At 32.6% G+C, this 452,773-nt stretch overlaps 21 protein-coding genes and 3 long non-coding RNA genes across 41 annotated transcripts; 17 read left to right on the plus strand and 7 right to left on the minus strand.

The window, feature by feature from the left end:
• Window positions 1–1,566: 1,566 nt before the first annotated feature.
• Window positions 1,567–17,230, minus strand: LOC140046629 (uncharacterized). The gene is made up of 15 exons (XM_072091323.1): window positions 17,124–17,230; window positions 15,643–15,829; window positions 14,988–15,037; window positions 14,278–14,752; window positions 13,922–13,983; window positions 13,530–13,785; window positions 9,902–13,233; window positions 9,207–9,390; window positions 8,759–8,832; window positions 6,928–7,128; window positions 6,269–6,464; window positions 5,963–6,039; window positions 4,420–5,724; window positions 3,843–4,054; window positions 1,567–3,455 (listed from the first exon to the last, which is right to left on the minus strand). Exons 1-15 carry the CDS (start codon window positions 17,139–17,141, stop codon window positions 3,386–3,388), a joined length of 6,699 nt encoding a protein of 2,232 aa, XP_071947424.1. The 5' UTR covers window positions 17,142–17,230; the 3' UTR covers window positions 1,567–3,385.
• A 2,849-nt stretch (window positions 17,231–20,079) lies between these two features.
• Window positions 20,080–32,704, plus strand: LOC140046077 (nuclear pore complex protein Nup107-like). The gene is made up of 25 exons (XM_072090586.1): window positions 20,080–20,148; window positions 20,671–20,713; window positions 20,906–21,021; window positions 21,948–22,028; window positions 22,844–22,953; window positions 24,358–24,523; window positions 24,773–24,929; window positions 25,431–25,557; window positions 25,972–26,132; window positions 26,285–26,411; window positions 26,568–26,721; window positions 26,858–27,000; window positions 27,182–27,327; window positions 27,530–27,578; window positions 27,676–27,745; window positions 28,018–28,175; window positions 28,555–28,651; window positions 28,943–28,996; window positions 29,370–29,485; window positions 29,637–29,739; window positions 30,068–30,228; window positions 30,608–30,736; window positions 30,968–31,081; window positions 31,501–31,668; window positions 32,234–32,704. Exons 2-25 carry the CDS (start codon window positions 20,682–20,684, stop codon window positions 32,333–32,335), a joined length of 2,841 nt encoding a protein of 946 aa, XP_071946687.1. The 5' UTR covers window positions 20,080–20,148; window positions 20,671–20,681; the 3' UTR covers window positions 32,336–32,704.
• A 5,193-nt stretch (window positions 32,705–37,897) lies between these two features.
• Window positions 37,898–38,509, minus strand: LOC140046630 (uncharacterized). The gene has a single exon (XM_072091324.1). It carries the CDS (start codon window positions 38,507–38,509, stop codon window positions 37,898–37,900), a length of 612 nt encoding a protein of 203 aa, XP_071947425.1.
• Window positions 38,510–40,280: 1,771 nt separating this feature from the next.
• LOC140048068 (uncharacterized) lies at window positions 40,281–43,433 on the plus strand. The gene is made up of 3 exons (XM_072093070.1): window positions 40,281–40,368; window positions 41,764–42,040; window positions 42,436–43,433. Exons 2-3 carry the CDS (start codon window positions 41,764–41,766, stop codon window positions 42,474–42,476), a joined length of 318 nt encoding a protein of 105 aa, XP_071949171.1. The 5' UTR covers window positions 40,281–40,368; the 3' UTR covers window positions 42,477–43,433.
• Window positions 43,434–45,648: 2,215 nt separating this feature from the next.
• Window positions 45,649–51,383, plus strand: LOC140047496 (uncharacterized). The gene is made up of 3 exons (XR_011844962.1): window positions 45,649–45,728; window positions 46,249–46,509; window positions 48,394–51,383. It is a non-coding gene; the product is annotated as an uncharacterized lncRNA (long non-coding RNA).
• Window positions 51,384–51,717: 334 nt separating this feature from the next.
• Window positions 51,718–74,173, plus strand: LOC140046080 (DNA-directed RNA polymerase II subunit RPB2). The gene is made up of 22 exons (XM_072090588.1): window positions 51,718–51,864; window positions 52,383–52,609; window positions 52,799–52,911; window positions 57,426–57,804; window positions 58,203–58,367; window positions 58,516–58,712; window positions 59,003–59,186; window positions 59,579–59,701; window positions 59,953–60,096; window positions 60,458–60,597; window positions 60,963–61,074; window positions 61,347–61,501; window positions 62,014–62,212; window positions 62,995–63,260; window positions 63,651–63,745; window positions 65,031–65,152; window positions 65,645–65,773; window positions 65,977–66,066; window positions 71,848–72,069; window positions 72,360–72,520; window positions 73,144–73,339; window positions 73,680–74,173. The coding sequence occupies exons 1-22, from the start codon at window positions 51,846–51,848 to the stop codon at window positions 73,770–73,772; spliced, it is 3,531 nt and encodes a 1,176-aa protein (XP_071946689.1). The 5' UTR covers window positions 51,718–51,845; the 3' UTR covers window positions 73,773–74,173.
• Window positions 74,174–75,196: 1,023 nt separating this feature from the next.
• On the minus strand, window positions 75,197–133,771 carry LOC140046087 (cilia- and flagella-associated protein 46-like). The gene is made up of 38 exons (XM_072090605.1): window positions 133,666–133,771; window positions 93,011–93,157; window positions 92,835–92,905; window positions 92,610–92,688; window positions 92,223–92,330; window positions 91,690–91,849; window positions 90,716–90,826; window positions 90,219–90,478; window positions 89,862–90,071; window positions 89,540–89,605; window positions 89,120–89,268; window positions 88,011–88,109; window positions 87,608–87,755; window positions 87,011–87,109; window positions 86,460–86,621; window positions 85,921–86,123; window positions 85,500–85,590; window positions 85,175–85,263; window positions 84,689–84,824; window positions 84,220–84,366; window positions 83,910–83,980; window positions 83,710–83,788; window positions 83,461–83,547; window positions 83,084–83,221; window positions 82,409–82,498; window positions 82,100–82,189; window positions 81,660–81,842; window positions 81,242–81,339; window positions 80,743–81,013; window positions 80,288–80,406; window positions 79,862–80,049; window positions 79,570–79,652; window positions 79,038–79,098; window positions 78,386–78,530; window positions 78,155–78,267; window positions 77,624–77,705; window positions 76,723–76,859; window positions 75,197–76,372 (listed from the first exon to the last, which is right to left on the minus strand). Exons 1-38 carry the CDS (start codon window positions 133,738–133,740, stop codon window positions 76,047–76,049), a joined length of 4,971 nt encoding a protein of 1,656 aa, XP_071946706.1. The 5' UTR covers window positions 133,741–133,771; the 3' UTR covers window positions 75,197–76,046.
• LOC140046573 (uncharacterized) lies at window positions 99,622–113,373 on the plus strand. Its single transcript, XM_072091272.1, has 5 exons — window positions 99,622–100,013; window positions 109,622–110,011; window positions 110,254–110,760; window positions 111,849–112,016; window positions 113,201–113,373. The coding sequence occupies exons 2-5, from the start codon at window positions 109,666–109,668 to the stop codon at window positions 113,371–113,373; spliced, it is 1,194 nt and encodes a 397-aa protein (XP_071947373.1). The 5' UTR covers window positions 99,622–100,013; window positions 109,622–109,665.
• LOC140046095 (fibroblast growth factor 8-like) lies at window positions 103,009–354,893 on the minus strand. 3 transcript variants are annotated; one of them, XR_011844731.1, is made up of 6 exons: window positions 353,299–353,692; window positions 352,998–353,031; window positions 350,845–351,013; window positions 342,192–342,295; window positions 340,196–341,868; window positions 103,009–103,018 (listed from the first exon to the last, which is right to left on the minus strand). XR_011844731.1 is itself a non-coding variant. In XM_072090616.1 (5 exons), exons 1-5 carry the CDS (start codon window positions 354,756–354,758, stop codon window positions 341,665–341,667), a joined length of 534 nt encoding a protein of 177 aa, XP_071946717.1. In that variant the 5' UTR covers window positions 354,759–354,893; the 3' UTR covers window positions 339,273–341,664. The 3 variants fall into 3 exon arrangements, 2 of the variants coding, with proteins under 2 accessions (XP_071946717.1, XP_071946716.1); XM_072090616.1 differs by lacking the exons at window positions 103,009–103,018; window positions 353,299–353,692 and adding an exon at window positions 354,736–354,893 and having other exon boundaries at window positions 339,273–341,868; XM_072090615.1 differs by lacking the exon at window positions 103,009–103,018 and having other exon boundaries at window positions 339,273–341,868.
• LOC140046089 (uncharacterized) lies at window positions 116,152–119,241 on the plus strand. Its single transcript, XM_072090607.1, has 2 exons — window positions 116,152–116,399; window positions 117,053–119,241. Exon 2 carries the CDS (start codon window positions 117,062–117,064, stop codon window positions 118,007–118,009), a length of 948 nt encoding a protein of 315 aa, XP_071946708.1. The 5' UTR covers window positions 116,152–116,399; window positions 117,053–117,061; the 3' UTR covers window positions 118,010–119,241.
• On the plus strand, window positions 119,817–122,642 carry LOC140046094 (uncharacterized). Of its 2 annotated transcripts, XM_072090614.1 has the most exons (3): window positions 119,817–119,985; window positions 120,295–120,387; window positions 121,663–122,642. In XM_072090614.1, exons 2-3 carry the CDS (start codon window positions 120,312–120,314, stop codon window positions 122,286–122,288), a joined length of 702 nt encoding a protein of 233 aa, XP_071946715.1. In that variant the 5' UTR covers window positions 119,817–119,985; window positions 120,295–120,311; the 3' UTR covers window positions 122,289–122,642. The 2 variants fall into 2 exon arrangements, with proteins under 2 accessions (XP_071946715.1, XP_071946713.1); XM_072090612.1 differs by having other exon boundaries at window positions 119,817–120,387.
• LOC140046090 (uncharacterized) lies at window positions 127,490–132,293 on the plus strand. The gene is made up of 3 exons (XM_072090608.1): window positions 127,490–127,519; window positions 128,025–128,380; window positions 128,978–132,293. Exons 2-3 carry the CDS (start codon window positions 128,065–128,067, stop codon window positions 129,553–129,555), a joined length of 894 nt encoding a protein of 297 aa, XP_071946709.1. The 5' UTR covers window positions 127,490–127,519; window positions 128,025–128,064; the 3' UTR covers window positions 129,556–132,293.
• On the plus strand, window positions 133,884–137,921 carry LOC140046093 (uncharacterized). Of its 2 annotated transcripts, none has more exons than XM_072090611.1 (3): window positions 133,884–133,949; window positions 135,193–135,483; window positions 137,349–137,921. In XM_072090611.1, the coding sequence occupies exons 2-3, from the start codon at window positions 135,195–135,197 to the stop codon at window positions 137,807–137,809; spliced, it is 750 nt and encodes a 249-aa protein (XP_071946712.1). In that variant the 5' UTR covers window positions 133,884–133,949; window positions 135,193–135,194; the 3' UTR covers window positions 137,810–137,921. The 2 variants fall into 2 exon arrangements, with proteins under 2 accessions (XP_071946712.1, XP_071946711.1); XM_072090610.1 differs by having other exon boundaries at window positions 133,934–133,949; window positions 135,175–135,483.
• LOC140046091 (uncharacterized) lies at window positions 138,562–142,097 on the plus strand. The gene is made up of 4 exons (XM_072090609.1): window positions 138,562–138,583; window positions 139,362–139,645; window positions 140,022–140,093; window positions 140,256–142,097. Exons 2-4 carry the CDS (start codon window positions 139,372–139,374, stop codon window positions 140,756–140,758), a joined length of 849 nt encoding a protein of 282 aa, XP_071946710.1. The 5' UTR covers window positions 138,562–138,583; window positions 139,362–139,371; the 3' UTR covers window positions 140,759–142,097.
• Window positions 143,926–146,080, plus strand: LOC140046631 (uncharacterized). The gene is made up of 4 exons (XM_072091325.1): window positions 143,926–144,231; window positions 144,532–144,807; window positions 144,931–144,987; window positions 145,557–146,080. The coding sequence occupies exons 1-4, from the start codon at window positions 144,207–144,209 to the stop codon at window positions 146,078–146,080; spliced, it is 882 nt and encodes a 293-aa protein (XP_071947426.1). The 5' UTR covers window positions 143,926–144,206.
• LOC140046088 (cilia- and flagella-associated protein 46-like) lies at window positions 151,398–172,033 on the minus strand. Its single transcript, XM_072090606.1, has 20 exons — window positions 171,953–172,033; window positions 171,108–171,241; window positions 170,826–170,957; window positions 169,000–169,064; window positions 168,360–168,648; window positions 167,198–167,292; window positions 166,589–166,768; window positions 159,977–160,076; window positions 159,630–159,728; window positions 159,103–159,293; window positions 158,161–158,257; window positions 155,749–155,880; window positions 155,351–155,471; window positions 154,881–155,013; window positions 154,365–154,520; window positions 154,064–154,202; window positions 153,243–153,376; window positions 152,423–152,635; window positions 151,963–152,203; window positions 151,398–151,653 (listed from the first exon to the last, which is right to left on the minus strand). The coding sequence occupies exons 1-20, from the start codon at window positions 171,999–172,001 to the stop codon at window positions 151,483–151,485; spliced, it is 2,871 nt and encodes a 956-aa protein (XP_071946707.1). The 5' UTR covers window positions 172,002–172,033; the 3' UTR covers window positions 151,398–151,482.
• On the plus strand, window positions 172,346–184,748 carry LOC140047498 (PACRG-like protein). Its single transcript, XM_072092540.1, has 7 exons — window positions 172,346–172,684; window positions 176,256–176,323; window positions 176,665–176,755; window positions 177,187–177,321; window positions 180,787–180,894; window positions 182,519–182,599; window positions 183,281–184,748. Exons 1-7 carry the CDS (start codon window positions 172,481–172,483, stop codon window positions 183,323–183,325), a joined length of 732 nt encoding a protein of 243 aa, XP_071948641.1. The 5' UTR covers window positions 172,346–172,480; the 3' UTR covers window positions 183,326–184,748.
• On the plus strand, window positions 173,266–174,454 carry LOC140047497 (uncharacterized). The gene is made up of 3 exons (XR_011844963.1): window positions 173,266–173,633; window positions 173,999–174,128; window positions 174,319–174,454. It is a non-coding gene; the product is annotated as an uncharacterized lncRNA (long non-coding RNA).
• Window positions 199,295–218,180, plus strand: LOC140046083 (alpha-2C adrenergic receptor-like). Of its 2 annotated transcripts, none has more exons than XM_072090595.1 (2): window positions 199,295–199,631; window positions 213,627–218,180. In XM_072090595.1, exon 2 carries the CDS (start codon window positions 213,956–213,958, stop codon window positions 215,249–215,251), a length of 1,296 nt encoding a protein of 431 aa, XP_071946696.1. In that variant the 5' UTR covers window positions 199,295–199,631; window positions 213,627–213,955; the 3' UTR covers window positions 215,252–218,180. The 2 variants fall into 2 exon arrangements, with proteins under 2 accessions (XP_071946696.1, XP_071946697.1); XM_072090596.1 differs by lacking the exon at window positions 199,295–199,631 and adding an exon at window positions 213,185–213,219.
• LOC140046084 (nucleotide exchange factor SIL1-like) lies at window positions 236,574–283,441 on the minus strand. 3 transcript variants are annotated; one of them, XM_072090599.1, is made up of 8 exons: window positions 283,303–283,441; window positions 282,703–282,962; window positions 282,083–282,396; window positions 281,268–281,453; window positions 280,828–280,949; window positions 277,632–277,899; window positions 277,182–277,255; window positions 236,574–236,640 (listed from the first exon to the last, which is right to left on the minus strand). In XM_072090599.1, exons 2-8 carry the CDS (start codon window positions 282,956–282,958, stop codon window positions 236,604–236,606), a joined length of 1,257 nt encoding a protein of 418 aa, XP_071946700.1. In that variant the 5' UTR covers window positions 282,959–282,962; window positions 283,303–283,441; the 3' UTR covers window positions 236,574–236,603. The 3 variants fall into 3 exon arrangements, with proteins under 3 accessions (XP_071946700.1, XP_071946699.1, XP_071946698.1); XM_072090598.1 differs by lacking the exon at window positions 236,574–236,640 and adding an exon at window positions 272,847–273,342 and having other exon boundaries at window positions 282,703–282,959; window positions 283,303–283,435; XM_072090597.1 differs by lacking the exon at window positions 236,574–236,640 and adding an exon at window positions 272,848–273,342.
• Window positions 248,079–259,513, minus strand: LOC140047877 (uncharacterized). The gene is made up of 3 exons (XR_011844986.1): window positions 259,482–259,513; window positions 258,969–259,101; window positions 248,079–248,110 (listed from the first exon to the last, which is right to left on the minus strand). It is a non-coding gene; the product is annotated as an uncharacterized lncRNA (long non-coding RNA).
• LOC140046085 (nucleoplasmin-like protein ANO39) lies at window positions 283,660–317,409 on the plus strand. 2 transcript variants are annotated; one of them, XM_072090602.1, is made up of 13 exons: window positions 283,660–283,822; window positions 284,624–284,739; window positions 285,215–285,337; window positions 287,103–287,193; window positions 287,388–287,542; window positions 288,620–288,709; window positions 289,086–289,151; window positions 289,435–289,466; window positions 290,917–291,025; window positions 299,353–299,418; window positions 304,140–304,211; window positions 310,750–310,824; window positions 315,059–317,409. In XM_072090602.1, exons 1-13 carry the CDS (start codon window positions 283,795–283,797, stop codon window positions 315,101–315,103), a joined length of 1,068 nt encoding a protein of 355 aa, XP_071946703.1. In that variant the 5' UTR covers window positions 283,660–283,794; the 3' UTR covers window positions 315,104–317,409. The 2 variants fall into 2 exon arrangements, with proteins under 2 accessions (XP_071946703.1, XP_071946704.1); XM_072090603.1 differs by lacking the exon at window positions 289,086–289,151 and having other exon boundaries at window positions 283,662–283,822.
• Window positions 354,894–364,623: 9,730 nt separating the features above from the next.
• LOC140046633 (F-box/WD repeat-containing protein 4-like) lies at window positions 364,624–369,098 on the plus strand. Its single transcript, XM_072091327.1, has 8 exons — window positions 364,624–364,814; window positions 365,142–365,237; window positions 365,572–365,754; window positions 366,065–366,295; window positions 367,456–367,521; window positions 367,953–368,090; window positions 368,595–368,736; window positions 368,979–369,098. Exons 1-8 carry the CDS (start codon window positions 364,624–364,626, stop codon window positions 369,096–369,098), a joined length of 1,167 nt encoding a protein of 388 aa, XP_071947428.1.
• A 1,051-nt stretch (window positions 369,099–370,149) lies between these two features.
• Window positions 370,150–451,809, plus strand: LOC140046098 (fibroblast growth factor receptor-like). 10 transcript variants are annotated; one of them, XR_011844733.1, is made up of 27 exons: window positions 370,150–370,193; window positions 381,397–381,475; window positions 393,386–393,617; window positions 401,157–401,340; window positions 401,723–401,818; window positions 419,948–420,136; window positions 433,074–433,130; window positions 433,406–433,572; window positions 434,210–434,330; window positions 434,523–434,801; window positions 435,162–435,349; window positions 435,741–435,864; window positions 436,135–436,152; window positions 436,825–437,018; window positions 439,978–440,094; window positions 441,702–441,834; window positions 443,115–443,168; window positions 444,002–444,213; window positions 445,946–446,073; window positions 446,197–446,321; window positions 446,632–446,742; window positions 447,647–447,840; window positions 448,200–448,322; window positions 448,879–449,087; window positions 449,425–449,530; window positions 449,783–451,312; window positions 451,377–451,809. XR_011844733.1 is itself a non-coding variant. In XM_072090618.1 (26 exons), exons 6-26 carry the CDS (start codon window positions 420,034–420,036, stop codon window positions 449,897–449,899), a joined length of 2,880 nt encoding a protein of 959 aa, XP_071946719.1. In that variant the 5' UTR covers window positions 370,150–370,193; window positions 381,397–381,475; window positions 393,386–393,617; window positions 401,157–401,340; window positions 401,723–401,818; window positions 419,948–420,033; the 3' UTR covers window positions 449,900–451,809. The 10 variants fall into 10 exon arrangements, 9 of the variants coding, with proteins under 9 accessions (XP_071946719.1, XP_071946721.1, XP_071946726.1 ...); XM_072090618.1 differs by having other exon boundaries at window positions 449,783–451,809; XM_072090620.1 differs by having other exon boundaries at window positions 401,157–401,258; window positions 401,684–401,818; window positions 449,783–451,809.
• Window positions 451,810–452,773: the final 964 nt, after the last annotated feature.

Consider the following 452,773-nt stretch of genomic DNA (forward strand, 5'->3'; position numbering starts at 1 on the left):
TTCAAACGCGACCGATATCATCAAAAGGATTATAGCTCTAGCGGCGCGCCATACAAAATACCGGAAGTTGATTTTATCGCGACCGATTTCAGACGCGACCGATTTCATCGTAAACAGTACTTGGAAATCTGGAAATTCCCAAATACCAAGCTATGATTGGCTACTGAACATTGCTAATGAATAATCATCAATTCTGAACCAATCACAATGTATAATTGGTTATAGGACTATGACATCATGGTTTATACTGTATGAAACGCCACTAGTGTTTTCAACATAGATAAACATACATAAAACATCCAACCAAAAGTGTTTGTAGATCTGTTGAACCCTGGACGTAAACATTTATAGGTTCATTTTAAAATTACTGTATAATGGTTTATGTTTTTAAAGAATTCTCAGGTTATCAATTTTTACTTTATAACTACGTTAATGTTATAGTATTAACTAAATAAATTAAATGGGATTTATGAGTAGCTAAAGTACTTAGCTACTTTAGAGCATGGTATAGCCCAACTAATCGTATATAAATAATTAATTTTTATGAGTTGAATGGTGAGAATATTTCATGAGTTGAAAAATTGACTGCTCTACTTTAACAAGGTGGAGCCGAGTTAAATAGAGCGTCAATTATTCAACGAATGAAAAATTCTCTCCATTCAACGAAAACAAAACGTTAATTATTTGTTTTATTTTATAACATATCTACTTTTATTTCAAGTTATCCATCGTAAATCATTGACGAATGCTAGACTGGGAAGCTAGGCCATTAAAAAAGGAAGTGTTCCAACTTGAGATGTGGAGTAGAACAGTTATAGATAGCACGCACATATGCAAGTTGAATTCCGAATGCGATCAGTCAACAACGTCGCATGAAAAAATGTTTACAGAAAGCTGAACGTGCATTAGTACCGTTCATTATCACCATGATACACTTTTAATGAGATATATAGGGCGAATTCCAAATGACACGTGATTCCCAAATTGACCAATCGAATTGCAAGAATACAATCAGGTGTGTCAAACTACAAATATGTGAGGGGCATAGTTTGAGACCTGTCTGTGTCATATTGCTTGTATCCTTTAGGCACGATAATATATAATTAATATTCCCATTGCATGATCATCCATCGGAATTTGAGAACTTGAATTTGTTGTTGAAAAACCAACATGTAATGTGCGATGTACGTACTCCGCATCAAAAATAAGGATTGACTGTTTTATTTAACGATGTGGAATCGAGTTAACTAGAAGATTCAAACTCATGAAATATTCTGCCCTTTCAACTTATAAACATTCATTGTTTTCATAATAAGGTGTATTTATGATGTAATCTTAGTTACATTCTGATGAGCAATGTACAGTATATGTTATAATTCATTTTGAGCTACAAATTTTACTTCTTGTAATTTGCCATTTATGTTAATTATATAAAAAGTACCTTCAACAAATATTTATTTAGTTCATGATTTAATCAATTTTAGACATTTCAAGGAATTTTTCATTTATATTCACTAACATGTGATCTTGGAAAAGATAAACTAAACTAAAAACCAAAGCACATACATACAGTTAAAAACACTTACATATTGAATACATTGTGATATATGTTTTCTGGGTACTACAAGTAAATTCTTTTAATAATGTGTTGGATTGAGTGAGCCGTATTGTCTCCAACAAAACGATGAAAAATGAAGGTTAATTAAATTAGACTTTGAATAGGTTATTTTGTAGTTTTAAAAAAGGAAAAAAAACAGTGTTTTCACTTATAAAATGACAAAATAAATGGTTAAATTCAACCAAAAACCCATTGGCTGGCAGCCAATTTAATTTTTTTGGCTTTAAATTACAGTTTTTTTCAGGTAAATTTTTTTAATCCAATTTTTGGTCAATTGAATAATGATTCATTCATTGGAATTTGGTGTTATACAAGAACTTGTATATTATCATAAAATACAGGCAACCAGTACCAGCACTCAAGTCACCTTATTTTTATTGATTTTAACCACAAATTCTGCGCAATTCTTTCCACAACAGATATTTCATTTGTATGTCATTTGCCACTGCACACAAAACTATTCTAAACAAAATGCATGTATACATTTTTTAACTTGTTTTTTTCTAATTGAAAAGATAAAATTAAACATCTCTCAGCCGTATATAGTAAATAGCTTTTTTATATAACTTTTCTAAAAGGTGATTTCATGCAAATTCTTATCAGATACAAATCAATGTACAGTTTTTAGCCATTACTATGGTATTTTTAACCATAACTCGCTTCTGTACGGCCTACCAACTTCTTATCTGTCTCCTCTTCAACGAATCCAAAATTCCGCCGCAAGACTTATCACTGGCACTAAACGACATGAACATATTTCTCCCGTTTTACGTGACTTACACTGGTTGCCTGTAGATCAGCGCATTCGTTTTAAAATCCTGTTGATGACATATAAGGCCATCAACGGATGTGCTCCAGCCTACATATGTGACATCATTACTCCGTCAACCAACTCTTCGCTTTGTTCATCCAGCAGACTTCTTCTTAAACCTGGACCCCGTTCCAGAACTCGGTTTTACGGTGATCGTGCTTTCGCTGTCGCAGCCCCAAAACTCTGGAACACTCTACCCCTCGAAATACGCTCATCAAAATCTGTTATCACATTTAAAACTAAACTCAAAACTCATCTCTTCAGAGAAGCATAATCGCACGCTACTACTTGCACAGATCTTGGAAACACAGCGCTTTGAAACCTTTGTCTCTTGCGCTTTATAAATGTTATTTATTATTATTATTATTACTATGAAAAAAAAATATTTGTATATTTTATTAACATTTCAAATTTACTTACTTTACTTTAAATTAGTCTCTTGAATAAAATTATTGCTCAATAAATTGAAAATAATTGTTATTCAGGCTATGCATAACTTCCACTATAGCTAGATTTTTGTGTGATGTGAAGGTTTTTGAATTTAAGACTGTGCCTATATATAATACTACATAGTAAAACTTACTTATCTATCTAAATACTGTGTAACTAACATAAATTGCTAATCTGAATTTCATAAATCTAATTGACTTTATAAAGATTATTTTAAAAAGCATAATAGCATAAGTATAAACCAAAAGGTGCTTACTGTATAACTTTGCAATACAAATTTAATGACAAACAAGAGGATTGAAGTTTGATATAATCATGAAACAATTTCCAAGAAAAATGTTGATCCTTGTTTTTTTTGCGATTAAACTTAAATAGTATTAATAAAATTCATTTTCTGTGTAACTTTGATAGAAAAAAAAGTAATTTCCTGATCTTGTTCAAGGTATAATTCATGTCAAATCAAAACCCCACACTTGTTAAACATGTTGGTCTTGTTAGTCGGTAGGTTACTTAATTCCTTTGGCTGCTAACTCCGCTGTTACTCGACTCAAATAAGTTGGATCTGGATAACCATACCTATATTTAATTAAAAAAACAATGAGAAACAAAAGGTATGTAATGGAAAAGCACGAACTTGTAGAAAATAATACATATTATTACATATAATTCATACAGTTAAATTCATAGAATTACAAAGAAATGATGATGATATAGAATGATGGTACTCTAAGTATAGGAAGGTTACCTGTATGCAGTGACAATGTTTTGGTTTTTTTTTTTTTGTAATTTGACCTGAGGTTTGAGGTTGACCAATTGATGGCAGAGCATTTGACATTTGTAGTGTCATGAATAAAGACAAAAGCTTTTGTAACTACAATAATAATAATAATATGTTTAATAAAATATTAAATGTAATACAGACAAGATGATCTTCAATTGAGAATGATCAAGTACTGTACTTACGGTTCACCAGACATGGAGGTTTTATGATGAATGTCATTCCAGATAACAGCATTTTGAGTACCTGACGTTATAGATGTGCCAATTGTAAATATAAGTCTAGCATCAAATGCCTTTTGTAAAAGACCTGCAACATGCCTTCCTTCCTGGTTGTCTGGGAGGTAAGCAGTGCGGCCTGTTCCTTGATAATATCGCCCTGGATTTGGATGCTCTCTCTAGAAAAATTTTCAGAAAATTATAAGTTTTTTATTTTATGGTTTACCACCACATTTATTCATTCAGTGTTTCATTACATAATTTCTAAACATTTTCTACCTTTTTTCATTTTTTTCTGTTGTTCCGTCATTGATATCATAATTTTAACCTTCAACATTGGCATTCATTTTCTGAATTACTAAACATTAATACAAAGTATTTACTTTTTAACATTATTTTTTTTTTTGTTAAATCCTCTATTTACAATATTATTATTGTATTAAAAAAAAAAAAAAATTATAAGTTTGATTAGTAAGTAAGTATAATTCTATCAATCTAGCATTAAAGAAATGCATATTGGATTGTAATAGTTTAAAATAAATACCGTTTGTATTCCATTAGGAATGTTGTAAACAATTACAATGCTTCCACATCTTGGATAACCAGGTAGTTTCATTGGTGAATAATTTACTGTCATTCGTCCTGGTGGCTGGTTTCCTTTCAGTACTCCCAAAATGATTCCACAGATTGGACATGCATTCCTATGTTGTAATGCTATGTCTATGCAATTTCTACAGAACTTGTGTCCACACTGGAGCTGCTTCTTGACTGTTTCAGTCAATACATCAAAGCAAATTGGACATTCTTCCACTTCATCCTTTTTTGCTGGAGTTTTGTTTCCTTTCAATACTTTCACATTACCTCTACACATTGGACACACTTTTCTATGTTTTAATTCGTCATCTATGCAATTACTACAGAACCTGTGTCCACATTGGAGCTTCTTGACTGGTTCAGTCAGTACATCCAAGCAAATCGGACATTCCTCCACTTCAGTTTTCTTGCCAGATTGCTGCCACTTTTTGAACACATCTTGGATTTCAGAAGTTGCTTCAACATCAATATTTACAAGATGAATTTTGTTGATGGTGCTTGCACGATGTTTACCATTCTTCACAAAGAGTAAAATGGAATTGAGTAATGACTGTGCACACTTAGCCTTGTTTCCACCAAAAATTCCTGAACTTATCAAAGGAATTGCTATGGACGTAATCTCAAGGTCAAATGCATATTTTAGGCAATTCAGAAATGTCTTTTCAAGACAATCAACAAATTCATCTTCATTTTTATATTCATTTCTACGTGGTCCCACAGCATGTATAACATATCTTGCTTTCAAATTGTATCCAGCAGTGTGTAATACCTCTGAAACATATAAATAACGTTTTCTTCTTTTTAATTTTTTTTGGCCTTCTTCATGAAGTTGTCTGCCAGCTTTATCAGCGATAGCTCTTGCAACACCACTTCCATGCTGAAGTTGACCATTAGCTGCATTAACTATCACATCAACATTTTCTTCTGTAATATCACCTTGTCTTACAGTCACTGCGATTCCACCTGGTAATGCAAACTTCACATCAGAGAGAATTACTCCGTCATCACCTCTAGACCTACTGGAAGATGCACTTGTAGCTGTACCAAGGTAACTTGCTAATGACTGTTCAAGCTGATCAGTTACATACTCCATTACTTTGTCTACATCTGCTTTGTTGTATAACACAAGTTTTCCATCACGTAGATACTCTCCATTAACTTTAAGAGTCTTGAAGATGTTGGTCTTCAGGGTTGGGTCTAGCAAATGTGCAACTTCACCAAGCTCAAAAATGGATGCCTTCTCTGAGTGTCCTACCTAAAATGTACAGATTATATGTATATTTGAGCAAAATTTAAATTGTAAATAATAAACAAATATTTAGCACAAGGAAAATGTAGGTCAAATGAAAACCGCTATGAAATAACTACAGTAATACAAGGAACCATCACTACAGCAGTGATATTTATTTATTTATTTTTTATTTATTTTTTATTTGGTGGATTCCCTGAGAAACCACAAAATAGCAAACACGAATGGATAAATCAATACTCACCTTGAAAGGAGATATCTTTAAAATGTGTCCTGTCTTTTTATTTGATATCTTTGTGGCCTCTATCAGAGAGCTGGCAACTAAGATAGCAATAATATGAAATATATTATATTACAATTAATAAAAATTAAAACGACAATACTCAACATATAAAACAACAGTACTATTATGATTGTACAAAAAAAATAAATCAGAAATCAGTTAAACCCTGTTTCCGCAGGAACTTTATCGGTTAATTATCGGTTAATTTTTAGTTTCGGTGAAAATGAAATTGATGAAACTTAATACTTTGAGAAGATAATAACTTACCTGCTGGTTGATAAAAAACAGCCAATGCTCTTTCTTCACATTTCCCAAATGGGTATATAATCTTTAGAACATCTCCGCCTCCCCGGTTTTTTACCTGCAGGGTTAACTCTATTTTGTCACCAGTAGTCTCATGAGATTTAAACTTTTCAAAATTTGTTACAATTACACATTGAGACAGACTAGACTCCTCTTCATCCTGCAGATACAAACATAACATTTTTGCTAAAACAAAGTCAATAAATTTAATACATAATTCAATCAATAATAATATTTATTTTATATAAAGATGTATTGTTCCCCAAAAACATTAAAAACTAATAAAAATAATAAATAAAGATTTTGAATAGGCCATTTTTTAGTTTGAATAAAGTTAATCACTGTCTAAACAAATTTAAAAGAATAATGTTTTCACAAAAGACAAAATGAATGGTTAAATTCAACCAAAAACCCATTAACTTCCAGTAAATTTGACTTTTTTTTTGCGTTGAATTACAATTTTTTCGATCCAATTTTTGGTCAAAGTGAATAACAAGCAGATCTGATAACAAGTGACATTAAAATGGCAAATTAAAAGAAAAACATTTTAGAAATTATTTTTTTCGAGGAGACAAGATCGTTAATAATGTTATAAAGGAGAGAAATTATTTAATCTGTCTCACCTTGAGTTGATTATTCAGCCATTTCTCTAGTTCAGCATTAACATAAGTTTCCACTTTTTTGGTAGTGTTTTGATTGTCCAAATATAGTAACTTCATATCACCCAATTCATAATATTGTATCGGTAATTTGTCCAGTACTTTGGGAATAATAGGAAGTACTTGACTACCATCCAACATAACCGCTTCTTTTTGATGACCCACCTGAATTATAAATTGAAAACGAGGTACAGTATTTTAAAATCAAAGTTAAATTATATTATACAAATCTTGCTTGTATTTTGTATTCTAAACTATGTATTTTAAATGATGTGTTTTATTTGTATTTTACAAAATGTTAACCTTTTTAATTCATATTTATATTTTTATGTGAACAAACAAAAATAATTTCAAATCATGTACATATTTTACTGTGTTAGACAGTAAAATTAGACCATGAATAAATAAATGAATGAATAGTACTTAAAAATAGAATTGGCTCGCATTTTTAGTCGCGTGGACGCGACTCTATAGTTCACTATGTCGGTTGGTCGGTCTGTCGGTCCGGTATCGCTATGCATTGTAGCACGCGACTTACTGGCTGTTGGCCTTGTTAATAAACTAGTTTTATATTTTGATCACTTCATATTTTAACTCAACATGATATTTTGATTATTTTATCTAGATTATAAAGATCCTAATATAATTAAACACATTACAATCAAACACAATGGTAGAATACAAGTCCCAATAACTAAGACAAACAGAACAAGATATGCCTTTGTTGCAAATGCCATCCATATTATTAACTCACATCACCATCGATAAAATACTGTATTTTAATTAAGAATATGTAAATGAAACTTTTTAAACTACAAGCGTTTATGCATTTTATCGTATTTTAACTCTTAACTTCCAAATTGTAACCACTTTTAAAACTTTTTTGTGCAATAATGTGTGTGGATGTCAGAAGCTGAATTTATTTGATTATTGAGATCTACTTTACTGAGGGAGGGATGTTTTTATTTTATCGTTTATGCCCAGTATGTTTCACTTCCACTGACGTTTATTTTGACTAGCGTCATTGTAATTAACAAGCGAGTGAGTTGAGACCCTGCCTTGAGAAAGAGACAAGACGTGTCTGGCAGAGACAGATGAATTTAATTCTTTACTATTTTATGAGCATGTTACTGGATGTAATTCAAGAATTGATAAGAACAAAGACAACTGTGTACCAGAGTGAAATTGGCTCTTGATTGTTTGGTTACTTGTACGAGGGCATTGCAGGTTTGGTTTTGATTTTTTAGTTGCTTAATTAAGTTATGTTATCATTCTTATCTTAGTTAGAGAGTATCTGGGCAGTACTTTGAATTTTATATGAGCTCCAACAGTTATGTGTTGTGAATAATATGAGATAAGTAACATGGAAACACATGCAGTTAAGCCCATGGATTATATGTGTATTGAGGTATTGATAATTTGTGATAAGTTCTATTCTACTGATTATTAATGAGTACGGGGTGAAGAGATCTATGAGAGATCAGGTTAACCTTTCAATTGGGGATTAAAGATTAATAAAATCAGACTTTAAATGGCCCATTTTGAAGTTTTAATAAAGTTATTCACTTCTGTAAAATAATATAAAAAGACAAACGTAACTAACCAAACACCATTGTCCGACAGACAATTTAAGTATTTTTTGCTTTAAATTACATTTTTTCAGATAAATTATTTTTTTTTTCGGTTTACAACTGGTCTATTCAATTGACTCGCACAATATTAGTATTACTATTTTAAAGAAATTTAAAATTGCAATTTTCATTTTAATTTCTAGTCTTTGTGAAGAGACACTTACTTCAATTGACCTTATTTGCAGATTGACCTTACTTCCAGGCCAGCTTGTTCCATTACCAATCAAAGATCTTGCAACTGGATGTAGGGAAAAAAAGAATGATATATATATATAGTATTATATTTGCCTTATTATTAGGTCTCAACTTTTCATGTACGTGTATAATGTACATGTGAGGCCGATGATGTCTAATACTAAAAATTGTAATTTCTATTGTGCCAAAATTAAATAAATCAAATCAAATGAATAAATCAATAATGAGCCACAGACACAAGCAATAATATGGCAGGTAGATACAATAATCTAGATCTTACAAACAGTACTGTATAGAAATTGTATAGGGATGTGTCCCTGTCTCACAAACCATTTTATACATGTCTTAGATAAATAATAATAGATCTGTGCAGGAAAAATATTTGTTCATGATGTTCTTTAAAAATTAAAAAATTACCTTTTTGCTCACTAAATATCACAATTGCTTTATTTTGCATTGTTTTAACATGCTCTATTTCACCACCTCCATTATTAGGTTTGTGAAGTATCATTGCTAACTGGTATTTCGTCTCTCCAGGTGATTCATATTCTCTAAACCCCTCCACCACTACAGCGTTTTTTAAGCTTATTCTAGCATTCTGCTTTAAAAAAAAATATAAACATACCATATAAGATACAAAAAAAACCATTCTATTATTCAATAATAGCTCAATATTTCGGTATTTATTATAATAATAGCCTGGTAACGTTTGTGGAGGACCTGGATGTATTTTTGTTTTTTTGGGTATTTATTTATTTATTATCTTGTTTTCCTTTTGATGTTGTTTGTACAATTTTGCAAGAGTACAGTGCTATGTAAATTAGTGCTTTATAAAGAAATAAAATTAAAGAATAAATGAAAAATCTACTTAAATAACATAAACATTAAATAATTTCATGTTTTTGAGAGCATTGTTTTACCAGATGCACAAAATGATTTATGGTTAATAGAATTGTTTGTAATTTACCCACACCCAATAACTTTCAATTTGCAAGTCTTACAACTATTAGTTCTCTCATGTCTGGGGTTATAAACACATTTTTATTCAATTCCAACAATTTAATATTTTCAAGAACAGTTTGATGACAAAATAATGCACCCATTACACTTACATGTGTCTTGATTTTTTTTTCAGTACTGTTTCGAGCAACTTCACTACTTGTTGGAGGTTTTGACCAAATTACTGCATTTATTTGACCCATTATTTCCTGGGTAGCTTCAGAATCAATATTAACAAGCCTTATTTCCTTTAAACATCTTGCCTTGTCCACTTTTACAAACTCCTTAATAGAAACTGCCAATGCCTTAGCACATTGTTGCTTTTTTCCTCCAAAATTTCCAGAGCTAATAAGGGGTATAGAAATGGATGAGGCTTCAAGATTTGAATCTGCATACTCAAGGCAATTAAAAAATGTCATCTCTAGGAGAGCCTGAAATGCTTGTTTCATTTTATATGTTGGTCCAACAGCATGTATGACATATTTTGCTTTGAGATTGTATCCACGAGTATGCAACATTTCTCCTACTTCTAACTGGTGATCTTTAAGACTTCTTAACTTTTCCTGCCCTTCCTTGTTAATTTCGTTACCAGCTTTCACTGCAATTGCTTTTGCAACACCACCGTTATGTTTAAGTTCGCCATTTGCTGCATTAACAAGGACTTCAGCATCTTCTAAGGTAATGTCATCTTGTTTTATAATAATTTTGATCCCTCTTCCAACTGTAATTTCTGAAAGCAGTGGATCAGATGAACTTTCTGATAATCCTGCTTGATCACTGACAATTTTAAGATGTCTCTCTTCAGCAGGAATTCCTAATGCTTGTTTAAATATTTTCTTTGCTTGTTTTACATCATTTTCCTCTCCAACAAACACTACATTACTATCATCATCGTCGTGTAGAAGTAAAATGTTTCTCTTTTCTTTTCTTGTATTTCTCAAGGCATTTTTTATGTCTTGTTGGGCTTTATTTTCCACAGAAACTTTCTGACATTGTACACTATTATGTACTTTTTGGTAAAGATCAATGAATTTAGCTTCACCTAAAGATCTATTTTCTTCATCTCCACCTCTTTTAGATACAACACCAAGATTCTGTTCAAATTTATCCTCAAGCCATAAGATGTTGATCTTATATTTTTTTTCAATTTCTTTAAGTTCTTTTTCTTTGAATTTAATTAGGAATTGATATATTTCATTGTGCACTGTAAGATAACCTGATCTATCTACCGTTTTCTTTGAAGCAACTTTAGCTGTTTTTTGTTGGCTTTCATCAATGTTCTTTTGCCGTTTCTCATCAGGTTTTCTTTGATCACCTTTCTGATTCTTGGTATCTGCGTTGGCCTTACTTTTTTCTTTAGAATAATTAGCATTTGATTCATCAATATTTGGGTTTTGGATTTTATGACTTGGTAAATTACCCTGTTTCTTTCCATTAACTTTTCCTTGATTTGGTTGACCTGCATTATCTGTAGGCCTATGTCCATCGTTGTCCCCCTCATTGTGAGTACCTGATCTATCTACATCTTGTTTTTTAACTTTTTTTTGTTGGTTTTGTGAACTTGCATCACCATTTTTATGCAGCTTCCCTCCAGGTTTTGATTCACATGCATTATCTATTTGTCCGTTCCTTTCCTCCCCCTCCATCCCCTTCCCTTTTAAAATGATTTGCTTGAACTCAGTAGAACTTACTGCATTTTCCTTACCATCTTCAGCATCTTGCAAATTTTCCTCCTTCCCTTGATGTGTGTGGCCTGCATTATCAATTTGATCTATTGAGGTTCTTTCTTTACTCTCTTGACATGTAGCCTGCATATTTCCAACCTCTTCATTGTCAACACCACTTATACTACCAGGAATACTCTGATGTGTATTTCCTTTTTCTGATGTTGCTTTAGCGCCTTTGCTCTGAGTGACATGTTCATCAGCTGTTACCTTTCCTCTTTTTTGTGCCTCATTTTTACCATTTTGAGTACCATGGGATTTTTCATCTATTACAGGATCTACGCTCTTGTGGTTTTGTCCATTTGTGCCATCTGTATGGCTACTATTGTCACCTACTTTGTATAGATCCTCATCATCCTTCTTATCTACAGTCTTGTGGTTTTGTCCATTTGTGCCATCTGTATGGCTACTATTGTCACCTACTTCGTATAGATCCTCATCATCCTTCTTATCTACAGTCTTGTGGTTTTGTCCATTTGTGCCATCTCTATGGCTACTATTGTCACCTACTTTGTATAGATCCTCATCATCCTTCTTATCTACAGTCTTGTGGTTTTGTCCATTTGTGCCATCTGTATGGCTACTATTGTCACCTACTTCGTACAGATCCTCATCATCCTTCTTATCTACAGTCTTGTGGTTTTGTCCATTTGTGCCATCTGTATGGCTACTATTGTCACCTACTTCGTATAGATCCTCATCATCCTTCTTATCTACAGTCTTGTGGTTTTGTCCATTTGTGCCATCTCTATGGCTACTATTGTCACCTACTTCGTATAGATCCTCATCATCCTTCTTATCTACAGTCTTGTGGTTTTGTCCATTTGTGCCATCTGTATGGCTACTATTGTCACCTACTTCGTATAGATCCTCATCATCCTTCTTATCTACAGTCTTGTGGTTTTGTCCATTTGTGCCATCTCTATGGCTACTATTGTCACCTACTTTGTATAGATCCTCATCATCCTCCTTCTCATCTACAGTCTTGTGGTTTTGTCCATTTGTGCCATCTGTATCGCTACTATTGTCATCTTTCCCATATAGATCTTCATCCTCATCATCATCAGTCTTGATCTTCTTAACCCTTTGATCATCTTTGACATCCATTTTGTTAGTCCCACACTCGCTCTCTTTGTCATTTTTACTTCCACTGATTTTCCTTTTATTGGCTTGATCACTTGTTACATTGTTTGACTCTGGTTCAGTGGGTGTGTCTTTCTTATCATTTCCCTCCTTCCCTTGATGTGTGTGACCTCTATTATCAATTTGATCTTTTGAGATTCTTTCTTTCTTCTCTGGTCCAGTGGGTGTGTCTTTCTTATCATTTCCCTCCTTCCCTTGATGTGTGTGACCTCCATTATCAATTTGATCTTTTGAGATTCTTTCTTTCTTCTCTGGTTCAGTGGGTGTGTCCTTCTTACCATTTTTCTCCATCTCTTGATGTGTGTGACCTCCATTATCAATTTGATCTTTTGAGATTCTTCCTTTCTTCTCTGGTTCAGTGGATGTGTCTTTCTTACCATTTTCCTCCTTTTTATATGTGTGACCTCCATTATCAATTTGATCTTTTGAGATTCTTTCATTTTTCTCTGGTTCAGTGGGTGTGTCTTTCTTATCTTTTTCCTCATTCACTTTTGGTGATGACTTTTTGTTTGCATTTTCTTGCTGGTCTCCTAAAGTAGCAGAGGTTTCTTTACCATGCTCTACCTTCACAAGAGGGTCTGTAATATGAACAATCAGTTACAGTACTATTTTTCTGTACACATATCATTAAACTTTACATTTTGATGAACACATCTATGGCAAAAGAAATATGAATAAATGTAATTTTTATCTTAGTCCAAACTGTTGCAAGATTGGTATCAATTGCATATCTGTAGGAACACAAGTTAACATTATATAGCCTACAATATCATACTATACAGTAAAGTGTTTTAGCATAATGGTTATGATATTAAGGTTGTTTTTGTTTACACTATTGTATGTAATTATATAGGCTTTTTGTGAACTAACTCACCTGAATCTTCTTGTGAGGTTGTGGGCTTACTTTCTATTACCTGTTGTGAAGGTTTAATAGATTTGTACTTTCCTTTCAACTGCCTTTTAAATTCTTCAGAGACATCATCAAGAATTTCTTCAAATTTACAACAAATAATGAATTTGTTTTCTGCCAGGGTCACAATATGTTTGTTCCACTTTTGTTGAAAGTGTTTTGTGATGTCAGGAAAAAGTTCTTTAAATTTGACATACTCCCCTCTATCAACCAGTGGAATCTAAAAATAAATATAAAATTATGTCCTTATGACCAGATAGGAATCATATAAAACAAATAGGTTTGAGCTAAGAAAAGATACCATACCATTACTACATTGGTTATAAATATATAATGTAAAAAATGTGCATATTTACCTGTAATTTACTGCATTCAATGAGTTGATCACTTTTTTTCCTTTTTATAAACTTTTTGACATCTGTAAATAAAGCAAGTGCATTTTTTAATAAGGCAGAAAACAAATATGATACATTATCAGCACCTACAATAATAACAGCAGGATGGTTGTTGTTGGCTACCATTTTGATGCTGTATTATTGTATTACCATGGAGCATAATTATAGCTCCATGGTATTACAGTGTATGTTAAAGTGGTGAAATATGGCTGATAAGCAAGCTGATATGCACATAGAAAACAAGTTTAGTTTCTTAGGATTTTCTGAAACAGTACATTATGATTTATAAGTTGATTCAATTAAAATCATTTATTCACCTGATTCATCATCAAATACAACAATACCTCCTTCTTTCGTGACACTGGTAGTTGAACTTCCAAACAATTTCAAACACTTTGACATTTCATCGTTTATGTTGCATTCTTTGTTTTCTTTTACAGTGACAACAACACTGCAAGCGATAACATCTCTCTCTGTCTGATTTAAGGTGCTACTGGATTCTTCTTCTTTTTCAAGAACTACAAAGCTGCTTTCACTACCACCGTCGCTGTCACTAGCTGCTGAACTCGGTGGGCGCACTTTGCTGCTTTTCAGATCTGTAAGCCATCTTTGTAGGTCTGTAGTGATATTCTTTTTAACCTTCTCAATACTTTCTTTTGATTTAAATACAAAGCAATTCTCATCTTCAAAGTATTTAACATTATCTTCACATTGAATGCTTGGCAAATGAGACAACACATTAGCCACAACTGGATCAATTTTAGTGAAGTACACAGAGCATGTCTTTATTATCTGAAAATAAAAACCCAAGTTATTTCGAGTAAGCTTAATCTCACCTTTATTATGATAGGCATTTCATGTTTTGGACTCCCGGTTATTAGTAATAGCCAAGTCAATTTAGGATTGGTTCATTTAATTTTATTTTTTCAATTTTAACAGTAGCTTTTAAGAATACTATTTGAATTTGATTTTAAAAATTAATATACCAGGTAACCAAATAATACTATGAAAAAATAACAAAATGTACCTCAAGTTTTTCAAACTTTAGTCTTGTTTCCCTGCTCATCTCTTTCATATCTATGGAACAAATAAGGAATAATAAAAAGTAAATAAAGCAGACAATTAAATCACAAATTTCAAAGTATTATTTATGATAAGATAATTAGGCTCAAATTCCATGATTTCAGATACTCAGTGTGTTTATATAGACAGTAATAATTGTCCCTAGTGGGTTGAATTAAATAACAATATATCTATACATGGGGCATAGTTGGTGAACATACATTATGAACATAAGCAGAAAGAACAATGAATAACTAACTTTTGGAGTACATTAACCCATTTGTAGATTCAATTTGTTTAGATTTCTAATATAGCATTTTTAGATGAGTAAATTGCTACTACAGTATTACAATTGATTTAGCTGAACTAAGGAGTTACTGTAGACAGGAACATCTAATAATATACTACAGTCAACTCTCCCAATACCAGACACCTTTGGGCTGCCAATATGTCTGGTTTTCCAGAACTCATTTTCCACTGATGAATGAATGAGTGAAAGTCTGGTATTCGGAATTTGTTTTTTAAAGGTAAAAAGGAATTCGGGACCTTTTGGAAAGTCTGGTATTGGGAGAGTTTCTGGTTTTCAGATAGTCCGGTAAAGGGAGAGTTGACTGTATTACCTTTTGCATTGGTAAACTGCACTATAGCTATATCTCGCTTGGTTCCAACTGGATACATGAGCCATTGTAAATGATATTTTGATGGAAAGATTTGCAGAAGGTTTTCGATGGTTGCCTTATCATCATCCTTTACATCAAAGCCTGTAACAATCAATCCAGCTTCAACAGGTACACGTCGCACCTGATTCTAAATTTTGTAATAAAACTTAACAGAATTAGTGACATTTATACATCTTGTGGCAGAACCACTATTTGACCGTTATTAAAAACTGCTTGGACAATTTTAGAGATTTTGTTTCATTTTTAAAGATGCAAATATTGTTCAGTAACTGAACAATCAAAGAAAACAACAATAAAGAATAAAGAAAATATATAAATACAGTAGTACTAAACATATATATTTCTTTTTGTATTTTGTTCACACCAAATATATTTATCAAGCCAATGGCCAGTTATTTAGCTGCTGTTCACACAGTACACTGTCACCATAACTTGATTCTATTTTTAGAATCCGTATTTTTTTAAAATCATTACCAAGAATTATGTACTGCATTATTAAACAAATAAAGAACAAATATAAACCTGAAAATTATAATACAGTATGAAATAATATGGAATTCTTCTTGCCTGGGACTGAAACTACTACTCTGTCTACTACTCCTCCTAATAATGTGACTTTAGAATGCTAATATCTTCATATTCAGATATTTAAAGGCTAACAACAGTACTACTATTATTTTATTATTCTTTATTTGGTCAAATATAAAAAAATACATCAGAATTTCTTATATACACTGCAGAGATAATAAAAAATATACATATAAAATACAAATCTATATAAAATCACATAAAATATCAAAAAGTCTACGATCCAGGTGTTCTCTCCATGAGTTAGCGTTGGACAAATTTGTTATAGATGACAATAGATTGTGGGACAAATGACTTATTATAGTATTTAGTACGGTTTTGAGGTAGACAGATACGAATATTAGATGGAAGAAAAGTGTATTCCTTATGGAGGGGGTGGTCTGTTTTGGAGAGTATACGTTTTACTAAGGAGAGAACACCTGCATCATAGTTGAAATTAAGGACGAATACATCATCTCCAATAACCCTTCTGGTAATTTTATTTAATAATTCCTTATCTTTTTCATATAAACAAAGGCTCTCAGATAATTCTACAAAAAGAGCACTAAGTATGGTCGACTGGTAGAACATTATAAAAGAATGAATATATTATTATAACATTAAATTTCCTAAGTTGTCTTAACAGATATAGCCGTTGTTGTCCTTTTTATAGATAGATATTTTTTAATGTAGTAGTACTAGTAGTTAGCCTTTATAGTACCATGATGAGCTCCTGGCCCAGGCAGCCTGCTACTAGTGCTAGAGCTCACTGTAGCACTCTCTAGCACTATTATATAAATAACTGTACCATTTTTATTAGGCCCAATTATAAACAAAGAAGATATTTTACTTACTTTTTCTGGAGTAGCCATTGCTACAACCAAACAACCACCTTCGATATGAGTTGAGTAGGACACAAATTAGCTCTTTTATGATAATATTCTATCAAAATGATAACAAGATTATATGCAGGCCTTGTCAATAAAATTTCGTCGCTACTTGATAATCTGGAAATTCCCAAATAAAAAAAAACTAAGCGTCCAAGCTCTATGATTGGCTACTGGATCCAAATGAATAATCATGAATTCTGAACCAATCATAAAGGTTATAAGTGATTATATTAGGAAATGACGTCATGATTTATAAACGATGAAACGCCGCTAGTGTCTTTAATTTATTTTAGATATAAAAGCATCCAATTACATGATGCAGTTAAAAAATCCAAATTAAAGTACAATATTAAAAAATACTGTATATAGATAATATAATTGTTATAGTAAGTAACCGATATAACACTACTACAAGGCATTATGAAAAGAAACCCAGGAAAAAAAACACATCACGGGGCCTTCTATGTAGACCCGCGTTTTTGGAAGAGTCAATGTTTATTCGAACATTTTTATTCAGTTTTACAAAGCTCAGATATTTTCAATTTTATCTAGTACTTACGATGATTATGCAGACTTATATGCTCATCAATAATATCTGTAAATTCTCTTTATTTTGTCTCTCATGAATTGACGTTAATTTCAGGTATCCTCACCTCGTATTGAATTAAATGACGTAATTTTATTGACGTATCTTTATATATATATTTATTAGGTCTTATCGGTTCATTTACAATAATTGTCTTTATTGTTTTATTTCAACCATCTTATTTAATATTATTCCGTTTGAATCTGACAACTTAATTTTGGGATTATTTTATACTGTAGCTGTAGAACTGTCTGGTTCTCCTGTCGTTTTGGACTCAAACACATCGTCAGTGGCGTCATTCTCTTTACTAACTTCTTCTACGATTCTTAAGTATCTACACTTCTTAAGATCTTCCCAGTCTTCATCACTCAGAGTATTGCCGGCGATGGATTGACCATTACTTCCTCCAGCAGTGGACTTTGCCATTGACCACACCCTTGCTTTTGGTTTGTAGATATAACTATTATGAATTGGAGGTAGAATCATTGGTGGAAGTTGCATCCCTAGTTTTTTCTTGTCTGTTGATGTTGGTTCCTGGTGAATTCCTAGAACACTGCTTCTTGTTGAACACGCTTTTGACCGATACGGCGTGTTTAACGAGTACACGCGGCTTACTTTCCGTTTCTTTTCGTCAGAATTCCAAAAGTTCGGTGTTTCTGTATCAGAACATACCGACTCCGCACACGTTCTGTCCAAAAAATCTTTAATTTTTCGCTGCGTTTCTTTCATGTTTTCCTCTTCTTCGACCACGATTTGCGGTTTTTCAAGTTCATTATTATAGAAAAACAATTCCGAGTCGTTTAATTCCATCTGTAGTCCTAATAAATTATCATGTCTGGTATTGGAAGAAGACCGTCCGTGTTTTCCTATTAGTGGATGTTCCTGTTCAATATGGGCTCTTAATAAAGCTCTGGAATCTAACCGAGTCTTGTGGACGTTGAGTTCTCCTCTGTTCATTGTTATCGAAGGAGGGTTTATAACAACTGGTTCACAAAATGATTTGTGATCAGATTTGTTTTTTAGTAAACCTTTGCGAAATTGCTTCCTGTGATGAGGAGATAACTGTATGTTTTGCTTCGAAATAATGTTTTTGGGAAGTTCTGGAACAGTTTTGCTATCGAGTTTTGAACTCAAATTACGAGAACATCCCTTGGGATCCAGTGATGTCCTTGGTCCGGTTTTCATTCCACCCGCAGGGAGCAACGTGGCGCTAGCAGACGGTAGTAGTGCCGATGTAAAAATCTTCGATTTTCGATTGGTTGTTTTTCGAAATTTAGCGTTTTCCAGTCGGTTTATGTATACAAATTGTTTTGTTTCTTCGTCTTCAAAGTTGATACAAGGCGAACGTTTGTTGATAAAAGTTCGTTGCATAACTTTCATCGACGTGGCATAAGCACGAATTTCACGTTGTATAGCTAAAGCTCTCTTTCTAAATCGTTCTCTCTCCACCGAATTACTTGTAACTACTTCACGGGATGATGATTTGGTCCCCGTTTCAAGTTCTACATCAGCCATCTTAAAAAAATGTTCACTTTAAATGTGTTTCTAAATGAAATGCTCAAAACACGATGAAAGCGGTAATGAATGGAACACAACCGAGAGTTCGCCAAGGGTGAAATTGTACACCTCCTTTCCTTGTCCAAAAAAAAATTGGAATCGTCAATTGTATAAAAGGGAAATTATTTCAAATAATTTTACTACAGTATATTCACCACTTTACCAAGACACATTAAATAATCATGATTTATGAAGTTTTACATGTAAAACAATGAGAAGAAGTCGGATCATTTTGTAACATAAGTTATGATGTGACGACTTAAATTGTTTCTGTTTGTGGTTTCTCTACTGAAAATAGAATATTCGTTGTAATGTTTTATAAATTAAGTCAAGGTCCTCGATGCGGTTAGGAAACAAAATTCAGAACATATTTGTATGTGGTTACGCAAATAATGATGTAATATACATTAAATATATTTCATTTTTTACCAGCCATATGGATGCATGTAGTTGAATTGAATAAAAAAAGCCTGTTTCTGACTGAGTTGTGTAAATAAACCTACTTAGTAAAAGATGCTCGGAGGTATGCCTCTATATGGAGTTATTATACTTCCATATATAAGTGAAAGATGAGAAATTCAATGTGTAAAGTATTTATGGGCTTTTGGGGTGTTTTGTGTAATATACGGTAAAGTAGGCCTACACTGTAGTACCAGGGAGTTGACAACTCTCCCTGGTAATACTAGTTTATATCTAGCACAACTATAAATTGAAATGAAATAACTTTACAAATATTCTGGCAACCTTTCACAAGACAAGACAATTAAAAATGGCAGATATGTCGTGGCGCGAGAGATGATTTCAATAAGAAAACCACTAATCGTTTTAAATTCAGTTTCTTAACAGGTTTGAAATCTTATTTTATTGTAATATACGGCCACCTAATATTAATCGTCAATAATTCTAGGTAAAGTACTTATGCTAGGCCCGAGCTGGCCTGCGGCAGCGTGCGTGGTAGGTTGAATATCGTCGAGGGCGTTCCAACTACCGGGGCCGGTCTGGGCTAGGCCTATCTAGAGGGTAGATGTTCGAAAAGTAGACTAGGCCTACAAACAGTGTATATAGGCTAGTAACTAGGTAGACTTTCATTAAGTTTTTGCCCTAGCCTACTTCCCGATTCCATTATTTAATAATAGGTCTACTACACTCACTCAAACAAAACAAAAGACTAAATAGAGTTAGAAAAGTCGAAAAAATTAACAAAACAATTATTGGTTGCTTACAGTAGCATTCCCCTTACATTACAATAGTCTATCTAAGCTAGTTTTTAGTTAGAATTACTAGGCTAGGCCTAACTAAATGGGTTTGGCCAAAGGCCTATTCTTAAAAGGTCTAAGTTAATTTTTCTCTCTCTTCTTTGTATTACAGTCATAAACAATATGGATTCTTTCAGACAGGATGATTACAACAGGTAAATATGCAAAACAAGATTAAATGTAATGTTTTGAAACAAAATGATAATTTGTGTCTAATATAAACAGTCTAAATAAAAATTGTTTGTCTAATTAAAACTTGTTTAAAAGTTTATAAATTAAACTGTGATCTTGGAAACTTTAAATATAATTATCTGTTATTTTTTGTTTCTTCTTCGTTTTTATTTAAGGTCACTTTCGTTTGGAGTAGATGAGAACTCGCCCATTCCTAGAGGAGTTTCAAGGAGTGTGAAAGGAAACAGTTTTCTTCAAGGGCCTAAGAATCATAGTGAACGTATTAGACGATGTATCCTTCAAAATCAAATGAATTAAGGACCTACTAATTCCTTGTTGTGAATATAGGATCGGTTCATTTTAAATTTAATTCCGAAAATTTGTACAGTACAATCGTTTAGATTGGAGATAAGATTGCACAATCAACATAAAAATGGTGGAAATGTCTAGTTTCTGAAATCTGCCAAAAACATGGCATAATAATTCAATTCATAATCAACTTGACAACTTCTTTTATTTCCTTTGTCTGATAAAATATGGCAAATAATATATATAACTATTATTAACAAAGTAATATGGCAAATAATATATATAACTATTATTAACAAAGTAATATGGCAAATAATATATATAACTTGAAACATATTAAAAAAAGAACCACATTTTGTTAGTGTCATTGCTTGTGACAGTGGCCTGGTATACTACACCAATTGTTAAGCATTTCCCTAAAGGGCAAATCAAATACAAATATATAAACTGAAAGATACACAAATTATGATAAATAAGTTAACAAACGTTTCATAACTAAACAACTTTTTTTCATTAAACATGCAATATATTTTGTAATAGATAACATAACAAAAAATATGCAGAAAATAATGTAAATATATATGAGATTCTGTAATTGTTGTTTATGTAACAAACATTGAATGAATAAAGGTGGTAGTAATATGTAAGTAAGTAATATGGCAAATAATATATATAACTATTATTAACAAAGTAATATGGCAAATATATATATAACTATTATTAACAAAGTAAAGGGAAAATTCTTGAAACATATTAAAAAAAGAACCACATTTTGATTAGAATTTTTTTTAAATAAAAAAAATCATTTCTTAAATTATATTAGGCTACTATTACAAGTTTGATTGTGAATAGCAACACTGATTTCTAGGCCCAATCATATTCCATTGTTGTTTTGTCTTAATTTGTTAGCTATGGGATTGCTTGACCAAGTAGCTACTCCAGGCCTTGGGGTGTCAGCCACACCAAGCTCTTCACTTAAGTACAGTACATGTAAGTTCACATTTATTTAGCCAAAAGCATGGATCTTACAGAAGAAATAAAATGTGTTTCTTTAATTGTAAGAAAAAGAAAAGATAAATAGTGCACAAACATAATGACAAGTAAACAGAAAAATATATAAAAAATACATATAAAAAAAAACTTTAAAATATACAATTCTCCAAGTTTATTAATCAAATTCAAAAGTAAATTGGACAAATCTTTTTTCTCTTCTATTTGGTAACCAAATGGCCTATGCATCCACCTAGGAAAACACACACAGATTTAGTCCCTAAATGGCCTATGCATCCACCTAGGAAAACACACACAGATTTAGTCCCTAAATGGCCTATGTATCCACCTAGGAAAACACACACAGATTTAGTCCCTAAATGGCCTATGCATCCACCTAGGAAAACACACACAGATTTAGTCCCTAAATGGCCTATGTATCCACCTAGGAAAACACACACAGATTTAGTCCCTAAATGGCCTATGTATCCACCTAGGAAAACACACACAGATTTAGTCCCTAAATGGCCTATGCATCCACCTAGGAAAACACACACAGATTTAGTCCCTAAATGGCCTATGTATCCACCTAGGAAAACACACACAGATTTAGTCCCTAAATGGCCTATGTATCCACCTAGGAAAACACACACAGATTTAGTCCCTAAATGGCCTATGTATCCACCTAGGAAAATACACACAGATTTAGTCCCTAAAGTATAAATATTTTATTTGTTTATATCAAAAAAGTAGATTGTGAAATTTATGCCAATTTTGAGTGTTTTTAATTTGATTTGACGTTTAATTTGTTTTAGATACACCAAGTAAATTGCCAATACCATCGCAATATGATGTAACAGGCATAGTAAGTCCAACACCACGAAGACTGAAGACTCAGAATATGCCAGCAGATCCTATGTCATTGGTAAATATTGACACACAGGGTTATCATTAAATGATAACTTTGTCAGTAAATTTATCAAAGTCGTTACTGATTATTTGGTTGTGAATCAAACGTTTAGAAATGATTGCATTTCATACATGTTTATTCCTTTGTTTTATTTCTTTGTAAAGTAATAAATTCTATGAAATCAGTATAAAGATTGAAATCAGTATAAAGATTGAAATCAGTATAAAGATTGAAATCAGTATAAAGATTGAAATCAGTATAAAGATTGAAATCAGTATAAAGATTGAAATCAGTATAAAGATTGAAATCATTATAAAGATTGAAATCAGTATAAAGATTGAAATCAGTATAAAGATTGAAATCAGTATAAAGATTGAAATCAGTATAAAGATTGAAATCAGTATTAAGATTGAAATCAGTATTAAGATTGAAATCAGTATTAAGATTGAAATCAGTATTAAGATTGAAATCAGTATTAAGATTGAAATCAGTATTAAGATTGAAATCAGTATTAAGATTGAAATCAGTATTAAGATTGAAATCAGTATTAAGATTGAAATCAGTATTAAGATTGAAATCAGTATTAAGATTGAAATCAGTATAAAGATTGAAATCAGTATAAAGATTGAAATCAGTATAAAGATTGAAATCAGTATAAAGATTGAAATCAGTATAAAGATTGAAATCATTATAAAGATTGAAATCATTATAAAGATTGAAATCATTATAAAGATTGAAATCATTATAAAGATTGAAATCATTATAAAGATTGAAATCATTATAAAGATTGAAATCATTATAAAGATTGAAATCATTATAAAGATTGAAATCATTATAAAGATTGAAATCATTATAAAGATTGAAATCATTATAAAGATTGAAATCATTATAAAGATTGAAATCATTATAAAGATTGAAATCATTATAAAGATTGAAATCATTATAAAGATTGAAATCATTATAAAGATTGAAATCATTATAAAGATTGAAATCATTACATTCCTTTTAACGAACTATGACAGTTAGCATAATTGCACAATTGAATAAAATCAAAATTATTACCTTTTTTCTCTAAAATTAAAGAAAAGATTTTGAGTTTTTAATGTTTAATGATCATAACTTTGTCAGTATTTTTGTCTAAGTTCTTGATTATTGCTTGTGTAGCAAACATTTAAAATGTGAAATGGGCATTTAGAAATGTTCATAAATGTTTATTTCTGCGTTTTATTATCATTTCTTAATACTATGTATAATTGGAATTCTATAAGAATTATAATTTAAAAAATTTAATTCATTGTAAGCATTTTATTATATTTCAACAAACTGTTGCAACCATGACAGTTGAATAATTGCATAATTAAAATCAAATTTATTATTTTTCCCTTCAAGATTTTGAGTTTTTAATGTTTTTTTTAACAGGGTAGTATGTCAATTCCTGAGCAGACACGTCTTGCTGCTTCTTTATTGATGACACCAATACGACAACCAATAGCGTCATTGGAATCTATGACACCTAGTGAAGTGACCGAAGACTTTACTCTCACCAATGTCAATCTGTTATTAGAAGATGACCCAGGAATGAGTGGTAAGGATGCTGATGACTTATTTTACAATTTTAACACAGTCAGCTCTCTCAATACCCTACACCCCTGGTTTGGCCTAATATACATATCTTTTCTAATTTTGTGTTTTCAAAAGTCTTGCATTGGGAATGAATATAAATGAATATTATTTTTCTGTGAAAAAAAAACTACTTTAAAATATTTTGTGTCTTTATTGAATACATGTTATGACTCACTGTCTGATGAATTTTGATGAACGTTATCTTTCTTAGCAACTGCTGGTCTTTTTGAGGACTTTATGAAAAGTTTTAGAGTGTTTTCCTCACCAACCGATGTCTTCAGGCTGGTTGCAGAATATGAAAAGCTTTGTTCAGAACAAGTAACAATGTTGAACAAGCTGGTAAAGAAAGCTAATCCTGGCCAGAATAAGTAAATACTGTTAACGTGTCAGTGTTTTAGTAGAATTCTTTTGTATTAATGATTGATATTTTATTATGGTACTATTAGACTATTGGGTCCAAAAACTTGGATCATGAAATTCCCATGTACTTCATTAGAGGCTTTTGTTTTTCTCAGTTCGTTCTGGAACCTAATTTTCTAGAATTATGTGCATAAAACATCAATTGCCTTTATGAAATGTTCATGTCCTTATGGTTTATATTATGTGCATAAAACATCAATTGCCTTTATGAAATGTACATGTCCTTATGGTTTATATTATGTGCATAAAACATCAATTGCCTTTATGAAATGTTCATGTCCTTATGGTTTATATTATGTGCATAAAACATCAATTGCCTTTATGAAATGTTCATGTCCTTATGGTTTATATTATGTGCATAAAACATCAATTGCCTTTATGAAATGTTCATGTCCTTATGGTTTATATTTTGTCAAATTATATATTCTTGTATTTTGTTTTATATTTAGATTTTCTAAAACAGTTGAAGTGCTTAATCTATTGGAGCAAGAGAAATGTACTTGGCGATTGCTGGGTTCATTGTATCAAGACAGACAGTCCGCAGAGGATGAGGAAACAATGGACACAGGGATGGATGTAAGTTGACATAATAAACCTATTGTTATAAACATGGACACCGGGATGGATGTAAGTTGACATAATAAACCTATTGTTATAAACATGGACACAGGGATGGATGTAAGTTGACATGATAAACCTATAGTTATAAACATGGACACAGGGATGGATGTAAGTTGACATAATAAACCTATTGTTATAAACATGGACACCGGGATGGATGTAAGTTGACATAATAAACCTATTGTTATAAACATGGACACAGGGATGGATGTAAGTTGACATGATAAACCTATAGTTATAAACATGGACACCGGGATGGATGTAAGTTGACATTAAATAAACCTATAGTTTAACAATCATCAACTTTGCAATTTTCTTCCTGAATAGCAGCATTATTTCAAATTGTTTCTATTCCTTAACTTTTAATAGATGGAAAGAAAATCAGAGCAGGAGATATCAAATTCCTTATTTGCTAGGAATTCATCTCTGCGTCAGAGTCAAATTGTTGTTGATTGGTTGGAGAGAAATGCTGTTGACCAAATTCAAGATTATTATGAAAATGTTGAGTTCTACTCTCAATCTGTTTGTTGGTAAGTATTATTATGGATAACAAGACAGCAAACATTCTATAAATGGATTGTATTTATTAGTTAGCTTGAGTATATCATGACTTTATCTGTTGCTTTTTAAGGTTGAATAGTTAATCTCAATATCTGAAATTTAAAATGAAATTCAATTTCAGGGAAAATACTTTGCATTCACTTCAACAAAAAACTGCAAGAGTATCAAGAAGTGATCGACAACTGGTATCCCACATGGATCCTGACGCACCTGTGAGAGAGAATAAACCACTTGCAGAACTGGATAGGGTAAATATAACATGACAGAGAATAAGCCAATTGAAAATTTCAGATGTAAACAGGTGTAACTTAATGTATAATTAACAGGTGTCTGTAAGGCAATATTTTGTGAGGCATTCTTAAAATTATGTGATTTCAATTGTGTGATCACTGACATCATTTCAGGAAGATGAGGCTAGGCTGCTGAAAAACCTCTTTGCTAAGATTCGAGCTGGGCAGCTTGAGGATGCTCAAAGACTGTGCAAGAAATGTGGTCAGGCTTGGAGAGCAGCAACATTAGAGGGCTGGAAACTCTACCATGATTCCAATATGAAAGCTTGTAAGTGTAGCACCGTAGCATTGAATTTATCATTCCTTTTAATCTGAGGAGCATTACAGAATTCTATATATATATATATATATATCTATATTCTAAGATTTATATTTGTCTTTCTAACATGTTGTACTTGGTTTAGTATCAACAGGTAATATAGCAGCAATTGAAGGCAATCCAAACCGTGATATCTGGAAGGCGACAGCCTGGCGTATGTCTCAAGATGAGCGGTTTCACCCATATGAGCGGGCAATTGCAGCTGTGTTTAGTGGAAACCTTAAAGAGGTATAGTTTTCAAAACTTATTATTATTAATGGACACCATATTTGGACTCGGCATGCCCAAATTAGAACATAAATTAACAACATGTGAACGCTAACATACATTTGCCGATATTCAACAGACACATATTACAATTTTGTATTAATCCATCTTTTAAGTAAATATTATAATTGTGCCGTCACAGGTTCTTCCAGTGTGTCGTTCATGGGATGATTGCCTGTGGGCTTACTTTAGGGTGCTGGTTGACCAACAAGTGGAACAGGAAATCCGGGAAAATGTTCAACCTGGACGGGAAAGCCAACCACTTCCGGATAATTATTTTGATAAATTGTAAATATACATTTCGTTTTCTTTTTATATACTAGTCTTATCTTGTAAATATTTTGTATCAGAAATATAGAAATATTATAGTTTCATTCTTTTATCAATTGTATATATTGATGTATCAATTCTAGTTTTGGCATGAGTAAAATTAAGGCAAACAAATACGGTTATGGCACCATGTTATATTTTGTTTGGTTTTTTTTTTCAGATTAACAACTAATAAAATCTTTCAAGATTTACAAGCTTTTCCAAGTGAGGTATGTTTTTTTTATTCCAATTGTTTTGATTTTCTCATAAAACAATGTAATATATCAATGAGATGTACTAACTGTTTCATTTATTTTTAAATATTAGGACATTGAAATGCAGTCAAAACAAAAATACCACTTGATTCAGAAATACTTAATTCTAGGAGAAATTGATGGTAAGATACAGAAATGCTATATATTCTATATAAATTCCATTCCTACTAATATTTATGCTCTTATGTAATTGCTAACAAAAAATTTACTTGATCTAAGTTTCACACTCTCATCTTTGATATATAGACAACTGTGGCTGGATTTATCAAACTTTCTTTTTTTTAAACTTTGCCATAAATCCTTGATAAGCAAAAATATAAGCAAATATTGATAAATGCCTTCACAGAATAAATTTCTAGTTGATGAAAATCTATCTGTTGTTTTTTCTTCAAAGCTCTTGTTGAAGAAATGGGAGAGTGGCTCCTAGATGATGTGCACCGTCCATCTCAGCATCTTGTACGGTTCATGGCTCATGTTGTGCTCTTTTTCCGTGGTCTTGGGTTAGACAGTAAAGAAGAGATTTGTACTGCCATCATAGAGGCTTATGTAAAGGTAAATGCTGATCATCCTGTACTTACTGTTAAGCATTGTAACAAGTATCAGTTAGTAGCTGTCATACCATCCCCCATTTAGGGGTTTGGTCAATCCCCTTAGTAACTTTGGTCAATCCCCTTAGTAACTTTGGTCAATTTCATTGTTAATGCAGTCAGGGTATAATTAAATCCCACCCACCAGAAATTGTGTACCTAGGACTGTTCTCGGTCATGTACACTAATACAAGATACAAACAGCCAATTCTAAGTCTATACAGTATTTTCATCACACTAAATCATTTTATCTACATTTTTTAATAAAATGAAAGAAAGAAGAAACAATAATTAAGTAAAGGCATGGCACATAATAATATTATTATTGCATTTATGTGTTTCAGAATTTAATTGATGTTAAACATCTAGAGTTGGTGTCTGTTTATGCTGCTCAACTCCCTGAAAGTCTTCAGGTTGAATGCTATGCACATTTCTTAGAAGGTAAATTACATTAAACATAGCGAATTAATGAGATAGAATCCATCCCACAATGCAATTGTGTTGTATGAATTGAAGTATCAGTCAACTCTCATAAAGACTTCAAAAACCAGAAACACTTTGACTTACAATTGTACAGTGTTTTTAAAAAGTCGAAAGCACTTCTGTTTTTAGGAGTGTGTGCCTTACAGTGTACACTCTTTAACATAAATGTGCATAAGCACTTTAAGTGACCAATCATGTCCTGATTATTATGGTCAATTGTCTCATACAAATTGATTTTGTTTATTACAGGAATTCAAGAAAAGGACACAAGAAAATATTGCCTACAATTAGCAGAAGAAGCAGGTACAGTACTGCATTTGAACATAGTATTCTCCCAAAGCAATGTGGATGCTACTGCTACCTCTCTGTAATCTAACTGTGTGGTTTGTAAAGATGGCCAGCAATTGCCATGCTTGTGTTGCATTGCTCTGATGTAACAAAAAAGTAAAATAATATTTTTTTGGAAATTGACAATCTAACACTCCAGGGAAATTAGAAGGTGCCCCAGAGTAAATAGCATGAGCATCGGAACAGTAGTTTAGGGGGAGATAGAGGAACAAAAATACAAAGGGTTGTGTATAATGCTAATGCAATATCTATTTCTCCAGGACTATAATATTGATTATTCATATTTGGTTTTAATTTGATTATTTTTACATACATATTAAAATTGTAGGCTTAGACGTACCCAAGATTACAAAGACTGTAGTTGAAAACATACGCAATAGAGATCTCACTGAATTCACAGCAGATACAGGATCTACACCAGCTATAGATGCTGCTACCTCTCAGGTAAGCTATCACAGCCAACTTACCCAATGTTTTGAGTTATATAAAGTTTTGCAATTAGTTTTGTTCTGTATTATATTTATCTGATATAAGAGTTCTCAGAGTGTTTCTACTGAGAGGCTGCTCTGTATTTAATAAAGTTCATTTGTTACAGGTTGATCGTAAAAAGATAGAGGCTATTGATTGGTTAGTTTTTGATCCGTCACAGAGGGCCGAAGCATTGAAGCAAAGCAATGCTGTCATGCGTACTTTCTTAGGTTAGTATATAAATCCAATAATCACACCCACTAATTGTTGCCAAATTTTTTACGCAGAACTTTCAAGGACTACACTTACTTACAGTAATGGTACGTATCATGTAACCTTTGTAAACTAAACCTCTTTATGTATCACATAATCTGCAGAACATACTGTTAATGTTCTTGTAGCCAGACACATGGCTGTCATTGACGAATACTTAGTATCTGTTGACTTCACTTATGGTGTACTCAAGATCTACGTTTATACCATGCTATACACTTATATTTTTTTAACAATTTTGTTTATATTACTAAATTTAATTTTTATTTTCTGCATCTCGTTCAGGAATCAAAAAGCATGACGCTGCCAAAGAAGTGTTCCACAAGATTCCTGGAGACACTATCGATGTGATAATGAAGAACTGGTTGGGACATGCTGGCAGAGTGAGCCTTCCTGTTGAAGATGACAATGCTATCAAAGAGTATCTTTGTATCAAAGCTTATCTAGTAAGTCACCTCAGTAATAAGCCCACATTAATGTATAAGCCTGTCCCAATTACATGTTCACTTTTGTACATTGTGGAAGTCTGAGTTGGAGGGTCACACCATTCTCAGAGATTTGGTTTGTGGTTTTTCTGCTATTGATCTTTCTCAGCACTCCTTTCTGAGTCTGAGGGTCACAGTACCATTAACGGTGATTGGTTTTTCTGCTTTTGACTCTCCTCATCATTCTGCTTCTTCCCTTCACTGTTTGCTTGTTTGTTTTTTGCTGAAAGGAATAAAATACGTTGTTTTCATTGTGTAGTGAGCATGAATTTATTTCAAGAGCTGTTCATGAACATGGATTTATTGATTTACAATGTTGTAATCTTGTTTATCTCTCTAGAATGCATTAGATACATTTAACGATTGGTTTGAACATTTTCACAATAAGAAGCCAGTTGAACCCACAGTGATTGAGGGGGCAACATTCCACCAGAAGGTACAGCATGAACATGAAGAAAAAGAATTCAAGGTGATTTCATCAAACTTATTATTTTGTGTACATCCAATCCTCTCAAAATTGGACACAATATGGGAAAGGCGTCATTTTGGTTGTGAGAAAAATGTTACTACTTAATCGAAATAGACCAGGAAGGCAAAATGTCTAGAGCATCATCATCAACTTCTTAAAGTTATTTGCTAAAGTAATTTTGACCATGGATAATAACGCAATTTCTTTTTTATTCTTATTTCAACTTTTTAGATGGAATTAGAAAGGTGGCAACATGGTTTAAACAGCAACACCAAAGCAGTGGTTGACAATATCTACAATGTTCTCTTGTTTCCTAATGGTGGTTGGATGGTGGATCAATATACAGTAAGTATTAGATTAACATCGTTTCTCCTTCTTTATGTTTTGCTGTGGAATACTGCTTACTATGTAGTTTAACATCCAAAATGTGGTGCATATGTTGGCAATTAAAAAGCAAAACACAAGTAATTTTAATTCCAATACATTTATAAACAAAACATTGTTGTGAATCTTCAGTAAAACCACTGCTTTTTGCAATAAGGAACATTCTGAACCAGTGGCCGTATTCACCATTCACACTTAGCCTACGGGAAACACCCTTAAAATAAAATCTACCTATATACAATTTAAGGGAAATACTTAAACATATCACACTTAAGTGTGATTGGTGAATACGGCCACTGGACCCTATATTTGTATTTAAGTTTACCACCAAATTACACTACAATTTACATTCTTATTGTACAAGACTTTATTATTTCTAGGATGATTTAATGGATAATTCACGAGCAACTCAGCTACAAAGATTGCGTGAACTATGTATTCCACTGCTGGTGTTCTTACTACAGTCAGTGTTGCACACTACAGGGCAGTACAAACAGGCTCTGATGTTGGCTGATGTTATTGCTTCAGAGGAACAACAACTTTATACTGCAAGTGGTTTATTTTGTGTTTGCATTTTTACTCATTTTATTTGTTTCTTTATCCATTGCTTTTTCAAATTCAATTAAATTTATTTTGACAAAAATCAGCAGACATCAAAATAGTATATTTACATTTACAAAACAAATAAAAAACACCAATAATTAATTGTTTAAGGTTAATTAAATTAATACATTGTAATATTGTGAGTGTTGTCTGGGTTTTCAATAATGAATATATGCAATAAGATGTTGGAGAGTTATGAATTTGTTGAATACAGAAATGAGACTCCCAACTTTATACATAATTATGCTATTTACATACTTACTCATTCTCACTTAACTACTCCACTCAACTCCACTACTTCAAAACTTGATTTTCTTGACATAATTTAATCTAAGCTGTGTACTCAGGCCGTTTCCACAGGCAGTTTATCAGTTAATTTTTATCAGTTAATTTTTGGTTGCGGAAACACGGCCTTAATTTATACTATGTACTTAATTTAAAATACATACTTAATTTTATTAAGTTTGGCACCAAGCTTGCTCTTGATGTATTGTGATTTATTTCTTCCAGGTTTTTGATAAAGATGAATTAAGAAAACTGCTGTGCAAGATAAGGGAATCATCCATTGAATTACTTGATGACAATTTAGATGCTCTGGGATACGAAATGTGAATTTATAAACGAATGCATTCTGTATATTCATTCAATATTAGGAATAGGCCCTAATATTTGTCTACATGCTCTAACTAGAGCTCCATTCATGATTGACCCTTCCACAAAGTGGAATCTACTGATTATGTTTCCTAAAAATCTGAACACAGATCACACACAAATTAAAATTACCCTTGCACTCTATATTTAGATCAGGGTTTCATTCTTCCCTGCTTTGATGATTAAAAAAAATATTGATGTATTTAAACATATTTAAAGTGAAACTCTCCAACATTTTCTATAAAAAATTTAAAATGGCTAATGATGTTTGTATTACCTGGACAGTGGCATGTATGAAACATGTAATATAATAAACGTTTTTGTACTTTGGTCCTGATTGGTTTTTGTATTGTTTGTATATTCAGTAAAATCATGCCTTGTGGCAATTGAATTGACAACATAACCACAATTATGAAACGAAATGTGATGATGTGGAAAGACCATTTAAAAAATGTGTCTAATTATGTTATCCAGCCTCAATATATTATTTATCTATTACAGTACAGAGAGTAAGTAGGCCTATTAATTATTGTGCGGTCATAGTGTATTATGATTGGCTGCAGTTAGGAACGATAAACTCTGCAGTAGAATGACAAACTCTGATTGGTCAAGTTAAAAGTAGATCAACCCACAAAACAAAATAAATAAATTTGTCACGTGTGCGTCCTCTTCTTCTTTTCGCTGTTTGTTTTGTAATGTGTTACCGTCAACAATTACTGGACTCCGTCAACAACTAGTTTTAAAGATCCAAGGAGTAGGCCTAGGCTAGTCCACAAATGTTTATACCTCCTTGGTCCACACCATGAGGTAAAATTATTATTTTTTTACCTCCATGCCTAGCCTAGGCCATTACTTAATTTTAATCTTCCTTCCTGAGCATATGGAACATAAAACATAGTGATGAACAAGACAAAAAGTAGAAAAAGCACTCATTTGACTATGGAATTTAAAACGTCACAAAATGCGAGTTGACGTTTTGTTGACGTGATGTGACAGTTCGTGCGTCGGGTTCGCGCTGTTTTTGTTTTTGTGGTGATGAATGAATCAGGAGGACCGGTATCAACTGGATTGTTTTTTAACTAACTATAGTTTGTTATTTTTTTGTCAGGACCAATTGCTTATAATTGAGTTTTGTCATATATTGATGGTCGTGCATTTAAGTACCAGAAAATATCGTTTTTTAAGGGCTTATAATCGGGGTAAATCGGTTAAAAAGAACGGTTTACTAACCCATTCTTTATTCGAAATAGAAAACGGTTCCCTCTGCTAGGCATTTATAGGCCTAGGCCTAGACTAGTAGTAGGCCAAGCTCTCAGCAGATAGGCCTAACCTAGCCTATTTCGATTTTACTCTGCCCGTCGATGACGATGTACGTGCCTCCAAGCTAGGGCCTACTGTTGTAGAATAGACCTACGGCTAAGGCAAAATTTGAAGAGTTTTTACATTTTAATATATTATTGGCCTAGGCCTAGCCTATATATATATAGAGGTAATTATTTTGTTTGTGTATTTTTTATAATGATTAATATGATAATAAGATAAGCCTACCATCCAAGCCTAGACCTAGCTAGGCCTCGCCTAGTTAGAGGCCAATTTATTCTCTTATATTTCAATTTTATTTCTTATTCCATGATTTTTACAATATTAATAAAGCACATTATAATTCGGTTACAGCCTTCTTATCAAAAAACATGCAGGTGTTTCCTGGTTGGTTGCTATTGTTGCTCATTATAAACATGCATAATCATATTTTTTGTTGGCATTAAAACAAATTGTAGTAAAGATATATAAAAGTAGACAACCATGTGTCTGCTAATGGCAATGCATGAGAAGGCGTACTAACCTAATCCTGAAAAATGAATGCAGATTGCAATTTGGCACACATTCCTAGGTTTCTGAATAAAATGTCAACATAACACTACTGATACTGTATACACTCGAGTGGATACAGGATTTGTTTACTAGACGAGAAGCAAATTTTGGTTTTTTTAAATGGCTGACACAGGGCCCCCTCTGGTCTACTCCTGGATCTGCTGTGTACCACATGATTTTGGTGTACATCAGATGGTGTATTCATTAACTTTTTTGATAAATATTTGGAAATATTTTTCTGAAATTAAAATAGTATCTTGTTTATCAATTGTCCTTGTTTTAGGGATTCTGTACCAGTATACAGTACTGTATAATAGAGATTTTTATATAAATAAGTATAAATTATTTATTATTATTTAAGTTTATTAATTGTTGTTATTGATTCATAATAAATGAAATGTTATATTTTATCTTTAGAAAGATGTCCACTACAGAAACTGAATATATTGGAATTCTGGATCCAGACAGTGACATTACAGCTGAAAATGATCCCCTTCATCTTGCAAAGACAATACAAGCTATTCCATCATATTCCCCTCCTAAAAGTTTAACAAATTTGAGTAAAACAGTTTGTAAAAAACCAGTATCCATCAAGAAACGACGTCACAGTCATTCAGATAATGATCAAAATAGCAAAAAACTAGTTAGAACAGTATAAGACTTGATTTATAGAGTTTGTGATCAGTTGATGAGAAAAAAACAAGCTGGTTATCCACATCAGTTTAATTTTAAGCTTGGATACATCAAAATTCTGAATTGATTGTGGAACTGAGCTTCGGACCACGCAAGACAATGCTAAATGAATCTTGCCAATTGAACCATAGCCAGGACTAAGCATCAGCCTATGCGCAAGATCCAACATTGTAAGTAATTGTGGATCAAAACTGATTACTTAGTTTGTTTGATTGGAAGAGAAGTTGCACATTGATCACCAAATATATCTGCAAGTGCCTTATTTGCGGCGGTTTAGTAGAGGCATGTAATCGTCTTTCATCCATTCGTTGTGGAGGTCTTGCAATTTAGAGTTTTATCATGATATTGTATATTTTCTAAAAGATGTACTTAGTGCATGGAGGCATTTTATGCTTAGTGCATGTTGAGTTGAGATCATGTATTTAAAATGTAGTAAAAATATGTATTAATTCCAGTGGTTACCTATTGTTGTTCAATGTGGGCACCACTTGCATCATATGACGAGGTGTCTGAGTTAAATCCGTCAAGTCGTCTTGAGATATCGTCGGCGTAGTTTTTAGGTCGTCGGGAGAACTTTAAAAATGTTTAATTTTCTCTTGACGGGCCTTGTCGTATGACACTGTCTGAGTTAACCTTTAGAAAGGAAGGTTCCTGGGACAAATCTTATTTGTGCTGGAAATATTGTCTATTGAAGACTTGTTTAAATTACTTAAACTGTCGTTATGATTTAAGGTGTTGTCCTTTTCAATGAGTATACTGTATTAAAACTAGTATAGTGAAAGATGTCCGGGTATTCTTTTACATTGGAACTCAAAAGGCAATACTTTTCATAATTCTGTATTTCTTTCCTTCTCTAGACTATGGGAGTAAAGAATTTAACAATAATTTCAATATTTAAGGTTGCTCTAACAAAACACTTAATTTCATGTTATGTATAGTTTGTTTAATTTTCTATACATGTATATAAGGTTTTATTTTAAATGTTTGTATTGTAATATGGAGTGAGTGCAAATTTTTTTAGCTTATTCTCACTCCTGGTTAATATTCATTGGTGACTGATTATTATTATTATTGTAGATTCTGTGTACAATCAAGATTAATTAGTTGATCATAGCTCTTGTTTGTTTGTTTGTTTGTTTTATTGGTTTCACCACACATTTTAAAATAAAAGATAACAATTACAAGTTGCAAAAAGAAAATTACAATAAACAAGAAAAACACAAAAATGTGCGGATGGAGGTCAAAATAAGTTGCGGACAACTTTAAGTCGTGACCACCAGTTAAAAAAAAAAAAAAATGAAGGTCTTAATATCTACAGTACTAATTGATAAATGTTTCCTCTTTATACTAAAGATTTTACCTTTTGTGTAGCTGCGAGGGCCATAATCTCTCCTTTGCCAGCCTAAACCATACAAGATGTATCACCTTTACAAAAGGCCATTCACCAAACAGGATTACAATGGATTTACCCTATTTAATTAATAAGTAGTATTTGTACTGTGAAGAGCTTGATCATTATGTATATTTGTTTGTATATATTTTAATTTTATTTAAGATATAGATTTTAAGAAATAGGTTTTAAGATGTATTTATAATGTTTGTTAATATTAATTGTATAATGTACATAGCCTTGCATTTGCGTGGTTTACTTGTAGAAACCATGTTAAATTACTGTTAAAGGTTAACTTTGAGTTTAAAATTTCTATACCTTAATATAAAATATAAACATTTGCAACCACGTTGATATTAACCCATTGAAGAGTGAGCATTATGAAATACAGTTGCCTCTTTTTAAAAAGTGGTGCAAGGACTTATTCCTTGAATTTTATTGATTTTTTCAGACTGGTACTGGTAGCATCACTTTTGAAAATGTGGGTCAATTCTATGATTCCTCTTCTGCTGCAAAGTTGAAAACATCATAGGCCTACAGTTTTCATCAACATGGTTGTAAATGCTTATAGTGTATATTAAACATTAGATATTTTAAGCCTGGAGTTACCCTTTAAAAGTATGGTTTCTCTAAACACCGAAAAGCAAATGCAGATACCAACATTGATTGTTCTGAAACATTCATCGTTTATTATTCTACTACATAACTGTATGTGGCAGTACTGTAGTTGGAAGGATGGGTAAATGGATTCTATTATTCTACTACATAACTGTATGTGGCAGTACTGTAGTTGGAAGGATGGATGAATGAATGGATTTCATAACATTAATGAAGAAACATTTTAGATAATCGTATATATAATATTTATGATTATATTTAGTATTTGATTACATTTTTTTCAAGACAGACAGAATAAATTAAATAATAATGTATAAAATTGTTAATTGTGAGATTTTGATTTTAGCTCATTTAGGCCAATAAGTTTTTAATTCTTTTTTTTTTATATATTGATATTCTTGGTATATACATGGACCTTAATTTATAGGCTAGATCTATGGTATATGACGGATAATACATTTTTACACAGATGTAAAACTTGCTCAAGTATAAAAAAGATACATTTTTTAATCTCTGTGTGAGAGTTTTTATCCAAGGTCGCTAATTTAATTTTTTATTGTTTATGTATAATAAAATTGATAATAAATTGAAATTGAATAAACAAAGTGACTCTGTAAAAGCTAAGCTTTTCATTTGACAGGATGTTAGACAATAGGTCTTTTGTTATTTAAACTTTGACCCTTGGCTTGTGCTACTTAATTAGTTGTTGTTTTATATTTTATTCATTGGACTTGATAATGACCCCATGATGGAGTCATTTAGGTATATTTATTCATAAAAAGACATCAAAATACAACGGCAGCCAAAAGGCTGAAAAGTAGTATTTTACAAAATTTGATAAAAATATATAAATACATTATGTATAAAAGGTAAAACTAGTTTAAAAAAAAAAATAATAATTTACCACATTAAAATTGGTCTACCTGTAAGTTAAAATAGTGCCAGCCTATTCAATATTCATCATTAATGAGTCGGACTAAAAAGGGGACTGGTGAAGATCTAAATCTTTCTGTACGACCAAACGGGATTTTGAGTAGAGGCTTACTCGCAGACCTCAGGGTTCTGCTAATGTCACGAACAGGGGGAAGAATGCTTCTAAATGTATCGGACTTTATTATTCCTTTACCAAATTTCAGTAAGAGTTGGACTCTTCTGTTAACTAGCGATGGAAGATCTGACAATTTAAGAGCAGACTCGTAGGATACATAGTTCATGCCATAAATGATTCGTAGAGCTCTTTTTTGAATTCTTTCTATTGACTTAGTTTGGTCTTTCGTAATTGAACTGTGCCACACAGGGCATGCATATTCAACTAAAGGACGTATATAGCAAGTATATACTTGTAGTAAATCTTTAGAAGGCGCCTTGGCTTTCTTAAGTATAATCAAAGTGTACAAACGTCGACATGCTTTAGCAACGATATCATGAATATGCATCTCCCATTTAAGGTTATCCTGCAAGGTGACACCAAGCAGTTTAATGTGATTTACACATTTAAGATCATGGCCATTTAGATTGAAACTGGGAGGAGGACAGTCGGACTTTAGGAAGGAAATACGCATCACATTGCACTTGGATGGCTTGGGGAGGACTCTATTTATCAAACACCAATCATCAAGTTGATTTAAAGTGTCCTGCGAAACGTCGTTCTCTTTTAAGTGTTATTTTTATATTATGTATTTACAATAAACGTACCCTCATTCGTAATAAATGATTACACAAGGAAAGTTCATTTTATTCTTTATTATAGTGCGAGGCTGTGTATGTACTATGTGCTGGTTCAATATTCAATATCAAAAGAACAAATAAAATCTGAAAATAAAGTATAATATTTGGATGTAGTGCCCTCACAAAACAAAATTCACAAATAAATTGTGTTCTTTATTATACATTTAGTTTAGATCATTGGACTGCTGACTCTTGTACTTGTTATAGTAATCTTATTTACTTTAGCAGTCCCTGACCATTTCATCTCATATATTTTATATGGTTTGTTGGTCAATAAATGAAATTAATTAATTCACATGAACCTTTAAGTTTATTAGTAGGTGTTATAACGTTCGTAAAACCAGTTACTTATTCGCTGTAGAGGGCGTAGATGCAAAAAAGTTAGCGGAACTAGGGTGGAAAATGAGTAAAGTAGGTCAAGGGTCATCGATCCATACAAAAATGTTGTGAAAAAATTTAGTAGGTCAAGTGTTATAACGTTCGTAAAGCCAGTTGAGGGCGTAAATGCAAAAAGTTTGCGGAACTTGGGTGGCAAATGGTAAAGTAGGTCAAGGGTCATCGATCCATACCAAAAATATTGTGAAAAAATTAAGTAGGTCAAGTGTCATAACGTTCGTAAAAGCCAGTTACTTATTCGTCGTAGAGTAGATGCAAAAAAAGTTCGCGGAACTACTGTGGAAAATGACAAAGTAGGTCAAGGGTCATCGATCTAAACCAAAATATTTTGAAAATATTAAGTAGGTCAAGTGTTATAACGTTCGTAAAAGATAGTTACTTATTGCGTAAATGCATAAAATGTTATTGAACTTTGACCGGAAGAAGTAGAGGAGGTCAAGCCTAACATGTTGATGCAATAACAACTCAATTAGACAGTTATTACGTATTAAAATCTGTTTTTTTTTTGTGACTGTCCCTTCAATTAAACTTGAATAAGACATCAAATATTTGTTTTTTTGGATGAATTTGACATGAATTTGTTGAGCCCCTATGTAAAACAAACCGATACTATAATAGCCCTAAGCTTCTTACACGCCTCCTTAATGAGAGATAGATTTTAACTCAGTAAAACTAAAGACATTTTTGAAGACGTATAAATAAATTAAACATAATATGTGAATATGTACAAATAAATATAATACTACTGTAAATAACTTAATAACTCCATAATTTTCACATTTTCTAATTTTATCAAATTTCATAATCTTGTAAATAAATAATCAATTTCCATATTTCCCTTATTTAATTAAATTTTTAAATTTGTAGATAAATTTTAGCTAAATTTGTATTTTTATGTATTTTTCTTGTGCAATATATTTGATTCCACTTTTATTTGTTCTTTGATTTCTATGTGAACTTTATATACTGTTTTATGCCTGTTTTAAATGTTTTTATATTTGTAAGTATCATGTAATTCAGCCATTGGCTGCGATTTTGATATGCAATAAAATGAAATGAAAAAAGCAGAGCGAGTCGATCGACCTTGACAAAAACAGCCGACCAATCAGCTGAGTTGATGATGTAGCTTCATTCATGACAAAACATAAATATCTGTCTACGTCTGGCGTGACTCCACTAGTAGTAGTAACTGTACACAAAATACAAGAATTTCATTTCCGGTGTGTTTATTGTTGTAAAATTCGGTTTTACTAGTCACACACACCACCAAATTTATACTTTGTAATCGACAGGACAGGTATGTTACTTATAATTATTGTAGTTAGATCAGATCTACATAAATATGGTCTTGGTGGAAATTGTTTGTGTACTGACGATATGGAGGCGGTTGTTACGCATGCTGCACGAGCTGGTTTATATCTGAGGCGGGTGTATATCCTAGAACTTAAAGCCCCATTCCCTACGTTTTTTAGATCTATTTTAAGATCACAAACTATATTTAATGTAAAAATAATACTATATGGTCCTATTGCGATAACTTTTTTCGTCTTTAAACGGTTAAAAATGTGAAAAATAAATCGATTCTAATAATTATAGAGGCCCGCTATAAATCCCAAAATGCATTGCGCGCGGATTGATATTTTTGTTTTTCACCTGTAATTCGCCCACTTTTCGATCGATCGTGAAGCCAAAACAAATGGAAGACTCCTAACTTTTCAGCGAAAATACCGGGTTTTCCCCAATTTGTATCAACGGAGTCTGGCAAAAATAGAAAGACAATTAATGCAGCAACTATACAACGTCAGGCTAGGTATATAGCTAGCGTACGATGTTCGTACGTTATCGATGTTTACCAGCTAGGCCTACAAAACTAAGCCTAGCTAGGCTAGGCCAAAGACCGTCCACGAGAGGTCGATCGCCGCGAGCTACTTAGGTAGTGCATTGTTTCTCACTTTTTATCATAATTTACCATAAAACGTACATTTAAGACAAGGAATGACATGGTTTAATGTTTTTAAAGTGATATATATGTATTATTTTCCAAAAAACGTCCAAAATTGCAGGGAAGGGGTCTTTAAATCTAGAAAACAGATAATAATTTCACTTCGTTTTTAGTTTCTTCTAGGCCTAGTCTTAGTTTACTTTTTTAGGCTAGGCCAGCCACCTAAATTAATGAAATGTCGAAATTATTATTTACAAACAATGAACATTTGGGTTATAATATTCGCCCGGTAGGACCCAGTATTATGATATAAAAAGTTATCCACTACACATGCTGTATGAGGATGATATTTTTTTTTATTTCATTATTTTTATTAAATAAATTATTTGTTATTTATTTATTTATTTATTTTGTTCATAATTGGTCAGATGTTTTGCCCTACTCTCCCTCTGATGTAATTTGTACTTTTTACTAAGTACATTTGAGAATACTTACGAAAAAAGGCGCTGATGGCTAGGGGTTAGATTCCAGCCCAGTCAGAGTAGGGCAAAACATCAGACCAATGAGCGATGCGAGACATGGTAACTATGTGCACACAGGGTGAAAACATAACCTCCTCTGTGAATGGATGTGAGGTGAGAGAGGGTTTTTGCTAGTTCGCACAGGGGAACCTGGGGAGGGGTAATTGTCCTGTTGATTTGTGAGTAGATAAAAAAGAATTTTTACAAATTTATTATTATTGTTTTGCAGATGCCGGATCTTAAAGAAATCGGTGATCTTAGTGAGCATGCTCCTCTAGGCCCAGATCCCCTTCTTCAAGGGGTCACATTGAGAAAACTTAGCCCAGAACACCTACATGGACCAGGCAGTTTACATGGGTCAAGATCAGATGATTCAGGATTAGGAGCCTCAGTTTCAGGAATGTGGAAGGTCAATTCTGTACAAGGCAAGCGCTCCCACGCAAATGAGGAACCTTTTCCAGAATATGGCAACAGACCCCGACTGGAAGACAAGTTGGACACAGAAGGTATGGTAAATTACTTTCCATATTGACCTAAATTGATTAATAGGTCAGTTAATTTTGGAGGTTGCCACCTTCTTTTGCTTCTTTTTATTATACAGAAATATTTCGAAATAGAAATGTTGACATTCTTTTAATGATTCTGTGATGAAAGTAATGATTTGTACATTACATTTTCTTTTTCTAAACCTTTTTATTATTGATTGATTATGTTCTATCTTTTCTGCAATTGAAGAAAATAAATGTTTATTTTGATTTGTTTATTTATTGAAAATTCAAATTGAAAGTAGAAGTTATTTTCACACACAGGACCTGTCCTGTATAACATTATACCCCTAAATAAAAATATAATGGTTTCTTTAATCCCATTTTTTTACTATTTCATTTAACTTCTTTTCTAGTTAATGTAACTTCAAGCATGTCTGGTTCATTAAAAGAGTAATGAAGAGGAAATGCTTGAAGAGGAAATGCTACAACTGCAAATGCAGCGAGAGTGGCAGCAGTAACTGTACTGTACATTAATTTTATTTATTTATTGACGAGGCCCTTTTAAAAACAATACAAAAATATACAGACTCTTAAAAACAATCTAAAAAAAATCAAAATTCTCAAACAGATTAAAAATGTTAAAATTAAAAAATGTACACAAATTAGAAAAATGTTAAAATTCCTTAGAATTAATTTATGTGTTTGTAGTGTACTGACTATGGGATAAAGTAATTTTTTAATGTAGCCGCATTCCAAAATTTATCATTTATGCATTAAGATACATGCATTTAGGATGACCCAGTATATATTTGGTTTTAGGTATGCAAGGAAGATGGCACATAACAATTTAAAGTACAAAAAGAGTAAGGGATCCTCTCACAATTTGTGGTCATAACTCTTTACACACTGTACACAAAGAAAGTACAAAAAGAGTAAGGGATCCTCTCACATTAAAAATGTAGTACTGAGCTCTATAAATCATTGTGTACTCTGGGTTTACTTAATGTTTTGATTTTTGTAATGATTACTATAATATGTATTGAGTGTAGGTTTTATTTGCTTTTAAAGCTTTGTTCTGTACTAAATATAATTGTATTTGTTGCCGCACGTCCTTAGGCGACAGTGATTTTTCTGCTTTTGCGTCTCCGGAGTCAGCATGCCAAATAGAAAAATAGGGTGACTACTATGTATAGAGACTTGTATTATTCATTCATGTATTTTATTTTTATATTCTAGATAATTTATTTTACAATAGCAATATTTTAGAAAAATGCTATTATAGCCAAAGAATTATGTTAACTCAAAGTTTAAAGAGATATTTCTATAAATTATTAATAAACATTTGTATGCTTAGAGAATTTTGTATACTTTAAAACAAGAAACTTAGCACACATTAAAGGAAAGTTTCATGCCGCGAATAATTTTTAGAATGTACAATTGTAGATCTATGTAGCTTATGTATTAGCGTCTTTGTATTACAAAGGTCGCATATACACAATATTGTTGTTACAGTATTTACTGGTACTTTATTTTTCAAATTCACGAAAGTTTTATGTTGTGAAAATCGCTGGTGTAACCAATTTGCAAAAGTTTCTGGTTTTACAGTATATAATCAATTGAAAAATTGCAATATAATGTGTGTTCAAGATTTGTATTTATTCAAGTATTACTGATATAATTGCAGAGAGTAAATCACTGCAGTATTTTAAGTTTATGAAATTTTAATCTAGTAGTAGTAGTAATCCTGTATTGGTGTGCTTTGAATGCGTGCATATTTAAGATATATATTATTACAAACGGGTTCAAATTACCTCTATTTATGTACAGTATTGGAATTATTCAGGATTTAAACACACCACCTATAGAAAGGGTATACAGTAGTTACAATCTTTCTGTCTTATAGTATAGTGTCTATTTAGGCTTCATTAGTAGTACTTACAAATACAATGCATGACCAAACCTAGTACAGGAATTTTATATATTGTATGTCTACATTCTATCTAATTGTATATACATATCTTTATATGGACTAAATATTTTTCATGACTTGTAAATTCATCTTTACAGTTAACAATTATTTATTTTAGCATTAATATAACTGTTTATTTCAGAATACCAGTGGTTGAATGGTATTGTTTTCTTTAGATATTCATAATGAATAAAAATAAATGAGAATGTAGTATCTACTACTATACATTATTGTCCATTTTCATGTTTGACCACTCACTTCTTGTACTGTACATGTAACATTATGAATGAATAAATTCATTCTATTTTTTTGCTATAATTGTTTGATTGAATAGAAATGTCTATGATTAATTATTTGCCATTAATCCATGTTCAGCAATCCAGCAAATAAATATTTGATTCAATAATTTGACTAATAATAAAATGTTTTCATTGGAAATAGACCAAATAAAACATATTCCGTCTGTATTATAGGAGAAAGCAGTCCACTGCCCTAGTAAATTGGTGTCCTTTTAAATACTATTATTATTATATTATTATACTACAGTATAATATTAGGACATCGTGATAGACAATTTTTGTGATGCGTTGTCATGTCACATTTCAAAACTGCCCCTCAACCCTTTTTTTTCATGGACGTCACTGATTTCAAATCTTACGTATTACTACATTTGTGGGGTTCGATTAAAAAACACATTACACACAGTGGTTGTTTGAGCAGGGAGGTATAGGAGAGGAACATTAGTGATACCGGAATGTTCGATTATTTTGTATGCTAAGTGCATCATCCAGGGACCTCTCCTTACCAAGGCTATCTAACAATAATCCAGGGACTTGACAAATGTCCAAGTGAAAACTTAAAGAATCGAACATTCCGGTATCACTGCCTTTTTAATGAATGGAATTTCAACAAATAAACGTTACGGTAACAGTTGGTCTGATGGAAATACAGTTATGTAATATTAAATGTTACACAACATTAAATATAAACAGTACTAAATTATTAGAAGTCTAATTCAATGGTCGTTGTTTATACCCTAAAGTTCTCCCACCGTACCCCCTATGCACAGAATGGTTATTCACCACTCTCCACGACCAATCGCAATCTTCAGAATTTAGAGCAACCAATGAACAAGCTCCGCGTTTAATTGCTGGGTGATGCTGCTGCAATCAAGCGTAACATTGTGTATTGAGACTGGACGTTGGGTCGAGAGTAGTGTGGACGCCTCTCCTCGTCATCAGAACAACCAGATTATTTGTAATAGTAATACACATCCAGACTTTAGTAGTGTTTAACTTTGACAAAATGAGGACGAAATGTTCTGCAAAATATGTCCGTACGGAAGGATGCACACATATTATTTACACTGCCACAGAGAGAGGGCCGAGGTTGAGGCGACTTTTTTTTTATTATTTTCCCATCTTGACATCAAATAATTGTTTTTGTATTTTTGCGCGGTCGCTCTCGGAGCAGTTTTTCTGAATCACTATGAAATGCTAATAATATCACGTATATTCCATACAACATTAACTGTAGTTGTGGATTTGAAAGTAGACCTGGATCATAGCCGCCTAATTGGTTGGCCTACTTACTAGGCCTAGGCCTATCTATACTAGTAGGCCTAGGCTAAGCTAGTAGGCTATCTATCTCCTGACGGGCTATTTTATATGAATATGATGAGACTATGCAGTATTTTTACCAGTGCACTAAATTCGTTGACTTGTGTATATAGCCTAGGTAGGTACCGTATTTGGCCATTTTATTTTATTTTACATAGTTTCTTTTGAGGTTCAGATTGAAAACATTTACTATTGAGAATTTAGCAACGTCAAGATGCACTGTACTTAGGACCAACACACTAAAAGCGCTCCCTGCTAAAAGTAAATGAATCTGCACGATACGATACGATGTGTTTGCGAAGCTGGCTAATCTACGTTTAATAGCGCCCTCTGAGAAGTGAGGTTATTATGCGACAAAACGGAGGGGCGATGCGCTCTCTCTCATAAGTTGCAACGGCGGATGTCACGGTCAGAGCTTGGTGGGTGTTGTGAGAGAGTGAGAGAGGAGGAGAGAACAACCAAGAAATTATTTACGTACGTTTTTTTATAGCGGCGGTATTTTGCAGCCAAATTTGTTTTTCTGATTTTTTCCCGATCAGGATCTACGTCGAATTTTCATCATATCTTTAGGCCTATCATTAGTGTTGTTGTTGACATTAATTTACATTTTAAAATATTATATTGGATTTTATTTTTAGGCCTACATTTTATTTTAATCAAGAGAGCAACAAAAAGGAGAATCACCAGATAGTATCATCTTCACACACGTACCAGCCCTTCTTCTTGCACTTGTTGGGAATCCCACTTGTTGACTATTACTAGGCCTAGGCCTAGGCCTACACTGGATCGGATGACACTGACCAGATCATAATGTAATGCTGATGGAATAATAATTCATTGTGGTTGATACAGTACCATTTATTATCCAAGCTTCTGGACGGCTGCATACTAAACTTAAGGTACAGTAGGCTGTATGACATTTTTTATCATAAATGCATAAATAGCAACAAAAAAGAAACTAGCCTACAAAATGGTCTGCTTCTAATTGTTGCTATCATGGGGGTTGAAAGCCAGCAAGAATGTTGTTTTATTTTTGTATGAATTATTTAGATAGAGGGTTGGTTTAGATTTAACTGTATTATAAAAAATACTTGTTTAGCGTCACCACACCTGAATTTTGGACCTGCCACTAATTGATTTTTTAGTTTCATTTTATGATAAAAATGGGTTTAGAAAAATATTATTATCACTAAAAAATATCGTTTTTGTTTAAATCATTAAATAGTGTGGTCTAAACAATTTTTTTAGATACCAAGTTAGGTTGTCAGTATTTTTTATACCTCATTAATTGAAAACAACCACAAACAACCACAAACAACCGAAAACAACCATAAAAAACCGAAAACAACCATAAACAACCGAAAACAAACCAAAAATAAAATAAAAAAATCTAAATACCGAAAACAAATTTATTTTTAATGTCGCCCTCTATTGATGGGTGTTTCTAAAGCAAAGACCATACAGAGAGAGGGTAAGACCAGGTAGTAGTGTAAAATACAACTCCCTGGTAAGATCATACAGAGAGAGAAAACTGCGCGCAAAAGCCAAGGAAGACCCTACGAAATGGTAGTGTGCACAAAATACAACTCAAAATCGTACAAATTCAATGAAATACACCGTAGACTACATTTACTTACAAAATCTATAAACACATTTCGTGTTTAGTCTTTTCAAAAACAAAGCATGATTTTACCTAACTTTGCGTTTTTGTCTCCGGTTTTCGTCACTTAAGTGAATACTGAATTGATTAAGGATAAAAACGTTATTTACTCGACTACGGTAATTTTACTAAATAGATTTTATTGTGAATCCTTTATTGTGAGCTTGTTTTAAGTATACTTTATAGTCCCTAATATTATCAATATTTTTGAAAATATCATTTCTGTATTATTATCTTTGAAAATCTATAATTAAATTGATAATGATTAACCATAGTCAATTTTACTTTCTATACTATGGATTAACGTATTCACAATTATTGTGAGGAGTAATGCGTTGGCTGTATCAAAAATCGAAAGACTAAAATTAAAATATTTTTATAGATTGTGTAAGTAAATGCGATGTTATCATGATTATACGATTTTTAGTTGTATTTTTTGCACACTGACATCGTAGGGTCTTCCTTGGCTTTTGCGCGGTTTTCTCTCTGTTATGGTCTTAGCTTTAGAAACACCCATCAATAAAAAATATTATACAAATTTGTTTTCGGTATTTAGATTATTTTATTTTGTTTTCGGTTCGGTTTCGGTTGTTTATGGTTGTTTTCGGTTGTTTTCAGTTGTTTTCGGTAATTAGACTGACCGGCTAAACAAGTATATTTTATATGCGGCCCTAAACTGTTATTTAGGAGGTTAGGTTTAGTTAGATTATTTAGCTGGAGAGTTGGGTAGATTACGGTACCATTGATTGATTGAAATATATATTTATACTGGGTAACCTCTTCAGTCAAAGACTGGTCTCCCAGAGGGCCTAGTTGGTGATCAGTGGCTGTGATGTACTAATACATCGGGGTAACCCCCTACTCGTCTCGAAAGATGTACTAGGTTCTTTAAAGTGCACACGAGCTAGATGTGTACACTGGACCTACGGTTTATAGTCCTTATCTTAGAAGACTCGTTCTACCATATTCCTAGCCACAGCAATAATATTTTTGAATAAATATTCCTGTGCATTTTAATTATTAATTAAAATGAATGAATTAAAATTAAAAATGCATAATTACATAAAAGTAGAATTTCCTAGGTCTAGCCTATATAATGTTGTGTTTTGTTTTCTTTTTTCAGCAAAATGTCATTGTCTAATAGTGTGGTTCTACCAAAAGACCCGTTAAATCTAAACAAGCTAGTGGAACGTTTAAGAAAAACGGAGAGTTCTAATCATCATCAGTCTGAGCAGCAAGTTGTTGTTCCTGAAATCTTGCCTCTAGACGTTACTTCTTCTTTAGAAGGAGACATCCTCCACAATGAAACACTTTTGAATAAGCTAAAAAAGGAGCCAATCTCATATGCATTTAGGGAAATTAGACACATTTCTTTTGGAGAGAACTAAAAATATTTTTTGAATTATATGGTGGCTAAGATTATTGGAGGAAGGACGGACCTCCCAACTCTCCTGATATTTTGTGTTATCTCTCGCTCTCCTGCTAAAATGCAATTTCTCCCGATTTTTTGGAAAGAAAAATATCTGATAATGTGATAGATGGATAGTCACCACCACTGCGTATCAGTTGTACTTTACCTGTTACAGAGATTATGAACCATGGTACCTCCAAATTCAGTGCAACTATATCATTTTTTTGTTTAAATCATGGATCAAATTTAAAGATTACTGAAATGTTATATCGGAAAAGAATCAGTTTGAGATACTGCTTTTTGTGCTGTTAGTGGACTAAGTCATAAGTTTCTAATCACCAGAAATTGGAAATTCCTATATAATAATGAATGTTTTAAACGTTTACACCTAAAATTTGTAAAATTCTAGAAGGAATGTTTTTTATGTACTGTATATTTAACACACATTTTAGTACACCATCCTATTAAAGATTCTGTGGTTACTGTGTAATACCAAAGAGTACCAGTAGGTACCTTTTTACAAAAACGAAAAAGTGTATGTGGATTCCTGTAATTTATCCTTAGCCAGACCAAACCATACACATCATTAGAGGATTAAGCATATTAATAAGTTAATTGTTATAGATTTTTAGTGAAGAGCATTCATGATCTTATATTTGAATTGCTGTATATAGTTTTACAATAAGATGTACTTAAGAGAGATTAATATAGCCTTGCATTTGCCTCCGGTTTACTTGTGGAAACCATGTTAAATTACTGTAAAAGGATAACTCGGAGTTTAAAATGTTGCTCTACACAACAATTATAAAACAATTACAACCACATTGATATTGATCTATTGTAGTGAAGAGCCAGCATTAATTTATTTTTTTAATGAATTTTAATTGTTTAATACAAAGATTAGTCTGGGACCTGAGTAAAGATGTGTATGTATTTAATTTAGAAGATAATATAGGATAATTTGACCCCAATGAACAACATGGGATGTGTGCCAAAATCACTATTTGTGTCAAATTGTTCAGAATATACATAATTTGGTCTAACACAGCTTTTAGTGAAAAAAATGACTGGAATTGCGGATTACCCAACATTTGACCCAAAAAAAGGGGGGGGGGGGAAATACATTTGTGGGTTAGATTATTCTTGGTATGAAAATGAAAGCCCATGCTATCCGCTTCTACCAAACTTGTATTTGTATTGAAAATGTTTAAAAATGAGTCTGATGTAGTTTCAAATCTATTTTGGTTTATTTATAATAGTTAAATAATTTTTTATTTGGTATCAAATGACTTTATGCAAATTCTTAAAAGTTGCTAAAAGTGAAAGTCGAAAATATGCAGTTGAAGAACATTAGGAAAAAAAAGATGTCAGTTTCAAAGTTGTGAAACATGTAGGATTATCATAATGACAATATTACATTTTTTTTTTATTGATGTGGTTGTAAATGCCTATATTTTAAACATTAGGTTTAAGCCTGGAGTTACCATTTATAGTTGTAGTTTCTCAAATGCCAAAATTAAATGCAAAATAAAAAAGAAAAAAAATGCAGATACAGTACCAACATTGATTGTTCTGAAACATTTATCGTTTATTATTCTTACTACATAACTGTATGTGACAGTACTGTAGTTGGAAGGATGGGTAAATGGATTCTATTATTCTACTACATAACTGTATGTGACAGTACTGTAGTTGGAAGGATGGGTAAATGGATTCCATTAAATTAATGAAGGAAAATGTTAGATGATAAAGACTATATTTAATTATTGCTTACCTATAAAAAAAAATTTATATATTGGACAGTGTAGATATTGCATTATAAGTATAGATAGACGTATGAATGGATTTCATTTCATTAATGAAGGAAAAGGTTGGATGATAAATACTAGATTAAGCATTCAAAAGAAAAAATATATTGCACAGTAGATATTGCATTATAAGTATATAACATCTTTATTTTGTTGCTGCATGTTCAATACTGCTTCCCAATCTGGTATCATTATCAATAATGTAAAATGGATAAGATAGAAAAGGTTAGCAGATTTTATACACACCAACATAATATGAAGCTATTTGTTTGCTAAAGATGTTTTGCTCCTCCAAAAACAAGACAATGAAGATTTATAAAATCAGACTTTAAATCAATTAACAGGTATTAAATGTTTTTAATCGATTCAATTTTTTTAGATATTAAAATGGCATATTATAAAAAACATTAAAACAAAAAATTGTTTTAGGGGGACAATATATCTTTAACAAATTTGTATATACAGTATTATCATTATTATTTTTTAGAATATTAGGCCTATATAATAGTTAAATACAAAGTTATTTATATTTAAATCCAAAGGCAAAATACTGAAAAAATGACAGTGCTGTGGGTATCAGTGGCTGGATCTCAATGGAGATACAAAAAAAATCGAAAAACTAAATCAAAACGATAAAGTAAAACAGCCAAAAAAGTTAGCAGAGCTTTCGGGCAACACTATATTAACTATTATAACAAGTTATATATATATAAATTTTGTTTAATGTTGATGTAATTACTGTTTAATTAATTTTGCATACAAATGGTTGAATATACTTAATAAATGTTTTTTTAGGATAAATTTAGACCAACGATTAGCTCATTTAGACCAATTATAATTTTATTATTTTATACATTTCTTTGGTATAAATAATTGATAATAAAATATTACACAGATGCAAAAGGAAAGAATTTTATTTATTTTTAGTTGTCATGGTTCATTCAATTATTATATTGCTGAGTTATTGTTCAGTTTTCAATATATCGAAAGAAAATCCAATATTTTCAAGATTGGGATGTATTAGTGCCGGGCCGGCGAAATGTTCATGGCATAATTAATCTCATCAGGGAGTTGTTATTAGACTCTCATTCATTATTCATGATTTCTGCCTGATTTTGATATAATTATTAATAGCCTTCTATTCGTTTCGAAAAAAAAAATTGTGTTGATGTGTAGCGCCCTCTCTAAAAACACAATAAATAAAGTCAAAAATCAAAATCAACGCGATATTGGGTCGGATGCCTAGAACGAATAGTGAATGAATAATCCAAATACATCATCTTTATTACTGTACTTGATTATGGTATTTTTATCGTAATTGTTAAAATAATAACCAAGAAATACATTTAGATAACTATGTATGATCCCGAAGAAGGTAAATATATGCTTTATTGATCAATATAACAACCGAGTACTGTACACAAAATGTTAGCCATCGCATCGGCTTATCATCAGCTATCGGCCTACTCAGTTATAAGAATCGGAGGCCTACCCCCAGCGTAGGCCCTCTCTGGCCTAGGCCTAGTGACAAGTGTAGTAGTAGGCTTAGAACCTGGTCTAGGCCTATCGGGTAACCGGCCTATCTAGCCTCCTTCCTAGTAGGCACATAATAAAAAAATTAAAAAGCTGTTTAGAGGTATGTCTAGGCCTAGCCTATAGCTAGAAGCTGATAGTACTCTTGCTTGAATCCAAGAAACGTTTCAAGGCGAAGAGGGAGGCTACTAAAGGGTCTGATATGACCCATCAGCATCTACAGTGAGTTATGATGAGGCCTAGGCCTACCACTACAGACATGTATGCTATAAATTAATTGCTTAGAAAGAGGCAACTTATTCTCTTAACACCGTGTTAAGCTTAGTTAAACAAATTAATGTTTTGTATTTTTCAAATCAGAATATGAAGATCAAGATGATGAATCGGATGAAATTACACCAGACTTGTGGCAGGAAGCATGCTGGATCGTCATCAGTTCATACTTTGATGAGAAAGGTCTTGTACGGCAACAGTTGGATTCATTTGATGAATTTATCCAGATGTCTGTGCAGAGAATAGTTGAGGATGCACCAGCCATAGAACTACAAGCTGAATCACAGCATACTTCAATAGAAAATGAAGTGCCTGTAAGTTCCTTTATTAACAGTTAAAAAGTTCTACCTAGTTTAACATAACAAGGAGAGAAACTGTTTATGGGAACTACTTACTTACCATGTCTTAAAAGTTATCTGCGTTTCCATTTTTATTTACTATAAATTCCAATGCAGGTTAAAGCAAAATTCATGTACTAAAATCATTTGTGTTCTTGTTTGTAGAATCGGTATCTATTGAAGTTCGAGCAGATTTACCTATCAAAACCAACGTTTTGGGAAAAAGATGGCGCTCCAAGTCCAATGATGCCTAACCAGGCTCGTCTAAGAAACTTAACGTAAGACGCTGTAAAGTATAAACCCACCTATTTACATAACTTGTTTGGATTAACCCTGAGGATAAACTTAGATAAACCCACCTATTTACATAACTTGTTTGGATTAACCCTGAGGATAAACTTAGATAAAACCACCCTATTTACATAACTTGTTTGGATTAACCCTGAGGATAAACTTAGATAAACCCACCTATTTACATAACTTGTTTGGATTAACCCTGAGGATAAACTTAGATAAACCCACCTATTTACATAACTTGTTTGGATTAACCCTGAGGATAAACTTAGATAAAACCACCCTATTTACATAACTTGTTTGGATTAACCCTGAGGATAAACTTAGATAAACCCACCTATTTACATAACTTGTTTGGATTAACCCTGAGGATAAACTTAGATAAAACCACCCTATTTACATAACTTGTTTGGATTAACCCTGAGGATAAACTTAGATAAAACCACCCTATTTACATAACTTGTTTGGATTAACCCTGAGGATAAACTTAGATAAACCCACCTATTTACATAACTTGTTTGGATTAACCCTGAGGATAAACTTAGATAAAACCACCTATTTACATAACTTGTTTGGATTAACCCTGAGGATAAACTTAGATAAACCCACCTATTTACATAACTTGTTTGGATTAACCCTGAGGATAAACTTAGATAAAACCACCTATTTACATAACTTGTTTGGATTAACCCTGAGGATAAACTTAGATAAACCCACCTATTTACATAACTTGTTTGGATTAACCCTGAGGATAAACTTAGATAAAACCACCTATTTACATAACTTGTTTGGATTAACCCTGAGGATAAACTTAGATAAACCCACCTATTTACATAACTTGTTTGGATTAACCCTGAGGATAAACTTAGATAAAACCACCTATTTACATAACTTGTTTGGATTAACCCTGAGGATAAACTTAGATAAACCCACCTATTTACATAACTTGTTTGGATTAACCCTGAGGATAAACTTAGATAAACCCACCTATTTACATAACTTGTTTGGATTAACCCTGAGGATAAACTTAGATAAACCCACCTATTTACATAACTTGTTTGGATTAACCCTGAGGATAAACTTAGATAAACCCACCTATTTACATAACTTGTTTGGATTAACCCTGAGGATAAACTTAGATAAACCCACCTATTTACATAACTTGTTTGGATTAACCCTGAGGATAAACTTAGATAAACCCACCTATTTACATAACTTGTTTGGATTAACCCTGAGGATAAACTTAGATAAACCCACCTATTTACATAACTTGTTTGGATTAACCCTGAGGATAAACTTAGATAAACCCACCTATTTACATAACTTGTTTGGATTAACCCTGAGGATAAACTTAGATAAACCCACCTATTTACATAACTTGTTTGGATTAACCCTGAGGATAAACTTAGATAAACCCACCTATTTACATAACTTGTTTGGATTAACCCTGAGGATAAACTTAGATAAAACCACCTATTTACATAACTTGTTTGGATTAACCCTGAGGATAAACTTAGATAAACCCACCTATTTACATAACTTGTTTGGATTAACCCTGAGGATAAACTTAGATAAACCCACCTATTTACATAACTTGTTTGGATTAACCCTGAGGATAAACTTAGATAAAACCACCTATTTACATAACTTGTTTGGATTAACCCTGAGGATAAACTTAGATAAACCCACCTATTTACATAACTTGTTTGGATTAACCCTGAGGATAAACTTAGATAAACCCACCTATTTACATAACTTGTTTGGATTAACCCTGAGGATAAACTTAGATAAAACCACCTATTTACATAACTTGTTTGGATTAACCCTGAGGATAAACTTAGATAAACCCACCTATTTACATAACTTGTTTGGATTAACCCTGAGGATAAACTTAGATAAACCCACCTATTTACATAACTTGTTTGGATTAACCCTGAGGATAAACTTAGATAAACCCACCTATTTACATAACTTGTTTGGATTAACCCTGAGGATAAACTTAGATAAAACCACCTATTTACATAACTTGTTTGGATTAACCCTGAGGATAAACTTAGATAAACCCACCTATTTACATAACTTGTTTGGATTAACCCTGAGGATAAACTTAGATAAAACCACCTATTTACATAACTTGTTTGGATTAACCCTGAGGATAAACTTAGATAAACCCACCTATTTACATAACTTGTTTGGATTAACCCTGAGGATAAACTTAGATAAACCCACCTATTTACATAACTTGTTTGGATTAACCCTGAGGATAAACTTAGATAAACCCACCTATTTACATAACTTGTTTGGATTAACCCTGAGGATAAACTTAGATAAACCCACCTATTTACATAACTTGTTTGGATTAACCCTGAGGATAAACTTAGATAAACCCACCTATTTACATAACTTGTTTGGATTAACCCTGAGGATAAACTTAGATAAACCCACCTATTTACATAACTTGTTTGGATTAACCCTGAGGATAAACTTAGATAAACCCACCTATTTACATAACTTGTTTGGATTAACCCTGAGGATAAACTTAGATAAAACCACCTATTTACATAACTTGTTTGGATTAACCCTGAGGATAAACTTAGATAAACCCACCTATTTACATAACTTGTTTGGATTAACCCTGAGGATAAACTTAGATAAACCCACCTATTTACATAACTTGTTTGGATTAACCCTGAGGATAAACTTAGATAAAACCACCTATTTACATAACTTGTTTGGATTAACCCTGAGGATAAACTTAGATAAACCCACCTATTTACATAACTTGTTTGGATTAACCCTGAGGATAAACTTAGATAAACCCACCTATTTACATAACTTGTTTGGATTAACCCTGAGGATAAACTTAGATAAAACCACCTATTTACATAACTTGTTTGGATTAACCCTGAGGATAAACTTAGATAAACCCACCTATTTACATAACTTGTTTGGATTAACCCTGAGGATAAACTTAGATAAACCCACCTATTTACATAACTTGTTTGGATTAACCCTGAGGATAAACTTAGATAAAACCACCTATTTACATAACTTGTTTGGATTAACCCTGAGGATAAACTTAGATAAACCCACCTATTTACATAACTTGTTTGGATTAACCCTGAGGATAAACTTAGATAAACCCACCTATTTACATAACTTGTTTGGATTAACCCTGAGGATAAACTTAGATAAACCCACCTATTTACATAACTTGTTTGGATTAACCCTGAGGATAAACTTAGATAAAACCACCTATTTACATAACTTGTTTGGATTAACCCTGAGGATAAACTTAGATAAACCCACCTATTTACATAACTTGTTTGGATTAACCCTGAGGATAAACTTAGATAAACCCACCTATTTACATAACTTGTTTGGATTAACCCTGAGGATAAACTTAGATAAAACCACCTATTTACATAACTTGTTTGGATTAACCCTGAGGATAAACTTAGATAAACCCACCTATTTACATAACTTGTTTGGATTAACCCTGAGGATAAACTTAGATAAACCCACCTATTTACATAACTTGTTTGGATTAACCCTGAGGATAAACTTAGATAAAACCACCTATTTACATAACTTGTTTGGATTAACCCTGAGGATAAACTTAGATAAACCCACCTATTTACATAACTTGTTTGGATTAACCCTGAGGATAAACTTAGATAAACCCACCTATTTACATAACTTGTTTGGATTAACCCTGAGGATAAACTTAGATAAAACCACCCTATTTACATAACTTGTTTGGATTAACCCTGAGGATAAACTTAGATAAAACCACCCTATTTACATAACTTGTTTGGATTAACCCTGAGGATAAACTTAGATAAAACCACCTATTTACATAACTTGTTTGGATTAACCCTGAGGATAAACTTAGATAAAACCACCTATTTACATAACTTGTTTGGATTAACCCTGAGGATAAACTTAGATAAAACCACCTATTTACATAACTTGTTTGGATTAACCCTGAGGATAAACTTAGATAAAACCACCTATTTACATAACTTGTTTGGATTAACCCTGAGGATAAACTTAGATAAAACCACCTATTTACATAACTTGTTTGGATTAACCCTGAGGATAAACTTAGATAAAACCACCCTATTTACATAACTTGTTTGGATTAACCCTGAGGATAAACTTAGATAAAACCACCCTATTTTTTCTTTCACACTATTTTTAGTCACGTGCAAATGTGACTCTACAGCTCTACAATCGGTCTATCTAACTCAAATTTGCGCATGTGACTGCAGTCATGTATATGGCCTTGTTTTTTAGGCTTTTTTCCACAATGCGCTATATAAACCTGAATTGTGATTAAGATCCCCTATTAAGTGCATTGTTTTGTTCCAAAAGGTGTGTTTTTGATAGTTGTTATACTTTAATGTACACTGAAAAGGAATAATAAGAACCTAATAATAACATAACATGACAAAATGAACTTTTACAATGCTAATCACGTTTTTCTAATATTTAGATATTCTGCGCCACTTTACGTTGACATTACCAAAACGGTCATCAAAGATGGCGAGGAGCCGCAAGAAACACAGCATCAAAAGACGTACATTGGTATGATACCTATAATGCTGCGGTCTACATACTGCCTCTTAAGTGGACTAACCGATCGTGATTTAACAGAATTGAATGAATGCCCGCTTGACCCTGGAGGTTACTTCATCATCAATGGGTCTGAAAAAGTTCTAATTGCTCAAGAAAAGATGGCAACAAATTCTGTTTACGTATTTAAGAAGAAGGATAGCAAATACGCTTACACATCTGAGATTCGATCGTGTTTAGAGAACTCATCACGTCCAACAAGTACGCTGTGGGTTCACATGATGGCTAAAGGTGGCCAGGTAAGACATTAAAACATTAACTTTTAAAATACAAGTAATATTTATGTGTAAAACATGTAAAACAGGTGCTACATCTATACCTGATATGTTTTTATCCTGTATAAATATGTTTTAAATAAATAAATAAAAAATAAAATAACAAAAGTGTACAGCTTTGCTTTATGTGGAATGTTAACAGACAAATCAATTATGTTGAGGGCCTGAGGCAGTTTGAATTCTAATATAAGTACACTGTAGTCTGTTTACAACATTCAAGATTATATTTTGCTAATTGTTGGGCTAAAATGTATTATGTTAAATAAGTAAAGCCTTAATTAATTAAAAGTCAATAATATTTGTAGAAAAATGTTCTTATATTTAGAATTTTTCCAACACAAATTTGTTTTTTTGTTTTATAGGGGTCACGAAAGAGTGCAATCGGGCAAAGAATTGTGTCAGTATTACCTTACATTCGTCAGGAAATCCCGATAATGATCGTATTCCGTGCTCTTGGTTTTGTATCTGATAGAGATATTTTAGAACATATTATTTATGACTTTGATGATCCTGAAATGATGGAAATGGTAAGTGTACTACTGCAGAAACTAATAGAAAATAAAAAGAATAATTTTGACATTTTCTTTCTTTCACAATTGTAATGCAGAGCAACCAAAGACTTTACAAAATAATGATTTTAATGTTTAATCAATTTATTGTTTCTGTTTTTTATAGGTGAAGCCCTCTTTGGATGAAGCTTTTGTTATCCAAGAACAAAATGTCGCCCTCAATTTTATTGGTGCCAGAGGAGCACGTCCTGGAGTAACTAAAGACAAACGTGTGAAATATGCCAAAGAAATTCTACAGAAAGAAATGCTGCCTCACGTGGGTATAGCTGAGTTTTGTGAAACCAAAAAGGCTTACTTTCTTGGGTAAGAATGTTAATTACAAATAGAGAAAGAATTTCTGCCTCACATCATATATGTTCTCTTGACATTTTATAGTCCACATTTGTCCAGCAGCATTGAAAGAAGTGACCCCTACCAAATGTAATGGCTCATTTCAATAGATAAATAGATCTTTTTGTTTGAAAAATATTGTATACTATTATTTAAGTTCACACAGTTGTTCCAACTAGTAGACAATTATTATTAATTTCATATTATCACTTATTTTTTAAGGTGTAACTGTAGATAGCTGATCATTTTATTTTTTATTTTAGTTACTGTGTACACAGGCTTCTACTGGCGTCAGTAGGTAGGAGGGAATGTGATGACAGAGATCACTATGGTAACAAGAGGTTGGATTTAGCCGGTCCTCTTCTAGCATTTCTTTTTAGAGCACTTTTCAAAAATCTGATGAAAGAAGTTAGAATGTATGCGCAGAAGTTCATCGACAAAGGAAAGGTTTGTTATATTTTGTATTCATTCAAATCAAGCTACAAATTAATTTTTTATTTCCTATTCATTCATTCATTTTACTTTTATTTCGGATTCACATCCATAATTACAAAATCAATCGCAGCACATTAAAAAAAAAAAACACCAAAACACCGGTATCAGATCATCTCAGGATCTCCACAATTTTGTATTGGAGCCTGGATGATTCAAATGATTATACCATAACATTCTATCATTGCAGTTTTGCTAGTAGACATTCTCTGTAACAATGAACTTAAGTACAAGTTCTTTACTATAAGTTTGGTTGCTTTTAACCTTATTTGTGAGAATGATTAACTGGATGTTTTATAGACATTTTAACATTCCTTTTAAATAAAAATAATTTATTTATATTGAAGGATTTCAACATGGAGCTGGCAATTAAAACGCGTATTGTAACAGATGGGCTCAAGTACTCACTTGCTACAGGGAATTGGGGAGATCAGAAGAAAGCACATCAAGCAAGGGCTGGTGTCTCACAGGTGTGTGCTCATAATAATGTATCAAAGAAAAGCTGTATCTCAGTTGGAATACATGTGTTTTTCTCATTATACCTAAAACATTTGAATTATCTCTTAAACCACCTTTTGTAAACTATGTTTCAAATTTTGTCATCTAAAGGTTTTAAATATTTTTGATTGACCAGCCAATAATTTTTAAAATAATATTTACTTTTTTTAAAAAAGTTTTTATCATACTTACATACAGGTTGATAATTTACATTTCATTACAGGTGTTGAACCGTCTCACCTTTGTATCAACTTTATCTCATTTACGACGTCTCAACTCACCTATTGGTAGAGATGGTAAACTAGCTCGACCTAGACAGCTACACAACACCCATTGGGGTATGATATGTCCAGCTGAAACACCTGAGGTATTAATAAAATATTCAAATAACACTACCAATTAATGCATGTTAAAAAACTTATACACTATTAGAAAAAATAGGAAATCGTCTTCCAGTGTGCTCATCTAGATATGCATTGCATGTCGGCTGCTTGTATGTCTGTAGATGGCCAAATCCGAATTTCCTTGCTTTCCAATAAAGAGATTTTAATTACTGTGAACTGAGAATGCTTGATTATGTGTTAATCGAGAAGGATTACAACCAATTAACATGGTTGCAACATTACCATGATCATATATTAAAACATCATTGGTCGCATTGTTTTATCATATTGCAAATATAGTATGGGTTAAACCAAATAACCTGTATTGGTTCATGTTTTGTTCAGGGGCATGCAGTAGGACTAGTGAAGAACCTAGCGCTAATGGCCTACATCTCTGTAGGGTCACAACCAAGCCCTATCCTAGAGTTTTTGGAAGAATGGAGTATGGAAAACTTGGAAGAAATAGCACCTGCTGCCATCAATGAGTGAGTTGGTCATATGATCATTACATCATGTTTATAAATAGAAATCAGTAGATACTATAATTCTAATTAGGATGTTTTTACCTGTGTGGTACATTCGTAGCAAATACTAATTATTTAGTTAGTTTTGTAATATTTATTCAACAAAAATAAATAACTTTCATAAATAGCAGCATAATAACAAAATTCAAACTAAAATGATGACATATTTTACACTAATGATTGAGATATGATCTAGAGGCATATCCACACTCAATCAAACCCATTAACAAAACAAAATATTTAAAGTAGTTGAATAAAGAAATATATAATGCCAATTTTGCTTATTTTATTAATCTAGTAAATATATGCTTATTAATGTATTTCAGAGCAACAAAGATCTTTGTGAACGGTTGTTGGGTTGGTATACATAGAGACCCAGATCAGTTAATGAACACACTCAGAAAGCTAAGAAGGCAAATGGATATCATTGTATCAGAGGTACATACAACATGAATATTTGATAAAAAAGAGATTTTAGGAAACAAATTTATTGATTTCCTTTAGTAATGATAACCCATAAAAATAAAATGATATAAAACAAAAAAACAGAAGTTATTGTGCATACATAGTTTAGTCTTAATCAACACAAATCATTGCTAATACATATTGGTAATATTAAACTATATAAATACTGTACTATAAGATTCTTATGAACAAATAATTTTCATACTATATTTCAGTAAAATTGTAATGTCCAATTTCACCTGTAGGTATCAATGGTACGAGATATTCGCGAGAGAGAAATTAGGATATATACTGATGCTGGAAGAATCTGTCGCCCTCTTCTGATTGTTGAAAACCAAAAATTACTGTTAAATAAGCGTCATATTGAACAGCTAAAAGAAAGAGAATACAATAACTACAGGTAACTCTCGATAGATGATATAATACTTTTTTATTTTTAAATATTTGACACCAATTGTAGCAGGGTACATAAATGCCAGTTCTTGTTTCATTTAGTTTCTTGCTCTGTGTTTGGATTATTCCACCAGCTACTTATGTGTGCACCCCTACAATTTAACTATATTGTTATATTGTTTGAAGGTTTGCATCACGAAATCAAATGTTGATATAAAGTTTGCGGTACACCACGTATATATAGTTCTGAAAAGAACTGTTGAGTTTCTTGACGTTTCGATCAATATGCTTTGATCGTCCTCAGGAGTGAGAATGCAGAAAGTCCAGGAAACTCGCATTTTCTCCTCAATATTAAATAAAAAATGTATATATCCATAGTACATAAGCATCATGGGTTTTGCTTGCTCCACCTCTGTATTACCTATCTTAAATTTATTTAAGGACTCAGATGCTTAAATAGTACAGTGCTGTTGAATATGTAATGAAACAAAATACATTGATAATTTTGTCTAAATATAGTTGGCAGGATTTGGTGGCAAGTGGAGTTGTAGAATACATTGATACAAATGAAGAAGAGACAATCATGTTGGCAATGAGTCCAGATGACTTGCGGGAGAAGGGTCTTGGATACTGTTCTACATACACACATTGTGAGATCCATCCATCTATGATGCTTGGTGTGTGTGCGTCTATCATCCCATTCCCTGATCACAATCAGGTGAGATCCTAAAGCCATTCTTAAATACATCAACATACATCTAACATTTGATACTGTTCTACATACACATTGTGAGATCCATCCATCTATGATGCTTGGTGTGTGTGCGTCTATCATCCCATTCCCTGATCACAATCAGGTGAGATCCTAAAGCCATTCTTACATACATCAACATACATCTAACATTGGATACTGTTCTACATACACATTGTGAGATCCATCCATCTATGATGCTTGGTGTGTGTGCATCTATCATCCCATTCCCTGATCACAATCAGGTGAGAGGCTAAAGCCATTCTTACATACATCAACATACATCTAACATTTGATACTGTTCTACATACACACATTGTGAGATCCATCCATCTATAATGCTTGGTGTGTGTGCATCTATCATCCCATTCCCTGATCACAATCAGGTGAGATGCTAAAGCCATTAATCTAACATACATCAACATGATTGTACCAAAACTTACATTTTAGGATTCTAGGAATTAGTCACATCCTGCATTGCCTATCACATTGACATTGAGATATGCTTCTTTCCCAATTCCCTCACATAATTTTACTTTATAATATATATTGATTTTAAAGTTTTTATATCTGTAAAGTTGTACTAATTTCAGCCTTTGGCTGTCTGTATGTTTGTGTAAATATTCCTTGACTAATAGTTACATCATATTGCACATTATGTATAAGTCCTATAATTCTATAATCAAAACCTCCTATTTATATTGATAAAACCTATATTGATATTAACATCTTTTACACTGATTCTACAGTCGCCACGTAACACCTACCAGTCAGCTATGGGTAAGCAAGCTATGGGAGTGTATATCACAAACTTCCACGTTCGAATGGACACGTTAGCCCACGTGCTCTACTACCCTCAGAAACCACTCGTCACCACACGTTCTATGGAATATCTACGTTTCCGTGAGTTGCCGGCTGGTATCAATTCCATCGTTGCTATCGCATCGTACACGGGTTACAACCAGGAAGATTCCGTCATCTTAAATGCTGGCGCTATTGATAGAGGATTTTTTAGGTTTGTTCAAACTCATTTTTGTTCGACATTTTACAGATAAATCAAAATTTTGTTTAAGGATATGGAAAATAGATTTAAACCCCATGAGTAAAGTAAATATGTTTAAAATATAATTTTTGTTGAAATTGAATATAGTATAAAATAAACAGATTTTTAAATTGGTACTGCTTTGATAAATCTAGAAGATTAGAAATCTACATGCTTTGTACCATCAATTCTATACCAACCTTTTGTTTTAAAAATAAAATGTCTTTTTTGAATAAGCTAATTTATGAAAGTGAGTTTCTCAGAACGTTCTGATCTCTGTGTGATAGGCAGCATTTATTTCATATTAATTTCTCACCTTAATATTTTTTAAATATTTATTTATGTAATATTGTATACGTACAGATCCGTGTTCTACCGTTCATATCGTGACTCAGAATCTAAGAAAGGTTTAGATCAGGAAGAGCTGTTTGAAAAACCGTCAAGAGAAACGTGTCAAGGTTTGTTGGTTTAGTTTACAAGTTCATTGACCTGTTCCACTGGAAACTCCCTGTTATGAAAATAATGTTTGTATCAACTGTAAAATATGAATGAATTGGTTTGAAAATGTTTTAATTTTAAGGACAATAAACCAATATTGCACATCAACAATACCACATGTTGACTAATCAGCATGGGAAGTTAAATGATGGTACAATACTTGTTTGTCTGTGTGGTTAAGGGATATACCTCTACGTCATACAATATTGCACATCAATACATGATTAGACACCACAAGTTGAGTTAAAAATAGTAAAAACAAGATATTTTCCTTTCTTTGACGTAAATCTGAGATGACATGACATCAGCAAATTATTAATGACACATTAACACCATGGAGGTATGATATCACAATCACAATTGACTAATCAGGAAATAATAGACTGGGTGACTTGTGTTTTTTGTGGTATTACCGATACGGTATATTAAAGTTAATTCTATATTAAAGGCCAGGTGCGGGCAAAAAATTTCTATTGATCATACATTCCAATAATTATCGATCTATAGTTTCCCCTATGTTTCATAATTTTTGGGATTTTATTTGTGTTACACGAGCTTGTTGAAAATAAGCACTTTCTTATCAGTGGGGGGATAGTTCAAATTACACAGTAAAATCTCTATTCTTTTGTACACAAATTTTGTAAATAGAGAGGCGTTTTAAAAAGCTATGAAAAATAAACGGTGTGGGAAAAAATGTTATCAATATCAGATGACTAAATATAGGTAATATAACTTAAATATTACATTTCTGATATTTTTATTCAACTTCAGATTTATATTTTCATGCTCCTATAGCAAAAATTATCCACTGTATATCCACCATCTTTTTTCACCGTCTAGGGAGTCACCAGACATGTTATTACATTAGGTTAACTACCTAACTACTGAAAACAAATTATCCTGGTTTTTATGGAAGAATTTTGCCAAATTCTGTATTTGACCATATTACGGGAAATTTATGTTTTTTCGTCTTGATTTCTGTTACAAATATTTGTACAATTAACCAAATATTATATTTAAATTTCATGCCTGTACCTGAGCTTTAAGTGTTGGTCCTTATGTAGGGCATGATATACCTTACCAGCATATGTGTATTTTCCGTTTTCACCAAACTACTATGCTTAAAAATGTTATAGTTTAGAGTCCAGGCACAATAGCCTGGAATAGTCAATAAAACTTACTGGACAAGCAGTACATTATGGGACTTGTAAATTGTCAATATCAGTTGATTATCTTTGTTAACAGGTATGCGTCCAGCTGTTTATGACAAGTTAGATGATGATGGTATCATTGCTCCCGGTTCCAGAGTATCTGGTGATGATGTACTCATCGGCAAAACTGTCACACTTCCAGAAATCGATGATGAAGTAAGAAATTTTGTTTTTTTAAATAATATTATTTTATTTAAATAATATGCATTCAACTGTATACATTTGTAAAAACATGTACAGTAATCATTGTAGGCGAATCAATTAAAATTGTTTTCCATCTTTTAAATACGATAAGATGAAGTACCATACAGTAAATATAATAAGTACCATACAGTAAATATAATAAGTACCATACAGTAAATATAATAAGTACCATACAGTAAATATAATAAGTACCATACAGTAAATATAATAAATATAAATGATAAACAAACCATAACAATACAATAATATTGTTTAAAGATTTGCATGGCGAATAAAGTTTCTCCATCAAAACTTTCTCATCCATACTTTATTCCATACTTTATTTGGGGGAGTGGGGGGGGGGATAGGGTCACAATTCATAAAAGCACAGCTTTAGACAATGTGCCCATAGAGTAAAAAAAAAACAACAGAATAATCAAAATGGAAATGTTTTGTGTCTTTCAGCTTGAAAGTTCTGTAAGACGTCACCAGAAGCGTGATGTGAGTACGTTCATGAGACGTAGTGAGACTGGTATCATCGATAAAGTCATGATAAGCATCAACAACGACGGTTACAAGTTTTGTAAAATTAAGGTTGGTAAATTCTAATACCTACAGTACAAATAAAATGGGCAGAACAGTGGGTCAAAGAAGAAGGGCGGTGGTAGGATGGGTAATAAATGGTTTTTATCAATGAGTACTATCTTTTTCCAATAATACGACTGTTCTGGTAAATATTTGCCACATATATTCATACACTAATTCCATACCATATTACGTTCTTTTTTTTAATGTAGGTACGATCTGTACGTGTACCACAAATTGGTGATAAGTTTGCCAGTCGTCATGGACAAAAGGGAACATGTGGTATTAAATACAGAATGGAGGTATACTATACAAATTACTTTATTTAAAACCTAATTTTATAGAGAAATAATTGATTAACTTTCTATAGCAAAGTTAACGCCATGGCTCACCTAATTAAATATGTATATGTCGCCATTACTATACTGGTTAAACCTTTTACTACTGGATCAAGGAATGAACTAAGATCCAACATGTATTGGTTTAGCCAACACACATGTGAATTATTTTGAATGAAAGTGACTTTACTTGATGCTTAGCTTGCTCAACTTAAATGCATAGATGGATGCTTAGCTTATACCTAAACTTAAATGCATAGATGGATGCTTAGCGTCCTCAACTTAAATGCATAGATGGATGCTTAGCTTATACCTAAACTTAAATGCATAGATGGATGCTTAGCGTCCTCAACTTAAATGCATAGATGGATGCTTAGCTTATACCTAAACTTAAATGCATAGATGGATGCTTAGCGTCCTCAACTTAAATGCATAGATGGATGCTTAGCTTATACCTAAACTTAAATGCATAGATGGATGCTTAGCTTATACCTAAACTTAAATGCATAGATGGATGCTTAGCTTGCTCAACTTAAATGCATAGATGGATGCTTAGCTTCCTCAACTTAAATGCATAGATGGATGCTTAGCTTATACCTAAACTTAAATGCATAGATGGATGCTTAGCTTCCTCAACTTAAATGCATAGATGGATGCTTAGCTTATACCTAAACTTAAATGCATAGATGGATGCTTAGCTTATACCTAAACTTAAATGCATAGATGGATGCTTAGCTTATACCTAAACTTAAATGCATAGATGGATGCTTAGCTTATACCTAAACTTAAATGCATAGATGGATGCTTAGCTTGCTCAACTTAAATGCATAGATGGATGCTTAGCTTGCTCAACTTAAATGCATAGATGGATGCTTAACGTCCTCAACTTAAATGCATAGATGGATGCTTAGCTTCCTCCACTTAAATGGATAGATGGATGCTTAGCTTGCTCAACTTAAATGCATAGATGGATGCTTAGCTTCCTCCACTTAAATGGATAGATGGATGCTTAGCTTGCTCAACTTAAATGCATAGATGGATGCTTAGCTTCCTCCACTTAAATGGATAGATGGATGCTTAGCTTGCTCAACTTAAATGGATAGATGGATGCTTAGCTTGCTCAACTTAAATGCATAGATGGATGCTTAGCTTGCTCAACTTAAATGCATAGATGGATGCTTAGCTTCCTCCACTTAAATGGATAGATGGATGCTTAGCTTGCTCAACTTAAATGGATAGATGGATGCTTAGCTTGCTCAACTTAAATGCATAGATGGATGCTTAGCTTGCTCAACTTAAATGCATAGATGGATGCTTAGCTTGCTCAACTTAAATGCATAGATGGATGCTTAGCTTCCTCCACTTAAATGCATAGATGGATGCTTAGCTTCCTCCACTTAAATGCATAGATGGATGCTTAGCTTGCTCAACTTAAATGCATAGATGGATGCTTAGCTTGCTCAACTTAAATGCATAGATGGATGCTTAGCTTGCTCAACTTAAATGCATAGATGGATGCTTAGCTTGCTCAACTTAAATGCATAGATGGATGCTTAGCTTCCTCAACTTAAATGCATAGATGGATGCTTAGCTTCCTCCACTTAAATGCATAGATGGATGCTTAGCTTCCTCCACTTAAATGCATAGATGGATGCTTAGCTTCCTCCACTTAAATGCATAGATGGATGCTTAGCTTCCTCCACTTAAATGCATAGATGGATGCTTAGCTTGCTCAACTTAAATGGATAGATGGATGCTTAGCTTGCTCAACTTAAATGCATAGATGGATGCTTAGCTTGCTCAACTTAAATGCATAGATGGATGCTTAGCTTCCTCCACTTAAATGCATAGATGGATGCTTAGCTTCCTCCACTTAAATGCATAGATGGATGCTTAGCTTCCTCCACTTAAATGCATAGATGGATGCTTAGCTTGCTCAACTTAAATGCATAGATGGATGCTTAGCTTGCTCAACTTAAATGCATAGATGGATGCTTAGCTTGCTCAACTTAAATGCATAGATGGATGCTTAGCTTCCTCCACTTAAATGCATAGATGGATGCTTAGCTTCCTCAACTTAAATGCATAGATGGATGCTTAGCTTGCTCAACTTAAATGGATAGATGGATGCTTAGCTTATACCTAAACTTAAATGGATAGATGGATGCTTAGCTTATACCTAAACTTAAATGGATAGATGGATGCTTAGCTTATACCTAAACTTAAATGCATAGATGGATGCTTAGCTTATACCTAAACTTAAATGCATAGATGGATGCTTAGCTTATACCTAAACTTAAATGCATAGATGGATGCTTAGTTTCCTCCACTTAAATGCATAGATGGATGCTTAGCTTCCTCCACTTAAATGCATAGATGGATGCTTAGCTTCCTCCACTTAAATGCATAGATGGATGCTTAGCTTGCTCAACTTAAATGCATAGATGGATGCTTAGCTTGCTCAACTTAAATGCATAGATGGATGCTTAGCTTGCTCAACTTAAATGCATAGATGGATGCTTAGCTTCCTCCACTTAAATGCATAGATGGATGCTTAGCTTCCTCAACTTAAATGCATAGATGGATGCTTAGCTTGCTCAACTTAAATGGATAGATGGATGCTTAGCTTATACCTAAACTTAAATGGATAGATGGATGCTTAGCTTATACCTAAACTTAAATGGATAGATGGATGCTTAGCTTATACCTAAACTTAAATGCATAGATGGATGCTTAGCTTATACCTAAACTTAAATGCATAGATGGATGCTTAGCTTATACCTAAACTTAAATGCATAGATGGATGCTTAGCTTATACCTAAACTTAAATGCATAGATGGATGCTTAGCGTCCTCAACTTAAATGCATAGATGGATGCTTAGCGTCCTCAACTTAAATGCATAGATGGATGCTTAGCGTCCTCAACTTAAATGCATAGATGGATGCTTAGCGTCCTCAACTTAAATGCATAGATGGATGCTTAGCTTATACCTAAACTTAAATGCATAGATGGATGCTTAGCTTATACCTAAACTTAAATGCATAGATGGATGCTTAGCTTATACCTAAACTTAAATGCATAGATGGATGCTTAGCTTATACCTAAACTTAAATGCATAGATGGATGCTTAGCTTATACCTAAACTTAAATGGATAGATGGATGCTTAGCTTATACCTAAACTTAAATGCATAGATGGATGCTTAGCTTATACCTAAACTTAAATGCATAGATGGATGCTTAGCTTATACCTAAACTTAAATGGATAGATGGATGCTTAGCTTATACCTAAACTTAAATGCATAGATGGATGCTTAGCTTATACCTAAACTTAAATGCATAGATGGATGCTTAGCGTCCTCAACTTAAATGCATAGATGGATGCTTAGCTTATACCTAAACTTAAATGCATAGATGGATGCTTAGCTTATACCTAAACTTAAATGCATAGATGGATGCTTAGCTTATACCTAAACTTAAATGGATAGATGGATGCTTAGCTTATACCTAAACTTAAATGCATAGATGGATGCTTAGCTTATACCTAAACTTAAATGCATAGATGGATGCTTAGCGTCCTCAACTTAAATGCATAGATGGATGCTTAGCTTATACCTAAACTTAAATGCATAGATGGATGCTTAGCTTATACCTAAACTTAAATGCATAGATGGATGCTTAACGTCCTCAACTTAAATGCATAGATGGATGCTTAGCTTATACCTAAACTTAAATGCATAGATGGATGCTTAGCGTCCTCAACTTAAATGCATAGATGGATGCTTAGCTTATACCTAAACTTAAATGCATAGATGGATGCTTAGCTTATACCTAAACTTAAATGCATAGATGGATGCTTAGCTTATACCTAAACTTAAATGGATAGATGGATGCTTAGCTTATACCTAAACTTAAATGCATAGATGGATGCTTAGCTTATACCTAAACTTAAATGCATAGATGGATGCTTAGCTTATACCTAAACTTAAATGCATAGATGGATGCTTAGCTTATACCTAAACTTAAATGCATAGATGGATGCTTAGCGTCCTCAACTTAAATGCATAGATGGATGCTTAGCGTCCTCAACTTAAATGCATAGATGGATGCTTAGCGTCCTCAACTTAAATGCATAGATGGATGCTTAGCGTCCTCAACTTAAATGCATAGATGGATGCTTAGCTTATACCTAAACTTAAATGCATAGATGGATGCTTAGCTTATACCTAAACTTAAATGCATAGATGGATGCTTAGCTTATACCTAAACTTAAATGCATAGATGGATGCTTAGCTTATACCTAAACTTAAATGCATAGATGGATGCTTAGCTTATACCTAAACTTAAATGGATAGATGGATGCTTAGCTTATACCTAAACTTAAATGCATAGATGGATGCTTAGCTTATACCTAAACTTAAATGCATAGATGGATGCTTAGCTTATACCTAAACTTAAATGGATAGATGGATGCTTAGCTTATACCTAAACTTAAATGCATAGATGGATGCTTAGCTTATACCTAAACTTAAATGCATAGATGGATGCTTAGCGTCCTCAACTTAAATGCATAGATGGATGCTTAGCTTATACCTAAACTTAAATGCATAGATGGATGCTTAGCTTATACCTAAACTTAAATGCATAGATGGATGCTTAGCTTATACCTAAACTTAAATGGATAGATGGATGCTTAGCTTATACCTAAACTTAAATGCATAGATGGATGCTTAGCTTATACCTAAACTTAAATGCATAGATGGATGCTTAGCGTCCTCAACTTAAATGCATAGATGGATGCTTAGCTTATACCTAAACTTAAATGCATAGATGGATGCTTAGCTTATACCTAAACTTAAATGCATAGATGGATGCTTAACGTCCTCAACTTAAATGCATAGATGGATGCTTAGCTTATACCTAAACTTAAATGCATAGATGGATGCTTAGCGTCCTCAACTTAAATGCATAGATGGATGCTTAGCTTATACCTAAACTTAAATGCATAGATGGATGCTTAGCTTATACCTAAACTTAAATGCATAGATGGATGCTTAGCTTATACCTAAACTTAAATGGATAGATGGATGCTTAGCGTCCTCAACTTAAATGCATAGATGGATGCTTAGCGTCCTCAACTTAAATGCATAGATGGATGCTTAGCTTATACCTAAACTTAAATGCATAGATGGATGCTTAGCTTATACCTAAACTTAAATGCATAGATGGATGCTTAACGTCCTCAACTTAAATGCATAGATGGATGCTTAGCTTATACCTAAACTTAAATGCATAGATGGATGCTTAGCGTCCTCAACTTAAATGCATAGATGGATGCTTAGCTTATACCTAAACTTAAATGCATAGATGGATGCTTAGCTTATACCTAAACTTAAATGCATAGATGGATGCTTAGCGTCCTCAACTTAAATGCATAGATGGATGCTTAGCTTATACCTAAACTTAAATGCATAGATGGATGCTTAGCTTATACCTAAACTTAAATGCATAGATGGATGCTTAGCTTATACCTAAACTTAAATGCATAGATGGATGCTTAGCTTATACCTAAACTTAAATGCATAGATGGATGCTTAGCTTATACCTAAACTTAAATGCATAGATGGATGCTTAACGTCCTCAACTTAAATGCATAGATGTTTTGTTATTATATATATAATATACCACAGTATACAATGTTCTTAATAGTACAATACTAAAGTAAGTTATTGTAATTTTTTAACAGGACATGCCGTTTACATGTGAAGGTATCACACCTGATATAATCATCAACCCTCACGCTATTCCTAGTCGAATGACCATCGGTCATTTAATCGAGTGTCTTCAAGGAAAGGTGTCGGCCAATAAAGGCGAGATTGGTGATGCCACGCCCTTCAACGACTCAGTTAACGTACAGAAGATTTCTACACTGTTGAATGACTATGGGTATCATCTCAGAGGCTATGAGGTAACTAGTTTGTAAAACCTAGACTTAAGCTCTGTTTATACTATCAAAGTTTATGTGTCAACAATATGTGATGTGCCCATATATGGACATGATGATGTCATCACTACCATATTTGACCATATCACTACCATATATGGACACATCACATTTTTTTGTCATAAAGTTTGATAGTGTAGACAGAGCTTTACTTTATGTGGCAACAAAATGTGATGTACCCATGCATTTATGCTGTAAAGATAAAGAAACCCATGTATTTTTAGATCAATCATTAACTGTCTTTTGTTTGCTAGGTGATGCACTGTGGTTTTACTGGACGTAAGCTTGGCACACAGATCTATCTAGGCCCAACTTATTATCAGCGTTTGAAGCATATGGTGGATGACAAGATCCATGCCAGGGCTAGAGGACCTGTTCAAATCCTTAACAGACAGCCTATGGAAGGAAGATCCCGGTAATTTTCTTTTCATTTATTTTCATGACGTAAATTACTATTCAATTATGGTAATATGATGCACTAGTATTCCTAGCAAATATTATTAAAATGATATGCTGATATTCTTAGAAAATATTGAAATGATATACTAGACTATAATGGTATACTAGACTGGTATTCTAAGCAAATACTAAAATGTTAATACTAGCCTGGTATTCTAAGCAAATACTAAAATGTTAATACTAGACTGGTATTCTAAGCAAATACTAAAATGTTAATACTAGACTGGTATTCTAAGCAAATACTAAAATGTTAATACTAGCCTGGTATTCTAAGCAAATACTAAAATGTTAATACTAGACTGGTATTCTAAGCAAATACTAAAATGTTAATACTAGACTGGTATTCTAAGCAAATACTAAAATGTTAATACTAGACTGGTATTTGTAGCTAAACACATCAAACTAAATTATTACAAAAGTGCCAAAATCAAACCAATTCAATTCAATTTATTCCGGATTTCACATGAATAATACAAACAATCATAACACAATGCTATACCTGAGGTCTCCAACAGCGAACTCAATCACTTTCAATGAAATCAATGCTTTAAATGTTATGTTATGTATTGTTTTTTTCAGCGATGGAGGTTTGCGGTTTGGAGAAATGGAGCGTGATTGCCAAATCGCTCACGGTGCTGCTAATTTCCTACGTGAACGTCTGTTTTTCGCATCTGATCCTTACCGTGTGCATGTTTGTAATCTTTGTGGGTTGATCGCTATTGCTAACCTTAAGAACAACACATTTGAATGCAAGGGATGCAAGAACAAAACTCAAGTAAGAATACAGTTAAGATTTGTTTCCATAAAGATCTTCAGATTAACTCCAACCAATAATAGTGAACAATAATATTACATTTCTAGCCTCTTTAAAACTATAGGCCAATATATGCACACATATAACATTTAACAATGGTTGAAAAATCCCTGCGATATAGCTAACAAAATTTTGTATGAAAAATGGGTAAATTTGCACCCTCTTATAAGACATGATTCTATGACAATGGATGGATGATGTAATATATGCACACATATAACAATGTTTAAAGCACATACTAATTCAATTCTGATAAGACTTTTGAAAATATTTCACCATTGTTTTTTCTTACTTTTTTCAGATATCTCAAATTTTAATTCCATACGCCTGTAAGCTGCTTTTCCAGGAGCTGATGTCAATGTCCATTGCGCCACGATTAATGGTCTGTTCTTGAAGGCAACAAAAGACACCAACGTTTGTCATCGATAACATGGTGATAATTTCAATTGACAATTATGTAAGTAACTTACTGTGCGATAACTGGACATGCCAAAGGTAACTTTGATGTAAAGTGCTAACATACCTAACTTATCAACCGAACATGATACAATATTTAATAGAGTATAAAATACTAAAAAACATTGTTTTTTAAGCTTAGTTTATTAAGTACACAATGTAGTGATGTCACAAGATCGTAAATACATTGATTTCTAAATAATTATGTTACCATTTCATGTTGGCCACATGATATGATTAAAAACAATTGGAAGTTATTTAAGTTGCTCATTTATGTAGGCCTTAATAAGTAAGTAATTTGTAAATATTTTGGTAAATAAATTTTTTGTGTAAACTTTTGAGTTTTAAGTTAATTAAGAAGTTTAATACTGAAAACACATACTTAAATTCAGAAAGATTCATATTCTATATCATAATATAATGTGACATGGTCAGAATTACATAATGTGTTCTCCGCATGTTACCTCAATACATATTTAAGTCAATATTTTGCATTTTTTTCTAAAAAAATCCTTAAACTATAGTACAGGGATTTTTTCAAAAAATGCCCAAATGTTGATCCTTTTATTTGTTGAAATAAATGGTTACTATACGTCTATAAGATAATGATAGCGCAATATATACGCATATATAGCAATATCATTGCATAATAACAGTATTTTAAAAAGTGCGTATTTTGGCCATTTTTCGAAAAAATCCCTGTACTATAGTACATGGATTTTTTAAAAAAATGGCCATATTTCGACCTTTTTATTTTTTGACATAAATGCTTACTATAAGTCTATAAGATGCTTATAACGCAATATATGCACATATATATCAATATTATTGCATAATAACAGTATTTTAAAAAGTGCGTATTTTGCCCTTTTTTTGAAAAAATCCCTGTACTATAGTACATGGATTTTTAAAAAAAATTGCCATATTTCGACCTTTTTATTTTTTGACATAAATGCTTACTATACGTCTATAAGATTCTTATAACGCAATATATGCACATATATAGCAATATTATTGCATAATAACAGTATTTTAAAAAGTGCGTATTTTGGCCTTTTTTCGAAAAAATCCCTGTACTATAGTACAGGGATTTTTTTTTAAAATGGCCATATTTCGACCTTTTTATTGTTTGAAATAAATGGTTACTATACGTCTATAAGATGCTTATAACGCAATATATGCACATATATAGCAATATTATTGCATAATAACAGTATTTTAATAAGTGCGTATTTTGGCCTTTTTTTGAAAAAATCCCTGTACTATAGTACAGGGATTTTTTTTTAAAATGTCCATATTTCGACCTTTTTATTGTTTGAAATAAATGGTTACTATACGTCTATAAGATGCTTATAACGCAATATATGCACATTGCATGATAACAGTATTTTAGAATCTTTCTTGGTATCTGCTCTTGGCTTATAAATAATTGCAATCATACATACAAAAAAATAATAATTAACACACACTATTTTATTCATATTAAATATAATTCATTTTGAAAACATTTGTATTTTATGAAACACAGGACAATGAAATCTAATAACCTGAATGTAAAATTTAAAGCAAAACATCATATATATACATCACCAACAATATGTAAGCAGAAATAGAAACTGTGTCCTTCTTCAGGAATGGAAACTGTACTGAAGAAAAACAAGCAAACAGAGGGATAACGTAAGGGGCAAAGGTCACTGGTTTAGACCTCCAAAGGGGCCTTCCAATAGTGGGTAGTTGCATTGGTGATGCTCTGGGCCACTTAAGCTCTGGTGCCTCTGGATTTAGCCAGTGAGCACTCATAGCTGTTACTGTATGCAACCTATTGTGCCGTGTGTGAATGTGATGATTATATTGATCAATTTACCTTGGCTTTTCCAACACTACACAAGTCCAGTTGATAAGGATTTATCATACCTCAAACATGGTAGTGATATTCCCAAATATGGTAGTGACGTTCCCAATGTAGTGATATTCCTAAATATGGTAGTGATATGTCATCATCTTGTCCATATATGGGCACAACACATTTTGTTGTCAAATACAGTTTGATAGTGTAGACAAGGTTTTACACATAACATGTGTATACATTTTGATTAAATTAAATTTAGATTTCAAAATTATGCATTTGTATTTGGTAAATTGACTGGCTCTGTTTCTGTCGTCCCAGATTACCAACAATCTCGACACCACCAAAAGCATTGCTGTTGACCTTTTACTGCTGGATGACCATCACGTTTGGTAGACCGTAACAGACGGCATTAAACCAGTGTCTACTTGTCACATCTTTCTCTGTGTATGCTTCATTCACATTCTCTTCATAAATTTGCTTACTCTCCAAAGTTTTTATTTCATTTTTTGATCTGTTCTTTGCAGAACCTGGTTTCTTATTGGTTTTACCATTCTTTGTTGATCCACGACCTACGGCGCTACTGTCATCTACTCCCTCTTCTTCATCTTCAATTTCTCCTTCAGGTCGCCAATTTGGGATAAACAGACGTCGGACAGTCTGGCCTGTTGTTCGTCCAATCTCCAATAGACCTATGAATTACAAAAACAATACAATGACTCTTGTATCCCAAAGTACTGGTGTGGATGAGAAGGATACATGCACGTTCCTCCTCGCATTGTTTGGAGTGGTGATTTGGTTCATCCAAGGTAGATAAAACACTTTTCACAGAGTTTGGCATGTGCAGAAAACACAAACGGTTTCCTTGGAACTTGTTAACACAAATGTTTTTATAAAAAAACAATATCTTTTATGGCAATCACTCTTTCTTAACTTTGCTACCATCATTTGCTTTTACATAATTTAATTTAATGGTTTTTGCATTCTTGTGAAGAGTGAGTTAAGCAGTATGATTTTGATTACAACAAAAATGTTTATTCACCTTTGGATAAAGTGTTGAAAGTGGAAGCATTGTCCTTGAGTGTACAGTGCCACTGGTTAGCAATCAAGCAGCCAATACCAGTCATACTCAACAGCATTGATGTCTCCACAGGTTTCTCATGCTTCAGATCATTATGGCTGAAAAAAATAAACAGAAAACAAAAACATAAAATAGGTACATGTTTGGTAAGAAAACATTGAAATGACATCATTCCACTAAGGTTTCTATGACCTTCATACTTTAATACAATTCTGTATAATAATAAAAATATCCTGGATTTATAAAGCGCTTAATGTTGAGAAACTAACTAAGTACATGTACATATTATTGTAAGGGCGTGTGGCGCAGTGTGTTGGACGTTGGACTACCGATCGTCAGACCTAGGTTCGAATCCAACTCTTGCCGCATTGCTTGTATCCGTAGGCAAGATACTTTACTTACGTTGCCTCTCTCCACCCAGGTGTATAAATGGGTACCCAGTTAGATCTAGACACAACTTTGCGCTGGTTACCGGCTGCATTATGGGAGTATGTTTCCATACGTGTTTGATCCCAAAAAATACTGGGGTAATAATGCTCGTAAAGCGCCTTTGAGCATGATTACTCATGAAAAGGGCGCTATATAAATGTGGTATTATTATTATTATTATTATTATCCGGCCATTTTTGGATCAAACACGTAGTAATCAGCATAAAGTTCTGAACCCACGATCTCATGATCACACGCCTTCAATAATGATAGATGAGTGAATATATCATTTTATTTTACAATTGAACAAGGAAGCAATGAAAAAAGAATTGATTTTATACTGTAAATTATCAGAAAGTTCCACATATTTATTTTTAAAATTATTTTTGAAATTAATTCTGAATGTTATCTAATGAATGATCAAAACACTTACGTTTTAATGACATCGATCTTGGATTGACGCAAGAAACTTTTATTGGTCTGGACAAGGTCCAATATTATGGCTAGTTTGCATTCTGAAAGAATAAAAACGCTAAAGGTTATTTTGAAATACTGCTGATAATTTAAAGGTGGGCTTTAGTGTGGTATCTCTTTTACCATAATTTCTTGGATTTATAAGGTATATTTGAGGAATGAGCTTTTCTGTGGTAACTCCAATGATTTATTTTAATTTTCAGGCAAATTACCAAGGACTATCAACAGATATACAGCACACAAAAAAACATACACACAGATGCTCTACAAACATAACATCTTTTGTCACGAGAGCCACACCAGTAATAGAATCAACGAATCTATAGGGGTCAGTAGTTGAGTGCTTAACTACCTAGCTACAGTATAACTCACTTTGACTGACGCAAGAAACTTTTACTGGTTTGGTCAATATTCTGACTAATCATGGGATAGGAGGGCTTATACCTATCAGTAAATATCTTTATAATTGTTATGAAATATTGCATCTTACCAGCCATATTGCTTGCTATCACTTTTGATGGATGTATGTAAGAAAACAATCTCTCCATTCCATAGAAGATAAAAGCAGAATTGTCTAACATATAGTTTTCCCACTCGCCAACACTAGAAGAGAAAAGTAAATACTTGTTTAAAACCAAAATAAAATGTACATTGAGTAGTGTATAGTGATCAACAACACAGATTAACAGAAAAAAGTGTTCTGTCACTTTATGTAACTCACCTTGGGATATGATCACTACCCATAATGCCTTGCCAACGTGCAGTAAACTGTGTTTGGTAATTGGTTAATATCTCGCTCATGACATTCATTGGTTTCTCAATCTCATTGTCGGTTTGTGAACAGTCACTATAAGGGTCAACAATGTCTAAAACTCTTTAAGGAAATACAACATAAAGAAGTGAGAAGTGACAAATCGATCTCAGGTTTTATATTCTTAATGGTGGAGATAGATTTTCAATATGCCCAATATCTTTACATTTTTAATTGTATAATAACGTTTTAAAATCTTGTATTGTTCCCACAAAAACATGACAAATAAAGATTAATAAAATCAGACTTTAAATAGATTATTTTGTGATTTTAATCAAGTTAATCACTTCCATAGGAAAAAAAAAACGGAAAAAATTAATGTTTTCACTTATAAATAAAATAAATGGTTAAATTCAACCAAAAACCCATTTGCTGGCAGCTAATTTCATTAGTTTTTGCTTTAAATTACAGTTTTTTAGGTAAATACATTTTCTTTTCGATCCAATTTTTGGTCAAAGTGGATAACTATTAAATGACATTAAATTGGCATATTAAAAAAAAAATGTTAAGAATTATTTTTTCAGGGGGACAATACATCTTTAAGTATTATTTTAAAGGATACATCTAAAAGCATGCGTGTCAACACCAGAGCAGTGTGGAGGTACTTGACGGTCGAGTGGAAGCTGTTAAAAAAGAATAATTATTATGAATCAATCATTGTGAAATAAAAGATGTTGATATACAGTTTTCAATAAAAATATGGAATGTAAAAGAATAACATATCTGTTGTTAAACTCTTATGGATAATGAATAGGTCCATGTACAGTTGTTCATTACAGTTATACTGTATGCATTGTTTATAGGTCCAGCATACACAATTAGCTCAGCAAGTCACTAGACAGGTGTATTACAGTATATCATACAATGATCAGATTAAATAACACATCACAGGGGAGGAGCATATTAATACATCTTATCAAATCAAGATGCTTACAATTTTAACAGCCCTGTTCTTAAATAGCACATCACAGAGGAGGAGCATATTAATACATCTTATTAAATCAAGATGCTTACAATTTTAACAGCCCTGTTCTTAAATAGCACATCACAGGGGAGGAGCATATTAATACATCTTATTAAATCAAGATGCTTACAATTTTAACAGCCCTGTTCTTATCTTTTGCTTGTTTTGCTTTTAGAGCCTCCTTTTTCTTCTTCTCATCTAATTGTTCCTCAACTTAAAAAAAAACAAAAGATAATTGATAATTCATTTTAGAAAACAGGCAAGTAAAAACCATTACACAGAGCGAAACAAATCGAACACCTAAGTTATAGGGTAGACTCCAGCTCTACAACGTAGAAGAAGAAGAATAAATGTTAATAAACAAACTGTCAGACAAATTAATTATAAATCATAATTTTTAAAATAAAACAAAAACTATTTACCCTCTGGTTCCTGGTGCCATCTGTTATAGAGCATCTGGAATGAGAAATCCCGAGAAAGAGAGAAGATGGAAGGCGATGCCAGAAGTGGTAGAGCCTCTAGAGGGAGTTCCATTAGCCATTTGTCCGCCAGGATAATAACATACTCTTCCTGATTAACTTGTCCAGCTGATGCTGCATTATCCAGAGCCCTGAATAGAGGAATAAGAGAGAATCAATTTTGCTGCAATATCTCATAATATGTTATTGTATTTGTACTGACTGTAATTTTGAAAGCATAGAGGAAATCTTGATGAAAAAAAACCAAGCTATTTGTATTTTTCGCCATAAAAAAAAAATGGAACATTTAATAATCTTTTCTTTGATGTCTTTAAAATATTGTCTGTTATCCTCTTCTGAATGGGAAAGAAGTGGGATATAATACTCTACCTAAAGGCAGGTTCCATGGCTGTTGTGATAGGAAGCAGGTATTCATGCATCTTTTGTACAAGTTCAGAAAATTCAGCCTCAAGCTGTTCCTCTTCTAAGTCATTTTCTCTTGAAAAATCCTAAAACATAAACAATAGGAACATTTCTTGCAATTAAACATTATAATTACAACATGGCAGTGTCCTTACAATTTGATATTTGGTAAAATATTTATAAAGAAATAATTTGCTATTATTTAATAAATATTCCAGACTATGTGAAAGCAGACTTTTATTGAGGTCCAAAACGTTCCAAATTCTTTTACCATTAAAAACACATTCGAAATAGTATAATTTTCAGAAAAACCAGACATAGGAGGTCGGTCGGCCGGTATTGGGGAGTATTAAGAACATCTAACATTCATAACTGAATAAATTGTCTGTTGATTAAAATATTTATTGTATTATGGTACAAACCTTAAAATCATTTTGTATATCTTCTGAGAGGTTCTCCATCATTTTGTTCCTCTGCACTTGTTGTGCTCTGCGATACTCAGCTTTCAACAAAGCCTGCATGACATTCACTTTGTGTTGTTTGAAGCGTTGTAAGAGGCTATCCAGAGCATCATTGTCAACCATTGTGCGTGTAACACATGCCTTAGACGTGCTGGCAGCTACTCCTTTTTGTTTGGTTTCTTTACCACCAGTTGGTTTTGGTTTATCAAGAAGAGTTCCATATAAAATTGACCTTAAACAACAAAATGTACATATTCAATCACATTGTTACTGTCTGGCTCAACCCATTTTAATATTGAGATATAATTGAATACAAATATTGATTGATTGATCGCTTTATTTCAGAATAAAAATTCCATATACAAACAATACAAAACGGACAATCACACTTAAAACAGGATTTTCTCCCATATAGTGAAGTAATTTGAATAGTTTTTAATTCATTGATATTCTCACTTACCTGTCTTCCGAGTGCTGGAGGACAAGAATGTTAAAATTTACTGGTAAATCTTTTAATAAATCCAAATGGTTAGGATTAATCTTCAACTGTTTCCAAGCCTAGATGGTTAAAAACAACAAAGTAATTAAAACTGCAGATATACTAAACTCTCTCAAAAACCAAAGGACCAACATTCTTTCTAGTATTAAAAAAACAGGGAGAGAAAAATGGAGAGAGAGGGAGTATATAGTAATATTAAACCGGTCAAGTAAAAATACTTTTCAAAATGTCAATGTTTGTAAAGGCTTCATATACCCAGTTGAATTTTTTCATTAATTTAAATTATTGCCACTTCTTGTCTATTTTAATTCATGTACAGTGCACTGAGAGCTTGCTTATAATTGCGCTATATAAGAATGAACTATTATTATATATTTACCTGTGAATTTTCCATTAAACTTTGATCAAGTGCTTTCATAAGGTTACCTCTGGATTGATTGCTGATGATGTTGTTTGACATCAAGTGCTTTCTTTGGTGAAGCAAAGCAGCTTGTTGACATCTACTTGGGTCTGGTTGACATCGCTCCAAAGCATCCATCATGACAGTTGAACATCGGCAACTCTAAAACAACAATGGTTTTTTATATTCTCTTTATTTTGAAAAATACTGACCAATTTACATCTCGTGGCCAAATAGCTAAATTGTCAAAAAATACATAAAAAGTGTAAGAATTAACAGCATTAAAAAGGGAAAAAACAATCAGGCAAAAAAATAAAAAACACATCAAAAGTAAAAAGAAAAAACAAGTAGATATAAGACATTCTTACGCCTAGTCTACTTTGCTACTGTTTGGCGAATTGATTGCATTAGGTAATTACCTGATAAAGAGCCAGATACAGTGATGATGTCAGAGGGTCATACTGGCCACAACATTCAACCATCTCTAATGAGGCATTTGCTGCAAGATCCTACAAAGAAAAAAAAACAGTTTTTACTTTCCTAAATATTCTATGAAAGAGAAAAATGCCATTGATTGTATTTACTGAAAAGATGTGAAATATGTGCAGTGCGATTTAGTTTCCAAATTTGGACAATTTCATGGTATCCCTATTTTAATGTTTCTTTTACTCATTTAATTTCCATACATTTTCTTATTTATTTAATGTATTCTTTTCAAGGGTACTTACAATAAGCTGTTCTTTCAAAGCTAGCTGGACACACTGACCGAATGCCTCCGAAGCCTGGGTAAGATATATCAAAGAAGTGTCCTGATCAGCCTGGAAAAACAAATATTAAAATGTTGAATATTCTCTGGTATCCCATAATTATATAAAGGAACAAGGGTTCTTTATATCTATTTCATATCACCAAGCAAATCTCTGGAGTTTACACACACTGGAGCATCAGCACGTGTGTTGTGTAGGTAAACTCTGGAGTTTACACACACTGGAGCATCAGCACGTGTGTTGTGTAGGTAAACTCTGGAGTTTACACACACTGGAGCATCAGCACGTGTGTTGTGTAGGTAAACTCTGGAGTTTACACACACTGGAGCATCAGCATGTGTGTTGTGTAGGTAAACTCTGAAGTTTACACACACTGGAGCATCAGCACGTGTGTTGTGTAGGTAAACTCTGAAGTTTACACACACTGGAGCATCAGCACGTGTGTTGTGTAGGTAAACTCTGAAGTTTACACACACTGGAGCATCAGCACGTGTGTTGTGTAGGTAAACTCTGAAGTTTACACACACTGGAGCATCAGCACGTGTGTTGTGTAGGTAAACTCTGAAGTTTACACACACTGGAGCATCAGCACGTGTGTTGTGTAGGTAAACTCTGAAGTTTTGCTAGACAATGTACCTGTGCATGCTTTGCTAATTTTGCCAGTTTTACAGCCTCTTTTACAGATGTTGTGCCCTCTATCTGACCTTCTGTTGATTCTGTGTCAACTTCTTCTTCTGCTTTTGCCACCGATGCTGTTTCACTGGCACCAAATCCCTGTTGATATATCAATTGGTAAATACCTCATTAATTAAAATTCTTAAATTTCACTACACTTTCACAGTATATTAAGTGAAAAAAAAAATTAATAATTTACGGTAGTAGTACCCTATTAAAAGATAGCTTCATAATAAAACATAGTTTTTTATGAATAGGGATGTCCACTTTATAGGGGTGTTGCAAAGAAGGGGTTCTTCTGTAAAGGAAATAACAATTTGAAGCAAATGAGTTTTTACCATAAGTTGTAAATCCCACAAGTTGGCCGAATCTGGTGAATTGTGAACGGCCATGATGCGTAAACATCGACCAATGTTGTACAGAGTCTAAAATAAAACAAATAGTATAATATTATATCTTGTAATTATTATCTCTTATTATTTTATAAAAGTAGATTGTTAACACAAATAAATTATTGTGGTAAACGGAATATAAACCATCGACAAAAATGAATATATATAACAGTATATAATAGTAAACAAACTGACCTTTGCCCTCAATTCCTGAATTGGCCCAGCAAGACTATGGGCTGCTGTCAATTCTATCAAGATCTTTGAGGAAAGCTCACTAAAAAAAAAAAAAATTGAATAATCTCTATGGTATTACAAAAATCTAAACACCTGTATTTTTTAAAATAATATAAAATATTGTTACAGATGGTTTAAATATATTTTCATATTATATTTACCTTGTCAGGGTCTGCCATTTCATCTCTGTGTCAGTCAATGTTGGGGACTCTGCAATGTAAGTCTCCACAAGCTGAAAATTAAGAATACATACATCAGACTTTTTAAAACTAAAACATTGTTATTACTTAAATATACATTCAGAAAACCTATCTGATAATCCAAAGGTGCCTTTGTGTTATATATATATACATGTACATCCAAGTATACAATCTTTTCTTTTCCAAGATGTAAAAAACCCAACTCCTTCAGGTTCCTCCAGGTTTATAATTAGAATATTAACAATAAAACAGAGTAAAAAAATATACTTACTTTTATAACAGACGGCTTACGTGCTTCAGTTATTTTATGCTTTCGTTCTTCATTAGAATGGATTACAAAAATATCGATAAGCAACTCTGCCAGAGTGTTCTTGATAGCGCACGCTTGTCTCTGAATCGGCAACACAACACCACCAATCTAGAAATAAAGCCAAGATTACATTTAAAAAAAGATGCAGACATCATGTAAAATTTTATTGTGCTGTCATGTTCCACTCATTGGGTCTACTTTGATCTGCTGATTCAAACTTTATATAATCTCAATTCATCCTCACCGGGAAAAATCATTTTCTAAAGCTCTGTCTACACTATTACACTTAATGTGACAAACTTGATGTGCCCACATGTATATGATCACTGCCATATTTGGGCATATTACACTTTTTTGTTTAAACTACTGTATTTTGATACTGTAACATTCGTTTCATTGCTTTTAAAACAATAATGTACGCATGGCATACCTGTTGTATTGCAGTCATACCAAGCACATCTTCCAATCTCTCATTGGTCAATCGCACAGCCTTTTCTAAAAGTTCATATGCTTGTAATAGATAACTGTGCTGTAGATCAGTATTGTCGCTATCACACACAAACAACCTATATAAAAGAATCATACAATTATGATGAGGTACATCAGGGCTGTAGCCATAAGTACCGTATGGTTGGTAAGGTTTCAACTTGACCACCGATCCACTGTAGCCAGCACAGGGGATTGTCCCCCTTTTTTTGCAACCACCACCCGTCCTTTTGATTTATGCATTGATGAGATGAATAAAGAGATTGATTGATTGTGATTGACTTTCACTGCTTTCTGCTTTCCGTGGCTATGGCACTACAATGCTACAGTGGTTGTTAGCAAGTGATTCAAGTACATGCAAAGTAACAGATCAAATGATTCTATATACTGCATGCACAGAAAACTATACACAGTAAAATCTGTTGATTACCTTAGTACATTAGCATGTTGCTGCAAGACTTTTATTGCCTCATTCATCTGTCCAGTTTCAAACAGTAAGGTGAAACTCTGTTCAAATTTCTATTCGAACAAAAAAAAAAGTTAAAATTACACAGTTTTGAAATGATTAAGCTTGGTTCTCACTAGGGATGCAATATATGGACACAAGCGCTAACAAAAATGATTTGACCAATCACACACGATGGATTGTTCAAAATTGTTGTGCTGCATGCAAATGGGAAACAAGCTTTAATAAAGAATATTCCACTCTTGGTTAATCATGTTTTATATTCTGATAATTAACATGCTTTATATACCTGGCAGGCTGTTTGGAGCTCTCTATGTGCTTTGGGGTCCATGGTGTTCTTGCTCTCAGACAAAACATGGTCGACTTGTACAGAAGCAAACCTTGTAATAAAAAATACAGACCATTAGGAAAAAAGTTTTTTTTCAGTTTCAGTCTTTAATGACATCATCCCTCACCATTGTGAATTTCATCCCTCGTCCATTTTGGTTCCATCCCATACTTCTTAGAAAACATACACATTTTTGCTGTACTCATAGCCCATAGCAAATGAAAATTGGTAGATTTAGGTACTGTAGATATATCTCTATTCTTAGTAGACCATTTCAGATCACCTAAAGTACTAAGGATTTTAACTCAACTAAATCGGTTATTGAGTTGAGTTGACCAATTCGACACAATTATCACCACAAGGAAACCAATGATAGACTTACTTTGCTAGTAGTTTTCCTTTAATACAGACAAGCTTGCTGGCTTTGTTTGGCCTCTGTAGGATAAGATCTTCATACACAGCAAGGGCTTTTAGTAACAGTGCTCTGGATTTATTGAATCTTTTAAGATCTTCATCGTCTCCTAATATGGAATCCACCATCAGCAAACAATTCTCCAACCAAAACATTTCATCTCCGTTCAGTTTCTGCAAAGAGTATAAAACAGAAATTTATGTCAAATTTGACCATCTTTCAAATCTATATATACCTTATGAAAATGTGTGGAAATCTAATAGATTATTAACATGTGAGACACCAACAGTGTAATTAATTACTTTTACATCAGTGTTGGTTTTTAGCTGGTAACCACAATTGATTCTAGATAATTTGAGGGTTTAAACAATAGATTACATTGTAACATCAGTGGAGAAGAATATTCATAGATTTTGGATCTATGCATTTTATGGTTCTATTTCATACATGCATTACAAGCATTTCTTCAATACCTGAATGCATGACATGTAAATAATAGAGGAGCAAACCTGAGCTTCTTGAAGAAGACCAATAACCTGAGCATAGTTTGCTTGATGGTAAGCCAGCTGAGCTAATATCTGCAAGATGTCTGCTGTGGTGTCATCGTCATTAAAAGCAGAAGATGCAAGGTAAGCCTCTTTTAAAAGGTGACCAGCTGCCTCATAATAACTCTATTGATATAAGAAATAAAACATATTGAGATTAGCAAAGAATTCCACCATCATTCTATTAAAAATATTAAACATTTATCAAAAATAATATAACCCTAAATAGTGTATTTAGCTGGACAGGCGGATTGCTGCATATTGATACAATGACTGCAACAGACACAGTCCACCTGTAAATAAACAGTAAGTTATTATAAATTTGTAAGGAAATATAATAGCAGAAGGGTATGTATAAACTGCTTTTCCTAAAATTGAAGATCTCAAATAGAAAAGCTGATTGTTACATATTATTACAATGACTGCCAGAGACACAGTCCACCTCACAGAGTATTTTGCAAATAAATAAAAGGCGTTTCAAAGGAAATATTGCCAATATATTGACTGGTTGTTACCTGCTTAAGTAATATTGCAGCTTGTTCTGTCCACATTCCTCGCAACGTTGCTGCACTCAGGTGTTTGCCAAGGCCTTCAATTGGTGCTTTAATGTCTGTCTGTTTTAACAAACCAGTAATCATAGTTTTTAAAAAAGTTTTTCTCACTACCTCCTATGGTATCTTACATTATTACTTGTGGATACATGTTACATTCCAAGACAAAGTATTGGTATTAGCAGACTAACATGCTTAAAGCTCTGTCTACACTATCAAACTAGTTTGACAAAAAGAGTGTGATTGTGCCCAAATACGGTAGCGATATGCTTAAATATGGTAGTGATATGACATCATGTCCATATATGGCCACATCACATTTTGTTGTCATGTAAATGTTGATAGTGTAGACAGAGCTTTAATCTTGGAAAACAAAAAAGTACAGTACAGTTACAATCTATTACTATCAAAAAGAAATGACAGTGTAGCCATAGTCCTTCTAGACCACCATCTATTGTGACAGAAATTGAACATTCTTTCTCTTCACTGTCACAAGTATCTTCTGTATTGTGCTATAAATATAAGTAAGTGATCACAAGATGTACATTTATTTGCAAATACCTTTTGATCAAGAATGAATTGTTTAGAGGTTGTCTTCTTGGGTGAGTTATCCCCAGCAGTCAGTACTCGTTTGGACTCCTTCACTCTGGTTTGTTCCTTCTTCACCTGACGCTGCTTGTCTTGCCAGGAAGATATTGCTTCTCTTGAGCTAAACAGAAATTAAATTAATGTTTATTGATTAAAAAAGAAATTCTTCATTAAAAATAATTAGCAAAGATAGGGATATTTTTTTTTACATTTTTCATAAATGACAAAAAGCTTTTTTGAAAATTTAAAGTGTATATGTTGGTATCTTTACTTATTCAAAACATATAAAATGCAATTATTTAATACAGCAGAGATGAAACTACTAATAGTAGACTAAATTTAAAATTTCTTTGTGTCACAAAAAGCATTGACATACTTAGCCTGGTCCATGATATTAATTCCAATGGGAGAAACCGATTCCTCATGGAATGTAGCTGCTGCTGTCAGGTTTAACTCAAGGCAGATATCTAAGGCTCTGAAATAACAATTAAATGGTTGGTTATCATTTATTAATTCATAAAGTACAGTTTCAGTGACCAGTCGTTGCTTACAATACTATTTCAAGTTCATTCAACATTTATTTAGAAACACTAAATAAAAGCAGCATACATTTACAATAACTTAAATGGTAACATTAAAGAACAATACAACAAGAACAATAAGAACAATAGAGAGGTTTCGCAATCTTACGAATACGATAACGAAAACGGATACGTCACGCACACATATTCGTTTTCGTAAGCCATAAAAAAATCTGTTTCACATGGCAACGAAATATTGAGGGGCGTCCAAAATATGACTGCGGTAAATTTGAGCGAAGCGCAGGTACGTGTTGCTTGGTGCTTGGCTGCCTAGGCCTAGCGTAACATCAAAGCGAGTGAGGACTTTAAAAACTGCTATTTATCAAAACTGACTTGGCATTTTAGTAAATTACTTTCAATAAATCTATAATTATATTATAATCATGAATCATTCCCGATTCAAATGCAAAATGTGCAAAATAGATCAAAAACTATACTCGTTTTGTAGTTACGAATATGACTGGTGATATTCGTCAACACGAATACGCTTTACGAATATGAAATGGGGATCAGCTCAAAAGTTTCACAAATGTATGACGTATCCGTTTTCGTTATCGTATTCGTAAGGTTGCGAAACCTCCCTAATAAAAACAATAAATAAGAACTGTTTCTGGTATTGGCTGTAGGTTGTATAATACTTTGCTTTTCAAATTAAATTTCTTTTTTTTATGCTGAATATAATAATGCTTGTGAAGTGATAATAATTATATCATATATATTTGACAATAAATGCTAATTTGGTTGAATTCCTTTTATGAAATGAAACAAAAACTCAACCCAAGAGCTTGAATTTATCAAAATTCACAACATTTTCACTTTGAAAATGGATATAATGAGAGAGGCGGTCAGAGATCTTTAACCTTGTTTTTCTTGAAAAAAAATAATTTAAGTATTGATAACTTACCGAAGACGATAATTGGTTCCTTTAATCTGTGACAGGGCTATATCCCGAGCAATCACCTCACCAAATATAAGAGCTTGAAAGGTCAAGTGTCCATAACTAAGGTCACAAAGCTCAGTAACTAATTGGTCGATATAATACAATGTTAGCATCTAAATACAAACAAGATTGGCATTAGACTCTTTAAATAAACATACACCATTACATTATTAATAAATTGTCTGTTTTTTATGTGAATGTTTAACTTTGAACAAACGAAAATAATTTTGAAACATATATTTTGCTGTGTTTGACCATGATTAAATGAATTACAATTAATGAACTACACTAAGAACAATTTTTTTGTTACATGAAATCAACAACCGGTTAGGGAAGCACAAGCTTAAAAGAATTTTTATTACAAAATAAATTTAAAGAACTCACTGGTTTTAGGATTGTATCACTGTTGATTCCCTCTCCAGTTTTGTCATATTTGAATGCTTCTCGGATCTAATAAAAAAAAAAATTTACAGTACAAGTAGAAAGTGTATAATGTTAATTAAAAAAATAAGAATTGGCCATTGTAAGACCACTAGAAAAATAATTTGGCCTACTGGTACTTTGTTTTCATCCTACATTCTTGTGAATGTTTATTATCGCAAGCCATGCTACTGTTCACAAACTGTATCATCATCAGGTTTGAACATTAACCTAATATAAACAACAAACATTTTGTTACATAATTAGCCTTATGAATATTCATTACCTCTTCTGGTAAATCATACATGGCCCATTCTTGTACATTAGTAGGTATGTAATCAATTGGTCCCTTTTTCTTTGGCTTCTCCTTCAGTGTTTCTTGATCTTTCACTTTTCCTTTTTTACCCTTGGGTGATAGGCTCTTATGGCCAACTTGCTCTGTTGAGGTAACTTTTACAGTCTCTTTGGGCACTTGACCCGCTGAAGTGACCGCCACCTAAAGAATAGAAAATATTTACACATTACATCATGTTTTTTACTGTCAAATTTTTTAATGCAGATATAACATGATTTAAAAATGAAATTAGTAATGGTTTGTTATTTTTTAAAGAAACAAAATACAAAAAAAAACTTTGTAATTTACCTGCAATATACGATTTAAAAAGCCAACAGCAAGTAGACAATGTTGTTTATGATGCTGACTTGCCCGACCGACCATCAGGGCAAGCATAACATGGACACGGAATAGATACTCTAACTGTTTGATGCTTGTCAGCTCAACTACAGTAAGCAGCAGATTTGCTGTGGAAAGTCCAATTACTGACTCAGTCTTGACAGGAATAAAGTCTGCTATGTTAATATCTTCCTCACTATCACTGCCAGCATTCATTTTAGTCTCTATTTCTAAAAAAACAAAACATATTAAACTATTTAACCACGTTATCACTTTTTCTCACAGCATCTTTCATTAATGTTGGAATTGGCATGTTATACATTTCTGCATAAATTAATTAGGAAATTGAATATAATATATCTGATGTATTTGGTTAAAATTAATTTTGTCTGAAAAAGTAAAAAATATTTTAAGAAAGAAGAAACAATCAAAAGTGAAACAAGTAATAATATAAATCATAAACTAACTTTCATTGTCCAGCACCTTGATTCCATCTTCAGATTTCTTGGACTCAGTAGGGGCAGCTGAAGAAATTGTTGTTCCTGATTTTTTACCTTTTCTTTTCTTTTTTCCCTTCACTATAAACACATTAAATTGTTATGTAAAATATATATTTAAATACCACTTTCTACTTTTATTAATCTTATTTGATGGTAGGTATAAATAACAAATTACTCTTACACTCCTAGTGTAAAAATACTATGCTATGTAGAGTAAGGATGACCATCAGGTTCATGTAGAGTAAGGATGACCATCAGGTTCTTGTAGAGTAAGGATGACCATCAGGTTCTTGTACATACAATGCTATGTAGAGTAAGGATGACCATCAGGTTCTTGTAGAGTAAGGATGACCATCAGGTTCTTGTAGAGTAAGGATGACCATCAGGTTCTTGTACGTACAATGCTATGTAGAGTAAGGATGACCATCAGGTTCTTGTACGTACAATGCTATGTAGAGTAAGGATGACCATCAGGTTCTTGTACGTACAATGCTATGTAGAGTAAGGATGACCATCAGGTTCTTGTACGTACAATGCTATGTAGAGTAAGGATGACCATCAGGTTCTTGTAGAGTAAGGATGACCATCAGGTTCTTGTACGTACAATGCTATGTAGAGTAAGGATGACCATCAGGTTCTTGTAGAGTAAGGATGACCATCAGGTTCTTGTACGTACAATGCTATGTAGAGTAAGGATGACCATCAGGTTCTTGTACGTAATATGCTATGTAGAGTAAGGATGACCATCAGGTTCTTGTACGTACAATGCTATGTAGAGTAAGGATGACCATCAGGTTCTTATACATGCTATGTAGAGTAAGGATGACCATCAGGTTCTTGTAGAGTAAGGATGACCATCAGGTTCTTGTAGAGTAAGGATGACCATCAGGTTCTTATACTGAATGAGAAAAAGAGGTTCTTTAAAAAAATGTAAAACATACCTTGGTCAGTCTTGGACCGAGTTTCTATCTTCATATTAAGCAGAATATCTGCCGCCCACTGCACTTGATCAATACAATCTTGAATTCCAAATTCATTTATATAAAGCCATTCACCAAACCCAACTAAGTATTCAACTTTCTGCCAGTCATTAGAAGATGTCTGGAAAATAAATGATTAGATAAACAAATTTATGAGAGATAGAGTTATCACAATCAATCAAGTCACATAAATATCATCCTTGTCCTCATACAATCTATGGCTCTGTCTACACTATCAAACTTTATGTGACAAAAAAAAATGCAATGTGCCCATATATGAACATGATGATGTCATATCTCTACCATAATGGGTATATCACTACCATATTTGGGCACATCACACTTGTTTGATAGTGTAGACAGAGCTTTTAACTGCTTTTCTTGGATTCCTTATAAATGCAGACTGTTCTTTTATTGAATCATGTTTTTTAATGTTGTCATATTGCTTTTTTTTTTAAATTTAACCACATTATCAACATTTTATCTCTACATACCTTTAAAGTTTCAATAGCATTCTGGTATGCAGTGAGTTGATCAAGTTGATCTTTTGAACAAATTGCCACTTTGTGCCACATCAAGGATACATAATCCTCACTCTCATCCTGAAAATGCAAAAAACCTAAAATATAAACTACTACAGTAAAAACACATTTAATAACAGTTTGACCTGGAGATACTTCATAACTCCATCATTAGACATTGTTATGGAGAGAAATCTTTTATTTGGATGTTTTATTTCAGTATAAATTCGTGTTTTTTAGTTGTAAAAATATAATATATACATCATGGGTTAAACAAGATATTTTGTTGTAATACTTATCATACACTGTAATTAAGTTTCCTTGATGAAAACTGTATAAAGTAGCTACATTATATCTTACCTTAAACTTAGCTAGGTCCATTTCAATATTCTTACAATTTAATTTGGCTTTTGTGATTACACGATGTTTAAAAATCAACCTGTAAACATTTGAATAAAAAATAAGGAAAAATTATAAACGTTATAAAATTGTTAGATTTTTTGTTAAAATTTTTAGATAATTAGTATTCAATAACAGCAGAGAAATATTAATATGATTTTTTAAATAAATTGTGACTGAACTTACAGTCTATGTCTTGTACGTGGCATATCATTAATGGCTTTATCCATGGCAGCAAGACCTTCTTCCCAGTTTTCCTGTTGAAGAAAAAAAAAGATTTGAATCAAAAACTGACATGTACATAATTCGGAAATGGTACGACAGTTCTCTATAGTAACACAACTTTTAGCACAATGTCTCACCTTGTCAGCATAAGCCTGGAACAGCACACCATATATGGCAGCTCTTAAGGTCAGGTCATCATCAGGGTCTTGTGTTATTGAAGCTGAAGAGTGCTCTCCTTTAGAAAAGGATGCCATGATATTTTCTTTGGATTTTTCATTTTTCTCCTAAAAAAGACAAAAAAACTTATGGATTATATACTCTGCTGGTCTATCACTTGCTCTTTAAGTTTCTGAATTCAGCTTACATTTTTACTCACCTCAATTTTATCTTTTCTTTCAACAAGAGAAGAGGAAGAACATGATAGCTGTTTTTAGCAGAACATTTTTTTTTAAAATAATTAAAAAACAATACCGTAATATTATGTTATACTGCATTAAACTGCATATTCAAGGTTTGTATGAGCTAATAACATGCTCTTGATCTTCATGGAAAACACCCTGTACCAACGGGATACAATGCCAATAACAAAATACAATTCAAAGTACCCCCTCTACATTCTATTTCATCCTATAATTGTCAAGCGGACTGGAATATTTACGACAGAAGCAGCCGGGTGCTCCAAGACAGAAACTGTGGATATTATCCTTTAAACGAGATTACTTAACTATCATAAACTGGGTATCTATTATTATATACTTATGGTGATATTTTTATACTACTGAACATAGAGGAAAATTCCACAAGTATTTTTGGGATACACCTATCAATACACATCCAAATCTAGTCTAATAGTATGTACAGTAGGCCTACGGTAGTGAGCAGTCATAAAGTAATTACTTAAATTTAATCATTTAACAGATAAGTTGACATTATGGAGTGTGAAGAAAGCTTTGGAACTGAAGAACAATCTGCTACCTCAGTTGATGCAAACATGGCAAATGGTAGGAATAAAAAATGTGAAAACAATATGTATATTGAAAGAAAGAAGTACATATGTATTTTATAAAGAATTAAAAATAATTGATTAAACATACACTTTTGTAACAGTGGTACACAAAAGATGTGTGTTCTACAAACATTTTTAATAAAAACCACATTACGATGCTAACTATAAATAAAAAAATAATAATAACAACCAAACAGTACGATACTCTGATATGGGCAATTTCACTGCAGTAACCTAGGCCGTCAGTAATAACTGAGAAATAAGCAAGCTCTTCATCAGGTTGTATTTGTCTGATTTAGTTTGTAATTTTTGATAAAGCACCTGATGGGCAAACTACAACAAAAATTTTATTGAGCTACGATGAAAACTTTTGTTACCAGCGGCTAAAAATGTCATGTTTTTGGACAAAATTGAGTGTCTCATTGCAAAAAATCATTTTTATGAAATGCATTGTTGTTGTTTGTATGTATATATTTATATGAATTATGTACATTTAAATTGGTTGATCTACCCCAAACGTATAAGGTATAAACAATGAGTGTGAAATGTACACATGATTAAATTTTTTGTTGTTTTCATTATTGTAATTCTGTCCGTCCAAAATGTCCACTCCGACACGTTGGCGTGTACACAGAGCAAATAAATAAGCAAGTCTACTGTTTTTCATCTATATACAACACTGATAAGATTGACCATACATTAAAATTTAAATAATATATTTAACGGACAATTTGGCTGAATGCCGGGGAATTGAAATCTGTCCGTCCAAAAAAATGTCCACTCCGACACCACATAAACTACTATTAATTTTTATATTAATAGTATAAAAAGTTGAATATTCATAGCAAAAATTATAAGCTGACATACTACAATTAATATAATGTACATATAATGTTTCTAAACTCAAGTAATTCACTGTAATGCACTCTAATAGTAATAATATGGTGTTTACATAATGTCCACTCCGACACACATATTTGATCAAAGTAAAATGGCTGATTTTTTAACAACTATGAGACAATGTTATTGTTATTTTATTTATATATGTTTGTGTCATTGATATTTAAGTGAAAATAATCTTGTTTAACTGTGTTTTTAGTATTATTAACGAGCCACCGGCACCTGCTTCGAGGCGGCATTTTAGCCTCTCAGACAATAATTTTAAACTAGTTGAAGCCACCATGGCAAAAGTTATGAATTACTAATTAATACTGGTTGTTATATGTGATCAATTTAAGTATTTAATGCAAAAAAAAAAACACAAAAAAAATTTAATATTTTTCATATTGAAGTTTTTCATGTCCTGTTTAATATCTCCAAAAATTGTCCACTCCGACACGTATTAACAATCCAAACGACATATTTTTATTTAAAGTAGGTACCAAATATGACCACAGTAAATTTTATAAGTGCCAACTGATGGTTTTATGGTGTTTGGCTATGATAAGACCATTTTTTTTTATATTTGGATAAAACTTTTGTTTAAATTCTCTGACAAATTCAATTTTGTTTTACTCATGACCTTGTCCAAAACATCATCTGCAGATGATGTTTTGGACATGGTCATGAGTGTTATGGTTGTACATATTTTTGTGACATGTACTAATGCATAAAATAGCAAATTGAATTCATTGAACATTCTTAATAATAACAAGTTTTTAATTATTTATACTGTTTATTCATGTCCAAAAATGTCCACTCCGACACAAATTAACAATCCTTGTTAAAAGACAGTTTTTATCATAGTAAAGCTTAAAAAGTACAAAATGTTAACACACTTTAGAAGTGCCAACTGGTTGGCTTTAATGTGTTTATGGAATAGTAAGATCATTATTTTTTTTCATTTGGATAAAACGTTTGTTAAATTCTCGGAGAAATTTAATTTTGTCTTACTCAGATGATGTTTTAGGCGTGGTTATGGTTGCACATTTTTGTTTTGTGTCAATTGGTGTCATGTACTTATGCATAAAATTGAATTCATTTAACATGCTTAATATAATAACAAGTTTTTAATTTATTTATACTGTTATTCATGTCCAAAAATGTCCACTCCGACACAAATTTTTATCATGGTAAAGCTTAAAAAGTACAAAATGTGGCAATTAGTTGGTTTTATGGTGTTTGTAGCTATATAATACCACAATTTTTTTATTTGAGTCTAATGTTTGCTAATTATTCAACATTTATTGTTAAAATTCTCAGACAAATTCAATTTTTCCACTCATATGATGTTTATATAAAGCGCGAGTATATTTTTTAAATTGATACTCTGTACTAGTAATTAAATATTAGCCAAATAAGCAGTGGCTTTTGTGTTATAATAAAAAAATATTGAGATGTTGATTTCCAAATTTTTCAATAAAATTCTTCCAGTTACTGTGAAATTGAAAAATATGTAAAAAAAAGGACTTTGAATTTTTGACCCTGTGAGACACTTGCGGCCTAGGTTACTGTGAAATTGCCCATATTGTGTGTACAAATTCTTATTGATATTGTATTTGTACAGATTTGAGTATAGAGAACAACCCAGCTGAAGAACAATTGCCTACCACAAGCAACAAAGATGCAGCAACAATGGCAAATGGTAAGCATAAAATATCGAAATTTAATTATGAAATTAAGGTGAAATCCAATAATTGTACCCCTAAACAAATAGAAATTATTTTTTAAATGTGAATATTGTACATAAGTATTATTTGTCTTATATTTCAGTTTAATTCTCTAATTTAAATATTAAAAAAGGAGATAATTAATCATGTACCATATTTAAAAGAAGACTGATATGCATTTATTTGTGTTTACTAATTCTGATACTTTAATGCTAATGATTTAAAAAATTGACAAAAAGCATTTATATAGATGATGAAAACATGGCAACTTGTAAGGATTATAAAATGAAAATCAAGATAGATTCTAATGAAAATGTTTATTGTAACGTAATATTATTTTATATGGGTAACTGAACTAATGTACTAATCATATCACATTTAAATTAAGGAGTATTTGTACCATATTTAAAAACTGGCTAAATTTTATTTATATATATATTGTTTTTCCATACGCATCCAACAATGAGTACGGTAACTCAACAATTACAGGATGGATTTATAAATTATCATGCTTAAAAACTAAGTCTCATTTGAGGCTTTAGAGTGGAGTTACACTAGGCCCTAGGTCAGGATTGAACCTCGGACCTTGGCATTGGAAGGCAGCCTATTAATCTAGAAGATTTGTATGTAAAAATTCTTAACGATATTTTAATTTTCAGATGTTGAAGAACAATTGCCTACAAAAATCAATAAAGTTAAAACCATGGAAACTGGTAAGAATTATAAAATGGAAAATAGATGTACATAATATCTGAAATAGAGCTGAAATTACAATTTTGATATTTTTTAATGTTTAGATTTGTGTAGAAAAAAAAACTCTGAAGTTGAAGAACATCTTTCTACCACCAGCGACACAGATAATGCAAACATAAAAACTGGTAAGCACAATAACTTAAATATATGTTATAATATGGAAAAATCTTATTTTTATTACTTTACTTAGAGTGTTACAATTTGATTTTTAAAATTATTACCAAATGAATGATTAATTTATTAAGAGAACAACTTAGAAAATGATGAGGAACCTACCACCAGTGTCACCGTTGATATGAATACACAGACTGGTAAGTTCTGACTAAAATGTTTTTATGCTTATTGCAGATGCCATTATATGTAAAATATATATATTATATGATCATTCATGGTTGGGTAGGGTCACATGAGTTATTCAATAATACAAAGAAAATCTAAGATTGAACTATAGTATTTTTAAATGTTTTACAGAAGCTTCAGCAGAAACTGAAAAAATGTCCAGAGAGATGCTACGATATGAGAAAATTATTCAAAACATTCACGCTCAGGATGGGAAAAGGACAAACGAATATGAGGCTATAGTTAAAAAACAAGAAAACCAGACAAAGGTTATTCAAAATCTACTAGCTAAAAATCAAGAAGTGCTAAGTGAAAACAGGATTTTAACTAACAGTAAAAATGACTATCAGAAAGTAAGGGAAGAAGTAAGAGAAGAACTAAATGACAAAGAAGGTGAAATCAGAGGAATGAAAAGTGAAATTGAAGACTTAAAGTCGGATTTGAAAAAAGAGTCACAGAGGGTAGAAAACAAATGCAATGAGAATGAAAGATTAACAAAGCAGATGAATGATATGTCTGAAAAACAGAGTCAACTAGAAAAACAAGTTAGACAGTTGGAAAAAGATAAAGATAAAACAGGGAATGAAGTAGAAATTCTAAGAGAAGAGAAGAAACAACAAATTAAAGTTATTGAAAAGCAGAGTAAGGAACTACAAGCTCTGAATACACAAATTGGACAATTACGAATAAAAGTAAAGAATACTCATGAATCTTTAAAGAAGGCTACTGGGGAGAAAGATGAACATTTGAAGACAAGCTTAAAATTGAACAAATTAGTAAAACAATATGAGGAAAAATTAAACCATCTGACGAAAGAAAACGAGGAACACCAAAGAAAATTAAAAGAGGCTAAAATTGAATTTTATTTGAAAAGGTTATCAGACAGTTATTATTATTTTAAAGTTGTTATAGGTGTAATCATTTTATCAATTATTTTCAATCCCTATTTTATCTTGTGCATAAAACAATTGTATTATCTCATCGTTTATATATTTAAAAAAGTATAATGTAACATTTCCTGTATTTGAAAGGGTTTATAGGTTATATGCAATAAAACCTGATTGATTTTGTCAGAGTTGATGGATTAGTTTTTGGCCAAGTTGACTTGAGGCCGAGTTGACTTGAGGCCGAGTTGACTTGAGGCCGAGTTGACTTGGGGCCGACTTGACGTGGGGCCGACTTGACTTGGGGCCAACTTGACGTGGGGCCGACCTGACTTTGGCCGAGACGGTTTAGGGCCGAGTTGACCTGCACATGTGTATATTTACAGCTATTATACACTTAAAGCAACAGTATAGTACTAGCCAACAAATGTAAAATAAGGCTTACCGTAACTTAATTTTTGATAATTTTTTTAGGATTTCATTTTGAATATTTGATGATACAATAGTTATCTCTAATAGATTAACAATCCTAAAATAAAAACTCTGGAAATTTAAAAACCAAAACTTCCGTACCTAACCTACCTCAATGCCATTATATATATTAAAATATTTATTTCAGTATATAAAAGTTGTACCAGTACCTAATTCAGAGATGATAGTAACATATTAATAAATATGATAAAATACAATATATTTTTATCTATTTATTCCTGGTACATTTGTGTAATAAACAAAAGAGAATACAGTTGAATTAGCTGAATTCTCCCACTAGGGTGCACATGCGCAACCATATTCATTGCTGTTTATCGTAGCATTAATTGTATTTTGAACACAAAATACTCAAGTTTGTGATATGACATTAAAAATAGAATAAAAAAAAAAAAAATTGAAAATTCAGTACATTACTCACTTATAGCCTCAGAAAATAATTAAAAATATTCTTCATAAACAATAAGACTAACAGTATGAATATAATCTTCCAGAATTATCAAGAAATAGTTGGACTTATAAAATAGTAATATGTTTTCGAAAGAAGATTTTACTTTGAAATTTAAAATTATACATTAAAGAAAAATCCTTGGCTAAAATCTTATCCTCAACAAGTGAGTTAGCTTTTACAAGTAGAAGATCTCTTTGTAAACTATTAATTAGGGCTGTCGAAAGTCCATTACAAAAACATTTTTATATCATACATTTCTGCTACAATACATTTTGGTTCATGGGTTTCGTTTCTGTATTCATATTTAAATTAATATTGATTTTTCTACAAAAAGAAAGGATAATTTGCATTCAAGTGCGATTTCAAACAATAATGTGCCGACTGAACTTTGATATTGTCAATGTTAAAGGGCGTTTCAATGACAAGAAATTGGTTTTCCCAGGGCAGTTTACCTCACAGGCAACTAACCACAAACCAACCAGGAAGCTCACCATACATAATATATTTAACAAGGTACAGTCGTATAGATTTGTCCTGGGACTATCCCACCCAGCAGATTCTTTTTACTGATTTTTGGCTATATAATTAATATAACAGATATCACCTCAGGTAATAATTGTATGTCATTATTTTAGGGTATAATAATAATATGTTTATACAGTGTAAAACTATATAAATTATATCATAGGAAATGTTTTTTAAGTAGGTAACCTTAGCAAATGTCTTGATAGGTCCCCAAATGGCGATAAGGTTCACCATTAGCCGTTTACATATTCACAGAATGCAAATAAACTATTCCAATCACAATTGTTCTATGTTTCATTTATCAATTGTTTTATTGAATAAAATATGTGTACATGTACAGTATTTGCCAAGACCATAAGGAATATTATGCCTATACATACTCAACGATCAATACATAGAGGTGCACATTTGAGTACATAAACAGTATTAGGTGAACAAATAGGTACACCAATAAACATTTAAATTAGTATATGCTTCAAGTATTTTGTACAAAAGATCTGGGATTGGTTATTATGTATATAAAACCATAGAGAAATGAATTCTTCTCCTTGAAAAGGTTTTCCGTCATTACGACATTACACTTTCCATGATTTGTTTCCATGTTTATCTGTTTTGGGCAGGAGTGTTATTGTGCTAAAGTCTACATTTTTTTCTTTTAAATCTTTTTTGGTTTATCCAGTTTTCTTTTGGTCTACCTGGTGGTCTATTTACTTTTTTTTCAGTTTCCTTCATTCCTTGTTTAATTGGCGAATTGCCTATGTCAAAACCAAGCTATAAGGTACTACAATTCAACAACTGAAGTGAATTTGGGTGATATAAAGAATTGTTGGCACATCTCATAATTAGTAACCTACAGAAATTGTATTAATCAGTAATAAGTTGACATTTTTTATAGCAAAATTTATATATAGAAAAATCTAGTCATGTCGCGGGTAGTATAATTCTGGACAATTATTTCACCCCCAGTAGATAATACGATGTCTAGGAACACAGTGTACATTTTAGTAATGGCAAGTAGACTTGAAAAGGAATACATGTTATAACAACATATTAACGCCAGGCTAGTGATCTGGAGGTCGTGGGTTCGAGAACTACTTGCGTATTTTTTCGCAAGTATTCTCAAATGTACTTAGTATAAAGTACAAATTACGTCAGAGTAGGGCAAAACATCCAATTACTCAACTCCCTGACGCAAAGCTACAATGACAATCCTGTTGGTGCAGTACCCGCTGCTTACTTGAGCTCGAATCTAACCACTAGCCATTTTTTTCTTTTAAATCTCAAGCTCAGTGGTCTAGAGGTATGAACGCCAGGCTAGTGATCTGGAGGTGTGGGTTGGAATCCCACCCGAGAACTACTTATTCTAAGTATTCTCAAATGTACTTAGTATAAAGTACAAATTACGTCAGAGTAGGGCAAAACATCTAATTACTCAACTCCCTGACGCAAAGCTACAATTACAAACATATTAAAAACAAATCAAATCAAATCAATTAACATTTATTTCCAAAATGGTGGCGTCACCAAAAAAGCAAAGCTTGTGTCAAGGACGCCCAAACAAAACAAATAAATAAGACACAGAAATGAAAATAACAATAAACGCATATCGGTACTTCCAGTTTTAAAATTAGAACAATTATTAATTTCAATGCCAATAGCTCCCACTCCCTAATAAAAAGGGGGACAATTAGTGCATACATCATAACATTCGCAACTATTTTTCAGATAAATATGGATATGGATGGAAGTGAAGCAGACAAAAAGTTTATAGCCTTAAAAACCAAATTCAGTGAACACTACAATGACCACAAATACCATTGGCTCAAATTTTGCCTTTTTGGTATAGTGCATGTATCAGATCTTACTGATGAAACTTGTAAAGCACATAGTTTGCTAAATAAACTGGATGACTTTGGTAAAATCAAAGCTACTAACGTTGACTTCCTGCTAGAGATTGCAAATTTATCAGGTTTGCAGAAGGCAAAAGATCTTGTAAATCAATATATGAGTGATAACAAGGTTCAAAACACTTACAAGGAAATATTGTCACCTTATCGTAAAGGACTTTACAAAACCATGGAAAATGTTGGACCAGACGACATGCATAAAGTTATTGAGGACTATCAGCTGCAAAAGTCAACTACTATGTGGGATGTGGTATTCCAACTAGAAATCCGTACAGAATTAGCAGATCATGAAGACAAAATAAGGATGTTTGCTAGTCTACTTAATCCATTAGCAAGGAACAAACTACTTGATATTTGTATGTTTTAAAAAATTCTTTTTGTACCATGTGGATTATTGAATAATGTCTAAATTGTGACTTACAAATTCTTATTTCGTCTTATTGTTCAGTTAACATGGAAATTCCCCAAGGCTCTTTTCTTACTTTTTACAATCTTTATTAATAACTTTATTGCAAATAGTGTGCGTGATGCATGATGGGAAGGAAATGTCAAAATGCGTAATAGGATTTATAGGATTTCATAAATTCATTCATTACAGTAAAACATGGGAGTTTAATAGACTATACTAACAAACTGAAATAGTATTTTTTAGCTGTCCAGTAGAACCACCGTGGCTTTGGCATATAAATAATACTATTTAAAGTGGCACTCAGAACTAACATTTTTGGAGAGTGATATATACTAATTTAGACCAAAAAAATCACTTAAATTTTTATGATTTTGATTAATTAATTATACAAGACGTGGAATCATTTGAAAAAAAAAAATTGGACTAGATCAGTTTCAGTTGCCTGGCAATTTTTGGTATCTCTAATCTGCTTTTCTAGGCTAGGCCTAGAAATATGTTGTTGACATAATTCACAGTAAATAAATAATGAATGTTTTATATTTGTGCAATGGTTCGTCTTATTTCAATTCAATTTAATATAGTGTAACCTTTCATCTTTAAAGATGTATTGTCCCCCTGAAAAAAATTTTTTTTTCAATATTTTTGTTGAATAGGCCATTTTAATTGCACATAAAAGTTATTCACTTTGACCTCAATTTGGATTGAAAAAAATAATTTTTTACACGGAAAAATCGCAATTTAATGCAAAAATTAACCAACCGGAAGCTATTTGTCTGGAAGACAAATGTGTTCCGGTTTAATTTAACCCTTGACCTGAGTTAGCTCATAAATATTCATATTGTATGGATACATCATGTGGATGATGATGCTTTCCAAATCAACAGCCAACAACGATACAGTCGAGACGCAGAGTGCTCAAATGACCGTTAAATCGCTAATTTTCCCCTGCGCATGCGCCATTTTTATACCAGGAAGTAGAAATTGTTTACACTTAGCGACGAACCGCGATGAATTTTTGCATGGAAGAGCCTTCAGAAATCCAGTAAAATTTCACCAATCAGGAACCTAATTCACTTGCCAAATATGGTAAAGGCTTACCAAATATAGAAAGAATCTTCCCGCCGACTTTTTTTCGTATAAAAGGACGGACATTTAAATCGGCGTCCATTTTTCGAAATCGTAGCTGTCGAGGGCTCAAGTGAGGTAAGTTTTGATTCTGGTTTGTTTTGGTTTGAAACAAACCAGCCGATTTTTTCTTCACAAGCCAAAATTAATAACATTCTAGTATGTGTTCAATACACATATAATACATATTCTGAGAAAGATTTGGCTCTGTTCATTCATGAGAACTATTAAAATTTAGTGCAAGTTGAGCAGTCACTTTTTTCGGGCCGCCGCCATCTTTGTATGTATTCCTTAGCTATATCGTAGATAGCGCCTGTGCTTTAGCAGATCAATCTTTACCAATCACGGGGCTTTGGTTTGACATATTAGGTTTTGATCGACTATTTATTGATTATCACGCAATTATAATGTTATTTGAAGTTATATTTTGGGGAAATTTGTAATTATAAACTGAATAAAATACATTGAGATTTCGGTCTGTATATAGAAATAGGGCCGGCCTACTGTAACTAGTAGTAGGGCGGATCAACTGTCCACTAGGGCTAGCTAGGCCGATCTGTTTAGAAGTTTCCTATATAGTTATTTCGTACGGATTGAACTATTAGTAATTACCCTATGCTATTGGAACTAAATTTGTAATTTTTTTTATTATATGCACCTAGGCCTAGTCCCAGCTGTAGAGCATACTATCTAGGCCTAGCAGCTAGTCAGAGAAGAGCCAGTCAGCCGGCTCCTGCCCAGGCTATTATGCTGATGCTAGGCCAGCTGGAGTGTTCAACACTCGGCCAGAAATCGATGGTACCAAGCTCACCAGATGTACTAAAATAAACCTATAAAGGAAGTATACAATGATACTGTAATATTTTCTTTTTATTTTATTTTGCAGGTGTTTGGATGCCAGCGTTTGATCACCTCAATTAGTCAGCATACCGTATCAAGCCAGAATGTCTGCTTACTGTTGTGAACCAACTTTCATGTGCATTTACTACGCCAATTTATATCAAGTTTAATATGTGTGCTATGTAAATAAGTTATAGAACTATATGATATATTTGATTTTATTTAATAATATTATAATAATTAGATTTGTTTGTCTTAGAATAGTATAAAAATAGTATTTTTACATGCAGTATAATTTTGAAAGTATTTATGCCAATACTTTGCCATAATAAAATAAAAACATCTCGTTACATTCTGCATTGTCTAGGATTAATTTCAATAATAATAATATAGGTGCTATTTAAAAACAAAAATTTAAGAAATTTCAGCAGGTGGCTGGTTTCTGTTTTGTTTTTATATTCAATTTCCATTTTATTGGAAATTACTTAATCCAAACTAATTTAAATAAGTTTATAAACCAGTATTTGTTCCAGTTATATTGCCGTATAGCTTTCATCATGGTAGTGTAAATATTGTATAGTGCATAATAATTACAGTATATATATTTATTTATTTTATCAGCATTTAACTTCTATCTAGTCTTTTTAAATGTTATCGTATTTATGTTTAAATTCGTGCTGCATAATTGTATTAGGTTACATGTTTCCCAGTTCTCCAAAATATACCAAAGAGATTCATTCAGTTAAAATTACACTTTTAATGTTTTATAACTCTACCAGAATCATTTTTGTATATTTTAGGATAGTTTGTTAATGATAATTTTTATCATACAACAGTTATGAGTTGAAATAAAATAAAGTACAGTATAAATTTAAAAAATTCTTCTTTGTGTTTTATTTTTATTATGTAGTTTTTTGAAGAATTTGTGGTGTGATGATTGCAGTGATGCATTGTAAATTAATATTTATTAATTAATAACAATAATAAATGGAATTTAAAATTAAATCACATAAATACTGTAATGCAGTCGGACCTTGACAGTTTTTATTAAAAGCAGTCTGGTTCCCCTACGACTAATGCCATGACGTCATTTTAAGCCGTCTGGTGCTGTAAGGCTATTGCCATTACGTCATTTCTCTCGTCGGAAAATGGCTGCTATTTCAGAATTCATTCGCTTCACTCAAACGAATCCAGCCGTTTTTTTCTTCAAGAGAGTTTAACGATTTCCTTTGGTAGAAATGTTTGGAATATATATTTACGTCATATACCTAAAATCCGTGACTGTTCATACGATTTTCAGTGAGTTATTAAATTTTTTTCGACTAAAGTTACTCATCACTACGCCAGTCGCCGCTAGCCTACGCTAAGGTCGCCACAAACTTTCACTTGGCTAGGCTAAATATGATCGAATTTTTGAATTCTATACAGGTAAAATCCCTTAAATATTATTTATAAATACAAAATACCCTGTAAATCGTTAATAAAATCTCATAATTTTACACGGAAATTCAGAACTTTTTTCTCTCGATCGCCGGTAGCAATGGCGGCGATTCAAATTTCGAGATTGTGATAATTTCGAGGTCACGCAACTCTGCGTCTCGACTGGATAGCAATGCATGCGTGCGAGAGAGTCGAGTAGTGATGCGAGACGAATCTTGAAGAAAACACGAAAACTATAGCTAGCAGAATGCTAAGTTAGAATTACAGTTGGTAACTTTGATGTTGAATCTTATTCATTTAGGTGAGTTTTTGTTTCGCTAACAGGAGAGGCCTAGCTAGGCCTAGGCCCGAATTTGCTGCTACTGTACTACTAGTCTACTACTACTACTAGCACTGACAGTCTCGAGTAGCCTAACTGCTGCCTACTTCTGTCTCTAGAAGTAGAGTGTAGTAGGCCTAGGCAGGGTGTCTAGGCAGTACACTGCTAGCTAGGGCTACAGTAGACCACCACCAGAAGGGATGTATTTTTGTTTTAATCATGATGAATTGGTTTAATTTTTAAAGATTTCAACTATCTATTCGGCAGTGAAAATTAAAAAAAAAAGAAAATCTTAATATTGTTTTGGATGTTTTACTGATGCAATATTTAAAAAATATTTTCTGTATCAAATGCAATAGGTTCAAATTAACATTCCGCAAATAAACATTTTAATTTTTATGCAGATATTTTGACACAAATTTCTTTTTTTTTTTAGGTTGATTGAACAATAAGAGCAGGTAGTGAGAAACATAAAATGTATCGTACAGTGGCAACATTCACAATTTATTGAAACGTTTCTTACTATTAAAATGACACTTTGTAATGGATGTGAGCGATCTTAGAAGACTATAGCTGTCGTAATTACTGCCATTAATCAACACATTGATAATTTAGACAAATTGACACAAAAAACAATACAGGAATTCAATAAGATATACTCTATATATATATTTTATTAACTCCTTTTGAACTGTAATATTTACAGTAAAATTGTGAAGTGTAAGTAAATTTGAAGAATTTATCCTGTGTACTGAACTGTTGTAATAGGTTTTTTTTTATTTATTGAATGTTATGTTTACAAAATAATGTACTGTACATATAATACAAAAAAAATTATACAATATTTTACAAGCTGGACAAGAACATATTGGCCGAATGCAGCAGGAGAGTCAGAAATATTTTTCCTGCAATGCAATCATATTCCAATACCGAGTCTATCATTGTTGTCTTTGGGTGACCTCTGTTCCAGTCTTCATCAGCTCAACGTCTTTAAAAAAAGTAAAAGCAAAGTATGAAAATCTGGAAAAAATAGATCATGCATATTTGGTGCAAAATTGGGCTAGTGAAATTGCTTACTTTGACATAGTCAAATAAGTATACTACCTTTCTATGGTAATTAAAACACATTACTTATAATGTTATAACTTATATAAAGAGAAAATAAATATTTGACTTACTACAGTACAGAGAACATTTGTTGTTTGTGTTGTAAAATGGCTAAGCTGGCTTTTCCCCTCTGTCTACTTGTACAGTGCTGCTGGAAGGTTCTCAATTTCAGGCTTGTATTGCAACCATTTTCCCTGAAAAATGTTTGTTTTATTTTTATCATAAAAATTTGTTAAATTAAACAAGCTTCAACTGTAAATATATATGGTACAGCAAGCTGGCTGTATTTTCGGAATGTAGCTAAGATTGATGGCATATAGCCTAGGCCAGTCTATGAAGAGTACAATGTATAGGGCCTAGCTGGGCATCTTCTGCAGGTACCCGATTGTCACAGTCTGCTTGCTACTAGCCTAGTAATATGCAGCAGCATGTATTAATCTAGGCCTAGCCCTGAACTGAAAAAATCCCAGGCTAAGTTAATTAATTTACCTTCCTGATATTATTGCGTTATATATATTATTATATTTAAAATAACCGTCTAGGCCTACTTACCGACAAATTAACAGCTCAGCTTTACATATTTATACGATCAGGCCAGGGAAACCCGCATAACAGTCGAATCGCGTCGATCTCTGGTGGTGTTGTACATACAACGTGCATCGTCCATTGTTAGATCAGATCTCTGCTGTGTGGATGCTCATTAACATATCATGCATATGTATGAGTTAGCTCTACCGGCCTAATTTCTGAGCCGATGAGTTCGAAAAAATGGTAAACTTATTTTGATTTTTTTATAAGCGAAATCAATATTTTTTTCGGATTTTTTTTCGGTGGAAGTGAATAACTTTATGTTAACTACAAAACGGTCTATTCAAAATTTGATTTTTTTCATCTTTATTTTTCATTTTTTGGGGGACAATACATCTTTAACCTCATAAAATTATTTGCCTTATCATATACTTTTGTATACTACTATTATGCTTCCGCATATTGACTGTTGTTCACTTTGGGATTCAAAAGGTATTAGGACATATGCATCCAACCTTTGCAGAATCATATGCTTTGCGAATAAAATTTAACTGGATACCCTTTCATCTATTTTCCTTTCCACTTTCAATTTTATAAATGTTTCTAGCAAAATTATTTTCAACTTGGCTGTCTTGCTTTCAAAGCAGCAACTGGTTCTGCATCGGATAACCACATTACTTGTGGTATGCATACTCGATCTGTAACTGTTTGTCTCAAAACTGCAGTTCTTCAAAATATCTTTTATATACAGAGTCACTACTTCCTTTCTGAATTCTTTTCATATGCAATATATCTTATTTTAATGTTATTTTTAATATATATATGAGGCCTGGCATCACAAAAGCGGCGCAGAGTCGCAACCCGAACTTTTGAGATATTTAGCCTTGAAGTTCAGAATGTGAAAATCGGCCTAACCTATCCATTTTAAAATTTCAATAAAAAACGATACTATAAACACTTATCTTTAACATATCGAACTCTTGTTCATAAAAAAATATCACAAGTATGTGTATTTTGCAATTATTTAAGTCGTTTCCATTGAAAATCATTAGGAAATTGTATTTTTGTTCACTCAAAAATCAACTTTCTTTACGGCGCTTTTGTAAACAAACCGCTTACCCGAATGACGTCATGTTTGGTACCTATTTGTTCGAAAATATATCAGCTACCATAATTTACCACAACCTAAGGGATTTTTTTTAATCTAGGCAATGGAAATTTGTTTTATTAAGGTGTTAGGTTGCTGAAATTTCTAACAAGAATTTGTGAATCCTTGACTGTGATTGGCTATAGAGATTAATTACGCTCTCTGATTGGCTGACGCTTTTGTTTACGATGAAACAGGATGTCTTCCATCGTAGTTTCTCGAATGAACGTTTCAACATTTAATGAATATTTAGGAAGTTAATCGTTATTTTTATCCATATATTTTTTTTAAATAACAAAAAATATAATATTATGTACCACACAATGATATATTTTCGACTAGTTTGCAGTTATTGAAAGGAAAATAGCGAGTTTTGACAGAGAGTCTGGTTGCGTTGATCGACGGGCTAGGCCAAGCTAATCGGTGTCGCTACTTCATTGTTGATTTTCTCAAAATGAAGATTTCCTGAGTTAGAAAGTATCTCGTATGTTTTCATTAATAACTCTTCATATAATAAACCAATTTTAATAAACAACACCTCATTTTAAAGCTTATTAAATGTAGATTACGAATATATAAAAATCTAAAAAATGATTATTTCCGACACTACGCCTATTTTGTGATGCCATGCCTCATATATATTTTTAATGGTTTGTTTGAGCCAATTTGTATTATTGTTATTTATCCAAAGTCAACATATTAAAACATAGCAGCAAAAATGCTGAATTGAGTTCTAATTTACATGAGGCAAAAAACCAAATTCAAATTTTACTTTTGTTCAAGTTTGGCATCATATTGTTAAACCCTAAATTAATTTAGGATATTACTTAACTAATGCGTTTTAAAAAGATATCTTTTGCTTTATTGAAGGGACTCGCATACCAATAAACCTAAAGAGACGACATCCTGACTCGATGCAAATAACTTCTCAACATTCAAGTGAACATTTGCAAATTATTCGCAATGGAAAACAGGTAGTATCACTAGTTCATGATAAACACAACGACATTGAAATTTTGCTTAAAAAGAATGGTTGTACATCTGTTAATTTGATTGAAGGTTCTATAATATTTGATGTGGGTTTATACGATCCTAATGCACTAGAGAAACTATATGAACAACATCTTAATGGAAAGCTTCTTCAAGATCTAGCAGAAATATTATTTGTTGAGAAATACAGGAAGGCGTTTGAAAAAGCATGGGAACTACACATTAATACAGAAAAGTTCATCACTGCACTCAAGGTGCTAACAGGAAAATGTAAACAATATATGTTTTTTACTTGTTTAATTGTTCAAAATAATTAAGTATAAAGTATGACTCTCCCAATACCAAACTTTCTGAAAAAATTAAAACTTTGTTGTTTCTTCTTTCCTGCATAAGACGTTTTACTTCATTCTCTTTTTGGCTTTTCTCTATTTTCCTATGACTAGCTTGCGTCTGCAAGGCATCTATAGTGTTAGTAAAAATCTTGTTCTCATCTAACATTTTCTGACTTTTAGCTTGTAGATCCCGAATGTACCTTGTACAAGATGCAATAGTCACAGGTGAAACAGGAACCACTGAATATGAGCCAGTAGAAGAAACTGTACTTAGTGATACTGACAATGATACTAAAGATGAAGAGAGTTCTGAAGAAAACCAAGTTTTGAAATTGCAAATTTACGACTTGCAAAAAGAAAACGAATATTTGTCTGGAGAAGTTAAAGTTTTACAATTGCAAATTTCTGATTTGCAGAAAGCCCTTCAAGAAGAAATCTCAACAGAGTTGACTAAAAAGAAAAATAAATATAAAAATATCATACAAGAAAATGAAAGTGAAATTAGAGATAAGAAACGTGAAATTGATTCATTAAAAACTGAATTAAACAAACAAGCAATTTGGAGTCAATTTAAAGATAATGAAGTTAAAACTCTAAGAGAAGAGATGGAAGAGCAACAGCAACAATTAAATGAAAAAATATCCAGGTTGACAAAAGAAAATGAAGATTTAAGTTTACTATGTTTTGGTATTTGCATTATAGGCATTTTGTTAGTTATATATTATATTATTTGTTTTATATTTGACTGTTTTGGTATTCTTTTCTCATACTGACTACACAGATCTTTACAAATTTATAAAACATTGTATTCAATTTGTTCATTGTAGAATGATCATTTTAAGTTTACATATTGTGGAAATATCATTTATTGTGCTTAAACAAAATGTTTTTCCCTTCTCTATAATTAGTTACTATAATTATTACATCTGTTAAATCCCACAATCAATCAATATTAAACAATGTAGTATAAATACACTCATTTACAAAAGCAAAACGCAGTTACAAAGAAGACTAAGAGAGAAAGAAATAAATATTTGGCATTTATATCATTTTACTATATATAGTGTAAACAGGTTTAGGCTACAATTAGTAAGTATACAGTTAGACCTACTATTATAAAATAATAATAATATTAGCATCTTTTATTTTACCATCAAACTTTAATTTAACAATCCAAGTTCAGGTGTGAATTGGAATTTCCAAAGGACATCCGTGAAATAGCCTATGAAGGATACAATGTTTTGATGTACATTTCTTGATTTTTTGAAATTATTTAAAACCAAATAAAATAATTTATGTGTAATTGTAAACATATTAAATTTATTAAGATCTTGTGACAAAATCCATTTATTTTTTAGGTTTTATCTGTTAAATTGTATTTTTTATGCATTTTGATTTAAAACATAACACAATAAAAATCATACAAATAATCTAGGTACACAATTTTAAATGGCTATTTACATTTTTTTTTTTCCAAACAGTGGATACATTTTTTCTTTTATAGATGAAAAATTTAATTTGAAGAAAAAGTTCATTTTAAAACAAGAAATTTAGAAGAAGAAAACCAAATCAGATAACAACAATGTCAAGTGAAAATTGTTGTACAAGATGTAAAGAAAATCAAGAGAAAATTGAAAAGATGTTGGTAGAAAAAGAAAATTTTAAATTGGAAATCGATAATTTGATAAAAAGAAATAATAAGGAAACCACAAAAATTGAAGAAGTTTCAAAAGAGTTAACCAAAACAAAAAATAAATTTAACAATATTCTTTCAGAAAAGGAAAGTGAAATTAGAGATAAGAATCGTGAAATTTTTGATCTAAAATCTGAATCTAGAAAAGATGAAAATTGGATAAAATACTATGAAATGGAAGTTGCAAGACTAAAAAAGGATGTGAAAGCTAAAGATAAGGAATGCAGTGATCAACACAAAGATACAAAGAGTATGGGAAATAAAAAAAATGAAGATTCAACACTAAAGGAAAATATAATTTCTGCTATTATTTTTATTGTTATTTTTTGTTTATTATGTAAACAAAATGATATTTTGTTATTTTCAATGGATATTAAAAAGCAAAATATTTCTGGAGAAATTTGCAGCTTGCAGAAAGGTAAAATCTTTGAACTATTTCAAAGTTACTTCCAAAATGTACAGAAAAGAGAAATCAAAGAAACAATTCATCATCCCCAAGATATATACCGAAATAATGACTAAACAATGCGTAAATAACACTATAGATATAAAGTCATGAACAGGCAGTTAATTTGGGTGTAGACAAATTATGTACAAGAGTCCAGAAGCAGCAATAATACAATCAAATATCAAATACTCTAAATAATATAATAGTAAAGGTCTGTGAAAATCATACGCTGTCAATCTCACACGTGCATCAGACATGCAAAAAATGTCGGAAAAGTAGACCTATCATTTTGCCGATTGCTGCGCGCCACATGGGAGTGTCACTTCGCTGATTACTAGCTGCATTGTGGGAGTACATTGCATAAGTGTTTGATCCAAAAATTACTGGAGTAATAATATGTACAGTGCTTAGAGGGTTCACAACATTAGGCGATTTATAAATCTAGGATATTATTATTAATTGCAGCTAATTAGAGGTGCCATTTATCATGAATTTTATGTGCGAGAGTACCATTTCTGATCAACTAGGGGTGTAATTTAACTACAGGCCCTTTGTTGGTTTATTCCACAATTTTTATTTTAATAAAATATTTTATTTTTCTGACTAAACCACTGATCTCTAGGTGTACATGTTCTTAGATTAGAAGTAAAATAGTATCAGGACAGTATCCCAGAAAAGAGATAATTTATTTTAAATGGGGATTGTGGGTTTAAAATTACTATTAAAGAAAATAATATAATAGTTTGTTCTTGAACATATGTACAGTATACTGATGTACTATATACATACATTGTCTTTAAATGTACAATGGAAAAAGGTCTCCTTAGTATTAAGATAAATACGGAATTTTTTGCGCTGCCTTTACCGGTTACCACAAATTTGTCCTGTTTCTGCTCCCAAGAAGGAAGGATAAAATTGTCATCTTTTAAAAACGAGAGACCAAAAACCGATAATAACAATGTCAAGCGAAAATCTGGTTGTACAAGATGCAATAGTCACAGGTGAAAAAGGAACCACAGTAGAGCCAGTAGAAGAAACCATACTTAGTGATACTGACAATGATACTGAAGATGAAGAGAGTTCTGAAGAAAACCAAGTTTTGAAATTGCTAATATACGACTTGCAAAAAGAAAACCAATATTTGTCTGGAGATTTCTAACTTGCAGCAAATCTAGAAGAAATCAAGGAAAGGGAAAACTTATCAACAGAGTTGACTAAAAATAAAAATAAATATAACAATATCATACATGAAAATGAATATGAAATTAGAGATAAGAAACGTGAAATTGATTCATTAAAAACTGAATTAATCTCAGAAGGAATGAGGACTCGGCAAAAAGAAGATGAAGTTACAAAACTAAGAGAGGAGCTGGAAGACCTGCGGAAACAAGTACAGGCAAACAGAAAAGAAAATAAAGTATCATGTTCATGTGTATGCTTTTGTTTACTGGGACTTATTATTGTTATTATAATGTTTGTGTATAATTTCTGGAATTTTGCAAAATGGTTAGTGTTATAAATAAAGGTAAATATATTGGCAACCCATTGATTCATAGATGACATGAATTAACTGCAGATCTGGCATCATTGCACCTTATAAAGTGTTGTAAGCCTTGTAAGTCTATGTGTTCCAAAATATACAGCTAAAACAGTGGAGCTGTGCTGTAGAGCTTGATGTTTAACATGCCTGCCTTCTAATCACTAAGGGTTCAACCTAGTGTCAAATGAGACTTTAGTTTTAAGCATGATACATTATAAACTACATTAGTTGCTCACTGTTGGATGTGAATTAAATTAAAAAAATAAACAAACAAATTAGACACAATTAGCCTGGGAAATAGACATTTAAACAAGTGGGTTAAAACAGAGTCAAATTGTTTCTGTGTGTATGAGCATTAAAGAAACGCAATGTACCTTCAGTTTTGCTTTGTTTAATGAGACTGGGTTTTGAAGAAAGCTATAATTCTTTACTTTATAATTGAGGGATACAGCACAACATGTTGTAGTATTTTAAAACCACAGCATCGAAAACCAGCAAACTACTACTTGATTTGAAAAACAAAATTTGAGTTAATCTCCTTGAACAAATACTATGTGTGTGTTGCCATAACAATAAACAATAGTTATGAATGCCCTATTACCTATGTTCACAATGATAAACATAAACTATGAGCCATACTTATGGATACAGTTCTGATAGTGCATCAACAGGCAATTGGCAGCAATCATTTTGTTTGCATTTATCTATTGTCTGCAATTGGCAAAAATGATCAGTTTAAAAATGTGGGTGGGTTAAGTTAATGGACAAAAAAGACATTTTTTACATTTATTTCTCACTTGTTTAATATTTGATACTACTTCTTCCATACAAAAATCAACTTTAAAACTTCCAAGATCAATGGATTTAAGTTGAATTGAAGACACTAGTATACAAACTAGTAACTGTTGGGTAAAATACTCCAAATAATGAAACACATGGCATACATGACATAATATTTAAAAGTATACATATATACAATGAAATATTAGTACATGCCATCGTGTTGAGAATTCAATAATTTGCCACATTGCTATAGTATAATAAAAGAAAAAAAACATTGCTATAGTTGAAAGACTTGTGTTAAACGTTTATATTTTAGTGTGAAGAATGGCAACAAATTACATTGACCAATTAACAAAAATTTGTTTGGCTGTTTGGGCCAACCTGTGTTAACATAATAAATAACAACAAATATGGCTGCCACAGTAAAGAGATAACATAAATTTAAAGGAATTCGATCAAAGTCGGCCCTAAAATGCCTCGGCCAAAGTCAAGTTGGTCCCACGTCAACTTGGCCTCACGTCAACTCACTAATCAGTAAACTCGGCCTCTAATAAAGTATGGAACACAAAAAGTACAAACAAAGCAAATTGATAAAATACTATAAAATATTTTTATAGACTTTCAATGATTAATATTTAGAAAATTCAAATTGCGCATAACACTAAAGTTACTAATATTTATTAAAAATAGAATATACAGTACACTGTATCACAAATTCAACTAATCAACATATAATTTCTTTAACAAAAAGAGCTAACATGTAAATTCTTACTTTCAAATAGTTGTTTAAACTTTAAAACATTTGGGTGTTTATAATACTAATAGTATTTTTAACATATTTTATTTGAAAGCAGGAAAATATGGTATAAATAAAAATAAAGAGTTATTGTATTTATAAGCCTTTTATCGTATATGTACATATGATAATATTTTTGACTTTGTATTGTTATTTTACTGTTTTAGTTTAGTTTTAATTTTTATGCATGTTGTTAACCTTTTATTTTCTATAAACAGGACCATATTTAAAACAGGTGCTACATCTATACCTGATATGGTTTTATCCTGTATAAATTTGTTTTAATCTATTTATATTTTTATCTTTATTGTTCCAAAGGAGTCTTTTGTTAATAGTAAAATAAATTAGTTGCAAAGTCTGAAGTTCTTATTAATTACCAACTAATTTACTGAACACTGATATGATAAATTGATTATGTAATGTTCCCTTTTTGCATACAAAGAAAAATAATGGTGCAAGTACTGAAATTTTAGTTTTCTGGCATTAGTTCTACTCCCTGTACGCTTATCTGTAAACCTCAGATTTTAGATTTATTAACGTGTTTCTTCAACCTGTACTAGAAGCATTGCTACAACAATTTTCACATGGTAAAGTACATGAATGGTGATGTGTTAACAATTCATAATCATAACAATACAATCCAAAGCAAACCCTTATTTGATAATAACCAAATTCCACCATATTGTCCTGGGTCAGTGTGTATTGTTATTTAAAATACCCTACTACTTAATACATACATTAACTTTGCAGGGAAACAAAATATACATTCATGAAGAGTTTAGAAGAATTTAGAGTAATTTTCGTAGACTTTTCAAAATAGAAAATAATACATTTTCCAATAAAATTTATGATGTTGATTTTTTCTAATAAATTAAAATTGTTTTGCATAATTTTATATATGTTTGGCTGTTCAATGAACTTAAAAATTAACAAGAAACTGGTTTTTCCAAAATTTTAAGTCAGAAGTGAGTACACGTCATCCTTGTCGAAACATTTACCAGAACAGAAAAACGAAGACAATTTTGTGAAGCTTCATATATCTTTGCTGAAACCATTATTTAAAAAGGTATGTTGAACAAAAAAGAAACGTTTAGGTACAATACGACTACAAGGCAATTAGGCATAATTATTGTAAAGCTTTTTTGTCTGAAAAACCTAAAAATCTGCCGTACTAGTGATACAACTTTGACAAGCCAATACAGGGCGTAACATGTTGGCAAACATTACAAACTAATGATAATGATATTAAATTGTGTATGAAAGAAATACTGTATAAACCAAATTTATTTTGCAATATAAACTTTAATTAATATAATTTCATACATGCTGAGAGACAGCACACTGACACAAGATTTTAACATTAAGGGAGCTTAATAGGCATGTTTTCTATGCTCTCTGAGAATCACAAGTCACAAAGTGTTGAAATGAGAGGTCAAAATAAACGATAAAATGATTATTCTAATTCAAAGTATGTTTTCAGACAAAGAATCAATTCAATGAGACATCATAATAAAGAGGGTCGGAAGAGAGAGAGAGAGAGGGGTGGGAAGAGAGAGAGAGAGAGGGGTGGGAAGAGAGAGAGAGAGGGGGATGGGAGGGGAGAGAGAGGGGTGGGAAGAGAGAGAGAGGGTGGGAAGAGAGAGGGGTGGGGGAGAGAGCAATAACAGAGGTGAGTTTGTAATTTACGCAATTTTGCATTCATCTATTTCTGTTTCTTAGATTTTCCAAATGGAAAAAAACAGGAGAGAAAAGGAAATAAAAGATATTGAGAAGAAACAAGAATTGGAAGAAAAAGAAAGAGAATTGAAGAAAAAAGAAGAAAAATTAGATAAAAGAGAAAGTGAAATGGATAAACGAGAAAATGAAATGACTAAACGAGAAAGTAAAATGACTAAACGAGAAAGTGAAATGGATAAGCGAGAAAGAGAAATGGAGGAAACACAAGACGAATTGGAAGACGCAAAGAAAGAATTGGAGGAAAAAGCAGAGGAATTGAAGGAAAAAGAAGAAAAATTAGATAAAAGAGAAAGTGAAATGGATAAACGAGAAAATGAAATGACTAAACGACAAAGTAAAATGACTAAACGAGAAAGTGAAATGGATAAGCGAGAAAGAGAAATGGAGGAAACACAAGACGAATTGGAAGACGCAAAGAAAGAATTGGAGGAAAAAGCAGAGGAATTGAAGGAAAAAGAAGAAAAATTAGATAAAAGAGAAAGTGAAATGGATAAACGAGAAAATGAAATGACTAAACGACAAAGTAAAATGACTAAACGAGAAAGTGAAATGGATAAGCGAGAAAGAGAAATGGAGGAAACACAAGACGAATTGGAAGACGCAAAGAAAGAATTAGAGGAAAAAGCAGAGGAATTGAAGGAAAAAGAAATCGAGTTGGGGGATAACGAAGGATTTGTGGACCATGATTATGATGATGATGACTATCAAAGAGAAATAACAGAAAGAGAACTGGAGGAAAAAGAAGAAGAACTGGAGGAAAAAGAAGAAGAACTGGAGGAAAAAGAAGAAGAACTGGAGGAAAAAGAAGAACTGGCAATAAAAGAAGATGAATTGGAGGAAAAAGAAGAACTGGTGAAAAAAGAAGAAAAAGTTGGAGGAAAAAGAAGACGAATTGGAGAACAGAGAAAGAAGAATTGGAGAACAGAGGAAGAGAAATAGAAGAAAAAGAAATGGCAAAACAGGAAATTGAATAAGATGGAAATAAAATTACCATTTTGCATAACTAGAAATTTGATTTCCAGTAGTTTGTCACACATTAGGAATATTATTCACTTAACCACAAACATCTTAGTATTTATAGTTTTGTTTTATAGTTGCTGTATAAGCCTAGTTTTAAGTTGCTGTAGTTTAATTCACTACATTTCATTCCTTTTCTTTATATGATTGACAATGAACAGAGAAATATTTTCATTGATGTGTCATTGATGTGTCCTTGATTGATAGCATTGATTCATCATGGAAGGCTAGAAGAAGCTAGGCCATTAAAAGAGGCAAGGCTTCAGTTTTTGATGTGGAGTAGAATAATATTGATGGCATGTACTACAGGTTGCCTCGTGTAGCAGAAAAGTATTAACATTTTACAAAATGCTCAGAATGTGCGTTAGTGTTAGAATTAGAATTTTTCATTGGTACATGTGGTAACCGAGTGGTTAGGACACTTGATTGTCATACAGAGAGACCTGGGTTCAATTCCCGACAACTCCCAGTCTACTCAGCTGTAAATGAGTACTGTAGCTGGTTGAAAAGACTATAGGGAGGATAAGGCAGCATGGAAAGGAACTGCCACATTACAACATAAAGCTGAGGCTTAGTACAATGAACTCCCCTACATTAAGAATGAACACGGGACTCACCTTTACCTTTACATGTAGAACTAATACCATATGGCACATGATGCGTAATTAACCAATCAAATGGGAGGAATTGGATGTGTTATAATAAAAAATTAATGTCAAGGATTGATATAAACTAATGTTAAATTATATATATATTAATAATATAAAATTACAAAATAGACAGCTAATGTAATAGTAATGCCAGTAATTATGTACTAACAATACAACAAATTAAATATATATAGCACAAAATAAAACCGATTTTTGTTTATCGTGTGGTATTTTCACGCTGCTGCTCTAGCCCGCTACGTCACAAGAGATGACTCATTGATTAACTGAAAGCAAGCAGCAGTTATAGTACTAGACACTGACGTTTTTGCTAAAAAAGATTCTCGACTATAATTTATAGGTACCAGCTGCTGGACCCAAAAAAATGTTTGGGTCAAAGGTTGAACGACAAATCCCAAAGCATTTCTAAACACTAATCCATGAATGTTTTTGTTTGTAATAGGATTTTTCACACTTGAAGTATCTAGGCGTGACGAAGTGACCCCCAGACTTGACCTTAGCAATAAAATAAACTAAAGTGACTGATATGAAACACAGACTCAATTTATTTATTTATTCACTTCTGTAACAAAAAAATAATATTTGTTCACATATAAAAAGAGAAAAGAAACGTTAATTATAACTCAAAAACCATTGTCTGACAGACAATTTAAGTATTTTTTGCTTTAAATTAGATTTTTTTCAGGTAAAATAACTATTATGTGACAATAAAATGACACATTCAAAAACAAATTTGAAATAAAAAATATTTTTAAGAGGGACAATATATCTTTAAAACTGTTACGTCAATAAGCGAGCAGCGTTATTTGTAAGAAATATTTCTTGTTTATTGTTAAATTTGGATACATTGAAGTCAGTATTCTTTTATTTTGTCGACTAGTTTACTAAATTTCAGATGGATTAATATGCTTTGAATTGATATTTATAACACATATGCTCTCAGCTGACTTGGATAGGTAAGGACCTGATGCAATACTAAAGTATAACATACTCCAAGAACTGAACCATACATGAGCTGTTATGTACGATAGAAAGTACTTTCAAAAAATATAAAACACACAATTAAAGTAATATACAGCATTCAGATTAATAAATTCAATAATTGAAAGAACCCCCTCTATATATTTACAGTACACATTCCATTCACATAATGTACAATTTTGCTAACATAAACAATAAATAGTGAATTCCAGGAATTTTCTAACTTTTGAATCTGATGATTTGACAAAGGTAAGTATTCTTACTTTTCTAAGGTGAAAAAATTATTGTAATATTCACAATGCCATTGTCATTATACGTGTTTTTGATATTCATATGGTGAAAAGGGGGAATTCCAGGAGGTAGGATATGGGGTTCAGCAGGAACAGGCTTCTTAACCTATAATATAAGGTATTATGATTAAACACTAAATCTACATCCATTTGTGGTGGATTCATTAAATGTTTTTTGTTAGGCCTAAATTGAATTTACTAAATATCTATTTTAAGGCAAAGATATAGATACAAAATGAAAATATGTTTTATTAAATTGAACATTTAGTACACAAGGGTGATATCATGTCTGAAAGCTCTGAAATTGAGGAACACTCTTCAACCACTACCAGCAACACAGTGGATATAAATACGCAGACTGGTAAGAATTATATAAATAATTGTACAATTTTGTTTTTAAAAACCTCTACATAAGTTTATACCCACCTTTCAATTTGTTTATGACTTATTATTGTCATCAGCTGTTTTAAAAGAAGTCTTAATTCTTATATTAATTCATTTAAATTTAAGTAAAATTTTACCGTAATTTGTTATAAATGTAATTTTATGTTTTAAAATCTAATTTAATATAGATTTGTATATTTTATTATTAAAAAGGGACCCTGGATATCAGCTGGCCTGTGGGGTCAGCTGGAAGGGTTAACCTCTATAAATAAATCAAGGGTACCATATATTAACTCATACCCCTTTCACACCAAAGCTCTGCAACACCAGGTTTTTCACGCTGCTGCTCTAGCCCGCTACGTCCCATTAGGTCTACTCAATCAGAAGCTAAAGCAAGCAGCAGTTATAGTTCTAAGGACAGACAGTTTTGTGAAAATGGAAATTCCACTATGATTTATTGATTCCAGCTGCTACAGTAGACCCAAAAAACGGCTGGGAAAGAGTCTATTAGGACATGCTAAAATTACAATTCATTGAATTATTATCGAAACAGTCCATTAAAGTTTGTGTTTGTAATAGGATACTTCACAATTGAAATATCTAGGGTGATGAAGTGACCCCCAGATTTGACCTTAGCAATAAAATTAACTAAAGTGACAGAAATTGAGTATTCACTTCTGTAACAAAAAAGTAATATTTATTCACATATAAAAAATGAAAAGAAACCCAAAAACCATTGTCTGACAGACAATTTAAGTATTTGTTGCTTTAAATTACAAGCGAGCAGCGTTTTTTTAAAGAAATATTTCTTGTTTAAATCTATTTTGTTTGTGATAATATTTATTTTATATTAATTTAATAATGATTTTAAAAAGTTTCAAAAGACATATAATGTTTTATTTATACTTTTTATTATTTTTTAGACATATATTTTGTACAAATACAAAAAGTATTTTGAAATAAAACTAAAGCAATTATTGATCATGTGAGGATGACCTTTTGACCTAAAACTCTGGTTGGTACCTTTCACACCAAAACACTGGTGTGTCCCCACAATTCGTTCTCCGGAGAACGTTCAGCTGCTCAACCTCAGTCTTTTGAACTCCAGAGTTGTTTTGATTTTACCTTTCACACCAAAATACCGGGGCATCAATTCCGGATTGTCTCCTAAGTTTTGTGTTTGGTGTGAAAGGGGTATAAAGACTTATCAATTTTGTTATTTTCACAAATGTTTTGGTATTTATTTTTTTAGATAACCATGAACATGCAACAGAGAAAAAATATTTGTCTTGTGAAAATAATGTCAGCAACACCATAAAAGAATTAATAGCCAAGGTTGAAAAAAGCACAAGTGAATATGATGCAGTTGAAGAAAACCTTAAGAAAGTGTGTCAAGATCTCCGATTAGAAAGACAGAAACTATCAGATGAAAATGATGTTTTGAAATCAAAAATTGATGACATGCAGGTAGCACAGGATAAAGAAATTAACAGAATGGAACAAATATCAACGGAGTTAACTGCGACGAATAACAGTGTTAGCCAAGAAAAAGACACCAAGATTACAGAAAAGAACCGTGAAATTCGAGATAAGGACCGTGAAATTCATGCATTAAAATCGGATTTAAAGCTAGAAGCAAAGAGGATGCAAAATCTAGAAGAATCAAGAAAAGAGCTGAATGACAGATGTGGAAATCTAGAAGTAGATTTACATAAATCAAAAGACCAGATAAAAACTCAGGACAAAAAAATTGGAGATCTACAAAACAAAGGGAAGAAGACAGATGCCTCTTTAAAGAAGATGACAGAGGAAAGAGATAGACTAAATCTAAGTAATTTAAAAATAAGGAAATCTGAAAAACAACTCAGGGAACAATAAAAAAAACTAAAAGAAGAAAATGAGGAGAAGAATAGAGAAGAAACAATTTTGAAAGAAAAACTGAAAAGAGAAATTGAGGAAAGGAACAGAACAGAAACAACGTTGAAAGACAAAGATTCTCAAAGTGGTCTCCTTTTCAAATGTATAATATGTTTGATCATTCTTTTATTCTTCATTTTGTTTATTACTGTATTAACTTTTGTATTATTGTTCACCAATAAATAGATGCATAAACATGTACAATCTTAAAACTTGATACTAAATTGTGCATCACATCAAACAAATAAATTTTACGAAAGCCCAAAGACAAAATTTAACTTCAATATTTATATTTATTGTAACCTCCCTTTCACTGCGTGTACCCAGTATTACCGGATATAAACAATGTTGTTGAACTGAGCATACCTGGTATTACTGGATATAGCAAAAACAATTATTTAATCGTATTTGCCTATAATATACAGCATCCTCTATATATTTCGACAAACTGGAATACATTGCAATTCATTAAAAATCAAAGTTTCCAGCACAACATGTGCCCTCTATAGTTTTGAATACCGTCTTACAATTTTGATTTTAATTTGCGACCCTTTTATAGTTATCTATCAGTGATTTTTCTTTCAAAATAGCTGTAATGACATCACATGACGTCATTATTATGCAAAATACCTTTTTTTTTAACTCATCCCAACCATAGACCAAACTTTTATATCAAAAAAACATGTTACACACAGAGGTGGGACTAACACTGTGCAAAGGGTTAATTGACGATCATCCTATGATACATTTTAGCTACACATTTCTTTGTTTATAAGAATTTTAGGTTTTTATATTTGTTTTTAAATTTTTATATCTTGATAAATTATATGTTTTAAATTGTACAATTAATAGATTTTTACAATTGATTGTATTCAAAATGTTCGGTACATAAACGGGAAAAATTGAGCTCAGGACAAATCTGTGGACTTCCTTAAAATTTTTAAGTATGTGTACAATATTTTGGTGCTAATGCTATATATAAAGATGCAAAGATAAATAAATTAATATGCTAGCTAAATGGCAGAATATGTAGGCGAGAATGAAGGGGAAGATTGCATAGATTTAAATTTTATAAAAATTGGATTATAATATTCCATATATTTTCTTACATGTAATATGTTCAGAACATATAGCATTCCTAGTATAGTTCTATTCTCTATACTCTTGTGTATTCACAAAACATTCATTTTGACCAAATTGTAGAGCAAATTACTATTAATAGTAATTTTATTTTAAAAATTACTAGTAAAAAGTAAACTTTAACTTTTTGAGTTTCTAATTGCACATTACATACGTATATATAACAATAATGTTAGGTACATTATTGTATATAGTATTAAATTACCTTAATTATGATCATGTTAAGATTAAAAAATATTTTTTTTAGTTGATACTAGTCACAATTAATATAAATGGAATGTTAAGTACCAGTATGATACAATTATATATACCTCATTTTGCATCAAATTTATCTAACCTTTTCAGGGTATAAAAATATTTTTATTATTATTATAAGGTTTATTTGTTGTTAATAAATATACAAAAAAAAAAGAAGAAAAGAGAGAAAACATTAATAATCTTATGAAATTTAAAATAAAAGAATAATGATTTGTTTTTTTTATATATATTTATATTTATCAAATGAATTATTTGAAATTCTATACTTACCCTTATTTAAGTACCTTATTAATTTATATTATTGTAATAGCTTATAAAAGAAAAAAATGTTTACGTTGAATTGAATATATTTTGTATTTAAGCTTTAAAATTTCCTCAGCTTCTTATAGGATGCATGAGACATTGTAATAGGTGCAAACAAATAAACGATTATAATTATAATAATTTAAAAACATTACACCAAGAGTAATATTCTAAATATGAATCTATAATATATAATAACAAATAGGATCAATATTCTATTAGTCTATAATAGAACTTATTTTGTTATTATAAAACACTGTTGGAGTTAATAAAATATAACGTTTTGTATACAGTCTAGACTAAAGGCTGCGTTTATAAACGGTGTAAATAAATGAATTCTATAAAGAGTTTACTCAGTTTGAATGAATTAAAATTTTAATCCATGCCAACAAAAAAAACCTAATTATAGCTATAGCTCGTAGTGAAGCTGTAGCTTGGTGGTTAACATGCTTGCCTTCCAATCCCAAGGTCCAGGGTTTAAGCCTGACCTAATGCTTGGGTTGTAACTCACAACTCCACTCCCTAAGCCTCAAATGACAGTGAGACTTAGTTTAAAAGCATGATAATTTATAATTGGCGAGTCTGTGCTCACTGTTGGAGATGCGTATGAAATTTTAAAAACAATATGAAGGAGACAAAGTTTTGCACCAGAGTATGATCTAATACTTTGGTGAAATATAGTAGTCCTGTATTTTTGGGAGATAAATATAAGAGGATGACCTAGTGTTAGTTTTAACATTAAATTTAAACATATCGTAAAATCTATGAGGATAATAAATTTAACTGTAAAAGAAGATTTTGAAATTATACGCATGATTCTTTTTTGGAGCAATGTTAATTTAGTAAGATTTGATTGAAAAGTATAAGGAAGAACAAGGTACGATTTGGACAGATTCAAAGCCTTTGAAGAAATCACAATCCTGGAATTTGCAATACTCTGACGTAAATTGTACATCTGTTCGGAAATAAATCAATATTAAATCAATATTACACCAATCAATAAACTAATTAATATACTCATTTACTGTATGTACAAATCAGCACGAAGTATAACTGGTGGAAGAATTTTGTACCATTAAACTATTGTGAGCAGGTTTACACAGTAAAGTAAGTATACAGTACTATACTATATACACAGTATAATTAAATAAAAACAAAGATGTGATATTCATTATTTAATTTAACTGTTATTTTATCATTAATAAACTAGGTTCATGCATTCATGCTTGGGAAATTTCCACAACAATAGGGTTGTTCCAGGAATAGCCTTACAGTTTCTATTCTGAGAGACTGCATTAAAAGTTAATCAATGAGATACTAAACCTAAATGACTAGGTGCATTTTTTGTTTCAGCCTTCTGTCATTATTGTAGAAAGTTATAAGACTCAACAGAGCCACAGGTGATTGATTCACACACAAACTTGCAAGAAAAATAAAGGGAAATTGACAGAGCATTTGTTCATATTATTTCTTACCAGTTGAAATTTTCCTTGTGATTTTTAAAGTAGAAATATACAATAAAAACAAATTATCTTTTAATGGTTAGTGCTTAACGTAAGAAATAAATTTGCATACATAAAAACCAAATAATTGATGGAGTGGTTGATCTTCTAAAAAATCAGATATTACTTAAGAGGCAACCAAAAACAGAAACAAAAACAATGTCAAGTGAAAATGTGGATGTCAAGAATGAACTTAGAACTCAAAATGAGCAAGATTTGAAATTGCACAATTATGACCTACATAAAGCGCTGCAAAAAGAAATCAAAGAAAGTAACAAATTATCATTGCAGTGTCTTGAAAACAAAAATGAATTTAACATTGTCCTACATGAGAAGGACAAGGTAAGTAGAGATAAGGACCGTGAAATTGATGATTTGAAATCTGAAAAAAAGAGAAATCAAATTTGGCTTCTAAACAAAGAAAAGGAAGTTACAAGACTAAACGAGGAGGGACAAGCTAAGGATGAGAAAATCAGGGATCAAAAGAAAATTATCTTTAAGTTAATTGTTACTATTAGTATTATTATTGGTTTGCTTTGTACGCTTCTTATAATTATATTCTTATTCGGTATAAACCAATTAATTGAGCTCCTTCCAACCGGGATAACGGATATTGAAGAATCAACAGATAACCATGTACAATTTACTACTGATGAACTAAAAAACTTAACAATTAAATTGTTGTCATTTTTATTTTCTTGTCCAATCATATAGTTCTCAGGGTTTCTACTGATCAGTTGGATGGACTCTTTAAATAAGTAAAAATTAAAACATTAAAATTAAATTATTATAAGTTTCAATAATTTTTAAATACAATTTAATTACTAACTAAAAATAATTTGAAAATATGAATAGTTGAATTAATGAATTGTAATTTAATATGATTAGTTATTCCCATCCCATTGGGACATCTCTATGTGGTTTCAATAACAAAATGATTGAACTGGTAGGGTCTATTAGCCCAATCCAGTCCTTTCTTAACGGCTCAGCAGCTTGACTAACAAAAAACTAATTTGAAAATGTAGTAGCTGCTTTTAAATAATAGAAAATCTGTAAAAATTGTATATTTAAGGGAAAAAACATTCACACATTCCAGAGTGAATACTGTTAATTAATTAGTAGATTGTTACATTCTAGAAAGAAAATCTAATATTTCAATCATTTTTAGTTGTATTTAAATGATAACATTTATAATACCATTTTATTTATAAATAAGCCTCTATAAAAATGTTTAATTATTTTAATTATTTTTGCTTCTAATTGTTCTTAATTATAAGGAGGTATAATATTAAAACAAGTAACTTCAAACAGAGCCATATTTTGTCTTTGTCATCATACAATTAAACATGAATGTGGAATGTAATTTGAATTGTATCTTTTGTTTTTACAGTATTTGATGAGGGAAACTTTTTATAATCTATCACATCCATATATTACATACTGAATTGAGGGATATGACAGAAAAATTAAATATATTTGTGTACTTATCAATTAATAATTTGTATTTCAATACAACATTTTATTGATTGCCTCGGTATTTTGAGCTAATCCCTTTGAACAAACATTGTTCCTATGACAACAAACAACATGAAATAGATCATTCACTATAATATCTGTTTATTACTGGCCTAATATGTTTGGTCACAGATTTCTAGTATTGCTTCTAAATGTGTTTTTAATGATAAAAAAATCAATCATATTTACAAAATAGGAATAGCATACAACATTTTTAGGGCTTGATGAAATCAAGAAGTTTAAATTAAAGTATATGCAAATAACAAACATTGTTATCATGGGCCCTACAGTAGTGTCTCACTAGAACCTAATAGTGTTTTGTATTAAACAAACAAATGGATGATGGGAAATATGATGTCACCTGAAAATGATGTATAGATTATTAATAGTTCTATTCATTCATTGATCCATACCAATACAAACAATTATCATGTGACATGCTGTGGCGTATTTGTAAACACTGTAGTAAAAAAGGTAAATATTAGATTTGCACCTTCCATTGACTATTTTATACAGTATAAATTGCAATTAATGTTTGATAGATTAATAAGGCATAGTAACGTTAAAAGCTGCAGTAGAAAGAGTTGTTCAATTCGCAGTTTAGCAGACTTGTACAAGGTAAGGTATCTAAAATCAATTGTACCTGTAGATTTCATAAAGATATGTAAGAACATACATTTTTTGGGCTTTGAGTTGGCCCGATGCAAATGACTGTTGTTATATCATTAGATGATATACATTCATTATGTCGGCCTAAATATAAAAAAAATATAGTATTGTTTAATGAAATATTAAGATTGATAAGATAAGTGGTTAAGGTTAACTTCCCTGTCTGTTCTTCTTTCTGAGTGCATTGACGCAAACTACACAATAATACAGGAAAAAAATGAGGAGAATAAACATTAAAATATGATAGTAACTACTAACTCTATCAAAAATATTAAAATACTAATTAATTCCAACTAATTTATTTACATAGTTTCCTATCGAGTGTCTTGTCTCACTGTCTGACATGAAATATGGAGGAGGAAGGAAGTACTGTGGTGATGAACCTGGATAAAATACAAGATGAAAATACCGCTCTCAAAAAGAAAATTGTTGACCTAGAATTGTATAAAAAGGAAACTCAAATAGAAATAGACTACATGAATCAACACGGTATGGTAGACAAAGAAGAAATTGAGGAGAGCAAAAGAATCATAGATGAACTACACAATGAAATAAACAGCTTGACAAAGCAAAATCAGGAAATTAAACAAGAATTACGAAAGATAAACCTACTACTACAACATGATCAGATCGACATACAACGTCTTATTAAAAGAAATTGCCAATGTAAGTAAAATATATTTATTGTTTATACGACTGTTTGTTGTCCGCTTTCCTCGTTTTTTATCATGCTAATTACTGCCTCATTTAAATACAACCTCCTGTGTTATTGGCATTGATTTCAGTTCTGATGATAATAGTTTTCCCAAAACATGCCAAGACATTTTAAGGCAGTTTGCCTATTAGTATCAAATGCCTAGCAATCATGATTTTAACTCAAATGTTTGGTGGTGTCATACATGATATATCTATTGTGTTGTCTATTAGCGAGGACTTTTGCTGCAAAATTCTTTAAATAAGAAAAATAAAACTAGACATAATGAAAGCCTTTTAAATGACTTGTTTAAACAATTAATTTTATAAAGTACCAATTACACATTGTTCTGATATTAATCTATCTAAAGCCTTGTCTGCACTATATTTATGTGTTAAACAATGATGATGTCATATCACTACCATCATATATAGGCACATCAAACTTTTTTGACAAATAAAGTTTAATAGTGTAGACAAGGCTTTAGTTGACAGTTTATAATAAATTAATTACAGTAATTAATATATATTTGAATTAAAATAAAATAAAAATACATTATTTATTAACAGTTATAATTCAAGAATTGGAAACTCATGAAGCAAAATCTGTTGAAGAAAAAGTGTTACCCAAAGATGATAATCACACAACAAAGGCATACACTCAAGACAAACATGAAATGAAGGCATACACTCAAGACAAACATGAAATGAAGGCATACACTCAAGACAAACATGAAATGAAGGCATACACTCAAGACAAACATGAAATGAAGGCATACACTCAAGACAAACATGAAATGAAGGCATACAGTCAAGACAAACATGAAATGAAGGCATACACTCAAGACAAACATGAAATGAAGGCATACACTCAAGACAAACATGAAATGAAGGCATACAGTCAAGACGAACATGAAGTGAAGGCATACACTCAAGACAAACATGAAATGAAGGCGTGCAGTCAAGACGAACATGAAGTGAAGGCATACAGTCAAGAAAATGAGATAAATGATTCAAAAATCCTAATGATATTAAAATGGCTGTTGGGAGACAAATATGTTAATGCCAGTGAAAACATCATTAAAAAAGTTAAACAAATAATTGGTTATTTTGAGAAATGGAGAGAAACAGGACAGAAAACAACTTAGGGTATGTTCAGATCTATGGAGTTAAGCTTTCGTATCGCAAGCAATGTCATTATTATAATTAGCGTCGTAACAGACAAGTGTTCAGATTTGCCTAACTAACACTTTCGTTTCAAACTGAAGTGTTACCGATTTGGGCGAACATGTGGTATGCAAGAGTAATTTTGATTGGTTAGAGGTCAAAATCGTTGATGCATGACTTTCGTATTGTAAGCGGCGTCCACCAATCTTGTACCTTGAGCTGTCGTAACGAACGAAAGATCAGTGTCGTACGAGGTGGCTTCCACTAATCTTTCCCTGGTTCAGACCTATGGAGTTGTACGCCGCGTACAATACGAAAGCATAACTCTGTAGGTCTGAACAGGCCCTTAAAAGACTATCTAAAATTGTTTTGATGTATTTGTGCACAGTCAGGCACTTGATCAGGGTAGGCTTTGTATCATCACCCACTAATAATAAAACAATCAACCACTAATTTAACAAAAATCAACCACTAATGTAACAATTCATTAACCACTAACAATATATCAACAGTTTAACCACTATGGGCCTGTTTCTGCTGCAACTGCTCAAAATATGGTATAAAAATACGGTATAAAATACGGTATTTTTTATACCGTATTTTTTAGTACCCCGTTTCTGCTAACAATACTTCTTGGGTGGTCGTGTTAAATTTCATCTTTTTTACCCAAATTGCCATTCATTTATTTGATCGATAATTAAAAGTCGCAATAAAGGAAGTTTTACGTCTCACTTTCAACAGCCTAGCCCTAGTGATAGAGATGTTGTGAGAGCACAGAAAACATCGTAATGGGGACAATTAATTCGTTCCCTCCCCGAGTTATTGTATTTTGCAATGTTGTACTGCTTTCGCAGGTTCTTCAGCTTTGAGTTTACTTGCTTTGGAGACAAGTCTATTCCATACTCCTGCTTTATTTTTTTAGAAATGTCTTTATAAATGTGGTTGTCCCTTTTATTCCCTTTTAGTTGGCCAGACATTTTAGCTTCCCCACACAAATTTATTTAGTAAAACTGTGACGTCTTCGCTCCACATTTTCGCCGAATATATATATACACGTGTGTAAAACAGCTGACAGCGACAGAAAATAAAAATACGAATGTTGACCTTTTGTCATGTAAAAAAAAAATACGGTATTTTTTATTGGCAGCAGAAACGGGTACAAAAAATACGGTATAAATTTGTAAATACCGTATTTTATCCACAAATTTTGTGGGGAAAATACGGTATACAAAATACGGTATATTTTTTATGAGCGCAGTTTCTGCTGCCAAAAATATACCGTATATATACGGTATTCAAAAAATACCGTATAATATACGGTATTTAGTTGGCAGCAGAAACAGGGCCTATGTTACAAATTTCATAAACCACTAACAAAATTTAACCACTAAAACGTAACAATAGAAAATAGAAATTGTAGACATTGTTTGTCATATTTTTTTGTTTTAAAAGGCTTATCAGGGTACATCCATGTACACAGGTTCATGGTACATCAAAGCAAAACACAAAATAAGACTACATTAAATTCAAGTTTATTAATTCAAGATTGATTTGTAGAAATTTTAGGGAAAAAAGTTTTCAAAAGTATAGCTTCCATATTTTATGGTCCATCAGCTGCAAATACAGTTGTGAAAATAGAACACTATTCGATAGTCTAGCACATTTCAATTTACTGTACACAGCCAATGTAAACTTTTAATACTTATAATTTAAGTCATCGTCTTAAACGCTAAACGTTGTTAGGCATTGCGCGTCTCACTTGTGTTCGCCACTCTGTACGTTTTTTAGTAAGCATGTGTATAGGTTCGCATGTGAAAATGTCCGTTTCTTTTTTTATGTTTGCCATCAATGTTGTTTTCGGTCTTTTGAGCCTCTATGAGTGCGATCTTAGTGGGTAAATCTTAATTTAAGTATAAATACCTAAGTGTAAATATCATTGTTTTATTCCTGAAAGGCATTATATTTGGATTTATAACAAAGAATATGTAAAAAATAGTTTTATTTAATTTTTTAGCACATTTCAATGCAAAACATGTGATAGCTAGATTCATGCAATGGATAGGGATGTGATTGGTTTACAAAACCATTGCATTATATAGATTCACAGCTTATGAGTACATAACTCTACAGTTTACGATGCGGGTCAGAACTTAGGTCAGAACGTCAGGTCAGGGTTCGTTTTGTTGAGCTGAAAATATCAACTTGTAAGAAAGTGACTGTAAAGTGTTTATATTTTATTTTATCTCATTTTTTTTACTTTTGTATTTTTTTAAGTAGATACAATAAATCATATTAAGTAGGTACTGTACAATAAATCATATTAAGTAGGTACTGTACAATAAATCATATTAAGTAGGTACTGTACAATAAATCATATTAAGTAGGTACTGTACAATAAATCATATTAAGTAGGTACTGTACAATAAATCATATTAAGTAGGTACTGTACAATAAATCATATTAAGTAGGTACTGTACAATAAATCATATTAAGTAGGTACTGTACAATAAATCATATTAAGTAGGTACTGTATAATAAATCATATTAAGTAGGTACTGTACAATAAATCATATTAAGTAGGTACTGTACAATAAATCATATTAAGTAGGTACTGTACAATAAATCATATTAAGTAGGTACTGTACAATAAATCATATTAAGTAGGTACTGTACAATAAATCATATTAAGTAGGTACTGTACAATAAATCATATTAAGTAGGTACTGTATAATAAATCATATTTAGAATAAAATTTACATTGAGTCTTTTGTTTTATTGATACAATATTTCTTGCAATATAATATTGATTTTGTTAAAATTACTTGATGTTTTAATGTTCATGGTTTTTAAATGAATGATTAAATTATGATTATACAGACCATGTGGATTTGCTATACAGACCACAGATGTAAAAAATCATAGTTTTCTGTTCAATCTCACTATAGCTTGGTTCCCACTAGAACGTAATGCAAGGACGTAAATGCAACGCAAGCGTTTTAACCAATGACAAGCGAAGTTATAGACAGTTAGCAATCACAAGCGAATAAGCCATCGCTTGTGATTGGTCAATTCACTTGCGTTGCGTTGCGTCGCTAGTGGCAACCACGCTTAACCGTTTTGATATTCTATACATGTAATGGAAACAGATTGTAATCTTGCAACAATGCAACATTTCTTTTAAAATTGAGATAACAGAATGACGATTTACTAAGGTGGAACGGGAGAATTAAGTTCAGGCCCTTAATACCCCTTCCACCACCACACTTCCCACTACCTCACAATCCTGTAATCACCATTGTACCTGTCTTATAAAATAGATATAGGTAGGTTCTCATTTATGCTTATAGGTCTTATTCTATAAAAATTGTTACACATTTACCTATTTTGTTGTTGTCCTACAAGATGAGATGAAGAGGATCCAATTTGTATGCATGAGTTTAATTAGAATATCCAATATGATAGTATAAACATCCCCTCCATGCCAACAGAGTAAGACATATTTTCATATCAAATTTGCCGCCAACTTATCAACCACAAACTGCTTTTGTATTCAAATTCACTGTGCACATAATATTTGTTCAACTGTTCAACTGTTCAACCATTCAACAAATGGAATTTGGAATTTTTAGGGGAATTCCCTTCCTTATTACTGTATAAGCCTACATATGTAAGTAACAAGGTATTTATTCTAGACCTCCTCTCCTGCTTTTGGATGAAGATTCAAGTCTGTTTAGTTGATATGATGATACTTTTTAAAATATTAAGTATATAAATTATTTACCTGAAAAAAATGTAATTTAAAATTAAAGAAAAAAATACTTAAATTGTCAGTCAGACAATGGTTTTTAGTTAAAATTAACCGTTTCTTTTGACTTTTTATATTAAGTGAAATAATTTTTTTTACAGAAGTGAATAACTTTATAAAAACTGCAAAATTGCCTATTTAAATTTATTAATCTTCATTTTTTGGGGGGACAATACATCTGTAAGACTGGAGGAGGATGTAAAAATTCAACAGAATCATAAACTAATACAAACAACAGACCACCTAGTTAATTTTAATTAATACTATTCTATGAATGTTACTGTACCTTGCTGGCAACAGTCCTGATGATCAAACCAGCCAAACAAAAATAATTATATTCATTGTTTAGCAACGCAACCATTTTATTTTAATAGTGGAAGAGAAAGTATGAAATGACAATGACATCCTGTTTTATTGGTCAATTGAGATTTGAACATGACTACAGGAAATATCAATACATTAACCCTTTAAGTGTTATGCTAATTAAATTGATTCTTATAAGATCTAATCTATAGGGAACATAGTTCATTATTATTAGCTACTGTGTACTTGGATGTATACAAGGAAAAGGTAGGTTTTAATATTATTTGTGCGTAACATCTTAAATCTAAATCTCCTTCCTTCATGTTAAACATCTAAAATAATTGAAATAAATATAAAACTACTTTTTAATGTAAAGTAAAACAAGAAAATCAGTAAAAAGGTTCATCTGGATCACTGTATAGTATTTTTAAGTAAATTTTCTTTTGGATGATCCAAAGTCGAATAAAATTCGTAAACTTACGTTTTTTACTCTAGCTTTCGCTGGTCAACGACGCAACTTAATCATGAGTGAGTCTCTGTGACTTGGACTTGTTACCATCAGATCTCGTATATGGCACAGCGCCACCCACAGATCGCCCAGGCTTTCCCAAACGGGACCGCCGGGCCCCCCCCCCCCCTCAGCAAGCCGTTGCACAACCCCGGGAGCTCCAAACCGCCGCCGCCTCCGTTCACAGTGTCACCACGCTTTCTTATCCTTACCGATTCCCTCATCTTCCCGTCCCTCCACGATGACTCTGCGCCAAGCATCTCCACGTCCCAACCTGGCAAATGAGTGCGAGTGGCCACGCGATCGGCGATGGCCGAGTCGCGAACAACCTCTGAAGCCGAATCCCTGGCCGAACGCGCCAGGACCCCTGCACAACGCGAAGCGACACCCGCCCCGCGCTCCTCAAGGCTCCCGCCGCCTCTCCCACATATGCTTTATCGCAGTTGTTGCAATTCACTTGGTACATCACACCAGACCCGTCATCACCTCTTATTTCGCCCCTTGGGTGAACCAAAAGACTTCCCAACTTGTCTCGTGTTTTACTCCACGAGGTTTGGAGCCCCCGGGGTTGTGCAACGGCTTGCTGAGGGGGGGGGGGGCCGGCGGTCCCGTTTGGGAAAGCCTGGGCGATCTGTGGGTGGCGCTGTGCTATATACGAGATCTGATGGTAACAAGTCCAAGTCACAGAGACTCACTCATGAATTAAGCTGCGTCGTTGACCAGCGAAAGCTAGAGTAAAAAACTTAAGTTTACGAATTTTATTCGACTTTGGATCATCCAAAAGAAAATTTACTTAAAAACAAGAATATCATTTTGGAATAATGATGTATTGATGTATTGGTAAAGCCTAGCGATATTGTTTTGAGTGAATGTTATTGTTATATAGATATAATGAACAATTTAATTCCAATAAATTAATCTGGGCAAAATGAAAGAAAAATGTATATAACAATAGATAGATAGAAATTTAAAGTTTCCTATAAGTTGTTTGTTACGATACAGGTATGGATTGCAGAAATAAAGACATTCTTCGGAGCTGTAGAGTTCAGCTTTCTCAAGATCTGACAATTGAGGAACTGTGGAATCCTTTAGTAGAAGTTGGTCTGTTTACACCACCCGAACTTCAACGGATAAATCGGCCAAGCAGTGGGATTGAAGATGCAATGACTCGCCTACTAGATGCTCTTGAACAAAAAGGACCACTGGCCTTGAAGGACTTTAAAACTGCCCTGACGAAAGGTGTTAATAAACCGCATTTGCTTGATTTACTCAACCAAAATGTTGAACAGAAAGGTAGGACACAGTGGCAGTAGTAATGAGTGAGTAAATGTGAGTGGCGGTGGGGTCTGAAGGACAGACAGATTTATTTGCAGTGCAGATTTTGGGTTGAGCTTCTAGAATTAAATCTAGCACCTCATAATAATTATTATTCTCATTATTATGATTCTGATCCCATACCATCATTATGATGATGACAATGTTGACAATGGTGATAATGATGACAATGGGCCCGTTCGGACGGGACTGAAACTACCGTGTACTTCCAACTGTGAGGTCGCGTGTGGCAATTAACTTACGCCTCCGGCTATAAAAAATTAGAAAACCATCTGGACGAAAAATCCACCAACTTTACTGGTTATCTCAATCCCATTCCAATTACACGCTGCCTCGGGGTATAAATAATCAAGCGTTAACGGGGTCATGTCAAATCGCGACCTCAAATAAGCTTTCTGATTGTTTAACAATTATTGTTTAAAATGTTCTTTTTCGTTAATGCGAATGTATATCTATTGTTTTGTAAAATTATATATAAATAATCAACTTGTTGGTTTTTTTCCGGTGACCTGAACTTGCGAATCGGTGGCTTATAATGTACATGTAACGGCAGGGAGTTCTGTATTGTGGTAGCCTGGTGTCTGTGAATTACCACATCAACCGTTCGGCTCGCACGATAAGAGGGGTACAGTGCGTGTTCAATGGAATTTTTACAACAATAGTTCGGCTCGCACGATGAATACACGTGTTAATTTTTACAAGAGGGGTACAGTGCGTGTACATTAAATGGAATTTTCACAATAGTTCGGCTCGCACGATAAATACACGTGGTGATTTTTACAAGAGGGGTACAGTGCGTGTACATTAAATGGAATTTCCACAACAATAGTTCGGCTCGCACGATAAATACATGTGGTGATTTTTACAAGAGGGGTACAGTGCGTGTACATTAAATGGAATTTCCACAACAATAGTTCGGCTCGCACGATAAATACACGTGGTCAACAAACAACATACGTTAGCAGGATTTACGATCATTATTTATTTAAAAAGTAAATTGTATTCGATGTATTATAAATATATAGGTCTGGTTGTCGATTGAAAAATAATAATTGAACGATTCGCGCGCGAAACGACATGCAATATCCAGTTGAATTTGTCAACACGCCATGTCAATTGATATGGGTCGACGCACAGAGGGCGCTTTTTGACCTAAGAATTCCGATCTTAATTGGTTTCGTGTCAGCTTACCGGTACTTTGTTTATTCGTACGAACGTCGTATGGGTTTTACCCCAAGGGTAAAAACCAAATAAACGTGTATTTCAATCGCTGTACGAAGAATGTTGACAATGGTGATAATGATGACATTGATACATGACAACACTCCCGTTTTGGCCAGGAGACTGTCATATTTTAGACTTGTTTCCCGGCCTAATATTGTGCTCCCGGTTTTCCACATTTTTGTCCGAATGAATTTTGATGTATATGTGTTTTTTTCTGCATTCAAATATAACAAAAAGGCTTATAGTTTACACACAAGCAAATTTATGATATTTATAATATAATTTTTTGCTGATTTTGTCCTCAACGGAAAGGGGGTTCCCCTTACATAGCCACCATGGGATATCACTGCACTCCTTACCTCTCGATAATAGACAGAGGGGGTTGTTGACATATGAAAGGGGATAGCCACCATGGGATATCATGCACTCCTTACCTCTCGATAATAGACAGAGGGGGCTGTTGACATAAAAAACACCACCTTCAGATGTTGGCATGTATGCAATGATGATGATTATGATGTTGATGATAAGAAGTATTCCGATAATAATTAGGCTGATTGACATAATCAAAATGATGATAATTCATTCTTATCTTTCAGAAAGAAAGGTTGAAATATATGAAAGTGAGTTATCCTTACTAGTTAAACTAGACCAGAGGACAAAGGATAAGAAAATGGAACTTAAAGACTTTTTAAACGCTACATGCCTAGAACAAGATGATGGAAGTTTTAAGATCACAAAAGAAGATAGAAACACATTTTTGGAAGAACTTGACAATCTAGACAAAATAAATGATGATGGTACCACCATATTTTGTGGAGTATGTGTATGTACTGGTGACAACCCACCATTGTGCTCTACAAGTAATCGGTTACAAGTAGAGCTGGATAAAGTAAAAGCAAAAAGTACGACCATGCTATCAGACATTCAAAAAGTAGTTTCAAATATGTTAATCTCTTCAGGAGGTGATGATACTGAAGAAACAATAAGTGGTGAAATTAAAATGGATTTGAACAAGCTTGTTTTTGATATAGAAAATGATAAAGAAAGTTTTGCTTGAACAGCAGTGTGCCTAGATACAATTGTAAGTCACAACCATTTGTAGGTTCAAAAAATCTTTTTCTTAGAAAGTTGGTAGATAAATGCACTAGGAACAGAATTAGCTGATAAATTAAGAAAGTTAAAAACATACACATATTTTAATGGCTTTAATTATATATTCTGTAACTGAAGCTACATATTTGAACAAAACCAAATTTAATAGTGTCAATATACCAACTAATACTATTATTTAATTGTACTATCATTTGACCAAATTTGACAAAATAGAAAAAATGAGTAAGGTAAAAATACTGTTGTACAGATTACATTTTGTAAAAGTTTTAGATATTTGTATCATTACTTCATAAAATAAACTCTGAAATAAACATGATTTGTGGTTTCTTTTTTCTATAAATATAAAAAAATACTAGTGAACCTATTTTTGAAATACCAGCTTTTTAAAGCTAATGTATGTTAATATAAAGATATGAGTATGGTGCCCTCTACAGAATTAATTGTGAAATGGTTTAGTTTCTCCCAGGTAAATATTGGTATTTTTCTGATTATTCAAGTTTTTAAGAAAACATTTTTAAAAGTTGATTTTCAAAAACATGTTTTGATTTCTTCCATCCACAAAAAATCTAATCATAGTATTATATATATTAATTATAATAATACAAAATCATTAGAAAATAAAATACCAACTACGTATTTACTGGTAATCCCCCAGGTAATAAAAATAGAATTGGCAGCCATTTTAGACAACAATAAGAGTACAATTACACACCGCCAGGTACGTAGTCTTGATTACTTTCATATTAAAAAGCTTTAAATAAAACATGTTGATTTGATACATCATCAGCATTAGTTCATCATTTATCAGTGGTCTAATGAACAATATATATTCAATATTATAATCATTTTTAACGTCTAAGTTAAATTTTATGATGTTCAAATGTTATGACGTTAAACAGTAGCTGTTTAACTAAACACTAAGTACAGGGTACTCTGTCTTCAGGAAGTGGTTAGTGCCTGGCTTTGGTATTACAATTACATATTGACAGAAAAAGTTGCCTAAGGTTATAAACGTACTATATGTGTTTACATATAAAAAACAACTAATATTGATTAACAAGGTATAATGTATAAATGCATAAATTATCACTTTATATCATGTTAATGTTGAACGACAGTGATTCTGTTTTTTAAATTTTAAAATACTATTGAAATGTTTTTAACTTATATATTTTTACCTAGAACGCAACAAATTATTCTTTAAAAAAAGTGTAGGCCTACACCTTTCATGACACACAAAATACACATTTCTGGGAGATTTTTGGCGTTATTCTATAAATGTTATACTATTAAACAAAAGTGGCGTGTCATTAAATTTTTTTTTATCTAAAAATGTTATGGAATAGATCCTAAGCTTGATGATAGTTTTAGTTCAAATACAAACAAAATAAAATATCTTTTGAATATAATGATATAATTCTTAGAGACTTATAATTTTAAAAAGGTCTACAAAAAGCGACACCAATTAGTCATTAAGTTTAAATCTATTTTTCCAGACCTGTTGAAATGAATTCTGAAGACAAAAGAAGACTGCGGCAATGTAGAGTTCCGCTCTGTCGTGATTTGAGGGTTGGTGAAATACGGGACGCCTTAATTCAAGTCAGTTTGTTCACACCAATGGAACTTGAAAATCTTGAACAACATGAATCACCGATGTCCCATTTATTAGATGACATAGAAAGAAAAGGACCAGATGCAATACAGCTTTTTATAAAAGCTTTGGAATTTGTTGATAAGCCTCATTTAATTGAGATAATCAATGAAAATACTACAATGAAAGGTAAGTTTAAGTTATGTTGCAAATATGACTATTTCTTCTGAAATTCCAAAATAAAATGTTGAACAATTATTCAATAATCAACCTGCTATGAAAAGTCTTATTATACTGTAAACAATTATGGAAGATCAACACGAAATGATTATAACCATAATAACACAGTGGCAGATCAAAAATTGTGGAAAAAAAACAAAATACAGGGCCTAAAATAGTAAATTGTATTGTTGTATTAACTTTTGCATTGTAAATTAAAAAATTTAGGGAAGGGGAGATTAGACCGCTGAACAAACAATCCTCCTCCCCTCCCCTGAATCCGCCTATGCAACAGAACTGTAGAGTAAACAAATAATTTGATATTACATTAACAATTTTTTCACAGGTGGACAGAAGAAAATATTGCAACTTGACCTGCCAATGGATTACAAAGATTGTACATTGAAAGAGAAGGAAGGTATTATATAATATAATATAATATAATATGTTTCGCATACATATATATTCACTTAAAGACTACTGTATAACCAAATATACTGTAACTTGAATACTTCATAAAGAAACCATATGAACAGAATGCAATAGAACTAAACAATATTAACATGTTTTTTTTATCCAGAGGATCCCAACATAGAAGGTGCAAGTTTACTGGAAAAACACCTTAATGATGTTCATGACAACATAACAGAACTCCAAACTAAATTAGAAAAGTGTGAATCAGAATACGAAGAGTCAAAAACGAATGAAGAAAAATTAAGATTGAAAGTTGGTATTTTACAGAGAACTCAAAAGGATTTGAATGCACAAATTTTGTACTTAAATGGGTATGTACATTTTCTGGCAGAAATGCACAAAAATTCACAAGCACATGTCTACACAATTATCAGCAGTTTGGTAGAGAAAATAAAACTGTTAACAATACAGCAGGAACATTTTAAGATGGGGCAGACATACCTATTTGATCAAAACACAATTCTGTTGAATGAAAAACAAATTCTGATGACGGAAAATGCAGATCTGAAGATTGAAAACACACTGCTAAGAAAGGAATTGGAGAAACGAAAACAGGTTGCTGAAAATAATGAGGGTGAATCCTCTAAAAGAAAAAAATTGAACTTGTAACTTGTTTTGCTGGTAAGACTTTGCATTCACTCCACATAAATGGTCAATTGTGGGTTAAATGTGTGCAAGATTTTCTTAATCTACAACACAGGGGTGCTATTCACGAAATGTGCAAAATAAATGCAATACAACATTCAGCCTATTTTTAAAAAAACAGACAACAGTAATTTTTTTTTAATCCTACATAGATCACAATGAATCAACAGAAGCTACAGTAATTAATTCCTAAGCCAATAAAAATAAATAAATCTTTAGAAGTTTGCAGCAGGCTGCAACATAATTTATATATTTATGACATAAATATATTGTAAATAAAACTTATATATTTAATATTAAATGTAAACTTAATTTTATTTTAAATGGTTATTAGTTATTACTCTCCATTCAGACATTTAAAAAAAAATTGAATTATTGACCACCAGAGGGGGACAAATACGTACCATTTTAATATTGTATTTACTATGTAACAATTCAAACAATACCTTACAGGTAATAATTATTCACAAATTTTGTATTTAATGATTTTCTAGAATAGGCTGATTAAAATCATTTGCATACATGTGTATATGAGTTTTTAAGGTATACCTTTGTGTACTACAATGATGCACATGTTTGGTATTGAATGAGGTTTTCTACACTTATGTTTAGTGGTTAGCTCAAAGAAGTATTCATTTGCATACATGTGTATATGAGTTCTGTGCCTTTGTAGAACGATGCACATGTTTTGTATTTAATGGGGTTTAAACACTAAACGCAGGTTAATTACTGAATTATTCATTTGCATACATGTGTATATGAGTTCTGTGCCTTTGTAGAACGATGCACATGTTTTGTATTTAATGGGGTTTAAACACTAAACGCAGGTTAATTACTGAATTATTCATTTGCATACATGTGTATATGAGTTCAAACAGCACCTTTGTGTACTACTGTAGAACGATGTTTTGTATTTAATGGGTTTTTAATAATAAACGCAGAAAATTATTCATTTGCATATATGTGCCTTCTAGAATGATGGAAAGCTTTTGTATACACTATATAAGTGGGTAATTACAGAAATTTACATACATGTGTACATGAGTTTAAACAGTCTCTTATTGTACTGGAATGATGCACATTTTGTTGTATTTCATGATGTTTTTATACCACTGTATGTCAATGGCTACCAGATGTCTCTATGTAGATGTAATATAGGTGTAATTTATTATTCATTTCAACGTCACCATGAATATAAAAAAAAGGATATAAACAGTTACAGATTTTTAGATTACACAATTTGTCCAGTATGTATTATGCCAATTGGTGTAAATTTGCTTTTTATTTTCTCTATGAAAAAAAATGGATGCAAGTTTGATGTGATATAAAGATATTTTTCTAATAAACTTTATATTTAATTTAATAAAATGGAATCGGATCTTTCTGTGAGTTTTTAGCACCATGTTTTTTTCAGTTATTATATTATTTTTGCATTTTTTTTTCTTCCCACAAAATGACAAATAATCTTAAAGGAAAAAAGCGTACAGGAAGTAAATGATAACCATGAGGCCATAATTTTTTAATTTTTTTTTCAGAATGAAATTTTATATATAACATAAATAGTAGTTTTTTTATATCCTTAAATGGGAGCTTCACCAAGAAAATGTCTATTTTCCATACATTTCAGTTATTAAAAGAAATTCTCTATCTTATTTCATATTGGCATGAAAATTACACCTATTCACTACCTTGAGGATATCACCTTGCATACATTTCTTTAAAAACGAAAGTTACTATAATATCACTTATTATGGTATTAAAAAAAATTGCTTGCTAAAAAATCCCAATTTATTTTTCCAGATCTTTCTACCATATTTTTATTTACAGTAGCTTACAAATTGTTGTACATGTACAATGTATTTTTGCAGTCAGGGTAGGCTCATCATTGTATCACAGCAAATAACCAATATTGGTTTATTTCTCCTTTTTCTGTATTTTGTATCAGGCTCGCGTGTCGAAATACAAAGATTTCTCTTCTTGATTAGAATTTAAGTTCATTAATTAAATCTTGATTTTTTGTTTTTGGAGAAAAAAGACCATTTGATCATAAAGGGTCAATAGTGATGTACATTTTGTAATTAACTTCATTGAAAGGGATTAACTTAACTTTGTATTATAAAGAAAATGTAAAAAAATAGTTGCATTTAATTGCTTAAAAGCTTCCCACTTGGATGTCACGCAAGAGCAAGTCAAGATATTTTACCAATCCGATGTTTCAACGCAGTATATGGCCGTATAATCACCTGTATTGTAAAATGAATATATGTTCTCATTTTTGCTTCATGTTCTTGTGGTATACCTGTACTAGTGTGAGAAGATAATGAAATATTTTAAAAAAATACCTATTTTTAGTTAATTTAGATAGAAAAATCATTAAAATGTTGAGTATATTTTTGTAGCACCATGATAATGAAGATGCTGATGAATGCTGAAGAAGAGAATGCTAAAATTAACATCAATAAAGATAGGACTATAAAACAAGAACATACTAGGATATGCAGAAACTAACATGTGATATGTCGTAAAGTTTATGTGCACTGAATATTCATGATGTCCAATTTTAAAGTTTTGTTTAAATGCAAGCATGTTACAATTGCTACAGCTTATACTTTATATTTATAACAAAATAAATAATAATATACTAATAACATATTATAGTTGATTTTCAAAAGTAAAACACCCCTATTGAAAATATACTATAATCTAATCCTATGCCCGACTAGCAATTTTATGCTTGCAGTTTGTTTATAAGTCTTCCACCTAGTTTGCACTACAGTAATATTTTAATTCCACAATTTAAGAGCTGTTGAAATCAACTTTTAGTACAGTAAAATAATAAAAAAAAAAAAAAGAAAATGCCGGAATTGACAAAAATGACCATTGTATGGCACACGTACACCATGCTTTATTTATTCAAGCAATAGAGATATCTTAGTTTTAAATAGAGATACCTCTATTAATAAAGATATCTCAGTTTAAAACTAGATATCTTTATTTCCGAACTAATGACAGCTTGGCGCACCATACCATTGCTATGGCAACTGGGTCAGACGACATACTTACAGTAGCATGATACTATTAATAGGTTTTCTGGAAAACACCTTGATAATAGATAGCCATTTTAAGTTCAACACTATTGGTTTATTTTTGCTTATTATTAGCTGTCATTTTAGTACAATTTTCAGTTTAATAGTTAATGTAATTAGCATTCTTGTACTTCTCAATCAGTGCTGTATAACATACTACCAGTTATGATAGTATTCTGGGTGGTAATTTAACTACTTGTTGGATGATTCCTAGGCTACTACTAACTAGGCCACACGGGTTACAGTACTGACTGGGCTCTCCAGGGGCTGAGTGTGGTATTCTGAAAAGATAGGCTCATCAGGATTTGTTTTCATTAACATTATATATGAGGAATGGTGGTATATATGTAGGTATATATTTGATCCAATACTAAAAAGTTTGTTTCTTTAATTATTTAAATCAATATCATTAGTAGCGGATGGTTGAAAAATATGCCTCCTCTAGTGTAATATGGTTTAAAACCATTTAGAATGACAATTTTTATTGAATAATTCTGAAAAATAATGCTGATGAAGACCATCTTTTAAGAAAGGGCTTGTTGTAGATTGTTAGGAAAGGAGGCGAGAGGGGGGAGGTGTATGAAACAGCTACAGTATATCCCTCCTTATCCCATCTAGAAGCTAACACACTGATGACACCTTTTTCCCCAGATTCAGTTATGAACGACAAAGACAAAGAAACACTTAGGAGATGTAGAGTTCCGCTTTCCAGAGACCTGAAAATCTGTGAAATATGGGATGCCTTAGTTCAAGTTGGATTGTTTGAACCAACCGAACTTGAAATCCTAGAACGCAATGATGCACCGATGACCCGTTTGATGGATGCCATTGAAAAAAAGGGTCCGCATGCTTTACAACAATTTAAAGATGCCTTGAAGCTTCTACCCTGCAAGCCTCATTTACTTGAGCTTCTTGATTCAGTTAAGGGTAAGTCACACTGTAATCATCTGTAGTAAGGGTTTTGCACAGAAAAACCTTAATTTTAATGGGTAGGTTGGTGAAATAGGATTATGATTATATTTTTATGAATTTATGTTTATTTTTTTGCAGAAAATAAATTTGAGAAAAACCTACCTGTGGATAGCTCTGAATTCAAAGTAAAGAAAGGTATGAAATATAGAAATATTTTTACAAGCACAAATTTCTGTTATTTTAATTCCAAGTACAGAAATATAATAAATAATCCGAGTTTACATCTTTCTCCCAGCTCTGTAAACTTTGTAGGCTATGGTAGTCAACTACATTTTTTACACAAGTTTTGAAATTGTATTCATAACCTAACTCGGCCTTAAGTAACTTTTTCTTTGCAATAAATGAAAAATTGTGACTGAGCCCTTGTATTATTTGTTAAATAATGAGAAGCATTTAGACATTTGGTGGCTTGGCAGTACAATATATCTGTTTGGTCTTTTTTGTATCGTATAACACCACTATTTATGTCTCTATTAACGAACACCTTAGTAGGCTTTTTTGGGCTCGAACGTAGAAGAGGAGGATCCACAAAAAAGCATGGTTTATTTGAATCACAAAAATAATTTGGGGAACATTTGTATGTCCAAACTTACATTACAATCATTCCTGAAGATGAACACATAAAGTTTGAATTATAGATAATAATCTGTTATCAAAATTTACGTACCCAATTTGTTTATAAAAAAAATGTTACACTTCACCAGAGCCAATGGATGAGCCTGATGCAGAAAGTCTACCAATATCAGACATGGCGATAATATCAAACCTTATGGAGACTATAACAGAACTGCTGAACAAATTAGAGAAGCGTGATATAGAATTGGAGGAAGAAAGGGCTTTTAAAGAAAACTTTCAGAAAGTAGTAGAAGATCTAAAAATTGAAGTTGATGTTTTAATGCAAAATCGGTCACATTTAACTAACCAAAATTTTCGTCTCACACAATGTGTAAATGTCCTAACCGATATGCAATTTTTTACCCAAAGAAACGATTCCGCAATATACAGAAATTTCATTGAAAAAATTCAATACCAGACAGCACAATTAAATAATTTTCGAAATTTGCACACACAGCTATTCAAAGACAATGTAATTCTAATGAGTGAAAACAAAAATTTGATGAAAGAAAATTCAACACTTAAAAATAAAGCAAAGAACAGAAAAAGAGTTTCAGAAAATAGTAATGAAAGTTGCTGTTCGCAATGCAAGAGAAATTATATTTTGGATTAAACTAATCTTTCTGTGGTTGTTTCACTCATTGAATCTGCATATAAGATGTGTGTTAAAAGAATAAACTATTTGATCATGTTCTTCAATCCAAATTATAGGCTTAAAGTTAGTTTAACTTATTTATTAATTTAAGTCTTCACTACATATTGTAGTATTTTCAAGTCCTTTAATGCAAAATCGGAAAGATTTGACTTACCAAAATTGTCGTCTAAGACAGTATGTGAATGTTCTATACAAAATGCAAAAAAACTTAGCACAGAAGAAAGATAACACTATATTCATTGATTTAATTGAAAAAATTAAACAGCAGACAACACAATTAACGTAACCTTTTCTGTTGTGTACCGCAATGGCCGGATCTACAAATTCCATGCCAGGACGGCAAATTAAAACAGTTTTAGTCTCGACTGATCGCAGCGTTGGAGTTTCAATTAATTACACATATACCTGGAACATAATGTATTTCGTAAATCACAGTTGGCGCAGTGAGTAATCAATTGATATCAATGCTCAGTCCACTCGAGTTCGAATCCGCGAAATGTGTAAATAATAAGTTGTTTTTTTTATTCGATTTATGTCCACTTTTTTTTTTATCTATAGGTAAATGTGACCCATTGCATACACATCACTATTTCTCAGCATAATTTAAGACAAGCTCCCACAAAAAACAAAATGTAAAATAATACACCACAACAAACACCCAAATATATAGTTTGGTTTCGTTATTACAATTTGTTTTTTAATCATTTGTCAGAGTACTTTTATCAGGGAAGATTGCACTTGTATTATACTTACTCCTCCCAATTAGTATATAACCACATATTAAGGCAGAAAATACTGTGCGGAGCACAGGTAACTGCTAGTGATTAATAATTTATGTTGGTGTTTTAATTGTAAAGTAAGTGCTATACTTATGAATTCTTTCTTTCTTGATTCATATTTTAATTACTTCTGTAGCTTTAAGGTATCCACTACAACAATATATAAATAATAAATCAGCTTTAGGGGTCTTTATAGACCTGAAACCTTTGATACAATCAACCATGTACTACCCTATTAGGAAGATCAAACCTAGGACCGAGGAATTACAAAAAATTCATATGACTGAATTTGGAAACAAAGATAAAGTTTTGATGGTATAGATTTATCTACCTATGTGCAAAGAATCCTGTATTATCAGAAGAATGAGCAATCCACGGTTTCCAGTAATGTTTCCATGCAGTAGGGTGCGTCATATGTATAAGATGTACATATAACTTAACTAAGCCTGGACAAATTTAATTATTCGTTTTATGCAATTAATTTAGTAAAACACTGCTAAATAGACAGTTCGTATCAATTACCAGGTGCGTTGTTGTTGATGATATTAAAAATGATAGTTTAACAATATTTAACTTGTTTCTGGTAAAAAAAATAAATTCTTAATGCGTCCTCCTCACACAATTGTATTTATTAATTTATGTTCTGTATTATATTGTATATTATATCCACTGAAACAGTAATGTTTCCATGCAGTAGGGCGCATCATATGTATATAAGAATTATAACTTAACTAAGCCTGGACAACCAGTAGGTTTTACATGATAAAAAAACTACTACTAAAAAATCAACTACAGGCTAACATCATGCTATTTGGATATTTAATTGTTCGTTTTATGCAATTAATTTAGTAAAAAAAACTGCTAAATAGACAGTTCGTATCAATTACCAGGTGCGTTGTTGTTGATGATATTAAAAATGATAGTTTAACAATATTTCAATATTTAACTTGTTTCTGGTAGAAAAAATAAATAGTATTAATAAATTTAAGCTATTAATTTAAATTAAATATATATTAATTTATCTGGAGGACCAAACTAAAAGCTTAATGCGTCCTCCTCAAACAATTATATTTATTAATTTATGTTCTGTATTATATTGTATATTATAAATCATTACTTGATTGTAGGTTAGTAGGCGGCAATGGCAAAGAATAGGTCATGCCAGGTAATGCTTGGTTGATTTTTGTTGTTGCTCTTAAGCCTTTCTTTGTGCACTAATTTAGCATGGTAGTAACAAACTTTTTTTAAACTATGAGTTTAAAGGAAAAGGGAGAAAAATCAGAAAAACAAAGAAAAGAATAAGGAGAGTACAACTAACTGTAAATTTGAATAAATCCACTAATATAAAGTTTAGATATTATGGATTTAACTATGAGTTGTTCTAGAATATTCAGTTTGGTACCTTTCGAAATAATTAATTTTTTGTAGAAATTATAAATAATAAAATGAACACATGGTATTACTGAATATATGCATTTGGATTAAAAACTGAAGAAGAAGTGTTTAAAAAAAAACCAGAAAGATTAAGAAAAGATTATGTAAACAAAATTAATTATAAAAGTGTAAAAAACAATTGTTAGAAATTAAGGAAAAATCAGAAATAAAAGAACATTTTATTTAAGGTAATCTCTCAATTCTAATTCTGAAATTTATTTATATAAGGGTTTTTGAGGGAAAAAAAAATTATGAATTTATTATGAAATTTAAAAGAATTTTGATTTAATTATATGTTTTTTGTTGTAGTTGAAATGAAACAAATAAAGCAAAAAAGAAGCAATATTTGTTATTGTTTATTGTGAATAAGTAACTATTACTTTATTGTGGTATTAATATGGAATTGTGTATAAAAATGCCGGTGTTAAGGTTAGGGTTAGGTGGTTTATATAAGATAAACATTTTAATGACTGTACCACATCAATCTCTTTTTCAGTTTATTTTACTTTTCTTCCACACCTTATGGACATAAAGAAATAAAACAAGAGTATTTGAGCTCCTGTCATTACTGCATGGACCAATACGATTGCTAAAAGAAACATGTTAAACTTACCATACTCCTTGTCTGATATGTAGCAGTTATACAATCTAACAGAATGTAGAGTGGTTCCATAAGCAGTTCTCTTTCAATGACTTCACACACCAAAGGCAAACATGTATTCCAGTAGTGTCTAGCTGCACTGATTACCAAGGCGTAATTGTCAGCCCGTCGCCCATACCTAATAATATGCATATACAAATCTTGTCAAATTTTCTTCAGTCAAATTAATTTAGAGGTATTGATAAAAATTGCAGTTCTCTATCAAATGAAAGAAAGTTTTGGCATGGATTTTAATAGTAAAGATTAGCTTGTATTAATCTTTATGATCGAAATAAGACCAATGAATTAATTAATACAGTCATAAGGTGTATCGCAAATAGCTTGATTTTGCGAGGAACGTCATTGCACAATGCATGATGGGAAGGGTTTGAGAGCAATACCGTATAATAAAAACTTGATATACTGGTGGTGGCGCCATTGATCCCAATTTCTTCACATCATGCACTTACCACTCTATTTACGATAACCTTATTAGCAGACCTACAGCTAAAGCCATTTCAAAAATAACTTTATTGGTCATTTCTTTTCTTTAACAACTAGTTGAAAGTGATTGAAAACTAATTAATCATTTGTACAAGTTGTGAAAACCTCGCATTGCTTTCCTAAGAATCCATATATATTTTGACCAAGCAAAAACCTGAATCTCAATGCTACCTACCTTGCTGAATCCAAGAAGGCTTCTAAAGCAGATCGACGGACGCTATTCTTGCCATACATATTGTTGACGAGACTCTTACCATGAACACAGCTAGCAAAACTTAACATCTCTTGCCAAACCATGTACCTATGTCTGTCGAGATCAAAGTTCATATGATGTATTGTTATAGAATAGATAATTAAAGAGAAGTTTATGACCCCCACCCCACCATTTGATGTTTACAATACTACCATCTCAGTATTTGCATTACGTCTATATTCTATTTCTTTCAAAATCACAAACACATATCTTCATTAAGTTGCAATTATTCTAGTCAAGAGCAACAAAAATACTAAAAAGCTCTGTATACAATTATCATGCATGTCAATGAGATTAAATGCCATTACAGGTATTTTATCAAATACATCTATTTTGAAAATAATTGAACCGAAAACTCTCCCAAAACCAGGATGATTGATGTCCAAAAGGTCCCAAATTTATTTTAAAAATTAAAAACACATTTTGAATACCATATTGTCCAGAAAATCATATTAGGCCAGCCCAAAGGTGTCCAGTATTGGGAGAGTTGACATACATTTTACAATAAATGACGTACTTATCCAACTTTTTGACTTTGCTGGCAAACGTCTTGGCATCAAATTGTAAAGCTTTGCTTGTAGATTTTACCACCAGTGGATGATTGTTAGATTTGTATGCTAGCTCCGAGATTCGAACCCACACTTGTAATTCAACCAAATGCTCAGACCAGGTACACTGCTCCACCATTGTTGCAAGCTTAAAGTCAAGAATATGATACTTTTGAATTGCAGCTGATGGTACCTGAATTGTTTGAATGCACAAGCCAACTGAAAGCCAATTTACTGAGATGAGCGGTAACGGTAAGCAGAAAAAACGCGCAGCTTGTCCCACGTAGAGTATCTATCTACCCTGAGCAGAAACCGCCCGTACGTTCCACTTGTGTAAAATCATCATAAGGAATAACATAGATTCCATATTTTTATTACCGTTACCGCTAGTCTCTGTAAATTGGCCTTAACAATGAATATATTCAAAGTTACCTCAATTTTACAACAGCCTTTACTGTTAGGCTACAAAACTCTACAGTAATAACTTACCTCATTCAGGGGTGGTTGTTCTTTGAATTCTAATATACCATTACCACTTAAGGTATGCATTTCCAAAGCAACCAAACATCTGGTCATTGGTCGCTGTCCATTGTTGTTCCCCTACAATATAAAGGAGAACAGAAAGTTGAGTACAACACTGTCCAACTAAAGGTATACATTTTTTCTTTTTAGAATTGGGTCACTACAATTGGCCACAGGTCATTTTCAGTATATTAAATATTTCAAGTATGTGCTATTCTGACAGTGGTTCATAATATCAATATTTATTATTTATTGTCTTTTGTGCGACACACTAGCCTATATTTCCATGCATGGAGTAATTATTACTCCATGTTCCACTTCTCTGTTTTTGTTTTATTTTGTGTATTGTATCTGTTCTGATGGTCCTAAGATCAGCAATTGCTGGATGGATCACCCTTATTAAATATGGTTCAAATAAAAATAAAATAAAAGTAAGAATTAGTATCCATGTAACCTTTTGCAAACAAAATTTGTGCTGAAATTCCATGTGTATAATTTGTACTTTATATTAAATTCTTATGCAATTTAATTGTTTGTAATTGGCAGCCATTTTTAATTTATGCAAGATATTTTGTTAAAGACATTTCACCAGCAAAACAAACTTTAGGATGTGTTTGCTTCAAAGCTATCCTTCATCAATGTCCATAAAACTTCAATTTGTAAAGAAAAGGAAGAAGTGTTTAGAAAGTTTGTACACACACCTCATCGTCCGTTCCTAGCCCTTTGTTCATCTGTTGCAGTAGAAGTTGTTTGGTCAGCACCCATGTTGCTAAGAGATGATGGCGAACACTTATGGGTACAACATCCAAGTGTTTATTACCACTGGTTACTTCAAGGCCATAATTACATACCTGCAATGTGAAGAGAAATGTTTTGAGAATATTCAACAAAAAGACTTCGAAAAAAAATCACATTTAAAATCACAGTGCATAGACTTTGAAAAATGTTTTCATCTGGTTTTATATAATATCTGTATACATTTCTTTATGTTAAACCATAACAAGATGCATATAGACTGTTGGACAAGAAACAATTTGTAAAAAAAAAACTGGGACTAAAATAAAAAACAAACTTTTCTGAGTTGAATATTATAATCTTTCCTTTTCAATAATCAGATGTTGAAATGCAAAAATAAAAATAGAGATATTGTTTTCATCTACCTCAAGAGCACGCTTCAGGTCATCCTGTGCTTCTGCATCCACAAACAACACCTTGCCTTTGGCACTGGAGTGGCTAGCCACGCTCTTTGCCTTTCTAGGCGTCTTCTCGTTCCTGCTGCCTCCATCTTTAACAGCTTTGTTAGGCGTTTCAGGAGGCTGGTCTTTAGGCTGTACTGGAATCCAATGTTTTGTAAGACCGATTGCAAGAGCATTACAAAGGTTGACAAGAAGACAAGTTTCTCTGTAAAAAAAAATAAAATTTCCTAAAATCTCCAGTGGTCTAACACTAAGATGTATGCAAATCAAGCAGAAGATTTTGTAGTTTGAACAGTTTTCACCCTTACAGATGTCATCATCTTTATCATTTCTAAAATATTATCTATTTCAGTGCGCAGTTAAAACTATAAAAATATATTATAAGTTCTTTCTGTTGAAAATATATTTAATATATAAAACTTACCTAGCATGTCCCACTTGTTTCAAAGCCTCAAGCAACTTACTGAAAGTTTCAATAAGTTCCCTATGCCGACCTTCAACCAAAAGATGATTGTTATAGTTCCATAAATAGGTTGTAGCATTGCATACAATCCAAGGCTCACCCAGAGCACAACCGAGCTCAGCCGCACGGAGGAAGTGTGTAGTTGCAAACTGGGACAGGGAACTAATCCAGTCACTAACATAAAATATAAACAAATGATTAATGTACAATAAAATGCATGTACCATATTTATATATTTGTTTGACCAACACCGACATACTTTGATGTGTAAAGCTATGTCTACACTATCAAACTTTATGCAACAAAAAAATGATGTCACATCACTACCATATTTGGGAACGTTTTTTTTGTCGAACTAGTTTGATAGTGAAGACAGGGCTTTAGAGATGAACACCGGCATTCCCTAAGAAGACCTTTTGCAGTCAAAATTGTTTTTAAATTGGACGTGTCTATAACATTAAATGAGCATCACATTCCTTTACTTTCAGAATGTTACTGTCTTTTTTAAAATGTTTAATCAGGGAAGAGTGAAATTACTATTACAGTTGAACCTCCCGTAAATATCGTGCATAGCCATATATAATATTGGCCCCCTATAGACAGAACCTCCCATAAGCGATCATAAGCGTGGCCGCTTACGGGAGGTTCAACTGTAATAGTAATTTCACTCTGCAAAGAACAAACAGGCTTTTTAAAGCAGTGGCCGCTTACAGAGGTTTAACTGAGTACTACTATTAATTTCTTAAAATGTTCATTGATTAATAAAAAATGTCCATTATACCAATAAGCAATCCAGTCCTCGTCGTCCTCTGGCTTCTTTGCCACATAACCTTTTGGATGTTTTCGTTTATCTTCTGGCGGAATTGGCTTAGTGTTCAGTTTCAAGCCTTCAGATTGAAGAAGGTGAATCAACGCCTGAAAGTAATACAGATCATTACTAATGGGGAGCCTAAGTCAGGCCAAATAGGGAGTTTTTGATTGGTGATGACCAACGATTTACCTAGGTCAGGTCAAATAGGTAGCTTCTGATTGGTGATGAATGAAGACCTACATAGGTCAGGTCAAATAGGGAGCTTTTGATTGGTGATGACTGATGACCTACCTAGGTCAGGTCAACTGATGTGTCATTGGTTGTCACTTGGACCATCCAGTGCCTAATGTCAACAGCAAATCCATGACTACTGAACTACTGAATGTTTAAAAAGTTTTATTTCAAAAGAACATGGATTTATATATGCGTTTTCTAGTGATATACAGGTAAAAAGGCACAAGACACAACAATGCATTGCTTGATTGAATTTCATCAGTTCATGTAACAAGATTGATGCATTTGATTTGAAACTATCTATTCATCTATCTATTAACTGCACATGCAAGAGGACAGCAGAATGATTATGGTTGTGGTCAACAATATATTCTAGGCTTTCAAATTTTACTAAAGCAAATACAATTATATAATACAACTACAGTAAAGTTGGTTCCCAATAGGATGCAAGCACAAGCAATGAATTCTAACTCTCACTTGTAATTGGCCAAATTACTTGTCTTGCATCTATGTCCTAGTGGGAACCAGGCTCTAGTTTGTATTATTGCTGTACCAACCTCAGCATTTAAAAAGTAGACTTCAGCAAGCATTCGTATCAGGTCTTTGTCACTGTGTGGCGTGGAAGGCTCTGTAGTGATCGTCTGTTCAGCTAGGCCAGTCTTTCTACGTTGCACTGTCTGTGCTTCTTCTCCAATACTATATTTTGATAAATAAAACTTTACATAATTCAACTTTGATTTAATTTTTTTTTTATTTTAATCTTTTTTGTTATTATTTATATATAAAGTGATTTTATAATTAAATCAAATTTTAAATTATTATTATTAGACTATTGTAGAAAGTGCAAGATCTCCTAACCCTTCATTGCGTGGTTCTGGTTTAGCAGCTGTCTGAGGGCGCTTCATTTGCCAACGTTCGTCATCGTACAATAAGCAGTACCTAGATGCTACACGACATACATCCCATACCCCTTGTTTACGTGCTGTTTTGGCAATATCTGCCCACAGTCTTGCTCTAAAAAAAATTACACCTCACTTTTATTTAAATTTGTTATGTGAAGAAATGCTTTCACATTATATAGTAAACTTTATGAGCTCTGTATTCAATTTTAAAATTTGTTTCAAACAGACAGAAGATTTGTTTAATTCAAGGAAATTGTGTTTTGATGAGTGAAAGCTATAACTAATTTACAACAGTTGGTGTAAATTTTGATTGCCAATACGTACTAATTTTAGTGAAATGTGAATGGTAAACAAAACACAATGGCAAGCTACTTTAACTGTCAAGCTTGCATAGCATTACGGAAAAACCACTGACAGTAGATAGTAAACATGATAGAAGTTGTTACTTTACTACTTTAGTACAACACTTTACCTTTCTCTGTCATTTTCATTGCCCAGCCTCTCCAGATGACCATCAAGTTTCTTAACACAATTGATAAAATTGTTAGCCTTGGCTCCGAAGGTACTTAAGATACCTTGATAACCTCGTCCAGTTCCTGCTTCGACTAAGACAAATAAGAAAACAAAAATTACTAATTTAAATTGGGAAGAATGTCCACAATATGTCACCAATCAAGAGAAAAGGCTAAATGACAAGAAGACTACACGACAACACGATCTACGTTCCTAGTTTAATCTCTGTTTTGTATTATGTTATGTTTTGTTATGTTATGTTTAGGATAGAATTGTTTTGCTATTTGTTTTTCTGTTATGTTTTATCTTTGAATGAGACAAGCACCATTATTTCCACTTGTTTTGTGGATGAAATAAAGTTATCTTATCTTATGCTGGTTACTGTAACTTACAAGGTGTTTAAAGATAGCGACTGTTAACAATACATACCTTTCGTTTCACTCTCACTATCCAACACGTGTAAGAATGCATCTGGTGAAAGTGCCTGGCCTGCTCTGACAAGTAGAGAACGCTTCATTTGTATGCTGCCCGACTCTGCACTTGTACGAGCCTATAAAACCAAAAGCTTCTTTAATAGAAATATGTGAAAGGTAAGTAAAGTATCTCACCAACTGCAGAATTAAGAACTAGCCGAAAGCTGCACCTTCCAGCTTTGACCCAACAGACAGATGGCCTAGCCCCAAAACGGTGATTTAAATTTGTGAAATGAATAAGTTTTTGGATTGGCAATGTTTAGAATAGTTGAAGTGTCACTTGTCCTAAGCACTTGCCCAAAGTGCTTGCCCAAATAGTTTATATTACCATTGAATTGGTACATTATCATCTACCTGTTCTATAATCATTGCAGCCTGATCTTCCATTCTTTCAGGTTGTTGGTATAATTCAGCTCTGAGGTTGAGTTGTTGAAGGGAGTGTTGCAATCTCTCGTTGTACTGGCCCCCATCATCCAACTCAATTGCCTACAAATAAAATGTTTCAATTTTAATAAATTTTTTTATTTACCGACCCTGATCTTTATACAATGACAATAAACAATGAGTGGATTGATTGGTTGATCAATGAATGAAGTAGTCGGTAACCTTAAGTACAGTATTATAGCACATACATGTATTGCATGAAGTAGTCGGTAACCTTAAGTACAGTATATAGCACATACATGTATTGCATGAAGTAGTCAGTAACCTTAAGTACAGTATTATAGGACATACATGTATTGAATGAAGTAGTCGGTAACCTTAAGTACAGTATTATAGCACATGTATTGCATGAAGTAGTCGGTAACCTTAAGTACAGTATTATAGGACATACATGTATTGCATGAAGTAGTCGGTAACCTTTAGTACAGTATTATAGCACATACATGTATTGAATGAAGTAGTCGGTAACCTTAAGTACAGTATTATAGCACATACATGTATTGCATTATGTAGTCGGTAACCTTAAGTACAGTATTATAGCACATACATGTATTGCATGAAGTAGTCGGTAACCTTAAGTACAGTATTATAGCACATACATGTATTGAATGAAGTAGTCGGTAACCTTAAGTACAGTATTATAGCACATACATGTATTGAATTTTTAAATGAAACCATGATTCATGATTATTACTAACACAATACAAAACATTGTAAAAGCTCTGCGTACATTATCAAACCAGTTTAACAAAAAATATGGTAGTGATATGCCTAAAAATGGTAGTTGTATGCCTAAATATGGTAGTGATATGCCTAAAAATGGTAGTTGTATGCCCAAAAATGGTTGTTATATGCTTAAATATGGTAGTTATATGCCTAAATATGGTAGATATATGCTTAATACTGTAGTGATATAGTAAGCAAGTAATATTTATTGCTTTCCAAGAACAGTACAATTTATAAAACAGCATAAAATATGAATGAAAATAAATACATAAAATAATACAAACAAAACATGGAAAGCATGGGATAACCCTTTAAGCCCAAAGGCTGGTTTCCAAAGGGTTCCCCATCAACATGTCCATATATAGGCACTAAAGTTTGATAGTGTAGACAGAGCTTTTAGTTTTCATACTTTTTTGTTTACTTGTTTAGATGAAAGTGTTTTTATAAGAATGTTTGACTTTTTGACCTGTACATATTAATGTAGGCCTAACATACATCTAAAGAACAGTAATTTGTTACAGTCAATGTTAGTAATTAAAATTGAAAATCCATGCTAATTTGTAATGGAAACATTTTTTTTTAAACCTTGAGCAATTCATATTACTAATATTGGAAATTGTCAATAATTAGAATTTTGAATTGATGGAGATTACAGTATATGTGTCATGTTAAAGTCACAAATAGCAAAGGTTTGTGTTGTAATGTACAGTAGCTTACAAAGCAGCTACAAAGTTTTCAAGTTTTTAGGTATTTTTTATAAACGTTTTTATGCCTATGCCTTTGGGTATCCCAGCTGTTTAAATAATGATACCATTCTAACCCTTGGTATCAAACTTGGAAAATTTAGAAAGTGTATTAACAATGGAATTGTCAGTCTTAGGAGGTGAGAAATACATAACTTACCAGGAGCAAACAGAATCTTAACAGAATCTTAACAGAATCTTAACTGTTCTTACTTCATCAAATTAATACAAAACTAAATATACAAAATAACATAGAAAGTAGTACAAAACCATTTTTCACCACACAATAATTGTTGTTTCTTTTCTCTTTCTTTTTTACTGTTAACAAGTCAGTAGAATTTGTGCTGCTTGATATTATGTAATTGTGAACCATTATTAACTTTTTGTACCATTATAATATATCGTAATAACTGTATGAATTTATTTTGTAAACATTTTGTATGGGTCAAACCTCTTGTTACGAGAGTGTTCCTCCGTTTTAAAGGAGAGTAACCAATAAATATTATTATTATTATTATTACACATTCTACGAACAACCCATAAACTAAAACCTACATACAACACAATATGTTGAATAATTTGAGATAAAAATATTTTATGAGCTGTAAAGCCTAAAGAAAAGTAATTGATCCTACATTCTAGGAAATAACATATTATGAACCTAAAAACATATTTGGCTAATTGGCCTTCTAATGTAAACAAGAATTTTATATTGTACCTACAGTATACAATGACCAATGGCAATATATCAGATTGATACAAAAGAGAATTATGGTCATGTTTTATATTAGAGATGGTTGAGTAATCAAGTGGTTTGTCACTGCCCAGTGCGAGAGTTAAGGAATTGGCCTACCTTTTTCAGATGTGACATCGCAACCTGAACTTGTTCATTATCCTCCTCACACCGTGCCAGTTCTGTGTGAATCTCACATCGCAATAATATCAACAAACTAAAAAATAAAATAAAATACCTCTTTTTGCAAATTCTGTAACCCATCTAATATGACACTTCAAATACTCATGCAGAAAATGCGTAAAAGTTTAATAAAAAAATTAAATAACTTCTTCCTTTAAACTAACATTCTGCACTTGGATATAGACAAAAATATATGAAACAAAATTCTCAATTCTCCTAAAACAAGCTGAAATAAATGTGGTATTTGTGATAGCAGATTAAAATTATATCTGATTACAATTACAATATAAATATACAATTATGGCTTTTTTTTCCTTTCTATAGAATGTACAGTACATATCATCAATCAACATCATCTTCCTTTACTGTGTAGAACATTACTTGATGCATCTTCAAATTTCTTTCTAAAATTTTGTGTTCCAATTTTATTATGTTTTAAACATATTTCATTTTTTTTCTCTATAAAATCAATATCAAGAAAAAGATAATGAATGTGTTTATGGCCTCTAAACATAAAACTCGAAGAAAATCTAAATTTATTGATGAACTAAATCAGAGCCAATCGATCAACCTAAATATCAATAATTATCATCATAACAAAAAAAATACGAATGAACGTCGTTATGACCTACAAACATAACCTTAAACAAATCGACATCGAACTTAGAATAAAAAAAAAATCAAATCAAGTGATCACATGTTCCAATTCTACTAATTGTAAATGACAGGTACAAATTACAGTCCTATAATCACGTAATTAGTGATTATATAAGTATTGGCATACGTTTTATTTTGATGTATTTAATATGTTAAGTCACATCAAATCATTTATCTTACAAGTCCACATGTTCACCAATCGGCCAATTTTTTAAATCATACCTGTCAATTGCCTCCAATGCCTGTGCAATTAGCGTCAGTGGTTTTCTGACGTGATGTCTCAGGTTTGGTTGTAACAGCGGTAAACAGACATTCCACATTGTCGTACAGCCAACTTGTACAACATTTGGGTCACCGTGTCTAATTGCGTTTTGAATGGCCTCATTTAGGCGATGAATACATTGCAATCGAACCTGCAACATGTAATGCATACATTTACAGTAGATAATTCTTATATTTCAATCTCATGTTAAATGAAAAAAAAATTGCGGAGAAATAAAAAAAATAAATATAATCTTGCAATAGTTGTTCCTCACAGTTAAATTCATCCCGATGATGATCCAGCAAACTCATTACCTGTAATGTTTATTCCATTTACTAAGGGCACTTCTCTAGATACAAATTAATAATAATAATAATATTTTATTAGTATATTTTAAGTACAATCTTGCCAGGGGTAAGCAATAGGCATAGGCCGAACAGATAAATTATATTAACAATTTCCAACTTGGGTAAGGTTGTATACTAACCTCTACTGACGTTTTGGTGTACATTTCTTGCTTGTCACCTAGGTTACGAACCACTACTTCTGCTTCAAGAAATTCCAATTCAAGCAATACTCTAGTTTCCTGCAAAAAGAAATTCAATAGTATAATTAATAAAATATTATCTAAACCACTGCATACAATTTTGAGTATATTAATTTCAGTTTAAAATTAGGAAAGCAAATTTAGATAAAAAATGACACACTTTTGAAATCGATCAAATTTTGATCAAAATAAAGTTGGTTGGCCTAAATAACGACGGTTGGCCTAAATACCCAGATGGATAATTGTTTATAGATAGTAGGCTTAATTTTGAAGATTACTAGACTTACCTTTATCGGGCATGTCTTGATAGCCGTAATAGTCCGACTAGCTACATCAGCTTCATCTTGTTCCAAACAAAGCCTGCATAACTCAATCAACAATAATGGCCTAAACATTATGATGAAAAGAAATAATGATTACAGTAGAAAAAATCAATCAAAAAAATAATTGTAATTTTTCATCTATGATTAGAAAATGTTATTGTTACAAGTATTATTTTTGGATTTTGTTGGATTTAATGAATATATGAATGTAGGTAATAACTTAAAGTAAAACGTATGAGGTATCATGATCTGTGTATATGCCAATATAATGTAGTGCTAAATTGCCTAGCAGAAGTATATATATCAAATTCAAGGCACGAGAATGACATACAAAATATTAAAAATATTGATTATTACAGAACCTATTATTGAGTGAAATAAATTAGATTCAATTCAAATTCTAGAAAAATGGTATTTAAAAAAAAGAAATATATAACTGTGTACAAAATCTATAAAATTGATAGCAACAGGATGCAACAAGACGAACATTCAATATAAAACAAGAACAAGTAACAATCAGAAAATCTGTCGTTTGTGATTGGTAGCTAACTTGCATCCTAAAGGGAACTAATTAACCTTTACTAATACTATAACTACATCTACACTACATTTCTTTTTCTGTTTAAACTTTTTTTAAGTCAGTTTTAGTACCCATTGGCTTCTGCAATCTGTTATATTCTGCAATGAAATTAAGTTATGATTATTAATGTTTTTTTTTTTTATTTTATTTTATTTTTTATTTTATTCTATCGAAACCAACAGCGATAATTACCGCCACTAACAGGTTTGATACAAACAAAGCCAGGAATGTTTAAAGCACCTTGATTGGTCCTGATATTGATCAAGGGCTTCTCTCGTCCAGTGCCCACCTTGACCAGAGGTCTGTGGCAGATACTAGATGCAGGGGCTGCCATAAGAGTCAGCAGTGCTGATTTCAAATGCCTAATGGGACCCCAGCTCCGTATACAGCACCCGCTATTCCCAGATGGTCTCCCATCCAAGCTCTAACCAGGCCCAACGTTGCTTAACTTCGGTGATCTGACGAGAACCGGTGTTTCCACGTGGTATATAGATACCTTAATATATTGATATCATTATATAATAAACTTATATCTATGTTCACATATTATATATATGAACACAAATATATGTTGAAGGACAAGTGTTTCCAGAAGGCTGTTTTACTTTATCGTTTGATTTAGCTTTTTGCTTATTTTATTTTGTATTTCCATTGAGATCCAGCCTATGATACCCACGGCATTGTCATTATTTTCAGTAATTTGCCTTTGGATTTATATACTGTATACAGTAAATATATATAACAAACTAAGAAAAATCTTCAACCGAAACACCATCAAGATTAGCTACAGTTGTATGAACAATATGAAACAGATAATAGACAGTCACAACAAGAGAATACTCAACCAGCCCGAAACAACATCCATGGAAAACACGCAAGAAATCAAAACATGCAACTGCCGACAGAAAAACACATGCCCGCTAAACGGAAATTGCCTACAATCATCTGTAATATACCAAGCCACAGTTACACGCAAAGACAAATCCACCTCGGAAACTTATATCAGACTCACTGAAAATGATTTTAAAACACGATACAGAAATCACACCTCATCATTCCGTCATACACGTTCTAGAAACTCAACCGAACTCAGTAAACATATTTGGACACTTAAGGACAACAACACAGACTATTCAATCTCATGGCGCATCTTGGCATCTGCTAAAGCATATAGTAGCGCAAACAAAAAATGCAACCTCTGCCTCAAAGAGAAATTATTTATCATCCGCCACCCTGAATTATCGACATTAAACAAACGCAACAAACTCGTGTCCGCCTGCCGGCACAGAAAGAAAGCATTGTTACATAACAGCTGACATTCCAAAACATATCACCTGTAAATGCTAATTCTACAAGTAGTGCTTATAAGAAACGTTGTAATTGATTGTTCTCATTATAGTCTCCTGATGAGTGAGTTGCACAACTCACGAAACAAGCCTGTAGAGACCAAACTGTAGTTTTTACTTCTTTTCCAGACTTAACGTATATATATATATATATATATATATATATATATATATATATATATATATATATATTGCATTAGGATTTTAAATATAATAATCAAAATATAATATAATAGTAATACTACTACTACTTACTAAAAAACAACACAACAAAATAGACATGCATTGCATAAGACTAAGTTATTTTTTATGTATGTATAAACATAGATTTTTTTTTGTGTGGACAGGTGTATATTTGCAATTCAATATCATAGTAATTTCTTGATTATAATACCTTAATAATGTACAAAATAGACATGCATTGCATAAGATGGTGTAACTAAGCTAAGTTTTGTAAGGCATGTGAGTACAGATTTTTTGTGGACAGGAGTACTTTTGCAATTAAATATTATACTGACTGACAGATAGTCAACAATTCTATTATGTATTATACTTTTTTTCCAATTCAGCTTAAAGTGAAAACACTTTTTTATAGTTTATTTTACAAGTGCAAGCTTTTTTTTTCTCTTTTTGATATTGTAGTTATACGCATCCAACAGTGGTTAACTCGACCAAATTACAGGATTTATAATTTATCATAATTATAATTTATAATTTATTCATGCTTATAAACTATTAGTCTCATTTGAGGCTTAGGGAGTGGAGTTGAAAGAGTTGTGAGTTACAACCCTGGCACTAGGGCAGGTTTGAACCCTGGACCTTGGGATTGGAAGGCAAACATGTTAACCACCAAGCTACAGCTCCACTACAAATTTATTGCTGCAACGCTTCTGCTTTTGAATAAATTGATCAAATTTATTTAGATGAAGACTCACTTCTCTTTCTTTGTAGGAGGAACTACCGATGTTGTTTTCCATTTAGTTACAGCAGATTTCCTATTAGCAAAGCAGCATGGGATAAAGCAAAGCAAAGGTTAACACAAAAAGCATGAAAGCGGTTAGTAAAGTACAGATACAATGATTTCATTATGATTACAAAAATAATATTGGTAAGAATAAATAAATTGATTTTGATTAAATAAAGTATTTTATATTTTCAGTATATACTGTGTATGTGCTGTTTATGCCAAGAAGAAAACAATATTTATCTTGTACCTTTTTTCATACTCTCAACAAATATGACCATGGTAGTTCCACTATAAACTCCAGTATAAAGGTCTTTCTACACAAACTTTACTTTCCTTTGTTTTTAGAGAAGCATCAGAGTATAGTATGAAAGAGGTACAAAATAGTGCATGCTATGCAGTATTAGAAATGAAGCTACATTTCCAAAATGAAATTATTTTTGTTCACCACAATTGAAATAAGAAAATTTAAATATTCACTGCACTTGAATTTATATTAATATTATTAGTAATTGACCAATGAAAAGATCCAATAGTGTGGAAATAAAATGAGAATAAACAGTGAAGAGATTATTACTTTTCTTAATATCACAGTGTGCTATCAGTAGTAATATAATAGATAAATCATTTCTCAATTTGACAATCTTGGTGAACAGCAAAATTGTATCTTGGTTGAATCTTATATTTAATCAATATTAAAATAAAATATTATAATGGGGTAAAAAGAGGGAAAAGAATGGAAATATTCTGTTTTCAATTAAAAGACCTCGAAATATAAACAATAATTTTAGTTCTTGCAAGGTATATGCACATATCATCAACTGGTAAAGACAGCACTTTGGTACCACAATAAAAATAGATGAAATTTGTATTGTCCATGGTGAGAGTTTTAATTGTTATAAACAGCCTGGGGAAGGTTTTAAGCCCTGTCTATACTATCAAACTTTAGGTGACAAAAAAATGTGATGTGCCCATATATGGACATGATGATCTCATATCACTACCATATTTGGGCACATCACACTTTTTTTTGTTAAATTATTTTGATAGTGTAGAGAGAGCTTTAAGGAATGGATGGGAAGGTTGTGGGACACTCACAACTCAGATATTGTTGGAGAAAGATCATCATCATCATCTGAATTCTCTTCACTGAATGTGTGTGAACCGGTGTCAATGCTATAGTTAGAAACAACATTCAACATGTTAAACATTAGATTAATTCACAAAAACCCAAATAAGGTTAAGAAGATTGCAATGTTAGATAAACAAAGATAAATGAAATTGTTATTTCACATTTAGACATATAATTAATTAAAAGAAAATTAATACTTTTATAGATCAAACAATTATTAATAAGTGATAATTTTTTAACAAAAGCATTGAGAATATTTACTACTAAAGCTCTGTCTACACTATCAAACTTTATGTCACAACAAAATGTGATGTGCCCATATGGACATGATTATGTCATATCACTACTATAGCATATTACTACCATATTGGGCACATCACATTTTTTTGGTCAAACTAGTTTGATAGCATCATAGTACAGATTTCTTTTCAAACTCAAACTGGACGAGTTAGGTGACCGCAATGTGCACATAAATTTGATGTACATATGACCTGAAAAGTATGGTGTGTACATAATATAGGATAGTATAGATGCATGGTGATATTATGTGAACAACCTATATTTCAATGTTTACACTTGATGATGTCATCAAATAAAAAATGAAGATAACACTTCTTTCTTTAAAATTAATGTTTAAATCATGGTTCTAGTTACAAATGTGGATTGATAATGTGTAGACGAAGCATCACAACTCAATTGCTGTTCCTTACTATTACAAAACCATATGCATTTCATGAAACATGCTAAAACCTTTATGACTTTCAATAAACAAAAAACAGTAAAGATGTAAGAAAGCTCTTTCATTCGTTCATTATCCTACAAGAATCAATTTTAGTATTCAACAACTTTCATTATAATCAATTTTCTCAAATTCGTTTTTTCGCAATTTTGTCATAATGTCAGTTTTGATTATGCTGTAGTATTTCACATGTATCATTAAAATGGTATTGGTCGTGGGACAGAGGGTTAATGATAACATTATAATCAAAATGACACCATTGATTGGTAACTTGAAGGTCAATGGTTCAAATCCCCCAGGCCTCAATGTTTCTTACTTATTAATTGTGACAACTTACTATACCTACAGGGGTAGGTATCATTAGGCCTAGGGTTTCTTACTGTATCTAAATTATATTATATATATTTTTGTCGCAGTGCTTTGTTGCTGACGCAAATCATGAACTGTTTGAAGTTTACTAAATGAATCAAATGAATGTAAACATCAATAAAAAGTAAAATCCACTTTTCGAAAGGTCATAAAAAAACAAGCCTCAAGTATTACTTTACACAGAGTGTATTGAAGTGTATAGCAGCAGGCATAATGCTCATCATTTATTATTAACATTTTAATCTACACTTTAAAAAATCATAATGAATAAAGATGTGATAAAGTAATGTGGACAACAATGTTCAAGTCTATACACTTTTTATACTAATTCTATAAAAGAAATCAGAGATTTTTTTTCTCTCTCTTTTTCAGGATTTTATCACGACAACTCATCATAGATACATGGTATGTGTTTAAACCAAGTGAAACCAGATCAGTGTGTGTGCAAATAGTAGAGTTTATTTTTATTATGTTTAGTGCAATTGTTTAGTAAATCATAGAGTGAAAGACACAGTACATTAGGGCTTTTGGCTTCAGTAATGTTACACAATACATTGTTTAGTAAACTCCAGTGCAATCTCCAGTGAAAGATAAAGTAGGGACTTTGGCTGCAGTAATACAACTTACACTTCATTGGCCGTTTTGGCCACTTTCACAAGACTCATCAACAGTGAAGTGTCAGCCGATTTAGATTTACTGATGTAAAAAAAAATTATGAAAAACACAAAGATGAGATTAATACAACTAGGATAACTAAACGTAAATGATTGAGGTCGTTGCTTGCTTCAAACTGAGCTCGGATTATGGAGTGTCTTTTCTAAAAATCTTAATTTCGACGAACATGTATTTGTTTTTGTTATCAGAAAGGCATTTTTTATTGTTTGAGATGCAGGCAGTGTGGCACAGGACAGCATTACGACTTATCTACTGCTTGGTCATTCAACTCGTTTAGCTCAGTTCAAACACAGGAACTATCCTGTCATAATTTGTAAACTGAATGAAATATAACGCTTACCGAGCTAAAATAGTAAAGAAACTAATTTACCAACTGTTCTTTTCTCCAGGCTAGAACGTTAGAATTATCAACAATAAAAACCTACAGTAGATTAATTTCCTGCTTTTAACACAAGCAATAATGTAACTATTTTTAGTCGTTTTTTTGTGATTTTAAGGTGCTTTTACTACAAAGTATAAAGATAATATAATCATATAACGAGATAGAAACACATAAATAACAACTAATGCAGCTATCATTTTGTGCTACTGTTAATGTGAAACAGTTAATGAAGAGTTTTCACTTATCAGATATTTTACTGAGTAGTTTCTAGTATTAGGAGATTTTTAATTTACATGATCATACAATATAAAATTAGTATTTGCTGCTTCTGTTCTTAATGCCCTGATGCTACAAAATACACATAAACTATTACTTAAATTATTACTTACCTTTCTTCGATTGACGTTGGAGTTGGCGGCGCAGGTCCGGTAGGTGTTTTGCGCCCCACTGCGACACTTGATGCTCTTGAGGTCGCACCAGTACGTATCTCGTCAGGGTCCTGGGTAAACTGGTTAAGTAATCGCTCTAAACTACCTCTTACATCTGGGACATCATTCTGTTCAAGAGATCTGTAAACGATTGTAAGCAAAACACTGATTTTAACCTGGCGGTCCATTACAACCATTTTTTAAATTTTATTTATTTATTTATTCGGTATATAAAAATATATTACAAAACGACAGTCAAGGACTGAAATGAAATGTATTACAAATGACTAAAAATTAGTTAAAATTGCTATAAAAATAGAAACATCTTAATAAAATTAGATATCGTTTTGGTAGAGATTAACAAGCTGGCTGTACAGTTAACATTTTAAAATTATTAAGCTCTGTCGTGTCTAAAGCTCTGTTATATCTGATATAAAGTTTGTGGTTCGTTGAGATTCTCGAGGTTCGATCCATATTCTTTGATTGTCCTCAGGAATGAGAGTAGCAGAAGTAACCAATTGTACAAGCAGATTACATTTTTTAATAAATGATTATTAATTGAGAACTTACAACTTCATCCGGGCAAGTTTATAATATCCAGTAAGATCACCATTAGATTTAATCTCTTTAGCAACTTTACTGCTTTCCACCAGGTGGTGTTGTATCTATGAAAGCAACAAAATGTGGTTAAAGTTGCAGACTTTTAGTTTACCAGAAAGGTAGTGTTTTAATTGGAGTAATCTATGTTTTTGGTAGAATCTGTCCACAAACATGTATGTGTAAAACTGACCAAACAGGGGAGGGTCCAAGGTGGCACTCAGTTGGCCGGACACCCCCCCCCCCCCTCCTCCTAAATCTCGGAAATTGTAATGCAAAAGATAGGACATAAAATTAAGCTCAGCTCTTCATTTCACCATTTTTATCCTTTAATCCTGGAACCACCACCGCCAAACATGGTTAATTCATGATTGAGCCAGTGGCTCTAATTAAGCCATCGGAACTGAATAAATAGAAATCTACTATAAAAACTTAAAAATAAAGAATACAAATCACCAACAGCAAACAGATTGGACTTGCTAAATCATTACTGTCTATTCAACCACTTGTAGCTATTCACTAGAGACATCTTATAATTCTCTAAAGGGTATAGTTAATTGCAACTCTAGCTATAAATCGTTTTAATAGTTTTCAGTTCTACTATTTCGTGTCTTAAAAAGTGAGAAAAGAATATTTATTATTATCATCAGAGACACTAAAGGATCTGACAGAGATAAATTTAATGTCAAAATTTTAAGATTTATGACCAGGTTCTATAATTATACTATAATAATGTAGTCAATTCAAATTTATTGGAAATACTATATCTCCCAAAATAATGTGATATACTACTACCACATGTGTAGTAAGGTAGGAGAATTAGCACACAGTTTTAATGATGATATCAGTGACACTATTTTACACTAAATTTGTTTTTATTCTATTTTTTAAAACTTGAATATAATATTCCTCAAATATAAAAAATATTTATATAATCACATCCACAAAACTGATTGAATTTGTATTATTTTGGCTATGGTTGGAGAAGGGAGGTATACAATTTTATACCTCCCTGGTTTGAGCCGCTGCCTTAACTGGTAAAATGGTGGGCTTAGATTTATGTCTGTAAATAAAAAAAAAGACAATTATTCAACAACACAATTCCTCTATTAATGTACACCAGGCAGATACCTACCTGTAGTTGAAGCACTTGCTTATACAAGCCAGGTACATTAGCCTTGATAAACTCCCCTGCAGCTTTGCTCACTTCTCCTGCCTCTTTATTTCTACCAGCGTCCACATGACACTCGATGAGCGCCAACATCAACTGAGCTCTCCATTCATAGTCTTTGTCATCGATATCATCTAGTGCTTTAACAACGCTGTGAAGGCTGATAGAGAGGTGTTGACGATAGTTAGGCTTGAGAAACGGCCGACAGAACTGCCAGTAAAGAACGGATGCATTGAACACTAGAAAATGATACCTAGAAATGGAAACAAGATTTGTATTAAGCTTGCTTTAGTATTGAGTAATGCAACTAGTAATACTATTACACTGAAACAGAAACATTAATAATTAGGAAATAAAAACATATAATTATACATTGCAAAAAATAGTCATACAAAAAAAAAAACAAATCCAGTTCAAAAATACATTTTCTCACAAATACACCTCGAATCACTTGTAAAACATATCGTTTGGACTATGTGTCCTATAGTAGTACATAGAAGCAATTTATTAACAGCAGTCCGTTTTTAAATATACAACATTATCTAGACACAATTATACCTCAAATTGATTTTTACAATAAAAGTGAATGATTGTATAATACTACCTTGAATTTGACTTAGCAAACTGTATGGCTTTCAAGATATACACATTAGCTTTGTCTAACTGACTCTGAAAAAAAAAGGTCAAATCATAAAACAATGAGATAAGTGACACTATTTCACAATATATGTATTGTGAGTGTCATGTGAATTATTGGTAGAAATCTGTTTCACTTTTGGGCAACTATGCAATGCAACTTCATAATAAGTTTGTTTACTAGAAATATAGGCGTTGGAAATGAGTAAACCTGTGTAGACTTAACCACAACTCAGAAATTATTAAAGAATTCTAAAAAAGTCATAGAACCTTTATTTCTTTATTTTAATTTTACTGTAGGTTGAAAAGTGAGAGACATACACAATAGAATATGGATTTATTGTCTAAATGCCATTTTATTTACTTTTGTCCAAATTTGTCATTGTTATTGGTTATCCGCAACGAAGTTGCTGGATAACCCCTTGTGATTGTAGGAAATCATATTCTTCTTTTTTTTCTTATTCTTCTTTCTTTCTGTAATATTTTGTGTCACGCGTATCTCTAAAACTTGCAAACATAACGTTTCGTAACTTTCTCAACATATCGCCATTCACGTGAAGTTGTGCAGCGAAGGTTTTCACGACGTTTGCAATTGCGCAACGCGACTTTCGCGCGTTTTTATGAATTTCGCGTATTTAACATATGTCAAAATCCAAATAAGATGTTTAATTGAAACTTAGCAAAAGTTTAATTTATATCATGCGCTAACTTTCTATGGATTAAAAATTGCATGTAACATTAGAAAGTGTGCGCATAAACGGCGTTTTTGAAATTTTAAAATGCTTCAAATCAATTTCTGATTAAATTAGAGCACGTTTCAGGTCATTTTAAGGGTTCTAAAAATTGCCACCAGGTGCGCACATTTTTATGCGCGCACGGCGCAGGGAACACGTATGAGCATTTCTTTTGGACGATTTGTGTTTTTCAAACTTCGGTTAACAATTTAACGTTATTTTATTCACTAGTCAACTCGAAATGACGTTCTACGAGCACGTTAAACATGACTGGTTGCGCACGGAAAACGTTAAAAAATTGTGAAAATGTTGCAAAATATGTCTACTTTTAAAAACGATACAGTTCATCAGAATGCAAAGTTACCCCCATCTTTTATTTTATTTTCTTGCAGTGTATGAATCATAGGTGTGATTTACTATAGTGTTTAATGTTAAAACTTGTTTTATGGATACATTATTTGCATGATTATTAAATATAATTTTTGAAATGTTTACAATCAAACCAACAATAACATTTTCAAAGAGCAAAACAATAAACATAAAATTTATCTTTTTTCTTCACATGTTAATATATAAAACTTGAAAGTATGCACTTCTTTCATAATATGTAACTGTTTAACATTTGTGAAGATTTTATCATAGTAAAAATTATGATTTAGTTCGGTATATAATAATCAACTTGCATCGAGGGGTTCACGACATACCGAATGAACGAGGAAGCTTTCTTCGGATTTTCTTCGGCAGGTGCTCATATGACTCGATGTTTAGTGCAACCGACTTTGGTATCAGAGGTACCGGGTTCAAATCCCGTCACGGGAAACCAATTACATAAAATGATGTATTTGGTTATTACACCGAAAGGGCAGTTTTAAATTTGAGTAGGATACTTTTTGGAAAAGTCATAACTGAAAAGTTTTAACTTTGAATGAGTACTTGAATACGCAAGATACGTTTTGTTGCGGGCGGATAACCAAACTCGTCCTCAAGTGACGAGTTCCATGTCTAGTTGTTATTTTTTTATTTCATATACAGTCTAATTATAAACATTTTTTATACTTACAATCTCTTCTGCAGACTTTGGGGCAAGAAGCTGTGCATGGCAGAGGTAAGCCCGGCAAAGAAATTGATTGGATGGTGGAGTACGATGCAGATACATATCAAGACATATCTTTGTCATTTCAATTAATCCATACTGCAAAATTATTATACCAAAAATTAAAAAATCTCTTGAAAAATTTTATTTTGATGGGAACAAATTGACAATTATAAAATAATTAATTTATCATTTTTGGCAATTTCTGTAATTGTCAAAGTAGAGCATTAAAAAAAGCAGATGACTCACTTGTAAAGCTATTTCAGCACACTGGACATAAAGATCTTGACCACAAGGCTCTGGTCCATCACTGGAAGGTCGGCGATCGGAGGCTGCTTTGAGCTGTTCAAAAGCCTGATGTAAGAAGGAGCCTTCGCCATTAACTGTTAATAAAAAAAATGTTTAAATATGCTTAGCGTCCTGCCTTTTTCAAAAAAGGAAGGAGAAGGCCTTTTTAAAAATTTCTCCCCTAAGATGTCTGTAAAAAAGCAGGTTTGTCTGCTTTCGTCGTTCCTTCTCTGGCTTGATTGAACTATTGTACATCTCAAATGTTTAATAAATACCCCTTTCACACGAAAAGCAAAACTCCGGAGACACTCCGGAGTTGACGCCCCAGTGTTTTTGTGTGAAAGGTAAAATCAAGCAACTCAAGTTCAAAACAGCTGAACGTTCTCCGGAGGGCGAACTGCGGAGACACACCAGTGTTTTGGTGACTGAAAAAGGTACCAACATCAAACTCCAGAGTTTTTAGAAATCAATCCGACTGCAACTTCGCTAAGCCTAGGCCTACACCTTCTTTTGTTTTTATTTGGCCTAGGCCTAGCGCCCCCTACAGCCTAGCTACACTCTCTCCGGTAAATCCTACTCTTCAGGCCTACTCTAGCTAGGGCCTGGCCCTAGGCCTACTACATAACACCAGACTTTGGTAGGGAATGTAACATGATGAACACGATGTACACCCTTATTGCTAGGTAAGGCCTAGCCTAGGGCCTACCTAGCTAGGCCTAGCTAGGCCTGCCTAACCTATAATACTGGCCTATAATTACTCCTAGAATACAGCCTCCTTATTTATTTTTAAAGAAATTGAATCATACCCCCATATAATTGTGCTGCACCCAATAATTGTCGGATGTTGTTATCCATTTTACATTAAATCATAATAAATTGAGGCCTAGGCCTAGCTATAAGGGCAAGCTTCGTAAAGTAGTATATTTGCAACCAAGGTAACTGGTGATAGGGTGGGCCATTAGTGTCTAAAATGTATTTTCGGATAAACAAATTACTCTTTGCAGAATTTTGTAAATATTAACATATAAAAATTGAACAAGATTATTGTGTGATGTTTAGTAGGACCAAAATAAATTTAAATAATATTATTATGACATTATTATTACAATTTGGATAGTACATACAACGGCCAGCTAAATGCATTAATGACGTTTCATACTCACAAACAGTAAACAGAGCAACGTCAAACAAACCGCGACAGACTAGACTCGCCGTACTCGTTTCCTCACTTCGAGTAAATAGTTGTAGAATATTCATTTGCAAACCTCATAATCGTGGGGCTTATATCAATAAAAGCTGTTTATACTATGTATTAGTACACTGAATAAACAATAATGTCCTCATTTGGACCACCAAGGTCAACTTCTGGTAGTAAAGCTAGGCCAACAAATGCAAAATCTGGCAGCCAAGATAAAACTGGAGCAGCCGGGGATATTCGTGGTGGTCGGGCTGCTAGTGGTAATAGTAGTAGTGGGCCTAGGCATAGACCGTCTCCTGTAAAACCGTCTCAGAAGTTGAACCCCAAAACAGTAAATCCTGTAAGCTATCCTTAAACGTTTCTTGATATGATAGGACGAGATATTTGTTTAATACACAGCGAAGTGCGTTTGCTAGTTGTATATGTTATGCGCGATTTGAACGATTTGCGCAATTTGAAATTGCGCAAAAAAAATCCTTGCGCAATTTGAATTGAAACATATGTTTCAAATTGCGCAAGCAACGTATTAAATTGCGCAATAATCTGCAAATTGCGCAAGGTTTTTCGACAGATTGTGAAATCATGCACATCCATATTTTTATAGTAATTTCTAAGAATGATTCAAAATTAAAGATAAATATCGCATTTCCTTATTTTAGTAGTGCAAATATTGTTATAAGTTAGCATACCGTCGAAGAACCGACGAAGGAAAACGAAGCGGTGGTGTTCCACCAGGCGGGCGCGGCGCGGGCGGCCGGCTATACTACTCTAGCCTAGCTAGGGTCTGGACTACTGATACTGACTAGGTTACATGGCCTAGCTTAAACTAATATTAAAAACTTAAAAAGTGAGTATTAAACATTATCTTCATTGAAATGGTCTTATTTATATAATAAAAAACTAAATTTTAAAGATGTATTGTCCCCCAAAAAATGAAAAATAAAGATGAAAAAAATCAAATTTTGAATAGACCGTTTTGTAGTTAACATAAAGTTATTCACTTCCACCGAAAAAAAATCCGAAAAAAATATTGATTTCGCTTATAAAAAAAATCAAAATAAGTTTACCATTTTTTCGAACTCATCGGCTCTGAAATTAGGCCGGTAGAGCTAACTCATACATATGCATGATATGTTAATGAGCATCCACACAGCAGAGATCTGATCTAACAATGGACGATGCACGTTGTATGTACAACAACACCACCAGAGATCGACGCGATTCGACTGTTATGTGGGTTTCCCTGGCCTGATCGTATAAATATGTAAAGCTGAGCTGTTAATTTGTCGGTAAGTAGGCCTAGACGGTTATTTTAAATATAATAATATATATAAGTTATAACGCAATAATATCAGGAAGGTAAATTAATTAACTTAGCCTGGGATTTTTTCAGTTCAGGGCTAGGCCTAGATTAATACATGCTGCTGCATATTACTAGGCTAGTAGCAAGCAGACTGTGACAATCGGGTACCTGCAGAAGATGCCCAGCTAGGCCCTATACATTGTACTCTTCATAGACTGGCCTAGGCTATATGCCATCAATCTTAGCTACATTCCGAAAATACAGCCAGCTTGCTGTACCATATATATTTACAGTTGAAGCTTGTTTAATTTAACTAATTTTTATGATAAAAATAAAACAAACATTTTTCAGGGAAAATGGTTGCAATACAACTTACAAGCCTGAAATTGAGAACCTTCCAGCAGCACTGTACAAGTAGACAGAGGGGAAAAGCCAGCTTAGCCATTTTACAACACAAACAACAAATGTTCTCTGTACTGTAGTAAGTCAAATATTTATTTTCTCTTTTTATAAGTTATAACATTATAAGTAATGTGTTTTAATTACCATAGAAAGGTAGTATACTTATTTGACTATGGCAAAGTAAGCAATTTCACTAGCCCAATTTTGCACCAAATATGCATGATCTATTTTTTCCAGATTTTCATACTTTGCTTTTACTTTTTTTAAAGACGTTGAGCTGATGAAGACTGGAACAGAGGTCACCCAAAGACAACAATAATAGACTCGGTATTGGAATATGATTGGATATTGCAGGAAAAATATTTCTGACTCTCCTGCTGCATTCGGCCAATATGTTCTTGTCCAGCTTGTAAAATATTGTATAATTTTTTTTGTATTATATGTACAGTATATTATTTTGTAAACATAACATTCAATAAATAAAAAAAAACCTACTACAACAGTTCAGTACACAGGATAAATTCTTCAAATTTACTTACACTTCATAATTTTACTGTTACATTACAGTTCAAAAGGAGTTAATAAAATATATATATACAGTATATCTTATTGAATTCCTGTATTGTTTTTTGTGTCAATTTGTCTACTAATTATCAATGTGTTGATTAATGGCAGTAATTACGACAGCTATAGTCTTCTAAGATCGCTCACATCCATTACAAAGTGTCATTTTAATAGTAAGAAACGTTTCAATAAATTGTGAATGTTGCCACTGTACGATACATTTTATGTTTCTCACTACTTGCTCTTATTGTTCAATCAACCTAAAAAAAAAAGAAATTTGTGTCAAAATATCTGCATAAAATGTTTATTTGCGGAATGTTAATTTGAACCTATTGCATTTGATACAGAAAATATTTTTTAAATATTGCATCAGTAAAACATCCAAAACAATATTAAGATTTTCTTTTTTTTTTAATTTTCACTGCCGAATAGATAGTTGAAATCTTTAAAAATTAAACCAATTCATCATGATTAAAACAAAAATACATCCCTTCTGGTGGTGGTCTACTGTAGCCCTAGCTAGCAGTGTACTGCCTAGGCCTACTACACTCTACTTCTAGAGACAGAAGTAGGCAGCAGTTAGGCTACTCGAGACTGTCAGTGCTAGTAGTAGTAGTAGACTAGTAGTACAGTAGCAGCAAATTCGGGCCTAGGCCTAGCTAGGCCTCTCCTGTTAGCGAAACAAAAACTCACCTAAATTAATAAGATTCAACATCAAAGTTACCAACTGTAATTCTAACTTAGCATTCTGCTAGCTATAGTTTTCGTGTTTTCTTCAAGATTCGTCTCGCATCACTACTCGACTCTCTCGCACGCATGCATTGCTATCGTTGTTGTTGGCTGTTGATTTGGAAAGCATCATCATCCACATGATGTATCCATACAATATGAATATTTATGAGCTAACTCAGGTCAAGGGTTAAATTAAACCGGAACACATTTGTCTTCCAGACAAATAGCTTCCGGTTGGTTAATTTTTGCATTAAATTGCGATTTTTCCGTGTAAAAAATTATTTTTTTCAATCCAAATTGAGGTCAAAGTGAATAACTTTTATGTGCAATTAAAATGGCCTATTCAACAAAAATATTGAAAAAAAATTTTTTTTCAGGGGGACAATACATCTTTAAACTCCTCTGCCTAGGCCTAGCCTAGCCATGTATGGGAAAATTTACAGTTCGTTTTCAAATTGCGCAAAGGTGTCATATTGCGCAAGAACTATCTTGCGCAATTTACAAATTGTGCAGCGCAATTTAAAATTGCGCAAAGATTTTCTTGCGCAATTTGAAATTGCGCAAGTTGATTGCGCAATTTGAAATTGCGCAAAAAAATCCTTGCGCAATTTAAAATTGCGCAAGAATTCTTTGCGCAATTTCAAATTGCGCAAGGATTTGTTTGCGCAATTTCAAATTGCGCAAATCGTTCAAATCGCGCATAACATATACATTTTTTTAGAAGTATATATAGGAACCAACCCTCTCCCCTCTACTTATTTCTTTTATCACAAAACAGAGCTGTGTGATTGATGCGTTTATGAAGATGTAATTGACTTAAGCCTAACTAGCCTAATCAAGTTGTGGTTGGTATGATGTAAACTCTCCATCATCATGCTATAAAATATTAATAAACAAAATTAAAATTTAGTTTGCAGATGCAAAAACTCCAAAATCAGCATTTGCAAGTGTGTACACCAATGGTGGAATTCCTTGCAGGTAAGTGTTACACAGTGGTGGTAGAATTTATGAACCACTTTTTGATTATCTATTTTTGACAGACTAAATATTATAATGTTAGTGCACCCTGGATTAAAACATTCTGGGGAAAATTCTTAATGTATCACAATAATATTTTTTCATAAGTGGCAAAAAGACTTCAAGAATGGCGCCACCGGCTTGATTGTTGTTATTGGTTCAGTGGCATTCAACATTAGAACATCAAAGATTAGTATTGATAAACGGTACAACTACAATCCCTTTTCCACAAACTTTATTTAATTGAACTAATAATAACAGGAAAAGTAACTATTAATATTTGTTGTGATATTATATTGTAGGTTGAGTCATGGTTCTGTTAAACATAAGTTACAATGGAGTACAGATCCAAATATGTTATCATTTGATCCTCTCCTTATTACACTAGCTGAGGTAAAGTAGACTTTATATATATAAACAATGAATTTCAAATATAGACAACTCTCCCAATACCGGACACTTTTAGGCTGGCCGAATTTCTTGGGTTTTCTGAAAGTCTGGTGCTTTGAAATGGTAAATAAGAATTTCGGACCTTTTGGACCTCAAGAAAGTCTGAAGAAGAGTTCCGGTTTTCAGAGTCCGGTATTGGAGAGTTGACAGCAATTGTATTTCATATACCATCAAAGAAACTAACCCCTTTCACATTCCCTGGCAAAATAAGTTTACACACCAGGGCATCATCAGCAAGGCAGTGTTGCTATTTGAATGGTGGGATTTGTGTGGTAGACCCAAACCGGCAATAATTAATACCATTATGGTATCTATTTTTATTGATTATTAAATATGTTACCATGACAAAGTCTATGTTATACCATGAATCTTAGGGTCTTCAAGAGTTTAAGCATCCATACATGTTTGTGGCTCAGACTGGCTTTAAAGAACTGCTGCAAGTACCTGATGCTCAAGTTAAAGCCATGCCTGTACTGCCTAGGCTTATTCCTCCAATAAGAAGCGCTCTGGTAAGTTCTTTCCAGATTTTTATTATCACAGAGTGAAATAGTAGAATCGACCAATGACAAGTGACAGCTCCGACGAGCCATCGTAAGTCACTTGCATCTACGTTCCCAAAGCTTTCAGACTCAAGTTCACAAACAACAAAAATAGAATCGAGGACAACAAATTATAAAGGCCACTTGTTAATTTGCTTTTTTATTAAAATCAAAGAGAGTTCAAGATATGACCTTGTTAAACAAATTGCACAGATTATAATGTAAGTGCAAAATAGTATTTCTAGGATATAACACAAAGTTAGCTGACAAGTTGAAAGTAAAGATATATCAATCTAGCTACTGAAGTGTTGTTCAACAGTTTTGTGTACATGGCTGCTTCTAAATATAGTAACAACTAAAATATTAATAATACAAAAAATGGACTGAATTGTGAAACTTTAGCCTAAATTGGCAGTAAAAATAATTGTAAAATTTCATTTTTATTGATATTTTTCTCAATCTAATTTTTCGAACCATAAACTGTCTGAAAAACAAGAGATTTGTTTCACATCCGTCTAAATGTCTACAAAAGTTGGCAGAAGTTAATTAGTACGCTGTAGTAACTTAGTATCGTGCTAACCTACCAGATGTAGGTTCCTATACATGGTTCAATACAGTGAGTTCATTTTCTAGCCTATATAATATTTTAATGTATTTATTATATCAATTTCTAAATTATCGCTTCTATTATTATGGTAAAGTTCATGAATTATGTGAGATATAATAATACAATAATAAGTGTAATTTAACTTTTATATGAAATTTGATATGAAAACAAGCAGGTACAAAAATGTCACTTGTCTCTTGTCACTATCAAGTAATAAATATTGTATGTTTTAATACGTTATAATGTATGATTTGACAAGTTACTCAATTCCAAATGAATGTTCTTACAATTATCTTAATTGTCAAATGTCTAATGTCAACATGATTTCAACTGAATGACATTTTACTTGCCAGTTACAAATTAACTGACAAGTAAAGTAATATTCGTAAAAGTATATTATGCAATATACTGGGCAATTTAGATATGAACATTCAACTGTTAATTTAAGAATAACAGGAGAGCTAATGCATGCTTAATAAAATAGAGAGATTATTTATAGGTTTAGGTGCTATGGTATGGGCCTTTTACAGTTAGCAGACACGATACTGCAGGATGTTTATTGTCATTAGAGAAGATACTCTGGAAGAATTTAACAAGCAAGCTAAATTAAATGCAATTGACAATAATGCTAAATTAGAACACCACCTGCCGTATATCTCATGTTTATATACATTTAATATCATTTTGACAAAGGTTATTATTCTTTCTATTAAGGAAAGTGGTATTGACATTTTGATATAAATTATTATGGAAGAAGTTAAATCATTTCAATCAAGTGACAATATTTTTTTTTCATAATTCTGGCAGCATTTAAAAGATTTATACCGGGTAACTTTCTTCAGTCAAAGACTGGTCTCCCAGAAAGCTTAGTTATGATAAGTGACTGATGAATGGCAATGGCTGTGTGTGTCCTAGTACTACAACCCCTCCACTCGTCTCGAAAGATGTACTAGGTTCTAAAGTGCACACGAGCAATTTGCATACACTGGACCTACGGTTTATAGTCCTTATCCAAGTGAGCCTTGAACCCTTGCAGTAATTACGGTTCCACTGTCTTAACCGCTCGGCAACTCACTCGCTAAGTATCATTCAATTGTTTGTTTGTTGAAGGCTGTTTTCTTGCACGAGCAAAAACTTTCAATGAATTAAATGAATCTCAATTATTTATGTAAAGGTCAATGGAATGTATAATGTACAAAACTTTTTAATTCATTTAATGTATTATTTTAGAATACAAATCAAATCAGCAACCATTGCTCAAGGATGTTCGACAAGAAAACACATTATACATGTATTGTATTTTGCCTTCTTAACCTGCATTACGTTTTGTTTATAATTCAGAAATTGTAATGACACTGAATAATCTGAATTTGTACAATAATATGATTGATATATGAATTTAACTTGTCACTTTTCTTACACAAAAAGATTTGTTGATTGGATTTTGTTGTTGCTGACAATTTTTTTAAATAAAAAAATCAGGATGCTTGATACACAAAAGTGAATGATAACATTTAAATACATATATGAATGAATTTTGGTAAATTTGGTACAAGACAACATCCTGTATACACACTAAATTAGATTAGTTTGTGCGGAGGTTTTTAAAAATTCTTTTTTCTTCAAACAAAAAAAACAATACACAAAATAAAATATGTGTATATAGTAGATGTATGATTCTTTTAAATTAAAGTAATTCAAGGCCGATAATTGTAATTTAAAATTTAGATATGATGATTTGTGTAATGTTTAACCAAGTTACTTTAACATGCAAATAGTAATTTGTTTGGCCTTGGTCTTATGTTCACTTAAGTAGGATCTCAACTGTACTTGCTCACATTTAATTAAATGTACTCACTTATAGTGACATTTCAATAGTTTGTTATTTTTAATTTAAAAGTGACCCTTTTAATTGATTAAGACGGAATGAATGAATTTTAGATATATTGATTTTCTTAAATGTTAATTCCATCTTACTGTAATGGTATCAGTATGAAAAAACTATGAAATAATGACAGATGCTGCTGCTGATAAAATCATAATAAATAAACATTATGTGATGTCATATTTATATATAGCACTTTTTAACAAGCAGCAGATTGTCCAAAAAAACAGTAGAATGCTATTAAACTAAAGGTTTGTTTTTAAAAATGGTTTTAAAAACTGTTGAAAGCTGTCTTTCTGATAGAAGTGATATAAATCAATAAATAAAATAAAAAAGTGTATAGCATTGTATAAACATATATCTTGAGTACACCAGCAGTGAAGTCAACTGATACTAGTATACGTCAATGACAGCCATATGTCTTCAGAAGAAGACGGCTACGAGAACAGATATGTTTTTTTAGAGAACATTTCCTTACAATACAAACAAATCTGTATTAATCCACTATCTCACCTCTTGTTTGTTTTAAATAGTTTAATTGTATACTGACTTTAATTTTAGTGGTAGATGCTCCGATTGCAATCACTAGGTTTTAATCATGTATAAGGTTTGTATTGGTCACTACACACTTTTTAAAGCAATATTTTTTAATAATAAAGATAAAATGTATAAGGCATTAATGTATTCATTCAAGCATGATTATTAATTTTGTTATCTCCATTAAACTGATTAATAAGGTTATATGGGTTAGTTACAAATTAATCATGGAGCTACTGTACTATTTTGTCGTTGCCACTTTGTTTTCATTTTGCCAATATATATAATAAAATAAATTATTATATAATAAATCAATGTTTAAATTGAATTTGGAAACTTATGTTACAACATGACTACAATTAATTAAAAAATATATATATATTTTTATCTTTGTTATGTTAAATAGGCTTCTACACATGATTGTGTGTTTGAGGGCGCTCTCAATGCTCTGGTTCAACTTAGTAATGTTGTCGGAGATGCCATGATTCCACATCTTAAGTCTTTATTAACACATGTAAGTATGAAACGCACAATTTTACAAACTTTCCATTTAATAAAATGCTGAACATGTCCGTCATGATTAATATATAATTCTTACCCATCAATTATAATTATACCAAAACTTTTAAACAAATTTATCATTGATTATAGATGTAGACTTAAGCTTCGTCTACACTATCAAACTTTATGTGACACAAAAATGTTATGTGCCCATATATGGACACGATGATGGCATATCAGTACCATATTTGGGCATATTACTACCATAGTTTGGTAGTGTAGACAGAGCTACGTGATCTTCCTTTACCCTGCGGCTTATTTTATATTAAAGCCTCGCTTATTCATTAGAAAATTTATATCAAATTTCGAAACATAAACATTTCTATTTTCAAGATTATAATGTAGAGCTTTTATCATTATTACCTAGAAACATAAAAACTTGTATTTCTCGTTAAATGGTTGAACTACTTCTTGTAAACTGGGTTTCTGTAATGAATACAGAACAGTGTTTCGGAATTAGTTCTTGCTTATTTCATTTGTAATGTAAATTAAGCATCACCTTAAGGCTTCAGATCATCATTTGTTTTTTTCAAACTATTTTGTATCATTATTTTGTCATGTGTTTTCCTGTGATGTCATAGTGCCACCAGACAAACAATATTGCTGCATTCAAGAATTTATCAAGGCTAATAATGTCAAATACAACCCACAATTTTGAATGTGCATACAATGTTGTACCCTTTGATTATTAATGTTCTTAATATGTGTTAACAACATTAATAATGTGCCAGTCAATGTTCTATTGGGTTTAACAAAATGAACTAAGAACATTCTTATTTTACAGTGCAATAATATGTTCTTATTTTACAGTGCAATAATATATTCTTATTTTACAGTGCAATAATATATTCTTATTTTACAGTGCAATAATATATTCTTATTTTACAGTGCAATAATATATTCTTATTTTACAGTGCAATAATATGTTCTTATTTTACAGTGCAATAATATATTCTTATTTTACAGTGCAATAATATGTTCTTATTTTACAGTGCAATAATATGTTCTTATTTTACAGTGCAATAATATGTTCTTATTTTACAGTGCAATAATATATTCTTATTTTACAGTGCAATAATATGTTCTTATTTTACAGTGCAATAATATGTTCTTATTTTACAGTGCAATAATATGTTCTTATTTTACAGTGCAATAATATATTCTTATTTTACAGTGCAATAATATATTCTTATTTTACAGTGCAATAATATGTTCTTATTTTACAGTGCAATAATATGTTCTTATTTTACAGTGCAATAATATGTTCTTATTTTACAGTGCAATAATATGTTCTTATTTTACAGTGCAATAATATGTTCTTATTTTACAGTGTTTTGTATTTGTTGTCTTGTTTTGCCCTGCATATGCTTGGTCCTCCAAGCTGTTACCTGGGATGTTTTTTAAATTCTTATGTTTTTTATTTGAAATAAAGGATGATTTTACATACAATCACACAATGTTATCCTCTTCATACATAAACACACACACAAAATGGACTATTACTATTAATTACTATTTATAGAATACTTTTGTTCTGCTAACTCGGTACCTGAATTTTCTGAATCCTTAATTTTCAGCTCTCCAAGAAAGTCATGAATAAATTATGGAAAGAGAAAGTTGTTAGAGCATTAAACGACATCGAGATGGCGTGTGGAGCTGTAAGTTCTTTAATATTAATTATTCTTAGAACTAAATTAAAATTAAGCAGAATCTTAATTAATGGCTATAATCATTTGAATAACATAAGTGTACATACTTAGTTTGTTAGTAAACTTAGAGCCTAAGGCATATATAAATATATTATTTAAAGGCTAGTAGGAATAAAATTTAAATTACATTCTAATTATTCATTTATTGATTACTATTTTTTTGTTATCATGTAACTTTTGATAAATTAATTGATGGAATTATTAAGTTCCATTTTATAATTTTAATACGAAATAGAGATTATGTTGTTTTTCTTCAGTGAGTATTCATCAAAGCCATACTTGTAATGTATAATCTGGTGCGGTTTTCAATGTATAAATACATGGATATTCCTCTATGGAACTGTGAAATGACGAGAGATCTATGTGATTCCTCCCTCTCCCCCTAAATATAAGCTGCACTCTTTTAAATTTTACTATACCAGTATCAACTTAAAATTAGAACTTTAGGTACTAGAAGCAACTACCACTTTTCATTAATTATCCTAATTAGTATTACCTTATAATTTCACATTACTGTTTTTCAATTATTGATATTTTTTTTTTCATTTTTAATGATATGTTTACGGTTGATTTAATCAATAACTCCAACTTACAATGTCACGCACAGTTTTTTTCTTTGTTTTTTTACAGGAAAGTGTGTTGGTTATAAAGTCAAAAATTCCAACATATTCTTAGCTTTTAAATGAGCCAGGTTTTGACGTGTGAAGATGGCATGGAGCATCATCATGTTAGTGGAGGGGGGGATATCTAGTACAGAAACGAATAACTAAAGTCCGTCTGCACTATCAAACTAGTTTGACAAAAAAAAAAAGTGTGATGTCCAAAATATGGTAGTGATATACCCAAATATGGTAGTGATATGACATCATCATGTCCATTATGTGCTCATCACATTTTTTTGTCACATAAAGTTTGTGGAGAAATAAGTCTTGTATTGCATAGTGTACATACTGTTAATTAATTAGTTAAATGTGAAATATTGATAATGACATTAACCATTCAAATTGATTGAAATATAATTTATATTACCGGTCTTTTTTACCATATGTGCTCTACCAGATAGTGACTCACCTATGATGTGTAAGGATACAACTTAGTAAAATGTCTAACAATTGATTCAAATATGTATAGTTTTTGTGAATTCAATTCAATTCAATTCAATTCAATTTCTTTATTGCTGCAAATGCCATCAAGGGCTAATATCCGCTTAAACATACTACATCATACAAACATAATTACATTTAAAATTTAAACACATAATAATTATAGTCATTACTACTGTTGTAGTTATTATTATTTTAATTATTGTAATTATTGTTATAGTTATTATAATAATTAATCAAAGTGTAATAAATTATAGGTTACATCTTAAGGGACTAAAGAAACAGATTTTGTGGCACAATATTTGGAGAATAACACAACGGTCATGTTTTAATTTTATGGATTTAGTTTAAAATGTAAGGAATATATTACTGCGCATTTATATTTTGATAAATGTACAGCTTTTAAGGCCCAGTGGCCATTTTTCACCAATCACACTTAAGCGAGATATTTCCTTTAAAAACTATTTACTTAAGTATTTGCCTTAAGCGGTATTTACTTAGATAAGAGAATTTGTACATTTTAAGGGTATTTTCATTGTGCGAATGGTAAATACCGCCACAGGCCTGTTATAAATATTACGTGTGTTTATGTTAAAATGTTGTCAACAAAATGAACATAATGGGAAGAGCAAAAGAATAAATATGTAGATGGATGAGAAAGTAGTGTATTATTGTAAACATTTAATGAACACTGTAATTCAACTTGATGTACTTGATGTAACCAACAAACGATTTAATGAATGGATGGATTTAAACAAGGTAATACAGTGTAATAATTGATAGATAGATAAATACTTAAGATACTAAACTCAGTGAAGACAAATCTGTAAACGTTCAAATACTCACGTGACTTTGAAATTCAATCTATCATATCTTTGGTTATTTCATGGAGTAAAGACTCCATGGTTATTTTAGCACTACAACTAATTGCCGGATTTAGAATCGTTACAAAAATAAGCTGCAGAGACATTTAGAGAAGAAATTTGTTATAACTAAAGACAATTCAGAAATGAAGCACTTTTAATATTCCGTTTTTGTCCATATTTAATCGTTGAATTAATACATATACACACACTGCATACATACTACATCGACGACGTTTAGTATACACGCACTGCATACATACTACATCGACGACGTTTAGTATACACACACTGCATACATACTACATCGACGACGTTTAGTATACACACACTGCATACATACTACATCGACGACGTTTAGTATACACGCACTGCATACATACTACATCGACGACGTTTAGTATACACGCACTGCATACATACTACATCGACGACGTTTAGTATACACACACTGCATACATACTACATCGACGACGTTTAGTATACACACACTGCATACATACTACATCGACGACGTTTAGTATACACGCACTGCATACATACTACATCGACGACGTTTAGTATACACGCACTGCATACATACTACATTGACGACGTTTAGTATACACGCACTGCATACATACTACATTGACGACGTTTAGTATACACACACTACATACTACATCGACGACGTTTAGTATACACGCACTGGCAAGCTACTGGTTTGGATGGTACACTAATGTCTCTTAATCATTTATAAAACAAATTACAAAAGCTAAAAAACGGATTAATAGCTTAATTTTTCCAAAACCGACGTGATGAATTCTAATGTGGTTAGAATATGTAATTTGTTTCCGGTGGAGACGATTACAAATTACATACAGCGGAAGGTTACCATTATTATCACACGTACTCAATTATGCTCTCTTATAATTGTTCAAAAAGGTAGACAAAAATACATTGAACAAAGAATGAAATATTACAAGATAACGTATTAGCACTATACATACTTCATGGCGAAGAGTTCAAAAAATTACTAACATCAACTAAAGTGACAATTTGTACGACATTTCGGCAGAAATCCGTGTGAACACCAGAGGCCCAAGATAACGCATAAGTCAGGTGGCTTAGCAACAATTTTCAGGATTAACGTTACCGGCCGGACAAAAGTACCAAATTTGGCATGGAGTTTCCTTTCGACCTATCTATTGATTTTATCCGTGGAACCCACTTGATCGGGTCCGATTTTCCAAGATGGCGGCCAAAATCCAAGATGGCCGCCAGAAAAAAGGAAATGCCATATATAAGACTGTAAAAATCAGAAATTAACAAATGAGGTGTCAATTCAGGGGTTTCTGAGGTCACTGTAATAGATGCTGGTCAAGCCATTTTGCTTAGGTCACCCAATTCCAAGATGGCGGCCAAATTTCAAAATGGCTGCCAAAAAAAGGAAATATTATATAAGGCTGTAAAAATCATAAATGAACAAATAAGGTGTCAATTCAGAGGTATCTGAGGTTACTGAAACAGATACTGGTCAAGCCATTTTGCTCAGGTCACTCATTTCCAAGATGACGGTCAAATTATAAAATGGAAATGGCCAGATCTCTATAGTGAGAAAGTCTACGTAGTTATGATGGGCGGATTGCACATTGAGAAGGAGCTATGGAACACTGTTGGCGATTTATTAGATGAGTCAGTTTGGCCAACGGCTCTCACTGAATCTGACGTTGCTTCATCTGGAACAGCCGATTCATTCCTGAAAGTATCACACATTACCAGAACTCGACATGCCCATCAAGTCACTGTTCTTGTTCTTCAGCGGCTACTGAATGAAGCATTTAACCAGAGATCTAATGTTGATGAGAGTTTGAACAATTGTCTAAGAAATCCCCCACGTTCAAGTTCTGGAACATGATCGCACACCATGAGATTCTGATTCTCATATTTGTTAGAGCCCATCGGGAGAGAGACTTCCTATTGCATGTTTCTGTATTAGAGGCACTCGTGCCATTGTTCTTTGCGTTAGATCATGTGAACTATTCTCGATGGCTGCCTGTACACATTAGAGACATGAAGGCATTGCCACAAGAGATCAAATATGAGTTTGAAACTCGGAATCACTGGACAATCGCAAAGTCGTTACACAGATACTCTGCGATTCCAATAGACCAAGTGCATGAGCAAGAGAATAAAGTGGTGAAAGCATCCGGTGGTGTAGTAGGACTTACAGAGAATCCAGTTGCCTTCAGACGCTGGATGACTGCTGGACCCGAGCTTGCCAGACTTCTGAGACAGTATGAGAATAAATATATTCATGACGATGATCCGGAAAACCCAGCTAACTTTGAACACCATGAACAGGGACTTGCAGCACAGAAAACCTTCCAGCGACAGGTTGATAGTCTATCTAACAGTAACACAATACGCAAGATGGGAAATCCCTTCCTAGATGACTTCCCTGAGTTAGTAACTTTTGATAGTCGTAACTGCGCGAATGAGGCAGTAGTGGATACAATCCGTACACTAGAAGATACAAGCACAAAGAAGTATCAAGAGTATGTGAAGACCGTGCTCGTGAATCGTAGTCGTTACCATACATGATACAATCTCAAAGAATTTACCACCCTTGCTCTCAACAAAGCTCAAAGTCAAATCAAAGGATTGCAAGAAAGTAAAAGTGCTTGAGAACAATGTGGCACTCTTCGGCCAGTTATACATTTCCTTACAAAATAGAGATGGTGACATCAGTGAATTCTTTGCACACGAAGTACAGTCGTATCCTCCATCCCTGTCTGAGTTTGGAAAGCTTAATCTGTCTGGTACCAAATGTCATCTGTTACAATGTATCGAATCAAACCACACTGATGCACCTGTATTATGACTGCAAAGTTCTGGATGGTGCGGTGACAGTACATGCATTACCTGTAATAAATGTCTCAACATTCCAAGAATATGCTGACAACGTGTTTATACCCCATCTGAAACGTCAGCTACGTGATACAAAGCGAGTGGATGTTGTGTGGGACGAATACCGACCAGATAGCCTTAAGGAGGGAACCAGAGAGAAACGAGGCAAAGGTGTGCGTAGAAAAGTATCAGGTGATACCAAGCTGCCGGGCAACTGGAATGACTTCCTCCGTGATCCAATCAACAAGAAAGAACTTTTTGAATTCCTTTCATCAAAAGTTGCGGATTGCAGCATCCCTCCTGAGTGTTCGGTATATATCACAGCTGGAGACCATGTTACATATGTTGGAACGCAGTTCAAAATGTCCAGCTGTAGTCAAGAGGAAGCAGACACTAGGATTGTGGTTCACGTGAAACACGCGTTGGAAAATGGAGCAAAATCCATCCAGGTGCAAACTGTGGATACAGATGTTGTCGTTGTTCTTATCGGTGTGTTTCATGACCTCTCTCAGATAAATGCTGATCTTGATCTCTGGATAGCATTTGGAACTGGAAAGAACTACACTCATTACAGTATTAACGCCATTTGTGCACATCTCGGTGGTGAACGTAAATCACGTTCCCTGCCAATGTTCCACTCCCTGTAAGGATGTGATACTACCTCAGCGTTTAGAGGTAATGGGAAGAAATCGTTTTGGCAGGCATGGAATGCTTATGACGAAGTTACGGATGCCTCCTTTCTTCATCTTGCCACACATCCGTTTGAGCATCTTCACTTACATTCTGAGAGACTAGTTGTGACAAAACAAGTAACGCCATGAATGTTAACAGTGCTCGGATGGAACTGGTTCAGCCAGAAACGGCAAGCTGTTAACAAGATACCACCTACTCAGAATGCACTACTCCAGCACACTAGGAGGGCCGTATACCAAGCTGGCATCTGGACAACATGCATGTTATCTCAACAAACAAATCCGTGTCCAACCGACTATGCATGAGTGAAAGTTGGGAACTCATGGGAACCTGTCTGATCTACCATTCCAGTGGCATCTAAAGCTTGCAGAGACTTTGTGAAATGTGGCTGCAAAAGGGCCTGTACAGTCTGCAAATGCAGCAAGGAAAATCTGCCTTGCACATCTCTTTGCCGGTGCACATGTTCATCCAAATAGGGTAAATCAACTGTAATTAACTGTAAACTGTAATGTAGCTATTATATAAGTCCAATAACTATTAACAAGTCGAGCCAAGTTAACCTTTTTCAAACATTGTTTTTGTTAATTTCTGATTTTTAACCCACATATGCCTACACAAAATTTTGGAGGTTTTTTTTGGAAGCCATTTGGAAATTTGGCCGCCATTTTGGAAATGGGTGACCTGAGCAAAATGGCTTGACCAGCATCTGTTTCGGTGACCCCAGAAACCCCGGAATTAATACCTCATTTGTTCATTTCCGATTTTTACAGTGACATACACAACATTTCCCTTTTTTAGCGGCCATTTTGAAATTTGGCCGCCATCTTGGAAATAGGTGGTCTGAGCAATATGGCATAAACAGCATCTGTTTCATTGACCCCAGAAACCCTTAAATTGACACCCCATTTGTTGATTTACGAGTTTTACAGCCAGATATATGGCATTTCCTTTTTTCTGGCGGCCATCTTGGATTTTGGCAGCCATCTTGGAAAATCGGACCCAATCAAGTGGGTTCCACGGATAAAATCAATAGATAGGTCGAAAGGAAACTCCATACCAATTTTGGTACTTTTGTCCGGCCGGTAACGTTAAAATTGCTAAGCCACCTGACTTAGCATTGGTATTAGGCCTATACATACTTCATGACGACGAGTTCAAAATATTACTAAGTTAACTTGTGACAATTTTTACGACATTTCGACAGAAATCCATGTGAACGTGACATTTTGAATTTTAACAGCAATATAATTATCTAGCTAGCTAATAAATTTGATATTAATCACGCAGGCAGACAATGATTATTACAAATAAAAGCTAGTCTGAACATTCTTTGTAAATCTAAAATATAATACGATTGTTACAGAACAGATAAAACCTTGTCTGAACATTCGTATTGTTACATTATCTCCACTGTATTTATGTCATAACGATATTATCACCATCCAAGTTTATCCAATTAAGTCCTAAGCTCTGTCCACACTATCAAACTTTATTTGACAAATGTGATGTGCCCATATATGGAAATGATGATTTCATATCACTACCATAATAATTTGGGCATAATATTACTACCGTCACACTCTTTTTTTGTCAAACTAATTTGATAGTGTAGACAAATCTAATAGCCCATAATTATATAGGGAAATGATGATGTCATTATTATCACTACCATATTTGGACATATCACTACCATCACATATACATAGCTTTAATCAACTGTTTTATTAGTGAAATATCAAATCCGTCTGATTCTATTACACTCACTTCAATTTACTCTCTAGACTCCGTCCACAACATATCTTTTTCGCTTTCAAAAAATAATTACATTTCGTAGCTCCCTTTCTAAGAATCATCTCCATAGTTTCAAAGGCATTCCGACTTTAAAATCAATTGTATTGGAATTATACACGAAACCTATCTGAACAATTTATTATAGCTCGCATTATAATGCGTTATTTTAGCTCTAACAAATCGCTGTAATAAACTAAAATATATGTTACATGTTATTTTAGAAAACATTTAAACAGATTATGACAAGGACGAATATGGTTAAAATAATAATGATTATATACAGCGAAATGGACACATTGATTTATGTCAAATAAATTCAACGTGTTTATTTTAAAAGAAATTATGTAATTTAGGAGTAATTATATAACTCTTAAGAAAACTTGGACCTAACGCAAGGGACGTAAGCGCAACGCAAGGGACGCAAGCGCAACACACAAGGGCGTAAGCGCAACGCAAGGACGTACGTAAGCGCAACGCAAGGGGCGTAGCGCAACGCAAGGGACGTAAGCGCAACGCAAGGGACGTACTGTAAGTGCAACGAATCCACGACGCCTGCGATTGGTCAACTTACTTATTAAATCATTGTTACAGTATATTATGTATATTCATTACATATTGAATGTACGTAAACAAGTAAATATGAAATGTACGTAAACAAGTAAATATGAAATGTACGTAAACAAGTAAATATGAAATGTACGTAAACAAGTAAATATGAAATGTACGTAAACAAGTAAATATGAAATGTACGTAAACAATTAAATATGAAATGTACGTAAACAAGTAAATATGAAATGTACGTAAACAAGTAAATATGAAATGTACGTAAACAAGTAAATATGAAATGTACGTAAACAAGTAAATATGAAATGTACGTAAACAAGTAAATATGAAATGTACGTAAACAAGTAAATATGAAATGTACGTAAACAAGTAAATATGAAATGTACGTAAACAAGTAAATATGAAATGTACGTAGGCCTAAACAAGTAAATATGAAATGTACGTAAACAAGTAAATATGAAATGTACGTAAACAAGTAAATATGAAATGTACGTAAACAAGTAAATATGAAATGTACGTAAACAAGTAAATATGAAATGTACGTAAACAAGTAAATATGAAATGTACGTAAACAAGTAAATATGAAATGTACGTAAACAAGTAAATATCATTTTCAACTGAATCACCTTTTTCATACATTATGATTTACTTTATTATAACTCTAAAAAAAATATATATAAAATATCAGAAATTATAATGTTTTACTTAAATATGAATATGAAAGAAATAAATGTTTATTTGAATTTGAATTGAATTGAATTGAATGTTTATGTCAATGTTTATTACAGTTAAAAAAAACTTGATTCAATCTGTTTTTTATGGCATGACATTTCAATTTAAGGTAGTTCGTCTTGTTTTCCGACTAAAACTAAAAAAGAAACCAGTTTAATATCGACTTATCTTTCTTTTCTTGATTCACCTCCAAACATAAGTTGGTCAAGCAATTTTGTCTACTGCTGTACGACGACTAGCTAACGTAGTAAATGTGGTAGCACGACATCAATATAGGACGTGCTCTTGTGCCGTGCCCTAGATTTTACGTCACCAAGAAATGTTAAGATTTTTAACGATGGTTTCTGACAACATTCTGTGCTAATATCATCATCTGATTAAGATGTATTGTAACGCCTTTAGCGTCATAACAGGGTGCTACTCTATCAGGATTTTAACAGTTTATAATTCTGTATGAATTATACATGAGTTATAGCGTGTAAAATAACGGGAGCTACAACTAGTGTATCTAGGCCCGTTATATACTTTTGACATTGCAATAGTTAAAAGTGCCACACTAATAATGTTAGTTCCAACATGTCCTCGTTTACGAAATTATATGCTTTTGAGTTCATACGCCAAAATGGTGACGCATTCTCAACGCGACGATGACGCAATCTTGTTTCATCAAGCTTTTACATAAGTTTGCTTAAAACACAATTTTGTCTAGATGTCTTTTAATTCAGGCTCTCGAGTCTCACTACAAGCTTAATAGCCTCACAATTTCAAATGATTTATGCTTGTTATGAGGATATAGGCCACGGCCCAAATATATATTTTTTGATTGCTTATGAAAATTCTAGCAGTATTGTATCCCAAAAAAGGATACAAGATACACAATATTTTATTGTCGATACAAAACAATATATTTTATATCAAAACATAAATCACTCTTAGTTATTATACACATGACAATCGAAAAAAAACCCTTTAGTTTATTGTTATATCTAGTATTCGTGCCTGGTTTTGATTTGTGTTTTGATATTAGTATGTTATTGCAATATTAAAGCTGTAACCGCAAATTATTAAAATTTACTATTCGATTCTATAATAATTATAGACCTAAAATACATTACACAGAAATTATATAATTATGAAATTGCGGTCTTATACGATAATAAATACACTAACCAAAGACGAAAGACGTCGACGACAACGACGAAATTGGAAATTATCTTTTATCACGCGCGTAAAGTTTGTGATACGTGCGCGTAATTATTATCAACTTTGAAACTTGTCGTGGTGCGTATTAGTCGCGTAGGTAAGCTAATCCGAACTCTTTATTTATTAATGAGACACGAAAGTGTTAAGATTGCCAGTGGTATAGTGTTAATATTGACTTTCTTCGACACCTTTTCCATTTCCCATAATTCACTTTAACGAACGTCTCTGTAATGTGCGGTATATTACTACTTTAGGGTCTAAGACCGTTATTATGTGATGCTGTATCGATTTACCAGTGAGAGGGGTCTGAGGCAAAAACAGAAAAATTACAATGTAAATCATCATCTAAATACTAGTGATTCACGGTTTGAAATTGTAGAAGCTGAGTGTTTGTTAAATTTAAATTAAAGTGTTGTATTTGTGATATAGTAGGTTGTTATCTAATCGATACACTCAGCCAACCCCACTTAACGCCACCTAAAAACCTGTCAAGTCTTCTAATATGCATAAAGATATGTTCGTAAAATAATTATATTTAAAAAAAACACACACATCCACATGATGTGTGTATTTTGCGCACCGATGTCCAATTGATATTTTGTTCCCTAACAATATGCCAAATTTCGTTCATAGTGAATTTGAATCAAGGCCATATGGGGACACAAACACGTTTATGACGCACGCGGGCACTACTCATGTTACGCGGCGACTATATCATCATTTGAACGCGCGCGTTAAACTTTAAAATCTAGCCGCAAACGAAGTCGATCGTGAAAGATAAAATGAACTTGCAGAAACCTTTAGGCCTAACTTCAGATAAAACATCTTTCGACATGTTTGATAGTATACCAATAATTTATCCTGTTTATGTTGTTTTTACAGGAATATGCCTACGGTCTCGGACACAAGAATAACGTAGATAAATATATACTTACTCAACAACTCCCGCGGTCCTCTTAATCATTTAATCATAAATGTAATATGAGAGTATTAGTACACGAAGACGGAGAAGAGAATGCCTGCACTGAATATCAATATATCGTGAGGATAACGTACTTTTAATGTGGAAGATTACATTAGTAACTTAAAGAAAAACTATTTTAATGTTCATTAAATGCATAAGTGATTAAGATTAAGTAATGATAACAATAATAATTATGCTCATTAAATCTAACTAAAGAATAATTCGTATTTGAATATTACTTACTACAGTGATAACGAATCAGCAATGCATTTATGTTATATATTTATGCATGCATTTGCATATAATACGATTACTGTAGGCTATTATTGGTGACATTTTGAGTTCCTGTGTTTTGTTCCTGTAAAAACATTTGTTAATGATTATCTACGGTAGGAAATGCATAAAAGTATTATAAAAAAACTATTTTTATAGGCCGTATAATTATCATCAAACTTTGAACGAACTAGGCATATCTTTGTAAAGTGGCTTCAAATCAACTAATCACTTCGATAGAACGTTATTACAAAATACGACAGCTCACGTTTATTACAAAATACAACAGTTCACTTTAACATAAAATGCATGCTTGGTTACCACACTACGCAATGACGTAAGCGCATTGCGAATGGACCAATCACGAAGCGATAGATAATCCGCAGTTGTGATTGGTCAACTCACTTGCTTTGTGTCCAAAGTGGGAACCAAGGTTTTGACAAAAAAAAAACTATTTTCATTTAAAAACACGGTCGCCTCGCGCCCTAATAAGTGCATGTAATTTTTCTTTTTAATGTGAAGCGAAATCGACTGAAATTGGCCAATATTAATGCCGAACCGAATCGTCATCATTTATCCTACAAATATTGAACGCGTGAAATTTCGTCATTTTTTTACGGTTCACTTTGTCAAGAATATGGCCCGGTTTGGTTATCATCAGATTAACGATGTTCATAGCTCCTCTGATGAAACAGCCTCGATACAAAATAAAATGAATTTACTAATATAATATACTACCCACTACAATTTGCAACTTTATAGTAATAAATTAAAACTACTTAAAATAATTCTACGATAAAACGTACGTCGTATTTTCGTACATTTGACATAAAAGCTATAGATAAAATCCACGCCCGCGTGAAAAAATTGTTACGTGAAGCGGAAATATATCATGTTCAACGCACACACACGCGCGTGTCCTATCAATCGGCACTAATCCGGTCATATAGAAATATGACGGTATGTACACTACATCATCACATCATATTTAATGGCCTTAAGCCTTCTGTATGCATTTGTCGTGTTGTATTAAGCCACAACTATTACCACTGATGTAACCAATCTATCTAGGCCTACAGGCCTTCATTAATCATCAGATTCAAAGCAGCTTAAAATAGACTAATTACAAGACGAACTAATCAAGCGCCGGTCCAAGTATTTATCAATTATATAATGCTTGCTTCCCACTACGCAACACAGCAACATTAGTGAACTTGACCAATCAGCGACAGAGGTGTGCATTCCGAGGTGTCGTTTGTGATTGGTCTAAAGACTGCGTTGCTGATGTGCGTACATGCGTATGATGGGAACAAAGCTTAAGGGTAAATTGTCTGAGCATGTAAAATAACCAACGTAATCGACTTGTCATTATTTGCTAATCGTTTTAATCAACGTTCTTCAATGGATATTTAATTAACATCTCCAATACGAGGTTGTAGACCCCTTCCAGTCGATATAATGAACAAAAATAATTGAATATTTTCAATACGCATTGTATAATCGATATGACAGCATATAGGGCTTATTCATGAACTTATCAAAACAAGTTAGGTTCATCTACATCATTACCATCGCGAGGCTGTGTTAATTCAGGAATAAATATTGATGTACATTATACAGGTTTTCAAATAACAAACATTTTACGAACAATTCAGAATTATTCTTTTATTCTTTTGGTTAAAAAATACAGCAAATATTAAAAGTTAATATACCAATGGCAAACATAGTTCACTGTCGAATGTTGTCCTCGTGACATGAAGGATATTGATAACAATCTGAATATTGAATGCTTACATTATTATTGAATGCTGTTTGAATTACATTCAACATTATGTGATATTGGTGCTGTGATGATGAATGACATTTTCTAGACCGTAATAAAACCGATAAAAAGCCATTTTAATTAATAAATGCATTTTTTTTCGTTTAGCATTTAGGCTACGTAATATTGAAGATAAATGATATCGATTATATAGTTACGAAGTATTAGTGAGTACAATATATGACGAATTGACACATTATCATGGCAATGAACGGTTTTTTATCAAGTGTGCGCCGAACGTGAGCTTCCTGCTCACTAAAAAATTCCTCTGCGCATGACATGACATGATATTTCAGCGCGTGCTGTATAGCGTAGTAAGTAATTATCCAATCAGAAAATGGCGTACTGAAGGCGGTTAGTGTGCGTCCGATAGAACGCGATCATAGTTTGCGGCAAATTTTTTAGTGAGCCAAGTGTTACTCGTGCCAGTTGGCTCAGCCGAAAGCTCTAGTGTGCGCCGGGCTTTACGTTTACTGGGAGTACATTTTATTGGCGCACATTGAGTGGATACATTTTAGACCCATTATGAAGGGTGGGGCTTCAAAATCCAAAATAATAAGTGAGGAAGGGTTTAATACATTCGATTAAGTTTAATTAATTAATTGGTTTAATAGTGACAGAGTTATGCAATTCTAGTTAGTTATTTTAGTTATTGGTACCATGATGCCCGTCATGCTAATCTCTGTCGAGACATTGATACAAAAATAATGTTACGCCAATAGGTATGACACGGTGCCCTATATCGAGGTTCTATTTCAAGTGGCGAAAACCTACTGATATGCGCCGTTAGTCGTCGCCTCCTGAACCAAGCAGGGTTGGAACCGACCTTCAAATAAGAAAAAAATATTATGATGCTCTCTTTTGAACCATTAAATGTATACACAAACACGTCATGACATTATTAGTATGAAATATAATCGTCACTAGAGATCTATTTTACAAATAAAATATCAACATTATCAGTATATATAGGCCAATCATCATATGCATTTAAACAAAATATTTTCATTTAGGTCATGGACTCTAACTAGGTAATTATTGTGTCTCTGTAAAGTATATTCAATTCAACTTTTATAATATATAGCAAACACTTACTCCATTTGCAACCACATCGATAATACTACTAATATGACCTTGTAACATTTACTGTTTCTTGAAAACAACAAAATTATTGTAGATCTATAGGATTATTATTTTCAATGAATAAATATGGTTGTCATGGTATCGGATCTGCGTGACATTTATGTTGTTATTAGATGCACTGACACAGTATACATCATTATTGATCGTTTGTATATAAGTAGAATTAATTTGTTTTATTCGATACTTATTCAATTTGCGTCCACATTGCAACTTCATAACAGCTGTTTAAAGCTTCGTTACCACTATTAGGACGTTGCGTCCGAGCGATTTCATCAATGACAAGCGACAGTCAGTTCGGATAATCCATCGCGTATAATTGGTGAAATCACTTGCGTTGCGCTTACGTTGCCACTAGACGCAATGTAAGAACGTAAGCGCAATTCGACCAATCACACGCGATGGATTATTCAACCTGTCCCTTGTCATTGGTAAACTTGCTTGCATTGGGTCATACGCCCTTACTAGAGGGAACCAGATATTACCGCCATAGGACTATGGCGGCCCCTGAAAAAAATAAAATGAATATACATAATAGATTATAGGAAGTGTTTTCTCCGTTAAACGCGTGTTGGGAACAGTTACTTAAAAAGTCACAAATAATCATGGGCATGGACCTATAAATTAGGTCTTGTTGTATATTTAGAATTCGTAAAGTGGGCCTAAACAAACCAATTATGCTTTCACACTCACGCGGAAGTGCACCGTCCACACAGGCTAGATTTATGATTAATATGATTCTAAATATTGACATCGGAGAACACCAATCTCGAAAAACTAATTTGATTTTAGATGCAACTGGGTTAGACTAGGTGGGCAGTATAAATATAAATTAGGTCGTGTCAGAAGTCCCAGTGTTTAGACACATAAACAGTACTCAAAGATTTCAACTTAGTTATGCATTTCCTTGGTTATAGCATAGGTCATGTCCATGCAACAACGTTCACAATTATAACAATCTTATTTTGTCAGAATGGACATTTTCAGTGCTACTAAAGCTTGGTTCACACTCTAGGACGCAACGCAAGCGCGTAAGCGCAATGCAATTGAATTAACCAATCACAAGCGACAGCTCAGATAACACATTGTTTGCGATTGGCCAAATTGTTTGCGTAGCGTATTAGTGGGAACCAAGCATTAAATATGCCTATTATATCTTTAAACAAAATAATAATAGCTGTCACTACTCGGGGTGATTAATAGTAAAATAGATTAAATGTAAACATTTTCTTTTAAAGTTTCTATAAATAGTAAGTAATAATATCACCAGAACATTTAAAAATCTATAGATATATATTTGAAGGATTCATGTGATTGCTAATTAACGATTAATGAAACCAGCTAATAAGCTGACAAATCATTGTGTGTCCGGTCATTATCCAGAATAGTATTTTGTTATATAAAATAATTTGTTTGACGGATTCGAATGATTGATTGCAATACGAATAAAATATACAAAATATGATAAAATAAATTAAAATTATATGATGAAAAGGAATATCATTGTCGATTCAACATTATAAAAAAAAGAATTCCTATTTAAATTTAGAATGTTATTATTAGTACAATAAAACAAAGTAACATTATAAAATAAATAAACTACACGCAGACTAAATCATTTAAATATTCTAATTTGAGGTTCCTTGTTTGGAAATCATCTTGTAAAATGGTTAAGTTTGGTTGTACTTGTATCTGTGGCAAGAATATCATAGGTGTTTTCGTCGTTTCGAATAGCATTCTCCATCTTTTCTGTCCACACTATGATGTGCCCATATATGGACATGATGATATACCACTACCATATTTAGGCACCTCACCCTTGTTTTTGTCAAATTATAGTTTGATAATGTACTCAGCTTTAGATGTCTCTATAATGTCAAAATCAGAGCCATATATATATATTATGGCTCTGGTCAAAATTATAGTCGGGCGCCCTCTAATCTGCTGGCTGGCTATTAAAATAAAGTATACAGTTCATACCGATTTTCTAAAAATTGAAATATTAAATACCACTTTGATATAATTATGAGCATAGTTGTGTTAAAAATAAACAAAAATTACCGGCATGGAATTAATAGGTCAACACATGATATTCTTTCTAAATTGTCAACTACAACATTTAGTTTTGTCTATTATTATTTTAGTGTTTATTGTTCTTGTACTTAATGCCTAAAATGGTAAACTTTTTTATTAGATGATTTTTTCTTGTTTAAAAAGGCATACAAAAAAGGATACGGTGTATTCCATGCAATTAAGAGGCAAGATGGTAAAATAAATCTCACATATTGCTCTATCTGTTCAAATATTCATTTTTATACTTCAGACAGAATTAAGGCTTACATAGCTTTCAAAAGAGACATGAACTTAAGAAAATCTTGTCAGACCTCGTTGATTCATTCCTTATAGAATTGAAAATAACATGAGATTTCTTTTTTTAAAGTTTTAAACTTCAGCATCTGATACAACTAAAAAAATATGAATTTTGAGTCTGCGCACTCTCAGTGCCTTGGAGAATAATGGTCACGTGGGGTAAACGGTGACAGATGAGTAAAAACTTGAATCATAAAAGCGCCAGTATCCGTAGTAGAAATCTAGTGAGACGAAGGAATCGTACGGTACGAGCCGCGTACAGGCGGAGCACTTATTTACGCGTTGTGACCACCAATCTACGAACACGTAACATAACACAGAAAAACGTCTGTGGCTACTGCTAATGGTATGACCTGAAAATGATTTCAAAATGTAACATGAGATCATGATTTAGAATATTATAGGCTAGAGGAACGCGTTTTAAATCAGTAATAACGTGTTTAGTATCGTTGTAACATCGTTTCTAAGTGGACTATGTATTGTATTGTAACGGCTTTTTTGGATAAAATGAGAGATGCTGATAATTTCAACAACATTGCCTGGTGGAATATAATTAAAACGGTTACAAACAAAGGTAGGTTAATAAAGACGATAATAGTAATTGCTGATTGTAATGAGTATTATTAAACGTTAAATAATGTATAGTGGCTGTGTTTTCTAATAACACTGGTTACACACAGCGATGTTGTTGGCTTTATTTGTTGAGGCTCTTAAACAAGTAAATTAAATTCACGGGTTGAATACAATAAGTGTGTAGAGACCGACTGGCCACTGCTTATTTCCAATTGCAGTAGTCAATAATGATTGCTTGTATGTCCGCATGTAACTTGATTGGTTATTAGTGAATTGTTGTTGAAGATGAACATTAAGAGTGCTTACTTAAACCTATTTTAGTACCGCATTGTTCGCATAATAATATAGTCTTTGCAACCTTGTCGCATAGAAAAATAGACATTAGGCCGACAAACGGAAGCTTCTATGTTAATATTTAGTTAGAAAATTAGACATTAGGCCGACAAACGGAAGTTCCTATGTTAATATTTAGTTAGAAAAATAGACATTAGACCGACAAACGGAAGCTTCTATGTTAATATTTAGTTAGAAAATAGACATTAGGCCGACAAACGGAAGTTCCTATGTTAATATTTAGTATTTATTTATTATATCTTGTGTGACGAATTGTAATAGTTGAATGATATAAAAACCACGATTATAGTGTGAACTAAACGAATATTCCGAATTTGTTTTTTAAAAACCGTGACTATAGTAACAGAAAATGATCAATTCGTTCTTAGAATGTTTTAACATTTTAAACGTTCAACGTTAATAGAACAATTCAATTATTATTTATAGAATTTAGGCTTAAAAAACCAGGGCTTTAATCCAATTTTAATAACACGCATACAAAATGCAATGAAAATTACATAGGGTTTTTATTTTGTTTTTAATCCTGAGCAATGTTAATCATAGTAATAAAGATTTGAATCTTAATATTATTGATAATTATTATAATGACTTTAATGATTAAAAATAATATAAGCCTAATTTGTTCAAATTTTAATTTTTTTTAAATATTTATGTTATAGCCTCTGAGATATTTTACTGTTTATTTGTCACATGACAGTATGGCAATAAATCATACCGAGTAATATAAAATAGTAATATTCGATGAACAACCATCACAATTAGAATTGTTGGCATTTATGCTGCATTTAAACTTCACCTTACCATATCTTATTTATACCATGATGCACGTTCAATACGACAAAACTTAAATAACAAAAATAATAATGAAGGTGAAGAGTGCATGAGCGACTGAAGGCTTTCTCTAATATCATTCTATTCAACACGTTATAATTAGTTTACAGCCCATCATATTAATTGGAGAAGCAATGTTCATCTAACATGTGCGAGTCGATAATTCTTTTGGACGACGACGACGTGTAGTTCAGTTGTAGACATCGAGTAGATTGGTATTGAGCATCAAACAACCTTCACGTGTTTGTTTCAAAGAAAGCTTTATTGGTGTCAAATAAATTAAACGTTAAAAATAAAAAAAAAGCGCGCGCTTAATTTACCGCATACTCTACCACAACATGTTTGAAACGCTGTATGTACTGTATTACCGATTATTACCGTTTGAAACTCAAACGCGTCAAATTGAAACGCTTACGCGCACTACTGTATTACCGATTATTACGGTTGAAACTCACACGCGTCAACCTGAAACGCGTGCGCACTAATCTGTATTACCGATTATTACCATTTGAAACGCAAACGCGTCAACTTGAAACACGCGCACTAATCTCTATACCGATTACCGTTTGAGTAAAATTACTAAAGTACCTATTTGTGTGCCCTATACATTAAAATACGTCATGCTACGTTTCTCACTGAATATTTATCGTACTGAATGTATCCAAACTGGACAAACAAATAACGGTGCTTTAAAAAAAAAAAATTGCGTGTAAAAATATTCATAGATTAAAAAAAAAGTTAATACACATAATCTTTTATTTATTCATGAGTATAAAAATATATATTGTAATTGAATAACACGTATGCAATCACACTTAGACGAAGGTCTGGGGAGTGCACACATGTTATGCAACACAATTTAATTATTCAATTTTGCATGCATGTAAATAAGGGATGGTGTATATATTTGTTTGAGTATTATAGTTTGTCAACAGTAATTCATTTAGTTTAACAAAATATTGTTAATTGTTTTTAAAGTTATTAATGGATTTTCTCCAGAGTGTGTGACTGATATGCTGGGCTTATACTCTCCTAAATGTAATTTACGATCCAATAATAAGTTGCTTTTATTTCAACCGAAATCTCACCACTTGTTTGGAAATCGTGCTTTTTCTATTAATGCTCCGCGTCTGTGGAATGATATTCCTGAATGGATTAGGCATTGCCATACAATTAATTCTTTTAAAAAATCATTAAAATCATACCTTTTTGCTGAGGCATAATTATGGTATTAATAAAGCATAAAGAAACAGTGTTGTGATTAGCGCCTTGAGCACTTTTAATGGATATGTGCGCTATATAAATTGTTAAACTATATTATTAACAACAATATTGCTGCTAACAACATCATTGTCAACCAACCCCTTCCTCCTTGGTCCGTTTCCAAAGGAGCCGGATTAGGCCTAGGCATATATGAAAAAAACATTCTTGATATACTAGGCTAAGACCCTTTATGGCTATCAGTCATCTTAACGTTTAGAAACAAAGTTTCAAAAGTATTCAGTATTATATAAATCAATAACATAACTTTCATGTAATAATCATTTACCAAAATAAAAAGCTCAATCGATTCTATTGCTTACTTTTAATCTATTTTTAATGAGAGAAAAACATAACTATAAAATCGATAAACTTCAAATTTTCATTAAAACAAAACGGATTATTGTCGTTAAATTCTGAAAAGCATAGATATCATTCCTCATTAATTTATAATTTATTCGCTCCTTTTTGCCTTTTGTGATACACGAGACATTACATCTGTTCATCTTTTACATTTATTCGTTAAAATTTAATTTCAATAAATTACTATTTGTTGTTCAAATACACATTTTGTATTGTCAATGTTATGGATTTTGTAATTTAAATGACCAGAAACACTCTTTTCTTTGATACAAATTCGTGGCTGGCATTTAAAAATCAGTCAGTTCGGTTTTCTATATTTTACACACGTCTTGAGAGTTTAACAAGTTCAGTCCAGAAGTCTTTAATTGCTAAACATAATCAATCCGTAGTAATTATTATCAGTTTAATATCCAGTCATTTATAGAATAGTTACGGACACATGTTTCTAAAGCGAAAAAACAGTATAGGGCCTTTATTTCTCTGAGGACATCAAATACCTTAAAAGGGGGAGGGGGAGAAGTGGAGGGGACAATTTTCATGGGATAAACTTCATTGGGATAACCAGGAAAGAGTGTTACTCTTCCCCAGATAACCAATGCGTGCAGATAATAATGTGCGTGCAGATAATAATGTGCGTGCAGATAATAATGTGCGTGCAGATAATAATGTGCGTGCAGATAATAATGTGCGTGCAGATAATAATGTGCGTGCAGATAATAATGTGCGTGCAGATAATAATGTGCGTGCAGATAATAATGTGCGTGCAGATAATAATGTGCGTGCAGATAATAATGTGCGTGCAGAATAGTTGATTTAGTTAAATTATAATAAATATACATCCTCTTCAAATTTACTAAGAGACCATTACTTTCTTTTTTAACAACGCATGGTGCATGTTGCTTGTATACATAACAGTCAACAACAAACACTTAGGGGAATATATTTATATTATATTATAATATTTCAGAAGATTTTATTATTATACGATACTATAAATTAATGATACATTTTACAATCGTATCAAAGTCATATACTGAATCATGAGATCGATAAATGTACAAAGAACGTGCTTTCTTGTCAGTTTTATTGATATTAGTAACAGATGCTCGTTCGATCGATTTGCAACTGCCCCCTAATGTTATGAATTCCAAAAAAAAGAATGTTACATTATAAGGAGTACACTCGACACGGCAGCGTTTGAATTGCTAAAGTGAGAACTGAAGGCTAGCTTAATTATTATATTCTAATTATAAGATACAATGATTATTATTTGTAATTTATAAAGCACCTTTCCAAAGATCAAATCTATGTACATAATTAACAATATCGACTAACATACAAAAGTGTGTTTTTTAAACAGCACTTTTGAAACAAGTAATTAGAAAAAAAACTGCGAGAACTATAATGAAGGATAGTTACTGGTATCTCTCGATTTAACCATTCATTTCAGTATCTTATCAACTTTGGCCTTATGGTACGCATTTAATTGGGAATCCTAATTATTTTAAATAAATTCACCCGTATGTTGTTCCCATTACAACGATTTGAAGTAACGTAAACGCGTTATGCGTCAAGAGTATACAAATAGCGTTGTAAACAGTTTGTTATTGTGTGAAAAATGTATAAGGTCTTTGCGGTAGCTTGGTTCCCACTTGGACGCACCGCAATGACGTAAGCTCAACGCAAGTGAGTTGACCAATCACAAGCGCCAGTTCAGATGATCCATCGCGTTGTTATTAAAAGCAATTTGACAAATGTTGTCAAATTGCTTGTGGTGCGTTTACGTCCTGGTTTGTGTCCACCAAGTGGGAACCAACCTTTATAGATGACAGACGCGTTATACATACAATCATATACACTTTTGTTTGCAAACACATTACTTTTTCTTCTTTTTGAAAACTTCAATTACCGTGTATCAATACATCTATAATCATTTCCAAATCTAACTTAATCTATATTTATTATATCCGGCGAAGAGATCAGATGCGCCACACTTTTATATGACTCGAAATGCGATCATGTTCCCAGCGGCCAAACCCATCATCACACAGATACATGATTTGTATTCCTTATCACGCATTTATAATTGTACACGTAAGTGATATAAAACGGATTCAACTTTTCTCACATCAAAATGCAAACAATCAAATGTTATTAATAGTTACAAAAAAGACAGTCAACAAATTCCCTCTTGGGTAAAACGTTAACTATTTAGGGCTTTATAAAGATTATTTCATTAATTCGATGATAATTAGAAGAGGTTGGACAGGGACATTGTATTATTTCCCGTGGTTCAACCGCGGCTTTAAGTTTATTCATCAACTTTAATGAGTTGTGTGGGCCGGGTGACAACAACTGCGTCAGATCATGACAACACAGACGCGTAGACCATGACAACACATACGCGTAGATCATGACAACACAGACGCGTAGATCATGACAACACAGACGCGTAGATCATGACAACACAGACGCGTAGATCATGACAACACAGACGCGTAGATCATGACAACACAGACGCGTAGATCATGACAACACAGACGCGTAGATCATGACAACACAGACGCGTAGATCATGACAACACAGACGCGTAGATCATGACAACACAGACGCGTAGATCATGACAACACAGACGCGTAGATCATGACAACACACAGAAGGGCACGGGCCGCCAAGACATCAACTCAGCTAAGACCTTTAATTATCAAAATAAGTTAAAAATAATAAGTTTTTCCGTTTTATAAACTAACGTGTCAAACTTGATATCAAATTGTTAAGATCTCATATATTATAGGCTTAATAATAAACTTGATTATACAGTGGTTCAATCGTTTTCGTTGATAAAGTGCAGTATTATTATAGCTGGTGGTTGTTTTTCCTCTTACTACTATATTAACGAGCCTTACCATAATCGGAGGAATTAAATTGTCAGAAATTTACAAAGCATGCATAAATCGAATGTTAAGCGGTGAAAGATTGTTTAGTACAGATTAGAGAGCAGACGTTGGAGCATTCCCTTGCAACGGTTTGATTAAATTTTTAGCAAAATTAAATGATTTATTCTCGTACTGCAGCCAGAAAGTGGTCTGTACAACGACCAGAATGCCATAAACAAGAGATAGTCACTAGCGATAATATATAACGGTTCAAAATGAATGCTTTGAATAAGTATTGGTTCAATTAGAGTGAAGAACATGATAGAAGGCGGCGACACCGCCAAGAGGATTCGCAAAAAATAAACGACCCATATTAATTCAAAATATCAGAATATTATAGACTAAATAAGATATTTATAGAATAATAAACTGAAATCCCCTTATCTATATCAACTAATGTAAACATTAAAGTATATAAATTGCATTACTTACAATTCAACTGAGGACAACAACCTTCTGAAATGTGCGGATCAGAATGGATCATTGGTATGCAAATTGCGCACACGACATGCAAATTGCGCACATGACATACAAATTGCGCACATGACATGCAAATTACATCGGACCAGAAAAACCCATACTGTACTTACAACTTACTACCATTTTTTGTCAATTTGTCCTTTTTTTCAGAAGTGGTACAACACTAACGCATCCATCTTTTATTATTTTGTAAATTATATTGTACTTCTTCCACGATTTCAATAAGAACCAACAAGTTGGTAAATAAATTAATAATCATCAACACCTACATGTGACGTAACAAGGGTTTCCTAAAGATAGTGATAGTATTACGAGTACTAATGATATATCATTGCATTACGTATACTTGCTGTTTGTCAGCAGTGAATGCACACATTAACATCACATCAAATCAGTACATCTGTAATATAATCGCCTTCTTCTTGTATACATTACGCTTGTATTTTGATTTAATACGTCAAGCTTCTCGACTTTCCTAAACTAGATTTTCGTTATAAGGGATTACGCTTGTCACATATAGCATTTTATTGGGGCTAGAATATCCGAAACAACGTAATTGTCATTGAGTGTCGATAGAGTAGAATTAGTTAAAACACCTGTTTGATAGGATACATTATAATGATTAATCATTCATGAAGTGTTCGTATTCGACACATTCAATAAACGGTGATACGTATTCGAACAGATATATATTTCGAGAGGTAAGTTATTTATGTCTCGCGCGTTAACCCCCACTGTATTAAATCTATTAATAGCCACAATGCAATTAGGAACAGAAATGTATGTTTATGAGCATGCGCATCGGTTAATGTGCGCACTGACGTATTTACCACATAGTCCACTTGTAGTGTTGTTATATAGTTTAGTATTTTTTATTTAAAAATAACATTATATAAACACTCATTAAATTCATGTTATTCAGTACATTCATGTTAAATCAACTAAATAAAACTGTTGTCAAGTTGATCGTGTTCGGTTGTTTTTCGTGACTGATTGTGGCGAGTCCATTTACGCGCAATTCACATAATAGTTTGTTTTAAACTTCCTATACATGGTGACAAATTAGACTCATGGTCGATATGATCTTACTACTTTATTGTAAGTTAGTTTTCACATTGCTTATTTTATCCTCTAAAAGTCAGCAGATATATATCAATCGCATAGCTAAATTTTTCTTGTATTATGTTTCGGCTTGAAGAAATCTACAACATTGATATCAACATGTTTTTTTTTCTTTTTTTGTTACACTCTAACGAACATTACACAAATAATATATTCAAAGCATAACATGTTCCTTTGAGAAAAGAAGTGGCTCTTATACGCGTGGAAATTAACAAGAAAACTGCAATGTTCTTGATGCTAAAAAAGATTGAAAAGTGTTGCTTATTAACTAGATAATAACTGAATGTAATACCGGATTCAGCCATACTCTAGACAATTACTCAATCTAACGGATTGAGCCACAATTACTCAATCTAACGGATTGAGCCACAATTACTCAATCTATTTCAGTATTTAATGTCCTCAGATGAGCTGACCTTCATCTTATATGTATCTCTTTTTGTCATCAAAGTATCATTATTTCGTTCATTTTATTTTTGTGTGTGAGGAACTTTACTGGTGTATACTTTTTAGTATCATTATTCGTTCATGTATTGAGTAAGAATTTGTATCTCTCTATCTTTAACTGTCATTGTTTATTTTTTTGTGTCTGCCTTTACAAGTATCATTACTATACTGATTGTCTTTATGTATATTTGTGTGATATATTGACCACCCTTTTCTTCGTATCGGTACTTTACATTCGCATTTTGTAGGAGTTGTTCTTATTTCTTTCTGTATCATTATTTTCATTCGCTTTGGGAAAACATTATTTTTTTTTCATTCTTTTTTTCTTCCTTTCTTTACACCGTCTTTAGACGCGTACCATTTGTCTTTTTCGGTCTTTTTCGGACGTCTTCTCAGTTGTAAAAACTGCTGCAATGATTTCCTTAGGAGCTCTATTCAGAAAAGCTCTCTTTGTCTGCTAAAATAAGAAGAATACCTTAAGTCTTCTTAACAATGGTAAATGATCTGGACTCCTCATACTCAGTTAGTCAGTCAGTCAACCTTCTGTTGTAAAGGATTACCGATTTATTCTAACTGTAAGCTGTCTGTATACTGAGCATAATCGTTCGTCTTCTCGCGGCAGCTTTGGGTTTCTTACGTTAGCGATGGATTCATTAGGTAACTACATTTCCATCATTGTTTACACACCTTAAGGAATAAATATAAATCTTTTTAAAGAAAAAAATATTTCCTTAGGGCAGGTGTTTACTCATGGTTTGTTTTCAGTTTGCCGATTGTCATCTATTGTACAATGAAATGAAAACAATATATTTTTCACGATAAATGAGAAGTGATCACCGAGATGCGCAATATTTACCTTTTCCGTTGATTTATATCACGTGATAAAATTACGTTTTTAAATTCTTGCTCGTTTATTTATTTTCTAAATGCTACAATCAATACACGTCATTTGTGCGCTTGTCAAAATGTCGTTTTCGATTTATTAACTATTCACTTTTGGCTAAAAGTTTTTTTTAAAGTAGGTTATCTCTGTGATATTCTATTTCGCATTAAATATTGCACTACATTGAAATTAAAATTATTTTCTATCACAGTTATTCATCACAAGTAGTAACGCAATCGGCAATTGAACTCTGAACTCGGTCAATTCTTCTGAATTAAATGCGTCAACCCAATCAAATGCGTCAACTAAATCTATTGCGTCAACCCAACGAAATGCGTCAACTCAATCAAACCCTACCCAAAAAGTATGATTGTTGTTCTAAATATAATAGCAATACGTTTTTATATTTATTCACACGCTGTAGGCCTAGAATAATTCATCTTTTTAAAAAACTTCAATTTCTGAACATTGTGGAGGTTGTAGAAAGGCAAGCTTTTTTAGGAAGTAGCTGGTTCCATGATTTTTAACACAACATATGAAAATGTACAGTATTCTTCGTACATCAAATTATATAGAAACAACATTTTCTATTCAACTTACACATATACAAAATCAATCTAATTAGGACTTCAAATTAGCTAAGTGAATAAATGAATATGTACATCCTAAACACCATCTGAACACTTGCGACGTGTAACATATGTACATCCTAAACACCATCTGAACACTTGCGACGTGTAACATATGTACATCCTAAACACCATCTGAACACTTACGACGTGTAACATATGTACATCCTAAACACCATCTGAACACTTGCGACGTGTAACATATGTACATCCTAAACACCATCTGAACACTTGCGACGTGTAACATATGTACATCCTAAACACCATCTGAACACGCGACGTGTAACATAATGTACATCTTAAACACCATCTGAACACGCGACGTGTAACAACATTACTATGATTTACATTACTAAGGATTTTGAAAACATTACAATGTGCGAAGAATCATTTTTACGATAATGACTATTGTACTTCACTTCACATATTCAATTTTCTACATTGTTTCTAACATTTATAGATAGATTAAACATTATTAGTTATCTATAAAACGTTTCTTGACGTTTTTATTTTCAGTTAAATAATTGCAAATTTTATAGGCTAAAAATTGATTTTTAGGGGTCTTTGTTGAAAATTCGAGGGCGGGGTAGATACATTATTATTACTAGGCGGCTGCTATATGTACGCGTACGTGTACATAGACACAAGGGTTGAACGTCAACTACGTCATCATTGCTTGGTGTTGATGATGATATAATTTGTACAGCTATCTAATAAGGTTTCCAACTGATTGTCACTAGTTTATTTCGCCATAGGCCTACGAAAACATCGATTGGACGAATAATGCAATTAGCGGTCAGATAGTTTGTATACTATAACTCAATAAGAGCTTGATTATCTAATTACAGGGACGCAGAAGTTAAATGATCTCCCTCATACAAGATTAAATGACATGTAAATAACAAGCAAATGAAATTCACCTGGTTGTGGCAATCAAGTTATTTTAACATAAAGCTTGGTTTTCTTTGAATGCGCGCAACGCAACGACGTTGTCACCAATCACAAGCTACAGTCTGGAAGAACCATCCATCGTGATTGGTCAAATTACTTTTCGACGCGCTAACGTCGTCCCGGCGTTGCGTCGTCCAATTGGGAACCACTTAAACGTGACATGCGTAGTGGTTATTTTGTTTGAAATTGATAATGAACTCAAATTAATTATGGTTCGGTTTTATGGTAATTTAAGATTCAGTCATACACCCTTGTAATTATTATCAGTTATCATTTAATCACACGATAAATGTATGTAAATGTTATATTTTTATTTAATATACACCCTTCGCAATTACCGGTTCCTATGTTGATGCGGAGGACAGGAGGACGGTCGATATACACGACGAGGTTAGACACTGGAATCAATGTAATGTTCGCGGTGTATGTTCGAATCAGATAAATTTTGAAATGCAATACCATGTACCACTAGTCAATTGATGTTCCGAAATCGATCAATTATAAAATTCCATAATTGGAATAATTTTATGTGACATTTCGCATTGTCGATCGTGTGTGAGTTCAAATATTTTATAATGTGGTGAAACCATTTAATCAAATGTCGTATACTAATTTCAATTTAATTCTACGATGACGCACATTAGGTTCGATTGACATAATTTGTATGTGACTAATTTAAGCGTTTGAACTATCTCCATGATAGATTCTTCAAAATTATCCAATTTAGCTTTAAAATGTCAAAACATATAATGTAGATTTTGTATTGGTCGGTGCATTTAGATGTAAAGACTATTAGACGATCTGACTTCTTGTAACGCGGGAGTCTATAGACCCACAGGTAACTCGTGACTCTAACACCAGACCACTTCAGGGCCTAACTCGGGGCATTTTCTATTTATTATAGACCACTGGCTCTAACTCGAGACTCTTTCTCTACTCCCCCCCCCCCGCATGTAAACTCACGGCCACTTGGCCTATAACTTGGGACACCCTTTCTTGAACCACGACCCACACCCTCCTCCGAGTTACTGCTTGTGTCCAAATTGAATATTGCTTCACTTTTATATATAATATAATATAATATTGCAATTTGAATAACTTATGTGTAACGGTTTGAATAATGAGAACTGAGGATCGAATCAAGGCGATAATACAAACGGACATCATAGTAAGAACTGATGTAAACTTATCAACCATGTAATAAAAAAAATGTTACTCTCCCGAACGTATAAAATTGACACTTGCTACTTATATTATAATATTCTCATCTTTCATATTTAATTTTCACATTAAAACCTATTTCTATATATTATAATTAGGTTGTAGCAGCTCATCTCAACAGACTTCAACGTTAGCATTGTCTGGCCATCGTATAGTTTGAATCCAGCCCAGGAGATATTATGTTGTCGATAATAATAAAGCCACAGTGACGTGTTTCAAATTGCGTCTTTTTTGTAAACATCCATTATTTTCTTAAATAAAAACGATTATGTTATACTAAAATAGATTATTATGTTTATATCACGAACCTAGAACGATTCAGTGTGGTGTACTTTTATACAACATCCGGCTAAAAACACAATACACAACTTGAATGTGATTAATTATCAAACTCGTATTAATTTAATGTTTAATATGCATATTAATCAATCAAAATAAAGGTTAGTATATACAATATTCAAAATAACAAAATAGGCATTCAGCATTATGGAATAAATATCAAATTAATATATGTTATTATACAGATCAATTCATACATATACTCCAAATATAGATATTAGCTCTCTCTGCCGTGATGTCTCTGGTTGTTTTCAAGAATCTCCAGTTTTCATTTTCAACGACAAATTGTTAATAAGAAAGTATTTTAAAGTATATACGCTAAGATATGTATGTAAACATCTTTAAAAACACAATGGACAAGATAAAATATTTAAATGTTAAGATAAAAGTACTGTACAATATATATGTACATATATAAAAGTGGGATGAACTCACGTAAGACAAACAAAACAATACAATTAATATGTTAATATACATATCAATTCATACAGTGTACACTAAATAGATATTAGCTCTATCCAAGAATACCCAGTTTTCATTTTCAAAAACAAACGAGATGATAAAATAAAAATGTACTTTCTATTGTTAATATCATAAATATATCATATATATACTGTATATATATCGATAAAGAACGTGTGTTGGATTTACAGAGATTCATTGAACTAATAAGTCGGCCATGGCTGCTGCTATCATCAGTAATGCTGCTGCTGATAATATGAAACGCTGAAGAATCGAACGAACTGCTGCTGCATAAAATGGCTACAATTCCGGTTGCAGCCTCTTGCCTCAAATTAATAACATGGCAACATTTTATAACAAATTACATAAATTGACAATCAAGCGTTAAACTTTTACCGACGACCAGATTGATTTAGTCTGTCTTTTTTTATTTCGATTTTCATTTCACTTTCTCCTTCGTAATGATAATGCAAATTAATGTTTTATAATCGTAAGGACATTTACTCATGATTGATTTGGGGTGTCGGCAAGGAGAAATTGCAGGTAAATGATTTCGTATAAATTTTCGTTTAAAAAATACTGGTGTCAGCGATCACTTTCGGGACAGGGGATATTTTAGTGGTGTTTGTGGTTGTCCTATTATAATTATTCAGATTCAGATTCAGATTCGATTTATTAAGTCATTCATACATAGTATAATGATAATTGTTTTCTTGGCAGAAAAACACAAACAAAACAATACACACATAATATTTACATTCATGATCAACTTGGAAACTAACAACAATAACTGACCAAGCAATAAAAACAGACCTAATGACCTATCTTTTAAACTCATTTTTGTGTAGTATAATATTGTTTATAGATGATTATGTTTTTTTCGACCACCGCTATACCGACTGGCTCGACAGGAAGGATACATTATGTGCATCATCATCTTCCTATCCATGCTTCCTGCCATATGGATAATGTATAAACAATACACACAAACAGCAACAACAACTGATCAAGCAATATAAAAACAGACCTATGATCTATATCTTTGAAACTCATTGTTGTGTAGTCTAATAGTCTAATATTGTTTATAGATGCATGTTTTTTTCGACCACCGCTATCGAATGACAGGAAGGATAGGCCTACATATGTGCACCATCTTCCAATCCTTGCGTCCTGGCACTCCTATGGATAATGTTATATTTAAATCAGAATTAGTAATTTAACTCTTTCCTGATTTTATAGATACAATTTGTTTATGTACAGGCTAGTGTCCTTTACTGCTAACTGTTTACGCGATTGATTGCATATTATGATGTAAGTGATTCACGATAACTCTTATTATTGCTAATTAACTAACTTCAATTACTAAGTAACTTATCATAATAGAAGAAAAGGGGGGCCAGTATGCATCCATTAGTCTCTGTGCGTAGTTGTGTGATTGAGTGAATGTCGAATGCGTTCTATTTCGTTTCCATCATGATGTAAAGACGATATATGTATGCTTGTTTGTGATTTATAGATTTATACACACTTTAAGTTGAGCGCATGCGTGTACATGTTGTTTGACATGGAATCAAGCAGTACATAATACAAGCTATACGTTAAATTTACTGTTACAAAAACGAAGCGTAACGCAGTCTCAATGAACTAAACGATTTATTCGTTTCTTTCAGAGCCTCGATCTTGATAACTAACTATCCATGTTTTTGTTTATATTTCAGAAAACGAATGAAAGCAATGAATCATTATTTTCAACACTGATGACCGAAGTACAAAGAAAGCATTTACGTTGGTCACAAAGCGTTTGTAATGAGGAAACGCGCAAAATTGATCCTCGTGTTGGCATTTCTTGTTTGTATATTTAGTTCACGACGATTTTCAATTTAATCTCTGAAACGCGTTTAAAATGTGTATGACGCATTCCGTAACGCATAGGCGTTAAGTATGTAAACCGAATATTTACTTTAAAGACAAATGTTATTTAACTGTCAATGCAATAATATTTATTTATGATAGACTGGTTTTAATGTTGCTGAATTAAAAAAGAAAAATGGAGTATCCTGATGAAAACATTACATTGAATAATGATGATATTGATACCACCAATCATAAATCTTATCAAATTATTTTACCAGCCGTTGCAGTGACAATAGTCATAATCGCTATAATATTTGGGAACTCTCTGGTTTGCATTGCTATCTGGAAGATTCGTTCGTTAAAAGGCATACAAAACTGGTTTTTATTTTCACTTGCCATTAGTGATCTGATGGTCGGTGTACTCATTATGCCTTTTGGAATCGTTAATAAACTTCTTGGAACGTGGGTGTTTGGTAGTATATGGTGTCAAGCGTGGAAATGCCTTGATGTCAACGCATGTTCAGCCTCCATATTAAATCTCTGCCTTATAAGCGTTGATCGATATTTCTCGATCATCAAGGCCGTTAAGTACACGCGGTGGAGGAACGCGTTTCGCGCCAAAGTCATGATCGCGTCCGTCTGGATTCTGTCTGCCTTGATCTCATTACCACCTCTGTTTGGTTGGCAGGGTAACAACGATGACGAGGGTAGTGCAGTTTGCAGATTAAGTGACAATAAAGCCTATATTATATACTCTACTTTATGTTCATTTTTTATACCCGCGTTTATCATGGTTTACATATACATTCGCATTTGGTTTGCAGCTAAAAAACACGCAAGAACGTCTATTCGAAGTGTATCCGCAAAGACAAAAAAAACAAAAAAAGGGACGTATGAAATGGCAAATAACGCGACAGACCAGACTTGCGTTGACCAGTTAGAACCAACAAGTGGCGGTTCAGACGAAGTTGAGCCACCGTCATCACCACAAGAATCGTCACAAACTGATAACAATGAAAGGGACGAACAGGAGCAACCGAAATGGAAATGGGAAAAGAACGAAGAGGGACATACGACGCCAGGAAGAGATACCGTCATTGATAAAGATACTAAAGTTATCGGCTGTGATAAAACCGCTCTTGTTAAAGAAGGTGCGAAGGATAAAAACGGTTTAGCGACAGAAAATGGCAAACACGTCTCCAAAGAGTCGGAAATCGACCGGCAAAAACGGAAGCTAGCGCAAACAAGAGAACGGCGGGCCACGTTAGTTCTGGGAATAATAATGGGTGGTTTTATTTTATCGTGGTATCCGTTCTTCCAATTGTACTTTATTACAGCGATATGTGAAAAATGTCACTTTCCAGATTTGTTATTTGCGTTTTTCGAATGGATTGGGTATTGCAACAGTGCAATCAATCCTCTCATTTATACATTTTTCAATCGTGACTTTCGAAAAGCCTTTAAAAAATTACTTGGATGTGGACGTTGATCCGTTTCACTAGTGGGATCACATTTGAAGACGCGCTAGCGTCGGTAAAACAGCAGAAACGCCTAACATTCCTGTGTGGCCATTACGCTGTACAGGATTACGGTCAGTATATCGCGATGTTTCCATGTAATAATTCTAGATTTATAAGAGTAACTATATATACATTAATATATTTTCATGAAGTATTTATCGAAATGTTAAGTTGATTACCTGGTCGACTAATGTGTCCTTCCAGTTAGTGTTAAACACTTATTGATTGTGTACTGGTTGCAGCTCATTTAGTATAAAGCATGCGCAATGTAATGAGGACGATGCCATTAGGGCATATGTCTTCTGTATATCTTCTCTATGTCTTTCAATGTAAACATACATGTGAATGTGTACATAATGTAAATGTATAAATTATCAGTTGTATTGTATATTTGAAGTTTACTGGGATTGACTTGTAGGATATAAACATTAACATAGATTCGCAAAGTTATACTATAACATAGAATAGTATTACTGTATAAGCTATATAAAATCTTTATGGGGAAATGTATAATGATACGAATGCATAACCCGTGCACTGTACTGATGAAGTTCGGTAGGCCTATGAACTTTTACTGAAATGTAAGGGCCTATTGTTTGACAGTGTAACTATACACAGCATAGTAATGTGGGAAATTGATTGGTTTTTACCAGGACGCAACGCAATAAAGATATATGGGCAACGTAAGTTATTTGACCAATCACAAGCAAAAGATCACCCAACTATTGCTTTTGATTGGCCAAATTACGTGTGTTGCGCGTAGATGTCACCTGCGTTAAAAATCCTATGGTAACAAATGCGTTATCCGTTACGTAATAACAATGTTAGCCTATCAACATCACTGTACAGCAGGAGTGCTTCTCAACTAACCAATCGATATGCTAATAGTTACGTGTAATCAAATAATTATATATTAAGGACCTACGTTGAGAGGTGAAAGAATCAATATAATAACATTATTAGATGATCGTCGTAGGCGAACGAACGCGCTCAAGTCCTTAGTGAGTGGGCACGTTACAAGAAGGGTACTTAATAACATCAATATAATACTAATACTGTATGGTTACATCGCTGTACTTAATTACATTAATATTATAGACCAACACTTATACACATCATACGGTTAACGATCGTGGCACTTAGAACCAACTCAAAACTTTAAGCAACTCTTGATTTGTACTGGGATGACCAGCGCGTGGATGATTCGATTACGTCTGGACCTCGTCGGACAACTCGTGTTAATGATCGATTGTATCACCCAATTACTTGATTTAGTCTAAAATCAGTACAATTAGTTCTGGTCTGATTTTGTTCGAATCCTAATTAAATTTAGACCAAATCACTACAAATTTAGAATTTTGTCGAGGTATTGGAGAAACCTTTCGTTATATAATGACCTTTACTAAGATTTCTGGTTATAACTGTACAATATACAATTGGATTACTTGTAATTCTCCCATACGTATACAATGCCAACAATTAGGTTATAAATACATTACCTTTAATTCCATTACATTCTATTGTATAAGACCAACATGTCATTACATAAAATTGTGTTACATTAAATTGTATTGCATTTACACTAAGGAACATTGAATTATGTTTCCATTCTTCAAGTCTATAATGTATTTATCATCAATGCACAATATAATACAATATATTCTATTACCATAACATAATATACCACCACCAGTTTCACTAGTTAGATGTAATTATTATATTATTACATTCATATTATGTCATATTTCCATTCTGTTGGCCTACGTTGTATTCCTATCAACATATCAATAGATAATATTAACAGATTATTTCATTATGTCTTATATATTCAAATACATTCAGTAATGGTTAAAATGTACGGTACATTACATTATAATATAACTCCAGTATCCAGTAGTGCCCCCCCCCCCCACCCCAATATATATTGATCACAGTGTTTTTATTTCCCTTCTTTCGTTTCCCTTTAACAAAATAGCATGAATTTACTACAGATAACCTATGCATATTATTCAAGCCTGTAGCCTGAAGTGCCCTTTTAAAACTAAAGATCAGCAATGAAAAATGGTATATGGATATTACTAGCCTGTGACGATGTATTTTCCTTTTGTGAAAAAACGAACCTTCTGTAAAAATCTTGGCTATGGGCTTGATATTATACATAACAATATTGAACTACAAGCATTACACTACAGTATGTACAACAAAAAACACAAGAATATAATACATCATTAAACCAGTATTAAAACACAATACAATTATACACACAACCATAAAAATACTAGCTAACATAATACTATAAATAGCAATATCAATGCAAGTATGGTGGAAAAATACAATAGAGATACTGTAGTAAAAGATAGGGAACATTGATTCACTATTACCTGAAAACAATGCGTATAGCAATATAATACAAACATATAATATAAACAAAACCAAACATATCCACCACTCCCTCAAACAATAAGAATGTTGTACAGCCTAACATAGCTACTGTTCACAACAACACAACAATAAAATCTACATAATAAAAAGGAACAACGGTCACACTATACAGCCACATCACAACCCAGCATACTTTAAATCAATATGAATCATCACAAAATTAGTATAACATACACACAACATTAACTAACATGAATCAACGTAACATACAACACAACAAAACACATCCCATTATGCAAAACATGTCACAACACATTAAACAGCACTAAACAACAGAAGGTAATGATTAATTACCTGTCTCAACACAACATTGCTGTAACATACACACATTCGACATAAACTAGCATTAATCTACGTAACACACAAACATAACAAATCACATCCCATTATGCAAAACATGTCACAACACATCAAACAGCACTAAACAACAGAAGGTAATGATTAATTACCTGTCTGAACACAGATAAGATAATGTGAAACAACATTACTCAAAACTAACCGACATTATATAACGATAAATAACATGAAACAACACTAACCACATAACATTTACCACTAACACAACATACTGTAAATCAACATTACTCAACACAACACTAATCCGATGAAACATAATGCCTAACAACATGACTCAACATAACACCAAGCATTACATGACAAAAGATAATGTGGAATAACTTGGTTCAACACATTCCACTCGGCAGTAAACCGACAAAAGATAATGTTGTACAACATAGTTCAACATAACATAACACCCGGTACTAAAACGTATAATAAAAATAACATAACTCAATACAATATAGCAAACACACACATACACTAAATTGACACAGCATAATTTGAACGAAAGCAATGCCCAATAACATAGCACACAAAACTAACCGACATAACAGAATTAAAGTGCACAACATAAACCGACATTATGATAATAATAACATGACTCTACATAAGATAGACACAGCTCTAACCGAAAATAAAGCGAAACAACGTTACTCAGCACAACACTCAATACTAAAAGACATAACATAATATGAAACATTACTAAACACAACAAAAAAATACAGTACCATTATGCACTAACTGACAACATGGCTCAACACAACATAGTACAATGAACTAAATTGACACAACGCAATGTGAAATGTGACCTAATGTAACACTAAACATTAATTCAACACATCACACCATCCACCACTAACTGACATAATGTAAAACAACATGACTCAACACAATATAGCATCCACCACTAACTGGCACAACATAAAGTGACACAACATGATTCTACACAACATAGCATCCACCACTAACTGACACAACATAATGTGACACAACATGACTCTACACAACATAGCATCCGCCACTAACTGACACAACATAATGTGACACAACATGACTCTACACAACACAACATAGCATCCACCACTAACTGGCACAACATAATGTGACACAACATGACTCTACACAACATAGCATCCACCACTAACTGACACAACATAATGTGACACAACATGACTCTACACAACATAGCATCCGCCACTAACTGGCACAACATAATGTGACACAACATGACTCTACAGAACATAGCATCCACAACTAACTGGCACAACATAATGTGATACAACATGACTCTACACAGCATAGCATCTAAAACTAAACCGACACAACGTCATGTGATACAACATGACTCTACACAGCATAGCATCCACCACTAACTGGCACAACATAATGTGACACAACATGACTCAACACAACATAGCATCCACCACTAACTGGTACAACATAATGTGACACAACATGACTCTACACAGCATAGCATCCACCACTAAGTGGCACAACATAATGTGACACAACATGACTCTACACAACATAGCATCCACCACTAACTGGTACAACATAATGTGAGACAACATGACTCTACACAGTATAGCATCCACCACTAAGTGGCACAACATAGTGTGACACAACATGACTCAACACAGCATAGCTTCCACCACTAAGTGGCACAACATAATGTGACACAACATGACTCTACACAACATAGCATCCACCACTAACTGGCACAACATAAGGTGACATAACATGACTCAACACAACATAGCATTCAAAACTAAACCGACACAACGTAATGTGATACAAAATGACTCAACGCAACATAGCACTCAAAAAATAAATCGACACAACATAATATAGCACAACATGACTCAACACAACATAGCACTCAAAACTAAACCGACACAACATGACTCAACATAACATAGCACTCAAAACTAAACCGACACAACATAATGTAGCACAACATGACTCAACATAAAATAGCACTCAAACTAAACCGACACAACATAATGTAGCACAACATGACTCAACACAACATAGCACTCAAAACTAAACCGACACAACATGACTCAACACAACATAGCACTCAAAACTAAACCGACACAACATGACTCAACACAACATAGCACTCAAAACTAAACCGACACAACATGACTCAACACCACATAGCACTCAAAACTAAACCGACACAACATAATGTAGCACAACATGACTCAACACAACATAGCACTCAAAACTAAATCGACCCAACATGATGCGAAACAACATTACTCGACATAGCATAGCATCAACTGCTAACTGCCATAACATTTACTCAACACAGCATACTACCAGGTACATAACACTCAGAACTAAACCGACACAACATAATGTGAAACAACATGTATCAACACAACATAGCACCAAGCACTAACTGACACAACATAATGTAAAACAACATGACTCAACACAACATAGCATCCACTACCAACTGCCATAATATTTACTCAACACAGCATACTACCAGGCACAACATAATGTGTAACAGAATTACACAACACAACATAGCACTCAGAAGTAAACTAACACAACATAATGTGAAACAACATGCATCAACACAAAATAGCACCAGGCATTAACTGCCACAACATAATGTAAAACAACATGACTCAACACAACATAGCACCAGGCATTTTAACTGACACAACATAATGTAAAACAACATGACTCAACACAACATAGCACCAGGCATTTTAACTGACACAACATAATGTAAAACAACATGACTCAACACAACACAGCACCAGACATTAACTGACACAACATAATGTAAAACAACATGAATTAACACAACATAGCACCAGGCATTATCTGACACAACATAATGTAAAACAACATGACTCAACACAACATAGCATCAGACATTAACTGACACAAAATGATGTGACACATTACTGAATACAACATAGCACTCATAACTAAACAACATGGCACACGCCACTAATCGATATAACATACTGTAAAACGTCATGACAACATAAAGTAGCACTCAAAACTAAACTGGCACAACATAATGTAAAACAACATGACTCAACACAACATAGAACTCAGAACTAAACCGACACAGCATTATGTGACACAATATGACTCTACACAACATAGCATCCACTACTGACACAACATAATGACTCAACACAACATAGCACTCAGAACTAAACCGACACAACATAATGTAACACAACATGACTCAACACAACATAGCACTCAGAATTAAACCGACACAACATAATGTGACACAACATGACTCAACACAACATAGCATCCACTACTGACACAACATAATGACTCAACACAACATAGCACTCTGAACTAAACCGACACAACATAATGTGATACAACATGACTCAACACAACATAGCACTCAGAATTAAACCGACACAACATAATGTGACACAACATGACTCAACACAACATAGCATCCACTACTGACACAACATAATGACTCAACACAACATAGCACTCTGAACTAAACCGACACAACATAATGTGATACAACATGACTCAACACAACATAGCACTCAGAATTAAACCGACACAACATAATGTGACACAACATGACTCAACACAACATAGCATCCACTACTGACACAACATAATGACTCAACACAACATAGCACTCAGAACTAAACCGACACAACATAATGTGACACAACATGACTCAACACAACATAGCATCCACCACTAACTGACACAACATAATTCAACAAAATAGCACACACCACAAATCGACACAACATTATGTTACATAATATCAAGTCAAACCTAATTATAGTATCCGATACTAAATTGACACAACATAATGTTAAACAACATGACTCTATATAACGCATCACCAATATGTGTAAAAACACAAATATGATGTCGATTTTAATATATACAGTAATGGTATAATATATACAGTTTAATATAATATACAATAATATTTTATTATGCCGCAAGCCTTTCTTCTCGCCGAGGGTTTAAAGTGTAATGTACACAATGATTTTTTGTTGAATATTTCATAAAGTTCAACATCCGGGTGTTGATGATCACTTCATACAATTACACATTTTGTTAATGTCAAATAAAATTGTGAATGATTCCCGAATACCTTCGAGATATAAATAATACGTGCGCATATACTAAGTATCAATGGGTATTTGACTTGATATGTACTTCTTCACACCTAGAGCAATGCACATTCATTTCATGTTATTAGTCTCTTATTTTACTTGATTTCCGCTCCTCTAAGGGTGACACTCGCTGAAACAAATCTACTTATTGTACGATGTGCTATAAATAGTTTACCAATGTAATTCATAATCAATATATGCAGATCAATAGCTCCAAGTTCCAAATTATTTCCTAACATTTAGGAAAATCAGTGAAACCCTAAAGGATGGATAATTAATTGATCTTGAAATATCCATATGTCATCGTACTATATTAAATACAAATTGTAATTTGTGACTGTTGGATATCTTATTCAAACTTTAGCATCATAATCATGCCCTTGAGGTAACCGAATTTTTCATAAAATTCAAATTGTTGATGAATACGATCGTCAAAAAATATATTTTCTTTCATAGACAATTTAAATATTTATTCCTTAATCAAAACCCAAATACATATCACTCGTGATATAAGTACCCACAATCCCTCAGCTCATTATGTAATTGTTAGACTTGTAAACACTAGAGGCTGGCCAACACCAATTGCTCCCATACCTCATTATCACCTACATCTTACGTCTCAATTCAAAGCTAACCGACCGACATTTTAACGAACATTTGTAATTAACAGTTATTCATTAATGACATCTCACAAAGAAATGGTGAAATAAGAGTGGGACATACCCACAAACGACACTACAACAAATAGCAGCTCACACTGCTTCCCACCACGATAATTTACCAACAACAAATCCATCGAATATAAATCGTGGTACTTATCAGATTAGTTCGTGCATAACTATATATTTAATAATGTTGTTCAGTACTTTTCAATAGCGAACATTCGTTTAACTTCAAGTCAGTTTTGCAGTAAATGCTTTGCTTAAATTACCAGCATTGTTAGATAATGGTTTCTAATAGATTTAAGCTTAATTTCCACGCAGAGACGTAAGACGCAATCACGATCATCCTTCATCGTATAAATTACGTTTCACTTGCTTAAACGTACAGAACGCAAATACAAAATGACCAAACGGTTAGGGCAGGGTCGCCGTTTATCGTATCTAAAAAGACAACAATATCGGCATGGGTTTGAGGTCAACTCACTCCTAGTTCTGGTGGTGGAACAAGATAATGACAATAAAACGTAGGTCCAGTGTACATAGTTTAAAAGTGTGCGCACTTTAAAGAACCCAGTTCTCTTCATTCGGAGACGATTATTATTTATTATTATGGTTTTTGAGCAGAATAGAAAACAATGATGTTCAACAAATAATTCATATTGACATATTCACAAAGAATGTAAATAAAATATCAATAGGCCTACACAACGTTACCCACCTCCTGTAGTGAGCATATTGTATAATAATAATAATAACTCTATTGTAACAATAAATATATTGTGAACAATGATTCTATACTAAAACAGTAGTTAGAAGCAATGTATGTTTGCCAGGTAAGTTGCAATAATGTTAACAGCAATCAGACAACGCAATGCGTTTAACGCGTAATATGAAAAGATGACTGCGTCAAACACAAACTCGTTAAAATGTTTATAATGGGCAAAAACCTATTGTTATGTGCAATAGTACAGTACACCTAATTTACTAACATTGCTGGACGTTAATTTATTGCATAAACGGGTGTGTGTTGAGTGGAGTTAAATAATTGTAAACAACAAGTATGTTCCTATGTGATATTTTTGGCGTAATTATAAGACCCTTAGTTCAAGATTAAAAAATAAAACTAGACGGATTTGTGCCATGTGTGTAGCTAAAGCATTCTTTTCTGGAGCATTCGTCTAATTCCGTCTTCTATAGGAACTAAGATTTACCAAAGAATGTGGTTAAAGGGAATTGATAAGTTTATTGAGCATATAATACAGAACAGTCTCCAATTAAACAGCTTTTAGTTTGAAATTGATAGTTATATTGTGTCGTTCCTTGGTATTCTAGCAGGGAGACGTGTACATCAAAGTGATCGATACACAATAATGTTATAATATATAATTTAATGACATATTGTTATATTAATTTGTGTTTTTAGTTTATGCCTCTGTGTTAAGTAATGTTAACAAACAATACTAAAAGCGAATTGTTGACATATAAAATGTAACATGTCACAAACATTAACATATATTGAAATAAAAGAAATGTTATATTACAAAATATTTATTATTTGTTATTTATTAAAGTGAATGATGACAATGATGATGATGATAATAATGACGATGATGATGATGGTGGTGGTGATAATGATGATGATAATAGGGAAAATGATGATGATTATGATGATGACGATAATGATGATCAGGAGGAGGAGAATCATGATATAATGATGACGATTAAAAAAAACACATGATTATGTGGATGACGATGATGACGGTGCGAATGTTGATAACTGAGACAATATTTAAATATATATGCTCTAATGGTGGAAAAATCGAAACCCCTACAGCCGCAAGAGTAATATATCTAATTTATATCGAGAGAAAAAAATCACCAGATCTTAAATCATATTGAGCAGAGTAATATGGCGTAATTTACTTTAAATATTCATGAATATATTGGATATTATATCGAACAACAGTAAGAAAATCGTATCATATTTAATCGTATACAAATAACGTCAGCGTAAATTGTATAGGTCTATTGAACGTGGTACACTTGTAAAATATGTTTCTTTTGTGGGGAGACTTCTCCTTCATTAACTCATTGAAGGTTACGAGGCCATTGAAGGTCACGGGAACATTGAATACTACAATGTTGAGAATGTGTTGCATGAGACGTTTTCACACGATTGTTGTATGACGTAATTAGTAAGTTTATCAATACCTTTATTGAGTGATCGTCGTAACATAGTCATTATTGATAGCCGTCAATGTCGTCACCTTTGTCGCCGCTCCCGTATCATTAAACTACAGCTTCATTCATTCTCATAATAAAAACACATCAATTGTAATAATCTGCCGATACTGTTCAACGAATAGTGTGTATTGAATAATTAGCATTTGGAAAATTTATATCAATCAATTCACTTCATAATTGGCTTAAACACTTTTAGTTACGACAAATAAGGGCAATGGCTTACAAAAATCAACTTATTATGCAACGCAAAGAGTACGCGCAACGCACGTTATTATTCATCTGATATAATTATAATCAAAACTCTCATCATGATCTTACTTGAATCTTCGGGCTCATGATTAAAGGCCCATTTACACTAGGACGATAACAATCGACGATAAATAAACAAATATGCATTGCTGATACATAAAACAAAAGAAATCTAAAAAGTATTTATTCTAGGACTATTTAGGAACCATCTATGCTTCTTTTGATGAAAATGATATTTTCAGACGTCCAATCAAATGACGTCATGATTAGTAAGAGTAATAATATCGTGACAATACAACGATATTTTTTGTTTATTGATCATGACGTCATTTGATTGGATTAAAAAAAAAATATTATTTTATCAAAGACAGAATAAATGAGTATTCTATAATTCTAGAACGAAAAACTTTCTAAATTATTTTGTTTTATATAAGAAAAATGCATGCTTATCTATTTATCGTCGATCGTTATCGTCCTAGTGTAAATGGGCCTTAGGCAAATGCCTTTTAAACGCCCTCCATTTCTTCTGTATTTATCTAGAATTGGTAGCAAAATTTATCTCCCATTGCTCTGTCTTTGTTTAGTTGATCCTCGAATGCATTTATGTTTTCTGCTTGTACTGTAGTGTGGTATAGATTGTTCCATGTGTTGACGATTCTACTTGAAAAGGAGTGGCTTCAATGATATACAACTAAAATATTCTATAGTAATAATTTTTCTATGACCCATTTTTGAATCATTATAATTTAAGCTTTTTTTTTTCTTTCCCTTTTCAGGGAATTTATTAGTTCAATGTATATTGACCTTTGGCCCTAATACAAACAAATAAAAAATAACTATAACTTAAGATAATGATTTCTTCTTTGAAAAGCAAAGTAGACGTATTTTCCTAAATTATAAGTAAAATTTGTGTTGGAAAGTAATAAACATAGCTTATTAATAGAAGGAAAAACACGAATAAATCTCGGAATAAAACTTTTTCTTAAATCATTATAAAATGTGCATTGCAAAATAAAATGATATTCATCCTCAATAATGTTCTTTTTACATAATTTACACGTTCTCTTATACCTTTCTACACCCTCCCATCTGCCCTTTTCAATTTCTAGTTCTAATATCCCTAAACGTAACTTAGGTAATAATCTGCTTTGTTTAAAATTAATGATGTTGGTCAAGTGATAACTTAAACATATTTCTTTTTTATAAAGAGAAAAGAGCCTTAACTTATTATGTAATCTAAATTTTTGAATGCATTTTTGTTTTTCAATATCACATAAGCGCAACTTAAATTCTCTCAAAAATAAACCTTTACTATATTAACATATTGTTGTAACCATATAACCAAAACCAGTAGAAAAAAGTAAGTGTTTGACCTGTTGTGCCCAACAATTCTCATTACGGTTAACTTTTCTAAGTTGAAACTCATAACACTTAAAAATGAATCTGTCATGATCTAAAGTAACTGTAACTAAACAATCCAAAGAAAGTGGTAATCTACCTAACTCAGAAGTAATAGCGGCATTTGGTGCATTTTTCCCAACTTGCAATAAATATCTACAAAATTTAGTATGTGCTTCCATACGTTAAAATAGGAAGTATTTTCACATCAAAAATATGGTTCCATGTATTAATTGGAAGAAAAGATAAGTTACGATAAATAAATGATTTTAAACAGAATAAACTTTGATTTGCTTTTTGTTGATTATGTTGCATTGAGTTGTTCCATGCACCATTTGAACTAAAAATAACACCAAGATAATTATACGAATTAACAATTTTTAATTGAATATGTTTATGTTTCAATGTTCCTTAAATTGCGGCCATTTTTTAAAACCATAATTTTGGATTTTGTAGTGTTTACAGTAAGTTTCCAAGTATCACAATAAAGTTCAAGTTTATTTATTAATTTTTGGAGACCTTTCACCGTATCACTAACAAGCACTAAGTCATCTGCATAAAGAAGATGATTCATATGACAATCTCCAATTTGAATGAAATCGTTTACCTGATTAAGTATACCACTCAAATCATTAATGTAAATATTAAAGAGAAGGACGACAACGGCTTTCAGAACAATGACTAATTACATATAATGAGCTTCAAACGATCGCTTTGAATATAATGAACCGCAATTTTGAATGTCATTACCCTAATTTGACATTATGTCAAATAATCATCAATGATATATTTTCACAATTTAATACGATAATACGGAGTATAATATTTGCAATACATTTTCTTATGCTAAATCTATATTGCGTTGCGTGGGAACAGACATCGAAATTGCCCACACTAACGGCTAACCAATGCAAACAGAAAAGCTAGTAGAAGAGCCAACAGAAGAAGAGCTAACCGAAGAAGAGCAAACAGCAGAGCTAACAGAAAGAGCTAACAGAAGAAGAGCTAACAGAAAGAGCTAACAGAATAAGAGCTAACAGAAAAAGCTAACAGAACAAGCGCTAACAGAAGGAGAGCAAAGAGAAGAGTTAACAGAAGAAGAGCTAACAGAAGAAGAGCTAACGGAAGAAGAGCTAACGGAAGAAGAGCTAACAGAACAAGAGCTAACAGACGAAGAGCTAACGGAAGAAGAGCTAACAGAAGAAATGCTAAAAAAAGAATAGCTAAAAGAGAAGAAGATAAAACAGAAGAAAAGCTAACGGAAAAGGATCAGAAGAAGTGCTAACAGAAGAGCTAACAGAAGAAGAGCTAACAGAAAGAGCTAACAGAAAGAGCTAACAGAAAGAGCTAACAGAACAAGAGCTAACAGAAGAAGAGCAAACAGAAAAGCTAACAGAAGAAGAGCTAACGGAAGAAGATATAACAGAAGAAGAGCTAACAGAAGAAGAGCTAACAGAAGAAGGGCTAACAGAAGAAGAGCTAACAGAAGAAGAGCTAACAGAAGAAGAGCTAACAGAAGAAGAGCTAACGGAAGAGGAATCAGAATAAGTTCTAACAGAAGAGCTAACAGAAGAAGAGACACAGAAGAAGAGACACAGAAGAAGAGATACAGAAGAAGAGCTCAATGGGATAACCGCATTGGAATAGAACTTGGATTTGTCTATACATCAGTCTGTACTATAAATGTATTTAATGGAAACAAATTACATTCCAGAGATGAGATGTTTAGCTTTTATACAAAATGTGATTTTTTTCAAATTCATTAATTCAATAACTGTAATAATCAAACTGTTAGAAGTAACACGGATTCATATAACAATGTCTAAAAGGGGCATACATGTATATATTGTTTTAATAACATTACTATAGACTTTCAACATTCGAATTGTAATTGCTAACAAGTATGCTCATGTAATTTAATAATATATCAATATGAATCAATCTCATTGTTTGGTTCATTAAGCCTAGAAGTAGGCTGGTCACAAGGATTTCGATTTATTATTCCCCACAGTGTCCATTTGTCCAGTACTATATTGACCATTGAATGCTACATTTCATTTTGAAATAATGATAAACAAACTGTTTGACGACACCAGCTAACTCAATCGATTTAAACGATCAATATCGTACTAAAGTTATTGGTATACATTCTCTTGTCAAATCGTCGTTTGAAAATATGGGATTGACGATGAGAAATTCAATGTAGAATTACGCGCGCGTAGGCCTATACATAGATGTACCACGATGAAGAAAGGAACATTTGTTATATCGAGTAATATGTTTCGTCATTCGACCTGACAGAATTGTTTAAAGCTAATTTTAGATGCCGTACTAACCAAAATACCAAACCAATGATAGAAAAAAAAACCCAATGTATATGACGTCATTCACTTTATATAAATATAATATAAATTATCAATTTCAAATCAAATTATAAAAACGATTTCTTTTCAAAGTAAATCCTCACTGAAACTGTTTTTTAGGATCTTTTTCTTTTTAGACTATTTTATTACAACTAATATGTTTATATATGTTATGTATCCCTTAAATTCTTCACTCCTTTTTAAAACATTGTAAATAGTGTCTGTCTGTATATTGTGATTTTAAAGTTCTTTTTATGAATGTTTTTTATCTATTGCTCTAAAGAAACAGGACCGTGTGTAAAACTGGTGCAATATCTATTAGACCTGATATGTTTTTATCCTATATAAATATGTTTTTGTTTATATAAATAAATAGATGTAATACACTAGTAGGTGATGTTTGACTATGTCCAGGTAGGCTGGAATTCTTCTAATAATTGATTTCAATATTTTCGTAACCTTAATGCAGGATTATTAGCATAATCCACACACATCCTTTGTGATTAATATCATAATCCACCGGCTTTAGCTGTTGATTTAGTCTATCAATTCTTCCATAAAGCTTAAAAAGACTATTAATGTTAACTATTTGCTCTAACACAGATTTGAAGACGATATGTAAATATCAAACCGAGTGTAACATAATTGTCCAATGTTTCCGTTGCCGAAAATCAATGATGATCCGATTAGGCTGTATGAAATATTAGATACTAAGAGAGTTAGCTAATCGATCCATTAAACATAACAAACTTGATGCATTTGTAGTGCAGTTATCTTGATCTTAAAGACAGAGGATTGATTAACATACATTTCTGCGGCCATTATTTTATCTAAAAGATATAGTACTGCATGCCTATCAGTCATATATACAGATTTAGTATAAAAAAACAATATGGTAAATCTTATGTTTACCCAATATATAGAGCAGATAAATAACAAGTGTATGCATGTAGGTCTATACAAAATACAACAGATGCACAGATAAAACCTCTCCACATATACAGTAGGCGGATTTTCAAGCGAATCTTGGGAAAGGACAATGTGGCGAATTATTGACAGGAAACCTATATTTCTTGCCTCTCTCCATCCAGGTGTACAAATGGATACCGTACATATACACAGCAAAACTGCGCTCATAACGTGTTCCGTAAACGACCGGGTTGATGTGAGTAAGCGCTATATAAAAATTAAATAAAGAAACTACCTTTTGGTTTCATCTTTACCGTATCCTGACAAAGAAACTACCTTTTTTGCTTCAACTTTACCGTATCCTGACAAAGAAACTACCTTTTGGCTTCATCTTTACCGATCATGACACAGAAACTACCTTTTGGCTTCATCTTTACCGTATCATGGCAAAACAATACCGAGAAATGTATTTCTAACATTGTACATTATTTGATTTGATTGATAGCAAAAGTCATACAAATAAGTAACGAATACAAACATGCAAAAACTAATGCCACTTAAGGCTAAAAATGTTATCAAACCAATTAATCTAGGAAACAAAAAAAACATCAAGATTATAAAAGCCATTCATTAAAAAACATACAATGCAATCAATTAAGCCCTATGCACTTAGGCCTATTAGAAAGTTCAAATATACCAATTTCAGTTTGGAACAATTTAGCTTAATTAATAAAACTATTCAGAGATGTTGAAAGATGCGAAGCAACGCTTAATTTACAGAAGCACTAGAAATTGTGGAATGGGCCACAATTGCTTGATTGCACTAGTACTACTCGTTGATGCATATATTGATGGTCGTATTAGCCTAGAACCACTTAAACGACGTCGATGGACAATGTATGTTTGTATCACCAGGTGTAGAAATATTATACGGAAACCTGACACATCATCATACTTTGTTCTACAATGTATGTTTATGCAGATGCGTATATGACAACATGTTCATTGATAACTACCACTGAGATATTTCCTGTGTTTCTCGGCTAAAATGAAAATAGGCCTCTATTATGACCAGTTCTCCAGAGTTTGTGGCATTCAAAAGATGAACTATGTTATATTTATATACAGTATATTGTTATTGTAGAGGTTGTCAACGTTTTCTTAGCCGTTTCTGTATTTCCTCAATCTAAATGTGTGTTTATTGTTTGAAAATACAGATTGATTTAATTTTTTTTTATTCTTACGAAATTTTTACTTTTTAAAAGTACTTTTTAATCTTCCCTTTAAAGCTCTTTTTATCGGAGTGTTATGCATAATTGTATATAACTATAATATTTATCTTATCTGAACCGTTGGTCAACAAAACGGTGTGTTTGACCACTGGCCATTCAGTGACTAGTACACAATATGTGTGTAACGACATATCCAATCATTGTATTGATCGAAAACTGGTGTTTGGTACTGATGATAGGTATAACTGCTCTTGTTAAAAGCAGTTCATATATCATTTATCATAATTTATTGCCTAAGTCTGCTTTATACTTATTGATTGGATTTATTGAAGGGTATGTCAAGTGGTCATTCCAATAACTATGATTTTATATTTTACATGAGGAGGCTCGCTGCTGCTCCAGACGTTATATAAACAACTTCAGTTGTTTTTTTGTTATAATCGTCCTGAATATTATTATTACTATATCAAGTAAAGGCTTCTTATTTTCTTGGTCAATATTTTATTAACGTAAATAAGAATAAACGTTAACATGACTACCATGCGTTTCGCCGTCTTAAGCCCGGCGCACACTTGAGCTTCCGGCTGAGCCAACTGGCACGAGTAACACTTTGCTCACAGCGTGTGCCGGGGAATTCGTGAGGAATCGGCCACGCGTGCCACTGAGGAAAATATATATCGTGTTTAATATTTTTTGACACCCGTGCCATTTTCCTCAAGTGTACGCCGAACTTAAAGCCCGGCGCACACTAGAGCTTTCGGCTGAGCCAACTGGCACGATTAACACTTGGCTCAGTAAAAAATTTGCCGCAAATTGTGATCGTTTTCTATCGGACGCACACTAAACGCCTTCAGTACGCGATTTTCTGATTGGATAGTTACTTAATACGCTATACGGCACGCGCTGACGTATTATAATAAATCAGAACTTGTCATGCGCAGTGGAATTTTTTAGTGAGCTATCTGCTCACGTTCGGTAAAAAACGGTATGAACACAACCGCACTTTCTAGCCGCACGCGCCTATCATATGATTCATACGCGCGCGACCGTTGCGCATCAGTCCTCGTCATCCCACTGCCGCTCTGTTGATAAACTCACTTTAACCTAATATAAACTTTGTCAATGTAACTATTTTTTAGTTCCTTCCTAAGCGTATTTACTTGCACAAGTTATCTTTTAATAATACATGTTTATAAATAAAGAAAATCGGTTGTTGACGGTACTTACGTTGATACCGTCCTACTAAACAAATTAAATTAAGAAAAGACATCTAAACTAGATTTAGGAAAGCTGTTTGTTGTTTTAGAACGGAGAAACATCTTGGCGTCTTACTATACTTAGAAAACATATACTTTCACTGCGCTCAAGAAAAGTATCACAGCTTAATACAGAAGTAGGCTGTGTTATTCTATTCCAATATAAATCATTCAACGCAATTATCCAGAGAAATTACTTTTTTAAGGTTAAAGTTCAAAAAATAAAAATAATAATATTAGTATAAAAAGTGTATAGGCGAATTTTAATGACAATATTTGATGAATTAATGTTAATAGAAAATAAATGGTTCCCGTCTGATGAAAGTAGGCCTAGTATTTGGATTTTCAGGGAAGGCGTGGAGGTGGCACTTATTTTAGCTTGGATAAAACGCAAGGGTAATTCGCCAATCACAAATGGGCGGGGGAGGGGGAGAGATAAAGAAAACCCTATACAGCAATTAAAAAAAAAAAACTTCCGCAGCTTTTTAAAATAGATTATTCAAAGGTTCATGAAATAATGTATTACCGGTTAAACTGGTATATATAGCTATTTCTTTTCCAATCAATATAATTTCTTCACGGTATTCTTTATAATTCAAATGCACATGATAGACCTTTATACAGTAATAGGAATAATATTATTAAATTGCTGAATTAATAATATCATTATTGTACATTTCAAGGTCAATAAAACCATGTATATTTATTAACGGTGTAATAAGCCGACCCATCAAGACAGACTAGCTGTCTACACACACAAATGTTGGTGGGCGTTCCATACAATTTCAACTTTTACAGAGGACGCTGTTTAGTTGTTGTAGACCTATAATGCAGGAACTGCAAGTTCTCACACTATCAAACTAGTTTGACAAAAAAGTGTGATGTTCCCAAATATGGCAATGATATGACATCATTATGTCCATAAGTGGGCACATCACATTTTTTGTCACATAAAGTTTGATAGTGTAGACAGAGCTGGTTGGTGAGAGTACCTATAATGTATGTTGTGGTAAGCTATAATGCAGGAGGCCTGCATGTTGTCTATTATTAGTATGGCAAGTGTGGACATACTGTATGTCACAGTTATGTCATTATATCGTATTGCAGTTGGCCTATATAATAATTGCGTTCATAATACTTGAGAGGTACTCACAATTGCGACTATTTTTTTAATTTTGTGTAGTTCACATACCGTATTGCATGCTTTAAACATAATAAACCTATATACTATAGTAGACGTGTCTCTTATATACTATAAACACATTCTGCTTAGCGAAAACCATCAAGTAATTGCGTAGCTTTATTTCGACTGAAAGACGCACTTGATCATTGTGTTCGTTTAACGAAATAGTTTGTTACAATATTAATAAAGTGAATGTTTTGGTGTGTTTTAAAATACATTCTACAGATCAATCTATTTTGTTTCTGTCATATTCGATATACAGTTGATTACTGAAATTCAAAGCTGATACCGCGGGCCTACACAAACAGACGGCTATTATACCAACATGTGTATGTGTGTTACAAAACAGGTGTTGTACCCTGTCCAACATACGCTAATAAAGATGTTACCAATTTATGGATGACAACATTCTTTATTGAATATTTGAATATGCTAGATAAAATTCTTTAGAAATATAGCAATTTTCTTTGGGAATAGGGAGAGGGTTTTTGAAATGTGCATGTTAATGCTAAAGAATGACAGAGAAAGTTTGCGTGTATTGTGAGTCGTGTTTGCTGCATTACAATGCAGAAGGTAATCTCAAATATCTAATATTGATTGTTAATGTTTTCAAACTTCTTCGATGCACTTGGAAATAATTTGTCTAGCAAGCATCATTATAAGTAGGTCTATATTTAAGTTCACAGTATTCATGTGCTCCGTGATTATTTTCTTTTTGCTTCTTTTTTTAAAAATAGTGACATCTACAGAAATTGATATCAATAAGATGATTAATACGTAAGCGATTACTCTGTGGCTATACTCAATTTGACCACGATGCTATTTTTAATAAGGGCCTTGCGGACTTTAGCGAGGGCATAACTTCATGCATTTCATATTTGTTGATCGATCTCGGAGAAGCGAGGTCTGAGTCTAAAATCGATTGAAATTTTTACTACGGTTTTTTTAATTTGCGTCGATACGGGATAGAATTCATGTCAAATATTTATCGACTAACATCACGTGCACATTTACAAAATACGCTCCTCAAAACATAGTACAGAATATTAAAAATAGTAACGGTAATAAATAGATTGTTATATTATGTTTTATTATTACTAACAAATGGAAACATTGGCTCAGAATGACGTATCTAGGACTACTGACTGAAACAGAATAATTCAACTATCTACATACAGGTACACGTATTATTACGATAATAATTATTATTTTCTCTAAATATATTCTTGTAGGCCTAAATGTATTTTTTTTTATTTAACATCCAAATATCTCTTCTAATTATACATAACCTGACAGAATGGGGTAATTAGTTCTACATGTTTTAATATAGAGCGATGTTTACTATTGCTAGTCGGCTGCTGTGTACATAGCCCATTTGAAAAGCGGTCAGGACTCGTTTGTTCAATCTATACGATTCAGTGATCGTGCGAGTTCCTTTTGTAGAAGTGCGCCTGTGGCAAATATGCTACTGACAAGATTATTGACTTGATAATGATAAAAGCATCTTAATCCAAAAATATTAATATGATTAGAATGCATTACAATCATCGATTAAGACATTCGAATTGAGGGTGCTATAAAATTCACGTAGATTCGATAACATTTTAAAGTAAGTGTGTTTTCAAATTGTATTTGCAGTGTTTGTTTCCATTGTAGACAATCTGCAGGACCCAACTTGCACTCATCATCATACAAATATACATCTATATTCATAATTGTAGGCCGTGAAGGCCATATTGGGGATCGAAAGGCAGGTTGGGTAAAAAAGAGGAATTTTAACACGACCACCCAAGATAGTACTTCTAACACAAACGGGGTACTCAAAAAATGGTATAAAATATACCGTATTTCATACTGTATTTTGAGGATATGCAGCAAAAACAGGACTGAATCATGCAATCTGCTAATTTTGTACAAGAATACTATTAGGATTTGGATTTTTAAATTGTTGTTTTCAATTGGTAAGATAGGTTTATTTATAGACTGTGAAAGCGTGTCCTGCCTATAATTGAAGCAAGTGAGATACGCACACATACCAATCGATATTTAGCGTCCAGAAACTCGGGCGTGGATCAATACATATCTGATTGGTGCCCCGATGTTTAACATACTCTACACATCAATGATTTATCCCATCTGCTAAAAAGTAAGTCGGCAATCTAGGCAACAACAATACGTAATGAACCAACCCATGGGATTTTGAATTGAATAGTAATATCTGTCAGGTTTGGTAAACTACATTTTTGATTAACGATTGTATTGAATTTGCTTCTGGGCTTAGGATTTGACATTGTGTAATCGGTGGTATTGAGTTGATTGATTGAAGTTTGTCATAACATTTAACACTTTACAAATAATTAACAATAATTATTATACTTCAGATAGAATTAGTGACTAAGTTAGCCCACTTAAATATAAAGTCAAAGTAGTTCCATTTTGGTTCTGCTTCATTTTTTGTCACGCCCTCTAGTCTGCTTTCGTGGCGCGCATAAATACGCGGATATTTTCGTAAGTTTTTTGACATTGTTGAGTTGGATTTTGCGCGTATGCCTGCTTAGTACCGGGGATAAGATGTTGGCCATCTTTATATCTTAAGGGGAAACCACATGATTTAAATATTGTGGTCACGTGCAGAAATAAAAGTGGGAATATCAATTTATATTGGGTTATCGCATGGTTCTTTGCTGAAGCTCAAACAAGGTCCTTCTGTCATGGGAAGAGTAAAATTAATAATTTCACTCTCCCTTGGTGATATACATTATTGAAAAGAATCTTGTATTTGTAAATGTGAATATTTTCACTTAACATGTAATATTTATTCACTTTCAATCGTATAATATAAGAACGTACTTACCTGTGTTTAAGCCATGAATTATATGTTTAGTTATACAACGATGGATTAGTACAGGAAAACCCTGACATACATAATGTTGAACCTACAACATGGAAGAAATTTAAAACAATTCTCAATTCTCATCATTATACAGAGGTGCTATTGAACTAGTTAACACATTGATGTTAAACAGTTTTAAAACATCCATTTTTCTCATTTAAACGCTATTTTCACTGATATAAGTTTGATGAAAAAATGTATTCGCGTAATAACGAGGTTGGTGTGGTGTTTGTAATACACACAACCATAGGCCTATGTAAGTTATTTGTTATCAAAGACAAAGTATGTTTAAATTTAATCAGCAAACATCAACATATAAAAACAAAACATCAAAGTATCATTTGGTCGAGGGACGACTTAGAAACATAGGAGACATAACCATGAACCTCAACTGTTTCTCTAATTCCAATACAGATAAACAGGTTACCATCCAAGAGTCGTGTAATTTCATACATATTTGACTGTCATTAGATGGATGTAAATGGGTTTAATGACATTTATAGCAGCATTAAATTTGAATTTATCAAAATTTACCTTGTGCTAAATAAAAAGAATGCAATATAACATAATGTTTTTTTTACCGCCTGTACAATTTATATCGTCGAGATCTAAATCCCAACTGACGCTTTTAAACATTTTATTCGAAAACTAAAACGTGATGGATGTAACTTTTACCAATTAATCTATATTCCAAATCAGTTTTAGGATCCTATTTAGTATTTGATTAAGTAAGAATTTATGCTGCACTTAACTGGAAATATATTTGAGATTTATAGCAGAAAAGAAATTTCATCCGAAAATCTAAAAAGAAAATGGAAACGTCAAGAAATAATATTTACGAGCCTTAAGGTAATATGCAGTGTATTTTATTTCTTCTTGCTTTAAATTGAAGTTATGTGATCCGATGATATTGGGAGTGATTTAAAATCGAAACACTATAAAATAATTACGTTAATCACAACAGTTAGGTTTTCTTTTTATATTTAGAATATCATAAATCAAAAACTGTATATATAGTTGCTCTTATTCCTCAACATTTGTCGCGTATTTATGCAGTTTAAAGCTCTCTCTCTACACTATGAAACTAGTTTGAAAAAAGAGTGTTATGTGTCCAAATATGGTAGTGGTATGCCCAAAAATGGTAGTGATATGACATCCATATATGGGCACATCACATTTTTTGTCACATAAAATGTGATGGTGTAGACAGAGGTTTATATTATTTTGCTGTTTTAGTGTTTTTAATATTATTAACTGTAAAAATGCAAAGCTGTTCAAAACAATAATTTTAATATCAACATTTACGACCAAAATATTAAATTGATTAAATGATTCCTTTCTAAATCTCTTCAACCACCTGCTTTTTAATGATACTTTTGGATGGAATTCTGATTTCCACTTATGTTGAATCAAAATGTTAATGTATTGTACTTACAAAATGGCGTTGTTAAAATAATAAAACATATTTAACTTATAACTTGTTGTAGCATTGGAAACACGAATGGGCTAATCAACAATGGCTACGTTGTTTTACGGTGACACAATCGACAAGTTCATTAGTTTCCCGTATAATAATTAACTTCGTTGATCTTTCGGACGCGTTGTCACCCAAAACATGAATAAAAACAAAAGTTTTTTGGAAATCAACGGCAGATGCGCTTTCTCATTATTCAAATTTACATCAAAAACCAGTAAAAAATATCGATTGAGTCTTAATCATAAGACTCATTTTTAATTAGTATAGGTCACCATAGAAACAGATCAAAGTCACCGTGAATCAGACCACAGTAATTACATAACAGTAATTCTAATTTAACAAATTTGTATTATTATTATTATTATCACCAAAGTTCTGACATAACATAACATAATAATATAATAATATTAAACGCATTTGAATTGCATGCTCCATAAATCCAATTAATGATTGCTCATAGGAGGCGCACTATAACTAGAACATGGATTGAACTAGTAACATTCGAATGTTATCACACGAGGCGTAACACATCACATGAAGTCTATCGATATAATGTTTTACATCTCCAGGACAATCGTGTTTGTTTTGCAGTAAAATATCTACAACATAACTAGTGAAGTCAACAGACTGAATTCTCAATAGCCTCATTTAAACTAAGTGGAGCGGTAAAAATGTATTTTGTATTAATGTAAATATTATACAAAAAAAACATGTTCTTTTTTCTTATTAAAGCTTAACGTGCTCCAGGCCTGGTAGATTATATAAACCTACTTACAAGTCAAGTGTCACTGTCTTTTAAAATCTGTTCACCGCGTACCTTGTTCTTTTACGCCAACAAAGCGTGGACCATAACGCCTCATTAATAATATATTAATAAAACTAAAACTAGATTAATATTATTATTAGTACCGTAGCTCACATAATAAACATTTTGTACAAATAATATATTAACACTTATGCCTAATGTTATACATAATGTAATGTCTTCTAATAATATTTGTTTTGATGCGGTGTCTCATTTTATTAAAGAACATCGAGAAAGAGTAATAAAAGAAAGTAGTAAAATTATGAATTATACTATTATTATTATTATTATAGAGTGTCCCATGAATAGGGCATCTCCCGTTGTGTAAGTAGTCTATACTTATTTGAACGCTCTGACTCAAGTGTGCATTTATATTTCACAGTTGCTATTTTTCAATAATTTTTCAATAATTAAAATTTAATATCATTAAGTAATAATGAGGAAATGGTACAAAATATTCATTAAAATAACATAATTAAACAACAGTGTTAGAACGGATTGCTCCTCAGTGAGGTGTTTATCACAGATTGAATTCACAGTCCGTGTTTTGCTAATTTAACGAGGTATTCATGATGCTATGTTGTTGACATGGTTATTGCTGCTTGCTGAATGTCATAATACAGTAGTACTGTCGTTCTAATTCCACACAATATCATCCATTCTAAAAAGGAAAATGTATCTCATTTTATTTCAATTCGCAATCCACAGCGGGGAGCTCGCCATTTACAGACTAGAATACATAAAACAAAACAAAAGAACATCAACAAGGTCCACAAGAACCAATTACAAACAATTCTTAATTTTGGATTTAAATAAGATAAACAATTAAAGAAAATATCATTAGTGGAGTCAAATGCAATATATGAATTAAGTAATCTTGGTCATTGCCAGGGTTCTCCACCATTATTACCATGTCGGTAAATAATCTTCTGACGACAAGTAGCCTATACAAGACAACGACAATCAGGAGTCTATCCATCCGCCCTCTCTACCTATGTCCGTTTTTAGTCGCGTGGTCGCGACTCTATAGTTCACTATGTCGGTCGGTCGGTCGGTCTGTCGGTCTGTCTGTCGGTGCGGTATCACTATGCGTTTTAGCACGCGACTTATGGCTGTTGGCCTTGTTGTATTACGCGCCATTCATTAATATATCATTTCAATTTGTAACTAGCGCCATCACAGTTAAGCGTGATTGTGTTCAATGTATTTGAGCGAATTTCAAAGCGTTGGCAATGCACATGCGTACTCATATCTACTTTCGATGCAAACAAAATGCGCAGGAAAAGTCGAGCTTACATTCTGATTTTTAAACAAATGGTTTGTTTTCCAATTTTGAAACAACATACCATACAAAAGAATCGTTTATGTTTGCAAATGTTGTAGTATCATGAAAACAAATCATTAGAAATACAGGTAAGATTAATAACAATGTAACTGAGTTATGTTGTAGAACAGTAATACGTCATGGCTTTATGACAATATTATGATAATTTGACAAATTACCCCAAATTATTGTTTCCAAGGGAATGTAGATTTTTAACTGATAACACAGGCTCTGCTCCCGTTTAACACTGCTCTACTTATTCTATATTTGTATGCTCTGTGTTCACAACTCAAAGCAGCACTCGAAGGCCTCCTTAATAAGTTTAATGTGTACAAACACATGATTCGGTGCCATTATTGTGCACTACTGTAACATAATCAATCAGTTTGAATGTGTCATAACATAATAAAGTTATACACTGTTATACTTTACCATAGACCTAGTACTGCAGAAACTAGGCCCCATAAATGTAATATGATTTATGGTTTTCTATAAACATCTTCACGTTTTGTTTAATGCATTTGCAAATTCTTACAACATTAAACATTGATTTATTGGTTTTTATTTAGAAAACCACAGAAAGCAATTTATTGATTTAAAAAAAAATTATTTATACACTCGTTTAATTATTTATAGAAGCTATAATTCTAACGACCATCAATAACACATACGTAATACACATACGTAATACATACGTAATACACATACGTAATAACACATACGTAATAACACATACGTATTATTTACAAATAAAAGGGAAAGTATTATTTTCAAAGATTTACACTTTAATGTATACATTATGCAAAACAATGTATATATACATAATAAAAAACAGCTTTTTTATACCATTTTATTGTGTTATGATAGAGAAGTCGTCTTACCGTCTACGATCGATAACTTGGCCTATATATTTATTCTTAAAATTCTATGAAATAAGATGTTTTCACATTTTGGAGCGAAACTAATATACACACGTTTACATAATCCGACCACAATACGAAGTATCCTTGAATTTTGTTTTAACGATACGTATAATACATTATTATTCTTTTATATATAGAAACAAATATATATGTGTTGGTTGTAACGAAGAAGTAAGTCAGTAGACGAAGACGAATTACACGTAAGGCAAAACGTATTTTCGTATTGTAGATTTAGTTTTAAAAAATCCACTAAGTGAGTTTAAAAATAATGTACCTTTATTGCTCTACTGACTGCTGCAAATCGCATACATATTATCCGACAAAGAAACTAGATTAAAACACGAAAATGTACTGTTTCTGAGCTGCGAATGTTTCAGAAAATACATTACAGATTGTCTTACGCGTCTTACGGTCCACAATCTAGCAAAAATTCAATGATATATTATATGCTTTGTTTTTTTTACGATTGCAAATGCACACGAGACGACCTACAGTTATAACGTCCCTCCCAAAGGGACGTTGTGGTACTTAACGTTCATGAATTGACTTTTAACACACATGACACAGGTTTAAACTTTATTACCAATTATAGTACATTTTAAGATTATTGATGTTTCAAATCCCCTCTACAGCTCACTATGTCGGTCGGTTGGTCGGTCGTTCGATTGGTAGGTAAACACTAACTTGAGCACCAGACTGCAGCCATGTATATGGCCTTGTTAAAAACGTTTAATTAAACTTAAAGCATGGCTAGGTTGGATGAGGGCTAGGTTGAATAAGGGGATAGCTAGGGTGAATGATGGGCTAGGCTGGATGAGGGGCTAGGTTGAATAAGGGGCTAGGTTGGATGAGGAGCTAGGCTGGATGAGGGGCTCGATTGGATGAGAGCTAGGTGGAATAAGGGGATAGGTTGGATGAGGGGCTAGGTTGAATAAGAGGCTAGGGTGAATGACGTGTCACATGTGACGGAAGATAATTCTAGTGTCATGATTCAATGAAAATAGGCCTACCAAGGGACATTAAAATGTGATGTTTATCGCACTTTTTATGTTCGCGGATCATTATTTTGTCATTTACTATCATGTTAGCGACATTTCATTGTCATGACACGCCTTGTGATTACGGGCCTATCGATTCAAAAAGTCATTCTGCGCATCTAATGTATTTGAGCATGCGCAGAATGATTTATATTGCAAGCTGTGGGGCTTTCATATAACACGACAGTTTAATAACATTTCTCTAGAATGTAAATATGTAGTTTATGCTGTAATTCAAATTCTTAAAGTCAGATAATCTATTCAACTAAAATCAATCATTCCAGTCAACATCATTCCATTAATTGTTTTATGGCAAGTTCGCCAAAAACAAGGTTACATTAACTTAATTCATAGCCTAGACAAACACAATTCAAAAATGTCATCGTAAAATAAATTACAACATGGACTAGTTCGACTAAGAGTACAACCATTCCTGCTTTAAAAAAAATAATTAAGCGAAATATCATGTACCCATTAAACATGTTATTCAAAATCAATTAAATTACCATAAGCGATGTTGTATGCATTTATTTAATAAAAATATTGACAAAGCGCGCGTGCGTAAAGAATTAAAAGTGTGGTTATAAAAGTGGTAATTAAAGGAAGGGATATTAATTACTATTCAATACAGTCTTTGTTGGCTTCTTGATTAGATGAATATTTTAATAACATCTCCTCATTCAATAAGAAATATTATCTATATTCAGTTTCTACCTGCCGCATCTTTATACTGTTTAGTAATTTGTAGTGTTCCCCAGTAGGACGTAACGCAAACAAATCATATAATATACATGATAGTGGTCTAGTGGGATGCAGGAGTAATGTTGTTTTAAGCATCAACATGCAGTGTCCGTAAGCACTAACTGTATAATTATAACAGTCAATAGCCACCATGATCTGGTATCACCACGGTTACAAGGACTACCAGTACCAGTAACGCAGGGACGTGAGCGCTCAACGCAAATAATTTGACCAATCAAAAGCGATGGATTAGTCGAACTGTCGCTTGTCATTGGTCAACTCGCTCCAAGTGACAACCAAAGACAGAAGATATAAAGATACTCCTCATTCTTGGGTGTACGCATGCGCAGTTTGATAAAATTAGCATAGCACCACGACAACCTCTTGCTTCTATAATTATGTAACGAATAATTAGTTGGCAAAGGCGACTTTTAATCTTGATATACGATATGTATTAAACAATGTTAATTAATTCCATAACCTAATTAGATTAGTGAGATCCCCTAATTTCACTGGTCCCCTTGCTCCTATAACTGCACGCTCTATTGGGCAAATCGACTAAACAGCTGCTCATCTGACGTGTAATTACGACGTACGTATACAGTTATATGAAATCAGGGATATTTGTTTACCAGTCGACGCACTTTTGGTATTGTACAAATTAATAATTATGGGTTTTCTTGTTAATTGAAATTGAGGGTTGTCAAGCTACTCGGGAAATCTACGAAACCAAACACAATGTTTCATGTTGGTTTGTTATCATTTACCTATTAGCAAATTCTTAATAAAATAGCAAGAACAAATGATAATGTTGATAAAACATTTATAAAATAGATGAAACTATTGCTTGACCACCTGGAATGCACTCGGCATGCTATTAAATATTCAATTTTTTAATGGAAAGAAGAAGATTACAATAGAAAGTAAAAAGAAATTAAAGTATGAAAGGCCAATATCGTAAAAAATACGTTTACATTACTAATAAACAATACTTTGTAACAATCAAAATCATCTAATGCATTAATAAACATTAGTTAATAAGAAATTTAAGTTAATAAGAAATTTAAGTTAATAAGGTGAGCATATTTTATTTACAAATATTGGTTATTTTTAAATATTTAGTTGTTCATGGTAACGTCGAATATACAGTAGAAAAATAGAATACAGTAAAAAGTGTTATGTACATGAAATAGACTTTGCTGTTTGTTATTACAGAATAATGTATATATATGTTGAAATATGATATTAGTTAAATTAAAAAGCAACAAATATGTCATGAATAAACCTGGTTAAACTACGTCACGCAATACGAATGTGATTAAATGAGCGTAGGCGTACATTATAAACACATTAAGAAAATCTTGAATAAGTCAAGTACGCCTTACTTTAATGCTATTAGAAATTCCGAATAAATATAATTGAAATGTTAGTATTTATGTAAGTTGATTGGATGTTTGCATCAAGTCAACTTCCTGCTAGATCGCAAACTTATATCTACTTTGACATGTTCGGTATTATATAAGATTAATTTAAAGACGAAAACATTTATTACACTTTTCCATTTCAATACAGTTAAGGCAAGGAGGGATAAGAATGCTTTTAGTCTGTTTTACGTTCATATTATTTTTAATATACAACTGAATGTATTGATATACCAGAACATTATTTACTTTGTGAACAAATTTAAAAAAAAAGTATCATAGTTAGCTATGTTATAAATACTAAGGTCCTAGAACTTTTTCCCAAAGTAATATGCGTATAGAAGAAAGGTTATTTTTTCAAAGTGTAAATTTTCCTCTTTTGAAGTGAGAGAGTGAGAACATAACATAAATGTCATAATGTATTGTTAGTGTAAACACATGACAAACATGGTGTTAATGTTATAGGTTATCTCTCATTGAGAGCCTTGTATTATGGCATTTAGATCCTTTAGTAAACAAATGGTTATACATGCATACTTAATTTCAGATACTTATTTTTCTAGCCAGACGGTTTACTTAACATTACTGCTTCTGTGTACTAACATAGCCAGTGGAATGAACGAACGGACAAATGGTGGCGGTAGTGTAATGTTATCGTATAAAATATTGACTTACAGGGCTTTCACATGGAATCAATAACTCATCGTAAAAAAGTCAACATGGCGGCAACATTATCAACATCTGAGAAAGTATAATGCTGCATTAATCCAGCCACATTTGTTTTATTACTTATATAATAATATTCCCAAATGTGCGACTTTAACGACATAATAGAGAATTAAAACTATTTATCATTGATAATCTTCGATGACAGTCTTGAAAAGCTCTTTCATTTCCATTTTGATTCTAAAATTCACGCCGAAACGTTTACAAACCGTGAGGGCTTAACGTTTACTAAATACATTGAATCTGTACTCGATCCTCAACACACAAATCTCATTCCCTGCATGTGGCACGCGTGTTCGCTGAATGTGTATCAAACAGAGTCAACGAATACGGGTACTCGAGATGTTTTGCCCTCGCGTTTAACTCGATAATTACATGCAAGTACATGGTACAGATAGGTTAAACAGTGAACTACGATTACTTTCGTTAAGTTCGAGAAATTCAATGGTACCATTATACCGGTATGAATGTTGTACATAATGTTCATATAAGAACAAGAACATTTACAACATTTGTTATCTGTGTCATTTTGTACAAGTTCAATTCTACATATAGGCTCCAGTGATCTGTATTTATAATCAAAATGTTTTCATTTTTGACATCTTTTCTAAGCTCAAATTTTACTTACAATTTATGTTCAATATGATACATGCGCATGTTTGGCACTACGCTAATAAATCTTAATGCATTACCATGGCGACACTACACCTGCTCTCCGTTAACAGCGCTATCAAGTTGGGTAATTTTAAGGGTATATATACAAATTGTTTGCTGAGATTTTGTGCGAAGTAATCTTAAAAGCTGTAGATGAGAATAAACTACATGACGTCACAAAAGCTTCTAATCACGGAATTTAGAATTTCCTATAAAATAATCGTTTAAACAATGACGCGTAATTCATTTTCATGTAATTACAAATTCGTCTAACACCACTCGGTTTATTTTATTAAACACATTAAAACTGTATTTAAAAGGTCAATGAACTGTTATATACGTAGAGTACTGTATATTTTGTTATTACACCATGCAATCTACAGTTATCAAGTAATAAATTAGTATAACACATTTAGGACGAGTAAAGGGATTTTTGTGCATCCATCAATGTTGGCATTTGTAATGAAAGTTATGCGTGTTGATAGATGATTATAGTTTTATTATATTATTACCAACCGGCAGCACATAGAAGACAGCGTTACTACCGGTACTTATACGTACTTGTGGTGCGTCCAAGTGGGAACCAAGCTTTATTGGGCTAGCGTGGTCACACCAAATGAAAATCGTTTTTTTTGTTGTGTTGTAAGTGGGATTATTTACATAAAGTTAGGGCGCTGATAATCAATCAATCATCGACATTGCTATTCCATAACCAAAATAAAATAAAAATGATAATGGAATAGGATACAAAATAAGCACAAGTGCTTTAAACATGTAGGCTCCAACAATAACAAAATAGAACATTAGTACAAAAATATATTAACATATATGTTAGTAATTAATCTGTATTTTTGTAATTACTATGATCATCTATAATAAATAATTTTGATTTTACTTAAATATTTTGCGAATTCAAATATTTTAGGAACACGTCGTCCTGGAAGTCGAGACTTAATTATTTCAAACTCCTGCGTATGGTATACATAAGTCGGTCTTAACCGACATTTGATAACAAGACAAGTATAAATAGAAACTTAGTGCACATATTTAACAAACGATAATCAATTTAATATGATGTAATCATACGGTACAATTAAATTGCCTGAACTTAGAAATATGTTGGATGGAATGTAGCCCGACATTGGTGTCCCAGCATGTTACGGCGCACTTAATGATCTTTTCTGAGTTCACTTTGATGAAAGAACATCAGTTGGTTCAAATAAGTGACGTTTAATGTCAGAACATCTATGAAATGTAAACAGAGTTAGCATGACATCTTACATTTAAATTGATTCAATTAAAACTATGTTTACTGTAATTAAAGTGTTGTATTTAGCCAATTACTTCACGATATTCTATATTTTAATGGAGTTGTCTTAATGATATTATTTAATTTTCAATTCAATTAAAAAATGTATTTGTCTACATACTATTACTAAAACAACCAAGTACACGGAGGATGCAAGCTTGAAAAATAATAATTACAACAAACATAAACGCAGGGTATAAATAAATAAGGCAAAATAAATATACAAAATACATATTTATCTATAATAATTCAGGTACTGTCACGTGGACGACGAGTTACATCATGATTGTTTGGGTGCCACTAGGGCGCACCGCAAGGTTTGTGACGCATTAACGTGTTTCCCACTAGGACGCAACGCACGGACGTAAGAAGCGCAACGATTTGACAATCACAATCGATGGATTATTAACTGCCGCTTGTCATTGGTCAACTCGCCATGTTACGTCTACGTCCTTGCGTTGCGTTTTAGTGGGAACCAAGCTTTAGAAACACCCAATGTTTCATCATATAGTCGACACCTGTGTCACACAAATCAGGTTTTTTGCACAGCTAAATAAATAAAGCATCACGGGAGCCTATCAACCCAGTAAGGTAGCTACTGAGCCTACTTTGAGTCAGACACGAGTCCTTATAGTCTATGGTTAACGAACAGTAGTAGGTCGCTTAATAAGTACCAGTGAAATAAATTGTGTTTTATTTAAGATTGAAGAGATGAATTATTATGAAAAGGATAATTTGTTAGGTAATTCCCTTTATACCGTAGTAGTTGTTAAGATGTTACAATATGCCTACGCGAATTTGATGAATGGTTTATACCCATATAGAGGTTGAATGTAAAAGCATGGAGTAGAATGAGTAAAAATACTATTACTATATATGGTATATAATACAACACCGTATACTATTGTACACAGTACAGTTTGAATCAAACTTAACCTAATATTATAGACTTGCTTGTATGCTGGGGTTAAGGTAGGTATGTTATGTGTCACTCCATATACAATATGTTAGCTATTTTCCAAAATGCTTGATGTCTCTTCAATGTCAGACAGTCAGTAGATGTCTCTTCAATGTCAGACAGTCAGTAGGCTCTCATCTTTGAAATAGTACACATATAATAAGCTATACATAATAAATTGAAACGACCGTGGTTACTATTAATTAATATTCCACTGTCACAGCTATTGATAAAATACTTCTATTATGTTTTGTAAATAAATTTATAGTTATTGATGTGCTCTGAAGTTTACAAAATTAATTAAAAACCAATTCATAGTCGCGTACTTCTGTGCGCTTCACATCAATTGTAAATATTCATTTCTATCGGGAATTTGCATTATTGTTTTATAAATATTTGTTTTATATCTTTGTAAATAATAATAGTAGGGCCTTTTGTATCATGCATGTTATAGAATTAATTAAGCTGATGCAACAAATAAGCTAAAAACACTTCATTCTGATTAATATCAGTAAACAATAGAGTAACAGAGAGCTGTAACCCCCGCAAGGAGTAAAAAGAAAAAGGAGCAAGAATCATGATGTCTTTAAGAATGTCATTAAGAATGTTATCATTAATGTCATCATTAATGTCATCAATAATATCATTAAGAATGTTATCAATATCATTAATGTCATCAAGAATACCATTATGAATGACATCAATTTCATCATGAGTATTATCATGAATGTCATCAAATTTCTTCATCAATGTCATCATGAGTATCATCATGAATGTCATCAAATGTCATCATCAATGTTATCATGAGTATCATCATGAATGTCATCAAATGTCATCATCAATGTCATCATGAGTATCATCATGAATGTCATCATTAATGTTATCATCAATGGCATCATGAGTATCATCATGAATGTCATCAAATATCATCATGAATTCAATCATGAATTTTATCATGAATTTCATCATCATGTCGCCGTCGACGTTTTCATCAACAAATATCATCATGAACATCATCATGATTATCATCAATCATCAATAATGATGATGATTCTATTCATGATTATCATCATGAATAGCATCATCATCATCCTCATCATCATTATTATTATGTGCATATATTCATTAAAAAAATTATGATATTTGCTTTCCATTAGGACGCAACGCAACACTAGTAATTTAGCAGCCAATCACGACTCTATTGATTATCCATAATCGACTCCTGATTGGTCGAATCAAGATACTTACGTTGCGATTACGTTCATCATTGCGTCATAGTGAAATCCACGCTAAAAAAAAGGGGGATACGTAATTTTGATGGGTGTGTTGCACTATTAAATAATGAATATCGAAGTACAATTTGGCGCCTTTTATTTCATCACGGACATCAATTTGTAAAACACCACGGGGAAAGTTAATTGGAAAACATTTATTGCAGTACTTTATTTCCAAAAGTACACCTGTTAAATATACAATTAATGTTCATAGCAAAATGTAAGTAGGCCATAACGGAGGAGGCTTGTTCAATTCATAACGTCGTTTAATGTGAGTTTTCCAATACTCTGATGGAATGAAAAAAGAAACAACTATACCGGTATTAAAAGAGGCCACGTGCCAAAATGTGACTCCTCTGCAGCTAACTGGGACATAATCATAATGTTAATGTACATTTTAAACGGAATTCGTAACATGGAGTTACACGTCCCATTAGTATGGGCAATGGTCATTTTTATTTGGCGTACTATGAGTAATGATCACTGTAAGTCGTGTACACGTATTTTTGAATGGTCACTTTTAGTCGCGTACTAATGGATATATTGACCCATGTATGTCTCGTTCTGTTGGATATAATTGATCGCTATAAGTCTCGCATTTTTGAATGGTCACTTTTAGTCGCGTAATTTTGGATATATTGACCACTGTAAGTCTCGCACTCTTGGATATATTGATCGCTGTAAGTCTCGCATTCTTGAATGGTCACTTCTAATCGCGTACTCTTTGATATATTGTTCACTGTCAGTCTCGCACTCTTGGATATATTGGTAAATGTAAGTCGCGTACTAATGGGTATATTGGTCACTGTAAGTTTCGCATTCTTGAATGGTCACTTTTAGCTGCGTACTCATGGGGTAATAATCACGGTTAGTCAATGTAAATGAACCCGTTGTTGAATGTATGCTAAAATAAAATTAATGTTTTTTTTCAACCTACTTAAATCAAAACGTTTACATTTAAGTTGGTGTACATGTAAGTATGTGTGATAACTTATGTCTTGTGTATTCTGCATTAGAGGGGATATGACCCCAGCAGTAACTACCAGTTGTCAATCAATGTTAACAGTTACATATACTAAACGTATTGGGACATTAAGTTATCCGTGACAACTGTTAATGTTTTTAAGTGCTGTAATTATTTATTGTAATTATTTAGCGAGACAGTTCGTTGCTTTACGATATGTCTTATATCTTTAGTTTAACCAAACTTACCACCTTATAGAAAGATGTATTTCAAATGTCCTTGTTTCTTGACTAAGGCCTGGTTTCCACTATGACGCAACGCAATAACGTTTATACAACGTCAGTATTTCGACCTAATTCAAGATGCTTCAAGTGTGAACCAAGCTTAAAGCTTAACGGTGCCAATTTGGACGCAACGCAACTAATTTGACTCATCATCACGACGCAATGGATCATCACCGAACTGTTGCTTCTGATTGATCAACGCCTACGTCAAAACTTGAAGCTAGTTGGTCCCCAACTGGGATGCAACGCCAAGAGGTACGCGCAACCGATGAGGAATAATGACAAATTATAAGCGAATTTTGTGTGACCTAAGTTTTATTTACGATTTTAAATTTTTTGTTGGCGTTTTCCTATATTCGACAGATTGATATCTACGCACATCTCATACTGATAGTCCAGGACTGTTTATATTTTGCTATAGTTTGATTTAAACGATAACTTATTAATTTCTATTCTGTCACTAGAAATTGTGTAAAATGAATCAGAAAATCAGAAAGCGAACGACATTCAGCGGCAGCTATGGACATACTGGCGTTACGGATGACATGCCGTCGTCGTCGCCTGGACAACGTAATCCAGGCCGGGTAAAGAACGCTTATTAATTTTCTCAATCTATTAAGAGCATCGTTTCAGTATTTTTTTTAGTTTCAATTAATAAGTTTAATAATACCTGAATGAGTTGTTGCTGTCCTCTTCTCAGATAACACATTATTGGTTGATGCACATTCATTATGTTCCACATCGATTATAGTCTACGTGGGCGTACGGTACGCGTACGGTACGCGCTAAAAATGGCAGGAACAATGTAAAATTGGATAAAATACTAATAATGTATATGTTATGTTTTCTTACGACTTAAGATTTAAATCTAAAGATAATTAATACCGAAAGGCCTACAGGGATGCCTACAAATCCACCAGTAGGCCTGTGATAAAAAAAATACAATATACCGAAGGCCTATTAGTACAATTCACAACGTATACACGCACGTGTACATTGATACAGAGTTGGAAAATAAATTAAAATAAAACAAATATAAAGAAAAGACCATCCTTTTAATCATCTTTCTTCAAACATGTACGTCATGATATATGGACCTCACATATAGAGAATCATTTCTATGCACAGGTCCACCTGTTATTCACTTAGGTGCAAATTAAATTTCACACCTGGAAATATATGCACATCCTAATGCCGGTCTAACGTCGCGAGTTTGGCGCAATCATGAAAGTTTGTTATCAGCGCTGCTTTTTCATCCAATTCGAGATTTACAACTGTATTATAGCAGGTTTAATTGCAATGTTGTCGTATGCATATCAATTGTGATGAGGTTAAATTGGATATGCTATACGTATCGCGCCCAGGGGTGTCATTCTTAATGTAGCTACTGTGTTTAAAATGTGCTATCAATCGTCATGGCATACGGTGGTTAACATTGAGTTGATACTCTATTATCGTTTTTCCTTTTCGTATGTACGGGGTTCTTTTTCAGAAGATATTGATGTAAAAAATAATGAAATGTGACCTTTCTGCAATTATTAAAGTTACTACGACATTTTAAGACAAATTGCGGCTTGCGGTTCAGATACGTGTATTATACGGGTATACCAATACATAGTCGACACACGCGCTACTTATTTCTCCATGAATTTACTAAAAAAACACAATAACTAAACATATAAAGTTTACAATCATTCTGAGCATCTGTGTAATTAATAAACAAGAATTAAACACATAAGGCATAACATGATTCTGAGCATCTGCTGTGTAATTAATGTTTTCACGGCGACCATCCTTTTGGCATAGCAGCAGGAACAGTGTATGTTTACGCAAATTTGTTTAAAAGTATCGGTGTGTGCCACCAGTGCCACATATGGTATCAAAACGTTCATGTTTGACAACCCTTCAGTACGACAAACTACACACTGACAATCGATCAATTTTAGTCATGTTCTACTGCTTTCATCTAACATGACGTTTAAATATTTGCTGATCTACGAATCTAAAAGGAAAAGGATCACTTAATCTGTAAATATGTCACGCTATAGCTGACAAACTTCAATAGTGTCAAGTAGCAAATCATTTACGTCATGTCAGTGCGTATGTTAGGTGATGTTTGCTGCGTATTTTAGTTGATGTTCAGTGCGTATATGTTATACTGCGTCTAGTTGTTGTTTATAGTGCGTATTCTTTGGACGTTCAATGCGCATACTGGTTGATTTTTAGTGCGTATGTTAGTTGATATTTAGTGCGTATATGTTAGACGGCGTCTAGTTGATGTTTATAGTGCGTATTCTTTAGATGTTCAGTGCGCATGTTAGTTGTTGTTCAGTGCGCATGTTAGTTGTTGTTCAGTGCGCATGTTAGTTGTTGTTCAGTGCGCATGTTAGTTGTTGTTCAGTGCGCATACATATCAGGTGGTGTTCGCTGCCTGCAGTTAATGTTCACTGTAAACGAAAAGCGAGCTGTTAAGTTGTAAAAACAAATTTAAATATTATTTTTAACCAAATGACGTAATTCAGTAATAGTCACGCTTAACTTGAAAGAAATTAAATTGGATTCTAGTAATTCTTTAAATAGATGACAATTTATCTAATTGTAAATGCTAAAAACAGCAGTTTCGTTATATTTATTAAATAATAAATTATTTCTAATAGCACCATATCAATACGTTTGATTACGATATAGGGTTATAAGGTCACGTGGTAAATTGATGATTTATTTACTCTTAAACTGAAGCTTTTGATTATATTAGTGTTATGGTGAACCTGAAAATTAGTGAATTAAAAGGGACGACATCGGTAATAAACCGCACATGTTTATATTAGGCTACGTTTTACAATCAATTTTCAAGAGAATGGTTCTGAAATACAGTCGCAAGATGTGGTCAAGTTATGCTCAATACATGCTGTATGTGCGCTATATTTCCATGATTTGTTAAAATAAGTAGTGCGTGTGCGTGTAGTAGTGCGTGCGTAAACAACCAATGACTTCACGTAGGTCCTAAATTGTGATCAAGATTGTTTAAATACAGAATACTTAAATTATTGACTTATTAATGCGAAATCAATCACATTAGGTCAAAAGGTTAGGAAATGACATCTTAATCGACGTGTACATCACGATCAGATTAAGGCATTGATTTAAGAATGATGACTGTCGCTTAGAATTCATATATATATATATATATATATATAGGTTAATTAAGGTATTAGGTATATTACAACACTACACACGAACCGATAGTAGGCTGTTTTGATAGGCCTAACGAGTTAATATTCAGTTAGCTCACGTATCACACTACTATTATATATAAATCGATTAATTATTTATATATTATAAACATTTTAAATTTAGCCTATATTTTTTAAATTCTAATATGTAAACATCAGTGTTTGAAATATTATTATTTACTTTATTGTAAAAATGATACTGTATATTTTAGCTACAAAAATCGAGCTTCCTTTCTAAAAATTGTTGTCGAATTTAAACCTGTGGCAAAAACAAGTTGTTCACTTGTTCACTTCAACAGACACAGTGGGGATGCATATGTTATCTTTCAATCAACATTTTTTCAAATTACTTTGACGGAGATTGTTGAATTCTTCGCTTAAACTTTAACTGGAGAGTAGAAACTTTTGAACCATCGTCCTGGGAGGCACTAACAAGAGTGGTGAAATAAGATGATTATAGACACCTTATGAAAACAAATTAAAGCAAAGGAAACGTCGATGATGTACCAAAGCTGTTGGAAAGGTGTTCTTATTAATTTTTTAATCCGTTTATAATTATTCTGATGTAAATGCTATCAATCTCCTACGAGTGGTCAGCGAGTGGTCAGAGTTTCGCCGCTATGGGTAGTCCTAACACATGTTTATGTCATTATTTGGTCTTAGAAACGAACATGATAAACGTGTAGCACTACAAAGTGGTTATAATTGGAGTTGTTGCCATTTTTCCCTCACTCTGTTCTATTATATTCCTCAACTCGGGTTTAGATTCAGCTAAAATAGTCATTATTAGTCGCAAATCGTCCTTATAACATTATATCCTTCTTGTTTCTTCATTTGTCGGTCGGTCTGTCGGTCTGTCTGTCGGTCCGGTATGCATTGTAGCACGCGACTTAATGGCTGTTGGGCTTGTTGTTATTTCATTTCATTATTAACATAGTTTATTTATAGTACAGTTCCCCTCTTTTATTATTTAAATTTACTAACTGTTTATGACATTAATAAATTACAACAATATATCTTTGTTTACGAAGCTTTGCATTCTCTTCTTCCATCCAATTTATGCTTCTTCCTTAAAAACTCAGATTTTCACTCCTATTCTACTAGAACTTGCAACAAACTTCATCTTCCTCAGCCCAAACTTACGTTGCTTCAACACAACGTCCGTTATAGCGGTATTAAGTTATATAATGATCTTCCTCCTGAAATCATTGCAACCCCCTCCAGGAAAATTTTCTCTCATAAAGCCAAAAAATGTCTTTTGTCAAAATATGATTTATAAAATGTGTTTATACCATTCTCAGCTTTTATATCACATGATCGTATGTTCTTTTTTTTGCTTTTTACTTGCCCTGCCCTGTCTGTGTGTTTGTGTACGTTAATGAATCTGTAATTATTTTTATTTATATCATTCATTTAGGGCTAGCTCGCCACAAGTTCTTTTGATTAATAGATTTTCTGTTTTTCATCTGGCGTTACTTTTTGAATTTTTCCCTCTTCCTTCATTTTACAATTTATATAGGATATTTGTTCTTATTTTATATGGAAGAAATAAATGATGATTTGAATTGAATTGAATTGAAGTTTTTATTTTCGTTACTTTCATAATTATCATTAACCCGAGGGAAGAGTGGAATTACACCCTGATTAACCTAATCATAATGTCCAATTGTCAAGCCCCTATCAATACCACAGTATCTATCATTTTATAATTGTAACTTATTAATATAAAGTTTGCATTTTACCTTCGGATGTAAGTCATAAGATAAAGGAAAGATCATCGGCTAATGTTGCCAATGTAGAATGTCAATTTAATTATGAATAAACCGATCAAGAAACGAAAGACAGAGGAGAAATAAGAACATTTTTTTATAGCAATTATAAGTTTACAATTACTGGGTATATTTTAAACATGGTTTATCTTATTACCTGCTTCACCTTGATGGAGAATTTTAATGAACTATCTTGCTTTTTTGGACTACAAAAAAACTACAAAAAAAACCATTGAAGACGCATTTTACATCCACAATGGCAAATTCAAAGGCACTGATAATATTAAAATATGTAATCTAACGATCTACGAAGAAATTGAGAATATTTTATTTTTTTTACTATCCTAATGGATTATTTGATGAAATTTGTCAATTTTTGTTTCGAGTTGTAAACGACAGGTGAGGCTGTAATAATCACACCTATTGTGAGTCTGTGATTGTATATAATATCTGTAATACACTCAATCATGAAATTGATCCCATTTCAGACGAAATGAATACCAGAGGGATTACCGAGATCTTCAGCAAATATAACAACATTTATTTTGTTGAAATCACATGATTTCTGTAGCTAGAAAATAAGGCAAAATTTTCCAAATGGAGTTTTTTGTAAAACATCGAAATTAATTTGTACTCGGGTCTAACTAATATTATCTGCGCAGCTATATTTCGGAACATGCGCGGAATGTCTTAGCGGCGCATAAGTGTGACACGATTGAAGTTCTGCGCAACTCACGTTTCCGCGCAACTCACGTTTCTGTGAATCTCACGTTTCTGCCCATTTCACGTTTCTGTGCATCTCACGTTTCTGCACATCTCACGTTTCTGCACATCTCATGTTTCTGCACATCTCTTGTTTCTGATCATGCAAATAATGTCTCTCGGTGGTTGCGTATCTAGTCGTCAAACAGTCTCTATTAAAATTTTTGTGATGACCATAACACGTGTAACATTTTACTTCATAAGGATTTTATAATCTATCGCTTTTCTAACAAATGAATTGAGATCGAACATCGAATGCAAACTTTAATGGATTCAGAAAAGGTCACTTGTTGAAATTTGTCAAACGAATTCTCGAGCGTATTAGCAGGCGACAGGTGATCTGTGTGTTGCACTGCTGTTACGTTTCATCCTTAACGGTAGTAATTAATGACACGTATCAATTAAAATTTTGACCAATTTGACAATTACAGATATATCACCGTGACTGCATCATTGTCCTATACACATTCGTTTCTGTCACAAAGTTTATGATATATTATTTTCTTTTAAACCTAAGCTTGATGCGTTTTACTTGTTGTCTATAGCTGAGCAATCTAGACTTTTATTGTTAAATACAATTATAACCTCGTGACCTTTACTAAGCAAACTCACTCACTGATCAATTCTGATCGTCATAGATTTCAGAAGTGAAATTAAAAGTTTCCTATTATGTTATTTATCCTACTTTTTTCATTATATATTGTCCAAAAAATAGAAAATAAAGATATATACAACTATGAATAGGTCACTTTTTATTTTTAATAAAGTTATTCACTTTATTAGAGCAAAATAACAACCAAAATGACCACTCAAAGTTTTATTTATCGTTTATTTTGTCTTTTTCATAAGCGAATAATTGTTTGTTTGTGCGAAAGTGAATAACTTTATAAAATATATTTATTATTTACTTTATTTTTTTGTTTTTTAAATGTTTTTGATAAAAATACACCTTTAGGGTTTAAGTCTAAGTCTAAGTCTAAGTCTAGGTCTAAGTCTAAGTATAATGGAAAAGTAAGATAAAGACGAAACTTTGACTTCCACCTTCAGTTGTTTTCTTTAAATTAGTAAATCTGTTAACTAATTGTGTTCCAACTAATTTTGGGTTAAACGATTTTTTAAAAATAAATTATTTTCTGTTTTTCTATTTTTTTAATTATTATCCTATATATAATTATATATTGACTTGTTATTACTTTAATAATTTTAATCTTCAATTAACAGTGTCCCTGAGTTAAGAACCTCATTTTAAAATCTAATCGAAATTTCAACAACTTAGTACTAATTGAAACATCTGATCACAAATAATACGTGCAAAGCGCTACAAGAATGCGATTTCGCTGTTAGCATTTGTAGATTTAACAAAAGTGATGTGCCCGTAGAAAAGTAATATTATAACTTATAAGCCATCATGTTCAACGCGCGCGCGTTTGTGTACATGTCACGCTGACGAAACAAGATGTCATACATATACAATAACAAGTTCTACTATCTACAAAATTTTAAAATTGATAAAATAGTAATTTGCATCAAAAGCTTCATTCAAAAATAAAATATGGCGAATTATACTATAAATAATATAATATATTTAAAGTTTTAAAACATTAAACAAAAATAATATTTTGTGTGTATAGGCTTTCGGGCTTTGATTTTCACAATCCAACAATAGGTCTTTGTGGAAAGACCTCCTTGATGGTATCAAGCACTCGTTCCCATTTCTCTGTATGCAAAAGTCTCCGGTGGCGGAATTGAACCTACGACCTCAAACTATAGCTAGTCATTCTGTTGTAAATTATTTTTATAGTAATCTTTTACCAGTCTGATATATCTATAAAGATTTTTATTATGTTTTTCAATATTTGGAGACTTCAAGACTACTACTCGAAATTCAACCTCACGTTCCTAGATTTTCGTTAGAATGTTATCTAACATTTTACGATTCATGCCATCATCTCACTTTCATTATTGCTATTAAAAGTATTCCTATTTTTATGGCATTACGTTTAAACGGACAATAATCCTGACTTTTAAAGTATGTTATCACTATTTTGGTATTGAGTTATGATATTATGGGTGGTTGGGGTATGGTTATTACATGTATTACCATTTCATATCTCAATGCTAGTATCAATTACAGAATTTTGATATATTCTAAAGTATTCAATAATAATAATAATCGGGACAAATCATTGGATATTGTAAGCTCAAAGCCAGACCACAGGCAGCTTTTAGATTATTAAAGTAATAATTCATTTTCGATACGAATAAAGCTGGTATAAGAAAAACATTTAAATGCAGTACGATACAACAGACATTAAACTATTATACAGTAAAACGATAACAGCCACGAGCCACACGAATACGCGCATTCTTTCTGCGCATACCCCTAAGCGTGTGCAAAATGACTTTCTGACTCAACAGCGCTGCATAGTCAGAGTGACGTGTAAAAAAGAACGTTGTGATTATTGACTTTGTGAAGTTTAGGTAGCTTCCGCCTGACGAATTAAATGCGATTTCATCCATTTTTGGACTCGGATAAGTTTACCCAAGTTGACATCACCTATAAAATATGTTCCAACTAAAAGGTTTCGGTGTCAAATCAACGACTTCAAAATCATTAATTGCATCCGAAGAGAAAAAAAAACTTGAGATAGAAGTAAGTTGTATGTATTTCGTATCTTTATGCCAAGTTATACAGTAGTAGCATACTTACTGAGAATAACTTCGTGTTGTCTCATTTTGGTAATTTAGCTTCAGCATTCTCATGCTAAATGTCTAATGGATTTCTCTACTAAAATCGCTTCATAATGAGATTTTATAACCTAGAAAAATCCCACCTTTTTTACCTGGATTGCAAAAGTAAAGTCTACTGTTAGCATGTTCTTATTTATGGTTTTAGCTTGTGTGACTACTATTTTTGTACCATACTTGGGATCATCAATCACCCAGTGGTCAATAACATTATTACACTGTCATCATCATTCAACAATATTATATTTTGGGTAGAAAGTACATGTCTAGAAGATTAGTTCCCACTAGTACACGCAACGAAAAATTGACCAATCAGGAGCGAAGGACTAACCGAAATGTTGCTTTGCGCGGCGTCCTGACGAACAATAACATGCACATATTTATACTAAAACATTTTAACAATGAGCGGGAGGTAACCTGCAAATCATTTTTTTTTAATTAATTTATATTGACTAATCAGAGGCGAAGGACTCACCGTAATGTTGCTTGTGATTGGTCAAGTTACTTGCATTGTGTCCTGTCAAACAATAAATACATCAAAAAATCACATTTTTATACTAAAACATTTTAACAATGAAAGCGATGTACCCTGCAAATATGATTTGGAGTTTTTGTGAATTCATTGCCTATTTATATGTACCATTACTTTTAATCATATGAACAAGGGTAAGATTTACTTCTGAGGAATTCCATTTTAATTCTGATACGAGTCGATATTGAATGACCAACAATTAATTAATTTAGACTTATAATTGGAGTTATTTGTCTTCGAAACTGGACATGACAAGAAATGTGGTTTAGAAAATCTAACACAACTGTTTAAATATTTGCAAATACGTTGGTTTTGAATCTCATGAGAAAAGCTTGGACAAAACTGTCAACCATTACCTATTTGTCTACCTATTAGGCACTACACCGTGCATAATATACTTCCAATGTTTTATACTAACCATTAAGCCTATTTGAAAGTATCATTTTAAAATTGATATGTACAATGCATAATAGTTTTTAAAATGCTGTCAGGGGTACCATTAGGCACGCGTTAGGCACGCGTTTCCCACTTTTTACAGCTAAAATTATATTATAAACTACTTTTAGATATAATGTTTTCACAAACTATTATTAAAATTATTCGGGAAGAGTGAAAACGTAATTTCACATTATATGCACTCCCGCCTTGATGTGGCAAGGGTGTCTATACAGTAAAAGTGCGACAAAAGTGGGCAAAACAAACACACCCCTTGATAATATGGGCAACATTGAATGATTGTATTAAGAGCTCAGGTGACCTGGAGATATGCATGCATGAAACTCAATGTGAAATGCACCCTCAATCGGTTGGGGTGAATTCTGCGAAATGACCATACAAAATGTTTTGCATGAAAAACTAGGCCTACAATAATACAATACCATAATATCTCAGAGATTTATTTTTTCACAAATTGTTTAACCTCCGTTTTACCGAACATTGAATAGTACATTGGCATTAGAAGATAATTAATTGACCCTTTTTTATGAGATGGTACAGTATGTTGACATATACGGTTGTTATCTATAAGTAGGAGTTACTACTCCTGAATAAACCAATTTAGCGAGCAAACGAAGAATTTAATAAATGTCAACTATGTTCGTTTAAGTTTATGAACTTAATGTTCATTCATGTTCCTAAGAATATCAAATAAGCTCTTGTCAAACATTGTTGAATTACTGTTTGGTTATACACGGTTTATTTTGACAGGGTATATTCATTGGGTATGTTAGAGAATTAACCTCTAGCCCGTGGTTTACACACCCACGGGGTAACATTAAAGTGAGAGATGTATTAAAATATACATCTCACTGCCTTGACACGTTTCATACTCGGTCACGTACAAGACATGGTCAAGTATCATTTTAGTGTGTTTGATTTCGGTTTGGATCGTAGTATTAATTGCCGTGTAAACACAGTGTAACGATTCTATAATTTGAAGAAGCAGTCTGATTGATGATGGGGTTATGACAAGCAGTGAAGCCCAAATGAATCAATATTATGATTGACATTAAACACATTGGTAGTGTTTAGGCATCTGCTTGTACTTGGACGAAGTTTGTTGTTTTACCCCTAGCGAAATGTAAACCTACCCTACTGATTGAAAGGCCTAGGCCCTGATTGAAAGGCCTAGACCCTGACTTAAATGACTAGGCCTCTGATTAAGAGATAATAAGAAACGATGCGGCTGTAACCTGGGGTATAGTAGTAAACCTCTTAATATTCTTGATCTAGGCCGAACGTGACTTTATACTTGACCTTATTCTATAATTGATTTCATAATTGTGTTATGTTTGGATGGGCTGTAAAACAACTTGATCATAAATTAGTAAGCAAATAGGAACTATGCGAGATGATGCACTTTCAAGAAAACCAGAGTGGGTTAATTAACCAGGTAAATAAACCGTCACTGTGACGACAGCAGAGAAAAGTTTGGTCCAATTAAGAAGTGCAGCACAACTAATTCCACCAATCACAGGTGTCGGTTCAAACGCGTTCGGATCGTCCGCACGATCCGTGGTTTGTGTGTTCAAATTACTTGTGTTACGTCATGGGAACCATTTTGTTTTACTTTATTTTACTCGAAATTCATATTATACAAATTAAAGTAACAAAAAAAGTCCATTGCGTTTTTGCATAGCGGAATACGCATGTTGAACATGTTCAAAACTAGATTGTCTTTTTTGTTTATGTATATGCACAGTGAAAGTAATCACTGTAGCAACTATTACGGTACAGGGACGTAACTGATTAAGTGCCGTACGTACGTTTGAGAATCCGGAAGAAGACGATTACCGGCGCCTACTCGTCTCCTCGCGATTACTTTCTTGAAAAATTGAAACAAAAATTAAGAAAAAATAATTTGTCTTACAATACAAAGACACATGTCACTAAGTTCATAATTAATCTTTTACATGATAATTCTCTGATGCGACTTGGACAAAAGCGGCTGGCATGTGCCCAGGTGCAATTGCGTCCATTTTCACCGAGTCGGAATATCGTCACATACCAGTACCTTGAATTGGACGACCAAATTCTCCTACTATAGGGGTATAATTAAATCTATAATACATCGACGGTTTTACATCATCTAAATACATTTCATATTATTACTTATTTTCGGTAAATTTAAAGTCAATGTATGTAACTTACTACAAACAACAGTTTCTTGTCGGTGACATCGTCCGGTATGCTGTTACGATTTGCATACTGCTGGACTCTCAACCACCAGGTTTTTCGTTTTATCCAGTCGTCACAATATTCATTACGAAATCCGAGATAATTGTAAAATATTGTAAATGGTTTTATTGTAATATTAACTCATTCGTTATGAAATAGGAAGGAATGAAAAGATCAAGTAAAATATATTACAATCTTAATAGTATTGTGACCTTTAAGGAAGCCAATTATACAGTCTAAATCAAAGCCCAAGACGCTAGCCCATCACGGGTTTTTGTCGCGTTTTGCTGCTCTTTTCAGCCTGTTTATCATCGACTTGACAACATCAGCTCGTGGAGACAAATATCTAAGATTTTATGGTTTTTTCATAGCTACTAGAATTTGACAAGGAGCCAATATTATGTGATTGACATCATATTATATTGTGTATTATTATCGGATTTTCATACGTCGGGGTAATATCCATGCATTTAGGCCTATCACGAATGATTTTTATTTTTTTATTTCAGACGCTTCCCTCAGTAATAGGTTGTATGTTCGAATCCCGTCAATCCAATCCAGTCCAATGATGGAAAAATGTGTTGAGTTGTACTATTTTCCAGGCGGTCAAACGATAATTAGGCCTACTTACCTTCTTTCATTTGAAAATCGATTAAGTATACTTTTTATCCATAGCATGATTATTTATTGAACTATTAATGTTAATATTAATTTCTTAAGCAAAGTAGTGTGTCAGAATTATGATTCAAATGATATGTTCCACTTTTTGCTTGACTTATTTGACATTTCAATTCAAATCAAACAACTTTATCCACTGTATTGCTTTTTCTAGAAGCTTACCACTTAATTTCAAATACGTGGGCTCGCCATTATCTCTCCATTTTTCCTATTTAGCTTGGTTCCCACACGCAACGCAAGGACATACGCATACCGTAAGTGAGTTTACCAATTACAAGCGACAGGTCGAATAATCCGTCGCATCGTGATTGGTCAGATTACTTGCGTTGCGCTTATACGTACTCATTGCGTTGTGTCTTGTGAACCAAGCTTCATAGGTAACGTGTTTGTATAGCGACAAGTAAATACAAACAGCGATGAGTAAAAATATTTCACATTGTGTTTTGCTTTATGCGTTTTTTACGCTGCTGCTCTAGCCCGCTACGTCCCATTAGGAGTACTCAATCAGAAGCTAAAGCAAGCAGCAGTTATAGTTCTAAGGACGACAGTTTTGCGAAAATGGAAACTCCACTATAATTTATAGATTTCCAGCTGCTACTGTATACCCAAAAAACGTCTGGGAAATAAGTCTATTAGGACATGTCATGCTAAAATTACAAATCCCAAAGCATGTCTGGTATTTATGACTTTTGACTGTAATTCACTGTCAGATATTCATTGAATTATTGTCGAAACAGTCCATTAAAGTTTGTGTTTGTAATAGGATACTTCACACTTGAAATATCTAGTGACCCCCAGACTTGACCTTAGCACTAAAATTAACTAAAGTGACAGAAATTGAGTATTCACTTCTGTAACAAAAAAATAATATTTATTCACATATAAAAAGAGAAAAGAAAGCCAAAAACAATTGTCTGACAGACAATTTAAGTATTTGTTGCTTTAAATTACATTTTTCCGGTAAAATAACTATTATGTGACAATAAAAATATTTTTCAATAAAGTGAGCAGCGTTTTTTGTAAGAAATATTTCTTGTCTATCATGTACCAATGAAGCAATATGACAATATTGATCAATTTCATAGGATACCTGATATACCTATCGTTAAAACTGAGTCTAGACAATACCCTTAGGCTGCTTAAAGAAGATGTATTGTTTGTTTCAAAACAATAAATTAAATGATGCACTTAAAACAAACAACGAAAAACAAAACGATTTATAAAACAAAATGCAATAAGGCTTTTAAGAGTCCAAGAAAATGAATTACTGTTGTAATCTACCGGCGGTCAGTATTTGCTACCTATTCTACAAGCATTGTATCGGCAGTCTATTCACATTAGCGAGAGTGGGATTATTTTAAAATAAGACCGAATTTACTAACACAGCAAAGCTCTTAAAGATGGAAATGATCTGAAAACTGGAATAAATTGTCTCTTCGTGTTATATTCATTGATATTCGTGTGAATTGAAAGCGTTGGCTATTGTGCAATCGTATTCATCATTCATTACGATTTAAAACAGAGCTTAGCTAGAAATGTTCGATTCGCGTTAAAATTCGTGTGAAAAGAGCTTAACAATGTTACGGCCTGTTTCCACACAGTGCAACTTCACGGATACGATTTGTGTTTAGGAACTCCCGCCATCTTTATCAAGAATAAAGTTCCTTTACATATTCCGACAATCCCAAAAATCCCATAATACACATGTTTGTGGCCATTAAAGCAATTATCGAATTCGTGTGTAAGTGTTTGCTTAATACCCAGTTCAAAACTGCCATTTAAATTATACGTTACCTCCACATACACGAGTTCGATAACCGGGAACCTACATGCTTTTGACGTAGACTAAAACTGTATTATCATGACCATAAGTTATCGTCATGTTTTATAAAATGACATGCTTTTCATCAACTTGGGGACTACATTATAGACAACAAGATTCCGCTGCCATGTCTGCCGTAATTATCGATGAGCCTGCAAACATTTCGAGAAAATTAGGAAAGAAAATGGGTGGCGTAACAGTGACGTCACAAGTAATGTGTCTAATGATCAGATAATGAAAACGGGGAAAAATGTAAATGGAAAATGTTTATAATAGCGTCGTCTCGCCTGTTATGTACACATTTAAGCCTACTTCTACTGGTGAACAAAATATTTTTGTTTATTAGACCATTTCAAAGTCACATAATAATTTTTACCAAAAATTAGATTTAAAAAGTATTTACGTAATAAATCATAATTTAAAGAAATAAGAGAAAAAGAGAGATATCCGTAGAAGTGTTTGGATCAATGTTGTAACTGTTTATTTTGTTTCGAAATCGTTATTTTTTCCATAACTTTATTAAAACGACATATTATTTATAGTTTGATTGTATTCATTCTTATTTTTCATGTTTTAGGGACAATATACATCATTAATGTTCTGGGACAATATACATCATTAATGTTCTGGGACAATATACATCATTAATGTTCTGGTTCCGTGTACTCGGTACGTGATTGATTGCATTCAGCATTATTTTGGAAAAAATATGTCTTAAAAATACGATTACTGGACATTAGTAAGTAGATAAGTAAGAGACTAAGTCCGATGATTATTATACTGCATTAAAACGACGTGCTGACACGATCAGGTACGTGTGTACACGAATGAATGAAGTTTAATTACTAATGAAAAGACCAAAAATAAAATATCCCAAAAATAAGCTATGATCCATTATACTCATCAGATAGTCTAATGCTCTGTCTGCACTATCAAACTTTATGTGACAACAAATTGTGATATACCCATATATGGATATGATGATGTCATATCACTACCATATTTGGGCACATCACCACCATATTTGGGCACATCACACTTCTTTTGTCAAACTAGTTTGATAGTGTAGACAGAGCTTATAATGGCAATGTAAAAAAGGAATATACGTTTCTAAGCCTGATTATGAAAAGGATATCCATTGTGTGTGCTGAGTCCTTTGTCGGGAACACACCTCCCTGGTGGAATACCCTACGAATTCTCGTACGCGCGTTGGTAAATTACACCTGCGGTGCGCGTGCGTACGTATGTTGTTGCGTCCATGTTGTAGTTGTGTTTGCATTGCGACCGGGTATCCTAATCATTAGCTGGTTAATGTTTCCAAGGAGGGCAGCATATGTATTGCTATCACGATCAGAGAGCAGAAAACATTGTTTCGTTTCTATATGCACAGAATTAGCTTAGAAAAATGAATTTTCGCCCTCGCGACAAAAAAAAATCCATCCAACAATCAATCAGCAACCAATCAAACCAACTATCATTTTCGATCAACCAATCAATCGCTCAACCGATCAATCATCACTTTAAACATGCGCACAATACGTTAATAATATTGCACCAACTTTCTGCTTTCTCACAATTTTTCTCTCAATGAGTAATTTTTTTTTTTATAAATTATAGGCCTACATCATTTTGGCGTGGGTGTATGAATGTAAATTGAAGTAGCAGACAGTGCACTAAACACATTGGGAAGATACAAAATGGAGTCCATACAAGTTAATGTCTTAATCTGTCTCATTAAATCTTATTCAGTTAATCTATTTTGAAACAAATAGTTGCCCACATTGGGCCTGTCCACTGAGTGCGGATTCCGGTTGGAAGGCCGGATAAAAAATAGAAAAAGCGTTTATATTTTTTAAGAATACAACAGAATTTTACGAATAATCAAACTCATTCCGGATTCCGTAACAAAAACCCAACATTGCGAAAAACGTAACGCATACCGTTCATCTCATCTTTGGTTTATAATGGGTACCGGTTTGTAACGATAAACATAATCATTCGTATACTGTCATTTAACGAGAGCCACATAGCATCGGCATACTACCTATGCATTTTTTATGCTGTGTTTTCATTTTCTTTTTTTATTACGAAAAAGGTTGATTTATCTTGAAAGGTAAAATGTGAATGTTGCGGCACACTGCGGCGGAAGAAGGAACATTAATCATGAATGTACCTCTATGTCATTAATGTAGTATATCATTAAAACGTCTTTAATAAACTTGAAAACGAAAACTGTATGCTGTCAGACGTGATAGTTACTGATGGTCATCACTCAGTGTGCGCACGCTACCCTCTAGGCCACAAAATATCATCATTCTCAAGCAGCATCTCAACAACATTATTTCACATCTAGTTTTCAGCTCTAGACTTAAGCTGCTTTCACATCACGCCCGGATTCGGTCCGGCCCTCTCTGAAAAAATATCGTGGAAAATGTGTTCAGTGGTAAACACCCATTCACACCACAATCCTACGATTTGAATCCGTACCTGATTCGGACTTCGAATTCGGAGGGATGGATTAAGAAGCCATTTTGTTTCAATCAATATATGAATGATCTCGTTATAATTATAATTAATGTCACATAAAAGTTATTCACTTTAAATAAAAATTGGATCGAAGAAAAAATGATTTACCTGAAAAACTATAATTTAACGCAAAAAATAGTCAAATAGACTGGAAGTCAATTGGTATTTGGAAAATGTAACTGTTTATTTGTTGTCTTTTTTCCTATGGAAGTAAATAACTTCATTTAAACTGCAAAATGGGCTATTAAAATTTTGATTTTATAAATCTTAATTTTTCATGATTTTGGGGGAGATCTTTAAGCATAACATGCTATAGGCATAATTAGTTTAGTAAAAAAAATAACCCCTAAAATCACTAGAAGAGCACTTCAAAAGGAATTGGATTCATTTTGTTCTTTTTGTATAGAGTCTAGTAGGTTAATGATCATTTGCTACATTACTGCCGATTTAAAAATCACATCTATGGAATTTGTAAGATTAATTGCTGTGGTAATGTTCGAGTCAGACCCGAATTAAAGACATTGTACCGATAAACAAAGACATTGTACCGATAAACATAATCTATTTAATCTATGTTCAAGTCAGACCCAAATCAAAGACATAGTACCGATGAACATAATCTAATGTTTAAGTCAGACCCAAATCAAAGACATAGTACCGACAAACAAAGACATAGTACCGATAAACAAAGACATAGTACCGATAAACATAATCTATATTCAAGTCAGACCCAAGACAAAGTACCGATAAACATAATCAAATGTTCAAGTCAGACCCAAGACATAGTACCGATAAACATAATCAAATGATCAAGTCAGACCCAAGACATAGTACCGATAAACATAATCAAATGTTCAAGTCATACCCAAATCAAAGACATAGTACCGATAAACATAATCTATGTTCAAGTCAGACTCAAATCAAAGACATAGTACCGATAAACATAATCAAATGTTCAAGTCAGACCCAAGTCATAGTACCGATAAACATAATCTATGTTCAAGTCAGACTCAAATCAAAGACATAGTACCGATAAACATAATCAAATGTTCAAGTCAGACCCAAGACATAGTACCGATAAACATAATCAAATGTTCAAGTCAGACCCAAATCAAAGACATAGTACCGATAAACAAAGACATAGTACCGATAAACATAATCAAATGTTCAAGTCAGACCCAAATCAAAGACATAGTACCGATAAACATAATCAAATGTTCAAGTCAGACCCAAGACATAGTACCGATAAACATAATCAAATGTTCAAGTCAGACCCAAATCAAAGACATAGTACCGATAAACAAAGACATAGTACCGATAAACATAATCAAATGTTCAAGTCAGACTCAAATCAAAGACATAGTACCGATAAACATAATCAAATGTTCAAGTCAGACTCAAATCAAAGACATAGTACCGATAAACATAATCAAATGTTCAAGTCAGACCCAAGACATAGTACCGATAAACATAATCAAATGTTCAAGTCAGACCCAAGACATAGTACCGATAAACATAATCAAATGTTCAAGTCAGACCCAAGACATAGTACCGATAAACATAATCAAATGTTCAAGTCAGACCCAAATCAAAGACATAGTACCGATAAACAAAGACATAGTACCGATAAACATAATCTATGTTCAAGTCAGACCCAAGACATAGTACCGATAAACATAATCAAATGTTCAAGTCAGACCCAAATCAAAGACATAGTACCGATAAACAAAGACACAGTACCGATAAACATAATAAAATGTTCAAGTCAGACCCAAATCAAAGACATTGTACCAATAAACAAAGACATTGTACCGATAAACATAATCTATTGACATTTAGAATATTGCCTTTGATATATAATTGATTAAAATATTTAAGAAAACATTTGAGCGAATAAAACGAACATAGTTTAACCATTATTAAGCGTATTCAGTTTTTTTAACATTGAAAGATTTAGTAATAGGAGTAGTCAACACAGACGACAACAATTTACTGTTTAAATTTTCTTCGCAATAATAATTCGAATAAAACACGTTTTCATTGAACGACGAACACGACAGCAATTCTTACATTTTTCCGCAATGACAATTTCGAATAAAAAACGCGCGTTTTCGTTTAACGCAATTGCACATTTTGTCCACATTGGCCATTCCAGTTTTCTTGGCAAAGTGTGCACAACAATTATTAACATTATTCAACGTCGGTGATTCAGGCGCTTATTCGATCACTACGGTAATTTAAGTTTGTGTAACTGTAATATTCTTGTATATGGCCGCCATGGGCATACGGCTAATATGACTAAAATGCTTAGATTTATTTCAAAATATAATTTGATTATTTTCTCATTTATCAAGTGATGTAAATTTTGAATAGAAATTATTATTGTTAATATAGTTAATAGTTAATAAAAGTCCAATAGTAAAACAAAAGCTGTGGTGTGCTGGTCGTGCACGGTGGTGGCGATGGTAGGCCTCGATCATTGCCGATTGTAATGATGATAGCAGATTTTGACCGAAAAAATATACAAAATAATTGTATGATATGATTTATAATCATCACGCTGGATATTTGTGCGTAATTGATAATTTCCTTCTATCCGCCTCCTTCTTTCTGTCTTCTTCTTTCAGCCTCCTTCTATCCGTCTCCTTCTTTCTATCCGTCTCCTTCTTTCTTTCTCCTTAATAATAATAATAATAATACGATTTATAGAGCGCACATATCCACAAAGTGCTCAAGGCGCTATCCGTCTCCTTCTTTCTTTCTCCTTCTATCCGTCTCCTTCTTCCTTTCTCCTTCTATCCGTCTCCTCCTTTCTTCCTCTATCCGTCTCCTTCTTTCTTTCTCCTTCTATCCGTCTCGTCCTTTCTCTTTCTTCGTCTATCCGTCTCCTTCTTTCTTTCTTCTTCTATCCGTCCCCTTCTTTCTTTCTTCTTCTATCCGCCTCCTCCTTTCTTTCTTCTTCTATCCGTCTCCTTCTTTCTTTCTCCTTCTTTCCGTCTTCTTTCTTTCTTTCTCCTTCTATCCGTCTCCTCCTTTCTTTTTCCTTCGATCCGTCTTCTTCTTTCCGCCTCCTTCTTTCTTTCCGTCTTCTTTCTTTCCACCCCCTTCTTTCCGTCTCCTTCTTTCTTTCTCCTTCTATCCGTATCCTCCTTTCTTTCTTCTTCTATCCGTCTCCTCCTTTCTTTTTCCTTCTATACGTCTCCTTCTTTCCACCTCCTTCTTTCCTTCTTTCTCCTTCTTTCTTTCTCCTTCTTTCAGTCTCTTTCTTTCAGTCTCCTTCTTTTCGCCTCATTCTTTCGTACCGTTGCTTATGAAATTTTAACTTATCTTATCTTTAAAGGTTTAGATTTAAATAATGAAAAGTGTCGTCCGACCGGTGACTTCAAATGCACATTATCATATATCCCTTTCAATTATTTTGCATTTTGCATAATTTGAATATGATTTTTCTCTCACTGAAATGCTAATAAGGCATGGCTGCCACATGAGTAGCATACCGATGAAGTTGATGATAATGTACTTAAAGTTGATAGCACCGACAAGCTTAGCTTTGATTAATCTTAATTAATATAACTATAAAATCATACTTTTTCATTCCGCCCGACACGAGCAATCATGCAATAATATAAAAGCCCTAAGTGAAGACAATATTGTTTAATGAATAAACATAATGTATAAGGCGCCTTGTTATTTTAATTTCATTCAATTTCCATCCTCATCGAAAAAGAACAAATCATTTGCACAAAATATGTTCTTTATTTCTAAATTGATACATCGAATGTGCAAGCAGAAACAACAACATTACCTTACAAAGGTTTTTAAAGAAAACATTGCAACCGAGAAGCAGTGTTATCGTGTCCTTCATATTAACAATGTCATAATTAAATCTAACGCCACTACTATTTATCAACAATACATGCGTAATATGCCTAATTAATAACAGAAATAAACTTGGATTGGATTAAGACATAAATTGATGACGTCAGGAGATGAGTATAAGAAAAATAAAAATGTCCCAAGATTATGGCCACATGTATTATCTGTCATTTTGACTAAAAACAGGCTGTTTTTACTGAATAATGATCAGATTTTGGTCTATAATGGTTTGATTATCAATATTGAAGAAAAATGTAAATTGTACGTAGAATATATTATAAGCCTTACACAACAATGATCGTATTTTGCTTAGTATTTCGTTCACGTCACATTTTCTAACGCATGGTTGATATTAATCTAGGCTCGTACAACCGACGAAGAGAATTAAATTACATTTGTGATCAAGTTAGATGTGAAGAAATAAGAAATAAATCATAAGTTATATCATTGTAAATCTCTTGGGATGTGTATAAGGCAATTCGACACCTTACATCTTATTTAATTCACAATTTGGATTCTATTCCGAGAACAAGCGAATCAAAAAATACAAAATAATGATAGCCGAAAAAGAGCCGCTAACTCAAATTAGCGAGCGAGCGGCGTCACCAATGGCATAACCCTGTAACGCTTAAAAACGCTGACTCAAAAATATAATTATAAGGTGTTTACGCCAAAATCGCTTCAAAGGTATGATTTTGTTGATGAAAATGCAACTAACCTATTTTGTAGTGGGGTTTGGTTACAATTGATTGGACTTTATGGCTTTATTTAGAAGGACCCACAATTTCATATTTATATATCTAAAATTATAAAGAAAGACAGTCAATCAATTGTTTCATTTCGTTTACATAGTGGAGCTTGGTAAACGTGTTTGCCTTTCAATTCAGGGTGTAATTCAGTCCTAGTGCCAGGTTGTAACTCCACTCCCTAAGCCTCAAATGAGACTTCGTTTATAAGCACGATATATCATAAATTATTTTTGTCTGTAATTTGCGACTTGCTTGCTGTTGAATGTGTATGAAAAAAACTCTAAAAAAACTGATCCGATACGAAAAACTCATAAAAAAACCGATCCGATGTCAACATAGGCTGATCACCATCATCCTCGTTACCATCCGATGTCAACATAGGCTGATCACCATCATCCTCGTTACCATCCGATGTCAACATAGGCTGATCACCATCATCCTCGTTACCATCCGATGTCAACATAAGCTGATCACCATCATCCTCGTTACCATCATGATTTTCATACGAAAAGTATGTTATTTATTCATCTATTTAAATATAGAATGCGTAATAATGCATAATTCATATTGTTTCTTGGTAAAATGATATTGTTGTATTTTACGTTAGCGGCATGCACAATGCAATATCACATCGTTTACAGCATTGACTCACTTTTTGTGAAATTAAAATCAGTCCGCGGGCGTTCAAAAATATTTTTGGTATATTAAACAAAATAAAATACTACTACATAGTAGGCCTATCAACAGTCGGCTTAATATTACATTATCAATTGTAGTCTCAAGTCAGACACAAAAGAAAGCCCAAGGTTTTTTTGATTTAACAGCCAATAGACTTAAACTGCCAATAAATAAGATAAGTTTCTTATGTATCAAATCAAATTCACTAACACTGTAATTGATGTAGACAATATTATTTAATGTAATACATACTTGATAGCTACAGGTAGCTATTAAATAATACAATAATAGACAACTTGAAATAAAAGAGGAAAATACCAATCTTATTAATTAAAAAAAAGCAATAAACATGTATGATTGCCACTTAATCAATGTTAATATTGGAATGCTATTAAAGAACCACAATATAATTGCTAAATCTAAACTAAATAGTCCCACCGTATAAAAAATTATCTCTTACTTTATCTATAGAGATATTATAGCATCTATTCTTTATCATGCTAAACATATCAAATACTATTTTTACTATAAAAGTTGTGATAAAACTTTCTCGACAAGTACCAACATACTTCGGAAAAACTCTTCAGTGTCACCGCTTGCTAACTCATCTCGCGCCAACCCATCGTACTCTATCTTCAACTGGTTGAGATGATCAACTAAGTCTTTAAAGTGTGCTTTGCACGGCGTGAGTAGGCTGCTCATAGCAAGCAACACTTTCTCTCTAACATCATGATCACTGGAGAATATTGGTCGCACTATCAAACACCCATGATCTACTATGATTTTAGATATATTAACTCTGGAAGAGAATAAAAGTCAAGCAAAGGTTTAAAACAATTTTAGTTTTTTAATTTCAGTGCATGTATTATTTTTGACTTAATATTAGTAAAAAGATAAATATTTTGGCACATATGGTGTTTCATACCTATACTACTTGAGCTTGTAAACTGTATTTTTAGACAAAAATCGAAAAAGTTGACTGGTGGACATAAAAAAGACAATAACTACAGACTTTGGGCAAGTCTAGTATTATATACAGAGCATTTAAAGATTCATGTGGAAGATGTCTGTGAGAAGCCATACTAAGTGAGAGTGAGGCTTAATGAATATGGAAGATGTCTGTGAGAAGCCATACTAAGTGAGAGTGAGGCGTAATGAATGTGGAAGATGTCTGTGAGAAGCCATACTAAGTGAGAGTGAGGCTTAATGAATATGGAAGATGTCTGTGAGAAGCCATACTAAGTGAGAGTGAGGCTTAATGAATAGAAATTGTAATCATAGAAACATTTTTAGTAATCTAAAAATAAAAGGAAAATATTTAGTTTATCAAGATCAATGGCAACCATGTGGATGAACATACTGATAATAAATGCCAGTGTTTTGAAATTAAACTGAAATATGTTTAAATTATTGTAAGGTTATCGTGTGTACCTTGTATGGGCCAATGCTTGCAATGGCATCAACCCAAGTGCTATCCTCCTAACCATGTCAACACTAAAGTATTATAACAACACTTAACAACTGAAATGCCCACCTTAATGATGCTTTTGAACTGCTAGGTGTCCTTTTAAAACTAGCTACTTTAGGTAGTAGAATTTTTGCAAGGTTGAATGTTAGCCCTAAACTTGATTTTAACTGCCTTATCTTTGTATGAACTTAACATGGATGTCGTACATCCATTAAGAAATGCATAAAATAAAAGTAAAATTTACATCCGAGTTCCGAAGATATTTTGAATAAAATTGGAAGTAATACACACGCACTGACGACAATTTTACAGTTTGTTCCACTTGCTAATTACATTCTTAAGAAATTCAACATAAATCATATCAAGGTATTTTACATTATCTCATCCTTTCAACATGATAGATGGCAATTTTTATAAATTACATTTTGACAATTTTTCTACATTTTTTGTAAACATTTAGTTTGTTGAAATTTATATTTCCTGTAAATTAATCATGAATTTGTTAAATTATCCTACAAAAAAATATCACTAAAATATTAATCATTTTACATCAAAGGTCTTAAAAATTAAAGCTATCTTAAACGGATTAAAATCATGAACCTTTAAACTTTGATATTTTCATGTCAAACGCAACATAATAACTGGATTCTTTAATTGCCATTTTCGTTGATTTATATATATTGTCGTATTTGTGGTTGTGGAATTTAATAACATTAATAGCAATAATGTTGTCAAAAGTTTACGATTCATGAAAATTAATAATAAAATTGAACTCGGATTTCTAAACATGTTGTCACACATAACGTCAAGATGGAAAACAAGTCACATGACATTTGTGATGCAACGTTAAAAATGTATTTCAAGGATTTAAAACAAAACTACAAACAGTCAAGATAAAGATCTTGAGTACGAACTAAGTACCAAAGGAATTAAGAAATTAATCAAATTGTGGTTTTGGGAGAAGACTGTACATCTTAGCTTGAACTTTGACATTGATGTCACACATGGTAACTCACTCCAACAATGTCACGTCAAACCTCTATATTGTTATTATTCATTTACGCTTCATAAAGGCCAATTTACAATGATAATGATAATAAAAATATAGAATCTATGTTATTTCAAAGACAATTTACACACAACGAGGAGCAGACGGGCTGTTTCCACTGAGGATAGATACAGATTCTACGTGGGAAAAGCTATACGGTATTCGTCCATTTGATTTATTATCTCTTGCCATTGTTGTTTTTTGTTACTTTTTGTCTTTTGGACGTTAATAAATGTTTTTTTAATTGAATTGAATTCCGCTTACCATTACTGCTTGTCTGTGTATATTGGCCTTTATTGAAATATCCCAACTAACATTATCATCATCTTACAATTTAACATAATCATCTGTCTGGTCCATATCACCATTAAACCTCGTTAGCCTCCCTCATCGCAATAATTATAAAAAAACCAGCACACACACTTCACTCATTTCTCCTCCTTATCCTAACCATCAACATACTATTATGTTTTTATATTAATAACCATCTCTTATAGACAAAACAATTATCATTATGTTTACATATAGCTCTCATTTCAATAGACAAAATCATTATCATTCATCAGCGTTCATTATATAATAACCTTAATTTGATTGAAATTCCTTCAAAGGAACAGAGAATTTCTTTCGTAAGTCACCTACAATTTATTATCAAATCATGAAAAACAGCTTTAAATATAAATTCATGCAACTTGGATAAATTAGATATTGATGAATTCTAAACTTCCTAAGTAAAATTACCTAATTAATGAAAGTTAAAACAAATTATTCCGCTTGTTACGACAAAATACAATTCTACTTTGTGATAAGTCGAAAACAAACTCATTATAATAGCTGCTTTAATTCTATTGAAAGCGTAACAATAACGAAGGAGGCCAGGACAATATTTACTCTAGAAATAATTCACTACTGATGGTCAAAGCAAACTGTGCATCGAGAATTTACAGATAATAATTATTGGTATTTTTTTCAGCGCTCTTACTAACGCTGGTAAGGAAATCGATTAAACAAACACTTAGATGTCAATTGCTAAACACCTAGCGCTGATAATCAAAGCATGCATGGAATGTTACTACAGCAATGACTTGAGCAAGTTTACTTTCCTTAAAGTGTTGATAAATACGATCTAGATAGATCTATTAATTGGTGTATGTGTTTGCTGTACTTAGAACAACAACCTCTTTTCCAGCAAATACATTAGTCACCGATTGATTCAAAGATTCGATAATTATAAATAGGGTCAAATGTAGCTAATGCACAGCAAAACGATTTAAATCTAGGTAAATATGAACAGTGCATGAACAGTTGGTTAACCAAAAAGCCATCGGCAGTACGAGGAGAGACTGCATTAAGGCCAATAAATGCAGATGGCGCTATAGTCTTTTGAAAAATACGAAGATATATAACCCAGTGTAGTGTACTTCCTAAGCATGTTTTGTCAGCAATATTTACTAAATTGGCTCCAACCGGTATTAAAACGGTGTAAGAAAATCATACATAAAGTACTACTTTTTTTATAGTGATATCAGGCCAAAAATGTACCAAGAACAAAGGCTATATTTTGTCAATTGCATTGAGTATAATATGAGTTTAGATTAGATACAATCAACCAGGATCAGGTGTTCCGCTTAATTGTTAATTAACCTTTTGAAAACTGTGTTGTGTTGAAAAATTTATTTCAAGTATATTATTGATTCAATTCAAAATAACACATTATTTTCTTAGAGCAAAAGACAAATACAAAAAGATCAAAAGATAAAAACAAAAGACCATAAAAAAACACACACACACAAAACATAGAATTCTTAAAAATGTAACCAACAGGAAAAGAGTGAACCTTTTTATCATTAAATGTTTCTTTTTTGTGTTGGCTATCATTTTTCAAATGGTTAATATTTATTATAGTACAGTATATATTTCCATTTGCTTAGTTGATTATGATTGCTGCAGATTGCCATAGACATGTTATATAAAAAAAAAAAAATGAATGTTTTGTATTCGTTGAATGTGGATACTTTCAGTCATTGAAAATTGCTCTATTTAACTCATGAAATTATTGACTCCATTCAACCCATAACATTCATATTTGCAATGCAATAGACAATAAAATATGTTTACTTACTGGTTATACTGTTCTAAACGTTGCCTAGCAACTGTGTCTGAAGGATCATTGTCTACAGTTTCTTGTGCTGAATTCTGTAAAATAAGTCACATCATTAAAAATAAATCTCTAAATAGCCTCATTTAGCTATTTAATTTGGATCAATTGATTTTGTATCTTCTTAAAAGAGAATTCATATTAAAAACGATAATAGTGTCGGAGCGAAGAGGAATTTGTTAAGGAGGCCGCAATCGACACAATTATCAGATGTTAAAATGGAAATCGCATCGAAAATAGTTCATATACATGATGACAAATTCTAGAGGGCAGCATATATATTTTTCTACTTGCCATGATTTGGTATATTACAGTAAAAAGCTATACTTACTCTAAATATTACAAATATTATTGTTGTTAACATAACTGTTTACGAATAATTGACAAGTAATAATAGTATTTAAATGAACTTACATGCTCTACGACTAAATCATTAAATAAACTAACAGCACGAATTTGAAGTGGAAGCATTGCGGAACTTTCTCGCTGAAGAACCTGGGAAAGACTCGTCACGCCCCCTAACGACACAAACTTGCGTTGAGCATAGGGAAAGTGACGTATGAGGGACGAGAGGGCATACAATGCTTTTTTCTGGACATTAAAAGACTGATCAAAATGCATCATACGCAGAAGTAGTGTCATAGCGCCCTCTTCAATACCTTGGATTTGTACTTTTGGATTGCTGAAAGATAATAATAATATGGGTATTTATTATTAGAAAATTGTTGAATCACAAAAAATAAATAAAAAACTACAGACAAAAATCTGTTATCTTTTGTAGATCTTGATTGTTATATAGAATACAATAACACAAATATAAAATAAGCCCACTTCCTCACAGAGAATGGAATGCAAAGAATGTTCTTATGTGTAAACTACAAAGAAATTTCTTTACAAATCAGATCGTTTACCGTTCTTTTTCGTCAACAGTGTGACTTCCTCTAGCCAAAAAATAACCGCAGAATCCCATTGACAAAAAATGTCGGTAAATTATCTTTATAGTGGAGATCTGCAAGTGTGTAAATCTATTAGTGTTGTACAAATGACTATATAGATTAGAGGTATAGTGATATGATTATAGTTAATAATTTGTTGTTATGGATCTATGAGTGGCATATAGGGTTACCCTCCTCTTTTCAAGTTTGTAGATTTTGTTGTAGATAAGGTAGTTAGTCAGGTGTACTTGACACGTAAACTTTGTGGTCATTCACCTTAAATATCACAAATTTCACACAGATTTTTTATAAAAATTATCATAATATTATGGGTAGTTGTCTTATTAAAAATTAATTAATGGTTGATTACATTTTTACTCAAATAAAATCTAGGAATGGTTGCTGTGTTTTGTAACTTTTCAGGAATCAATTTTTGAATTTTTTTTGTCTGTATTGACATCCTCAGTATCTAATAATAATAAAAATATAAACTTTAAAATGTTAATTGATTCTTGAAAAAATGTAATTAAACCCACATACTTAGACGTAATGGGTTTACTAATCTGAAAGTCATTTACTAAAAATAATTTTATGACACAGATTACACACAGCAGAAATATTTAATACAATCAACTTTTGTAAAGCTTAAAAACCAATTATCTATATAACAATCACTTTTTATCACTGCATTCAATATATTCAATTAGCCTATATATCATACAACTGTTTAAGTGCAGAGGCGTAGTGTCTATACTATCTACCTATTTACTACTTATTACTAGATCTTTATCTACAAATCCTGATTGTATCAGTTACAAATAAGTCTGCTAATATCCCAACATGGTGTCAAATTCATCGCCTAGGGCTTTATTTCAGCGATGTGTTAATTAAGTAACTTATTTGTCAGATAATCTTGGTGATAAGCAAGTGCTTTGATGTAAGTATACAAACTAACAAATAATTAATCTTTACAAATTTGTAATTTATTGTCAGTGTCAACGCCCTTAATTTCTCCCACTTTTTAATTGTTGATACATTTTGCATTCATACAACATACAAAGTATCAAACAGGAGTTGTAGCTCAGTGGTTAAGATATCTGGCAGCCCAATCAACATACAAAGTATCAAACAGGAGTTGTAGCTCAGTGGTTAAGATATCTGGCAGCCCAATCAACATACAAAGTATCCAACAGGAGTTGTAGCTCAGTGGTTAAGATATCTGGTCACCCAAACAACATACAAAGTATCCAACAGGAGTTGTAGCTCAGTGGTTAAGATATCTGCAGCCCAATCAACATACAAAGTATCCAACAGGAGTTGTAGCTCAGTGGTTAAGATATCTGGCAGCCCAATCAACATACAAAGTATCCAACAGGAGTTGTAGCTCAGTGGTTAAGATATCTGGTCACCCAAACAACATACAAAGTATCCAACAGGAGTTGTAGCTCAGTGGTTAAGATATCTGGCAGCCCAATCAACATACAAAGTATCCAACAGGAGTTGTAGCTCAGTGGTTAAGATATCTGGTTACCCAAACAACATACAAAGTATCCAACAGGAGTTGGAGCTCAGTGGTTAAGATATCTGGCAGCCCAATCAACATACAAAGTATCCAACAGGAGTTGTAGCTCAGTGGTTAAGATATCTTGGCCACCCAAACAACATACAAAGTATCAAACAGGAGTTGTAGCTCAGTGGTTAAGATATCTGATACAGATACAGATACAGATTCATTTATTGTCCAAAATAATAATGGAAATTACAGTGCTCATAAACCTTGGCTTGCCGAAAATAAATATAAATATAAGGGGGACTATCTAACAAATGTTTTGTTATAATGCCTTATCCCAGCTGGGTAGAACGAGTACTTGTAACGGTCCGTCTGCGCATTCACCGTCCTCATCCTACCACTTCTAACGATAACGGAGCCGATAATGTCCTTATGAAGAGGATGGTTGGTGTCTTCCAATATAGTATGGAACACATCGGCAAGATGTTCGCTGTAGAAAGAGTCGAGCGTTTGCACAGACGAACCAATTACTTTCCCCGCTCTACCCAGCACCTTTTCAATTCGGTCTGGCAGCCCAATCAACATACAAAGTATCCAACAGGAGTTGTAGCTCAGTGGTTAAGATATCTGGCCGCCCAATCCCTAGTTTTGGATTCAAATACTGTAGTCAGATTTCAGGATTTGGCCCGAGCCCTCTCTAAATTATTTTGCAAATGGTTATGCAAAAGATAGGACATAAAATTAAGCTCAGCCATTCATTGGACAATTTTTAGGCAATTTGCCTCATCTATTTCAAAATCCTGGATCCACCACTGATTTCCAAAGACTAAAAAACTCTACTCCCAAAGTTATAAGACTTTGTTTGCATCTTATGTATATATCTCTTCTTTTAACCGAAATAATAATTGTATTTAACTACAGTACTGTGTCAGGGAGATGTGTAATTGGTCAGATGATTGCCATACTCTTACATAATTCTGTATTTTATAGTATGGAATAAAGTACAGAATTATGTCATAAAGGGAAAACATCTGACCAAAATTGCCACATTTAAGAATGTTGTGAATTAATTCACTTACGGTCATCCTATGCAATTTTCTTAGAAATAAAAAGAAATAGTTTGATACGAATAAATTACAAGTAATGAATATGGTTACCAACTTACCTCTGGAACGCAGAGCCTAACACAAATGCACATGCCTCTTTCATTTCTGGTTCGGTGTCATTGAGGCCTTTCACCAGCATTTTAAAACCATTGATACTTTCTAGATTTTGCGCATTATCAATCTAGATGGAAAAATAACATAGTGGCAAATCTAAGACAATTTTAACCAAATCTGATAAACAAAGATGTAGTGTCATTGAATTTGTTATTTATTGTCTTGTCACTATTTCAGTGGATATATTAGTATTATCATCTGTATATGACATGCGTACATAATATGGCTGAAATTAGAAAGAATTTACCCAGATTTCATTACATTACCAATTGATTTACTAAAGTTTTATGTCCAAATCTATCTAAATTGGGGGATGGGATTAATATTTATTGTTATCAGATATGTTAACATTTTTGTTTTCTTCTAGTTGAGAATTGAACTCTACCTGATGGACATAGTATTCCAAGTCGTGCAATACATTAATTTTCTGTTCTAAACTAGCGCCCTCTTCCTTGAACTGATCAACAAGACGTTGCATGATTTCTGTGTCTGTTTCAACTTTGACATTCATTGCTTTAAAATCTTGTTTCAGCTCCTCATATGATCGGTATTTTTCTTGTAGTTTCTCAGCCTAAACAGAAAAGGAGTTAACATTAATTATATATCTAAAATGTCTTATCTTAGCAGTATGAAGTCAATATAGCAGATCTGAAGCTACTAACACATTCAGGACCCCATAGTATTGTTATTAAAGTATAACTTAAACTCTGTCTTCACTATCAAATTTTATGTGACAAAAAAAATGTGATGTGCCCATATATGGACACTATGAAGTCATATCACTATCATATTTTGGAATATCACAACCATATTTTTTGTCAAACTGGTTTGATAGTGTAGACAGAGCTTTAAATGGGGATTTATTTGAACCTTTCCTCCTTTTCAATTGCACTGTAATGTATATTGTATATATATATAAATGTACACAAACAGAGGTCATAAATATAAATTGAAAAAGAATAATGCTCGATTAAATTGCTTTGGTCATTTTTTACCCAAAATTAACGAGTCGTAAATTCATGGAATGCTCTCTGCCAGTACAGTAGAAGTCGACACAACTATACTATTTAAAAGACAATTTCAGAAGACGAGGAAGGCTAATACAGGGCCACGACCTGCCCACCTGCCTCTTGCACCACTCATTTAGAGTGGTGTACGGTGAGTTACAATTATATAGGCACTAATGTTAGGCTTTATTACCTCTTCTTTGTTTTTGACATCATCCATTCCAGATTTAAAGTTCTTGAGTGCATTTTTCAGATCATCTTTGGAGACTCTGCGTTCACCAAAATTAATCTCACTTTCATCTCTGTTATAATCTTTTAAATATTTCATCTTCTCTGTTTCCATATCAACAGATTCTTCAACTTCTCCATTTTCTTCTCCTTCCTCTCTTACAACTTGTAGACTGCTTCCTGCACTGCTGTTGTCATCTTCAGGATCCAGGAACTTTGCTTCTTTGATTCCTGTCTGGAAATCCATCCTGATGTGAAGGCCAGGAGGTATAGATTGTCCTACAATAAAATGCACATTTTCCTTTTATATATCGAACAGTGGCATAAAACATTTATAGGGAAAGAATAGCATCAGGTTAAGTTGATTTTTATTTTATGTCAGATTGAATGAATTCAATGGGACACATCAAACAATACAAGTGTTATTTGATTAATATTATTAACTTTATTAAAGGACGTTGACATTTACGTGAGCAAGTATGTCAACTTCAAGTTACACCATCACTACAAAAGGGAAAATTAGATTTTCTTTTAATCCTTTGCACATATAAAACAAATAATGAAATAAATAATTGAATAATTTACCTGGTTTTATCACTTGCCATTCGTGTGTTGGTTGAAACATTTCTACAGGACCGCCCTCAGAAATTTTCGAATCAATAGCAAGATCGTCGATTGGTTTGGTTTCAACCTCCCTCTTTTCATCATTAGTGTTGACGCTCAGAACGGCAGAAGGATTTAAAGAATCATCATTACCAAGTACAGAAACATAACAAGAGATGGCAAACAAGTGTACCATACAGATGTGGAAGATACTCAAGCTTAGGTTTCCTTTATGCATACTTCTAAAACAAAGTTTGTATGTATACTTTTAGGAATTACTTTTATATATAGATAGACAACTATGAATGAACTTAAATATCCTTAAAATTATTAATTAATATTATTTAGTTTCTAATAGTAATACACTAATTTCTGAGCCTAGTAGGCCTATATATTCTGCAGGCTCTAACAAATCTAGCCTACCTAGCTGGTAGAGTGACACCCTTAGTTGGACTACTATCTAGGCCTAGCTAGAAGAATCGCCTAGCCTCCCAGCCAGCAGGACTCCGAGGCTTACGACGAGACTGAGAGGCCTAACTAGATTTTTAAGCTGGGCCTACTTACTACCTATAAAATACTAACCTTATATGTAGTATGTATCAGTGAGACAAAACAACTTATCTTATACTTAATTAATACTTTTTTCAGGTTTTATAAAGGGTTATTAAGACAATTTGTAACATACAGGTTCCCACACGTGTACTTGTTGTTGGTACACGTCATAACAACGTTGACCCGACCATATGACCTGTACTTAAAGAGTATATTTGTAATACAGAAATCACATTAATTCAATATTATTTTAATAGCTATATAATTAATAATAATGTATCTAATAATGTAAAAATTTAAATTTATATTTTTGTATTTAAAATATAAAGTATAATTTAATAAAAAAAATGGTAATATAAAAGTGTAGAATAGTGGCCATTATGAAATTTGCATAAAACGAAGCACATGTTCCTTTTTTAGTGAAGACCAGAGTTCGTTGTGTTGACAGTTTCAAATAACAGTTTTTGGCTAATTTTGTAGACTATTTAATTTTGTTTGTTAATCCCTTTAAAAAAAATTAAAATGGCAATGAACAAAGAATATTTTTGGGGTAAGTTAAAAGGTGAAATGCAATGTGGTATCGTTTTTATTAATTCTAAATTTTTCCAACTGGCTCGTCTTCAAGAATGGTGGCCACTCGCTCTCTGCTGCTGGGCCGGATGCATGATGATGCAGCATGCTTGCTCTACACTGATGAGACAGGTGGTTTGGTCAGTCTGCAGGATAGCAAATAATGGCAGACTTTTTAATGGCATTGCTCTGATCCAAGCTATAATATTTAGCTATATAATCCATTCTGACCCAAACAGAGTTTTCAATAAACTGAATGTTTGTAAATGTGTATCATTCATGTGTTTGCCATCCATCATTGACATTGGATTGTGCAATTTTTGCATCAATTACAGAAATCATAATTATATAGGCATAGCAAGGAAGGATTTGCGCAATATTTGTTAATTGCATGAATGGTGATAAAAAGCTTGCGCAACGCATAACTGAAATGATGAGTACAACATTTGCTTGTTGTTTTTCCTCTTTCTCATCATGCATTGTGCAATTGATGCTTTCTCACGATTATCCGCTTGCTATCTTCGAAAAAAGTTTTGCGCATTCATCAGACATTGGCATCTACGTCATTAATAGACTTTGTTGTAATTTTAAATACTGATGTTAACAAATTACAAATTTTACTTATGCCATGGGTAGGAAGACCAGTTTTACAGTATTTATATAGTTTGGAGAACAAATAGAACAGCTATAGATGTGTATGATAAATTAGAAAGTTGTTTTTCTAGACCTATTTTGCAAATTTGATATTTTAATAAGTATTAAAATGTTATTTATATTCCAGCTGCCCAACTAAGTAAGAAAAAACAGACAATTACTTGGAACCCAACGATTGGAGATGAAGATGATGATGATAGTTTTGATGAGAGTTCCGTCCAACACTTCTTATTTCTAAAGCAGGTATTGTAACTGCTTGTTATACAAGTACAGGTTACCAGATTATCTAATTCATGCACAGCTTCATTAAATACCTACAGTATGGTCCATCCCACTTCACATCCCCTAACCCTACTTTAGACATCCTTAAAAAAAAAATTGTATAATCTGAAACCTTATTAAAATACCAATCCCTTTGCTTTTCCATGCCTTTTATTATTAAAACATGTGATTCAGTTTTTGCAAGGACTCCTTTATACAACTAAATATCAAGTTTACAATCAAAATTAATAGGATTAACGGTACAATTAATTCATGAGGTCATTTCTCAAATGATACTGGGTTTGGTATACTAGTGTTCTCGTCATCCATTCATAGAAACACTGATGAAGAAAGTCTATCAGGTGGTGACTACAGAATGGTTCTGGGACATGACTATACTTCTCTTTGCTTGTTTATGTTGATACTCCAATATTTTCCTTTTTTTTTTACTTAACAGGCAGTTTTAGGTGCAGAGGTAAAAGACACTGAGAGATGTATAGTACAAGTCACATCAGAGGACATTGATGGGGAAACCATTAAACAGCCTTTGTTTTCACTTAAACTTGGACTTAATGAATGTGTACGTAAAACAACCACAAATGTTTAGTTACCCAAAAATACTTATGTTTTATAAAAAAAAGAAGATTTCACATCAGCAAATTACAAAACAAATATTATCTATTTATAAAGGGAATACATAATCTTTCAAATCGACAATTAACATAACAAATATCATCTTTTTACAAGGGAATACATGATAATGGTACCGAACTGATTGAGTTGAGTAAATCCTGCCTTGAAAACTAATTTAAAAAAAATTCAAAATATAGTTTTATAAAAGGCCTATCTCAACATTCATTTTTTATGTTTAACAAAATACTGTCTTAAGTTAAGTACACACATGCCCTGGACATCTGACTCTATTAGAACCCTGGGGAATATAATAAACTTACTATGAAAGAAAGCATTAGTTATAGATCTTTAGTGTATGGATTACAAGTGATATCAGTTTCTGTGACTGTCTGTCTATTAAATGGCTCTCGAAACAGTCAAATCGGAAGAACTTCCAATTACTTTTTATTTTTGATATTTATTCTTTGTAAATTTACTTTAAAAAGAAAAGCAATAAATGTTATATTTTGAATTTTAAACAATTAAATCAACTTTCCCCTTTTCTAACCCTTGCTAAAGAACATTCCTATTTGTAAATTGTTCAAATATATACATATTCATTCTGTCTGGATAAATAAAAAGTCTTTTGTTGTGTTGACTTATAAAAGAAGGGTGGTATTTGAAGAATTTTGGGTCACTTACCCATATTAAACTGCTTTTCACAATGTAACACAGTTTTAAAATAAATTTATAAAAAAATTGTACATGGTATGTGCAACACTGCTCGTGCCTATATATTTTCCTTTAGGGCTAATAGTGAAATAAACTGCTCAATTTAACACATGTTCAGCGACTAGAAATTATAAGACCTATAAAGAGTCGCCGTAATTGTCCCAAATATACCATCATCATGATGTTGTTTATATTACTTTGTCAACGGCCGACCAATTAATTGCACTCAAAAATAATCTACAAAGACTCTATAGGCTTGCGTGACAACTAACAAGTTTTTTTAAAAGGTAGAAATTTCAGATCGCAACATGATACTCTTGCCCGAGGCCAGATCACCTGAGAGAAATAAGGATTTTGTGTGTTGTAAAAGTCTTTAAAGAAATATAAACAGTAGAAATTGGTTTACAAAGTATTTGAACTGTTTCATGGCTAATCCTTGATACTTGTTAGGCAAACATTATCAGAAATATTTGCAATACTCTTGCTTGAATTTTTATTCTTTTCATATATCCTATTACAACGTATATTTTCAATATTGTGTATTTACCCAAGGTGTATAAAACGTGCAATAACAAAACATGTTTTGGGATCACTTTATTTGTACCCAAGCCTTTCTTGGCAAAAGTGTTCCAACCTCATATTTGACACCATAGCTTACAAAAAAATTATGTAAACTTTTCACTATGATTGAGAACCTTGTTCACAAACTAAGTTTATCTACTTAAAAAACATCGTTTTTACTTAGTTACCATTGGTAACTTTTAAAAACTTCTATTCTAAAAATAATTCTATACAGAACCCTAATCCAAAAATGTCTTATTCTCGGTCTGCACTATCAAACTTATGACGAAAAAGTGTGATGTGCCCAAAAATGGTAGTGATATGACATCATCATATCCATATATGGGCACATCACATTTTGTTGTCACATGAAGTTTGATAGTGTAGACAGAGCTTTAGGAAACAACATGTCCATTTATAATTTAAAACTTTTATTGTAGACCACATTGGATGTAGGGTTCCAACCACCTGTTACCTTTACCTTAGTCAATGGTAGTGGTCCTGTGTATATGAGTGGACAACATGCATTAGGTAAGTTTGCTTTAAGTTAAGTTTATGATCAATTAAAACCCAAACATTTTAAATAATTTTAAGTAAAATACCTTGTTAAAACTGTAATCATGATTTATTTTGTTTTAATATTGTATAATATGTATTTTAACCGGACTAAATATATAAAACCACCTTGCATAAACTAAACATAAAAATGTAATATTTTTTTTCAGAATTGCAAGATGATAAACTAGATGATTTTGAGGATGAGGATGAGGATGATGTGGCAGAAGAGGAAGAAGAGGATGAACAAGTTAAAGAACTGATAGAGAATAGCAACAAAAGAAAAAGAGTATTTGATACTCCATCAGACATCAACAAAAAGAAGGTAATCTTATTTTATTTAGTTGTTGACTTATCAAGTGAATAAAATTTGATTTACCTTTTGTTTTTATGTGCCAACACAGTTGTTAAGGTGAAAAGTTGTAATGCTCAAACACATGAGCATATACAGAGAAACACACACCAAAGCATCAACACCTGTGTTTGTAAAGCCTGTTTTCCTGTCGACGTTAGTCGACGCTATCATCGTTAATCGTTAAAAGTTCAACGACGATCGTTTGAAAACGATCAAGTTGAAATGTTAACGATAGCGCGAACATTTGATTTCTAGCGTTGAACGTTAGAGTTGAAACTCCGGTCTTCTTTCTCGACGTCGTCGTAACGCGCAAAAATGAATAAGAGGACTCCCCTGCCTCTAGCAGTAGGCTCACAGTGTAGGACACGTGGGCCTAGGCATACTAATATCTCTATACTGATGGTTCTTCGTTTTCAGTAGGCCTATCCTAGTCCAAATAGCATTTTGGACTAGGCTGAAGACTTTGACCTACCTAATATCCCCACGCCTACTTTCCGGAACATCATTTTATAGTAACTTTGGTAAGGCTAGGCCTAGCTTTGACCTCGCCACGATGCAACAAAAATAAATGTAGTCAGCAGAATTTGCCATCAATTATGTGACGTCATGTGCTGTATCGCCATGATGATTGGTCAGTTCTTACGTTTTAGCGTTGCGATATCGCTAGAGTTGAACTGGATTCAACTCTTGCGATTGTCAACGATCGCGACTTGTAGCGTCGATTACCGTCGATTATTACACCTTTTCCTGTAAATCGCCGACATTTTGTATCGTCATCGTTAGTTAAAAAAGTTCCTTTTCCTGTAAATCGTTAACATTTCTATGTTTACGTTGAAGATCGCCGATTTTTGTTAACGATAGCGTCGAATAACGTTGACAGGAAAACAGGCTTAAGGTGTGCGCTCACGTCAACACCAATTCAAACTCTGGAGTTTTGCTAGGTGAAAGGGGTATTAGACTTAATTTCATAGTGTTGCATGTCATTAAAAAAAATGTGTTTGGTCTTGTAAACAAAAACAACTGAATGTTTTTTTGTTTTTTTTTAAGCAACCAAAGCTGGACCAAAGCGCATCATCAGCAAAATCAACAGGCGACGAAGATGATGACGAAGATGAAGACGACGACGAGGACTTTGATGTGAGTTTGTTTTCACTACACTTTTAAGCATTCTCTTATGGTAGTGATATGCCCAAATATGGTAGTGATATGACATCATGTCCATATATGGGCACATTTGTTTGTCACATAAAGTTTGATAGTGTAGACAGAGCTTTGCTTTTGGACCTTCAAAAATATCCAAGCTAAACTACATTCCTGAAAGAAATTTTTAAATACATTAAAATGTGATGCTACATAAGATTATAATGCAATCGTATATTTATTTCTCTACCTGTTTATACATTATAATTTAGCTTTTTTGTTTATCTTGCATCTTTCGTTGGGCTCAACTACTGTTATCCTTATTTCTTTGGATTATTATATATTTTCTCAAATGTTTAAATTTCTTTATCAGCCTAAAGCAGTGAAAAATGATTCCAAAACAAGTGAGGAAAATGAAGATGACGATGATTTTGAAGATGTAAATATTAAAGATGAGGCTAGATGTGATAAAATGTGTTTATTTGTACTCTCATCTGTTGTCATTAATAATCAACATCTGTACTAAATGTTTATAACACTTTTTGACTTGATATTGATGTTAATAACTAGGATTAAATTATTTTGAAATTGATGTTTTATCTTTGTATGAGACAATCGCTACTATATGTCCATATGTTTTGTTGACGAAATAAAGTTATCTTATCTTGAATTGAACAAAAATGTGGCTATACAATATGATCAATGTATTTTTTTTTTTGCAGATGGAAGATGATGATGATGATATCGATGAGAGGTATGTTTTCAAAATACTTTGTTTAAATTTTACTTTAAATTTTTACAAAAAATCTTGTGTTTACTTGAGTTTACTGTATCAAAACATAAACTGATCATTGAATTGAGATAAAAATGTTTTTAAATGATTTTAGTGAACTCATAAGCTTTTTGTTAACACTTTGACTGCCAGAGGTTTTTCCAGTTAGAAACTGCCACCGCCAGCGTTTATAGCCCAATTCGATGTTTTTATTAAAGCTGATTGGAACTATGTATGTGATCTGATTTACATGTAATTTAGACTAAAATAATCATAAAGATTGTAAAGCTAAAGATTTTAACTTTACAATGGTACCAAGAACGATTTTCAAATCGCAATATGTAAATCGTAATAGTAAAATGAAAGTAACCCACTTTTTGAGTTTTTCATAGTTTCGCGCCATAAAGTCGAGATATTCGCGATTTTGTGCAAGACATCACAATATGAAAATATTGCCCGGTGAGATCAACAAACAACGAAAAAGTTACTTACACGGCACCGGTAGGCCTATAAAAACAAGTTATCACTATCGAAAAATGTATTACATTTTATAAATCATAAATCTTGCATCAATGTTTCGCCAAAATCCACATAGTAAAGACACCAGGCCTAGTTAACTAGGCCTAAAGTTGGTCCGGAACCGTTTTACGACTAGGCCTAGGCTATAGCCTAGTACTACTAGCCTAGCTAGTAAACTGATGATAATATTCATACCATTTCTAAACAAGTTTGTTGCATGAAACTCGGCCACTTACAGTGAAACACCAAAACAATTAGGGTATACATACAATAATAAAATTAAAGACTTCATATTGAAAATTCATCCATTATTTTTTATTCAGATAACAAACAAACATGCCAATCCACATAAACCTTTGTAATTCTTCGGCGGCATAGCTAGCGCGACCGATACACAATCTGCCAAACCATCGCTGTACGCGCTACTGTGATGCACGATGTATGTTATTTCGACAGGTACCATTTTGAAAATTGTTCGTAACCAGATTAGTTACTTTCAAAAAGTAAAATATTCACGGTCCAGACCGAATATAGTGTCCATATTTATAGTATATACCAATAATTAACCTATCTACCGGATTTCGTAAAAAAAACCCCGAAAAACGAAGATCTTCGTGTTTGGCAGTCAAGCGTTGTGTTTCTAAAAACGAAAATCTTCGTGTTTGGCAGTCAAGCGTTGAGTTTCCAAAAACGAAGATCTTCGTGTTTGGCAGTCAAGCGTTGTGTTTCCAAAAACGAAGATCTTCGTGTTTGGCAGTCAAGCGTTGTGTTTCCAAAAACGAAGATCTTCGTGTTTGGCAGTCAAAGTGTTAATAGAAGAAGGAAACCTATAAAAGAAATATTCGTAAACCTTTAGCACGAAAAACTCCCCTTAAATTGCAGAACTGTATTAAACAAAACTGTTTGTTTTTAGTGAGGAAGATGAAGATGACGACGACGACGAGGATGATGATGAGGAAGAAGAAGAGGAGGAGGAGAAACCTAAAGCTGTAAAGAAGAAAAATCAAAAGGAACAAAAAAAGGTAACAATTCATTATTAGTAATATCTATCTGCATTGCTTTAAAAACAGAATGCTTGTTCAGATTTATTTAAAAAGTAAGCATTATGTTAATTAAAGGACAAATAAAATACATATTTTTAACAAAACAAAATAAATGTCCACATTTTAATGTCAATTGTTTTCTACTTTTAAAATTGACCTTTAATCTCACTAAATCACTTGAAAATTAGAATATTGTGTAAACTTGCATTGTGTATGTAATAATAATAACAACAATAGTTGAATGCTTTTTTTATTGTATTAGCGCCCTCTCTAAGACATTGCTAAATAAACTGTTTTCATCTTGCTAGTAATTATATATCCGTCTGCAACCAATTGTATCCGTAACAACAATGTAATTGTTGTGTGTTTTAAAATATTGATTTAAGGGAATTGGAAATATTTAATGTCCTTTTCACTTCCTTATTTCCATACACCTCTGACATGTGTACCCCGACAGGAAACATTTTAGGTCGTCGCAAATGTTTGTTGATGGTTTTGTTTTATTTGATAATCCTGAGTGATTCATTAATTTGTGTTTCCCCTCGTAACACTCATCGCTCAGTAAATCAGGTACAGACAAGATGGGTGTTCAGAAGGGCACAGTAGGCTAAAAGACAGGAAGTCATAACAAGGCCACCAAGGAAGCTACAGGGCCTAGTATTTTTGTTTTGCTACTGTTGTTAAAAATGATCTGTTCTTAATAACAGTAGCCACTTTTAAAGAATTTTAAACCACTCTAATGTATTTTAAGGGTATGTGTCATTTTTTAAATCCTTCATTGGATTACAATAAGGGTTACAAGATGGGTAACAACTGTTGTTTAAAACAGTCTACTGTATGCATCAGTATAAGTACACATTTTATCATTTTAATACCACGTGTTTATGGATGCATGCCATTATCTTGTCTGTTTTCTTTGACATGGAAGAGCACCATCAGCGCTTTTTGCGGATATGGCACTATAAAAATCTACATTATTATTTTAGCAAAAAATGTAAAAAATTTCATCTTAAAATACCTTGCCATCCTCAGACCTAAACAGTTTTACCCATCTGAAGAAAGAATAAGTGTACACAATTTAGATCAACTTACAATGTCATGGGCATTAAACAAATGCTGAATGTTTGTCATTTTTATGCAAAGTTTGTAAATTGTCAACCAAAAATGTTTATTTTAAAAAGTAACATATTTTTCTGATGAATAACAATATTACATAGATATTTATTTGTATAAGCTCAAAGCGGATCAAAATTGTTAATTCAATATGTACTTGAAGTGCAAATAGACCCACATCTAACTTAATCCTTTAATAATGCATTTAAACCACATATAAATTATTTACTTTGTACACTTCCAATTTACAAGTTTTTGTGTGGGATTTCTCATTATGATTTATTATTCCAATTACACAAGTCTATTTTTATTTTATTGTTGGTGGTCGTTCAGCTTTATTAGAAAGTTTTAGGAAAAGTAAATTTGTCCGGTAAAGGGATGTAACCTCCACAATGACTAGCATAAATCTATATAAATTTAATTCAACACCACTTTAAGGTAATTTGATGATGACAAATTAATCAATTCATTTACTCTTATTTATTAGCTGAGGGATCGTAAATTGCTGTTGTGGTTGGGAAGGGGAATGCCAATGTTTATTAGATCCTATTGATATAAACAAAATGTTTATAGACCAATTACTGCCAAGTTTGTGCATTAACTTTCTACACTTTTTGATGGATTGGAAGTTGTTAATTGTCTTGTGGTTTAGTCTCTTAATTATTTGCATCAACAGATAAAAAGATTATTCAATAATGTTGATTTTAACTTATTTTCTGCTGTGTCATTTCTTATCAAGGAAATTCAACTTTAAAATAATTCTTTATAATATTTAGCATAATGATTTCTCCACTCTGGAGGAGTGTTCTCTTCGACTAAAACCAGTAAGAAACATGGCCACTATGGCAAGGTTTGTCATTTTTTTAATGCTATGGTGAATAGATTACACAAAACATGAGACTTGCTGTAATGTTACTATAATAACATGTAATACGCTTAAGCACTCCTGAGTGGTATGTGCGCTATATAAATCCATATTAGGTCTGACAGAGCATAGGACACAACTAGCTGGATTTCCACATGCTTACGGACTACCGTATACCAACTTAATTTTGATTAAAATGTTAGAATCTTGAAACCATCATTATTTCACCCGTGGCTTTACCTATCTTCTTCTAGAGCATTTGTTCATCACACCTATAATATGCCATGGTTTATTTCAATCCCTTACATTTTTAAAATCTTTTTTTTATATCTATAACTATCAGTAAAAAAGGTGTTTTTCAATAAATTTATTATTATAAACGACTTGTTTAAAAAAAACTTCTTATAATATACCATATCTATAACTATTAGGAAAAAAACCCCAATTTGATCAATAAAGTAGTTATTGTTAGTGAGAACACTTATTTAGTATTTAAATTTTTAGTTCTATTTTCTATGAAATTATTTTAATTGGCCGACATCTGTGTTATTAAAACGGATGTTCTTATTTTATGTAATAGAATAATTGATGTGAATTATTTGTCTCTTCTGCATCACTGATTCTTAAATTGCACACAACATTGAAAACAAATTGTCATCAATTGGCCGCTAATCCCAGCTTCCTTATTGCATTTTTGAACAAATAATTTGAGGTCATTTAGGTCATTTCTAAATCATCTGCCGGCCTTAAATGAATTTTGCTTTTTTCTATAATTTATTCAGTTGAAATTGTATTTTCCTGCCCTTGGTACAACCCTTTCCATTTCAATGTTTCATGCAGGTCAAAGTAACATTTATTTTTTTTCTAATTTCATAATTAATAAATTATAATAATCCAAAACAGCAAAGCCTCTAAGAGTCGGCCCATTTATTTTTTCTGGAATCTTAGATCTTAAGAGAAAGTGATATCTTCCTTTTCAACTAGATATCAAATAATGTTCCAGAAGGTCTTTTATTCTTGACAGTTTTTTATCATTATTCATAATCCATTAGTTTTTTTTGTATGTTTTCCTAGTTAATGCATTACATGTATGTTTCATTGTAGTTGTGATTCATACCGGAATGAAATGGTTTTTTTTTAACTTAATTATTAATCATTTGGGAATCTAAAAATAATGTGAAATAGATTAAGTTTAAACTTGAAATCAAATATTAGGGATATTTCCTAAAAATATTCATTCCTCAGATTAAAAATTGCTTAAAATAACAAATTGGAGAGGAGAGATAGGGGAGAAGAAAAGAAGGGGGTCGGGGGTAGGTTTGAGAAGGGAGAAGAAAAGAAGGGGTCGGGGGTAGGTTTGAGGAGAGATAGGGGAGAAGAAAAGAAGGGGGGTTGGAGGTAGGTTTGAGGAGAGATAGAAGAGAAGAAAAGAAGGGGGTCGGGGGTAGGTTTGAGGAGAGATAGGGGAGAAGAAAAGAAGGGGGTTGGGGGTAGATTTGTCCTTTTGTATTCTTTCCATTTCCATCCAAGAATTATTCAAACTTTATGATGTTAATTATGTTGTTTTAATTACGATAATGGAAATTGAATTAAATATTCATGTCAAAATTGATGTATCGTTCGAACGTACAGTATGTCAATTAGGCATTCTGTTAAATTATATTAATTTAAACTGCAGAAACTATAAACTAATTATTTTTGATATTGATAAATTATTTATGTAAAATGTTAGAATCCGATTCAAAACTTTAATCTTCGACGTGATATCTCGACAAATTGGTGAGGAGGTTGGAATGGTGTTTTCATGTTAAGTTTTATCTTGCACCTATATTTTGAGTAACTTTTTTGCTTTCTTTACATAAATAAGTCAGGATATTTAGTAATAATCATTCTAATGGATTCTGTTTGTGGGTTAATGAATACAGCATGGACGCTAGTCTTAACGGTTTTTTATGGCCCTGCAATTAACTCATTTTCTCGCTTAATGTAGCACTTATTGGGTGAAGTTATTGCACTGTTTTGCACCCACTTGGGAACTAAATACTAATAATAAACCTAGTTTGTTTGTTAATCAGAAAAGTTTGATGTCATATTTGTTCACAAGATCTTGGTCTACCCCGTTAATTCTCAACAGAAGTGTGTGTATATGTCGTGCAAATTAAAAATAATTTCTCCAACGATTTATAGCCTGTTGTTGCATTGTCGAACAGGACTTAACGTTTCAGATCAAAATCGCATTTCCTGATCTGAGTTTTTTCTGACACTGAAGCCTCCCAGCAATGACATTACCCCCATGGCTGTGATTGGTCAATCTCTAGTAACTGCCCGAGAATCGGCCACTCCAGACTATTCCCAGGGTACATTAAGGCTGTCAATGCAAAACATACTTTGTGCGTTTTGTTTATCACCACTTCTTAACTTAAAACAGAATTGTGCAGTTTTGTTCAATTACTGTTTCCTTCATAGTTCAACCAACTCCTTATCTTGGTATTAGAAAAATGAATTCTTTCAAAGTGATTCCCTATCTTAATCATTTTTGTATCACCTTTGTATAATTCAACAAATGGGTGTCGTAACAAAATAATTTGGGAGAAAAAAATAACTAAATAAAGTAAAAAAGTAGCATCAATTTATCTTAGTTATTAAGTGGTATGTAATGGGCTTGTTAACAATCTTGATTATGTTTACTTATGTCGATATCAATTTTTTTTACATCCATCTGTTATTTTTTGAATATTTTCAAGCAAAATTGGAAGAATTTTTTGTAACTATCTGCATATATTTCGTTATTTTAAACAATGAAAAATATGCACGTGTACGACATTTCGACTTGTTGTCAACATATCTTTATCTGGCAATGACTAGATGTTAATAACATAAAACCAGATGAAAAACATTTTTTGAAAATGTGTAACCATATACCACAATTATACTGTACATAGATATAGATCATCTTAAGCCTGAAGCGATTGGAAATGACCATAATTCAGGTTCCATCATCAAGCCTGCCCAGAAGATATCTGCTGAGGCTAGATAAGTAATAAAACCCAGTCATTCCTCTTATTCCAATTTTTGTTAAAGCGGCCTAGAAATGAAAGTGAAATGGGGAATGCACTTCATAGGTTCTTTCTGGTTTTGATGGAAACCAGATATTTTCTCCTTAGGGTTGTCTGATGTGCTTTGGCCCCAGACACCACACTTTATGCTTAGGGTTGTCCAGTGTGTGTTATACGGCCTTAACACGTTGAAACACCGGTTCTCGTCAGATCATCGAAGTTAAGCAATGTTGGGCCCAGTTAAAGCTTGTATAGGGGACCATCTGGGAATACCGGGTGCTGTATATGGAGCTGGGGTCCCATTAGACATTTGAAATCAGCACTACTGACTCTTATGGCAGCTCCCGCATCTAGTATCTGCCTCAGATGTATTGGCTTATGCCTCTCCTCTGGTTAAGGTGGACACTGGACGAGAGAAACCCTTGGTCAATGTTGGGACAAGGCAAATGTGCTTTAAACAGTCTTGGTCATCATTCAGATAAATGTAAGACTAATTGCTAACTAAACAACATTTTTACTTAGCCTTTATTTTTGACTTGTATTTCTTTTTCAATTATAAAATTGTTCACATTTTTTTTTAGTAAAATAGATTTCCTAAATTAAATATTTATTTTTAAGAATGCTTTTGTGCTTTTATTATTTTTAGCTAGAGTAAGGTACTTATCAATTGACAGTGAGCGTGTGAACTTTGTAAATTAGCAGAGAGCATAGTTCACACCTTAGCAATTAGTGTGACCGTTGTACCTAGGGACTTGAGCCTGATGACCGGAGAGGAGATTGAACTTAAGGCATTTAAATGTCTTCAGATATTAAAATGACCTGCAGTAGGTGTAATAGAAGGAAGGGAGGGTGATTTAGAAGTTAGCGCTGTCAGGTGACACTTATCAGAGACTTGGACATAATCTTCGGGTTATATCTAGACCGTGAAGGAAAAACTGAAAATTGGTCACTTGGTCAACAGATTGTTCACATAGCTCATGTTCTTACATTTTATCTACGTTAAGTTTTTAAAGGATTTATTTATATAATTTATACAGCAGAATTCCTGCTTTAGGACATTCCTATTTAGGAGAACACTTGTCATGAAATATTACTACATTTGTGTCCCCCTCAATGAAGGTTCTACTTTATTCAAAATGTAAAAAAAGAAATAGAAAGTTTCCTCATAAAACTTTACATTAAAAGATTGGGGAAGTTAATTCCATTTAAAAATTGCACATTTGATTATTATTTTTGGTCATCATAAGTAAGGACAGCCAATTGTGCAAAATATGCAACAGTAGTAATTCATCAACTAGTTTAAATGTGTGAATGTCTTACTACTTTTTTCATATCTTTTCCTTTAGTCTGATAAATTTTGATTAGAAATTTGTTTTTCTACGAACCTGTAAATATGTCTATAAAGTGACACGTTCGTGCATCTGTCGTAATCAAGTAAAAAATGTTGCCATTTTGAATTAGAAACATTACGACTTCCTTTCAGAATTGTACAGTAGGCTTCCTTATTTTTGATGTCCTTTGTGTATTTGTCCCAAGACTCGAACACTAACCCATGAAGGAAATGTGCCGCAGAATTTGGATATTGCACATTCTATGTGTCTTATGATATCATACGGTTACGTCATTTTCTAAAAAATATATTTTATTTATTTCATCCACATTTGTGTCAGAGATCGGAAATAGTCTTTATACCAACCCCTAAACAGAAAAGACAAGGAAACAGAGCTTTACATGTCATATCATTTATAATGTTAGATAAGTAAACAAAAATCATAAAAATAAAAATTGTGTTTCGGATATTTCATAAAAATGTAACTACGGCACATTTTATGATATGAACGTTTGCATTCAGAGATAAGAATTGTTGGAATACAAAATTCTTTATTAAAAACTGTCAAGTATTTGATATATTTATGTAAAAAAAAAATATACCCAAACAGGATGGATTTCCTTAAAAAAGTAGAGATTGTGAACGAGAAAATGTTACTTTATTACGCTTTCCAGAGGTTTCCGTTAAAATTAAACTTGACAAAACTTTAAAAAATGTTTTGGGGTGGGACAAAGAATTTGAAGGTGGGTATCCACACCCAATCACGCACAATTACATCTACTACCCTGACTACTTAATTTTGTTCGCATGGATTATGTCCAGCCTACTCGACAAATGATTAGCGGATATGCAATCTGTCAGTCATGGAAAATGAACCGCTTCCACAGGGAATGTATATGCCATTGGGATGCTTACATTTGTTAGTACATTTAATAGTCTTGTTTAGATAATTGGCATTGGTCTTGTATTAATAACATCAATATATAATATAATTGACTGTCAATGTATAATATTACTAGTTAAGTATTAAATGAAATGTCATTATAATAATTCAGTCTATTAAATCAAATAGTTAACTAAGTCCAGCGTGATGGTTTAAATCCGTATAAGAGTCTAGGGACTGTCTCAATTGACAGTTAATATTAAATTATGTGCTCTAGTTGGTAAAATATTAATTTAGCCAAATATCCATGTATTTATTTCTCATGCATTATTTATAGTGCGTAGTTTTTTCCCCCGTTTTTTGTTCTTAAAATAAAATCTCTCCACAACACAAATAAATATGGAATTTAAATATAAAAAAGATAAAATAAATGTTGTAACTGCTAGCAGATTTTTATTTTTTATATTATGTTTAAATTTTTAATTCTTTGTTGTATATGCTATACTCAATTTAATTCATCTGTAAATGTATAAATAGTATAAGAATGTTTTAAATAATTTTAAAAAATTATTATACAGTATTATAAATATATTTAAATGTATGGCATATTTAGTTTTATTCAAACTTGTGACACTCACTATCGCTGGTGGTTTTTTTGAAAAAATAAATAAATTTCCAAAAATAGCGAACAACCTTGATATTATTACAAAATGTCATTTTATTAATATCTTCCATAATTGGATATTCTTCTACATATACATCTTTAATTTGCAAGTAATGTCGACTTTTTAATTTTCAAGTTATGTCAACTTTTACAAAATGCTTATGATATTCCACACATCGTATCTTATATGATTTAATTAATTTTCTTAAAAGTTAATTATAGAAACGAGACAATCAATAAACAGGATATTAAAGTGTTTTCCCATTTCCGCTTTTAATGCCTCGTAGGTTTATCATTCGTAAATTAAATAAAATGAAAAACTGAGCCACAATAAATTGTTTAAGGCTTATAAAAAAAATTGGTGAATTCAATTGTGTGCGTCTTTTGTCTTTTAGAACACAAAGATAAATGGCAAAGCATCAAAAACAGAAGTAAAGACTCCAGGAGGGGGAGATGCTAAGGTAAGCTAGTATATGGGGCATAGAGGGTTCAAAAACAGAAGTATAGACTCCAGGAGGGGCAGATGCTAAGGTAAGCTAGTATATGGGGGCATAGAGGGTTCAAAAACAGAAGTAAAGACTCCAGGAGGGGGAGATGCTAAGGTAAGCTAGTACAGTAGAACCTGTGTTTTACGTACCCTGATTTTACGTTCCCTCGATTTTACGTACGCTTAAAATAACCGATGACGTCATCATTTTCTTGCATTGAGGGCGCAATTTAACAACAACAAAGCACACAAAGCCACAATCATGGCTGTGTGAGGAATTCTGCTGTGTGTGGGGGACAAGCTATGCATGTGCATTCCCCTAAAGCAGCGACTGTTTTTATTGATAGAAAACAATTATATTTTACACTTTATTTAAACATCGCACAGGCTGTATAACTGTACTTTTCTAGTTAGGCCTCACATCTTGCTAGGCCTGCTAGCCTAGCCCTAGCTAAGCTAGTGACGCATACTGTACACAGTACAGAAGTAGGCAAATACGGCTAGCTACGATCTCTACGTATTTGGGGTCAAGTTAAGGTCAACCTTGATTTTACGAATCCCCTGTTTTACGTACGCCTTTCGGTCCCGTACCGTACGTAAAATGGAGGTTCTACTGTATATGGGGCATAGAGGGGAGATGCTAAGGTAAGCTAGTATATGGGGGCATAGAGGGGGAGATGCTAAGGTAAGCTAGTATATTGGGGCATAGAGGGGAGATGCTAAGGTAAGCTAGTATATGGGGGCATAGAGGGTTCAAACTGTAACATTCGAGTTGCCTAGTGGCTAAGACAGAACCGTAATTACGTATCCATAACATCTGCAAGGGTTCAAGGCTAACTTGTTTCAAGTCTTCTCGGATAAGGACTGTAAACCGTAGGTCCAGTGTACTCATCTAGCTCATGAACCTAGTACATCTTTCCAGACGAGTAGAAGGTTATCCCAGTGTACAAGTACACTCAAAGCCATTGATCATAACTGGGCCCAGTATAAATAAATAAAAATAGCAAATTCATGATTGACATACATGCTAAATTGTATCAATATAGTACCGGCACAAGTTGTATGTTTCTGACAAGCAGTTTGATCAATATAAACACAAGTAATATTTCTTTCAAAAGAAGTTGGCTATCAACCTTCTCCCTTCCTATTTCAATACCAAACCAATAGTTTATGGAAATTAAGATGGGAGAAAGATTATTTATCAAACATTTCTGCTGCAAAAATATTGAATAAGATACATCATAATAAGCTCTGTCTACACTATCAAAATGTATGGAGCAAAAAATGTGATGTGCCCATATATGAATGTGGTGATGTCGTATTTTTTGTAAAACTAGTTTGATATTGTAGACAGAGCCAGAGTTGTGGCATGGTTTTTAAACCTAATAACTGTGTAAGAGCCAGTATTTAAATCAGGCCTTATATTTGACAGTAAAGCAATTTAATCTTTGATTTATTTTTAACCATTAGTTTTTGAAAAAAGTATTTGAAATGATGATTTAATTAATTACTAATATATTATGAATATTAATTTGCTATCCAATTTATATATAGGCCAAGTACACATCCTGAAATAAAACATACGCAGAATATTGCCGTTTGAATGATTTAAGTAGATTTCTTATTCTAATGGGATTGCAATATTTGACCGTAAATAAATATTATTTTAACCCGTCACCGTCTCGTTTTAATGTTGCATTGAAAAAAAAATAGGCAAAATCTTAACATTTATTCTCCTGTGAGTAGAGATTAATCTTATCTCTTTTTCTGCTGAATATTTCATTTCTTATTGGCCTTCAAAGTTATTTCAAAATGTAATTTTGGTTTTAAATTTTGTATTTGTCAACAGCAATTAACAAACTCATTTTTAGATATTCAAAAGGAATACACTAAAAGCCAAAAAAATTGTAAAGAAAAACAAGTTTTGTTTACCTTAACTTATTTACCTTAATTTATTTAGATTTTACTAAATGATTTTTATTTAAAGTATAGTAGAACATTGACATGTGAAATAGATAACTATTCATTAATTCTAATTTAAATACAACACATGTATGCTAATTAGTTTAAAGCATTGTCCGTCTTGTCCATCAGAGTACATGTGTCGTACATTACAGTAATTGGATGTAATGTAATTTTCACCTGTAATTAAGAGTGGACTTGGTTGTCGTTAAAATGTGTAAGAACGTTTTTCTGGGGAATCTCTTAGTTAAGAAAACACTAGTCATCCTTGTCTATAAAGATTGCCAAGTATAATATGATGCTTACCACGAAACCCACTTTCTCAACTACCTTTCTAAAACTGTCTTGAAAAAACTTAGCGTGAAATATTGGTGGTGACAGCTCTCTCTACTCAATTACATTTCTTATGAAAATAAAAGGCACATTGTGTGTTAAAGATGTAAATATCTTTTGTATAGCTGTTGCCTAATTTATACAATATTGTAGCCTTTAAGTTTGTTGTTTCTTATACAAAAACAAATTATGCAAATTTAAACATAAAGAAGTGAATGTTAAGATGTGCAGAAGGTAGATAAAATAAATAAGTTTGAAAATTATTGCCTTTCTCATGACCAAGTTTATACATTTAATTGCATATTGATTGTATTACTTACAGACGAAATTAAAGAATTAGAGGAATGAAAATTAATAAATAACATGACAGTGGACATTAGTGGCACAATACTGCAATGAAAAACCACAAGTGTTTCCTCTGACTAGTTCATTAAAGCTTTCCAAAATGTATTTCCATGGGGCAACATTATTGGACAATGCAGCCAGAAATATTGAATGTGATATGTAATAACATTTATCAATCTGGCCTCTGATGTTTTAAGAACGCTGACCATGTGTTTTCGATTTCACGCTGTAGAGACTGTAGCTGGCCGTGCGTTTTGTCAAAGTTGTCGGCGCAAGATCAGTTTTAATTTAATTTATGTTTTTTTATTGTGTGGTTTATGAATATATTTAGGTCACTTGTTGAAAATATTGCTTTTGTTTATTTAATGATTTAATTGTAAATTCGATATGAATTCTTCATTATTCTGTTTCTTGGACTGCACTGTGTGTTGTGAGTGCCACCGACTGCACTGTGTGTTGTGAGTGCCACCGATTGCATGGCAAACAAATAAGTAGATATAATTACGACTTGTGGTAACTCTACCGTTGGGACTGGTATGGGTTTGAATAAGCGTATGATATTTTTTAGTGGCTTTTTTTAGAATATGACAAATGTTTGAGTCATTTTTCTTACAATTTGCATTTTTTTCTTTTGTAGACAATTTTTACATATTTTCTGTCCAAATTATTGCCTTATGACTTTGTAGATTTCTTAATGCTGTTAAATAGGGGAGTATACCCAAAGAGACTTAAAATACTCATCACTTGTCTTATATAACAACATACACACCTGTGTTATCGGATCATCTATAATAATTTGGACCAATACCAACATCACCTGACATGACTTTGGAAAATAAACGCTTGATTTCAAGAGTAGTACGTGTGTATATACTCGTCCATCCAGTTGTTGCAATGCGTAACACATTTTTCCGCAATCTACGGTCCTCGATGAGATTAACCAGACTACTAGAATATATTGTTGAGGAGGGTGGGGCCGATAAAAGAAGAGTTTCTTGTTTCTTGCAAACATTCTGCCTACTAAATTGATTTAAATTTCATTTTAAAAAGTATTTTTATTCAACCATTACTTTTTTGCTATTGTTTTATCTTTGATTTTCATCTTCAATTTTTTTTTTTTATGAAATATTTTATTCGACAATAAAATTGTTTATTGAAAATACTTGTTGAAAATACAAATTGATTGACTAAGCAAAAGAAAGTTGTTTATAAAAAGGCAGTCTATTGTCAGTGTTCCAGGAAAGTGGGTGCCATTTATTATAAATTAAACTTCTTGGAAAATAATTTACTAAAGGAAATGGGGCACAAATGGATAGCCTGTAACATTTGAATATGTGAAGTTAATAGTTTCAACAATTTGACCTTAGTAAACCTTTATGTATAGATTTTATTTAATAATACAGATAAGTAACCCCTTAAATGGTCTCTCCATTCTCTAGACAGTACAATAGAAAGAGAAACCTGTATGCCCTTTACTGATTGGTGTAAGTAAAACTTGGGCCAAGTTTAGGAAGAGCACCTACCTAGACCTTTATCTATAAACACTTCTATATAAATAAAACATTGGGTAGTCTTTAGGCAATCAAAGATGGATTCTCGATTGCAAAACTTTCACTGATTTAATTATTTCCTTGTCAGTTCTATTCGGAATGTATTCAAAAATAAAATTCGCTAATTGTTTGCATGTGTTAGACATTTTTTAGGCTATGTTTTATAGTGCGAATACTACTCATTCAGTGTTCATGTTTTAAAAGTCAGTTTGCACACATGAATTAACATTGATTTTGAACACATCTTCGACAGTTGTTCTATTCTGTTGTCAATTAGGTCATCATATAGCTACATATACTGTTTTGACTGATTTATGTTCTTAAACGGTATATTGCGGAAAATGGTATTGGACCATAAATAAGCACTGTAAGTTAAGTAACTATGACAACAGTGTGACCCTTTTCCCGCTCTCGTTGCTGCGCTTGAACAGTTGCGAATTGAGTTTCTGCAGATGTTACTGGTCCGTAATGATTTCTTAATTTGATCATTATTTCTTTTCTACAGGCAAAAGGAACACAGAAGAAAAAAGGAGGAAAACCACAGACCATACAGGAAATTAAGGATGACATAGCAAAGGTAAACAGATTATATTATTGGCCGGCTAGGTTGTGCGCGTCGTGCGCTGCCCTCTCTTTGTGTGGGTCGGGGACCCCTTGCATTTGACACCTGTGAGTCGAGGTAATCGTGCGGACAGATCGCGTTGCATTTGTGGCGAAGTCATTAAGAAAGTCAAGAGAGTTCACACTTGGAAAAAAATTAAGCAACCTACCAATTGCGAGTCTGTTAGAACTTTTCAAAACGTGAAACGGTTAAAGAAAACCAGACAAAGCTGTATACTTTGTTCAACCTTTTAAGAAATGTTTTGACTCTGTAAAACATGAATCGTATTGTTCAACCGTTTACGTTCAATTGCACCTCATTTTTGCATTGGCAATCTTCCAGTAAATGAAGAACACAGTTTGAATAACTAAACTACAAATCAGAATAACAAATTTATGTAATTTGATGTTTTTGCTAATATATACATTAATCCAGTATTTTATGTATCTTATGTTGGCATCCTTTGCAAAAATTCAAATAATTGTGTGCGATCTGTTAAAAGTGAAGAGGGCCTGGGGGCAATAGGTTTAGTTATAACTACGATATAATCTACTCTGATAACTGGTGAGAGGTCTAGTTTTTATAAACCAATACTTGTTACATTCATGATCAATTTGAATAAAAAAAACATTCACGAAAGTTGATAATCGCAAATCTTGCCAACCAACAATGACAAACGGGTGTGTAGACATTATGTCGCCATGATACTTTCTCGTGATGAATCTGCAATTTTTGCTGTGTGGCAGTTTGTGCAGACTGGACGAGCGGTAGATCATCGTTCAGGATGACATAATTTTACACTTTCAGGTCTTTGGCCTTCTTTCTGCCAATACATGTGATAAAAAAAATAGGTTGGTTCGCGGAAAATGGTCAAAATTAGCTGTTGAAGACTTCCCTTCTATAAATTATTCCTTTCACAAATTATTATCATCAATTGTTTAACCTTTTAGGAAAAATTGTAGTTTTAGATTTTTTGGTTGAACTAAGTAATTTGTTTAAATGTAGAATATTTTTAGGACAAGTTTTTTCTTTCATATTATTATGACAATCAAATGAAAATTACAGTAGTATACATCCTGGCTAGAACTCTGATCATGAGTACTCCAATTAATATTAATCTTGCATTACATTAAAAAAAATTAATTGAACAAGACTAATCCCATTGGAATATACTTCCCTAAAATTCAACATTATTCAGATGTGACCTAGAAGATTGTTAGAGGCGTGTCACTATAGCTGATGACACCAGGCAATACTATGGCGGAAACAAGATTACAACGAGTAATTCATTTACAGTATTGTATGCAATTTATTTGCCTGTTTATGGTGGATTCGTAATGTTGAATGCAATATATCTATTGATTGAAGTAGTTTCACTTGGGTATTTTGTTTGAAATTAGGCTTTCGATGCCCTGTCGATTATTGTCTATCCATTTGTCAGTTGCATTTCTGAAAGGGATGTTTGTCTGCTACTTGTGTTCTCTGATAAGTGTGATTAGTCCGCAAACTTGCGAACCACGTCCCAAATGGGAGACATCGCACTTGGATTAATCAAGCTAAGCATTGGAACCGCTTGTAGCATACGCGCATGCTCTCACCCACTAGGGACAGCATACGCGCATGCTCTCCCCAACCACTAGGGAATTATTTTGTCGGTTTCCTGAGAGTTTGCCAGAAATCCTTAAGGAATCGTTACACTTGTGCACTAGCATGGAAAAGGCAAGTCCTTAGGAATCATCTACAATATATGGAAATTGCTAAGATTTAGGTCACTAGCCATTTATACAGCACAATTGTGTAAAAAAAAATTGTTTACATTTTTGAAAAAGTTGTCGGTGACCATGAGTCAGTTTCTATTAAAAGTTTAGAAGAAAGCTCCTTCTGTATTATTATTATTTATTAGTTTTGTAAGGGATTTTTTTAATGAAAATTTTGGTAAAATACTTATTTGCGACAGATGCATTTTTTTTAGACTTAACTAATTTCAAGTTAGCTGACCGTAAGGCCTGTACTTTATGAATTCCAAAAGTGAGGCTTCATCACTATCAAATCAAGAGGTACTAATAAAAAAATCTATAATGTTCAACACAATGGATGTAAATATTATTGCTCTTTAACTGAGGCATATTACATGTTTGTAGCTAGTTTGTGATGCTCTTACTGAGGCATATTACATGTTTGTAGCTAGTTTGTGATGCTCTTACTGAGACATATTACATGTTTGTAGCTAGTTTGTGATGCTCTTACTGAGGCATATTACATGTTTGTAGCTAGTTTGTGATGCTCTTACTGAGGCATATTACATGTTTGTAGCTAGTTTGTGATGCTCTTACTGAGGCATATTACATGTTTGTAGCTAGTTTGTGATGCTCCTACTGAGGCATATTACATGTTTGTAGCTAGTTTGTGATGCTCTTACTGAGGCATATTACATGTTTGTAGCTAGTTTGTGATGCTCCTACTGAGGCATATTACATGTTTGTAGCTAGTTTGTGATGCTCTTACTGAGGCATATTACATGTTTGTAGCTAGTTTGTGATGCTCCTACTGAGGCATATTACATGTTTGTAGCTAGTTTGTGATGCTCTTACTGAGGCATATTACATGTTTGTAGCTAGTTTGTGATGCTCTTACTGAGGCATATTACATGTTTGTAGCTAGTTTGTGATGCTCCTACTGAGGCATATTACATGTTTGTAGCTAGTTTGTGATGCTCTTACTGAGGCATATTACATGTTTGTAGCTAGTTTGTGATGCTCCTACTGAGGCATATTACATGTTTGTAGCTAGTTTGTGATGCTCTTACTGAGGCATATTACATGTTTGTAGCTAGTTTGTGATGCTCTTACTGAGGCATATTACATGTTTGTAGCTAGTTTGTGATGCTCTTACTGAGGCATATTACATGTTTGTAGCTAGTTTGTGATGCTCTAACTGAGGCATATTACATGTTTGTAGCTAGTTTGTGATGCTCTTACTGAGGCATATTACATGTTTGTAGCTAGTTTGTGATGCTCTTACTGAGGCATATTACATGTTTGTAGCTAGTTTGTGATGCTCCTACTGAGGCATATTACATGTTTGTAGCTAGTTTGTGATGCTCTAACTGAGGCATATTACATGTTTGTAGCTAGTTTGTGATGCTCCTACTGAGGCATATTACATGTTTGTAGCTAGTTTGTGATGCTCCTACTGAGGCATATTACATGTTTGTAGCTAGTTTGTGATGCTCCTACTGAGGCATATTACATGTTTGTAGCTAGTTTGTGATGCTCTTACTGAGGCATATTACATGTTTGTAGCTAGTTTGTGATGCTCTTACTGAGGCATATTACATGTTTGTAGCTAGTTTGTGATGCTCTTACTGAGGCATATTACATGTTTGTAGCTAGTTTGTGATGCTCTTTAACTGAGGCATATTACATGTTTGTAGCTAGTTTGTGATGCTCTTACTGAGGAATATTACATGTTTGTAGCTAGTTTGTGATGCTCTTTAACTGAGGCATATTACATGTTTGTAGCTAGTTTGTGATGCTCTTACTGAGGCATATTACATGTTTGTAGCTAGTTTGTGATGCTCTTTAACTGAGGCATATTACATGTTTGTAGCTAGTTTGTGATGCTCTTTAACTGAGGCATATTACATGTTTGTAGCTAGTTTGTGATGCTCTTACTGAGGCATATTACATGTTTGTAGCTAGTTTGTGATGCTCTTTAACTGAGGCATATTACATGTTTGTAGCTAGTTTGTGATGCTCCTACTGAGGCATATTACATGTTTGTAGCTAGTTTGTGATGCTCCTACTGAGGCATATTACATGTTTGTAGCTAGTTTGTGATGCTCTTACTGAGGCATATTACATGTTTGTAGCTAGTTTGTGATGCTCTTACTGAGGCATATTACATGTTTGTAGCTAGTTTGTGATGCTCTTACTGAGGCATATTACATGTTTGTAGCTAGTTTGTGATGCTCTTACTGAGGCATATTACATGTTTGTAGCTAGTTTGTTACTAGTCATCCCCAGTCACTTGGCCAACAACGAGGCTAGGACGGCCTTTTCTGAAACATAAGTGCCTACTCGCTAATTATTTTTTTTCATTTTGTGGTTTTACATTTTTTATTTCCCATTCATAAACTTTCAAGTTCAAATTATTTTTAGACAGAGATCAGATCAACACGGGGGTTGTTTTTCCCTGGGGTCTAAAATTTAATTTACAAAAATCACACATACGGAAAAAAGAAATAAGTGTGCGGATGAGACCCTATTATTTTTGAAAAACAAATTTTCGCCTCTTAACCTGTAAATCGAGACCCAAAGTCTGGGGTTTAAATTGACGTACTTTTCCATGCAAGCCCAATTACGTTCTTAAAAGTTTTAAATATTTAAATATGAATGGGATTTATTCTTAGAATACAGAAGACCTTCAAAAGATAACATTAAAATTACAATTTCTAAATATGTATTTTATTTTGTTAAAATCTTTAAAACATTTTCCAAAAACATACTAAACATGTGACAGATAATTACAATTGTAATTGCTTAAATAGTTTGTAACTAATTTTGTTCTTTCTAAATATAGATATAAAGTCTCTAAAGACATAAAAATGAATTCCAAATGTTTGTGGGTCAGGTTTAATCTAAGATTGTCATGCACTGCCTAATTACGATTTTAATGACCATAATTAATGGAAGAAATCTTGTTAGTTGTTTGAATGGTTTATCTGGATTCAAATCAAAATCAGTGTGTATTAAAACATGCTGTACACAATTGAATGTGACTCGGGTCTCAACAGCCAAACTGTAAAGTTCAAACTTTAAACATGCAATTTATCTGATATATAATTATTATTAAGTATGTACTTGATAGGTCATGTAGTTTCACTTTGTCAAGAAACATAACATCTCACTGTAGTTGGAGATCCAGTGGCCATATTCACCGATCATAATTAAGTGAGACATTTCCCTTAAATATTAAGTATTCACTTAAGTCAATAAATATTTAAGTATTTCCCTCAAATTTTATTCACTTGGATAGATGATTTGTTTTATTATTGAGGGTGTGTTTCCCTTACCCTAAGTGTAAATGGTGAATACGGTCACAAGATTTTGAAATAAGGCAGGGCCTAAAAAACGTAAAATGATAGTGCTGAAATTTTGAATTTTATGTTCTATTTTTTGCATTATAATTTTCAAAATGCCGGATTGCACTCCACTTAAAGGGTTGGGTTGGGTTGGGTTGGGTTGGGTTGGGTGTACCAGAGTATATTTACAATTCAAAATGTGAAGTGAGACATGACGCATAATGCCACTCCCATCCAACATATTAAGTCTTTATTCATTGTAATATTTCATTTGGCTTCATTTATACAATTTGAAATTATGCATGTGCGTTTTAAGAGGCCTTAACTCCAGCCACATGGATTTAACTACCACCACATGTATGCAAATTAAAATATTCTTAGACTTGCTATATTGATTAAGTAGACATTTAATATTTCCAGTTAATTTTAAAAATTTCTAAGCTAGCTAACCAGGTGAGCTGGTTATGATTTAAAAACAAAAGTGTTCAGAGTAGCGTCATGTGACTTACCCAGTTGTCATTGTTGATTATTAATTTGCTACCCTAGTGAGAGTCTTTTTTTTTTTAATATCGAGGAAGTTTGAAGTGTTGATAAATGTCAAACCAATTAAACCGCTTCAATTTTTTTACTTGTCAAAAATTGCTAAGGAATAGAATAGAACCGTCCTGCACATAACAGTAATTTGGTATTTAACAAAGTTGTTGCAAGATGCTAATTTAGTTAATTAATAAATTAATCACATTTATTATTATTTTTACGGACAAACAAAACATAAATTTAATTTTCCAGGATGCATGCTACAAAGAGATGGATATGATTTTGTTGTAAAAAAACATTTCCTATCCTATGGGTGATACAAGTATAAATAGATTTTGTAGGTGAACCCTGCCAAGCACTTTCATAATATTTCCTAATGTACTGTATGCTTCTTGCATTTTCGTCAGTAAAGAAAACAAGGATATTAAATTTTATTAACTTTTTCTTCACTTTATTTTAAAATTCTATGACGATAATCTGAAACCTCTCGTTAATCTTAACCGCCTATCAGCGCGAATCATCGTGCGAACAATCCGAAACCAATCAAAAGCTTCATTGTCAACTCACAGACCTACCAAATTATCTATTCTACTCATAATTTAATCATTTTTTGACGTGAATACCCATCAAAGAAATGGTAGCCATGGTCCAATACCTCTGACATAAAAACTGTTACATTGAACTCTTGTGGTCTGTAGTATAATAGATAGATAATCAATCTGGATTTAGTAATCAACTTTGTAAATGCTTTGCTAGGCTGCCGCTTTATATAATAAATACATTTATTCCTAGACTGATTGACATAATTAGATTTTAATGCAATACAGTTTCCCTATTGTACTTCTACTTTTATGTAGTTGACTGTGTGTTGTAATAATTTTTTTTTTTATTTAGTCGCCTGGCAAGCCTAAAAAAGAGGTGAAATTCTTCAATTACATCAAGAATACTTACCGAGTGACGGATCAACAGGTAACATTGATTTTATGTTTAAAAATTTGTCTAAAAAAGCCACTTAACATTTAACAAGAATGCATTTTGAAATGTTTTCTTCATTATTACAAACTATGACATGGTTGACTGACTTATCAAACTTATTGGTATCTGCTGCCACCTGTGCATAATGTAACCCCTGACAACTGTTAGCAGTATCTGTTGGCCACACCTGTGGTCTTCTTCATTAGATGATATTGGCCAATCAAATTACAGTGTCTGTCATCTTTATTGAATATCGTTGTTCAATCGAGTTGCTGTTTAATAGTTTGATCGGCTTTACTTTTTAGAAAAATCATTTGGCCAACGAACTAGAACAAAGTAAAAAAAAAGTAAATTGAACGTTTTAGTAAAATAGTAAGTTTATTCAAAATATCTGAATTCACATAACCAGTTGATGGAGACCACTGACTTTAAAGTTTTTTTAAAGAATTCTAGTTAGTAATTTTGTTAATTTATTTGATAAATCGATAGAGCTTTCTTTTTCTTCTCACCACAACTATTTTATATTCAAATGCAATATCAGTTTTCAAGCTGTAGATAGTAAGGTGTAGTGTTATAGAGTTTCAACATCGTTCAGACTATATTACCAACTTATTTATTCCTAATTGGTGAATAACAAGAACAATCTATTCCCTGAAACACGCCATTAACACTACTTTCATTCAATACATTGTTGAGGAATTAAAAGGCAAAAAGCAGACAATTCTTTCATTCGACCGCAAGGAAGTTTGCTTTGGGTATAGTTTTATAGAGTTAATTTGCTTTAGAAATAATGATAAAGGTGTTTTATTGTTGATGAATCAAGCTTAATAAGGCCATGTATTTATGCATTGTCAAACAGTCCGGCTTTTGTGTTGTTGAAAATTGACACAAATTCTAAAGGAATTTTGCTTTTCAATTCTTGTAAGGTTTACACAATGTGGGGTTGTTACAAATAGAAAAACATCTAATATATGGAATGTTACGATTAACAAAGACTAATTACTGGCATTAGGCAGTTAGGCACTACATATAACAATGATGAAGGGGATAGGGGCTACACTTAGCAATGATGAAGGGGATGGTGCTACACATAGCAATCGGTGGTTTAATGATTATGAGCGCTCACTGGCTAAACCCAGGGGTCCCGGAGCTTCTGGCGGCCCCTGAGCAGTGTCCAAGGGGGAAAAACAGGCATTAAAACATTTCGTAAAAGGCTAAAAACGTCCAAGGCCTCCAGCCACTTAGAATTCCTAAACTCTGCATTACGTCACTGATGGTAGGACTACGTGCTGTACATAGCAATGATGAAGTGGATGATTGGGCTTATGCTACAACTAGCAACATTTAAAAGAACGATAGGATTGAAGATGGTTGCTAGGAGTGTGCTTACAACATCAAATTAATCAATAATCAATTTCCACAAAAAAAGTTGAACTGAACTGTGCAGTATTTCTAAAATGTGTGCTACTGTCTGTTGCATTGTATAGACAAAATTATGGTTTTTGAAATGAACAGTCTGAAGAAGGAAATGCTAACTTGTCAAGCGTATCATGGCGTTAAGATTTAGGATAAGACATTTCCCTTGCGGGGAACGGCATAGGAGAAAAAAAAACAGCTCAAAAGGTGAACGAAGCAATTGATTGTTGTGCATTGTTCGTTGAGCCGTATGTGTAAATATTAGTGATTCTAGCATGACAATTCACAGTTGCTTATCTCTTGACACTGATAACGATCAGTTACATTTAACAACTAATTGCCGTGAAAGTTAACAAAAAGCACTTTAAAGGCAGAAAAAGTTAATTAATTTCTAACAAAGTTTGGCTGAAGTCACCTCCAGTCATTGACACCTATACCTCCAAAGTTGAAGGGTACACAGTAGGATCTGAACCCGCTTGTTCATATTCTTTGAGAGTTATTTCGTCCTTTCATAACGTTAAACATTAACCTATTCAAATGCTATTTTTAAAATGTGGTATAGTAATTTATTATGAGGTGATATGTTTACAATTGAAGATGTTATTTAGGGTTAATTAATCGGGATTAGTTAATAAAGTAGGACCACAAATTATTATGATTTTCAAAGTTGTACAATTGAGTTAAAAATCTAGCGGTAATAATTTATAATTAATGGTTAGAAATAAGTTGCGAAAGTCTCTCATGAACTTTATACACCATAAGGATGGCTTTATGTTAAATAGCCTGAGGGCTCTGCCAAGAGTGGTGTTTAAAAACTAAGAACTTAACTAAGTTCTCACTGGGGTTATGCTCTTCAAAGTTTTACAAAGATACTGGAGGACCAGTGGCCATATTCACCGTTCACACTTGGACTAGGGGAACACCTATCCTTAAAATTAAAAAAATCTCCTCTCTAAGTGAATACAATTTAAGGGAAATACTTAAATACTTATTGAGTTAATTGAAAATACTTAATATTTTAGGGGAAATATCTCACTTTAAAGTGCAGGTCTCATTGAGGTTGTGCTCTTATAAAGTTTACACAGAAGACTCTGGGGTCATGTGCAGGTACAGTGTACGCAATGATTGGGGTTAGTTCATAGATAATGCTTGTTCTAAGCAGGAAATACTAGTGTCTATTGGTAGCAATAAGAAGTATTAAAAGGAGTAAGACATTCACACTAGTGTCTGCTTTAATTACCTTTCAGTTTCCTCTTGCGCTAATTATAATTAAGACGGTCGTACGATAAGTTGAATAATAGTGTGAACACGTAATTACAATTGATAAAATGAGTGCACCTTTAGATAGGATAATGCGAGGGGTGAATGACCGGTCCGGTTTACACCTCACCTTCTCTACAAATAGGGTTCATTCGAATATTTCTCTATAGTGTCTGAATACTTCATCGGCTTATCGAAAGAATTTTTACTTTAATTTTCAATGGTATTTATTCCAGTCATAATTGTGATCATTAAAAGACTTAACTATTGATTGTTACCTAAAAGATCTTTTTACAAATGTTAGTACTGACTCAAATGATCTGCCCACAGTTTAAATTTTTCTTTCTGGCATATTATTATGTTTCTTAATAAAGGGACATTTATTAAATTCAGTTGAACATTAACACTTAAATGCTTCATTGCCACTGAATTGATGTTGAAAATTGATTTAAATTAAAATTGATAATTTCTGAATAAATGTAAATAACGGGGCAACTAATGTACAGTAAGTTTTTTTAAAGAAGAAAATAATATACAGTGTATTTTGTATTATAATTGTTATAGTAGTTGTTCACTAAGAGAGTTCCCTTATGTATTGAATAGTAACGGCAAAAATACTATGGTATTCATGTTATAATTGTTATAGTAGTTGTTCACTAAGAGAGTTCCCTTATGTATTGAATAGTAACGGCAAAAATACTATGGTATTCATGTTTTTGTAAAGCAATTTGACTAAATTCATAGAAACTGTGTTGTTTCTGCTAACATGTTAACTTTTATTTATTATCAATAATTTAGATAAAATATTAATTATTTTGCGAAAGTTGATTTGTCTTAATTCATGATCTAGTTGTAATAACATTAGGTTACTAACCGTACGATTGCTTCACTTTAATTGACCCTTCCAATGGCTGCAACTAATGGTTTCAGGGCCAATTTTTTACCCAATTAACACACTGTTATATTCGCTCTGTTAAAGCGTCAGCCGGTTATTAAATGCTCTATCAACACAACAGTTTGTTGTTAATTTGCATGTCCTACAGTATTGCTGCTGTCTTACGATCTGCTTAACAATTAAGTTAAAATTGTTTTCATGTTAATTACAACGTTGTGTTTGTTAATGTTTAGATTGTATCTTAGTAAATTTAGTAAGGCTATTATGTAGTTTTAATAAAGTGGTCCAAAACTGAACAAAAGTAATGAATATAAACGGACAAACTTATTAAACTTAACCGAAAACCTTTAAATTAAAATTACAAGTTTTTCAGTTTAAATTGTGTTTTTTTTATCCAATTTTGTGTCAGAAGTGAATTACTACAGTATTATGTGAAATTAAAATGGTGTACTCAACAAAACACATTATTAAATTGTGTGTGTATAAGAGTGGGAAATAAATGCATTTTAAAGCGTTTGTGAATAGATATTTTAACAAGTAATATATTTGTAAATGTGTATTTTTTTATTGACTAACTTCCGCAACCCACTTGTTGGTTTATTTTAGACCAAGGGTGTCTCGTTCAAATAAAACTTTTTTCTTTTGTTCTTTTACTAGAAATTACAAGAACTATGGAATTGGCACAAGAACACAAACTTGTAAGATAGGAAGATGTTGGATGTTTGGCACAAATAATGTTAAGTAAAAACTGAAAAATAAATAATAAAAAAACACCAATACTATTTTGTATTTTCCTTTACCAGTTCAAATAATTGTGTTTAAATTATTAATAATAATTTTGTAATCCTCCATGCCTGTAAAATTAAAAGAGAAAAAACATAACTGGTTAAAACAATTTTGTTCTGTAAAAACCTGTCGGCGCCAAAGCATACTTTGAAAGAAAATAAGATTGGTTGAGTGGTTTAGAATCATGTAACCTTAAACTATTTATAAGACCTTTCTATAGGTCGGCTGTCTTTATCATTTGCTACAAAAGCGTCGTCGGTTTCTTTTTGTAACAGCATCCATTTGCTTAACTAACCATGTTTGAAAAAGATTACTGCCAATGTTGATATACTAAATGTACAAAATAAAAGCTCTATGTCCACTTTGTGTTCTATTAAGCAAACAGCAACTGATTATAAAAACATGATTGTTAAATTCCTTTTATTCGATAACAAGGGTTTTGTCATTCTTATTCGTCAACAAGGTTCTAGTCTTGTGTCCTCTTGTTCGCCAATTGGTTCTCTAAGAGCGCTATTATATTGGCAAGCAGAGATTAGGTATTTTGCTTCCTCTAAACCACAGTAGTAAACACAGAACAGCATCAGTAATTGAATCTAAGGATTGAGTTACATTGGTGGAAAAAAAGTGGCGCTAAGCAGGTACTAGGCTAGGTGTCAACCCCATTTATTACTGTTCTTTGGAAGGTACCTACCTCTGTCTCAACCAAAATGTATATGCTGTTCCGAACAAGCTGTATTTGATCAAACTATAATTTTAAAATATTGTACTCTACTTCTTGCCTTTATCTCAAAATGTTTTTAGGAGTATTTGGCAATATTCCTAAACACAAAAATTCCAAAGTCGACAGTTTTAAAGGTAGGGTTTTGTCTGTGTTGTCCTACCCTGTCATATAAATTTCAAATAAGGCATATTAATAGATCATAAATTGCATCAATAGTAGTGATACCACACAGAGTGTGTTATCGCGTTCTTTTAGTGTCATCAGCCCCTATTTAGCAATCGCCCATATTGTTAAGAACATTTTTTAATATGAAATGTTTTCCACCATTTTGTTATATCCGAATAAAGACAACTTAAGTAAATGCTTCAAGCATGACATCCTTGTCAAATGCCATCCGAGCCAAGCAACAGGTTGGATGCTAATTTTCAAGTATGTTTGCTATTTTCACCGATGCTCTCATCTGATGGCAAGGTAATGGAACCTGTTGATGAAATGACTTAAACGCTCCTGAATCCATTCATTTTGAATCTTCAATCAAATCATCTTAATCAGCAAGCTTACAAAAGGTCGTTTAAAATGTGCACCACTTGCGGCTACCTAGCACGATCAGCTGTGACAACTAATTGTATCGTGTTGTCTCTGATAATAACACCATAATTATTTACTAAGTGAGCCACAAAATGGCTCATTGCTGGATACTCACCATAACCTTGGTAGTAATGGCTTAAAAAGTGGGACATACCTATTCACAGCAGTGCATCGGGCTCAGCACGCGTGCTAACTAGATGCACAAGGAGACCGACTGACCGCAGGCAAGTCTACTTTAAATAGTATGTTTTTTTATATTATTGCTCAACCAGCCCTGGAGGTTAGAAAAGTTATAGCGCTTCACAACAAACATGTTTTCTATATTAAGGATTTCAAAGTCAGGGATTTACTATAAAAACATCCATGTATGATGCTCTATGAATTACCATATTAAGGGCCACAATGGAAATAAGTTTGACCTTTGGTTACTTTTTTGTGTACCCTGAATTCATTCTTTGTATTTTTTTTATGTTGTGTTATTTTATGAATTCGAATAAAGAAATGAAAAAAAAAAAATTTATGGCAATTTCTAATGTCATTTAATTTGTCACTAAATTTGTTCTTCATTTGTCACTTAATTTGTCATTGTAATTACCTTGAAGGGTGTTTAATGTTTAGTGATCGGTTTCATAGAAAAAGTAACAAACATTTAGGCCTATTTTCTGAAATATAGTTTATAAGATTATTTCCCTAATAAGTAATTTGTAATGATATAGCTGTTGTTTGGTACTGTACTTAATTTATCAGAATGAGCGTTTTAAGTAATTTCTCAAGAGCTGTTGGAAATCTACGTTGCAAGCTATTGGTTTTAGATTACTTTGATTGCATAAAGACCAGTTTATCATTTTGCCTGTTGTCTTTTACACAACAGCTCAACACATTTATATTGTTCAGACGAAAAAAGTAAAATAAAGTGCTCATCTTTATACATATACTTGTGTGCTATGTTTAATTCCACCATCTGTCATGGCATATTTTACTATACACTAGTACTGTACTTTTACTTGTACATTACTCGTGTTTGTGTTGACTAGATATAACAACAGCGCCGCCACACGTTAACTTAATGTTGAACTTAATTGAATATTATGTAAATTTGTATATTGTGAATTATTATTTCGTTTTTGGTAAAAAAAAAAACAAACGTTTATGGTCGTGCTTTACGGACAAATATGATGCCTGGACGTGGGACCGAATGATAGCAGTACCTCGATGCCTTGACGTGGGACCGAATGATAGCAGTACCTCGATGCCTGGACGTGGGACCGAATGATAGCAGTACCTCGATGCCTTGACGTGGGACCGAATGATAGCAGTACCTCGATGCCTTGACGTGGGACCGAATGATAGCAGTACCTCGATGCCTTGACGTGGGACCGAATGATAGCAGTACCTCGATGCCTGGACGTGGGACCGAATGATAGCAGTACCTCGATGCCTTGACGTGGGACCGAATGATAGCAGTACCTCGATGCCTTGACGTGGGACCGAATGATAGCAGTACCTCGATGCCTTGACGTGGGACCGAATGATAGCAGTACCTCGATGCCTTGACGTGGGACCGAATGATAGCAGTACCTCGATGCCTGGACGTGGGACCGAATGATAGCAGTACCTCGATGCCTTGACGTGGGACCGAATGATAGCAGTACCTCGATGCCTTGACGTGGGACCGAATGATAGCAGTACCTCGATGCCTTGACGTGGGACCGAATGATAGCAGTACCTCGATGCCTTTGACGTGGGACCGAATGATAGCAGTACCTTGAAAACGTATCGCGCAAAAGTAGTGTCACTGTTTATAAAAGTCTTTGCCATAATATAGGATAAAATGAATCTGATCTAATCTAACGTTTAGACAGTAGTTGATAAAATCTGAAGAAAATATAGCGTGACCGTGGGAACATGGGTATGCTTCGCAGAACAATTTAAATCCGCCATTGTTTCAACAATCGTCTCTAGTACAGTACATAAGTTGTCTTCAGTTCAATAATGAAAGTTTTCTATACAAAATACGATAGTTCAGTAATTCAGGATATTGTAGTAAATGTGTAATTTCTTGACGCAATTACACATGCGCAGTTATTTCATAGGTAAGAGAGTGCGCAGATTACGGAGTATCTATCACTATGGTGATGCAAAATGCTTGTATAGATGTTGATTTCAGACGGTTGGGACCAAGCATTTATCGGCATAAATATATTTTATTCGAAAATTAATCTTTGAATGTTACCCGAACTATAAGTATATGTCCAATGCTTATTAATAAATAGGCATAATTCATAATTTGATGGTATAAAATTATACTTTAGTTCACTTGGGGTGAACTCAAACGGGGCGAGAATAATTTGGCGTGAAATACGTTAAAACAGGTATAACTGATTGTAGAATGTTTTTGTGTAGCTGGTTAGGATTGCTAGGAAATGACAAATTGTCTGTTAACAGTAATATATTTGCTTGTCAAACAGTTTACACAAATTAACCAGGTTCTTTGTGTTTGGTCAAAACGGGTTTTTTAACTTCCAATTCTCACTTTGTCTAAAGTTAAAAACTGCAACTCATTGCAAGAAAGCTACAAATGAAAAATAAGTAATTTCCTCCCAAGATCTAGCTTGTTTTTTTTCTTCTATTTTTGCTTGTTTTGTCATTATCATGGTGTTGAATATTGTGCTGATGAACACACTCGAAATTATTTTCTATTTTCCTTTTATCCTTTGTGCAAAATTCGCAGTGACATTGTATAATTCGACAATATTATTTTTGTTAAAATTATGTGTATATACACAATGGTATCAGATTGTGAGCGCTGGCTGTACTAAATTGCTGGCAACATTATCTGCAGTCTGACTCTTTTTTTAATTGAAATCGGTAAATTTGAACCGTCAATCGCTTTGATAAATCTTCTGTCATGTTCGACTGACAAGAGAATTAGCAATAATTATAGGGTTATTCTTTTAGGAAGTTGCATTCAATGTATTGTACTCGCGGCATGTGCTCGAGTTTCTCGAGGCATCTTTCCATCTTCCGCGTTGGCTTAAACCGAACCAGTTTATCAATATTGTATCTCTAGTACCAATCCCTAGCGAGAGTACGTATCCGCCGCCCAGCAATGGTGCCAGTCTTTGTCAGTAACTTGCCATGCCGCTTCAACTCTGATTCATGTAGAAAATCAAATTTGCGCCAAAACTGTTTTTCCAATATCTCTCACTTTTTTTCCAAGTCGTAAACAATCTAGCGATTGCAGGACACTTTATAAGGTCAGATGAATTAATAAACATAATGTCCCATGTTTGATGTGGTGATAAGACTAGCGTGATATTGTAAACATGAAAATATGTAGACGATGATGAGACAGCAATTTTTCTAGGTTTAACAAACTTATTTCGTTTATCTCACGAATTCTATTAATATTCAATCATTTATCGGTGGTTTATCGAAATATGCTGCAATATTGTGCCTTTATTAGGAGACGAGTAGCAGCCCAATATCAAGAATGTAATGTTTTTAGAACGAAACGAAACTTGTAAGACGAGTATCTCCGTGGGTCATTAATATCAACATTATGCAATGTTATAATGAGATGGAATTTAATGCATCATCTTTGTCATATCTGTCGGCATCATCTTCGATGTTTATTGTCGATGTCGTTATCATAATGTAGTATTACTTAATTTAGATCTCTTAAAAAATACCGTTTATTTCAAGTCGTGATGTAATCTAACCGAACCAAGTGTTCGTAGACCTATCTTCAGGTGGAGAGGTGAGTCCCGTGTTCTCTGAACGCGGCGAATAAGCTGTTAGGAGCTCATTGTACTAAGCCTCGGCATTATGTGTTGGGTGGGGGGGGGGGGGGGTGGCCAGTTCCTTTCTACGCCGCCTTTTTTCTCCCTAGTATTTTCAACCATGTACTCGTTTACAGCTGAGTGGACTGGGAGTTGTCGGGAATTGAACCCGGGTCTATCTGTATGACAGTAAAGTGTCCTAACCACTCGTCGGCTATCCAATCTCGTCTTCTCCTGCTGATATTAAATAACGAGAAAATGAATAGATCTAATTATTAAAATATATAATATTTTAAACATTTATGTTTAATTGACATAATAATTGACATTTTAAAGTTGAGGATTTGACATAATTGATGACATATTTGGTTTGTTTAGTTTGATGGATGTTAAGAGCATTAGTTGATTTGTGTGTTTGCATTTAATCTTTCACATTGCTTAAATTCACTCAACTTAAATTTCCTGAGTAAAGCCAGTTTGTGTAAGTTTAAGTAAAATAGAATAAAGAATCCCGGAGTGATGCAATCCAATCAAAGAATTAATTCAATGTTCAAACTGAACAATCCGCCGTCATCGTCATCGTCATCCCACCCACACATTCCATATCTCTGCTTATTAATCATACTAATATTAAAATACGTATAAATAGTTCGCAGCACTTTACAGAGAACAACCGCGGAATGTTCCACTGCTCGAAATATAACTTTCGTTAAATTTTATTTAAATTTCTGTCTCAATGTAAACATGTTTAACTAAAATATAATTTAATTATTCAACCGTAAGCAAATTCTGCATTACAGTATCACATATGATACACATGTTTGCCCTATTTTACGGTTAGGTTAGTACCGGTATTATGGCGTCAGATGTGATACGGTACATATGGGACACCGTATTACAGAATTATGATACAGTGTGTAAAAAAGAACCATTAACATTAGTCTAATGCGAAAGAGTTGTTTTGCGAGTCTTCACATTTTTTGCATATCAACCGCGAACTCTTGATATTTTGAAATCGCTCTTCTCAATAGCTGTAATCGCCGTCGGCTGTTTTTGAAACTGCTTAAATACTTGTTTAACATATCTGAAAGAAAAACACCCAATTGCTAAGATTGCCCCAAAGGTTACAATTTTGAACTTGCACCCCTTCTGAACTCTGACATAAAATCTGAAGAATAAATACTGCAATATACGGATCATTAAGCGATTCAATAATACATCTATTACCCGATTCGTTATAGTGTCGCCATTATTATAATTCTATGAAAAGTTCTTGTAGAACAATCATTAGCTAGAAAAATGACCATTGGCCGGAGGTGATACGACCAAAACACAATTAACGACTAACAAAACCGGTCACTTTGAACGATAGATGTCACCGTACTGTAACAATTTGTTGTTGACGACATCTCATGTCGACGGCGCGCGCCTTTAAACACTAATACTAATACATTAAATATGATTATTATTTAATTATTACGGTAAGCGGAAAACCGCGTAGCCTGTCCCACATCACAATCCTGAGCGGAAACCACCCGTCCGCTCCGCCGCGTTGTGTGTAAATGTTCATAAGGAATAAAATAGATTCTATATTTTTATTACCGTTACCGCTCGTCTGTGTAAATTGGCCTTAATAATATGGCATAACATGTAAATAATGCATGAAACATCTCGGGAACATCGCCCATGTGCACTAGGCGGCCTACATCGCGCATGTGCACATGGCGGCCTACATACCAAACCAACATGTGTCATTCCTTTATCTCCTACAACCTATGTCATTTGTGCACATTTTTTATTTTGTATGCATCACAATTAACATCAATTAAACAAAATATCGTACACATCTGTATAACTTTCGAATGTCTGAACTGTATCGGGACTTTAAATCAAGTTTTAACTGGCTACAAAATGTCAGATTCTCCACATTTAAGTGTTTTCTGCTATTAGTAAAATGACTAGTATGTTTAATCTTTTTTTGCAATCGTAAATTAAAATCGAAAAAAAATGTCTCGAGTTTTATCCTGAGTAGTAGCAAGCCAGCATTCCTTCGTCGTAGATCAACCAATATGCATCTATTTTGTACAAAATGAAAATGACTAATTATAACACAAATGTCTTGATGTGTCATTTCGATAAATCACTTCTAAATTTGGGAAAAGGTTTTAGAAATTGTATAAAAAGAACAGCTTTATCCAACTCCCTGCTTTATCCATGCAAACACTGGATGTCACGACGGTAAGTGTGACGATGTTGCCGGGAATAAAAGTAATTATCAAAAAGGAACGCTTTTTGTACTTTAGACATTTTTCCGCAATGAGGTGTTTCGGCAAATGAACTACATCCATAGAATTCTCCCAGACAGATAAACAAGATAAGAATGGACGCGTTAAAACTAACAAGATGAGCAATTGCGTAGTTTAAATAGCTTAATGACTTTAATCCAGTCAAATGCAATTCTTATAGGCCTAATTGAATTAGTAAAGACGGTTTAAGCAATCAACAAAGCAACATTAGAAAACTCATTAACGTCTCACAAACCGGAACGTGCCCAGTTTAGTTTCTCGCTGATTTTCGGCTCTTCATTATACACTATCAATGTATAAGCATCTTATGGTCAGGTTGCGATTTAAATACTCTCTAATCTCTTCTGACTCTTTTAAACAAACACTGCATTGCAATGTTTTGCTTCGGCTTAAAAGTTAGGAAATAATACCATATCAATGTCTATATCCATTCATTTCTTTAATTTGCTCTTCCATACCTTTGTTTTCTTTTTTGTGTACAAACGAGCGTTTGGTCGTAATAATGTAAAACTTAAAATTGTGGGTCTGTGACCGTGTGCAGCAGGCACGATATTGTAGGTTGTTTATTGTACATGATACTGTAGGCTGTTTATTGTCGCTAGACATGATACTGTACACGAATCATCTCAGATTTACGAAAGCGGGTGTTTCACTTAGGCCTACATTATATAATTACATTAAACAATTTGGTATGTGTGAAATGTATTTGTACAGTTTATTTTATCAATGCACATTATAATTATGCGTGGGGCGTGACGTAACATTGCATTCATTTTTGGATTACAGTCATTTATGACATTTTTAATGTTTGTACTTTTAAATTCCAGCGTTAACTATTTTTATTTTGTTTTCTTTCACTTTAAACATACGGAGTCGTATGGGTATTGAATGTAAACAACTTTCGTGCCATTTGTAGAGTAATATAAAAAGGAATTTTAGGAATTGTGTATATACTTATTACCCCATCGATTAAGATGCCTAGATAGATATTATAACGAAGACTTGACAAGACAAGAAAAAAGTAACAATTGTAGAACTCATGGTGGTCTAATATTCCTCTATGCAACCGTCATACCAGACGGCGGCATTTCTTTGATCTTCTTTAAAAGGTGGACACGTCGATGTCGGTAGAAAGGCTTACCGACCAACGTCTTACTTTGTAGTCCATTTCTTGGAAGATGGTTTATTGTGACGTTACACGTAGGGCTTGTATCTGGACTGGGTTCGTGGCCTATTGTAATACGCACAATCTATACCATGTTGATAGACGTTTAGAAATTCAAATAATTAAAGAATGAAGGGCACTAAAAATAGTAAACTATGTATTTTGCAACTGTCACATGACATAGTGCCCTGGATTTTATTCGGATGAACGTACGCGCAATATTAACATTTGATGGTAACATTGTATACACAGTATAGGCCTACTGCAAAATTCGAACACATCATTACCATCATCAGTCACACACATTTAATTGATTTTTTAAAAAGAATGCCTTAAATGTTTCACATTTACCAGAGTAACCACATGGCTCCTTGCTTACACTTAGTTTCCACAGTCATTTAAATTGCGTTTACGATAAAACACATTTTTGATTTTACATATTATATGGAACCGAATAACTATACGGAGTATTCGTTTTACTCGACAACCTTCGCCATCATCTGCCTTAGAAAATTCCAAACATTGTAAGTGTTTCAAATATCGCTCGATCATTTTGAGTAGCCGGCATTTTAGAAGGTTGTTGGGGTTAGTAACAAGTTCAAATTGAACAACGGCAAACACCACAACGTAATGGGTTATGAGCGGCGGCGGCGGCGCCGACATGTTTAGGCCCACTCCTTGTTTTCATAAACATCTAGATGTCATCAGTGTTTGGTATCATAATTGAGTTGATCAGATGCCGATAGAAAAACATAATCATTACACCAAATTATGGTACGCTTCATGGTTTTGATTTCCATATAATTGGTGCATATCTGGGCTCGTCTTGTCTGGTACCTCAGGATAAGGGTTGTAATGCGACAACCTTTCGCTTCTTACGCCTGATTCACACCACAAACTGTCGCTTGAACTGTTCCCACTATAGACGCAACGCAAAGACGTAGACGCAACGCAAAGACGTAGACGCAACTAAAGCGAGTTGACCTATGACAATAATCCATCGTTAATGATTGGTAAAATCATGGACCTATAAATGTTTAGGTCTATGGTCAAATCACTTACGTTGCGTTACGTCCTTGTGTTGCGTGTCTAGTGTGAAGCAAACCTTGCCTCGCGCCTACTGTACTTCGATGCGTCGCGTCCTAGTATAGTAGGAAACAAGCTTTAGACTCAACGCGTACTTCGATGCGTCGCGTCCTCGCGCAACGCAAGTAATGTTACCACTCACAAGCTATAGTGGTTCGAATAATTCGTGATGGCACGTACGTAAATGAGGAGCCGACACGCGGACAGGATAGATGACCGACACCTTATAGTAACATATCGTCTGGCTGACAGACGATGACAGATCATTTCGCAAAGTAATTAGTCAACACGAATATCAAACTCCATCCCGCGAGAGATCGTAGACCAGGGTGGTCCTAAATAGGTTCATTTTCGTTTTGACGGCTCAATGAAGAATCTAGACGTTTAGTTACATATTTTTGCAAATTGTCATTTTGTAGCAAAATATTGCTAATACTACATACAAAAATGTGTAATTGCTAAGTCAATGTTTTAAATACCAATTACCTTTCACTTAGACTATACTAAGTATTTCTCGACATAAACATTTTAACAAACATTAACACTTCATGTTAAATCAAGCAATGTGCCAATCATTGAATTAAACCATAGAATCATAAAACAATTCCATCAACATTTACATTTTCGTCCTGAGCGATACGCATGTATTCCGTTTCTGTGACGGTAGAAGTTGGGGTGATTTTGTTAAAATGTACAATTTCTTGAATAAGAACATGTCACTTACTACTAGAAATTCCAGTGTCATTGAAAGTAAGAAGTACCTAGATGTAACCCATATTGTGTGCAATATGGCATTTTGCGGAAGCAACCGCAAATTGTGTTTTCCTTCGGTCATGTTAACGCATTTAAATGTGAACATAAATATTTTCAAATTGGGCCCGAATTACACGTCAAATGCAACCGCTGGTAATTTGTTTTGGCCTACGGACGTTCCGCCTTCTAGGAAAGCTAAACGATGTTTGATGACCGAGGCGATAAAGTCTGGTTCCGATCGGATATCCTCTCATTACGATGACTAGCCACCCTCCTTTGTGTTAGTTTACATAACGCGTCATTTCGTGTCCCAATTGGGGAAATCTGAAGCGGGCTCCCTGGGTAGCTAGGTGTCCTTAAACGAGCCGACTCTTACACTTTTGATTAACCTACCTACCCAACTGAACGACTAGTCTGAAGCCATTTATATTTTCAGTATCGTTGACATAATGAAGCCTTGTTTTACTCTTGTCTACTACCCGTGTTTGTACCCTATACCCTTGTCATGGTGAGTCTGTCCTGTCATGACTCATCCAGGCCATTTCTGCCATACGATACCCTTTTCAATCTTGTTATATAATCAATATCACATTATTGTTTAATATCGCATGTCCATTAAAAAGTATACGTATCATATTTTATGTTCTCTCTTATCTGAAAGCTCCGACAAGCTGGATTTATTAATATACTGTGTCCAAATCGTATGTCCAGTCAACGCAAGGTCAACATCATGGTAAAGGTCAACGTCATGGTAAAGGTCAACATCATGGTAAATGTCAACATCATGGTAAATGTCATTGTTGAATTACTTGATACATGGAGAAGGGTCCCTATTCCAATCCTTTTTTTTTTTTCGATGTGTAACTTACGCTTATTTGCCAAAAGTTTCTCCTCAAACTCCAAAATCCTTCAATGCAACCATTAATCATCCCTGATAATCTTCAATATCATCATCGTCGTCATCATACCATGACATCATTGGTCATTTCTATCGCCTTTTCTTTTTCGTTTGCCGTTCCTATTGTATCAAATGTCTTGTAATGTTACTAAAGTAAAACAGTAAATCATTTCTAACATGAGATTTGTCATAATGTGATGATTCGGCAGATGCTGTGTGATTGATTGACATCTGCTGTACATCTAGTCGTGCATGACCAATTTCAGCGTGTTTTTCTTCAATTTCTTCACTTTATTTTCTAGAATTCTCACGCAATAAAGTTTTGTCTGAAGGCGTAAGCTGTATTAATTTTCACGGAATCCTTTTAACTAATTGTTTGATGAACATTGTATGTTGTGCGTTTATTTTTAGATGTACAGTAATAGATTATGATACCAGTTTCTCACGAAGGATTAATTGTTTGTATTTTTCCTTGAAATATAGATACTCACGTGACCAACTTAATCGACGAATAATGTATACTTCTCGTCACACGCTTTCTTTTCATCTGGATTGAATTTCAATATTTATCAGTCCATGTTTTGTACTGGATTTCCCCATTTCTCATGACTTTGTTAGGGACGTAAACATCCGTGGCCGAGGGCCACTAGTATCGTGTTTAACCACACCAAAAAGGTGTTTGCGAAGGCGCCTTACCGATGCTACATTATATTAGTAATATTATTTACGGTATATCAATATATCTGTGTTGATAAACAAAATTTTTATTCAATAGGCCTGATTAAGGTTAATAAGTTTTTCGAAACACCGCATGCTTAAAGCACTAGTATAATGCTCATTATTGTGTTCAAGTCTTATTTATAGTTTCATGTGATTCATATTTAACTATTACCAGATATTGCATGTATTTTGGCCCGTGTCACGGACAGCAATCACCACCCTGCTTCGCCAGCCCTGGCCCGCTAAGAGTTCTTAACTCGTGCCGTATTTACGTGGCGTGACTAAATCGTTTGTAATTGCCGATTCAGGCCCACCAATGCTAGCACACCTGTGGTGGTTAACTAACAGGGGTCACACCGTGTAATGAAAACTTTGCCTCTATGTTTTGTAGATATTACGTTTGTTGTGCGTGATTCTAGATGATTTTTTGTTTCCTAAATTTGTGCGTGTAAATTTCTTAAGTAAGTTGGCAGTTTTCCCTTAGTCATTCCTCTTTGTTTTGCCAAAACAACGTGCATTGGAAAAGTAGTGAAAGAACGTATGTGCGGTTTGCTAAAAGTACAACGTTATCAAAATGTTTAGAGATTCCTTGGCGAAGGCAGAAAACGTCTATTATGCTAATAATATTGCTTCTGTCATCATGGTATATGGAGTATATTATATAACACCCTATTCAGGGACATTCCTATTAAGGGGATACTTGTCAATGAAATAAATGAGGAGAAATGCCTATTGTGGGGACACCCCTAAAGCATGGTTCCCACTGGGACACAACGCAGGCGACCAATCAAAAGAGATGGATAATTCGAAGTGCCACTTGTTATTGGTCAACTTGCTTACATTGCTTTAGTTAAAATACCTATTGTGGGGATACCCTAAAGCGTGGTTCCCACTGAGACGCACCGCAGGCGAATTGACCAATCAAAAGAGATGGATAATTCGAAGTGTCACTTGTTATTGGTCAACTTGCTTACATTGCTTTAGTTAAAACTTTGTTGTTGTTCAATATGCTCCATGCGCACTGGTATTTAATTTGTTGATTTGATTATTGCAACATTCATTTTGATGAGATCATAAATTCACTTTAATTTACTTTAGCGGAATTGAACACAATATTGAGAATCTTAAATAAATATAACTTTTGTTGCTCATTCTACTCGAATAAATATTTTTCAATTTAATTAATGTTCAATTCGTGTTGTATAGGTACTTTATTGTTTTCATCTTTTCTTCCAGTAATTGTCAGCTTTGTTCTGTTTGCTATTAAACTCTTCCGTGGTGTTTAGTCTTCTTTATTCACGGATCAAAATAATTATTTATCAAATGAGGCGAGCGAATGATTATTCTGTACATCAGACATTAAATAAACATTCGAAGTATATTTTCACACGCTTTGTTGGACATCACTGCGACCTTTTATTGTTATCTTCTTACCAGTGTAATAAGCGCTGTTATTTTAATGATACAAACACGTTTTGTTCATTTAACTTTGTACAAAACTATACAGTGATAATTATAATATTGTAACACAAGTGGGTTTTGTTTATGTAATATCTTAAAATAGTTCATCGTGCGAACCTTCGTAAATAAGTATATAATTTGATCTTCTGCAACCAATTTAATTTTTTTAATTTAAGAAATATTTATTTTGGTCGTATGCGGTGATGTAAGTGTACACAAGTGCGACAGGTATGGTACGGTAAAGTTCGACAGGTATGACACGGTAAAGTGCGGCAGGTATGGCACGGTAAAGTGCGACAGGTATGGTACGGTAAAGTGCGACAGGTATGACACGGTAAAGTGCGGCAGGTATGGCACGGTAAAGTGCGACAGGTATGGTACGGTAAAGTTCGACAGGTATAGTACGGTACGGTAAAGTGCGACAGGTATGGTACGGTAAAGTGCGGCAGGTATGGTACGGTACGGTAAAGTGCGACAGGTATGGTACGGTAAAGTGCGGCAGGTATGGTACGGTAAAGTGCGACATGTATGGCACGGTAAAGTGCGACAGGTATGGTACGGTAAAGTGCGACATGTATGGTACGGTAAAGTGCGGCAGTCAGTCATACATGCTCTCGAGCCGACTTCCAGGAAATGCCGCGTTCCTTTGAGTCTAACTAAAACGCCCAACCTATTTGATATAGGGGATTAGTGTGAAGAGGAAACTGAGCTATATATAATTGGAAGTTGATGAGGCCTGGCCTAGCCTACAAACAAACAATTCGATTCAGTGAATTTGCTAATTAATATCAACCACAGTGTTGACGTTTAAGCGTGAACAAATGTGATCATTTCATCAACGTATAGAGATACAAAATAATAATGATATTATTATCGTACGATTTAGCAATGAACTACGGGGTAATGTCCACCATGTGTGTAGCGGCTACTCGTTGTCTCGTAGTTAGAGGCTGTGGTAGTTGTGACAGTATCAATTCTCTGAAGGTGCATCACCCCGTGCCCTTCGTAGTGTCATCATCACTGTTTAATGTTAATGAAGGCTGCTGCCGACAAAAAGGCTTGACCATCATAATACAGTACAAATATTAAGGGGAATGAGTGTCCATTGGCAGCGGACTTCGACATACTGCATTATTTCCCCTGTCACGTGGAATGTCCCCCTTCATAGAGATCTTCCTCATAAATAAAGGTGCCCCAAAGGAAGGGTTTTACTTTTTGTCTCTCTAGGCCATTTATAGCAAATTACTGACCACAAAAACGTGGCTGCAAACATCGCAGGTTGATTCACGCAGGCGGGGGCAAACACAATTATTAGAAGGGCATTTTCTTAAGTTGCGTAGATTGCGTTACGTTGCGTCGCTAGTGGCAACCATGCTTTATCATGTGTTTGTACATAATCATCTCCTTAAAATAAGTAACTACGATAGAGTACTTTGTGTAATGAAATTATTCAGTGTATTGTTGAAATGATTAACCATACAATGCGATCTATAATAACTCATTACAGTCGAATTAAAATGGTCTCCAGAAGCCAACCAAGTGAACATCATCTATACACTACTTACTCATGAGTGTTTATAGATTAATCACTTTAAATCATTGTATGTTTAACAAATTGAAAATCTATCCTGCTTAGACCCTTAAATCTCCTAGTGATTTTTAAAAGGATCTCTTTGGTTTGGTCAACTATGGACAAATTGTTACCGATTATTTTGGCCTTGGCTATGTACTTATTATTGACACCGGGGTCGATAACAAAGAAGTAGGTAATTATTGTATTCCGTGTATAAATCGTTTTAAACGAATGAAATCACCTTCATTTTCTTCGACTATTGTAAACGAATTGATGCTTTACAATAGATGGACTGTAAAAGTCCCACGATCTCTCAAGTTGCAAGTGGTTTGGCTGCAGGGATTCGGATGTGACTATTTTTAACAGTTTTAAAACATAGCATAAACAATCGAAAATATATCATTTTTTTTATATAAATCTTTATTGTATTTCTTTCAAAAAAAGACAAAAGACCAAAAAATAATAATCTGGCCCCTGTATTTTTTAGTAGAGGATATGTGGGCTTCTTGACGTAATTATTTTTACCTGTTATAACAATAGTGAGAGAGTCGCGCACAAACACGCGCGTTTGCCTGTACTATATTACGTCAATAATCGTTGTTGCCCGTGACGTGTGCAAATGCGCATTTGTGTGTAGTAAACCAACATTGAATGTCCGTTTATAATAATTTAACCAACTTTAATAATAGACTTCAAACACTGAATGATGAACATAATGTTTGATTAACAGTTCACCGCCCCCCAGTGACCGTTTATGTAATCACACCGACGTCGCCAACAATATCAACCACATTTAGCAATGTTTTCATTCCTGCATATTCAGACGAGAAACACCAAAGTGAAAGGGATAAAACAAAATGCAAAACAATTTAAGAAAATTTGATTTTGTTATAACATACCGGTATACATCCATGAAGGTATATAACTCCATGATACAGTCGGTCGGCCACCTAAACGTAACTAATTTAGTTGTTACAGTAACATTCGTAGTAAAACATTTCGAATTGTCATACTCAAATGGAAAATAATAATAATTAGTATGTTCTCCTTCTTTCCTTCAAATCTCATAACCCTGTTAGATCCTTATATTCGAACTATCGCTTGTGATTGGTCAACTCACTTGCGTTGCGCGTACGTCGTTGCGTTGCGTCCAAGTGGGAACCAAACTTTTTATAATGACGTTTTCCTCGAGCCCAAACTTACGTCACCAATCTAACAATAACATGCACCCGTCGTCACATTGACACCAACAATAGTTTGTTTGCCCTCGTAAAATGGTTGATTAACGTTTAATGTCAGTTGTAAATTAGTGTAAATGTCATCTTTAGTCCATACGTGGTCAATTTCGGCGCCGTATCTTTTAGTATATTTCATGAGCTGCAAGTGAAAAGAGGTATCTAGACGTACGGACGGGCGGGCGTCTATATTAACATTTAAAGACTCATAAAATAAGACTACTATTTGTTTGTTAGTTATACCATTATAAACGATGAGTTAAGGACTTTGATTGTTTTCAGTGCATAAACTTCGTAATTTGTGATCTTCACACTCGATCCTTTGGTCAAATAAATATCGCTTGATATTATTATGTCTGATGATGACCCGTTTATAATGCTGTTATAAAGTTGTTATTCAGGCATGAGTATTTGTTCAACACAACGGAGGTTGAGATGAAACGGCCGTCTACTCTCCTCTTCTTTAATACTAGTCTGTATTCCAACCTATAATATTGGTAAAGATACATATTTTGGCATACATGGTTTCATACGTATAATCTTAAGCTCGGAATTCCAGACAAAAATCGAAACGTCGACTATCATAACAATACCGTACAGAATTGGGGCTGTGAATTAGAAAAATGTATCAAAATGAATTTATAAAAACAGGAACGCATTTACGAGACAAGCAATTAAACATAATATATCTCCACATCAGTATTGCAATCTGTACAAATTACCTATCCACGAGATTGATATAGCATGGTGTTTGATGTGTATCGCTTATATCGCCATATATACATAGCATGGTGTTTGATGTCTATCGCTTATATCGCCATATATACATAGCATGGTGTTGGATGTGTATCGCTTATATCGCCATATTTACATAGCATGGTGTTGGATGTGTATCGCTTATATCGCCATATATACATGGCAATTCTAAAAGTTCTACAAATTCATTGAATTTATAATATGAATTTGTTGTATTACGCCCATATTGAGTTCCGCATATTTTAAATTTTGAGACATTATTTTTGTCAAATATTTTGTTTGTGATTTATGAACTCCGTAAGTGGTTATGTAAATAAAGTTTTTGAAATTCATTTCATTGCACCACTTATTGATGAAATGAATTAAAGGATAAGTCCTGACTTTAAAATGTATTATGAATTGTTGACGCGAAATGCGTTCCAATATAAGCAAGTGTAGGGTAAGAAAACTATTTTTTCTCTAAAAATCTTTCTTAAATTGTGTAAAACATGTTAGGTACGATGGTAAACATTCTGACGCGCTAAACAATACGGTAAGCGATGTAGCTGTTTTTCCCTTCCCCTCCAGGGGACAATCTTAAAGCTTTCTACACTATCAAACATTATGTGATAATAAAATGTGATGTGCCCATATATAGACATGATGATGTCATATCACTACCATATTTTGGCATGTCACTACCATATATGGGCACATCACACTTGTCAAACTAGTTTGATAGTGTAGACAGAGTTTAACGTTCTGCTTGTACCGCATACTACCGTTACAATGGCCTACTTTTTCACGACAATTCTGTATACCACAACACGTGCCTCCGCAGAAGTACGCCCGTTGCTGAGTGTGATTGTTGCTTTAGGGCCAAAACGAAACAAACTTCCAGCCTAGCTTGAAAGAGAATCCCTAAAATAAAGAAAACCGACTAAACTTGTAGGAAATGAAGATTAATTGAACTTATAGACAATCGGTAAACATCAAATGCTCCTGTCGGCAGCTGGATAACCGAAAACCAAACAAGTCAAACAGGTACTATATTCATTCCATTTATTTTGCTCGCTTTAATATAGATTTTTAGGGTGAAATGGAAAAGATTGGCTTCGAAAGATAAATAAAGTTGGTGTTGTGTTTGATTACCTTTGATCTAGTAACATAATTATCACATTCAAATTCAGTATTAAATTATTCCAGAGACAAAATAAATGAATAGAATGGGTTATTAACTTATAATCGATCAATTGACTCATTAGAATTATTATTATCAAATTAATAATTTTGTTTTATATACCTTGACGGTAAATTTGCAATTTAAAAAAAAGTTAATTTATTAAAGTAACTTAAATTTGCCCAGGCCACCCACAATATCTAAGCACCGCATTAAAGTGCCGCCTGCTGGACGGAAGCCATTTTATCACACTCAAACTTTATTTCAACACTCGGCTTGAGTCGGTGGGTTGTCGAAAATTAGTAATGCTGTGGAGAGAGGTCAGAAATGTCTACAGTGCACCCAACATAATTGATTATCCCAAAGTTCTAAAACGAAGAACTTCAATTTCTTTTGTTTTATGTAAGAAAAATTTATGTTTATCTATTTATCGTCGATCGTTATTCTTCTAATAACGATAATGAAAGATGCTGAATTATTGTAGTGAAGTGTCTATTCCAGTGACATCTTTGTTTCTGCCTAATTGTCAATTGTCAATAGGTACACAATAAAGTGTACCGTACACCAAAATCTATTTTATAAATATGAATTGTCCTAAACCCTTTCATTTATTCCGACATTGCTACTCAAATAGCACTTGATATGACTATTAACGCCATAATTGTTGTTTTATAGACATTAAGATGAACATTCTTTGTCGAACTTGACGGATTGGCGACGAAGCGTTACTTAATTTTATTAAGTGTTGACATTGTACCCAAAATTGTCTAAGCGATTGTGTATTTGTTCTTTTCATAATGTTTAACTCTTCCCATCGTCACTGTTGTCTACTAGCCACAGTGCAGCCTCCGGGGACCTGTTTTACCAATTTGGGGACGTCGGGTCTACGCGTACTTGAAAAGTAGACGAACTTATTTAAAAGAGGCAAATATACAGTTCGGAGAAGAAAAACTTTATTAGTTGTGTATCAACTTATCCGTATTGTACATACTAAGCAAACATGCTTAGATTCCAATTACATATTTTTTCTTCCATAGACTGGTTGTTTGTATAAAATTTAATGAACTATTAAGGCTCTTATGACTGTAAATTTTCGTATAAGTTTGTTCAACTTTCTTTGTCGTAAACTTGGAAGTTGTCTTGCCGTATTATTTTACCCGTGCAGATTAATTTGTGTGTGTATGATGACTTTCAATTTTGTGTGCAAAGTAAAAATGGGAAAACAGGATGGAAAGAATAAAAGAAGACGAAGAATAAAAAGCTACGGTAGCGTAAGAAGTACAAATTGAAACTTGTCACAAACCACATTTCTTTGTATGGTGATGTAAGTTAATCCAGGTTGACAACAGTAGGTGAAATGAGAAACGAAATAAAACACAAAAAATGAGAAAGTGAGGTGTAGAGACTATACGTATTCACATGGGCCTTATGTCACATACTAAGGACTTGGTTTAATCAAATTGAGAAACGTCTTCCAATGGCATTAATAACAATAATTTAACAATAATTTTTGTTGTATAATACGTGTTGTATTTCAGTTATTGATTGGTTTAATTTGACAGGATTGGATCAAGCTGTTTAGGCACTGTCCACATACCTTGTTCAAAGTGTCCATTCACCGCCAGCTGTGATTAAACAGTGTTCTTTACTAATCAGCGTTAGGCCTACATATTGCCTTCTATACATCGAAAGAATGTCGAGGAGGCCCGGTACACAAAAAAATAACTAGGCCTACAATCGTTAAATCAACCGGCATAATGTTGACCTACAACACCTTAACAATGTTATTCTTGCTGACTCGGGTGTCTAAAGGTAAAGAGATTGGGCTTAACAGGTATTTAGGCCGTTTACTTTAAGCATACAAACTTAAACATCTTGTGGTTGTTGGTCTTTTGTAAACTTTGTCCACTGGCTCTTAGCTTGTGTATTATTCCAGCAGATTTTATTGGCAAATAAAGAGAAATAAAAGACTTAAACTGTACAGGGTTTAATTTACCTTACAAGTCTTTGATCTAGGCCGATAATTGCTTCAAGAATTTGCCAGGAGAGTTTCCACCAGCTACAACAATCGTGTTGAATTCAGGGCACCTCGAAGAAGCGAGCAAAGTATTAATAATCATGCAAGTAGTGTATCATATTACACCTGCGTAGTGGGCTACGTATTTTACTATTGAAATGTAACAATACAATCTGCTGTTTTCACTGTTTTAATAATACTCATAGCTATAAACATTCCATTTACTTCTAATCCGATATGATATAGTGCATATGGGTTAACGACCAAGCATGTTGATCCGATATAAGTTGTCGATGTATTATATAATAATTAATAAAACTGTGATATAAGGCCTCTCATCTTCTAATACTAGCAGATCCCGACTCCCCCCACCCCCCCCCCCCTCCACCTATCAACTAATACGACAGGATAATAACTCATTGTAATATACACACTAAATTTACGTAAATATTTCTTTTAACCCAAACCCCAAAACATACCAAAGTGTAATTAGTTTTTTCCAATTATTTCAAACATTAAAGTTGGTTTGCGGTACACCACGTGTTTCCAAAAAGGAAGTAAAGTTAGAGAATGACGTATTCAAATTGTGTTCTAAACACTTGAGTTACAATACAAAGGTAAACGCGTTACGATATGACGCAATCAGATGATAACTGATACGCACATTGAATATGAGAAGAGAACAAACCACTTTGTTGAACGCAAAGTATCAATTTGCGTCATTGTGTTCACTCCTGTGTATTGTATAACTTTATATTCTTAAGAATATACTAATTGTTCTCTGACGGACGGAGATGTTTATCATTCTCTTGCAGTCACGCAGTAGAGTTTCCATACAAATTGCTTTTTACCTGTTTTACAATAGGCCTGTGTACAATCCCGCCTACAATCTTAGTAATTGTTAATACCACGAGGATTTTACTTCGAACACAGCCTGTCTTCAGATGAAAGAGTGTACAATTTGTAAAACGTTTCTTGTACAGTACGGTAGGCCTACTTAGTTTGCAATAGAATGATTAAAACATGTTTTAACAATGCAGTAGCAAACAATAGGCCTACAGCAGCAGTGTGTTAGTTCAGATATCCTAAATAGACATTCACAGAAAATGAAATGAGGGAAAATATTATGTTTAACTGTCGCCCCCTCCCACTTAATAGTGCTTCAATCTGCCGCTGTGTTTTAACGACATTTTACGCTCGAGTTCATCGTTGACCTTATCAAACACTCCATTAGCGTAATTTACTGCAGTATTAAGTACAAAACAAACAATGTGATAACCTCATTAACACGTCATTATCATGTGTACACACATGGCATCATGACGCCATAATCAATAATGTATAATTAACTGTCATTTTCTGATTTCGTTTGTTAGTGAATTCAAACTCGTCGCTCAGACTGACACTTTCAGTAAGTGTATTCATACATTGACATCAGAAATACCACGCTATTTGACAAAACGCTGGGTCCTTTTTCATTCACAATTACAGTATTTTAAAATAGTAGAAATATACCATCATAACTGTAGGCCTACTACATTTTATAATGTATAGGTATGGTTGAATCTGACAATAATTTACATGATTGTACAGCATATTTCAATCTCATTTATAGGCCTACTGTCGCGTTGCATCGATGATACGATATACTTTTTTTCTTACATTGAGCTACTTTTACTCTTGTCATCAAGACCTTTCAGATCCGCCGGAAACAATTAATTTTCGTGACCTGTTAGGTCACACCATTCCTTTCATCGGATAAATGTGGGTGGGGGCTTTGAATGACTTTGGTCTATCAAGTAATAATCAGAAAACATAATACAGTAGTAGTAGTAATCATTCTTGTCCGTAATGGACAATTTTCTTTCTAGGCAGTAAGAAGTAGAAGAGTGTTCTTGTGTTATGCTCACATTCTTTCGTCAATTTCATTTTGATCTACTGTTCCCATTTTCTTCGACCTTTATGTCCATCAATATTATTTGTTGTTCTTCTGACTTTAGCTTCACTTAATTATGCATCTAAGTGAATCTTGACAAACCTGGATTATGACACACCACATTTTATTATACGGATCAAGCTTTGAGTGAATCATCCAAGAAAGAACCGTGTAAATACGCATTACCGCTCCGAACACCTTAATAGCTATTAATCGAAGAAAGTAACCGTACCGCTAGTAAATAGCCTATCCTACAAATCCTTACAAGTTATTAAGCGCTATAATAGATATGATTTATTGTGTAGAGATGCTATACCTGTCAAAAAGAACCACTCGGGAACGTTTGAATGAGGTGTTTAAACATCATCGACTTCCGACTTTCTCTAAAAACTAATTATATTTATAATGAGCCGCTTAAGTTATTACAGATAATATAATATAAATTTATTAATAGTTCATGGAAGCAATGTTTAAAAACCAATAAGTTATTTGTCAATGGGAATGAAGATGTAAGGAATATACATATAAAAAACGGTGTGACAGTTTTTTATTCAAAAATTCAATTTAGTGAAATTAAAGATTTTATCCAAACATTAGAAAATCTATTACCAGCATATTTTTATTATGGAAAATATGTTCATTTCTCTTTTGATTTTTCTTGCTCCCTTTGGGAGTTCTGCATTTATGTTTATTTTACAACTTTGACGAAATTGGCGTTCCATAAGACCTACTGTATTTTATTTTGAAGAAAAGTACACTGGCTATAGACAACATGCATATCTTCTTTTTCTCATTGTGAAATAAACAAATATTGATAATATTGTGATTCCGGATCTATATTCAGATATTTTTTTGTATTAACCTTTAAAAATCAAGCTTCATAAACAAATATTTTGATAACAGAAAGAAAAACAAAAACAATTGCTACATTAGAAACGATTGAAATTAAAAAGCCGGGGAATTCCCGTATAATATTATGGTTTTGTTGAAATTAGTTAACCGTGTTGAATTTAGTTGATACGCACGTATATGTCGTCATCAATGCGTTTAATGATTAACAGTTAGAAATCGAATCCGAAAACATAATGTGATATTGAATTATATAGTTTTATGCAAATTGAGTGACTGAACAGGTAGAATCTAACACACTATCAAACTTTATGTGACAAAAAATGTGATGTGCCCATAAATGGACATGATGATGTCATATCACTACCATATTTGAGCATATCACTACCATATTTGGGCACATCACACATTTTTTGTCAAACTAGTTAAATGAGTGAATGTAGACAGAGGTTTACTGTAGTAATCCACACACTGGCCTACCGTACTTAAATCATTGTAGGACTACCGTACTTAAATCATTGTAGGACTACCGTACTTAAATCATTGTAGGACTACCGTACTTAAATCATTGTAGGACTACCGTATACTTAAATCATTGTAGGACTACCGTACTTAAATCATTGTAGGACTACCGTACTTAAATCATTGTAGGACTACCGTATACTTAAATCATTGTAGGACTACCGTACTTAAATCATTGTAGGACTACCGTATACTTAAATCATTGTAGGACTACCGTACTTAAATCATTGTAGGACTACCGTACTTTAAGCATTGTAGGACTACCGTACTTAAATCATTGTAGGACTTTTTATAAATCGCAAACCGGACACTGGATGAAACTTCATCATATTTTCAAAATAGCAAGCTATATGCCGAGTATACAACCGCTCAAAACTGAGTTAAAATATAAATTCATATAGGCCGCGCCAATATTGAACTTTTATAGACGAGAGGGGAGACTCACTCCCTTACGTCACTGCAAACTGCACCGAATAAAACATATCGGAACGATAACAACAAAAAACACAAGATCAACAAACTGTTACAAAATAGGTATGATTTAAGTTTATTTGACGCAATATGAATACGTCTGACGCATTATGAATACGTCTGACGCAATATGAATACGTCTGACTTCTAACACTGCTTTGACCTTTGACATGATTGCAAGTTCTATGACATTTTATACTGTATTAGTTTATTAATATTACGTAAACACAAGTCCCGACATTTTCACATAAACAGCAGTCTAACATAAGTCAACGTAATGTAACTGCACATTTGACGGCGATCGCCTTCCATACATGGTTTATTAAGTATAGAACAACTGATTTGTTTTAACTAATGTTATTATATCAAGGTATATAGTATAATTACGTTGGGATATTACTCTGTTCATAAAGGTTAAACGATCAAATTCAACTGTTGATAATTTATCAGAAATTAAGATAATAATAGAAAAATAAAATATAGTTTTAAAATAATAAATAACAATGGTAGAAATAACAAACGTATTTATAAATAAATATAAAAATAAATAACAATATATCAAAATTATATATTTATTCGTTAACCTTAAACAATGTGTTTTCTATAGAATATGGGATATAATTAGGATGTGTAGAGAATAGTCACCTCCCAGTCAGACATGTACGAACACTTTTTCTTTGGGATTTTTTTTATCATAAATTACTGATGGGCCTTAAAGAATAGTTGATTAACCCTCATTACTATAACCATAAACATTACCCTGTAAAAAAGTTTTTACATTTCTGTAAAAAAACTTTTACAAACCTTTATAATAATTTGTTGTTTAACGATAAGCTTAGAGTTTACACAAGGCCAAAATAGATGCGTTTGACATTTATTTCGAAAAACATACAGGGCTGATCCAGCATGCATAGCACGAGCGTCACACATGCGTTTATAGGAATCAACGACGCATAACGCGTTAATAAGTATAAACGACGCATAGATACTGTGCTATTGTGTGAATCAACATGTGTAAGAGGCATACATGTTTCGAGAAAAACTGTTTGCTGTGATAAGATATCACGTTCAATCCTACAACACAACAATGTGTGAAAGCCATGTTTTAGTGCAGCAGACCATAATTGGTGAGTTTTGTCACTAATTTAAAAGCGTTTTAAAATCGCCTGTTGATCTTTTTGTGTTTGAACTAGCACCCCGGAACAAGTTTATTTTCTCCCAGCAGAAGGTTTACTTCTTATGGCTAATGTAATCGTGTCGGTGGCCTAAGGGAATATCATAGAACAATTGGAACATTGTAGAAGAACAATAAACAGATGTATAACCTAGTATGGTTAATGTAACTATATTATCTCATTACACATATATAATATTATAATATACTACGTCATACGGTAAGTGTACACTTACATGACGTCATCATTTTACGTTACGTCACACTAGATCATGTAACAAATTCATAACGTGTACGCATTGATCACGAATAATATGTAATACTTTTTCCGGTATTCTACAGTTTTGTTGTTTCAATTTACAATATAAGAAATACAACAGTATCTCCGTAACCTTTCAGGGGTCATTTACAAAGAAAGGTTTGAATTACATAACTTTGAATAAATACAAAAATATTTTCTATCTCAATCAATATCTGCTCCATCTTGCCCAGTACTAATAAATATCAACACTGTACAAGATTACTTCTTCCAGTTGGTCGTAATTGTTATGTTTTTGGATATACATATTTATCAATATTGAACCACTGTAGTAACGTGTAGTGAGTGATGCTTAACTCCTCCGCTTATAGCAGCATTCGATAACTTATTTCACTTTCTTGGATAATACATAACATACGTCGGATAACTCCTGAGTCGTTTATTAATATAACTTTTGATATAAATCGCTGAAGAAACGGTATTTATACCGTATTTTCGAGAATGATAGTACTATACAATAGCATGTACGGGTGGATGTTGATTGTTGCCAACTCATAGTGTCTTAACGTCATGAATAAACTCAAATCACTCGAGACAAGTTCTGATTGGAATCCGTCATCGAATTTCTACCACGTTTTAGTGTCAATTGTGGCATCCCAATGAGATGGGTGTATATTTATGCTAGAACGCATTGCACACACATGAAGTTGTTGATAAACGCATAGTTGACGCGTTCCATTACCATTAGTCCTCGATTTCCCTGTTGGTAATGTGCCTAATTGGTATATTATTAGAGCGTTTTGTTTTCCCTCAGATCCTTACGTTCAATTACGTCAACAAGTGTTTTTGCGTGAACGTTATCAACGGTTTGCATTACGTTTTAGTGAGCTGGTATACGTCTTCCCTCTCCTGAATTCCACCTTACAATAAATAGTTCTTCTTGGAAGTCGAAATAATTTATAATATAACTTACTCATTTCATATAAAAATTACATCGATTTATACAATAGAATATATGTTGCGTCTCACTGTCTAGTTAATGTTTTTCACCTTTTATTTGATATCACATCTTTTAAAAATATAGTTTTTTTAGGATCTACCCTTGTGTTGTTTGCTCGTCTGGGATATCCATCTCTTGAAAATAACAATTTCCACGTAAGTTTATCTACAGGGCTATACGTAGTATATAGATCCACCATTTCTTCTTTGTAAAAACAATAATACTTTTTTCTGTCTCTTTTTGGCGACATCTGCAAAATATAAAAAAATTATCATTATTTATAAATATATCACACATTTTTTAGAAAAACAACAAAAGCTTAATTGCAATTAAACAAAATTCATGTCTGACGTCATGTGTCACGATTTTGGAATAATTTGCATACAGGTAGTCACATGCTGGATGTGTGTGATGGGGAATGCGGCCATAGCACGTCAGTAAAGTTACGGCGTTAAGATTGCATCCTTAAATAAAGGCGATAATTATTTTATGTGATTCTTTTTGTTTATGTGTGTGTACTGTATATATCTCAATTTTCCTCCTGTATTGATTGAAATTGAAATACAAACTTACCATTGCGACCATTTTGCCGTTTTTTCGATGAATGCAAAGATATAATTTACTTTTTTCGCCCATTATTGTAATTCCTTCTTTTCTAAAATCTGTTATTATCACAGCTGTAAGATAAAACAAAAATAATATTTAAAATAAAACCATTCATTAATAAATAAATTCGCAATTAACAGAATAGGTTTGGTTCTCACTTAGGCGCAACGCAATGGCGTACGCGCGCAACGCGGTGAATTGACTAATCACAACGACAGTTTGGATGGTCCATCGCGCTTTATAGTGGAAACCAAACGTAAAAGATAATTCTATAATTTAACTTAGGCCTAGACAATATGCATTTAGTATAGCAATAGTAATCCAGGCAATATTGAACTTTTGGCTTTTAGTTTACAGCTTCGAAACTAGGTCCCATAATAGTACACTAGAAATATGATTTTGAATATTCCGTGAGAGACGTTGGATTTCTCAAACAAGTGGAATAATAGGCGAGCATATAGGAGTGTTTGCTCAAATTCAATGCACCATGTTGTTGTACCAAGGTTTCCTTGAACTTTCGAATAAGCTGATCATCGTAGCATTAATAACTAGCCCTGCTGTAAATATAAAATATACACACTAAAATCCCCGCCCTGGGCCACCTTTAATACAAGCATCAACAACGCTTTGCAACAATTAAAGAAAATACCAAACCTAAAGGAAATTACAAAGTTATTCATCCACATACTACTCTGCTAATAGTGCCAAATATTCTTTTGCCCGATTGCTATAAAGCTATAACGATCTGATTTCTACTGATAATTATATAATTTTCCTATTAATAATATTAGATAAAAGGACAGATCGATTGTAGATAAGTGTTGGAGTTTTGTTATTATGTTGTAATTGTATCCACTGATTGAGGAGGGCAAAATAACTTGGTGAATACCTGTTGGTGGATAAAGCCATAAGCCTGATTTACACGAAATACTCGTACAACCTTTATAGGCATGTACCTTTTTACAAGAGGCTGTGATAAACACACATTTAGGCCTATAACAGGCTAAATGAAGTTTTTAAAAAAATGATTTACAAATACAAACTTTGATTTGAAAGATGACAATTAGAATTGTGAGAAGAGTTAGAATGAACGATGGAATGATAAGGGCACGAAAACTGTAAGGTTAAGAGCCTTTTCACACACAATTCAATTAAGTAGATGTAGGCCTATCTGAGAAACTTTGGTTGCACTTTTTATTCCATTAGGCAATTTAACTCTTTCAGACAATAATTTGATTTCAAACATGGATTACAAACAGTATACAGAAAATGGGCATCATTACGCTATTGCACTGTAACAGTGTATCACTACATGCTAATTTGGTTTTACAAGAGTCAAAGCGTGTAATATCAGGGCATAGCATTGTTAACAGCTGCATATTATGTTTACTTGTTGAATCTGAAGAAAAACGATAATTGTTGTAAATCTGTGTTTCTTGCGTTGTTCAATGATATTTACACGACTGGGTCTGAGGTCACCCTCATTGTGTGTTCATCGCTTATCGGTTAATTAGGACGTTGTAGCGTTATGAATTTCATCCATGACGTATTACGTTGGGAGGGATCCATTTTCGGCTCATTAGTCCCCCCTCAAACTTGATTGACCGTGTGGAAAACATATCTGCAAATAACCAATAAAATGACAAAACAAATGAGGCGTTGATTCCGATTGTTGGCCATTTCAAGGTATCGATAGTATTATAAATAACACGCGGTTGAATAGAAATTCATTAGACGAACTTAACCGAGGCTCAGTATTAAATTAAATAACACTTTGCTTGTTGAAACAGCGGTCAGCTGCGCGCGTACGTGAGCTAAGCTAAAGCGTGGTTCTCACTAGCGACGCAACACAAGGACGTAACGCAACGCAAGTGAATTGACCAATCACAAGCGATGGCTTATTCGCTTGTGATTGCTAACTGTCTATAACTTCGCTTGTCATTGGTTAAAAAGCTTGCGTTGCGTTTACGTCTTTGCCTTACATTCTAGTGGGAACCAAGCTTAAGTTCGGTATGTTGCGCGTAACGGTATATATTATATAATATTGCTACAATAAAGGTGTATTCACACAATTATCGGTATTAACACTGCAAAAAGACGCAAAGTTTCACGCGCGCTTGTATATCCGAATGTGAACGCAAATAATCAAAGATCATCGTAAACTAAAAGCAGGAAATAGAAAACAAATGTTATCAATTTATTTATCAATTTGCTGTGAGCCATTTATAACTGAAACATTTTTCCGCTTACTGGCTAATTGTGGGTAATTACCTGGATTAAGGCATTGATCAGGGTGTTTAGTGTGTCAGCTTGTTATATCAAATAACTTTCATTTAGGCCTACAATATTGTAATCGTAATTAGGTATGCCTAATTATTGATTGATTTCTTGTTTAAGATTTTACACTTCAATCTCATTGTACACAGAAATGATCCTTGATAAATATTACATTTTCATTTAAATGTTATATTAAACTAACTTTCGATAATGATGTTATACATTTTGTTGTAGTATGTTTTGTATAATGTTGCACAAAATGGCTAAATGTCAGTGACTGGCGAACTAACTGGTCTTTACCCAATGTGAAAAATATCCAATAAGTAGGCCTAAGTTACCAACATCTTGACACATGCCTACAGAGCAGACCTATACGAATCAGTGACTAATATCCGTGTCGAAATTCATTTAAAATGAGTCAGTCAGAATTAAAAAATGATGATAATTTCTTTATATAATTATCGGACATTTGTCGAATTTGTTGGTTCTTAGTTTTTTAACAATTTTTTAAAATAATTAGGCCGAATAATAAAATGTTACTGCATAAATGTCATATGACATATCCAAAGGTGCTACTTTCGTAACGTAATATCACCCGTCCTAAACACCCAGTGGATATCGTGACCACTCATCATAACCACCAAATGGTCCCATCGGAACCACCAAATTGTCCCTCCACCAAATTAACTCCCGAAGGCGGCCTAAAATGACTCGTATTGCATGCATTGTTTGTAAAGTTCTTTACACTTAAAGCTGTTTTACTTCATACTAAATAACGTAATTTGTGGAATCCGTTTGCTTAATTTAGTGAAATTTAGTCATCGTGTAATGAATATACTTACACTGCATCGTCATTCGTGTACAAATAAAACATTGTGTGTATATGGACATAACATTTATACCCCTCCCTGATTGTTTGTGGTTTAAACACTCTTAAACTCCGTCATCTTGCAGTTGGCATAATATTTAGTTGTCGGTATGTGGTTGATGTAGTTTTAGTGTTGTTATGTTAGGCCAACAAACCCTGGGGCCTAAAGTCCTTTAAACATGATTGAAGATCGACCTTTCAACAATCTCTTACAACAGATTCTGAATCATCGGCGGCTTAGAAGTTCAGCTAGTCATAACAGACAGCAGAGAATGAGAAATTAGATATTGTGCGATCGCGTCGTTTGTATGCGTTTGTGTGCGTTTGAAATAAATAAGAAACGCGTAAACTTGTATTTCTTTCATCTTTGCGATGTGTAGATTCTTAACTATTAGTAATTACCAGTCTGTTTAATATATCGACATCCAGTTGATGGGTAATTTAGTTTGTGTTAACCAATTGTTGAAATACCTTTGTAAAATCGAGTACCCAAATTAAGTACGCATTTGAAAACAAAACTTCAAACTTTAAACAGTTTTGTTTGCACTTTATCCGCTGTTGTATTTTAATGATAAATCGATTTAGCTGAATGAAACTGACTAAGTAGATGTACTCTGAGCGTAAGGCATTATTTGCTTGTTGGGTTGATCTGTAAGCCTTTGCTTTGTGGAGAGGGCTTGCTAGGTTTCTATTCGAACCGACATGCATTGTGCCGAGACATTGAAGGTATTAGATGCGGTAAGAACTATTGTATATTAACTTCATTAGAAGTTTATTGCTGTTGCAACGGGTCAACACTTTCCTCATCACAATACAAACATTGCTTAGAAATCCACTCAGCTCGTAATAAGTGGACAGCTTTGTTTTGCCATTGTAGAAATAACACGGGTGAAGCCTATGATCACGGAGGAATGATTAGATCGTCTATTCCCACGGAATGATTAGATCGTCTATTCCTACGGAATAATTGGATCGTCTATCCCCACCCATCAACTCCTCCTTCATACTCAAAACAAATTAAAACATCGATATACAAAAGTTATTTTATACTTTTTATCCAGGGTGTGTTTTATAAAAGAAGCCTTGTATATATAAACGAAGGCCAACGCTTATTATGAATATTACCAACTCAGTATATCCGCGTATTACTGTTAATTAGTTGCGATTTTTTCTTTATAAAAAAGACTTTTAAGTTCTTTAGTTATTCATTCGTTTTAATATAAACGCATTAAACCGTAAGTGGGAGTTAAACAGATCCGAGGCCGCGATGAGGGACGACAAGTGAGCGATACATTTAACAAGTCTTGATATTGATAATTAGTCATGATACCAACACAAAATTTACGCGCGCACGTACAAGAGCTGTACCATCATCTGTATATAAACGCGTGCGGTTTTTCTTAGTCAAAATTACGAGTTCTTTCCGTATTTTATATAGGGATTCTGTATTTAGAGGTCAATTTTCCATTGAAATATAAGGTGACCTATAATAATACAGATGTATTTAAAAAGTTCACTGTCATTTATTTACAGTTCTAGACTTGGTACGGCATTCATTCAATATACCTTCTATAGGACTCTGCTGCAGCATCATATTTTGAGGTCAACAAACGCCGCGGGCGGCATATATCAATGTACTTATAAACATTTACTTTTGAGAAAATATATTGTTATACGGCATAGTTGAGTTTTCCACATGCCATAGTTTGTAAACAATATACTATAATAATTGTGTCAATTCCAGACTTATTCCTATAAATAAGTCCCAATATAAGTACGATACACCTAATCAAACACGTGGTACAGTCCCCTGACTGTGTCTGGAGAAGGAAATCAGTAACTAAAAATTCAAATTACCTAAAAAATGGAGAGGGTAAGAAAACATACAATATAAACAAAGCAATTCTTAGATACTGCAATACTTAGATAGTTACGTTCGTTATTGTTAAGTGAAGCTTATCAAATTAGTCTTCCATTTTTTAAGTAAAGGTAATTATTTAAAGATTGAATCTAAATATTTGTTTACCGATCTTGTCCGGTACGGTAGTCTTGGAATTTTCTGGCTGTTTTACTTCTCGTTTTGATTTAGCTTTTCGCTTTTATTTTGTATCTCCATTGAGATCCAGCCACTGATACCCACAGCATTGTCATTTTTTCAGTAATTTGCCTTTGGATTTATATAAACAAATCAGGCAAAGAACATTAATTCTAAACCGCCCGGTGATATACTGAAATTTAATTAATTAATTTGAAACGATAAAGATGAGGAAATCTGTGAGAATGAGAATATATAATTAGGGCCTATAGGGGCCATTTAATAAAAACCAATATTGCCTCAGCAGACATCAGCAGAATTTGGCAGTGTTGCTAGCTGGTGTATTCGACCAAAAGTTCAAACCATTTTAAATTAAAGACATTTTGTGAATCATTTCAATTGTTCAAGATACTTGTAACAGAAACGTAGCGTGAATTACAAGCATGGATTATTATACGATATATTGATATGTAAAACCAGGATCAGAAGGTGAATGATCAGAATAAATAACAGAAAATAATCAACGGGTTTACTGGTTAAAGTTGGCTCCCACTTGGATGTGACAACGCAAGTGCGTAAGCGCGTCGCCGTTTCGAAACTGACGCGTTGCGTCCAAGTGAGGAGGACAAAGCTTAAAGCTAGACAAGGTTTAACTAATAGGAAAAATATATTCTGCATTTAACGCAAAACAACCCCCCAGAAAACTTTCCTTATCCAACTCCATAAGGAATTGGAAGAAAATTAAATTGTCTATTAAAATGTAAATGTTCCGGAATTTTAGCGATGGTCGCGAGTTCTTGTGATATTTGGAACGTGTTACGATTAAACAACTGATCTCATGTTACAGTCTTACCCAATCAAATTATTACTAGGCACGTATAACCTGATTTGAGCTAATTATGTATTCACATAAAGAGATTAGTTCACTTATTCTGTTATTTTCATTTTTTAAACCCGAGGTCACTCGGTTATGAGTGAAATTATGACTAGATATTACATACTTTTTATAGATGTTTGTTGCAACAGTGAGTTTGAAGAATAACTTGTTGAACCGCCACCCAGGTATCAGATGCCGCAGCGTCCTGGGCCGCTGACATGTCAGCTAAACGCCACTGTATTTTAATTTAACAACGGGACATATGGGATAAACTTAACCTTTGTTGTACAAGATTCTCTGAAATTCATTCTTAGATGCAGAACCTTTCTAAACTTAATTAATACTTAAGTCCGAACTGTAAATACAAAGATTCGACAGGTTGCTTGAAGCCAAAAACGCTTAAAAGGCAAATTTGACTCAGTAATTGATTTCACGTTTTGTATTTGTTTGTTTGTTTTTTTATTTGTTGCTCATTCATCAAATACAAAAATACAAATGTGATTAACAGTATAATGTTTTTCTACTTCTCAGAGTTACAAACTGAAAAGCTTACAGTGTGTTTCTTCAATATTATTTTAAAGGAAAGGTCATGTCAATATTTAATTTTAATAAAATTCCAAAAAATTTCCCCAATGTGATAATTTTGTGCTTTGTTGTTAAATAAACGTACATATTTCCTTAACAAGTCCACGTGTCCTTAAAAAATGCAAATTTTCTAAATATAGATTTTTAGAATTTTTAAACAAATTTCATACTTTGTAGTAGGCCTACTGTATGCCTAGTAAAGTATGTTTGATATTCCATTGTAACGTGTCCAAATGTATCATCTTCATTTTTCCAATAAAGCATTACTTTTTCAGTAAATTAACGCAATATTTTTATATTTTTATTAGAAGTGATAACACAGTATGGTTAATGAAATTAAGATTATCCTTTTTTGTAAATTGGGGAAGGTTATGTGCATGTTTTTGTTTTTGCCATGCGTCTCTGAGGTTTATTTGGAACACACGACATCAGATTGCTTCCTAAATGGCTTTACGCCTTTCAATTGTATTTGGCCACACTCCAGATATGCACACAAAAAATCGCTATATATCAAATAGTTTATGATTATGATTCTATGATCCGTTGGGTCGTGATTGGTGAAATTGCACCAAATTAGCTAGAACAACCCCCCTGTACCTGGGGAAACCCCTTTTTTGAAGCAGTCAAATAATGTTTTATTTGTTTGTCAATCGTTTTATGAAACTATGCCGACTTTGATCTAAGTTTAGTAGTATCTGCTGCTGTAATTGCTTTGAAAGCCTACTCATATCTTCATAATAATACCTATATTATGTCACGTGACATGAGGTCCTTCTGTGAATCTGATGACCAATGACATGCCTCACAATACTAGTATGTCATTCACTACAAAATGCAATTTAAAATGTTTTCAAATGCATATATCGAATTAAATTTATATCATACGCACATTCTTCATCAATAATAACAAGTGTTGTTTAAAGTGATTTTTTTTACCAAACTAAATTTAGTTTGCTTGCAGTTTACATCAACATTTTCATTATAGACTTGAATGTTAAGTTGCAAAGAACGTTGTGACTAAGGTGTATAATACGAATGCTTGGTTCACATTGGGACGCAACGCAAGGACGTAAGCGCATTGCGAGTGATTTTACCAATCACAAGCGATGGATTGAACTGTCGTTTGTGATTCGTCAACTCGCTTGCGTCACGTCCTTGCGTTGCGTCCGTAATGTGGGCCAAGCTCTAGAAGCGCACGTTGTAACTTACTAATTTATTCGTTGCGCTTACTAAATTTAAATGCCGCTTTAAACTTCACGCGTGGTGGTACAGAAATATCCTTTTCTCATCCAACTGCGTTGCTAATAGAACTGTCGTGAGAGAGGCTACTCAGTGAACGAAATCAATCAACAGTGTTGATTTGGAAAGAGGTCGTACAGCGGTCTTGCGGGGTCCACAAACGGTTTATTGAAGCGCCCAATAGGGGCGACCACTACAACAGGTATCCCGCGGATGGTTATCGTAACATCGTGGTAAGTCTGTGTTTTAGCCTTACAATCTGTTTCCTTTTTGTTTCTTTTTTTTGTTTGGACTAAACAGAAGATTGGTGAAAACAGTTACATGTTGTAACACACCAAATGCCAGTGCTACACCAACTCCACCTTAACATTTACATGACTTGTTTACTTAAGTGTTTAAGTAGGACTAAGTCGCAAAGTTAATGACTTGAATCTACTTGAATAGGTCAAACACAAGCTGGATACGAAGAAGAATTTGGCAAACACACTCTGTAAGCTTGTCTTCTGTTTAGATCTTAAATATGTTACTCAACTTCTAACAAAATATCTTATGAAATCTAAAGATCATACTCATACAGCCACTATTATTCATATGTGTAACCACAGGCTAACAATACTAATGTTAACCTTCGTTCACACACAATTTGTCGCATCCGACACAATTGTGATAACATAATTTCTTGGCACGTGTCCCCCTCACAGTGATACTTAATAAAAATAATCATTTGTCAACAACTTACCATAAGGATCGTCCTTTTTAGCGTTAGCTGATATGTTCTTTCTGCTTACAATTCGTAAGTAACCCTGACTGACTCCGCTATATATTAATAATCGTTTCCCTGCTGATTTTTTCTGTGCGTTTGATTCTGGCCGATCACTCTCCCTTCTAATTACACTTTGCTGTGTAACCTACAAAAACAAATTGATATTATTAATTCAACATTATACAGTATCTTACTTATAAATCTTCGGTGAGCCTATGAACATACAAAGCATGCATGGATTGTGAAAGCCGTACTATTCATATTCCGTTTTTGAACGCGAGCTTAAAATTATGTACCGGTTATTATTCTGTTTCTGTTACTGACGAAATACTAGATAAGCCTCTATCTATCTATTTATCTATATATACAGTGCTATATCAGGCTTACTTAAATACATACTAGGCCTAGTGTTCGTATTCCAAAACAATAAAAAATAAACGTCCTGGCCAAAGTTTCACGTCGTTGTTTTAATTGGCCAATTAATGTCATCTCTATGTCATCAGACGTAAGACCTTGTATATAGAATATTTGATATTACTGAGCAAGCACATGGAAATCCAAATTAGTTCTTGCTAAATGTGTAAGATAGTTCTTAAGTACAGTTGCAAAGAGTTGTAAAACTCCCCAAGGGGTGGTGACGAATGCCTTCCCCTAGGATTCGACAAACTCTGAATTGTCGTGACCTATCTTACACCATAATAATGTAAATATCACCTTAATCAATATTCATAAGCATAGCCTGTAAAATAATATTATATTGGAACGATACACGACTCAATCGAATTAAAAATAACTATCAGTAATGGGTCACCTGTTGATTTAGAAATTATTATTTATTATCATAGGCCGCTATACTTGTCTAGACCGGGTATTGGTACGGTAATTTCTCTAGGCCAGAAAATAATGTCTTTGAAATAAATACAGGAATATGTTTAATTGGAGTATGAGTGATACGTATAGAGCGATTTAATTTAGGCCGGTAACACAAATTTTTGTGCACCTAGGCAAAACCATAAAATCGCTAAGTCATCAAACTTATATTTCGCTCTCTGACCCTTCATATCAGACCCTAACCCACTAAATAGTTCGCCGGCACCGTTCGAAAACAGACCTAGATCTGAAAAATATACCGGCCTGCGTGACGCATCCAAGTTTATCGTAATTAGACAGCGTAGTTTTCTCATTGAGGGATGATAACAAAAATCTACCTCAATTTCTTTATCAACACGTCGTCTTAGGCATTCTAGTTGGTCTACAACACCCGTGTAAACAGACTAACAAAAGCAGAAGAGTTTAGACTCGGTTGTTTCAACAAACGAAAAATGAAAAATCTTTTATTAGTGCCGCCGCCGACAAACTGCAGAAAATATACTGATGGTAAATAAGAGATTTAAAATGATATAAGATTATCTATATTTGTACGATGACATTTGCAGAGATGTTAAGTTGCAAGTGACGAAATTTGGTGACTTGGTAAAGTTATTAGGCCTACTGTATAAAATGAATGACCTACACTACATAAATGGAATTATAGACTTTTTAGTCTAAACTTTAGGTATTAAACTAGTTAGGCCTGGTTTTTAATAAGTCTTTGAGTAGGTTAAATACACTGTAACCACCGACTTCAAGAATTGAATGTATAACCTCCTAATCATCAATGATCCATGTTAAACTTGAGGCAGGTAAGGTTAACTAGGACATTGTGTTGTGAAATCCACCTTTTTGTTTAGGTTCTTCAAATAACAAAACAACTTGAGATCCCCTGCTACGAAGGGACAGTACAGCTAAGGACAGGCCTTTTCACAACTTCTACAATATTATTATCGCCTTGTAAAATGACGTTTCACGCTAGAAATCCGTCATATTAAGCTGCTTGAGAGATCGGTCGATCAGGCGTACAATTTTTTTATGTTTCTTTCTTTGCAACAGCAGACGTATCTATAAGGAATATCAGGACGCCCTTGGAAGAATAAAATGTGAACTAAAAAGGCGTGTTATGCAGAGATTTGTGTAACGCCTAAACTGTGATGTAACAACACTACAGTTAAGAGGGTACTCGGGTGAGGGGTCAAAATATGCGCCTTATATAAATATACCAGCGATTACAAACAAATTAATTAGACACTCACCTGTATAGAGAGTACAATGAGGCAATGGAATAACCTGAAAAAAGAAATAAAAAACACTAGATGAAAGATGACCGCTTATGGGAGTTTAAGCGAGCGTGTTGGCTATAAATCTTAGCCCTGTAAACGGCCTAGTCGCGTGCAATTAACCAGTAAAGCACGGTGTTGACAAGCTAGGCATTAACCATTCGCTCCACCTCCGGCTCGCTGGATTGATATAAGGATCACTTGATTTGTTTGTTTTAAACACAGATAACCCATAAGGGTGTGAGAATTGTGCGATATCTATAAAGAAAATACTTACGCAATCGTTAGCAAAGGATACCTCATTGCTTGAATAACTATCGAATATCGCACGGTATTGGTTTCTATTGATAAGCCTCTATACCAGGCCTGTCAATAATTGATCTCCAATGGGGAGCCGTTTATACGCCGACATGTGGTTTTTAAAACCTTCCCGATCAGCATAAAAAGTTTGACACATAAAAGAGTAAAAATCAAAAACAAACAGCGTTTCTCTCGAATTTCAATAATCGAGAAATATCTTCCGTTATCCTATGTCCAGTTATATCATGATGCCGATATTTTTTGTATAAATTCCGTGAGGGGTAAGCACGTGGATGAGAGTATACACTGCCCTTGATTAAATGGTAAAGTTATCCTAGGACGCAAAACTCAATGAATGGATACGTGGTGTAGTTTAGCCTTATGAGGCGGCACGCTCGTTCCGTTCACTGTATTGTCAATGTGATCGCTGATTGGTGTACCAACGCTATGCATGATTGCAAGGCATTATATCCAATAAACTAAATTTCACCCGATGGGCGGGAATATTGACACCATCCGCAGACGATCGCGCAACAAATTAATAACGCTAAATGTATTAGGAGTTAGGACTGGTTAACCCACTACGTCACGTAACCCTAATTAGACGTTTTATACAGCGGCTATCGGTCACACTAAATTTGTTTGCAATCGAGTCGTCACGATAAGGACTTAGTTTGCGTTCTCTCGTTAATTAGTACGTAATTAGTATGAACCTATAACGTTCATTCACAAGGCTAACAGTCATAATCTGCTTTGTTACTACATTGCAACCTAAAATCACTAGCGATTGTCTTAAGTCCGTGCTTATTATTCTAAGTTCACACGTTAATTACAGAAGAACATAAATACATTGAGATACTAATCTACAGTTAATCAACCAATAACAGAGAAACTTTATATCTCAACCGATCGCTTGCCTATCAACCCTTTGACTTGGATATATACACGGTAATCGTCTTATCGTATGAATAGACTTGTGTGTTTGTGTATATATAACGTTTCACTTAATAAAAATAACCGTACATAAGACAATTGGTACCGTAATTAAGCAGAGATTTTGAAATGAAAACCAAATTAGAAGTTAGTTTTGTGAGATAGTGTATTATTTCAGATTCTAATTTATCAGCAGAAGAACTTTGATTAAACCAAAACTGATAAAATATAAATATTTAGCAAATCCTAATTATGTCCTCTTCAGAAGTATTGTTGTTGGTATCATAATTAACGGTCCTATAACAGACATTTAAACATAATAAATGACCCGTACTTATTAATAGCCTCTAAATTATTAGCCCCTGCTATTAATAGTCCCTAAGTATTTACATGATTAGCCATATTTCAAAATATTCAGTTTATTAATTTTATTTGAATTTTAATGAATTAACAACAAATTATATAAAAATACTGTACTTACAATAAATTCCAACTTATATCCATGACTTGTGTATATCTTTTAGAGGGCGCTGTTAACTTTTCCTCAATTCTCACAATAAGATCCCGGCAACGAAAGTTGATAGATGGAGATAGCGTTAAGATTGTAGGCCCTACTTATGTCTGATGGTGCGCGAGTAAGTGCCTGCACTATCTCTATTAAAAAAAATTAACGCTATTATTTTTTTCCGTTTTGAAGGAATGACAATCTCACGACGAATTCAAGATTAATATTGATCTGTCTATCGTTATTTGATCGTTTTTATCACCTCCGCAAACTTGTAGAGTGGGCGGGGTAAAGATTTTATTTCTGTTGTTGTATTGAAGTGATCTAAACATTCCGGTTTATATTAGTAGACACACTTTAGTGTCGGCGGCGGGACTTGATGTGGATTTTGTGCGCGCACCATCCATACTTTCCTGTAGTACTATGTACGTGACGTCATAATGAAGACATTTCTATTGTAGACATCATCACAAGGCCATCCTAATCGGCTTTCTATAAACGAACCTTTGCGCCGGGTATTGTTGAAATATCATGAAAGAATTTAAGTTATGCATGTGCAAAAATAAATAATTGTTTTTTGAAGGTGGCCGACGAGGGAAATACAGGTGAGAAAACAATGTTTGATTAAGGATATTCCGGATAAAACCCATAGTTTTCCTAGATCAATCCGCGCGCGTCGTCTGTGATGTGGCATCATTACATGGTACTTTCCGTGTGGCCCGTAACAGCCTAGCCCAGTATCCCAATTCATCATCATTACCGCCAATTCCCTTTACGTGCGTTATTCTCCCACTTATCTGAAATCATCATCATTGGTATGTTAAATGTACACATCCTTCAGTTTGATATCTGTGACTTTAATCAAAACCAGGAAACCCCTCACACGTAATATACACACATGGTTTATCATATTTAAATAGTCCCTTATCAATATTGATAACAATGATATCAACATATATTGCAGAAATACGTCTGCCTTTTATGTTTTTGTATGGGTTATTTTTTATACTCATAGGCCTATTCGTTTCACATCCTCAAAGTCTCTGTCTACACTTCAAACTATATGTGATGTGCCCATATATGGTAGTGATATGCCCAAATATGGTAGAGATATGCCTAAATATTGTAGAGATATGACATCATCATGTCCATATATATCACATATGTTTGTCAGTGTTTGTCAAAGTTTGATAGTGTAGACAGAGCATTCGTTAAGATTCTTTTCCCCTCAAAATTTAAATTGATGATAACCAATTTGATGAGACAGGGCATTAACCCAAAACATATAATCGTTTTTTATCAGCTCATAAAATTACTTTATGATTAGTCACATCAATAATTAATAAAAGAATGGAATATTTTTGCTATTGTTATATCATAGCCTCTCCTTGACCGTCTGCGTCGTCTAGCGGTAAACACTAACCGTTTCGTGTAAGTTGTTAGTTTTGTTTTCGTACTAATAGCGTACCGGTACTTATAGTACCTGTAAACACGAACCTACTCTCTTGTTGACACTTACTAATACAATTAATAGCAACGTGCTTTGGTTTCTCTTTTTAAAGTTTTTTACGTGGTTACGACGCATTCAGAAGTATTTCCCGTTTTTACAGTAAATATATAATTTACCGCAAATAAGTCTCTTCTTGTACTTTCTTCCTCTTAATATGTTATTAAAAGTTCGGATGTGATCTATTATGCAATCGATATTAAACTTCCGAAACTATTTTTAGAATTTATTTTCTGAACTTTGTTTAGAAATTCAACGTGCTTTATTGTTATCGTAACAGATAACGGTAAGTGATCCGTTTATTTGAGGCGAATCAAAAGAAATGGAATTCTTTTTCGTTCAATAACCCTATTAACATGTTAGCCAATCTTTTATTCTATGATTGTGAGATTATAAATGGTGGATTATATTTTCAATTGTTCGTCTATTGGGGACATACTTTATAAACCTCAAATAACGCTCTTTCGAAAGTGTGTACAACAGTCGTTCGACTTTGGGTCGTTCGTCTTCGGGTCGTTCGTCCTGAGTTCGGATTTTTCGACGGTGACTTCGGGTCGTTTGTCCTGAGTTCGTGCCCCGGTACGTGCGTGTATATTGTGTCTCCGCTTTACGTCACTGACAAATTAGTAGATGAATTTTACTTTATCGTTTTTAAATGTCAAGTTGCTTCTTAAAATATGTTATGAAATTATTACCATAGTTTTTGAATTGATCACTAGTACGCAGTCTACAAGATCAACATTCATGAAATAGTATTCGGGTTATTATAAGTGTACATTTTAAAATGGTAACACACGATGAGAATGGCAGTGACGTCATGCTCAGTAAGGAATACCGGTAAATTATTTAAAATATGAATTAAACCATCATATTTCTCCATGATTACTATTTAGTTTGAACATTAGGCCTATAAATGATATTAATCACATTGGTGACATAGTTATTTATTCATTTGTAAATTTGTTATCTTCATTTTCAGATCGCCGTTACCACGAAAATAAAAATAAAATAATCCAACCAACTTTCTTTCCATGTATACAGTTTGATATTTGTCGTGGTTTAAGTATCGTTGTTATTGTTTAATTAAACTATTATATTTTAAGCACAATATTGTCTATACATTAAACATATTATAAAAGCTAAGATTACACATCCACCCACATTATTTAAAATATGAATTAAACCATCATATTTCTCCATGATTACTATTTAGTTTGAACATTAGGCCTATAAATGATATTAATCACATTGGTGACATAGTTATTTATTCATTTGTAAATTTGTTATCTTCATTTTCAGATCGCCGTTACCACGAAAATAAAAATAAAATAATCCAACCAACTTTCTTTCCATGTATACAGTTTGATATTTGTCGTGGTTTAAGTATCGTTGTTATTGTTTAATTAAACTATTATATTTTAAGCACAATATTGTCTATACATTAAACATATTATAAAAGCTAAGATTACACATCCACCTACATTTTGACGGGTTCTATTTTGCTTTCTTCGAATCCAGCGAATTGATTCATCGAACCAGGAACCAATCGCAACAAACAATAGTTTAATTCAACATCTTATTAGACAACTATGCCGCTTCGACTATCTCTATTTTCTATTTTCAAACAGTCTTGAAATTGCGTATCTTGACACAAACACGCACTTAATTTGACGTGTGCAGACTTACGTTGAAGTGCGCCCATTTACTTTCATGTGCGCACGCCACGTTGAAGTGCGCCCATTTACTCCACGTGCGCCCATCACGTTGAAGTACGCCCACCAAAGAGTTGTAATAAGCACAATCTTTGACGCCCACTTAATTTCACGTGCGCACACCACGTTGAAGTGCGTGTTTAAATAATGTTATTACATTTGTGGCTTTTGTAAATGCCCGCGTCAACTTTTTATCATATATCAAGGCTCATGAGTCGTCGATGAGGAGGAAACGGATCCAGACATTTCTATCCGATGAGTTTAATATCTGATATACGTGATATTTTAATTTCATATGCCTAATACTAACGTCGTGTGGTCTGAAACGTGGGTGATATTTTAACATTAATCGCTTAATTAGTTTTTAATCGTTATGTTTGTCACCACAATAAGGATATTATTAATCAAAGGGCTATTATAACACCACATGTAGGACAACACTGGTATTTTTAACGCACGATTTTAACCATTGGTCATACCTATGGTCCCTGTAAAAATGCGTTGTCATGTATTTTCGCGTTTAATGGTGGTATCCACTGGAGACGCAATGCATAGACGGGAGCGAATTGACCAATGACAAGCCACTGTTCGAATAATCCATCGCTTGTGATTGGTCAAATCACTTCGTTGCGTTACGTCCTTGCTGGCGTCGCTAGTGGGAACCAAGCTGTAGGTGCATGAGCGGTCTTCTTGCAAGGGATTTAAACAGACAATTCAACATGTATAATAATTGGAATATCTGGAATAATACAATCACGATTCATTCACTTAAATAATGACATGGAACGGCCTAAACAAACAATAGTCCTCTTAGTCTTCGTATTAGCAATCAATAGATTAAAATTATCGGTTTAATAAGCGCACGCACGAGTAGACGCGCGCGCGTGTCGGCGGTAAACATAACCGATATTTTATACTTATAGTGCATAATGTTATTTTCAGTATCTGCTATAGTTAAACATTTCTAGGAATTTAGTGAAAAGATGTAACTTTTGTTTTATTTATAGACGTCCTCAAATGTCTTCAAACAGACAACATACAGATAAATTCACCTATTTTTGCAGACAATTCCTCGAAGTTGACATTTACCGTGAGTGTGCAGAGGCGTATTTGTGCGTTTGGTAGCCGAATAAATACGTGCTTGTTGTCAAAATTTGAGCTACAAATTGCTTATAAATAAGTTTAATTGTGTACCCAACCACTTAATTAACCTACGTGTATCCACGCATTGTTTATTAAGCTCTATGTTGTCGTCCACTTTTACGTAATAAACGATAGATTATGAGTTTTTAAAATTATCGATGTTATTAATTTTGCTTTGGGCCTACGTCATTTTAATCTAATTGGCAACTTGTTTACGACGGAGGAACTTTCTGCTCTCCAAATATTAATAGGTTTGGAACAAAACACTTGATCAATTTCCGGATCATCACACATTAACATGTTTGTCTGTTTGTTTTACTTGTTCGTATTTTATGACAGGCATACTTAATTTACTGTTTTCTTATACAGATATCAGATTTTTTTTTTATCGATGAATACCGTATTCAATTTTTTTTTAAATTAATGAATAAATATTTATTTGCTATGGGATTGAGGAAGGCTTAAATAACATTTCACTAAAACTTGGTTCCTACTATAACGCGACGTCGGATGAAGCCCATCACAAGTAATTGACCAATCACGATGCGCGATAGATCATCTGAACTGTCGCCTGTGATTGGTCAGCTCACTTGCGTTGAGCTTGCGTCAAGCGACAACCAAACTTATATATTTTTTATAGAGTACGATTGTAAAAATAAGTTCTGGTTAGGCCTATTTAAAAAAATGTTTTTAAATATCTGACCTTATTAACGGCATTCCTACTCAAAACTGCAAGAATTTTAATTTTCAAAATTAAATGCTTAAATCGATATAAGCAGACGACCTAAAGTCAGACCACAGTACTTTGGCGCTAATAAAGTAGGCCTGAACAGGTCTCGACATCCCACTATTTTGACCATCTCTTCAACTCTTACTAATGCTTTTATAGGTTAAATTTATTATATAAATTTACGCAATTAAAGCATATTTTGAATTTCTGTCGTCGAATAAACCCACGCATTCTTAACTAGAACACGTTTGCTGAAAATGTAATATTTCATATATCATGTGTATTATATAAAATATCATATACGTTTTTATTTGATGGATTGAATATAGAAATGTAAATTAGCCTATTCTTTTACGTCTTTCAAACACCGGGCGCACACCAACAAAACGCCATAAGCGTTGGCGCCCTGGATGTGCGTGAACTCCGGAGTTTTGCTGGCGATGTGGGAAAGGGGCGAGTTTTGGTAGTTGGTACGGGCAGGTGGTACCATCGAAATGCCCATTGAGTTTAAGCTATAAAGTCAGTTGATTAAAAATTCTTCGGTTCTGCTAAACATGGCCTTATTGAAATTGTCATGGATGTGATGCTCTGTCGAAGGTTTGATTACAGGGACATGATATAACCGGTATTAAACCCATTACCCCCTTGATTTTGGTTCTGCTAAAGATAACCTTTTGGATGGACCCACGTCCATAAGGAAGTATATAAGGTGTCTAAGAACCTTGGGATCATTTCTAGGCTTTCTTCCTTCCTCCCAACTAATATTCTCAGGACCCTTTATTGCACACTCATCCTTCCTTATTTGAGCTATGGTAACATTGTCTGGGCCAACACTTACCCTTCAAACATCATTAAACTCTCTATCCTACAAAAAAAAGCTATCAGGACTATATCTGGCGCTCATCCACTGTCACATTCCTCCCACTTATTCTCCAAACTCAATCTTCTCAAACTCTCGGACATTCCCCTATCCCAGCAAGGTGTCTTTGTTTTTTTGGCCACTCACTCACTTCTCCCTTGCCATCTAAACGACCTTTTCGCTCCTAATAATACCGTTCATAAATATTATACTAGAACAAGAAATAACATATATATCCCTAACCATAACACCAATTATTTTCAACATAGCATTAGATATTCTGGACCTCTATTGTTTAACAATTTACCCCCCTCAATTTCCTGTGCTGCCAACCGCTATTCATTTAATAATAACATAAAAAATTACCTTTTGTCTCATTACTGATCGATCTGTTTGATATGGTCGTTTTTTCCATGTTCCGTGACTTGCTATCTTTATTATTCAATTGTCATCATATTCGCTATATGCCATGCAGCTGTACTTTTTTCTGTTCTTTTTTTATTTTTTATTCCAACTTTTATCTACTGGTTTTATATATATTTTGTATTTCTTTATTGTTTAATTAATTTATTTTCTTTATTTATATATATTTTTTTTTTTTTCTTCTCTTATTTAAATATTTTGTAAAGGCAATCCCGTCACAAGATTGTAATCTTTTTGGGATTTGCCTTCGTCCATTTTCTTGTTTTATCACTTGCCATTTTGTTTTTGTTACTTTTGTCTTTTGGACGTGAATAAATGTTCCTTGAATTGAATTGAATTGAATTGAATTGAAGGTGTTGTTAATTACAGGAACCCTGGATAATCCAGGGACTGGTAGAGAACCCGGCCATTCATTACAACATGTAAATCACTCAAACCAATGGTCACCAAAGCAAAAAATCACAATCTGCTGCTATTGTCACGGCGGACTTTCATATTGACTCTTCTTAAATAATATCCAAGTGCAGAGCATACAACCATGATTACGAAAAATAACAAACAGTATCTACAACGACTTTGTAACAAGCGATATAATCAACGAATACGATATTCTTTTGAACAACGAAGACTTCAAAGGACGCCGACGACAATGCAAGATTGTCTAATGTGTTTAATGATGAGGTATAAATCAGCACAATATTGCGGGATCAAAGTCAAGGGCACAACAATAGGCATTCACAATAAACATTGATACGGACGAGAACAATCGCGTATACAACTTACAGAGCAAGGCGACTATATCACAACTAACGCGCGCAATGCACGTAATTTTAACAATTACAAGCGGTAGTACAAAACGTGTTTATTCCTATCTCAAATACGCTATTTAATTTGTGGTTTCACTTACGATTGGTTCCCACTAGGACCGTTGCAACTGCTTTAGGCCTACGTTGGTATGGACATTTCTGGTTATAATAGGGTGTCTACTAAAAAAAGAAATAGGCCTAAAAGTATGTGGAATTTAAGCTTTGCTTACTAGGACGCAACGGGAAGGACGTAAACGCAACGGGAAGGACGTAAACGCAACGCAAATAATTTGGCCAATCAAGTAATAGCTTATCCGAACTGTCGCATTGTCATTGGTCAACTCGCTTGCGTTGCGTTTACGTTATTTTGTTGCGTCCTCTAGTTATATACATCAAACCAAAGTGCTGTCAGACTGCAACACAAATTATGACATTTTCAATTTAATAAGCATACTAGCATTGAACAAGGTAGATTGGATCTATAATTCACATGCTTATTACACCCTGGAAAGGGACTCCACACTTTGGGGTTACTGTGTCAAACGATCGAACTTATCATAAGCTATCTTTAGTTTGATTGGTCAAATCTTCACTTGAAACCATCCAATTGTCAGATTGAAAGAAAAGAATAAAGAAGTTTCAAGTTCCATTGTACCCCCGATATTGCAACCATTTATTAGAAAGCTTTGTCAATATACAAGTTCTTTAATTCCGTTCTTCCGTGTACCATCATCTATTGTGTTCATGTGGACGATATTATACCTCCTGTGATGTTGGTAAACAAAGCCTTCAGAAGGATTGCTTGCTTGACACTTTACAGCGGTATCAGATGTATTTGTCGAACATATTGGATGAAAAGCGTACCGTGATAGCTACATTGAATCGTGGTAAGGCTTAACAAAGCTGGCCGTCTCGCTCCGCACTAAGCCGGTTCTTATTTACTTGAGCTTGCCCTTTGCTATTACTGGGAGAAAGTTGAGCATTGTGTCAAACTCGGAGATTATATTTGTAATAAAGTAATTTATGATTTAGAAAATTGTGAAAAGTACGCAAATGGTCACTTCGTCAATTTGTAGAGACTGTGTGACCAAGTGACACAAACTTTGACGCGCGCGCGTAAAGTAGGCTACGTCATGCGTCAACTATGTGGTAATTGGGCTGTCAATGCTAATCGCAATATATAGACCTACCTAGGCCTATTCATTTTTAAATGAATAACATGGTTGCATGCCAATAGGCATATTCCTATTTGCAACTTACACGATTTTGTGAACACATAAATTGTAAGTATTTCGGTTTCATAGAGGGCGTTATACACTTAAGTTAACTTAAGTTTTGTATCAGAATTTTGTATGTGAAATAAGCAATTAAGATATATTAGTATCCCCCCAAAATAGAGTATACAAAATGGACGGAACGAAACTTCTAATTATGCAATCGCAATTATGCAATTTTAATATCTATTTTTAAAGATTAAATAAAGTATTTTAAAATGTGGGAAAATGTTTATGGAAATGAGGCTTCGTATGGTATCAGCCCTATCGGCCTTTTCTGTTTTAATATCTATTTTTAAAGATTAAATAAAGTATTTTAAAATGTGGGAAAATGTTTATGGAAATGAGGCTTCGTATGGTATCAGCCCTAATTTATAGATGCAACCATTCGGATAGTCATGATATCAAAGATATTCTTTAATGATATAGACTTCAAACAATAGATAGAAGGCCAGATTATTATTATCTTTAAATATAAAACAGAAAGTTCTTGTTTCTGCCTCGAAATAAAATATTTATTGTACTTGTAGGCCTACTTCATCTATGCCAACAGACAGCTAACTGTAGAGAGAGCCGAGAGAGGGAGCCTTTTAAACAATATGTATACTGCCACCACATGATCGATTGCATAATTATTGCACAATTTTAATAACAAATACATGACTCATGAATGTGTAGAAATCTTAACAACTGACACTAACTGTTTTAAATGCTATTTTGGTAAGAATTAGAATACATTATTATAAATTATAGTTGTACGTGTATAGATCTAATTCATGTTATGCATTATTATACATGAGTAAGCCTAGCTATGGCTAGGCCAATAATTAATATACTTATAAGTTATATACTACTAGGCCTAGTTAGGCCTAGGTTAGGCTAGTAATTTATTTACGCGGCTAGGCTTAACTATACTAGAGACTAGTAGTACAAGTAAGCAGGCATGTCGTGTCCGCGTACACTCACGTCCTAAGTACTATACTAGGCTAGGCTATGCCAGCATAGATGATTCGTACATTTATTTATATTTTATTTATCTAGGCCTAGGCCTATACTTTGTGACCTCTTCAGCACAACAAATAGAAAAACACGCCTAACCTTTATAGTTAGGCCTGCTTAGCTGTATTGTTGTCATGTCAGCATAATATAATAATACAACATTCATGGAAGTGATTAAAGGGAGTTGAAGGATACAGTATTTATTAACAACTGTACTTTTCTACCCCACTGCCTAGCCACTATACATCATTTCAAAGGCCTGTCATAAAGTATTATGTCACAAATACCCTGTTGAAAGAAAGACTGCAAGATTTTCCAAATAGCATAGCGTGTTGACAGTTGAAACTAGACATAAGTTCTGTTTAAAAAATTGTTATTTACGAATTAATCTTTGCCTTATTCCTAAAGATGATGACTACGTGTTCGTTATTAGACTTAAATAAGGACGTGTTGTTCCTGCTTGCATCGTATTTATCCATAAAAGATCTTGGAAGACTCTCGCAAGTATGTCGGCAACTTCGTTCATTCTGCAACCAAGATGCTGTTTGGAGAAATGACAATAAAAAGAGGCTTCTAGCTACGAGTTCAAATGGCAAAGGGAAGTAAGTTTATAATTCAAGTAAATCATCTGAGACACACCCCATTATAATAGTTTTAAAAATAAGAGAGGTTTTTTAAAATAAGAGATGTTTTTTCTATACATTTTCTAATAGTCTACTTTCACCAACCAAGTCTTTAGTTATTCTCTTTTTTGTGTTAGTCTTTACTCAGCTTTTCGATGTTTTTCTGAAAAGTAGTATACGTATGAAACGCCATATGTGCCAAAATATTTGTTTTTTTACTAATATTAAGTCAAAACCTAGACTAAATTTATGGTAATCAAGATTTAAATATTGCATAATAATTTTTTTTTCCACTTTTCATTCCAGATATCCAAAACTGAATCTGAAGGAGATATGTAGACTTTCAAGAAATTGGGAAAATGGATTGATGAAGGATGTACAACTAATTAAGTTGAAGACACAGTAAGTACACAGTGATAAAAGGGAAATGTTTTAACTGATATACAGTCAACTCTCCAAATACCAGACTCTCTGAAAACCAGAAACTCTCCCAAAACCAAAAGGTCCCAAATTCATTTTACCATTAAAAACACATTCTGAATACCAGACTTTCTGGAAAACCAGACATATTAGGCCACCAGCCCAAGGGTGTACGGTATTAGTAGAGTTGTATTGAATTTATAGAAACTAGAAACAAGAACACAGTAAATACACAAGCATTTATTGTTTTCTCAAGAGATATGAATGTGAATTTAACTTTTTAGCTTACTTACTTTTGTTTGTTTACTTCATACAGACTGCTGCCACACTTGCAACTTCAAAAAGATCAACTGTATGTGAGCCATGGAGAAAACGTTCATTGTTATAGAATTAAAAACAATGGCAACATTTCAAAGAACCCTGTTTTAGTGTGTTCCAAGCATGTTCATGACATTTGCAAATTTGTGGTTAAAGATGGCCACATTGTTACTGGGGCAAGGTATGATATCATTACAGTGTATTAAGCTCTGTTTACACTCCCAAAGTTTATGTGACAACAAAATGTGATGTGCCCATTAATGCCAAATCACTACCATATTTGGGCAGATCACACTGTAAAACTAGTTTGTAGACAGAGCTTTATAAAATCAATAGAAAGTGAGTTTAATGGAGCTGTTGGTGGGGGTTTACATGCTTGGCTTCCGATCCCAAGGTCCAGGGTTCGATCCTGATTACTTTTTCTACTCCATTTTATAAGCCTCAAATTCTGGTAGAGATAAAACACCTTATCACACGTTCTTGTTTTATAGAGACCATCAAATAAACATATGGAAGCTTACTAGAGGACCAAATGTCCAGTTTGTCCGCACTCTGAGTGGTCATTCGCTTAAAGTTAACTGTGTTGATACACATGACAGCATGGTATTGTCGGGGTCAGCTGACAAATCATGGCGCCTGTGGTCGTTGGAGCATGACAGATGTCTGTTGGAAAGTGAAATGTCAGATAGGGTACTTTCTGTTGCAATCAATTCCTGGAATAAGTAAGTTACCAGGTACCTACTGTGAAACAAAGTGAACTTATGCCTAAACTAACTTAACTGTTGGACAACTTGACTGTAAAATGAAGTGAACTTATGCCTAAACTAACTTACTGTAACTGTTGGACAACTTGACTGTAAAATGAAGTGAACTTATGCCTAAACTAACTTAACTGTTGGACAACTTGACTGTAAAATGAAGTGAACTTATGCCTAAACTAACTTAACTGTTGGACAACTTGACTGTAAAATGAAGTGAACTTATGCCTAAACTAACTTAACTGTTGGACAACTTGACTGTAAAATGAAGTGAACTTATGCCTAAACTAACTTAACTGTTGGACAACTTGACTGTAAAATGAAGTGAACTTATGCCTAAATTAACTTAACTGTTGGACAACTTGACTGTAAAATGAAGTGAACTTATGCCTAAACTAACTTAACTGTTGGACAACTTGACTGTAAAATGAAGTGAACTTATGCCTAAACTAATTTAACTGTTGGACAACTTGACTGTAAAATGTAATAATATTATATTAGGGAGTTTTCGCAATCTTACAAATACGATAACGAAAACGGATACGTCACGCACACGTATTCGTTTTTCGTAAGCCAGTAAAAATCTGTTTCGCATAGCAACGAAATATTGAGGGCGCCGTCCAAAATATGATTGCGGTAAATTTGAGCGAAGCGCAGGTACGTGTTGCTTAGTGCTTGGCTGCCTAGGCCTAGCGTAACATCAAAGCGAGTGAGGACTAAAAAAAAGCTATTTATCAAAATTTACCTGGCATTTTAGTAAATTACTTTAGTAAATTACTTTCAATAAATCTATAAATTATGTGAAAAATAGATCAAAAACTATACTCGTTTTGTAGTTACAAATATGACTGGTGATATTCGTCAACACGAATACGCTTTACGAATATGAAATGGGGATCAGCTCAAAAGTTTCACAACTGTGTGATGTATCCGTTTTCGTTATCGTATTCGTAAGGTTGCGAAACCTCCCTATTATCTGAAAATGAATGGTTGGTGACAATAACGCTAGTTGGTCATACCCAGTACCGTTTTGATTTTACGATCATTCGGGAAACCACCTCACGGAGTTAAATTGTTGCACCTACATTTTGATTCTAAAACTCTATTTTGATTTTGTTTTTCAGAAATATCATTACAGGTACATCATGTATTAATGACCACAAACCACTTGATATATGGAATATTGAAAAGTAAGACATTTTAGTTATATATATATAGATTAGTGTGGTCCATCCCATTATGTATTAATTAAATAAAACAAAAGAGTGTATCCTTGCCATGTCATTGGTTAATAGTTTTATGTATCATCTCATTTAGTATTAGTTCTTACAAACTGTGATATTGAATGGTTCTATTGAAAGGTTGGTAACTATATTCAGCCAGGGGAAAAATGGCAAACGACTTCCTACTTTCTAGGAGTTTGATCAGATAATCAATTTTTATTTTGACAACTCTTGTAACATGACCACAGTGCTGATTTTAACATTTTCCCCTAACTTCATTAAGTGTTCAGTCAAGCTTTAAATTCATCCAATTCTCCCTCCCTAAACATTAATGATACTAAATAAGTAGTTAATTGATCTATCTAGTGTTAGAAAACAAGTTTGTGTGTATTTTTCAGTGGTAAACACATGTTGACACTTGGTAGTAACTTTAAGATGGGGGCAGGTGTTTTAGATGTGCAATATGAGGATGCTAATACAGTACTGTCTTGTGGTTATGATACATATCTAAGAATATGGGATACAAGATCAAGTAGGTATGTAGAATTGTGCTGCTGCTCTGTGGCGGCTCGCTTGCTACTTTTTTCAATCTATGTAGAACTAGAAAGTGCTTTGTTGCAAATAGCATTAATGTACAATTCTAACGTTCGACGATAACTCTTTGCTGTAATTTTTATTTTGAATTTTTTATTGTTTTAACAGTATTTTAAAGGGCCTATGGCGTGTTTGCAATCTACATTTTTATTTGTTTTTAATCAGTATTTTAACATAGGCCAATAAATTGTATTTTAAAATTGCCTTTTGCAATTTAATGTATTTGTCTTTGTTGTTTTATTGTCTTAATTATGCCAAGCAAAATGAATTTTCATTTTAAAGTGGACCAATCAAATGTCTTGAATCTTGAGTAGGTATGAAGAATATGAGTAGGTGTGTTATGTCTAGGCTACAGCTTCAGTGTCTAATCATATAGAGCTTGTGGACTGTTTGTTATTTTAATGTTTAATGAAACATTTGCAAATAACTTTATACTTTCGTTTCAGATCATGCGTTAGAGAATATGAGGAAGTGGATGACAATGCTCTGTATTGTTTACAAAGTAATGGCGGGTATCTCATAGCAACAGGCTCAAATAGATTTGGTGTTGTCAGGTTATGGGACAAACGAATGACAGAGTGTTTAAGTGTGAGTAAATATAACTGCCACTAACATCATGTTGATTTTCCTCGGGGTCTAAAACTAGTTTGACAAAAAAGTGTGATTTGCCCAAATATGGTAGTGATATATGGGCACATCAATTTTTTTGTAACATAAATTTTGATAGTGTAGACAGAGCTTTAGGATTATACCGTTGATAATACTTTGTTCTTCCATGATTAGTTAGACCTATATCTTTTATAAATTCATTTATATCATTCATTTTGCAGAAATTTTACATTGGAAACAAGAAAAGTGGTTCTGTTTACTCATTGCAATTTAATCTTACAAATATATATGCAAGTCTATCCCATTCCATTCAGACGTTGGATTTCTCCGACTGCAGATAACACTGAATTAGAATAAGAATATATTTATTTTAATATAATAGTATTTAATGCAAAGGTTATAAATATTAATTGTTTTTAACTAATATTAGATCATTGTAAGGTGTTTTTTAAAATCCAAATTAAACTTTTGAGCTAATATTAAAGCATGGTATACAGTAGTATTATATTTGTGCAGTGCATTGACAAAGTATTTTTTAAAATTTGATTTAAGGGATTACAAAGTTTGTATCTAATGAATAGCCTATTATTAATACTATTCATCATGATACATAATTTTACATTTTAATAAAGATATAACATTCTTATAATACTAAATAAACTTAAGGCCAGAAAACTTAAATAGGATGGTGATAAATAATAGAAAAATAAATCATTTTTTACTGTCATTACGTTTATTTGTATGCTGTAGAAATTGTTATTTGTAAAACGTATTTGGCGCCCTCTATACCCATGAAAATATTTTAACTTTTTTTTGTTGACCACGTGTGTCGCGGGTGATTTGAACGGTCAGACGTGACAGACAAGGTGTGTGGAGGTGGTAGCCTAGCTAGGTAGGTGTATTGAATCAATATTATATTCAATAATAATTATTTAAATTGAATAGCCTAATCTTAAATGAAATGCTAATGCAAAAAGTATCTACTGTATAATTTAAAAAAGCCTAGGCCTAGCTAGCCTAAACCTACCTTCCTACCTAGCTAGGCTAGGCCTAGACGTCAAGCAGAGGAGGGAGTGCCATTTAATCTATCTATAGTCGCTCTACTAGGCTATGGTGGGTGTAGCCTAATATAGTCCTACTTTAATAACCTATTATTGCCTAATATGCCTAGGCCCTAGCCTAGTGATTATGGCTAATTAATGAGCCACCAAATTATAACAATGTATATGTTTGGTGTATTGATTGAACCAACAAAGGGATAAAAATATTAATAAAATAAAATATTGTTTCAAGCTAGATATAGGCCTAGCTAGCTTATAAATAATATATGTATGCACACACCACAATTTTCCTATGTAGATTTCTTTTATTTATTTTTTTTTCAGTTTAGTTCACTCTTCCTATCATATCTCCTGCCTTCTTCAAGTCAAGAAAAGGTAAGAAGATTAAATATTTCAATAAACCATTAACACCTTGGGAATGGTGGTTTTTTATGTGATATGCTGTCCGATACTTGATTGATGTCTTAAGTCATGAATGTTCTGCTGGGTAACGTGTGAAGGAACACCAACTCCATATACGACTACACCCCTCTCTGTGGTGCTAAATCCTGTAATGAAAATTGTAATTTACTTTTCTTGTGACTATTCATCTTTTACTGAAATATTTAGTATTTAATAAGGTTAAATAAACCTAGGAGTCATGTCGATTCAATTGCATATTAAAAGCTTTGACATTGTATCGATGGACCAGTCCTATATTAAAAATTAGATTGTTTAAAATTCTGCAGTTCTGTTTATAACAAATCTACTAATACTAAAAGCACTTAGTCTAAACAAGTATCATTACATTGTTCTGTCATAAAATGTTAATACTTATCAATAACATAAGGTAAGATAGTTATATGACCTTATTTGGAAATCATGAATATTCATAAGATGGTTATTATTAGTAACATATTCTTGGCATTTAGCAGACACATAGATAATAACCTAATACATTAATAATATAAATATTTATAAACCGTGGTAAAGACGTTAATGTAACTAATGTTTACAACATGAGTTAATGACACCATGTTATAAGGAGCAGATTAATGTGTTAAACAGAAGCATTTATAGTGAAAACAGATTTCTTTTAGTTCAAATAAAGTTTACAAAATAAGCAAAGTAAACCTATGCAATAACTGAGTCATTCTTTCATTTAAAAACTGGATTTGGTTTTCAAATATAGTTTAATTTAAAACCTTCCTACTAACTAGTACAGTTCCGGTCCTTGTGTATGTATGGAAGAAGCATGCAATAGCAACATTTTGGAAATTATTTGTTTATTTGTATAAACATTTCTTCATGTTATTAAAAAAAAAAAACATGGAACAAAACATACAAACAAAAGCACACTCTGCCTAGCATAGAGCAACATAATATTGTCTATTAATTAGGGTAATATTGGAGTAGACTATAAGCAGCCTAATTTAAAACAGAAAATGTCCTGTTTTTCAATTACTTTTGATTGAAAAGTACAGTGCCTGTAATATCAGATTACTGTAAAGATCTTTTAACAATGGTGTATAGCGCCCTCATATAGAATAAAAGGGGGAAAAAAAGATTACTAATACTAGTTAATTTGAATAAACACCAATAAATATTTACAGCTTTTTTCTCATAAAAACATTAATTGTATACACTTTACTTTAGATGTTTAATTATTTATGAGTCACTCATGGTGTGATATTGTATAACACTTTACATAACAGTATACTGTACATTAATCTCAGTTATAAGCCCAGTTAAACCTAGTTATAAGCCCTAACATTATCAAACAATTAATTGTTTCTTTTTTAAAAATACAGTACTGTAAGTAGGGAAATTTTATATTTGTTATTATACGGTATTGAATTGAACACAAATAGAAACAAAAAATCCAGGACTCGCAATTGAAAGTCATTTTTCTGTCTTTAAACAAAATGATTTAGTACGACTAAGTTCAATAGCCTACAGTAGGATTGAAAAGGCATAAAAAAAATCTACAAGTCTCGCAATGATCTTCTGTAGTACAATTGTTTGTTTTAACATGTCCCTAGATTTATATACCTTTCCCTAGACCCATTTACAGTGCTTTAATTTAGTAGTGGCCTCTTGGAAAAATAAATACAGCTTTTTATGTGTCTAAGGCATGATGTAAGTATACACTATTTCTATACACAATCACTGTATAGTGTATTGTAATTTGAAATTGACGTTAATAAAAAGAAGTAGACCTATCGTATGAGAATTATATTGGTTGGTGGGAATACTGTAGGCGTAAATTTGAATATTTAGGCCTATTACAAAAAGTCTGTTTATGCACCTTGATCTCTAGCTAAAAGTTAATAATCAGTAGGAATAAGTCACACCTGAAACCTTGTCTACACTATCAAACATTTGACATCTGACAACAAACGTAATGTGCCCAAATATATCATATTTTTTTGTCACAGAAGAGAGAGTCTTTACTCGAATGGGCTTAACACTAAAACAGTCAAGTATTTGAATTTACCCTTTCTATAGGTAATGTTCTATCTTAACTAAGAGGATGGTGCTTAGGATGCCAAATAGGATGGAGTCTTTTACATATTAGACTAAAATTGCCATTTACCATGAGCATCTACTGTATGTAGATCATGTGTGTTGAGTTTTCATCTAAGCTCGACGACGTCAATTTGGTTATTTGCTAGAGTCCTCAGAGACGCCACTTCTGCTTTGTTAAATTAGTATATATTATGTATGATTTTAAATTTACTACATACTGCGGAAAATCACAGGTCGGGTCCCAAATAAAATGTAATTGTGAATGTTTAAATGTAAAATTTCCAATTGTTATGTTTTTATGAATATTGGACAATAAAAGTTTTTGAATTTTGAATTTTTTGGAACAAAAATAGTGATATAATGTGTACAAACCAGATGAACATTCAGAGTCAAATTAGCGATATAGCTATGACATTTTGTTACATTGTAGAGGCCTCCTATATGATCAGTTATATTTGCTTCAGATTGCCATTGCCAAATTAATGTCATTAAGTAATTAAAAACTAATCATAAATTGCTTAGCAACCTAATGACCATTTCAAATGAATGCTACGTTCTGGCCTAGAATCCTGCTGTTTGATAAGAATGTTCGACTGTCAACTTCATAACAAAATATTTTGATGGATGCTTGTCCTTTGTCATACTGACAGTGAAAGTATAGGTTGAGCGATATACCATCCTTATCTAACTATTTTTATATACAAAGTCTAATTGAATTCTTTATCTATTACGCCATATATTTTATTTGATTGTATTTTTTTTAGGATTAAAACGGTTTTATAACAATAATTACATCAAAAATCAAATTAGGGAAGAATGCTATGGGTATCAGCATAGAGATATTATCTCTATGGTATCAGTGACTGGATCTCAATGGAGATACAAAATAAAATTAGCAAAAACCTAAAAAGTAAAACAGCTAGACAAATTTGGCTTTATTAGTGCAAGGCTATTAATACAATTTAAAACATAAAGTCACTAGAACATTTACAATATTCAGAAATAAGTTAAAAGTTAGTTACAAACCACCAATTGCGTATGTTTTATGATTACACAGTTGATTCCAATAGAAACAACTGGAATGCTATTGTTCTTAAGATTCTTGACATTGTAAATTACCCCATTACTAAACTTGTGAAGGATACACATCCCTAGCCACCATACAGTCGCCAAATAATTTGTTATTGAAATAAACTACCAGATTAAACACTTGTTATAACATACAACATCCTTAAATAGGTGGATTGTTGGCCTACTGTTTCTTTGTCTTCTAAAATAATTTATATTATCTTATATCACAATTTATTTGATTAATAAAGGGATGATTTTTTTTATTTATGTGGTGCTCAAAATTTAAATTATTTTGTGTTTTCACTATACTATTATCTTCTACTATATTTATTATTAAATTATTAAATTATTAGAGAACATTTATAAAATGGCAAAACAGGTGAAATCTGTCAGTAATGAAAGTAAGTGCTTAATTTTAAGCAATAGGCTTAAGGGCCTCTTTACTCAAATTTCACTTCTAGTAAATTCGGCACTGAATGTAAAAGTACTTATTTGCCTTTTTTGCTTATTCATTCATAAATAAATGTGTTATCCAGTGAGCATAAGTTCTACACTATCAAACTAGTTTGACAAAAAAAATGTGATGTGCCCAAATATGGTAGTGATATGCCCAAATATGGTAGTAGTATGACATCATGTCCGTGTATGGGCACATCATATTGTTTGTGCCACCTAAATGTTGATAGTGTAGACGGAGCTTTAGGGTTACATTTGGCATTTGCTTTGTGATCAAAAAATAAAATAAATTGAAATACATAAACACAGTTATAATTCTCAAACATTGTTCACCACAAGCATTGAAATCATGTGTAGAAGACCATTAACACGTACTAATATTCAGATCCTGTCGAGAACAACACTAGTTTTTAAAACGATATTGGCTACAGTATGATCATTAGCTAATGAATAAAACTGAGTTAGTTTCTAGTTAATCGACAGAGAACAACAGAGACATATTCACATAAACCAGGGAGTTCTTATTAGTAACTCCCTGCATAAACTACATTAATAATTACATTTCTAGTTTGTATAATTTTGTTTCCTAAAGCGTGGTTCCCACTAGCGACGCAACACAAGGACGTAACGCAACGCAAGTGAATTGACCAATCACAAGCGATGGCTTATTCGCTTGTGGTTGCTAACTGTCTATAACTTCGCTTGTCATTGGTTAAAACGCTTGCGTTGCGTTTACGTCCTTGCGTTACGTTCTAGTGGGAACCACGCTTTAGTAAACTTATTTTATGTAAAATAATATGTAACATTTATTTAACTTTTTCCTGGTATAAGATGACTTAATAAACAGCAAAGTTTAAAAATACATTTTTCTAAAGAATATAGAATTCATGGTCAGCATTTCTTTGTACTTTGTTTTGTTTGTCATCAAATGTATTACCAGTTGTTTTCTGGTCACGCTTATTCTAATCACAGCAGCAGCTTCTCATCATGGGGGAGTTACTTATCGGAAGTAATAGTTCTACACTTGTGATTTCACAGTCTCTGTCTTTCTCATTACCCACACAATTAATGTTATCGCCCACAGCTTTATATTTTAGAGTATTTTTAAAAAGTTGTGTGGTTTTTAGAGATTGGAACTTATGTAAAAGGAAATAACATCTATTATCATTGAATGGCTGTAAGCAAGTGAAGGCAGTGTGGGCTGTTGCCGTTAGTTGAATGATTTGATGTTGTATTGTTATTTAAAGTACTTTTTACAACAGTTAGTTTCTATAAAAATGAAGAAAATTAAAGTCATACAGTTAATACTGAAATATCAAATTTCTTGTAGTTTTTTTTTTCAGCTCAGTTTTATTCTTGTTAATTGATAAATTTTATTTTTAGATATTTCTGAGAAACACAAATATTTCTTGCAATTTTCTCATTTTCATGTTTTATTCTTGGGGTCTGTTTCCGCTGAAAAAATGAAAATAATCGATTTTTTCCAGTCACCGCAAACCACAAAAATAATCGCGTTGCAATTGAAAATTGCTACGACTTTAAGCGGTTATTCAGGTAATCGGTTTTTAAAATCACGTCATCATTCTCCCACAGCGCAGTTCAAGTTATGAAAGGCCGATGAGAGTTGGTTTGTTTACATTCTATCGCTGCCTAAAACTCTCACATGTAGGATTAAAAATTACTCTTACGTAAAGCTATATTATTTGTAAAATAAACATCTAGGCCTACTACCGTACCACATACAACAGAATAATGATGTTATATTAATAAGGACACGTCGGCGAAAAAAGTTCGTTTCGCCGTTCGTTGGTTCTACCTTCGGCCTGCTAGGCCTAGGCCTATGCTATATATTTCTACCAAACAAACAGGCCTAAAAAATGACATGTAAAACATCGTTAGCCTGGACTGGTGGTATGTAACGGGTGTACTTGTAACACAGAATCCTGGAGTCTCTCGGTATAATTCTTCCCCACAAAATAATAAAAATCAAATGTTTAACATTTGATTGTTATTCGGTCTACATCGCGATCGTGGTTTTGCTGATCGCCGTCGATATTGCGCAAATAAACAGCATGCTTTGTGACGTGAATAAGTTTGTCATACTCTAGAGGTCAAAGTGAGGTCAATAATCGCTATTTGTGTTGCAGCTCAAAACTGCTCCGCAATAAGCGGTTAAAACAAGAAATAATCGATTAAAACACGCAATGGATTGAGTGTTTTTAATCGGTTATTTTTAATCGGTTATTTTATTTTGCGCCGTTTCTGCTGCCCAAAAATAATCGATTAAAAAAATAAACGGTTAATAATCGATTATTTCTGCTCAGCAGAAACAGGCCCTTGGATAAATTTTATTTTTAGATATTTCTCAGAAGTATGAAGCACAATTATTGATTATTTAAATTGTTTTTAATTGTAATGGCTATATGATAAGTTGCATTGCCAGATTAATAATTACTGGCCAGTTAATAGAGATTCGTCATCAAAATCTTTGTTGTGATCTACTATCATCAATATCTGCATCATCATCATTAATAATCGGTCATTATCATTATCATAATCGTCAAAATCAGCATCTATATAAATATATATATATAAATGTAACTAAAATTGGAACATTTTAACATTTTTAATATGCTTTTAAGGGTTCATTACACTTTGTCTACACTATCAAACTAGTTTGAAAAAAAAATTTTGATTTGTGTAAATATGGTAGTGATATACCCAAATGTGGTAGTGATATGATGTAATCATGTCCATATATGGGCACATCACATTTTTTTATCACATAAAGTTTGATAGTGTAGACAGAGCTTTAGATTTATGGAAATAATGATGATCTGTTTGATCTGTTATCATTGATGTTTGGTCACTGTCATGTTTACTCCAGAAAATTGACTTCAACGCCTTGTTTATTAGTGATTTGTCATTTTTGTTTACTTTCTTTAAAGCCCTAATGAAAGGTAACCTCATAAAACATCATGTAAAATAAATTGATATTCATAAATCATTTTTGTAAACGACGTAAAGCAATTTCTTGATACCATAATACTTTTCAAATTGCAGTCTGTTAAATACTGAACTGCTCCAACTTATGTGTGTATAAATAGAATTAATTGGTCAAGAAAAAAAGCCAATTTCCTGTGAAATGATGTAGGGAACCATTGTTATTAGTAACATGTCTTATAATATATCAAGGTGAACTTAATAATAATTATTTTTTTGTATTTATGTTGCATTGCAATGTTTCAAAATCATACCATTGGGGAAACGTTTATTTGAGGATACTCCAATGATGCATTTAAAATAGATTTATAAATCTTGGTAATCAAAAATTGATACTTGTTCCCAGGATGAAGGAAAGTAACATGAAAGTCACATTCAGAAATTGAAATCATTAATGTTCTTTTTTAGTCTTATTTTAATGTGTTTGTACCTTCAATATTTCAACATATTTGTTTATTACTTTTCTCTGTTGTAGATAGCTGGATGGCAACGATCGAGACAGCTGACATACATCCATTTGCTTCCGTTTCTTGCTTTGACTAAATATTTATCCACAGCAAGTCTTGTGCCAAAAGAAGACTGTGTTGATAAATGTTCAACAACTGTGTTCTGTTTGTATTTTTAATATATAATATAATATAATAATAATAATAATAATATAGGCCTATATATAATACAGTAAGAATATTTAATATTATTATTACACAAAATTGCTTTGGATTTTGACGCATAAAAATAAGAAATGTTTTCTACCTGAAATTCTTTGTGTTGTTTTATTTGTAAGACTTAAATTATTACCTTCTTAATTATATTATTTTAAATTGCTTTGCTTTTAAAAATAATTACTGTACTATTATAAGCTATTTCCAATATATGTTTGCTGTTTAATGTTCAGTGATGAATACAAATGTCATTTTTAATTATTATGATTTAAAGTAAAAATAATTTAGCATCTTTGAATTAAAGGACAGCCAAAAAATGTTACTGCATGAATTTGCTAAAAATAATCAGCAATGATTTGGACCAATGACCAATCAAAAAAAAAAATTTCACAGCTGTCCCGATCCATTCAGATTTGATTGTACAATTATAAGGTTGTGTTATGCACTTTTTTTTACTTAATATACTTTTGAACCAATTTCTTTAATTGTTGATAGTTTTATCGGTTAATGAGCGTCTCAGCTGTTTCCATTAGTACGTCGTTAGATTACTCATAATTAAAATTTCTTTCAAGATATTCTATAGCGATAGTAAGCATTTCATTGGATGACTTCAATGTGAACCTTAATTCTCATGTGTTAACTCATCCCCTTGGTAAATGAATTCAGTTGAGATTATGCAATAATGTTAACATACGCCGCTAAGCTTATCTTCATCCTAAATGGCGAAATATTATTACGGAGCGATGAAGCATGTTATGTCAAATGATATCGGAAACTTTCCCTTTTGAATTAATTTACATATTGCCTTCACCTGTAGTGTGAATCTGGGTTCAAATATTAATATTTGCATTAAATGTCACTTAACAGTAATCAAATTTAGAACTGTAACAGCCAAATTATGCTGAGAACCTTGACAAAATATTACATTGAAATATATCATTGCGAAATGGAAAACATTAGTGTCAAATATATAATTGTAAGTTACAATTATGTTTGATCTTCGGGATGTTGTTAAAAATTAAGATGAGATGAAATTAGAAATGGCTGAATATTGGGATGTGACCTTTTGAGACACGCCGAAGCATACAGGTAAAAACATCAAAGCTACTCAAGTAGATCACCTGTGACTAGTTCCCATTTACTGTCGCCTGTAATAATATTAATAAAGAAATGCAGTTTATAGTCAGTTAATATATATTTTATTTATGCGAAACCTGGCTCCAGTGCCAAACAAATTTAAACTTAATGTTTGAAGTACGGAGAAAAATGCTCCGAGGGAATGCCAGTCATTTTGTAATGAAATTTTGTCGTGTATGGTGCACAGCTTGCCAAGACGATCAACTTCTCTTCGTTAACGGTTCTGTATAATGTTTCCAATTTGATTCATTTTAACAGATAAATTTACCTTTTCTCGTTAAAAGGTTTAAGATAACTGAACTTTGACTGATACACCAGGTGACGGTTTAATATCATCTAATTTTATTTTCCTTTTTCATTTAGAAATTGATTGCTGTATATTCGCCATGAACTCTGCCAGGATTTCTAGCTATGTTTGCCATTTAAAACTTGCTTTTTACATTTAATAGTTTTTTATTTTGTCAGTGAGTAATCGTATTTGATTTATAAGCACACAACCCATCATACTCTTGAGGTTGTGGTGTGTGCGCATATTTTCTTCTCTTTTTATTATTTTCCAATAATGATAATTCCATTATTTAGTGAATTGAATGTATAAAACTTATTAAATATAATACTTTTAAATTGAATACTGCAATAGCAATTTAAAACCTCTTCAGCTGTTACTAAGAGGATTGCAATTTTATCGTGCATTTAGAACATAATTTAATGGTGATAACTAATAATTTGGCCTTTTTTATACGACTATTGACAAGTTCCTGTAATTTCGATCCATTATTCAAGTATTTTTAGAGCCGGAGTTTATCCCGTCTTTCCACGGAATTAATCGCTAAATCCGTCAATTGAGTAATGAAGTGCTGTTGAACAAATCTTGTCATGTGACCAGGTTTACATTCATTTTCCTCGTATTCACTTTCATATTATTTTCCATAATTAAAAATGACTACTTCTAACATTACTAGTTAAAAGCCTTTTAAATTAATATCTGTCAGATACAGTATCAGGCATGAATTTAGTACCCTAACCCCCCCCCCCCCTCTCCCCCTTTACAATTTAAAGGGGGAGTACTTATTCTGTTCTATTTCATCTTTTTGTACGACTTAGTTCAAATGGTTAAAATGCCAGAATATCTCTGCTCACAAATAAACAAGTATTATTTCTAAGCCTCTTAGTCTTAGTCAACTTTTAAATATTTTACTTTTTTGTAAATCCTTGAATCGTCTGTTTTTATTATTTTAAATCAATTTGTTCTTGGAATTCCAGCTTTCTTTATATGTTTGACATTAGTGTACAGCTGTGTTAATCGATGTCTAAGAATAAAGACGTATTTTGGAAAAAAATATTCAAATAAGAACTATTTCTCACAAAAAACGCTGCTTATCTCAAGATAACTACTGCCTACATGCATCTCAATATTTATCAGCAAAAGTTTTTTTTTTCCCCAAACATGCTTTTGGTTGTGTGCATGCATGCCCATTCCAAGTTTCCAAATACCATTTTTTCATCAGTAGTAAACTACAAAGTACAAGCTATCGCATGGGAACTGTTTCCTAATTCTTTCCGTACTCTTGAATATACTGCCTAAAAAAGCGGCGCGAAAACTTCCTTTTTTGACTTTAAATACTATATCCATCTATCATTGACTTTCCATCCATAGAATTTGAACATATTACAGCACTGATTAACTGTGTAACTGTCTTGTGTACACTAGCTGTCAGACAACTAATCAATTATTGTATTGCATTGATTATTAATTGTTTAATTATGATTTCATTTATCAATAATCAACATTTTCCCTCTCTCAATATACATTTAACATTGACACTAAGAAACACATGATTCTTTGCAAAATCTACTAGCGACCTTTTAAGATTATTCTTTGATGTGAGGGCGCCATAAAAGCATGTACAAGTTATTGATCTATCCATACTATATTTGTGTATGAACTTTGAACTCTGCTATTTATACTGGTATAGTATATTTTACTAATTTTTGTGAAAACAAAGGCCAATTTTTTTATGACAGTTTATTACATGTTTATCATTTATGATAAGCAGTTAAAGAGACTCTATTTTTTATCACCTCCATATATTTTCAAATTTTGCAATACAACATTTCAGAATAAACAAAGGCAATATTCGCTAAAGATTTTATGCCTGAAATTGTGCAGCAGAATTGTAGATTCATGTTTTATACAAATATAATATTGAAATGGCATCTTTATTCTGCTGCAATAAATGCAGTAACTATATTTTGTATTTGTATGGTAATTGTTGCTTCTACAGTGAGAAATGAAACCAAAAAAAAATCATACATTATTGTAGTAAATGTATAGTTACTGGAGTAACTGCAGTAGAATATTTTGGATATGCTCAGGCACCAGAGAAATGGAACCAACTTCCTTGTTCCATCCGTTTACACTACATCCCTTTTTCACTTCAAATCTCTCATGAAAACTCACCTATTTAAATAGCTATTCTTTTCATATTTCGCTGTGAGACTCCGATAAAGAGCGCTTTAAATGTTTAATATTATTATTTTTTATGATATCATCCCTAAGTTAGATGGATATCTTTAATCAATAAATATAACATTAGTTCAATAACATAATCTTTAAAAAGGTAGCTTTTATCCAAATTTAGGACTGCCAAATATGATGGATGTTTTGCTATACATTGCTAGCTGCTTCCATAGGTCAATAGCTTTTAACTTAACCTTCCTTACTAATCTTATACTTCCAGCGTGGATTACAGAATGTGTCTTAGATGATGTATTACAGCGTTGAAGTTCATGTGTTTTAAAAACATCTGCTACATAAAGGTAATGTAATGATTATTTGTAGAAGTTTTTCAGACTTGAGAATCTATTTTGATCAATGATACCAAGATAACCTGAAGAACATCTAGATATTTAGCAAGTTTGTCGTGCTTAGCACTTGCTTATTGGTTTTCAAAGCGGCCAGTTAGTAATCTTGATCTACCGGACTCTATTACACCATATCAGTCCTGCAACACTTGATTCCCAATGCTGTATCTCCACATACTATCTATTTCCGAAGTAGGGTGCCTGTATCAATGGTTAAGGGTTATGTTACCACTATACATGTGAAAAATGTATTACCAAATATTCCTATGATACTTCGGAAATATACAGTATACAGTACCAAGAATCTGCTGCCCGCAAAGGGGAATTTAAATAAATTTAAAACTTCAAAACTGTTAGTTGGAAATTTTGGACCCCATATTGGAACAAGACACATACCATATTTCTATACAAAATGTTTTTTTATACCGATTTTGAGGATATGCAGTATAAAGTCCAGGTTTGTTATTCATTTTCCATCATCAATTGAGTGTCACAGATCTAGGAGTTAGCTAACATAAAGCCGGCTTAAATCACAATCAAACGTTGATGGCAAATCACTCTTGACACTAAATAAGTAGTCTGTTGAAATCCAATCTATCAATATTCATTTACCTTGTCATGAACACCACAACAGTATTGAATGTTATTGATGTATGTTAGGTGTACATTAAAAATAATGCTGAACACTTGATTGTATTATGTTATATAACATTCACATTAGATCATAGACCCATACATTAGGTTTGAATAAAGCTCTGTCTACACTATCAAACTAGTTTGACAACAAATGTGATGTGCCCATATATTGACATGATGATGTCATATCACTACCATTTGGGCATATCACTACCATATTTAGGCATTTCACTACCATATTTAGGCACATCACACTTTGTTGTCAAACTAGTTTGATAGTGTAGACAGAGCTTTAGCAAGACAGGACTTAATTACAATATTTTTTCTTTTTTTTTTCTTTCATTTATTTGGCATCTCAATACATAACATTAAAAATACATCAATAATATATATAATCACCTTAAATATTAAAATACATCAAAAAAGCAAATAAAAATGGCGGGATTAATGAAGTCTGACGATGCACGGGAAAACACATAAAGTCGTTTAAAGTAAAACAACTTAATTCCAATGTGGTCCCTAAAAAGATAGTAATTATAATTTTATAATTGATATATTTGATATTTCTTAAATAATTTATATAATCTATTTTTTACTTGTTTTTTTAGTTTTAAACATGTTAAACTTATGTGTTAGAGAAAAGATATTAGTTTAATTGTTGTTTTTTTGGAGTTTCTAATTGTGTTATATTATTTATATTTTATTTGTTTTGTTTTGAGGAGCCTATTCACAACAAGCTTTGCTTTCTTTTAGGCTCCTCCACTTTATATATTTGTAAAGTGAAATAAATAAATGAATGAATGAATGAAATATGCTTTATTAAAACATGACACACATAGGATGAATGTTTTTTTCAGACCTATAGTTATATTAGATTTTAGATTTCAAATTTCTCGATATGTGATTACTTTGTTAGGACCCTGCACCTAAAGGCTTGGTTATTCATAAGTTTCCTTTTCCACTCACTGATCTATGGTACTAACTACTATTCTCTCTTTAAAAATATTCTTATTTACATAAAAGCAATACAAAATGATTTGTGGGAAAAAAAAGTGAAATAAATATAATAACAACTCCCTGCTACAGCTACACAAATATATTAGACTTTTAAGGCTTTTAAGTGGCAGGAAATAACATTCTAATATAAATGGACAGATTATTGTAAAATTAAAAATCTCTTGAAAAGCACAATAATAATTTGTCATCCCTCATTTATTCAGTCACAACTTAACACATTCCCATGATACTGGTGAGTGTTTGGAGCACATGGTAGTACCGTCCTATACTCGGTCAATGTGATTCAGTCACAACTTAACACATTCCCATGTTTACTGATGAGTGTTTGGAGCACATGGTAGCACCCTATATCGGGTCAATGTGACAATAGGCATCACTTTTAGGCATCTGTTTGGGCTGTAGACAGATGTAGAATACCATAAGGTAAGGCTTAAGATAAATAGCACAAATCTGTACATCTGTTTACCTACATTTATCACCACTAAGTACTACTACTACTACTACTCTTACATGTATCGTTTCTTATTAATGTTTGGAAAAAAAAATATATGAAATTAAGAACAAAGGTATGAAATAGGAAGTTGGTGTACACCAATCCTAAACTTTCTGAATCTGAGAGGATTATTGCTTTAGAGAGAGAAATATATGTTCCTTCAGATCTCCTATAGAAGATGATTTGTTCCATTTGAACCTTTTACAGTACAAAAAAAAAATATAAAAAAAAATAATTTAAAATATTGAATAGAATACATTTTCTTGGCAGCAAAAACAGGACAAATTTTAGTAACCAGTTATTCTCTGCTTCAATACAAAATAATGGTTATTTGATTTGACAACCGCAGACTTTATTTCAACAACACTTAAGTAACATTTGAATTGACCATTGAATTTCTTCCACTGATTTAAACCGTTACTTAGGAGCACATATTTAGCAGAAATGCTATATAAAAATTATATTTTAAATCTATTTGAAATAAACAATTTATTTGGCGCTATATGGCAGAAACAAACCCATATGTTCTTATAGAATTGTTTTTGCTAGGCATATATTGTATCTACATCCAGATTGGATTTGACATTTGATTGGTACATATGTCAGGTGTTATACAGAAGGATTATTCAAGATTTATCAGCTTGATATCATCTGGCTATGTGCATGGTTTATAGCATTAGTTTCATGTCCTTTATACCATTGACCTTGTCAACAAAGCTGATGTAGTAAACAAAACAAAACAAAACTATCAATAAAACATATATCATTCAATTTGGCTTTTTTCATTGGCAAATGTTTTTGTTTGGCACCTTCAACCTCCACTAGAATACATAGATAGATTGATTATTAAATGGATGGATGGATGTTAAGAATGAATTGATGGGATAGAATTAGATGGATGTACGGGAGTGGGTTAGATGGACAAGAGATGGATTGTAATAGATGGACGGAAGATGTATGGATGGACAGATAGATGGTATATTCATTACTTGTGAAACTGGGTGAGTGGGGAACACAGGCTTTAAGTCATAGTGATTAGGTTCGCTTTTGTGTCCCATGCCAGCTCACTCAGTTAGTTCTATTGTTTTTTTTGTATGTCGTGTTCTTCATGTATTTTATATTTGGCAATAAAAGAATAAGAATAAGATGGACCGGAGATGGACGGGAGAGTGATGGATGAAAGGGATGTTAAGAATAAATGGATGGTGGAATGAATGGGATAGAATTGAATGGATGGACAGGAGTGGGATAGATGGACGGGAGATGGATGGACAGGAAGATGGATGGGAGATGGATGGATGGACAGATAGATGGATGGGAGATGGAATGTTAAGAATGAATAAATGGTTGAATGGATGGGATAGAATTGAATGGATGGACTGGAGTGGGATGGATGGATGTATGGAATGTTTATTTAAATCATTAAATCAAGATGCACATTATATGATAATATACAAGTGAATAAAAAAGAAAACTGAGTAACTAATACCCGAGTATTATGAGATTTCCTGTTAAAGGATTAACTGTAAAGTAATGGATAGAGATGTTATTATGAAAACCTGTAGGCCATCATGTACTGGACATGGAATCATGTACTACTAGCTACACTATATCTTGTACATTATTAGCTCTTTTAAATAGGATAAACAAGAGGAAGTGGTGGGGTGGGGCTGCTGGCGGCTGGCTATACATGTTCTATTAAAAATGTTTCACAGCACAAAGAGTGGCATTTGGATATCATGCTGTAGGCTATTGAATGTTCAAAATTGATAATGAGAATGTATTCAATCACAAATTTTCTAGACTACTGATAATTGAGCTTTTAACGTAGGCGGTTTAAAGCGCTGTCTACACTATCAAACTTTGTGTGTCAAAAAAGATGTGATATGCCCATATATGGACTGATGATGTCATGTCACTTAAATATTTGGGCATATCACTACCATATTTGGGCGCATCATACTTTTTTTTGTCAAAGTAGTTCGATAGTGTAGACAGAGGTTTAGATTGCTTTCCCCTCTCACTAAACGATGCTTGGTAAAGTATTGATATCAACCTTCTTCTTAAACCAGAAGCCCTTTTTATTTATGGCATTCATTTTATTGTTACAGTGTTGTTCAGACTAAAAATACTGTTTATTTAATATGTGCACTTTGTGACACTTTAGGGATTTTAAACAAAATATTTTCAGAAATAAAGAATATATTAAAAGTTAATCCTGTAACTATTTAAAAAGAAAACAGATCAATAAAATTTACATAAGATAGAGGCTTGATTTATAGCAGCCAGCAGACCCATCGATTTGTGATGCCAATGATGAGTAAAAAATATTTTAATATTGTACAATCATACCAGTAATTGTTATGTATCATTATTTTAAAGTTTTTTTCTTTTCTGACTCATAGTTTAAGTATTTTGAAAAATAGTATTTACAACTACTGTAGCACTACAATGCCTTGCTAAAAACTGAAAATAATAATAATAATTTTCTTCTGGCACTAGCACTACACAATGTCTAATTGCTAAAGCAAAAAATAATAATTTTCTTCTGGTTTGAATAATAAATGTTACCGTCTCGCTATGCCAATACATGGGCATAATTCACTTCTCTCTTAATCTACTTTTTTCCTTGTTTAGTGAAACCCAAGTGTAAATGTCTTGTACCCAGAAGCACTGCACATGTAAATATGTAATTAGATCAAAAAGTCAAGGCAGGTATCTTCTAAAATTCCATATTTCTCCTATATTACACCACAGCCTTAAGACATTCATACAAAGGCATTGCCATTACTACCATAGACATTCCTCTACTAAACACCCCACAAGAAGAATCCCAAAACACTACCAATGCTGGGATTATTTGCCCCTCTGTACCTCACCCCAGGCGTAAATACTTAATTTCACTGTCATTTGAATTCCATGTGAATGTAGTAAAATTGAATTGAATCTCAAGTATAATTTCAATACATCACAACCCAGAAAGACATAAATACTTTTTCTTTTTTCTGCACCATATTTAAATTTTTTTTGAGAAATTCAAAAGATTGACGGCAAAATATCTAATTATTTATTTTGAGAAATTTAAAAGATCAACAGCAAATATGTAGTTTATTGCTCCTAGAAAATTGTGGACTGGAGATTGGGACAGGCGAAGTTTAGTGTGATTTGCCATCATCCACCATCCTGGTACAAAGTAACTAGTAACTCAACTATAGAGAAAGCTAGAACACATTGATTTTAAAACTTTTTTTTTCATATTTTACTTAACAAAGGAAAATGTTTTATTTGCAAAATAAAATATTTTCTGTGTATCTTTGATCACATTTTAAAATTTAATAGCGCTGAGAAACAATAAAAATATATTGACATATTATTATCTACAGTGTATTGTGAAATACATGTACGGTAACAACAATAAAACAAAGTAATTTGGTTGTGTGGTTATATTTTATATACAGTTCATATACTCTGTTATATAATGTCTTACTACATAAATAAAGTTAACATAAAAGGCAGTACTATATAATGCGTTATCATATCTGTATAAACTACACCTTGCATAAATTTAAAAGATATTGCTTTATTAATAAATAAAATCATATTTTATAAACATTTTTTTTAAAGAATATCTTTGTGCTTAGCATGGCGACTTATTTCACTGTGTGTTTAGTAGGTGTCAGAGTTACAAAATGTTTAGCCTAATAAAGAAACTTCTTTGAGGTTTGAACCCGTAGGATGCTGATTGCGTGAACTGGGTATAGCACTTATACTGTATATTATTATTTATACTGTACAAGTAATAGTAACTTTTTTTTTTTAGAATTTTATAAAATCTGGTACACTGCACTTAAAGCATCATGAACTTTTGAAACGCCCTCTTGTGAAACGATCTTCCATGGCTTGTGGCACTTGAAACCCAATGCTATGTATGAAACTTGTTAATTCTGCCGCCAGGAGCAGATCAAGGTATTTCTGTACTTAGGGTCAATGTATTCTGATTGGCATTCACTTAGGTGTTGGATAGGTATTTCTTTCTATTTAGGATGACACCCAAGGGATTACTTTACTTTCAATGATTTAACAACTCATTACATAAGCCCTGTTTCTGCTGCCAAGAAAATACCATATTTTATACGGTATTTTTTTAATACCGTATATATACCGTATTTTTTTGGCAGCAGAAACAACGCTCATAAAAAAAAATACCGTATTTTGTATACCGTATTTTCCCCCAAAAATTTGTGGATAAAATACGGTATTTACAAATTTATACCGTATTTTTTGTACCCTTTTCTGCTGCCAATAAAAATACCATATTTTTTTTACCTGTGACATGAGGTCAACATCGTGTTTTTATTTTCTGTCGCTGTCAGCTGTTTTACACACGTGTATAGATATATTCGGCGAAAGTGTGGAGCGAAGACGTCACAGTATTTACTATATAAATCTGTGTGGGGAAGGAGGGGGTGGGGAAGCTAAAATGTCCGGCCAACTAAAAGGTAATAAAAGGGACAACCACATTTATAAAGACATTTCTAAAAAAATAAAGCAGCAGGAGTACGGAATAGACTTGTCTCCAAGCAAGTAAATTCAAAGCTGAAGAGCCTGCGAAGCAGTACAACATTGCAAAAGACAATAACTCGGGGAGGGAACGAATTACTTGTCCCCATTACTATTTTTTCTGTGTTCTCACAACATCTCTATCTCATATTGAAAGTGAGACGTAAAACTTCCTTTATTGCGACTCTTAATTATCGACCAAATAAATGAATGGCAATTTGGGTAAAAAGGATGAAATGTAACACAACCACCCAAGAAGTATTGTTAGCAGAAACGGGTACTAAAAAATACCGTATTTTTATACCGTATTTTGAGCAGTTGCAGCAGAAACAGGCCCATAGAAGACTATTCTATACAGTTACACATTTATGAGAAATTCTTCTCCAATCCCAGATTTCCTCATCTTTTTTTGTAAAGCTCTGTCTACACTATCAAACTTTATGCGACAAAAAATGTGATGTCCCCATATATGGACATGATGATGTCATATTATCACTACCATATTTGGGAATATCACTCATGTTTGGGTTGGTACATCACACTTTTCGGTTTGGTAGTGTAGTCAGATTGGCCTGTTGTTTAAACTTTCATTCTGATAAAAATAATTATGAAAACATTCAAACACATACTATATATTTCTTCTGCATTTTAATAACAGTTACAATATTTTAAATGATTAGTAAGAAAATCCTACTTTTTGCAAAACTTGTTGTGTTCAACTACTGCACACCAACATTTTGAGGGGTTTTTAAAAGATGGTAATTATAAACTTATTTGTTTTTAGGGAAAACTTCTAATGAGTTTGTGTAATTGTTTTTGTGTTGGTTTTGTAAAACAGCCATTATATTCCCATGCTCTCACAACACCCTTGATCTTTATATGAAACAAACAAATTGGAAGATGGTTTCAATCAAGTTTATTGGCTTTCATAATGCTTGACGACAGTAAGGTCGGCTGAACTTTCCTCATTTTAGTATCGCTCATTTCAGTCTCAAACATGCTGTGAAATCATTTTGGTTATATTTAATAATGACTTTAATTTAGTAGTATTCTCTACACACCACATTATATATTAAACTTTTTTTTCATGCACTTTTTTAATCCTCAAAGCAGATTTCTATGCATCAACATTATCAAACCTTAATTTTTGCGTTTGTTTTAGGTCATACAAGCAGTAGGTAACATTGGCTAGATATAAAAGTAGATTATTATTCATATTATCTTTTATTTCCGAAAAAATAAAAATACAGTGGCACCCAAAAGCTGAAATAAAGTATCTTTTAACAATTAAAAATTCGATAAATGAACAGCACTACTAGATATTAATACACTTACTTAATACTAAAAAAAAACTTAATAAAAATCAAAAAACCATACAAAACAACAGAATTCACTGATACAAAAATATCAATATCTATGTAAAATATCATTACCATACAATATTCACAATTTATAAAGTAAAAATGAGTATCATTTATGAGATACAATATACAAAAGAGCAATTCTGTGTGTGTAACTAGATCATAAATGCGTCAAGAAAAAAATTAATTGAAATACCAAAGCATACCAAACAAAATTAGAAGATTCTCTTGATTGAACACATCTTGATAACATTCATGTGTTTTCTTACTGTACACCTGCCTCGTGTTTGCTGGATATTAAAAGAAAAACATTTTCATTGAAATCTGAAAATTCCACATTCTTTAATTATCGTATTGTATGAGTACTTCGATTAATAAATCATAATTATTTGATAAAAATATGATTCATCGTAATGTGCAATAATAACCTCTTTTGAATCTTTTACATTTAATTATGATTATTATTCATGTCATTATAGTTCTAATTATTATACATTTTATTATCATTTATTATCTATATTAATGCTAAACACCCTTGAAGTTGTAAATTGTGCACTTTAAAGAACCCAGTACATCTTTCAGAAGAGTAGGCGGTTACCCTGGTGTACTGGTCTATTCAGCAGCTCCTGTCACTGTGCACAGACGAATAGGTGCCATTTGGTGGCAACGCTCGACACAAAGGAGCCCTTAGGAGTAGAAAATTGTTGTATGTGTCCTTTGCGTAATTCAGCCCAGTAGGCTGCAAGTCGTGGGTTATTCCCCATTTACCAAAGTCTCAAGATTTTCATCTTGGAATTGAAAATAGTATCTCAACCATTTTGTATCGATGTCATCAAGACAAAACATTTATGAAAAAGGCTTTTCTATAAACCTCAGGCATTGTTAATACAAGATGTCACAATGCTGGATGAGTTTACATTTGTTATATTTAACCTGTAGTGTAAAAAAAAAATCTAAATACCCCAAAAAAAATCTTTAAATTTTAATGGAAGGACTGTAACATTGTTAAGGCAAGCTGGTAACGAATGCACTTTTAATGAATTCTTATAATATCAATTTAAGAAGGCACTTAAATTAAATGATGTAATAATTGGTCCTCGTTGTATACGGTAATATCACAAAATGTTCACAACATGACGCCAGCAACTCAACAACAGACACTCACCATATGTACATCATCGTCTTGTTATTAACCAATCAGATTCGTCATAGCTTCTCTTAATTTTTTGTTTTCTTCATGTTTTGTTTGCATGTTAATGATGCTATTCCATATTTTGTGGGTCCTTTATTTTTATTAATTTTTACAACATGACAACAAACATTTGCAATAAACTTTCTTCTTAGCCGATAAGTTATGATGTGAGATTTGAGATAGTTTGTTCTTTTATCATTTTCAAGATTTTGAATGAATACAGATTTTTAAAAAGTCAAACATTTAATTACCTTAGTTAGAATGAATGATAATTATTATCTGTGCTAAAGTTCTTCATTGATTTAGGTGGAAAACCTCTAAACTAAATGTTTATTTGGTTATCCTGTTAAAGAGGTCTTGTAACAGATGTCATGCCATTGTTTATTATCACTGACTACAAACTAGAGTTCAACGTCCACAGTCATTACCTTACTGCAGTTTGGCCCTCTACAATAACATTATTATAGGCCAATAATTATTTTCTCTCACACCTGGTACACAGCATATACATTTCATTTTTTTTGCTTAATTCATTTTTGTGAATACTGTGCATTTAAGCATGGAGGTATACCTCCATGATTTAAGTAAACAGTATTTAAGGAAGGTAAAATTATATATGAATATAAAATAAGAAGGGCTAGTGTTGCCTCAAAGTTCTGCTACTTTTTCTTGCTGTTTTACTTTATTGTTTTGATTTAGCTTTTTGCTTAAAATATTTTATATTGTATCTCCATTGAGATCAGTAATTTGCCTTTGGATTTAAAATATATTGCTTTGCTATAATTAATAATATTATTTGCGAAATGGCTTTAATGTGTTAAATAAATTTGATATATTTAACCGTAATTATCTGCAATTAAAATATTATTGCTTGAAACCTAAGGTATTTTAAAACTTCAATTACAAGATCAGACAGTTTTCACACAACTTAAATACCATTACATTGTACTGTATGTTTCATTACAAATTGTGTATACATTATCTAATGTCTAAGCTGAATATAATACCAAATTTGTCTCGAGAGAATTATATTAATTTTCATCAGACAAACTGACCTAATAAAGTTGCACTACAAGTGGAAGATTTTTCTGAGATTGCAAAAATCTTCTCATAAACACCTTTTGTTGAATATGCCATTTTAAAGTTCACTTCGACCAAAAAGTGAAAAGAAATTAATTACCTAATAAAAATGTAATTTAAAGAAAAGAAATAGTCAACCAGAAGTCATTGTCTGAAAGTGATTTTTGGTTAGCATTATTTTTTTGTGTCTAGATAATAATTTTAGTTCGTAAACTTGCATGGCGAAATCACGTATATTTAGTTCTGAAAAAACTGTTGAGTTTCTCGACGATTTGATCAATATTATACTTTGATCGTCCTCAGGAGTGAGAATGCAGAAAGTCCAGGAAATGGGAATAAGTGAAATAGAGTGGGAGTAATGATAATAATTTGACAAAACTATGGTATCCCATGCATAATGTATTTGAGATGTTACGTCCATCATTTCTTGTACTAATGGGTTTCGCATCAGCTTCTATCCAGCTGCCATTCGGGCACTGAATGCTAGTTGGGAAACCGTACGAGAGTGATGTGACATTATCATTGTAATTGTGTTTTTTTTGTGTTATTTATATCTGTATTTTGTGTCTCGGAGCAAACACAATTTCTATGTATATATTTTGTTTTACTGTAAATGCAAATGACAATTAAAAGGGAATAATGATTTCCACTAATGTATGTATGTATGTATGTATGTAAGTATGTATGTATGTAGTTTTGTTTCTATGGGGTTTCTATATGTGTAAGTAATGTGTGCAAGTTATACCCTGTATAGTATAAAGGAGAAATAAATAACTATAAAAGGTTTATTATCAATATATATTGATAATAAATGTCTTGTGTATTAGAATGTCAATCAGGCATACCAATATTAACTTGAATTTATTACTGGCTCTGTTGGCCATGTAGAACATGCTCACCACAGAATAGCAATTACTGCTATCACCCACACTAGTCTACAACTGATAATTATTTACTGTCCTACGCTTCCTTCCCACACAACACAAAGATGCACACCTAACTCAAATCGACCAATCACAGGTGGCGGATGATCCTGTTACTTGTGATTGGTCAAATTATTTATTTTTTCATACTTCTTTTCGTTTGTGAATGTGATTTTTAACCTATTTTCAGTTTTATTTTTACATATTTTTTAGAATTTTATTAATCTACCATATTGTTTATTTTTTATTTATAAATAAATTTTGTTTATTTAAATTTAATTGATTTGATCTAAGTTTTAGGATTTTAATTATTGATCATTTTAAGGCATACTAAATTAGTCTGTTATCGTTTATCTGTTAACGTACAGTTAGTTTTTTACAGTTACTTGAGATTTTTTTTCCAATTTCTGTAAATTCTTTTGTAGAATTTATGGATTATTACCTAACATTCACATAAACCCATGGTTTGTAAGGTTGATATATAATATGTAATACAAGTTGTGTTTGCTAGTTGCTAACATATACATAATCCATTGGTTTGTCGTCTTGAGGCGAACTTCAACAAAGTTCTCAAACAATTACTTCAGATGAGTTTTGTCTCAGGCGTCAGCGACCGGTGCCTGATCACAGTTCGACTAGACGTGTTCTAATAATCTGCTTTATCCAAAAACTCTCTTAATGTGAGAAAACGTCAAATCCAAGACATCCATGCATGTTCATGCTAAAAGCAAGAAGAGGAGACATTGGGGGATGAGAAGCTTACTCGCTGTCACTAACAATTTAGCCCTCGTGCCGGTGTTGTACAAACGTCCAACCGTGCACAGCACGAGCAAAGGTAGGACTTCTCAAAATGTTGTTATCGTTCTAGGAATCCTGATCCTACTTTATTGTGACTTGTCACATGTCCATGTTGACAGTGTTTATTTAGCCTGCCAATCAAGTTAAATCATTCTGACAAATTTAAAAGTCATTATCATCATGTCTAAACTTACATACAGTATTTTGACTTATCAATCATTTTAATTTTGTTTGTTTATTACTGTCACTAAAAATACAGTAAAACACCAATCTACAATAAACATCAATTTACGAACCCTAATTTTCCAAAAAAAGAATAAACAAAATTCTTTTATTGTCAAAAAAATATAAATTATTTACTCATGACTACGTAAAAAAAATCTTGTATACTTTCCACTATTTTTGGCTGGCATCCACAAGACACAGACATTATTATTACGTTATTTTTTCACATTCAATTCTATTTATTATATCATTTGCATAAAATACATAGAAAATGGTGTTTCTCTAAGACTAGACTACAGCACAATACAAAACACAAAAAAAGAAAAGTACAAACAAAAACATTCAGTGCTCTAATGGCAGATGGGTAAAAACTATTACGGAGTCTATATTGGTATAAGAGGTGATGGACCAGAAGCAGAAGCATTGCTCAGGTTCTTGGCCCAGGTTATCATTACCTTGCATTGACCCAATACTCAGGTGTACCACTGAACTTTCAATTACTCTTCTGCTATACAAAATATATCCATATATCCTCGGGTCTAATCCCACCATCTACTTTGATTTCACAACCAGGCATATCCCCGGGTATAGTCCCAGTATTGACCTTTGGTCTGGATGTAGGCCTTTCTCTTGCCAACTCAGATGAGTTTTTACAAGAAATGCTTACCAATAATGTTTTTTTCCTGAAACAGGGTTTCCCTAAGTATATCCCTACCCCCAAAGTCAGCCTAATTTCGTTTCTAGGTGAGTGGGATTATACAGTACATACATTATCAAATATTCATCTTTCTCTGAACCTAATATGGAACACTTATACATGATTAGATGTATTTTCATAGTCATGTTTGTGGGGATTTACCAGCATAAGTTCAGCTGTGTGTGAAATTAATGTTTAAATTCAACTGACCTATTTCTGCAATTTCACATTTATTGAATACAGTTAGGGCAGATTTAAGGTGAATCTACTGTGTTTGACCTAACTAATTTCAGATTTAGAAAACAAAAATTAACTGAATAAATTTAATCAGCATAATAATTGGTATTTATGATAGAATATGCTATATTTAATGTAATAAATTAAATGAAAAATTATTGAAAATACTGTAAAAAAAATTGATTACAAAATTAAACGCAGAAATAACCTGTCAATATAGACAGCCTAATGGTCGGGCATGGATCATTGATACAAATTGTTGATGACCTCTGCTGACCTTTTAGCGAATCTAATACATTCGCACATTCTTTCGTGGAAGTTGAAAGTAGTACGCTTTATCTGGCATGGAAATTTGACTCGTTTTATATTGAATTATATAATTGAACACATTTGAATCGTTGGTGTGACCGTTTATTACCTTCTGATAACGCAGATGATAAAACTAGCATCTACGGAATGAGAATCCCAACGAGTAGCGTACGCTTAATACTTAAACTTTATTTTGTATAATCTACATAACAACTTGCCGGGTACGTTTGAAATTGTGTAATAAAAATAAACGGTTGAAAACTAGTGCAAAGTATGCGGCCTAATTTCTTTTAATTACGTTCTTGTGAAAGTACCACGTTGTCTCCGTCTGTAAACATTTATTCATCATGTGTTTCAGAAATCATATGATTCCTCTTAGAAACAAAATGTAAAATAGTTTTAAATAATTGTTTAATTTGATTCATTCATTTGCATTTATTTAGTCATCGTTTATAACTTTACAATTACAGTATAAAATAAGCGACTTCGATAACTCCAGAGGGCGCCATATTTACCAGGTAAATCGGGACAAACATTTCTATTAAGGCCCTAGCATGGTGAGGAACATTTTTTGTCCCGATTTACCTTTTTAAAATCCTGCATAAAGATGTTTACAATTCTGTTTTTTGCATGACCCTTTTACATAAAAACATAAAAATAAAACACAATATAAATAAAATCACTAATACAAATTACAAATATCGTATACATTATCACCTACCGTAAATGAATACTCATAATTTGAATACATTTTGTTGGTCTTTCTATAAAATGATTAAAAATGCATAGATGACATAATAGTTTTGTTTGCGAAAGCAATTTAGCCAGTTGTCTGTGTTGTTTCTCCAGGCAAGGAAATGTAGGTAACTATTGTATTTATCACACACTATTTAACCTGTTTTATATAACTGAAAAGTAGCTTCTTCAGTAGTAAAAGATGCAGATTAATATTTAGTTCATTGCCATGGTTAAGATAAAAGTATTTTAGTTTAAGATAAGCAATAATAATAATAAGCAATATTTGATACCAATGTCCTTTTATATGAACTTTAAAGTTTTATTTTTTATGAATTTTAACATTTTTAAAATGTTTTGTACATGTGAATTTTACCTTTTTTAAAATCTGTTTGAGACTTAACTTTTATAAATCCTCTTGTATCTTTATGTTTGAATGTCGTCTGTATATTTTTGAGTAGTACAGTAAAGCTGTTAAAGCTACTCTTGTAGAATAAAGTTGAGTAAATAATAATAAATAAAAATACAGTAATAAAAGAGGCAGTCTACATATTAACTCACAAATTATTTCTTGTTTTTTATTCTGGAAATAAAGTTCATATTGTTTATGAATTGCTAACATTCATGCTTTTGTTACATATAAGTGACATTTGTTTGATAAATGCTGCGTCTATTGGCAAGGTGATAGCTCTACTCATTCATGTATTATTATTCTGTGAAATTCAGCATCAAATGGTCTTCGAAGAATTCACATCAATTAATGAATATCAAACATTAAATATAACAATGTTTATTGATAGCTGACATTTGGTAACATTTAACCAATAGAACAAAATTTGAATATGATATGTGAATATACGAATTTGAAGATATTATGGAAATAATAACATTTGATTTGATTTGATAATAATAGGATAAGATTGATCATATATTCTATTGGTTTGGAAAATGATTAGAAGCTCAAAATAACAAAGGGAGCAGATACAATATAATATGAAGAAGTTCAACGTTATTCAAGAACGAAAAAATAGATACTTTTTATTAAACAAATATTTATATTGATGATTAAGATATTATTTATTATTGTGTACATTTAAAAATGAATTTATCAAAAATCAAAATTTAAAGTAATAACTTAATAATATTATCTGTTAGTGAGCCAAATCAGCTCACTTTCTGTAAATAAAACAAATATTCAGAAATATCATTAAATTAAAATATTTAAATAAAATAAATGACTAATCCATACTAAAACCAAACATACAGAATTGAATTGAATGAAACGTCTGTGAGCCTGAGACCAATGGTTATCTATAACGTAAATAAAACAGTATTATCTTAAGCTTCACTTTAAAAGTACAGTCAATTTATTGTTATATCACAGTACCGTATGTTTTATTACAAGTTAATCTTGAACTGTTGTTGTTTTTTAACGATTACGATGTGCGACATTATTATGCCAGATAAACATTGATATTCTTTGTGAATCATTCTCATAACATTTTACATCATTTTCTTTTCTTGCATATTTCTTTATCATCACCCTTTCTCTAACATGTGACCGAGTAGTCATGGGATTTTTGATTTGAAATTGGAGTTGGCATCAGAAATGTGTTGAGAAATTAAAATCGACTGAGTAGGTTATGAACGACACAAGTGTGATGGGTAGGGTGCCTGGTGTCACTATTTTCTCCCTGTGTGAATGCACAACGTCCGATTACATCCCCTTGACAAGCCAACTACCAAAGATTCATTCTACCATCTGTCCGTAAACGCTTTAATACCAATCTGATTACCTTTAATTCAATTTACTTCATTCGTTTTGCGATCTGGACGTCTTGCCTACGTTTTATGTTTCTGTTTCATCTGTTCTTTTTCTTCTTATAGTGTATTATCTATGATTAGGTTGGATATAAGGCATTCCTTAGTAATCGGCTTGTTTATCGTTCTTTACAAATTGAGAATGTATCTGTAGGTGGTAATTATAAACCTATTTATTTCATTTTGTAAAAATATCTTGATGCAATTAAGGAACTCGTTTCTGTATCGATATTAATGTGCAGGTTAAATTGGTTGACGTTGGTGAATGGTTCTTGAGCGAGCAGAATCTTTGTCAAAGAATATGAACTGCTTCTTTTACATCTTAAATTTAGTTTATAAAATACAGTACTGTATATCCCCTACTTGAGGGGACACTCCGTTGGGTCCTGAAGTTGTCCCCTCAATAACATTTTGTTAGATTGGTTGTTTTTTTTTTTTACTATTTGTTCAATTTATTCATTTATTCATTTCCCAACCAACAGTGAACTCATGGTTCACCACTTACAGGAGGGAACACAGACAAACACAAAACATATACAATAAAAAACATGAAACTAAACTACTAACAATGTTACGAAACTTACAGAAATTATTACTAAAGATATCTAACTCAGGGTTTCTTTAAGTAAAAGAATTATAAGTTTGACTTAATCTATTAATAAAACCATTTTTTAAAACATTTAATCTACTAAAAGAAAAATGAAAAGTAGGATTTCTTCTAAGACGTCTAGGGACTCTAAGATAAAAATTACAATTTTGTTAGGGTTACGGTACATGTTTAATGTGCTTTGCTTTTGTTTCCAATTTACATTTTAGTGTATTTGTATATATTGTGATTTTGGAATAAAAATGTCGATGATTGATTGATTGATTGTTTTAAGAATTTTCCTTAAATAAAGGATTTATTTTCTGAAATGTTGTAATATCATTATAATTTGGTTACTGCCATTGAAGAAGACACTAGAGGAACTTGTACCTGATTAGGCTAGATAGCAGTACATTAATGACTTTTATCTCTTATCAACTCAGCAAGTATTGTAATAAATCTAAACAAACCATGTTAGTATAGGAATTAATTTCCTGTGATTATAGTTGACATGAATTGCATAACTGCAAGTCCCATGTTACTGCAGTATGTCCTCAAGGCACACCATGTTACTGCAGTATGTTTGCTTTGTCCTCCAGGCATCCTATAAAGAAACTCTTGAGACAGGCTGAGAATTCTAAACTGTTATTGGAAGATAATATTGTATCTCTTCCAAATGATGTTTTGGACGAATCTTCTTATCTACACTCCTGCACATTTTAATTAGACCTTTTTTTGGGTACCTGGAAAATATTGGAGTTGCGCACATTTGATGCTTTTAGTACTTTGTTCTGACTTGGACGCAAGCAAGGACGTGAGTGTAACGCAAGTTTGACCAATCGGTCCATCGGAAGCATTGGATTGTCTGAACTGTCGCTTTTGATTGGTCAAATCACTTGCATTGCGCTCCCGATTGCGCTTACGTTCTTGCATTGCGTCTTAGTGGGAACAAAGCTTTAATGTTTTTTAAGCAAATATGTACAGATTCAATGTACTTCCTTATTGTATGTCTTTGTGACTTCCTGTTTTACAAATTCTGGACATTCCTATGCGGTACATGATACATTTATTGTTACTTTAAAGAGAGAAAAAATAAATCACAATTTAAACATTTATATATATACTAAGGTTAAAACAAGAAAAAATATAGAAATTTTCAATAAAAAATTTAGTTTAAGATATATACTGAATTATGAGTGAAAGGAGTAAATTGGGGCAATAAGATTTTTTTCCCTTCAACTACAATGGTACCTGCTTTTCAAACCAGTCTCAAAAGTGATATTTATTGAAAAGTCATGTAGTAGACACATGTCCAAAATCTGCACTGGAATGTCATTTACAACAAGTCAATAATATTCTTTTCATGTCATTACCATGACAACACAGTTTTTTCATACACTTTGCAGCCATCTTGGATGAACTGTAAGCCAAGCGAATTTCAGCGAGGTTGATCAGGCAGCTGTAGATACATCTCTTGAGGAATAGTTCAACTTGGTTCTGATTTTACTGCGAAATATTGTATATTTGTGTAATATAATACTGCACATGAATATTCACCTCACCTTACAATTTAATATGGCTGCTCAAATGATATTGAATGCCATCACCAACAGTAAAATGTATATTTTCCAACATTTCTGTGTATTTGAATAATATATGCCTTTATATTTATTTTTTATGTAATCATTTCCTTAGAAGGAATGAATAATTTTAGTTGCTAATATTTCTTATTTTATTTTCTTAATTTGATTTAAAATGTTGCTAAGATTTCTTATGTAGCTATTGTAAAACATAATTTCATGTCTTCTGAGATTTAACCAAGGCTATCCAAGGCATTATCAATAGATATCATATCCATTATATATCAACTTGTGAACTTCCAACCTTTATATTATGCCTCTAACATTTACAGAAACGACTGAAAATCTTAAATAAATTTTATTTTGCAAACTACAGTATACTTGAACCGAGTGTAGGCTACAGAATAATCGGAACTAGAAAATAAAAATATTAGATAAATACAATTCCAAAAGCGTAAGTCAATCAACTAATTAATAATTTCTACAGGATAAAGAATGCCAAACATATATATGATCTTTTAGGAAAATACTATTTTAAACAGAATAAGCAACCAACCAATTCACCGTCTTTTTCAAATTTCTATTTTTATTGCCACAAGAATTAATAAATAAATTGACTAAATAAAACTAATATATTTATATAGTTTTTTGAATTATAGAAGAATTAATTTATCTAACGTATTAAGTTAATTAGAACTTGGTACAAGATGTACTATTAAGTTCACCGTTTAGTGCGGCTTCTACAAGTTTCATTAGTAACTTGAAACACACTGTTGTTAATGACAAACTTGATGATGTCACTATACTTTAAAGTAACCATTACCACCAACAGAAATTTAACTTAAAAATTACTCAGAAATGTTACCTTATTTGAATCCAAATTATAAAGTAAAATTAACAATAATACAGAAACATTTGTAGAGTGCGTTTAAAGTTTGTTTGAAGAAAACAAGATACAAAGTACAAAAAAGCGGAAATGATTAAATTTGCATTTAAGATTCTTCGATAAGTCCCAAAAGTGTAACTTAAAAGTGATGATAGTAGTGATATATATACAACTGTGTGTTCCAATGTTCACTCTCTGAAATGTTAATTATTAGAAACTAAATAAACCAATGCAGTAGATTGTTGAGCATTTTGTATGCATCTGTCATCAGAGCAATGTGCTTTAAAACAATATGGACACACTACTTTTGAAGAATCAATTCAATCTGGCATACATTTTATAATACAGATTATATTATATTATAGTAATCATACTAATAATAATGTAGACTTATTGTTTGTTTCATAGTGCATTGACACAACAATTAGTTTACATTAGAGAAATACATTAAGTATCATACATTTATATTTTTAACGTAAAGTTTGTTTGTATTTTCCAAGGTTACTAGAGGCGTTGTGATATGCTTATGCAGAAATACTCTACGGTGTAATATCTGTGTCGAAAACTGCTTCTGGCCAAATAAATTTAAGCTAAATTGAAAGGTTGGTGGCTGTTACATATCATTTGAGATTTGCCAGTAGGCGGATACTTCACCACTCAACAGTGAAAATGTCCGTATGAAAGGTAACCATCACAAATTATCTGGGTACGCGAGCCGCATTGAGGGTGAATCCAATTAGAGAAATGCACAGTAACCATCTGACAATAGACTAAGTGGTCAATAAAGCATGACAAGATAGAGATTGTCTATTTAATCTCAATTTTATATTATGTTTTTACAAAGTATACACTGTACAAAACAAACAAAAAGTTTAAAAATCTCTAAAAAAGACATCTACAAATTACAGTGTAAAGAAAAGTAATTAAAACTAATGTATGTTATTCTTCTTTCTTATTTTAATTTTGTAGAAACGTGACCATAATAGTATCTCATTATAACAATGGATGTTTCTTTCTTCTTATGTAGATTTTTTTCTTTTATATAAATAACACAATCTATTGACAGACTACTCATTTCTGGCAACTCATTGGGAATCGCCCGTCAACAAAGAGTTCATTATTTAGAGGGAAAAAAAGGACATTTAAGGGGAGCTGTCGCGTGGTGAGTATGATAGGCCTACATTTAGATCACTAGATAATAGTAGATGAATTCTTATTTTTCCCAAACAATATTCAAATTGTGCTTTTTAATTATCACTGATGCAATACTAGTTTTCTACAAGTTCTCCATCTGTTTTCAACCACTAACTTCCGGTAGTCGCTTAATCATTTTGCTTAAACAAAATCAAGTCCCTCTGTCGATTAAGATGTGAGAAACAGTTGTGGCTTAATTCCAAGATCATTTCGGACCGACTGATAGATGTGGCCTCAATTTGTAAGCTTTAGGCTTATGTTCACATTGTACTGCCTACATTTGAACTCAACACATGTCATTGAAAGCGTATGACAACTGTGGTGCTAACGGCATCAATACATTTTGTTTGTGTCCGTGTATTTGTCCATGTACTGGATAATTCTTTAGTAAGAAGTGTCTCATTTAAGGTTATTAGGAAATGATCATTACAAACAACATAGAAGAAATATAAAGTGCAGGTGCTTAGTATAACTAATAATGGGTACACTATCAAACTAGTTTGACAAAAAAAGTGGGATGGTCAAATATGGTAGTGATACTGCTCAAATATGGTATATATATGGGCATATCATATTTTTTGTTACATCGACTTAGAGTTTATGATAGTGATATGACATCATCATATCCATATATGGGCACATCTCCTTTTTTGTTGCATAGAGTTTGATAGTGCAGACAGAGCTTTACTAAGAATAGGTGGTTGGTCAAACATGAAATTCATACATTTTTCTCCATGGTTTGTTTACACATTAACATTGAGCTTAATATTGCAGGATAAAATTAAAACTTCACTATGATGTTGAGTCAAAATTCATATGCGTCAAAAGGCCTACAACAGCTGTCAATCAATGTCAATCAGTTTAGCCGAGATCTGCATTTCTTGTGTTTGTTTATGAAACCATTGAGGAATTAGTTCGGTTTTTGGATGACGAAACCAGCGAACCTGAGTCAACACAATTATTAAACATGACATTATGATAAAGATTATCTATAGATCACTGTCGTGCTATGACTAAAAAAAATCTATCAAACTGAAAAAATATTATTTGTTATTCTGATGGTTTATTGACCAGATGGACAAAAGGCAATGTTTGAATGTGTCCTCTATTGTCTTTGAATGACCTTTTATCAATGTAAACAATTTTGCATGCATTTAAAACTGTCAATATAATGCACTTATGTCAAAATCATAAATGAAAAATGTATTTAAATTTTGACAGAACAAAAGCATACATACATGTACAGATTAGTTTTATTGACTATTGTAAAGATTAGATTCTTCTTATGAATAACATGGTATGATTTTCAGGTAAAATTACACTTTTATCTTCTTTTTTTTTTATTGTCAGTCGTCGGGGAATTAGTATCAATGTAATCCACCTTAGTAGTAGTGATGAATATACGGCTTTGAAATAATATAGCATGAAAAATAAACAGCAAATATATGTTTTATATTCTGTATTGTGATTGGTCATGGCAGGTAAGTTAGTTTGCTATAGGCGAGTTTTTTACTAGCCAAAAAATGATGTTTTACCCCAAAAATTAAAAAAACAATTAAAAAAAAAGTGTGTAGTACACACACGATTCAGTAACCTTTATGTTTGTTGCGATGGGGTTTGCTCTGTTTTTTTTTTGGGTGTGTGTGTTTAGCAATAGCAATGCAGCTTATAGGAGATGCTCAGGCCGAATTGGACAGGCCACTTTATTATTAATTTGTACAGCTGGCTCTACCAATGTCATTTTTACTGAAAGGACAATGATCAATACAATGTCAAATAAGTTCTACATTGCAATCGGTGAAAAATATTTGTATGAGTTTGAACAATACCAAGCCCCAGTGGTCTAATGGCTAGGACATCTGCATATCAAGCAGGCGGTCCGAGTTGGAGTCTCCTCATCTTTATTGTTTCAAATTAATTAATTAAATTTCATTATATCACCGGGCGGTTTAGAATTAATGTTCTTTGCCTGATGTGTTTATATATATATATATATCACTTGCACTGATGAAGGGCTAGTGTTGCCCGAAAGTTCTGCTAACTTTTCTGGCTGTTTTACTTATCGTTTTGATTTAGCTTTTCTCTCTTTTTTTGTATCTCCATTGAGATCCAGCCATTGATCCATCCACCCACAGCATTGTCATTTTTCCAGTAATTTGCCTTTGGATTTAATATCCAATCTGCAGACAGTCTGTTTCGATCTTATTAGATCTCGTCAGTGCAGCTCAGGTTTCGAAATGAAATGTACCACAGAACTGGCACAATATTTAGGCTGAGCCAGGTATGCGGGACATGGTACACTGATTATATATATTTTATTGACCTAGTTATAGTATTTTATATATAAGTTTTACATTGTGCCTAGAGACTAGATATGACTAGCAATACTATTATCTAGCTCCTATTACCCATTTAATTCACTTTATATAAATATGTAGTTGAAATCTGATCTTGAAATATTGAGGTAGGTCTACTAAAAAAGAAAGAAAAAGTTGTAATAATGGCAGTTTTATAACATTTAAAAGGTCGTTTGCCTACAGTTAATATTAAATTGGGGCGGGGAAGGCTCGGGGGGAGGGCAATAATATCTAGTTGTCTTCCTTGAACTTATATAAATTAATTACTTTTGGTTAGTGGATGTCAGTAACTAGTTGTGCCATAGATTTATTTATATACAGCCTAGAGAATGAAACTAGGAAACAGCAAATTGATGGGAACAGGGAGAGACGAAGAGACTTTTTCAAAATGCCCATTGTATCTGTTCAAAACAATAATACGTAGTGGTGTTTGACTGAATAGTTTTCTTTATTTTATTATACAATTATTTTACGAGGGTGGTCCATCAAGTCGAAGCTGATCATTAGTTGGCACAACTTCAAATGGCCGCCAATGTAATTGGCAGATGGAGGATGCAGATTCGATGCTTTCTCCATCCCATGTTGGATCGCTTTTTGATAGTGATTGTGTTGGGAGTTTACTCTCAAGTTGTTGTATTTGTCACCGATTCTCGTGTTGCTTGGAAACACAAGATCTCATCACTACTGCCATTTTCATGTTAACATGTATGATGATGGATCGATGATACTAGGCCAGAGCATTCCTTCCAATCGTGAGCAACACGTTCAATGATGGATAGATGATACTAGGCCAGAGCATCCCTGCCAATCTTCATGAGTAACACGTTAAATGATGGATTGTCAAGTATGCCTGTCATAGTAGTTGACACTGATTGGTTGGTAGCAGGCCAGTACGTACACACACACACCTATTATTTCATGTATAAATCCACATTATACAGAGTTTTGTTAAATGCGCCAACACGTCCTAAATTATGCTAATAACGTATTGTAATATATAATAATTTTATTAATAAGTTTAGTTAAATACGCCAACACATCTTAAATTATGCTAATAACGTATTGTAATATATAATAATTTTATTAATAATAAATTTAATGCATATTTGAATACATATTTATCTTCTCATACAAATTCAACAAAGTAAATAATACTACTATTACCATTAATTCATTCATTATAGTATTACTCATCTGACTAAGGATAAATAAATGTTATTAAAATATCGCGTATTAACTTTGACCTAAGCCTACTATTTGATTATATTAATTGCCTATTTAGTCTATAATGGTACCGACTAAATTGATGGAAATAATCTTCTGAAATAGTGACGTAACGTAATCAATCGATAATACAAAAGTGATCGTTATTTTAGACGATAATGCGACAACATGAATCAAGACAGTGAGTTAAGCTCTGTCACGAAAAAATGTGATGTGTCCATATGATGATGTCATATCACTACCATATTTAAGCATCACTACCATATTTAGGCTTATCACACTTTTTTTTGTTAAACTAGTTTGATAGTGTAGACAGAGCTTAACAGACCTCAACATAAATATAGTTTCATACTTGATGCCTCCTGTGAACTGCGTTAATAATAAAGCCAAATTTGCTTATTTCAAGATGGCCACACCCACTCACCGGTGCTTCACCCATACAAAAAACGAACCAAAGTATAACACATCGTGCTACCAATGCCCCCCCCCCCTCCCCTCCCTCCTCTTGTTCGTATACCATCTTTTAAATTGAGACAATCGTTTAATTGTTAAAAGGGAATTATCTAATGGTGTTAATGAACAATAGGTTATCGGATACGAACTTCCTGTATTAAAATACTTGGCGCCGTACACCTACGCGGGTGTAGGCCTACCTTTGAAGGGATTCAATATTAATCCTAACCATACGAAAGAAATCCTGCATTATCTTTTTACTGTAATCGGGGTATAAATGGGTTAATAACATGTGCCGTATAATACACGGGACATCACTACAACACTCGAATAAACAAAATGGGACTTTAATTTTGACTAGGCCATTTTGCAGTTTTAATAAGTTATTCGCTTGCGTAGAAAAACACGGTAAAAAAATAATGATTTATTTATCTTTTTAAAAAGACCACAAACTGTCTATCCAATTGTTGGTCTAAGTGGATAACTAAACTAGTATGTGACATTAAAATGATAGGCCTATAATTGATATTAAACCAAAAAAAAAAATAAATCTAGCACTGAATATTCCCAATAAAAGTCACGGGCCTAAAAAAATACGTACAAAATTCAAGATTTCTTTGAAATGCCGTGTCACACTCTGACGTCAGCACGAGGATCGTAAACTTTTGACAAAACAATTTATTGTAGAAAGGTTTTCCTTGTTTGGCGACGGTCATCTTGTGGGCAGACAATAAATTATATTGAAATAATACGAAAGATTTTTTTATTAATCTCTAATTAAGAAACTTTTTTAAAGTCATGATTCGACGTTTCGATCTTCATTTTGATAATCAGGAGTGATGTTTTTTCTGCTTCTTTCGGATCGGACGGAAACCAGAGTTAAAAATATTATTTTACAACTCCCTAGTAAAACAAAACTAGAGGTGATTTTTTTCTGCTGGATGACAGACAAAATGTTCAGGGAGGCCACCACAATGAATGATGGTAAACCCTCTAAACAGGTCCGTAAACAGACATCGTGTGCCTATAGTAGCATAATAATCGTAATCTTTATCGTACCCGTGAAATGGAAAAAAAAAATTATAACTCCAGTCACGAGTGAGAGGAGTAATGCAAATATATTAATATTGTGTTGATGCTGTCTGTTAGAAGGTTAAAGATGCTCTTTAAAAAAGCACATAAAATATGAAATCCATTTTATTGATACGGTTGTCCTTGTCTAGCACGACAATCAATATAATATTCTAATCCCCAAGGTTATTTATATAAAAGTTACTACGAATTAATCAAGTATATAATAGATACACCAACAGCATATTTTCAATCAATAGAACAAATAAACGGTGCTTTGATAAAGAGGAATAGATATGAGGAATTAAGTCGCCGATTTCCGGTTGGTTCTGATTTTTATTGTACGTACTTGTAGCTAAAAAAATCGAACCGAAACTCTGATTTATGTTTATACAAGTATGAGTAAAATGCAAATAAGATTAATGTATGTGTATTCGTATACTTTATCTTATAAGTTATATATACTGCACTGTACACTCGAAATTGTGAAAATTCACTGATTTACACACAATTAAAAACAATCCTGCAGCGTTGTGTTAATTTAATTACAATCATTTCTTGATTTTGATTTGTAACAATTTAACATTTGCAGTATTTTCCCCCCAAAAACTGTTATTGTATTAGTTGAAGGCCTACCCAATTATATTCATTAGTTACAAATATGTCTTTTTTCACATGTTTTAGCCCTCATTTTTCGTGCATTAACCCTGATTCCTATTGCCACCATTGGTGTACACCCTGTGGTAAACCCAACAACCATTTGAAGGACACGGACCATTCCATTTTCAATGTGGGGTTTTTCAACCATTTGTAATAAATACAATACTACCGATTTATACAATGTATTTGATATAAATATGTAAAAGTTTAATTTATGTTTCAAAATAAAAATTTTAGTTATTGTTTTTGGTCAGTTTTTAATGTGAATATACGTGAATAGAGAGATTTTCCTACAATTTCGTGGAATCGTCATCGTCACTTTCCCATACCAGAAAGCGCCACCCAGGTCATAGCCTTGCGGCAATAGTTTTCGAGAAAAAAAAGGAACGAAAGAATGTAAAGGGTTGTGATAGAAGATACTCTACAATAAAAAGGTAAAGTCAGTTCTGGATTTGATCATATTTAATACTGTTTTGGAATAATATTTCATAATCAATTCGTCTTTGGTTCAAATAACGTTGAAATCGTTCATATTCGTAGCGATAAATACAGTAAGTAAACTGTACTCTTGTTGGTACTGTTAGTGGTGAAGTAGTTTATATATTATTAGCGTGCTTTGTTCACGGATGGGCCCCGTGCGTGTGGTGGGTTAACTACAAAATGCATTCATTGTTTGTGCAGTCGATGTGGCTACAAGATTATTTGAAAGTACAATTTGAGGGATTGCAATGGTTGTTTTATGCAAATCGTAGCCGTAAATTAATCGTAACACGCAGTTAATAATGTAAACATAATCAATTTTGCTTTAATACCGCTTGCAAATATGATGTAAACGTCTAAAAAAAACGCATGTTCCTTATTTTGTGTAGGCTCAAAAATCAATTCATTTCTGTCTGAATGGCGGACTTTGATATGCATGCATTGCATGTTAATAAAATGATACTTTCCCTGTTCAAATATGCTTACTACCACTGCACTAGTTTAATTTTTAATCCATTCTTTAACTTTATGTTTTCAATATTGTATATTGCATTTACCGTTTCTATTTTGAATAAATATTAAATTTTAAACAAACTTTGTAAAAGTATTTTATTTGTTTGTGTTTTTAATTTAAAAGAATTATATACAGTATGTGTAAAATATTAATTGTATGTAAGTTTTAGAAAAACAAGACATGTTTACGACATTCTTTTAATTTTAAATTTAATTACGAAATGATTAAAAGAACTAGGATACAAGCAGACAATGTTAATAACCTGAAGATAAATTCTTAATTTCCATGCGTAATTCTTCCTAGCATGATCAGCCCTATGATTGCATTTTTTTTTCAACAGTACAAACCTTTAATGTAAATTGCAATCCTACAAGAAGTATTTTGTATTCAGCAGATGGCTTAGTGGATCGTAGGATCAAGATGTCCTGCATCTTTAATGTAGGTTGTTCATAGAATACCAATAATTGAAACAAAAACAAAATGATGTCCAATACAGCAAACTAATTGAAGGCAATAAGGAAGTACTTACTCTACCAATAATTTCCTATTAGTTTTTTTTTCCCCTTCAATCAGTTAATCTTAATATTATTGCATACACAATTACAGTGGCAGTATTAGGCCAAATAAAAAAACATACTTGTTAAGCGTCACCGCCCGCTCCTGATTATCCAGCCGCCTCTCTTTTTATTTTTATTTTTTTTTTACCGATATACAACGGAAAGTTCAGCGGCCCGACCCAGCTCCAGAGTAGGGCTCGAAATTCACGCTAGCAAACTAGCATTTTGCTAGTAGATTCTTCATAATTGCTATTTGAAAATTTCAAAACTAGCAAATGTTTGTTAGGCTAGTGTAATTTTTGAAAAAATACATACTTTTTAGCTTAGACAACGCTAGCCGCCGATCGCTCTATGTCGATAACGGCAAATTGGTGAAAACAATTGTTTCATTTACACGCCGCCGATTTACGTAAAGGAAACGCGAATAGCACCGTGAATCATGTAATGTGGTAAACAGCAAGCTTTTTCCCCAACACATTAAATCATGTGCATTTAGTACGTCGCTGAGGATTACATCATCAGTCACGTGATTACAGAATACGCGATTATCAATTTAGGGATTTAACGAAATAAATATTTTCCCTACACAGTGGTCGAAGCGCGTTTTTTTATAGGTTCGTAAATAGGAAACACCCCATACATAATGGACTCTACCAATTTTGTTTACGATGATCTCGCGCTCGAGATCGGCACACCACGAGGTCCTGTTGGGCGATGGGTTTCCTTATGCCTGGTTTACCTGCCTGGAATAATTACATACACTTTTTGCATCACAACTTTAAATACTGATTTACACAGCAATTGGCAAAGGATTCATCAAAGAAGAATGAATACGTTGAATGAAAATTCACTTAAGAAATGTCGTAAGCTGTTTTCAAACTATAAATCAGCCCACTATTTAGTATTATTGAGACCAAATCATGCTTCTCGCGATAGGGAATTTCCTGGATAGATGAGTCGAGCGAGAGACGGCGGATGGCCGATGAGTGAGGTTGGGGTAGCACCTTGGACGGATTAGTTAGCCTAAGGCCTACAATTTCGCTTGGTGGCAATTAAATTTAATGTTTTAATTACGTCTGGATATAAACAATACAAAACTCAATTTTGTCATAAGCAATAATATTTCATACATAGGCTAGTCAATTTTGTTCTGTTTCGAATTTTAAAAGTTTGACGTTTCGTCCTAAAAAAGTGGGACAAAACGTCCACCGCGCAAAAATATACCTCTATAAAAAGTAAAAAAAAAAAAAAAAAAAACGTCCCCCCGCCCCTGAAAATTTATGAGGGTGTGACGCTTAACAAGTATATTTTTTTATTTGGCCTTATACTTATTATATTATCTCCTTTTATCTCAATCCTCCGCTGAATTTAGATAAGAATAAAATATAGATAACTGGAGCTTCCATTTGATTTAAAATGTGCTGGTGTTTATGGATTAAGATCCTAAATATTTTGCTTAAACCAATTTACCAACAACCACCATTTATGTTCAGTTAGTGCTGGTGTTTATTGACCATGCTCCTAAATCCTTTGCTTAATTTAAATCACCAACCATTTATGTTCAATAATTCTTAGTTCACGCTTGCTGAATGTTAAACTACTAGATCAAACACCTCACAGTACATTGGTAAATTACAAAAGATACATTCATGAAGAAATACTAAGCTGGCTGGTGCCATCAAATTGTAGCAAATTAAAAGCCTACTGTGAGCACTGATTTTCTAATTTATTACTAGATTAAGCAATATACCACATTTCTTGAACATAGATTTAATAGTAAGGGAATTTGAAGTGTGAGGGGGTTTGAGTTAAGTTGGGTTAACGAATACTACAGTAGATATTGATTCAAGACGGTGCATGATATAAAATAATAATAAAGATAATTGAAATACTAAGTGGAAATGTATCAAAATTTGTTCCTGAATATTTGGGAGAGCTTAGAAGGTCAAAGGTTACCTAGCTAAAGCAGCTGCAAATTCATAGTTGAAATAGAGGTGATATTTTAGTTATCTTTTGGAATTCCGAATTTAATGATACCATGCTGTAATTTGGTTGTTGATCAATTCTGTAATTACTGTCTGTATGCAAGTAGGTTTGAAATGCTAGGTCGCATTATGAATATCTGTTCTAGAAAATTAATTAACTTTTTCAGATTTTAGTGAAAAATGTTTATTGCATATTTAATGTAGTTTAGCTATAAATTAGATCTTTCTTTTAATGTTTTTCTATAAATGTGTATACACTGTATTATTTGTATATCTTATATTACCTATCACGAACTTGTGGAAGAACACCTTTATTTTATGGTGAACGAGTTTTATATTTTGTACTTTTGTATTTTATAATTTCGTGAATAAAGATTTTGATTGAATTGAGTTCTAAAGTTAATTGATAATCCTTTGCTACATATACATTAAGCACTTATTAGCGTAAATTGTTCCCACAATACAATTTTAAACTTTACATATTTTAAATAAATTATTCATTGGTTTTCTTCCATACCACCAATTTCACATAATTTACAGTCTACAGCAACTGTCAAATTACCATGTACAACCATTGAGGAATTAAATACTGTCATTCCTCAATGGTACAATAGATCAGATCAAATAATGTTGTAAAGTTATATTTCAACAAGGTGTCCATCCAATTAATAATTATTTATAATGCTGTGTACAGTATTTGTATACTGAGATTGATGTAGCTTAAAATGGCTCTGTCAATCAGGGTCCGTTTTGTGGGTGTACAAGCCTCAGGAATTATAAGTACTGGTCTACACTGTTGACCAATAGTTTGAATTTCATGAATTTGATATTAATTTCATTACTGAAATCGTGTCCGATGGCCTTGAGCAGTTTGTACATATTCAATCCTGGTTATTATTACCATAGCTAGCCTCACCCTTTTCACCCACACCATGGCCTGAAGCTACGTTTGCTCAGTCCATTTGAATAGTATATTTGAGAGTTTTAGGCTTCTTTTGTACATTTGACCAAAAATATCAAAACAATGTTGGACTTGCAGTCTTTTTAAATTGGTCTGTTAAATCATGTACTATGCAATATGAGACGCCCACCAGAACCCACTCACCTTGCAATATTATAGATTCCCACATTAACAATAATTGATTTTAGTGGTTAGATATTATTTGAAATGTGAACATTTAAATAATACCAATTAATTTGGAAGGGTACAGTAGGTGGAATAAAATAATTGAGTGGGTGTAAGTAATTAAAAGACTTGATTGGGAGTTGGTGCTGTACTGTTATTAGGCTGCCAGAAACATGTATTATTCTGTAGGTTTATCATCATCATTACTGTAATCATTCCTAAAAAGTTTTTAATGGTTGTCCATCTATAGGGGCTTTAGGGATTGAAATTGACAAACAAAATTTACAGATAACCAATCATTGACGACTGTGATCTTTCAAGTATATAAAGTTTATACGAGTTCTTTGCAAGTCGTGAGCTTTTGTGCAAAAAATTGAACGTTATTAGTTGGCGTTTGATGAATGACTGACTAGATTCCAAGAGTTCTCGGCCTCTGATTCCAACAGTTCATTCAGGTTCTTAAGAATTGTCAAACTGCACACTCATAATTACACACTCATTTTTGGGGGAAAAAATATAATAATCTGTTTATGTATTGTTTAGTGTGTTTACATGTTATAAGCCTACAAGATAATAAATTATGCAATGCAAACACCTAAAAGAAATAATTAATGATGGAAGATTAAACATGGAAAAAAATCAAGTTGACATTCTTATCGGCATCACTTAAGAAATGTGACAGTGTATGTGCAAGACATTTTTGCGTGATATGTATTGCTCCTATTACATCTCTCTTGTGAAATAAAATATTCATGTGTCTGATAGAATAGTATTAGTGTTTCTCTTTGCACCATATGGAAATTGATTAAAAGGAATTAATATACTTTAGTGGAAAGAAAAAAGAGCGAATCTTCTTAACATTGAATCTTAGTGTTGTTGGTACTATAGCTTCTTGTCGTCGGTGGTAAAGTTTTATCTTGTTTGGGTCGACGGTAACACCTTGCAGCCAGTTGTAACTTCTTAGGGTCGTTGGTAGCTTCAATATTAGGGTCTGTGGAAAGTTCTAACTACACAGTAGCATTGGTGGTAACATATTGGTGGTTGTAGGTTTTATGAAATGACAATGTCCTAAGATATCTTGCAGTTTACTTGCACTCAATACAAATAATTTCATAAATTATGAATTTTAGACTTATTTTGGCCAACATCCGGCCACAATAGTCTCCAACTACTTGATGTACATAGGTGGTTATTCAACTTGGTGACACACACCTTTTGGTATTAGGATTTTCTGTACGTGAGAACTTCAACTTTATAAAAGGTGCTCATTGTGCCAGATCACAAAGTCATTGAATGTTTGTCGTTCTTTGATTTATTGATCGGTTTTTTTTATACTGTATGTTCTTATAGAAATCAAATATGACAGATTTACACATTGAAATATTATATATTCTAGATATAAGCAAAGTATTCTTTGTAAGCAATGACTTGATTGATTACTCGATTGTGCTTTCTGTCATTTGGTCCATTAATTTTCGATTTTCTTTGTCCTTGTTTTTTAACTATCTTTTGAAATATTGCCCCATACATTGCCAGTTTTCAATTGACTGTTACAGTAGGTATTCCACTTCTCTTGGTGTTATGATATACAGTACATACAATCTTACAATTTACCTGATATTTACAAAGTATTCCAAATCCAAGCAAGAACTCAAGATTTCTGGCTCATCATCATTTTATCATAATACTTAGCCAGGAGAAAATTTCCAGACATGTTAATTCATTACTAGTTCTACCACTTGTTTGTATACTACACATTGCACTACCTACTGTACATTGCACTACATTGTAGGCCTATAGCTGCATTTAACTTTCCATTTAGGTTTCTGAAATAAGGCTGATAGATTATCATCTGTCACAACATTCCAGGCTTTCTGACCTTGTTTGCAGTGGCCTTCTGTCTAAATCTGGTCAAATTGTGAAATATAGTCTAGAAAGCATTTTCTGTTTATTATATACTGCAGTTAATACTACCAGGGAGTTGTAAAATCTTATTTTACAACTCCCTGATACTACACTGTAATAGGTAAACTCTTATCTCAATAGGTGTGTCCGATAAATAGGAGTGTCCCCTGATAGTAGGAATGTCTCCTGAGTAGGAGTGTCCCCTGAGTAGGAGTGTCCCTTTGCAATAGGGGTGTCCCCTGAGTAGGATGCTGTGATGTTTAAACATCCTTTTGTTTATTTCAATTAAAAGTGTCCCCTGACTAGAGGTTACCGTATGTACTAGAGTAATCAATACTGTATTATGTCCCATTTGATGTTTGTATAAAGTTTAAAATGAGATCAGAAGCAAGAACGTGTTGGGACTGAAGCCAGCAAAACAACATTTCAGACAGGACACAAAATGCAATAATTGTTAATATTAAAAAAACCCCAGTATAAATCAGTTTTTATTTCCCAGACTGCCCTACCCAGAATAGTGAAGAAATAATAATTACCATGTGATCAGTTGATGTCGTGGGTTTATTACCATGGTAATTGATGTCTGGAATGCCATGATTCAGAATGACTGAAACCTCCTTCCAAAGGTCGTTGGACTCTTCTTCTAGGAATTGATCATCTTGACAGACACCTGGTGTGAACAGCCAAGACAAGTAAACAAAATACCCCAAAACATGCTTTATTTATTATATTATTATTGGTTTAAAAAAAAAATCATTTCAAATACATCCTGGTAAAAACATTTAATTCATAGACAGTTGAGAGGTATTTAAGTAGCCAGCAGTATTCAATTCAGTTCTACTTAACTGTTCTCTTGAAATCTGATATAGGACATGAGCTTATGACATCACAACCAGTTGACCAATCAAAAGCTTTTGTGAACACTCATATTACAGTGGTAGTGTGTGAAGTGATTTCAGGTTTTTATTCAGAACCAATCATGTACATTATACAGTAGGCCATTACCCCTCAGTGATCAGGCAATGTTGTATTGTGTAGGAGGACGTGTATGAGAATAAACCAGGATATTACTACTACCGTTGGCTTGGTGTACTTACACAGCAGTATCAACGCCGTATTTTAACACTTTTGGATCTTACAGTAACTTGGACCTGCTGTTTTTGTTACTGCTTTTTGTGTAGAATCACAGCACTCCTCTGGCAACCAAGTACAATTGAAAATATTGGTTTTTTTTAACTTAATGTTGAGCATTTTTGCTGGTTTAACTATGTAAGGATCTCCGGATATCTAAACTGATTGGTGACTGACTAAAGTAGATTTCTGACTAGTGAACGATTGAATATTTACAAGAACCTTTCTATTGAGACTCTATATATTTGTGGAATATAACTTACGATATAGTTTCCAACTTTGGTAAAAACTCTTTTGCCTTGATAGCTGGATTGTATTATAGTAAGTATAAATTGTTTAGTTGTGAATATTGTGAGAGTGGAACACCCATAAACAAAGTTATATTATATCTCCTGATGCACAAACATGTGATTGATAGCATGGATAATTCTCAAAAGTATTTGATACAAAATAATCTACTTAAAAAATTGAAATAACTAATAATAATAAATATTCTATTTTACTTTGATCAGTACCATATTTTTATTTTATTATAAATTTCTACTTTCTACAAATATTGTAAATGACCGGTATATTGTTGCTTGCAATTTCTGGTCGTTCATTTTAGGTATTTTTGCACACACACTTGCTGGCTAAAAAATGTACAGGGTTGCGAACATGTCCAACGACGACTAGCGTTTAAGATGATGATTTTAGGTGTGGTTTGGTGTTAAAACGGAATTGAATAACCCATTGTTGTTATACTTTTTAGCTAATGAATACACCCAGCATTTGTTTCTAGAACTTTTATATTGCATCTTCATTTATCTTGATGAGTTTGATTTGTGACCTTCAAATAATTTATTATTGTCAATTAAATTGAAGATGATTTTCTCACTTGACTTAATATCAATGAGCTTTTGTTCAAAATGACAAGGCATTTTCTTGGAAAATAAAACAATTGTTTTTTATCTACTTTTGATGAAAAAAAAAAGCAAAAAATGTAAAGTTAGTAGTTTTGTAATTGGTTTTACAGAAAGAAAATTTCGAATTGAAACAAAAATAACATATTACTAATGATTGTTATAATATTTGATTGATTTGTTTTTATCCAAACAAGTTCTTAGTATCTCAAAATAAACATGACGTATTAATTAGCTTTAAATCCTGACATTTTACTTTATTATCGTCTTCTACAATAAAACGTGCTAAAGAACAGAATTACAAAAATAAAAACTGGATTTTAAAATTTCTTTTTGAATTGATTTTTTTTTTTGGATGATACAATATGGCTTTTTAGTGATGGGTTGAAGCGTTAAAAATTAGTGATACATTTGATGAATTAAAAATATCATTCTGTGATTGAAAACTAGATTTAAATTTTAGTATAAGAAAATACTAAAGTTAACCTTTCCCATGCAAGCCTTTAAACAATAAGAAATTATTAATAATTGACGACAGAAATTGGCACCATAAAATAAAGCATCATAGAGGGAGTGGTGTCAAAGATTGTCACAAATTGTGATATTTTTATACAATTCTTTGACTGCCGTCCTGTAAAATCCACAGACTAGCAACCTTAATGTTATCTTACACAAAATATTAAAGTAGCAGGCATATTACTTTGTTCTGATTGATGTCTTTAATTTGGTATACTAAATTAGTGTTTGTCAATTATGGTAACTGTCTACACTATTGTGTTAAAGAGTGACCAATCAGCAAGTCTGAGACAAAGGGTGTTCGGGCGATAATTGACCGCACCCAAATTTGAATGTAATCATTTGGTTGCACACATTTGATTTTAACCTTATTGAACAGATTTGAACATGTCTTTTTACGCTTATGTATATGAACATAAGCTGTGTCCCGATACGGTATTGATTGATTTTTAGCCAATAATAATAATAATGTATTTTAAATAACTGCATTTTAAGCATTGCTAGACACATAGTAACTAATAGTAACATGTCATATTTTAAACTTTTACAATGAATATCCAGTAAATAAAAGACGTTATTGTGCTCGTATTGTTATATTATTGCTAAGTGGTTTGTGCGAATTAAGTGGATTATTGAATATAGTAGAGTTTGGTTAGAACAGGAATTTATAAGAGCAATTTTTTGTGAAAGCTTTTTAGATAAGGAAACGATAATAAAAGAAGTTCTTATTTTTTGTAAAAATAAGTGTCTGTGAAATCTTTGCCAACTATTTTCTCATAAGGTTTATCACAAATAGCTTTATTTCGCAAGGAATGTTATTGCACAATGCATGATACGAAGGGTTTGGGAGAAAATGCGTACGTACAAGCAACAAATCAGGTACGTACGCATCATGATGTTTGCTCCCAAGCCCTCTCACCAGGTGTCGCGCAAGCTATTGGATAAGTGACTGTCGGAAGGTTTAAAGAAATATTCTATTTGGAATTCTTTAAATTTAAAAAAAGCAAATTTTTGTCAATGTCTATTTAATTCAATCAATAAAAAAAACTTTATACAAACCCTTATAAAAATAGAATAAAGGACATTTTTCTCTTTGACTTTTAAAAATGAAATACATTACATTTTTCTCCTTAACAATTGTAAAATCAATATTGATAATATTTAAATGTATCACGCCTCAAGTGTAATTGTAATGCAACAACAAGTCTTTATATTGTGTTATAGAAGTTCATCTTCCTTCTTCTGTCATAAGACCTAAGGCATGCATGTGATATGATGTATCAAAAACGATACACTAGAAGCCGGCTGGATGAGGAAACATGTGCGCAGACAAGCGAGAAAACGCGAGAAATAACGATTCAATAGCAGTTAGGCCTGAGCAGTGATTTAATATATTATATTTCGAAAATATGATTTGTTAGGTATCATTCAAAGAATTACATACTGATTTATGGAAAGCTAGTCGGATCACAATAGTTTTGACTGATAATTCAATTTTGTATTGGAAAAGAATTTAGATTTTTGAAAGTGTAAAAAAAATGCTTTTAAAAAGCTGTAAAGGCTTATTTAGTCGTTGAAAATGAGGCATGTTGATGGCGCTTATTTGGTACATTCCAATGAAGAATATGTTTCACTTGCTCCTCTACTGAAGACTGAAAGTGTAAAAAAAATGCTTTTAAAAAGCTGTAAAGGCTTATTTAGTCGTTGAAAATGAGGCATGTTGATGGCGCTTATTTGGTACATTCCAATGAAGAATATGTTTCACTTGCTCCTCTACTGAAGACTCAAACTTTATTAATTAATTGATTTGTGTGATTTTGGTCTGTCTAAAAGAATTTTATAATTGCATCATATTATTTACATTATGGATGATATATTGTTATATTTACACTATTTGCCAGTTAAAGAAAAACAATTTTTCCGTGTATTTTTTAAAATTTGATTTATCTTCAACAAATTTAAAAACTTATAAGTTGGAACTACCAACCAAGCACAATCTACTGTACATGGCTGAAATTTATACTAACCATTTTTAATAAGGATGATTAAAAGTATTTTTTATACTACGCACAATTATAAGCTTTGAATAGCGTAGTATTTTGGTAGTAGGTGCATTAGATGGTCATTGTGAAGGCAATATAGTACATTGGTAATATCGTGTAGAGGTTGCTGCTTATGGAAGCCTTGACCTTCTCTTGAACTGTATTTGGAGTTATGACCCAATGAACATAAACTGTACCTCAAAAGCGTAATACCAGATGAAGAAACTAGGAAAAAATCATGCAATAAACTGTATTTTGGGGCTAAATTCCCTCGTATACTATATATTCATAAATCAATTTTCCATTCAAATTCCATATTAATATAATCAGTCATATATCATTCCTAGATAATCATTCTGAACTTTCAGACTTCAAAATAGCTAAATACTAATAGTCAAGTTCCACATCATCTTTTATTTTTTATTTGTCCTAAAATCCAATGACATTGGTATTTGTTATTGAACTAAATGTTCACATCAATAACTTGTAATTGAGTGATTTTTGTATAAATTTCAATCTTTATTATTAACCAACAATTGTTGTCATGAATTGAATCACGATAAATACAATATGGTTATTTTTAGTCTTTTATTTATTCTCTATTCTACATAAAATATCAGTTATATATTCTTGGATTCTTTCAATAATTGAAAATTAAATCTAGGAGTGCAATTTGCTGTACATTATACCATTGAGGATTAAATACACATTTTTGTCCTCTTATCTTTTATATTTCTGCTTGAATGCTTTTTGTAATTTACTTGATCAATTTAGTCCCTACATATTTAAAGAATTTGCTTCAAAAAGAAGTTTTAATTGGCTAATTTAATATGTATAGTTGTTGGTTTAGAATATAAACTTGACCTATTTGTAGATGATATGGTATAGTGATCACAAGCTAAACATTATTCAAAATGATATTGACTATTGATAACACACAAATTCACCCTGTATAGAGTAAGGTATGATTGACAGTGTCATTGTAACACCTGACATGGGTAGGTACATGTACTTGGTCAGGTATTCCCGTACATGTCATTCTAAAGGGAACATGCACAATGCACCTTGATTTGTCTGTTTACAGCACTCTCTTGTTCTCAAAACAAAGCAACTTGATTTCAGTCTATTATCCTTCGTGGGCTAATTCCCATTGTGTGTTTTTATCTTCTACTAGGAATAAGGGTTCCTACTCTGATGTAAGGGGAAGGTGAAATTAGCCAGTTATAGATTCTCCAGTAATGAAGTAGGAACATATTAGCGATGAAGAGTAAGTGGACTCGATGCTGTACTACGGCATTGTTCTATTGCATATTAAGTGGACTATTATTGTCTAATGTAGCAGAGGAATCAATTATTCCCACAGGTGAGTTGATTCAAATAACATTCTTTTATCTGTTTACTCCAACACACTATTTATATTTCAAGAAGATCTTCTTTCAATGACATTACTTTTTTAAAAAACAAAGTACATTGTTCGACTTTGTGATTAATATCTATGACATTAAGATAACTTATCGCATTATAATGTTTTTCATGTATAACAAGAATTATGGGTAGTATATCTAGAACCGAACCAGGGAAAATTTTCATTTAAAAATTTTGTTTAGCAATATTGCTAATCAAACTGATTTTTAAGTCGAGAAACATAGTTTTGTATTGTATTTTTTGCTACACAATTTTCAAAATGTGTAGCAATAAGGTTGTTTTGTATAGCTTTTTGCTACGCTACACTGGCGAAAATGTTCCCTGCGAACCATAAAAATATTACAATATTAATTCCATAATACTAGTTTAAACTAAGTTAATCTAAAAATTAATTATTGAAAATATTTTGTATAAAACATGTCTTGGAGTCTTTGGAAAGTATTTTGTAAAAATACGATCATTAAGAATAGTACTTTTATGAAGAAATATGGTTCTTCTCTGGCATAAAGTAAACATACCTGCATATTTTGAGTACATTCATTGGGGAAAAAAATTGGATGTACTTTATAATACAGTCCTCCTTTACTGTATTTACAAATGAAGCAATTTGATCTTATAATTCTGGTGAATTCCTTTAATATTACATTTTACAATAATAAAAATACCTTTCAGCAAGTTGAGAAGGATCTTATAATAAGTCTATAATACAAACAATTCAAGCCCTCAAAGCATTTAATCTATGTATTATATTTAATACAAAGTTTAATAGATGAATTTTCTGTAAATTAAATTATAAGGCAGTTAAAATAAAATATAACAGTTATTTGATTGTTTACATAAATAATGGGAGTCTATCCATGTGATGTCCATTTAGCTTCAACTAAATCTTGTAAGTTTGTTCATTTTGATGAAAATAAATCGGCAAATGATTTCCCGCACATGGTTCGTGTTTCAATTACTTATTTACGCAAGATTCAATATAAAAATGAGTGTGATGTTTTGAAAGTGTTCGGTTTCAAAGTAAACGCTCTAAACTAGGTTACGATTGGCTCGGTTTTCACTACTCTACCACCGTAGATTATATTAGTAATTGCTGGATATACTTTTTGGAAATTATCTTACAGTTAATTGCCCACAAGAAAATTCAATCATTACTTTTGAAAATTGGGTTAAAGTGGGCTTATAAAAGAGGACCAAAGTTGGTCAAGTTGCATGGTAGGCTTATATAAGGGGACCAAAATGGGTTAAGTTGGATAATCGTTGTATACCAAACTACCAAGTATCAAGTATTTTGTTAAACCATTAATTGCAGTCAAATATTTTTGTGTGAATTCTATTTTTATGAATGAAAGATTTTAAAAGCTTTACTGACATGTATATGGTTATCAGTTGTTAATGTTACTAAACCACAATGTTTCCATAATGTGGCAACATCAAAGTGTGGGGTCTAGTAATCAGGAATGTATTGCCGTAAACCAAGTCAGCAACTGTATTGGAAAGGCCGCTGAAATACCACGCAGTAATTAAATTGGTTTCTGTATTTAACAAAAAACCCCGGCAGGGGATACGAAAAAGAAAGTGAGGATTTAGTATTCCACGAATTGATTTATTAGTCATTAAATAATTATATATCATTCAACAGTAATGTTTGAGTTGCAATATATTGCCACATGTACACTATTTATAAACCAATCTTTTTATTACCATACTAATTATAAAATCATTGAATTGAATATTAGGAAAGCTTTTATATTTCAGAATCTGTAAGAACTGTTTTCAATTTCTTAAAGAGATTTACAAAACACCAACAGGTTGATGTAATTATGGGAAAGATTTGTAATGATATTCGGCAGTTGATTTATACACCTTTTTCTCAATTAAACAAGGGTTGTTGCATTGCCGTTGAATTATCAAATATAATATTTCACCTGACAGTTATAATTAGTGGAAAATATTCTGTCTCCCGAATGATATACGCACACAGATACTTCTGCACATCGTCGTCAGTGTTTCTTGACGCCATGGGGGGAGTTGTTGCGCAAAATATTAATGATGTACATTCTGTGAGCAGCTGTTTGCTACTGGCCTAATCATGGGCTTTAGAAGTCAGTGGGAGATATACCATTAATATTTGTCGTCATCAACTTATCCTTTACCAAATTTACAAACAAAAAACACTTAAAAAAATAATAATGTGTAGTACTAGGGCATATATTAATATGTTAATTTGTTAACATTTTTAATAAACAATTAAAAATGTAGATCACTATTAATGAACTTGCTTCATACAGTACAACAATGAAAATTAATATTTTTGAATGAATATATATTATTAGTACATGATGTCGTTAACTTTAATTGTTGTTGTTAACGTTTTCCACAATTTGTTTCCATTTTTTCTGTTTATGTTTTATGTTTTTTTCGATAACTTTAATTATGTAAATCTAAAAGAATGGAAGCTTCAACTGGGAATGAAACATTTTGTATCTGTGTTTCTTTGTTAAATGCTACATTTCTTCTGGCAAGTTCCACTCAAATAACTTAAACTAACACTTAGTACAAATGAACCAGAAGACAGACAAGTGTTTATCTTGTTAACCATTGATAGCGATATTTCAGTAACTTATTTCACATTTTAGGGTGAAGGATCTTTTGAATAAGAAACAAAGATGAATGTATCAAAGTGGTCGTTAATTGTTATAAGGTTGATCCATTCACATTGTTGTGTTGTGTTGTACTCCGTTGTTAATTTGCATATTTTGGAATTTGTGACAATGAAAGCATAGACTGTGTTTTTGGTTGAATGCCTTGATTAACTATTGCATACTCCATTTGATTTTAAGAATACAAAATCATAGAATTTCTTCAGGTTGTTCAGCAAATTCAATAGTTGTAAGTATTCTTCATAATCTGTGTAAGAACTATTTTTCATTTCTTTTCAATATTCCGAATTGACCCATTTTTATGAATAGCGAGAAACTGTTTAGTCAGGGTCACAACAGAAATAGCTGCGGTTGTTTTATTTTTCATTTTACAATATTTCAAAATTTGTGGTTCTGATAGCAGACGACGCACATTGTGTCATACATATTTAATTGTGATGATTTTTAATTGCTCTGATTTGCGTTGATGTTTATTTAAATATTTTATTAACTATCTGCACAGCAAGTGTGGTTAGGCTATTTCTATCCATAAATAGGCAATTATGGCGCAATCTTTTACAAATAAATAAATACAGCAAACATAATATTTACTAACTGAATTGATAGTTTTGAAGGAAAATTTTACGATAATTTTTGATAATCTGTAAGTGGAATCGGTTTGCAGCATTTCTTTGTTGGGCACGTCGTCGCATGTTTTCAGCTAGAGACCATTAATAACACTGCTTATTCTTCACTTTGCTAATGGACTTGTCGCTATACAAATCATATTGATTTTCATATGTTTTGTCCAGCCTACTGAGCACAAGAAATTAATTGACCTTTCGACCTTCGGTCCTGATTTAAAATATGAAAACAATATCATTTTTTGCAAAATATTGTTTTATTTTCATAATTTTTTTAATTTTCTAATTGTTAATTTTCATCTATTTTTTTTTAAAGGCACCCATCAGCATGTAGAAAAAGGCAACTTATCAAACTTCTTTGTGTTTATATTCTCTTTTAAAAAAAACCAAAGACTAGTAAATGGGGTATTGCTAAACCCCGCAAACCTCCAAAAAAACATAGCAAACCCCACCGAACCAACATAAAAGTGATTGAATCATGTAGTGTACGACCCACTGGGTATATAAATTATTAATTTACTACTGTTAACTACTTTTTTGGGGATAAAACATCATTTTTTGGTTAAAAATTTGCAATAATTTTGGACCAAAAAATGATGTTTTACCCCAAAAATAAGTAGTTAACAGTAGAAATTTAATATTTTTTTTACATGGATATACCCAGTGGGTTGTACACTACATGATTCAATCACTTTTATGTTGGTTCGATGGGGTTTGCTATGCTTTTTTGGAGGTTTGCAGGGTTTAGCAATACCCAGTAAAGGGTCAGTAAAGTTTGAATAAGAAAAACGGAACTACAGTACTTTAGGAACTACTGTACTTGCTCACTTTAGACATTATGCTTAAAATGCGCAAACAACTTTTTAAGCATGTACTTTAATACTATGCAAACGAAGAAGGAGAATATTAGTATTTTGTGTTTGGTTTTAACAGAAATAGGACGTAAGAAGCTTTCTGCTATATGTATGTCATCATTATTAATCAATTAAATATAATGGATTCATTTCAATAGTCTCTGGAGACATTAATGCTCTATTAAACATTTGATAGATAACCTTTAAACGCGTCTTTGTTGAAAATAATAAAACAAAGAATGTGCTACTGGTTTTGTTCATACCTTGTGTTCATAACAAAGAATATTAGAAAATAATTAATATGATTTATTTCGTTCATGAAATATGACGGATTTTACAGTTCCATTTAGCCACAATGAATTCTTTGTTTTGATGGATTGCGAGTCTCATAAGCTTAGAAAGCGCAACATTGATTACAGTGAGATTTTCAAATCGGAATATGTTTATTGATCGTGAGTGAGGATCTGTTATCTTATAATTTTACCACCAGCAGCGTTTACGTTCAGGCCATTTTTTTTCTATTGTTTTACGAATTCTTTACCTGTTCTATAGAGAAATCAAACTTTGCCATGAGCGTTTAGTTGTTTACCAGTACCTGTTAGTAAGTCTGTCTATTCTACCATTGTTTCGTGAGGTATCTTTACACTGATGTTTGCTAACCAGGTATTTTGTACTTTACTTTGTTTGTACCTGTTTGCTTTTGAAGTTCAAAGCCCTCATCACCTGGTACTCATTCACCCGCTATTAGTAAGAAAAGAAACCAAAAATACATAATGACTCACAAAAACTACAGCAGTAAAAACTACATCCAATTTTAAATACATATTTCTGTATTTAAAAAAGAACTGATTTATAATTATATAAAAGTGGTAGTCCAAGATTGGTTAAAAATATGGCCATTTGATACTACGGCCTAGGATCAACGAGCTGGGGCCAGAAATTTACAGTTATGAGTTAGTTTGTAACATTTTCAATTCTTTATTAATACAGTCAACTCTCCATTGGGCCGGCCTAATGTGTCTGGTTTTCTGAAAGTCTGGTGTTCAGAATGTGTTTTTTTTAATTAATCTTTACTGTACCAATTTGTTTGAATATAAGCAGGGATAAGAATTTCAATAATACATTTTCATACAATATTAATACTAGACCAAGTTTCAGTGAGGTACAGTAAACAAAATATGGCAAATATTTAGAAATTGGCAAAAAAAAACTTTAGTAGAAAAAAATAATTATAAGTCAAGGCGTACAACAGGCCTTGATCTATTGACAGGCACAATCTGCCTTCTCAGTGGTATTAATCCTTGTAAGTAGATGCACAGAAGAACAAGTTACTAGGCCTAGGATCCCCGATGAGCCACAAAGGTACAGGCATTGGCAGGCTGTAATCCTTCAAAGCCTGGTCAATCTGTGAAGATTGTATAGTGATGAGTTGGTGACAGCCAATGTCATGCCTTTTAAATATTTAATTTGAAAACCATGTACAGTACTAGTTACTCCTGAAGGGGATGTCACATGTAGGCCTAGGAGAACTCTGTAATACTTTAAATTATGTTTTCAATTTAAATAAATGACAAAAATACAAAAGTTGTTGTCATAATATCTGGGGACCCTAATATCTGAGCTACAGTAACTTGACTAATTCTATTTTATAAGTATTTATGAGTTGTTAAAAAATAATAGTACAGGTATGATGAAGTTTAGGAAAAAATAATGTACTGCAGGTATGAATTTTAGGAAAAAAGAATATAGCTATGAATTTTAGAAAAAAAAGAATACAGGTATGAATTTTATTTAAAATATTGTGATCATTATCTTTTATCTAGTTATCCATCTGGCATGGCAGCAAGCTTACAAAATAGTGTTCAGTTTACATGGGTAATTGGCACTTACACTCTACCTGCATTTCTCACCTCCACCACAGGTGATGCCCTCGTCTCCAAGCATAACTACAGTAGGAACAATCGTGCAACACAACTCAACAAAACTTTCTCACAAGTCAATATTACTAAAAGTTCATCTTACTTTTACGAGTAATAACGCGGCTAGATATATTGCCATAGTAACCATTACAACTCTATCATCTTCTAATGTTCAATGAGGTCCGATAATTTGCTAAATTTGTGGTCGGCTTACTGGTATTGGTGAGAAATATTTGATAACTTCCGTTGCAATTACGGTCACCTTGTACAGTCATTATAAGTTCTGTATATAGGATTTTTCTTCTCACACTAAATTGATAAGTTTTACAGCTGGACTGGAATCTCCTTAATAATTTGCAAGTTTGTAATCTGTTAATGTAATTTCATGCTATTTCAAGTTCCAAATGTGATTGATTAAAATTTTTAAGATATAGTCTGGTATCATCATTCATTTTTACTATAGGATATGTTGATACAACAATTTTATATCCATTATGTAATTTATGATTAGTTCACCGTCACTTTCTGTTTTAAAGATGTTTTTCCATTTGGTTTCTGCTTTAAAAATGATTCTATTATTTTGTCTCTGTGTTTAAAGTGTTGATTGAGTGTTGTGTATGTGTGTAACTGAAACATTCTTGTGTATGTGTGTAACTGAAACATTCTTGTGTATGTGTGTAACTGAAACATTCTTGTGTATGTGTGTAACTGAAACATTCTTGTGTATGTGTGTAACTGAAACATTCTTGTGTATGTGTGTAACTGAAACATTCTTGTGTATGTGTGTAACTGAAACATTTCTAATTTATGTCAACTGGAGTGTCTAGAAAACTTGGATCTAGAAGTCTGAGAGACCCTGTAACCTGTTTTGATTATTTTACTTAATCCTGAATTTGTCTGTTTTCAAAGATGTATCTACGATCGTACTAAATTAAAAATACATGGTAACCGACATCGTCAATTGTTCTACTGCATGTTCAACACGTGTGTAATCGGACACCGAAGTTTGTGACTCGTTCCCTTAATTAAAGGATAATTAAATGAGTCGTAAATGATTTTAGAAGGATAAACAGTTAATATATTAATACAAGCCATGTTTTTGTTGTTAAAAACTGGCTAGTTCAAGGTGATAGTGATTAATGTACAGTGCTCATGAGGTGGTTACCTGTGGTTAATATTCAAGTACACCAAATTAACAACGCTTCTGTTCATCGACATACTGACTACTATTACTAGTAGTAGAACCTGGTGTAAAATTAATTATTATAGTATTTTCATCCTACTCCTTTTCCTAATTTATTTTTGGCATTCTACCAATAATTATATATTTTTTTTTTTCAATATATTTTCTGACAATCTGTTATATTTACATTTCCATAAAAAGTAAATGACATTTGTTTCTTTTAAAAGACAATATTACTTTATACACTTTATATTAACACAAGTCTTAATTTTGGTAGCCATCTGTACTTTATTGTTTTCATGAAATTTGCGTTGTTGACAAATAGATTTATTGCAACATTCATAAATAAATAAAAAGAAAAGAAGCCTCCTTTATCGATTCATTCATTCTCTCCCTTTTCCTTTCCAATGTCATTATCATTTCTCTCCTACTGTACTGTAATTTCATTTCCGTTTCCCCTCACATTTCAAACGTACTACAACACTCAATGTACTTATACCACAATTAAGATATTGATGGAATTATAACATTTTTAACAATGAACAAAATTCTGTAAAATATATTAAAAGAAATCTTATCCAAATATAGTCAGCATTAGTCAAGTAGCTTTAGGCCGTTATTTAAACACTATTGATAATCAAATCTATTACTTCAATGCTAAAATATTTCATCTCTAAACTTATGCTTCTAAAGAATCTGTAGATACAGCATGCATAAAAGATTAAAAGTTCAGATTTTACAAAGCAATTCTATTGTGGCGAGGATGGTTTAATTGTAGATATAGGAAGTCCATTAAAATATTGATGTCTTGAGGCTTTAGTTTGGTCAGCTACCTCTGGGTTTAATCAACAGCTTTTGTACGCTAGTAAATAATTTTCGTTCCTTTTGTGGCTGTTTCAAAATTTGATCCACACATTTCAAAGACCTGTTTAACCCTCTATTGTTTACCGCAAACTAGCTTTAAAAATTATGAACAAACAACAGTACAAGGTCGCTGAATTCAATTAATTCCTTTCAAAGTTAAATACTATGGTTTTGTTTCATTCTTAAAGGTATTTATACTTTTCTAACATTGCACGCGAAGTGGAGTAATTGACTTTTATTTTTTGTATTTCAATTTGTTTTGGATTCAACCTTTATTTCCGATCTTCACTTGCAAAACAATACAGTAACGTAGATCAATTACAAAAAGCAGAATTGTTTGTGTAGCGAAAAATTTACACCTTTTTTTCCTAGTTGTAATGAAATTTTTTAAAAGATGTTATTGATTTGTTGAAATAATAAAACAAATTCTGAAGTTTTGTTCATTTTAATGAACAACACAAAGTGATAATTTTAAAATTATTTGTTTGAGACGTATGCATGAGTGCTTTTAATGGATTTTAGTAAAAATTATTGGAATAAAATAATAATTGAATAAACATAACTATAAGCTTAACTTCGGAATTTAGTATAGATTATTTTTTAAATACATAGATTTGTATTAATACAGTAAATAACTGAATATTATAATTCAACCTTGGCATGCAAACGTGATTGCAAATTAAAATTGGAATTTTTCAGAACAAAAGTTTTATAGGTTGAAAATGATAATCGTATCCGCTATCTTGCCTAGGATTATTGTATCCTGTATAAATACCCTTTTTTATGGTACGTACTTTACGGTTGAACTGTTGTCATTTGTTTGCTGGTATTTTAGTCTAGGATAATAAAAGCTGTTTGAATTGAAAAGTACTTATTGGAGACAGTTAGTATGGCTGATTGCTAGTTGATTTTTAATGCATCTTCAGTCAACTGGTTCATCATATCTATACAGACAAAGGCTGACCTCTTTTACAAGCATTGTTAGCAATTTCTAGTTTAAGATTTATATGCACTTGTTCCGATCAACAGGATTTAATTGCCAGCCTGTGTAAACATGTTTACACCGCTCACATTAAAAAACAATTTTTAGTTATTGATAGATATATGAATTTTGTTTTTCATATATTCAATTGCTAGTTTCTTTGTTACATTGGAAAGTTGATTATTGTCGTCTATCTGTTGCTTACTAACATTATTACTGATATCTAAAATAATGTGAAGTTGCTTAGCTACAGTGTTGTTAATAATACATAGATTTTTTTTTCTAAGAATTAGTTTTTATGTTGTTGTCAATTTCATATTGGATTTTCATTTTGTATATTTTTTTCTGATGCAATGTACTCATAGTCATTGAACTTTTTAATTCTATAAACTGTTATTGTTTCAAATAAACTATTTACCAGCCAAGAATGATTTAAATTGACGTGAGTTCAAACTTTAAACAATTAAAGCGAAGGTTTACACAAGCATATTTAGGTAAATCTAGAATAAACTTAACAATTCTTCTCAATTAAGTTGTAACTTAACTCTGGTATTTTTGTACCAAATGCATTTCCTGCGTTTAAATTCCATTTTTATGGTCTAAAGACTATTGATATAATTTCTAAAGGTGGAAAAAAGTGAAAAGGTTCTATTAACAGCTGAAAAAAGGTGCTGTAATCTGATCGCTCTGTTATTTACTACTCCCTTATTGAATATCAAACAAACAAATTTTCATTTGACCCATTAGTTGCAAAGCCATTGTTGGTAGAGCTAAACAGGCATTCACAAGCCATAAGTATTAACTCAATGATGCCTTAGGACCTTTACTACTCCCCACCAAAAATTGGTTCTTGAAAAGGTACACCAATAAACAATACTCTCATTGTGTTCTTAACCTGCGTCAGTAAAATTGTTCTTTAAAATAAGTGTTTTTATTTCCCACTAGTGTACAGTGATTATTGAAATCATATTTCCAATGTATTGTACTTGTATAGACATCCAGACCCCAAGCGACAGAGCTATTAGTCTATTTGATTTAATTTGTCTTGTTGGAGATTTTACATTTATATCATTTTACCTCATAAAAAATGTGCCTAAAAAAAGATAGAATCATTGAAATTACATTGATTGAAATTTTTAAAAAAATGCATTTTTTTCTAATTAGAAGGAAATTATTGAATGAAAATTAATTTTGTGATTTTATTGAATTCAAGTTTACAACCCCTTGTTATAAAATCTCTTCATTTTTTTTCAGTTTTATTTCCTTATTTCACATGCAACATTATTTATTAATCTCTAACCACATTTATATGGGAAAGATTAATTTATTTTGTTTCTAAGATTTCTATCCAAGTTAATATGTATTTTGCAAAATTTTTTAACGACTAAATATAAACAAATCAAAAGTCTGAGGTTGTACTTTGTAGGTTTACTACCCAAATTATTCGTTTAGTTCCTCATAACTTGCAAAATACCATGAACTTTTGAATCCAGGTAAGTGCTGCGTGCTACCCTGGGCATTCTATTGCATAGGTGTTATGTTATTTGACCAGGGTGGGAAAGTTGCAGTTTCCCAGCCAGTAGATGAACTTAAACAATATACATACTCTGTCAGTGATAGCATTGTTGTTTTTTTGTCAGTAATCCAAGTGGCTAATGCATTTATTTTTGATTTCTACTTGCGCGGGTTGTCTCGCGTTATACATCATCAAAGCTTTTACATCTGTTGTGGTAATTAATTATGTATTAACCGTTTAATATATAATAGAAAACAAAAGACAATTAAAATTCTAGGTCACGCAAGTATTGAAACGCTTTCCTACAATATGAATACGCTGCTTGCACAGCATTTATTCTCAAATTTATATATAAAATATTTAAAATGTGAAGTTTGTACACGACAAGGCTCTTAAAATAATATATTGTTCATTTCCCATTTAATTGATCAATAATAATAATTAAATACAGAAACTGTTTGAATGTTAGTTGTAAATTTTTTGAAGTAATGACATTTTGCTCAAAATTATATTTTTCTTTAAAAAAAATAACTTGTTTTTATCGCCATGGTAAAAACATTAAAGATGATAATTAGGATTACTAAAAAATGTCTTCTTTTCATACAGTAAATGACATTTCTAAGATCTATACATTTTGTGTACAAAAATGAGTAACTATAGCAACATCATCTATTATTGAAATATAACTATACTGTGGTATAATTGCACCTTCCTGTTAGCTATCATGGCTTTGCGTCTTATATTGTTTGAAGGCACTAATTCAGCCTAATGAGTTCCTAGCTCAACCTACAGCCTTTTTCACATTTCACATGACCTCAAACAAACTTGCCTATACCTGGGGTTATTTATAAAGAAAATTGCAATATTTGAACTGAAAATCATAGCATAATTGTATAATATGACATCTAAATAAATTTATTTTGAAATGAAATGATCATTTTTATTTTATTTTATTTTTATTATATAAACAATATTTTATGAGGGTGGTCCATCTAGCATCAGCTGATCATTAGGGACCCTCAAACAATAAAAACAGTAAATACAAAATAAACTATAAAAAAAGAAAATGTCATGTGATGAAAAGCCCGCCAACCAAGGTGATCTTCTTTACGTAGTGTACTATTGTAATCATTGTGTGTGAAAAACGTTGGCGACCAAAACACTGTCATCATCGTGTACACAAAGGGCTTCTTGAACTGTAACAATACGTTGACAACCTTTGTACCCAAGTTCTGTTTGCTGTCTCGTTAATATTATAACTAAATCTCTTAATAAATAATTTTGAGATGTTGATAGTGAGTTATCAAATCATTAACAATCATCAATTAAACTTGTGGTTTCAGTTTTTTTGCTTCACTTTGGTTGTTTGTCCCGCTGTTGCGTGGGTGAATGCATAATAACACCATTGAATTCTATTGAATTTAGTTGATATGACGTTGCTCCAACTGTAACCTGCTGGTGTACAGTACTAAACTGCACTGTAGTTTCAGTTTTGTAATTCCATTTCAAATACTGCACATACAATTTACCAGTTTATAGCTCGATAAAAATACATTTAAATTCAATTGAATTGGTATGATTCTTAACACACTGTTTGAATACTGTAGTTCCAGTTTTGTAATTATTTCAATAAAATACATTTTGATCATCAATGACTTACACTCAAATCTCACTGCAATATGCCAGTTTCTAGCCAGTTAGAATATTTAGTAAATAATCAATAAAAACCTATAAAATTGTTCAGTATATGATTCTCTGAATTAATACACAAATAGGAAATAAAATTAAAGAGATTTTTAGCCACATTCATGAATCAGATTTTAGTGGCTAGTAGTATTAATGATTTTTTACAAGCTAAAACCACGGATACTATTACCAAGTTGGAACAGTACCACTAGTGTGTCTCCCTTATGACATCAAGAAAGTGAAAATGAAATACAGTTTGACATGCCAGTATGGGTTGTAGTTGGCATTCCTGTGGGGGTATAATACCATCACAGGTCGTTCAACTCTACTTTTACGTTGTATTATTCATGTAGTTTATTTGTCGTTTTCTTTCAAAGGTCGATAATCACTCACAGTCATAAAATGTCCTTGTGTATATATTACGAAATGTTATTAATATGAACAGTGAATGGATTATTTTAACTGCTCTTTCTGATATACAAGTACTATCTCTTACATATTTTATTTAAACAAAATCTTTTAGCAGAAAAGTGAATTATTAGGAATTTATAATAAATCTTAAAAATGTTTTTTGTTTTCTTTTAGAATCACCTTCTTCTATAGATGGCTCAGAAAAGGTTCTAGTTAATGGCACGGTCACAGGCAAGTCTATATCACCTTTTCCCCCTTACTTCAATCTTTGTAGACTGTGTTTTTAGGATACAGTATTTTACTATTGTTTGTTTAACTTTTACTAATGAGGCTAGACCAACAATTTACAAAATACAGTTTTTAACCCATTTTTTAGATGAAACCTCATTTATTTTAAAACTTTCTTTATAAGAATTCTCTAACAAAGTAAATGTTGGAATTCTACATAACAAGTAGTGTCGACATTTTTGCCGTTTATTATAATTTATATTTTTGTTAAAAAATAGATACACAAGAAAAGGTTGAAGAAGCACCAACATTTTACAAAGAAATGCAAAATATATATTATGTAGCCGTTGGCGAAACGCTCAAGCTAAGCTGTCCAACAAATTTATCGCCACCGCTCATACCAGAATGGCACAAAAATGGTGAAGCGACTTGGACAACTGGCCAGGTAAATGGGTTTTCCCTAGCATTTTCATGGTATAAAGAAAATATTTTATTCACTAGCCAATAGTATTTTACACATTATATTTAATGTTCTACTTATGATATCAAGCAAAAAGCTAAATCAAAAGAAAAACCACCGAAAGAAAGAGAAAAATGTTATCAAGATATTTAAATGTCCATGTTTGGATTTATTTTTCTTAATTTTAAATATTTTGTACTGAGCACTTATAATAATATTAATAATACGTGTATACTCTCATACATTCTATTTTTTGTCTATAGTATTTGAAATATATTCATTGGGAATGACATTTGAATGATTTGTTTATTACCAGTGCAATCAACTTATTTATGCAGAAGTTTAAAGGTCAAACAGGTTCATTAACAACTGCCATTTGACATTGTCATTTATTGATGACCTTCATAAGCCATTTAAAAATCCCAATTATGAAAATATGTTGGTACTGTTATGTATAGTAGAAACCTTGTTAAGGGGACAGCTTCAGCTCCAAATTGTTCCATGACTTTAGTTTTAAAACATATTTCCTGTTGTATGTTTCTTGAGAAAGTATCCCCTAAAGAGGGATGTCCCAAATAAGAGGTTCTTCTGAAATGTAAACATGCATTCGATTGTCTTACAGCATATAGTTGGTGAAAAGCTAAAACTACGATCTGTAGTGTTAGAAGATAGCGGTAATTACACATGCATTGTGTCCAATGAATTTGGTTCTATCAACCATACTTTTGAATTAGTAGTAAAAGGTGAGTATTCTCTGCAATGCTTTATTTTGCTTTAAACTCTACATGAAAAAAATGTTTCAGAAGTAAAATATTTATTTTACCAAAACATTTGCTTGCTTGCTTTTTGATTGGCTCATTTTGCTTTTTACATTTTGTTCAACTAACAAAGGTGGCTAGTTGACACAAAAACACCCTGCTATTTTGTACTTGCAGAGCCTGGCCCACCGATATATTTAATGTCCGTGCATCAGGGTTATATTCGTGCTACTGAGGCCGATATTGTCACGTTGACGTGCCCGATAGTCGGAGTTCCAAAAGTTGACGTCGAGTGGTTGAAATCATCTCTACCAATTGTAAAAACCGGCAGAGTGGAGGTTGTTGGGGATGAGCTACGGATGGACAGTGCTAATATGTCAGATAGTGGCAACTATCAATGCATTGCTTCAAATGATTTTGGTTCTTTGACCGTTAACATAACGCTTAATATCACTGGTAAATATTTGATGCCTAACAATGTTTTGTTAAGCTCTGTCTACACTATCAAACTTTATGTTATGTGCCCATATATGGACATGATAATGTCATATCACTACCATATTACGGCACATCACACTTTTTTTAAAACTAGTTTGATAGTGTAGACAGAGCTTAAGTAGTATATTATGAAATACAAAATGAAAATCATGCAATGTATAATATCAATTTTCTCCAAATTTATTACCCACAATCCCTGGCACTATAATCATTCATATACAGTAATACTAAAGAATGGAGAGAATTTGGACTTTTAAATTATAAGGTTTGTTTTTTTTTCTCAAAATTCAATTTTACCAATATGTATTTTATTTTCAGAATCTCCACCCATAGTGAACCTAACAGGTAACATGGCACCCGAATTTAAAGATGGTTTAAGAAAGTTAGTGTTAGTGCCGGCTCAGGCTGTTATCAAATTAAATTGTCCGTACGATGCCGACCCTAAACCACAGGTCACATGGTTAAAAAACGGAAATGCTGATTGGAGACGACTTGATAATAAGAAGGTAATCTTGAATGGAGCTGGAGTGTATTTGTGAAATCTATGATATAATATTGCCAAGTCTAGTCAGTTTAGTTTTATTTAGTATTTTATTACAAAACTAAATTTCCCCCTGAAAAAATGATTTTTTACATTTTTTTGTTGTTGAATATGCCATTTTAATGTTACATAATATTTATTCACTTCGACCAAAAGTTGGGAAAAAAAGTTTTTACTTCAATAAAACTACAAAATTACTTTTTTTTATTAGCCTTCATGCTTGTGGGGGACAAATACATCTTTAACAACAATAAGGCGTGTAGTTTGTTCAAAGTAAATCTTTGTTATAGGATTTGGTATTTCAGGAAATTTCTATTATTTTTTCATTAACTTATCTGTTGTTTTGTTTTTATTAGGCGATTGAAATGGACGGGAAATTGAAATTAAAAGACGCATTGCCGTTCGACAATGGCAATTACACATGTGTTGTAAAAAATGAATTTGGTTCAATTAATTTTACATTCACAGTTATCGTAAAAGGTGAGTCTGCTTTAGGTTGTATAGCTTAATATTAGTAAAACATTAAATAAGCAATTTGATTGGAATTTGTACACATTATTGAAAGGTATGTGTGTGTGTGTGTGTGTTAGATAGAAAAATGTAACTCAATAATTGTGGGAAAAGTGGCAAGAACAGAAGATTGAATACAGTAAGCACAACTCTAGTTTGCAAACAAAAGTGTGATGTGGAGACTAGGTTAATATAGATAAAAGAAGAAATAAACATATCTTATATTTTTGCCATCTAAAGATCGAGGGACACCGTCACGTAAGCAAACCAATGCTTTTCTTTGGGTTTTGATGCAAACGATTATAATGTAGAGAAGTTTCACTAGATCTTTATTTACAAAAAGCTGTAGTAACACAAATAAAATAATTACACAACCTATAACAGAAACATCATTACAAGTTGTAAAGTTCATATATAATTAGTTTGCTATCATAATAAAATATGGAATCCAAGTATAGTTGCTGGTGCTATCATATCAAGGGCGGTCATACGTTTACGTTTGAATGCAAAATATTTTTAAGTTGGGAAGTCAACTATATTAGTTTTTATTTTTTAGCTGCCATTTTTATTTTCCAGTATTTATATTTTTGTTTATGTTGAGTTATGAAAGCTTATAGGTTGAGTTAAATATTTATTTTTGTTTTAATGAATTCATAACATTTTCTGATAAATCATTAATGTTTATGTTTTCATGTTATAAGAACATGGTAAAAACGAAACCTCCTTCCTCCTATGTTAAAGATATTCATCAAATCATTTTATGTTTATCATAAAGCCTTACATGATTATTATTTTGGGTATTTTTATAAACTCATCTCATGCAAACCTGTATGGTTAGATTTTTATATAAATCTTGCTCATGTCCTTATAAGGATACATTTTAATGATAATTATTTTATGAATGATAATGATAATAATATGCATTTTTAGAACGTCTTACCCATCGACCAATCATCAAACACATTAAACCAAGCGAGAACCAGACGGTGTACGTGGGCGCCACAGTTACGTTTAAATGCTCGGTTCTAAGCGATCTTCATCCGTATGTGAAATGGTTGCAATGGCACGGCGATGGTAACTTCTCTAAGGTGTCTGAACGGGAACAGATCCTAACAAAATGGGGGGTAAGTTACATTGATAGAATAGTTAAGACTTTGTTGATGTTATTAAAGAAATAAATTGTTAGGCTATTATGAAATATTTTATATAATGTAAAATATTAACCAAAACATAAAGTTTAGGAAGGATAAAACAAGTTAGGATCGAGTTATTCTACAATTCTACAAATAAGTAATTCAATTATCAATTAGTTTTTGGTAATTAACTAAATGAACCCTTTTTTATTGTGATTTTATTGTTATTACACCCGTTGCATGTAAACAATCTATTGTTTTTTACCTTTGTTACCCGAGTTTTACTTTTTCAGAAGTTGTGATAATTTGTTAAATTGTTGTCTTTCTTCATTCTTTTGGTTGTCGGATTAATTCTTCATTCAATTTCACGTCTTCCCTTTTGAACCAAATTAATTTTTCAATACAACATAGGATCTTTTCTGCACAACCCAAAATAGTTCATTAGCAAAGACCTCTTTTTTTTAATAAATTTAATAGCTAGAGAAGACCTTTGTTGTTTTATAGCCGTCCTTTAATAGCTAATGGTTCAACTTTTATAGTTGAGGGTATCGGTAGAATTACTTATATACTTTATCCCTTTATTCATAAAAGTGTTTCTTGTGAACATTGTCCTATATAGGAGGGCGGGGTGCATGGAATAACTTTACTATTGCATGAATGATCTAGCATGGATCCAGAGCATGGTTTGATGTGTACAACAGACCTAGATATCTAGGTCTTACTCTCAATTGATGTGTTAGATCTTAGCCATCTGTTAATGTTACTGCTGCTGCATGATTGACATAAGGTTCATGGACCTTGAATCCTTTCTTTATGTACAATAATAGTTAATATTGTTTAGAAAGCTGGTATGCTTTGTTCATGTAGAAAAGATGTTAGATAGTAATTCATTTAAATGAAATTGTCATCAGTGTAATTTATATGAAAGTGCTCTCTTTAAATCGCTGTCCTTTTTTTTCTGTCTCTTTTTGTGCACGTGTTTACGTGCGTGCGTGTGTGTTTATGTATTTGTATCTGCTCAGGAGTTCTATCAGGTGAGATTCCAGTCATTCAACATCAAGTGAAGCAACTTGATATTGGGTCTATGTTTACAATAGCATGTCTTTATAATCTACTTGGCATTTCTTGATAAATTTATATACTTATTAAAAGATCTAAATTGTGGTTGGAACAAATTGGAATTATATAAATTTTACACAATATATTCTTTCGAGCATTCGTTGCGCATTTTGATTACAAAAGTCAAACCGTGCACGCCTTCAAATTTAAATTTCTTTATTTTCAATATTATATTTCTGTCCAAATTGTTTGCATGACATTGGTTGATATATCACATTATCTTTATATCGGAGTATACACTATAGTATAAAAAATACATTTTTATATAATCATAAATATTGTATTATATTTGGAAAAGATTTATATTTGGTTAGATTTTGTTTAAATGTATAGATCATTCTAACAACTGAATTCAACAGCAAATAAACTTGATTTGTTTTTACAAATCAATGGTGTGTTGTATTTGTGCTGACGTCATCATGTTATTTGTGTCTTTGTTTAAAATGTTGGCATGCTAGTATCAAATTGTTATTTACAATGAATTACAAATTAAATTTGGTGTTAATGTATTATGACCGAATTATTATTGGTATTTTTTATCCACAATAATGACATCATTATTACATCATAAACACGCAATAATGTTCCACATTAGTTTAATATTTAAAGCTATGTTATTTTTGGCATACATACTATACACAATGTTAAAACAAGACTACAACATAACACATGACATGAGATATGCTACGGGACAATTATTGAATTCACTATAACATAACACATGACATGAGATATGCTACGGGACAATTATTGAATTCACTACAACATAACGCATGACATGAGATATGCTAAGGGACAATTATTGAATTCACTACAACATAACACATGACATAAGATATGCTAAGGGACAATTATTGAATTCACTACAACATAACGCATGACATGAGATATGCTAAGGGACAATTATTGAATTCACTACAACATAACACATGACATAAGATATGCTAAGGGACAATTATTGAATTCACTACAACATAACACATGACATAAGATATGCTAAGGGACAATTATTGAATTCACTACAACATAACACATGACATAAGATATGCTAAGGGACAATTATTGAATTCACTACAACATAACACATGACATGAGATATGCTAAGGGACAATTATTGAATTCACTACAACATAACACATGACATAAGATATGCTAAGGGACAATTATTGAATTCACTACAACATAACACATGACATGAGATATGCTAAGGGACAATTATTGAAATCACTACAACATAACGCATGACATAAGATATGCTAAGGGACAATTATTGAATTCACTACAACATAACACATGACATGAGATATGCTAAGGGACAATTATTGAATTCACTACAACATAACGCATGACATAAGATATGCTAAGGGACAATTATTGAATTCACTACAACATAACACATGACATGAGATATGCTAAGGGACAATTATTGAATTCACTACAACATAATGCATGACATAAGATATGCTAAGGGACAATTATTGAATTCACTATAATTACCCATACATATTTATGGAAGGAAACATTAAAACATTTCTTTGTCTCCAATTTCAACACGCTCATTCCCAACCCATCCACAATCTTCAACATGTACGTTAATACATTTTATTGGCGGGTTTTAAATGTTGGTTCTGTATATTTGTGTTTGTTTTTTTGGAAATATTGTGTTTCTTGCATTTCAGTCAAAAATGTGTTATAAAAGAAGAGTTGTCACGGAAGACACCATCCTACTTAGCTTGTGATTGATCTCACAGTGTAAGCCTCATACAACGATTTTGCATGTGATTTAACATAGACTTTAACCATTGATGTTTGATTTTGCATGTGTTATTAGGAGTATTGGTTACAGAATCCATTCTGGAACTGCAGTTATGCCACGAGTATCGTCTTCAAAGATCGAAAGGCGCCCCCTTTCACGTGTCTCTCGACAGAGATGCATAACGAGAAAGAGGTAGATAATTATAATTACTACTAATTAAGCTAATTTTAGCATGTAAAATAAGAGCTGAATAAGAAAAAAAGAAATAATACATCATCGTTAAAAATTATGGTTAACAACCTTATTAAATTATATAGAACATTAAAATTTGATGCGTATTTTAGTGGTATATTGTTGTCTATTCAAAGCCTACAGTATTCAACAGATACTACTACTAGTTATTTTAAATACAATAATTGGATTAAAACATTACAAAAAAAACATTACAAATGATATGTTATTTCTTTTATGCTATTCTGCACCTAGTTAGAAGTACAATGCACATTTTTAATCAGTTTTTATTTCAGAATTGTTGGTAAGTATTGAGTTCAACAAACTAATAGTGCACGATGATAAACAATGATATTAGTGCATGGTATTATTAACAATATAATGAATATTTAATTGCACAATTAATTTTTTTAATCAAATTTATTAATAAAGCTAATATGAATTGTTTGAAAATAATTAATAAATCTATATTAATACTAATATTAATTGAATTAACTAACAATTATCTGGGTTATTTTGGTTTTTATATTTTTGGGTACTTCTTTTTTTTTTTTTACTTACCATATTCCTTCTGATAATACCTTCTTTTTTTGGTTCGTTGGTTACCTTTTTTCTCTTTTCTTTATAGCTATTTAAATATGTTAGTGTTACTGTTTATTTTACAGGAATTCTTATTGTTTTTACCGTTATTTTAGTTGTAGTTTATCGCTTATTATATAATCTAAATACTTTTATGTTATTGTATTCAATACTTTCATTTTGTAAACATTCTTTCTAAGATATTTTTACATTTGTTTTATTTCTTTTTTAAATATGTGAATGGTACTTAGTGTAAGAAAAGTTTCATAGATTTCAAAGCTGTTAAATGACGTGTACTTCAAATAACACAATTTAAATTTGTTTAAAACAGTAAATTTAAATTGGAAGTGCTTAGTTTAATTAATTATAAAATAAGACAGCAAATCGATGAATCTTATTTGGTGTTGGGATTTTATTTATTTATGTTAAATTATTTCTTAATTTTATATAGGTCACTTAATGCTGTATCGGTCACTCTCCAATTACATTTAGTTTTGTGGGTGCTTAGCCATGAATAAAACAAGTAATGTTGAAGACCGTTTTCACACTGCTCTTAATTTGCTGGGCTTTGGAAAAAAAACACAATTAAAAAATTGTCTTGTTGATTGGATAGTGATCTTATACTTTTTAAATGACTATTAAATACTGAAATATTACATACAGTCAACTCTTCCCAATACCAGTCCTCTCTGAAAACTGGAAACACTCACAAAAGTAGATTTTTTTTAAATACAAAATTGTATTCATATCATTAAAAACACATTTGGAATAACGGACTAACAAGACATATTAGACCAGCCAGCCCTACGCCGGTGTGCGGTATTGTAACAGTTGACTGTATAAAATATCATATGAAGCATAATGTATACTGTGTAACATAGTTACATAAATATTAGATAATTAATTAATATATTATATATAATTAAATAGCTTTATATATAAATTATATATATGTATCAGATTGATAGCAATATATTTATTGAATACAGGGTTCAACTGACCTTACAGTGGAGGTTCTGACAATCGAGAACGTCCAAGTTACTGATAGCGGTCATTTTACATGCATGGCCAGTAACAGTCTTGGCGTATCCGAAGAACATGCTTATTTGAATGTGTTACGAGGTAAATATTCAAATTTGATTTGTCTTGATTTTAAATATATTTAACTATGTTTCAGAATATTCTGTACTGAGCGCATCAACTTCTTTATTTTTAGTCGCGTGGAAGCGACTCTATAGTTCACTATGTCGGTCGGTTGGTCGGTCTGTCTGTCTGTCGGTCCGGTATCACTATGCGTTTTATCGCTTTCTGACCTTATCTTGATATCAGTTTAATCTAGCTAGGTCAATTTTTCACAGTATATTCCTTATGGCCAGGAATCAATGTAGTTATGTTTTCACGGTGCGCAATAAAAAATTACGCGGTCTACGCACGATTTAACGAAATCACGTTTGTAATCATATCTTCACAACCATGAATCACAATTAAATAAAATTTGGTACTCATAAATTTCAGGGCATAAATCATCATATGGCAATACAATTACGTGCGTAGCGCATGTAACGCATGCGTACGCGCGCTTAAAATTTTCAAAATTTATTTTCGATGAAATACGAGTACATTTCAGGCAATTTTAAGCGTTTACAAAATTGCCATGAATGTGCATATTTTTGCGCGCGCACTGCGCGTTAAATGTTATTGCGCACTCTTTTTGCCCGATTTCTGTTTTCTTGACTTACTTTTCAACTCGAAATTACGTTATACGAGCACGTCGAAAGTGACAGGCTACGCACGTGTAAATTTAAAAAATATAAATGTTTTTAAACATTTCAACATTTTTAAACATGTTCAGTAATTTCGGTCAGTATAGTTCACTATGTCGGTCGGTCGGTCTGTCTGTCGGTCCGGTATCACTATGCATTGTAGCACGCGACTTAATGGCTGCTTGTTTAACCCTGAAGTCAAAAACCAAAAAATAAGATTTCGAAGTGGCATATGATATCTATCTATGTGTAATTTTATACTGGAAACTAATATGACTAGACAGTATTAAACAGTTTTAGCCTCTGTCTGCACTATCAAACTTTATGTGACAACAAAAATGTGATATGGACATGATGATGTCATATCACTACCATATTTAAGCATATCACTACTATATTTGGACACATCACACTTTTTTGTCAAACTAGTTTGATAGTGTAGACAGAGCTTTAGCCTCTTTCCTCGCGGTTTGTAATATCTTGTGGTCATTTCTCTTTTGTCAATTTATTGTATTAAAATGCCCTCATGAGATATTATGAGGGTTTTGTAATTGGGACTATCTAAGCCATTGAAGCGTCTTGAAAGCGTCAAATGAAATGATGGTTTAAACATGCCATTTGGTATATTTCTCTTTCTAGGCTTTGAGACTACCAGTATTTTTACTAGTATTAGTAGTGGTAATGCTAATTTAGGTAATGGTCATTTATAAGGTTACTAATGCAAACATTTATCAGTGGATATTGATCAAATATTAATATTGAATTGTATTCAGTATAATTTCATGTATTTTATAAATTGGTATGCTATTCAAAATTATAGTTATATATCATTATCGCCTTTCACTATCATACGTCATGAATCATTAGTTGAATTTGCATATAACCTACCAAGGCAGTCTGGATGTCTTGGTAGTCTTGGTCGTCTACAAAATATGCATGATGTTATCTACTATGATACATAACAAGCAGATGAAAACTTAAGCTTGGTTTCTATTGGATATAAGCACACCGCAAGTAAATTGACCAATCACCTGAACTGTCCTATGTGATTGGTCCTTGCATTACATCTCAGTGGGAACCAAGCCTTAGTTTTGATGCTTAGTTATTTTTAAATAGTACCAGTGGTCATTGCCCCTATTGTAGTATTATCATCTTAAGATCTTGGGGACTCAACTAGTACATTTATCTACATCCATACATACTTAAGTATCTCTTAATCTCAACCATTGGAAGGAACTTGGTCCTTTTGTTTGATTGTAAATCTGAAAGGCAATATTTGCTTTGCTAAGTTTGACATTGTAATATTTGAGAACAATGAATCATTGTTGACGAGTAATAAGAGGGCTAGCTACTATAAGGTGATCCTTCCTAAGTACATGCATGTGTGGTAAAATCTCCATTGTTGTATAATACAGTATATTGGTAAAATATGACCAATTTTAGCATCTTTTTTATTATATTTCTATTGTATACATAATATTTCATAATAAAACAAATTTTATTAATATTCATTAACCTTTTTTTAGTGCCAATAAACAATAGAGAAATGACGACTCCGACTCTCGACAGTGTACATAGATCAAAATCAACAGACGCTCTGATGTATATTGCCGTCAGCATAGCTTGTATTTTTGTGCTTCTCTGTATTATTGTGATGTTCAAGTGTTTTAATCGAAAGAAAGAAAGTTTACACACTCAACTTGCTCGCGTCAACGATAAAATGGTTCTCAACAGACAGGTAAATATCATTTTTTTTTACACAATAAATTTAAGATTAGATACCTAAAAAAAGAAATTCTATTGGTTCTTGCGCTTTTTTAAGGTTAGACTATTGTAGTCACGCTAACCCCAGTGGGTCGACGCTAACCCCAGTGGGTTGATGCTAACCCCAGTGGGTTGGCGTTAACCCCAGTGGGTTGACGCTAACCCCAGTGGGTTGACGCTAGTGGGTTGACGCTAGTGGGTTGACGTTAACCCCAGTGGGTTGACGCTAACCCCAGTGGGTTGACGTTAACCCCAGTGGGTTGACGCTAACCCCAGTGGGTTGACGCTAACCCCAGTGGGTTGACGCTAACCCCAGTGGGTTGACGTTAACCCCAGTGGGTTGACGCTAACCCCAGTGGGTTGACGCTAACCCCAGTGGGTTGACGTTAACTAACATACGCTACTATTCCATTAAAATAAGGTAGAATTAGTAACAATATATGGAGGGACCTTAAGGTGATCGCTAATGTGCATTTTAAGACATACTTATCAAGCAAAACACATATATATTATTTCCATCCCAGAACCAGATGTTTGCATGCATGTTGGGTGATCAGACTAATTATTGGACTAAACCTAGCTTGTTCGCAATTTGGGAATTAATAATATTGGCTTTGTTTTAAGATTATTATAACAGTATAATTTAATTGGGCTTAACCCTATTGGTACAGCATGCTAATCTCCTACCAAATGACAATAGAACAAAGATACTGCATGTTGGGGCCCAACACCAATAACAAATTGTATGATAGAGGGCAGTAGAGATGCCTTGATCACATGATCAGTGTAAAAGTGCTTCTTCTTATCTCTTGTTATAAGCTGTATCACTATGACGACGAAGGTGATTCAGCCCTCAAACGCTACATTACTGGGAGTATCACGGTATGATACATTATAAAATATGTGTTCTTGCCAGGAATTGCATTGCAAAACAGAAATTATGAAAATTTAACTACAAAAACTCGCCAAAAACTGTGTGCCTAGAACATTATATTTATTATCATCCCAAATGTGAACCCACCTTTTAAGTAGTGTTTATTATCATAAGTTCTGTTTTGCAATGTACATCCCGATAAAGCATGTTGAACATGGTTGCTTGCTGGTTATTTTTTTTTTTTAAATAGTAAATAGCTGAATGCTAGCCTTGCTTGTTCCAGCAGATTCTAGCCTTGCTTGTTCCAGCAAATTTGCTGCAAATGTCCGCCTTTATTTTGAATTATTTTGCAAAATGCATGTTATTTTTTTTATCAGTTTTCCCGTAAATAAAATTGTATAATTTATTCTAAATTTAAAAACAAAAGGTAGTATATTTTGTATGTTAAATGTTTTCATTTTATAGCTTAGATATATATTTTTTTTCTCATTGGTGTTTGCATTTTGTACTTTTAATTTTTCCACATTTTTAGAAATTTATCGAGAAATTGTTGACAAATTTACTACCATGAAAGGTTAAATGATGTAATGCTATGTTTGTTTGGTGGTGTTGTAGGTTTGCCCTCTTGATGTGTTGCACTGAACACAAAAAGCATAACCACTTCAAATGAGATGCTGTTTGTTGTGAATTTCGACACTGTACATTAATGTTATTCATTTTCATTGTCTATTCGTTGTCTTCACCTTTGGTCTAAATGTTTATTTAAATGTACAATATACATTTTTTTCCTGATTCATTTAAATAAATTCATTTTATATATCGTTTTCTATAGTACTCTAACGATTCTGGACGTTCTACTGCTCCATTTTTCCCTGTGAGAGGGCGCTTGTCATCGTCTATGACTGTTGTTTCTGAATTTGAACTTCCGTTTGACCCAGAGTGGGAATTTCCTCGTGACAGGTAACGTCGTTATAAAAAGTCTTTTTTACATATATATTTGTAATTTTGAATAAATATTTTGTAATTTCTGCTAGAACTATTACTAAAGTAATTCTAAAATGTTATTTCTGTTTACGTTCATAGATTAACAGTAAGCAGTAAAATCCTGGGTGAGGGCGCTTTTGGTCAAGTTGTACTTGGTGTCGCAGTCGGTCTTAAAGGTGCAAAAGAACATGAACCATACACTGTTGCAATCAAGATGTTGAAAGGTAAGTTAAAGCTGAAATGAACATTAATTTCCTCATTCCTGTTCCTCAATAAATATTGTAGTTTATAACACACCTGAGTAGATTCTGTCATACCATTGGATGATTGTGGGTCACATGATACTCAATAAACTACTCCAATGAACCTTACATAGTGCAATTTCATCTATCACCTCATGAAATTATTTGTACCATTGCACTAATAAACATTATTTGTATACTATTTAACACAAATACTCGATATTCCATAACCATCCTCTCAAACAAATAAGGATTAATGTAATTATGACATACTTATAACATTATATTGTAGCAAACGCCACTGACCGTGAACTCTCTGATTTGATGTCTGAAATGGACATGATGAAGAACATTGGCAAACATGTGAATATTATTAACATGCTGGGTTGCTGTACACAAGACGGTAAGTATTGTGGGTAACAAACATAATTTACTGTTACCACTAGTAGTAGCTCAGGATCAAACTAGTTTGACAAAAAATAGTGTGAATTGCCCAAATATGGTAGTGATATGCTCAAATATGGTAGTGATATGACATCATCATGTCCATATATGGGCACATCACATTTTTTGTCAAATTTTAAGGCTGCTTTGAAAGCTCGCCTTTTAAACTCCGCTTTCTATTATTCCTTCTGTTAAGTGCATTGATGCTTTGTATAATGCGCTATATAAGGTCAAATTATTATTACCTAGTTAATTAATTATTATTACCTAGTTAATTAATTATTATTACCTAGTTAATTAATTATTATTACCTAGTTAATTAATTATTATTACCTAGTTAATTAATTATTATTTCCTAGTTAATTAATTATTATTACCTAGTTAATTAATTATTATTACCTAGTTAATTAATTTTTATTACCTAGTTAATTAATTATTATTACCTAGTTAATTAATTATTATTACCTAGTTAATTAATTATTATTACCTAGTTAATTAATTATTATTACCTAGTTAATTAATTATTATTACCTAGTTAATTAATTATTATTACCTAGTTAATTAATTATTATTACCTAGTTAATTAATTATTATTACCTAGTTAATTAATTATTATTACCTAGTTAATTAATTATTATTACCTAGTTAATTAATTATTATTACCTAGTTAATTAATTATTATTACCTAGTTAATTAATTATTATTACCTAGTTAATTAATTATTATTACCTAGTTAATTAATTTATCTGGTGTGGGCTTAGTTCTCAGTGCAATTTTGTACAAAATGAAGGAAAAGACCAAATTGGCAAAAAAATTCATTTTTTATTCTGCATTTGGTAATAATTGTTTTCTTTTTCTAATAGGTCCTCCATTTGTTTTGGTTGAATACGCACCAAATGGAAATTTACGTGATTACTTGCGGATGCGAAGGCCTCCAGATGGCATCCCACCTGAGAAGCTTGTGTTAATGCCAGAAATCCAGACACTGACTAACAGAGATCTTCTGTCAATGGCTTATCAAGTCGCAAAAGGAATGGAGTTCCTGGCATCAAAAAAGGTAAGAATCAATAAAATGAATATAGTTCAACAATTAATTTAATAATAATATGAATTATGTACAAGAATAGATTGCTTTACATAAAACTGCGTTGCTAGATATCAGTCTCTAAAAACAATAAAACTTGAAACTTAGTTACATAGTTTGCATAACTTGTGTCTTATAAGAACATGCATGCTAAAGCTCTGTCTACACTATCAAACTTTATGTGACCAAAAAAAAATGTGATGTGCTCATATATGGACATGATGATGTCATCACACTTTCTTTGTCAAACTAGTTTGATAGTATATAGACAGATCTTAATAATAATAATAGATATATCTTTTTTCTCACTATAATTATATATTATTTTGTAGTGTATTCATCGAGATTTAGCTGCTAGAAATGTACTTGTGACGGAAGACCTGGTGATGAAGATTGCAGACTTTGGATTAGCACGAGATATTCATTATGTTGATTATTACAAGAAAACAACAGATGTACGTTTAACTTTATTTATAGAGGGTAACCAGTTACACAAAATAATGTTAATTTATAGTGGCATGCTTAAAATCCAATAACAATATTTTAAAAGACATAGAGATGAGGGTAGTCTGAAAGTAGTGATATTTTTACAAATTGGAAAGTAATTCTCTGATGGGACTTGAACCCACTACCAGATCACTAGCCTGGTGTTCATATCTAGTACTCAAGCTTGCAATGATGGTTTTTGAGTCAGGGAGTTAAGTCAATCCCACTTGTATGTCTACTAACATATGAGTAGTATAAATTTATTCGCACATGTTTTCATGTCATATTATCAAATAATAAAAGACATTCAACACAATGGACCTTTATAAGGAATAACAAGTAATTACATAATTGATGACAAAGATCCTGCATAAAGAAGTTTACAATTCTGTTTTCGAAGGACCCTTTTACATTAAAACATGAACAAATAAAACAAAACATAATTTAAATAAAAGTGATAAAAAAACGACATTTGATGAGTAAATTGCAAGTGGCATAAACATTTCCTTTGTTTGATTTGTACAGGGGCGTTTACCGGTAAAGTGGATGGCACCAGAGGCATTGTTTGATCGAGTGTTCACGACAGAAAGTGACGTGTGGTCTTATGGCGTTCTGTTGTGGGAGATAATGACGTTAGGAGGCACACCCTATCCCAGCGTTCCTGTTGAGAAAATGTTTGATTACTTAAAAGCAGGCAAACGAATGGAACAACCACAGAACTGTCCATTGGAAGTGTAAGTGGTTTTTCTTTTAAGATGTACTAACTAAAATGTCATGTGCTTAAATATGTACTTGAATCAGCAGAATTGTACCTTTGTGTTACCTAACCCAATCCCTGGATCATGGGTTTCGACTCCTGTCAGATGTCGAGATTTTTCTCACAGCATGTTCAACTCCCAAAGACTTGTTTCAAGATTTTGTTCATATTTGTTTCTCATTTGAAATGGATTGCAGGTCTGACTGGCTGTCACTCTTGTGGTGGTAATCTGTTTGAATGAGATTATAGTTAGCTTTTATTTATTATTATTTATAAGTGTAGACTGTCTAACTGTATTATGTATTGTTATTTAGGTATCATATAATGCGTGAAACATGGCAAACAAACAGAGCATTCCGTCCAACGTTTCCTCAGTTAGCAGAGGATCTTGCAAGAACGCTAGAAATGTCAACAAGTCAGGTAAGTTGTGGCATATCATACGCTTCATTAAAAAAAATGGTATATTAATAAACATGTTGCCCTGTTCCATACATATAAATAAATCACCTTTTATCTTGCACTGATAAAGGGCTTAGTGTTGTCCAAAAGCTCTGCACATTTTTCTAGCTCTTTTACTTATTTTATGTTGTAACGTTTGCCGACTTTTCTTTCATACATTCATTCCTTTTAATAATTTGGATGATTTTTATAAATATCATTTTGTTCTTTCAGGAGTACCTAGAACTGGAAGCGTTAGGGGATCACCCCCTCACTACTTTCCTTGATAGCGAAGTGGATTCGGGAAACTCCAGCTCGCACAGTCGGCACAGCAGCGAGTCGACTGTGTGAGTGACAACGAGCAACAAGAATCAGAATTTTGAGCACATTTGAAAATTTAAAATTGAACCAATCGGAACAGAAACATTAATGGCAACTGGCCAATTGAGAGACTTGTTACATGTGTGCTCTTAATACTGAAGTATTGAAGCTTTTATCGCTGCAGAAATGGATGAGATGAACAATAGTATTCAGATATATGATATGATGTTATGAGGAGAAGAAGAAAAAGAAGAAGAATATATATTTTTAAGTATTTACAATGTTTTAGTTGAATAGTTTTGGAAGGAATAAGTTTAAAGATAACGGGCGGACTTGATGTCTTTCTGTCTTGCATTGTATAGTAGTTAAAAATTTGATATTATTTAATTCAATCTAATTTGTTACATTATTCTACCGATACACTGGTGCTAATCTCTCCGTCTCTACACAGACGATTGTTTTGGGATGTTTATTTTAGAATATGCCTTGATAAAAAGTGTGAACATTCGGTTGAAAAATATTGAGTTTGATCGCAGCTTTGTAAAGTATGTGCTGCGTATTATTGCCTTGGTTACAATCAATTGCGAAGAAGCAATTTTTTTTATTAATCGAGAAGATTTAAGTTAAATTATATTAAAATGACACCAGTGAAAAAGTGTTAATATATAAGAGTAATTAAATTAGGACAAAGATAGCTACCTTATATTGAACATTTTGTTATCAGCTCGTGTATTCATTGTTCGTGTATTTCATAAGGAAAATATTTTATATAAAAAGTTTGATTTTTGCATACTATTTTCGTTGAAATAATTGAAAATGTAGAGAAAGACAAAGGGGCAAAAAGCTATTTTTCCAAACCAACCCTCCGAATATTTTTGCTTTGGTACGCTCTTTATAGTTTTACCCATAGATGTATATAAATGTACAATTGACATTAGCTGTTGTAGGGAGTGTACTACATAGTGAAACGAGAAAGCAGAGTCTTTTTAAAACATTTTTTTTTTTTTCAGATTAAGGGATATAAAACATTTAAGTGTACAATGTGAAAATCTGAACATTATGTCTAGAATCCACCGGTTTTTTTTTACATTTTTTCTACTGCCTCTATTATATCTACAACTCAGTTTTTACCTATGTTTGGTATATAAAGTGTAAATTTTAGTTATAAGAAAATTTAAAGTGTATAAAAGGGCCAAAATGTTAACAAATTTATATATTCAGGTTCGCGTGGGTAATAACCAAATATGTTGTCATAGATATATAAGTTGATATATCTTCATACGCAGCATTTGTCCATTTTAACACATCTACTATTTTTACTATAAATATAAGTTTATTAGTGATAAGAAATTAAAAAGTTTTTAATATTTTACAAATAATATCTATCTGCTGAATTTTTTCAGGAGTTGATATAAGACACATTTTAGTATTTAAAATTGTGCAGTGTTAATCCATCAAGTTGTTAATCCATCAAGTTGTTAATCCATCAAGTTGTTAATCCATCAAGTTGTTAATCCATATTGCTTTCCAAGTTGTTAATCTAAGGTTTGATTTTCTACACATTTGGTACAAATGTTATTTAGTCATTATACTTCAGTAAGAGTTTGTTATTTGTGTCAAAGGTCAGGACAATCAGCATGCACTTTTTGTAATACACTTTTTATTCTACAAATCGTGTTTATTACATATCAAATGTGTTGAGTGAATCAAATTAATTTTATGAAAAAGAAATATTTTATTTATGAAAAAAAAAGATTATTTCATTGGTATTTGATTTATTTTAAAACATTGGTTTAAACAATTGCAAATTTGGATCGGCCAATAATTGGATATGGATCTATTTGAGATTGCCTGGTATATGATAAATAGTCACCCTGTATGTTAATATCGTTTTGGTTGCTTTTGCAAATTTTGGTAATAAAATAAGTTTGTTCCAAGCATTAGTGTGTGTTGTTGTTTTTTGTGACATGCATTTTTTCGAAAATGACTCTTTTAGCTTTTTGGGCTATTTAGGGAATGATACACCTTGTGGTATATTCAGATATTCAAAATTTCAACTAGAAATATGAAATTTAAAAATCAAAATACAACTCAATTACAAGTGTGTGCTACTATTGTCACCAAAGACTAACTCAACTACAAATGCCATGAAAGACTCACTCAATTGACATATTAACACCTATTATGTCATAGGAAACCCATTCAAGTGCACAACAATGGTGTTAATTGCACAGCAAGCTGTGTAATGTTGTTGTTTTAAACATAAAATAATTTGGTACTGCCCTACGAATAATTGTCAAAAATTATTTTATTCAATACTCACTTAAACTTGTTTAGTTATTATTAGAGTATTAATTTTATTTCTGTGACATGCGCAGAACCCATTCGCATCTGCTCATGTTTATTATGCTATAGTAACCATTTATGTCAAAACTGGTTACTATAGCACAATTGACATTGACATGTCAAAAAATAAAAGAGTCGAAAATCGGCCATTTTTTAAAATTTCCCTGTACTATAGTACAGGATTTTTTCGAAAAAATGGATAATTTTCGACCTTTTTATTTTTCGATAAAACTAGTTACTATAGCACAATTTACATGCGCAGAACCCATTATTCGCATCTTTATTATGCTATAGTAACCATTTATGTCAAAACTGGTTACTATAACACAATTTACATGCGCAGAACCCAATATTCGTCTCTGTGCATGTTTATTATGCAATAGTAACCATTTATGTCAAAAAATAAAAGGGTCGAAAATCGGCCATTTTTCGAAAATTTTCTGTACTATAGTACAGGGATTTTTTCGAAAAGTGGCCAAAATATCCACTTTTTTTAATTCAATAATTATGCGATAATATTGCTATAAATGCCGATATATTGCGTCATCATCATCTTAT

The sequence above is a fragment of the Antedon mediterranea genome, chromosome 4 (genome assembly GCF_964355755.1).
Source record: "Antedon mediterranea chromosome 4, ecAntMedi1.1, whole genome shotgun sequence".
Lineage (NCBI taxonomy): Eukaryota > Metazoa > Echinodermata > Crinoidea > Comatulida > Antedonidae > Antedon > Antedon mediterranea.

Coding starts and splice junctions, on each gene's coding strand:
- LOC140046629 (XM_072091323.1), bottom strand. Junction 8,833..9,206: donor GATATTTAGTGAGCAAAAAG/GTAATTTTTTAA, acceptor CCCTACATCCAG/TTGCAAGATCTTTGATTGGT. Junction 3,456..3,842: donor ACCTCCATGTCTGGTGAACC/GTAAGTACAGTA, acceptor AATTAAATATAG/GTATGGTTATCCAGATCCAA.
- LOC140046077 (XM_072090586.1), top strand. CDS start 20,682: ATGGATTCTTTCAGACAGGATGATTACAACAG. Junction 25,558..25,971: donor CAATGGACACAGGGATGGAT/GTAAGTTGACAT, acceptor AACTTTTAATAG/ATGGAAAGAAAATCAGAGCA. Junction 27,579..27,675: donor TACAAGCTTTTCCAAGTGAG/GTATGTTTTTTT, acceptor TTTAAATATTAG/GACATTGAAATGCAGTCAAA.
- LOC140046630 (XM_072091324.1), bottom strand. CDS start 38,509: ATGCGTATTTCCTTCCTAAAGTCCGACTGTCCTCCTCCCAGTTTCAAT.
- LOC140048068 (XM_072093070.1), top strand. CDS start 41,764: ATGCCGGATCTTAAAGAAATCGGTGATCTTAGTGAGCATGCTCCTCTA. Junction 42,041..42,435: donor AGACAAGTTGGACACAGAAG/GTATGGTAAATT, acceptor CTTCTTTTCTAG/TTAATGTAACTTCAAGCATG.
- LOC140046080 (XM_072090588.1), top strand. Junction 63,261..63,650: donor ATTGATAGAGGATTTTTTAG/GTTTGTTCAAAC, acceptor GTATACGTACAG/ATCCGTGTTCTACCGTTCAT. Junction 72,070..72,359: donor ATCATCTCAGAGGCTATGAG/GTAACTAGTTTG, acceptor TTTGTTTGCTAG/GTGATGCACTGTGGTTTTAC.
- LOC140046573 (XM_072091272.1), top strand. CDS start 109,666: ATGCAAATAACTTCTCAACATTCAAGTGAACATTTGCAAATTATTCGC. Junction 110,012..110,253: donor CAAGGTGCTAACAGGAAAAT/GTAAACAATATA, acceptor TCTGACTTTTAG/CTTGTAGATCCCGAATGTAC. Junction 112,017..113,200: donor TCAACACAAAGATACAAAGA/GTATGGGAAATA, acceptor TGGTTGTACAAG/ATGCAATAGTCACAGGTGAA.
- LOC140046089 (XM_072090607.1), top strand. CDS start 117,062: ATGGAAAAAAACAGGAGAGAAAAGGAAATAAAAGATATTGAGAAGAAA.
- LOC140046094 (XM_072090612.1), top strand. CDS start 120,312: ATGTCTGAAAGCTCTGAAATTGAGGAACACTCTTCAACCACTACCAGC. Junction 120,388..121,662: donor GGATATAAATACGCAGACTG/GTAAGAATTATA, acceptor TTATTTTTTTAG/ATAACCATGAACATGCAACA.
- LOC140046090 (XM_072090608.1), top strand. CDS start 128,065: ATGGAGGAGGAAGGAAGTACTGTGGTGATGAACCTGGATAAAATACAA. Junction 128,381..128,977: donor TATTAAAAGAAATTGCCAAT/GTAAGTAAAATA, acceptor ATTTATTAACAG/TTATAATTCAAGAATTGGAA.
- LOC140046087 (XM_072090605.1), bottom strand. CDS start 133,740: ATGGTTGCGTTGCTAAACAATGAATATAATTATTTTTGTTTGGCTGGT. Junction 89,269..89,539: donor GTGATACAATCCTAAAACCA/GTGAGTTCTTTA, acceptor GTTTGTATTTAG/ATGCTAACATTGTATTATAT. Junction 81,843..82,099: donor TGTATCTGGCTCTTTATCAG/GTAATTACCTAA, acceptor TTGTTGTTTTAG/AGTTGCCGATGTTCAACTGT.
- LOC140046093 (XM_072090611.1), top strand. CDS start 135,195: ATGGATTGCAGAAATAAAGACATTCTTCGGAGCTGTAGAGTTCAGCTT. Junction 135,484..137,348: donor CCAAAATGTTGAACAGAAAG/GTAGGACACAGT, acceptor CTTATCTTTCAG/AAAGAAAGGTTGAAATATAT.
- LOC140046091 (XM_072090609.1), top strand. CDS start 139,372: ATGAATTCTGAAGACAAAAGAAGACTGCGGCAATGTAGAGTTCCGCTC. Junction 139,646..140,021: donor TGAAAATACTACAATGAAAG/GTAAGTTTAAGT, acceptor ATTTTTTCACAG/GTGGACAGAAGAAAATATTG. Junction 140,094..140,255: donor TACATTGAAAGAGAAGGAAG/GTATTATATAAT, acceptor TTTTTTATCCAG/AGGATCCCAACATAGAAGGT.
- LOC140046631 (XM_072091325.1), top strand. CDS start 144,207: ATGAGGAATGGTGGTATATATGTAG. Junction 144,232..144,531: donor GAATGGTGGTATATATGTAG/GTATATATTTGA, acceptor CTTTTTCCCCAG/ATTCAGTTATGAACGACAAA. Junction 144,988..145,556: donor TGAATTCAAAGTAAAGAAAG/GTATGAAATATA, acceptor ACACTTCACCAG/AGCCAATGGATGAGCCTGAT.
- LOC140046088 (XM_072090606.1), bottom strand. CDS start 172,001: ATGGATAACAACATCCGACAATTATTGGGTGCAGCACAATTATATGGG. Junction 159,729..159,976: donor TCAAGACATGCCCGATAAAG/GTAAGTCTAGTA, acceptor TTCTTTTTGCAG/GAAACTAGAGTATTGCTTGA. Junction 153,377..154,063: donor TCTACTTTTTAAATGCTGAG/GTTGGTACAGCA, acceptor TATTACTTTCAG/GCGTTGATTCACCTTCTTCA.
- LOC140047498 (XM_072092540.1), top strand. CDS start 172,481: ATGTCCTCATTTGGACCACCAAGGTCAACTTCTGGTAGTAAAGCTAGG. Junction 176,756..177,186: donor TCCTTATTACACTAGCTGAG/GTAAAGTAGACT, acceptor CATGAATCTTAG/GGTCTTCAAGAGTTTAAGCA. Junction 182,600..183,280: donor TCGAGATGGCGTGTGGAGCT/GTAAGTTCTTTA, acceptor GTTTTTTTACAG/GAAAGTGTGTTGGTTATAAA.
- LOC140046083 (XM_072090595.1), top strand. CDS start 213,956: ATGGAGTATCCTGATGAAAACATTACATTGAATAATGATGATATTGAT.
- LOC140046084 (XM_072090598.1), bottom strand. CDS start 282,958: ATGCATAAAGGAAACCTAAGCTTGAGTATCTTCCACATCTGTATGGTA. Junction 282,397..282,702: donor ATGGCAAGTGATAAAACCAG/GTAAATTATTCA, acceptor ATTTTATTGTAG/GACAATCTATACCTCCTGGC. Junction 277,900..280,827: donor TTAGGCTCTGCGTTCCAGAG/GTAAGTTGGTAA, acceptor ATTATCTTTCAG/CAATCCAAAAGTACAAATCC.
- LOC140046085 (XM_072090602.1), top strand. CDS start 283,795: ATGGCAATGAACAAAGAATATTTTTGGG. Junction 283,823..284,623: donor GAACAAAGAATATTTTTGGG/GTAAGTTAAAAG, acceptor TTTATATTCCAG/CTGCCCAACTAAGTAAGAAA. Junction 284,740..285,214: donor ACTTCTTATTTCTAAAGCAG/GTATTGTAACTG, acceptor TTTACTTAACAG/GCAGTTTTAGGTGCAGAGGT.
- LOC140046095 (XM_072090615.1), bottom strand. CDS start 353,324: ATGAGGTATCCTTTGCTAACGATTGC. Junction 351,014..352,997: donor TCATTGTACTCTCTATACAG/GTGAGTGTCTAA, acceptor TTGTTTTTGTAG/GTTACACAGCAAAGTGTAAT. Junction 341,869..342,191: donor ACGGCAAAATGGTCGCAATG/GTAAGTTTGTAT, acceptor TATATTTTGCAG/ATGTCGCCAAAAAGAGACAG.
- LOC140046633 (XM_072091327.1), top strand. CDS start 364,624: ATGACTACGTGTTCGTTATTAGACTTAAATAAGGACGTGTTGTTCCTG. Junction 365,755..366,064: donor CACATTGTTACTGGGGCAAG/GTATGATATCAT, acceptor CTTGTTTTATAG/AGACCATCAAATAAACATAT. Junction 368,091..368,594: donor TGGGATACAAGATCAAGTAG/GTATGTAGAATT, acceptor CTTTCGTTTCAG/ATCATGCGTTAGAGAATATG.
- LOC140046098 (XM_072090618.1), top strand. CDS start 420,034: ATGAAGAGTAAGTGGACTCGATGCTGTACTACGGCATTGTTCTATTGC. Junction 435,350..435,740: donor GACGACTTGATAATAAGAAG/GTAATCTTGAAT, acceptor TGTTTTTATTAG/GCGATTGAAATGGACGGGAA. Junction 447,841..448,199: donor AGTTCCTGGCATCAAAAAAG/GTAAGAATCAAT, acceptor ATTATTTTGTAG/TGTATTCATCGAGATTTAGC.